Here is a 543,985-nt window from a genome sequence, read left to right as displayed (position 1 = left end):
TTAGGCTATTATCCTGCAGTCCTCTAACACAGTATTTCTCAACCTTTTTTTATAAAGTACCTCTTTAAAATATATATATAAGTACCTCCGGTACCTACAGTTTTCAGACACAATTTTTTTTCTACCATTGCAACACATTTGTTTAAACAACTTAATCGTAGCTGGGCAGGTGATGAAATTTTTGGGTGTAAAAAGTACAAAAATAATAAAAGTGCTGTAAAACTTAAAACAAAAATTCAGTTTTCTCCAAATTGTAGTTGTGTTGATATGCCCCTCGGACTTCTCTTGAGTACCCCTAAAGGTTCTGGTACCACTGGTTGAGAAACACTGCTCTAACAGAATCCAGTCCTTTGAGCTTTCCAGCCCACTTAGAGCTTATCAAAATCATTGGGTTGAGCTGAGCACTTTACAGGAGGTCATCAATGCCTAATAGGAACAGGCCATGACAATTTTTTCTCATGCATATGTGGAATAAATTTTGTTATGTGCTCTGAGGCTGAAGTGGATGTACTGTTGGCTGTGGGTACTACTCTAATTTGCTGGGTGGCACCTTAATCTTTTGTGAGTGACTGCCCAACTGCATAGCTTACAGGGAACACTGGCCATGACATTATGGACAAAGTCAGGCCCGTGCACAGATATTTCTGGTGTGTGCTTTTTTTGTAAGTGTGGACCACAAGAGTGTGAATGCACGCCCCATGGTCTTCCTAGTAAGCAGGGAAATCAGCCCCAGCCTTTCCCTGCCAGGCCTGAGCATGGAGGAGGGAGGCTCAGGCAGTGCACCACTCTTGCCTTCTCGCTGGCCGGAGCATGCTTACTTGGGGTCTATGGGGGAGTCCTTTCACACACCCACCCCCTTCATACAAGCCTGAAAGTCTACACAAGGCATTCTTACTTCATTGTGCCTCATTGGAGTTAAAATGCATAACTTCTCCCTGCCTACAGGTCTCTTTTTATAGTTTTCAGATCTACCTATTGTGAAGGAGCCAGGAAAATCCCTGCTCCCCTTAAATTTTAAGACTTAAATTATTTGTCTTCTGGTTCAAAACATTTGATATCCTCCCTCCTGAAAAACTCTGTCCTCTGTAACCTCTGAATTTTGAATCCCATCAATTAAATGCATTATAATGCACTATTTACTTCTGTCTGTATCTTCAAAATCAAGACCTTTGTGTGGCTCTCAACACACCATGGGATTTTTTTTCACAAAAAACCACAGAGACTCACAAGCATGTTGATTTGTTCCCAAACCTGAGAATCCATCATACTTCAACAATACGATGGAGAAACAAGAAACAAACAAAAACAACAAGCAAACAAACAAACAAAAAACAGCACCAAAAAAGATCTTGTCTGGTTTAGACATTTGTTGTGTGAGCAATGAATCAACTTATAATAGGAACAAATGAAAACATAGAGAAATCTACAATGGTCTCATTACAGGTACCTAAAAAATTGTTTCTGTCAGAGGACAAAATTAGTATATTGCACATTAAATAACATTATTTTATTTTATTTAATGACTCTGGATTATAAATTATGGGGCACTGGCATGTAGAAAGATCCTATGGTAACTTTGAAAGATATTGCATGTCTCTATGAAAAAGCAACTCATTTCTTGGCTGAATGATTGGCATGGTTGATTGTCCTATGTAAAAATTACTTCTGTCAACATATTGAATATTGCAGGGAGGAGGTGCTACATGGTGTGTCACATTTATATCAATAATTGTTATGCATACCTAGCCAGAGCAGCATATAGCTCAAGAATTCTGAAATGAAGCAGGTCTCTGAGGGTGTGTCTAGACGACAAGATTTTTTCGAAAAAGTGGCCCTTTTTTGAAAAAACTTCCCCTGTGTCTAGACTACTGCCATATTCTTTCAAAAGTAAATTGAAATATTGCGGCAGTTTTTTCGACCACAGAAAACCTTGTTATACGAGGAAGAATGCCTTTTTTCGAAAGTGCTCTTTCGAAAAAAGGCACTATGTAATGCAAACTGTGCTTTTTCGAAAGAGAGCATCCGGACTGCCTGTGTGCTCTCTTTTGAAAAAGCGGCTTGCTTTTTCAAATGTACTGGTTGTAGTCTAGATGCTCTTTTTTGAAAGAGGCTTTTTCGAAAATATCTTTCGAAAACGCCTCTTTCGAAAGAGGCGTGCAGTCTAGACGTAGCCTGAGTTTCCTCATTTGTATGTTGATATACAGAATACTCTTCTATTTCAGAGCAGCATTAATGTCTGAGTTCTGGGAATAAAGTCCAAAGTTTGGTCATTCTTTTGGTGGCATTAATTTATTTTCTGTGACCTGAGTTCTTTGCAAGCACAAATTGTGACTTCTCTCACACATAATCTCACTACCTTCAAACATAAAAAGTAGAATAAAAAAAGATAAGGTCTACATTATAAGGGGCCCTTAATCCACTGCTAATAACCCACTGATAATAACAATTACGTTGGAGAAATTGTTGATTTTGTTTCTGTGATGCTGCCTCTTATTGGCTCAGCCCCACCCTATATGTGTTACCGGAATTTAAAACAGAGAGGAGAGCATTTCTGATCAGAAAATTATACTGGTTCCTTGTTGTTTCATGGGTTGGTTTTTCTGATGTTTAGAGAGATTTTAGGATAGGCTTCTTATTGGTGCTGGAAATTTTTGTAAGGTGCGGTGCTGAGAGCCGTTAAACCAAAGTGTAAACCCTGTATATGCTGGAAACCACTTCTGTCTGGGGGGCATGGCAGCACCCTTAGTTCCACCACCTATGAGACTTCTCTAAAATTTAATTTATAAATCTCTAAAAGTGAAGATTGGGTTAAATATAGTATAATTCAGAAGGGTAATTGCACAGCTCCTGGAAATAGAACCTCATGGAATGTGAAGACTGCCTTAATTCTCAAAGATGATTAAGTGACCCTTGGTAAATAATAGATAGTTCAGCCTTGGACCCAATATCAGATCAAGTTGTCCAAAAGTGCTGTCTTATTACATTTTAATTTTCTTTTTCTTAAGCCTCAACAGGAGCAACTTGACCAGCAGTCCTTTTGGAAGTAAAATGGTTAGGCACATTGTGTTATTGTTCTTCCCAAACCACTATGGTTTAGAATCTTTGAGCTATGGTATGTCGTAGCAATCCAGCTACCAGTTCAATTTACTTAGTTCATTGGGACAACTCATGTGCATAGATAATGTGTTTGTAGCATCAGGACTCAGATTTGTAAGCTCCTTCATGGCTGCAACTACATGCTTTAGAGTGGAAGAGCAACTTCTCCCCTTGGCACCTCCATGTGAGGGTCCTCCCTCACTGGATCCACCTACTTGCAAATACAGTGGTCCTCTCTCCATATCTCTACCCTCCTACCTACACCATCCTGAGTCAATACAGGGACCACATCTCTGGTACACAGGGGACATGCCCTTTCCCCTGAGCAGCCACTTTGCTCATATTTCTCAATTTATTAATTATTTATATTACCATAGCCACTAGGAGCCTAAGTCACAGACCAGGATACTTTTGTGCTAACTACTGCTGTGTAGCTATGGCATGGAGGGTTTTCAACAAAAGGTGAATTTCACCATAAGAGAATATTATTTGTCAGAGACTCCACAGGCTATAAGCTTGTCCTCGTATTACTTCAGGGTATGTCTACACTGCCACCCTAGTTTGAACTAGGGTGGCTAATGTAGGCATTCGAACTTGCAAATGAAGCCCAGGATTTAAATATCCCGGCCTTTATTTGCATGTTCCCGGGCGCCGCCATTTTTAAATGCCCCGAAGTTCAAACTGCCGACCCGTGGCTACACGCGGCATGGACTAGGTAGTTCGAATTAAAGCTCCTAATTCGAACTACCATTACTCCTCCTGCAATGGGCTTCATTTGCAAGTTCGAATGCCTACATTAGCCACCCTAGTTCGAACTAGGCAGTGTAGACATACCTTCAGTGTTGTTGGAAAGCATTACACTGAAAGCCTATCACAATTTTTACAGAAGATATTCATTCACAGTGGAGACACAATGGGCCACAATTTATCTTGGCTGTGTCTAGACTGAATCCCTTTTCCGTAAAGATCCCTTATCCCTCATTTTAAGAGGAATAAGGGATCTTTTGGAAAAGGCTTTATTTTCCGAAAGATCCGCGTCTAGACTGGTGCTTTTTTCCGTCAAAGCTCTGAGCCAGAACAAAGTGGCAGCCATTTTTATGCAAATGAAGCAGGGGGGATTTAAATCCCTGCTTCATTTGCAATTGCGATGTGTCTAATTTGCATCCCTTTTATGGAAAAGGGATGCAGTCTAGACACAGCCCTTTAGTATAACTCTCTCTGAGCATCACCGGGGTGAATGCGTATCCAGCATCTCTGTTCTCTGTGAAACTAGCCTTATTTCTGAAAAAAACACCAAAACTTTAACATTTAAAATTAAAAAATTACCAGATAATCCAGTTTTAAAAAGATCTATTTAAACTTCATCATAATACTACTTTGTCTTCAATGTATCCCATTAATTTACATGCGCATGTGCTTAATTTGATATTTTACACTTTTGCTTTTACTCCATTTTAGGATATATTGTAGACCATGAGTGCATAAAATCAGTAGACATGGCTCTGTATCCTAGAGATAAGTGGAGCATCAAGAACTGCAACGCTGTTTGAAATTTTCTCCAGATCTGTTCTGCGCAATACCTTTTTATATGTGGAAATGAAGGTAACTCTTTTATTCAGATTATAAACCAAATGGTCTTGCCTTTCATACATATTTTTGTGCTGTTTTATCACCCAGAGAGTCACCACAGCTCAGAATTAGCAGATGTTCATTTTACAAAAGAAAACACATCCAGCATCTAGCCACACACATATTCCAGTATAATTTAGTATAAAGAGGTACAGGAAATAGCAAAGAAATATGCAGCTGGAGTGTTTCAGATCATAGGATCCCACAGTCTGGTTGCATGTTATAAATAAGAGTTTTGCTGTGACTGGAATAAATTATTGAAAACAGGCTGCTCTAGCAGCTCAAAGCTATCTTTTTCCTTGTGAATTCAGACTTTAGAATAATTAAGTACTACAGATGAAGGCAGAGCATTAGAAAAAAATCCTTCATAAATTAGTAGTATGTTGTTGGTGGCTTTACTATACCAAAATCTGATCAGCTTTTTATGATTTTATACATTATTCAAAAGCATGTGTCTAAGCACTGTTTTTTGTCACATCATTAAGCGATTTCTAATGGGGAGGTGTTGCGAAAGTAGTGCAGTGTGGTAATTTTAAAAATAGTTGTGTCTACAATGGTTTATACATGACTCTACATCACTCTTGTTAGTGGATGTGAAGCTGTTAATCTAAAAGTTAACCTGATTATCTTCCCCAGTATTCTGGACCCATTAATGAATAGAAGCCTGGATAGACCAAAGGATGGAGGAAGTTGTCGCTTGTCTAAGGCCAGGTCCATACTATACGAGAAAGTCGACTTAAGATATGCAACTCCAGTAATGAGAATAGCGTAGTTGGAGTTGATGTACCTTAAATTGAATTTCTGCTGCGTTCCCACTGTGGGAGGTTGATGGGAGAAAATCTGGCTTGAATGATTTCAAGACTTTTCATAAGTGAAAAGACAGAATGCAGACTCTGGTAGTTAGTACAGAAAGAACTGAGCTCCCAATTAACAACTCCATTGTGTTTGATTCTTCGATGTGTGGGAACTGGGCAGGGCTTCTGGCCTGTGATATACCGGAGGTCAGACTAGTAGTTCCTTAAGGCCTTAAATTCTATGACTTTATATAAAGTAATGACCGATTCATAGCCCATTAGAGTTGATTGAAGTCTGTCAGTTGACTTCAGTGGTTCTTTGAGTCAAGCCTTTAAAATGGCTGCCATACCATACAAGCAGGTGCAGGGAACAAAAATAGTGACTAGCCACAATTCACCATTAGGCCAGAAGTTTATGGGTTAAACTTTCTTAGTAAATACATGAATGCATTAAAATTAAGCTTTTTTCTGTCAAAGTTCTCTAGGACATTTTTAAGAGAATAGATGTCCTAGTCAATCAAATGTGTTGATAGTCAAGGCTATGAGTGAACATACTGAGTACAAAATGGCTGTCATGTGGCGGGTATTCAGGTGTCCAATTTTCGACCAGAAAGTCTAGTTCAAAAGGGATCTGAAAGTAGGAGCAACAGAATCTCCCTAACGGGCAGCAGTCATTGGTGCCCAAACTGTAGTCACACCTCTCTTTTTTCTGCCCTTTATAGTCCCTGCCCTTGCCTTGCCTCTTCCCCCAAACCTCCATCCCCACACCAACCCTTCCCCCCAAACCTTCACCAGTTTGCCACCTCTTCCCTCTCAAGGCCCTGTCCCCATATTGCCTCTTCTCCTCAAACCCCCACCTGCGTGCTGCCCCTTCGCCCTGAGGCCTGGACCATGCCAGCTCTTCTCCCAAGGCTTGGACCATGCTCGCTTCTCTCCACCCTCTCCCTCCCCAATTGCTTGGTAGTAAAAAGTGATGGTCCCCTGTCCTCTTGCCCCCGTTCTTGTGGGCCAGCTTGATAACATCAGGCTGGATCTAATGTCTGTGTACCCAAAGTTTGATTACTACAGGTGGGAGAGGAGGGGTGACACTGGGTTATCACCCTTGCAGGCCCTACTCAGCCAGAGTTGCTTTCTACTTGCATCAGGTCTTATTCCTCTTTTCCATACTATTCTGATTCCTTTATAAAAGTGTCATTAAATTGCAATTTAACTTATTGATTTATTATTAAAATAGTTAAGTAGAAATTACCTCAACAAACATTATTTTGGAACAGCATATTCAACTCACTACCTCTTATGCAGTGTAGTAACAATCTGAACTCAGTGTAGATGTACCCAGAATCCATTTCTTGAGAGGCCTGATCATTTGAAATAATGGAGGAGATGACATCCACTTTTAAAAGTTCCTGTACCTTTAAATTTTGCAAACCTTCACCATTAGAGGTCAGCAACACTTAGGGAAAGATAGGAAGAGAGTGACTTGGTGGACAGAATAACAGGGAGTTTTCCTACTAGTTTTACAGAGGAAGGAAAGTGTGAGATTAAAAAGTGATGAGTTTCTACCTATGATCAAGCTACCTAAAGAATTAAGAGAGTATAATTAGAATGCTCTGCACAAAGTTTGGAGTGATAGTACTGAGCCGTGAGAGAGAGAGTTGCATAAATACAGTATTGAATTTTTATATATTAATTTCCATATTTATGATATATAGAAGCATTATGAAAAGTAGTTACTAACCTAGTAGTAGTAAGAGCTAAACTTTGGTTCCATTGAAATCATTGACTGTTTTGTCATTGACTGTAAGAGGATCAGGATTTGGCCCTAAGTGCTTTGCAAAGTTAAACAAATGTGTGGGCATTTTATTTTGATTTTTTTTTACATGAAGGATTGAATGCCCTAAAGGCTTTTTAAAATTTCATTATTCCAGACACGTCAGCAATAATCAGAACCCATCAAGAACAAAACAAAACAAAACAACCCCTTTCTTTAAACCATCCTATCTGTAAATTCAACCTTAATTATTGTCACACTACGAAGCTTTAATACAAATGCACCAAGAATGCTTTGATTCAGATAAATTAATTGCATTAGAATAATGAGATCTTAAGCCTAATTTCTCACTTTGAGAGCTATAAAATGTTGGAACAATCTCAAGTGACTCAGTAACACTGCTCCATAAAAATTTGGGCAAGCCTGTCAGACAGCCTTGGCTAATTTTTTGTTGGAATTATGTTTTGCCTGACAATCCAGTTGTCAGAGATCTACAGAGGAGTCAATACCTTAGCTACTATACAGTTTCTTGGGAGTACCTTAGCATTTACAGTGGAGTCCAGATTAACCGACACATGGTAATCCGACACTCCGCTTTATCCGACCCACCAGCTCCTGGGAGCTGGAGAGTCGGATACAGCACGGGCCGGGAGAACAGCCCCACTTGCTGCCCTGTCGCTCTCTAGGAGCAGCTGCTGCCGCTCCTGCTGGGGACGAAGCGGCCCCGGCAGGAGTGGCAGCAGCTTCTCCTAGAGAGCAACAGAACAGCTAATGCCACTCCTGCCGGGGACATCCCCTGAAAGAGCGGCATCAGCTGTTCCCTTGCTCTCTTGGAGCAGCTGCTGCTGCTCCTGCCTGGAAATGTCCCGGCAGGAGCAGCAGCAGCTGCTCCTAGAGAGCAACAGAACAGCTAATGCTGCTCTGCCAGGGACGCTTCGTCCTGGCAGGAGCGGTGTCAGCTGTTCCGTTGCTCTCTACAGTAGAGTCCGTATCATCCAACATATTCAGTAATCCGACCATGTGTCGGTCCCGTTTAGGTCAGATGTTAGGGACTCTACTCTACTAGGCTCTGGTCTTAGACTTACACCAGGTTGACTCACATGGCTTAGAGAGATTGGGCCTATAGGGTACTGCATCCCTCTTTCTTATTGTGTGCTCCCAACATCAATTCTAAATGAGATTCCTGTTTAGAGACTTTTACCCCAGTGCAACTAGTAAGTATTTGCAATGAGGTGGGGCAGTTTTTCAAAAAAAGCCAACATTTATTAGTCAATTGAGTACAGAGTCTGTATATCCTTAGTAAGCATGGAAGAGCAAAGCTTATGGCTTGATCCACACTTAGAAGTTAGGTTGATATAGCTTGGCCAGAGTGTGAATAAAGCATGCCCTACTGACATAGCTATGCAGAGCTCGTCCTCAGTGCAAGTGCAGCTATGTCAATGGAAGCTAACTTCATTTGGGGAGGTGGTATTCCTATAAAACCCCTTGCATTGTAGGCTGTATGCACAGGGTATGTCTAGACTACATGGCTCCATCGACAGAGCCATGTAAATTTGTTTACTAGGCAAAGGGAAATGAAGCGGTAATTTAAATAATCGCCGCTTCATTTAAATTAAAATGGCTGCCGCGCTGTGCCGATCAGCTGTTTGTCGGCACAGTGCTGTAGTCTGGATGCTCCGCGGTCGACATCAAAGACATTTGTTGACCTCTCCAGTAAACCTCATCCCACGAGGCATAACGGGGATGTCGACAAATGCCTTTGATGTCGACTGCAGAGCATCCAGACTACAGTGTTGTGCCACCAAACAGCTGATCGGCACAGCGCGGCAGCCATTTTAATTTAAATGAAGCGGCAATTATTTAAATCGCCGCTTCATTTCCCTTTGCCTACAACCCTAATCTACATGGCTCCGTCAACGGAGCCATGTAGTCTAGACATACCCACACTGTGGGGTTATGCCAGTGTAGTTACACCAACATAACTATGTCCATATAATCACCCTATAGCATAGGTGCCAGTTCTGTGGGTTCACCAGTACTGGAGAACCAAAAGGATAAAAACTGTGGTTACTGAGCACCCACTGGCAGCCCCGTGTCAGCTCACCTTCCCTTCCAGAGCCGCCTGCCCACTGGTGGGCTCTGTCAATCAGCACCTTTCTCTCCCTCTCCATTCCTTCTGCCCACCACAATTAGCTGCTTTGTGGTGTGTGAGAGACTTGGGATGGGGGGAGGGGGAGGAGCAGCACACTTGGGGAGGGGCAGAACAGGGCAAGAAGAGGGTGGGTGTAGTGCCTTGGGGAACAGGGTGGAGTGTGTGTGTGGGGGGGAGGAGGGGCTGAGGAAGAGCTGGGGTAAAATACCCTCCTCCCCAGCACATTGGCAAGTCAGTGTCTGTGTACCATAGTATATACAGAGCCTAAGACAGAGTCTATATCAGCAGAGTAACTTCCCCAATATTCCATATTCTGGAATCTGCTTGTCTTTCCTTCCTTCCCTCCTTTGTTCCTTCCTGACTGGAAAGAACCTCAATAGCTCATCAAGTCCAATCCCCTGCACTCATGGCAGGACCAAGCACCATCTAGCCCAGGGGTGGGCAATAATTTTCACAGGGTGAAAACTCATATGAAATTTGGTACATGGTCAAGGGCTGGCTCCACCCTCAAAAAGGACGGAGTCTTGAGTGAAAGGGGCTAGGGACTAGCATGCTGCCAGAATTGTCTGGGGCAGAGACTTTGAATTAAAAACACAGCAAAGGGCTTGCATCTCCTGGTCCTGCCACTACTATGTCACTTGGCAGCTGCCTGAGGTTGCTGCAGCTATTTAAAAGGCTCAAGACTCAACCTCTGCCAGGATAGCACCATGACCTGGAGCTGAGAGCCATTTAAATAGGATCCTGTTGTCATGGCCACAGCCTGGAAATTTGTAGCACAGACCGTAGGATATAAATAGAAAGCAGCCAGATGGAGTTCATTGGCCAGATCAAAGTGTTAGGTGGGCCAGATCTTGCCCCCTGGCAGCATCTTGCACAGCCCTGATCTAGCCCATCCCTGGTCTGCTCTCTGTGTGCCCCTTAAAACCCAGCATCCACATCTTGGCTTCTTTCTCCAGTTGTTGGGGGTTTTCTATTAATAACTTGCTGGTGGCTGCTAGTCATTTAAGTGACCCAGTTGTTGGATCTTCCATTCATATGTGTTGATTCCATTCACATTTTGATGATGCATTTGGGTACAATCTAGACAGATCTATTGGTTACATGATGTTCAGCTGTGCCTTCTTTCCTTTGTCTCCAAAGTAGAATTTGAACCCTCCACATTCAATGGATAGCAATACAAAGAGAGTGGGTAAACTGATCAGACATTTTATTAAATAAATAGCTTACAAAAACACCCCCCCACGCCCTAACAGTGGGTTATAATTCCAGCATAGAATATATGTTTACACAGCCACTTCAATAAGAGCGCACAGAGGTGTAGAGAGGGTGTTATGAGCCCAGGGGCAAAGGCAAAATTTGCACCTCTCCCCGCCGCTGCCGTCACATGGCGGGTCCCCAAACCTGGTGCATGGCTGAGCCCGATCCTGGGAGGAGAGTGAGGGAGCTTGTACCGCGGCTTCCCCCGCCCTCTCCAATTTGTGGCTGGGCCCTTGCACAATGGAGATGGAGGAGGGTCCGGCCGGGGATGGAGAGGCGGGGAGGAGGTTCCAGCCAGTGGCGGCGGCGGAGGAGGAGCAGGTGAGCCAAGGGATGACGGGGGAGTGGAAGGGGACTAAGTTGGTGCCCCCCTAGCGTGGCACCTGGACACTAGCTCAGGGGGCAAGTGTGGTTTTCTTTGTCATACAGCTCTTTCTTGCATCACAAAGGCTATGACTGCTTTACAGAGCTTACAGTATTGTAACTGCACCAATGGGCTGTAGCATTGCTAGTGCAGAGACACTCTTGGTTTGAGAGAGTTCTCCAGTTGGCATAATTATTCCAGCCATAATTACTCCAGGGTGCACCTATGCTTGCAAATTGTGCTGCTTATTTTGAGGTAATTTTGAAATAAAGCACTATTCCATAAGTCCCATAACCAGGGTTACAGGGATGCTGGAAAAGCACACCTGTTATTTCAAAATATATTTAGAAATAATGAGTGTGTTTATAGATGCGGAATAGCTATTTCGGGATACTTTTGGTATCCCAAAATAGCATCGCAGTCTAGACATAGTCCCACAGACAAAGGTAGATTTATCTGTGGGAGAAGATCTTCCCACCAACATAGCTGAATCCACACCAGTGGCTAGGTCAGCTTGACTTATTTACACTTCTAAAAGTGAACTGTAGTGTGTATATAACTTGAATATAATTGTGGAATGCAGGTTAAAGGAAGTTATTGAGAGTCAGAATTATAGGATATTTTTCTAGCTCTAACATTAATCAGCTGCGTGATATTAAGTAAGTGACTTTTTAGTTTAAAGTGAATTTTAAAAAATGTGCTAATTTTGCATGCTCCAATTTTTGAGTATCCAACCTGAAGCATCTATGATCTGATTTTCAGAGCTGCTGAATACTCACAACTCCAGTTGACTTAATTTTCAATCCTAGTATCTAGCTGTCTTCATGTCTCTGCTGATATTTTCTGCTGTTTTCAACTATCTCTTTACTTAGCATAATAGGGATCTCTGAAACCAAACTGGTTACTATGGTTATATGTTATTTGCTGTAGTTGAAATAAAATAGTAGAGTGCATTTTAGGCTGACCTGCCTTTGTAGCTGTTTTTGAAGGATCTTTTAATCGTACGCACTTTTGATTCAAAAAGAGGCAATTGCTCCCTCTCTTACTGTTTTCCAGTCAGTAAAGTGGGAGTAATACTTCCCTCTCTCTCAAGATATTATGGATCTTAAGAGATGATTTTAAGGCAATTTAAGATCCATGTAAGAAAGACTTGAAACAAGTGTGCAATATTGTTACTTTTTTCATAGGTGAGGTGGCCTAAAGGTAAAGATATATGCAGAGATAATGTGCAGCAGTGCTGTTTCAACAACAGCGTGACTGGGAGAGAAACACACAAACATATAGCAGCAAAGAGAAATAATAATGAAAAGTCACCCACACCATTATGTTAAATAAAAAGTGACTGCCAAAAATTAATCACTTGCTTCTTTGTATGGCTTAATTGAAGCAAAAAGTTGCAATTCACTAAGGTCTCAATTCAGCACAGTGTTTATGAACTGACGAATAATATTCATCTTGAAGGCTATGAATGCTATACCCTGGAAAGCCACAGATTGCTGTGTCCTTCTGTAATGATTAAATCTCCTGGATTAGTTGTTGTGGTATACATTTTACTGGGCCACCTGCCACTAAATTCAAATCTTTTATTCTCCAGGACCTCATTCCAATGCCCATCAAAGTCAGTGGGACTTTGAGTGTTGAATTGACCCATGTATGGCTCATGGGATGAAGCTTGATGGCACTGAAATTGAATGTGGTTGTTCTTTCTTTAACAACTGGAGCAGATTCTGTGTTTCCTTGAGCTATAGTTGGCTGGCACATACATACATGTTACCACTGTGTAACATGAGTGCTTGGACAACATTGATGCCAAATGCACTCTTTTAACACATATTCCAGTTTGAAAATGTTATCTTGATGACTCTAACCAATTGCGGGATTCATGTAAATGTTAACTTAAGTTACTAATGTTATTTAAACAGACATTAAAATCCATGTTGTGCATTTTAGAAATTAGAACAGTGGATAATAATAATGGAAAAAGGTCTGGCTGATTTTTTCTTGGAAACATGTGAGGCATGCCATTGCATTAACTCTGTTGAGAGAACTTTAGACTGAAGGTGTAAAGGTCTGTGATTACATTCCAGGTTCATTCCACAACTCATTTTACTTCAGAAATTTTGTAGCAATGAACTGTGACCAAAGAGAGAGGGAAGAAAAAGACTGGTGAGCAAGTGCTAAAACTATGCATTCAATATAAATGTTCACTTCCAAGTTTTTTCATAGTGCATGAAATGTTACATTGGCTCTCAGCAAAAATCTCATTTAGAGTTGTTGAATCTTTGCATACCGTTTTATATATATATATATATATATATATATATATATATATATATATATATATATATGAGGAAATATATGATCTCCATAATTAGTTAGGCATCATATGATCATATGTACTATTGAGGAATTCTGCTTTTATGTCTTCAAGCATCTTTTCCCTATAAAACGCCAAATTATGACATTGTGAGCTTTGAGATCTGAGACTGTGGAGTACCTCTGCCACTCCAGTGGGGTACCACCTAAAAATGATTTTGCATTGAGGGGGATCTCCTTTTAGCAAGGCCTAGTTTGGCTCCATTAACTATTGCAAGTGGGTAGTCTACACTCTGAACTAGGGGTATGAATCCAAGCTCAAGGAGACATCCTGGCACTAGTTCTCATTGAGTTAGTGCAGCGTATAGTCACTGCAGCATGAGCAGCTGGAAGGGCTAGCCACTCCAAATATGTGTTCGGGCCTTGTCGAGATTGATAGATTGATAGAACTATAATCCTTAAATAGGAGATGTTATTAACGAAAACAACTACAGCTCCAGACAGACATTTTTTTGAATAGCTTAAGTCCCTGTTCTGCTTGTTTTGTTGACCAAGGACCACACATAGAGGCTGCGTCTACACTGGCATAATTTTGCGCAAATACTTTTAATGGAAAAGTTTTTCCGTTAAAAGCATTTGTGCAAGAGAGTGTCTACACTGGCATGTGCTTTTGCGCAAAAGCATCTGTGCCAGTGTAGACGCTCTCTTGCGCAAGAAAGCGCCGATGGTGCAGATAAAGGGGGTTAAACTATTTGCCTTGGTTAAAATGGAAGCACTCTGGCTTAATATTTATGCAAACTGAGGAGTCTTCTGATGTTAGCATTTGATTTCATCTCCTCATTCCACTGAGGGAAAACGTTGCAAACTCACCTTTGTTTTTAGAACAAGGAAAAGAGCCATAGTCATGAACTTAGTTGTTCAGTCAGTCAGTAAAACAAAAGCTGTGTGTTGCTTTACAGTCAACTACTAGCAGACCTACCCGGTGCTGCCTAGGTCCTGCCGGGGGAGGCAAGGAGATCATGCAGGCCTCCCATGGGTGTGCCCTGGGCTGGCCTGGAGTCAGAGGAGGAGGAGTGGCCCAGTGCTTAGTGGAGGGAGGGGGAGCAGTTTATGGACAGAGAAATCCCCCTTGGGCCATCACTCTCAGGGTCCAGCCCAGGAGGTCGGTGTGGGGGGACAGGAATACCATGCAGGCCTCCCTTGCCAGTGTTTTCCAGGCCCGGGGGGGGGGGGCAGGAAGCAGGCAGGGGGGCAGTACGGGCCTTCCCCACCAGCATTTCCTGATCTGTGAGGGGAGAATGGGAAGTTACACAGACTGGCACACAGTGGTCATGCTGGGTAGCCCAGCGATACAAGCGGAATGCGGAGGGGCTGCTGGTGGGTTCGGGGGGGGGGGGGGTGACTGGGGCTGGGGTAGCTGGCTCTGGTGGTGCTCCCGGAGGGGTCGTGGCAGAGGGGCAGGGAGGCCACTTATCTGTGGCAGGCAAGATGGCAGAGCCCTATTCGCAGCTAGCCACTCCATGTTTGGTGTAACTGCCCCCATTGGTGCTTCTGCAGAATAGCTCTCTCTCGTGCTTGCTGCTCCCAGTGGTGACTGTGAGGATCAAGTCCCTCCTCTCTCTCCCCCCTCCCTTTCCATGTTATGGAAAACAATCAACTTCCAGGCACATCCCGTTTTCCTGCCTCAACCAAACCCTGACCTTGCTTTGGGTTAGGATAAGAGGAAGCTGCCTACCACATTTAGTGGTCCTAGTTCTTACCATTTAGAATTTCTTGAACAAACAGCCTGTCGATAGGGGTGTAAAGGGGGCAAGTGCCCTTGGCCCAGTGATTCTGTAAGGCCCCGGGCTCCAGCTGCCGCCACTGCTACTATGGCAGCCAGAGCCCTGGGTCCTTAAATTGCTGGTAGAGCAGTGTGCGGCACACTCCGAGGAGCTGTAAGGGAAGGGAGCAGCATTGTGCGCTCCTGGTGAAGCTGAGGACTTGCTGCCCCTTTATCCCACCCTTTCTGTCTGAGGCCCTGACCTTTCTGGGAACATGGAGCTGTGTCCCTCTCCTCTGCCCAGGGGCCCGGGCTGGCTGTCAGCCCTCCTGCCCTACAGTGCAATTCCTTACACCAGCCTTTGCTGCAGAATGCAGAGAGGTACTCTTCCTGAATGCTTTCTGCTACTTTGCCTTGCTGATCCCTATTTTGTAGTGCCTCCAATAATTGCCTCCTAGAGACAGAGCTTGTTGTGGATGTTGTAAGACTGTACTCAGTATGGGAATCAGTAGTGCAAGGCTGAATACAACAAACCTGTGGGAATCGTGCTGCTGTACAAGTTGAAGAAAGTGAGTAAGAGAGAGGGTGGAAAGAAATAACTAATAAGAACAATATTTTTCTGAGCAAATATTTCCATTTCAGGTGGTGTTAAAAATAGGGTTGCCAGGTGTCCAGTTTTGAACTGAACAGTCTAGTACTTGAACTTTCTGTTTGGGAAACAAACTGAGAAAATATAAATGTCTGGTATTTTCTAAATAAGATGTAATGTAGATTGTGATGTAATGTCAAGTGTGTTTGGTATTTTTGTTGAAACCATCTGGCAACCCTAGTTAAAAAGCCCAAGAGTGAAGGAAAACTGACTGTAAAGTTTTAGAAATCCCTAGAAATGCATGACCGGGATGACATTTTTATTAGAAGCAGAATAATGAAGGTCACAGTGCTACATTGACTTGTTTTGTTTTTAAAATGCAATTATACAGACCTCAAAAAACAAAGTTACCAAAAGGGAAAATGTCCCATTTGGACATCTTCTTTACATTCAGCTTTTCAAACCCAAGATTAATTGTGTTTGACCCCAATCAAGGACCCCTACGATGTTCAGCCCTTTTTAGTACAACAAAAAAGGTCACTGTCAAGTGCTTCCATAGTTTTTAAATTATTGTCTAACTAGTTGTCTTAGAATTTTGACAGCTGCATTTTTCGTCTACTGATTTTATCTTTGTCATTTGAAAACCATTATCTTACTTTCTTGTCTGTGGCAAGGAGAAAAAGACAGTATGGATCTCCTGGGCTTACTGCTTTGTTTTCATTCCAGCCATACATGGTTTGCTTCCTTGTTCTTTAATAATATACAAAAAACAAAAATGGTCAGCCGACTAAGGCAATAGCTATCTTTGCCGAGCTCTAGCACTGGGATTCACATGGTTCTTTAACAGCAGACTATTATTGTTTTCTTCTAGATCAAGTGCTGGTATAAACTGAGGTCCTCAGTCTACACACACTTATGCACAATCTTAACATCTTGTGAATACTCCTGGTGGAGTAAATATAACTTTACAGAACCAGGGTATAATTTATTAATTTTGATTCCTAATACCAACAGCAAGGCATCCATCCAAAGGCTGTGGGCACCATATCATCTCTGAAAATTGTTTTAAGTGTTGTACAACAGTTTTGCATCGAAGCAAACAAAACCCATCATAGTTAGATTCAACTTTTAAAACACACAACAAATAAACAAAAAACCTCAAGCTATATTCCAATAAACAAAGCAATGATGCAAACCCTACTCCATCCTTTGCATAGTTCCCCACCTTACCCTCAACATACTCAAAGTCTTAGAGGGCAGGAAAGATGGGCCTTCCAGGATTCCCTGGAGATCATCAAGCTTGCTATATTTCAGGTCAGGTATAAAGAGATTTCTGAGGAGAATGCATGGCTGCTGGTTCCTTCTCTTATAGCAAGGGGGATATAGTCTGAGTGCTATAGTTGTTGCAGTATTGTACAAATGGTGAGAGATGGAAATTCCTTTAAGAGCCCGTGTTGACAGAAAAAATTGTTCACCTAATCCAGCTGACTGAAATTCTTTTAGAAAATATTTTGTATTGTTATATACAGGCAGTCCCCGACTTACGCGGATCCGACTTATGTCGGATCCGCACTTACAAACAGGGCTTTCTCGCCCCGGAGGTCGAGGTAGCGGATTGCTACCTGCGAGCTCCGGGGCGAGAAAGCCCCGTTCGTAAGCTGCTCCGGTGCCCCTGGTCTGCTGGAGACCGTCTCCAGCAGACCAGGGGCACCGGGCGGGTTCCTGCGCTTCTGAGGCTTTGCCAGAGCAAAGCCTCAGAAGCGCGGGAACCGCCGCTGCTGCCGCTTGAGACCCGGTGCCTGTGGTCTGCTGGGAACCGTCCCCAGCAGACCACAGGCACCGGGACTCAAGCGGCAGCAGCGGGCAGGTTCCCGTGCTTCTGAGGCTTTGCCAGAGCAAAGCCTCAGAGGCGCGGCACCCCGCTGCCGCTGCTGCTCTGCTCCCCGTGTCCCTGGTCTGCTGGGGGGGGGGCGCGGATAGTGTGCCCCCCCCAGCAGACCAGGCTTTTGTTTTGCACCCTGGAGCAGAGCAGCTGGGGTGCTGCAGATTGGTCCTGCAGCACCCGCACTGGGCACTACTGGACCAACCCGGCAGCACCCCAGCTGCTCTGCCCCAGGCGTCCCCAAGTCAGCCGCTGCTGAAACTGACCAGCGCTGACTACAGGAAGCCCGAGGCAGAGTTGCTCTGCCCCAGGCTTCCTGGAATCAGCGCTCATCAGTTTCAGCAGCAGCTGACTTGGGGAAGCTTCGGGTTCTTAAGTTGAATCTGTATGTAAGTCAGAACTGGCGGTCAGTTTCAGCAGCGGCTGAATCTGGACGCCAGTTCCGACTTACATACAGATTCAACTTAAGAACAAACCTACAGTCCCTATCTTGTACGTAACCCGGGGACTGCCTGTGGTATCATACATTATAAATCAATAACATGGCAAAAAGGGAAACTAATATGCAGGGTCACCATTGAATTTATTTGTATTTCATATAGAACTATTGGTTAATCACAATTAACTTGCACGATTAACTCTAAAAATTGTGATTTTAAAAAATTAATTGCAATGAATCAGTTTTAATTGCACCATTAAACAATAGAATACCAATTGAAATTTGAGTATTTTTTATGTTTTTCTATATTTTCAAATTTCTACATTTTCAATTACAGCACAGAATTCAAAGTGTACAATGCTCAATTTATATTATTTTTATTACAAATATTTGCACTGCAGAAATAACAAAAGCAATACTATTTTTCAGTTCACTCCAATAAGTGCTGTAGTGTAATCTCTTTATTTTGAAAGTGCAATTTACAAATATAGATTATGTTGTTACATAAGTGAACTCCAAAAAAAAACAATGAAAATTTTGGAGTCTACGAGTCCATTCAGTCTTACTTTTTATTCAGCCAACCACTAAGACAGACAGGTTTGTTTACAAGGAGAGAATGCTGCCACCCAGCATTTGCATGCTCACAGCACCATAACTTAGGACACCACTGGGACAGCAGGTAAGTGTGGGTTGGAGCCCACATCTTACCTGGTGTCTCGGATGTGCCCAAAATTTTCGGGTGCTCTACATAGCCCCATATTCTATGTATGCATATGGATGGCCTTTCATTATTGCCAACCGTATTTCAGTGAAATAGTTATTTTAGAGGCTTTTTTAAATAAGTGTGCTTCAAGTAAAACTGTGATCACTTGTTTTGAAATAGAGAAAAAGAAATATCAACTTGACCTTGTTTTGAAATGTGAGTCTTCTCATATAATATATACGAAAGGAGTTTGTTATCAATAATAAAAACAGTGCAACAGGGTAGTGGATTTCCTTCGAAATAGCTTGATTCAGGTACAGGGGTGCAATTAAAATACCCAGAATTACAGTTTAAAAAAAGTCAGACAGAACTTCCTACAGAGAAATGCTAGAGTACGGAATTACAATTTTAAGGCCCTGGCCCTGAACTGGAATGAAATAACTCAGACCCCTGCACATATGAGGGGTTCCTTTTTACATCAGTTAGATTCTCCCTGAGTGCTCCTGCGCTGCTGCTGAATAGTTGGCCCAAGGGGGCTGCATGGGAGTAACTGAGTACAATTCGTCCGAACACATTTTGCAGAGATTGTGTTCTTTTACCACCTGAACTAATTATTACACTGGCTCAATTAGCCAAAAAGATTAGTTACCATAATAAAGCAATGTTTTTAATCACAGGTCATATATCAATGAATGAAAACATGGTATGAGTCCTTGCCTAATTAAGGTTCTTCAATTAGGGCTAAATTCTTCTTTCAGATTCACATAGAGGAATTCTTTTCTAATTGTCTGGCTATACTGAAAGAAAGACAAGAGACATTTGACATGCTTTTAATCAAGTCGCCACTTTATTATTAGGTGTCTGGGACTACCTCACAGATAAATGTGTACAGTTCTGGTAACCCCACGTCTGTTCTGTACTGTATTTACCTGGTGGGTTTTTATCAGCTCCCTGTCAAGGTCCCCTCAGCAAATGTATTGCCAGGACCTTACAATAACTGGGGAGGAGGGCTTCTAGAGGAACTCACTTCTGATTATTTACTCTACGCTTATGAAATGTATATCAAAATAGACAGATCATAATATTTTCAGGCAGATGAAATCTACTATACATATTTAAGAGCAGAAATTTCCCTCTCCTCTTTCAGGAAAATCATGCAGTGTACTTTGTGGTATGCTTAAAAATGGCTTGTTTTATCTTTGTTGCATTCTGAAGGATCTTCCAGGTGGATGTCTTGTTTAGCAACGTTTGCCTTTTATGTCCTAACAGAGAGGTGCTTCAAAAAGCATGGGTAATGTCTATTCTGCAGAAAGCTAGATCAGCTGAAAACTCAAAGAAATGTCAATTTGCTGTTTAGCTTTGTTTAAAACGTGCAATTAAAATGTAAAGCTTTATTTGTAGAGAAGAAACAGAAGACACAGTGACTTTTACATTTACAAAGGAATATCTCAGAAGTAATGGGCTTAAAGCTTTTATGATAGGTTAGACTAACAGACGAGCCAGTTTATTATTTGTATTGCAGTATTGCCTAGAAACCCTAATTATGGACCAGGACTGCATAGTACTAGGTGCAGAACCAAGAGAACACAAAGGTAATCCCTGCTACAAAGAGCTTACAGTCTAAATATATGACCACAAGTGGATACACATAAAGAAGAGAGTATCAGGAAAATAAAGAGACCATATGTAGTTGGTTTTCTCCTTGGTTGAAGGCACAAACAGTGTGATCATAAGAGAGAGACAGAGGGTGCCAAAGGTTGTGAGGTTAGGAGTATAAGCAATACATAATTTTTTTTCTTTTGTGATGTAGGAAGAAACTTGAGTGTAAGTGCATATGAAATCTCAGAGGGTATGTCTACACAGCAAAGTTATTTCGAAATAAGAGCCATTATTTTGAAATAACTTTCCTAGTGTCTACATAAGCCAACTGCTATTTCAAAATTAATTTGAAATAGTGGAGGGCTTATTTTGAAATTGGTAAACCTCATTCCATGAGGAATAATGCCAATTTTGAAATTGCTATTTCAAAATAAGCGCTGTGTAGACGCTTATTTCGAAATAGGAGACCTCCAGTCCTTCCCAGGGTGCCCTGCTGGTCGCCCTGGCCACAAGGTAACTTCTGACCTAATGCCCTGCCAGAACCAGTTCTGGCTGGCCTTAAATGCCATTCAGCGTCCAAGCAGTGTGGACACGCTATTTCAAAATAGCAAAAAACTATTTTGAAATGCATTTTGTGTGTAGACGCATTATTTCGAAATAAGATATTTCAAAATAACTATTTTGAAATTAGATATTTTGAAATAACGCTGTAGTATAGACATACCCAGAGGGTGCATCTACACTGAACCCTTAGCTCGAAATAAGCTATGCAATTTGTGCTATACAAATTGCATAGCTTATTTCGAGTACATTTCATAATAGCTTATTTCGTAATTTGGTGCTATCTACTCAGCACCAGATTTTGAAATAAACTGCTGTTCCAAAACATCCCTTATCCCTCATGGAATGAGATTCATAGGGACATCAGAATAGCGAGTCTGTTATATTTTGAAATAACAGGCTTGCTTAAAAGATGCGGAATAGCTGTTTCGGGATACCAGAAGTATCTTGAAATAGCGCCGCTGTCTAGATGTACCCAGAGTGAACAAAGAAGCTTCTTGATATTGGGGATGAGGGTCAGTGTTCCCCTTAAGCTGAGCGGCAGCACTTTAGTAAAACCACGATAACAAATGTACCACATTTAATCTAGGTAACAGCAGTATTGTATTACATAGTTTAGGGTAAATTTTTCTGAAAGAAGGAGAGAAATTTTACCAAGAGGTCAAGATTATTTGGGTCAGTGTAGGAAGCAGAATATCTCTCTCTCCTCGCCCCCTCCCCCAGGCTTGTGGTTCAATATACAATGCATGCATTGTTGGCTACAGTGCTCAAGTATCACTAGAATCAGTAAAAATAATGTATATGAAAATATTGTTCAGGTTCCTTTTGTCATTTCATCACTCTGGCAGGCCATTTACTTTTATTCAGCTTTATATCATCCATAAGAAGATTAAATTCTGCTTGTTTTGTTATATTACAAGGCTTCATCTAATACTGTAGCTCCTAGACATCTTTCATGAGAGAGAGACAGCAATGACAACAGGCTTGAGAGTGCTAAAAACTGAGTAAATTTAGCCTGTGGTTGCTGGTTCTGTCACATTCATCTTTTATCTGAGTTCATCCTCGGTAGCATTTGATAACCTATGAGCAGGTTACCAAAGACCTGATTTTTCAGAGGTACTTAGTACCTGTTCTTCCCATTGACTTCAAGTTGGAGTTGCTCAGTGTCTCTGAAAATCAGTCCGGAAAGCCTGACTGTGAGGTACTGAGCTCCCTCCGATGCCAGAAGGTTTGAACTTGTGAGGTATTATTACTGGTTCTGATACTTGTTCTGATTAAAAAATGTCTCTTTTACCATTACACACACACATGGTAATGACTAGTTACCATTCATCTCTTCCTCATCTCTTCCTCTGCCCTTTCATCAGTGCAAGTCACTTACTGGAATAACTTAATTTCCTCTTAAATTCTGCAATAGTCATTACCTTTTTACCTTGCATTCACAATTCTTCACTTTGTTTCATCAGTGTATCCAGGAACAGTCTCCTCATAGTAATCATAGATAAACCATACTAATCAGACAGTTCAGGGCAACCATCTCCTTTATCACCTATTTTCTTACTTCTAGACATTACTGGGATTCTCATCTTAAGTTTTAAAATTTTCTATAGTAGTCCAGTACAGGATAATTTATAGAAGCAGTATACACGAGCACACAATTCAGTTTCACAGAGGGAAAATGTTTCCCTTTCCAGCAGTTTAAATATGCAGGACAAATCATTCTCTTCTAACTATAATCCAGATTTCTTGTCAGTTACAATACAACCAACTTTTGGTTTTTATTATTCTACTCTTCATAAATTGATTTTTCTAGAGTTGTCACATGGTGTCCTAGTCCACAGTTTCATCCTACAGATTCTAATGTCATTTAGAGCAATATAAACCCAGAGAAATTTCTTTGAGTTCCATAGAATAAGTCTGGATTTTTAACAGAGTAAATGGCCTGTCATCTTTACTAGTACTCTTCTGAGTCTATGAGGTAAGTCAAGGTAGTAGAATATGGCTATTGGTTTTGAACACAGTCATGAATGTATAACAGTGCTTTCCAATCTAGCTGTTCAGAATGCTTCTCTTTGCAATTGTGAGCACTATTTGTAATATCTTATGAAAAAGTAGGCTTCTTTGCTCTCAGGTTCAGTGATGTTGTATTACCTAGGAAGCACAGTACTGGAGAGAATTCTGTGTCCACAAACAAGTATTGTCTCATGAAAAGAATTTGTCAGATTACCAAATGTGGCAGCAACTAAATCTTAACACCCTCTTATGTCACATTGCAAAGTTGTATTGTTTCAGGCATTTGATGTCCACAAAGAGAGACGTATATTTTTTCTTTACATATTACATGTACAATATACAGAATAATCGGTAAGCTTCAGTACTCATTTATACTGTGAATCATGATTACTAATAACACAGACTTAACACCAATCAAAATATTAACACCTTTTGAGTTTGGTGTGTCAGCGTCCCATCTATTTTTTTGTAGGAAGCCTCTTATAATAAATTAATCAAATGCTTTATAAGTTGTGTTGATTTAACAGTGTCTAAGGGTGTGTCTAGACTACTGAGTTTTGTCGACAAAAGTGGACTTTTGTCAACAAAACCATACCAGCATCTACACTACCACTGAGTTCTGTCGACATAACGTCGACAGAACTCAGCAGTTTTGTCGACGCTGGTAAACCTCATTTTACGAGGCATAACACCTTCTGTCGACAGAGTTCTGTCGACAGAAGGTGTTATTGCCTGTAGGGTTGCGTCTAGACTACAGGGTTCTGTCGACAAAGCAGCTTGCTTTGTCGACAGAACTCAATGTGTCTGGACGCTCTTTGTCGACAGAAGTTTTGTCGACAGATACTGTCGACAAAACTTCTGTCGACAAAACCCGGTAGTCTAGACGTACCTCTAGTGAGAAGTCAGTTCTCATTTTATAGGTGATCTAATTGATTTTGATGTCATGTGTCTGACTTGTAGATTTTTTTAGAAAATTATGTTTTGGGTATTTTTTATTTCACTTATAACTGCCGTATTTAGAAATATATTTACCATAAGCAAATCATTGATTTCTTTCAAGAGGTGTTTCCTAGACTGTACATGTCTTTTTTTTTATTGTATTTTTTACAGGAAGTAAGCTCCGGTTTATCTCTACTTGTTGCTGCTGGCTTCTCCCCTCCCCATTTATATGCAATTTGAAAAGCTTGTTCTTAATTTAAAATGTCTTCCAGATTTTTTTTCCCAGTATTTTGTTTGTCAAATGATCCAAAGGAAAAAAACTGTCTTGAAACATTATTTCCAGATTTGAGCCAGTTTAGAAGAATGCAGTTCCTCAGATATCTACACACATGACATGTGCATTGTTGTTCTATTGCCATATTAGGGGAAATAACATTCCTTTATCTTTTTCTTTAACAAAGTTATTCAAGATTTTGTTTTTGTCCCATTTTTTAACCAAAATATGCTTGGCATTGCACAAACACATAGGTAGATAGTATCTTGGCCCAAGCTTTGTGTTTTGTTAGACTCAAATTTAAAGGGCCCGGTTTGCGATCCTGGTACTGGTAGTATCTTATTCAGAAGTCAAACTGAAATGAGTAGACTAGTATCTCTTCATCCCAACTTTCCTTGTTTTCTATAGTCAGATGGGGTCCAATTAATGTGATATGCTTTCACTTTACATGCCATGAAAGTTGTAACATCCCCTTATAAAATCATAGAAATGTAGGGCTGGAAGGAACTTTGAGAAGTCCTTCCCTATGTAAGTAAGGTTCATGTAAACCTAAATCATTCCTGACAGCAGTTTGCTCAACCTATTCTTAAAAATTTCCAACAATGGGGATTCCAAAACCTCCCTTGAAATCCATTTCCAGAGCTTAGTTGTCATTGTAGTTAGAAAGTTTTTCCTAATATCTAACTTTAAATCTCCCTTGCTGTAGTTAAAGCCCATTACTTCTTGTCCTATCTTTTACTAGACATGGAGAACAATTGATCCCAGTTCCCTTTATAATGGCTCTTAATTTATTTGAAGACAGTTATCATGTTCCCATGCCCCAATTTATAGAATCATAGAATTGTAGACTCCTAGGGCTGGAAGAAACCCCAGGAGGTCATCAAATCCAGCCCTTTGCCCAAACCAGGACCAACTCTAACTAAATCATCCCAGCCAGGGCTTTGTCATGCCGGGACTTAAAAACCTCTAGGGTTGGAGATTCCACCATCTCCCTAGGTAACCCATTCCAGTGCTTCACCACCCTCCTAGTGAAATAGTTTTTCCTAATATCCAACCTGGACCTCCCCCCACTGTGACTTAAGACCACTGCTCCTTTTTCTGCCATCTGTCATTGCTGAGAACAGCCTCTCTCTATTCTCTTTTTGGAATCTCCCTTCAGGAAGTTGAAGGCTGCTATTAAATCCCCCCTCAATCTTTTCTTCTGCAGACTAAATAAACCCAAATCCTTCAGCCTCTCCTCATAAGTCATGGGCTCCAGCCCCCTAATCATTTTGGTTGCCCTCCACTGGACCCGCTCCAGTGCGTCCAAATCCTTTCTATACTGGGGGGCCCAGAACTGGATGCAGTACTCCAGATGTGGCCTTACCAGTGCCCAATTAAGGGGATTAATAACTTCTCTAGCTTCACACTGCTGACTCATATTCAGCTTCTCATCCGCTGTAATCCCCAGGTGTTTTTCTGCCAAACTCCCAGGCATTTTTTCTCTAGTCTAAATATGCCCAGTTTGTTTAACCTGTTGGTCATGTTTTCTAAACTTTTTATCAATTTTATTGCTCTCTTCTGGACTCTTTCCAATTCATCCACCTCTTTCATGCGATGTGGTGTCCCAACTGGACAGTTTCTAGCTGAGGCCTCTCCAGAGGGGAACACTCTGGGACTGCTATCTCTCATGTCAGACATAGAACATTCATGTTAATACACTTCAAAATGAAATTAGCCTTTTCTGCAATTGCATCATATTGTTGACTCATATGCAATTAGTCATCTGCTATGACCCCCCGATCCTTCTCAGCAGAATTACCCCCTAGCCAGTTATTCCCCATTTTGTATTGTGCATTTGATATTTCCTTCCTAAATTAAGTACTTTGCACTTATCATTATTGAATTTCATCATGTTGAATTTCATCCTGTTGACAAATTTGTCCAATTGGTCAAGGTCATTTGAATTCTTATCCTGTCTTCCAAAATATTTGCATACCCTCTGAACTTGGTGTCATCTGCTAATTTTATAAGTATACTCTCCACTCTATATCCAAGTCATTAATGAAAATACTTGAATAGTACCAGATCCAGGACTGACTCCTGCAGGATCACACTAGATATACCCCTCTCATCAAGTTTGACAGCAAACCATTGATAACTACTTTTTGAGTTCATCAGTCGTTTGTCCACTTCACAGTGATTTCATTGAGACTGTATTTCCATAGTTTGTCTTTGAAACTGCCATGTTTGCCATAGGACACGAATCAGGGAAGCCACTAAAGGCCCCGTGCTTTTGGGGCTCCTGCGGTTGCCCCAACCATCCTACGGACAGGAAGAACCCAGGCAATTATGGGGGGACTGGCATGGCAGCAGCAGGGGTCACCCCTCCACACTCCATGTGGACAGAGGAAGCTGGAGGGCCAGGCAGTGGAGGAGCAGGGCGCAGCGGGCTGGAAGAAGGCGGCATAGTGGAGTGGAGCAGTCTGCACGGCTGCTCCAGCTCCCATTGCCTGTATGGTGAATGAGGGGGGATCCCTAGTGCCACTCTGCCAGGGCCCCATAATACCCCGGAACACATTGCTTGGGAGAGAGAGCAAGGGGGTGAAGTGGGGGCAGAGCAGAGGTGGGGCTTGAGGGAGAGCTGGAACAAGGATGGGGATGGAACCTGTAATGGGGGGTTGTCCCAGAACCCCCCTCCCCTCAAGATGACCCTGTGTGGGACTATGTCAAAAGCCTTACTAAAATCAAGATAGATCGCATCTGCTGCTGCTTCTTCTCTACCTACTAGGCCATTAACCCCTGTCAAAGAAGAAAATTGGTTGATTTGCAACTGTTTTTGACAAATCCACGATGGCTACTCCTCATAACCCTATATCTTTTAAGTTCTTGCACAAACTGATTGTTCAATAATTTGTTCCAATATCTTTCCAGGTATTGAAGTTAGTTCTGACAGATATATAATTTGTCTATAATTTCCCTATTTGTTCCCCTTTTTCAAGATAGGTACTGTGTTTGCCCTTCTTTAGTCCTTTGTTATAATTGCTAATGATTGCACAATTGCTTCAACTTAGGGCTGTGTCCAGACTCAGGGGTTTTTTCGAAAAAAGTAGCCTTTTTTCGAAAAAACTTCACCTGCGTCCAGACTCAAGCCGCGTTCTTTCGAAATTAAATCGAAAGAACGCGGCTTTTCTTTCGATGGCGGTAAACCTCATTTCACGAGGAAGAACGCCTTCTTTCGAAAGTTCCTCTTTTGAAAGAAGGTGTTCTTCAATGTAAATAGGGCTTCCTCGAAAGAGAGCATCCAGACTCACTGGATGCTTTCTTTCGAAAAAGCAAGCCGCTTTTTCGAAAGTTCAACATGCAGTCTAGACGCTCTCTTTCGAAAGAGGCTCTTTCGAAAGTATCTTTCGAAAGAGCCTCTTTCGAAAGAGGCTTGCAGTCTAGACATAGCCTAGGAGAAGTACTCTAGGATGAATTTCATCAGGCCCTGCCAATACGAATACATCTATCTTATCTATTCTTTAACCTGTTCTTTCCCTATTTTGGCTTGTATTCCCCTTGTTGTTAATGCTGATGATGTTGAGTGGTCACCATTCAGTGAAAACTGAAGCAAAATAGTCATGAAATAGCTTCAGCCTTCTCGCTGTCATCTATTAGCTCTTCTTCCTCACTAAGTAGAGTCCCTACAACTTCCTTCATATTTCTCCCACTTCTAATATATTTTAGAGGACCTCCTTTTATTGCCTTTTATGTCTTATGCTGGGTGTTACTCTGTTTGTGCCTTGGTCTTTCTGATTTTTCTCCCTACATACTGGTGGTATTCTTTTGAATTCATCCTTAGCAAATCATCTGTGTTGCCATTTTTTTGTAGAATTCCATTTGTATTTTCTGGTTATTAAAGACTTTCTTATGGAGCCTCGCAGGCCTCTTACCATTTTTCCTGTCTTTTCTTTGCATCGGGATAGTCTTCAGTTGTGCCTTAATGCTGTCTTCTTGAGAAATTACCAGCTTTCCTGAATTCCTTTTTCCTTTACATTTTCTTTCTGTGGGACCTTATCTACCAGTTCTAAGCTTGTTACAATCTACTTTTTTGAAGTCTATCATCCCTATTCTGCTGCTCTCATTCCTTCCTTTCCTTAGACTAATGGGCTGTGTCTACACTGGGCCACTTATTCCGGAAAAGCAGCCGCTTTTCCAGAATAACTTGCCAGCTGTCTACACTGGCCGCTTGCTTTTCCGGAAAAGCAATGATGATCTACTGTAAAATTGTCAGTGTTTTTCTGGAAAAACTATGCTGCTCCCGTTCGGGCAAAAGTCCTTTTCCGGAAAAACTGTTCTGGAAAAGGGCCAGTGTAGACAGCACAGTAGTCTTTTCTGCAAAAAAAGCCCCGATCGCGAAAATGACGATCTGGTCTTTTTTTCCAGAAAAGCACGTCTACATTGGCCACAGACGCTTTTCCGGAAAAAGTGCTTTTCCGGAAAAGCATCCTGCCAATGTAGAAGCGCTTTTTCCGAAAATACTTATAATGGAAAACGGTTCCGTTTTAAGCATTTCCGGAAAAGGGTGCCAGTGTAGACGTAACCCTGATATCTATTATTTCATGATCACTTACAACCAAATTGCCTTCCGCCTCCAGATTCACTACAGATTCCTAGCTGTTGGTCAGAATTAAGTCTAATGAGTCTGTCCCCTGAATTACTTCCTCCACTTTCTGGGGAAAAAAAAGTGTCCCCGGTATATTCCAAAAACATATTGGAAATTTTATGTTTTGCTGTATTACTTCTCCAACAGATGCCTGGGTAGATATGTTTTGTAACGGAGTATAAGTGAGAGAAGAATTTGTACCCAGGAACTAAATTTGCTCCTGGTATATCTCTACTGATTTATGGAGTTTCTCTAGAAATGAATTTGGGCCCTTCTTCCAGGCCGCTCTTTATGGCTATATACTCAAGGTCTAACAGGAATATTTTCTTCCTTATAAGGTCAATTGTTGCTTATGCTTTCTTGGTCTAATTCCATTCCCTGGCATAAATCTCATTAATTTATTTGGAAGTCGGCTCAGACATATTAGCTGTCTTTTGATACGGACATATAACTAATCTGAATTCTTGTATGAAATGGCCATATTTAGTCAAAGAATAATGCTATTTAGCAATGTGCAGAAACAAATGCATCAGATTAAGGTAAAGTTTGTCATTCCTATGGAGGATGGGAAATCAGCATTAGATTATAACCTAATCATATAGGCACTGCTGTCAACTTCTTAAAATGCTTCATTAGTTACCAACCTACAGTAAGGAACTGAAGGCAGAATTTAACTCTTATTCTTCACTCTCTTCTGGAGCTAATGAAAGCAGTTATATTAAAATAGTATATTCATTACAGTGAAAAATAGGCTTTTGATCATTCAATTTTTTAATTCCACTTTTGAGATCTGATTTGTTCTTGCATTGGAACATTAATGTCTTGAACCACTTTGGAATATAAAGTAGACCCTTAGGCTGCCTGTTATATGCCCTTATGGATTAACAAGCATAAACCACACTTTCTGTTTCTGTAATTGTTTTCAACAGTTTCCCATTTGTCTGAAGTAGAAGGGCAGCCAGGGAGGCACAAAAACAAATAATTTAATTTTCCCGACTCTTGTGACTTTACCAATATTTGGAGTATTAATTCAAAGACATTCAAATCCCTCACCGGGGAAGCAGAAAAGAAAATCTTACTTAATGCTTTTCTGTTCTAGGCCCTTGAAATCAGACTTCATCTAATGAAATAATGCAAAACTGTTCTGCTGGTGTTTGAAAAGCACAAGCAACTTTTTTGGATGCACAAAATAATCTGAGTCATGAATGGTGATAGAGATTGTTTACAAATGTTTTTTGAATAATGACTGAAGGAGAAAATCTAATACATCCTGGAGTGACAGCTGTCTGATACATGAATTTCCTGGACCATATTCAGCTTGGTATAATCAGATGTAATTCCTTTAAAATAAATAGAATTAAATCTAGCTAGACAAAGTCTGAATTTCCGCCTTTGGCTGTGGAGATAAGAAAATGGTCATGTAAATACCCTGAACATCTCTACTAATGCGATCAACTATTTTGGGACCATAATGACACCTCAAGCATCACATTACACAATTTACAACATTAACATTTCTTGAACTAACTCTTACATTTTTCACAAGTTTCTAAATACTGATTGCATTAAGAACATAAGAATGGCCATACTGTGTCAAACCAAAGGTCCATCTAGCCCAGTATCCTGTCTGCCAAAAGCAGGAGGGATCTCAACAGCTAATCCTCACATGATCCGTCCCCGTCACCCACCTCCAGACAAACAGAGGCTAGGGACACCATTCCTACACATCCTGGCTAATAGCCATTGATGGACCTAACCTCCATGAATCTATCTAGCTCTTTTGTGAACCCTTTTAAACCATCTTTTGAACCATTGACACTGCAGTTAAACCTGGAGTAATTTATCTTACTGTAATAGTGAATTTGTTGGGCTTCTTAATTTAGGTGACGTGTTAGTTTTGTATTTATGAGGGCATTCATGCTGTGTTAATTAAAGATCAACCATTAAAAGAACTCTCAGGTTTAATATAATAATATATGGAGATATAACTGTCTCATAGAACTGGAAGGGACCTTGAGAGGTCATCAAGTCCAGTCTCCTGCCCTCACAGCAGGACCAAGTACTCCCCCTGAGACATTTGCCCCTCAAGAATTGAACTCACAAGCCTGGGTTTAGTAGGTCAATGCTTAAACCAACGAGCTATCAAGTCACCATCTAATTACTTCACCATTATATAAACTAAAGATTCCTTTATGTTCTTTTGCATATGTTAAGCTTGTACAAAATGTTAGATATTTAAAGGTCTGCTCATAAAAAATGTAGAAACCATTTATGAGATTTTTAGCCTTTTGAAAATGTGGACTCGATTTTCCCATACACTTTATGGTTAGATAAGGCCCTGCTCTGGTAGCAGCCTTTTCAAGGGTTGGCACCATAGTCAGCACCAGCTTCCTATGAAGCACCATCTTAAATTCCCAGGATCATAGTTTCTCCCTTTTTATACCAATGTAAATCTGGAGTGATTCCATTGAAGTCAGCAGCTAAAAACAAAGTGCAAACCCGTGCAATTGAGAGCAGAATCAGGCCTTCTATGCTGTTCCACTTGACTACAGAACCAGCATTTTCTTCAGAAATGTTGGAATCCATGTAAATGAGAAATTACCACATCACATCATATTATTCACAGTAATACATTATACTCCGTGGCAAAGACAGCTCATTTTCCTACTTCAGTGAGAGTTGTGGTATTAATCAGTAGGCTTCCCTCATATTTCTCTGTAAATCAGCTCAAGAAAAATGGAACTTTTGAACCAGTTGGCAGTGTAGTCTTCAAGTCGTCATTGTCAAGTCCAAGTAGAGTCTCAAGTCACTACAGTTCAAGTCTCAAGTCGAGTCTTGAGTCCCTAAAGTCACTTTCGAGTCAAGTCCCAAGTTGAGTCTCAAGTCTTAATTTAAAAAATGTCAAGTCACTTTTGTACAAGCCATCAATATTGGCATTTTCGGACATTTTTTTCACCAAATCGATTGAACAAAATTAGCAAGTCTCAAGTCGAGTCTCAAGTCACAAACAATGAACTCGAGTTGAGTCTCAAGTCAAGTCACCTAGGCGACTTAAGTCAGACTCGAGTTCAAGTCGTGGGACTTGAGTCAACAACTCTGCCAGTTGGAGGTGCAGATTGTTGAGACTGATCTGACTGGAGAGGAGAAGTTTGCCAGGAAGTAGGTGAAGGTGAAATGTGATCCTTTGCCCTACCAGAGATTGAAGCATTTCATATTAGTTGAATCAGACTGTTATACCCTAGTACATTTAATCTGGAATTTACAAGTCTGATTTGTGATTTTCCTCGAATTCTAACAACTCCTGCAAGGGAAGGATAGGATAGTCACAATTACTAAAAATTAGGGATGTCAAGTGATTAAAAATTAATTGCAATTAATTACAAATTAATTAGCACAGGTGTTAACACGCATTAATTGACAGCCCTACTAAAAATCAATATTCCATAAATGAAAATAAATGCAAACTGTGTCATTACAAAAAAGCTGGGCTTACATAGCTTTTGTTTGTTTGTTATCCTTAATAAGCAACAGTATTCATTATAACAAGAACATGCAGCTAAATGGCTACCATATTTACCAAGCAAATGGTAATTATACAGAAAACCTTGGATTTCACACCTGGACTGAGTCACATTGTTACCTCCAGTCACTGACAATGGCTACTCAGAGAAATTCCAGACCTTGTGTAACAAAGGTGCCAGGTACTCCAGTTTACTAATTTTGCATTAAATCACTGCTCCTCTGTGACACACAGCACTTGCACTAAGACAAAAAGAGGTTTGTTTAAGAAAGGACAGAGAAAGAAGGGAGAATGAGGGAAACAAATGGTTGACGTAGAACAAAATTGTAAAATATGAATTAGGGCCTACACTTATTAATATAGTAGGTTCCCCCCTCAAAGTTCAGTCTGTTTCACATCTGGCTGGCTTCATATGAACCAGGATCCAATCATTTGTGAAACAGTCCTGGTCACCAAGATGTCTCCTCAGTGAATCACTGTAGATATTCTGAAGTAATGTTTTATCTTCGTTCACAAAGAGCACGATCCCATCAGTTATAATGTTCCTTTTCACCTCCAAGAGATTTCAGTTATTTGCATTGTTTTTAGATAATTTTCCATTAACTGTTCTGGGTTGGGTAGGGTAGACAATTGATCCTTGCATTGCCTCATTGGCTGACCAAGGAGAAATGACAACTCCCTCCCCCCTTGAATGGGCCACCACTGAGACATATGATTTGCTGATAACTAACTTTTGATTCTAAGACCATAAGGCATAGTTTTCAATGTGGTTACATTATTCCTTAAATATATCCTACACACATCTCACAATTATTGAGCATTGATCAGTTATAAGCTTTCAGTAGAGATGTCACATACTAGCCTTCATGGATAAAATACCATGAAAGTGGTGTCCTAGGTATAGTGAGTCAGAGACAAGAGTTGCTGGTAACAAACAGTGAACTCTTTCCCTCTTGCCACATGTGCCCTCAGGAGCAGGGTGGCAGGTAAAACTCCCCACCCGCACCTTCTCACGCCCAGACTCCATAGCACGCTCCCTGGCCCAGCAAAATCTGGAAAATAGAGTATTAAAGAGGCTTATTTGTGTAATTAACAGTGGCAAGAATCTGTTTGGTGTCATATGGTAGCCCTGTTAGCTATTCCAGAGAGGATAATATCCAACAGTGTAATGTGATGTGGTGTAAAACAAGTAAAGACAATGATCAACTCATTATGATCATTTTCATGGCTTTGATTTTTGGAAGCTGTCTGGTTGTAGATCCTTTTGAAAACTGTTCACAAATAGGAAGCCAGTAAACCACAATTGAGTGAAGGCACTTAAACATATGTTTATATGCTGTTCTGAATCAAAGCAATAATGAGGAAAGGGTCTGGAAAGCCATCAGGCAAAAATCAAACAATGTTTTAATTTATCTTTTCACAGTGGGAAGAAAAGAGGTTTCCTTCAGACTTTTCAATCTTCACAGGTGTTCCAAGAACCAGCAGCAATGAGTTAAATTCAGCGAGGGAATGATGCTGGTGATGTGAGCCTTGGTGGCTTTATAGCTCCCTATTGATCTAAACTGGGAGTGCCGCAAGCATACAGCTCACATTGACAAACATTGTGAAACAGAAAGTTTTGTATTTTCTCACAAATCTTAGGAATCAAGAGCAGAGGTATGTGATGCTCCCAAGAGGCCAGTGCCTCCCATTCGGCTAGTGCATTATTTTAACTTGTAAAATCACCCCAGATGTCATGTCAGCAATTGCCAAATGCATGAGAGATGGTTGTATGGATATTGGCTGTTCCATGATAAATGAATATCCTCGGGGCAATGGTATTACAGGAGAAGCCCAAGATGTACGAAACCAGATATAGGCACAGAACAGGGCATTGTTGTCATTTGTGCTTTCCCAAGTGTAGAACACAAGTACTTCACTGGAAGAACTGTGAAGGGAGCTTTCATTTGTATACTGTATTCTGCAGGCTTCCGTGTATAAATCTACTCTGTAACTGAGACATATTACAATAATTTGGTCTGTATTTATAGTGGTTATGCATACTATACTTTCTAGCTATTTATAATGCATCTCCTTCACATTTGGAACTGGGTGAATTAAAAGTATAAAAGATACAGTTTTAAAAAAAGAATAACCTGGTAAAAGCATTTTGTAATGGGATACAATGCCAGCTCACCTACCTTAACTATCTGAAGTAAATAATAAATGTCACAGATCAGAAAAGGCTCTGAAATCTTTCTGAAAAGGAAAAGCCATCTATTTATTTATGTAATTAATTTATGCCAAAATTATCCAAAGTATGAGGCAATTACCAAATTTTAAAACATGCCATTAGAAATCTAAAATTTTCAGTGTAAAACTTTGTTTCATCATTTTTTCAATTATAAGATTTTCCTCACAAGAACTTAAAGTAGTCTACCAAACCATAAAATATAATCTCACCGAAATCATTCTTCAGCCTCAAAGCCATGTGAATGTGAATTTGTTTTCTTTATTTTTACCAAAATGTCCACTGTTTCTGCATTATTTTTTCCATGAGTAGTACAGTGCAGTAGAATTAGTAGTAAGAAGCTCAAACAAATCATCACAAAAATAAAAGAGGCATGGAGAATGGGCACTGAACATGATAAGGGCTTTGGAAGGAGCAAAAAGAGTAGGACTAGTTTGGAAGAAAGATACAGAATCAAAACAGCAGGGATAGAACCATAAATAAGTAGTTTGTACATGACCAAGCACTGTCAGTGCTCAGTAAATAAGCTTAGAGAAGGATGGGATTAGAAAACAACATACTCAAAACTAGATGAAAGGAAATGTATTTTTGTACAACATATAACTAATGTGTGGAACTCACTTCCGTAGGATGTTACTGTGACAAATTTCTAATGTTTCATCAGATCATTTTACTGGAGAAAAGTTTATGCCAAAGCAAACCACTGCAAAGCTTCTTTCCATAGAGTTTCCTCTGGATTATTCCTTTTTGAGAATAAAGCTTCCCTTTCCTCCCAAACCCCCGGAACCTCCGGCAACAGATACTTTGTGATACAGTTAAGGCAAAAGTCATTTATATGAAATCTGTCTCTATATATGATCTCTGGGGACCTTTGTCCTTCAGCTTCTTGGTAATGTGGTTACATAGAAATTGTGCTACTGTTGTCTCTTTAATTCATTGCTACACATGGAATCCTCTATGCAGGAGGCAAGGAGATGAATGCTATGTTAACTTTGCTGAAAATTCTCTGTTGGTTTCTTGTGTTGGAGGATGTGAGTCATGTGCATAGTGCCTCTGATTTCCCCATGGGCAGATCCTTGATGTTGTAGGAGGCTCTGCATGGGAATTAGGGGGAATTGTGTTATAGCAGACACCTCTGCACAATCAAGAATGCTTTGCAAATGGATCCATTGCTGTGATATGGTGTCATGGTATGCTTCAAAGTAGATAAAACTTAGGTTAATCTGCAGCTACATTGTAGGAAATTATAGGGACCCATGTGATGAAGCAGACAGGCCTACATATAACAATGGATCCCCTAAAATGAGGGTTTCCAAGTATGCAGTTTTCAGTTAAATACTTGGTTGAAAGGGGAGTCTCCCTGCCGTGGGGGGAGGATGGGGAGTGAGTGAAGGTGGTGAAGAGTGAGTGACAAAGGGAGGAGGGGAATGGAGTGAGCAGGCTCAGGGAAAGAGTGGGCAAAGGTGTTTGGTTTTGTTTGGTCAGAAAGTTGGCCACCCTACTCAAAAGAGAGAGAGAGAGAGAGAGAGAGAGAGAGAGAGAGAGAGAGCTGGTAGAATCAGGCTACATATCTGTACACTATATAAAACAATGAATCTTTTCTCTTGTCTGAGGATGGGCAGTACATGGATGGGCAGTAAGTCAATGGTGGTTCACTGGGGTTAGCTCTGGTAGGTCACCGCTTCATTTCCTGCTCCTTTGCAAGTATGGCTGCTTGCAGCTCCTGTTGGCCATGAATCATTATTCCCAGCCAATGGGATCTGCGGGAAGTAACGCGGACTGGGACCCTGCTTCCCATAGCTCCGATGTACCAGGAATGGTGTTTGGTGGCCAACGGGAGCTTCAAGTTGCTGTACTTGCAGAGGCACAAGTAAATAAAGCAGTGGCAGCAGCCCGCCAGGGCTAAACCTGGCAAACCACGTCCAGCCCACAGGCCGGTTATTGCCCACCACTGACTTAACAGATAAGGAATGTTAGTGTGTTTTCTCAAAAGCAAGCCTCTGAAAGATGCAGCCTTTCAAGGCCCATATTTTGTGGCCCAATATTCTGAGGAATATTGTGCTGAAAATTTTCTATTTTATTTTCAACTGCCTCAGTTTAGAACAAGTTAGGACTGGTGATGAATATTTCTGCTTCCTCTGTTTGCTGACATATTGGGTGTTAGCTTGCATTACTATTTTTTCTGAGTTTTACACTCAGGAGCGGCTTAAGGTAGGTAGTTGGAGATACAAAGAGTAGGAGAAACACTATTAGATGCTAGAAACTACAACCTAACAGCTTTCAGTAAAGAAACAATATCTGATTCTCCCCCCCCCCCCCCCTTTTTAGAGTTACTGGGTTGGCATAAAGGTGCTTTGACAACACCTAATACCTCAAGAATCAGATTACTGTTAATGTTTATTGAATTAAATGTAGTTTTTCAAATGAAAAATATACCCATCACTTATCTATTAGGGATGAATAATTTACCTATGGGTATCATCTGTTCATTGGTGTACAGACCCAGAGTCCTTCAGGAAGCATAACAAATCCATATAATGTCCCTGAAGCCGCATATTACATTTGGATTTCCAAGTTAACTGACAGATATGTAAAATCACACAAAGACAGACAGCTCCCCACTGACTTCACATCTAAGAAGGTTCCTGTGCAGTGTTTTAATTAAGGTTATTTATTTCTTTATTATGATGATTGTGTTTTAATTGCTTCTGAAGCACTCTAGGGGTTGAGGTGTGGGTGTCTCGTGAATATTATTATGACAGCAAGTACATGGAATACATTGCAGTTTTGGAAAATGAACCTACATTTATATACTTCTGATACATGTTTGCCTTTATCTTGAATAGGAATATACTTCCTATTCAAAAACAAATGGAAAACCTGACTTGGAATTCTGATTTTAGTCTCTGAATCCTCGTCTACACTGGGGCTTTATTTCAAAATAATCTCCCTTAGGTCGAATTAATAAGCGGAGCATCTACACTACCAAGCCTGTTATTTTGAAATAGTGGGCCGCTTACTTCAAAATCTGTACTCCTGCTTTCCTCAAGGAATTATGATAATTTTGAAATAGTTATTTTGAAATAGCGGTAGTATGAAAGCTCCGGTGCCGCTATTTCAAAATAACTACTCCCCAGAGTAATTCAAACTAATTACTCCCCAGTGCTTCCTGGGGCTCTAAGTCGAGTTAGTATGCCCATATTAATGGAACCTGCCTCGGACTAATTTTGAAGCTTCCCTGGAGCAAGGACACGCTATTTTGATTTTGTTAAATCTGGTGTAATTAAGTCGATTTAAGTAAGTTCAAAATAGTTTTCTAGTGTAGATGTGCCCTGAATGTTATCTTACAATTCTCCCCTGATTCAGCATAAGTGACTAGCAGTATATGTATTTACAGCCCATAGTAATGTGCCTCTTATTCAGCAAGCATAAACCAGTTAAAATTAGTGGGATAATTTTGAGCAGAGTTCTATGGGGAATAAAGTCAGAGCTTCAGTCTTTTAGGCCCAAATCCTCCCCTTCAGAACACAGCATGAACAGTGAGGTGTATCACTGAGAGAGGAGTAAGGAAAAGGGAAGCCAACTTTGTGACTATATTGCAATCTCTATGCTTTCATGTGTGGATCCGCTGGCCCTTTTTGGGACCCCATATTTTGTGTGTTGACAAGTAGGACTAAGAGAAAAAATTTCGCAAGTAATTTCAAGGCAAGGTTGAATTTGGTGAATATTGTCAGTTGGAACAAAAGAATCCTGAAATTTGTTTTGGAAATGTCAATGTTTCGTTTTGACACTTTCTAAACTAATCATTTTGACACTTTATTTTGAATGGACAGTTTGTTTAGAAAATGCCATTTTGAAATGCCCTTACCATGAAATCTTAGGTCTGTCTTTGTGGCAATTATCTTCTCTCTTTCTCTTCTTTCCCTTCTAGGTGAGAGATCCAGAACCCTAAGAATCCCACTCATTTTCCCACACACTAACTTTCTCTCTTCAAGCCTGTTTCCCAGAGAATCCATTTCAAGTTGAAGTGCTTAAATGGGAGAGGGAATGTCCGTGGCTGAAGCTGTCAATTTTAGAGCCAAGAATCGAATCCAGGTCTCCTGACTCATGAACTTGGTAGGGATGTTAAATTGCGGTTATCTGACTCATCATGTAATCGACACAATTTATATTGACTACACGATTAGCCGATAAGGACCGCTCTGCAGAGTCGCAGCTAGGGTAGCTCCAGGAGCTGGCTGGAGCTGGAATTGAGCAGTTCTGGCTCCTGCCCACTCCAGGAGTCACCCACATTGCAATGCCACTTTTTAAATGTAGTAAGAGTCACCAGGCTCTTACTACATTTAAAATGCAGAGACGCAGCATCCCAGACAAGTATGAGAAGCCCTGGTTCACGTGGCCAGCCCCAGGTCCCAGCTGGCACTCCCACAGACAGGGGCCACTGCTGAAGCAGCCTCTGCCCACAGTGAGCATCAGCCTGCCATGGGCGGAGGCTGCTTTGCAGTAGCCTTCACTGTCTCACCCCACTGCCTCTGATACAGGCTGCAGAAGCGGGCAGGTGACACCACGGAGATGGTGCTGGGGAGAACCAGCTTTTAAGCCAACTCCCCCCAGCACCAGCTCCTGTCCTCACTTCCTTGCTGCCTCTCATGGGAGGGGGGGAGAAGTGAGTAGTTGATTCTCCAGTCAACTACCCAATATGCTTATGCTTATTGGGTAGTCAACTACTCGCTAACTTCTCTAGAACCTGGACAAATAATTTCATTTGCCAGCTTTGTGCCATAGTTCACCCACTTGTAAAAAAGCAATGCCTAGCTTTGCAAAGAACTTTCAGATTTTTGGATGAAAAGGTGTTAACTAAGGGCAAGGAACGATTATTGTTGTTATTGGCTGGAGGATCACCGAGAAGCATTTTCTGTTCCATAGGTCTGAGCACCCTTCCTTCCCATGCAAGCCCAGAGTGGGAGAAACAGACAGGCAGTTTTAACTAGGCAACCTACATGGAATGAAAAGCAGGGCAGCCTGTGTTTTTTTCAAACAACTTTTTCAATGCAACCAAGTGGAGATGTAATGTACATAGCATTCATCCGCTAGAGACCTAGTAGCCGTCACCCACAATGCCCAATTCAGACAGAGCCTCATCAGCTGCATTACTGAGCACAAATTATTTAAAATGCTAGAATAGACAGTTCCCGCTCTCCTTTTTGAACATACCAGGTTATTGGGCTTATCAACTGTATGGATGCAGAATTTTATGCATTAATTATTCACTACTCCAGCTTGCAAAACCATAAAAATTTTTTACCAATACAGACACAAGAAAAATTAAGATACTGGACTTATCCAATTGAATAATTTTTCACCCCCGGTGAACAGGTAAATTGAATTTTTTAAGACTGACATGTTCAGTAGTTACTGCAATAGGGCATATTCACATTGCTGTGCAACACAGTCAATGAAACTGCTCCCAGGTGACTGTACAAGTCTTAATAGTGATAGTACAGGGTATAGCTTCTCCATCAACTAGGATACAACTTTTGCCTGTGGCTAGTGGGGTGGGAGGACTAAGATACTCACAGTATCTTGTGGCAGGGCAGTCTCTGTACTGTTTACTCCTGTACTGGAAATACCCAGGCTTAGTATGTCACTTTAGGGTTTAGCTCCAGCAACTCTTAATAAGCTGTTATTTTCTACCATCTGGGTTACTCCTTTTAGCTCAAGTGGCAAAGGCTTGCACTTGTGATGTTTAAAGGCCCCAGTTGATTCCTGCTAATGATAATAAACTCTAAGTATATGGTCACAGTTTGTTACATTCTCATTAATGAACACCATGGGCTGAAATTTAAAACTGCTGTCCCCACCACATTCTTTACGTGTCACCACTGTTTACTTTCCCAGGCAGTGGATCATGTTCAGATGAGAAATTAATTGTCCTCTTAACCCACCCTCAAGTCATCAAAGGATAGAACTGTTGAGGCAGAGGGCCATTAACTGTGAACTGTTCTGTGGTCCCTGGAGTCTTGTATGCCATAATATTCTAGGCCAAATTTTGCCCGCAGTTACACTGGCAAAATTTATTGTCAGTTTGGGATGTGTTTGGGATAACAGAGCAAAATGCAGCCCTCTGATTTATACATTTTTTACTTTAAAATCTATAATTATGAATCCTTTTGTCATAAGCTGATAAAGTGTCAGCTGGAGTAATGTTTCCTGTTCTGGGCACCGCATTTCAGGAAAAATGTGGACAAATCGGTGAAAGTCCCGAGCTTTAGTGTGAGCCAGGCAGCACTGTATATAGACAGGATGTAAGGGCACTTGGGCTTGAGCCTGGTATTACATTGCAATGTAGACATACAATTAGACATTTCAAAGTCAGCTATGGAACTTCCCACAAAGGGCTGGGTCCAGAGTTAGGAAAAACATGATCCAGACAAAATGAGCACAGGTTTGGGAATAAAAAAACTCTAATTCTGGCTCTGTCCCTAGCTCAATGTACTCACTTGAGTAAGTGACTTCACTTCTCTGCCTCAGTTTCACCATCTGAAAAGTAATACCTACGTATTTTACAGATGGCTGTGAGAACTGATTAGTCAATGTTTGTAAAGTGCTTTGTATATACATAAATGTAATCTGCGCTAAATAATAGTGTTTTTATGCTATACAAATTGTGATTCTTCCAAAATTGACAAGACTTTCACAGAAGTAATGGGAATGAATGCCAATCTGTACGTAGCCACTTTTGATTCAATTTTGTGATAGAACAGAAATCGGTAACCTGGCAGGGCTCTCTTCTCAAGCGAGTTTTGTTCTTTTTAAAACTGCTTTCAGTTTCTGGGCCAGACTTGTTTCTGAGCTGAGCTATCCTCAGTGCCAGAAAAGGTGAAGGAGGTAAACTAAGGCGCTTTCAGCCTATGCCATTTATCACCAAGCACCAGAGCACAGCCAGGCTGAGGCCAAGTGTTGCGTGTTTGACTTTAATAACGATTCTAGATTGCCAAATAACAGGCTCAAATGCAATGATGATGTTTGATTAAATCAGAGATAGTGCAGAGCAGTACAGAAAAGATAGATACCTTGCTACCCTTGTTGTCAGGTAAAGAGCTGGCCTCTGTGTTTCTCTTCTGCGTACCTGGCGGGATGCCAGCAGTTTGCTCTCCCAAAAACATTTGCCTTGTTTTTTAGGGTATGAGACAAAGAAACCTTTTTTTGGAGGAAAAATACTTTTATGTGATTAATTTCATGGTGCTCTCTTTTGATGTTTTCATTTTACCTCATTACTTACAGACTTTATGTTATGGTCTCTTCAGGTTACTTGATCAGTAAGCTAAGATAAATTCTAATCTAGTCATTATTACACTTTCAGCCCTCACAGAACTCATTTGTCCTAACCATTATCCCTTATCAACCACTCAGTCTGTCACAGAAAACATCTTCCATAACAAGTATTCCTTATCTGTCACCCAGTTTTGTTTATACTATGCTTCTGTAACCATTTCTTCGAGTAGATTGAGGGAGGGAGCGTGTTTTCCCTCAGATACCTGACTCCCAAAGTGAAGTACAGTCTGATATTTGATCACATGAAGTTGCTGAATGCAGGTCACTCATCGGTTAAGAACCAACACTCTCTCGCCTTAGAATGCTAATACATTTTACTAGTACCATAAAGATTTTGGAAAAATGGTTTGCTATGTAATAAATTTAACACATAACAGAAAGAGAACTAAAAAGTTTGCTATTCACTAACAGGTACTACCACAGGGCTTTTCCTTGGCCATTCCTACATGTCTCCTCCATGGAAGTGGGAGAGAGGTGGAATAGGTTGGCATAGAGCCAGCTCCACCTGGGGGTTTCCTTTATGCCATGTCTACATGTCTACAAGCCTTATGTTCAGACTTTAGGTTTAGAAAGTTGGCGATTCATACAACAGATGTAATGTCTTTGTGTGCATATTCAGTCAGTGTGCATAAATAATTACTTAATTTATATAAGTGACAGTCAAAAAAGCAAATAGAATGTTAGGAATCATTAAAAAAAGGGATAGAGAATTAGACAGAGAATATCTTATTGCCTCTATATAAAACCATGATATGCCCACATCTTGAATACTGCATACAGATATGATTGTCTCATCTTGAAAAAGATATATTGGCATTGGAAAAGGTTCAGAAAAGGGCAACAAAAATTATTAAGGGTTTGGAATGGGTGTTATATGAAGAGAGATTAAAAAAGACTTGGACTTTTCAGCTTAGAAAAGAGGAGACTAAGGGGGGATATGATAGAGGTCTATACAATCATGACTAGTGTGGAAAAAGTGAATTAGGAAAAGTTATTTATTTATTCCTACAATATAAGAATGAGAGATCACCAAATTAAATTAATAGGCAGCGGGTTTAAAACAAAAGGAAGTCTTTCTTCATTCTGCGCACAGTCAACCTGTGGAACTCCTTGCCAGAGGATGTTGTGAAGACTAGGACTGTAACAGTGTTCAAAAAGGAGCTAGATAGATTCATGGAGGTTGGGTCCATCAACGGCTGGCTATTAGCCAGGATGAGTAGGAATGGTGTCGCTAGCCTCTGTTTGTCTGGAAATGGCTGACAGGAGAGGGATCACTTGATGATTACCTGTTGTGTTCTCTCCCTTTGGGGCATCTGATATTGGTTGTTGTCCGCACACAGGATACTGGGCTAGATGGACCTATGGTCTGACCCAGTATGGCTGTTCTTATGTTCTTTTGTTCTTAATCTCCCAACATAAAAGTCGGTCACTTCTCCTCCCTTGTTTTCCCTCTGTCTCCAATACCTCTTTTTCTGGCTCCCCACGTAGTTCTTTGGAATTTCTCCCTTCCTCTCTTCAGCTGCTTCCATCTTCAATCTCTTTCTGCCCTGCTAGAAGAGTGGTTTAACATGGTTGCAGTGTAATGAAGAGTCAGACCCAATGAGGTAATACCATTACATTCAACTCTTTGTATAGTTTATGCTTACAATGTAAAATGCTTTTAACCTATTTATCGAGCAGTTGAAAATTGTAGACAGATGACTTGAGATATATGAGGCTTATATAGAGAGCAAAAAGAACTCTGCAACAAACATGGGAACCATAAGGCCCTGACCATGCTTTTATGAATATTTTAAAGCATCTCTCAAGGTCTCTCTCTCACACAGAGACACACATGCTCTCCTTTCCCTCTGCCTCTTTGCTGTGTCTCACACACACACATACAGTGTCATATCTCTGGATCCCACTTATCTCCCAGCACATACTTGAAATACTGTTGTTGTTACTTCTTGGTATTGCGTGTATATTCTCTCTAATATTATTCTTTCAAAGTGAAGTTATTTTAGTGTTTTGACCAGTCTATCCATTTTTGTAATCTTTATTTCCCTTACACTTACATTTAATTATTTGAGAAATGAGTTCTAAAGTGCTTAACCTGCCTTGGATGGAGTAATTATCCTTACGATAATTTTTAAAACTATATATATTTTATCTAGGGCTTTTGTTTCTACTGGTGGTGCACATCTGCACATGCCTCTGTGCACATACATTTTGTTATTGCTCACATGGGTGAAAAATGGAAGAGGGAACATGCCAGCAGTGCGGGCACAGCACCTCCCAAATGTCAGGCAGACCGAACCAAAGGGGGTCTATTGTCTATTTTGGCCTGGGGCCCAGAATTGCTGTCAGTGGGTCTGCACCTATAGTCAGTTTCCCAGATGCTTCAGTCCACATAGTTGAAGGACCCACTTTTACAGATTCCAAGAATTCTGATCTCCTTTGTCCATTAAGTATTTAACTATTTCTTTTTTCACTCCTCTCTGCTTTCCTGTCTTTTGAGATGAAAAGTTTTCTGCTAAAACACTGAGCAATAAGAAGGGTGGCTGGAATAATTTGCATAATGAGGGTGTTGAGCGCCATTGAACCAAACTGTGAATCCTTTATCTGATGGAAAGCAGTCCAAGCCAGAAGTTTTGGCAACAGCCTAGTTCCAGCACCTATGGAAATAAATCAGTTGTTGTCATTGAAAAATGTGGGCAGATGGAATGGTAGCAATGATCTTGAAGTTAATCACAAGAAACAGTGTACTGATTGATACTGATCTTGATTGGTTATCATTCAGGTGGTGTCCAGGATTTAACCCTTTATATTGTAAATACGAAAACCATAAGTTATATTTATTAACAAGAACCAATCATTTGATGGTTTCATTCCTTTACTAAATCAGTATCATGTGACTGGTTGGTTTTGGTTGGTTGCATATTTTTTAAAAGTTCACACATATGTATCTTAAGGTTACTCTGAATTATTTACTAGAAAATATGATTTTAACATCATATAGTCATCTGTCTTTGTTCATAGATACAAAATGCATTGAGCCAATATGTTTTAAAATACAATTTTTGCTTGATTAAATTTTAATGTGAAATAAATAGAATATTGCTCTACAGAACTTTATAATGTTAAACTTCATATAGTGACGAATGAGATATACAATTTTAACTTTGTTCTTTTGAGTTTATGATTCATTTGTTCATTAGCCTTTTCATGGTCTGTTTCCTTAGTAATGAAAAATATTGTGAGTAGGACTATCAATTAATCACTGTTAACTCAAAACAAATTAACTGGATTCAAAAATTTGATCACGATTAATCACAGTTTTAATCACACTGTTAGATAATAGAGTATCAATTGAAAATTATTATAAATATTTTGGATATTTTTCTACATTTTTAAATTTATTGATTCAGTTACAACACACAACTGCTACAACACAGTGCCAATTAGCTCTTCTGTAATGGGACAGGGAAGTTAATAAGCGGGCTTCTGTGCCATTTATAATTACATATGCTGTTATCATTAAATCCCCCTTATTCTATTTCTTTTCAATGGTCCTAACACGAGCTCCTGGCAAAGCTCAAGTAATGGACTTTTTATAGGGATGTTCTGCAATGCTTGTGGGACAAAATCCTGTTTAGACACCCCATCTTAGTTTTGGCCTGATTTACATAGCTGCAGCTCTCCTGGCTGAACCATTGATTCCTTCATGACAGCACAGATGCTGCCCCTGTGGAGTATAGCTCTACCGCACAAATGAAATAGTCCCCCATCTGTGGGTTCACCACATCCTGCTCTCAATTTCCCAAACCATCTCTGTGGTGTGGAACCCCTTCCATTTCCTTTGCCTATTAATCTGAATATGACATGAAGATTGGCAGACAGACTTGGCCAGACCAAATGTTCTTAATCTTCTTTAGCTGCAGCTTGTTCAGAAAACTCCCCCACGAGCTTCATGTGCCCCCAAGGGTCTTCTAAATGGCTTTTTTGTCCTTACTGTAATTCTGCAGTATTATTTTTTAGATGAGATCACCACAACTTTCTGCACTATTCAAAGCTAGGATACACCAAGGATTTTGATAAGGCATTGTAATATTTTTATTCTTCTTTATTTTCTTTTTAATGCAGCTCAATATTGTGCTCACGTTTTTTGGCTGCTGCTACATATTGAACAGATGTCTTCAATCAGCTGTCCTTAATGATTCCTAGATCCTTTCCCTATGAGGTTACAAGTTAGTAATCCAAAATTAATCAGTGTGTAAGTGTTGTTTAAATTTTCTTTCTAATATGCATTACCTTGCAATTTTCTGCATTGAATTTCATCTTGACATCAAATTGCCCAATCACTTGCTATGATAGGGTGTGTCTACACTACAAACTTAATTCGAACTAACAGACGTTAGTTCGAATTAACTTTGATAGGCGCTACACAGGCAAACCGCTAGTTCGAACTTAATTCGAACTAGTGGAGCGCTTAATTCGAACTAGGTAAACCTCATTCCACGAGGACTAACGCCTAGTTCGAATTAAGTAGTTCGAATTAAGGGCTGTGTAGCCACTTAATTCGAACTAGTGGGAGACTAGCCCTTCCCAGCTTTCCCTGGTGGCCACTCTGGGCACCACCAGAGAAACTCTTCTGCCCCCCTCCCGGCCCCGGAGCCCTTAAAGGGGCACGGTCTGGCTACGGTGCCTGTGCCAGGTGCAAGCCTGCCAGCACCCAGCCAGCAGACCCTGCACCTGGCACGGCACGAACCAGCCACCCGCTGCCACCCAGCCCTCCCCCTGTTCCCGGGACCAGGCTGGCGGCTTCCGGGAGCCTGCCCAGGTCCACAAGAGGCGGGCGCTCACCTGGTCTAGTGCGGACATTGTGGACCTCATCCACGACCTCCGCACTAGGCACAGGAAAGTGGCCGTCCAGAGCAGGATAGCTGCCAGCCTGGCCACCCAGGAGCAGGTTTGCATGAAAATCAGGGTGGTCCAGTGAGACCCCCAACCCTGAGCCCTGAGCTTAGAATGGACGTACTGGGTCAGACCAAAGGTCCATCTAGCCCAATAGCCTGTCTGCCGACAGCGGCCAACACTAGGGACCCTGGAGGGGATGGACCGAAGACAAAGACCAAGCCATTTGTCTCGTGCCATCCCTCTCCAGCCTTCCACAAACAGAGGCCAGAGACACCATTTCTACCCCCTGGCTAATAGCACTCCATGGACCCAACCCCCATGAATTTATCTAACTTCTCTTTAAACTCTGTTCTAGTTCTAGCCTTCACAGCCTCCTGCAGCAAGGAGTTCCACAGGTTGACTATTTGCTTTGTGAAGAAGAACTTTCTGTTATTAGTTTGAAGCCCACTACCCATTCATTTCATTTGGTGTCCTCTAGTCCTTCTATTATGGGAACTAGTGAAGAACTTTTTTTTATGCACCCTCTCCACATCACTCATGCTTTTGTAGACCTCTATCATATCCCCCCTCAGTCTCCTCTTTTCTAAGCTGAAAAGTCCCAGTCTCTTTAGCCTCTCTTCATATGGGACCTGTTCCCAACCCCTGATCATTTTAGTTGCCCTCCCCTCTCCCACCCTCTCTCTTCCCCTCTCCCACCTCCTTTTCCCAGTCTCCCCGAGTTCTGTTAAATAAAGAGAGATTCTATTTTTGAACACACGTGTCCTTTATTTTGTACATCAGGGAGGGGGGCTAGGGAAGGGTAAGTGGAAGGAGGTGAGGGAGGAATGGGGTACGAGCCCCCGATGGGGAGGACTGGGCTGGCTCTGCGGGCTTCTGGGGGTGGAAGCTCTCCTGCAGCCCCCCGATTGATCCCCCCCCCCCCCGGATGGCAACCTGCGGCAAGTGCAGCCGGGCTGATGGCCGAGTGCTGTGATGTGCCGAGTGTGGGCACTCAGGGCACTCCAAGCCAGGACTGCTTTGCAGGCGGGGAACCCCTGAGAACTGTCTGTCCTGGGTGGGGGTCGGATCACTTTAAGCACAGCCCTCGGCTAGCGTGAGACAGCAACTCCACGCTCTAAGTCCTAATCTAATGCCCTGCCGGCATTGCTTCCGGCCAGCCTTAACCCCGGTTCAGGGTCCAATCACTGTGGACATGCTAGTTTGAATTAGCAAAATGCTAATTCGAATTAGTTTTTAGGTCTAGATGCACTAGTTCGAATTAGCTTAGTTCGAATTAACTAATTCGAAGTAAGTTAGTTCGAATTAGTGCTGTAGTGTAGACATACCCATAGTTCCTTCTGGAACACCTCAGAATCGTACACAGAGGTTTCTGAGCTCTGTATCCTATTGTTTTCCTGTCAACAGAATAATGGCGTACTTTAGAGAGGCAGGAGACCACCTCATTATCCCAATGGAAAAATCCTATGCAATTTAATGGAGATGAATGAAACCAGCTGGATTCTATAGAAATTACTCTTAAAATCTATAGCCATATATTTAGTAAAGAATGACATCTGTTTCACAAAAACAAAGAAGAGTCCCGTGGCACCTAAAAGACTACCATATTTATTTGGGCATAAGCTTTTGTGGGTAAAACCCTTTCCATCAAAAACACAACTACCCCTCTGAGATCTGCTCTGACGGTTTTTAAAAAAAAATCGTATGGGTTCTATGTCAGGAATACATTTTTCTGTTAAATTCTATAGATGGTCCAAAAATACACTTATAAAGCTTCTACATTTCTTTGAAAATCTGTAGGACCTTCCCCTCAAGGATGTAATCACAGTCCGTCAATGCTACCATATCTTATCAGTGTTTTCTAATAAAAAGAAAATGGTGTCATAATTGGGAAAATCAGAGTTTTAAGAAAGTCCTAGGTGTTTTTAGAATTATTCCTGTCTAGAAGCAGACTTTGTCTATATGAGGAGCAATACCAATATCCAGGCAGATGATGATGTCAAATGATTCACTGATTGGTGAATGATGTCCCAGGCTCTGATCTTGCATTTAGGATTGCATGGGTTCTCCCCAGGGTCTGGGAGGTCCTCATTGCTATATCAGGGTATGTCTACACTTCAGAGTTTTTTTCCGAAAAAACTTAAATTATGTTCACACTGCAATCACATTCTTTCGAAAAAAATCGAAAGAACAGAGGGGTTTTTTCAACATTGGTAAACCTGTTTTTAAGAGGAAGAAGCCTTTTTCCGAAAGAGGTCTTTCGGAAAAAGGCATGTGTGGATGAGAAAGAGGGAGTTATTTCATAGGAAGAGGAAAAAGCACAGGTGCCCTCGTGGCCATTCCGCCCATAGTAATCACAGCTTACATGCGAGATAGTGTCCATTCAGTCTGGACGCTATCTTTCGAAAAAACAAATTACTTTTTCGATGCGCTTTGGGTGTGTGAATGCTCTCTTTCAGAAGAAGTTTTTTCTGAAGATCTCTTCTGGAAAAGCTTCTTCCAAAAGAAGCCTGCAGTCTAGACATAGCCTCAGGGGCCTAGTTGTTGCTGCTGTTTTATATGTGGTTTGGTGTAACTGTAATTCCTTAATACTGCTTTACTTGCAGACACTTGTCACTGTATCAGATTTCCCTAAGGTCTTAATTAGTAACACAATAAATGTTCCACAAGGAACCTACCATTAAACCCATTTTTAAAGGTGTCTCTTTATTTCCTTTCCTTCTATTATAGAAAACAGAATTGTGTTTCCAATTGAAAATAAATCTGCTCTGTTATCTTGGAGTATGGTTTGGTTTTTCCATTGCCTGCACCTATCTGTCACTAACATCATTAGTGGGAAAGAAGCCACAAAGCATTGTAAGTAGTTTAAACTAATCCTATGTTCTACATTTCCAACTGCTTTCCCATATGATGTGCAAGTCTGGATGGCACTGTCTTTTAAGGAGGATAGTAAGTTTGCTCCCTCATTCCTCCATCTCACCAGCACATTTAAAGGAACCTATCTATTCTACTCTGATTTCAGAGTTATTACATTATCCCCCCGCCCGTCCTCCACAGTGTATTGATGCTAGCTCAAATAAGGGTGTCCTAAGCACAGTTCGCCAACTCTCTATTCACAGCTTCTCAGCTGCTATCAGGAAGTGGAAAAACATGGCTAGAAGAGATTATGAGAGGATGTGTGTGGCCTTAATTCATTAAAGGTGTATGTTTGTGTGTGGTGGTGAGAGCAGCACACATGGTTGTGTGGTGGCCTATTCAGGCCCTGGTGAGAGCAGGGAGGGCAGGTGAGGGTTCCTGGTGAGAGGAAGTTCCCTTTATCTACCCAAACTGAAGGTTTTTGTTTGTTCTGCTCTGCCCTCCCCCCCCCCCACCTGCTGCTTGTGTACCGCCCACCTCACTCAGCTCTGCTCGAGCTGGCTGACATGGTCTCGGACGTAGCATTGAGGACACCGAGGCTTTTGGTCTTGGGGGACTTTAATATCCACGCTGAGGCTGTTCTGTCTGGTCCGGCTTGAGATTTTATGGATACCATGACGACCCTGGGACTATCCCAAGAAATAACTGACCCAACACATGTTGCAGGTCATACACTCGATTTGTTTTTTTGGACTAAGGGTGATAGATTTCTTGGGATAAGGGATGTGGCTACATTCCCTTTGTCATAGACTGATTGCTACCTGGTCAAGTTTAGACTATTTGCTGACCTTCCCCTCCACAGAGGCGGAGGACCAATTAAGATGATCCGCCCTCAGAGGCTGATGGATCCGGAGGGTTTCCTGAGGTCCCTGAGGGATTGCTCAGCCGTTATGGCAAATGGTCCCATAGATGCCCTAGTTGATACATGGAACATCGAGGGAGCCCGGGCAGTTGATATGATTGCTCCTAAGCACCCTCTTTGGGCTAGTTGAGCCAAGTTTGCTCCCTGGTTTTCTGGGGAGCTGATGGCAGCAAAACAGTCTGTGCGACAGCTAGAACGCCGCTGGAGGAGAACTAGAACTGAGTCTGATTGACTGTGGGTTAGAGCTGAACTGCAAGCTTATTCTGGGGCAGTGCTGACAGTGAAGAAAAGCTCCTTCTCCACCCATATCGAATCCGCAGAATGCCGTCCAGCAGAATTGTTTCGAGTAGTGCGGGGCCTGTTGCCGTCTGGTACTCATGACGAAATAGAGGAACCTTTGGCCCCCCACTATGATCTGTTTGCAAAGCATTTTGCAAATAAGATCGCCCGCATCCGGTTGGATTTGGACTCTGGTTGCTATGTAAGTGGGGCACAGAGTGTGTTGAGTGCACCACCCAGTCTTTTTTCTCTGGATCAGTTTCAGCTATTGCAGACTGAGGATGTGGACAAGGTGCTTGGAGGAGTGCGACTGACCACGTGCTCACTTGATCCCTGCCCTTCATGGCTTATTAAATCTAGCTGGGAAGGGATGACTGGCTGGCTCTAGGGGATTATTAATGCATCTTTTAGATCTGGTATGGTTCCTGCTGCCTTGAAAGAGGCAGTGATAAAACCGTTACTCAAGAAGACTTTTCTGGACCCACATGACTTAAATAACTATCGCCCAATTGCTAATATTTCCTTCTTCGGCAAGGTATTCGAACGGGCACTGCACCTCCAAGCTTTCTTGGAAGAAACGGACTACTTAGATCCATTTCAGTCTGACTTTAGGCCTGGTTTTGGAACTGAAACAGCCTTGGTCTTCCTGGTAGACGATTTACGCCAGGAGATGATTTACGCCCTGGTAGACGGGGGAGTGCATCCCTGTTGAGTCTCTTAGACCTCTCAGTGGCTTTTGATACCATTGACCATGATATCCTTCTGGGACACCTGGCAGAGTTGGGTATTGGAGGCACTGTTTTGCAGTGGTTGCAGTCCTACCTGTCGGGACGCTTTCAGAAGATGGAGCTAGGGGGCTGCTATTCAGTAGCAATTATGCTGTGGGATCCCACAAGGTTCCATCTTGTCCCATATGCTCTTTAATATCTACATGAAGCTGCTGGGAGAGGTCATAAGGAGTTTTGGAGGATGGTGCCATCAATATGCAGATGACACCCAACTCTATTTCCCTGTGACATCAGAACCAGGTGTGGCGGTGATTGATCTAAATCGGTGTCTGGAGGCAGTGATGGTTTGGTTATTCTCTCCCTGAAAGAATAGGTACTCAACTTGGGAGTCCTCCTGGATCCTTTTTTAACATTTGAAAATCAGATTTCTTCGGTGGCCAGGAGTGCCTTTGGGCAAATTCGTTTGATCAGCCAGCTGTGACCCTTACTGAACAAGCATGACCTGGCCACAGTGATCCATGCTCTTGTTACATCCCGAATGGATTACTGTAATGCACTTTATGTGCGGCTGCCTCTAAAGAGACTTTGGAAACTTCAACTGGTTCAGAATGTGGCTGCTCAAGTTTTAACTAACACTAGTTATACTGAGCACATTATGCCAGTGCTTCGGCAGCTGCACTGGCTTCCGATATGTTTCCGGGCACAATTTAAGGTTTTAGTTATGACCTATAAAGCCTTAAATGAGTTGAGTCCGGAGTATCTGAAGGACCGTCTTCTCCCATATGAACCTGCTTAGGGATTGAGGTCAGCTGGGGAGGCTTTGCTTCATGTTCCCCCACTTGTGGAGATAAGATTAACATCTACACAGAACAGGGACTTCTCAGCTTTTGCTCCCAGGCTGTGGAATTCTCTTCCTTGGGATATTCGCATGGCACCAACGCTTGTGTTGTTTCAGCATCAGGCTAATGCCACCCTTTTTATTCATGCTTTTATTAATGTTTGAGTTTGTATGTGTGTGTTCCTCCTCTCTATGGCTGTGTCTAGACTGGCCAGTTTTTCCGGAAAATCAGCCGCTTTTCCGGAAAAACTTGCCAGCTGTCTACACTGGCCACTTGAATTTCCGCAAAAGCACTGATTATCTCATGTAAGATTGTCAGTGTTCTTGCGGAAACACTGTGCTGCTCCCGTTCGGGAAAAAGTCCTTTTGCGCAAAACTTTTGCGCAAAAGGGCCAGTGTAGACAGCTCAGATTTGTTTCCTCAAAAAAGTCCCGATCGCGAAAATGGCGATCGGGGCTTTTTTGTGGAAAAGCACGTCTAGATTGGCACAGACGCTTTTCCACGAAAAGTGCTTTTGCGGAAAAGCGTCCGTGCCAATCTAGATGCTCTGTTCTGAAAATGCTTTTAACGGAAAACTTTTCCGTTAAAAGCATTTCCGGAAAATCATGCTAGTCTAGACGTAGCCTATATGTTTTTAGCTGGTTATGTCCTTCTGGGGTCTCGTATTTTAAAGTTTTATATATATTTGTATTGTGGTTTTTTTTGTAAGCCGCCTTGAATATTTTAAATATAAAGGCAGGGTAAAAATAAATAAATAAATAAATAAATAAATAAATAAATAAAGCATTGCTATAGTATCAAAGTTTCTTAAGATACAACGCGCTGAAGTTCCTTGCTTATGAAAGGGAAATAATAGTGACAGTGGTATTGTGAAGCTTACCATTGGTAAAATGCTTTGAGATATTTAGATTAAAGGTATGATGTCCATGCAAAGGCTAATATTATTAGAGCTGATTGCCATTTGCCAAAACATGGCTTTTCAACCAAAACCAAAATTAATTCATTGTAATATTCCATGTTGTGATTAAAAAAAAAAACAGGGGAAAATGTTCATTTTTAATTAAAAAAATATTTGTTCACTTTTTAACTTAAATCTGACATTTGTTTTTCAAATGACATTTTTGGTAGCAAACAAAAGTAGTTGAATATATTTTTTTATTTGAAAAGCAAAACATGGCGATGGAGAACTTTGGGGATTTTTTTTTAATTTCCAGTAAAAAATAATTAGCATTTTTCACTCAGCTCTCATGAGTACAAAATGAAAAATAAAGTTAACTGAACTTTGTGTTTGGATTTAGATTTTAGCAAAGGTTCTGGTTCTTTCGGTCAGTATATCCGGGGCTTCTTTATGATCATTTAATAAACCACTCAGAAAGAACAATCTTATATATTTCTCAGTAGTTCTAGTCACAGGGAATTACAAGTGTTGAGAAGTCCATTTTCACTTATTTCCTACCCGGGCAACCAGTATTAGATCTTTAATGAAACTATGTATTCAGTTTTATTAATATTTTACTACTAATTGTAGCTGAAATCAAATCACAGCATTTTCTCTGCTGGAGTCACGAACCTGTCAACACATACATATTTATTGGTAATGTTAACAGTTGAAGCTCAGAACATTTGTTTGATACAATATGCCTATGTGAAAATGACTAGAAGAAGTAGTTAGAAAATAAAACAAACAGTGTTAATTGCTGATAAATACTGGATGTTGTTCAGTTCATCTGTGGTGGGTTATTGTTAAGATTGCATTCCCATTTGCACTCCCAAATTTGCAGAAGTAGGTATCATGTTAATGTCTAACTAACTATTATAATTGGTTGTACCTGCAAACAAGGTTGGTATCCCATACTCCTGCAATTGTTAGTGTCTCACATTTTGCTTAGAAGATGAGAATTAAGGGGAGGCCTCATTTACTTATCTGGTAGTTGGTGTACATTAACAACACAAATACATGGGGAATTGTAGAATCTGGTTTTGTTGCTGTTATTCAAGTAAGCCATCAGCTGCTCCAGATGAATGAGAAAGCATGTGAGGAATATTTTGAGGGGAGATCCTTTCTCATTCCAAATGTCCACATATCCTCCAACAAATAATATCTAACACTAGATTGTTTTCAGTCTCACTTTTCAGACTGTCAGTCAAATGAGCACTTCAGAGTACAAATAAATGTTCAAGGCAAGGTATGAGGAAATATCTGTTGCTGAACCCAACTTGTATTGGAGAGAGAGAGAGAGAGAAGATTTTGAACTTTAGGCCATGTCTGCACTACTGGAGAAAGTCAACCTGAGATACGTCGACTCCAGCTATGCTATTTTCATAGCTGGAGTCGTCGTATATTAGATTAAATTTCTTTGGCTTCCCCACTGCTCTAGGTTGATGGGAGAAACTCTCCCATTGATTTCCCTTCTTCTCACAAGCCAGTGGAATACTGGGGTCAACAGGGGTGTCATTAGTGGTCAATTTTGCGGGTTCTTACTAGACCCACTAAAATCAAATCCTGGGAGATCAATCTCCCTAGTGTGGATCTCCAGGTAAGTGAAGACAAGCCCACACAGAGCTCTTTCTCAGGCTGGGAAAGGTACGATCAGTGTCGTAACTAATAACAAAGTTTAGCATAAGTAGTTAGCACGTATTACTAGGACCAAATGGCCCATTAAATCCCTGTTATTGTGTTAGTGGGTTACAGATTACTGTAATAAGCCATAAATCCAGTCTTTATTATGACTATGATTTTTAATGTCTAGCAAAGTTATGAATTTAAGTTACCAGATTTTTGAAGGGGTTGTACAGGTTTCCTTTGAGGATGATGACTGGTCAGTCATCTATAGAGTGATTGTACTGTGAAAAGTGTCACCCACAGGTGATACGGTGTTTTGTCTTTTATCATTTTTTGTGCAAGTTCATTCAAGAGTACAGTGATTGTACCCACATAGTTATTGGAGCACTTAGAGTACTGGATGAAGTATACCGCAGGTTGTGATAAGCATGTATAGGACCCATGAATGTTGAAAAGTGTGTTCTGATCTGTGGGGAGCTTGCTTCTGATTCTGAGATTGGAGAATTGTTTGAAGGCCAGAAGAGGGGTTTAGGAAAGATTTCTTTCAGGATAGTGTCCCCACTGAATATAGGTTATAGTTGTTTGCTACACCATATGGGCTTCCGTAAGGGAGTGGGGAGGGGCAGGGTAGGTGACAACTAGGGGTGTACGTTCAGAGAAATTTTATTTCTTGTATTGAATCAGGTTCTCTTGGGGTATTCGGGTGGCCTATTCCATAAGGTGAGCCACTTCTCTGGCGGACTATCCTTATTTGGTGAAGGTAGTTTTGAGTGTGTTAAGATGTATGAAAGGGTTAAAAAAAACCTAGCTACATTCCTGGAGGATAGACCCATTAATGATTATCACGATGGGCAGGGATGGTACCCCTAGCCTCTGTTTACCAGAATCTGGGAATGGGCACAGGGGATGGATAACTTGATGATTACCTGTCCTGTTAATTCCTTATGGGGTAGCTGGCATGGGCCACTGTCCAAAGACAGAATATTGAGCTAACTGGACATTTGGTCTGATCTGGTATGGTCATTATTATGTTCTTATGTGTATGTCTCAGAACATATTCTATGGCATCCGTGTGCCTTGCTGTAGACAGCAGGATTTCTTGGGGTGGTTGGCGTGGTTGTTGGATATATGAAGGCAGGTGTGGTGAGCCACAGGTTTCTTGTAGATAACTGTTTGTAGGGTTTTTGAAGCTGATAGTGGTGTCCAGGAAGTTGATGTGAGCATGGAAGTGTTCCAGGGGGAGTTTAATGGACAGATGGTTATTGAAGTGGTGATGGAACTCTGAAAGAATGTAAGTAGTCTCACCAGAGGATGAAAATATTGATGCATCTCAGGTATATTGTTGGCTTGTCATTGTCTTGTAAATATTTGAGGGAGGCAGCTATGCTCTCATTGTTCGAAATATTGGTGTCCAGTCTAGAACATCCCTATGTAACCCAGAGGCACTGAGACCATTGACAAGGGAGAGTGAAGGGTGCTATACGGCCTTAGTTGCGAGCCAGTTAGCTCTTAGCTTATGCAGTAGAGGCACATGGCTGTAGCCCCTAAGGTCACAGGTTCAATCCTTCATGCTGACTAGGGTTTGTTGGCTTTACATACAAGGCATCAGTTAGCCCTTTCAAATCAGTACTTACTCATATTAAACATAACACCATACCATATTTCACAATAACTGCGTAGTAGTCTCATGTTAACTCCAAACAAGAACAACTGATGTCATACATTTCTATGTTTTGGAGGAGACCATAATACTTGTATATAAAGAAGAGCTACTAAAAGGACATTTTGAAATTTAGTGATGTCAGTGTATGTGGTACTGTACCTCTCTGGCCAAGTAGCAGCCAAATTTGAGGCCTGTTGGAAGGAGAAATTGATGACATATAATTAGAGGGGAAATCCTGGCCCTGTTGAATTCAGTGAGGTCAGGATTTCACCCAGGATATTTTTTGTGTAGTTTGTTTACAGCGTATTCACAAAATCCTCTTTCTCTGAACAGTGGGAAGAACAAATTTCGTGCAGGCAATCTTCTTTTGCAGAAATGCTAGACAAGGCACTCCAACCCTGTCCCAAGAAACAGCTGTGGTTTTCTCCCTGCTTTTCTCAAACTATGCCTTTACTCATGGAAAATAGTAGGTTCTTACCTTGTGTTTCAGTCAACAAACATGAGGGTAAAATCATCATGAAGACAAGTCAGCTTCTAGTTTTCCCACAGGTTAGCTAGGTCAAAGCAAGTATGTTTAACAATGTCAACAGAAGTCCTAATACTTTTTCAGTACCCTGTCAACTCCAGTCAGGACTGAGAAGAAACTGAATAAAGACCTCAGGATTTTGCCCAGTGAATAGAGAAACAAAAACGAAGAGCCATTATTTATTTACACTGAATAGAATGTGCCTCTTCTCTTAAGTTGTAAAAAGATGTGTATTTTTTTGAGGCTGGTTATTTTCAACTATTTGCCTCTGTGAAAAGGAAACAAGGAGCCATTCTATTATATGTTCATTTATGCCCACAGGCTGAGGGCTAAATGAAGCAAGAGAAGAAGGAATCTTGCCTTGGGCCATGAAACTGTTCTGGACCCATTCCACAAGTTCTTCAGCAGCACTCAGGCTAGAGTAGCTCCCATGGTCCTAACATGCTCTGTCTATTGGCAAAATAGGTGGATCTATGCAACAGTGTGTTCTTTGGCCTTCTCTAGCACACACTGGCACTTCCCTCAATTGACCACTGTGTGTTGATGTTCAGGGAGCCACTGTGAATACCCATGAACACCAAATTGTGGCACTGGCCCTTCCTCAGAAGAATTACTCTGGTTTCATTACCAGTGAGCCTGTCACATCTTATTTGAGGGAGCAGAGTTTTCCCCTAAAGCATTGTATTCCATTTGCCCTTCTCTCACGTGCTGTCTCCCCCTCTCCCCCATAAATGCATTCAGGTAGTAGGATGGTACGAGTACAAAAAAAAAATTGTTTGCCATTATGACATCCCCAAGTGAATTCCACTACTCCTTTCATCATTAAAACAGTTTTGTGGCGTTAGAGATAGAAATCTGTTCATCATGGAAAATGTTTTCATGTAGTTAGTGCTTTTATGAAGGACTCTGAGTTTTTTACCGCATTTATAGGCAATAAGATCACAAGAGCGAAACCCCAGGAAAGATTTAGATGAGAAGAAATCTGAAAAGGACCTTCAGAATCAAGGCAGACATGTGCCAGAGATTTGAAAAGCATTCCAAAGAAGCTTTATATTGGTTTTAGGAAAAGGCGGAGGGCATGAAGGGTGGGGGAAGAAAGAAGGGTGGGGCAGAAACCCAGCATTATCCTCTTGCCCCATTGCAATTAAATCAAAATTATTTTGAGTCATATAGCGACTATCTGTTCAATAAGGGTATTGGCATTCCTTCATGATCATCTACAAGGATTTTGAAGAAATAGTCATCTAAAGAAGTCACTGAACTGGAAAATGCAGTTCTGTCTGTGAACTCCGTAGCATTTAAAATCTATGGTTATGCGATGAAGTTTAAGGGAGCCGTTTAAAACTGCATAACTGTATTTTTGCCCAAAAATAGAGCAACTAAACAAGGGAAAAATTCCAAAAGAAAAGGAAATAAAAGCACAGTTTATTTTTTCTTTGACATCCTGTAAAAAGGTCAAATGTTTCTAGTCCCTAAGCTGTAACCTAGTGAGAAGAAATTAGTTTTGATTTCTGTGCCTAGTTTACCAGGGACCAGGAAGAGTAGTGTGGTTTCCCTTGTTTTTAAAAGGTATAGGGACATGTGTATTTGAAAACTAATTGTGAAATTAGAGCTCATGAAAGGAGCCCTTAATTAAATCCTCTATCACAGAGGATTCAGGTTTGGTTCACGTTTAGTATGTGTAGGACTGCTGCTTCCCCACACTAACATACCTCAACCACTCATTTGGATGTTCAGTTGTGACCTCATTGCATCTGTCAAAATTCCCACTGACAGTGGTGTTTTCTAATTGTAGAAACTTGTCCACACTAAATTAGATGTAGTCTACATTAGAAGTTCTACAACAGCACAGCTTCACCATAGGAGAGAAGTTTGGGATCCATGATTTCTCACTGCAGATGCTGGAGTACACAGCAAGAACTGTCAGTTTCAAATGGTGTGAATGTAAGCCCCAAGGCAAGGGAGGCCGGGGCTATGAAGTAAAGGGGTGGCTCCATCCTAAACAATCGCCTACATCCCTGAAATTTATACCCTTCAGATCTGTATCCACCTTTCACACCTATTAACTAAACAGAAATCCTTGCTTTTTCCTTCCTTTTTCTCCCCCACATCTCTTGGGCATTGTTCTCCTCTTATATACACTGGTGTGAGTCACTTCATTGAGGCTGCACAGTGTAAAACTAGTGTAAGAGGAAAACTGGTCACGAGAGGCCTGAATCTGATTTTACTTATACTGCGCTACTCATGGCATCTATTAAATTCAGTGGTGTTATTTCTGATTTTTACAATAGAGTAAGTGTAGTGTGTGCCTGCTAGATACTGGAAGAAGTGGAAGTATTCACTGTCTCCTTGTAGTATGATCAGTATCACAGGAATGAAATGGCCATTTAAGTACATCTAACCTTATTTGTAAATTTTAAATTATTTATTTGCATTTCACTAATGCGGAAGACATTCCTAATCAGGATCGGCCTCCCCATTGTACCAAATGCTGTATACGTTCAGAGAAAGGGCACATCTACACTGCAGGACAAAAGTCAAATTAAGATATATGACTTCAGCTACATCAATTGCGTAGCTGAAGTCGAAATAGCTTAATTCAGGTTTTGGTGCTTCCCTTACTCCTCGTGAAATGAGGGTTACAGGACTTGGAATAAAAAATCCTCCATCCCGAAATTATTTGAAATAATGGCTTGCTGTATAGATGCACACTTAGTTATTTTGAAATCACGTCAGTTATTCTGAAATAATGCTGCTGTGTAGATGTACCCTAAATGACTAACCTCACTCTGAATATTCTACAGTCTAAGACAAGATGCAGCAAATTGAGCAAACAGGGAAAGGGAAAGAAAGATCAGAGAAACAATAAATGAAAGGACTTCTTGAGTCGGATTTTGAAATGATTACTATTAACCGAAACTCATCTATGGAGGAGTAATGGAGACATTAGCAGATGAAAAGATCCATAAATATGAGGCTTTGTACAGACAAAATTGAAAACAAAGCCAGGTTATATAGTTTATGAGATACTCAGTATCTTGAGATTGGGATGGAGCCCAAATTGTACAGTGACACAAGCGTTCTCCAGCATGTACTGTAGGTTTATAGAAAACTTCATGATAAATCAATGAAAATGTACAACAAAGCTTTAAAAAACTGTCACAATCTTTTGAAAGCTCTCAGAGAAATTAGATGAGCTGGAGTGATGACAGAAAGATCAAAGCAATATAAATGGAGCTGTTCATACTTAAGAATTAAAACTCTGTAACTCACTCTTTTCAGCAGACACAGGATGATTATTAATAGGTCTCTTTTGTTCCACGTAAAAAGTCACAATCATGCTCCTAACAAGACGCGTCCCCAGTGGTATAGCACAGTAATGCTTAAGAATATTTAATTCACCAAATAGTATGGTTGTATTGCACAATTGGATTAAATAGCAACATCTAAATAACAGTTTTAAAGTCTCCAGTTTCCTAAATTTCTCTGAATCAGGAGCAATCTCTGTTTGCAAAATCCAGGCTTCATTAAAAGAAATGACTCACTGTACAGACATTTCTTAGATATCAGCATCTTCCAAGTGGCAGCTTAATTACAGGCCTGTGCACTTAGTTGTAACTAATTTCTTATTTAAGAATGAAGATAAGAAAATTAAACATATACCAAACTGAAAGGCAACTGCAGCTGGTTCATCTTCTTCTATGAGGGCTAAAAAACATACTAAGAAATATAAATGTATTAGACTTTCTGTTTCAGTTAGAAACAGATGTACTATACATTGCTAAGATGACCCATCAGTTATACCTGTTCAGAGTATACCTCACAAGGCCATACAGTAAGCCATATTGTAACCTCTCAGGGTGCATCTAGACTACAGGTTTTTTTCAGAAAAAAAGGCCATTTTTCCAAAAAAACTTGACTTATGTCCACACTACTATTGTGTTCTTTTGAAAGAAAATTGAAAGAACACAGGATTTTTTCTGACCTTAGTATACCTCATTCTATGAGGAAGAACACCTTTTCTGAAAGAGCTCTTTTGGAAAAAGGCATGTGTGTACGCGGAAGAGGGAGTTTTTTAGAAAGAAGAGGCTTCCAGGAGAAAGCACAGGTGCCCTGGTGGCCTTTCTGTCCGTAGTAATCACAACTTACATGTGAGAGGGCATCCATTCAGTGTGGATGCTCTCTTCTGAAAAAGCAGATCTCTTTTTCGATGAGCTTTTGCTGTGTAGATGCCCTCTTTCGAAAGATCTCTTCCGAAAAAGCTTCTTTTGAAAGAAGCTTGCAGTGTAGATGTACCATCAAAGAAGAATCTATGGGAGCACACAGGGACAAGAAAACTTTGAGGTTTATCTCAAGCAGGGACAGATCCATCAAGGTGCCCTCAACGTCTGTTATCTGCAAAGAGAATTGAGTGTGCTTAGCACCACTTAAGAGGCACTTTCAGCACTGAGCTCCACATTTCTGTTACATTTTGAGGCTGCTAGGGCCAGATCAAGGTAGAACCTTTTGTGGCTGAGCTGCCAGGCTAAAACTCCTTCTCTTACCCTCCCTCTCCTCTTTCTGCCCCCCTTCTACAGCAAGATGCCCCCCACCCTCTAGCATGGCCTTTCCATGGAGAAGAAGGATGGAGAAGCAGGAACTGGGCACATCACATTTCTGATACAAATGGGTGGAGAACAGATTAAATCTGGGATCTGCCACTCCCCCAAAGCAGCTGCCACTTGAGCTGGTGTGAGGGAGGCAGTAGTTCTCTCAAAGGTGATCAAAGCCAGTAGCAGGTTACTGTTCCCCAGAGGCAAGATGGGGTTCAGGGTACACCTACCTTCTGGGATAGTGCCCACTTTGGCCCTTAGTTCTTACACTTCTCCCATCTGGAGAGTTGCAACCTCATCTCCTCTGGCCATTCTGACTCAAACTCTGCATCCTATAGTCTGTCTAAAATGTGGCACCTCAGATCATCTTCCTCGCTTCCCTGCTTCAAATCCTGACACTAGCTTCCACTTGCATTCCCTTTTAGGTGCAAGTTCCTCACTCTGTCTGATCTTAATTAACCTCCCTGCCCTCTTCACCCGATGAAGCCTGCTTCCTTCCTCCCTTTGTATTCTTCTCTTAGTCTCAACTTTGTGCTTTCTGGAGGATTAAAAGCTCCCCATCCCGGCCCTCCCCATCCCGCTACCATGAACTATAAAATATGAGTGTCAGAGGGGTAGCCGTATTAGTCTGAATCTGCAAAAGCGGCAAGGAGTCCTGTGGCACCTTATAGACCAGTGGTCCCCAACCTTTTGAGGTTGTCGGGCGCCAGGGGGCGTGGCCGTTCGCCCGCCGGGCGCCAGGGGGTGGGGACACTTGCGCGCCCGGGGGTGCCCCCCCATAGCCGCATGCCCGGGGGCGGCCCCCCCATAGCCGCATGCCCAGGGCCGGGGCCCCCCCCATAGCCACGCGCCCGGGGCCGCCGCTCCCCCCCGCAAGCGCCGCGCTCCCGGGGCTGGGGCCGGGGCCGGCGCTTCCCCTCCTCCCCCCCGCAAGCGCCAGGCGCCCGGGGCCAGGGCCGGTGCTTCCCCTCCTCCCCCCCGCAAGCCCCGCGCTCCCGGGGCCGGCGCTTCCTCCCCTCCCCCCCGCAAGCCCCACGCGCCCGGGGCCGGGGCCGGTGCTTCCCCTCCTTCCCCCCGCAAGCCCCGCGCGTCCGGGGCCGGCGCTTCCCCCCCTCCCCCCCGCAAGCGCCGCACGCCCAGGGCCGGCGCTTCCCCCCTCCCCCCCGCAAGCGCCGCGCCATGTCCCCGAGGCCAGGCCAGCCCTGAGCACCTGGTGGGCGCATGCAAATGCCCCCGCGGGCGCACCGTGTTGGGGACCACGGTTATAGACTAACTGAAGTGTTGGAGCATAAGCTTTTGTGGGCAAAGACCCACTTCGTCAGATGCATGTAGTGGAAATTTCCAGAGGCAGGTATAAATAAGCTGTTGTTGTAAATGTGAATGAAGTGTAGGTACCGTATACCAACAGTGAAGCTGTTTTCCTCAGATTATGTTCAGCCTCCTCCCCTGAGAGAGGTAGGTACTCAGGAGGATAGATGGATGCCCTCCCCTAGTCTGTAAGCCATGGGTAGTACAGGTTGGACCTCCCTGGTTGGCACCCTGGGGACTTGACTGGTCCCAAAGGAGGGAGTTTGCCAGACCAGGGGGGGTCTGTCCCTCTGCAAGACTCTCCTGATCCTGGGCCACTGGGCTCTCTACTCCTCGGTCAATTCTGGGGCTGCTGGGGGTCCACTGCGCCAGGGCCACCGTTGCTCCGGGGCCGCCATGGTTCCGATGTTCCAGGACTCCACTGCTCCAAGACTCTGTTGTCCCGGGGGTGCTGGAGCTCCACAGCCAGTCCCAGGGCCACCGGCACTCCACATCCCTGAGGCAAACCGAGGATGCCAGGACTCTGCTGCCCCAAGCCAGGGCTCTCTGGTCCAGGGGCTCTCTCAGATTTTGCTGGACAAGAGAGCCCCTGGACCAGAGAGGTTCCACATGTACAGTTAAATGAAACGTCATTTGCAAGTCTCTGGTCTACATAGTACAGACTATTAGTGTGCTGAAAAAATATTAGCTCCTTTATTATTTTCTACTTTGGCATATTTATTAAGATGATTATAAACTACAGTTATAAACACACCAGCAGTTTCTACATTCTCAACAAGGTATTTGTGTTTATTGTTATCATCAATTATTATGCCACCAATATTAAAAAATGAGAAAAGACCTTTCCCTGATGCAGTGGAAAAATAAGTGAATGTTTAAATATTCAGGAATCTCAAAACAATGAAAAAAGGAATACAGTGGTAGTTCATGGCATTGTCTCTGGCTTCTGTCAGTGTAACTGACTTACAAAATCCCTATTTTTCAGATTATGAGTGGATGAATCATTTGGTTAAATATCAAAAGTCTTTTTGTGAAAAAACAATCCAAACATGGATGCTTTTTAAAAAAAACCAAAAAACTAGATACATGCTGTGACAAAGCCAAATAAATAGTTTGACTTTTCAAAGAGAATAAAGCGGGAGCTTTTGAAAATCAGGCCACTTGTATATTTAGATGCCTAAATATGAATTTAAGAACCTTACACCTGCTTTCAAACGTCCTGTGCTAAAACATTTGGCCTATCCTAGATATCGGGGGAAAAGGAGGTGATTGATCTTAGTTGGTTTGTTTGTTTAATTTCTGGGGAGAGGATTTGTTTTGGTTTTAAATCTAGGGATGTGCTCACACACTACAGAGATGACTCCAATGCAAAAACCTTGCTAGGTAGTCACAGAGTGTTCAGCCACCACATCATACTTTCTGTCAGCATCTACTCAACTTCTGAGTAAGACTCCGGGCTTAATTTCAGTTTACACTAGGGGTGTGTCTAGACTACAGAGTTTTGTCGACAAAAGTGGACTTTTGTCGACAAAACTATACCTGCGTCTACACTACTGCTGAGTTCTGTCGACATAATGTCGACAGAACTCAGCAGTTTTGTCAACGCTGGTAAACCTCATTTTACGAGGCATAACGCCTTCTGTCGACAGAGTTCTGTCGACAGAAGGTGTTATTGCATGTAAACTGCCCTTGCGTCTACACTGCCATGTCGACAAAGCAGCTTGCTTTGTCGACAGAACTGAATGTAGTGTAGATGCTCTTTGTCGACAGAAGCTTTGTCGACAGTATCTGTCGACAAAACTTCTGTCGACAAAACTCTGTAGTCTAGACGTACCCTAGGGCCTGTCTACACAGATTTGACAGTGCATAACTAAGATTTCAAATTAACATGTCATTTGGGCATCTGTGCAAGTGGCAGTGGCAAACTGGATGTTGAATATATGAAACATGATGTTTTGACGTGAATATTTTAAGCCAAAGCAAAATGCTTCAAAAAGTTGGCCTGAATTTACAAAAGCACAAAAAACAGCATTACTTATATATATGTTACCCAATTGACTTTAGGTAGCTGTTCAGAAGTTTTTAGATATAAATATGAAATAACATTCAAGTTCTGCATTTTTTCCTAAAGGCTGAAAGTAGTAGGCATTGAAATGCAAGTTTTCGGTGGCTATAATCTTTCAAAAAGCCACAGCATATGATACAGACTACAAAAATGTTGGTTCTAAGAAGCTGCACCCAGAACTACCAGGTTATTTTTATATAGTGTGCAGAAAACAACTGTCAGTGTACTTGTTCCAAAATTTTAATTGAACACCTTGTATGTAATTACGTGAGTTTTGGAACCTTGATTCAGTCTGTTGGCTAGAGAGCAGCAATTTCTGCTTGTGACAGGTTCTACTTACTCTGAAGGGTCTGGGACAGTTGAAGACTTAGCTGAAAATGAAAGTCATGGACCTGGCGAAGAAACAGTCAAAGAACAGAACTCAAGAGGAGAAGGGCAGAGATTTCATTAGCCTTCAAAGCATTCTAACCTGAAATACATACATAGAACACACTGCTGGGAAGAGATGAGTTCACCAGTCAGTTTGATGGAAGAGTTCTCCTGGGAGGATTTTTTAAAGTTTCGTCCTTGTTCAGTGAAACTCCTTTTGCCATTCTTTTGAGGGACAAGCAGTTGAAAGACTGTTTGATAATCTTCCTAAAAGAAGGGTTGCAAGGAACTGCTTGGATTCTTTTTGAAGGAGAAAGGTCTTTGGGTTAGTTTTGGGCTGTGTAGGGGGAAGATAGGCTGGAATAAAAACTGTGTTTGGGACTCCTATTAGTGCCAGGGAGGCAATATTCCGTATTCATTCATATTTCAATCACATCATTTTCTTTACAGATTTAAGGATAGAAGTAGAACAGGTTTGACTGTACAGTCATTTCTATACTATGATCTAGAAACGAATCTGACACAGGCTTACTGCTAGGTGACTTTGATCAGAATGCTGACCATGTTATCTAATTGTTGCAATTCTTTCTTTTCACTTTGCTACTATAAAATCAGTCTTAGAAACAGTTTACAGAATCTGAGTCAAAATTATATGAACACCATAGCTATTTCTGATATTTCTTTCTAAAGTAAAACCAATGCTCTGTTTATATTATGGTCAATTAAATCATAATATGATTTATGCTGCTGATATTTCTGAAATGTTTGTCTGCAAGTTGCTTCTTATTTCAGGCCCAATCAAAGTTCTGAATTAGCACCATATAAATAAAGAGAGTGCATATCTTTGAGATTATTTATGAATTGGTTGGGGGACATGGTTGGGTACATGTTGTAATTACTGCAAACTAACGGTTCTTATCAGCCACTTGTAACCAGGAGTGGCCCGAGGCCGGCTGCGGCAGCTGGCGCCCTAGGCAGAGGCACTACCAGCGCCCCCGCCTGCACGGCTGTCAATGGCCGTGACGTCATCACGGGACGCCCCAGCGCCCCGTGATGTCATCATCGGGTGCCCAGGCCACCAGCGCCTTAGGCAGCTGCCTAGTTTGCCTAGGCTCAGGGGCCGCCCCTGCTTGTAACTATTTAGTCTTTAAGGTGCTTCTAGACTATTTGTTGTTTTTTAAGTCTTTCTTGTTACAGACCTAACTCCACTACCCCTTTGAAGCTTATGTACTCATTTTCTCTTTTTTCTTCCTCCCCTCCATTTTTTTCCTTCGCTCCTGCTCCCCCCCCCCCTTATTTTTTCTTGGGTCTGGACTTCCCACACTCCCGTCATCTGAAGAAGTGGGTTGTGCTCACAAAAGCTCATGATGCCATCTACATGTTTTGTTAGTCTTTAAGGTGCTACTAGACTATTTGTTGTTTTTTAAGTTTTTCCTGTTACAGACTAACTCAGCTACCCCTCTGATGCTTGTTGATGTTTTGTCAGTTATCCCATACAAATAAGACCAACAGAATGTAAGAGGGATGAAACTAATATGATTACACAGAAATTGCTCACCTTTTATGTTATTGCATAGTCAATATCTTTTGTGTAGGTTTGTTGAACCATCCTGTAGAATTCAGTAGAAAAAATAGAATTTCTTTAAGTCTATAAGATTTTTTTTCCATTAGAGATACTTCCATACATTCATTATTATCCTTTATTAGCACTATAGACTATCATTTTGCTGTAGGTCATTCTCAGTGTTTCTAACATTATAGTATTTTACTGGTAATCTTCTCAAAATGGATTTTTTTAAACAATCTTGGCAGTAACCATCATATGCCTCTCTGTCACAGGGCCTGATATTTCTTGTCTGCACTTAGCCACCCAGAGGTCTATTTGGAGTTAAGTCTAAACCTGGATAAGTATAAGTCCATTAACAGTCTGAAGCTGCTTGCATTACCATTGATCCCAAAGTGCTGCTGACCCAACTGCATAGACTAGCATAATGGAGAGCTATGATTATTTATTTATTTATATGTGTTGTGGTAATGCCCACAGGCCACAGTCAAAATCAGGCCACAAACACATACTAAAACAATTCCTGCCTCACAAGATTTTACAATTTTAGTTTGCGACACGATGCAACAGGGGAATGTGCCAAAATAAATGAGGAGATGAGAGTGATGAAAATAAAGATCACACCCTTATATAAATTCTAGGTCTCAGTCTTTACTTTCAAAGCACTCGCTGTATCTAAAAATTCACTCAAAGCTTCAAGATGAGAGGTGTGGCTGAAAACGCGGCTCCTCAGCTACAACGGAACTTTCTCGTACAGGGATAAAGCTCTGCACAGAAGACAGAGCTCCTGGGAGCCAGTCTGAGACCATGAAACAAACTCCCAGAAGATCTAACAATCACAAACCTTACCCCCAGTAAAAGACTTTCCCTTCCCTCACAAAACCACAGAGCAGCGTGTACATATGGCGTGGGGTTAGGAGGAGGAAGAATGTTATAAGAATCTAAAGGATAAGTTATTTGTTGCACAGTTCAGAGCAGCCGTTCTTAGCCAGAGGCCTGGGGCCACGAGCCAGTTTCAAGGAGGCTGCCCAGAAGGGCCAGTGTTAGATTTGCTGGGACTCAGAGCAGAAAGCTGAAGTCCCACTGCATGAGGCTGAAGCCTGGGCTCTTGAGCCCCACCACCAGGGCTGAAGCTGGATCCTGATCAACTTAGCTCTCCTGTGACATGAGGCCCTGGCAGTTGCCCTGCTAGCCTGGGCTTTTATCTGCAGAAAAACAGTTGTGGCAGAGAGGGGCTGTGAAGTTTTTATAGCATATTCAGAGAGCCTTAGAGAGAAGAAAGGTAAGAACCCCTGGTTTAGAGGTTTCTGATGGTTATTAAATTTTGTAAAAACAATAAATCACTTGATGATTCTCAGATTTTTATTGTCTTTTCATTGGTTAATAAGTTGACTTCAGTGTCTTATCATGGGGATTTGTAGCCATAAACAACATAGGACCAATCTACCTAAGGGATTGTGTCTGTCTTGTTATGACATTTGAGAGCAACAGTGTTGGAGCCTCTGGTAGAACCTTGAGTGTACAGGAAATCCATTAAGACCCTCAAGCTCTGGGATGCTCCCCCAGTGTTCCTGTACAGTAATTACTCGTTTAACACGTGCCCGCTTAACACATTTTCGTGATAGCGCGATTTTTGGGGAGGGAATGTTTTTTGAATAACATAACTGTCCCCGAAATAACACGGTTTCCCCAGCTGGCCTGTCGCCGGTGGCTGCGCGGGGCTTCCCCCGCCTCCAAGCAAAGCGGCAGAGGGTTCGCCGCTCACTGCACCGTTGGCCCGGTGACCCCCCCTCGCCGGACACAGTGCATACTGCAGCATACCGTACTCCCAACCCAATCCCCCTCTCCTCTCCTCCTCTTCCCTTCCCCAGAGCCAAACACCTCCCCTCCCTGCTGTAACCCAGTCCCCTTTCTCCCCCAACTTTATGTCCCGGTCCTGGCTGCTAACAAGTGCAAGCTGGAGCCGCGAGCGCACATGCAGCTCTCAGAAGCCCTGCCGAGAGAGTGGCTGACAAGAGTACTTCCGGGTTCCAGCTGATGCCCTATTGGGAGTTTTACTGTACTGTACGGTACATCGTCTAATGTTGACGCTGACGACTCAGCACCAACAGAAAATTGACTTCGACACTACCACTTGAAACACAGCCCCCGCCTTTTCCATTATTTTCAATGGGAAAATTGACCCCACATAACACATTTTCACTTAACACGATCATTTTCTGAAATGTATCTACCATGTTAAATGAGGAATTACTGTATACAGAATCCTTCAGGACCAAGTGAAGGGTTTGGGAGTAACGCTTCCCACCTTCTGGTTTCCTCGTTAGCCTGTGTTATTGAGACATTGAGGCTCATTGGTGGTTCACTAGTCTGGTGAGGCCTGATGTACTACACTGTACACACTCTTCTCATGATGTTGATTCAAAAGGTGGCATGTAATATATCACTGGAAAGCTAGTAACTTTAATGATCATTCATATTCTTGTGTGATAGTATACACAATATGTGCTAAAATATGTTATCAAAATGTGTTTGGGAAGCAATGCGTTAAGAACAATCTTCTTGGCACAAAGGAATGCATATGTCATTGTCTGACCTGCCTAATCACTGGGCAGAGACATCAAAGGCGCACATATTTACATAAATTTGCAAGTAGCGGAGACTTAGCTATAAAAACATGGGGTCTGAACCTGAAATGCTAAGCAAATTATATGACCTGATTGTATACACTTTTATAATGCAGTTAAGTGGTATCAAGTAGGATCTTTTATGAAAGGCTGTGCCCACTGGGAATGGACATCATTGGGTACATCTACACTGTGGACTAAAGTCAAGATAAGATACGTAGCTTCAGCTATGTTAATTGTGTAGCTGAAGTCAAAGTACCTTAACTTGGCTTTTGGCGCTGTCTACACTACAGGAAGCCTCCTCTTTCCGAAGAGCTCTTCTTCCTTGTGGAAGGAGGAAGACAGGGCTTTTGAAAGAGCACATCTGCTCTTCTGCAAAAGAAGTGGAAGAACAGACGCGTTCCCTTAGATGAGGTAGAGATTTTCCGAGATACGGTATCCCGGAAAAAACCCGTAATGTAAGAAAGGCTTCTTTGTCGGCGCATCGCGTCCAGACTGCCCCGATCTGCCGACAAACAGCTGATCGGCAGATCGGGGCAGCCATTTAAATTTAAATGAAGCCGCGATTATTTTAATCGCGGCTTCATTTCCCTCTTCCGATCTGGCTAATCTACATGCCTCCGTCGAAGGAGGCATGTAGTCTAGACACACCCCAAGTGATTTCAATTGTTGGCAGTTGTTTCTGAGGGTTTTCTATTGAACATCTTGGGATGGAGCAAGAGAAGGCTAGACAATTGAGCCTTGCTTTACGTTGCTGGCTAGCCAGCAAGAAGTAACAACTCTCTCTTGCTTCAGTGGGCCATCTCAAAGACATATTGTTCCTTGGTGACCAATTTTTACTCCACGACCATAAAACAAACTTGCAATGTAGTTACAATTATTCTTTAAATATTAGCTGTACATACATTTTACAATTATTGAGTCTTAACAAGCTACAACCCTAACCTGGTACTCTTTATGGATAAACATCTTGCAAGATGTGTTCTGTGTAGTACCTTTGTCATGTCCGAGGGGGGAATTGTTTGTCCACGAGTATCTGTTGGTCCATTACTGGTTGTACTTCCAAAAACCAACACTCTTTGGTTCGGCAACATCCGTCATCTGGCAGGACCACAGAAGCTCCTGGAGCAGAGAGCCCAGGAGCCTAAGGGCAGGATGGCCAACCAGGCTAGGGCAACAAGGTTGGCAGCCTGGCTGGGGGCAGCGCAAGATTGGGGCTGGAGCTCCATGGCAGCCTCCAGCAGCCTGTGGCAGTGCAGGGCCAGGCCAGAGTCTCTCGGGAGCACAGGGCTGAGGCCAGAACCCTGCAGCAGTGTGGGACTAGAGTCCTCCAGCAGCTTCCTGAAGTGGGGCACTGGAGCAGCCCCCGGGAACATGGAGCTGGAGTCAAGCCGTGCAGCAGCTCAGGACTGGAGACCTGCAGCAGCCTGCTGGAGCACAGAGTGGGGGCCGGAGTCCCACAGCAGCCCCCTGGAGTGCAGGGCCAGGGCTGGAGCCCCGTGGCAGGAGCTGAAGCCTCTGCTGCCAGCAGCAGTTGGAGAAGCAGCCCCACCAGGTTGTGGGTGGGGTAGCACGAGCCAGGATGCCTGCTGGGGCAGGCTGCCAGCAGCGGGGAATTGGCTTGGGAGCTTGTGGCAGGAGCTTGCCTCCCCTGGTCTGGCAAAGTCTTTTGTTCAGGACCAATTAGGTCCTGATGGTGCCAGACAAGGGAGGTCCAACCTTTACTAACCCTGCAGATTGAAAATACATGTGGCTGGGGCATGACAATTCTACAATGGCAAGTTTACTGGTCAAAAAAATATTTTCTAATGCTGTGACTTCCCTCAGCCACAATATCAGGATAAATTAAAGGCTAGCAAACAGATGGAGAACTTGTGATGTACAAACAAAGCTTGAAACAGCAGCATTCAGAAAGTATTTGGGTATTTTTTTTAAATGGCAGAAATGCACTTTTGGACATGTAGATGCAGGAACCATGACCAATGAGCATCTGTAGGTAATTTGGGAATCACAGTTTGTCTTTAATCAAGGACTTAATTGTTACTGCCCCTTCTTTCAAATCATTTGAAAGCATGGCTTCTCTACAGCATTTGGCATCTTTCACTAATAGCATGTCTTTTGCCTGAAACCAGTGTTTGTGGCATGGACTGCCAAGAGAGTGTGGGTTGTTCAGGTTTTTTTTGGGGGGGGGGAGGGTTGTGTGTTTGTGTGTTAAACAGATTAGTGGCTGCCATAGCAATTCCTTCCATAGTTTAAGGTTTAACACAAGGCTTCGGAGCTGGGGTGGGGGATAGCTGAAAATTGTAAAAACTTGTGTAAGGAATGCAGTTTTTTCATGAACAGAGTTATCACAAGGTTTGATTGAAGCAATTGGATTGAGGCATTTTGCTGTATGCTAATGAAGCACTGGCTTGTGTATTAAATACACAAAGAAAGACACTGTAATATAATAAAATGTAATGTAATATGTAATGGTATATACCTGCAATGCTAAATTATGCTTTGTGGAGTTTTGTAACTCAATTTATTGACCTTATCCAAGCACTCAGTAGGAACCATCATTAATAATATTACCTCAGATAATATAAACAAAATAATTAATAGTACTAATAGTTGTGGCATATGAATTCCAGGTAAAAATATTTAGTACCACAGCATGTGCCAGAATCTCAAAGGAAATCACCCCACATGACTTCAGTATACTGTTTTTTGACTCATAGACTCATAGACTTAAAGGTCAGAAGGGACCATTATGATCATCTAGTCTGACCCCCTGCACAGTGCAGGCCACAGAATCTCAACCACCCCTCTTAGAATAATCCTCTCACCTATATCAAAGATATTGAAGCATTCAAATACTTTGAAGGACCCAACATGCAGAGAGTCCTTCAGCTGTGATCTGTGCCCAATGCTACAGAGGAAGGCAAAAAACCTCCAGGGCCTCTGCCAATCTACCCTGGAGGAAAATTCCTTCCCGACCCCAAATATGGCGATCAGCTAAACCCTGAGCATGTGGGCAAGACTCACCAGCCAGACACCCAGAAAGTTCCCTATAGCAACTCCTATCATCCCTCCATTGACCTATTTCCAACTGATAATGAATGGTCAATTAGTTACCAAGATCATGTTATTTCATCCAACCATCCCCTTATAGAATCATAGAACTGGAAGAGACCCCAGAAGGTCGTCAAGTCCAGCCCCCCGCTCTAGGCAGGACCAATCCCATCTAAATCAACCCAGCCAGGGCTTTGTCAAGCCGAGACTTAAATACCTCTAGGGATGGAGACTCCACTACTTCCCTAGGTAACCCATTCCAATGCTTCACTACCCTTCTAGTAAAATAGTTTTTCCTAATATCCAATCTGGACCTCTCCCACCACAACTTGAGACCATTGCTCCTTGTTCTGCCATCTGTCACTACTGAGAACAGCCTCTCTGCATCCTCTTTGGAACCTCCCTTCAGGAAGTTGAAGGCTGCTATCAAATCCCCCCTCACTCTTCGCTTCTGCAGACTAAACAGACCCAAATCCCTCAGCCTCTCCTCGTAGGTCATATGCTCCAGCCCCCTAATCATTTTGGTTGCCCTCCGCTGGACTCTCTCCAATGCTTCCGCATCCTTTTTGTAGTGGGGGGCCCAGAACTGGACACAGTACTCCAGATGTGGCCTCACCAAAGCCGAATAAAGGGGAATAATGACATCTCTGGATCTGCTGGCAATGCTCCTCTTAATGCATCCTAATATGCCATTAGCCTTCTTTGCTACAAGGGCACACAGTTGACTCATATCTAGCTTCTCATCCACTGTAACCCCCAGGTCCTTTTCTGCAGAACTACTACTTAACTGGTTGGTCCCCAGCCTGTAACTATGCTTGGGATTCTTCCGTCCCAAGTGCAGGACTCTACACTTGTCTTTGTTGAATCTCATAAGATTTCTAGTGGCCCAATCCTCCAATTTGTCTAAGTCACTCTGGATCCTATCTCTGCCCTTAAGCGTATCTACCTCTCCCCCCAGCTTAGTGTCATCTGCAAACTTGCTGAGGGTGCAATCTATCCTCTCATCCAGGTCATTAATAAAGATATTGAACAAAACCGGTCCTAGAACCGAACCTTGGGGCACTCCACTAGAAACCGACCGCCATCCTGACATCGAACCGTTGATCACTACCCGCTGGGCCCGGCCTTCTAGCCATCTTTCTATCCATCTTACCGTCCATTTATCCAATCCACATTCCCTTAACTTGCTGGCAAGAATATTGTGGGAGACCGTATCAAAAGCCTTGCTAAAGTCAAGGTATATAACATCCACTGACTTTCCCATGTCCACCGAGCCAGTTACCTCATCATAGAAGCTAATCAGATTGGTCAGGCACGACTTGCCCTTTGTGAATCCATGCTGACTATTCCTGATCACTTTCCTCTCATCCAAGTGTCTCAAAATGGATTCCTTTAGGATCCCTTCCATGATTTTTCCGGGAACTGAGGTAAGACTGACTGGCCTATAGTTCCCTGGATCGTCCTTCTTCCCTTTTTTGAAGATGGGCACTACATTTGCCTTTTTCCAATCATCCGGGATTTCTCCCGATCTCCACGACTGGATGCATGTTGTCAGAAATATGCTCCTGACAATGAGATAACATTGTAGTTCAGTATGGCATTTCTCCTTACCATAAGTTCAGCACATGATGAGGAGCTGCAGGAGTGAGTCAGCATGAAAACCAAACTACCATCTTCCCTCTGGATAGAATTTCCAGAACAGGTCAAATGCCGCTGTGCACTTGTGGTGGGACACTCTTCTCATCAAAAGAAGGTTAACGCCACTTGAGACCTATTACTGTTCACTGTTATCTGCAGAGGGATTGTTAATGGCTGGTGATGAATCATAAGACTAGAAGGGACATCGACAGGTCATCTAGTCCAGTTCCCTGCATTCATTAACTAATTCACTTGATTAGGCCTAATGTTTTTCTTCTTAAGAGGCTTGTTGTTTAGGAATGTCAGGGCTGATCCCCACTCTGGCACTCCGAGTGCAAAAGTTGGGGGCCCGCAAGAGACCTTAAAAATACCCTGCTTCTATAGGCTCTGCTTACAAAAACTCCCCAGAGTCACAGACTTACTGACTTTGGGGGGTAGCTGCCACCATCAAGTGATTTATTCCTAAAAACAGGGGAACACCTGAATTCTCTCCCAGTGATACCCCCATGGTTTTTTTTACCATGAGAGAGATTGAAAAACAAGAGAAGAGAAAAACAAATTGCAGTCTCTCGTAGCTGACCTCTAGTCTAAAGCATGCAGACAAAAACAGACACACCTGCTGCTACCTTCCAGGACACACGAATCAAATCATCACCTTAAAAAAGTGATTTTTATTACACAACGAAAGATATACTTGATAAAGCATCCTTGATTGCTAGGTCTTACAGAGCAACTAAGGAAAACAAATTTAAAACAAGAGAAAATCTCTGGGAACAATTCTTAGATGGTGAATGGGGGAGGGACAGCATAGATTCACAGAGAGCAGTTCAACCCGAACCACAAAATAAAGAAAAATACCCTGATCGTGACTAGATTCACTTTTTTCCTTTATTTACTCACAATCCCTTCTTGGCTCAGTCCACTTCTATGCACCAAATTCCTGGGAGGCATGGTAGTCCTGCCTGGATTTAAATCATTCTGTGTCTCTTAACTCCTGGTTTAACTTTCCCACACAGAGGAAACTGGCAAGGTATCTTACACAATTCAAATGTCAGCACTCTGTCTTCTCCATTGGTTCCTCTGGCTCCCTGCCAACATTCTTGCTAGCTACCTGAGTTTAACCCTTGTCACCGGGTGCTGGCCAGCACTCCTCATATCCATCCCAGGGAACATATCAGCTTATTGCCTTATTTCCCAAGATGTAGGGATAGAGGAAACCTTGTATCTTCTATGTGGATTTGTTGAAGGAAGCCCAAATTTACTGACTTTTGTGGCATGCTATAAGACCTATGACTCCCAGGTTTTTCAAGGGGGTGAGGTTGAATAACTATGAAGTGGAGAAGTGATGGAGTTTACACGGGTGCACCTAGGGATTTCTGGCCTAGCAAGTGTCTGCTTGTATTTTAATTAACTATACAGTATCTACATGTCAGGACAGGCATTTCCTGTATGTTTGAAAAATGAATGACTAAAATGATGAAAAGAGCTTAATGTAAAAGTCGCTAGACATAAGATCACAACCAAGTTGTCTTCTGCTCTGTCCTTGGTTCTTCTTTTGCCTGAAGCTGCACCATATCAAACTGTGATCTCAGCCAGTCACACAAGCTATATAAAAATGGCAGTAATGGTCCAAAATATATTAGTAATATTATTGCAGGAGTGGGATTGGACCATTGCTGTAGAATAGAATAGCTAGTCTTCTTTAGCATAACATTTGAGAGTCTTTCAAGACCAGCTGGTGAGCTTGTGCTTTCACTTGCATATAGTTATCCTTACAGGGTATTGTTTCCTGGTTTCCATATATGACATCAGAGCCTAATTCAAAATCCAATTAAGTCAATGTGAGTCTTGCCGTTAATTTCCGTGGGCTTGAATTCCCTTGTTCAAAGTCGCGTGCGGAGGACAACCACACAGGACAAATTTGGTTTAGAAGCATGGAAAGGGATGGGTGTGTCAACCAATGTTCCCTCTGTTTTTCCATCTATATGCAGAATACATTTTGTTATATGCACTGAGGCATGTGCAGATGTGCCCCACCAGCTGATACACATACATGGCTGTGGGTGTTCTGCTAATCAGCTGAGTGGCATTTTATCTCTTCTGGATGGCCACCCAAGCACTCAGATTACAGGGAACACTGGTACCAACCCAATCACATTGTCTTCCCTACCTCAAATACGCAGGAGCCCCTTCTGTGCTACATTGGGATATAGGCAGGTGAGGCAGGAGAGTAAAGGGCAGGGCTTATGGGGGAGAACTACTTTGTGTGTCTCTCCCTCTTCCATCCTGCAGGTTTTCCAACAGTATAGACACATCTTAGATTACTTTTATGTGGTGAACAGCTCTGCTGTGTGACTGTCAGCCGACGGTCAGGGCTCCCTATATCTGTCCCTTAAGACCGGCTGAAGTTCTTTTAAATTGTGCTTGGTTCTATTACAGCAACTGAAGGAGTCAGGTTAAAAACTTAAACAGTTACAGGTTTATTAAAGAAGCTTATAAATCATATGGTTGCAATGGCTATTGTTCTATTTCTTAACTACTAGCAAAATATAGATCTTAAAAATGGTTACAAAGAAGATAAAGATAGAAAAATAGAAATAATGGTACCAAGTAACAGCTTACTCTTTCTATGTGTACACTTAAGACAGAGGACCACATCCAGGTACAATTTTTACCCCCTTCTGTGCCTCTCGACTCCAGCATGTCAGGCCAGGGCCGGTCCCTCAATTCCTAGGAAAGACGAAAATACGAGGTGAGCGTCCCCATAGAACCTCGGGAGGTCAAACACCTAACCCGACCAGCAGGTAGAGGGTAGAATGACACTCAAAGTGAGTGTGTGCTGGGCCCATCTTTTATACTCATGGGGTCACTTATTTCTCTTTCTTATCTGTCATGCCAAATGGGGCTGGTCTGTCTGCTGTGAGACCAGTTCTTACAAGGGAGTTGTGAACTTAATTTACACTTGTAAGAGAGATAACTAAATTGGAATTACTGGGGATTCTTTTCTCAGTGGGAAATTCCTCTTCCAGGGACTGTGTGTGTGTTCGAATCAACATAGGTGCCAGCCGGTGGCAGTTCTCGCAGCCTCAAGGCCAGCTTATTGCCTTAATCGCTCTCTTCTCATATCTATGTTTCAGCTTCTCAGGATCAGATGAGCCAGCATAGACTATGCTGATTTTACTGCTCCTTCTCTGCCCTGTATGCTTCAGAGAGGCAAATAAGATGGATGTGATGGAGGCGGGCTGTCTGGCCACAGTGACTCCTCCATTGTTTATGGACAGCAGTAATTGGGAACTATGTGCAAGCACAGTCCCTGAAAAAAGTGCCTTTATATGGATCAGACCCTGTCTATCAATTTATTTAAAAAGCCAAGTCATTTTAGTTGATATATTACATTTTAATGCATTACTTAAAATATGGTTCATGTTCTAAAATTAAACAGCCTGCGGTTATCATAAGATAGGAGATAAAATATTCATTTCTTTATAATTACAGAACTTATGGATTAAATATAAAAGGTTGAAACCTAGTAGTGCTGGATTTGGAAAGAAATTGTATTATAGGGATAGGCCTGGACATGCGAATGGTTTCAAAATGAGCAATGTGCTCTAGAGAAGAGTTTTTAAAGTGTTTCCTTTTTTATTTTAATACGTGTGTTTTGTGAGTTTGACTTTTTTTCTTTGTAAAACACATAAACTAACAACTTCAACTGAGTGGCATCATCTGAAAGAAAAATTCTTTGTGAAATGGACATTGAAGTTAATATAGTTGAAAAATACAATATGCATTTAAAATATGGTAATTTTGCAAAACTATTACAATAAATAACAGGTGTCCAGGGAGCACAAAACCAAACACATTCTGGGTCCATCTGCTGTATTGTTCCACATATAACATTTTTGAGGCCATAAATAGGCCTGGAATCTGTGCCAAGTTAGGGTATGTCTACACTACCACCCTAGTTCGAACTAGGGTGGTTAATATAGTCATACGGAGTTGCAAATGAAGCCCGGGATTTGAATTTCCCAGGCTTCATTTGCATAAAGCCGGGCGGCGCCATTTTTAAATGCCGGCAGTTCGAACCCCGTGCCGCGCGGCTACACGCGGCACGAACTAGGTAGTTCGGACTAGGCTTCCTATTCCGAACTACCTGTACTCCATGTGAAAAGGAAGACTAGGAAGCCTAGTCCGAACTACCTAGTTCGTGCCGCGTGTAGCCGCGCGGCACAGGGTTCGAACTGCCGGCATTAAAAAATGGCGCCGCCCGGCAACATGCAAATGAAGCCCGGGAAATTCAAATCCCGGGCTTCATTTGCAACTCTGGTTGACTACATTACCACCCTAGTTCGAACTAGGGTGGTAGTGTAGACATACCCTAAGACATGATGGTTACTTGATTTAACCAACTTAGTGTTTCAATCAAGGTTTGTTTGTTTGTTTTTAATGGTCTCAGTTCTTCTTGCAACCAGGTATCCGGTCAATTGTATTCATGCAACCTCTGTTCACTGCAGTAAGCGTTACATGTCTTCAAATAATGTATACTCAAGCCTCTAATGACTCTTACTCCTTTGCATGTGCTTAATTTTTTAATTAAAAAACACAGTTTTAAAAAAGGAGTCTTAGATCTACTGAACTCCGGATCAGTGTCCACTCTGATTTAAGCAAGCATAGCAACAAAACTGATGTGTAGTGGAACAATCTGCTTATGCTACCAGCAATTTTTATCCTCTCTCAGTATTTTGTACATTAACTCAAAACTCTTAATTGTGCTATCATTTGTAGTAAATTACAGTGAAACTTTTCACAGGAGGTTGCTGCAAAGTCTCTTAGGGTATGTCTACACTACCTTCCTAATTCGAACTAGGAGGGTAATGTAGGCATACTGCACTTGCAAATGAAGCCCGGGATTTGAATTTCCCGGGCTTCATTTGCATGAAGCCGGCCGGCGCCATTTTTAAATGCCGGCAGTTCGAACCCCATGCTGCGCGGCTACACGCGGCATGGAGTAGCTAGTTCGGATTAGGTTTCCTAGTCCGAACTAGCTGTACTCCTCATTCCACGAGGAGTACAGCTAGTTCGGATTAGGAAGCCTAATTCAAACTAGCTACTCCATGCCGCGTGTATCCGCGCGGCACGGGGTTCGAAATGCCGGCATTTAAAAATGGCGCCGGCCGGCTTCACGCAAATGAAGCCCGGGAAATTCAAATCCCGGGCTTCATTTGCAAGTGCGATATGCCTACATTACCCTCCTAGTTCGAATTAGGAGGGTAGTGTTGACATACCCTTATGTACTAAATAAATTCTGTTCCTCCTTTTTTGCCTCCATCAGGTGACCAATTTTTGTTTCCCAGAGTGGTCACTTAATACAAATCTCACTGTATTTCCTCTGGGTATTTTAACTAATAGTTGCTGTTTTGTGAGCTAAAAATTAACTTTAGCTGTGCAAATGTAAAGAAAAAATCTCTTACAAACTAACATTAAATTATGTTTGGAAAAAGCCTATGAAGTTTCTTTATACAAGCAGAAAAATATGTAAAATCTTTTAAAATGTAAAATATGAAGGCAAGTGATCTATTATGTATTCTTTCAAAATGTTTCAATGCAAGCAATACAAAAGTTTGGAAATCTTTTGTGTGCTTTTATAGAACTGATTGGTGTTGATCACACCTCATTTGCCTCTCTCCTGTTATTTACTCCTTCTTTAGAAGTATTGTTTGGAGCATCCTCCTTTTAAAACTCTTTCATACCTATGCAAAGCAAAAGCACACAGATCCAAGAGCCACTTGGGTTTAGACTGTTTTACAACTAACAGTGATTCAAGATTTAAAGTAAGGGTTGTGGAGCAGGGGTTGCATTTCAAGCTTTACAGACTCAGTGAATGTTAGCTGTATACGTTTTTCATATGTCTGATAGGTCTTACAAAAATATCATTTCCCACAGTAGTTAAAAGATAAAGTACAGACATCACAGGAGGTGGAAGTCACAGCATAGCCATGCAACCTTAAGAAAGTAACTCTGAAAATCTGTAGGGTTTTCCCCAAGGGGAATCATACAGTCTTCATGCTTTCCCATGTGGAGATCAGAAGCATTTCCAATGAAAGCAGTTTTAACTTTTCACATGATACAGTTAAGAATGCAAGATCTTGTTTGAAATCATATCAGATAGCTCCTTGGGTTACTTAGCTAAATAGGGTTACTTAAAATACAGAATAATTAAAATAATTAGATGTAGCCCTTTTCAACATTTCTGTTGGCTAGTCTCTCTCTCTCTTTTTAATTTGAGTTGAATTAATGTTTTTAGCTGAAGTGGAAATAAGCATCTAAGTTCTACTCAGTTCCATGTATGTTTCTATGTCTGTCCCTTTTACTGTAGTTGGATTTAATTGCGTCTGTATGTAGATTTTCATAGATTATAAAAGCAAGAGGTACCATCCTGATAATCTAGCCTCACTTCTATTTAACACAGGCCATAGGGTTTACTTTAATCAATTCTAGCTTGAATTGGAGTGTATTTTTAGAACAATCAATTTTGAATAAAAAATTCCTAGTGCTTGAGAAGCCACTAGGAAGTTGTTTTCTTGATGAATCACCCTCACTGTGCACCTTATTCTTTTAGTTTCAATTTGTCTAGCACAGTTCCAACCGCTGGATGTTGTTAAATTATTCTCTGCTAGATTGAAGAGCCTGGTATTACCAAATTTCTGTTCCCCATCTACCATTTATGGACTGTGATCAAATCGCCCCTTAAGACATTTCTTTTTTAAGTTAAACAAATTGAGCTTCTTCATTAGAAGGCATTTTCCCAAACTTTTTATCATTCTTGTGGCTCCTTCCAAACCCTCTCCAATTTCTCAACATCCATATTTCTTAATCAATATATCATGTGGTACCTACAAGTCAAATGCTTTACAGATGTCTACATCAGTACTATCATCTGTATTGGCCAAATTTTTAATTTAATAAAAAAGTTATATTTTCTTTTGTCTAGAATAGATATCAGGCTGACTAGATCATTAGAATTTTTTTGTGCTAAAATTGGCACAGCTTTAGCTTTCTTACAGTCCTCTGAATCTTAATCAAGAGATCCAAGACTTACTGAATATTAACATTTCTGATCCATACAGCTCCTGAGACAGCTTTTTAAAAACTCTTTGGTGCAAGTTATCTAGACCTGCTGATTTAAGTGGCTAGCTTTAGTGACTGCTATTTAACATCCTCCTGAGTTACCGTTGTAATGGAAACTGTTTAATCATCACATGATATAGCTTTTTCCCAAATATGGAACAGATGTATTGATTGAATAGTTTTGACTTCTCTGCAATACTATTGCAAATTCTACTATTTCTGTCTAGTAATGGACCAATACCTTTGTTAGGATTTCTTTTGTTCCTTATATACTTAAAAATGTTCTTATTGTCCTTAACTCTTCAGGCCATAGATTACTCGTATCCTCTTTTCCTTTTGCACATTTTTTACAAGTCCTCTCTGTGATTTAAATTCATTATGATCAATTTCCCCTTGCTTCTATTTAAAAAAAATCTTATAGATGTTTTCACTTCTTCTAAAAGCCAGATTGTTTTTTAACTAGTGTGGCCTTCTTTCTCAATTTGTGACGTTTTGAACGTCTAATAAAATGTGCTACACCATTTCCCAATTATCATTCGCTTTTTTTCTGTTTAAATTCTTTCTTCCCAACTGCTCTGGGTCTTTTTTTCTTTCATCTTTGTGAAACTGACCTTTTTAAAGCAGCAGATGTATATATTGTTGGTTTTGACTTTATTGTGTTTGCATCAAGTAAATGTAATAAAGTCAGTGTCTAAGCTGCTCCTCATTTTTAGTTCTGTGATGAATTCCTCTTTGTCAGTTAAGATGAAGTTTAATATAGTATTCTCCATGGTGAATTAAACTCATTTTGAGTTAGGGAATTGGTCTGTATTAATTAAAAAATTCAAGGGTATTTTTAATACTGACAGCATGAGCCCTTCAGCTCATCACTTAGATTCACATACCTCATGACAGAGCATCCCCTCCCTCTCCCGTACATTACAGATAGGTGCTTAAGAAGCTAGCCCTTAACACTCTGACACTGCAAAATGCGTCACATGGGCGAACTCCTGCAGGTGACTGCATTGTATTCTGCACAGGTGCTAGAGCTCATTTTGTGGAGCAGTTTGCGAGATTGGTGCCTATGGTCTGCACCTCCTCACCAAGTTTTATTTTGCTAATTCACTCTGTAGCCACAATTGGTGGGTTGCTCTAACTCAGTGTTTCTCAGCCCCGTTCTGAGAAAGCAGCTAACTGGATGCTCTGGTTTGTTTATTTACTGGCTCCACAGCCACAGAGCCTCGCAGTTCCCATTGGCTGTAGTTTGCCATTTGCAGCCACAGGGAGCTGCAGGAAGCAGCAGCCTGGGTCACACTGCTTCCCAAGGCTCCCCTAGGCTGCAGATGGTGAACCGTAGCCAATAGGAGCCACGAGGCTCTGTGGCTGTGGAGACAGTAAATAAACAAACAGGAGTGACCAGTTAAAAGCTAGGTCTACCCTACGGGGTTTTTCCAGAAAAACTCTATTGTGTCCAGGGAACACGTCTGCTCTTCCGCTTTTTTTTTCCTTCCCCCAAGGAAGAAGGGCTCTTCCAAAAGAGGAAGCTTTTCTGAAATTTGGCCCAGTGTAGATGGGCCAAATTTCGGAAAAACCTCTTCTGAAAAAACTATCGGAAAAAGGTACACAAATTGCGGAGCGCAATTGCGGAGCGCAGCACACTTCCAGCCGAGCTCCTGGAGCTCCCCTGCAGGCTGACTCAACCTGCAGGCAGCCAGGAAGGTTAAAAGGGCTGGTTGGGGGGGAACTCCCCACCAATCTGGGACTGCACAACCCTGAGCCCCACGCCTGAAGTCACCCTTTAGAGCAGGTGCGGAGGAGCTGAAGCCTCCCATTGAGATTCCTACCAGGATGGTGCTTGCTGTTCCCTTCCGTCTCTGTCCAGGAGCGAGAGGAAAGTACACAGCATCCCTGCTTTCTTCTCCCTCTGGTCCAGTGCAGGGAAAAGGCAGAGGAGTGAGTGACCCACACTGTGTGCTTTCCTCTCGCTCTCTGAGAATGACGGGAAGGGGAACAGCAAGCAGCATCTCCCCTGGAAGGAATCTTGAGGGGGGCCTCAACCCTTCCCTCCTCCCTAAAGTGCACCCTTGTTGACAGCACTTCCCCCATACACTCTGCTCCCCCTTCCTAAGGTCCCCACTGCCCAGGTCCTCTGCCCTGTCTCCAGCACCCCTCACATCCCCAACCCTGACTTCTGCACCTCCACAAGCCCCCAGTCTCCTGCCTTGAGACTCCATTTTCCCCCTCACCAGCAGCGTTCCCTCTAAGCTTCAGAGGTGATTAATCAACCCCGCCCAGTCAGCTCTGTGCCTCTAACTGGGCGGTGCTAATTAATCACCTGTGAAATGGTGCTGCCCATGCACCTTAGAGGGAACGCTGCTCACCAGTCCCCCTTGTGCAATTCCCTACAGAATTCCTGCAGCATTTGTGTTCTCCAAACACAACAACAGTCAGGGCAAGGTTTGGCCCAATATGGGCATCAGCAATAGAAACAACACATCCCTTTGTTAATTAACTACAGGTTAAACCTTTCTAGTCCAGCACCCTCAGGACCTGACTGGTGCTGAACCAGATAATTTCCCTAATTTGTCAAATCACAGACCTGCTAGCAGCACGTTGAATAAATGGATCAGCACTTGTCATGCTGCTTAGTAATATATGACTGTACTGATACACCCTATATAAGCCTATGCCTAGCTAAAGCTGACTGGCTCTCTGCATAACAAAGTGTAAGTGCTGTTACACTTATCTACTTATTTCCTTTTGCCAATACAGTGAAATTGTGTAAGTGAGATTTTACGCTTTAGCAGCATTACCAGCACTTCCACTGCTTACTGAGACATTTAGGAGTACATTAGATTTAAATAACAGCACAGTACACTGAGATCCAGGCCTGGGGGTTATAAACAAACTTTATGGGACCACGGGACGCTTGGCCACACCCATAAGTTGACATCCAGCTAACTAAAATCACTCCAGACCAATGATTTTGCTGGACCAGAGAGTGCCGGACTAGAGAGGTTCAACCTGAGGTAAAAGTACAGTTGGGAAAGCAATGCACTAAGAGCTACTGCAACAGCAAGAGGGAAAATGTTGCACCATTATTTTTACAAGATTCCCTCCCCCATGCTCCCTACATAGACCCTTGCTAGTAAACAGCCGCTGTTTAGCTTAATGCCGACAGTGAACAGGAAATCAGATGTCATCCATTATTCATGAAGGAGAATGGAAAGTAAATATTGTTTTTTAACATTAAATTGCAGTCTCAAAGAGAGATGCTATTTTTGGATGCTGTGGTGTCAAGAAATAAATCCAGCTCTTTTCTCATCTTAAAGCATTAGATTCCAATGATCTAGAGGGTATGTTGTTATTTCCTCCAGACTGTCTGATTACTTTGTCCTTTGCTCTCTTATTTCAATACATGTATTTCACTTATTTCCTATTCCTTTGCTGGAGATCTAAATAATGAAACTGCGTTGCAGTTTGAAGATGAGAGGAAGGAGCAATGGGACGTAGGCTTCCTCTCAGTTACGCTGCTGTACAGGAATACATGAAGTGCAATCAATGGCATTTCACTGGTATAAGGCAGAATCAGACCCACTGAGCTCCATTGTGCTGTCCTTCAGATTAGCTTTCTGCCAGGAATTCAGTACTGTACTGCAGGTAAGGCTGGAAGGCAATTGTGTGAGGTAATATATTTTTTTACTGGACCCATTTCTGTTGGCGAGAGAGAAAATTTTCCAAGCCACAGATAGCTCTTCTTCTGGTCTGCAAAACATATGCTGAGTACCTGAAAAAAAGCACTGTGTGATCCTGAAGCTTGTGGGTACTACGGTAAAATAGGCTAGTGTAGAATACATTAGAATAGTCATCAAGATTTGTTATATCCTGTTCATTAACAGCACCAGGTTTCCCATTGCCAGCATCTAAATATTGGTAGAGTCCTGATACCCCACAGATATCTACTATAATTACATCCACTGGTATCCAAGCCTGCAGATGTGGGTGCAGATATCAGAGTATTGTTTTGCGGGTGTAGATGCAGATGCCAATTTTGTATCTGCACAGGGCTCTATATATTGGACCATATTAGCATCTGCTGCTTCAGCTGTTACCATTGCAATTCTGTTACCTTTGATATAAAGGAGAATATAAAATGTGACATTAAAGTGGTTATGTGCCTTTGGGCAGCTTTAAGGAATCTTCCCTGAACAAGAAGAGACAGTCTTCCTGCTCTTACCCATAATGTTGATTTTTTCCTCCCCTTTCGCAGTCTCACTTTCAAAGACTTATCCTGCACTAGAGTAGGAGGATTAATCCTTTTTCAAAGAAATAAGGACGACTTCCCTTCAGTGTGCTCCAGGCTGCTTTTCTCTTTGCCATGCAGTGGGACGGCTAGTCCTTCTGCAATCAGTATAAGACAGGGCATGTTTACAATGCAGAAAGAACACTTTTATAATGTGTCGATGGCCATTAACCCTAAAGAAAAAGCATTTCCATTTAAGTACTAGCCTGGGGTCTTCTCTCTCATGTGTAATGGTTCATTATCTGCACAGAAAAGTCAGCTTAAAAACTCTGTGTGAGAGCTGCATACACTTGTTAAATGTAGAGAGAGAAAAGCTCTTTAATATTTTGAATGCTTTGTGGGGATGCTTGTGTAAATTCAAGAGAAGGTCCTCTTTTTAAAGGTCAATGGGGGTAACACTCTCCTCATGCTGTCTCAGTTTTTAATTTGCTTGACGGAGCCCAGCTTTTTGTTTTCCAAATGTGTGAGTATCGATCCCTTATCCTTTTATCTCAACACTTCCCTTTCTCTTCCCCTCAGGAAGTAGCTACAATTGGGAAGGTGACCACTGAAGCCATAGGGTTACTGCTGACAAATGCTGGCTATCGGAATGCATTATTACAGGGATGATACTTATCTAGCTAGGCAGACTTGCCAGATCTCCTACCTCCAGTGGGAAAGCTAGTCATTATCTGACTGAGTTCAGTACTCCTCTTTCAAGTCATGGATTGATAGTGTAATCAACTCCCCCATTTAAATTACAGTCTATCCAGTCACTGAGGCACAAAACCATGGTCTACACTAAGGCATTATTTGGAAATAACCCCCCTTACATCAAATTTATAAGTGGAGCGTTCACACTACCAAGCCTATTATTTTAAAATAACTGGCCACTTAGTTCGAAATCTGTACTCCTGCTTTCCTCAGGGAGTAACACTTATTTCAAAATAGTTATTTCGAAATAGCGGAAGTGTGGATGCTTTGGTGCTGCTATTTCGAAATAACTACTCCCCAGAGGAATTTGAAATAATTGCTTCCCAGGGCTTCCTGGAGCTCTAAGTTGAGCCCCACATTAAAAGAGTCTGCCTCAGACTAATTTCAAGGCTTCCCTATAGTGTGGACAGGTAGTTCGAATTTGTAAAATCGGGAGTTATTAAGTCGAATTTAGTTATTTTGAAATAATTTCCTAATATAGACATGCCCAGATTAAGGGTAAGTCTACACTTAACATTGCATCTGCTCAGCTGCACCACTATAGTGTTAATGAAGATGGTCTAAGCCAATGAGAGAGAGCTCAAATTGTTGACAGGAGACACTCTTCCATCACTATAGAACTTTGTACACAGAGGATTAGGGCAGTATAACTTTGTTGCTCAAAGCGATTGCACAAGAAAATATAATTATGCTATAACTAGATCAGACCAGACCAGAACATAAGCAATATCTTTGAGATGTAGGTCCCATCAGCAGGGAATTAGAGCAAGAGACAATGGGGTCTTATGTACGTAGCCTTGAGGGAGAAAATACCTAGTCTTTCAGAAAACAACAAGTAGTCTTGTAGTCTTGTAGACTACAAGACTACTTGTTGTTTTCTGAAAGACTAGGATATGTCTACACTACAGCGTTATTTCGAAATAGCTTATTTCAAAATAATGTGTCTACACACAAAAGGCATTTTGAAATAGTGTTTTGCTATTTCGAAATAGCACATCCACACTGAGTGGATGCTGAATCGCATTTAAAGCAGGCCAGAACCAGGTCCAGCAGGGCATCATGTCAGGAGTTACTTTGTGTGGCTGCTGCCTGAGGCTATTTGAGGCCTGTGCTTAAAGGGACTCCCCCTGGACAGCTGGTTCTCAGCTTTCCCTGCTTGCTTGTCTATCTCAGTGAGGGACAGCAAACCATTTTGTCTCTGCGTGCTCTGCTTGCCCTCACTCAGGACATCACAACACTCTGCAACATGGAACCAGAACTGTCTCTGGCACTCGGGTGCTTCTTGTGGATGCGTTGCTGCGAGCCTGGCTGCACTTTCTTCAGGCTGCCATCCAGGAAGTCCATCGGAGGGCTGTCAGTATCCAGGAGGCCCTGTGGGAGAGCTTCCACCCTGAGGAACACTAAGAGCCTCCCTGGTCTGCCCCACTGGGGGCCTGTGCCTCATTCCTCCCTCACGTCCTTCCACTTACCCCTCCCTAGCCCCCCTTCCTGATGTAAAATAAAATACACATATTTTCATGAACACAAACTTTATTTATTTGACAAAACTGGGGGGAAGGAGGGAATGAAACTCTGGTGAGACTGGGGAAAGGAGACGAGAGAGAGGAGAAGAGAGGGTGGGAGAGAGGAGGGGGAAACCTGGGACAAGGGAGCTGGAAGGGGGAAGCAAGGGGAAGAAGGGGAGGAGAAGCTCAGGGCTCAGGGTTGAGGGTCTCGCTGGACCCACTTGATTTTTGTGCTAATCTGCTCCTGGGTTTGCATGTGGCCTTTCGTGGCCAGGCTGGCAGCTATACTGCCCTAGACGGCCGTGTTCCTCCATCTAGTGCAGAGATCATGGACATTGGGGGCTTCCCCCCCAAACCTGAATAAGGTCCTTGATCTCCACCTTGGACTAGGAAGGTGCCCACCTTCTCTGGGCCCTGGCAGGCTCCTGGGAGCTGGCAGACTGCTTCTGGGGAGGAGTGGAGGGCTGGCTGCCTGTGGCTTGCTGGCTCATGTTTTGGGGCCACTGGTTCAGGGGCAGTGACTGCTGGTTCTAGACTGGCAGGCTTGGAGCTGGCACAGGCACTGTGGCCAGAGTCTACCCCTTTAATGGCTCCGGGGAGGGGGGAGGGAGAGGAGTGTTCTTGGTTGAGGCTGGAGTGGCCACCAGGGCACCCTGGGAAGGGCTGGAGGCCCTCTATTTCGATATAAGTGTCTATGCAGCACTTATTTCAAAATAGCTATTTCAAATTTGGCGTTATTCCTCATGGAATGAGGTTTACCAAATTCGAAATAAGCGCTCTGCTATTTCGAATTAATTTCAAAATAGCAGTTTGGCTGTGTAGACACTAGGAAAGTTATTTCGAAATAACGGCTGTTATTTTGAAATAACTTTGCTGTGTAGACATACCCTCAGAGACTAATAAAAATATGAGCAAAAGCATGTGTGTTTTGCCCACAAAAACTCATGCTAGTATATATATTTTTGTTAGTCTCTAAGGTGCTACAGGACTACTTGTTATTTTTTAAAGTTATAGACTCACTCAGCTACCCCACTGAGTCATCTAGTCTTTCAGGACAACTATGGCCCCCTTCAAGCTTGCTGGTGAAAAGGGAGTTGCCGCTGTCTTGCTCAGTGTTGGCCAGACTGGTGTTACTTGGTGTCATTCCATTGACTTCAGTGGAGCTACATGGATTTACACCAGTGTAGAATTTGACCCTAATTCCGCCTCAGCATGCTTTCTCTTACTGGCTTAGCATGGTACCACACAGCCCAATGCTTTGTGAGTGTGGCATATATACTATCGATAAGACTATGTTTTGATGAAGTAGTTATGTGCTATTACTTTATTGCAGCTGGGAGATGCATGGGGAAATGGTTTCTAAAATGTTTGCTTTTAAAAAATAGCCCTTAAAAAAATCCCAATATAAGTTTAAGAAAGAACCCATTTCTCTAATCTTCTTAACAACACCATGGTAGCAGCAATGGAACAGAGAGGGTAGGGACAAGCACACCATTCCATTTCTCTTTTCTCCTTCCACTCAAGGCCTACCCACTGGCTAGGTCACAAGAGAGCCTGGGCAGTTGTGGGAGCCATGCAGACCCTTCACTTCATTGCAGGGGCTGAGAACACCCCACAGTGTTTGTCCCTTCCCCTTCGTCTCCTTACCTAGCCCAGGGCTGGTGGAATTGGAGGGCCTGTGACCACAGTGGCTGACAGACTTGCCAGGCCCCTGGACAAGGTGTGCGAAGCCTGGCTCTGTGCTCCCAGAAGGGTCAGGGCAGGGAGTAGCCAGCCCTTATCACTGCTTAGAGCAGTGGTTCTCAACCGTGGGCCTTATGGCTCCCCAGGGGCCATGCCCTACCTCTGGGGGCCACATGGAAAAAACGGAACATTAGGTAAATTATGTACCTTTTTTTCCAACTAACAGCGGCTATGAGGGGGGCCACAGAGGTAAACGAGGCTCAGAAAGGGGCCATGAGCAAAAAAAGGTTGAGAAACACTGGCCTAGAGCACCACGCGCTGGCCTCCCCATCTCCCAGCCAGCCCTGAGAGCCACCTGGAGCAAGCTACGTGGCATTCCAGTGGTGATTTAAAGGGTCCGGAGCTCCAGCCACCGCCACTCCTCTAGTAGCAGTGCCAGTGGCTAGAAATCCCAAGTCCCTTTGAATCACTGGGCCAGGGGCAACTGCTCCCTTTGCCCCCCTTCTGCCCTCATCAGCTAGCCTACCTGTGACTTCCCCCACAGGAAACCACACAGCTCTCTTCCACCCATCTCTGGCCAAGGAAGGGAGCCCTCAGAGCCACAGCCTGGACATGGTAAGAGCTATGCGGGCAGCTGTGGGTAATCGCAGAACCTCTACCTTCTTCTCCAGCTTCCAGCATGGCCGGGGTAGAGCCTTTGGGGGAAGAGGACGGGTTGGGACATGGGGGGTGGAGGCTAGAGCCCCCGAACTCCAGCCTCTAGTCCCCCGGCTTTTGGAAAGGCTCCAATGTGCTTGCACGCTGGTCCAACCTAAGCACCATTGAGAAAATACATACCAGCCACCTAATTCTGTACTTTCAGTCTCCTTGTCAGGCTCATAGATTGGAATGAGAAATCAGACTGTTTGTCATACAGAAGGGACGTTCCATTCATTGCCCTTACTGTCATTCTGATGATGCACTTTTGCTTCCCTATGTGAAACTGTGCTGGATTTCACAGTATTTTTTTTTTTTTTTTGCCCTATCGCTTCTCTTTCCAGGCATAGATCAGTTAGTTGCAACATAAAGGAAATGATTAAGCTTTGTAATATTAGTAAATTCTTAGTCTACTCAAACACACTTATCATTTAGATTGGATACGGAGTTGCTGACTGAAATTTATATATACATCCTCACTTTGGACATATGCTGTCATTTATTCTCTAGATGTACATAGTTCATTCAACTAGCTCCATCTGTTTTACAAATGAATTTGACACTAAACAAATGTCCCCCACTCAAGTATATGTAACCATCTATATTTATAGTTTATTGAAGAGAATGAGCTAGAGGATATAAGCTTAAGTATCAATGGTATTTATAGCAATTGTATTCTGCTGTAAATTATAATCTTCCTACACTTTAGGTTCTTAAGTCAATGCCAAACTAGATTTAGATTGGTTAGCTTAAAAAGTAAGTTTTGCGGGATGTTAAAAGGTCTTGAAATAGCTTTTGAAATCTGTGTAACCTTGTCAGATCATAACTTTCCCCCATCCCTCTTTTTTGAAGTCATATATCTGTTTCAAAGCCAAACATATTTTTTTTTCTGCTATTGAAAAAATACAGAGTTTTGAAAGGTGAGTGTCTGAAATCAGGCACCTGTTAGTTAGGCAACAAAAAATAATGCCCTGATTTTCACTTGGGTTACTAACATAGATGCCTAACTGTACACATCTTAGTGTAAAAATGTTAATCCCTCCTGCACATGCTTGACTTAGTCCAGGAATAGGTAAAGAGCATGGGCTCCTTTTTGTGTATGTCATTCATTGTTAACTAGGCCAGCCTCTCGTTTCATGTAGATGCCCTACACCTTTTGCTAGGAGGCAGGCAGTAACCGTACCATATGTCAAATTGTAATGTTCCCAGGTGGTAGGTGATTTCCAAATACAGTAACAGATTTGCAAAACATGTTACAGATTTTTTGGTCTCAGAGGCAAAAATTCTTCCTTAGGTAGGTATTCCATCATTGTGGAAGAACGATTTTGCATCTTAAAATGCTAAAATTAAAACATGCCTATATAATAACCTCACTAGTTAATTTAGGGAAACAATCTGTCACAGCTAGCAAGATGTATTGCATGAGCTAATAGGTCTCTTCCATTTCTAACTTCTGTGCTAGTAGTATCCTTCAATTTTTAAAACTCTGTGCTATCTAATAGGGATCACAGAGCACCCTCTAAAAGCCAAGTTGGAACAAGTGGGTGTGATGTACAGGTACCACGTGTATTTCTCTAATCTATATAACAAATGTCAAAGCCATGTGACCAAGGATTTTATCATTCACTTGTGAGACCCACACACAAGTCCTCTGCCCTCCTCGAACTAACGTGTCATGGAGTGCACTTCCTGGTTCAAATCAGCTGGCGAGCGGAATAGCATATGGGCGAGATTATGCTAATGAAGCGTGGGATATTTAAATCCCTGCTTCGTTAGCAGTTTCAGTTGGCTACATTTGCATCCCTAGTTCGAACGAGGGAGCAAGTGTAGACGTATCCTAAGTGATCAAGGGCTGCACTCTTCCGTGATATTAACAGAGGTGATGCAGGGTCTGGGGTAGAGGTTGGGTGCAGAAGGGAGCTTGGGGTAGTGGATTGGGGTGCAGAAGGGACTCTAGGATCTGGGAGGGAATTGAATGTAGGAGTGGGTTGACCTAGGCAGCAGATCAGGGTGCAAGAGGAGGTGCAGGGTCTGTGAGAAGATATGGATATGGGTGCAAGAGAGGATTCTGACATGGAGAAGCTGTGAACCCCGGGATGGGGGGGGGAGGGTGTACTCCACACACTGCCTGCACTGCAAACATGGCCCACGCAGCTCCCACTGGCCAATGGGAGCGGTGAGATTGTGCTGGGGACAGGAGCAGCGCACAGAGCCTCTCTCCCCTCCCCCACTCAGCAGTGTTCAGAGAAGCACATGGCCCCCACAGCTGGCCACTCCGAGTAGCATGCTGGGGCAGGGCAGGCAGGGAGCCTGCTTGAGTCTTCCACTGGGCTGCAGGCCAGATCTGGCAACGTGGTGGTCCAGATGCAGCCTACGAGCCATATTTTGCCAGCCGCTGGTCCTATAGCTCATGACTTCATCACTCTTGGGTAACACACCCATTCCACATTCATACTTGATGATATCATCATACCACTGTCCACCATTTCTTTCTCTCTCCCTCTGTTACACACACAAACACAAACTTCCCCACCCCCCTGCTTTGTTATTCAGTCTCCTCCAACCATAACATGAAATCATCAATACTTGGGTCCAAGTTTTGAATTTAAGATGTTAAAATGGATTCAAAATTAACCAGAAAATTCACCTGTCCTTCATCTAAACTAATCCTCCTCAACCGAGGTCTAGAGATAAATCATGTACTTTTTGTAAAATGACAATGAAGTCTGTCATCTGTATGCAATGATATAGCAAAGAACTAAAAGTAAATGTTACAAAATGGCCTTTTATATTCAGTGCTTGTCAGTTCTCAGAATTAGTTGCTGACTCTGATGTGTTCTCAGATTTCTTTTTGTGGATACATTACTGTAGGCCTATGCTTTTTTTTTTTTATCTTTTTTTTTTGTCTCTGCTTGATCACAAAATGAGAGGTGTATAAATAGTTCTGCCTTATCTTATCAGAAGGACATCTGCCCTGGTTTCAGATATTATTTTCTATCTCATGATTTTTTTTTAAAAAAATCTGCTAATATGCCTTTGTGGGTCAGATTTCACTCAGTGTCTGTACTGATGGAAATTTTGCAGCTTAGATTTAGAGCTGTATATGAAACACTTGGCACCTAAAGTGAAAATGGGGAAGTGAGTTCTTTTTTTGCTGTGCTTGTTTACAGGTAGAAAAGTTCATTTTTCAAAAGCTTTTTTTCCCTCTTAATTACAACGTTCAAAGGTTTTTTTTAAAACTTACTGATGTATTTTAGTCTAATTAATCACCTACAACGCACCACCTCCTAGAATGAAATAGTTAAGTGGCCCTAGCTGTGGGTTCTAAAAACCCTGGGTAACATAAGGAGAAACCTTCAGGAAAATGCATGTCAAAGGGTGAATGAACTATACAAGTGAGGGACAAGAACACCTCAAGTTCTTTCTCTCTAGCTATTACTCTCTTCTATCTAAGGAGACAAAAGATACAGCATGTGGACTTTGTGAGCAGATCCTGACCTGAAGCAATGTCAGCAATGTTACTAGGAACCTGTGGTAAGAATTTTATCTTGAACTAAGTCTATTTTTTTAAGTTTAGGGTTTTATCTTTATTTCTCTTGTAACCATTTCTGATTTTAATGCATTATACATGTGCTCACTTAAAATCTCTCTTTGCAGGGTCCAGTATTAAGAATTGATTGGGTAACTGCATTTCAGATAGCACAGTGCTGTGTATATTGGAGGGACAATGGACTGTCCAGGAGAGGGATGGGCAATGCACAGCACTTTTCAGAAGTGGGGAGAAATTGAGATTGCTAGTGTGTTGGGGTCAGCCTACAAGCAGTAATGAAGGCTGCTGCAAGTCAGAGTGTGGCTGGTGTTTGCTGAGGCCAGAGCTGCTGGCCCAGTTCTGTGCCTATACAAAGACCCTTGGGGTACGACCTGCATGCGGGTGTTTTGCAGAAGAGGAAATGCAAATGGAGTGCTCATTTGCATATCTCGCATTTTCATTTGCATATCTTCTTCCGATCCTTTCTGTGGAAGAGGTTTTTGCGATAAAAAGCTCTGTGTAGATGGGGCCATTTGTCAGAAAAAAACCCTTTTGCGCAAGAGCCCTTATTCCTCAAAAAATGAGGTTTACAGGCTCTTGCACAAAAGGTTTTTTTTCCTACAAATGGCCCCATCTACACGGGGCTTTTTATCACAAAAACGTCTTCAGCAAAAAGGATCGGAAGAAGATAAGCAAATGAAAGTGTGAGATACGCAAATGAGTGCTCCATTTGCATTTCCTCTTCTGCAAAATACCCGCAGTATAGACGTAGCCAACTGTTTGAGCAGTGCCAATGGGAGCTACCGCAGCAAAGCAATGTGAGGCACTCCAGCTTTCAGGGCAGGGTTGGCACAGCCCCTCATTGGTCTGTACTGCTCCCCAGAGTCTCATACCCTAGCTTCCCCACTTATCACCCCGATTAGTCATTCATTGACTCAAATAGCTATTCCCTCCCTTCCTCTCCCTCACCCCATCTTCTGTACTAAATCTGATTTGTCAGCTCAATGTGTTCACTTTTTTACTTGTATTCCTTTGGTGTATATATGGTCATGCCAATTCTCTTCCAGAATATGATCTGAGGATGTGGGTCTGGCCCACGAAAGCTCCTCACCTATTAACCTATCTTGTTAGTCTTTATAGTGCTACATAGTTTTTCCTTTTGTTTTATACCCTCCAAATGTGAGAGTATGGGATTCAGATTTACCCCATTGTCCTAATATAACCAATTAATTAAATTTGGATCAAAATCTATGTTTGGTTCAAACTCAAACCAGATTTGGGGTTTATGTTCAGGCTGATAACGCTTTCTCTCTCCTTTTAAACTTATCTCTAAAAATAGCAGTACTGAGGGTCTCACTGTTTATGAATTCTCTCATAAATGAAGTAGTTTCTGCCAGCCACATATCATCCCTCCACTCTTTGAAACAAACTCATTATTTTGAAATATAATGGGCTCACTATTCCAATGTCCCTGTAAACCTCATTCCATGAGGATTAAGGGACATTTTGGAATAGCAGTTTATTTCGAAATTTGCTGCTGTGTAGACAGTGCCAAATTGTGAAATAAGCTATTTAAAAATTAACTCAAAATAAGCCCTTGTTAATATCACTAGGATTCCCTTCTATTATGTAAGGTCATCAATCTGGGTTTTATTTTATACTGGGCCAATTCAGTAGCCCAGTATACCCAGTTATTCAAACATGGTTTCCTTTTCATAAACCCTCACATTTGATAATCATGATTAACAGATAATGATCCCAATAAGAGTTGTAGCTACATTTCAAGCAGGAGCTGTACCTTTCGTTAGAGGGGACATAGCTGTGCTAGATCGAGCTTGTACACTAAGGCTGTGTCTAGACTGGCAAGTTTTTCCACAAAATCATCTGATTTTGCGGAAAAACTTGCCAGCTGTCTACACTGGCCGTTTGAATTTCCGCAAGAACACTGACGATCTCATGTAAGATCGTCAGTGTTCTTGCGGAAATACTATGCTGCTCCCATTCAGGCAAAAGTCTTTTTCCGAAAGACTTTTGCGCAAAAGGGCCAGTGTAGACAGCACAGTAGTGTTTTCCGCAAAAAAGCCCCGATCCGTGAAAATAGCGATCGGGGCTTTTTTGCGGAAAACCGCATCTAGATTGGCCACGGACGTTTTTCCGCAAAAAGTGCTTTTGCGGAAAAGCATCCTGCCAATCTAGACGTGCTTTTCTGAAAATGCTTTTAACAGAAAACGTTTCCGTTAAAAGCATTTTCAGAAAATCATGCTAGCATAGACGTAGCCTAACAGTAGAATGTGGCTGCAGTGGTGTGAGCAGCCGGAGAGACTTGCCACCCCAAGCATGTACTTGTGCAAGAGGCGGGGTCCGTAGGTAGGGAAGCCAGCCCTTCCCGCCATCACAGCTACATCTTTTGCTGGAATTTACACCTCTACCTTGAAGTGTAGCAATTCCCCAAGGCCAGGCCCTGAGATAGTATAGAGATGGCATCGTATGAATGTCTGATTTTATAAACCCAAGAGGTCTCTGATTTTTCAGCCATATGAACAAGAATTCCTTATTTTTATTACAGAAAATAGTGTTTCCCGCAGTGGGCCTTCAGTGATGTCAACCTGTCTAATCACTGGAAGAAGAGGCTAGATCAGTCATTTCTTTGATGGCATTTTATGTGTTCACCTTTAATATTAGAGGTGTGTTTTTAATGATAAAGGATTGGTAAATGGATAATAGATGCTTTACACAAGCTATAGGATGTGTTAAACCATTTATTATGCTACCCGGAGAGTCCTCCATGCCAGAAGTGGACAGCTAAGCCTACATGGGTGGTGGGTGGACCTCCGGCTACGAAAGGCAAGCCCCCAGCCTCACCGCTTCCAACTGAGGCCCTGCCTCTTCTGCACCCCTGCCCCCATGGAACCCAGCCCACTTTCAGATGCAGAAGCCCTGGAGCTCCAGGGGGCTGCGAAGTACAGGCCATGCTGCAAGATCCAACCCCCCAGCCATCTTTTCCTCTCTCGCCCCAGTTGCCAACTCTAACTCCAGGCCAAGAGCAACCAGATGCATGCAGGGAGGAAGTGGTATAGAGCCGTGGTCCCCAACACGGTGCCCGCGGGTGCCATGGCGCCCGCGGGGGCATTTCTCTGCACCCGCCAAATGCTCAGGGCTGGCCTGGCCCCAGGCACGTGGCGCATGCACGGTGCCGGAGCCGGCCCCGGGCGCGTGTCGCACGGTGAGCGCCGGCCCCGGTGGTGCCGCGGATTCACCCCCCGTGGCGCATGGGGGGGGGGAGAAAGCGCTAGCGCCGGGCGTGCGGCTCTTGGGGAGAGAGCGCTAGCGCCGGCCCCGGGCACGCGGCGCTTGGGGAGAGAGTGCTAGCGCCGGCCCCGGGCGCGCGGCGCTTGAGGGGAGAGCGCCGGCCCCGGAATGCGGCTATGGGGGGGCCCCGCCCCCCCGGGCACCCGGCGGGCGAACAGCCACGCCCCCTGGCGCCCGGTAACCCCAAATGGTTGGGGACCACTGGTATAGAGTATGGATGTGAAAGGTAAGCATCACCCTTAATGGGCAACTCCCCTAACCAGCCGAGCCCGGCCCTAGCCCCAGCACAGTCTAGCCCAGCCCTGGTGTGCGTGTGTGGGGAGGGACACTCCAGTCCAGGCCTCCACCTTAACTGGTTAACCAGTTAAACTTCATGTTTAACCCATTAACCAATTAAATGGGATTTTACATCCCTAGTATGGTGTGGAGCATAAGCGTGGTCACCCCTGTCTTTTGGAAAAGCAATGTCTTACCTTGCCTTCGTGACTTGCTGCCCATGTAAGCCTGTTTGTACAAGGGGAAGAATACAAAGCAACCACAGCAATAGACAGGATCTGGCCCACTATTTATAAATGTGCCATAACAGGGTTGTTTTATAAACTTTATTCCTGGTGATGTTGCATAGTAACTTAGGGTACATCTAAACTACATGCCTCTGTCGGCAGAGGCATGTAGATTTGTTTTTTTGGCAAAGGCAAATGAAGCCGCGATTTAAATGATTACGGCTTCATTTACATTTACATGGCTGCCGCGCTGAGCCGACAAACAGCTGATCAGCTGTTTGTCGGCTCGCGCGCTAGTCTGGACGTTCCCCCTGTCGACATCAAAGCCCTTTGTCGGCAGCCCCGGTAAACCTCATTCCACGAGGAATAATGGGGTTGCCGACAAAGGGCTTTGATGTCGACAGGGGGAACGTCCAGACTAGCGCGCGAGCCGACAAACAGCTGATCAGCTGTTTGTCGGCTCAGCGCGGCAGCCATGTAAATGTAAATGAAGCCGCGATCATTTAAATCGCGGCTTCATTTGCCTTTGCCTATGTGTCTAATCTACATGCCTCTGCCGACAGAGGCATGTAGTCTAGACACAGCCTTAGAGTATGGCTACACTAGCCCCCTAGTTCGAACGAGGAAGGCTAATATAGGCATTCGAAGTTGCAAATTAGGCCCGGGATTTAAATATCCAGCGCTTGATTTGCATCTTCCTGGTCGGTCGCCATTTTTGATATTTACAAGTCAGGACTAACTGCCCACATCTACACGCGGCAGGGACCCGGTATTTTGAATTAAAGCCCTAAATCGAACTACCTGTTATTCCTCCTGCAAGGGGAAAGGGGAATAATTGTTTATTGTTATTCTATATAAACAGACAGTATATATATTAGCTTCTAATTGTTTTGTATTTGACCATCTGCCTAGCAGCATCTTCTTCCCTTGCAATATTGCTCGAATAAACTGTCTCTGACTACTTGTTGCTTACAAACGCAGAGTGAAGGCTTGTTTTCTTCCACAATTTGGAAGAAAAATTGTGGAAGAAAAAATATGGGGTTTGATCTTGTAGTTACCTCACAATCAAAACTCACTGTTAGGTTGTGGCTAAGGATCAAAATCTGTTTTGAGGAGTAATAACTTAATTTTGTAGAACAACACTAATGATTCTGGTAAGGAATACCAATGTTTGTGATGATTTTCTAGGTTTTTCTACCTTTTCTAGTTTCTTCTCCTCTTCCCTTTTTGGTTCCTAAATGACATTTGAAAATGTCAGTGAAACCTCATTAACAATGAATTTGCAAGGTACAAAATAATATTTTTTCAAGCACCTTATTTTCTTAATTCCAGGACTTGCTAGAAAAACAAAACCTTAAGCAATGATTAATTTGGTAATGCTGTCCTGTAAATGCAGAGGGAAACAGAATAAATTGAAAATGTAGATGTGAGAGAATTAAATTCAGAAAACAGCCAAAAGATTCTGTGAAAGCTAAATATAGATATTTATAGAGAGAGGAATAGCAGTTTAGAATCCTGACAGCAATGAATAAATGTATTTCAATATGGCTACCAAAAACCTCCAACCCAACAAAAATGGGGTTGACAGAAATGAAACTAGTAAGAGAAATGTAATGAATTCCTTACTTGGATTACTAATTAAATGTATTATATTAACAAGTGATTATCTGAATGAAAATGCACCAAGTAGAAGGACATGATAAAATAATTGATACAACTTGTGTAACAATTATATGTTGCCTTAACTCATATCCTGCCTTGACTGGAGCGTATTCCCTCATCTTGTGTCTTGTATTACTTTTACTGTTTGAATGTGCAACTCTTATTATGCCAAAAAGCACTAACTAATGTCAGTAGTTCCACTTAATTGCAGTTAATCCCAGTGAAACCATTGGGATATTAATAAAGTCAAATACTACTCAAAATGAGTAAATCAGGAAACCTTTGTCTTTAATATATATATATATATATAAATTTAGATTCCATGTCATTCCTTTTTCTCTGAAATACTTTTGTCCTCCTCATCCTAATAAAACTATTGTAATTTCCCTGTGATATTTGTGAAAGTTTTGGTGAAATAAAACCAAGACCTGTGTGGAATTAATATATTGAAATCCATTACTTCTTTGATGCTCTGTGTTTAGCAAATGGGCAATGACAGGATTGTGTGTGAGGTAGATTATTCAAAATTATGAACACATACCATGAGTATGATATCAGCATCTTTCTTTTGAATGTAAATTCTACAAATAGATTATCCCTTCAAAATATCCATTTGTCTGGTGAGGTAATTTATTCCCTTTCTCTTTATTGTTGTTGACATTGTGCCTCACTTTTTCAGAGGTTAGGGATAAATAAATACTGTTCCCAGGAGCAAAATGAATGATACATACATTTAAATGATGAAAGGTGTCATCTGAGGAGGAAATATTTTTAAATGATATAATCAAATTCTGAAACAGAAACTGTGAGCATGGAATGTATTGGATTTTTACAGCTAAAATGTGGAATCTGATAGAGCTATCCTTACCCTAGCAAGAATAGGATTGCCTGTGATTTTGTGCCATAAGCAGTAGCTCTTTTGTGTTTTTCTTAGTTAATTAAATGGATGCATCACAAGCATTGAATCACGTCACTGTCATATTGCAGATTTTTCAAGAGGCAGACATTATTTACTTAACTAGAGTTTAGGTGACATTTCTCTTTGAAACTTGAAGCCTTTAGAAATTTCCCTGCTTTCTAGTTCTTTATAAACCCAATACTAAGCTCACATTGATCACAAGATTCACAAATCTGTGCCCAATTTTGAGTGAATATAGAATTGTTGAAATATGGTTGCCTCTCTCTTCATTCATTTGTAAAAAAGAAGCAGTCAGAGTTGGTTTAATAGCAAAATATGAATCTAATTAATTATTAAACAGAATCTTTACCACAGTTCTGGGCAGAAGGAAAGACTTGGAGGATTTCAGAGTCCCAAATAGAATGAGACCCATTCCTTACTATATATCTGAGAGAGAACACCCAGTATCTGAGAGAGAACACCCAAGGAATTATGTGTTTGCTGAAGAGAAAAGTGGGGAATAGGAGCAGGAAGCCCAGAATCTGTAAGTTCTCCTGATCACTTATGTTCATGGATGCCAATATATTTAAACAAAAGGGATAAGAACTGCTTGCTAGAATTTAAGATTTTCTGGCTCTTTTGTGGCACCTTTTTTGAGAAACCCGGCATGCTAGCCAGGTACAAAGGTTCAGATAACCAACATTTAGTCCAAAACTTTTGTATTCTAAATCATTTTGGTCTCACTAGTTTTGATCTAATGGAACAGATCAATATGGCTTCCATCTGTTTCCCCTCCCCCCCCACGCCAAGTTTGTCAGTATTAATTCTAAATCAACAAACTAAGAAAAATGCAGTTAAAATGAATTCATTGAGCATTCTGTCCAGTGAAAGAAATGGGACAAATTATGCATCTTTTTACAAAGAGGTCATTGAAATGACCGAAACCAGATTTTATATTTTACGAGTCTTCTCAGCTCGTCAGGGGAGGGATCATCTCTTACTCAGTCCAACACCTGCCACAAGAGAGTGCCAGTATTGATTAGAGCCTCTAGGTGCAATTTTAACATAAGTAATATTTCTGACATACCTCAATCTTTATACTCAGCTTAGTTTCTCACATTCTGGATCATCAGACTGACTGTACATGTATCAGGTGTGCAGATTATTTTGAAATCCTTTTTTTGATTCTATGTTTCCCAGTCAAGCTCAGATTAAACTGGAATCTGCCTCAGCTGCAGTAGGAAAGGGCTGTTGGTGGCAAACTTCTTGTGACTAATGACTACCAACATGAGGTATTTTAAAGGGACTTGTTCGATGAGAGATACCTTGCTTTCCTGATGTTTGTTTCCTTATATTTGTTAATTTTCCACTACCCTTCACTCTCACACGAGGCTAGTTACATTTACAGCACAAAAGGAAAAAGGTCTTACCAGTTTTGATCTCATAGACCAGATCAGTTGGCTTCCATCTGTTCCCACCCCTAAGTTTGTCAGTATTAATTCATTATTTACAACCATCTTCATATTTTAGTCGTTACCTCCTACTGAATTCAGTAAGTAAGGAAGCAACAGATGAAGAGGATGACAAAACACTTCTGAATATGAAAGAAAACTTGTATCTATTTTTACTCTAAGTAGCTGAAAGAGGCCAGAAAGTAACCATCATTTCTCAGCAGGACAAACTCTGACCCATAGTGGAGAATAAATAGCCTGATTCTACTACCTTTGAAGTCAGTAGTAGAACTCCCATACATTCCCTGAAGTGGAGGATTGGACATAAAGTTCTGCAAATAGGAATTCTGAGCCTGCTGCTCAAAAGGGCAGGGTGGCTCAGTGTAGGGCAGACAGCATGGTCGTCTTCCTAGCCCATTCTGCATATGCCATGAAGGCTGAGCCCCACTGCCTAAATAGGGCAGCAACTAGCCTCTAGGCCTAGGAGCCTCTTGAGTGCATGATTGCAATTCTGCCAAGATGCTGTGCATGGAGAAGGAGGCTTCCTATCATGCTCTCTTTTCTTACTAATGCACCCACACAGGAGAGGGTAAAATTTTGGTTTTATAACAGAGATTATCTTTAGCCCCAAAGTTTACATTTGCTCTGAGCTTTCCATATTTCAAGTGTATTCAGATCTGGGTTTTGGTTTACAAAGGATCCAGCTGGTAAATTTGAGAGTGAGAGTGAGAGGGATGAAATCAAATCAAAAGTAGGTTTGAGTGGTTATTTAGTCCTGGACTGTGGTTTGTGTCCTTCTAGGCCTTAGTATAAAACAAGACTAAAATGTTTGTATGGAGACTAGAAAAGTACTCTGCTATAAGCATAAGTCCCATGCGGACACACAGCGCACTTGCAAAGAGTGAGGGTATGTCTACACTACAAAGTTTATTCGAACTAACAGCCGTTAGTTCGAATTAACTTTGATAGGCGCTACACATGCAAACTGCTAGTTCGAACTTAATTCGAACTCGCGGAGCGCTTAATTCGAACTAGGTAAACCTCATTCCACGAGGACTAACACCTAGTTTGAATTAAGTAGTTCGAATTAAGGGCTGTGTAGCCACTTAATTCGAACTAGTGGGAGGCTAGTCCTCCCCAGCTTTCCCTGGTGGCCACTCTGGGCAGCACCAGGGAAACTCGTCCGCACCCCTCCCGGCCCCGGAGCCCTTAAAGGGGCACGGTTTGGCTACGGTGCCCGTGCCAGGTGCAAGCCTGCCAGCACCCTGCCAGCACCCAGCCTGCACCTGGCACGGCACGAACCAGCCACCCACTGCCACCCAGCCCTCCCCCTCTTCCTGGGACCAGTCTGGCGGCTCCCGGGAGCTTGCCCGGGACCGCAAGAGGCGGGCACCCGCCTGGGCTAGTGCGGACATCGTGGACCTTGTCCACGATAGCCGCACTAGGCACAGGAAAGTGGCCATCTAGGGCAGGATAGCTGCCATTCTGGCCACCCAGGAGCAGGTGTGCATGAAAATCAGGGTGGTCCAGTGAGACCCCCGACCCTGAGCCCTGAGCTTAGAATGGCCGTACTGGGTCAGACTAAAGGTCCATCTAGCCCAGTAGCCTGTCTGCCGACAGTGGCCAACACTAGGGACCCTGGAGGGGATGGACTGAAACGATGACCAAGCCATTTGTCTTGTGCCATCCATCTCCAGCCTTCCACAAACAGAGGCCAGGGACACCATTTCTACCCTCTGGCTAATAGCACTCCATGGACCCAGCCTCCATGACTTTATCTCACTTCTCTTTAAACTCTGTTCTAGTTCTAGCCTTCACAGCCTCCTGCAGCAAGGAGTTCCACAGGTTGACTCTTTGCTTTGTGAAGAACAACTTTCTGTTATTAGTTTGAAGCCTGCTACCCATTCATTTCATTTGGTGTCCTTTAGTCCTTCTATTATGGGAACTAATGAAGAACTTTTCTTTATGCACCCTCTCCACACCACTCATGCTTTTATAGACCTCTATCATATCCCCCCTCAGTCTCCTCTTTTCTAAGCTGAAAAGTCCCAGTCTCTTTAGCCTCTCTTCATATGGGACCTGTTCCCAACCCCTGATCATTTTAGTTGCCCTCCCCTCTCCCACCCTCTCTCTTCCCCTCTCCCACCTCCTTTTTCCAGTCTCCCCGAGTTTTGTTCAATAAAGAGAGTTTCTATTTTTGAACACACGTGTCCTTTATTTTGTACATCAGGAAGGGGGACTAGGCAGGGGTAAGTGGAAGGGGGTGAGGGAGGAATGGGGTACGAGCCCCCGATGGGGAGGACTGGGGTGGCTGTGCGGGCTCCTCGGGGTGGAAGCTCTCCTGTAGCCCCCCGATTGACCCCCCCCGGATGGCAGCCTGCAGCAAGTGTAGCCGGGCTGATGGCCGAGTGTTGTGATGTGCCCAGTGTGGATAGTCCGGGCACTCCAAGCCAGGACTGCTTTGCAAGCGGGGACCCCTGAGAACTGTCTGTCCGGGGTGGGAGTCGGGTCCCTTTAAGCACAGCCCTCAGCTAGCCTGTGACAGCAGCTCCACGCTCTAAGTCCTACTCTGATGCCCTGCCGGCACTGCTTCCGGCCATCCTTAACCTCAGTTCAGGGTCCACTCAGTGTGGACATGCTAGTGTGAATTAGCAAAACGCTAATTCGAACTAGTTTTTAAGTCTAGATGCGCTAATTCGAATTATCTTAGTTTGAATTAACTAATTCGAACTAAGTTAGTTCGAATTAGCGCTGTAGTGTAGACATACCCTTATAGAGGTGGTAGTAGTGATCGTCATAAACAAAGACTGCAAGATTGGTATTGTGTCAAATGTGAAAGTGGTTTTAACGTTTTGATTTCCCTGCTTTTTGTCCAACCTTGAGTCTTCATTTAAACACAATTTTTTTATTCTGGGAATATCCTGTACTTCTAGTAGTCCTTTTATTCTTGGCAACTGCCAGGAAAAACAAGGACAATTAATTTGTTTTAATAGTAGCAGTAGTAGCAATATGTGCATCTGATGAAATGGGTTTTACCCATAAAAGCTTATGCCGAAATAAATCCGTTAGTTTTTAAGGTGCCACAAGATTCCTCTTTGTTTTTGCAGACGCAGACTAACATGACTACCCCTCTGAGAACAGTAGCATTCTTAGAGTTGATTTGAGTATGAGTAAGATGATCTCTGGTGATGCTGAGAAGATATTCCTGGAGTTGGAAGAGTGGAGAACGAATGGTTTTAGAGATTACTCATTGGAAGTGTAATGTAGGATGAACTCCAAAGAGTTTCAACTGCATTAAAAAGCCTATACTAGCTAAATTAAAGTTGGTGTCTGGCTAGGCTGCAAATGGTTGTATCAAGGCAGAAAATGCGATCAAGGTTTCCTAAAATAAATCCAGAGAGAGGAATTTATACTTTTAAATGTGCTTATGTTGCTTGAGTACATCCTCCTAAAATTCCATGGACGAACTCCAGTAGTTGCTTGTCAGAAATGGCTTTGTGCCATTCATCTGTGCCATCCATTCATGCCAACAGAAATTGTGCTAGGAAAGACTCTGACTTCTGATCCTGTTTTAAAAGAAAATAAACAAATCACAAGTAGCTCCAAAAGGTACACATTCTTTTTTGGTTGATTATAATATTGTACTACATTTTTCTCAGCTGAATTTTATAAGGTGTGTGGTAATTTAAGAGGCTTGACTGGTATACAATCAAACTAATGGTCTCTGAAATATGAAAGATTCAGCAAGATATTGGCCTGTAATTCTGTTACAATAGTACCTGCTGCATTACATCTACATGAGTTAAGTTGAATGAGTTAAGCATATTTAAAAACTGGGAATAATTGTGCAGTCCTGAGGGAGCAGGGCTTAATAAGTACTCATACCTGTTCCCACTCAGTTATTATTAGATGATTGCTTTTTTTTATTCCACTATCTAAACTTGTACAACTTTACTGTTCAAATAAGGAGTTCATTGACTTGAAAATTAGCAGCATTCAGCTGGCTCTACAACTTTTGCCTCTGAGGATTATTTTTAATAATGTAAACCTCATGAAACCACAGATATTTGCATAGTGAGAGGAAAAAAAAGAGAATAGCCAAGCAAAAGTCTCTACTCTGTTATGAAGAGCAGGGTCAGCCCTAGACGAAATGGCAGGCCCTTCTCTGTTAAACTTTGAATAAAGTATTTTTATTGCATTTGTAGCCCATTTTGCAACTTTGATGCATGATTTGAATTCAGGATTTATTTCCTGTCCTATGATTCTGCATCTGACACAACCAAGTTGAAGGAATGGCAGCCATAATGCATGAAGAAGGCTTTTGGATACAGCACGAGGATCCTTGCCTGGACTCCATGTTACTTCTCTGCCATTGTCCTAGCCTTGGCTGCATCAGCCCGGAAGCTTTATTTTATTCTAATGTAAAATGTTCATAGACAGTTCTGTTAGGCCTTTTGCAGCAGAGTTGTTGACAAACTGGAAACAGGTAAAGTGTTCCTTTATTTGGATACAGCTGTAGCTTCTTTATGACTTACTCAACATGCTCACAGATTATATTTGTTGCATTTCCCAAGGATATATTTCAAACTAAGAAATTTACTGTTACAGGCAGTCCCCGGGTTACGTACAAGATAGGAACTGTAGGTTTGTTCTTAAGTTGAATCTGTATGTAAGTCGGAACTGGCGTCCAGATTCAGCCGCTGCTGAAACTGACCGCCAGTTCTGACTTACATACAGAATCAACTTAAGAACCCCAAGCGTCCCCATGTCAGCTGCTGCTGAAACTGATCAGCAGCTGATTCCAGGAAGCCCGGGGCAGAGCAACTCTGCCTCGGGCTTCCTGTAGTCAGCGCTGGTCAGTTTCAGCAGTGGCTAAATCAGGACGCTCCTCGGCACTACTGGACCAACCCAGCAGCACCCCATCTGCTCTGCCCCAGGCGTCCTGATTCAGCCGCTGCTGAAACTGACCAGCAGCGGCTGAATCAGGACCAGAGCAGCTGGGGTGCTGCTGGGTTGGACCAGTCGCGCCCAGAGCGGCGCTCCGGGACCAACCGGCAGCACCCCAGCTGCTCTGCCACAGGCGTCCGGAGAAAAGCCTAGTCTGCTGGTGGGGGGGGGTGGGGACGTACTAGCTGCGCCCCCCCCCCCACCCCAGCAGACCAGGAAGACGCGGGCGGCGGACCGAGACGCACCGGGGTCCCGCCGCCTGGGTCCTCCACGGCTTTGCTCCCAGTCTCCCTGGTCTGCTGGAGACCAGCAGACCAGGGAGATGGGGAGCAAAGCCTCTGAGGACGCCGGCAGCGGGACAGCCATGGGGCGTCTGGGCTGTCCCGCTGCCGGCTTCCCCCGCGGCTTTGCAAAGCCTCGGGGAAGCCGGCAGCGGAGCAGCCCAGGTACGCCTGGGGTGCCCCGCTGCCCGAGCCCCCCCCTCGGCTTTGCTCTGCGTCTTCCTGGTCTGCAGACCAGGGAGACGCACAGAAAGCCCCAGAGTACACAGGCGGCAGGACCGCGAGGTCCCGCAGTCCGTGTACTCTGGGGCAGCCCCGTTCGTAACTGCGGATCCGACATAAGTCGGATCCGCGTAAGTCGGGGACTGCCTGTATATATAGTGAAATGGTGGTTCAAGCTCCAGAAGTGTATACTGCTGCCAAAACAATATGCACTTTAAATGCCTGAAAAATACTGAATTTCAGAGTTCAGTGAAATAGGCCTATTTGCAGTTATGTTTTCTAATGCAGTCTTCCATAAATCTTAATCCTCCTAAGAAGCTGAGATTTTTTAGCCATAATAATTGGCTACATTGTTATAACAGAAATATAGTTCCACTCTGGTAAGAACATTATTTCCCCCATTCTCCTCCCCATTCACCTTGAGTTGTAAGGTAAAATCTCAAGGTTGCCATCTCAGATGACATTCTCACTAATCTGAGTTTCTTAAAACCTTAGCATCTAGAGTAGTCGGGTTGGGTAACTATGCTACCACTTGGTTATGGAGAAAAGCTTGACAATATGACCTTGAATATTCACAAATTAGAAGGCAAATAAAAAAAATCCCAGTCTGTATTTTTTGTTTTTTAAGATATTCTTGTGATTTATGAACCTGTGAGGTTGGCAATAATGCAATCTTTTCAGGGGATTTCTGGCACAGCACCAATTATCTCCAGTGTTTAAGCAAAGGTCAGTATCCACTCTTCTCGGTGAGCTGCGTAACTGGTTGTGAAAATTCTACTTAAAAACTAGTCTACATACAATTAGAAGCTACTGTGTTCTAAACTAATTCTACACAGAGTAACTTTGAAGGGAAAGAGCAATAGTTTAAAGAATCGACCCTACTCTCCATTAAATGTCCTATGTTGACATGACAGATGGTGAGTAGAATCCTGGGTAATTTTATCCTCATGAGTGAAATCAGTTAAGTTTAGAAAAGCTATTTATTGCCAAGGAGATTAAAAAGTAATTAGCATTTATAAAGAAATCTACAGGGGTCCTAATTATAACGAAGCAATGAGTTTGGTCTCTGGACAGAAGGGAGATTCCAAACGGGAAGGGAGTTTATCCCTTCTCTCTTGTTTTGTTTATCAAGATAATATCAAGCTATATCTTCCTGCTGTCATCACAATGATCTCTGGGGAGTCCTTGTGGATTTTTATCATAATGCTGACACAATAACACCAGAATCCATTTATTAAAACCCAGTTGCAGGATTAAGTACTTTGCTAAGAACGTTTAGCAATGGTATGAAAATATTTGAAGCACTCGCTATACTTGTATCTAATATATATCCTTAGTTAAATCATCATCTTCCCTGCCCCCAGCTCCATAATTTTATTTGTACAATTGCAATTCCTGAAAAATACCTAAAAAATAAATGCCTGAAAACACTGAGTTTCTGAGGGCCCATCTACACAGCACCGTTATTTCAAAATAACTAATGTTATTTTGAAATAACAATGCAAAAATCTACACAGCAATTCCATTATTTTGAAATATATTTGAAATAATGGACGGCTTATTCTGACTTCTGTAAACCTCATTCCATGAGGAATAACGCCTATTCCGAAATAGTTATTGCAAAATAGCTGTAAAGTGGACGTTCCGCTGCTGCTATTTTGAAATATCTCCTCTCCAGAGCCATTCAAACTAATTACTAATTTGTTTACAGTGTTATACTTGACTTCCATAGTTTTAGTCACTTCAGCAACCATGTGTTATACTTGACTTCCATACTAATGTCACTTCAGCAATCATGCAACACATCTCCATCATACTCACCCAGGAACCCACCCCTTCAATAAATTCTGGTGCCAACTCTGTCCACATATCTATACAAGTGACATCATCACAGGACCTAACCACATAAGCCACCACAGCAGAGGCTCATACAGCTGCACATCCACTAGTGTGATGTGTGCCATCAGGTATGGACTGAGTGGGTGTGAGCACTGATTTGTTCTCGTTTATCAGAAGTCTTAGAGGGCACTGAATCGCTTTCTTCTTGTCTCCTCTGTGGACATCATAAATCGTTTGAACAAGTGCTCAGAAGTTGGCCATTTAATCTAAAACTTTTTTTAGGTTTTCCTGTGACATTTACAGCTCATTTTAATTAACTGCTTTCTACAATCAGCTGTTCTTGTGAGCTTTTTCACTACCTTGGTTCACATCCAAACCACATTCTTGAACTTTCTCCTGGATCTGATGAGGTCCCAAATCAGACCCAAGTTCTGATCTTCTTGAGATACAAATCTGACCTACTTTGGCTGTTTCTACCTCCCCACCATTTATTCTGGGGAGTTTAGGTAGGAAGCTCTTATCTAAGCAAAAATTACAAAGATTGAGATTTTCAAATTTATAGGGCTAAATTTATAGGTGTCCTAAACCTATAATGAGATATCTAAATAAAAATGGTCAGTTTTCAGAGAAGGTGAATATTTGGCAGATTCCACTGTAGTCAATGGGATGAGTGTGGATGCTCATTATGTCCAAAAAGCAGGAGCTTAGTGGTAGGCATCTAACTTTGAAATGCTGGTAAATAAGAAAAAAAGTCTAGAGCTTGATACGACAAATAAATTGTTGGGTTTGATCTTATGAAGGTAATGCACCAGAATCCATGTCCAATGAAGTCCTGTGAGTAGACTGTTAGTAGCAAAGTATCACTATTGCTCTCATTGTGTAATATGGCTCCCCTCACTGCCCTGACTCTGTTGTACTGTAATTACTTTTCTTTAGCAGTAGCAAGTGCATTTATCCCCATGCTCTGTAATTGTTACTTATGTCCCATCTCCTTGGGATCCTTCTTTGCTTCCTGGTGTTTTATGACTGCAGCATTAACAACATTTTTCATGACACTCAAATTACATTTGAGACGGCAAAAATAGGAGATGAATAGTGAAAGATAGGAAATAGGAAAAGACTTTCTTTTCCAAAAAGTGGCTATAATAATACTAATTCATTGTTATTGCTTCTCAAAGAAGTATTTATAACTGTGGGTATTATAAGCAAAAGACATTCTTGCTAAAAAAGATGTTTTAAAGATATTTCTTCATGTGTGTAAGTAAGGTGTTCTTAACTCATTTCCAGGTCTTATTTTGAGAATGGGGCCATCATATTTTAGTATAATTCATTAAAGAGTTTAGTAAGATGTAATTGTAAGTGAAGCATTTAGGTGGAGGAGGATTAGTACTATATAAGTGCTTCAGGAAGAAGGCTAGGTCTAGACTACACTCTTTTATCAGAAAAAGCTACGCAAACTGCGTCCCACAATTTGCGTAGCTTTTTCCAATTGCTTTTCCGGAAGAGGCTTTTCCGCCATTTGGCCCCGTTTAGGTATACAGGGCTCCCCGAAAGAGTGCATGTGCTCTTCTGCAAAAAAAAGTGGAAGAGCAAACTCATTTCCTGGACGCAGCAGAGTTTTTCCAGAAAAACCCACCAGTCTAGACGTACCCGAAATGATCGGTGTCTTTTTAGGAGAGGAAGAAAAGGAGGAATGTCTCTTCCTTTGGCCCATTTAGGTTCTTAGTAGGAACTGAACTGACAATACTCACCACTAAAAGCACTCCACCTCTCTTTCTTGCACTAAAGAAACACTTCCATTACTTGTAGGTAGGGTACATATTTAGCTCCTTTATGGATTAGCCACTGTAATGATACACAGACAAACACTGTGTACTCAGATGTGTGGGTGCTTATGTAACCCTCTCATCAACAACTCTACAGAAGCTTTCAAATTGCTCTGTACAAAAAAAAAAGCTTTTTGTCACTCAACAAGAATGACTTTTACTGAGAGGTTAATAATCGGGTTGATTAATCTGAACATTTACTACTTAGCAAGATAAAGTTTTCTTCAACCATATATTCTCTTAATTTAGATGCAGATTTTTTTTTCTGACACTGTTGTCAACATTGGTTCTGCATCAGGTTCACATATCAGCAGAGATCCTAAATGAATCGGTTACTCACCTCCAACAGGATTCATTATCAGCCTCATTACCAGCTGATGTGTAATAACTGCTGAGTCTGCATAACCCAGGTGCTTAAAGAGGAAATTTTTAAAAAGTGTATGGAGGGCTGAATTGTCTCAGAGGCAGAATTTGATCACATTGATTGCTTATCTGCAATTATTGCTGTCAGAGGAGAGTTTGGCATTAACAGGCACTTTTTCAGTGGGCTTCTTTAATTGTGCACTTAAAATGTCCAGTTTGCATGTGCAGATTCACATTTCCACATACTAAACCAGGGGTGGGCAATAATTTTTGCCCCAGAAGGGGCAGGGCCTCAGACAGAAGGAACAAGAGCAGGAAACTTCCATGCTTCCCCACCCACAGACCCTAATTGGTCTGGAGGTGTGGGGTGCGCAAAGTTTTTGTCCCCCCGAGAGTGAACCACCAGCTGTTCTGAACCCATGTCCCTGGCAGTGGAAGGAGACTTTGCATCCCCCCACTGCTGCCCCCAAGTCATGCAGGGCCTGGGGAGGAGGAGCATGGGAAGTCTCTTGCTCCCTGTCCCCGCACTGCAAGGGAGCACCACGCTTAGAGTCAACCCCCAGATGAGCAACAGCTGGCAGTTGACTTTAAGTGCTGAGCCCCTTGCAGGGCAGGAGGAGACTTCATGCTCTCCTCCTGCCCCTAAGCCCTGATAGGCCTAGGGGCAGGGAGAGCACTCAAAGTCTCCTTCCACCCTGCCCTGTCCTGCAAGAAGTGTGTGGCACCTCTAAGTGCCCCTGACTGGTCTTGGGGTGTGGAGGGAAGGGAAGGGCAGAGTGCGAATTCTCTCACTCCCTGCCCTTGGGTGCGCGGGACTTAGAGTCAACCCTGGTAGTTGACTCCTAAGTGCTGCATACTCCCCAGTCCCTAGGCCCTGATTGGTCCAGGGGCAGGGGAGCAGCAGGGCCTCTGTGGGCCAGATCAACCCTCTTGGCAGGCCAAATCCGGCCCACAGAGGCCCTTTTGCCCTGTACTCTTCTGTGTCTGGAGAGGTCACTGGCTGTGGTAGAAATGATGCAGTTCTATTATGCAAGGAGTGGCATGGTGCAGCTTATGTTATGTGCACCTTCCTCCCCCAAAATTTATTGGGCTCTGGTCCTCCTTTTTGGGCTCCTTTTGCCAAACCTAGAGTCAGAAGAAGCTGATGGGTCATCTACATGAATTCACTGGTTATTGGCACGTGTGTATGTAAGGACCATGCCCAGCCAGCCCAAAGGCAACTGCTGCTATTCCACAGCTTGTTATAGATACTAAGATTATGTAGGTTGTGTGTGTATAAGCAGATGCTGTCAGAAACTGATGTGACAGTTGTGGAATCTGATGGGAACATTTGTTCTTATGTCCATTTCTTCATCATGTGGGAGACGTGGAGTTTAACAATCCATGTTACCCCAGCTCTGGGTTCATTGTAACTGTTCATTTAATTAGACTAATCATTTTGTGGTTTATGGCATTGTGTAGCTGTAGACCACTACACACTTATGTGATATGGACTGAGCAGTCCATTTTGGTATTAATATAATGCAAGAGCAGAACAATGTTTTGCAGAAGAATGCAGTAGATTATAAACAGTGGTGCAGCAGTTGATGCTCTTCCATGAGCCAAAGGATGTCTCATAGTCTGAATAATCCATCATTTCAATGCTGGTGATATTTTTATCCTCATCAGCTCATTCTGAGGCTAGATGGAATACTGTAAAGTCTGCAAACACTAAGATTAGGGTTTACACTCTACATTGTGTCTCCTGTAAAGTTTGTCCTTTACATTTTGTTGCAGAGGAAATGGCAGTGAGCCTCCTGCATATTCCCTGGCCCCGCCAGCTGTCTCAAACATAGGGAAGGGAGAAAACGAGTGATGACATGTACCCAGAACCATCTGCTGCAGTTTTGGTCCCAACGTGCACTGGGAGCATAACCCAGAATGCAAAGGGGCACAGGCGCTGGGGGATAACTACATTGAATTCTTGCACACAGTGGGGACATGATCCTGCAACTTTACAAAATCGGGTGTTAAAAAAAATCAACCTTAATAAATTCAACCTTATTTCATAGTGTAGACATGGCCTTGTGGCTATGTCTACACTCACGGCTTCTTTCGCGAGTAATATGCAAATGAGGCTAAGTGTGGAATATTGCGGAGCCGCATTTGCCTACCTAATGAGCCACCATTTTTTTCAGAAGAGGCTCTTGTGCAAGAAGGAGCATCTACACTGCCCCTTCTTGCGCAAGAAAAAACCCTCTTGTGCAATGCTGTTCTTCCTGAAAAGTAATAGGTGTAACAGCATTGCGCAAGAGGGTTTTTCTTGCACAAGAAGGGGCAGTGTAGACACTCCTTCTTGTGCAAGAGCCTCTTCTGAAAAAAAGGTGGTTCATTAGGTATGCAAATGAGGTTCCACGATATTCCACGCATAGCCTCCTTTGCATATTACTCACGCAAGAAGCCGCAAGTGTAGACATAGCCTGTTAGAATTAAAGGAAGGCCTGTCTAAAGACATTAGGGATGTGCTATGTACAAGGCCACAGTTTTGCTTGTAAGTGACTACTATGCAGCTGGTATACCTCAGAGTTCTTAGGGGAGCAAATGAACTTGGTTTGGTGGCAGGCAGGCATAGTAAAGGACAGGCCAGGTCACAAGCCTGTAGGAGGGAGGGGGTCCTGGCATGGCAGCAGGACAGGGCAGGGACTCACACAGCGCCCATGTGTTTGGCACCCACCCAGCCCCAGTTTGCTGGGAGAGTGCAACTTATCCTTCCCACACGACCGGGGGAAAAGAGGTCCAGGCATGGCATCAGGGCAGAGCAAGGACTCAAGCCCCATGCTTCACTGGGGATGAGCAGACAGAGGTTTACTGCAGAGGCAGCAGCTAATACCTTCCCCTAATTCGTCCAGGTTGCCATGGGAGATATCAGTCTTCTCCAAATCACACAGAGTGATAGGGTGCGGATGCTGAGTGAATGTGACCAGAAACCTGGACCTTATGCTGCAATGAGCCAGACCGCTTACTGCTGGCTTGGCATGGAAAGGTACCCTACCATGGAGGATGGAATAAGGCAAGCCTCCCCAGAAACCTTGTGCGAAGGATTTAAATGTTCCTCGAAGAGAGCTTTATGGAGATGTGCAGGGAGGATTCCCACTCTGTCTTCAGACACGTAAAAAGCTATTCCGGGGATCCCTTGCCTTGTAGGCACAGTGGCCACCAGAGATCATACCTGATTGCCTTAACTCAATTATAGCAAGATAAAAAATGTGACCTCACCAGAAGTGCCCTCCCCGGGATTAGTGCCTGACTGTGAGACATCCTGGGAGGAGGTTGATTGTCTCCAAAATTATAAAAAGTTCTTGACTCTCAGTGACATTGGCTGCCCTACTCGCCTGCTGACCATTCTCCTCCTCCTTCTTCTTCTCTTCCTCATGCATGCTGTCCCTCACGCTGCTGCCCAAGGCTGCCTGAGGAGTGTCTTGGAGTGCCATGGAATGGCTAGGGAAGCTGGTTGGGTCTCCCCCTAGGATCTCATGCAGCTGCTCATAAAAGCCGCATGTTTGCAGCGATTATCCAGATGATCCTTTCCTCGTCTTTGTCTTCTGGTACAACTGCCTCAGCTTCTTCATTTTCACATGGCATTGCTGGGCATCCATGGAGGATAGTCTCTCCTCCGTGCTCTTTGCAGTCTTGGCTTTTGCTGGTTCATAGTTTTGTGAGAACAGCTTCCTCTCTCTTGCATGCTCTATGTTGGTGCTTGTCTGCAAGCCTGGGAACTGATGGAAGTCACGGTCAGACGTGCTGCTCAAGTGTGCGGCCTGCTCTGAAGTCTGCTCATCATGCTGCCCATACAGGTAATAAAATTCAAATTTTCCTGGGGTTTTTCCTGTTCACCTGGAGAGCAGTAGACTTCAAAGTCATGGACAGAGCAGTCACAGTAGGGCACTGTGGGACACCTCCCAGAGGCCAAGAATGTCGTTTTCACAGTGCTGCGTCTGCACTGCCATATTCTTGACCATGCAGGGTCAAATGTAGCGTTACTCCTCATGAAAAGAAGCATGGAAATAGACTTTTACAGCCCTTAAAGTTGACAGAAGGGGTGTGGTAGTGTGGGCTTATTGTTTAGAAAATCGACCTTATGAGACTAAGGTCAATTTAAAGTCCCAGTGTAAATCAGGCCTGCATGACCCGATAATTAGAGCTTCAAGCTCATTGACTTATTGCTATGAACTTTCAAATGTGTTTTGAAGCTTATTGTGATACTTTTGAGGCGTGATCCTGGGTTTCTTACACACTTCTTACTCCCAGTGAAGTAAAAAATGAACAGGCTAATGTGACAGAAATTGGAAGAGCAACATAAAACAGCTGCATTTGGTTCAAAGAACTGTATTGCAATGGAAAGTCAATGGCTGTTTTAGGTGACAGAAAAGGCAGCATTGTGCCCTACATCACTGAAATGTGGAAAAATGTGTGAGAGAAATATATTCATGAGAATGATGGGGGAAAGAGGAGGAAGAGAATTATCAGCAAGCTGCATGGCACAGGATGGACTAATGAATTAGAAAAATGGATACAGAAGCCCAGCAGCAGAGTGGGGGCTATCCTGTTTATTGTGTTGAGTGTAACATGTATGATTACCTGCCCTGTGGGCGGGTGGCATATGTGTGCACCCATTGCAAGGAGCTCCTGACCCTCAGAGACCAAGTTTGGGCTTTGGAGGCAAGGGTGGCTGAACTGGAGGAGCTAAGGGAGGCAGAGAGCTATGTTGATGAGACTTTCCAGGACACTGTAGTACTGTCCCACCTCCAGTCTTAGAGCCCCAGTGCTCTTAAGGAGGATGAAAGTCTCAAGGGAACAGAGCATTCAATGGGAGCAGAGGGAAACCATCCCGTAGTTGGGACCTTCCTCCCAGAGGATGTTGTGGTATCCTCTCGCACTGAGGATACCTCTGAAGGGGAGGGAATGCCAGTTAGGAAGAGGCAGGTGTTAGTAGTGGGTGATTCGATCATTAGAAACATAGATAGTTGGGTTTGTGATGACCGGGAGAACCGTATGGTCACTTGGCTGCCTGGTGCAAAGGTTGCGGATCTCTCGAGGCATCTAGACAGACTTATGTGTAGTGCTGGGGAGGAGTCGGTGGTCGTGGTACATGTAGGTACCAATGACATAGGGAAGGGTAGGAGAGATGTCCTGGAGGCCAAATTTAGGCTGCTAGGAAAGAGACTGAAATCCAGGACCTCTATGGTGGCATTCTCAGAAATGCTTCCAGTTCCACGCGCAGGGCCAGGTAGGCAGGCAGAGCTTCAGAGTCTCAATGTGTGGATGAGACGATGGTGTAGGGAAGAGGGGTTTAGATTTATTAGAAACTAGGAACACTTTTGGGAGAGGGGGAGCCTATACAGGAAGGATGGGCTCCACCTAAACGAGGGTGGAACCAGACTGCTGGCACTAAACATTAAAAAGGCCGTAGAGCAGTTTTAAAACTAAGAGATGGGGGAAAGCCGATTGGTGCGGAGATGCACGTAAATCGGAGGGAGACTTCTCTTAGAGGAGAATCCCTTGATAGAGATTCTCTAAGCGGTAGTCAGAAAGAGAGGAGGGGAGAGGGCAAACCATGGGCCAGAGCAGACAAACAACCACATACAAAGGAATCCGATGCATCAGGGAAGGGCAGACAAATAAGCAGTGGCAAATTTTTAAAGTGCTTGTACACAAATGCTAGGAGTCTGACTAATAAGATGGGTGAACTAGAGTACCTCGTATTAAATGAGGAGATTGACATAATAGGCATCACTGAAACCTGGTGGAATGAGGAAAATCTGTGGGACACAATCATACTGGGATATAAAACATATAGAAAGGATAGAGCAGGCCGGGTGGGTGGCGGAGTGGCACTGTATGTGAAAGATAATGTAGAATCAAATGAAATAAAAATATTAAGTGAATCAACATGTTCAATAGAATCGCTATGGATAGTAATTCCATGCTCCAATAATAAGAAATTAGCTGTAGGGATATATTACTGACCACCTGACCAGGACAGCGATACTGACATTGAAATGCTAAGGGAGATTAGAGAAGCTATCAAAATAAAGAACTCTGTAATAATGGGGGATTTTAATTACCCCCATATTGACTGGATACATGTTACCTCAGGAAGAGAAGCAGAGATAACATTTCTCAATGGCTTAAATGATTGCTTCTTGGAGCAGCTGGTGCAGGAACCCACAAGGGGAAAGGCAATTCTCGAATTAGTCCTGAGTGGAGTGCAGGATCGGGTCCAGGATATAACCGTTACAGGACCGCTTGGGAATAGTGACCATAATATAATAACATTCAACATTTCTGTGGTGGGAAGAACACCTCAGCAGTCCAGCACCCTGGCATTTAATTTCAAAAAGGGGAATTACACAAAAATGAGGAGGTGAGTTGAACAGAAATTAAAAGGCACAGTGACTAGAGCCAAATCCCTGAAAGCTGCATGGAAACTTTTTAAAGACACCATAATAGAGGTCCAACTTAAATGTATACCCCAAATTAAAAAACATAGCAAGAGACCTAAAAAAGAGACACCGTGGCTTAACCACCATGTAAAAGAAGCAGTGAGGGACAAAAAGGTATCTTTTAAGAAGTGGAAGTCCAATCCTAGGGTGTGTCTAGACTACAGAGTTTTGTCGACAAAAGTGGACTTTTGTCGACAAAATTATACCGGTGTCCACACTACCGCTGAGTTCTGTCGACATAACGTCGACAGAACTCAGCACTTTTGTCGACGCTGGTAAACCTCATTTTACAAGGCATAACGCCTTCTGTCGACAGAGTTTCTGTCGACAGAAGGTGTTATTGCATGTAAACTGTCCTTTGCGTCTACACTACCATGTCGACAAAGCAGCTTGCTTTGTCGACAGAACTCAATGTAGTGTAGACGCTCTTTGTCGACAGAAGTTTTGTCGACAGTATCTGTCGATAAAACTTCGGTCGACAGAAGCCTGTAGTCTAGACGTACCCCTAGTGAGATAAATAGAAAAGAACATAAACACTGTCAAATCAAGTGTAAAAATGTAATAAGAAAAGCAAAAAAAGATTTTGAGGAACAGCTAGCCAAAAACTCAAAGAAATAACAAAATGTTTTTTAAGTACATTAGAAGCAGGAAGCCTGCTAAAAAACCTGTGGGTCCCCTAGATGATCGAGCTATAAAAGGAGCAATCAAGGACGATAAAGCCATTGCGGAGAAACTAAATGATTTCTTTGCTTCAGTCTTCACGGCTGAGGATGTTGGGGAGATTTCTGAATCTTTGTGGATGATAAATCTGAGGAACTGTCCCGGATTGAAGTGTCATTAGAGAAGGTTTTGGAACAAATAGAAAAACTTAATGTTAACAAATCTCCGGGACCGGATGGCATTCATCCAAGGGTTCTAAAAGAACTCAAATGGGAAATTGCTGAGCTATTATCTGTGGTTTGTAACCTATCCTTTAAATCGGCTTCTGTACCTAATGACTGGAAGGTAGCCAACATGACACCAATATTTAAAAAGGGCTCTAGAGGCAATTCTGGCAATTACAGACCGGTAAATCTAACTTCAGTACCGAGCAAATTAGTCAAAACAATAGTAAAGAATAAAATTGTGAATCATGTAGAAGAACATAATTTGTTGGACAAAAGTCAACATGGTTTCTGTAAAGGGAAATCCTGTCTTACTAATCTGTTAGAGTTCTTTGAAGGGGTTAACAAACATGCGGACAAGGGGGATCCAGTAGATATAGTATACTTGGATTTTCAGAAAGCCTTTGACAAGGTCCCTCACCCAAGGCTCTTGTGTAAATTACATGGCCATTGGATAAGAGGGAAGGTCCTTTCTTGGATTGAGAACTGGTTAAAAGACAGGAAACAAAGGGTAGGAATAAATGGTAAATTTTCAGATTGGAGAGGGGTAACTAGTGGTGTCCCCCAAGGGTCCGTCCTGGGACCAATCCTTTTCAACTTACTCATAAATTATCTGGAGAAAGGGGTAAGCAGTGAGGTAGTAAAGTTTGCAGATGATACCAAACTGTTTAGGATAGTCAAGACAGAAGCAGACTGTGAGGGACTCCAAGAAGATCTCACCAAACTGAGTGATTGGGCAACAAAATGGCAAATGAAATTTAATGTGGATAAGTGTAAAGTAATGCACATCGGGAAAAATAACCCCAACTATACGTACAGTATGATGGGGGCTAATTTGGCTACAACAAATCAGGAAAGAGATCTTGGAGTTATCGTGGACAGTTCTCTGAAAACTTCCACACAGAGTGCAGCGGCAGTCAAAAAGGCAAATAGGATGCTAGGAATTATTAGGAAAGGGATAGAAAATAAGACCCAGAATATCTTACTGCCCCTGTATAAAACTATGGTACGCCCACATCTTGTATAGCCGTGGTCCCCAACCCGGTGCTCTTTACATGCGCCTGCGGAGCCGTGGTCCCCAACCCGGGTGCGCCGTGCGTGCCCTGGCCCTGGCGCCGGCCCCGGCCTTGGCCCCGCCCCCGGGGGCACTGCGCGTGCCCTTGCCGGCTCCGGCGCCGGCCTTGGCCCCGCCCCCGGGGGCGCCGTGCATGCCCTGGCCCCGGCGCCGGCCCCGGCCATGGCCCCGCCCCCGGGCACGCGGCGCTTACAGGGGGAGCGCTGGCCCCGGGTGCGCGGCGCTTACGGGGGGGGGGCCCCGGCCCCGGGTGCGTGGCTATAGGGGGGGCCCCGCCCCCGGGCATGCGGCTGGGAGGGGCCGCCCCTGGGCGGGCAAGTGTCCCCGTCCCCTGGCGCCCGGCGGGCGAACGGCCATGCCCCCTGGCGCCCGACAACCTGAAAAGGTTCGGGACCACTGTTGTATAGTGTGTACAGATGTGGTCTCCTCACCTCAAAAAAGATATTTTGGCCTTGTAATGGGTTCAGAAAAGGGTAACTAAAATGATTAGGTGTTTGGAACGGGTCCCATATGAGGAGAGGTTAAAGCGACTGGGACTTTTCAGTTTAGAAAAGAGGAGACTGAGGGGGGATACGATAGAGGTATATAAAATCATGAGTGGTGTGGAGAGGGCCGATAAAGAAAAGTTATTTATTAGTTCCCTAAATAGAAGAACTAGAGGACACCAAATGAAATTAATGGGTAGCAGGTTTAAAACTAATAAAAGAAAGTTCTTCTTCACACAGTTTGTAGTCAACCTATGGAACTCCTTGCCAGAGGAGGCTGTGAAGGCTAGGACTATAACAGAGTTTAAAGAAAAGCTAGATAATTTCATGGAGGTTAGGTCCATAAAAGGCCATTAGCCAGGGGATAAAATGGTGTCCTTGGCCTCTGTCTGTCAGAGGCTGGAGAGGGATGGCAGGAGACAAATTGGTTGATCATTGTCTTCGATCCACCCTCTCTGGGGCATCTGGTGCTGGCCACTGTCAGTAGACAGGATACTGGGCTAGATGGACCTTTGGTCTGACCCAATACGGCCGTTCTTATGTATGTTCTTATGAATCAGGAGTCCTGAGACTTGGGCTGTATTCCTGCTGCTACCATTCACCTGTTATACTTACCTTGGATAAGTCACATCAGCCTCTCTGAAAATGTTTCCTCACCTGTAAATGGGGATGGTGACCCATTCACTTGTACAGCGCTTTGAGAGTCTTGATTAAGAACTACTCTAAAAGAGCTAAAGCGACGAAGAGTCCTGTGGCACCTTATAGACTAACTGAAGTGTAGGAGCATAAGCTTTCGTGGGCAAAGACCCACTTCGTCAGATGCATGTGACATGCATCTGACGAAGTGGGTCTTTGCCCACGAAAGCTTATGCTCCTACACTTCAGTTAGTCTATAAGGTGCCACAGGACTCTTCGTCGCTTTTGCAGATTCAGACTAACACGGCTACCCCTCTGATTCTAAAAGAGCTAAGTATTATTATTCTAAATTAGGAATGATAGAGCTGTGCAGCTTTCTTTTGATGATCTCTTCCTTCCCTTGTTCAAGATTTACCAGAGCTACAGTGGAAGATCAATTGCTACTGCAATAAATAAGACCCACAAGATGTTGACACAATTGGAGCCACAGAAAGCCTCTACAGCAACTAAATTAGTGATAGAGGAGAATGTTACCTTATTTTAATATTGTTTATTTATAGCACCTACTTTAATTATGTTTTTAATGTTTTAAACCGGCCCTCTAAACACAGGACTTCCTATTTCAGTACAATTATATTGTTAATCCAATACAGCTCTCGTAAATCCTGCCTGTAATTGCTGTAATAACCTGTTCCCGTTATTGCTACAGTATGTCCTCATTTATATTCAGTGGCTGTGCTTCATGCACAGCCACTTCGCTTTGCTCTGTGTCCCCCTGAAAAGACTCTGGCTCTTGCTTGGACTCTTTGTACGTTCTCGCAACCAGGGATTCTTTACCAGCGTGACTCCAGTGACCTTGCTGTGGTCACTCAATTGTGCCAAGTGTCTATTTCTTGTGAAGCTAGTCCAAACAAATGAGTGGGGTGAGACTTCTCCTTCTCCCTATTGTGTCTGACCTGAACAAGCTGGGATATATAATACATCCCTTGGGATTTGGAAAGCAGAAGTAGGCACTGCAAAGAACATTTAAAGGATTGGCTGGTGCTGTCATGTGACCGATGCTAGGCAACATGTGCTATTGGCCTTCTTGGTTGCCGACAGATCAGAAGGAACATCAGTTTGTGTGTGTTTGTGCAAATGAGGCTGTGCTTTCACAGCAGTCTGGGGGAGCTTCAGCACTTCTACTGAGGTAAGCAATAATGATTCCTCTTTATTCTAGTAAATTAGCTGCGTGGAATGGATGCAGCAGGATTTTCTGGTGCACAAGCATAGAGTAAATTAGAGGAAGGGCTCCTCTCTTAAATTCTGTATTTTGATTTCTTTAGATATTTTTAAATTCTAAATTAAATGTGATGCATGGTGATAAGTGTCCCAATATGTCTACCAATTTTAGTTGGCAATTAAAGATCATTCCATTCTATTTTAAATGCAGTTTTAAATCTTGAGAGTATTAAATGATGTATTAGCAAGCAGTTGCACAGACAGGCATGCATTGAAAAGAGTACCTAGATAAATTCCTGTCTTTATGAAAGGACGGAGAGGGAGAGGAAGGGTGATATTAATACCTATCTTTGCATGAAAAGCATCAGGTCCTTTTTACAAAGCAGGCTTTTTATACAAAACCTGTAAAATGCTTGTCAAGACCAGTCATTGATATGTGTTCTGAGATGCATGTTGGCAATATTAAACCAAATATGCAAGACTGTAGCTCAATATCCTAATGAATCTGGAGTGTATGGCTTGTATATTGTATTTAAAGTCAAACAGTGACTGAAAAGCAGCTGCCTGTTAAAAATTGATCTTGAATTGTAAACTGTTAAAAAGCCCATTGTAATCCTGTGGTAGGCACATCTTAGCCAACTGCTGCTATAGAAATAGATTTTGTTGATTTCCTCTCAATTTGTAATAAATCACTGTCCATAGAAAATATTTTAATATTGCCCTGAAAGTTTATATCAAAGATAATTAAAGCCACTGTGGAAAAGAATTAAAGCTACAAAGGATTAAACTGACTGCACCACAAAAAATGAAAAGGAACTAGACTGTACTATGAATAAATGGCTGTGCAGCAAAACTACAGAATCTGTAATCAAACTGAGAAGACCCTCCTTCTGCAAGTACAGAGAGCATTCAAGGTATGCAGCCTATATGGCTATAGTAGCATGTCCAGAGAAGCTGCTGTGAAAGAGAAGCCAATGCCTAAACTAAGTAGGATCAGTCTCTTTAAATCCTATAGCTCTCCCAGGAAGTAAATCAGCAGTGAGAATGTGTTTTTTGATGAATGAGGCTGTCATCTTTCAGCTGCTGATGATTTTTTTTTTAATCCAAAAGACCAGAGGAAACAGGAATGTTCAAAAGACTGAACTACCCCTCCTCCTCCAACCAAATCAAACCCACTAAAATTCCTCTGTTGTGTTAATTCTGGGAACCAAATGCTATGCACAGACCAAAAAAGTTCTGACTGTTTTCCATTTGCTGAACCATTTAGCTAGCAGCAGTTAAATTTAACAACTTTATACAAGAACCGCAATACTATACGCTTCCTGGATCTGAAAGGGTTGTGTTTGCTGGACTTTAACACTGAACAGTCAGAATTAAAACTAGGCATGCAAACATTGAGAATGTGTCCTACTCTGCTGTCTTCCCCAGGGGCATATTCTGATCTGCTTTGTTTGTAAAGCTATTTAGTGCTATAGCTTCCTATTATTATGTTATTTTTGGTGCTCTGGCAATAAGCTAATTATTGTAAGCTTAATGTTAGCTGTTCTAATTTTCAGGGATTTTGAACTAAACTTGCAATGTGGAGTGCTAACAATTCCTTAGAAAGCTATTTGCTATTTTTCAATATTGAAAAACTGGGAAAATACCTATAGTCTTGTTAAGAAGTATGGAATTTAGTCTGCAGTTTATAAACTGATCTTCTGCATATTCGTTCCAGATGGAATAGGTTGAACTTTTACTCTTCTTTTAAAAAGTAATAGAACAGGAACTATAAACCATGATAACTGCTTGATGCATTAATAAATAAAGTTAAAGATCTTATGGTTATCTCATATACAAGTAAAAATTGACATGCAAATATTATACAAAAATAGCAGTGAAATACTTACACTGAAGATTTGTTTGTGGAGACATTTTGACACCCAGTGTTTTGCAGAGTTTGAAAACACTGGATTGCCTCATCCCTTCTGCCCTGGACACAGGGAGGAAGTAATACTAAATGGCTCTGGTATAGCATCTACATTGCAACTTTCCCCTGGAAGTTTTCCCAGGGAGGTTGTGACAGGGTGTATTAAGTCCAGATACCTCCTGCTGGAGACCCTATGGTCCTATCAGACCCTATCCCAAAAAGGAGCAATGGAGGAGTCCCAGAGGTTGCTTGATGTGGCTGCTGGGGAAGCAGCAAATGAGAGGGGCTGCAGCGAGTCAGGGCTGAGGAGGATCATATAAAAGGAGCTACAGAGGTAGTGTTGGGCAGTTGCTACCTGGAGCTGGAGGAGTGAGAAGTTTGTTTCTGAATGGCTGAAGGAGCAACAGGATCATGGACAGATCAGTTGCTGGCAGGAGCTAAAGGTGTAAGACAGAGCTCCTGGATGGCAGCTGGAATCATGTAAGGAGTGAGTTCAGGGAGGACTGCAGGGAAACAGTATCTCCAGGGAGGAAATCTTAGGTGTATGCCCCCCCTACCAATGTGACTATTGAAAGATTGAGCCTGAGGAGGTCTAAACAGATACTAACAGAGGAGTACTGAGAGAGGTCCCTTTTGGACTATATATCCCAAAAGGGGTCTGGGTCTGTTCTGTTTCACATACAGACTGTATATGTGACTTGGCCACAGGGCTGGGTCACTGAAAACCCACCTGAGAAACCAGCAACAAGGGACACCACAAACAGAGAGACTGCAGGTACACATACTCAACTAGGTGGCACTTGAAAGGGGGGGGTGTCACACAGTTGAAGAGGTAGTTTTAAATTGAAGCATCAAAAGCAGATGGTACCTGGCAACTGTGCTGAGATCGGTTTGCATCTGTGATGTCCTAGCCTTGCCCCTTCTCTCTCTATAGTTGCCCGAATTTGCGATTTTGGTGGTGATAAGAGGGTCCCCTTGAAGAAGAGAGATTGTTAGACATATGCACTGCAATCTTGCCTCCATGTGGACATTCTGCTGGGCCTCTAGGTTACACCAAACCAGCATAATTTAGGAAGGAATCTAGCCCCATGCAAATAAACAAATTCTCCTTTCAGAACTTGCTTATGCTAGAGTTTTTGGTGCTGCCACAACTTAAGCTAATCAGTTGCCAGTAACTCACTTTTATGTGGCTGTAAATTCTAGCATAGATTCTCAAAAAAGTGTGTTCCTGATAATGGTTCCTAGGTTTGTGTGCACTACAGTTCTTTATGTTGCTTGTTCCAAAGCACAAGTGTTTGTGGAGTGTCCAAATGGGCATATACAAATGTGTTAGGTTACTAGAGTTAATTGCCAACCAGTTATCTTGAGTTTAAAATCTCTGGAGTAGACATACCTCCTCAGACTTAAACCAGGTTGAATCACAGCTGAAAATAAAATGTGTGTCCTGGAACAAGCATTTGTGATCTGGCTATGTAAGAGTTTACTGAGTTAGTGAACTTGAGTTAATTGCAGTCAGTTTGATCAAGTTACAATCAGATCAAAAACTCTGGTAAGATATATGCTGAATTACTCCAGTGCAACCCCAGTGAAGTTAATGTAGCTGAACTCCTGTAGCTTTGAGGATTTGTCTCAAGACATTTAATGGCCACAGTGGTAGATAGGGTAGGGAAAATTATTTTCTGACTCAAACCAACAAAAGAGATAACATGGTTAAGGCTCCTGTTTTATCCAGAACTAAAACGGGTATCTGCCCTAGGTGGCTATTTTAGACACTTCCGTACAGGGCCTTATTCTTCTCTTGGAATCAGCTTGCACCATACAATAAAGAAAATAGTTTGTGCACTAGGACACACATATGCCATGGATAATTTCCTTGAGTTTATCCCGGGCAATGAGCACTGTGAGTTTGAAACTGAAATGTGATCAATTGTTTGCAGTGCTGCCGATCCACCTCATTCAATAAAAGTAAAAAGATTGTGCCATGTGTGTGTGAGGCTGTAAAGGTGGTGGGGGATGAAGAGCTGCCAGGCTTGTCCCACTGTCAGTCAGGGCAAGGTTCCTCATAGTAGATTGAGGCAGTGCACTCTGGGATCCCTTAGACTGTGCTCTGACTGGAAAAGGTGTTTCTGCTGCTGCTGGATTGTGCTTGTTGCTGACCACAGTAGATATGCTAGCTAACTGAAGTTCTGGCCATGACCATTCAGAGTATTGAGAGCATTCCCTTAAAGATGTGGTGTACGAGCCAACACAGTTATTGGCTCTTTTTGCCCTGATCTCTTGAGCACCATGGAGAGGTCCTGGATTTTGCTGATTTTGGGGAGGAAGAGTTTTCCTTTCTTCCAGAAAGCAGAATTTCATTCACAGAGTGCTGCAATGCCTCAGAAGTTTTGCCAACTAAAGTTGCTGTGGGGACCTCTTTTCAGATGTATGGACTGAAGGAAGAGACAGACAACATGATGCCACAAGGGGGGTATGCAGCAGGAGTATGCAGCTGTTAACAGCTGTGACCACTGGAGCTCCTGCTTCTAAAGGAGACTCAAGGGGGATAGCCAGACCACTTATTTGGTAGCCTTTTTAACCATTTGGTTTAATCTTTAGTTGCCAGTGTTTCATTAAGACCTTCCATTCACACAGTGGAGATATCCTTGTCCTGCTGTTCAGGTTCGGGTTTCTATGAGCTTAGTCACATTAGTGAGGTGCTTGTAGAGACACAGAAAACAGAGACCTCTTTAAATGCTCTCCATGAATGTAAAGGCAGAAATAAATGCCGTGATACCATCAAGAGTCACTGACTGAGCATGTTAGGGAATCTGGCATATGATTAGCTTTGCCTACCCCTCTACCAGACATCACAACACTCTCCAGTAGTTCCTACAAGTGACTGAAGTAATTTGCCAAATTAAAGTGTAAGTTAGATACTTATTGGTAGCAGGTGATATTTTTTTAGAAACTTTTTTCCATATAGAGAGGTCCAGTGGATCAACCATCAGATTGGAAGGCCTGGAAAACATGGATTCTGTTTTTATCTCTGCCAGTGATCTGCTAGATGACCTGGGACAACTCATTTTACTAGTGTGGTGCCTCAGTTCCCTATTTTAAAATGAGAATAGTGATACTAACTTTCCTTTGTAAAACCTTTAAGATTTCTAGATGGAAAGATCTGTAGAGGAACCAAGTATTATTATTACTATTATTGCCATGTACAGAAGGGTAGTAAGGCTCACTAGTAGTCAACCTGTAGACCCAAAATATTCTTTTCAACAGAAGATATCAGAGGACTGCCATTTTTACTTATATTTATCTAGCCTTTGAAGTATAATAGGTGCAATGCACAGACAGATAATATGGTCACTGCTCTCTAGGGCTTACTGGATTCAGCTTAAACACAAAGGCTGTGTCTAGACTGCACCCCTTTTGCGGAAAAGGGATGCAGATTAGACAAAGCGCAATTGCAAATGAAGCAGGGATTTAAATCTTCCCCTCTTCATTTGCATAAACATGGCTGCTCGCTTTTTTCTGGCAAAAAGCGCCAGTCTAGATGGGGATCTTTCGGAAAATAAAGCCTTTTCTGAAAGATCCCTTATTCCTGATTTTAAGAGAAATAAGGGATCTTTCGGAAAAGGCTTTATTTTCCGAAAGATCCCCGTCTAGACTGGCGCTTTTTGCCGGCAAAGTTCCGAGCCAGAAAAAAGCAGCAGCCATGTTTATGCAAATGAAGCAGGGAAGATTTAAATCCCCGCTTCATTTGCAATTGCGCTTTGTCTATCTGCATCCCTTTGCACCCCTTTTGCGGAAGTCTAGACACAGCCAAAATGTAACAAAGGGAGAAAGTCACAGACAAAAAGGAAATGGGTGGGAGATCAACAGTTACAGCTGTGAAATAGGGTAACTTTTATATTTGATGTCCAAACATAACAATTTAATCTAAAAAGCATGTTTCTAAAATGATCTCTATAATTTGTTCTTTTGTGTCTCAATGTGTCCAGTAGCTGTAACATAGCCAGTATTGAGCTTTCTCAGAGTGTCTTCTGTTAGCCTTCTTTCAAAAAAGTGCTAATAGCTTACATCTCCCATTCATGTCTGAAGTAGGATTTGTGTTTGCTCATTGCTCTTAAAAATTTAGGCCATCAAGCAGCACTGACACTGGCAACACAGGAGAGACCAGAATATATGATTCTGGGATGCATTAACAGGGGTACTGTGAGCAAGACACAAGAAGTGAGTCTTCTTCTCTACTCTGCACTGATTAAGCCTCAGTTGGAGTATATTGTCTAGTTCTGGGCACCACATTTCAGGAAAGATGTGGAGAAAATGGAGAAGGTTCAGAGAAGAGCAACAAAAATGATTAAAGGTCTAGAAAATATGAGCTATGGGGGGGAAATGGGCTTGTTTGGTTTAGAAAAGAGAAGACTGAGAGGGGATATGATAGTGGATTTCAAGTATCTAAAAAAGTGTTACAAGGAGGAGGGAGAAAAATTGTTTTCCTTGGCCTCTAAAGGTAGAACAAGAAGCAACGGGCTTAAATTGTAGCAGGGGAGGGTTAGATTGGACATTAAGAAAAACTTCCTAATTGTCAGGGTGGTTAAACACTGGAATAAATTGCCTAGAGGGTTGAGGAATCTCCATCACTGGAGATACTAAAGAGAAGGTTAGACAGACACCTGTCAGGTATGATCTAGACAGTGCTTGGTCCTGCTGTGAGGGCAGGGGACTGGACTCGATGACCTCTTGAGGTCTACCAGTTCTATGATTAATCCCTGCAAATATTCTATGAACTTCTCAACTCTCTCATTCAAGTGAAGACTCTGAGATGACAGTTCACTATTTCCTCCTCAAGGAATGATCAGTATGGTACAAAAGTATTGAGATAGGAGAAGGGAATGTGTCCCAGTGTAGTTGTGGAGGAAAGGAACGAAAAAAAATAAAACCTGGAGAAAGAGGTAGAGAGAGAAAAAGGGAATTTAGGATTTCCAAAAGCCACCTAAATCCCATTTTCAAAGGTGAAAGCCTAAGCCTCATGGGGGTTTTAGTGCACAGCAGGCAAGGAGGAAGGTGGAGACTAGAATGGAATGGCATAGTTCTGGTGGAGTCAAGCAAGGGAGAAAGTGGGGATGCCCAGGCTTTGGGCAGTGGCAGGTGGAAGAGACAACAAGAATAAAGAGCAAGGAGAAGGAGAAAGAAGAGGGAATGGACACTGGAAATAAGAAACCAGCAAATTGTTTGAAGGAAGCTAGTTTACCCCACCCTCACTGTAATACCACCAGTGAGAGTCATAATGTTGAGTGTCATATAGAGGTGATCTTGTACTAAGGGCAATTATGACAGGATTTAATGCAGCCATAGTCTGTAGCTCAGTGACATTACTGTGAATCAAATCAAGAGGAGTATTATAACAGAGAGCCCTATGCTGAGGTGGGTATTTTCTATTTTGAAAGCACCCAGAACACTTACCCTTTTGCACAGTGCTGAGCTATAGCTCAAAACTGACAGCTCTGATATAATGGAATAAGTTTGTGCAGCTCCCGTCTTGTGACTTGCATAGAGTCATATGCTCATTAGAGAAATCCATTCCTCTCCATATTAAAACAGGCTGGCAGCTGCTGCCACTGGAGCCCAGGGCATACCACGCTGCTGCTGTCAGTATGCAGCATTCAGAATAGCAGCTGGTTTTTTAAAACCCCGTGTGTTCCACCTTTAGTACTTTCTGGTAGAGATGTAAGTGACTAGTTGACTAATCGACTAGCTGATAAGCAGAAGCTTATCGGATAGTCGACTACTGATGCAACTAGTCGCTTCCCCTGCTTGCTGCCTCTGTCACAGAGAGGCAGCAAGGGAGGAAGAGCAGGAGCCGGTGCTGGGGGAGAGCCAGCTTAAAAGCTGATTCCCTCCAGCACTGTCTTCCCGGGGGGCAGGGGAGGGAGAGGCATAGTGGGAAACGGCACGAGCGGGGACTGAAACAGTCTCCAGTTGTGCTGCTTCTGCTGCAATTCTGCTTTTGAAATGTAGAAGAGATTCAGCCAGTGCTCTTGTACATTTCAAAGGCTTAGGTGCCACAGGGAGCTCAGGGCCCAGTGGGGGAGTCTCCCACTGATCCCTCACTCTCTGCAGAGTTTCTTTGTGAAATGTACAAGATCCCCAGTGGGGAATCAAAAGGAAGCCCTATGCTCCCTGCCCGTCTTCCGCTTTTGAACTGTAGCAAGAGCCCAGTAGGGCTCTTGCTACAATTCAAAGGCAGAGGCGCCTTTATAGACTAGTCGAATAGTCGATGGAAATCCCATTGACTATTTGATTAGTTAACCAATCTAAATTTAACATCCCTATTTTCTGGCTATTGAGGTGTTAGTAGAGCAGACCAGGAAGTGCCCTTTTATAAGGCATCTACTTGAACAAAGTAGACACAGATATACACCATCAGGAAGTGGTGCTGTATCTTTATCTTAGCGTTGCCTTGATTTTTTAAAATAGATGTTTAATAGAAGTACAAGTTGTTGGCTTGGTTTTGGGAGTGGGGGGTGGTGGTGGTGACTCAAGAGGTAGTTAAGTTCTGGCTGTGCATGTGCTGCAATTGTTACTTACAGTGCCCAACAGATCCTTTGATTTCTGCAATGGAATATTACAATATGCTGTGATGGTCTAACCAGGGAATGCTGCACGATAAGGGTGATCAGTTTTACAAGCTTCATGCAGTGTCTGTATACAACACATACAGATGTTTACATTTACTACAGTTTTAAAACATCCAGTTAGTTTGTGGGCCCTCCATAATCAAGCTAATTCATTCTATAGCTAATGTGTTCTTAAATCCTCTGGGCCAAATCCTCCATTCTATAAATTAGTGTAGGGCCACCCCAATCAGAAGAGCTGCATTATTTTACACTGATTGTGGATATGGCCCATGGCCTTTGCTTTGAAATATGAGAGAGTCACTAAGAATACATAGAGGGATTTTGCTCAGCCTTTAAAATTTAGATTCAAAGGCATCGAAGGTGTGATCAATGTGAATGGGATTAAGCTGTTAAAACAAAGGTCTATATTATGTTGTTCAAGTGTATAGTACAAGATTCGGCAGCTACAGAATGTATGTAATGAAGCCTGCCATTATCAAAAAAAAGTCTCCCTCATTTTCCCAGGTGAGGACTCTAATTAACAGTAATGTACATGTAAGTGGAGTTAAGAGCTTTGGGGATCCATTTTTAAAGCATGAACAGCTCTGTAGCCTGATTCCAACCTCTGTCCCATCTGACACTGAACTTCACTGAAACCAGTAGGGGTGCCACTCCAGATTTACACCTGTGTGTGTTGTTTTGCTTAAATATTTTCTTTCTTTAGTCTCAGCTGGTAGAGCAGTTAGCTCAGTGTATGTTCTGCTAGGCAGCCATTCCATGAGACTAAAAATATTTTGCTACTTATCCCCATGACACTTCTGATCTTTATATTATATGAGCTATAGATATTCTTAATACCCATGATCACATAGTGGTAAAACATGGTAGGCACACAATACAATATTTTGTTTATAAGGGCAGATTCCAGAGATCTCATATGTTATTTCCCTCTTGATTCATCTCGGTATTTGAACAGAGTCTGTGCCTTATCAGAGTAATTAATCTTACTGAGCCATCAAGAAAACATACAATTCCAGATGGCTTTTCACAAATTCTTCAGCATCCTCACGCCTCCTCCATTCCTCTCTTTGTTCTCCACTGCAAGCTAAGCCACCAGTTTCCCACTGTGACACAATTGAGCACATTCATCCAGGGTACGTCTACACTGCAATACTATTCCGAAATAACTAGCGCTATTCCGAAATAACTTAGGGTATGTCTACACTACCACCCTAGTTCGAACTAGGGTGGTAATGTAGGCAACCAGAGTTGCAAATGAAGCCTGGGATTTGAATTTCCTGGCCTTCATTTGCATAAAGCCGGGTGCCGCCATTTTTAAATGTCTGCTAGTGCGGACTCCGTGCCGTGCGGCTACATGCGGCATGGACTAGGTAGTTCTGACTAGGCTTCACGAGGAGTAACGGTAGTTCGGACTAGGAAGCCTAGTCCAAACTACCTAGTCCGTGCCGCGTGTAGCCGCGCAGCATGGAGTCCGCACTAGCGGACATTTAAAAATGGCGGTGCCCGGCTTTATGCAAATGAAGCCCGGGAAATTCAAATCCCGGGCTTCATTTGCAACTCCAGTTGCCTGCATTACCACCCTAGTTTGAACTAGGGTGGTAGTGTAGACATACCCTACGTCCGCAACTACACAGCAGGCAGTTATTTTGAAATAGTGTCAAAATACTGTCAAGCGGGAGAACTGCTTACTGTGACTCTGGTAACCCTCATTGTATGAGGAATAAGGGAAGTCGGAGGAAGAGTGCTCTATTTCAATATAAATGCTATGTAGACGCTCCTATTTTGAAATAAGCTTTTTCTAAATAAGCTACGCAATTGACATAGCTCAATTTGCATAGCTTATTTCAAGTTAAGCCCTGCAGTGTAGATGCATCCCTAGTGTCCTGTATTAATGGGGAACACAACAGATAATGTTCATTTTGAAATGTTAACTTCCGTATGTGGTAAAGTAGTTGCCTTGGTGTAGATTAGTAGGTTTCTTTTTTTATCTCTAGCCAGAAGTAGATTTCTTCACTTAGTGGGGGAACCTCACTGTAGTTCCCTTAATTGTTGTACAGAACAAGCTCTGGTACAGATTAGCGATGTAATAGCGTAGTCGATTAACTGATTAACCGATAAGCAAAAGCTTATAGGTTAATGCTATATACCACACGCATTTTCCCCCGCCCCCTGGAAGCAGAGCCGGCCCAAGGTACGGGCCAACCGGGCTACTGCCCGGGGCACCCCATTGTAGAAGGCGCCGCGTGGGGCTGCCGGGCAGGGTGGGGGCGGCACCACACATGCTCCGTGCGCCCGGGGTGGTGCCATGCATGCGTCGGGCGCCTGGGGACAGGACCACGCATGCGCCGCATGCCCGGGGGCAGGGCCACTCATGCACTGCACACCCAGGGCCGGGCCACGCATGCGCTAGGTGCCTGGGGCCAGAGCTGTGCATGCGTCGCACTCCCGGGGGTGGCGCTGCGCTCCGGGGCCCTGGGCACGTGAACAGCTCAGGCCAGACCTGCCTAGAAGTACATTTTTTAACAGGCTGGCCAGCAGCATGGCTCAGTCCTGGCTTGTGCCAGGCCCAGAACCTACTCCCGCTGTGGCTCTGCATTTAAAGTGTATAAGGAGATAGGTGGGCAGGCAGTTCTGAGGCAAGTTTCCCCTCCCTCCCAGCTCAGTTCTGGATTACGCTGGGTCTGGGAGCTCAGAACCCCCTGGACAGGGGCTACTGCCACCCCACGCTGCCACCTCTGTATCAGAGGCAACAATGCTGGGCAACAGGCAGCCATGAGGGGAGCTGGTTTTTAAACCGGCTCCCCTTGCAGACCAATTCCCACCTGGCACCCCACACTGCTGCCTCTGATACACTGCTGCCTGTACTAGCATCGACAGTTAAATTGAATATGTTTAATTTAAAAATAATTCGCTCCTTTCTATCCAGATAAACCTTTAACATGGACATTCACAGAGAACTCGAACAATTCACAGTTTCTAATTATGAATTCGTGAAGCAAAGCTAAGTTTTTAAATATGACATTCATTGATTGAACATGAGATTCTGTAAAGACCTTAAAGAAAGGAATCCCTTTTGTATCTTCCATCTCCATATTTATCTTCCAAAAAATCAGTGAGCTTCTGAAACATAGCTGCTTGTAAGTCACTGAAAGCACTTCAAGAAGAATAGGAGCAGCATGGCACAGCGCCATATTCATTTAAATTGAATGCCTTGCAGAATGAGATATGGATAAGCACCTTGGCATAACACACCCATTTCTGTAAATTTACAGTTTGCAGCAGCCAGCAATGCAAAAAGCAAGAAGAAGCAGAAACTACAATTGACCAGAAAGAGCAGACTCAATGAGCTATGAGAATATAGATGTGTTTGAAGGCTTCTACACATCCCACTCGACGGTAAGACAATTTTCTGCCATTGCTGCCTTATTATAGACCATTGAGTGCCAGTGCAATAGTTCTGTCCTAGTAATTTGTGGCATATGGTGTGCTTGTAACTAGGGTAAATACAGAAGAAAAAAAGGCCTCAGTTTTCAGAGGTCAGTGACAGATGTGATGTGGATCCGATATTTTTTTGAATATACCTCATTGCAGGATATCTTTAAAACAGAAGAGAAACATACCTCTAACCTGTCCTTTGTTACAAAACATTCCAAACAAAGTGGTGAAGTTCTATTTCACTTTTATAATTGTAAGTTAGTGAAACATGGAAATGATAAACCCTGGAAATGTTTCTATATAAATAGGTGGCAAAGACTTTACATTTCTTGCATTTTTGGTTTGCGGTAAAAATGCTTTGTCCTTCATTTTGGATCATTTCCTGCCCTACAACACTGGCTCCCTCATTTGGGTATTTGCGTAAAAGATACAGAAAGGGGGAGAGTTTTTTTCTAAAACTTCTACAATACTTGCTACTGAAAGATACATTCAAGAAAGGAAAGGGAGCTGATTGAAGTACATAAGTCTTCTAAAATGAAACACCACATCTACATCTACACTGGCAGCTTCTTGCGCAAGAACTGTTTTGCGGAAGAGTTCTTGCGCAAAAAGTCTTCCACAAGAGCGCGTCTACATTGGCATGTGCTTTTGTGCAAGAGCGTCTATGGCAGTGTGAACACTCTCTTGCGCAAGAAAGCTCTGATGGCCATTTTAGCCATAGGGGTTTCTTGTGCAAGAAATTCATGTTGCCTGTCTACACTGCCCTCTCGCGCAAGAAGACTTATTCCTTGTGGGGAGAATAATAACTCTTCTGGAAGAAGCCCTGTTTTCCGACGCTAGACTGTAAATTTACTTGAGCAGGAATACGCGTGCAGTATAGACACCCAGCAAGTTTTTGCGCAAGAACAGCTTGTGCAAGAAGCCACCAGGGTAGACATAGCCCACGTGTGTCTCAAGAGCATCCGTTAGTAGACTGGATGCCCAAAAGATTGGCAATATGAAACGAACTGTCCATCGCTATCAATAGGCAACTAACACAAGCCTGGATCAGATTCTAAGTGGAAAAATAAACATCAGCATCTGCAGTTATTCAGTAAAGTACTTGTGGGTTATTGATCTCAGCCCAGTTTCTTGGAAAAAGGTAACCAGTTACCACATGACCTACAATCACAGCTTTCCTTACTTTGGATTCATGTTGGCTATCCTGGGTATGGAGATCAAATTATGAGGGTCAGTTTTTGCACGTCATTGTTGAGGCACATAACTGATGTTGGGAAGCTTGCATTGCTGCTGTACAACTGTCCCTATTTTTCAGATCAATATAGAATTCCATTTTCCTGTGCTGTCAGTCTCGCCCTTTTTGTAAGCTCCAAGTTCACAAAAGAAAAATTAAAAATTAAAAACTAAAGAGAGCACCTTTATTCTAAAGGAAGGAAAGCAGTGGACCATGACACTGCGTGTTAATACTACTGCTGTATAATTCAAAATGAGAGGAGCAAGAAACTCTGAAGTGTTTATAAAATGAAAAACTGAAGTCTTGTATTCAATTTAGAAAATGAGAAAGACAATCAAAGTCTTGAGTATGTGGGCGACTCCAGTTAAACATGCAGTATTATTGTTATGCAGTGGTGTATACGAAGATGCAATACAAAGAAACAGCTGCAGAGAATACAAAATCTCTTCTGCCTTGTGTTCAGTAGAGATTCTTAACTTTCTATGATCCACTAGCTCTGCCCAGCAGTCTAATGAGACACCTCATGCCCACATACACAGTGCTCTGAGCGAGAAACATGCATGCCAAATATTTTTTTTGGATCAGCAAGTCCTACATGCTATTCTACTCTGCATTTACTCAGTCTCCACCTTCAGTTTAGTTCCTGACTCTGCCACAGGCATTGGCTACGTCTACACTGGCCCCTTTTCCGGAAGGGGCATGTTAATTTCAGCTATCGTAGTAGGGAAATCCGCGGGGGATTTAAATATCCCCCGCGGCATTTAAATAAAAATGTCTGCCGCTTTTTTCAAAGTAGGAATAAGAGCCTCCAGAAAAGGGCGCTTTTTCCGGAGGATCAGGGCCAGTGTAGACGCTCTTTTCCGGCTTTTCTAAACGCCGGAAAAAAGCGGCGGACATTTTTATTTAAATGCCGTGGGGGATATTTAAATCCCCCGCGGATTTCCCTACTACGATAGCTGAAATTAACATGCCCCTTCCGGAAAAGGGGCCAGTGTAGACGAGCCCATTCTGTTTGACCTTGGTCACGTCACTTAAGACTTGGGGTGCATCTCTGCTGTCTGCTCCCCATCTGTGGAGTGGGAACAATACTGTTCCTTTTCTCCCACCCTTCCCTCTCTCCTCTATTTAGATTGTAAGCTTTTCAGGACAGGGATTTGGAATGTTTTAGTACGGTGCCTAGCACAATGAGGCCATGATTGTCTATAGGTACCACTGTCATACACGTAATAACAAAATGTTGCTGGTGTAATAACTAAAGAACCAACTCTGGCATGGAAGTCACAGATGTCCTGACTTTAATGGACTGCAATGATTTCTTTTGCCAGAAGCAGCGTGCTGGGCCTGAGCAGTGGCTTGGGGCTGGAGCAGATGCCGGCAGTCAGTCCTTGGAACAGAAACAGCAGCCACTGGGGCTGGAGCAGGAGCAGTGGCCAGGCTGAGTGAGACCTCCAGCTACAGCAGTAGCCAGTGGTCAGCCCCCAGCAGGGCTCTGATTGTTAGGTCTCTGCCTAGGGTATTTATTAAAAGAAAAGGACAAATCACAGGCTTCCATCAATATTTGTTTATTGCCTGTGACATGTCTATGTCTTTTACTAAAAGTACCCATGACAAAAATATTAATGTTAGTAATCTCGGAAATGGTTCAGACAAATTCTTCTTTGAGTGATGGTATTGCACACGTGGGATATGTATGCATGCCATATGCCTGAGTGTGAAGCTTTGAGTTGAAGACCCTATTTGGACACAGAATGGCTAACCTAGTGAGGAGGGCTTTAAACTAGGTTCGACAGGGACAGGTGAGCAAAGCCCACAGGTAAGTAGAGAACATGGAGACCTGGGAGATGGGTCAGAAATGGGAGGGAGCATGGGCTACAATGGCAGAGAGAAAGGAGGGTCAGGGCAAAACTGGGAGGCAAGGTCAAATCAGGATCTTAGATGCCTATATACAAATGCGAGAAGTATGGGAAATAAGCAGGAAGAACTGGAAGTGCTAATAAATAAGTATAACTATGACATTGTTGAAACAAAATACAGGACTATGTAGCACTTTAAAGACTAAAAAGATGGTTTATTAGATGATGAGATTTCATGGGCCAGACCCACTTCCTCGGTCTGGACCATGAAAGGTCATCATCTAATAAACCATCTTATTAGTCTTTAAAGTGCTACATAGTCCTGTATTTTGTTTCAGCTACACCAGACTAACACAGCTACATTTCTATCACTATAACATTGTTGGCATCACAGAAACTTGGTGGGATAATACACATGATTGGAATGTTTGTATAGAAGGGTACAGCTGGCTCAGAAAGGATAGACAGGGAAAAAGGGAGGAGGTGTCTTATACATTAAAAATAAACACACTTGGAGTGAGGTGGAGATGGACATAGGAGACGGAAGTGTTGAGAGTCTCTGGGTTAGGCTAAAAGGGATTAAAAACAAAGGTGATGTCATGCTAGGAGTCTACTATAGGCCACCTACACAGGTGGAAGAAGTGGATGAGGCTTTTTTAAATAACTAACAAAATCATCCAAAGCCCAAGATTTGGTGGTGATGGGAGACTTCAACTATCCAGATATATGTTGGGAAAATAACACTGTGGGGCACAGACTATCCAATAAGTTCTTAGACTGGAGACAACTTTTTATTTCAGAAGGTTGAAAAAGCTCCTGGGGGGAAGCTGTTCTAGATTTGATCCTAACAAATAGGGAGGATCTGGTTGAAAATTTGAAAGTGGAAGGCAGCTTGGGTGAAAGTGATCATGAAATCATAGAGTTCACAATTCTAAGGAAGGGTAGAAGGGAGAACAGCAAAATAGAGACAATGGATTTCAGGAAGGTGGATTTTGGTAAGCTCAGAGAGCTGATAGGTATGGTCCCATGGGAATCGAAACTGAGGGGAAAAAGAACTGAGGAGAGTTGGCAGTTTTTCAAAGGGACATTGTTAAGGGCCCAAAAGCAAGCTATTCCGATGTGTCGGAAAGATAGAAAATATGGCAAAAGACCGCCTTGGCTTAACCACGAGATTTTGCATGATCTAAAAATAAAAAAGGAGTCTCATAAAAAATGGAAAGTAGGACAAATTACAGAGGATGAATATAGGCAAACAGCACAGGAATTCAGGTACAAGATTAGAAAGGCAAAGGCACAGAATGAGCTCAAACTAGCTACGGGAATAAAGGGAAACAAGAAGACATTTTATAAATAAATTAGAAGCAAGAGGAAGTCCAAGGAGAGGGTAAGCCCACTGGTCAGTGAGGAGGGAGAAACAGGAAACTTGGAAATGGCAGAAATGCCCAATGACTTCTTTGTTTCGGTCTTCACCAAGAAGTCTGTAGTAATGCCTAACGTAGTGAATGCTAGTGGGAAGGGGGTAGTTTTAGAAGATAAAATATAAGACGAACAAGTTAAAAATCACCTAGAAAAGTTAGATGCCTGCAAGTCACCAGGGCCTGATGAAATGCATCCTAGAATACTCAAGGAGCAGATAGAGGAGGTATCTGAGCCTCTAGCTATCATCTTTGGAAAATCATGGGAGACAGGGGAGATTCCAGAGGACTGGAAAAGGGCAAATATAGTGCCCATCTATAAAAAGGAAAATAAGAACAACTCAGGAAACTACAGACCAGTTAGTTTAACTTCTGTGCCAGGGAAGATAATGGAGCAAGTAATTAAGGAAATCATCTGTAAACACTTGAAAAGTGGCGAGGTGATAGGGAACAGCCAGCATGGATTTGTAAAGAACAAATCATGTCAAACCAATCTGAGAGCTTTCTTTAATAGGATAACGAGTCTTGTGGATAAGGGAGAAGCGGTGGATGTGGTATACCTAGACTTTAGTAAGGCGTTTGATACGGTCTCGCATTATATTCTTATCAATAAACTATGGAAATACAACTTAGATGGGACTACTATAAGGTGGGTGCATAACTTGCTGGATAGCCGTACTCAGAGAGTAGTTATTAACGGTTCACAATCCTGCTGGAAAGGCATAACAAGTGGGGTTCCGCAGGAGTCTGTTTTGGGACCAGCTCGGTTCAATATCTTCATCAATGATTTAGATATTGGCATAGAAAGTACGCTTATTAAGTTTGCAGATGATACCAAGCTGGGAGGGGTTGCGACTGCTCTGGAGGATAGGGTCATAATTCAAAATGATCTGGACAAATTGGAGAAATGGTCTGAGGTAAACAGGATGAAGTTTAATAGGGACAAATGTAAAGTGCTTCACTTAGGAAGGAACAATCAGTTTCACACATACAGAATGGGAAGCGACTGTCTAGGAAGGAGTATGGCAGAAAGAGATCTAGGGGTTAGAGTGGACCACAAGCTGAATATGAGTCAGCAGTGTGATGCTGTTGCAAAAAAAGCAAACATGATTCTGGGATGCATCAACAGGTGTGTTGTGAGCAAGACACGAGAAGTCATTCTGTGCTGGTTAGGCCTCAATTGGAGTAATGTGTCCAGTTCAGGGCCCCGTATTTCAAGAAAGATGTGAAGAAATTGGAGAGGTTCCAGAGAAGAGCAACGAGAATCATTAAAGGTCTAAAGAACATGACCTATGAGGGCAGGCTGAAAGAATTGGGTTTGTTTAGTTTAGAAAAGAGAAGACTGAGGGGGGACGCAATAGCTGTTTTCAGGTATCTAAAAGGGTGTCATAAGGAGGAGGGAGAAAACTTGTTCATCTTGGCCTCTGAGGATAGAACAAGAAGCAATGGGCTTAAACTGCAGCAAGGGAGGTTTAGGTTGGACATTAGAAAAAAGTTCCTAACTGTCAGGGTGGTCAAACACTAGAATAAATTGCCCAGGGAGGTTGTGGAATCCCCCATCTCTGGAGATACTTAAGAGTAGGTTAGATAAATGTCTATCAAGGATGGTCTAGACAGTATTTGGTCCTGCCATGCGGGCAGGGGACTGGACTCGATGACCTCTAGAGGTCCTTTCCAGTCCTAGTATTCTATGATTTTATGCATGGAGTGTCCCTTGGTCTGCATGTACTCCATAGCTTTCCTCATGCTCTGAACTGAGGGACAAAGGTCTGTGCTAACCAGTTCCTCTCCAGTTCCTTCTAAAAGCTGTGCTGGACATGTAGGATAGGACACCCAGAAGGCCTTGCAGCTGACAAAGACACACGTCTCAAGTGTCTGGAACACCGTTCAGTGTGTTGCTTAAGATGGTTCTCTCTAACCTAGGCACAAAGGATTGCGATACTTTGGAAAGGACAAATTGTGAATGTCAATAGTATTTCAATTTCTTGGCGGTTCTGGGTCTTCACAAAGACAGATAGCAACACTGACACGTAGTTGTTGAGGGTAAGTGTAATTCTTGGCACCCTTTTAAGCATTCTTACCATTTGGTTTCAGACTGAGAAATGTGTTAAATTGTCCAGAAGTTATTTAGGGAGCATAAGAACAGACTGCCTGCTGGTTGATGGACATCACAGGCATTCACATGCAAACTAAAACCTGGACAGCTGCTGCTAAATCAGTTTAGGGACCTACCACCTTAACTGATAAAAATATGTTTTTAAAGGAAAGCTTTTTAGAAGGCTAGATTAAAGAATCTCACATGTTTAGAGATGTTCAAAATTGGTTCAACTCCCACAAAGTATTTTGAAGGTGTGGACAATTTCATTTTTCTTGCAGAATATAATGAAATCTCTATTTTCTACATTGAAATAATGACAGTTCATATTTCACATCTCTATTTTCAAATTTCAGAATAATCTTTAGTTGAAATGAGCCATTTTTTAAGTAGAAAATCACACAATTTTTCAGTAAAGAAAAAAGTTTGAGTCTGATGGCTGTTTTACCTTTCTCTGCAAATATTTTAGGGTACGTCTACACTACAGCGCTAGTTCGAACTAACTTAGTTCGAATTAGTTAATTCGAACTAAGCTAGTTCGAACTAACGCGTCTAGAACTAAAAACTAGTTCGAACTAGCGTTTTGCTAGTTCGAACTAGCAAGTCCACATTGAGTGGACTCTGAACAGGGCTTAAGGATGGCCGGAAGCAGTGCCGGCAGGGCATAAAAGGAGGACTTAGAGCATGGAGATGCTGTCTCAGGCTAGCCGAGGGCTGCGCTTAAAGGGTCCCGACCCCCATCCCGGGCACACAGTTCTAAGGGGTGCCCCGCTTGCAAAGAAGTTCTGGCTTGGAGTGCCCTGAGTGCCCACACTGGGCACATCACACCACTCGGCCATCAGCCCAGCTGCACTTGCCGCAGGCTGCCATCTGGGGAGAGGGAGTAATTGGGGGGCTGCAGGAGAACTTCCACCCCCAGAAGCCCGCAGAGCCAGCCCAGTCCTCCCCATCGGGGGCTCGTACCCCATTCCTCCCTCACCTCCGTCCACTTACCCTTCCTTAGCCCCCCTTCTTATTGATGTACAAAATAAAGATAACGTTTCTTCCAACATTGACTCTGTCTTTATTGAAAAAAAACTGGGGGAGACTGGGAAAAGGAGGTGGGAGAAGGGAAGAGAAAGGCTGGGAGAGGGGAGGGCAACTAACATGATCAGGGGTTGGGAACAGGTCCCAGATGAAGAGAGGCTACAGAGACTGGGACTGTTCAGCTTAGAAAAGAGGAGACGGAGGGGGGACAGGATAGAGGTCTCTAAAAGCAGGGGTTGGGTGGAGAGGGTGCATTCAGAAAAGTTCTTCCTGAGTTCCCATAAAGAAGGACTAGAGGACACCAAAGGAAAGGAATGGGTAGCAGGCTTGAAACTAGTAAGAGAAAGTTGTTCTTCTTGACAAAGCAAATAGTTAACCTGTGGAACTCCTTGCTGCAGGAGGCTGTGAAGGCTAGAACTAGAACAGAGTTTAAAGGGAAGTGAGATAAAGTGATGGAGGTTGGGTCCATGGAGTCCTATTAGCCAGAGGGTAGGAGTGGTGTCCCTGCCCAAAGTTTGTGGAAGGCTGGAGAGGGATGGCACGAGACAAATGGCTTGGTCATTGTCTTCGGTCCATCCCCTCCAGGGTCCCTAGGGTTGGCCGCTGTTGGCAGACAGGCTACTGGGCTAGATGGACCTTTGGTCTGACCCAGGACGGCCATTGTAAGCTCAGGGCTCAGTGTCGGGGGTCTCAGTGGACCCCCTTGATTTTCATGCACACCTGGTCCTGGGTGGCCAGGCTGGCAGCTCTCCTGCCCTAGACGGCCACTTTCCTGTGCCTAGTGTAGAGATCGTGGACGAGGTCCACGATGTTCGCACTAGCCCAGGAAGGTGCCCGCCTCTTGCGGTCCAGGGCAAGCTCCCGGGAGCCGCCAGCCTGGTCCCGGCAAGAGGGGGTGGGCTGGGGGGCATCGGGTGTGTGGCTCTGTGCCGTGCCAGGTGCAGGGTCTGCTAGCTGGGTGCTGGCAGGCTTGCACCTGGCACGGGCACCGTAGCCAGCCCGTGCCCCTTTAAGGGGTCCGGGGCCGGGAGGGGGGCATAGAGTTTCCCTGGTGTTGGCCAGAGTGGCCACCAGGGAAACCTGGGGAGGGCTAGCCTCCCACTAATTCGAACTAAAGGGCTACACAGCCCTTAGTTCGAACTAGCTAGTTCGAACTAGGCGTTAGTCCTCGTAAAATGAGGTTTACCTAGTTCGAACTAAGCGCTCCGCTAGTTCGATTCAAATTCGAACTAGCGGAGCGCTAGTGTAGCGCATAGGAAAGTTAGTTCGAACTAACGTCCGTTAGTTCGAACTAACTTTCTAGTGTAGACATACCCTTATTCCTTTCTTGCTCCATTGTGTTACAGTGACTCAGAAGTAACTTATATGATATATGTAGTGCAAAATGTTAAAAAAAAAGCTACAGATTGAAGAATTAGCTATTGCAACCATAAAACAAAGAAGGTAATTCACAAGCCAGAGGAACACTGAGTTATTAAAATCCTTGATGATGCTTTTGCATATTTCATGTCCTGTCCATTTCCCCCTTCTCTTTGAGAACAATAGATCCAAAAAAGCTGAATGATGCCACCTTAGAGGCCTGACAACCAAATATTTGTAAATAGGAAAATTTAATTGCCAAGTAAGCAATTACTATCAGAACACCCACAGAAGGCTAAACAATGAACAGACATTTTATTTTAACCTTTTGGAAACTTTTAGGGATAAGGCCCTTTTCAAATATAGGCTCCAAGTTTGTACCTACAGAACATTTTTATGTATGGGCAAACAGGCACTTTACATGCACAAATGGGGACTTTTGCTTTGTTACCCATTTCCATACACATCTACCTATTATGCATGCACAATTACCTGTTACCTATTATTGACATAGCTTGAGCATGTGTGTGTGTCAATTTGAAGTATATTCTGTGTACTTTACAGTTCTCTTAAGTGTTCATTTACTGGTGCTGCAAAGCTACAAGATAGTTCTAAGGTTAAATATGATATTCTTATGGAAGTGGAAGCAACTTGTCTCTCAAAAAGAGGTGTGCATTTATTAGAAGTAAAGAACAAAGCTCTATTTAAGCAATGTCTATAAGTGTTGTAATACTCTCTGCATACACCTTTGCGCACATAAACTGAGCATTTCATAGAAAACTGATCCAAAAGAAGAGCAGAGTTTTCTCTACATTTTCTGAAAGCTTTATGTTTGAAGATGGGGCCTTTTAGCTCTTTTTCTTCCATAGCCACAGAGGTGATTTTTTTCAGCATGTTTCCCAGAGCTATTTGAATCCAAAAAATGAGATTGCAACTAGCAATATAAGTTTTTCCAATGTTTCACTTAGAACATGTTGGAAGAAGTCATTAATTCTTCATGAGGTTAACCCTCCCTAAGCAGATATTATGGTACAGAAGGAACAAAACCAATTGACAATATGGAGCATTAGCACTTATCACCATTTAACTACTACTAGTATTAGACATGCTGGTCACAAAGTATTATGTTCCAAATGGAACAAGCAAAAAGTGCTGCAGAGATCAAAGTCTTAAAAAAACACTGTTGTGTTTGTGATTTGTTATGTAAAGGACCTATGGGTCGCCTTCACTTGTAATTGCTTTGTCACAACTTAACTTTGCTTTTAATTTGTATCTCTCAGAGGAATTAAGATTTTTCTCCTCTAAAGAGTAATAGACAACTGGTTGTTGCCATGTAGAAAGACAACATCTATCCAAATAGCATCTGAGGCACTGCAGATCTTTTCTGTCCTCGCAACAGTGAAATATAATAGTGCTTTAGACACCATTCTGTGGTTACTGTAAATGTTGACGTCAGAAGAGTGATAGTAATTTACACCTGCTAAGGATCTGGCCCTAAGTGTTTCATGGCAACCACTGTATTAGTATTCCATCTATTTTACAATAAACATATGGGCAAACATGGAACCCATTCATATGGTGTTTCAGGAAAGCCTCATAGGTGCTGTTAAATGCATTCACATGTGCTGGAGACATCCACCACACAAGCAGGGAAGGGCTGGCAGTATGATGCTTCGTGCGAGGGATAAAATTACTGAAGAGATTCATCCAAAATGGCTATATAGAAGGAAGAACTGAGTCAGCCCCCTCCAGTTTCCTGCCACATGCACTGCAGAAAGGAAGGTAGGTTTCCTAGCTTTTTTCTTTGATACTTATATGGCTCCCAATACCACAGTTTCTAAGCACCTCACAATCTTTAACGAGTCATGTTCATGAACAAATTCACAACCCCCCCTTGTGAGGTAGGGAAGTCTTTGTTTCACAGATGGGCAATGAAACTTGCACAAGTTCATGCAAGATGTCGGTGGCAGGGCAGAGATCTGAACCCCAGCTTCCTGGATGCCAGGCTAATAGCTTTACAATTTGACCATTCTTCCTCCATTTATCATAAAATTGTAGGGACCTTGAGAGGTTCTCTACTCCAATCCACTGCATTCATGGTAGGACTAAGCAATATCTAGACCAGTGATCTTCACTGCAAGGCCCATGAGGCAGTGGCAGCTCCATGGACCCAAAGTGCAGCTCCCTGTCAATTGCAATCTCTGGCAATGCAACAGGGCTGCCACTAACACAGGCTCCCTGCTTGCCCCCCTCCCATGCCTCTCCCAGAAGTGGCTACTATGCTCTTGTGGCCCCTGGTGGGGAGGAAATCAAAGGTCTCCATGCACTGCTCCTGTCTGTAAACACTTCCTCACGAACTGCAATTGGGCAGGAATGGGGAACTGTGGCTAATGGGAGATGCAGGGATGGTTCCTATAAAAAGTGAAATAAGGACAACCCAGGAAACTACAGACCAATCACTTTATTTCTGAACCAGGAAAGATAATGGAGCAAATAAGGAATCCATATGCAAACAGCTAGTAGATAATAAAATAAGTATTAGCATGGATTTGTCAAGAACAAAATCATGTCAGGCTCTTCTGATAGCTTTCTTTGGTAGGACAACAAGCTTTGTGGATGAAGGGGAAGCAGTGGACATGGTATACCTAGACTTTAGTAAAGCATTTGACACAGTTTCAGACGACCTTCTTATTAATAAACTAGGGAAATACAACTTAGAGGGGGCTACTTATAAGGTGGGTGGATAACTGATAACGATTCCCAGAAAGCAGTTGTCAATGTTTCACAGTCATGCTGGAAAGGTATAACAAGTGGGGTTCCGCAGGGATCAATTTGGGCATCGGTTCTTTTCAAGATCTTCATCAACGATTTAGATAGAGTACTTTTACAAAGTTTGCGGGTGATACCAAGCTGGAAGAGTTTGCAAGTGCTTTGGAGGATAGGATCATAAATCAAAATGACCTGGACAAACTGGAGAAATGGTTTGAGGTGAACAGGATAAAATTAAATAAGGACAAATGAAAAGTACTCCACATAGAAAGTGTCACACATACAAAATGAGAAATGACCTTTTAGGGAGGAGTACTGCAGAAAGAGATGCAGGGGTCATAGTGAACCACAACCTAAATGTGAGTCAACATTTTGACACTTGCAGAAAAAGTCAACATCATTCTGGGATGTTGTGAGAATGTATGCACACCCTGGCCCAAGGGGAAGTTCACAGAGTGTGTGGACACCGCTGTTACTGCTGCTGAACTGTCTGAGACCTAATTCAGTCTGTGTCCACAGGGCAGCACCAGGCCCTCTCAAAGAATGAGGTTAGAAGGCCCGGGTCACTTTGGGTATGTCTACCGTAGACCCCTAGTTCCAACTAGGGAAGCTAATGAAGGCGACCGAAATTGCAAATGAAGTGCGGGATTTAAATATCCCGCTCTTCATTAGCATGTTCCCGGACGGTCGCCATTTTGGAAATTGACTAGTCCGGAAGAACTGCCCGTGTCTACACATGGCAGAGAAGGGAGAGTCCAAAATAAACCCCTTACATTGAATTACCAGTTAAACCTCATTCCATGGAACCTAAACCTAATTCGAAGTAAGAGGTTTATTTCTGAATTGCCCTTCTCTGCCGCGTGTAGATGCAGGCAGTTCTTCTGGGCTAGTCAATTTCCTAGCGACTGCCAGGGAACATGCTAATGAAGTGCGGGATATTTAAATCCCATGCTTCATTTGCAATTTCGGTCACCCTCATTAGCCTCCCTAGTTCAAGCTACTTGGAGGCTTCAATATCTGAGATATAGGTGAGAGGATTATTCTAGGATGGGGTGGGTGAGATTCTGTGGCCTGCATTGTGCAGGGGGTCAGACTAGATGATCATAAAGGTCCCTTCTGACCTTAAAGTCTATGAGTCTATGAGGCTAGTGTAGACATACCCTCTGAGGTTAGAGGCCCTTGCCCAGCCCCAGTCCCCTGACATATCTAACTTATCATACATAGGGTCATACTAAAACCAAAAGAATACATGAAAATGAACACTTGAGATATTTATTTATGAACAATTAAGTACCAATAGCATGTATATTAAAAATGTAACTTTAATTGTGAGTTTCCACTGCAATCAAAACTCTATTTTAGGAATGTTTTTTGGCTCTGTTGTGTGCAGACTCATTTTTAATTGAAGAAAAATCCAATTTACATGCAATATCACTGATAATGTTAAACATTGCAAGCCCATTCAAATGCTCCTGTCCCATTGTAGAATGATGATAGTTGTTTTAATACATTAAATGTGCATTCACCTGAAACCACTGATGCAAGGAGACTGACAAAAGTAAGTAATACAATTGAGATATTAGGAAATAAAATCGACAGGCTGATATCTAATATTTCTTGAAGCAGTTCTTTTGGTTTGAAGTCCAATTTAAAGTTGGTAGAATATATACATTTCAGGAAGATTATCTCTTCACAGAGATCTCTTGAAATTTTGTTGTTGGACCATTGTTGCTAAGAAGCACAATTATACTAAGAAAGTTTCCTTTTTGTAGGGTCACTGATATGTTGACTGGAACTAAACAAAGCCAATCCCCGTTCAGAAAGAAAAAGAATGACATTTAATATGTGCTCAAGGAGTTTTTTCCAGTTATCAGTTTCTGTGTTTTATTTCACTTAGGAGTAAGTTTTCAATTGAACTGTCAGCTATTGCTCCTCTACTAGCTGATTTCCATGTAACATAGTTATCTTTACGCGATACTGAAGTTTCATGTGCAGGTATTCAGTCTTTTAACTTTCTCTAGCCTCTGCTGATGCTCCAAATGGATGGATCAGACAGTACTGATGCAGCTGAAGTATTACTGTTAAAAATGAAACAGGATACACAGTGCAGAGCTTGCTTTTCCATGCTCCAGCAGAGCCAGTCTCTTGTGTAGATCTCTTCATTTGGAAGAGGTTTTTGTCAGCAGATGAGTGAGAAAGGCATGATTTTCAGCATCTAAAAATAACTAACTTTGAGAAACGACTGCATTTGAGTAACATTGTTCTTATCAAGAGGTTCAGTATCAGGTTCTGATACACTGTGTCTTGTGCTAGTCATGAGTTCTTGCTCTTGCTGTGCAGTATCTCTAAATCAAACATAGACTCGGCATCTATCGCCTCTATTGGCATTTCTGCGTCTTGATTAATGATCTCCTCATTTTGAGGCAGTGGCATTGAATTGTCATTTGTGGGTACAAAGTTTTCACCATCAGGACTGTAAATGTCACTGTCATTATGGTCACTGTCTAATAGGTAGAGGCATCTTTTCTACAATAAATGATGTTATTGGCTTTAAACACTTAATTGCTGCTTCACTCCGTTGCTTTTGCCATCTCTTACTTGCACCACTTTCAAATCTTCATTTCACTTTACAAAGGGTTCTTTTAAAACACAGTAATGCACAATAAATTATATAAAAACAGGTTGGGGGTGTTATTTACTATGGCCCTTATAGCCTTATTTCAAAGTCTTGAAATTTTGCCTGCTAACATGTTCCTGTTATTAAATTCCTCTAATAACTGGTGCATTATTATGAATATGAACACAAGGTGATTGCCGGATTAGATATAAAGTTTATTAAACAACTAGAATTAAAAGTTTAGTATCACAAAAAGCATTTAAAGTTAAATCTAAAACTGGATGAAGAGGTAGCTTGCAACTGAGCTTGATATGGTGTCGAGAGGCGCGGCACCAGCGCGGCCCTCCCCGAGGGCCACGCATGGTCCTCCGCCCTTCCCTCCGATTTCCCTCACCCGAGGTCTCGTCCTCTTTGTGCTCCCCGATCACCCAAGAGCCCTGTCCCAAGTCTGACAGGGTCTGTCCACACTTGGTCTACTGCGAGTGGCATCCGCGTTGGCGCGAGGGAGGGTAGGGGGGCTCGGGCCCACCCTCACTCCGAGCCCCAACTCAGGGCCCTAAGGTCTGGGGGGATACGCCAATCTCCTCAGTCCTGGTTGGTGGGGGACAGACCCCCTAAACACACCAACCCCCCCGGGTTCCAGCACCCTACCCTGGGTCGCTTCCTACCTCCCTCGCCAGGCCGCCGTGACGACTGGGTCTTGGGGGTCTACGCAGACGGGATCCGAGGTGCCTCTGTTGGTGCTTCCTCCTCCAGGCTGCGTGTCTGCCTTCCCCCCTTGTCTCTGGTGGCGGCGCTCCTTTTAAGCGTCCCGCCGCACTGATGTCCTCCGTAGTGGGGCCGGCACACCCCCTCCGCGGGGGCGGCTGGCCTGCCAGGGCGCTGGCGTGGGTCGACGCCACGGGCAGTGTCAGTGCCCGGCACTCTGGCACAGCTGGGGAAGCGGTGGTGGAGTCGGGCACAGCTGATTGGGGCTGCTGCTCGGCCCCACCCGTGGCAGAACAAGCCGCGCAGGGCAGGAACTGGCGCGGGGCCGCCGCTTCTCCCCAGCAAGCCGGGGACAGCACCTGGTGAGTGCGGGGTGCGGGGGCTGCCCCGTCACATATGGTTATTGTATATGAAGACACACAAGAAAAACCAGGAATACGAAAATCTATGCAGAGATAAACATCTAATATAAAGGTTAAACTCACCCTCAGACCAAACAAAATCAGTTTATAATAAAATAATTAATTATGACTTTCAAAACCTCTAAACTATGCAAAGACTGTAAACAGCACACCCTGTCATAGATGTATTAACAGGAATGTTGTATGCAAGACACAAGAAGTAATTCTTCTGCTCATTGGAGAAGGTTCAGAGAAGAGCAACAAAAATTATTGAAGGTCTAGAAAACATGACCTGTGAAGGAAGATTGAAATAATTGAGTTTGTTTAATTTGGAAAAGGGTAGACTGAGAGGGGACATGATAACCACATTCAAGTACCTAAAAGTTTGTTACGAGGAGGAGGAAAAAGTATTCTCCTTAATCTCTGGATAGGACAAGATGCAATTATCTTAAATTGCGGCAAAGTAGTTTTAGCTGGACATTAGGAAAAACTCCCTGTCGGGTGGTAAAGCATCGGAATCAGTTGCTTAGGAAGGTTGTGGAATCTCCATTACTGGAAATTGTTAAAATTGTCAGGGACGGTCTAGATCAGCGTGGGCAAAGGGGCCTCCGTGAGCTGGATCCAGCCCACCAAGCTGGTGGATCCGGCCCACAGCCGCCCTGCTGCTCCCCCATCCCCAGACCATTCGAGAGCTGGGGACGGAGAAGCGTACGAAGTTTCCTTCCCTCACCAAGGGTGCGCAGTGGCTAGAGAGAAAGGCTGGCTGTTTTAAAACAGCTGGCATTTCTCTTTAGCTGCCACATGCCTCTGGTGGGGCAGGGGCAGGAGGCGAGAGATATTGTGCACTTCCCCACCCCCTGGCCCTGATTGGTGTGTGAGGTCTTCTCCCACTGCAGCACCTAGCAGGAACTGCTGCCACTATTTTTGAAGTGAGGGCCACTTTGGCAGAAAACCTTCAATGTGAGAGCTACATCCCCAAACCCCATCCCTTCCCTAAAACTCTGCCCTGCTCACTCTCTTTCTCTGGGCTGGGGCAGTGGGTTGGAGTTCAGGAGGAGGTGCAGTCTCTGGGCTGAAGCCGAGGGGTTCACAGTGTGGGAAGGATCACTGGGCTGAGCCTAGGACAGGGACTTGAGGTGCAGGAAGGGGTGAGAGGTTCAAACTCTGAAAGTAAGTCTGGGTGCAGGAGGGGGCTCTGGGCTGAGCAAAGTAGGGCAGAATCATAGAACTTGAAGGAGTGGATAGAACAGAAGAATTACTTCTTGTGTGTTCCTTACAACACTTCGGATAATATATCTCAGAATGATTGCGTTGTTTGCAAAAGTGTTACACTGTTGGCATATATTTAGTTTATGATCCATAAATAGAGGATCATAAGCTAAATATGTGCCAACAGTGTAACACTTTTGCAAATAATGCAATCATTCTGAGATTTATTATCCGAAACGTTGCAAGCAAGACACAAAAAGTAATTCTTCCACTCTACTCCACACAGATTAAGCTTCTACTGGAGTATTATGTTAAGTACTTATTTTTATGGAAAAAATAGGTAGTGTAATGTACTTTATAATAACAATACTATTTTAAAATGTATTCCTATATAATTAAGAAAGACGGTATATTCAGTCCCATAGTTTGTATCAGAATAAGATTACCAATACCAATCGTGAATATTGAATTAACACTATTGTGGTAATGAATTAATCTACTGCAGAATGGACTAGTGATATAATCCTTTGATTCAATTAGATTAAGGACAGTCCATTTGATTTTCATCCATGAATTTCTAGATCACATATAAAACAAATAGGATGGTCATATTTTGTTCCAAATAGTTGCTATTTGGGATGAGGACATGGAAAGAGATGTGGTTTAAAGTAGTTCAGCAGTGATTGCTAGTTTCAGAGAAAGTTCATCTTGTTACAAAGGAAGGTCAGAATGAACTTTTCAACTCTGCTAATCTGTTAGCATAGGTGACCTGAAACAGAATCACCATGTCATACCAGTTTTCCTATAGATGAAGAGCCTCTTAAGGGGATTCTGTCTATGTAAAAACCACTTGTTATAAGCTAATGTCTTTACTAATTGCATCTTAGAGTGCTAAAAATTAGTTTAAAAACCCCATCACATTTGTCACTATTTCCGTTTTCATATTTGTTTTTATTTTGTTAATATTCTTTTCCTCTTTCTTGTATACACATTCAGAAGGATGATGACAGCCTAGATTTGTCTGTAAATATAAATTGTGTACAAACAAGCTTTTATAAAATCTCCAACCAATCAAAATATTTCCCCATTTAAAAAGCAAACATTTTCATTCAACGCTCAAAAATCAAAGAGTGCAGTGCTAAGAACCCCAACAGGAGAATAACTATAATAAAAGTGCAACAAACGTCATTGATTTTCACTATCCAAGCTGAGAAAAATATAAAGGGTATAATATTTAAAATACTTTTGTTAATCACAGGAGCCTGTTATACTCAGTCTGGATGATGAAAATCAGCACCATCTGATGCACTTTAGTTTGCTCTGTCTCTCTTTGGATTTTTAATGCTGCACTGAACTTGTCAAACACTGGATTAAAATTGTTTGCTTGTTTTAAAGAACAGTGGAGACAGATTTTGATTGGTGTTAGGTTTTATAAAAACTTATTTTAATGCAGTTTCACTTAGGGATCAAAATTTAAACTTTAAATGCTTTCTTTAAATGCATATAAAAGAAAAAGGAATAGAATACATTAAATACAGATTTCTCCAGAAAAGCAACATAGTATTGCCATCTACAGATACTCAAAAATCATGTGCCAAGCCCCACAAAAACATGAGCAGAAAAAATGTTGGATTGTTTTTATTGCCTTCTGCTTTCTTAGCTTTTAGGTCACTCTTGGATCATATTTGCAGGTTTTACTTCATAACCACAAGGACAAGATCCTTACGTCTGTTCTTACTTCAATCTAAACAATCTTGATTGTACATGATGTCTGTCACACTTTTACTTAATGTCAGTCATAAGAGTATATAAAAAGAGTTTGTCTAAAGAGAGGTGCAGTTCACACTATGGGAATGTGAACTACAGAAGGCTTTAACTGCCCATTGTAGATCTCACTGGATATCTAGCTTGCAAATTTTAAATTAGACGCCTTTTAGTTTTTGCCAGCTGCAAAAAAAATTCGAATTAGGCGCCTTTTAGTTTTTGCCAGCTGCATCTCCATAGGGCATTTATAGCAAGTAAATTTAGAGAATTCTGCGATTCACAGTCCCATAGTCTGGGCTTCAAAATCATATAGATAAGCCTAAAATTCATGTTGCATGTATAATAATACGGAGGATACAAAAACAAATTTTAAAAATGCCTCCTTAGATCTGTGTGAGAGTTTATTTTGATGGAATGTTTCACCACATGTTGCATATTAAAAATAAACATGTGCTTCATGGCTGGTGGTTTTGAATATCATATTGAACAGCGTGTTTGCCTTTTACATGAAAATACTTGATTCCAGCTCAGCTTCTTCCTCTGCAATCAGCAGTAACGCCAGAATCTTCTGTCTTTTTCTCTATCTTTTTCTGACTAAATGCGTCCACTAAAGCTCTCCTGAATTCTTCTCCCCTGCATGCACACATAAGCATTATAATAATCTGTTTCACAAAGGGCAGGCCCACTGACAGAGGGGACTAAAGGAGATAACTGCTCTGGAGTCCAATGATTCAAAAAGGCCTGGGGCTCCTGCCGGTCATAGTCCTGGGCCCTTTAAATCACCACTGGAGTGCCACACAGTAGGCTGTGAAGGCTGGCTGGGGGAGGAGGGTGGCATGGCGCTGAACTGAAGGCTGGCTTCCTCTGCCCTGCCCCTTCCCTCTGAGGTCCCTTCCCTTCCAGGAGGGTAGAGTCAGCCCCCTCCCCCCCCCCCACACACACATACACCTTGCTTAGGGCTTGGCAATTCTGTCCATTCCCTACACAACAAAGTAATATTCTTTCCATCTCTGTTGGACTACCAATATTATGCCTTTGCTGAGATTCTTGGGGTGTAGACATTTCATTCTAAATTCCTTCTAGTGATTGTTAACCTATTCTGAGATTTGTTTAATGATTTTCTCTCTGTCCTTTATTTGAGTTCGTTCATACTTCCTTAGCTTTTTTTGTTACTTACCCCATAAATTCCACCATCCCCTTCATTAGGATTCTTTTAGGAGCAGCACGCTTCTGATCTGTTTTCTTGATTATCTCAGAATTCTATTGCCTGATATGTTGTGCTGGTTCCAGACCTTACTGTTGTGGGTGAGATTAGAGGAAGATTCTTTCGTGTGATTCATTTTGCCTTGCAGTGCGGCCGAAATATAATTACCTCAGTTCAGTTAACGAGCTGTCCCACTCCATAATCAGTGACAGAGAAGTGTGGCCAGAATGTGCAGTTCAGAGTGAGGAACTTCTGTCTCCTAATCTGAAATCCTTTTCTGTTTTTGTGGCCTTAGACAATTTGTCAGTCTCAGTTTCCCCATTAATAAAATAGAGATAAAATGGATTTGCCTTTTTTGGTAGGGGATGAGGGTGGAAATGGATGGGTGGATTTTATACATGTATTTGTGAAAACACTGTGATGGTGAACAACGCTAAATATTGATATTATCTGGAAAAATACACTCCTGAGTTAGTGTCCAAACACCATTGTTGATGTTGTCTTTTTTTATCAATCAAGCTCTAATTCTTGATTTCTTTGCTTGGTTCGTATAATGTATGGGCTAGTCTAAGATGATATCTTATATTTGTTTTGAGTAAAGTTCAGATGTGGCTCTGTCCTTCTTCTGAATGCTATGAACAGAGTAGCATCCTTTCAGTTCCATTTCTGGGCCTCAGCTGCTGAGCTTAATCACATTTTGCAGGTCAGGTGTACTGTATACATTTCAGGTGGTTCAGCTGCTCTGCATTTTGTTGCTGAGTCTTTTCTTTCCATCTCAATTTCCAGAAGATATTTTGTTTTGTTTTGTTTTTAGCTAAGCAAAAAATAACTTCAGAAAGATGAAGTACCATTCTCTCTCTCTGTCTCTGTCTCTGTCTCTCCTTTTGTCTATTGAGTTTCCCTGTATAAGCATATTGTGAAAGTCTCATTTGTCCATAGGGTTCTCATAAAGTGAACTGTATTTCTCTACAGAGCTTTTAGAGTAACTCTTTTTATTTGACTTTAAAGCTGTCTTGCCCACCCTAATAGGTTTTGTTCATGCTTTTCAATTATAAATTTAAGCTTGCTGAAAAGAATTTCAATAGAATGATACTGTTTCCTTGGGTAGGTAAATCTAGTAATATCATCTACTTGTCACCAACTTCTAATTCAAATAATCTATTATATGTTTGAGAGTGTTTGTTTGTCTATCTGTCCATGTGTATGTCTGTTCAAGAACTCCTCCTAAACGGTAAGAGCTAGGACCACCAAATTCAGTTTGCAGCTTCCTCTTATCATAACTTAAAGCAAGGTAATGGATTTGATTGTGGTAGGAAAATGGGAACTGCCTGAGATGGGGTTGCTTCCCATAAAACCATATAGAAAACAGACAGAATCACCAGGCAGGTCAAAGGGGCTGGCTCGGGGCTGCCCCAGCTATGAGCCTCTCACCTCCCAGGCACCTGAGTAGGGGAGGGGGCTGAATTCAGTCCCTCCCAATTCAATCATTGTTGACTGTTTCCCTTCATCAGGGAGTGAAGGGAAAGTGCACAGTTTGCTGCAGTCCTCACTCTGGCTGGGGAGTACAGGCAGCAGATAAACCTGGACCTGCCCCAGCCATGAGACATGCACCCTCCCCTGCCTGTGCCCATTGGAGCTGTAGTGGCCATGGAGAGGTGCTTCTCACCTATCCCCAAGTTGTTGAATGAGAGGGCTGGGGTTCTCTTCTCTCCCTCGTTGAAATCTCACCTTTAGATTTTTACCATCTTCCCCCATCATGCATATTTATCATTCTTGTTTTGCTCTCATGTTCTCCTTGCCAGAATTTGACATCTACTTTTTCAGGCTGACAAAATTCTTCCATCCTCTTATTGCGCACTTCTAGGTTAATTTTAGCTGTCTGCTTACTGGTGATCAGCATGGCTTTATCCAACTTTGTGTTAAGCTGGATCTTACCTCTTTGTCTGTCCTATGGTCACTTCATCTCTTGAACTCGTTGTGCCCTACAAAGAACAGGTAATCCACCGCCTTTCAGTTACAAGAATGACAAGAAAATGTTGCACTCTACAAGTCATATATTTTTCTTATTTTCTATTATTCTTATCATTTTTATTATTTATCACTTATTATTTTTTACATACAGATAAAAGGAATACACATGATCTTTCTTAGCCTTTTGACTATAAGCAAATTCTATCAGCTTCTGTCTTCTGTTATGCTCAATTCCTATTCTAAAGGAGTCTGTGGTATTGCTCTCCATTTTCTTGCACATTTAGCTATGTAATCATATATGATAATCTTACAGTGAATTATTCATGCTCTTCACACATACTCATGAGGGTGTCATCCCAATGTGACAGTAGCCTTAATGGCTATTTTTTTTCCTACTAGGGATCTTTTGAAGCCCTGAGGAGCTTCAATTTTCTCCCCAATTTAACTCCATTCCTCTTAAGACCCATCATCCAAAACACTTCACTTCCAAGCTGGCAGAAATGAAGGAGACTCCTTTCACAGCCCACTAATTCAGCAGATGGAGATGGGACTATTGAATAATTCAAGTCACTCTCTTCCTATAAGAGGCTGAGAACTCACAAGGCCAAGTTTACTTCTGGATAAGTGTGAATCTCCATTTAAAGTACTGTAATCTCAAAAACAAGAGACCCGGAACCAAAGTGCCCCCATTCACATACCGGTGTTACACACATGGCCATGAAGAGTGCTACCATAAGGTCACTGGTTTGTCCACAGCCTTAGTGGTTTTCACTTTGCCTATGTTCTCTTCAGGTTTGTGATTGTTTGGCTCATGGTATATTTCTTGTTAAAAAAGAGGGTTCTGTTTCAGGCTACTATAAGGAGAGGATAAAGCATCACTTTTGGTTTATAGCCGGCAGCTGTTTTAAAGTGTTCTCTCTGTTTTTCTCCCTGCCTAAGGCTGTCCTTGGGGGAATGAAGTATTTCTTTAATGTTTCACAAAGAGCTGGACTAGGGTTGGTCTTGCACAAATAAAGCCTTCATTTCCTCTTTCCTGCCATAGAAGAGCTGGCCACATTTGCAGGTGGTGGTTTTCCCAAGTACAGGAACATAGAATCATAGGGCTGGAAGGCACATCGAAAGGTCACCAAATCCAGTCCCCTGCATTCATAGCAGGACTGAGTATTATCTAGACCATTCCTGACAGGTGTTTGTCTAACATACCCTTAAAAATCTTCAATGATGAAGATTCCACAAATGTCCTGGGTAATTTATTCCAGTGCTTAACCACCCTGACCATTAAGAAGTTTTTCCTAATGTCCAACTTCAACCTCCCTTGCTGCAATTTAAGCCCATTGTTTATTCTCCTAATTTCAAAGGTTAAGGAAGAACAATTTTTCTCCCTTGTCCTTGTAACATAAGTCCTTTTATGTACTTGAAAACTGTTATCATGACCCTCTCCCTCAGTTTCCTCTTCTCCAGATTCAACAAACCCAGTTTTTTCAATCTTCCCTCATAGGTCATATTTTCTAGACCTTTAATAATTTTTGTTGCTCTTCTCTGGACTTTCCCCAATTTGTCCACAACTTTCCTGAACTGTGGCACTCAGAACCAGGCACAATACTCCAGCTGAGGCCTAAACAACATGGAGTAGAGCAGAAGAAATACTTATTGGCTACGTCTAGACTACATCCCTTTTTCGTAAAAGGGTCATAAATTAGACGTATCGCAATTGCTAATGAAGCGGGGATTTAAATCTCCCCCGCTTCATTAGCATAAAAATGGCTGCCGCTTCTTTTCGGCACGGAACTTTGCCGGAAAAAAGCTCCAGTCTAGATGCTGATCTTGCGGAAAATAAAGCCTTTTCCGAAAGATCCCTTATCCCTTATTTCATAGAACCTTTTCTGAAAGATCCCTATTCCCTTATTTCTGGCAAAGCTCTGTGCCGAAAAAAAGCGGCAGCCATTTTTATGCTAATGAAGCGGGGGAGATTTAAATCCCCGCTTCATTAGCAATTGCGATACGTCTAATTTACATCCCTTTTATGAAAAAGGGATGTAGTCTAGACATAGCCAGTGTGTCTTGCTTGTAAAAATCTGGTGAATACATCCCAGAATGATTGCATTGTTTGCAACATTATTACACTGTTTACTCGTATTTAGCTTGTGGTCCACTATGACCTCAGAACTCTTTCTGCAGCACTCCTTCCTAGGTAGTAATTCCCCATTTTGAATGTATGCAAGTGATTGTTCCTTCCTAAGTGGAGTACTTTGTATTTGTCTTTACTGAATGACATTCTATTAACTTCAGACATTTCTCCAGATTGTCCAGATCATTTTACATTTTAATCATTTCCACCAAAGCACTTGCAACCCCTCTAGCTTGGTATCATCCACAAATGTTATGAGCGTTCCCTCTGGGTCATTATTTAAATCATTGATGAAGATAATGAACAAAACGAGATCCTAAATTGATCCCTGGAGGACCCCACTCAATGTGCCCTTTCAGCTCAATTGTGAACCACTGGTAACTACTCTCTGAAAACTGTTTTGCAATTGGTTATACCCCCATTTTAAAATAGTTTCATCCAGGTTTATTTCCCTGGTATTTTTATGAGGTCATTCAAGATAGTATAAAAACCTTAGTAAAATCATGATAAACCTGATATAATACTCTCCTCCCCTCATCCACAAGGTTTGTTTTGTCAGAATGAAAGCTAATATAGTATGAAATCAACCTAAATCTTGACAAATCCGTGTTGTTACTTATCTTATTATCATCTCAATATTTGTAAATAGATTTCTTAATTATTTGCTCCATTATCTTTCTGGTTCTGAAATTAAGATGACTGGTCTATATTGCCATGGGTTGTCCTTATTTCCCTTTTTATAGATAGGCACGATATTTGTCTTTTCCAGCCTTCTGGTATCAATTCCATCTTCCATCTCGTTTCAGAGAAAATTGCTCATGTCTCAGATATCTCCTCAGTAAACTCCTTGATGTGTTTCATAAGGCCAAGGTGACGTGAAAATATCTAACTTGTCTAAGTAATTTTTAACTTATTTTTTCCCTGATCCTAGCCCATTTTCACTGGATTAGACATCCAAGCATGGCTAATCTTTGGTGAAAGCTGAAATAAAGTTTTTTTGCACGTCTGCCATTTCCACGTTTTCTGTTATTTCCTCTCCCGCCCTCCCTGAGTAATGAGCCTAAATCAAACATGGTTCCCACTGCCACCCCTTGGTGCACAAACCAAACCAAGGAATGTAGTATGACCTCAGCATCTTTCTGCATTGACCAACAGAGCTCTGGCCAGGGAAGGGAGTATCTGCACAGGATAGCACAGCAGCTGTATTCCCCAAGAACTGCAGGAAGCTCCCCTGCACTGTCTCAAATAGACTGGCCCAAAGCATGGGTTGTTGCCAGGGGATTATCTGCAATTTAGAGAAAGTTATAATGATAATTCCCTAGGGGAAATCTCTGCATTCTAGCAAGTGCTCATTTGTGAAAGTTAGTTCTTTACTATGAATGACAGTGATTTAATGGTTTAAAAATTGGATTGGAGAAGCTGGGAAGGCTGGGTTCAGTTCCTAGTGCTGCCAAAAGTTTCTTGTTTTGGTCTAGGACAAGTCACTAAAGGTATGTCTACATGGCAATTAAACAGCCCCGCCTAGCCTGTATCAGCTGAGTTGGACTTGTGGGGCTCAGGCTGCAGGGCTATAAAATGTACTGTAGACATCGGGCTCTAGCTGGAGCCTGAATTCTAGACAGAGGTGTTGAGTGTGTGGGGAGCATGAAAGACCATTTACCCCCAGAAACATTGGGAAGCGGGGAGGAGGAAAAGGCAAGGGGCCAGTAGCCAGCGGGCAGAGCCATCCCAGGACCTACACCTTGGGAGGCCTTGTGGGCTCAGGATGGCTTGGGGGAGTTGCCAGCAGCAAGAAGAGGAGCAACCCAGGGGAGGGGGCTTACAGGAAGGGGTGGAACTGCCCCCACACTCACAGGTGGTAGTGGTGGAAGCGGAGCGACTCCGCTCCCAATCACATCGCTTCTCTTCCCGATATCAGTGAGTGCTAGGGGTGGCCCCACCCTTTCTTCTAAGCTCTCTCCCCCTAGGAAGTGCAGCCCAGCGGATTAGCAGGGGGCCTGGTACCCGCCTCCCACATTCAGTAGTGGCAGGAAGTGGAGAGACATAGCCTTGAGCTGAGGGAGCAGAGTAGGCTGGAGCCAGGTCACTCCACTATCCCCAGTTGATGCCGGTGAGTACGGGGGGGGGGGGGCTCCTTGTAAAGTGCTTCAGCATTTTCAGATGGTGCTACAGTGTAAAGGAGCAAAGCATTTGAATTCAGAAGTAATGGGTGTTTTGATCACACTTTAGAAAGAAAATAATTGGATATTTGCCAAACCACTTGTTTAATTTTAAATAACTGTGGACTACAGAGAACCAAATAACATCCTTAGAATTACGTTTTGATGTTTGGTTGCCAGTGGTGGTACTTATTCCTATTTAAAAGAACAGGCAATTTTGTAACATGGCAATTCATTATTGTGCACATATGACCATGGAATAAATTTGATAGCACAGCCAGTCTGGCAGACTGGTAAGACTCTGGAGTGGTAGCTCAGAGAATGAATCAGGGATGGTATTAGAAGGGGTAGAAAGATAATTTTCACACTCTTGCAAGTAGCATACATTCTTAATCAGTCTATAATTTAATAACCTTAAATATGACATGGGCAACTGCCCAATGGGGATTTAACAGACTTTAATTAAAAAGTGTTTATGTACAGAGAGTGTAGCTCACTGAAATATTGCAGGAATATGGTAGCTATGAAACTTATTCATTGCTTTTTTCCCCCAATGTTTTTATCCTTAGTTAAAACACTGTAACCTCCCACTACCTCCCACTGTAACCTCCCACTGTAACCTCTCATTGTCATGCATGAGGCTGGGCCTTTTCTGAAGTGCATTAGTGATTTCTAGCAGGTGCTCCAGGTCTTTGGTATGTAGAAGCTCATTTGCTATTGTGCTGCAAGGGGCAGGTTGAACCTCCCTGGCCTGGCAGCCTCCTGACCTGACTGGTCCTGGATGAGGAATTTTTTCAGACCAATGGAGGTTGTTTTGGCCCCCCTGTTGTCGGCCCCACCCCCTGCCCTACCATCCCACTGGTCTTCCTGTTCTGCTCATACTTCTCCCCCAGCCCAGGTGGTCCATGCATCAGCCTTCCTGGCCTCCACCCCACAGCCCAGCTGGGTTGTGCGCGCCTGTCTTCGCATCACCCTTTGCAGCTCAGCTGAGCTGTACGCCGAGTTCCCAGCTCTCCCCCCTTTTCATCGCACTGGGCTCCCAGCTCTCCATCCTAGCAGCATGCTGGACTCCAGGCCCTCCCACCCCCTTCAGCATGCTGGATGTTGCCAGACCAGAGACTTCCAGTTTCTAGAGATGCAACCTGTACCAGCAATAGTTAATGCTTTGCAGGTATGAATTATTATTAAGCACTTAGACCCCATCTATAGTTCAAGGTTCTTAGTATTTAACATGCATTAATTAAATCTCCTAGTATCTCTTAGAAGCAGATACTTCCATCCTGTGACTTAAACTGGGTGGTACCTTACTCTTTGAGTAACTCCACTTGTTCCCATAACATATGAAATAGGGGGCCACCAAATGAAATGAATAGATAGCAGGTTTAAAACAAACAAAAGGAAGTTTTTCTTCATGCAGCACATAGTCAAACTGTGGCACTTCTTGCCAGAGGATGTTGTGAAGTCCAGGACTTTAACAGGGTTCCTAAAAGAACTAGATAAATTAATGGAGGTTGGGTTCATCAATGGCTATTAGACAGAATGGGTAGGAATGGGGTCCCTAGCCTATGTTGGTCAGAAGTGGGGAATGGGTGACAGGAGAGAGGTCACTTGATGATTACCCGTTCTGTTCACCTCCTCTGGGGCACCTGACATTGGCCACTTTCAAAAGACAGGATACTGGGCTAGATGGACTTTTGGTCTGACCCAGTATGGCCATTCTTATGTTCTTAATATAGTAAAGTACAAGAAACATGAGCACCCAAGGACTGTCCAAACTGATTTGATTCTGCCATTACTGTGACTGTCTTTAGCCAACAGCCCAATAATCTTGTAAATTGGATAAAAGTCAGAAGCAATCCATCACATCTCATTCTGGGACTGCACTCTTTTCTTGAGCACTGTCACTAACTTCACAGGTGGGAATCATTTGGATCTCACTGGGATAGGGTGGCATGCAAAGCAGCCAATGAAAGATAAGCGTATCTTTGATGCTTTTTCACTTTCTGTGCAAGAGTTCAAGATTCTCTTGACTTGTAGGCCAAATGGATGGATATCTCCTGCCTTGCTATGACATCACTGCTATCTGAAATGATTACATGTATCATCAGAAGTACTAAAAAGAAAACCAACCAAACCTTTTAAGCTGGTGTAGGGATACAGGAGCTCTTTGCGCTAGCTCAGAATCTGCCGATATTTTTCATGTTGTTACATCAATCTCCTCATTTTAGCTTTTTTATTAATACAAAAACCTTTCCTAGCATCTAGCTTCCTTGTACGGTATTTCCAACCCCTTTTGAGATAGGGTTTTCCCATTGGATATTATGATTTGCTTTGTTTCTTTGATTGTAAAACCTATAAATGATCCCATCTAGTGACATCGGGTTTAAATAAAGGAAGAGTCAGCTTTACCCTTCTACCATAGCCACACACAAATCTTCACTCACACCTACCTGGCTAGCACTTTGCAATGATAGCGTGCATGTGCACACACACATTTACTTCACCATAAATCTTATTCCAAAGCTAATTATGAATAGCAAAGCTCCAAAAAAGGTTGGGTAAAGTAAGACATTATTTTACAACTCATCATGGATGAACTTCGGATCCTTTTGTCCATCTTAGTGAGCTCTTTTCCCCCTCTAGTTCTTTTTATAAAGCATATTCAAATTATTCTTCAGTTCATGTAATGCTCACCTCAGCAAGCATACCATCTTCCTAAAGAGAGCAGAGCAACAGCGCATCTTACTATACAGAGCAGCAGACTGAGCGTATTGAGGCAGAAAGCATACCCTCTAGCAGTGGTTTCCAAACTTTTTTTCCCATGACCCAGTTAAAGAAAATAGTTGATGCCCACAACCCAGCATAATTTGACTAGAATGTGGGCTCTGGAGTGGGGCTGAGGATGAGAGCTTTGGGTTGTAGAAGGGGCTTTGGGTTTGGGAGGGGTCAGGGCTGGGGCAGGAGGGGCTTTTCTCGAGCAGCTCGCAGTCAGGGATGCAGTGGAGGTGCTAAGGCAGGTTCCCTGCCTCTCCTGGCACCGCAGACTATGCTGTGCCAGAGAATCTGCTGTCAGCAGGTTCCCAGCCAATGAGAGTATGTAGCTAGTGCTCAGGGCAAGGTAGTGCACAGAGCCCCATGCGCTCTTCCTTACTCCCACATTTAGGAGCCGGGTATGCTGCTGGCCACTTTTGGGGCACAGCACAGTCTGCAGTACCAGGACAGGCAGGAAGCCTGCCTTAGCACCCCCACTGGTCACCCTGCAGCAGTGACACTCAGTGCCTGACATTCCGTGACCCAGTGCTAGGTCGTGACCTGTAATTTGAAAACCACTGCCCTATCATCTTTTTAAAGAATGGCAGCGCTATTACTCCTGCATGCACCCCACAAGAGGAGTTCCTCCATGAGTCAGCAAGAATTCTGTTGGGGAGCTCCAGTGCAGCGGAACCCCTCCCAGTCTCCTTCTGGACTGTGTTTTGTAGCTACACACTGCTCGTGTTCTAGTCTCCGGTGGAGAAAAATAGGGGGGAGAGGTATATCCACCAGGGAATGGATGTAGGGGGGTTGGGCTTCCTTTTTTCCCCCTTTTCCTCTTAGGGAAATGGCAATGTTCCAGAAACATAATTATTAAGCTCCCTGTAATCCGGAGTAAGGATTTAACTGAGCAATGATCTAAAAAGCCAATCCTTCCCTGTTCATAAATCTTAATCTACAGAGACAAAATGACAATCAAATCTAGTCATACACAACCTCTTAATCCAGGCAAAACTAGTTTCTCCCTCCCGCAGTCCTCTTTCCCTCAGTCCACTGACCATAAATCTTTTACTAAACCTTTAATTGTTCAATATTTATCTTGGTTCACTTATAGTCTATTTACTTACTTTCCCAAACTACAATTATAGTCTCCTCCAGAAATAATTTTCAACCTATAGTTAGGGTTGCCAGATTGTTTCAACAAAAATACTGGACACAGTTGACATTACATCACAATCTACATTACATCTTATTTAGAAAATACCGGACATTTATATTTTCTCATTTATATTTTCTCAATTTGTTTCCCAAACAGAAAGCTCAAATACTGGACTGTTCAAAACCGGACACCTGGCAACCCTATCTATAGTAGTAATGAAGAAGCTATAATGCTGCCTCTGTTGTCTATATTCTCGCTCCCTTCCTTTAACCAAGCAAAATATTAATGAACTATACATTGCAATGGCATAAATTCATATCAGCACATAGCCAGCTAGCATAAGTGATTACTACAGACTGATAAATCCACACTTTATTCTGATTGAAAAGCACATCTATCCATGATGCTTCAGTTGTCCTTTCCCTACTGCAACCAGAGCAATTGCCCAATCCCTTATCTTTCTCAATAGAAAGTTTAAAAATTCCCACACTTCTATGGGAGAAAGAGGAAACAGAAATAGATCTGCCAGTGTTAATTCTCAGCACTTCTTTTCATTGAAATGTGCCGGCAGAAGCACTTTATTTAATGAATAAAGAATATGGGGGAAGGGGAAATATCACAAGTGGTGGGGAATCAGAATTACTGAGTTCTATGCTAGTGACTACCTGTGTGACCTGGGCCAAATTAACTACCCATTTTACACTTCCCACGTGGCCATCAGTAAAATGGATATAAATATTACCCTGTTTCACCAGTATATTCTGATGGTTATTTGCAAAATGCTTTGAGATCATTGAGTTGAAGATGTGATATACATGGTGCATTTGCCAGGATGCAACATAAAATCTTACTATTGTGGAAGCATTGGAAGAAACACACTTTGAAAAGTATTAACAGCCTTTGAAAATTATTAACTCAGCAAAATCTATTTAATCTTTTACTAGGCAGTTACTTCTTGGACTTGGCAGGAAACAAAGTGCTTTATGCAGCCTATTGCATATTTATTAGCTACTTGCTTTCTTAAATCTCTCCTGTCTTTGAAGGTAGGCTTTATAAATATTTCATTCCCCCACTAGAACATCTGTAGGTGAGTGAGCAATGCAAATGTAAATTTGCGAAGGATCTTGCCCAAAACCCATCAAGATTTTGGGAAACTAAGTGCTGCATCCTAGGTAGTTCCCATGACAGCTCTTTTCTGTACATCCACTCCCTCTTCCATTGACTTCTCATCACTCATATGCGCAAATCCCTCCATCTGCCTTCACTTATAAACTCTTAACAATGAATGTGAATGCTATCTTGGAAATCATGCCATGTAACAATCCCTCTACCATTACCCCTTCCTCTTCTTATTGCTCTTTATTTTCTTGCTCAATATCTTCTTTTGTTTCCAGCTCTGTTTCCCCCTCCCCGCCACACACACACTTTTTTTAACTTGAACATGGCCCTTGAGACCATAATGTTCTGTTGGTGAGGAAACCACGAAGGGAAAGGCTATTATTCCGAAATAACTATGTGCGTGTCTACACAGCAATTCCGTTATGTAAGAATAATTTTGAAATAACAGATGGCTTATTCTGAAATCTGTAAACCTCATTCTACAAAGAATAACGCTTATTTAAAAATAGCTATTGTGAAATAAGGCATGTGTAGATGCTCCACTGCTGGTATTTCGATATAGCCCCTCACCAGGGCCATTCTAAGTTATTCCTCCTGGGGCTCTAAATTGAGATAGCACAACTACATTAGGGAAGCCTGCCTTGGACTAATTTTGAGGCTTCCTTGAAGTGCAGATGTGCTATTTTGAAATAAGCTATTTCAGAATAACTATTCCGGAACAGCTTTTTCTGAAATAACTGTGTAGTGTAGCTGTGGCCTTAATGTGTATTTGCTGTGTGATGCAGAGAGATATCCATTGCTGTGTTCCAGGGATGAGGTGTGCAAGAGGTAACAGATGGTGCAAATGGTGAGCTGAGAAGGCATGAAGGTGGGAGGGAGCAATATTTCTTTAACTACAGTCATAATGCTGGCAACAAGTAACTTGAGAGGAGGAGGATGCTTGTGAAGCCAACAGAAAGGTCAGGAGCAGTTTGGAGAGCAATCAAAAATCAACAATAGAACAATGAATTCCAGTTTATTTTAGTCAACTCTCCAGTCTCATTCCCCAGCCCTGTCTCATCCATTTGGAGTGTCTTGCTCCTAAACCTGACTTGCAAATTTCTTGGAGCAGATAGTGTCTTTTTATTACTTGTTTATATAAGTGAGGTGCAAATAAGAGTGAATGGGGGCGGGGGGACAGAGGAGCATAGCTCTACTCCTCTGTGGAAACTCTCTTTAACCACAGTGTACAGCCGTCTAATGTAATGGGATACTCAACTGAAGTTTCTAGGAGCTATTGAGATACAATTATTTTTATTTATGCATACTGTGATACCCCTGGACAGGCTGTTGGCATCAAGGACAGAGAACCACACTGCATAAGCATGGGGTCACACACAGTGTTCCCTCTAATTTTTTCTCTCCTTTGTGCAGAATAATTTTGTTATGTGCACCCAGGCAGATATGGATGTGCACTACCTGTAGAACTACATGCTGTGGGGTGCTGTGCTAATCAGCTGGATGGCATTTGTATTTCTCTGGGGTGGCCGCCCAAGCACTCAGCTTACAGAGAGTAATATTCACACACTCCTCTGCCTGGAGAAGCTCATCACAAGCTTCAAAAGTTACACTGTGCTAAATCTCCATACAGGTCCCCATTTGTAATTTGGCATGCCAGGATGTGTTGTCCGTTGTGCGGATTGAACCTGTCGATCTAAAAGCAGGTGTGTCCGCTCTTTAGCTAAAAGACCCACATTTAATAGTCAAAGTCTGTAACGGGGGCTGGAGAACCACACTGTGTAAGCATGGGTTCCATAATTACAATGAAGAATTAGAGACCCAGGGTATGGCTAGACTACAAGTTTTTGTTGGAAAAAGGTATGCAAAATGCGCTCCACATTTTGCGTACCTTTTTCCGATTCTTTTGTCGGAAGAGGCTTTTCTGACATTTGACCAATCTAGACTGTGCCAAATGTCAGGAATGTGTTTGCTCTTCTTCGAAAAAAAGCAAAGAGCAAACATGTTCCCTGGACTCAGCAAGTTTTTTCAGGATACCTCAATCCCGAAAACCCCCAGCAGTCTAGCCATACCCTCAGTGACAGGAGACAACTGGACATGAGGGGCAGTGTGATGGGGTATTTACCCCACACTTGTCTTGCTGAAAGTGTTAATGCAGACTGAATAGGGGGCTAATTGAGCCAAAAGGCCACAGCAGAGAGGAATCTGGTGGCTGGGCAATCCCCTGATTGAATGATGAAGCCCAGCTAAGGAGGAGGAGGTGGCCTGGGACGATACCGGCAGGAAGCTGGCAGTTGGGAAGAACTGCAGTTGCTCCTTAGCAGGATGGAGAAGTGTTGGAGGTTACAGGGACAAGTTGCCCACAGTTACTCCCTGGCAGTGGGAGGGGGGAGTTAGGAGCCCTGTGGGAAGAGGAGTGCCAGATGGTAGGAGAGGCCTGGGGGAAAGGCAATCAGATCTAGATGGGAATAAGCCTTAATTGAGAGCTAGAGGGTCTCTGAGCCAGAATCTAGAGTAGAGGGTGGGCCCAGGTTCCCCTACCCACCGCTGAGGGAGTGACACAAGGAGGCAGTGAATGGAAAGTCTGCCTGAGTCTGTTTGTGGGAAGAGACGTTCCCCCTGCCCCTCCAAGGGGGAAACACACACAGTGACCTGGCTGGAGGGCTGAGTTAAGTGGAGGCAGCAACTGTGGGAAGGGGCACTGACCTTGCAAAAGCTAATGCCCAGAATAGCCAGGGAGGAGGTGCTATGCTGGTGGTGAGTGGAGCACCCTGCTGCATGCAGGCAACCTGGAAGATAGCAGCAGAGAGTGCTAAGCCTACAGACGCTGACAGATAGTAGCCTAGATTTCTGGGAAAGTTGGCAGCCTCAGAAGTAAAGGGGGACTGAGAGAGAGAAGAAAGAAGAGCTTGTCAGCCCAGGGCTTGAGGGAGATCAGAGAGCGCATCTGTTCTGTACAGAGTCTTATACATTACATCATGTTGGGGGGAGGAGAGAGATTTCCCAGAATAGCTTTAGTCAGAGTTGACAACACCACAAATCATGTTCAGTGCCTAATCATATATATAGTAGCCCAATGTCTGAGAGTCTGTAACGCTGAAATGCTGGCTGTTCCCTCTGGGCGGCCCGTGTTGCATGGGGAGTGCGGGGCCCAAACTGCCGCTTGCGCCGTTTGGGCTCCCCCGTGGTGGCCCGGCTGAGCGGCGCAGAAGTCAGCCAAGCGCCACGGTGGGAGGGGAAGGGGGCGGGGCAGTGATGTACATGGCCGGGGACAGGGCCTGGCCGTGTACGTTACCGCCCTGCCCCCCTTCGCCTCCTGCTGTGGTGCTCGGCTGACTTATGCGCCACTCAGCTGGGCCGCCACGGGGGAGCCTAAATGGCCGCTTGTTTCTTTTAAATAAATATACATATTGATGACACATGGAGGGACATGTAGGGTCATGTCCCCTCCCCCATCCAATTTGCTGCTTGGCTTGTACTGAGCATGCTCAGTAACACTGCTGAAGCCAGCTGCCCTCACTCTCCCTGTCCACAATTAGCAGGCATGAGCCACAATGCATCCCCTATAGGGCCCATGCCTGACCTAGTGTGGTGCAGCAGGCACTCCCTGACTCAATTTCCCTTCAGGGTCCTTTTTAAACTACACACAGTCCAAAAGGTGCAAGACAACATTTCCTTGTTGGAGTTATAATTTAGAGTAAACCTAAATAACCTTGAAATAAAGTTTATTCCCTTGAGCCAAAGGCTTGCACAGCTCTCCTCCTTGGTGGGTCGCTAGGAGCTCCTCTCCCTTAAGAGATTTTCTCTCTGTGACAGCCACTCTCCAGGTGAGCCATGATGGCCTTTCGTCAGGCTCATCTGCTTGTTATTCAATTAACTGCCTGGGACACAGTCTCACTGGTAGCGTGGGGCTAAACTCCCCTTAAAGGGGCCAGCAATCTTGTGATACTGAGCTTAATATTTGACATCAGACTGTGAAGGGAAAAGGATTGACGAGTATTTAGCTTTGATCCAGCATTATGTAAACACGATGGCTTGTGTGATATTATCTGTAAATGGTTCTTTGCTGATAAAGGCACTTTCAAAACTTTAAGACAGGATCACATGAAGCTTCTCTTGTACCTGACAAGCATCACAGTGGCCCAGGCAAGTTGAGCTAATTAAGATCTCATTAGTCAAGGGTCTGAATCTCTCTCACAGAGTTACAATATCCACTAGCATCAGTAAGAATTGTTCATATTATGCAATGGGAGAACACAGACCCAGGAGAGCACAAGAAAAGGTTCTAAGTTCATAGCTCCAAACTATTAACTGTTCAATCCTGGTCATTGCTTGCACTATCAATACTATTAACTAATAATCAGTAAGACATACAGGTCCAGAACCTTGAGTATATCAGTTTAATTGAAGCCAGTGTAGCTATACCAATTTACGCTAGCTGAGGGACTAGTCCACCATCAACCAACAACATGGGGACAATGTATACCTTCAAGTCAGTGGCTTTGCTATGGATACCCGCATAGCCCCACAATACGTCAAAATTTTTATGGCTCACCTAGAACATTTCCTCAGCTCCCATTCCTAGCAACCCTTCTCTACTTACACTAAATTGATGACATTTTTATCATATGGACCCACGGGAAGGAGATCCATGAAGAAGTCCACTAGGATTTCAACAATTTCCACCCCACCATCAACCTCAGCCTGAACCATTCCACACAAAAGACCCACTTCTTGGACATTACAACACAAATAAATGATGGTTACATAAACACCACCCTATACCGGAAATCTACTGACAGTGATCTTACCTACATGCCTCTAGCTTCCATCAAGGACACATCACAGAATCTGTCATCTACAGCCTAGTCCTAAGATACAACTGGATCTGCTCCAATCCCACAAGCAGAGACAAACACCTACAGTATCTATTAGGCATTCTTAAATATTCACCTCGGGAAGTGAAGAAACATTGACAGAGCTAGATAAGTATCCGGAAGTCACCTACTTCTAAACAGGCCCAACAAGGAAAATAACAGAACACCACTGGTCATCACCTACAGCCCCCAGTTTAAACCCCTCGGCTATGTCTACGCTCGCGGCTTCTTGCGCGAGAAATATGCAAATGAGGCTAAGCATGGAATATCGCCGAGCCTCATTTGCATACCTAATGAGCCACCATTTTTTCAGAAGAGGCTCTTGCGCCAGAAGGAGCTGTCTACACTGCCCCTTCTTGTGCAAGAAAAACCCTCCCGCGCAACGCCATTATGCCGATTATTTTCAGGAATAATGGCATTGTGCAAGAGGGTTTTTCTTGTGCAAAAAGGGGCAGTGTAGACAGCTCCTTCTGGCTCAAGAGCCTATTCTGCAAAATGGCGTCTCATTAGGTATGCAATATGAGGCTTGGCGATAGTCCATGCTTAGTCTCATTTGCATATTTCTCGCGCAAGAAGCTGTGAGGGTAGACATAGCCCTGCAGTGCATCACTAACAATCTGCAGCCTATCCTGGAAAATGATCCCTCAACCTCACAGGCCTTGAGAACCAGGCCAACCCTCGCCTACAGACACACATCCCCACCTGAAGCAAATACTTACCAACAGCCACACCCCTCACCACAGATACACTCACCCAGGAACCTACCTCTGAAATAAGCCCCGTTGCCAACTCCGTCCACATATCTGTACAAGCAGCAGCATCACAGGACCTAATCACATAGGGTATGTCTACACTACAGTGCTATTTAGAATTAACGTAATTGGAAATAGTTAATTCGAGTTAAGCTAATTTGAAATAACGCATCTATACACAAAAACTATTTCGAAATAGTATTTTGCTATTTTGAAATAGCATGTCCACACTGAGTGGTCCCTGAACTGAAGTTAAGTCTGGCCGGAACCAGTGCTGGCAGGGCATCAGGTTAGGACTTAGTGTGTGGGGCTGCTGCCTGAGGCCAACTTAGCTCCATGTTTAAAAGGATCCTACCCCCACCCCGGACAGACAGTTCTCAGGGTTCTCCGCTTGCTTGTCCTCGATGCGGGACAGCAAAGCAGTCCTGTCTTGGAGTGCCCTGAATGCCTGCACTCAGGACACTACAGCACTTGGCCACATGGAGCCAGAGCTACCCTGGGCACGCCGGTGTGTCTTGTGGGGTCGTTGCCATTAGCCCGGCTGCACTTGCTGCAGGCTGCCATCCGGGGGGTCCATCGGGGGGCTGTCAGGATCCAGGAGGCCCTGAGGGAGAGCGTCCACACCGAGGAGCCCTCAGAGCCTCCCCGGTCCTCCCCACCGGGGGCTCATGCCCCATTCCTCCCTCATGTCCTTCCACTTACTCCTCCCTAGCCTCCCTTCCTGATGTCAAATAAAAGACACGTAAGTTCAAAAATAGGAACTGGGTTTATTGAACAAAACTGGGGGGGGTGAACCTCTGGGGAGACTGGGAAAAGGAGGTGGGAGAGGGGAAGCAAGAGGAGGGGAAAACCTGGGATGAGGGAGCTGGAAGGGGGAAGCAAAGGGAAGAAAGGGGAGGAGAAGCTCAGGGTTCAGGGTTGGGGGTCTCGCCAGACCAGCTTGACTTTCATGCTAACCTGCTTCTGGGTTTGCATGTGGCCTTTGGTGGCCAGGCTGGCAGCTATCCTGCCATAGACGGCCGCATTCCTCCATCTAGTGCGGAGATCGTGGACATTGGGGGCATCCCCCCCAAACCTGAATAAGGTCCATGATCTCCACGCTGGACCAGGAAGGCGCCTGCCTTCTCCAGCCCCTGTCAGGCTCCTGGGGAGAGATGGAGGGCTGGCTGCCAGTGGCTTGCTGGCTCATGTTTTGGGGCCACTGGGTCAGGGACCCCAGTGGCCACTGCTGGCTCTGTGCTGGCAGGCTTGGAGCTGGCACAGGCACTGTGGCCAGGGTCTACCCCTTTAATGGCTCTGTGGCTGGGGGAGAGGAGAGTAAGTTTTCCTGGTTGTGCCATTTCGAATTTGGTGTTACTCCTCGTAGAATGAGGTTTACCAAATTCGAAATAAGGGCTCCACTATTTCAAATTTATTTCGAAATAGCGGTTTGCCTGTGTAGACGCTATTAAAGTTCATTCAGAATAACTGCTGTTATTTCAAATTAACTTTGTAGTATAGACATAGCCATAAGCCACAACATTAGTGGTTCATACAACTTCACATCCACTAACGTGATCTATGGCGTCAGGTGCCAGCAATGCTCCTCTGCCATGTGTATTGGCTAAAGCAGAAAGTCTCTGCCATAAAGGATTAATGGAAACAAATCAGACATCAGGAATGGTAATACATAGACCTGTAGGGGAACATTTTAACTTACCTAGTCACTCAATCATGGATTTTAAAATAGGCTTTCTTTAAGAGAGGGAAACAGTTAAATTGGAGTTCATTTAGAACCGTGGTCACCAACCAGTTGGATCTCGAGGCCTTGACCAGTCGATCGCGAGGCGTTCTGGGCCCCCCATTTCCCGCCACCCCCAAGAAGCCCTACTACCTACCTCGAGCAACAGTGGAGATAGTGGCAGCTTCCCGCGCGGTGGACCGAAGTCCTACAGCTGCGCATCATTTCCGGGGGTTGCGGAAATGCACCAGCTGCTTCCTTGCCCCAGCTCCCTGGCATTCTGGGAACTTACCGGGTAAGTCCCCAGAGGCACACGCTGGGACTTCCCTTCTCTGTGGGAGGGTGGAGTCAGGCTTGGAGGGAGCGTGTGCGCAGGCTTCCCTGCTCTGCGGGCGGGAGGGGGCGGAGTCGGCTCCGAGGGGTCGTGTGTGCGGGCTTCCCTGCTCCGTGGGGAGGAGGGAGTCAGGCCCAATGGAGGCATGTGACAGGGCTTCCTTCCTCCGCAGGTCGGCCCCGGAGGCAGCGTGCGATGGAGGCTTCCCTCCGAGGCTGGTGTAGGGGGCTCCCTGACCCCACTGTTCCCCCGCCCCTCCCCACTGCAGAAACTTGACCCCTCTGCAGAAACCTGCCCCCACTGGTACCCTGCCCCCTAGTGCAGAAACCTGTCCCCTTGTCTCTCCTCTGCAGAAACCTGTCCTCCTGCCCCCCGCTGCAGAAACCTGTCTCCCGCTGACCCCCAGCTGCAGAAACCTGTCCTCCTAGTACCCTCTTCCCTCACCACTGCCCCCAGCCGCAAAACCCTGCCCCCACTGGCACCCTGTTCCCTGCCCCAGCACCCACTAGCACCCTTCCCCAGTAACATGTCCCCTGCTCCTAACTGACTTTTCTGTGGGTCAGTGACCCCTGATTCAAGACAGGTTCCCTGCCCTTCTCATAAATAAAGACAATGCAGAAACTTTTTGTGTTTGACATAGTATTTTATTTAAAAAATGAAGCCTGGCCTACAAACCCCCAATTGGGGCCAAGCCCCCATCTGACCACAGCCACTCCTGCACTTCCCTTTCCCCCAGACTCTAGATCTGAGCTTATCATACACTGGAACCCCCTGCCCTGAGCCCCTTACATCCCCCAACCCAAATTCCTGCACCCTCACATCCACAAGCCTGTGGCTTGCTTAGTACCCCAACACTGCCCGGCCTGGAGCCCTCTCCCCAAGCCAGTGTCCCCTTCTCCACCTTCTCCTGCATCCAGATTTCCTCCCAGAGCTTGCACCTCACACCCCTTCCCATACCCAAATCCCTCATTCCCACCCCAGAGACTACACATCCTGTCTCAACCCAGCGAGGGTACGGCTAGACTGCAGGAGTTTTTCAGGATTCTAGAGATAGCCCAGAAAAAGTCTTCTGCATCCAGGGATGTGTTTGTTCTTCCGCTTTTTTTAGTGGAAGAGCAAACATGCTCTTTTGGTCACCCCTATATTCCTATTTCCACGAGGAATAAGGGGGCTTCCGAAAGAAGGGGGTTTTCTGACATTTGGTCCAGTCTAGACTGGCCGAATGTTGGAAAAACCTCTTCCTACAGAATAATTGGGTGGGGGGGGGGGGAGCAGCAGTATAAGGATTGGGGATAGCAAGTGATGGAGAGGAGGAGAATAGAAAGGGGCGGAGCTTCAAGAAAGGGGTGGGGCAGTAGATTTTGGCTTGGTCTGTCATTTAAAAAGTGATCTTGGATGTAAAAAGGTTGGAGACCACTTATTTAGAAATTCAACACTATCTACTTGGGCTTGAATAAAGATATCGACTAGTTAATGCACTATAAGGACAATTTCCCCTAACTTTGATATTTGCATTTCCACATAAAGTGCAATGAATGGAACACATCCAGACTGACTTAATTACCTTCATTAACAATGGTCCTACAATTGACAGGTAACTGCTTTTGTTTTTATATATACCCTTGATTTTGTAATTTCCACTCCAATTCATCCGATGAAGTGGGTTTTATCCATGAAAGTTCATTACCTAATATATTTGTTAGTCTCAAAGGGTATGTCTACACTACCCTCCTATTTCGAAATAGGAGGGTAATGTAGGCATACCACAATTGCAAATGAGGCCCGGGATTTGAATTTCCCGGGCTTCATTGGCATAAGCCGGGCGCCGCCATTTTTAAATCCCGGCTGGTTCGAACCCCGTGCCACGCGGCTACACGCGGCGCGAACTAGGTAGTTCGAACTAGGCTTCCTAGTTCGAACTACCGTTACTCCTCGTGGAATGAGGACTACAAAATGAATAGGGACATATTGCAAACTGGAATTGCTCAGGTTTGCAAACCTCCATATGAATAGAAAATTGAATTCTTTGATTTGTATCCCCATAAGAAGTAGCTGTAGAGGGGTGATATTTAGTGGATACAATTCCTATTAATTTCACTGGGAATTGTACTTGCTGAAATTGCAGATTCCTGTGCTCCTAACTTGTTACTGTTTGCTATTTTTATGTAAACAAACTTACACCATAATTTATTTCTAATTAAAAATGTAGTCACTTCTGCATCAGCATGATAACTTTTATTTAATCACAGAGACAGGCACTTAGTATAGTCAGCTGCCTTCTTACTGCAATTTATTAACCAAAAACATAATCTGAACTCACTTCTGTCAGAACCCAAGCAGCTGTGACGTTAAAGTTATTGTGTCTTATAACTGGTGCTTGATAGTTTAAGTGGATGATCAGCTAAGACCTAAATGCAACTTTCCGGGAAGCAATTAGTAATTCAGAATAATAGGCCCTGTGTGCCACTATGGCTGTCTACACTTAAAAATTACTGTCACGGCAGCGCTTTAAAGTGAAAATATGACCATGACAGCGGTGCTTGGAGAGAGGTCTTCCAGCACTCTGTATAAACCACTAAAAACAGAGATGTAGCTCCTAACACTGGGAGCCTGTTTACACTGTTACTTTAAGGTGCTGTAATTTGCTGCACTGTTTTTTCACACCCCTGAGCAAGAAGGTTGCAGCACCTTGAAGGAGCAGTGTAGTCAAGCTCTATTATGTTAAGTCAGTTTGACCTCTGTGCCAGGGAAGATAATGGAGCAAGTAATAAAGGAATTCATCTGCAAACATCTGGAAGAAAATAAGGTGATAGGTAACAGCCAGCATGGATCTGTAAAGAACAAACCATGTCAAACCAATCTGATAGTTTTCTTTGATAGGATAACAAGTCTTGCCCAAACTATGGATTCATGACCCCATCCTCAGATCCAGTCAGGTTGTGCTAGTGCAGGGACTGTTTGGGGAGAAGGTTGAGGAAAATAGTTTGAAATGATCTTTATAGCTCCTGCCACAAGGCTTGCTGAAAGCTGATATCCCTATACCACGAGTGAGAAGAGTCTTATGAAAGGGCAAGAACATAGGGGAGACATAGAGCTGGCTATGGAAGGGATTCATCGCTGGAAACAAAGTTAATCTGTATTGCAAATAAATAAATAAATAAAATAAAAATAACATCAAACCCTGGAAGCAGGTGGTCTGAGAGCCCAACAAGTGGGGGAAAGGTCTCAGAGCCTGGGCTCTGAGCACATCTACACTGCTAATTTTAATCCTATAGTGTGACCTGAGTCAATTGGCCAGGGCTCTGACACTCATTGCCATGTATGTTTTTTCTCAATAATCTCTCTCCAAGGCAGCTACTCGTAGTTAATTAAGGAAACTGTTTGGCCCTGACAATGCAGCAACAGGGTCCTCATTCTGGGGTGCATTCCTCATGCCTTGTGTTGCTGTGGAAGCAGGGAGCAAATAAAGATTCCAAAAGGAGGTAAGTTTGCCAAACTTTTCTAGTATAAACAAGGCTAATGTGATTTCACACAGGAGTGCCAGCCAGTTAAGCAGATTTACCTCATTCATTTTCATGGTATTTCCAAACCTGTATATAGGGTTACTAGATGATTTCAAAAACATACCGGACACACTTGATCTCAGATGGGGGGGGAGTGGCCAGGAAGGGAGCGGCGCTGGCCAGGAGGAGGTCGGGGGGGGGGGGGAGGGGGAGAGCTGGCCAGGGGAGATTGGGGGCAGTGGGGAACAACTGGCAGGAAGCAGGGCTGGCCAGAAGGAGATTGAGGGGGAGTGGGGCTGACCAGGGGGAACCGGCTGGTGGGGAATGGGACTGCCCGACAGGGGTTCGGGGAGAGCGGGGCATGCCGGGGGAGATTGGGGGAAGGAACCGGATGGCGGGAAGCAGGGCAGGCCAGGGGACATTGGGGGGGGGGGGAGAAAGGGAGAGGAACCGGCCAGTGGGGAGTGGGGATGGCCAGGACGGGGTAGAGGGAGCAAGGCTGTCTGGGGGCGGGGAGAGCGGGGCTGTCCCGGGCGCATGCAGATCCCGGGGTGCTGCTCATCTCGCGCGTGGTCCCGGTGGGGTACACGGGTGAGTCTGGCCCCGGGGATTCCATCCCGCCCCGACCTCCACTGCCCTCCTCTCTACTGCGTAGTTGCGTACTGCCTGACTGGTAGACACACTCAGGCAGTGTGAGTATGTCTACCAGCCAGGAAGTATGCAACTACGTACTGATACTCATGATAATAATAAAAGTTACTTAATTGGAAAATACCAGACATTTATATGTCTGGTATTTTCTCAATTTGTTTCCCGGACAGAAAACTCAAATACCTGACTATCCGGTTCAAAACTGGACACCTGGTAACCCTACTTGTATAACTTAATCCTTTGGATCCTGTTGCATTTTTCCATGTTGATTATATTAATGAAAGCCACACCTGAGTACAACAGTTCCTAAAGGTGCCGATTAACTTCTTGAGTACCAGGCACTCACTTGGCATTCTCTTGGCCAGTGTTTCTCAAATGTGGTCACCAGGGGCTTTTCTTGCAGCCCCAGCCTCCTGGGCAGTAACTAGGGTCGGGGAGGGAGAGCACCACTGGGGGCAAGCCCTATCCTGCCCCCCTTTGGAGCCACAAACATCAGAGGAGCAGGCAGCCAGTGAGTTCCCCAACTTCCTCAAGGCGGTGAGGCTCGGACTTTGGCCCTCAGTCCTGGAGTGGTGGGTAGTAAGCTCCAGGCATGGGGCTTTGGACCCTGGAACCCTGTCGCAGGAGTGGGCCCTCAGCTCACAATCCCACCTCTGCATCACCCCTGGATACTACTATCTCCCTATGCACCCCTCAGTAAGTCTGCTGTGAAAATTGATCATTTTTACATTTGCTAATACCACTTTTCAGCTAGCTAGTGAGTCTGGCTGCTGTGAAAACTTATATTAACAAATATACAATTGTTTGTTACTTTTTGCAGCAGCAGATTTACTAGCTAGCAAGTCTTTTTTTTTAAAGGCAAAAGAAACAATAACAAAAGACAAGAATGTGTAAAGCACTTAGTTTTCTATTCTATTAAGGACCAGTAAAGAATAGAGACAACCGTGCATTATTTGTATTATTAAGTCTGAAAAAAAACCTGGTACATAAATAAATTACAATGATTTGGATGTATGTGTGCATTTTTTTTTGTAAAATTGATTATTTTGGGGAAAAAATCAGAGCAACAACCAGCAGGAGTTGGTAGCCAAATTCTGAGGCCACCAAATGAATTATGAGGACCCTTGCTCTAGGCTATATCATTTGGCATACTTTTTAATATGTGCAGTGTCAGAGCAAGAATAGTTGTAACTCTGTGTTCAATAGTCATGTGAATATGAGCTGTGATTTGTTGGACATATGCTGCACGTCCAAAGACATTTAATGGATTAATTTATATGAAGCATGCAGCTGAACTGAAGATAGTAATTCCTAACCTGGAATCATTACTCTGTCATTCTCAAGCACAACTAATTATGCCCTTTTGATTATTTGTCTTCCCATAACTTCACTGCAGAAAAGAAGGCCACCTCATCATAAGTTAATTACACCCAATGACAAATGGTGCCTATTTGTTTACTCATTTCCTGTTTAAATCCAAAGTTAGCTGTGTTATTTTGTAAGTGTCAATTTACTTTTGGTGTTATTTTTTTCATTAATTTGAAATGACCTATTATTTTTTCTGTTGACTGTGTGCTTCCCTCCTCCCCATTTGACAAATGTTAATTTTTTCATCATGTTTCTTCTGAACACCAAATTAATGTGGTTTGCCTTTTTGCTTTTTTTGATCAATCCATAAATATCATTTTTGACTGTCCAAGTGAGGACTTTTAACAGTTTGTCCACTTTGCTATTGTAAGCATATATACAGTTCCTGAGGACCAAGAGAAGTAAGTGACTAGATAGGGCGACAACTCAGATGACCAGGCCCCATCTGAATTGCTGTCTTAGGCTATGTCTAGACTACGTCCCTCTTTTGAAAGAGAGATGTAAATTAGTCAGATCGAAATTGCAAATGAAGCCGGGATTTGAATTTCCGCACTTCATTTGCATAATGGCAGCTGAGTATTCTTTTGAAAAAGGGCTTTCTGAAAGTAAAACCGCCGTCTAGATGTGGTTCATTTGAAAAAAAACCATCCTTTTTTGAAAGAACTGGCAAACCTCATTTTTTCAGGCATTACGGTTCTTTCGAAAAAGGGTTTTTTTCCCCAAAAGAACCGCATATAGATGGCGGTTTCACTTTCTAAATTCCCTTTTTTGAAAGGACGCGCGGCCACCCTTATGCAAATGAAGCACAGGAAATTCAAATCCCGGCTTCATTTGCAATTTCGATCTGCCTAATTTACATCCCTCTTTTGAACGAGGGGTGAAGTTTAGACATGCCCTTAGTGTTGCGGTAACTTGTCTACGGACCTGCTCCATTTGAAATTAGTAGGACTTTTGCCATTCTGTAGGACAAATTAAGTATAAACCTACTTGTTTGATACTTAGAACACAGTGGTTTGACTAATGTTGGATGCATTTCCTACCCACCTTTTCCATAGAAAAGTTAAATATTTCACATACCTGACCAACTTTCCAAATAACAATACCATAGCAATTTCCGCAATGTTCATACCTATGCAGTTACCAAACCTATCTTAAAACACTGGTTCAGATTTTCCCAGTTGTAGTAAGAGGGTATAAATGAGACAGAATTTGACATTCTGACTTCAAGGCTTCATTGTATACTAGAAACAAATCTGTACATTCTTTTATCAGACTGCTAGTCTTCTTTCAGCGTATGGATTAAAATACTAACAGGCAAATTGGCCACCTTCTTTATATTTGTGTAATTTTTATATTTTTATATTTGTGTAATTTTTTTTTTTCATTCGTGGATGTCTGAATACAAGCACCAGTGCTCATTTATATAGTCTTTTCCTGAAAGGAATGGAAAATTCCAGTACAGCAATCATAACCCAGTTGTATATTTTACACCCAGCTGCAGCTATGAATGAGTCAAGGGTAATATTTAAATAATTCAGTAGAACTCAAATGATTTTATTCTAACTAAACATGCAGACTCACAAAATGTGACTTTACTGCTGATATTGACATAAAACACACACTAAATGTCATACTTAGTTGTTGAGATTTAGGTGAGCCACGATGTTCTATCACATCTAGGACTTATATTGATGACCTTTCTGCCCATATAAATTTGTTTTCTTTCAGTGAATAAGTTCGCCTGCTCATTCTCCCACCTTCTCACATACTAAGTCTTCACAGCTTTTCATATCTAGATAGTTTAAAAAGCCAATACCAGTATGTTAAAAATACAATGTAAGACAATAGTGTTCTTTGTAGCTGCCCTCAGACAAAAGTGTGACACAGAACTCTTACCAAAAAAAAGAACATCAGATAAGAACACACTCTGACTTGCACTGAAGACAACAAAAATTGTTCCACTGTTCCATCAATAGCAATTGTTACAATCACTCCAAAAGGCATTTGAGTGAGCCTCAAATAATCAGCAAACAGATGTTGATGAGAGATTTCAATTTCATGATGAAACCATGTAGGTTTGCTTAAAAAATCTAGCCCCCTCTTTTGTCTTTCAAAAGATTAAAGTCAGGGTCGTGGTCTTAACCATTTCTAATTGTTCAAAGGCCTTGCTAAGCTGGTAGACGTGAAATTTCATTGGGTGTGGAGAAGGCTAATGTTGTCAGCCAATAAATGGTTTTGTGGAAAGAGATTTTTCATTACCTTTCTTGAACTAGTTCTGTTTAAGCTGGATATATGGTGTGAATATTCCTCTAGCACTGGCCTGCCCCAAGAGGTGAAGCAGTTTTGTGAAAATGGAAAAACAAAGGAAACAAAATTACAGGAACTTCTTTACTCATCCAATTAAATGTTCACTTTGAGTTTGGGATATTGTCTTAATTAAATGTGAATTGGTTGATTTATCCCTCTCATCTTTCTGAATTAGGGATTTATTTCAAAATCAAGAGAACTGAATATAAGGAAGTAGCATACTTACCCCATTCCAATACAAAGGAGGGAAGTTTTCCATGGGTAAAAAATTCATTGTCCAAAATTTGGCTTAGCTAGCAGGTTTTTAATGGAATCTAGTTCAGGGTTGGATTAGGAATAGAATATCTGTGCTTGTGCAGGTCCATTGCATTTCTGGGTGGGGAGTTACCTAAATGTCCTCAATTAGGAAGCCTATTTTCAGTTTCTACAGTTGATTCACATGCTGACTCCTGTTTGGTAATTGGCTTGGGAATTATCTGGCTTTATAAACTGCCAAGGGTTGGAAGATGGAAAAAAAACATTGTCTAGGCGAGACACTCATTTCCAGCTGGAAGGGTCAGTAACTTCTCTAGGGTGGGGAATAGCTGGATTCCCATGAAAGGCAGTTTCATCCCTTCCAGGGCTGCTGGACCAATTTGTATAGTGGGGATGCTGAGAGACATTGAACCAAACTGTAAATGATGGAAACCACTTCAAGCCAGTGGGTGTGGCAGCATTCCAGCACCTATGACCCCTTCCATATCTGTCTTAGTGTGGGACACATGCACCTCCTCAGACACTCTGTTACTGAGGGAGGGTGGCCGTGTTACTTTTATAAACCAGCAACAACATAATTCATCAGAAGGTTTTTTTATTTATTATATGCATGCACATTTTGCTAACTTAGTGTCCTAAAAGACAGATTTCATTTTCAAGACAGTCCCACTTTGGACAGCAATCACACTTCTGTACAACAAAAAACCATTCATAACAAGGTATGTCGCTTCTTAGTCTAGAATGTTGACATAAAGCTTTGATTTGATTATTGGCTGTATGTCCTGGCAACAGGGCAGCTGTTGTTACTGCTGCTACTAGTGCATGAGTAACAAACACTTCCTATTACCATCTGTCATGTCAGACTTATAATTTTCAAGATCCAGCCAGGACCCTCCTGGTGTGATTGACTTAGAATCATGATTGACATTAATAGCTATTTTTAAAAGTCAGAAACCAGATTTTATTTCTGACAAGGAGAGCTTGTTTGATTGATATTAAACTCATTACAGTCATTTACTAGAGTCCAGGAGTCCTGATGCAGTGACATTTATGACAGCTCTGTTTTAGCACACACATTCAGGTTGCAGCAAGCCTGACTTGCCTGCTTATAATTTCTAATGTCTTGATTTGAAATAAATGATAGCTTGTATAGCAGGAAAGTGCCCCCCCCCCCTGCAGACTGCAGACTGTGAGGCAGCCAGTGTAAGTGAAATGTGTATCATAGACAATGACTTACTTCAGCCAGATTTTATTAGCACAACTAGATATGCATCCCTTGTTCTTTTTGTGGCTGCATGTGGGCATTGCACAGCAATGTGTGTATCTTCCTGCTTGTCTGGAACAATCATAAAATACTCTGCAATGATTCTAAAGTCGTATCAGACATTACCAGATTTTTATGTGCTTGGGAAAAGCAGATTTTCCTACTAGTGTATTTGTTGTCACTTGTGGCTGCTTCATAGCCTTTTATCTAAGGTATAATATATAATCCTGAGAGAAAGATGCACACTGAATCATAATTTCTGGCTCTAAATTATAAATAAATCACTTTATCTAAAAAATCCCAAAACCACATCTCAGTGGCAAGAATATAATACTATGTTAGCTTTAGTAAGTTGTATTGATTATAAGAAAGAAGGAACAGCTGTGACTGAAGTACAAGGGGCACCAGCTATGGTTTGAAAAATCAATATATAAGAATAAGTCACACAAAGTACTGCCTAACATTGAGAAGCTTTTTTTTTTATTTGTATAGCCAGTTATTTCCTTTTTTTACATTACTGCAGAGGTACACTACTACAGACCTCTCTTAAAAGAAGTTGCCACCTTCTAATCAGTAGCTCTGCTGTTGTGTAATCATTTTTAAAAATTGCTCACAATGAATGTATGAAAAGATTGCATAAAAGAAGGAAGGTTGAAAAGCTGTTGTTTTAAAGTTATTCATTGTCTGTAGCCCAGAGGAAAAATGGTTCAAGCACTGCACTGGGAGATTTGAGTTCAGTCTGCCATCTTTGTCTTGTGCAGTGTTAGGCACATTACTTAGTTCACTATGTATCGGTTTCCCATCTCTAAAACAAGTGTGCTAACATTCTTCCTACCACCTTTTGTCTGTCTGATCTATTCAGAGTGTAAACTGTTAAGGCCAAGACTATCTCTTACAGTTATAGGTGGTGCAGGGTGTAGCACACCCATTTCACAGGTAGTTTCAAAAATGTTTTTACTTTCATTCCAATTTGGAACAAAAACAATTTTTGAAATGTGAAAATCACACAGAACAGAAATTCCAAATTTCATCCAGCTCTCCTTAGGACATACTTTGCATAATTAGCATGGTAGGAAAATCATGTGTTCTTATGAAATAATCAGGAATTATGAACCATGATACATCAGCAGCATTATGTTGAGTTGAATGCAACATATTGTACCAGGTAAAAATTGAGAAATACATCTACAATAAAAGTAATTTCTGTCACCTGTCTAAAGCAGAGGGAACAGACAATCTCTTCAACCCGTTGGAACACTTCTGATAATCGGGTTGTAAGCACAATAAGTGTATTAGTAAAAATGCACATGTACGTGTTGCAAACACACAAACCTGAGTTTGATAGACAATATTGGATATCATCTGTGCATATAAAGAGGTAAAAAAGCCTGATGTTTCTGGGTACAAATGATTGTGCATGTAAATGTTGTTTTTTGTACTGTAACTAATACAGGAACATTTTGCAGGTATGACTGTTGCACCTGCACGACAATGTGGCCTTCAGCGTTCAGCTAATAAGTTTTTTTGGTTCTAAATCTGCCCTCAATTACACATGCTTAGTTTCTGATGTCTGTGGGTTTGCCTGGGGATCTCAAAAGCAAGACTTTGGTTTTATATGTCCCTTCTTAATACCTATCAAACTTTTTTCCTCGGGACTACACTAAAAACTATAGAAAGCTGCTTTCCAGGAATTTTCAATCTCTGTTGAACAAACTTTTCCCCTGGGATGATTTAGCAAAGCCCCTCCCATAGCTCCCTGTCATTTACTGGGTACGTTTGGAATGCCAAATATGCCAAGTCATTTGTGTTTATTTTATTGCTACTGGCCAGGAGCAGAGAGGAACCTTTGTCAGATAAACTGCTCAAGCTTTGAGTCAAGCTCGCTGCTTCTGGGGTGTTGTGGTTTATTCGGAGGGTGTGGGAAGAGAGTGGAGATTTCTTGTGTGCCTTCGTATTGATTTCCCACTCATGTTGGAACTTTTATGAACTTAGGATGCATCTAAACTCAAAATAAGATACACAATTTGCACTATACAAATTGCATATCTTATTTTGATTCTATTTCAAAATAGGCTATTTCAAAATTTGGAGTGTCTACACAGCACCACATTTCAAAATAATGCACTATTTTAAGACATCCCTAAACCCTCGTGGAACCATCCCGAACCTGCCCATTATTTCGAAAAATATTTCGAAATAACGGGCAGCTTATCAAGACGCAAGGTTGCTATTTTGGGATACGGGAGGTATCCCGAAATAGCTGTGCAGTGTAGACGTACCCTTAGTGAATTGTGGGTGGGTGGAGTGGGGGGAGGAGAGTCATATTTTGGAGGGAAATAAGGTGGTGAGGAAGAGATAGAAATGGAGTCAAAAGTTTTAAGAGTGGCTTTTCCATATGGATACACAGAATTATGTGATATGAATGTCATTGGTAACCATGGGCAAATGCTAATTTTTTAATGGAGCCACGGTATCTACATTATACCCCTAGCCACATGCATATCAAAACTTGGAGGAAGGTACAGAAAAATAGTTAGCTTCCAGCAAAAGTGTTCTCATATTCTAGAGTACAACAGAAGCAATATTTTTATCTAGGCTTTTGTTAGATATTCCCCTCTCCCATGAGGGGTGCTGCCCAAGGATATATATATATATATATAGGGAAAGGAGAATTCAAGTCCTGGTTTGATGTTTCTTATTCAGATCCATGCTGTAGGCTTGTAAAGGGAAGCTATTCCATCACGTGAGGAACACGCCCGATATGGGTTATTGTAAGGATTTTCTTTGTGTATGGGCCTGAAAACAAAGTGCTTTCCTCCTGGCTTCTCCACAGGAAGAATACTTAAATGTTTAAAAAGTTAGAAGTTTATTACTAGGAAAAAGACATGACTTTTACATGAGATCCTTAGTTCAAGTGTGTTTCCTCCCCTCCCCCAGCTGTATTAGCCTAGAGATACTGAATATTTGTTATGGTTTGCTGTCAACTAAAAGGATTTTAAAATTGATTCTTTAAATAGCAAACACCACATTTGCACAGCTATTAACCTCTGGTCATTGCTTTTCTGAATGGATTGTACTCCAGAGACACAGCAAAGACTGCATCTGCTTCTATAATGACCTATGGTTAAGTTTTTGGATACAACTTCAACCATAATATTGGCATTTCTAACCTCCTAGAAGTTGAGTGTTCTACAGAGGTGTAGTTTCTTTTAGTCATTTGGTGGAGACATCTCTACGGCAGCGAAGATCAAGTTTTTAGGGGAGAGGATTGTTTATATGTGCCGTCTGTACCTATTTGAGTGTTCGCAACAAATGTGCGTTCAGTTGAAACAATTTCAGGCACAAACTGGTATTTAGATGTTTCAATGTCCATTTTTGTGCCTCATTACATGTACAAACATATAGAAACACGTGTGTATGTGTTAAGACTATTTTCTCTACAAACTGAACTAGAAAGTCTAGGCAGGACACAGTAGGCACAAGTAGCTGGAATTTTGTACAAATCTCAACATGTTGAATAATGTACTACACTTTTTCATAGGACAACTTTTTTGTGGGCATATGCAAATGAGGTACATAGGATATTTTCACATTCTTTTATTGTTTTTTCTTGCTTTCCCTTGAAATGCATGCAGTGATATATATCCATCCAAACTTTTAACTGTCCTCTCTTTAGGGAAGAGGCAAGGCTGCTAAGACAGGAGAAGGCCAGTTTGTTTTTTCCCTGGAGGAAAAGTAATGATTTTCCATCATACGACTGCACAGGGATATATGTGGACCACATCAGCTGCCTCCTACAGGGGAGAGCTAGGGACTTCTGAGGAGGAAGAAGGAAGAGAGCTTATTCCTAATGAACCCAACCAACAGTGCAACCAGTTCCTTGTTTTTTTCTTTACCCTCTGATTTCCTCCTTGTGAATTTTTTGCTGGCAAACGCCAGGCAACAGATACGGATAGGCTGACCAATTCTGCAGTGTCTCTCCTCCCTCTCCCCCAGTGATTTTAATGCCATCAAATACTGTTCCCTAATTACATTACATGGTAGGAAATTCCAAACATAACTAAACATTTTCCACTTCTGGGTTCCAGTCTTCTGCTTATTACTACCTGGTGGGATGGGAGCAGAGTGTACATTGGAAGTAGCATACTCCCTTTTAAGAGAAGTGCCACCAGTATTTCTGATCAGCCACTCCTGCAGCCTGTTGTGAGGTGTGGTGTAGATTCCAATGGGGTTCCCATGCACTCCTCCACTGCTGGAGGAATAGTCACCGTGGCATAGGACTTGATGTTAAACTGGTGAGGAAAGGGAGGCCTCAGACATTCCATGAGCAACCCAAGATGGCTCCTTCACTGGAATATGTGTGTTGTGTGGAAAATGAGTCTCTTGAACAATGCAACTTGTACATTGACCACATATTTTACAGCAGTTGGCAGTTTTATTCTTTAATCGGCTTGTAAACCCTTTTCACTGGCTTGTAACAGGGACTTTCTTTAGAAATGTTAAGTATAGAGAGGATTGGAAGCTGTGTGGTATCACATACAGGGGAGTGTCATTAATTTTAATTTAATAAGCAGTTTCTTCATATTAGGCCTGGGTATTGAAGTTACTGGTTAATAAGAAGGCAAGAGCAGCATCCAGGTTAGGCATAGAAGTACAGATTTGGATACAATTAGAATTGAGCCAAATCTTTATTCCAAAACTTGAACTGAATACAAACAAAAAGCTTAACTAACAGACTGCTTTTCTGCACACCACTGGAGTTCCTGGTTCTTGCTGGAGCTCAGAGCAGAAGTACAGAAATCACACAACTAATAGAGTTTAAGGCTCACTGGGATTATTGCTACAGTTCAAAAGCAGCAGAGCTCTTGTACATTTCAACAGCAGAAGCCCTGCAGGGAGCAGCCAGCGGGACTCCTTCATTGGCCCCGGGGCGCTCCTTGTGGCACCTCATCCATTGAAATATACAGGAGCCCCAACAGACTCCTGTACATTTCAAAAGCAGAATTGCAGCAAAAGTGACGTGAGCGGAGACAGCTTTAGTTTCTACTCATGCCGTTTTCTGCTTTGTCTCTCCTTCCCCTGCTCCCCACAGAGACAGTGCTGGGGGAACTGGCTTGTAAGATGGCTCCCCCACAGTACCAGCTCCTGCTCTTCCCCTTGCTGCATCTCTCTGATGGGGAGTGGAGGGAGGAAGCGACTAGTCACATCACTGGTCGACTATCTGATAAGCTTATGCTTATTCACTCTGCTCATCTGAGGAAGTGGTTTTGTCCAGGAAAGCTCATGATATATGCATGTCTACACAGCAGGGCTAAAGCCATAATGAGCTCTGCAACTTGAGCTATGTCAATTGCCTAGCTTAAATCAAAATAGCTTATTTTGGCTTTTGGTGCTGTCTACACAGCAGGAAGTCCAAGGAAGAGCACTCTTCCTCCAACTTCCCTTACTCCTCGTAAAATGAGGGTTACCGGAGTCGGAGTGAGAAGTCCTCCATCTCGACAGTATGTCGAAATAACTGCTTATAGTGTAGATGCAGACTATGTTATTTTGGAATAACATCAGTTATCCCGAAATAACATGCTGTGTAGACATACCCTAAGGTGCTAGAGGACCTCTCGTTTTTAAACTATTTAAATGGGTATACATGGTTGGGGATTTGCATAAGTTTAATCAAGAGATGCATAAAATTCATAGTGCATAGTGCAGGCAAGGGTCAGACACCTCTTTTGTTTTAGCAGTGTTCACAGCACTGCATGTCTGATTTTTCAGAGACCTTGAGGGCTCACCTCTCCAAATGGCTTCAGTGGGGCCTGTAGGCACTCAGCAGCTCTAAACATCAGACCTATCTGTTTGTTCACCAGGAAGTAAGCTGACACCACTACTGTTTTAATCACATCTCTTCCAGGGGGAGCCCATACTGCGGCTTCCCTGCAGAAAGTGATGTAGGAAAAGTATAGTGCTTTTGAAAAGATAGATTGTCACAAGCAATAAGATCAGTATTTTCTTTATTTCTTTGAAAAGGATGAGAAATGTTTCGTTGGTTCAGCTGAGGTCTTTAGAAATCAGGCAAATTGTGGTCTCAGTACACTCCTATAATTGGCATACAGTAGTAGCTAGTGTGCTGTTCTGGTTCTCATTGCAGAGCTGAAATATTCATTAATAATCCAGTCCGATAATATGCCATTTCAAAGAGCTCAAGCTTCCTATATTTGAGGAAACTGAGATGTAGACCTGTGTAGTTTCATAAAACACGCATTTATAATGTCAATGTATTTGATTCTGTATACAGTAGTATACTTTGCAGGTTCTCAAACTATTTCAGAGTGTAGAGCACATAGTAATAGAGAGGGTATCTCATGAAAAACTGCCCTTCTGCTCACAATCATATAACAGCTCTGCGGCAACTACATCATTTTTTACATAGAAAAGTAATGTTAGAGATTCTCTTTCTCATGCAATAGGCGGTTTCTCTTTTTTATATATATAAAAAAGAAAATCACTGGAATGGGTTGAAATGTCAATACAGTTTTTCACAATTTTTTACCAACTGTATTATTTATAGTAGTTGATTTCATTAATCATTTAAGCATTCCTCTGAGGTCAGAAAGAATTATCTCCATTTTACAACTTGTTAAATTAAGACAGAGAGATGAAGCAGCTGTCCGAAAGTCACGGGACAATCATTGCCAAAGACAAGATGATAACTCAGAGCTTTCCAATTATCATCCTATGCATAATAAATAAACTCCTGGACCACCTTGCCCTAAGACAACAATGTGTATATTTATGCCCTGTACACGATTGCTGTTTTCTTTGTGTTTTTCTTACAAAAGTGGCAATTGATGTAACGTGTGCTTAATAGAACCTCCTCTCCTCAATATATTTGTTAGGGAAAAAAGTGTGTATATATAAGATTCCTGAATTCACTATTATTATTTGATGCACCAGGAATGAAATCAGTTACTAACAAGGGGATAAGAGTCGTCATTAAAAAAATTCTTTCTGAGGTGTCTCTCACCTCTGGGTATAGCTCTCTTTGCATCACACTCCAAAGGGTAATGATTGTGTTGTACAGTAAATCAGATCTCAGATGGAATGTGTAATGAGATTTTCAAAGGCACGAATCAGTAATTTACTGTATTTGGAGGGTCTCTCCCCCACAAGTATGTTTATTTTCCCCATTCCTGACTGACACTACCACTCAAGGGTTTTTTTCCTTTTTACTACAAATTTTTGTTTTCTGCAATCAAGGCAAAATAACCTGTGCAGTGAGAGAAACATGAATGATGGCTCTCTGTGATTAGAAATAATATATTTTTTAAATGATCTGATCAACCAAGCTTGCAAAAATCTTGGAACACGGGGGTGGGGGGAAATGTCTATATTATTTTCTCAAGTTTTCCAAATACTCTGTCTTCATTCTTCTTCACTGGTGAATTCATGAACATTGTGAGCCACATTCTGAACCCCAGCATTCAAGTTTTATCCCCCTACCCCGGATGAGGGAAGGTATAAGAGCTTGCACGCGGGGCGGGGGGGAGGGGAGATGTATACTAGTTCTTGATGGAAAAGTCCACCTGTCTTCTGATGGAGGAAGAGTGGTAGGCAAAGGACCAGTGAAATGTAGTTCTAACTACAGTGGAATGGAGCCCTAACTAGGGGGAAAGCTAGCTCAGCGGTTTGAGTGTTGGCCTGCTAAACCCAGGGTTGAGAGTTCAATCCTTGAGGAGACCATTTAGAGGTCTGGGGCAAAAATTTGTCAGGGAGGGTACTTGGTCTTGCTGTGAAGGCAGGAGACTGGACTTGATGACCTTTCAAGGTTCCTTCCAGTTCTAGGAGCTAGGCAATCTCCATTAACTTGGAGCATTTCCTACTTCTTCACCTTGCTGCTTATTTTTATTGTACTCTATAGTAGTCTGCCCAGAATGGAGAGACGACAGAATATCTTGGACATTAACAAATATACTGTACAGTTCTGATCCTGCACCACCAAACTCAGTTGGAAATGTTAGCAGGATCAGGCTCTGGTGAACACGTGACAATGGTAAAACAAGCATTTGTATTAGGTAGTGCTTCAGTATTGATTGTGCGGGTGTCTGTGGCAACCACGACCAAGCCTCTGCAGAAACACTGCTGATTGCTACGTAATTTCATGCCAGTACTGGGATGGCACAGGCGCAGTAGCATACACAGGCTTTTTGCCAGGAAAATCTTTGCAAATGAAGGCAAGCAAGTGTTTGCAGCGCATAACCCTTGGAAGCCTGAAGTGCCTGTGTGCTGTCAGGAAGTGACAGCTACTCAGTCACTGTGTGAGTCAGGATTCAGTGTGCCATGTTTCACGGCTCTGAACTCATCACCCAGGCACCCTACGAAAATGTGTGCTAAGACTGATAAGTCCTGTGGCACCTTAGGGCTGTAGTCGAAATAAGCTACGCAACTGGAGCTACTTCAATTGTGTAGCTTAAGTCGAAATAGCTTATTTTGGTTTTTGGTGCTTTCTATACCGTAGGAAGTCCGAGAGAGAGCACTCTTCCGCTGACTTCCATTACTCCTCGTAAAATGAGGGTTACAGGAGTTGGAGTAAGAAGTCCTCCAGCTTTACATTATTTCAACATTATGTTAAAATAACTGCTTGTGTGTAGACTTAGCTGTTGTGTAGTGTAGCTGTTGTGTAGTGTAGCTGTTGTGTAGACTTAGCCTTAGGGTACGTCTAGACTACCGCATTTTGTCGACGGAAGTTTTGTCGACAGATACTGTCGACAAAACTTCCGTCGACAAAGAGCGTCCAGACACATTGAGTTCTGTCGACAAAGCAAGCTGCTTTGTCGACAGAACTCCGTAGTCTGGACGCAATGTTACAGGCAATAACACCTTCTGTCGACAGAGTTCTGTCGACAGAAGGTGTTATGCCTCGTAAAATGAGGTATACCAGCGTCGACAAAACTGCTGAGTTCTGTCGACGTTATGTCGACAGAACTCAGCGGTAGTGTAGACGCAGGTTTAGTTTTGTCGACAAAAGTCCACTTTTGTCGACAAAACTAGGTAGTCTAGACACTCCCTTAGAGACTAACAAAAACATATATAGAGAATCATGAGCTTTCATGGGCAAAACCCACTTCTTAAGATGAAATGAGCCTTCTGAGATGGCTAAGACTAAGTTACAGACCTAGGCTGAGTCTAGACTGGCAAGTTTTTCCACAAAAGCAGCCGCTGTCTACACTGGCTGCTTGAATTTGTGCAAGAACACTGATGATCTAATGTAATATTGTCAGTGTTCTTGCGCAAATACTGTGCTGCTCCTCCTCGGAAAAAAGCCGTCTTGCGCAAATGCTTTTGCACAAGAGGGCCAGTGTAGACAGCTAAAAACTGTTTTGCGCAAAAAAGCCCTGATGGTGAAAATAGCGATCGGGCCTTTCTTGCGCAAAACCGCGTCTAGATTGGCACGAACGCTTTTCTGCAAAAAGTGCTTTTGCGCAAAAGTATCCGTGCCAATCTAGACGCTCTTTTCCACAAATGCTTTTAACGGAAAATCCTGCCAGTCTAGACGTAGCCCTAAAGTTGGGATTCACAAAAGCCAGCATGCTGTGTGGGGAGTCACCAAATCTAGTCAATAGAAAATACTGAGTGGAAGGGTGTAAACGGAAGCGCTGCACTTCAAAACAGAGTAAGGCATCTAAATCCAGCCGGGATGGAGGCAGGTGCCTCTCTCCACTCGGGATTCAGAACTGTGAACTCTCTGCTGTAGTTAGGCACCTAAGCCAGGTCTGGTTTGGGTTTTTGGGTTTTCCACCAAGAAAAGCAGAGAGGGAGGTGATGTGCATTTCCCCACCCCCATCCACCTTATAACTTTTAGCTATGTGGTTAAAGCTCCCATCCAGAATATGTAAGATCTGGGTTCAAATCTGGCACAAACAGGCTGAAGGGATGGTGTGAATACCTGTGGTGCCCAAGTACTGCTCTTTGGTACCTAATTGCCACTTTAACCACTTCATTCCATCTTGTGAATCCCACTCCAAACCTTTCACATAGGCAAGGAGTATTTGCCCTCCTACCCACAAGAGGAGGAGTTGTAGGGTGGTGCAAGCCTGTTCTGCACTCCATGGAGTGCATGTATCAGCATGTGGCTGGAGCATGCAGCACTTTGGCGATCTCTGGCTGGTGAAGGCAGGCTGTATGGGACCCATCCAGTTGGTGTAATTCAAAACAGCCCTTAGTCTACTCTGAATTGTGTGAGGGAGGCACTGGCCCCCAACTGTCCCAGAAACAAAGGCCCTGAAAGGTATATTCTATCCAATACCCTTGTCTTTAGCTGAGCCAATCATGAGCAATTCACAGCTCAGAATTCAAGCCCATGGTCACTGTTCTTCAGGTAGGAAAAAGTTCACTGATTGCTTATTATAAACAGTTTGCACTGAAGCTGGAATCTTGCATCATCCTTTGTTTCAGCCAAATGCAGTTTGCAATAGCCAACCTCTCAAACTGACACTTATCATGAAATGTCAACCGGCCCTTAATGAGTAACATCATACCATCATGCAGCCACAGAGTCAAACTGCCCTCTCAAGACAACATTTGTGCCAGTTCCTCTTCACATAGTCAGCCTTGCTCCCAGGGGGACCCACAGGTTCTGTGTGCTTGGAGCTGAAAATGATGTTGTGTCTTTGGATTTTGTCACCATGGTGATCGCTGTTGACCATGGGGTACTTCAGAGCTGCATTCAGCTCATTTAGCTGTATGTCAGGTTTACTTGTGCAGGCTTACTTCTTAAATGTAAGTTGCCATGGTTCCTTTTCTGCGCTGATTCTTTCAGGACAAAAACGGGCACAGGAGTGTGGTAGTACAAAGGAATTGCAGCTCTGCACTTACAAAAAGAAGGCTGGAAGTAGTGTCTGACCAACCTGGACCACTGCCCTCAACCCAGGGTACAGAACGGTACCTGCTGTGTGCTCAGGGAGCCACAAACCTCTCTTTTGCCCCCCTTTGCTTCTGGGATTGGTATTTTGCTCTGGTTTAGGCAGCAAATGGCTGACACCCGACAGTGGTTCATTTGTGCTGGCTAGCAAGTGTGCATGGGCTGAGTTGGAGCTAAAGTGGTGCCCTCCCTTGCCCAATCCCCACTCACCTGCTCTAGGGAAGGAGTAAGTGGGAATGCAAAGCCCACTTGTTTTTGCATGCCCAGGACCAAGATCCAGGTAACCCGTATGTGGCTAAGGAGGGGGTTCTCTCTCCCTCTTGCTCCTTTTTACACTCATGGAGTCCAAGTCATAATCTAGTCCTAAACTAGGTGCCTAGTGAACCATTTATTAAACATGCAGCAAAGACATTCAGGTCCCACTCTAGCCCTTGCAACGCCTGCAGCACATCTAAGGAAGGATGCAGTGAGTTAGGGAAGGGTCAGTAGGATCAAGATCTGGTCTGTGGAATGCAGCTGTCTGGAATGCAGCTGTCTCTCAGGCGGGGGTTCCCAAAGATGGGCTGTGACACAGGCCTGAGTGGTTCTGCTATGGGCTGAGTTGGGAGGGCTGTGCCCCCAAACTGTGTACATTGGTGAAGGGATGGCCTGAGAGTGGCCTCTGCCCAGGGCCAGAAGAGCCTAGTGTTCCCAGTGAGTGGCAGAGGGTGAAGTGGAGTTGCCGGGCAGAGAACAAGGAGAAGAGGCTGGTCCTGAGAGGCGGTCACAGGTGCTAACTTTCTGCAGTCACACCTCACAGTCTATGGCTATTGGGCAGCCCCTCCCCCCCATAAACCTGGACTCAGTGGTGCTGTTCTGTTTCTGCCTGGGCAAGCATCCTAGGTGATGGCCAGGCCTGGCCTGAGCTCCTGCCTCTGCCCAGCACTGGCGACCTGCGAGCTATCCCCTTGTTTCCAGGCAGGGAGTGCCTGTGAAGCATGCCAGGGTGCCAGGTGGATGATGGGCAGGGCTGCCAGGTGATGAGCTCCATGCAGAGAGCTGCTGAGGCAGAGAGCGCGTCAACGGAGACTCACAGTGGCCCCTGCCTTGTCCCTCCAATCTTTTGCTAACCCTGGTCCTTGCTAGGCCAGGGGCAATGCATGCCCTACGGGACCCTTCCCTGGTGGACATGTATTAGTAGTGGGCTGCTGTGTGGATTGCAGCTGCCCAGATGGGCCTCAGGGGAAAAAAAACAAGCTGAGATCCCCTGTCCTAAGGTGCAAAATAGCAAAGTTTAAATAGCACATGTCAAGACAGAGAGAATAATGATGTATCCATTTCAAGCTACAGTGAGAAGCTTATAGGCAGGCAGAATATCATTACTCCGGGAAAACTAATTTGTGTTATGCTCTTCTGAAAACAGGCCTTGGATGTTTCAGGAGCCTGGGTAACTAGCGCTTTGTTTTTACAACTAGAACCATAGAATCCTAGGGCTGGAAGAGACCTCAGGAGGCCTGCCCAGAGCAGGACCAACCCCAACAAAATCATCCCAGCCAGGGCTTTGTCAAGCCGGGACTTAAAAACCTCCAGGGATGGAGATTCCACCGCCTCCCTAGGTTACCCATTCCAGTGCTTCACCACCTGCCTAGTGAAATAGACCTCCCCAATCTAGACCTCCCCTACTGTGACTTACTCCTTGTTCTGCTATCTGTCATCACTGAAAACAGCCTCTCTCCATCCTATTTGGAACCTCCCTTCAGGAAGTTGAAGGCTTCTATCAAATCCCCCCTCATTCTTCTTTTCTGCAGACTAAATAAGCCCAAATACCTCAGCCTCTCCTCATAAGTCATGTGCTCCCGCCCCCTAATCATTTTGGTTGCCCTCTGCTGGACCCCTCCTATGCGCCCACATAATTTCTGTAGTGGGGGACTCAGAACAGGAAGCAATACTCCAGATGTAGCCTCACCAGTGCCGAATAAGGGGGAATAATAACTTCTCTAGATCTGCTGGAAATGTTCCTCCTAATGCACCCTAATATGCCATTAGCCTACGCTACAAGGGCACATTGTTGACTCATATCCAACTTCTCAGCCACTGTAATCCCCAGGTCCTTTTCTGCAGAACTGCTACCTAGCCAGTCGATCCCCAGCCAATAATAGTGCTTGGGATTCTTTCGCCCCAGTTCCAGGACTCTGTACTTGTCCTTGTTGAACCTCATCAGATTTCTTTTGGCTCAATCCTCCAATTTGTCTAGGTCACTATGGACCCTATTCCTACCCTCCAATTTATCTACCTCTCCCCCTAGCTTAGTATCATCTGCAAACTCACTGAGGGAGCAATCTATCCACTCATCCAGGTCATTAATAAAGATGTTGAACAAAACCGGCCCTAAAATCAATCCTTGGGGCATTCTGCTTGAAACCAATAGCCAACCTGACATTGAGCCATTGATGACAATCTAGCCAGCTTTCCAGCCACCTTACAGTCCATTTATCCAATCCATACTTCCTTAACTTGCTGGCAAGAATACTGTGGGAGACCGTATCAAAAACTTTGCTAAAGTCAAGGTATTTCACATCCACTGACTTCCCCATGTCCAAAAAGCCAGTTACCTCATTATAGAAGCTAATAAGGTTGGTCAGGCATTACTTATCTTTAGTGAATCCATGTTGACAATTCTTAATCACATTCCCCTATTCCAAGTGCTTCCAAATGGATTCCTTGAGGATCCCCTCCATGATTTTTCCAGGGTCTGAGGTAAGACTGACTGGTCTATAGTATCCTGGATTGTCCTTCTTCCCCTTTTTAAAGATGGGCACTAAATTTGCCTTTTTCCAGTCATCCAGGACCTCCCCTGATCTCCACGAGTTCTCAAAGATAATAGTCAAAGGCTCTGCAATGACATCTGCCAACTCCCTCAGTACCCGCAGGTGCAGTAAATCCAAACCCATGGATTTGTGTATGTCTAGCTCAATGTTTCTCAAACTGTGCTCCACAGAGCCCCAGGGCTCCCCGCAACATCTCCAGGGGCTCTGTGAGGTTGACAAACTGGAAACATTGATAGGTACAACACATATAATCAGTGGACCGCTGGGGCGCCGCATAAGTACAACACATACGATCAGTGGACCGCTGGGGCTCCACATACATTTTTACGCATGTAAAGGGTTCCAGAGCCCAAAAAGTTTGAGAACCACTGGTCTAGCTTTTCAAATAGTTCTTTCCCTGTTCTTTCTCCACCGAGGGCTGCCCACCTCCTTTCCATACTGCATTGCCTAGAGTAGTCTTGTCCATGAAGACAGAGGCAAAGAAAGCATTGAGTACTTCTGCTTTTCCCTCATCATCTGTCACTAGGTTACCTCCTTCATCCAGTAAGGTCCCCACACCCTCTCTGATCACCCTCTTATTGCTAACATGCCTGTAGAAACCTTTCTTGTTACCCTTCACATCCCTTGCTAGATGCAATTCCAATTGCGCTTTTGTCTTACTGATTGCTCCACTGCATTCTCAAGCAATATATTTATATTCCTGCCCAATCATCTGTCCAAGTTTCCACTTTTTTAAGCTTGCAGCTCCTCAAGAGAATAGCACCTCTAGCAGCTGGGTGTTCATATCACCCAGCTAGGGTAGTAGTTAATTACTAACTCTAAGGGAAGAGTGCCATCTATTGAATAGCTAACGTTATCCACAGCAGAACAGAAGTTTCCCATGCAAGCCTGCCATCCAAATACTGAACAGTTCTGATCCCGCTTTACCTATGAGACCTGACAAGATCAGGGCATGAATTGGAATGCCTGTTGGCTACAGCAGTCACCTTGCAAGCCATCAAAGTGTGAGAAACCCAACAGCCGGCCAAAGACTCCCATTTAGCTGCACCGCATCTTTTTAAACTGAAAGAAGCAATTGCAGATGCATCGTTCTGGAGCTTGGTTGTCAGATGCATTTTTTCAAGGCATGTCAGCTTGATTAGGATGCAGCTGTCTGCCATCAAAGAGAATTTCAGGCATTTGAGGATAATAGAGAGACAAGAACAACTTACAGAAAACACCAAATTGGAAGAAGATTAAGAAGGAAAACTTCCAGTCAGCATATTGATTCCTCTCAATGGTTTCTTTCCATATTCATTTATATGCAAGAATGCAATCTACTATAATAAAGTTTATAGGCTTTGCAGTAGCAGCACAGATTTTTAAAAGCACTAGCAGTTTACAGTTTTCAAATGCCATCTCTCTAGACACCACTTCACCTTAATAGTTTGATAACGTGGAAACCCCATAGGGGTAGCACTTGTCATCTCTTTTTGCAAGTTTTAAAATATATTTTCTTATTTAAAAGCCTGTTCCAATGCCTACTGGGTGTTCTATTGACTCCAATGGGCTTTGGATGAGGCTCTGTTTCTTAGAAACTAAGGGCTTAATGGTGATGTAAATCAAAAGTGTTTGATATTTTCTTGTTGAGTTCAAAGGCGCTACTGTGAGTTTCACAAGATGAGATTCTGTTCCTAGAACTTCATTATGGAAGCATTCTCATTAGGCCCAAGGGAGCATCGGACGTGTCCAGTGCAGTCAGTGGGAATGTGTGTTGGCAGATGGCAAGCCAGCTGGCCAGCCACAGTAATGCAAGAATCACCACTAGCCCGCCAAGCATTAGGCTCCATGATGTTCTCTCTCCCCAGGAACCTTCACTAAGCAAGTCAAAGACAGCTAGTTAAAGTCTCATTTCACCGAAAAGCTGCCTTTTGAATCTCCTTCTGGTAGACCTCATGTTTCTCTCTTGTGTAACCGCAGCATAATTCTGTCTGTCCATATTCCCCTACTGTTTCTCCTGCTTTACGGGAACTAGACAACACAATATGGGAAGGAGGTGGGCAGCCCTCAGTGGAGAAAGAACATGTTAAGAACTATTTAGAAAAGCTAGACATACACAAATGCATGGGTCCGGTTTTAATGCATCCGAGGGTACTGAGGGAGTTGGCAGATGTTATTGCAGAGTCTTCCCCCGCTCTGTTTCCCCTGCTCTGGCATAGATTTTGTAAATAATGTTTTTTATTTTATTTGCATCTTTCATCCAAGACCTTAAGCACTAGTGGATGAACACAGTATTTCTGTGAGTTAGTTATTCTGACCTCGGTTGCACAGATGAGGTAACTGAGGCTCAGGTATTAATGGCTAGATTGTAACTTTACTATTTGCCTCGGCTAAGGGGCGTTACATAGCTGCAGTGTCCAAGAAGCATAGTAGAGAATGAATTGTGAGTTGGAGTCCCAACTCCTCCCCTTTTCCTGCCAGTTCTGTATGCTGGGGCATAGGCTATAGAGCACTCTGGGAATTCCCATTGGACAAAAAACAGGTCCTCATGAGGAGTACAGGATCTTTCAAAAAAGCCTTCTGTTTTCGAAAAAACATCATCTAGACCGCGGTTTTACTTTTGAAATGGAACTTGTTCGAAAGAGCGCCATTATGCGATTATGCAAATGAAGCACAGGATATTTAAATCCCCGCTTCATTTGCAATTTCGAAGTGTCCAATTTACATCCCTCTGTCAAAAGAGGGATGTAGTCTAGACACAGCCTCAGTGGCATGAGGGCTCGGGTAGCAATTTAAAGAGCCTGAAACAAGTTCCCCCTCCATCAGCTACCCTGTCTGCCCTTGTATAACAGCAACTCACATTACTCCAATTCAGCAGGGCATATATAGTCAAAATAGGTTCTAAAGCATGTCCTTCTCTTTAAAATTAAGCACATTTCAGTGTGTTCCTGAATCAGAAACATAGACAGCAGAAGTTGCAAGGACCGAAAGGGTCCCAGAACATCCTTTTTAAACATTCCCTTCTGTGCATGGTTGTCCCTAGGGATGTGCATGGCCCAACCAACGCCCCCTCCACCTCAGGCCACACTTCTGACCTACCTCTTCCTGCCCCTGTTCCACTCCATCCCTGCTCTGTTCCTGCCCTGACTCTTCCCACCCTTGCTCCACTCTCTCCTACCCTTTTTGCGCCCTTTTCATGAAGCCCCTCCCCTGTGTGATGTGACCTGCAGGATTATTGGGGGTATGGCCTGGTCTGGTCCCTCCTGCACTCACCATGGTGGCTGGAACTGTGGGAAGCAGCGCGACATAGCAGCCTGCTCCGTCGCACCGTCACCTCCTAGACAGATCACTCCACTTCATTGTGGCAGCGAGAAGCAGAGCAACCCACCACAACCTGTCCCCCAAGCCCTTTAGCACACTGCTTTCTCCGGCTCCTGCAACCATGGTGACTGCAGGGGGGAGACAACCACTGCTACCAGCCCCAGGTCCCCCAAATAATTATCTAGGTCCTCCAGGGCCCCGTGGGCTAATCTCAGTATGAAGGACAATCCAGTCCATAGAATGGTTGAGATGACTGCTGCAGGGCTCCGCCCCAAAATACCCAATAGATGGGACGGCTCTGATTCTGTGCCCTTAAAGAAGCGCCTCCTCTGACAAAGCCAGCATGTATGTCAAGCAAAATCTAAATGCAGATCTCAGAGGAAACTAAGCCCGCCTTTGGGAATAAGTTGGAATGTACAAAAGGAAGGAGAACAGTGGTGGGAGTGAAAAGAACTTCTGGGTCCAATTCTCTATTGACTCAGCAGAAATGCTCCAGAGAATCTGGTCTATGTGCTTGTGTGGAGAGGAAGACTTGGGCAATAGTGTGGCTGGTTTACCTGAAAGGTCGTTTGTATGTGATGCCAAAGGCAAAATGTCAGCATCTATTGTGGTAGGGTGTTGCCCAGCCCAGCATGAAAGAATTACTTAATAAATAAATGGAGATTGCCTATCTCCTAGAACTGGAAGGGACCTTGAAAGGTCAGCAAGTCCAGTCCCCTGCCTTTTCTCTCAGCAGGACCAAGTACCATCCCTGATATTTTTGCCCCAAATGGCCTTTGCAAGGATTGAACACTAAACCCAGGATTTAGCAGGCCAATGCTCAAACCACTGAGCTATCTCTCCCCCAAACAAGTCTGTCTGGGACCCAGTGACTTTTTGACAGGATGATCATGTGCAAGTAGGCTAAAGTAAAATATAAGTGGCCTTTCACACCACATCAGTGGAGGCTGATTGCCTTGTAAAAGGACTATGCCCGGACACCATCAGAGGATAAGTGGTAATCAGTTAGCAGGGGAGCCAACGTGAGCGGGAGGGCAGCTCCGTGCTCCCAAAAGGGCAGGGCTGGGGCAGCCAGCCCTCAGCACTGCCTCCCCACCCCCAAAGCCCTTAAAGCATATCGGAGCATACTGCACAATGCTGCAGTGGCGATTTAAAAGGCCTGCATCGCCAAGTGGTGGTGGTGACAGCCAGAGCCGTGGGCTCTTTAGAAAGGCCGGGCCCTGGGGTAATTGCTGCCTTTGCCCATCCCCTACCTCCATCAGCAGACCTGCCAGTTAGTGAAGGGTATTTCAGACAGATCTACATTTGGATTTCAGGGTTTGACAGCTGTGGTGATGGCCTTGAGCTTTGTTGCTCTCACAGAGCACACATGACAACACCTTGAACTAAGAACACCAGTCCCTTGTCTCATGCGCTAGACATGTGCTACTAGCCATTGCTTTTAGACAAAGAGCCAGCAATAGCTAGCACTTTGTATCAGTTTTAGGAGAGCTGCCCACAGGATACTCATCTATGAGACAGAATGTCAGGAAACATTCTGAGGAGAGTGCCCTTCTTTTTCAGATGATCGATCAACCAATTTAGAAATTTTCTGAGCTACAGAACAACAACAGTAGTGCTGGACTCAGCTGTGCCTTCTGCCAGGGTTGAGTAGAATCTCAGATTAAGACACTAAAAGCACCTGCATGTAATCAGTCCGGGGAGAGCTGACTCTGAACTTTATCAATACTTCTCATCTACTACTGATTTCTGTTACAACACTAACAACACACAGTGAAGCACCCTATGTCGTTATGTCAAACACAAGATATGATCATGTTATTTAATTCTCTTTTTTCCCATTTAATTTAAGAATTCAGATTCTGGCAAATATTGAACCTACTATCTAAATTCTTAAATTAAACATGAATTGCTTAGAAGATTTCCCAGACCTGTTGTTTGCTACATCAACCCCACTGTTGATTTTATTGCTTAGTGAGGCAGCCATTTTGCAGAAAACTAATTTGGCCCCTGCTAAAAGAGCCATAAGAGCTGCCTTGAGACATCCCAAGCCCATTTTCCACAGAAGCCTGTGATTTTTAATAATGCCATCAGAATCATATTGATGGAGGCTGAGCATGAGTGGAATAAAAACTTACAAAGGGAAGGTTAATTTTCATTCCCATTATGGCATTCATTCTGTCTGCTCCTATTGAAAGATGTCTACTTAAAGGCTGCAAAACCCCAAGGCTACTGATGTTTGTCTGTTTCAGTAACAAGTGAGTCATCTGAACCGGGTATCTCCATTGTGTAAAGATGTCTACAAAGACCAAGATGAAAGCACTTGATTCTTATTTTCCTGGCTCTCGCAAAGCTTTGGGATTCAGCTTTACATGTGGAATACTGTGGTTTAAAAATTCGTTGTTACAGCAACTGACGGAGAAATAACCAAGATGTAGAACTAAACCCACAGAAATATTTATTGATAGATGAAAGCCAGGAGGAATCTATTTAATTGACCTTTATATACATTTTCAGAGGAGTATACAGGCAGGAGTGGTACATAATTACAGCCTAGTGGTTCTTCTGTAATAACAGGGTTTGTGAGAATCATGCACTGCTGCAAAACTGTCCCCTTCTGTGTGTGAATGAGTCAAGACTGACATTCAGATGCATCAGGTTATTATTCACTACTTCCCTCTGCTATGGCTAATTGAAATGCACTAGCGAAGGGGCTTAGCTGCAAAATCAAATCAGGATCTGAATGCAAAATTAAAGTACTCCAGAGATCTGAGGTATTTGGATCTGGGCTTTGTATGGGCCCATCTTTATGGCAAATATCTGTGTTGTTGGTACCTTGTACAGTGTGAAAGCTAGATTCTGATCTTACCTCCTTGGTAAATATCTGGAGCCATTATGATTCAATTGGTCTATGGTTTTGCCTCTCAGAGTATAGAATTTGATTCATGATGGTGGAAATACCACTACTGCTTTGATAAAGTCGTATTTTTCAGTCCATTCCATTCACCCTTTATCCTAATGGTAGCCTGCCTGAGACAGAATTTAGCAGTCCTGCTCCCATTCCTTCCAAATAAATATAACTAGGGATACATTTCACCTCCTATATAATTGGGGAAAAAACAATAAGGACTCCTGGGGCACCTTAAAGGCTAATACATTTATTTGGGCATAAGCTGTCATAGATGGGAACCCACTTCCCCAGGTCCAAGTGGCATTCAGACCACAAAGCTTATGCCCCAGTAAATTTGTCTTTAAGGTACTACAGGACTTCTCATTGTTTTTTGCTGAAACAGACTAACCCCGCTATCCATCTGAAACTTATCACTGTATTATTGAAGTTGTGCAACGTTTTTGTATGAAAGCTAGTCAAAACAGGAGATCCTCCTTGGCTGCTGGGCTTCTTTGCAACATGTATATGTATATATATTTGAACAGAATCTGAGCTAAAACTAGGCCAGTTCATTGTTTCAAATGGAAAATATACAACCAGACATACAACTAGACCAGTAAAAAAGAGAGAGAAGGAATGTATAAACCAATACAGCAGTAAACTCAGAGTTACAAACATCTTGGGAATGGAGGTTGTTTGTAACTCTGAACAAAATATTATGATGGATGTTTCTTTCATAATTTTACAATTGAACACTGACTTAATAAAGCTTTGAAACTTTGCAGAAGAAAAATGCTGATTTTAAACATCTTAATTTAAATGAAACAAGACAGAAACAGTTTCCTTACCTCATTAAACTACTTTTAAATGTTCCCGTCATTTTTTGAGTAGTTTACATTTAATACGGTTTTTTTTAACATTTGACTACTTACTTCTTTTTCCTTTTTTTGGGAGGGGTCTCTTCTGCTGCCTGATTTGTACGTCTGGTTCCAAATGAGGTATGTGGTTGACCAGTCAGTTTATAACTCTTGTTTGTAACTCCAAGGATATGTGTACACTGCATTCCTATTTCGAGAGAGGAATGCAAATGCAGCCGAGTGAAATTGCAAATGAAGCGCGGATTTGAATTTCCCGTGCTTCATTTGCATAATGGCATCCGGGCGCTTATTTGAAATACCCTATTTCGAAAGAACAAACGCAGTCTAGATGGAGTTATTTCAAGAAAAAAACCTTCTTTCAAAATAACCCTTACTCCTTAAAAAATGAGGTTTAAGGGTTATTTCAACAGAAGGTTTTTTCTCAAAATAACCTCTTCTAGACTGTGCTTGTTTTTTCATATAGGGTATTTCAAAAAAGCACCCAGATGCCATTATGCAGATGAAGCATGGGAAATTCAAATCCGTGCTTCATTTGCAATTTCGCTCGGCTGCATTTACATTCCGTTCTCGAAAGAGGAATGCAGTGTACACACACCTTAAGGACTCCTCTAGACTTACCAGAGGATGAATGCTTTTGTGATCAATCTTCCAGGGCTCCATTTAGTGGATCTAGTAAATACCAGTGTTGTCTTCAAGTCGTTATTGTCAAGTCCAAGTCGAGTCTCAAGTCACTCTAGTTCATGTCTCAAGTCAAGTCTCGAGTCCCTAAAGTCACTTTCGAGTCAAGTCCCAAGTTGAGTCTCAAGTCTTAATTTAAAAAATGTCAAGTCACTTTTGTACAAGCCATCAATATCGGCATTGTCGGACAATTTTTTCACCAAGTCGATTTAACAAAATTAGCAAGTTTAAAGTCGAATCTCAAGTCACAAACAATGAACCCGAGTCGAGTCTCAAGTTGAGTCACCTAGGCGACTTAAGTTGGACTCGAGTTCAAGTCATGGGACTTGAGTCAACAACTCTGGTAAATACCTGCTAAATCAAACATTGATGGCACCCCCATTTGCCGTGTAACTCCTCCCTTCAACCGCCCACTTTGGGGCCATCCCAGAAAATTGATGTAAGGTATGTCAACTCCAGCTATGCAATTGTTGTGGTGGTAATGGAGTATCTGACATCAAATTTTTCCGCCAGTGTAGATCTGGCCTAATATTCACTGTAGTTCAATTTTGCTTAGCTGTTGAGTAGATTTCACAAGTCACCTAAGTAGCTGTTTACTTTCCCTCATTTTTGTTTTGTTTTGACCTGTTACTTTTATTTTTGTTTCAGCAACATTTTCACCCAATGGCAGGTGTGATTTAAAGCTAGTCATCAACATCTGCTGAGCATGGGGCAGAAAGGGAGTGAGAGAAAGGGAGAGGAAAAGAGTGCCTTCCATTTAATTAAAAAGTAGATGGCACTTGCAGAGCTGATGCATGGTTCCTGCTGTTTTAGATAGTCTGACTGGAATCCCTCCCTCCTGAGACTATTTTGTGTGTCTGCCAGATCTGTTGAGCCTGGTTTAGAACTTTTTTTTTATTTTTGTGAGTGATGAGTCAACAGTTAATATTGTTTATTTGCTAGTATGTAATGATTACAATGTCTTATTCCTGGGGTTGCAAAGAGCTGCACCCCCCCCAGGCTGCAAAATGGTAATGAAAGCAAAGTGCAACGTGACTTTCTGAATCTAAGCAGGGCTTGCTTTTGTTCATTTTGACTGATCAGTGCCCATCTTAGGTGGGAAAAGTTGAATTGTGTACCTCTTGCTGCAAGGCAATCCAATAAAAGGCAGCCTGGGTGCGCTGTAAGGTGGACATGCAGACTGGATAATTTAATTTTTTGGTTTTGTAATCTGCCTGGCAATTTCCCATAACAAGAACAAGGCATAACCAGCATATTTCATTACAACTGAACATCCGATTGGGAGGAGATTAAGCCTTTAATTACAAGGACGGAGCATCCTTAGCAGGGATCCTACATAAACCAGGTCTAGTTTGAAGCACAGCTGAAGCCACGAAAGGAACATAGATCATCCCAGTTGCCTTACCACAGTGCATATGAATACAAGGCTTCCGAATTTTCTGCAGAGATCACTTACTGGGGGCAGGAAGATAAGAAAAACTGGAACTTGATAGCTTTTTTCCCCCCTTCAGCAAAATAAGGCTTATGGGATAGATCACGGGATGAGTTAGTTTTGGCCTAACTTTTCAAAGATAGCTAACAATTGTGGATGTCCAATGTTAGATGCCTTAAAGAGGACTGAGCGCCTACCTTGTGAAAATCAGTCCTCTTATGTGTCTGAAGTAGGGGACCTAAAATCACGGCTCACTTTTTAAAATTGGTTTTTAGATTTATTTATTGTGATCTAGACTCTATACTCTCCCTGTAGCTAACAATAAACAAACACTCAGATAAAGCTACAGGTTGAACCTCTGTAAACCAGGACTCTCTGATCTAGCCACATCCATGCAGGCTGGCAGGACAGCGGCAGCCCAGGAGTCCAACTCTCCATAGCTAGGCAGCACAACAGGGCAGGAGCCTGGCGCTGGGAGCTGGGCTACAGCTGGACTGGCTAGCAGGGCAGAGGATGGGGGACCAGCAGGGCAGTGGGGCCAGTGGCAGACGGGAGCTGTCCAGGAGGCTGGCAGCCAGTCCAGGGCTGGGGAAACTGGTAGCAGGGGCCCAGAAATGACCTGCCCTGATCCTGCAAAATTCCTCATCTGGGACCCATCAGTTTCCAAGGGTGCTGGACCTGGGAGGTCCATCCTGCAGTGTTGTGTACTTTGCTCTTTACACAATAACAATTTCAAGAAAGCACAAGAGCACAATTGTGTCCCTAGTAATTGTGTGTTGGTACCTAAACCTTTCTATATTCCGGCAACTGTTCTTGTTGTTTTCCTGAAGCTCTAGTCTAAAATATAGTTTCATATAGAAAACAGTGAGTGCCACTGAGAGTTCTCTCCTGTTGCTTTATACACTATAGCAAGAGATGAGCTCCAGATGTGGAGCCATACCTTAGAGGTGTTTGAATCCAAGGGTTTTGGTTTGGCCCATAGTAGATTTAAAGACAAGCTATGACATTGGAATCCATATCACGATTTTAGGTGTATTCCAGGCAGAACTTTTGATTCAGGCCCATCTCTAGTTATAAAGAACTTAAAGCGTATCCTTGCTAGCCCTTGTTCTGTTTCCTGTGTGTGTGTTCAGTGCTTCTCTATAATAAAATGAAGCTGTCTTCCCACCTGGACAGCTTCCAGCTGGCTCACAAATGTATTCTCCAGTAATTCTCATAAGCTTTGCCTCAAATGAGGAAGTCCCAGATGAGAAATATGTATATTGCCACGCTTTCTCTTGGCTCCTCTTATGTGATGTTGTCTTACAGATTTATGGCTGACATTGGTTATTTGGTGAGCCATGAAGAAGTTTACAGGTGGAATTTAATCGGAGGAGTGGGACTGGTCCTTGGACATTAGAACTAGGGGCTTGTTCTGGACATAGTGATATTCTTGGACAATCGAATGTCTACAAAGACAAAACTGCTTTGTGCAGGAGACAGAACTTGAAGGTCAGAAGGGACCCTTGTGATCATCTAGGACTGTCACAAATCTCTCCATCTTCTGTTCCAAACATGAGGGGCTCGTCTACACTGGCCCCTTTTCCGGAAGGGGCACGTAAATTTCATGAGTCGTAGTAGGGAAATGCGCGGGGGATTTAAATATCCCCCGCGGCATTTAAATTAAAATGTCCGCCGCTTTTTTCCGTCTTTTAAAAAAGCCGGAAAAGAGCGTCTACACTGGCCCCGATCCTCTGGAAAAAGTGCCCTTTTCCGGAGGATCTTATACTTTGAAGTAGGAATAAGATCCTCCGGAAAAGGGCACTTTTAAATCCCCCGCGCATTTCCCTACTACGACTCATGAAATTTACATGCCCCTTCCGGAAAAGGGGCCAGTGTAGACGTAGCCGAGGCGCATTTCTTTGATCTTTCATTCTCTGGCATAAATACACAATAAAATGTATATTTAAACAAAAATCTACCAAAACAAACACTCCACTGCTCATGCTTCTCCCCCGGGAAAAGGATGAGAGAACAAAAAACACATGACAGCTGTAAGTCACATTGTTTAATGCACTATTGGAAGGGTCCTGATACTGCTATGATGAGGATGGTATGAGAAACTAGAATAGAACAGACATGATAGGAGGAAGAAAAGGGAGTGAGAGTGGTAACTAGACTGGCATTGATGATAGTGCAAAGGAGATAAGGGGAACTCGGTGAGAAACAAGAGTAGACATTTAGGACACTGCAGATAGGGGCTGATCGAATTTACATTTTAATTTTTTAAATATTTTTGAAACAATTTTGTTTCTCTTGAAATTTCACAGGAATTGGGGGTTAAGTGGTTCTGGAAACAAGTTCAAAATGAAATGAAAATGTGTGCGTGTATATGTGTTCTCCCTACTTCACATTTTTCTAGTGTAAAAGGAAAGAATATGTTGCTTTTTAAACATAAAAACGAAATGACATTTTTCTAAATAAAATGAAATTTCTCATTGGAAAAAAATGAGATGTTCATTTTTTGTCAGTATGTTAATTTTATGTCAGTATGATTAGACATAGAGTAAGGTACAAATTTCAGGCTATGTCTACACTACAAACTTTTTGTGGAAGAGGCAATGCAAATGAAGTACTCATAAGCAACTTTGTGTGCTTCATTTGCATAGTCTCTTCCAATCCTTTTTGCGCAAGAGGTTTTTGTGCAAAAACAAGCAGTGTGGACGTATCCATTTTGCACAAAAACCCCTTTTTGTGCACGATCCTTATGCCTCTATTTTACATATAGTGGGTGGAAGTAATTGGCATCAGTCCTTTTCTTGTGTGTTTTGTTTCTCTTTGTATGGGAGCTCCCCTGTTTAGCAACTTAAGCAGTGAAACCTGTTGTCTCCCTTTGAACTTTTCCCTCTCTGTTTTCTGGTCTAGTTGCTGTCAGAATTTTAAAATGATTAGCATTCTCACCCATCTTTGTTGGCCACCATTTATTATGCTAGGAACTAACAGACAGCATCAAGTTCAGAATGGTAGATACCATCAACTGTAGGCAATCTGTTTTGTTTTGTTACTTTTTTCATAAATTGACTAAAAGGCAGGATGGAGAGAATGTGAAATGTGCAACACAAAACAGCATCTTCTCACAGTGTTTCAAAAGCCAACCTGTGTGAATGACTAAATCTGTTTCTTACTCTGAGTACTTGGAATGATGATCTTCAATCCAGTGTGAGTGCCTTGCTTTCTAAGGGCTTGAACTTGTGAAGTACTGTGCTCTATGTATGTGTTGATGATTGACACTGAAAGTTAGTTTTGCAATGTCAAATGGACTGTCAATGAAATAAAAAGACAGCTACCAGTTTCAATGAAATCATTATGCACAGATACTGCAGAGAGTAAATGTAAAATAATGTTCTTCTCTTACAGTTCCATAAACTTGGCTAGGATGTTAAAACTGCAAATATGTGTCTGTTTTATTGTTGTTTTTTATCTCAAATTACCTCCCCTGTGCCTTGATATTCCAGATCACCATCGCCTCAGTAGCAGTTAGATTTTGCATGATCAGCTGAAGTCTTTGCTCAAAATCCACTGCCAACCAAGAGATATCAGGCCAGATTCTCTGGTCTGCTGGGCAGTGCTTTGGGATGTCCAGCTTCCCAATTCACTTTCTGGTATAAAATAGAGCTGCCTCATGTGCTGGTTGTAAAGCAGAGTAGCCTTATGTCCCTGAACTCACTTGTCATTCTGGAAGCCAGGAGGAGGGAGAAGAACTCCCTCACTTGGGTGACATGTGGGGGAGACACGTGCCCCCAAGCACTATGGTTGGGAGGCTAAGGAGCTGGCTAGAAGCCAGGGGAGACCAACAGAGCAGGCCTGGCACTCCGCTCCCCCTTCCCCTCCCCACCCCCCCATACATACACACATTCACTGGCAGTGGTGGGGAAAGTGGAGCACTATGTCTCTGGCTCGCCCTGCTCCTCCTGCTGCACTATTCGGGGGTGGGATTGCCACCACATTCACCAGCAGGAAGCAGAGTGATGTGTGGCTGAGGGAGTGGAGCAAGCTGGGGCCGCATCGCTGCTTTCCCTGCTGCTACCTGTGAGTGCTGCTGGTGCCAGACCCACCCCCCCATACATACACACATTCACTGGCAGTGGTGGGGAAAGTGGAGCACTATGTCTCTGGCTCGCCCTGCTCCTCCTGCTGCACTATTCGGGGGTGGGATTGCCACCACATTCACCAGCAGGAAGCAGAGTGATGTGTGGCTGAGGGAGTGGAGCAAGCTGGGGCCGCATCGCTGCTTTCCCTGCTGCTACCTGTGAGTGCTGCTGGTGCCAGACCCACAGCCCCACTCGGCTTCTGGACCACCTCAGTTGGGGGAAGAGGTGGGTGATGGCAAAGGAAGGGCAGGGAAGTGGTGGGGAGAGGGAAGAGCAAGGGTGGGGAGGGGCAAAGCACATGTTGGGAGGGGTTGGATCAGGGGCAGGGAGAGGCATGGCCTATGGCAGAGACGGGTTATCCCTGCCCTCCCCTGGGGCAGGGATCACATGTCTCACCTCAACAGTCAACCATGTCTCTCCTGGCCATTACAACTGGTTTTATGCTGCTTTAAAGCCACCACAGCAAAGTGCAGCAGTTTTAAGGGACCAGAGATTTTGGCCTTGTATCATGTATGGACGGTGGGTGTGTATTTGTGAAGGGAGGGGCTAGCCGCTATTTAAATGTACAGTGTTTTCAACAAAACAACTCTGACAGGTTTGCAAATTACTCTGTGTACGTGAGGAAAGGCGGGGAGATTTATTTATTAAACAATGTTCCCTAAAATGCAATCAATATTCAGAACTGCCAGAGAGCAATTTAAAAAATCTCTTCAAGGTACAAATTAATTTTTAAAAAAATCAGTTGTTGTGGTATAAAACAAGATGTTGTTTTCCTCTTTATCTTTTCTAATCAATGTTGCAACATAAAAACATCCATGCTGAAATAATGTTCAGTTTATGAAACACACCAGTGAAATTCTAGCTTAACCCAATACATAATCCTAAACCCTTGTGTAATGGCTCAGGGAATTAAAACACAAATTTAGAGGACACAGACAAAAAGGTACAGTAACCGTGCTTGCATAGGTAATTTAGTTTGTGGTGTTTTTCTTATAATAGATTATCCTTATCCTGCAAGGAGCTCTTTGCTGATTGACTTTAGCAGTGTTAGATTTTCCATGTTCAGCTGAGTGGGAAGAGCAGGGGTAGAGAGGTAGGAATCCACCCATGCGGAGCATCTTGCGGAATCAGAGTCATAGTACAAGAAGGTTGTGTTTTTGATGGTGTTTAAGGTAACTCCTCCAGATTCCTCAGTCAGTGCTAGAACTCATTTATGTATAGACAGGGCCAAATAAGTTCAAAACCAGTTTTACCAATGTAGAGTCAACATTTCTAAATTGAACCATTCCACAGCCACAAAGCAGCTTAGTTTGGCGCCAGTTTGAGGATGGGTTTGAGACCATTTGTCAAACACGCGTGAAAAATCCCAGGAAGACACATCCTTTATCACTGTGTCTACTCTGGGAAAATTAGGGCCTATAATTCCTCACCAGTACATCTTAGCTTTATGGAAACTATAGGCATTTTTATCCACCTGCCATCTAATTCTGAACATAATTAGATAAGCAGTGGCAAGCCCCACGCCTCCTGCAAAGGCTGTACAAAGGCTCGGGTCCAGCTAACTTTCAGCTTATTAGGAGTCCCATTGACTTCAGTGGACAGAGCTTACACAAAGGTACAGAACTTTACATCTGTCGTTAAAGCACCTTTACAACATTGTAGAGTTTAGTTCCTTGAGTTCCCTCAGATGCTGGAACAACAAAATATTCATGGCATTTTGTGGAGAAAATATTTGGAGTTTTAGTTCAGGCCATTTCACAGTCTAGAAAGTTTGCTTTATAAAAATGTTGGTGAAGTTGTTGATTTAGGTGTCATGGGGCACCAGGCAATTGCTCTGCTTTCTTCGCCACCCCCATGCAGGCCTTGCCTTTTCTATGCAGAAAACCAGCTGTTGTGGCATAGGTGGACCATGGAATTTGTATTGCAAGTTCTACGAGGAGCGGAAGACTCAGAAAAATGTTGGTAAGCTCTTGTATACATTGCTCGCTTTATATTATTAATTCTATTACAAATTCTTGCACTGTTAAAATGATAAAAGAAATAGTATTTTTCAATTCACCTCATACAAAGTACTGTAGTGCTATCATTTTCTCATGAAAGTGCAACTGAGAAATGTACATTTTTTATTATATACCTGCACTCAAAAAACAAAATGAAGTACAACTTACAGCCTGTATGTCCACTCAGTCCTACTTATTGCTTAGCCAGTTGCTAAGACAAACAAATTGTTTTACATTTATAGGAGATAATGGTACCTGCTTTTTCTTTACAGTGTCACCAGACATGAGAAGAGACAGTCACATAGGACTTCTTTAGCTGGCATTGCAATACATATTTATGCTAGATATGCTAAACATTCATGTGCCTCTTCATGTTTTGGCACCCATTCCAGAGGACATGCTTCTATTCTGATGATATTGATTAAAATACATTAATTAAGTTTGTGACTGAACTCCTTGGGGGAGAATTGAATGTTCCTGCTCCTTTTTACCCACATTCTGCCATATAGTTCATGTTATAGTAGTTGAGGATGATGATTAAACACATGTTCATTTTAACAACACTTTCCCTGCAGAAAAATAGCTACAAGCACTTGACCCAAGGTTTCAAATGCCTTTGAAAATCTGAGACCATGGTGTGGCGTAAGTGTGGAGCATGCTTTCAGTAGTCTTAAAAGAGCAACACTCTTTGGGAATTATAGAACCTGCACCTCCAAAAAAGATAATCAGCCTTCTTCTGGTGACTTCTGACTCAGATGATGAAAATGAACATGTGTTGGTCTGCACTGCTTTATATTGTTATTGAGCAGAATCCGTCACCCCTATGGTTGCATATCCCTTGGAATGGTGGTTGAAGTGTGAAGGGACACATGAATCTTTCGTGCACTAGCATGTAAACATTTTGTGGCACCAGCTACAGCAGTGTTATGCGAACACCTATTCTCACTTTCAGGTGACATTGTAAACAGGAAGCGGGCAGCATTATCTTCTGCAAAAGTAAACAAACTTGTTTGTCTTAGTAATTGGCTGAAAAAGAAATAAAATTGAGTGGACTTGTAGGCTCTAAAGTTTTACATTGTTTCATTTTTAATGAAGTTGTTTTGTACATAATTTCTACATTTGTAAGTTCAACTGTCATGAGAAAGAGATTGCACTACAGTATTGTATTGGATATTTCTTTTGTTGTTACAGTGCAAACATTCATAATAAAAATAAATATAAAGTGGGCACTGTACACTTTATATTTTGTGTTATAATTGAAATAAATACAATTGAAAATGTAGAAAACATCCAAAATGTTTAAATAAATGGTATTCTATTATTAACAGTGTGATTAATTGTGCGCTTTTAAAAAATTGCTCGACAGCCCTATTCTGACTATGAAAGGGAGTATTCCTGAAAAGTTTAAAGCAAATTCATTAAACAGTTTGGTTACGTCTACCTTGCAGCCCTATTTCAGGATACCAGAGGTGTCATGGGGCACCAGAGGTATCCCGAAATAGCTATTCTGCATCTTTTGAGTGTGCCTGTTATTTCGAAATGTAATGGGCTTGCTATTCCAATGTCCCTGTAAACCTCATTCCATGAGGAGTAAGGGAGGTTTTGGAATAGAGATTTATTTTGAAATAAGTGCTGTGTAGATAGCGCCAAATTTTGAAATATGCTATTTTGAAATAAGCTACGCAATTTGCGTAACACAAATTATGTAGCTTATTTCAAACTATGGGTACAGTGTAGATGCACCCTTTTTGACTTACAGGTGATAACAATTTACCCTTAAATTTTTGTACTTATCTAACATTTCTTAGACACTTTTGAGTCAGAGGGAGTCTAATTATTGTTAATTGAAATGTTCTTATATTTGATTCTCTTTGAAAGATCATATGCTAACTATATTTGAAGACAATGAGTTGTAGTTAAGCAAAATTGTGAATTTTGGTTTATATTTCTGGGGCCAGTTCTACTCTAATTTCAGTGGTTATGGGGGCAAGATTGATTCTATTGATGTCAGTGGTCATTATAGGTATGTCTACACAACAGCATTATTTCGAAATAAGCTATTTTGGAATAAAAATTTGAAAATAGCTTATTTCAAAATAGCGCATCTGCACTGCATATGCCCATCGAAGTAGCGCTGAGCTATTTCATAATAGAACATCCACACCATTGGAGCCTCAATCGCATTTAAGGCCCCCCTAGAAGCACTTTGGGCAGGGCATCAGGACAGCTGTCACTTCCTGGAGCTGCTGACTGAAGCTATCTGAGGCTCGTGCTTAAAGGCACTCTCCTGTACGGTCATGTCTCAGGCTCCTCTCTTTTTGCCTACCTCCTTGAGGGACAGCAAACCCATTCTACTACGTGCTCTGGTTGTCCTTGCGGACACCACAGCACTCCAGCCATGGCACTGGGCCTGCTGCAATGCACTCTCCAGTTCCTGGACCTCATGCTGAACCTCTTGGTGAAGTTTTTGCAGGCTGCTCTCGTGGCACTGCAGAACCAGGACACGCCACTCCATGCAGGGCACCTCCTCACCTCTTTCCATGTGCTGCTCATTCAGCACAGGCCCTCCCACGTGCATCTCAGCTTCTGGTGACAGGACACTAGTTCCCATTGGAGGAACTATATCATCATGGAGCGGTGGGACGACCAGTGGTGGCTCCAGACACCTTCCTGGAGCTGTGCTAGTGGCTCGCCCCTGCCCTGAGGTGATATGACACCTACATGTGACCTGCCATTCCCCTCCAGAAGTGGGTTGTCATGGCACTGTGGAAGCTCACCATGCCGGACAGTAGATTTCTTTTTACTTGATAAGAATGAGTTTATTTGTTATTTGGGTAATATAAGCTCTGCTGTGCTCTTAATTATTAATTTCCCTACTTTTAAGAGCCTGGGTCTTCTAAACAATGCAACAGACAAGTACATTGTTACTACTTAGCAACTGTAAAAAAATAATATTCTGGACTTTGGAATGAATTCTTAAGCCTTGAAATTCCACCTTTCCTGCACAGGATTTCTGGTCCCTCAGCAAACCTTCTCTGTATTGAATTGAGTTCCTTAAACAGTGTCTTCCCTGCAGGACAGTTAAAACGTCAAGGCTTCAGAACTGTAAGGCTATGTCTACACAGCAACATTATTTTGGTATAACTAGAGTTATTTCTAAACAACTTAGTCCGCTTTTACACAGCCGGCAGTTATTTCGACATGATGTCAAAATACTGTCAAGCTGGAGGACTTTCTTACTCCAACTCCTGTAACCCTCATTGTACAAGGATTAAGGGAAGTCAGAGGAAGTGTGCTTTATTGTTAAGTAAGTGCTGTGTAGACAGCACCAAAACTCAAAATAAGCTATTTCAAAATAAGCTACACAATTGATGTAGCTCAATTTACGTAGCTTAGTTTGAGTTAGCCCTGCTGGGTAAATGCACCCTAACTGACATATCAGCTCTGAAAGTGGTGATCAGCTTGACAATTAAAAAGACTAGTGAATTCCTGATTTATAATGGGAGCATTATGAAAAACAATTTATCTTGGTCACTAACAAGTTGTTGAGATTTTTATATTGCTATCCAAAAGCATTGCAGAGAGAAATGATGGCACACCGTATTTTCAAGCAGTGCTTTCTGTGGGAATTTGTACTCTTTTTGCAGTGTGCCATAAGGAAGCACTGGCCTTGTTTTGCTGAGGAAGCACTCGCCTCGTTTTTCTCCAGCAGCTCAGTTCAGGTTGGAAAAACTGTTGTTGTATCAGTGTATGTTTTTTGGCAACAGTAGTACTACTTAATAAGAGGGAAGGGTTTTTTTAGATAGTGAAATATTGCTCTTAGATCCTTTGGAAAGGTGCTAAATAGGTTTATGCATTTTGAAATGTGTGAAGATAAATTGTAATTTGAAGTTGGCTAACAAGTCTTTCAAGATGGTAATAATTATACTGACTGGCTAGAAAGGAAAATACAATTCTTGAAGTACTGGATTATGTCACAGAATGTTATTATGATCAAACATTTGAAAGGCATTCTTATTTACATAATATAATAACACACTCACAATATATTCTTATGATAGATTTTAAAGTTCCATTGTATATTTTCCACTAGCCAATTAGTTTCTGGGTGAGCAGCTTTCTATTCTTCACTTCACCTAATTCCCACAACTTTTTAAAGACTGTGGACATGAAATTTTCACCATGGTCTGTCAAGATTTCTCTGGGGAAACCTTTTCTGCTGAAAATAATGAATAAAGCTATAGCCATTGGTTCAGTTTCAATATCAGACAAGATTGTGGCTTTAGGGGACCTGGTGGCAGAATCCACCACCACCAGTTCCATCTCTTTCCAGTGCTGCAAGGTTTAATGAGAGGTCCCACAATATCTACTCTCTGGCAAATGCCTTTTTAATAATGGTCAAAGACTGCAATGGTGCTTTGCAAGGTCCCTTAAAATTCTGATATAAATCACAACTCTTAACAGTAATTTTTACTGTCACAAACACGAGGCCAATAGAAATTGTTTCAATACATGTCAACTTTTTTCCCCCACTCCCAAATGTCTTACAAATGGTCAATCGTGAGCTACCTGGAGCAATTCTCTTCTGTATTTCCACTGGCCTTACCTCATGCTCACAGTCTTTCAGCTTCCAGAAGCCTCGTCCAGACCAGTCTGCTGCAGCAGTTTCTCTGGCCTCTGAAATAAGGGGATGCTCAGATTCTACTTTTTGGTCACAGTCTATGAGTTAAAGCTCTCAGTTGCTGAACTCAGCACTCAGAAGGGTGGGGGGTTGGAGGTGCTGGGGCTTCCTGTGCTTGTGGAGCGGAGGGGGGGGGGTTGGAGGGGCTGCATACCACCTATCTTGTGCTGGGGGTTGCTAGAGACACTAGGGCCAGGGGCAGACATATGATGCCTGCCTGCCTTGCACTCCAGGGGGCCTGGTGACTCAGGACATGCCTCTAAGGGGGCTCTGGGCTCCAGCGAGGGAAGAGGCGCCAAGTCCTCAATTGGGGGTGGGGTCAGATAGGGGTTAGAGTTCCCCCACAAACAATCTACCCACTACCCTTGCATGGAGTGGCAGACATGCTGGAGTGTCTAAGCAGATTATCTTGTCACCCAAACAAACTAGATTTTGTGGTAAATGGTCACTTGCACCAAAGATCTCATCTTGTCTAGGTTGCGACTATTCCCAAGAGATCAGTCACTTATCCCAGATCAAGAACAGTTGCGCAAGAGGGCTTATTCCTGAGTGGGAGCATCAGAGTTCTTGTGCAAGAAGCACTGATTTCATACATTAGCACACCAATGTACTTGCGCAAGAGCTCGCGACCAGTGTAGACAGGCAGCAAGTTTTTGTGCAAAAGCGGTCGCTTTTGCACAATATCACGCCAATGTAGACACAGCCTTGCAGCAGTTTCCCAGAAGTCCCTCAGGGCTGCCCAGAATAACTTGGGGATTTCTGTCTTCTCTTTCAGTTATTTTGCCCTGTTAGAATCCACACAATCTGGAGATAAAGCATCTTTCCTGGAATCTATACCTATAGTTTCTTCTCAGGCTGACAGGAGTAATCAAGGAGTGTGAGGAATGCATTTAGAGTCTTTGACCATGATATCAGGCACAGTGGCCACTTGCTTTGAAATGAGCACTTTTCTATTAAAGTTTTTCATTTGCATTTCACAAGATTATTTTTGTTCAATGAACTATTTAGTTACAGAAAAAAACAACAAATGGTCTGGTAGCACTTTATAGACTAACAAAACATGTAGATGTTTTGTTAGTCTATAAAGTGCTACCAGACCATTTGTTGTTGTTTTTTCTGTAACAGACTAACTCAGCAACCCCCTGAAGCTATTTAGTTACAGGAATACACACACAGTGTAAATGTTTGCTATTCCATTATAACAGGATACAGATAAGTGAAAACAATGCAAATGACATCCCATGAGTTTTCATGAAGTTTAAACACCAAATACACTCTGATACATTTAACTACTACTTATATATATTCTAATACATTGGTGAATTGACTTTGATATGAGCTGTCACATGGTCTGCTGGCATCATAGGAACATTCAGGAACTGGTCAGAAAATGCCCAGATATGAGTGAATGTAAAGGTTAAGATCAAAATTTCAGTCCCTTATTCCTATGAATACATCTCAGGCTGGTATTAAGCAATGCCTTATGTTCCTGACTTTCCCACTGGATATAATTCTTCTGATGAGAAAACTAACTTTATGGCTAACTTTCTTTCCTGTTACTAGGGTTTGCACTGCTATATTTACCATGTCTGAAAGAACCCCTGAATTAATAGAAAATTGATGTATTATAATGTTCTGAATAACCATGGTGCCGTTTGTCAGACAGATAACATTTGATTTCCAAAGACCTATAAAGGATGCAGAAATAGGAGAGAGAAAATAAAGGGCATGGCTGTTAATTCTTTAATACTTGAAACTACTTAGAGGTGCATTGTTAGATCAAAGCCTTCCTTGAGAAGATTGTGTTTTGGGGACAGAATATACTGGAGGTAATTTGGAAGACTGTCATAGAATCCTAAGCACTCTATAGGAGGGGGAGAGGAGAATGCTTCGTTACATTTCCATTAGCATCAAAATCTCCCTTATTTTCAGTTTAGAATGTCTTCACAGCTGTTCTGCTATAGGTTAAATGGAACCTTCCAAAAGCAAACACAATGGCTACGTCTCCACTGGCAGCTTCTTGCGCAAGAACTGTTTTGCAGAAGAGTTCTTGCGCAAAAAGTCTTCCAAAAGAACGCGTCTACACTGCCATATGTTTTTGCACAAGAGATGTGCTTTTGCACAAGAGCGTCCATGGCAGTGTGGATGCTCTCTTGCACAAGAAAGCTCTGATGACCATTTTAGCCGTAGGGGTTTCTTGCGCAAGAAATTCATGTTGCCTGCCTACACTGTCCTGTTGCGCAAGAGCTCTTGCACAAGAGGGCTTATGCCTCATGGGGAGAGAAGTAACTCTTCCAGAAGAAGCCCTGTTTTCTGACGCTAGACCGTAAATTTACTTGTGCAAGAACGAGCATGCAGTGTAGACAACAGCAGTTCTTGCGCAAGAAGCTGCCAGTGTAGACGTAGCCAATATGTTTTATTAAGGTATCAGTGACTAGTTTTTCAGTTTATATATATATATATATATATATATATATATATATATATATATATATATATATATATATATATATATATATATATTTTAAATTGACAATTCTGCTTGTCAACTTGTAAGGTACATGAAAAAAGGAAAACGTTTCAGATGTTCTTCTCTGCACTGAAATACACATTGGCTATGTCTACACTGCACCCCTTTTCCGGAAAAGGGATGCAGATTAGACACAGCCAAAGTGTCCCCAAGATATCTTCTCTGGGATACATTTCAACACCTCTGATTGCTCTAACTGAAAGAGTAGACAATGGCAGTGAGCTAGTGAATATCTCACACCTTGTTATGTTGTGTATTTCATGGTCTAATTCATTTTTAGGGGCCAGTTTTGCCTTTGACTCCTGGAGAAACACAACTGAGATTTTACTTACACCCAAATATTATATACAAAGGCATCATTTTATCCTTTTGAAGTCAATAACAATTTTGCAGTTGACTTAAAGATGGACAAAATTAGCCCTCAATACTTTTCTGTTGATACATTTGCAAGCTCAGAAAAAATGAAAAATAGATAAATACTCCGCCAACAAAACCCATAAGGCGTACTGAATTATTATTTATAACAAGATATAAAATATGTGGTTGTTTTAGTCCCATGCACCCATTAATCTGATCATATCAAATCTTTGGCAAGCACATGTTAGGGTACATTATTGCAGACAGTCCCTACTGAACCGGAATGGTCTTTTGTGGGCTTCTAAGCAAAATATTGACTTTTTCCCCACTCGGTGTGTCCTTCTCAAGAGCTCTCCCACTTCAGTACATTTTGATGGAGCTCTCAAGTGTGTCTCCCTTGGTAATGTTTAGATGTGGAAGAGTTCTGATTCTGATCTCTCTGACACCAAAGTTACTCAACTGAAGTCAACAGATTGACATCAGGGTGAAAGCTATACAACAAGATTCAAACCTGGCCAGAATGGAATTGTCCATATTTCCTGGTTTATAATTTACATGCTTGATTCTATATTTGGCCAAAGTAAAAAAAAATAATGAAGACTGTAATTGTATCCTGTTTCCATAGTTTTGACTACACTTTATTCTACAGATAGAAATTAAGATGAAAAACAGGTATTAGGTACACATCCACGCTGCTCATATCAGTTGCTTTCCATCTGATGCAAGGTAGTAAATACCTTCCCTGTCACTCTTATTTTTGAGGGGTTTGCCTTATACTATCAACTGAAAGAAACATTGATTAAGAATTCATCAGAAGATTACATTTTGTGGCAAAAAAAGAAGGCTCAGATGATCTATCTATATATTTCAGAAATGTGTGCCTGTCTGTCAGTCTGAGGGTATGTCTACACTACCCTCCTAATTCGAAGTAGGAGGGTAATGTAGGCATACCGCACTTGCAAATGAAGCCCGGGATTTGAATTTCCCGGGCTTCATTTGCATAAGCCGGGTGCCGCCATTTTTAAATCCCAGCCGGTTCGAACCCCGTGCAGCGCGGCTACACGCGGCACGGAGTAGCTAGTTCGGATTAGGCTTCTAATCCGAACTAGCTGTACTCCTTGTGGAATGAGGAGTACAGCTAGTTCGGATTAGGAAGCCTAATCCGAACTAGCTACTCTGTGCCGCGTGTAGCCGCGCGGCACGGGGTTCAAACTAGCCGGGATTTAAAAATGGCGGCGCCCGGCTTATGCAAATGAAGCCCGGGAAATTCAAATCCCGGGCTTCATTTGCAAGTGCGGTATGCCTACATTACCCCGCTAGTTCGAACTAGCGGGGTAGTGTAGACATACCCTGAGAGTCCATTTGCTCAAGAGCGCCTCCTAAACAGTAAGAGCAGGGACCACCAGATTTTGGTAGGCAGCTTCCTTTCCTCCTAATTTAAAACAAGGTAAGGGTTTGGTTGTGCCAGGAAAATGGGAAGCTCATGAGATGGAACTATTTTCCATAACATGGAAAGGGAGGGCTGCCCGAAGAGAACGATATGCAGAGTGACCACTGAGGGCAGTGAGCACAGGGAAGAGCTATACTGCAGAGTGACCACTGGGGGCAGCTACACCATCAAGAGAGTGGGCAGCTGGGGCCTGACACCAGACTGGGTAAGTGGCCTCTCTGTCCCAATCCCCTCCCCCCGGCCCTTGGCTGCAGTGCCAGAGGGGGCAGGAGGAGAGAGAAAGACCTGATGGATGGATGGGGGGGGGGGAGCTGTGGCAGAAAATAGGTTCCTGCTGCCCAGGGGGATGGGGGGGGGGGAAAGGCCCCTGATGCCTGGAGAGCGAGGGTGCTGGAATAAGAGAGAAGGCCCATACCACCTCGGGGAGGGGCAAGGGAGAGAAAAGGCCCCACGACATGGAAGGGCTGGGGGGGAGAAAAAAGCCCCTGCCAGCTGGGAGGGGGGATGGGAGGGACAGAATCCCCAAGGCCCCTCCCTGACTCCGGCACCCCCCACACCACTGGTCCTTTGCCCGGAAGAACCTGGGCAATGCCTGGTAAGTTTTCTAGTTAATATATAATGATAGTTCATTATAAACTTTCCATTGAAAGTTTTGACAAAAAATAAAAACCAAATGTTTTGGTTTTCAGGGTTTTTTTTTTACCAATTCATTCTTATCCCTTCTTTTCATCTCCTCTTCTTCCACTTTTGTCCTGAATGGGGAATCTGAGCGCTGAGCGCCCCTTAAAGTCACCCACCAATTTGCTGGATTTAGATCTCTAGGCCTGAAATCTTCATCTTGTCCAGGTGCACTGTTGTCAGTGGATCTACTTGGATTTACACTGGCTAACGATCTGCCACATTATGATGGGGATACCTTTTCAAGCTGTGAAAGTTCTTCTGCAAGATGTTGCAGAAAATTAGCCATCAAATGAAGGTTCTTAAACAGTGGGAGTAAATAATGGCAACCAAGTATATCCGGGGCAGAGGGGGGAGAGAGGGCAACCTAAACCTGAGAAGGAGCCAGGTTGCCCATTGCCAAAGAGCAACAGTTCTATGTCACCAGCCCTGATCATCTCCCCACCACCACTCTCAGCACATCCTGCCCACTGGCAGCCCCATCGGTCAGTGCCACCTTCTCCTTTTCCTCCTGCCCACTGGGATCAGCTCTCTCAGTGGGACACACTGGAGGAGGGAAGCATGTGTGTGAAGGCTCAGTGGAGAGGGTAGGAAGTGGCAGGATCCTAGGAAGAAAGGGTGGAGGGGTACAGCGTCTAGAGTAGACCTGGGGGTTGAACAGTGAGCACTCTCCGGCTCAGTGGAAAGTTGGCACCTGTAGCTCCAGCCCCGGATTTAGTACTTATACAAGGAGCCACATATTAAATTCCGAAGAGCTGCATGAGGCTCTGGAGCCACAGGTTGGCTGCCCCTGGTGAATCCCAGTATAAAAGAAATGTAAGGTTACGTCTAAACTACATGGCTCCGTCGATGGAGCCATGTAGATTTGTTGTTTTGGCAAAGGCAAATGAAGCTGCGATTTAAATGATCGCGGCTTCATTTAAATTGACATGGCTGCGGCGCTGAGCTGACAAACAGCTGATCAGCTGTTTGTCCGCTCAGCGCGCTAGTCTGGACGCTCCCCTGCCGACATCAAAGCCCTTTGTCAGCAGCCCCGGTAAACCTCATCCTATGAGGAATAACGGGGCTGCCGACAAAGGGCTTTGATGTCGGCAGGGGAGCATCCAGACTAGCGCGCTGAGCGGACAAACAGCTGATCAGCTGTTTGTCGGCTCAGCGCGGCAGTCATGTAAATGTAAATGAAGCCGCGATCATTTAAATCGCGGCTTCATTTGCCTTTGCCTATGTGTCTAATCTACATGCCTCTGACGACAGAGGCATGTAGTCTAGACACAGCCTAGCTGTATTTAATACTGATAATGAAACAACAGACTTTACCTTTCATTTGTGTCTGAATAGAGCAATTACAGCATATGACAGTTTGCAAATATTTGTAATTGAAGTCTGTCAGATTAAGGGATTTTAGCTGTGAGTTGTTCATTTTTTTAAGTGATTCCTTTGTTAACTGCTTCACTGCTGCCTAGTTTACAATCCATCTGAGGCAAAGCACATTGCTGCAGGTATCTCACTGACACTGCTCTGCTTACCTACTGTGTCCCTCCTGAAGATCCAGTGTTCCAATGGGATTTTAAAAGAATGTAATAAAAGGCATCTGGAATATGCCTGACTGTAGCAATATGGACACACAGCCCATTGGCATATGTCCCAGGCATGTTGTGAAGCACATTGAAGGCGGAATGATTTTTTATCTACTTAAGATGAGCATCAGTGGCACAAAAGTTCATGCCCTGAGTTGGTTCATTGGTATTAAAATATGGATCTTGTCTATTTATCCATAAATGTTTCAGATGTAAAATGATGCATCCTGTTCATCATATGGAGAGCTAGATTGTGCTTTTTAAGTCACATAGCCTTGTAATGTGGCAGACAGAGAGGGCTTGTGCTGTATGAACTAGCAGTTCTCTTGTCCTTTAAAAAGGTACAGTTTGTACTCCCCTCAGCATCCCACCTCAGCTGGGCTAAAAGTGATGGGAACAATGCGTCCCGTGATTTAAAGTATGACCCTTATTTTCCCCCTTAACTTCTCAAAAATAAATATTATGAACAGTGTGGATACAAGTGAAACACTAGTGAAAGAAATAACGCAGATGTTGGTATCAGAGCAGGACAGAGTGCAAATCAGTGTCCATATCTGTTTATTTGAATTCTGAACAGGTGTTTCCTCAACTGTGTGCTCCAGACAGCACAAGAGAAGAGTGAGGGTGGGGGTGGAGATTTGATAGTAGCCTTCAACTACCTTAAGGGGGGTTCCAAAGAGGATGAAGAGAGGCTGTTCTCAGTGGTGGCAGATGACAGAACGAGGAGCAATGGTCTCAAATTGCAGTGGGGGAGGTCTAGGTTGGATATTAGGAAAAACTATTTCACCAGGAGAGTGGGGAAGCATTCAAATGGGTTACCTAGGAAGGTGGTGGAATCACCATCCTTAGAGGTTTTTATACCCTGGCTTGACAAAGCCCTGGCTGGGATGATTTAGGTGGGATCAGTTCTGTTTTTACAGGGGGTTGGACTCAATAACTTCCTGAGGTCTCTCCCACCCCTGTGATTCTATGAACTGCATCGAGGCGTATTCACTACAGGCTTGAACTTGCCCTCACTGAAGTCAATGTCAAAGCTTCCTTTCAGAACCTACCTGTGATTGTTGCTGAGGGCAGGGCTTCCTCGGCACAAAGCTTTGTGTAAAGTATATTTAATATCACATTGTGACTTCTCCTGTGGGAAGCAAATTATGGGCTAGACTAGGGGTGGCCAACCCATTACAGGCAAAGAGCCAAAATAGTGGTGGATACAGTGCAAAGTGCCGAGGAGGGGAGGAAAAAAAAGTCTCGGCTGCTGCCCTTTTAAGAGCAGAGCAGGCATTGCCCTTTTAAGGAGGCCATTTTTAAGGTGACCATTTTGAAGTCTGCACGGGAAGCCTTGACTCAGGCTCTGTCTCTTTCAGACAGAAACATGCTGCTTCTTCCAGAGCCGCGGGTGCGGGAGCTGCAATTTTTTCTTTGAAGAGCTGCATGTGGCTCGCAAGCCGCGGGTTGGCCACCCCTGGGCTAGACCATACCTAAAGGGCACTGTCCATAGTGATGCAGCCCTAATATCACCGGGGCATGGAGCAGCCTTTTGCCTCAGTGAGGCAGAATGTCTCCGAGAGCTGCCTGACACACAGAGGGAGCATCCATGTTACACGACCGCATTATGGATCCCAGCCCTGCTGCATAAGCCCCCGAAGGGATATGGAGAGAAGTTGGAATCTGAGTTCAGCTTTGCTCTGCCTCCCTCCATCCTGGAGGGAGCAGTCACCCTTGTGCTGTCTGGACCACATTCCACCAGGCTTTGAGGGAGTGGGAAAGGCCTCTGGCTTTAGTGGGATGCCTGTTGCCTTGGATCTAACCCCTTGCGCACTCCTTCCCTTCTGTGCACCCACATAGGCTTCAGTACGAAACATGCCCTCTAGCCTTAATTTCTCTTTGATACATCGTGTATCGTTCTGTTTGGTAATTCCTAGGAAATGCAGCTGCTCACTAGATAGAGAAAATTAACACATAACAAATGACTTGATTAATTTTCCATTGTTAGTCCAAACATTGCCAGCCCTGCTAGTTATTTCTGGAATGCATTAGGGCTGTGAATTGCAATAGAGCCATATGCAGCAGACTGGCTTTGTTGCTAAGGAATAGCAGCAGCCACTAAAGTACTGTGAAAAGTGCTGGTTTTTGCATGCAGATTGAAAACAGTGTCTGGTGGGAATTCCCTCTGGACTTACAGTACATTAATCTTTCCATCTCTCATCAGAATTGCAGTATATTAATTCATATTCAGGTATCACAGTTCAGCTGTGGCACAGTCTGACTGAACATATGTAGACACAGATGAAACCAATGTGACTTCTGTGAGCATTAGTGCCTTTATTTCAGTAAAACAGCTTCACAATTTAAAATTTTATCTTATAATGGTACTGGGTTGACAGTCCTGGATTGATGCTCCCTCATTATGCAGAGAACTCTTTTGGGGAAGGGGCAATATTTCACTGTATGTATTACATAATGACCAGCATATCATCACTGCTCCACAAAGAAGAAACACTAAGAAATACAGCAGCAGTACTGACTAGGAATGTGAATATTTCACTGGTTAACTGGTGGGGGCTGGAGCAGTCCCCCATGATGGACAGGGGCTGCTCCAGTCATCCAAAGTAGCCCCTGCCTGTGGTGGGTCCGGACACCCCACAGGCAGGGATTGCTCCAGAGTCCAAAGCAAACTTTGTCTGTGGTGGGAGGGCCACTCCAGCCCAGTGTGGGTGAGTGGGGGCCCTCCTGTTCGTCCCTTTGATTGGTTAACTGGTTAAATAATATATTTAACCGGTTAACCAATTAAAAGGGATTTTACATCACAAGTACTGAATTTGTTACACTTTTCTGTCAGCCCAGTGAACCCTGACCGGGGGGAATCACTGAAGAGAGAGAGTTATTCAGACTCCATGTTCCTGCAACATGCTTGTAAACTGTGATATGTCCCTTACTTGTGGCTGTTCTGGATAGAGGATAACAGCCTGGTACTGCTGCCAGGCAACAAAGTCATTTCATTAGCTCAAGTGGCAGAAGAAATGCTTTGGTGCAGAAAGTCTCATCTTTAATTGCCACTGACCCCTTGCTTAATCCTTATTTCCTCTGTTGAAGCTGTTAATGGGGGTGACAATTATTGTAATCTCAGTAGTAGTATTTGTGAAGCACTGGGGTGAGGATAGAGACCACTAATCTCATCGAGTGCTATCTGGACAGAGGCCACTAAACTCAGAGACAAGTGTTGTATTAATGCTCAGCTAAATTAGATAGAATTACAGTTCAATAATAGCAGCCCTTTTTATTTTCCCCGGCAGAGATGCACTAATAAATGCAGCTGTTAGCAGCAAAGTAGTACAGAATGTTGAAGTTCCAGGAACTTTATCAGGGATCCATTTCCCTATATCAAAGACATCTTTGTCTTTTAGTTAAATGGCTATTTCTTTTTCTCATCCAGAAAATACATGCCAAAAATATAAGACATCTTAGAATACAGATGGCATCATTTTGATTTTCTAGTGTGCAAAGGTTGCAGGTTAAACTTTTCTTATTGAAAGTTAAAAACCTGTTTCTTTTCTGGGACTTTTCATTTATAAAGAAATGAATGTTCAGATCCTAGTGAACAGATGTCTGGATCATGCAGTTCATAATCTGCATTAAATAGCTTTGTTGCTGGCAATCTCATCAGAGAAACTAAGAATGTAAGGGACATGGCGTTTTCACTATCTTGATCTCTGTAGGTCAGGGTTGAGAGAGATTAGTAGAGTCTGCAGTTAGAATATATTGGCTATGTACAAAACCAGAGGGCTTTAGTCTCCGGTGCTCTTAAAAGGTAACTGAGGAGTACTGAATTCACATAATTCTTTTTAAAACAAATGAAATGTCTGTAGGTATCTATGGAAATGACATTACGTTGGCACATGACTTCAATTTGAATATGAGACAAAGACATTCCAAACTGATGTCCCTCTGAGGCCGCGTTAAGATGTCAAGATGAAACATTGTCAATAAATGTGTAGTAAAGAGATGATTTGAAGATAGAAGAATATGGTAAAATGAAGTCAGTAAATTGGGCCATGCTTAATTCTCAGCATCCAAGTAGTGACTAAGGTGTGTCACGGCCTTTAAACTAGGCCCTATGGAGGATGCAACTTGTAAGAGTCATTTATCACTGAAAATTAGGTTATGATGCTGACCGGATATAAATCATGATGCTAAATTTGCTATAACTTCCTCCTGGGATGAGTTCTGAAAGTACTGCCACAGTGGAAAAGGAGCAACCAAAGATACAGCAGATATAAAGTGAGGCTTCAGGGACCAGTGGCTAATCACGTTGCACTAGACCTTGTATTGAGCTCTTGCCACATTAGACACAGGAGAAGGCCTGGTTTTCAGTCAAGTGTTTTGCCAGCACCAGGCTGTCCTTTTTACATTGCCTAAGAAAATGGATAGAAATGTTGTACACTAACCTGCGTGGCATTAACTAAACAAGGGGGCTACGTCTACATTGGCACCCCTTTCCGGAAAAGGGATGCTAATGTAGACTTCGGAACTGCAAATTCCGTGGGGGATTTAAATATCCCCCGTGGCATTTGCATTTACATGGCTGCCGCTTTTTTCCGGCTTGGGGATAAGCCGGAGAAAAGCACCAGTCTAGACGTGATTCTCCGGAAAATAAGCCCTTTTCCGGAGGCTCTCTTTCAAGTAGGAATAAGAGAGCCTCCGGAAAAGGGCTTATTTTCCGGAGAATCACGTCTAGACTGGCGCTTTTCTCCGGCTTATCCCCAAGCCGGAAAAAAGCGGCAGCCATGTAAATGCAAATGCCGCGGGGGATATTTAAATCCCCCACGGAATTTGCACTTCCGAAGTCTACATTAGCATCCCTTTTCCGGAAAGGGGTGCCAATGTAGACGTAGCCAGGATGTTTAAGTGTGTCTAAGCACAAGGGGCTGATCCAGAAAATCAAGTCAACTGTCTGGAACAAACTACTTGGCTAACTTGAAGGGTCAGTTGCTTCCATTTGCTTAGTTGCCAACAAAATAGCAGTTGCTGGTGAAAGGGAACTGACAGATGCTACAAAGGACCCGAAACTTTATCAACAGTCTAATCTCATTGTCTTGTCTAAGGAGACAAACAAATTCCCACAAAAATGTGTAAGAGAAACAAAGTTCCAGCCCCACACAAATGTTCAAATGCATGCAGAGATTTCTCTCACACACATACACACACACACACACACACTTCTCAGCCGTGGGGGGCGGGAGGGACGGGGGAGGTGTTTAACTATGCTTAGAGCAGGAGGGACAAAACATAACATAAGAACTTGTTCTTGTGTTTGTTCATAGATCCATGGAAGTCAACATAAGAATGGCCATACTGGGGCAGATCAAAGGTCCACCTAGCCCAGTATCCTGTCTTCTGGCAGTGGCCAATGCCATGTGCTCCAGAGGGAACCAACAGAACAGGGAATCATCAAGTGTTCCCTCCCCATAACTCATTTCCAGCTTCTGACAAACAGAGGTTAAGGACACCTGTGCCTTCTAATATGCCTTTTGGAGGCCAATTTATTATCAGGCTCATTGACTATGCTGATTTACACCAGCTGAGGATCTGGCCTTATGTGTTAAAGATTCAAAGATGTTACAAAAGCTAAAATTCCTGATTCCTGACTCTCAGCTCCCTGCCCCCTGCCCCGCACTGCATAGCAGTAGTGCATCTCAAAATCCAGAATGTGTCTGCAGATTAAGCTGATTACTTTATTAGGACCCGAGCAGAATTTGCTGTAGCTGCACAGGCTACAGCCACTAGCATTTAGAACGGGGCTAGGCAAAATATGGCCAGGGGGTGGATCTGGCCTGCCAAGCCACTGGATTCAGCCTGCGAAACACCCTGCCGGGACCCTCAGGTACACAGCTGCCGCAGTTTAAAGCGCAGTCCGTACGGCTCCTGCTCTGCAGGGATGGGGAGGTTTAGTGTGATCTCCCTGCCCCCAGCCTAGTCCTCAGCTCTTATTGGCTAGAAATAAGCAGCCAATAGGAACTGAGCCAAGCCAATCTCTCAGCTCCTGTTGGCTGGAAACAACCAGCCGATAGGACCTCAGAGATTGGCCCCAGGGGATGGGGGCAGCACAAGCCTTTTCCTCCTCCCAGAACTGAGAGCCACATGGAGGGAGCAGTCTGCCATTTCAAGCAGTCTGGGGCTGCAGCAGACAGGGAACCCAACCTGCATTGGAGGTGCTGCCGGGCTGCTGGCCAGAAGACACTTAGGTAAGCACCTCCCAGCCAGAGCTTGCTTCTGGCACCCCAGCCCCTCCGGCACCCCAACTCCCTCCCCCAGGTCACCATCCAAACCCTCTGCACCCCATTACCCCAGGTCACAATTCCCTCCCATACCTTATATCTCCTCATATAGCCCGCCACCAGGCCAGAATCCTCTCCTGCACCCACTTTCCCTCCCTGACCCTGCACCCCAATCCCCTTACCTAGGTCACAACTCCCTCCTTCACCTAAACGCCCTCTCAGACCTCACACTATCGCCTGCACCCCAGTCCCTTACCCTGTGTGCCCTTCTGCAGGGCCAACTGCCATCCTAAAACCTGCATCTCCTTCACAGAAAAATGCAGCCCTTGACCACTTTCCCCTTTACCAAGCTCCCCACCAAAAATTATTGCCCACCCCGATTTAGAAGGAGGATGTGGGAGTAAGGCATTTCATTTTGTTTTCTCCTGAGAGGGGTGGGAGTAACGTAACAAAGAGCTTGTTGTCGGTTACCATTAGGCTCGATCACATCACTCCAACACAAGTGTAAAGGTTGTATTACAACAGCATTTATAAGTGCTAGTTGTGGCCAGGATGCCATTATGTACAAAAACAGACCAAAAAACTCCCCCCCCCAAAAAAAAAAACAAAAAAAAAAAGATGATCCTTGTTCCCAAGGAGCTTTCAGTGGGTAGTGGGTTGGCTGTACGGAATGGAACTGGTGTTTTCAGACACATTCCATGTAATCAGAACCACCATAACCTTTGGCACTAGCTTTTGACATAACTGTCTGTCTTATTAGTGAGTTCTGGGACTGCTTTCAGATGGATGGTGGTGACCTGCCCTCCCAGTCCTAGAAAGGGTCCTGCCATAGGGTGATGCATGCTTGGGACACCACCCTCTGGTGGCAGATCATAGCATGACTGAGGTGCCTGCCTCAGTTTCTGCCCTTTAGCGTTCCTGGTAATTCCACAACAGCTTTCTTGGCACAATGATATGGCTTCTGGGGGAACCAAAATATAGTTCAAAGAATCCATAACAAAAGTCCCCAGACATGATCCATTTAGTACTCCCTGTGCATGTAGTCCTTGGAATCACACGTCCTGTTATTCTCCAACATAACACATACCGCACTCCAGCATCTTCCACCACACTGACATTCCTCATTGGTTCTCTTCTGCCTGGACAGCCACCCAGCCCTACCAGCTGCATCCAACCCTCCTCTTCTCAGCAGGAACTTACCAGTCTCTCTGCTAGGAGATATTTCTTACCAAGAGAGCCATCCTTCATGTTCCCAGTGCTCCCACTGTTCTTCCAGCTCCAGCCCTCCAGCGTGGATACATTAGCAGGTCAGCCTCTCTGCTGGTCCCCTGCCTTGATCTCTCTACCTCTTGGCTTTGGCTGAGAAGTTGGCAAGAAACTCCCTCTGCTCTCTGGCCTTCAGCCCTCTCCAGCCCCCCAGCCTTGGCTCTCTGACTTGGGGAGGCCAGCTGGAAATGCCCTCTTGCTGTCCTTTTGCCTTCTGTCTTCCCCAGCAATCTTCTACCACTTCCTTCTTGGACTTCCTAATCGCTGCAGCTCTCACTCACCAAACTCTCACTTTCTCAAGAAGCTCCCATCTGCCCTTTCCTTGACCGCCTCACCCAATTTTCCTTCCATGGCCTAGGTGCCCCCTTTGAGCCTAAATTTGGGGTCAGCTGACTAATCAAAGGTTCATAAGCTCCTTTTTAAAGGGACCGTGATAGGTCCTTTCAGTTTAGGACTGGGGCACATTGGGCTAATATGAAGACTCTTGTACTGCAGTTGTACCTGGTGTGGACTGGAGACTTCACAGTGCTTCTCATATGTTTAGTTGCCACATGGACTGATTTTTAAAGATGTTTCTCTATAAATAGCAGCATGCATCTTTACTAACACTAAAGTTATAATGCTGAATGTTTTACTGCATTAATTTCCATAGCAACGAAACGTAATCTCACAAATACAGGATTATAACTTTTCTGTGGGATCAAATGGGAGAACTTGGGCTGTGCACGAGACCATTCTTATTTAAATGCCTTACAGAGTAGCAAAAAGGAATATCAAGAATCACTGTCAAGAGACTGGTGCTCATTTTCTTTTCTTTCAAATTCATCCATATAAACGTATGAGAAATTATTTAAAATTATGTGAACAGATAATCAAATTCTGGGTTCAGTGTTTCTACACTAGCTCATCCCCAATATTCATCACTCATGAGGGTTTGTCAGAAAATGAAAGATTGCGGTTGGGTTACATAGTACATAAAGAAAACTGTGAATCCTTCTCCTAGGAGTGCACTTGCTTGAATCAGTTTTTGGATTAAGGCCCAAGAAGTCAGGTGATGCTGGCTAACTTGTGAAATTGGAATGGCTCATCTCTGTCTGTAGTGAGAATTCCAGTTAAAATAATTTGTCTGGTTCTTTCTGCCCAGCCTGGTTGTGGAGCAAAGCAAAACCAACAGAGACCTGCTGAAGTATTTTCCTGTACAGCAGTGGTATAGCCAGAATGGGACAGGTGGGGGGCCCTGACTTTGGATAGGTGGGCAATGACTGGGGGAGTAAGAGCAATGGGGCTGCCTCTCCAAGATGGTGTTGGAAGAGGGGGAGGAATAGATGCTCTGGTCAGGGGCCCACATAAAAATGTGTGCACTGCACTCCCCACTCTGCCTGCTGGGTACTCTTGCTGGGGAGAGAGATTGGGGTGACGGGGCTTGCCCTACTGCATTTGCCCAGTGCTCCAGCATAGGAGCATGGGACACCGGAGGTTTGCCTTGGTCCACCTGCCCACCTGGCACTCCTGCTGAGCAGTGGGGGGAAGGATGGGTATGGAGGCTTGCAAGCCCCTGACTCTGCTCCCTGTCAGGAGCACCCAGTATGCAGAACACGGCAAACACCTGACCCCACTCCCTAGCCCAGCTGGAGCACCAGGCGGAGAGGGACAAGTCCCCACGCTCTGGAAGGAGCAGTGGCAGGGCTGGGGATGGGTGGACCTGTACGCTATGTGGGCTGGGACCAGCCCACCCAGGCCCACTCCTAGCTATGCTGCTGCTGTACAGGGAGATTGATGCATACTTTTCTTTATGTGACATTCCACTCTGACCTTAACATTTTGTCATATGTCAGGAGCCGTTCATCTTCTCCGTATCTATTTACATATCACAAAGTTACAGAGAAATGTAGGTTTACAAAAAAAGGGGTGGCCAGCTGCCATTTTTTTAAAGAAAAGCTACAATTTTGTATTAACATAGCAATTAAGGAAGACTTTACACTAACACTCTGTATAAAAAATACTACCCAACCAACTGAAGAGAAAAAGGTAATGGAATAATTCCTGGCACCTTTGATACAGAAGAGCCATTTTCTGGTATGACTGACATTTTCTTTGTGCTGGCAGTAGAGGACATAGAAAAGGAGTAATTTCTCAAATAGGCATACTCCCCACTGAAGCCTAGGGCCAATTGGACATTGTCAGCCTTTAATTAAGGAGCTGGGGTTGGACTTCCTCAGTAATTAACTTTTATTTGCAGTTTTGAGACTCTGGCTTCCCTGTTAAAGCTGAAAGTAGAGATTGGCATGAGAAATAAAGGACAGATCGATGGAGAGAGAGGATGAAAATAATGTGAAATGGGTCTGGTTTATTCTGTGAAATTTTAAGCAGAGGGAAGAAAAAAAAAGTATCCCTATCAAAATTATTGTTTTTATTGCATACCTAATATTTTCTTACTCACGCACGCCAATTGGTTTCACAGCTATATATAGTGGCCCTTATTGAACAATCAACATGATTTCAATAGTTCCCACATGTTGGTATGTGAAATACCACCGGGTTTTTGTGCTATGCTTGCAATTTTTACAGTAATAATGTGTTCTGTTGGTTAATGGTAAGTTTTTAATGGTGTCCAATTGTTCATTCGTCTTCTCACACCCTATACATACCTGGACAAAAACAGTGTGTCTGCTATTCATAACATTTTCAAAAGTGTGTTTTTATTATAGGAGGCTGTGTCCCAAATTCAGAAAAGTGATTTAGACATTCCTAAGTTTAATTGAAAGCTGCTTTTGAAAATAAACCCCTTATTCACCACACATTTCAAAATATGAATCTTCAGCTTTTAATTCCTGTGGTTTTGTGTGTTGGTGTCATAGAGGTGATGTGAAATAACATTACATTTGGAACACAAACAAAAGCAAGTACAGTAAAAGCTCTTTTATCTAGCACTCAGTTAACCAGAAAGCTCAATTAGCCTGCAATTCAAATCTTCAGTTTAGTAAACTGCCAGCACATTATGAAATTGCATATTCTGCACTCTTCTTTTATGCAAAAGAGGCAGAAGACAAGTAAGCTAAAATCAGGGATTCATTCTAAAAAGCAGCTTCCAGGGTGTGTCATCGGGTCATTACAGATTCAGCCCAATCTCCTACACCATCTACAGTGACAACTGATGTTGATAATGATGACCCTGAGGTACTGCAAATTCTTATAGTGCCTGCTGAATCATTAAAGAAAGTTTAAACTATGTTTAGTGTAGTGTTAGTGCTAAGTGTATTGTTAGTGATCTGGGTGTATGCCATGCATTGCCCACAGTGATACTCAGTGTCTAAGACTACATCTACACAACATGCTTATTTTGAAATAAGCTATTTCAGAATTTTTTTTGCAAAACAGCTTATTTTGAAGTAGCACATCTACACTACAGGGAAGCCTCAAAATTAGTCCAGGGCAGGCTTCCCCAATGTGGATGTGCTACCTTGATTTAGAGCCCCAGAATGCACTGGGGGTAATTACTTTGAATGGCCCTGGGAAGGAGCTATTTCGAAATAGCAGCAGTGGAGCATCCACATGACTGCTGTTCCGAAATAGCTGTTTTGGAATAGGTGTTATTCCTCATGGAATAAGGTTTACAGATTTCAAAGTAAGCCATCCGTTATTTTGAAATTATTTCAAAATAATGGAATTGCTGTGTAGATACTCGTATTGTTGTTTTTTAAAAAAGCTAGTTATTTCTAAATACCTGTGATGTGTAGACGCACCCTTGGATAACATTTTCTATACAGTGGGTTACCTGCATACACCTAAGTGCTTCAAGAAACCAACCATGCTGCAGTGCAGAACTGCTACTGGATGGGTGAGTGCCTGTATGCTATTTTATACTTTATTGTATTCTAATTCCACTGATAAAGCATTCTACTGGTAACGTATACCTCTCAGTTAACCAGAATATTCAGTTAGATGGCACCTTCACTCCCCAACATTCTGGATAACAGAGCTTTTACTGTAACTTTCATTTTTCTGTGTTGCACTTCTTTGGTTTGGTTGTTATATAAATGCTTTTCACCCTAAACAATCTTAAATAAACTCACACATGTTTCCCATTACATTTATATGTTACAAGTCATAGCAAGAACTCAGATATATGGGTGGTAGTGCCTTGTCTCAGTTGTGCTAAATACTGCAGTGATCCTGAGTTCTTTCAAAGAGGAGATATTTCCTTCCAAAACAGTTGTGCTTCCTGCAGTTTGTGTTCTGATTTTTTGTTATTTGCAGAATTATCTGGTTTTCCAAATATGTGAAAAATATCCTCTTGATTAGGCACTTCTGATCTGGAAATGTTGGTATACTTCTGGAATGATTAATAGGATGTTTGTTCTAAATGCAAGAACTCCAACAAGTGATAGCTGAGAATGAAATTGCCTCCAAAAATAGGATCACTATTGATAATTAAGTAGAATTCTATCGTAAGTCAGTCTAGCACTAAAAGGCATAAAAAAACATGCAAAAGAGGTGATAAATTAGACAGTCACGCATGTTAATTGATTTTTGTTTGTAATTTTAAATTGAGCCCCCAGATTTTATTATTAATGTTGCTTTTTGGACCGATTCTAGATTATGGTGCTGAACTAGGTATACTAACAGACTCATAGGTCATTTCAGTCTCTAACTTCAGTTAAGTATCAGAGGGGTAGCCGTGTTAGTCTGAATCTGCAAAAGCGACGAGGAGTCCTGTGGCACCTTATAGACTAACTGAAGTGTAGGAGCATAAGCTTTCGTGGGCAAAGACCCACTTCGTCAGATGCATCTGACGAAGTGGGTCTTTGCCCACGAAAGCTTATGCTCCTACACTTCAGTTAGTCTATAAGGTGCCACAGGACTCCTCGTAACTTCAGTTAGCGCGTGCTAATCCATCTCTCTGCACATGTAGCATTGTTTACTACAGTATCTTTGGTAGTGTTTTGTTTTTTCTTGTTTTAAGTCATAATCAATGGGTCTCCTTTCCCACTTCCTTTGAAGACTGTTCCATAGAAGAATATATTTTAGGGTTGCCAGGAGCCCAGTTTTCAACTGGAATGCCCAGTCAAAAAGGGACACTGGCAGCCTTGCTTGGCACCGCGAACCAGGCCATTATCAGCCCAGTTGGCAGTGCAGTTAGGAGCTGGGGGGCTAAGGCAGGCTCCATACAGCTCTTGGAAGTGGTCACCAGCTCCTATACACAGGGATGCTCCATACACTGCCCCCGCCTCAAGTGCCACCTCCACAGATCCCATTGGCTGGGAACCATGATCAATGGGAGCTTCAGGGGCAACACCTGTGGCAATGCCCTGCACCAACTCTGAGCACCCTCCTGCACCCCAAAGCCCGCATCCCCCTATTATGTCCCAATCCCATGCTCCTGCCCAGTGAAAATGAGTGAGGGTGCAGACAGCAAGTAACATATGTAGCAAGTGGGGGGTAGGCCCTCAGAAAAGGGAAAGAGGAGGGGCCTTAGGGAAGGAAGGGCTAGAATGTTTGGTTTTGTGCAATTGGAAAGTTGGGAACCCTAATACATCCCGCTACCAGGAGATTGTTCATGATATTCATACTATAGTAACTCTTAATTTTGTCTACTTACTCCTAGTTTCACTTTTTTTTGTAGCACACTAAGGTTATGTCTACACTGCTGTTTTTTGCTGGCAGAGAGTATGCAAATGAAGCACTGATGAGCATTTTGTCACACTTCATTTGCATAATCTATTTGAGCCATTTTTACGCAAGGAGTTTTTGCCCCTGGAGAGGGATAAGGATCTTGCGCAAAAAGGGGTTTTTGCGCAAAAAGGAAACGTCCACGCTGCTTGTTTTTGTGCAAAAAACCCTTGCCCAAAAACGGCTCGACTAGATTATGCAAATTAAGTGGACCAAAATGCTAATCAGTGCTTCATTTGCATACTGTCTGCCAGCAAAAGCTGCCAGTGTAGACAAAGCCTAAATAATTCCTCCCCATCCTTCCTCTATTTATATGATGTTTGTACACAGCTGACATCTAGACATTGCTTAACCAAGCTACACACCTTGGCTGTGTCTACACTGCACCCCTTTTCCAGAAAAGGGATGCAGATTAGACACTTTGGAATAGCAAAATCCGTGGGGGATTTAAATATCCCCCGCGGTATTTGCATTAACATGGCTGCCGCTTTTTTCCGGCTTGGGGATAAGCTGGAGAAAAGCGGCAGTCTAGACGGGATTCTCTGGAAAATAAACCCTTTTCCGGAGGATCTTTTATTCCTACTTTCAAGTAGGATAGATGAAAGCAAAATCACATTGGCCTTTTTTGTGGCCACATCACATAAATGCTCAGGTGTAATTTGCTGTGTGCTGTTGTCTTGATAGTAGTCTCTTTCAACATTGCTATTTTCTCGGTTTCTCTTTCCTATGGGGTGCTATAATTTTTTTTATTTTTCCTCACATGTAGAAGAGTGCATGTCGGTAAGGTGTCATACCTTACCTTTTCCCAAAAAATAAATCTCATTTTATTGGAGTTGCTGGAATAATTCTGACCCATGTGTCTGTTTTGCCTGGTGTCCAGACCCCTCAAGTCTGTGATGTAATTCTTCTATATATGCAGGAGGCTTCCAAGGAAGACACTTTGGGGGTGAAGTGTGCTGTCTTGGGCTGCCTGCCTACAGACATCTCCACCTTGTGCCCCATGCACGGCACCCCATCCTAATAAATTCAGCAGAACTCCATGCTGGAGTAGGACTGTCCCTCTTGTGGAAACAACAAGGAGTCCTGTGGCACCTTAGAGCAGGGGATGGTAAACCTATGGCTTGCCAGCCAAATATGGCTCACTAGGGATCCAGATATGGCTTTTTTGAAGCTTGAGCCCAGCCCCCTTTACTCTCCTTGCAGCAGGAAGGCAGAGCTGGCTCTACAGCCTTACAGCCCCCCACTTGGAATGCCAGTGCCGGCTTCCTGCGGGGGAGGGAGCAGGGGGAGGAAGCCTTGAGCCTCCCTGCTGGATCCAGCATGCCAGGAACAAGTGGAGCGAAAAATGTCTTGGTGCACGGCCCTTTTTTTTCCCCTGGCGGGCAGGGAACCAGGAAACAAAAATGGCTCTGTGCACGTTGCCATTTTCTTTCCCCCGGGAAACACTTCCTGCAGGCTTCCCCTGTGAAGCCTTCCTGGCAAATGGGAGCAGAGGGAGGCCACGTTACACGTGGCGTGAAAGCAAGTGGCCTCCCCATCCCCTCATGCCCAGACACCGAGACCCTCTACACTCACTCCCCTAGCGAAATACCCTACTCCAGCCCATTCCTGCCCCTCCCCCGGCCTGACACCCTACTCCCAGCCTGCTCCTGCACCCTACCTCCCACCCAGACCTCGCACCCTCACCACCTCCTACACCCCACCTCTTGCCCAGATCCTGCACCCCCATCCCTATCCCATTCACTGGCAGCCCTGTCCTGCACACTTAACCCCTCATTTTGGCCCCACCCCAGAGTGTGAGGGGGGCCCCACAAAATCCACTAATTCTGGAACCCCAAAGGAGTAAATCTGGCCTAAGGTCTTGACCCTCAGTCCTTCCTGCCCTTCCCCCCACCATGGGGCTAGAGCAGCAGGAGAGTGAGGTGTTTCAGTTGGGGGGCCACATCAGTGAGGGGTTGGAGATTTTTGGAGGAGGGTTTTTTTCTGACGTTTTTCTGTGGGTCAGTGGCCCCCTCACCCAAAAAAGGTTCCCTATCCCTGCCATTAATAAAGACAATGTTGAAGCCCTTTGTGTTGGAGATTATATTTTACTTTATTTAAAAATGAATCCTGGCCAACAAGCCCCCAGTTGGGGCCCAGCCCCTATGAGGCTGCAGTGTCATAACACTCCTGCACCCACCCCCATACGTTAACCTGAGCCCATCATACACCGGAACCCCCTGCTCTGAGCACCTCAACCCCCCAGATCCCCAAACTCAGGTACCCCCACATCTGCAGTCCCCTGCCATAACACTCCTGAACCCCCTCCTCATCCCAACTTGCTGCCCTTAGCCCACCATATCCCTATATCCTCAAACTCCTGCACCTCCACATCTCCAGTCCCTTTCCATAACACTCCTACACCTCCATACACCCCAGCCTTGTGCCTTGAGTCCATCATACACCCAAATCCCCTGCCCTAAGCCCCCCATACATCCCAGCCCGGACTCCTGAATCCTCACAGCCCAGCCCCCTTCCATAAGATTGACAGAAGACAGCTTGAATGTGCACATGAAACTGGATTTGACTTCTTATGATATAAACTTCAAAGAAAGGTGTCAAAAGATTCTGCAGCTAGAAGTACCATTAAAGTCCATGAGTACAAATTTCATTTACACTATTATTAATCATGTCAATTATAAAAAATACTAAGTTGTGTATTTTCAGTCTTGCAAATGGGCATTCTTACCTAGCTCTTTGTTGACCACTTGTTCTGAATTTTGATGTAGTTGGGCTCTTTGATTTGAAAAGGTTGCCGACCCCTGCCTTAGGGTATGTCTACACTGCCACCCTAGTTCGAACTAGGGTGGTCAATCTAGTCATTCAAAGTTGCAAATGAAGCCCGGGATTTAAATATCCCGGGCTTCATTTGCATCTTGCTGGGCGCTGCCATTTTTAAATCCCCGTTAGTGCGGACTCCGTGCCCGTGGCTACATGTGGCACGGAGTAGGTAGTTCGAATTAGGCTTTCTAATGATGATCAGCTGTTTGTCGGCAGATCGGGGCAGTCTAGACGCTCCCCCGTTGACATGAAAGCTCTTTGTCGACCTCCCCCTTATGCCTCGTGGGATGAGGTCCTACTTGAAAGTAGGAATAAGAGATCCTCTGGAAAAGGCTTTATTTTCCGGAGAATCATGTCTAAACTGGCGCTTTTCTCCGGCTTATCTCCAAGCCGGAAAAAAGCGGCAGCCATGTTAATGCAAATACCGCGGGGGATATTTAAATCCCCCGCGGATTTGCCTATTCCAAAGTGCTACATTAGCATCCCTTTTCCGGAAGGGATGCCAGTGTAGACACAGCCTATATGTCTTAACTCTGTGATTATGTTGGCTGTTTTGCATCTAGGGGGCCTCTGTTTAATATCTGTTACTACACATGCAAATATTTCAACAGTGAATCTCTTGGCTTAGTAAACCCGAGAGAGCAGAACAAAAGAAAATGCTATACGTAAATCTTTGACTCGAGAGACAGACCAAGCAAATATCTGTCAAAGCTTTACGGCTTGTAGATTGGTTTATTCTTTCAATATAATTTATGAAACAGCCCTCTTTTTAAGCTACACTGTGCTGTATAAATGTGGTGAGTTTTAAATTACAGTATTAGAAAGACAGAGGGTTAGTAAATTACTGTGTATTATAGCATCATAATGTAGTGCCTAGTAATGGTGTAATTCAAGATTTCTTTAGGGGATTAATATCTTGACAGTTCTAAATGGCACCCGGCTGATATGGGGTATGCAGCTTGTCAGTTTAGACAAAATATGTGTTTAATCCAAAATAGCGTTATGTATTTTTCATCATAGAATGGCAAATCAAAACAGATCATTTGGCTTTGGTTCATCATCTTTTAGCTAAAAGCAATCCTTGGGCCTGATCCTGAGCTGGTATAAGTTGTCACAGCTCCATAAAAGATAATGGAGTCATACCAGTTTAGTCTGGATGAGTATCTAGAACTTTGTTTTTTGTCTTCAGTGAGGACTTCCTTGCTTTGTCAAGTGTGGTTGGAAGGAAACCTCTTCACCGGCTCTGTTCACCCCTACAGGGATTCCCATGGAGCAATGTAAGGTGCTTGTTTTTCCCAACAAAGGCTGAAGCTCCCTGGGTCAAATTCACATTTGCTTTTCACCTTGTGCAATCATTCACACAAGTGCAAAGAAAAACCGGAACGGGTCACCCTTGTAAAAGGCTGTTATAAGGAGGAGGGAGAAAAATTGTTCTCCTTGGCCTCTAATGATAGTACGAGAAGCAATGGGCTTAAATTGCAGCAAGGGAGGTTTAGGTTGGACATTAGGAAAAACTTCCTAACGGTCAGGGTGGTTAAAAACTGGAATAAATTGCCTAGGTGGGGTTGTGGAATCTCCATCACTGGAGATATTTAAGAGCAGGTTAGACAGACACCTGTCAGAGATGATCTAGACCAATGGTTCTTAACCTTACTGCAGCCTGCACCCCTTTGGTTCTCAAAATAGGTTCTCGCGCCCCTTATTAAAAATGGTTGAAGTAGGTCTGTTTTAAACCTAGGATATATTATAAAAATCTGACATGTCTCGCATCCCCCAAAAGGGCATCTCGCACCCGCCAGGGGTGCGAGCACCCCAGGTTAAGAACCACTGATCTAGATGGTGCTTGGTCCTGCAGTGAGGGCAGGGGAATAGACTCAATGATCTCTCGAAGTTCCTTCCAGTTCTGTGATTCTATGATTTTCACTTTGCATTGATATAAATGGCTGCACAGGGTGCAGGACACCAGTAAATCAGACCTACAGTCTCTGCAGCGTATCTAATCCCTATTGGCCTTGGGAGTGAGAAGCTAAGCCAGAAAACTGAACCCAAGTCTATTTGTGCTAGCTACCGAGCCAGCATCAGAAAAAGATAGTTTCTGCTCAAAACTAGAACTATTTATCTGAATCCCCCAAACTTGCAGTTTGACAATGTCTAAGAGAAGAGGCTTATGCTTACCCAAAGCTATGTAAGTGATATGCTCTTCTATTGTCCTCTTAGGGTACATCTAGACTACATGGCTCCGTCGACGGAGCCATGTAAAATAGTTTACTCAGCATAGACAAAGAAGCAGGGATTTAAATAATCCCCGCTTCATTAAAATAAAAATGGCCACTGTGCTGTGCCGACAATCAGCTGATCCAGCACAGCATGGCGATCTAGATGCGGCGCGGTTGACAAGGGAAGCCTTTGTCGACCTCTCGGGTAAACCTCGTTTCATGAGGCATAAGGGAGCGGTCGACAAAGACTTCCCTTGTCAACTGATCTGCATCTAGACTGCCACGCTGTGCTGGATCAACTGATTGTTGGCACAGCACAGTGTCCACTTTTATTTTATTGAAGCGGGGGTTATTTAAATTCCCACTTCATTGACTGTGTTGGGTAAACTAGTTTACATGGCTCCGTCGACGGAGCCATGTAGTCTAGACATACCCAAAACTGTGGGCATCAGGCAAAGGATTGAAAGAATGGAAAGACAGCATCATAGTTTCCCTCTATGAGGGCAAAATTTCTTGTGCCAAGGGTGGAAACTGCAAGCCAGTCTCATTATGATTGGCCCCTGGAAATGTCTTTGCTCATGTTCTGTGTGGTAGGATGCAACCACTCCTTAACAGACATAGTCATCCAAGCAATCAGGTTTCCCTGTTGGGTGGTTGACAGATGTTGTCCTAAGCCTCAAGCCTCTGGGTGAGCTGCCCCAAGAATTTTACTGCCTGCTTTTTGTGGCATATATCGGCATGAAAACAGCTGTGGGTTCAATCAATGGGACAGCACTTCAGCTCACGCTCAAAGGAGCTGGCATTTCAGATGGTTCTCCTAAATCTGGTGCAACATGGCCTGTTGGTTCATGGCTTTTGCTGTGTTCCCACAAAACCTCAGCAGTGTGGCCAGGATGCAGTCTCACCTCAGCTCTGCTGATTCAGTGTTAGCACTCGCTGCTCCACCCATCAGAATCAAGGTTGGTCAAGAAGTGCTCACTGAAGAAGACTCCATGGATGATACTGCCTTGCCCGTGGAGAAATCAGAGAATGTCAGCACTGCCCTCGAGGACATCCTTAGGCATAAATAGCATATGCAGCTGTATAGGGCACCACTAAATTTGGTGCAGCAGTAGTGCCTAAAATTTAGTAGAGCCCTCTGCTGCGTATGCCCTGGCAGCCCAATCTCCCGGCCCCCGCTCCGCCTCCTGGCCCCAGTGACTGCAATCCCCCAGCCTCCCACCCCTGATCTGCTTCCCAGCCCCAATTCCCTGGCCTCCTGCTCTGCTTCCCAGTCCTAGCAGCATAAATCCTCCAGCCCCCTGTCCCCTGCTTTGTCTCGTGACTCCAGCAGCCCCCGTCCTTCAGCCCTCCCCTGCCCACTCCTCTGTCTGCTCTCTGTTCCACCTCGTAGCCCGCAGCTCCATCTGGCTGCATCGCTCCCCCGTTCTGCCTACTTCACCCAGCCCGCAGTTCTGGCCAGCTGCACCACTCGGTCTGCCTGCTCCCCCACCCTGCTCCAGCCCCCTGCACCTCCTGTTTCCACAGCCCTGAGCACAGGGGGTGATGGAAGGTGCAATATTAAGGCTGCATAGGGCACCAAAAATCATAAGGACAGCCCTGACTGCTCTCCAAAGTTTCTAAGACATATCCTACACCGTGGGGCTGCACACTTCATGGCAGAAGGCCAAGATCCAGAGGCTTGGAGCTGAGCTACCAGCCCTCCTGTTGCAAGTGGGGTAAAGTACTGTGTAGAGCCGTGGTGTCCAACCACTTCTGAAGCAATAGTCATTAAAGTGGCTACTACTGTACTGAACTAGCCACACCGAAACAGCCAAATAGACCTGTTATTCAAGCACACACTCAAACGACCAAATGTCCACATGTGGCTAGTGTGTTGGACACCACGGGTGTAGAGCATAGTTCCCACTAAGGTGTGTGCCTAAGCAGCTGTGCACAAAAAATTCTTCCCCCTGTCCCCAAAGAGCCATGCAGCGGGCAGCTGCTTCGGTGGGTGAGGCTGGCTGAGACGGCATGGTGAGGGAGCCACTGAGGCGGGGGACCAGGACCTGCTGCGGCCACATGGTGGGGGAGGGAAGGCTTGCTCTGGTGGCTAGGGCTGCCACATGGCAAGGGCACTGGAGCCTGTTCTGGCAGCTGGGGCTCAGAATAGGACTTGCCACATGGTGGTGGGTGGTGTCTGCCCCGGTGGTTGGGAATGGGACATGCCATATGGGGGGGGCAGGGTCTGTGCCGGTACCTGGGAACAGGACCTGCTGCATGGCAGGAGGGAGGGTGTCTGCTCCGGCGGCCAGGAATGGGACATGACACATGGCCAGAGGGAGGGGGTGGTTCTGCTCCAGTGGCTGGGAATGTGTGTGTATTAATAAACTGAGTGCCACAGTGGCACGCATCCATACAAGCGCACATGACCTTAATACCGGTGCACAAGACAAAACTCACTCTGCTCATGGTTGGAAAATCTTAGGGGGAACACCGGTATAGAACATGAACTAGTTCTTTGAGATATGCTGCAAGCAACATTCAAACAGTCCCAGCAACCCAGACATTCTTCAATGGACCAGGTCTCGCTGCCTGCTACGTGAAGTCTATGTTTCACTTAGGGTATGTCTACACAACAGCGCTAATTCAAACTAACTTAGTTCGAATTACTTAATTCGAACTAAGCTAATTCGAACTAACGCGTCTAGAACTAAAAACTAGTTCGAATTAGCGTTTTGCTAATTCGAACTAGCATGTCCACATTAAGTGGACCCTGAACCAGGCTTAAGGATGGCCGGAAGCAGTGCCGGCAGGGCATCAGAGGAGGACTTAGAGCGTGGAGCTGCTGTCTCAGGCTAGCCGAGGGCTGCGCTTAAAGGGACCCGACCCCCACCCCGGACAGACAGTGATTAGGGGTGCCCTGCTTGCAAAGCAGTCCTGGCTTGGAGTGCCTGGACTACCCACACTAGGCACATCACAGCACTCGGCTATCACCCTGGCTGCACTTGCCGCAGGCTGCCATCTGGGGAGAGGGGGCAATTGGGAGACTGCAGGAGAGCTTCCACCCCCAGAAGCCCGCACAGCCAGCCCAGTCCTCCCCATCGGGGGCTCGTACCCCATTCCTCCCTCACCTCCTTCCACTTACCCTTCCCTAGCCCCTTTTCTTGATGTACAACATAAAGGACAATTGTGTTCCAAAATGGAATCTGTCTTTATTGAACAAAACTGGGGGAGACTGGGAAAAGGAGGTGGGAGAGGGGAAGAGAGAGGCTGGGAGAGGGGAGGGCAACTACAATGATCAGGGGTTGGGAACAGGTCCCATATGAAGAGAGGCTAAAGAGACTGGGACTTTTCAGCTTAGAAAAGAGGAGACGGAGGGGGGACAGGATAGAGGTCTCTAAAAGCAGGAGTTGGGTGGAGAGGGTGCATACAGAAAAGTTCTTCATTAGTTCCCATAAAGAAGGACTAGAGGACACCAAAGGAAAGGAATGGGTAGCAGGCTTCAAAGTAGTAACAGAAAGTTGTTCTTCACAAAGCAAAGAGTCTACCTGTGGAACTTCTTGCTGCAGGAGGCTGTGAAGGCTAGAACTAGAACAGAGTTTAAAGGGACGTGAGATCAAGTCATGGAGGTTGGGTCCATGGAGTGCTATTAGCCAGGGGGTAGGGCTGTCCCTGCCCAAGGTTTGTGGAAGGCTGGAGAGGGATGGCACGAGACAAATGGCTTGGTCACTGTCTTCGGTCCATCCCCTCCAAGGTCTCTAGGGTTGGCCGCTGTCGGCAGACAGGCTACTGGGCTAGATGGACCTTTGGTCTGACCCAGTATGGCCATTGTAAGCTCAGGGCTCAGGGTCGGGGGTCTCAGTGGACCCCCTTGATTTTCATGCACACCTGCTCCTGGGTGGCCAGCCTGGCAGCTCTCCTGCCCTAGACGGCCACTTTCCTGTGCCTAGTGCGGAGATCGTGGAAAAAGTCCACGATGTCCGCACTAGCCCAGGCGGGTGTCTGCCTCTTGCGGTCCCGGGCAAGCTCCCGGGAGCCGCCAGCCTGGTCCCGGGAAGAGGGGGAGGGCTGGGGGGCATCGGGTGACTGGCTCGAGCCGTGCCAGGTGCAGGGTCTGCTGGCTGGGTAATGGCAGGCTTGCACCTGGCACGGGCACCGTAGCCAGCCCGTGCCCCTTTAAGGGGTCCGGGGCCGGGAGGGGGGCAATAGAGTTTCCCTGGTGTTGGCCAGAGTGGCCACCAGGGAAATCTGGGGAGGGCTAGCCTCCCACTAGTTCGAATTAAGGAGCTACACACTCCTTAATTCGATCTAGCTAGTTCAAACTAGGCTTAATCCTCGTAAAATGAGGATTACCTAGTTCGAACTAAGCGCTCCACTAGTTCGAATTAAGTTCGAAGTAGCTGAGCGCTAGTGTAGCGCCTATGAAAGTTAGTTCGAACTAACGTCCGTTAGTTCGAACTAACTCTTTAGTGTAGACATACCCTTATAGATGCAAAAATGATTTGTGATGAAACAGAATTTATGATTTATCACACTTGCCAACTATCTGTATTGCTATATGGGTCAGACCTTCCTACAGACAGACTTGAAGCAGCTGAGGTATTCCATATGTTCAGTCAGCACCAAATGGTGATCTTAAATGGTTTGATTTTATGCAAAATGTCATACTATTGCAGAGATGTGGCCCTCCGTCTGTCACTCATTATATTCAAAATCAGTGCTGAGTCCTTTTCAACTATGTCACTGGGACAGACAAATATACCCACCACACAATCACTATCAACTCACAAAGGGGTGAGTGCTTTGACCCTGACTGGCACCACCTGAGGGCTCCCCCAGAGATGTGTGAAATTACAGGATTGGACCAGATCTGGGAACTTCACTCTATGGTGCCTGGCACAGCACCACCAATCATGGTCGTTATTGCTGGTACAATAGTCCTTGGTAGATTGTGCGTGTCTGATGATGAAAACATTCCAATTTAATGGGCCATAACGGGATGTATTATAATTACTTGTCAATTAATAGTTAATAGAAAAACTGTAGCAATGGTGTTGTTAGACTGTATGGAGAATTGTACTGTACTGGTAAGTTTTTAAGGAGGAACACTAGTGATAGGATACAGTTTTATTTATGGATTATGTACGGTGCCATTAGGTAAGTATATTTTCAAGTGAGGATTTACTGGTTGCGCCCAAGATCTAAAGGTTGTGTTCATAATCACAGAGCCCATGTTCCTTTGTGTAAGACTCTTTCCCCAAGATCTGAGACTGAAAAGGAAACCAGGGAGAAGCTGAATGAACTTCCATGGTAGGAAGCTTAGTCCTTGGCATTCCTGCTGCTGTGCAATGTGCTGAGTGCAGGGAAACCTAAGTGACTGTTGTAAATGGAGCCAGACACCCTCCCCACACAGACAAACACACACACATTCTCTAGCAGTAGGGTTGCTTCTGGTTGACACAGTTTCATATTCACTTTAACATCACCGGGAAAGAGGAGTGCTACAGTGAGAGTGCTTTATTTACTATGATGTGTCAAATACACTTTTTTTTTAAATATACCCAGTTGCTGCTCTACCTGGTGGGAACAGATGCCTCTACTTCTCCTTCCCCTGGGATGCGTAGCAGGACTTTGGGACTTGAAATAGGCAATTATATATCAAAAAACAGATGGCGTCGCAGATTAGCCTAGATGACTAAAAACACAGTCACATTGAACAAAAGATGATGATTAGCTAGTTGAATAACAATAGCCGGAGTCTGACGCAGATGTACTGGAAACAAGGAAAGGATCAGACACTAACATTTCTATTTTTCTTAGTTCATTATATACATTCATTGTCACAATACCATATTAATGTTAAAATCATGATTATGTAGGTTTCAAGTTTTAATTCTAACTGATGATTTATTTACAATGCCGTATTAATATTTCCCCCACAATTACATGCTAATAAAAAGCTTAATGCGGTATGCGTGCAAGTAATGCATTTGTTGCAAAAGCATTCTATACATCACTAAGCATATTTTAGTTAATTTCTTTAAATATTCATACAGTTAAAGATTAGCTATATTACATGCAGTCGGGCCCCTCAGTATGTACTGGACATAGACTAAGGACTTTGTAGAGGTTACTCTTGTAAGTTATAAGGATATGCACACACATTGGCCTTGATCCTGCACAGATCAGATATGGAGCTTTGCATGCATGATTGCAAGGCAAAAATGTGGTGTACAAGTCATGTTCTGGTACTGGGCCCCAACCCAGCAAAGTGCTGGATTGACTGAAGGCAATGGGACTGCTCACATAAAAAAGTGGAGCATGTTTATGTGTTTTGCCAAATCAGAGGCTTAATAACTATATAGCAAAAAATTGTGGTAGCCTCCCCTTAAAGTTAAAGTTGCCCAACACTTTGCCATATAAGATGTCGTATTTAATTGCTTATAACATTGACAAACTTTAACCATTTAGGCATAGATGCAAGAACTAGGGCTGTGGGAGGTGCTGCAGCACTCTGGGCTCACAGCCTAGCACCCAGGGTCCTGGCTGTCACCCCATGCTCCAGAGGCTGTGCTGCCAGCTCTGCACCTGGAGTCCCAGCTGCTGCCCCACTTGCCAGAGGCTCTGTTGCTTTCTCCAGACCTGGGGTCCTGGCTGCTGGTTCTGTGTGCCAGGGAGTTGCTGCCGCCTGGCACACTGGAGCTTTGCTCCCAGCCTCAGATGAAAGGGGCAGGACAGGGTAAAGGGGAGGTAATCAGCACCCCTGCTCTTAAAAATGTTCCCGCCCCACTGCATTTGGGTTGAAATTTTCCATGTTGGATCTTGGATGTCTGTATGAGGATGATTTTGTGGAATGGGATGTCAGCAAAAATAGTTTGGTCATTTCTGAGAATGAGATAAGGGGAAGCTATGCTGTTACGGCTATTTTAATAAATTCTTACAGCCATTTTGTTAAGAAGCTCTAGCACCTCCATGCTGTGGAATGGGGATTTGAAAAGGGTTTGGGAGTGTTGTCTGGTATCCAGGATGTGTCTTTTGCCATCCTGGTGAAAATCTGCACAAATCCGAGCAAGTGATGAGCCCCCTGAAAAATCTCAGTGAATGGATAATTAGTAGAGACTTTTGCAGTTAAATTCTCCTAAGCTTTTATCTGTATTGGAGCACTTCCACTCAGGGAGGGCTGAGCAAGGCCTTTTCCTTCAGTTGCTCCTCTTGCAGGGCATAACAACGGAAAGCAGGGAAACTCCCTCTCTTCTGTGCAGTTAGTGCTCTCCCTACACTACAGGCACCCAGGCAGCGAGGAAGTGACCTGACTGGAATGTAGAGGACAAAGGAGCCTGACTTTTGGAGTCAGTGAGAGTAGTCTGTGACAAGTGGCAAGAGAGGGGTGGAAATTGGGACAAGGATGAGGCAGGTGGGGCTTAGGATCAAAAAAATCAGGGGGACAAAGATGTGCAGTAGGATGTGGAGGACTGGACTAGAACATGGAGCTGAGGTGGGGAATCCTCTGTCTGGGCATAGAGATGCAATGGTGGGTATAGACTGGGACTAGATGCTCAAAGCGACTGGGACGGGGACTTGGATGTTGAGATAAATGGGACAGAGGAGAAACGACTGAAGAGGTGGTGAGGAGGTCCAGGTTGTAGGGAAGGGCTGGGACTAGGACAGAGATGGGAGGAAGGCTGGGCAGGCTGGAGGGGCCAGGGCAAAAGGGGTCAGACTTGGAGGTGGGGCAGGAGAAGGGTCTGTAACTGTTATCATACATTCCCCTTAGCACCTGATATAGAACCCAGGGCTCCTGGGTCTCAGCAGCCCTCTGCTAATAGCTGTGAAACCCAATGGCAAAATCTTTGCCTCATCTCTCTCTCTCTAGTGTGGCTGGTTGACACAAAGGATGACAACCTGCCTTTGCTCTCAGTTAGAGTGTGTCTAGACTACATCCCTCTTTTGACAGAAGGATGTAAATTAGGCACTTTGAAATTGCAAATGAAGCCGGGATTTGATTTTAAAAAATGAGGTTTACAGGATCTTTTGAAAAAGCCTTCCCTTTTTGAAAGAACCGTGTCTAGACTGCAGTTTTAATTTCAAAATAGCGCTTTTTCAAAAGAGCGCCATGCCGTGATTATGCAAATGAAGCACTGGAAATTCAAATCACCACTTCATTTGCAATTTCAAAGTGCCTAATTTACATCCCTCTGTTGAAAGAGGGATGTAGTCTAAACACACCCAGGTTGTGTCTACATTGGCAAGATTTAGCGCAAAAGCACTTGCTTTTGCGCAAAATGTTGCCGCCTGTCTACACTGGCTGCGAGTATTTGCTCAAGAACACTGACATTCTACTGTATGAAATCAGTGCTTCTTGCGCAAATACTCTGATGCTCCCGCTCAGGGATAAGTGCTCTTGCGCAAGAGGCCAGTGTAGACAGGTAACATCAATTTCTTGCGCAAGAAAGCCCGATGGCTAAAATGGCTATCGGAGCTTTCTTGCTCAAGAGAGCGTCTACACTGGCACGGATGGTTTTGCGCAAAGGCACATGCCAGTATAGACACTCTCTTACTCAAATACTCTAATGCAAAAACTCATGCGTTTAGAGTATTTGCACTAAATCTTGCCAGTCTAGACGTAGCCCCAATGTTAACTCAAGTGGCAGAGGTCTCTGCTGTGGATCTAATGGGTCTAACTCCACCGATGAATCATGGGGAAGTCAGTATGGTTCCGCACAATGGGGTTTCTGTCCTTTTCAGTTTGCTTTTTTAAAAGCTTACATAATCTCCCACAATAATGCAGATTAAAAGAACATTAGGATTGCAAAGTAAAACTCTTTTAACAGGGTGGACTTCAGTGCACAGGACAAACAGTGTTCCCTGAATGATAACTTATTCAGTGCCTCATTTTCATCTCATTGTTCAGTAGGTGGCTGCCATACTCTATGGCTTGCTTACGGCACATTAAACTGCTTTGAATTATTACTTTCCTTGTGGGCTTTTTTTGGCACTTCTCACTGAGGGAGGTGAGTGCTTCACAAACGTTAATGGATTGATCTTTACAACATACGTGTGAGGTGAAATAATATAATGATATTAGCCCCGCTTTACAGATGGAAATCTGGGGCACAGAAACTTTCATGTCAAAAGTGTAAATACATTTTAGCTACCCAGATGCCTGTAGATTGACTTTTTCAGAGAAGTTGGTATTTTAGAGCATTTTGTTTGTTTAGACTAGAGCTGAGCCAGGAACTGTTTTCTTGGTTCAGTGGTCTAACTGGAGGGAGGAGGGAAGCTTTTGGAGTTGAACTGAAACTGATTTTTGGGGTGTTCCCTCACCAAAAAAAATCCAAAAAATTCATGGGGGGGGGACAAAACATTTCATTCAATTCAAAATGATTTTTCCAGTTTTTCATTGTGTTAAGTTGTGTGTTTACAAAAATAATCATGTGGCTTTTCTTAAGTTCCAGCTCACATAGATAGCAGATAAGCTTTATCTAACACAATGACATTCAAGTTCAAACAGCATGTCACTGAACTACTTTCCAACATCAGATCTTGGGGAAAAGTATGTTGGGCTTAGTGAGATAATGAATGCAGCTTTTGAAACTTCAGCACCACCATTAAAGTTATTGGTGCAACTAGTCAGATATTCTGCTGCAGTCTACAAACCCCATACTGGAGAGGAAGGAGTTAATAAGCTGCTGTGAGGCGAGGTGGCCTCACTGCACCTGCAAAGCCTGTAAGGCAGGAGTAGAAGTTTAGAAGGAGAGAGCAGAGTACCTCAGTTGTAGGCAGATTATGGTGGGTGAGTGGGTCTTTGTTGCCTGTTGAGGAACGTTTAAAGAGTGCCTGTGGGAAGTGACTTGACCAAGCCTACAAAGAAGGTGCCTGTGATCATTTGAAGGTCAGAGACTTTGTTTTTAGTTTTTTACCTTATTCTGTAGGATGATAACCATGGAGGTAGCTGCACCAGGGTCTGGATTGGAGCCCAGGGAAGGGAATGGACCAAAGCTCTTGTACTAATACCTAAATGGGCAATTACAGAAAATTATCCCTTGACAGTGAACCTATTTGGAGGGAAGACTTCGAAGATACAAGAGGCACCTACTTAAAGAGCAGCTCTGAATCCCTTGCTGAATCCTAAAAGAGGGAGCAGAGGGGGTTTGAAAGCATGTGGCCAACTAGAGGGCTAAATCACTGAAAGGAGAAACCACTGCAAAGCAGAGCAGTAGTAGGAAAGGGAAATGCCTGGGTTGAAGTCAACCTATCTCATCCCTGCATGTTCACTAGCAGGCACCAGGAGTTGGGGGAGTGTTTTCCCCTTCAGTATTTTTAATCCCTTATTAACTCTTTGTAAGAAATCCAGCTCAATTTCTAAATGGTATTTCAAAATGAAAAGCAAAAAAAATTTTGTTTTGAAAATGTCTAGGCATTTATGTGGCTAGAACTGATCACCAAATTTGACTCAACTTTAATAGTTTCATGTGACTAGATATACATATATTGGCAAATAAACTGTTTGCAGAAAAATTCACAGCTTTAGTTCAGAACTCAGGTTCTTGTTGACTTAATTTGCAGCTGTGAGTGCTTCTGCAAATCAACCCTTGGGTTTCTCAAGTCCTGCATCCAGAAGATAAGATCACACAATTAGTGACCACCTGTGAAAAGTTTGTTTTTGAGTGACTTCCTTAGCATCACATAGGACAGACTCCAGTTCTCCAGAGCAGCATTTGGTTGTCTTAATTGGGAGACCCTCCTTCTTCTCTCCAATCCCTTGCCTCATTCTCTTGCAATTTCTATAGCAAGAGAGGTAGGGATACTACAGACAGCCATCTCCTTTCACTATACAGCTCTGATTCATTTCCTGAACACCAACTATCCTGCGCATGGAATGAGAAAGGAGCCCTTTGGAGGGGTGGGATATAGATATTTGTACTACAGTAATGCCTAGAGAACATCACTCAGGATGAGGGCCCTTTATGAAACAGGGTATATGTACATCTAGTAAAATAAAATGCTGCCCCCAGGAGTTTACAATCTGTAGACTAGACAAAGGTGGGGAGGGAGAGGAAAATACCCATATTGCTGAAGGGAAGAGTGAGGCACAGATGTTAAAGGGGAAATTTTTAAGGCACAAATGGAAGCTAGGGCTATGTCTACACTGGCAGCTTCTTGCGCAAGAACATCTTGCACAAGAAAACGTCCACACTGCCATGTGCGCCCTGTGCTTTTGCGCAAGAGCATCCATGGCAGTGTGGACACTCTCTTGCACAAGAAAACTCTGATGGACATTTTAGCCATAGGGGTTTCTTGTGCAAGAAATCCCTGCCGAGCGTCCATGTTGTCCTCTTGCGCAAGAGCTCCTGATAAAAAAGAGCGTAGCGCTTGCGCAAGAAGCCCTCTCTTACCACGCGGTACTGTAAATTTCCTTGCGCAAGAGCGGGCAGTCATTGTGGACACTCTGCTGATTCTTGCACAAGAAGAGCCATACTTGTGGAAGAAGCTGCAAATGTAGACATAGCCCAGGAGTCTGACAGCCCTTTGTGCCATTTTTTTAATCTCCCCCTAAGCTGCCTGAGGCCTCATAAGAAGTCTGTGGTAGCCAGATAAATTAACCACAAGATTATCCTCCTTCTTCATCCTTGATGTGCTCACTCTTGCATCCCATCATCTTTCTTCAATCTTTCCTCACTGAGTTTTGTTTAAATGGAGTTACTCTGGCTTGACAGCTGAGAGCACAGTTTGGTCTATCTTAATGACAAGGTAGAAAAAAATATTGGACACATGAAACTGCAGTAATTACTTTTTAGGCTCCGTGAATCATCCAAGCAGCTGTTTGTTGACCTAATTTCCTCATTAAGGAACCCTGTGGTTGTGTATTTATTCTTTCCTGTCTGGGTTACTGCTCTTATGGTCTGTTGTACAGCAGGCTAGATGGGCTGTCCTCTCATCTCAGACATGGCAGTAAAAATGTGTAGTAACTCCATTGACCAAATGTACATTAATGGCTGACTGGAATCTGGCTCCTCATAATCACCTTTGTTAGGGGGAAGAAATGACCTTCTTAAAATACTTGAATCTTTGATTACTCTGATTTTAAAAAACTACAATGGAGCCAAAGCCTGCAGTCCTTTATTAAAGCTAAATTTGCATTGAAGTTTTGCCTGAGGAAAAGAACAGCAGGATCTAGCCCAATTAATGGGGGCTCTGACTAACTCACTAAAATCAGCCATGTGCCTGAACATAATCCTGCTTGTCAGCGTGACATGTTTCCAAATGCTGCTGTTTGAAGGTTCCTGGTTCCTTGTCCATGGATTTCATTCTGGCTTACCTGCAGTTTTACATATATTAGTGCTCCAGGCTACTGAAAGAGCACAAGGAGACCTTTAGCCAACAGCAACCGTGCTAACTGAATAAAGCAAAGGGGAGAAAATGAGACACAAAATGATCAGCGTGCTAAATCCACCCAAAAGATATCAGACCTGTCATTTACAGCTAAATCTGTCTGCATAGCTATCAGTGCTGGGTTAATACTGGCAATGCCCCCATCTCTCCTTTTCTCTTTCTACCCTCCCCCTTCCCAAGTGACTGAAGCTAATTCATCATGTTGACACAGAGGGCTATTATTATTCAAAGTTGCATTTAAAAAATGAATTTATATTGGCTAAAACCAATAAGCCAAGCAGCTCTGGCATTTAATTTTCTTGGTAACTTCCTGTTAAACCAGGCAGGTCTACATACATTTTCAAAATGAAATAGAGTGCTTGGATCACAATCTCAGATGGACCATGAATGAATAATTAGAAGATTACCAGAAGCCATTGCTTCTCTCTGTTATCCCTCCATCCCAGGCCTCCAAGCCCCAGTCTTTATGGGTACCTCTACACTTGCTCCCTAGTTCAAACTAGGGTTGCAAATGTAGGCGACCGAAATTGCTAATGAAGCGGGGATTTAAATATCCCGTGCTTCTTTAGCATGATCTTGCTGGCATGTTACTCCACCCAAAAGCTGTTTCGAAAGTGAAAGTGCACACTGGGATGCGTTAGTTTGAACCAAGGGGTTTAGTTTGAACTACCATGTCCCAGTGCGCACTTTCACTTTCAAAACAGCTGTTGAGCGGAGTAACACGCCAGCAAGCTCATGCTAATGAAGCACGGGATATTTAAATCCCCGCTTCATTAGCAATTTCGGTTGCCTACATTTGCATCCCTAGTTCGAACTAGGGGGCAAGTGTAGATGTACCCAAAGGGACTATATATCCATGTAATGCCATGTAGTGTGTGTGTGTGTGTGTGTGTGTGTGTGTTTTTTTGTTTGTTTGTTTTTTTGTTTTTTTGTTTTAAATTCCCATCCATTGTGTCTTTAATAGTGTACATAATACTCAGCTATAAAGGGGCTAATTTTGTGGCAAGGTCACTGGCTGATGTTTCCCCCTCTTTTTGTTTTTTAGTTGCAGAATTGCTTCCTTTGACATCAGACCCTGGAGCTGAAAGTTGAGGATAAATAAGTGGTATCCCTCAAACAGGAGACAGTCATAATAAACTGTAGTATGAAATGTCAAGTACAAGCCAGTGCACTGTTGTATTCTCTAGCATATGTTGTCAGCCCTCCAAGGCAGAGTAGATAGTTTTGAAATATATCTCTTCTCCTTTTAGCGTATGGAATGCCAGATTGTACAGAACACAGTAAATGGTTCTGTTAAATGTAGGTTTAACCGGAGGGACACAGATCGAGGCAAACTTATTTTCATGCATCTGAGAATGTCACTTCATTTAGACTTGGTCTTTAAAATGGACATTTTTCCAAGGTGAATGCGGGCTATAAAATGATCAATTAAAAGGAAATCTAGAAAACATTTCCATTTTAATTATTATGCAACAAATGCACATCACAAGGGCAAAAGGATCCAAGGGCATCCAGAAACTATTTAGTCACTTCTAAGCTCTACTTCATTCATAGTTACTTACAACATTTATGGCTTTAGTGTAGACATCATTACAAATCATGTAATTGTTATGGGCTTATACTTTATAATAAAACTCAAGCACAATTACTAAAGAATGTTAACTGTGCCATGTTGCATTAAAAATTCAAAAACTCAGACCCTGTTTCCCAGATTAAAATATAGTATTTTTTTTGCTTCGGATACATCCTGAAAACTTCATTCACTTACACACAAGCATTATGATTAAAGCTGGTCAACATTTTCCATTAAACATTTTTACATAGGAAAAAGGCTTCTATTTCCTTGATAAAAGAAAAAGTGGCTATACAATTTTAAAACTTTTTTCAATAAAGTACTGAAAACAGAATTTTTAGGTGTCTCTTCCTCTCCGTTTTTCATCCCTTCACTCCCATGTTGCTGCTGGAAAAGATTACTGGCAAAGATTGGGTGGGACCAACAAGAGAAACAGGCAGGAAGAAAACACTTTTTTTAAAAGGTAACTGAACACACATCTATTTTTGGAATTTTTATTAGTTTTCAAAATTGAATTAGTGACTTTGTGGGTTTTTTATTGCAAAATCTTTTAATGGACAATTTAGGGGGGTAACCCAACATTTTTCAGTATTTTCCATGGAAAAACTAGCAGTTTTAACCATCTTTTTCTGATGGCTATGCGGTGGGTGTACTATGAAAACTGCATCTTTATACAAAATTGATCTGCTGTTTGTGTATGTTCTGAGACATATCTGCTTCTTCTAGTGACAAAATATTTAACTCCTACGGCAGAACCCATGCAGCTGAGAATGTGCTTCATGAACAGACTTGTTTACTAAATTCTGATCAATTACATCTGTTCAAAACCCATTGAAGCTACTGGAGCTACACAGCTGTCACTGATGACTGCTGAACTTTAATGTTTAGTGATGTGTGAGCAATGAAGACTCCAACCTGAGTCTGTTTGCAGGCTGAGTTCGTTGGGTTAATAGTCCAACTGATGTCCTTGTAATTTCTTGACATGGAAGGAAATGAAACAGTCATCCTTGCAGCGTAGGCATAGAGATTTGTTTGTCTTTCTAAGTATTGCACATATTTTTCTGCACTCTGTAGAGTCTTCTCTATCACACATCTATTTAAGACTAGGAAAATGGCATCACCTCCAATACCCCTTACAAGGTCCACAGAAATGAGCCCTGCTCCTGTGAACCTTAGAAGATGTATAGCTGGGGGAAATGCTTCGTATCTAGTGTGATCTCTCACCAGTATAGCTTGGAGACTACCTCAACTGTGACCTGAATGGGAAAACAGGAAATGCATCTTATTCGTTCCCTGTGTTACTCAGAACTTGCAGGGATTTCTTACTGGCTGGAGCTGGAGCTTCAGGAGGTGTAGGAGCAAGCCAACTTTGTGGGTCCAGGGAGTCTTTTCAGCTGAGAACAGGATCAATGCATATAAAGATTTCAACAACCAGTGGGACCCTCACATTGTTTTGTATGCTGTAGCACTTTTCAGCATTCTCATTTTGAACCTGATTTAATATTAAAAGGGTTTTCTGGCTTTTGGATCCCATAAGGCTCTGCAAGAAGGCACTTAAAAATAGCACCAATTACACTAAAATCCATCATACTTCATCAAGTCTCTTTCATGGGAACAACAGAAGGTTCTTTTCACTAAGGCTTATACACATGCTGAATTCGAAACTTTCTAGCACCAGCTATTTTGGCAGGAGCCTGGTTTTTAAAAAAATGTTGAAAGATGTTGGTTTTCCTCCTAAACTCCTTGTAGTTGAACTGTAGCATGTTTGGTCTAACCAATTTTTTTTAAACTATCAAGCAGAGGCCAGGTCTATAAAATATAAGGTTTTTTTGAAAAAAAGGGTCTGAAAACAAGAGATTATAACAGAAATGCCTATGTAGACTTACCCAGAGCTATCAGTAGTGTTTTGGGCTGTAATACTATAATGAAACTAAGAGTGTGCACAAGCACCAGTCTTCTGGACAAGATGAAACTAGAATTGCTCGACTCTGTCTAATATGACCAATAACGCAGAGTTAGTGGGGATTCTCACTGAAATCAAGTGATGAGAGCCTGTACTTATTTTAGCAAGGAAATGAAGTCTTCTTCTCACTGTTTTGGAGAGGTTAGTAGTAATAGGCCTGGTGAGTAGAATAGTGAGAAAAAAAGTCCTATGTGGCCATGGGTTTGTTACAGTATCCAGTATCTAATAGCATTCTGTGGTTTGTGCTGCAATTAAATGTTAGTTTGTTGCAGCAAATAAAGTTAATACTCTGTGGGGCAATCTGTTTAATCTTTGATGCATAATGACTTGATAATGGTAAACATATGATTAATTCATCTGAAATTAAGTGGTAACAGTGGATTTATAGATGGTGTAACTGCAGCAAAACAGCTCAAGGAACAAGAGAATACCTTTTTTTTAATGTAATGACTTCAAAGTATGATATAAACAAAATATTATGTTTTAAATGCAACTGTATTTAGATCAGTTTTTGGTGACTGGCTTTTAAATTCTGAAATGAATTTTCCCCTTTCGGTATTAGTGAACAAGCTTTAATTTATCCATTTGCTGCCACATCTTACAGACATTCATTTTCTCTGGGAACTCCAGGGGACAATGGGGAAAGAAAGGTACCTTACGATACTTATGAGGAGTTGCCCTCAGCCCACAGGGATACAAGCGCACACACACACACAGGTGGATGAGGGTGAGACAACCAGAACTCAACAGCAACTGATTTATCTTCCACTAGAGTGCCGTGGCCAAGGATTTGCTACGGGCAAGTAATGAGCTAAATAAATAACCCTGACCCCCTGCACTGTTGCTTGAAGGCAGGGCTGGCCTTACCATGAGGCGAACTGAGGCGGCTGCCCCAGGTGCCAGACTGTGGGGGAGGAGAGGAGGGGACACTAGAACCCAGAGTGTAGAAAATTGTCTGCTGCTGGTGCATATGTATTCTCTCTGCTCCTAGATGCAAAGAGATGGTGGAGTGCTGTGCTGTAGGAAGGAGGACACAAGAGACATAACAAGCAGGCAGGAGAAAAGGTGGCTTGGGAGTGTCATTTGAGCTCCCCGCCTCAGGTGCCAAAATGTTGTGGGTCAGTCCTGATTGAAGGAGACTCAACAGCTAACAGTTGGTAATGTGTTTTTACCTCTCTCCAAGTCTTCTTCCTCTTCCTTTTAATTGGCTGAATTAATATGAGCCAATCTGAGCCGCTGCTGCATGTCCTGATGTACTGTATTTCTGACCAGGTCATAAGGGTATGCATACATTCTAAGTGGAAGGCCAGGGCGGTCCAAACACTAAAGGAACTTTTAGTATATGCTTAGAATTGTATTCTGCTTTTTGTCTGCCCCTACTCTGTCTTTTGACACTCACCCTTCAGCCATCTGTGACTTCCCCCTCATTCCCCCTCCAAAAAAAACCCCTGTGACACTTCTGTAGGTGGGAGTCTGCTGCCTTTAGCTCCCTCATGCAGTGTCTCATAGGATTTTGAAACTAAATTATAACTCTGGCTGCTTTCATCAGATGGAACTCCCCTCAGAGAGACACATGGGTCTCCACATATGGGTCTCTGCCTCACATGCAGCTGCCTTTGTGGCATCATTTTCACTACCCTTCCTGCTACCTTGTCCAGGCCCCTGCACAACTATGATGTCTGGTGGGAAGCAATACAGTGGCTGGTGCACATACTCCCCTCATCAGCCCCCAAGAAATGACCTGGACATATCTCTCTCATCCTAGGACTGTCTCGTCTTTTCTGTGGTCACCTCTCAAGACAGGAAGATTTTTGGGCCCTTTCATGGAACTATGCTGTTAGGGAGTATCAGGGTTCCCAAAGTGAGTGAAAGGGTTTGGGGGGGATCTCAGGCAGGGGGAAGGAGCTGCAAAACATGCCTGGGAGAAGGAATTGTACCCTACCCCTTCTTCCATGAATGATATGGTTTAAGAAAACTTTTTGCAAGAACCTCACAGAATTGCTTCTCTCCAGGCCTTGAGTTGCAGATGTTTCTTCAGAAGCAAGCAATTTGGGTTAGTCCCCTTAAAATTTCAGGAGCCTACTGAGTTGGTTCACTTTTAATAAAAGTAATGCTAATAAACAGCTTATAGGTCTATGACACACACCACTCTTCCTAAGGGATCCCAAATCAGTAGATTTTTTTTGACAAACTGATCTACAGTGGTGATTTCATCCACCACTGAAATACAGCCATTGCTGAGGTGAAACATGCAAACTTTGATAGTGCACATCAACGGTACCTGACAGCCTAGAACAGGAGGTGAAGCAGAATATTGTATTCAGGTGAAATGGAAAATACTGTGACAACTTTAACAGAGAGTTGCCTAATGTTAGGTTCCTAAATAAGCTGCCTCCTTTCCAATGGACTTTGCTGGGTGCTCAGCATTTTACAAAACAAACCATTTATTTTGATTCCTAAATATTAGTTTAGGAACCTAAGTTGGGTACATGTTTTGGTGCTTTGTATGTGTGTGTGTGAAATTTTTGGACTCTTCTGGCAGAGCCTTAATTAAGAATGTCAGTGCTTATCTTGTGACAGACCCAATGGAATACATGTCAGGAGTCAAGGTCATGTTTTTTCCATGACACATCTGCCTTGTGTTTCTTCTCATCTTGTCTGCCCACCCCAAACATCTCCTTTACAAAAGTATTTTGTGTCTTGGCTGTTCTGGTTGATTTTAAGACTATTTTTGAACTACAAAGGGAATGATGGGGGTGGAGAGAAGTGGAAATGTTGCATCAGCTGAGTGATGTTATATTCCTTTCAAGCAAACATGATGAAAGGATTCCAAGCAGGTTTTCTGATCTATAGTCAGTATTTTCTCATGCATTGTGCATTATTAAATTATGATTCCAACTAAGATCTGCTAGCCAAAGGAAAGCCTGGTATCTGAGTGTAATCCACACACATTCTGGGTGTGGTTCACTGTCCCTTGTAGTGAAACTTAGACCACTTATGGAGAGTGAGAATGAGTCTGCTCTACTGTCTTCATTCAGAGGCAGCTGGCTTTTAGCCCATGCTGTAGACGCCCATGCACAAAACTCCAAAAGTCCCAGGTTCAGTTTCACCTGTCGGTATTACATGAGCACATGTCAGGGCTCCTTGTTCTGTTGACAATATGGCGATGTCTGTGAAGCTGAGGGCTTTGACACAAACAGTGTTATCTACGTAGCACTTTAAAGACTAACAAGATGGTTTATTAGGTGATGAGCTTTCGTGGGCCAGACCCATTTCCTCAGATCAATATGTAGAAGAAAATCGGCACAACCATATATACCAAAGTGATACAATCAAAAAAATGAACGCATGTGAAATTGACAAATCAAATTTTAGAACAGAGTAGGAGTGAAGGGGGAAGGTTAGTGTCTGTGAGGTAATGATATAGGGGTGATAATTGGGGAAGCTATCTTTGTAATGGGTGAGATTATTAGAGTCTTTGTTTAAACCCATACATGAAGTATCAAATTTAAGCATGAATGACAATTCTGAAGCTTCTCATTGAAGTCTGGAGTTAAAGACTCTTTGCCACCAAATAAGTATGTGCAGCACCATAGATGTGCACAAGACATTGCAGAAAGTTGGTGGGTTTTTTGGGAGGTGGAGGGGGAGTTAGTGATGAGCCTCCAGTTTTTGTTGAGCCTGATCTTGTTTTTGGCTTCAATATGTAAATTAAAAGTAATCCCAAGGATAGCCAACAAAACTATGTTCCTGATTTAAACTAGAAAAATGATTACTAGAGTCTAGCCCATGGGTGGTAATAAGTGGCCTATGGGCCGGATGTGGTTGGCCGCAGATGATTTCCACAGATATTGCTGCTAGCAGCTTCCATTTGCTGTGGTTTGCCATTCTCAGCCAGTGGTATCTGTGGGAAGCACTGTGGGCCAGGAACCACTTCCCACAGCTCCCATTGACTGAGAATGGCATTCTGTGGCCAATAGAAGCTGTGAGCAGCCAGGTGAATGAATAATCTGGTGTCCCACCAGAGGCTAACCTGGTGAACTGCGTCCAGCCTGCAGTTCCTGAGCTAGTCCATTGACTTTAATTGGGATTGACCCTTAAAAACTGAGCCAAGAGTGCCGGTTTATAAGCCATACCTATAATATCATTCAAAACATTGGTGGCTTTTTTTTTTGTCTCTTTTTTTTTTTTTTTTTTTTTTTAAAGCAGTGGTTTGAGATTTGAAATGCTCAGACAGGCCCATGGTTGGTGCCGTAGGACTTGGTGGAATGCCTGTCACGGCATGTGTTGGGAGTCCAGTGAGCTCAGGGCAGATTCCACACTAGTGCTTTTTCTGCATAAACATTGGTTGGGACTAACAGAAGACAAGCCTGGTACTGCTCATCTACTGGATTCTTCAGACAGATGTCCCAACGCTTTTTCCATTATTATGTATTTTCATGTTGCCTTTGCTTCCGAGTTCTCACGCAGATGGAAAGCAAACGCACTGAACTATTGCAGGGGGCAGTGGCCTCTAAATGAGTCCCTTAGGCCTGCATGACCAGTGCTGCCAGAAGGAGTCCTATGTTTCCAGAGTCCTCCCACCCATGAGCCTACCCAAATGGTCAACCTGAACACGATGCCTGATTTTTGACTGTGCCTAGCAGTCTGAATTCTTTAACTGGAAACTTGCACCTGAGTTCCATCTCCTGGTTTCCCAGCACCTGTAAAAGCATCATTAGAAACCACATGGTATCTAATGGGAGAAAGAGGTGTGGGTGGGCAGTGTGTTGATTCAGCAGTGCTAAGCAATCTTATGCCAGTTGAGCTCTTATGATGCTCCGAGAAGTGCTAAAGATGCCTGTCTTCCTTAAGGGTAATTCCTCCCTGTTGTGCAAGAGGTCTTGCTCGGACAAGACCCTGCAGATTTCTCCTGCCTGCACCAGGAGGGGTGAATCCAGCCCAAGATATGTAGTTTAGTCTGGATAAAGGAGAGCCTTCCCACTCTGAGGGGAGTAAAAATCCCCAAGGAATCTGGTTGTGTCCATTATAAGAAGATGGTAAATATTGTTTGCTTGACTGCAGCTGTATTCCAAACAGTGGGAATAAAATGTTACAGATGATTAAGTGCACATTTAACAAGAACACCAATTCTTGCTGCACGGAACCTCATTGCCTTTCGCCTAGTGCGCCAAAGGGTTTCAGAACCAAATGTTTGCCAAATGCTGGATTCTTAAAAACAGACCAAAAATTATAAAGAAACCCAACAACAAATCACACAAACATGCAAACACAATGGTAACTTTGTAATTCTTCTGTAGCCTAGACCCCGCCCCCCCCCCCAAAAAAAGTATAGAAGGGTGTTGTGGGGGTGATGCTCTTTGTTACTTGACTAGTACTGATTCTGTGTTCCTGCAAACATGGTGTTATGGGCCATTGTACTGCTGCAAGAGCCATCCTTTGGTGGATGTGTTAAATTCAGCGTACAAGAACAAATCAATCAGTGCTGGGTAGTCTGTGAATAGAGAAAAAGGGGGTGAAAGTACACTCTTGTAGATTTGAGCTGCAGCCCACATGGATTAATTGGCCCATCAGCAGCTCCTGAAGGCACCACAGCTGCTTGAGTGGTAGGCAGGACTCTGCTGCTGGACTCTTAGGGCATGTCTACACAGCAGGGCTAAAGCCGAAATAAGCTACATAGCTTGAACTACGTCAGCTGCTTAGCTTAAGTCAAAATAGCTTATTTCGGCTTTTGGCGCTGTCTACACAGCAGGAAGTCCTCGTAACATGATAGTTACAGGAGTTGGAGTAAGAAGTCCTTCAGTTCGACATTATTTTGATATTATGTTGAAGTAACGGTTTGTAGTGTAGACACGGACTATGTTATTAGTGTAGACACGGACTATGTTATTTTGGAATAACGCTAGTTACTCCGAAATAACACTGCTGTGTAGGCATACTTTACAGGGAGCAGTATTTGCTCTTTCCTGTGCTGCTTAGCCAGTTTCATAGGCCAGAGTACAGGTATGGCTATAGCCTTGTGTTACACTGACCTTCTCCCCCTCCCCCATTCATATGGGGTCTCTAGCACTGCATCAGTATTCAACATCACAACCCTAGAAGCACAAGGACAAGCATTGTGACTTGCCCTCTGTTGAGGCAAGAGAGGGGAGATTAGGGGGCTTTGTGTGTCTTGTCCTCCCTCTGCAATCCTAGGCATAATGCAGCTCTCAATCATCAGTGCTATTTTCACCAATACTTTTCCTTCCAGACCGATCTCACAGCTAGGTATGAGATGTTTGGATATGGTGGCTGGATGCTTACTGGGCTGTAGCTGTTGTGCCTTTTTCCTAGCCCGTCTCTTCTTCCTTTCTTCAAATTCTCATCAATTTCCCTCGCCTGATTTCTGTCTGACAGACTCACAATGGCAGGAGGGCTGTCCAGTGGTTGTTGAGGCTTGTCTCAACACTTGTTTTCTATTCGCCTCCATTTTGTCCTTAATTTAAGACACCATTGATATTTTTTTCCCCTTTCACACATAATGAACGACTGGCTGTTCAGGGAGCTGTCAGCTCCATTGGAGTCTTTTGTCTTCTATTCATCATTATGTCTTCATTGTCCTCTTCAATTTAGCTGCGGCACTGTGGGGGCCACTTACTGTGAAAGACAACGTTGCCAGCTGTCCGTAGGGATTTTACACATCTATTCATCATCCAGTGTGATGCTGTACTGTATGGGCAGCAGTTTACACTAGAACGGGAAGAGCTTGCTGGTCTTTTTCAGATGCACAACACATCAGCTCACACTTCCAAACTTGGATGACTAAAATTAGGCACCTGAGGCCTTGTTTACAAACTCTTTGTCAGTTTAACTATTTAAAGTGAATCAAGTTATATGGAAATAATCACTCTTGAGTGTCTTATGCACAAACGTGGATTAGCTTAATTACATTGGTTTAAAATACACCTTTAGTTATAATGGTGCTGCTTGTAATATAGACAGGGTCCATATTCAGATACTACCTGAGTTTCAGAGAAAAGCTCAGTTGGGAGCAACTTGCTGCTCAGAACTATTGATATTAGGCCACTTAGGAGCCTACATATGGCTCTAAGAACTTAAATTTAGGTAGCCATTAAAAAAAATTTGGCCTCAACCCTAATTCATTTATAACAGCCTCTATCCTAAGAGGAGCTCATGTTTCACAAAACATCAAAACAGTTACTTTTAAAATAAACATCATGAAAAATCAATACTAAAGACATACATTTAGGCAAAATTGAATATTATATTTACATGTGCACAGATCCAGAAAATCACACCAGTATTTCTAATAACAGCTTAGATTATTTAAATGAAAGATTTTTTTTAAAGCCTAATTTATTTTGTATCACTTACAATGTCTGTCCTCTGCTTGCATTTTATTCAGCTAGAGCAATGAAAATTGGTCAGTTTCAATTTCACTTCAAGACAGTGGAGTTACTCTGGGGCTACTTTGGCCTACCTAAGATCAGAAACTGGCTCTGGGCATACAAATTCCCTTGCTGATGTGCACAAATAGTAACGTACAAAACTGCATGCACAAATATGTACGAAATTAATGTTTAACACAGCAGAGCCCTCCCAGGTACCCCCCACCGCAAATAATGCCCCCTGGATTCCCTACCCCTATCCAAGTGATACCCTACAGAGGAGAGGCTGGGAACCAGGCCCATCCTCCCCTTCTCACTCCCCATCCTCCCATACCGAGAGGAGAGGCCAGGGCTAGAAACCATGGCCTGGCCCTAGACGGGTTGCAGGCCCTCTGGAGGCCAGTGGCAGCCCCTGGAGCTTCATCTAGGGTTGCCAGATGGTTTCAACAAAAATACCGGACTCACTTAACATTACATCACAATCTACATTACAGCCTCTCCCTGAGTTACGAATGAGTTACGGACCAAACACTTGGCCATAACTCGATCCATTCGTAACTTGGAACTCCCGTTGAGTTACATAGCGACCATGCTGTTCATAAGCGCGGGTCGCGTTCGTAGCTCGGGGGCCACCTTTACGACCACTCCATGGGAGGTTTGGTCGTAAATGCGAACAGTCGTAACTCGACCGTTCGTAATTCGGGGACCGGCTGTACATCTTATTTAGAAAATACTGGACATTTATATTTGCTCATTTATATTTTCTTAATTTCTTTCCTGAACAGAAAGTTCAAATACTGGACTGTCCGGTTCAGAACTGGACACCTGGAAACCCTAGCCCCTTTCATGGGCTGCAGGGCAGAGGAGGAGCTGGATGCCATAGCCAGTCCCTAGAGGCTGGCCCCCTGAACCAGCTGCATGGCTGGGGGAGGGGTTTGTGCTGGAGGTCAGAGACAGCCTGGAGCTCCAGCTACAAGGTCAGAGAGGGTAGCTGTAGGCTAGGACCGGTCCCCAGAGCCTCATTGCACCCCTCCCCTGGATGGGCTGCAGGACTGGAGGAGTGCGGGGAGGGGGGCAGGGACTGTGCCCCTCCTTAATGACCTGAGCAACAGCAGGTAAATTTGGCTAGTTAGCTATATACTATTCCTAACAACTTCAGAAGCTATTGCTAGTTCTGGGATGATGGTGAATGTTGGTTTTTCCCTTTATCCCCCTCCCCCATCCCTTCCCCACACACATTAGACATCTCATACCTGTTTGAATTTGAAAAGATGAAGATTCTGAACTTCCCTAGAAGGACAGAACCATGTCAATTGTTGAAATGTGTTTCATTTTCAAAGCCATTGCATCTAGTGTTTTATCCCATACATAAGGCAATCCACTCAGCGCAGTCATTTCATACTGCCCTTACTTGCTATTTCTGATCCCAGTGCGTACAGTCTGTGGAGTTACTTGTGGAATATGCCTGTCTATTTGGAAAATCAACTTAGTTTAATTTCTACATTTATTGGTACCTTTTGTTTAGAAAATCAACATGATTTTTGCTTTCAAATTTATGTCAAGATTGTCACCTGAAGAAAGGCAATCTCCTTGCAATTTTCTCCATTGCTGCATGTTTTGTATGCATTGAAAGTCACAATCCTGGGGTGGGAGAGAGACACATTTCCTGCCATATACATGCCCCAAAAAACCCAAATGATTTTGGAGTACTAGGACCTCCTCTGCAGTATCTGTTGGGTTTTTTTTCCACTTGTGTCCACATTTTGTCACGACTCACTCCAACAACTTCAATCCGTTCCATTTGATTATAAAGTCAAGGCAGAGTTTGGCTCACAAAGCTTTATTCAGTTTACAGCACATAATTTTATGCAAGCATTACTGAGAATCTTCACCAGCAGCATAAAGATGAAATTGCAAACCAAAACCCTGTTTGATTTTTATTCACCTTGCACAAATCTAGTTCCTATCTCCTAGAGAGGCATAAATTATCCTAATCCATTTAAATAGAGTGGTCTCTTACTTATCTAAATATACAAGAGCATATAATTCATTATACACACCAAGATGAAATTTACAGTCAGTAAACACTATGGACAGCAGTAGAATGGGGATAGTAAAAGAAATGCAAATAACACCAGCAGATAGTCAAAAATATGATATTACATCCCCGTGGCCAAGCACAATTCAAAATAATTGGCATATTGGATTGATTTCAGAGGTGCCATTGAGCAGCTTTTTTGGGTGGGGGATGATTTCTTTTCATTTATACCACTTTGATTTAGTCAGGCTTCAAAAAAACTATTTGACATCGGCAGTAAACAGAGCCATGGAGATATCATAAGTGGTTTGTGCAGTGATGATTTTCTGCTGCGTACATTTTGGTTAATAAACTATATTAATATGCTAAACATAGAATTGTCGTGTGTCTTTGGAAAATATTGTAATGAACTGTCTGTCTGTCTGCCTACGGACCCAAATCTTCTGCCTTTGATTCCAATGAGCACAGTCACAGAGCCAGCAGACCCTGAGTTTTCTTGCTCAGATATAAATAGGAAAGCACTTGCTTGTACTAAAAAATAAAATCTTCCTCTCTCCTTTGCTTGCTCTTTGGGACAAAATAAAAATGGGTCACTCCTCAGCGGGTTTTCGTGCTATATAGCTTTCATCAACATCATCATGAACCTCATTTCAATTTAATTTAAAAAAAATCAGTAATGGATACTTTAAGAGAGAACACAGAATTTGCACTATACAAACCACTCAAGGTTCCTCATTTTACTAAGGGCTTCTTTGTTTAAATGGAAGGGGTGGGAAAGAATGCAAGAATGATTTTTGTCACTGTGCACATAAGGTGCTGTATCTGATAACATAACCAGGACTCTTTCTTCTTCCATTGCACACCAGAAGCAATAAAACTGGCAATCCTAGGAGACGTCCACGTGCAGTCAGATATGATTCTTCTGACTTCATAAACTCCTTTGGCATTTATTCAGTGGAGAAGTGCTATTTATTGTCCTGGCTGGTGTATCTGATGCCTTCCAGGTCATCTCTTAAATAAGCCCTGAGGATTTATACCAGAGCATATTAAAATGACTCCTAAATGCCTTCAGTAGTTTGGATGGTGGAAAAATGTTGACCCGAAAGCTATAAGATATCAAGTGCTATTAAGTATTGATTGGGGTAGGGAATGTATTCTTGTTGAGAAGAATTCAGGACGATGCTCCTTCCCCCCCCCCCCATGTATAATCTCTGATCAGTGTGAGAATTTAAATGCTAATCTCTTTGAGTACCAAATCTGATGTTAGTCACAGCATTTTAAAGTGGCGTGGTAACCATGTTGGTCCCGGGCTATTGTAGAGACAAAGTGGGTGAGGGAATATCTTTTTACTCGATCAGCTTCTGTTGACTGAAGGATCAGGTTCTGAAGAAGATCTCTGTGTAAGTCAGAAGGATGTCTGCCTTTACCAACAGAATTTGATCCCATTAAAAATATAATCTCATCTCTTCCCCTCCCCTATCTATCTGTTATTCACAATGATGTTTTGGAACCACATTTGCCTTATGAATAAATCAGAAGCGCTTATTTTTAACCTGGAGCAGAACAATGTGACTGATTAATTTTTACATATTTTTAGAGGAAAAATCTATGCAACTTTTGAAAACACATCTTGCAACCAAGCACACATTTTTATTAGTTGCTGCGTTAAACTCAGTACTGTCAGCTCCAATGCTCCCTGTAGGGGAGGGGAGGAAAGATATTTTAACCTTTTTTTTTTTTTTTTTTTTTTTTGTCCAGATCTGATGATCTTAGGAGAAAAGCAGAGTTGCCATGAAGGCTCCTAGGTTCTTTGGCTGACCCAGCTCCAACCTCAGCCCTGTCATAATTTAGAGCAACCTCGGGGCTGATCTAAATTACAATGACTGACTATGGACCAGCTGAAAAAATTCGGAACAAAGCTGTGCTCCAACCTACTTCTCCACCATCACTTGAGAACCTTCCCTTACCAGGAGACTTCTCAAGAGGACAGCTCTGGACAAAAACCATCCTCTTTGTCACCACTTTTTCTGGCCTCTTTGTGTTATGTGAATAGCTCAACCAACCGTATCCCTAGTGTGAAGTCTTTGGGTAAAAAATACTACCGTGTTGAGTGCTATATAGACAAATGGATACTTGAGGTACCTGAAATTCATTCCCAAATTCATTTCCCAAAACCATAGTCAGAAGTATCCTAATGAGTAGAACTCTTGTCATATGGCCAAATGATGATTTTTGGATTAGACCAAGATAGTCAAATCCAGTTGCAGGGAGTTGGTTATGCCCTGCAGTTAACATCCACTGGGTCACACCGCATTTGTCAAAACTGTATTTGTATCACTTCAATCCTCATATTAAAATAATGCATTTGGTGCATGCCTGGTAAACACCGCTGCCCTTTCCATGATAAACTAGCATTTTTGAACAGTTGATAATCCAGCATGTAGCAAATTTATGGCTAAATTTTCACAGATAAATCCTGTACCTGGAAATGGTTTTATCTTGAATATTTATCAAATAGTGCACACATACCAAATACATTTCTAAAATTTCTAGAGGATCCTTCATTGTCCATTGGCTCTTTAGTGCACATTATGAATATTTTGACCTATTTCTGTTCTCTAATTAGCCTCACCACTTAACACAGTGGAATCTCACTTAGGATTTATGAAGCCCTGTGCACAATTCAAGAATAATTTCTTTGTGCTGATGATGTTCTGTGCCCTTGCTTTGTCATCTCGATATTGTGTTTACCTTTCTGACCACAGCTATTCCATTTTCAGTGTGCTGTTTGGAGACCGTGTAGTTGCAATGTGCAAAAAGGCTAGGGAACCAACTTCCCTTTTGGTAACCTGCATCACTTTCCTATGAAGCTCCCTCTGGCCAGGAGAGAAAATAAAATGATTTATTGCAAGCAGAAGTCATAGATTTTTAATTTTTTTTTAATTTTCTAGACAGAATCATGAATAAACTGGCAGACAAGCAGGACCAGATGATACCATGAAGAGAAGTTTACAGGTCCTCTATTGCCAGCTGTTTCGTAAGTAGAGCTTTTTCTTTTAATGTGAGAAATATATGATTCAGTGTCTCTAAAATTAGTGATCTGAGCACCAATGTAGGGTTAAGTATGTGCTGATTTTAAGGACATGAAGGATCCCAATGAAATCAGTGGCACATTTCACATGCCTAATATTAGGCATGTACTTTAAGACCCTCTGTGCAGTTAGGCATTTGGAAGCATGTTCCATCTTCAGCTGATTTAGTGGTCTTATTCAAAAGTGAAAATGCAGAACAATAATTGTCTCAACCACAAAACTTCTCAGAAGTAGAAGATGTTAAAGGTGGTAGATGGTGGTTGGTAGCAGGAGATACTAGTGAATTCAGGCTCTTTAAGAGAAGAGTCAGGGGGTGAGGCGAAAAACCCTGTTTCCAAAGACTTGGAATGAACAAAGGCCCTGGTGAAGGCCAGGCAGCTGAAGAGGGGAAAAGGGAGTTGGATGTGGCAGCAACCCCAGGACACAGTTCCTTTTAAAGGCCTAATATCAAGGGCCCCATAGTGCAGGGTGGCGTAGGACTACTTTTCAGCCAATCAGGAGGAGTGCTCTGGAGGAGAGTAGTATCTAGACTACCTTGTCCCTCAGAGCAGAGGAGATACTGGCAAGGGATGGAGGTCTGAGCCAGAAGGCTGAACTCAAGGGAGAGATGGCAGTGAAATGTGGCCCTGTGAAGGGTAGGCGGTGGCAGGGGAAGAGCTCCTTGTGGATGGCAGAGGAACCAGAGGTAAGTATGAGCTTTTGGAGTGCAGTGATGCACTTGTCTGGTCAAACTGGGCAATAAACCATCCCCAGGACAATAGATTTTCTAAGACAGGACCATTGAAAAGTGAGAACTGAGGGAGGCTGCTGTAAAGGGAGCTCTAGCCAGTAGGGGTTAGGGTTGCCAGATGGTTTAACAAAAAATACCGAACTCTCCCCCTCCCCCCCAAAAAAAAACACTCAGAAAAAATTCTGTCAAGGAGGGAAAACAAAGTTGTTAAACAGAAAAAAGCTCCCCCCCCCAACAGAACTGTAGAGCAATTTTTTTTTAAAAAATTATTTTTTTAAAGGAGGCTGCCCCTTTAAGATGGCCGCCATCTTGGGAGCCATTTTTAAAACCCCGCAGCTCCACCCAGTAAGTACAGGGAAGTTGGGGGCGGGAGCCATGGGGGGGCGGCAGAGGAGCGGCTTCGCCAGCCGCACTTTTGGGGGGCAAGAGTCCCGGGCTGGCCACAGCTGATGTTGAGGGAGGCATCACATGGCTAGCTCCCAGGTCTCGGCTGGTCATGTGGGCCAGAGCAGCGTGCGCTCTGCTCCCACCCCAGCCCATCGCCCCCCTAGTGTGGCGCCCAGCAAGTGCTTCTTCCTGCCCCCCTTCACTACAACTCTGCCACGCTCCTCATTCCCCCACCCCCTCCAGATGTGGCAGAGGAAAATTGTCCCCTCTGGACTTCCATCTGAGGGAAACAAGAAATACCAGACATTTCACATGCCCAGTATTTCCTGTTTGTTTGGTTTTTTTTACCGGACAGGGCCCACAAATACCAGACTGTCCGGGTGAATACCGGACACCTGGCAACCCTAGTAGGAGTTTCTCTGGCAACGGTTGCCATATTCCACTGGGTGTAATGTTTTGCTTCTGCTTTGTTTGCTCAAACTGGGTTGGGTGGGGACAAAAGGAAAGCTGTTACCAGCGAAGGATTTTCAGTAACTTGTGTGAAATGCTTCAGTGGTCTCTTCTCAGTTCTAAGTAGCCCAAAAATATCGCTATAGCCAACCTTGGTAGGGGTTCTCAACATAAAGACCTAAGACAGAATGGAAATGGAGACTGAATGCTCACACCTAGAGGTGGGCACTCTAGATCAGGACTTAGGCAAGACAGTAGGAAGAAATCTGAATTGCTGCTTTACCTGTTTGTAGATAGCTGCAATCCATTCGTTCCACATGCGGTCAATTAGGTGGCACACTCCTAGGGAGCAAATTCACTTCTACGTTTTAGAAAGAAAGTAAATATTTTAATGTATATGATCTCTGCTTATTGTTTGTTAATTCTGCTTTACCCAATCAAAGTATCCACAACAGCATTCTGGTAGAATTTTTTTATATTGTCACCTCACTCCATTAGAATTTTTTCCATCTGTCTCAAGCACATTGTATTCCCCCTTCCATAAAGAAATGTAGTTATTAGGGTTAGGAATGTGAAAGTATAAACATATACACGATTAACCGATGCGCCTGGGCTCATCTGCTAACCTTCACGGTTGCACCCAGTCTCCTCCCTTCTCCCCTCTGGGTCAGAGGCAGCAGCGCAGGAGGCAGGTAGGAGCGGGTGCTCATGGGGAACCAGCTCCCTGCATGCACCAGTTCCTGGGGAGACAACTCCCCCCCCTCGCCTCACTTGTAAATATGTAACTGCTGAAAGTTTCAGCAGTTACACGTTTACCTACATAAACACATTTTAACATCCCTAATTAGGATGTTCATTTTTTCACATTGAGGGTTATGTTTTTCTAGTCACTACTAATTTGCTTAAAAAAATTTTTTAATGGAGCAAAAGTCTTACTATGGTACCACAATTTATCTTTGGATCTCTAAAATTTTACTACTTGATTGGGTGCATGGGACTTAAAATTCTGTTCCATGGAGCACAGTTGAGACATTATCCGAGAGTAATGCTTTAAGCACCCAATGTTTGTCTGCAAGCGATATACCTTCTATTGATTTGTTAGAAAAAGAACATTAAATATTTTAGTAGATTTTTATAGATGATCATGGGAATCAACTTACCGTTATTTGTTGTCATAAGGATGCTATCTTGGTTATTCATGTCCTCTTAATTTATGACATTAATACAATGTAAAGGAGACAGAGTGGCTACTCTGTCATATTAACTCAAAGGGACAGCTACTCAGCTGGTAAAAAGGGTCAAAAGTCAGTGTGGTTTCATATTAAGCTTAATGCCCATCTGATAATTAAGACTATGCATAATTCTACTTTGCATCATTAAACAACCTGTTACAAAGTTTCCTGTCTTTCTGTTGTGGTTTTTTGAGGGGTTCGGGGGGATTTATTTTGAAGATGGTGGTTTGAAAGTGATTTAAAAAAATTTGAAAATGCAGAGGGAATGAACGAGCAAACTATACTGAAATTGAATGAATAAACAGGGATCTATGTCAACTGCATAATATAATTTTGAAAAATGGAATGTGCACATTTTTTTTTAATCTCAACTGAATTAACTTTTTCATTTATTTGTGGGAACGTAAATTGTATAGTAAATGTAGCCTGCATTACCCATTCTTAGCTTTGTAGTATTCTGTCAGTACAGACATTCCAGTGGCACGTTTTATACAATACATCCATTTGGGGCTTTTTCATTGGTTTGTTTGCTTTATGGAGCCTCAGATCACAAGGGGTTTTTTTTAATTCCCATAAACCAATTTTCTCATCTATATCAGATAGGCATGTTGCTTTAAGCTATGTTTCTTCCAATTGCTTCATAACCTCCGTTTCAATCCCTAAAGGGTGTATTTTATAATAAAACAGATGGAAGCATTTTTAGTCTTTCTTGTACATGTCCTTTGTGCCACAGGGAAGCACCCACAATATTGTCCTTACATTTCATCTACACAAAGGACAGAAAATTGCTACCACAGGACAGCAAAAGACATAGTCTCAAAAGGGTGTTTTTATTTTTTATCAGAGTAAGTCTTCCCTAGGCCCAATTCACCATTGCTGTGAACGAGAACACAAAGTGCATGGCAATGTGACATGGGTCCAGAATGTTGCTGTTTTTGCATGGTAAAATTTTTATACACACTTTGCACTGGGATAAATGACAATGAAATTCAGGGTAACTGGGTCCTTTAGAGCTGCATGTAGCATAGCCAGATATCTAATGTTCTGGTGTTTCTTCCATCCGGATTGGGATGCAATAAACTAAATGTTCATGTACCTGGAGAGACAAACCCTGACTATGCTAGGAACAACCATGTTTGCTGTGGAATCTATACATGACTCCCCGGCAAGTGTTAACAGTGAATTCCCGCTTACCCTCCACCAGGAGACTGCCATGTTTCAGAGCCACCATCTTCAAAAATAACCTAAAATTAGGTCCCTAAATCCATATTTATGATTCTGAGCAATGAGAGGCAGTGTTGTCCAGTGGCTAGGGCACTGCACTGGCTCTCATTAATCCTTGGTTCTAGTCTTGCTCTGCCACCGACCTACTGTGTGACCTTGAGCAGGTTGCTCCAGCCCTCTGCCTGATTGTTTTGTCTCTTTAGATTGAAATTTCTTCAGAACTAAAACCGTCTCCAACTATGCTTTTTGTACAGTGTCTAGCACAAGGTGGCCTTAATCTTGTTTGTGGCTTCTAGTTGCTATTGTAATAATATGTTGGCACCTATCTCTGATTGAGACCAGGAAAGCTATTAGTGGCTCTCTTTTTTTTATTATTTTATTTTTTCCAAATCTGGTAGGGGCCTAACTAGGACTTTAGGAGGCTAATTGTAGACCAAGGTTTGAAATTCTTGGCTTAATCATCAAGGCAGGCTATAGGAAAGGTTTGTAATACTATTCTAACAAAGTATTTTGATGGAATATCCATATGGGCTGGTCAGGAAAATCATGCTAAAACTGTTATAGTAACACGTGTGACTTTTTGTTTTTTAATGTGATTGGCGGTAGCTTGGAGCTGATACCATTTGCAGAGAGCAAGCCTTGGTAAGAATTATGCAAGTACATTTGGCCCAGAACAGGAATTCTGAGCCATGCTGCTTTACCTATAGTGATTCATAGTTTATATATAATTAATTTGTTTTCCCAAGAAGCACCAGTTTCAAATATACTGTCCAGGTTGAAATCTCACAGGGGGGCCACTGGCTTCACTTGTTGCCTGTACAGCCATTCACTGCAGCAGATGCTTGCCAGCACAGTGCGGGAAGATTAAAGAGCAAATCACAAAAGACCTCAAACCTGTTTCCTTTTGTTACCAAGAGCTTTGATGTCACTAGCTGGATTGTACTGAGGAGCACCACTGAGAGTAAAACATTTGTCCACAATGTGCTGCCATTTGTTCCAGACACATTTATAGATGAAGCATGTTGCCTCTGGAATGATAATCATGCAAATGACTTTCCCATGAGGCAGTGCAATGCCCCTTCCTTTTTTTTTTTTCTAAAAACCTAGTATGGTGATTTAAGCCCTGCAGCTTGATCCACAATATGTCTGCATTTTCTGTAATGAAACGTGCATGTTATTTTACTGTAGATGCATTTTTTTCACATAGGAATTTGTCGTAGTATATAAATTGGGGAAAAAAATGTAGAGACAGGCCACTGGGGAGGCCTGTGCCTCACAAGCTGTGGGGGATGATGCTTTTATCTTCAGGCATTTTATTTATTGAAAACTATGAAAACAAGATTTCTGTTTATCCAGCTTGCCAGGTTCCGTGTGGGCACCCATCACCGTAGAATCTGGAAACTAAGTGCAAGCAAAATCCCAATTAGAAGTATTTCTGTATGCCATTGCCAGATGGTGAATTTCCAGGCAGCAGTGTCTTACTGTCCAGTATTATAGACCTGACCCAGTAGTCACTGGAAAGACCTCTATATATGGATCCCATAGACTAGACTCTGTAAAACTTTGGACCAGGCTGCTTGAATGAGACTTGACTGCAGTCTGAAAGTCCTAGTTGCTAGAGGTGTGTGGAAGCTGAAATTTGTATTCCTGTGGGGGCTTGTTCCAATATTGCTATTAAAATATGAATGAATATGGATGTTGCTTCTAGCACCGGCTTTGTATGTTGAGAGTTCAATTTTCCTTTTAAAAGGAAATGACTTTGGGGTTTTTTTTTCTTCTATTACTCTCACTTTCACAACTTTCCCTCTGCACCTCCCTGAACAAAACGGCCTTGCGTGACTGTGTTTTGTAATATGGAATATCATGAGGCCACTCTCCTTCCAGTGCTCTGAGTAATATTGGATCTTTTTATCCGTAAACCATAGCAGCCTTGTTTTGTTCCTGTTCATTCATGTGGGGGTGAAATTCCCCTTTGCACAGAGGGCCACCAGCACATGGTCAATGCTCTTCTTAAGAACTCTGTCTGTTGTTTTTCCTTTTACAGACTAGCTCGGCTTTCTCTTTGAAACTTATCTACCCATTGCCTCTTTTTCTCCCCCCTCCTCCAATTTTTTTCCTTCTCCTTCCCCCATTTATTCTTGATTCTGGACATCCAACACTCTGGTCATCTGAAGAAGTGGGCTGTGCCCACAAAAGCTCATGATACCATGTGTATGTTTTGTTAGTCTTTAAAGTGCTACCAGACTATTTGTTGTTTTTTAAGTTTTTAAGTCTACTGTAAGTTGTGCTACTAATGATTGTTACCATAGAATCATGGAGCCATAGGGTTAGGATGTACCACAAGGGCCATCTAAGGTAACCCCTTTCCAAGCGGCAGGGCATGCATCAGACCATAAATGCATGAAGGGTGATAGTAAATGGGCCCAATTCAGTGTGTCTTCTGAAGGGTTCTTAGCACCCTCAACTGCCAGGGACTATTTTCCCCAAACCGCAGTAGACTCCTGTTGCTGCCAGTTCTCGCTGCTGACCTCTATGTGTAAATAGGTTAGTGAGCTCTGCTCTTCACCTAAGGCCATGTCTACATGTATCCGGGATCAATGGTGCTGTGATCAATGAAGCAGGGGTTGATTTAATGGAACTAGTGAAGACTCATTAAATTGATGCAGAGTGGTCTTCAGTTGATATTGTACTCCACCAGAATAAGAGGAGTAAGGTAAGTCGATGAGAGAGAGTCTCCTGTTGACACATCGACTTACTGAGGTGTCTACAACTGCGCTGCAAGTTATAGCAACACCAGCTAAGTTATTCAAGTAACTGGTGTAATTTAACTGAGTCGACTCACACGGTAGTGTTGACAAGGCCTAAAACATTTTATGTACTTTTCCTGGTGTGTGTATGTCATCAAAATAGCCCATAACTCCTGCCCTGCCACCCAGCTTCTCTGCTTTCTGAGGGATTTGAGCTAGAACAGGCAGTCCCCGGGTTACGTACAAGATAGGGACTGTAGGTTTGTTCTTAAGTTGAATCTGTATGTAAGTCGGAACTGGCGTCCAGATTCAGCCACTGCTGAAACTGACCGCCAGTTCTGACTTACATACAGAATCAACTTAAGAACCCCAAGCATCCCCAAGTCAGCTGCTGCTGAAACTGATCAGCAGCTGATTCCAGGAAGCCCGGGGCAGAGCAACTCTGCCTCGGGCTTACTGTAGTAAGCGCTGGTCAGTTTCAGCAGCGGCTAAATCAGGACGCCTGGGGCAGAGCAGCTGGGGTGCTGCTGGGTTGTTCCAGTAGCGCCCCTCCTCAGCACTACTGGACCAACCCAGCAGCACCCCATCTGCTCTGCCCCAGGCGTCCTGATTCAGCCACTGCTGAAACTGACCAGCAGCGGCTGAATCAGGACCAGAGCAGCTGGGGTGCTCCTGGGTTGGTCCAGTAGCGCCCAGAGCGGCGCTGCAGGACCAACCGGCAGTGCCCCAGCTGCTCAGCCACAGGCGTCCAGAGAAAAGCCTAGTCTGCTGGGAGGGGGGCGTACTAGCTGCGCCCCCCCCCCACCCCAGCAGACCAGGAAGACGGGGGCGGCGGACCGAGACGCACCGCGATCCCGCAGCCTGGGTCCTCCGCGGCTTTGATCCCAGTCTCCCTGGTCTGCTGGAGACCAGCAGACCAGGGAGACGGGGAGCAAAGCCTCTGAGGACGCCGGCAGTGGGACAGCCGCGGGGCGTCTGGGCTGTCCCGCTGCCGGCTTTCCCCACAGCTTTGCAAAGCCTCGGGGAAGCCGGCAGCGCAGCAGCCCAGGCGGCTGGGCTGCCTCGCTGCACGAGCCCCTCCGCGGCTTTGCAAAGCCTTGCTGCCCGAGCCCCCCCGCGGCTTTGCAAAGCCTCGGGGGGGGGGGGGGGGGCTCGGGCAGCGAGGCAGCCCAGGCCAGGCGCGCCTGGGCTGCATCGCTGCTGGCTTCCCCGAGGCTTTGCAAAGCCGCGGGGGGGGGGGGGGGCTCGGGCAGCGGCTTTGCTCCGCGTCTTCCTGGTCTGCAGGTCCCGCAGTCCGTGTACTCCGGGGCAGCCCCATTCGTAACTGCGGATCCGACACAAGTTGGATCCGCGTAAGTCGGGGACTGCCTGTATTGGAAGTTTGTTCCACTCTTTGCTATTGATTTCCATTCTTATTTATTAAGTGGGCTGCACCCACAAAAGCTCATGATACCATCTACAACATGTTTTGTTAGTCTTTAAAGTTCTACCAGACTATTTTTTTAAAGTTAGTCCTATGAGTGCATCAGTTGTGTAGAGAAATCTGTGTGTCCCGGCAATGCAAAATATTTTGGGGGCTAATCCTGAGATGCTGAGCAGGCACTATTTGTACAGGAGTTTCTGCTTGGGCTGAGGGGGCTCCACAGCACCCAAAGTCTGGCTTTGCTGCCACAGTCTAGTCCTTTTGATGCCTGATAAATATTAATCCTGTGCAGAGATGAGAAATATTTGGACGCATATGGGCTTTTTTTATTCTAGGGCACAGATCCTGAATGGGTGTCTCTTCTTACTTCAGTTTATACTCATTGAGGAGCTAGTTGTGTATTTAATAGACATGATAGCACCAGCTGTCTGGTCCTATTTTTAAAAATACTAGGGATCCTTTGATGCAGATCATTAGGTTTCTTTCTATCATTGAAAGGAATTTTCAGAAACAAAAGAGAAATGGAATATTCCTGTTTCTTGTGCAGAAGTATAGGTGTTGGAGGGATTATTTAGCAATGGATTCAATCTGTGTGGTTTTTTTTTTTCTTTGCTTAAAACTGGAAAAGGAAACAGCTGCTGGGTAGGTATGCAGTGTTTCACTTCCAAAGCTTCTTGGGATACTGCTGAATCTGAGTCTTTAGATTTGTGAGTCACATGGGCTGGTGACAGATTGCCCATCAGGCAACTCACAGCAAGCAATAATATGCCCTGGCTTCCCCAGAAATCAATTAAAGATTGTTTACATTTCTCAACAAGAACTGCACTTTCTTAAGAGACTTGTGCATGAAAGCATATAGTCTAGTCAGCTGTTTGTGAACTGTAATTTTTCTCATGGAAAAAGAGAATCCAGATAAACTTTTTTTCATTTAAAAGTAAACTGAAATACTTTTATGAATGAAATGCTGTGTGCCTATTCTGATCAAGTGTGCACTATAGCCTTCCTAACAAGCAATTCAGTGTATTTCACATGAACATGCAGATTGCATGACATACTTTGGTTCATTGATTGGATAAATGTAACTCTTGGAATTCAGTTATTTGTGCAAATACTTCTTGTTAAAAATGTTGAAATTTATTTTATGTAAACATTCTTGAGCCTTTACTTTTAAATTTGCTGTTTCAGTGAATCTTCTTGCCAGTAAATGTGTTCAATAGAATTTTCACAGACCGCAAACACCATTAAAACCAATCATTACAAAATTTGAATGTGCAGAAAATATTTTACATTATTCATCCAGGACTAATTTTAAATTTACAAGCCTGGGACCCTCAAATCACTGACATTAGTGGAGGAATTGTCACAATCTTTCACATATTCCCTCATACAGTGATGTAAACCATGGGTCTGACATTAGATTAAGGCCTAAGGCTATATTTCCAGAGGGATTAATGCAACTGTCTACTGTCTTGTGATATTGGCTCTTTCTGTCAGCCGACAGGCAATTCTGGATTTTCACACAGCATTTGACAACGTTCTTGGAATAAAGCATCTTCATTTTTATGCTCAGAGTGGCTTTTTTATATAAGAATCCTTAAGGGTTTTTAAAATCTAATGAGAATACACAGCCTCCCAGTATTCATGATTTCTGTGCATTCACTCACCGGAAGTGGCAGATTTTTGTTAACCACTTCAGTGGCTATCAGACTGAAAAATATTAAAAATAGAATTTTGTTTTGAAACGTCCCGTACTTGTATTGAACTTTTCAGTCTATAGTCTGCATTATGACTAAAACACAGATAATTCATCCCTTTTGCACCACAATAAATCTGCCTAATCATTTTTCAGATCTAGTGTTTCCCGCAAGTGTTTTAGAATGAGAACAAAACAGGCAGGCTTACCAATTTGTTCCCGTCCCCCCAGTTTATTTTTATGGCCCTTTCATCTGTCTAACTTTAGGAGTAACAACTGAACAGGATGCAGTCTCACATGTGAGTGAAAACCTGGCTCTACTGTGTACGTGTACATCTACATCGTTGGGTGTGTGTGTGTGTGTATGTATTTAAAAAAAAAAACCACCATGGCACCAAATCTCAGGGTACATCTACTCTATGATTAAAAACAAAAAAAACCATAACACCAGATCTGAAAACCTGGGTCAGCTGACACGCTGTGGAACCATAAAATTATAGTTCAGATGTTTGAGGTGGAGCTGGCTGAACTCTTACACTGCAGTTTTTATAGCCCCATGAGCCAGAGTCAGATGATTTGGGCCAATTGTAGCCTTATTCACGGACTTCTGTTGCAGTGTACGTATACTGAGGTCAGTGGCAAAATTCTAATTTGGCTTCACTGGGGTAAAATCCTGTTCCTAAATCCTCGCACAATGGCAGTGCTTTGTGTCTGTTTTAGTAAATAAAGACACCCTTTGAAATTTTAATTTTGTTTTTAAACCCCTCCTCTGTTTCCATCCTAAACACAAAACCACTGGTGGTTTGCACTCAGTGTGTTGTTCAATAGAGCAGCAATCAAGCCCCGATCTGGCATAGCATGTAAATATATGAATAGTCCTGTTGGCACCGATTGAGCTACCTGGGTAATAGAGTTATGTGGGTTCCTTAATGCTTTGACTGGTCAGGACCTCCTCAGTGATGTGTGGCGGGAAAAAATTGCAGCACAGATGTGGCATCTGGTGTACTAGAATGACTAAACAATTCTTAGATCATGTTACTGCTAGGCATGCTAAAACGAGTCGGTTTTAGACAATTGCCATACATAGCTCCTCCCCTCCCCAATCTCTAGTGTAACTGCAAAATATTTGTCCATTTGACATTAATAAAATAGTGTCTTTGTATTTTGATTCTGGATTGTATTTTCACGTGTTAAACTGAATTTATTTTTGTAATGCCTTTGTAACTATTCTTTGTTGTTGTGCTATCCTTCAACACCCTGCTCGTGTTCCCAACACTGATCTAGTCATCAATATAGCAGTACTGAAGAAAATCCCTCTTTTGTAATCAACAGAAGACTGGAAATAATCTAGAAACAAACTAATGTAAAACATGTACAGTTCAGAGCTGTACCCAGAAGCATCTGTTGCGTTCCCACAAACACTTTTTCATCCCTAATTATTACACCTCTATAGATCTCTGATCTGTATGGTAGATCACTTGTCCACTCTGAGCTCAACAGCAGGAATTGAAGAGAAGACTTTTCTTATGGGTTCCAGTCTAACTGAAGTTCTGGTTCAGCTAGTTGATAAGACATGGGTCATATTAAAGAGTAGGAGTCCTGCCAATGAAGGTGGTGGTACAGGGGACAACTGCCCCAGAACCAGTCAATTCTAAAGGACCAGGGCTACCACTACCTGGTGGTAGTTGGTGCTCTGAGTACTTTAGAATCATTGCGGGAGTGCTGCATCCTATCCCACTCTAAGGACATGGAGGTGGGGATGAGACGCTGCACCATCTGGGCAGAGCTGGGAGCTTGCTGTATTGGCCTCACCACTTCCTCCCATAGCCATGTCCCTTCTTGGAGCACGGAGCTCCCCTCCCCTATATTGCCCAGGGGCTTGGCAATCCTGTCAGTTCTCTTGCCTGTAGATAAACTGCTGAAATGTGCTATGTATTGGTCTAGGTGGAATAAAACTGTTCCCTTCCTCATCAGTACCTGGGAGTGATTTTTATTTGAAACACTTGAGAGATGTACTATGAAGCTAAACGCATGTCTAAAGTCAGGCATGTGTATCCGTACCTTGCTGAATTGGGGGTTGTAACTACCTAAATTCAGTGTAGCTGTTTGTGGCGTTTTCTTTTAAATCGCATATTTTCTAATAGCTCATAGCTAAAAGCACAGTAGTTGGTGCAAGGGAAGAACAAATTAGTAAGTCTCACCCTTCCATGTAGGGAAGGCAGGAGAACCAAAGCTGTAGAAAGGTATATGTAGCCTGCGAGGTAAGCAGCCAGACCCTCTCCAAAATCAGTATGCTGTTGTGCACAGTGTGTGGTAGCTAGGGAGGCCATTCTGCACTGAGATGACAGGACGGTTCTTGGAGTCACCCATTTTGCCCATGCCACCACACTGGCTCAGACACTCAGAGTGATACCCAGTCGCCAGGTTAGAGCCAGATTTTCAGATATTTGGGCATCTAAAGATGCAGCTAAGTCCCTAGAGGGATTTTCAAAAGTGCCAGAAGATGAGTTGTACCACAAGATAGAATTTAGATCAGTTAGTGTTTGCACAGTGCTCTGAATAAGCATTTACCACCATTGTCATGCATTGTGAGTTCGCATTTATCTTCTATTTCAAATGTAACATTTAACTTAGCCCTGGTTTCCCCTTTCCTATAATTCTAGGTTGGAGCCTATCTGTTTGGTGCCAACCCTATGTCTGGCACAGTTTTAGTCCCCTGGTGAAGCCATGTGGGCTGGTGCAATGGAGAAGTGGAGGCAAGGCTCTGGACCTTCTCACTTCTCCATGTGAGAGGGCATAATGGTCCATGGAGACTGTCTTCTCCCCACCATGCAGCACCATGTGGTCTGCATAGTTCTAGCAGGAGATGGAGACATCATGGCTCGTTAGTTCAAGCTAGGTAGGGTAATGAGGGCAAGCGGAGTTGCAAATGAAGCCCGGGATTTAAATATCCCAGGCTTCATTTGCATGTTCCCGGGAGTTTCCATTTTTAAATCCCCCTTAGTCCGAACTCCGTGCCCGCGGCTACACGTGGCACGGACTAGGTAGTTCGAATTAAAGATCCTAATTTTAACTACTGTTCCTCCTCATTCCACGAAGAGTAACAGTAGTTTGAATTAGGATCTTTAATTCGAACTACCTAGTCCGTGTCGCATGTAGCCGCGGGTACAGAGTTCGGACTAAGGGGGATTTAAAAATGGCAGCTCCCGGGAACATGCAAAAGAAGCCTGAGATATTTAAATCCCAGGCTTCATTTGCAACTCCGCTTGCCCTCATTACCCTACCTAGCTCGAACTAACGAGCTAGTGTAGATGTTCCCCATGTGTCCCCTTACTCCTCTGCAGCAGTCTCACAGGATGAGCCACAATTTGGTCCTTAATCTTTAAGGGTATGTGGGCCTGAGGCAGGTTTCTTGAATTTACAAAGTCAGATGGAATCACTATTTATGGAAAGCGGCAGTTTTATTCCATTCTGAAACTTCCATTCGGGCTGGAGATTTTGTGGTCTCTCAGGACCCCTTTCCTACCCTGCTTCCCCTGACTGAATTATACATCTGAGCCTGTTTACCATGTAAGATTCTCACCAGCTTCTCTGGGAGATCACAATGGAAAGTGAGAGTGGGAGAGAAACTGATGCAAAGAGAGAGGGTGTCTATTGGCCTCCACAGCAGTGTCCCTGGGAGTTATTTGCACCGTGTTGGCTGGAGAACTGGTCTGCCTCTTAGTAAAGAGTACAATCCAGTGCCTATATCTGCTAAAAACAAGTATGTTGATTGATTCAGTGGAAACATCCTCTACTCCGTAATCATCCCATTCTTACCATGCAGTGTCACCGTACATAGATATCTTTCAGATGGCTGCTATGGTCAATAATATAAGGGTGCCCCTCCTATAAAAGCAAAACTTTGTTCCCATTTCCTGTGGAAATTTTTGGACCAGTCAGTAGACAATATTTTAACCTGGAAGTCTTCCACCCTGCTGGCAAGTGCACAAGCGACACTCTCTCTGTTCTGAAGCGTACAGGCCTAAGCAGTATGATGGCTGGTGTCATTTCTAGTTATGAATCATTGCAAAAGTGCTTGAAAGAAATTGAAAATGCACGTACTTCACATCGCATTTTACTGCTGCCATGGATCGTGAGAGATGCTGCTTTTCCTGTAAATGGCATGAAACCCAGCATGGTTTCTAGTCAAGTTATAATAAGTCTATCTTGTAAATCCTGGGGCTTTGCTGCAGCTGGACTCCTCTGTGAGAATCTCTCAGTACTTTAATATCCAGTTTCTGATTCTTTATGCATTTGAAAAGGGTATTGCTCCTTGAAGTCCGTGTCTCAGGGGAAAGGGAGTGATAATTTTGCAGTATGTTCTAAAGCACTTGATGTAACAGCCATGTGCAGTGGCAGCAAGTTCATTATGGCATCTCAGCTTCCCAATGCTGTGGGCATTAACAATTAATATACAGACATTGTAATTAAGATGTCAAAGTGCAGAGGAAAGATGAAGAGCACAAACAATGAAAGTACCTAATAAATGGACAACAGTAAGTGTATGACTCCAAGGTGAACACTTACACTGCTGATTTGCGTAAGGGTCCTTCTGAGCCTTAAGCAGCAGCATAGGATGAGAGGAGTTTGTTTCAGACCTTGGGGATAAAATGGATCAGTTCTCTCTCCTCTTGTTTTGTGGCTTCTCACCACAGTAGCAAGTTGGGTTTTAGCAGTCTCGTTTCCGTAGAGCTGCCAGCCATTTCCCACTCTTCAAAGCTGTTTTGTTCTCCCATTTCAAGAAGGAAGTGCCGCTTTTCTGATTGAGGCCTGTGCATGCCTGGAAGCCTCCCGTCAAATCCCTGCCATGGGACCTAGCTCTTTCACTGGGGATGTGAAGCATAAAGGTAATCACATTACAGTCTGTTCTGCACAAAACCATACTGACAGATATTGAGAACAGTGTGTACGAGGGAGAGACAAGTGGCAGCCCCGCCATATAGGAAGCCCAATCTATTGCTTAGGGAAGCAAAATACTTGGTGGCTGATGGGGGATCTGTGGGCTAATAATGACCAACATTTCCAAATTTGTCTAAGGCAGCAAACCCATGAAATAGAGAGAATACCTACAAGTATGTGGACAGAGAACCTACTTAAGCCTAGGGTGTAGGCATGCATTCCAGTGCATGGCAGCTGTAGTCACAGGGCTCATGACTAAGTAAACATGACCTACAGGAAGCTATGTAAATGTAACACCAACAGGTAGAACTGAACTTGGGACCTCTGGAACGTAGTGCATGAGTTTCTACAGCTTGAGCTAAAAGCCAGCTGGCTGTCGGCTAAGGCTATAGAGCAAACTCATTTTTTTTTCTCTTTCTCTCTCTGTCTCTGTCTCTGTCTCTGTCTCTCTCTGTAAGCGGTATAAGTACCACGACATGGGATAGCAAACCACACTTAGCAGGTGTTTGGGTTACATATAAGCTTAGGCAGGGACAGGAGACACCCAGGGTCAGATATTTGCCAGTGTGGACAGATGGTTAGGAAGGGCTACTAAAGGAGTCGGAGAATGGTCAGTCCTCTCCCCTCTCAGCTTCAGGTGGTTAGTATCCAAGGCTTTGAGCTAATCTGCCCTTTTAGAGTTCTTGTTTCAAAACAGAGCTAGCTCAGAGGAAAAGTTCTTGGGCTTGAAGGGCTTCATTCTACTTTCCTTGGCTGTTGAGCTTGCTCACTGGATTAGAGATGCCTACTTACGTTGCCCTTTTCCCCATTGTTGCTGCCGCTCTGCTGAAGTGGGTTACATCATTTGGCAGTGTGGTTTTTCAAAGCCCATCTCCCACTAGAGTATATTTTAGCAGTGATCAAGTTTAAAATACAGCAGGCCTCTTGTTGAGACAGGCAAAAAATCCATTGCCCCCAGACCTCTGGTGTTGGTCCCTCACCATCCAGTGGGCCATGCTGCACTGATATGAGAGCAGTGTAGTTCTGTTAGCATGATTTCAACACTGCTCCATTGAATGGTTCTTACCTGACTCAGATTCTCAGCTGTGACTTGGGGGAGTACAGTACAAGTCAAAATGGGTTTATGCAAAGGCGCTTTAAGCCACCTTTGCTCTTGTCCCACTCCTGGGGTCTACTGTGCATCAGGCCAGTCCCATGATGGAAAGTAGAACAGCCTGAGGGTTGCTCTACATTATGCAAACTACTACTGACCCAGAGAGTTTTGTGTGGGGATTGTCAGGATTAAGAAGCCGTGGGCATGCCCTCTTTTCCCTGCCTTGTTTCCTATGTTGCCTGTATGAAGGAAATGTTGTGTAGAAGCCATTCTAGAGCTTTACAGCAATGCAGTATCTCTCTCTGCTGGGGTGACCATCCTGTGGCCAGTAGCTAAATTATTCTTGCATCTGGATTTCCCAGCATGCTTTGCTTCTGTTTATCTTTTAAGGTGTAAATGCTTTGAGTTGGTGCTACTTTTTTTATGCATTGTACAGCACTGTGCATGCTATCAGCAATTTAATAACGATCTCTGATCATTACTAATAAATACCATATGGCTACAAATAATGTGAGAGTCAAAAGAATTGTTGGGTCATTTATTTTCTGTGCATGTGAATGTGTAGCTCATTTAAACCAATTATTTTTCTATGATCAGGCATTGGTTATGCCATCCTTCTGGTTATATTTTTAGAAATATTTAGATTGTTATAGCAAGTGTGAAAAACAGATGAAAAAAGAAATCTGGCTGCTCATACTTATTTCCTAAAATTAAATTTCCTGGCTGAATAATCTTCTATTTAGTCCTCAGAGGAATTGGTCCTCTAGCACTGAATGTTGCTGTCACCCTTAGGTGACTGCTGACAAAATGCCAGAGAATAGGAGATGGGTGAATAGATTTTTTTTTTTGTCTTCTTCTAGATGTTTGTTCTGTGCAACAGCTGGGTTATTTTTATAGCCCTATGTAAAATGGCATTTTCATGAATCCAAGCAGAAAATTGGAAAGGAGGTGGGTTTGAGTCTGAGGCTTCCAACAACCATGCAGCAGGCTTACTCAAACACACTCGTTAGTTCATAGGGTATGGACCGGTTCCTCTCAAGTCAATCTGTAAGTGTCATTCTGCCTTTCTGAGAAGAACAACAAAAGTGACAAAGTTCATGGCTAGATTTTTCCCTCACCTGGGATCAGAAGGGCTTGAAACTTTGTGGAGGGCCACCTTTTGGAGTTTTCAGGTCATCAGTTCCTTTACTGCAGGAAAGGTGGATGTGTGTAGTGGGCACGTCTAAGACCTGGCAGGTCTAAGACCTTCCAGCTCCATGAACTGAGGAGGATTCAAGAAAGAAGACACCATCAGACCTATGGAGGAAGAGAAAAGGGCCTTCCACAGCCAGCTTAACCTCCAGACTATTATTGTGGCCCTCTCTTGTTGAAGCCATGTTGTCATTGATTGTGTCCCCATTCTCTTGCTCAGTGCATGTTTTGTATCTATCCTATAATACAAAGATTTTATCGGCATAAGTTTGGGATGGCAACATTATTCACAAGAAGCTGCTTTAAAAAAATTCAGAGGAAAAGTATGTGACGGTTACTATGGAAAGTTCCAGCTGCCTGGTATATCAGCGCTATTGCTAGCAGACTGCATAAATAAAATTACAAACTTTGAACTGTTCTATGAAGTAATGAAAAGGGGGGGGGAATACTTTAAAAATTGACCTGTGTGTTTTGATTTGATTTTTTTTTTGTAGGCTTGTGTTAAAATGTTCTTAAACATCATCTAACTCTGCCATTTATGCTCCCCATTGACAATGAGCTCAAGGCAAAGTTGTGGTGTGTGAAAAGGTACTGGCTGGTTTGACCTCAGATGTCACTGGCAGACAAATAAAAAGCTGGTTAAAGGAGTCCTTGGTTAAAACTGCTCTGATGATGATTAGTCAATCAGAAAGCTTCAGGAGATTAAGATACATCATGAAGAATTTATTGACATGAGTTATCTGCAATGACTGTAAACCTATTACATCCAAACCCCATCTCCATGAGTGTGTATAGCAGGTCTCAGTAGCTACAGATGTATTATTAATATTTCTTTGGAGACCAATATATTTTTTGCACAGTTTATACATTCTCTTTCTTTGCTCATTGATTTTGAATACTCCAAGCCTAACTCTAAAAAATGCTGTAAATCAGAAGATCTTTAGCTATTGAAATTTTAATAAACCTGGAAGAAAAGTAAAAAGGCTTTATACCTGGCAAAGTTTTATAACAGCATTCCATCAGCCAGCCTGCAGATCAGGGTGCCTAGCAACCAGACATGGAGAACACAGAGAACGATCCTTCCCACAAAATGACAAATGGCCTCTTTTTTTTTATTCTCTTTATGGCAAAACCTCCTCTTTATTTTGGAAACTTAACACTACGAGAAAATGTACACCGTTCTTTGTAGAAAAGAAATACAAGCTATGAAGGGAGAAGCTGGTGAGTGTTCATTACTCTGTCTACTTTGGGGGTTGTGAGCTCCTGCAGTAATGGGAATGTGCAGTAGTTACCATGGAGAAGTATATTTGCAAGAGGAGGGGTGAATGGTCATTAGAATCCAAGATAATAGGGCTAGAAAAGGCCCTTTGGGTCAGGAAGTTTTCTCCTTTCAGCATTTTTCACGGAGTGACTAGCTCAGCCCAGTAGTTCCTTATTCATCTGTTAGAGACAAATTTTCAATTGGTCGGCATCCACAGTCGAGGTCAGATTTTCAAAGGACCTCTCAGCTCTCATTTGGGCACCTCAAGAAGGGCCAGATTATCAAATGTGCTCTGTACCCCATGTGCTCTCTCAGGGTGTGTCTAGACTACAGGGTTTTGTCGACAAAAGTGGACTTTTGTCGACAAAACTATACCTGCGTCCACACTACCGCTGAGTTCTGCTGACATAACGTCGACAGAACTTGGCAGTTTTGTCGACGCTGGTAAACCTCATTTTACGAGGCATAACACCTTCTGTCAACAGAGTTTCTGTCGACAGAAGGTGTTATTGCATGTAAACTGTCCTTTGCGTCCACACTACAGCTTGCTTTGTCGACAGAACTCAATGTAGTCTAGACGCTCTTTGTCGACAGAAGTTTTGTCGACCGTATCTGTCGACAAAACTTCTGTCGACAGAAGCCTGTAGTCTAGACGTACCCTCAGAAGAACTGGTCCTGAGTGTGGGCCCATGTGAGAAGCTGGTCATTGGGGAGCTACATCAGTATGATTCAACCGAGATACCACCCCAATTCAGCCAGCCTTCTCCAAATAGTTGTCTGTACTACTTCTACATCCCAGCCCAAGCAGAAGTCATATATTTTATATCATAAATCTTTGCAATGGTATAGAACAGACATAAACTTTGTAAAAATGATGAAGTTTCTGGCTGTGGTGATTCAAACACCCCAGGCAGTTTGATAAACTGAATTCAGAGTTCCTTCTTACGCCAGGAAAAATGTACAGCCACTACTTCAGTTCTGAAATGAATGATGGGAGCACTTATTTGGAAGTCACTAGCTCCTGAGTTTTAGCTCCCTATATTCTCACATTGACCTTCCTGAACACACTTGTCTGACGTATTACTGCACACCTCGTATCAGCTTTTTTCCCCAGGAAAGTTAAGCACGCCAGTAGTATTTTATTCATTCATATATATATATATATATATATATATATATATATATATATATGATCAAAACTGCTTAAATGTATTATTTAAGCTCTTGTTAACTCTAATAAATTCTGATACTGGTTTAAAGGATGGGTGTTTTAATGAAGACCTAAATCAAGCAGTCATAAGTGTATCTCTTGCAATGTTCAGATACAAAATCATCTATTACAGCAGAAGTTGTCTAGCACTAATATTATTAACCCTTCTGCTGTGAATCATGCCACAGATGATTTTAAAAGAATCTACGGGTGGGTCTGCAATCTGCTCATTCATTACTTTGATATAACAGAAGATTCAAATTATTGCATACATTCTTGAATACTAGAGGGAATTCTAAATGATTCCTCCCTCCCAATAGTATGAGAATTTCATACTCTTCAAAACGCTATAATTTAAGCAGTGTTTCTGGCCACTGTGCAGGCTGTCCAGTTTATTGCACCATTGCAATATGTATGATTATCTGCCCTATGGGCAGGTGGCAAACATGTCCAATCAGTGCAAGCAACTTGTAGCCTTCAGACTGAGCATAGGCTCTTGAGATTATGGATGAAAATATCCCTTTAAAAAAGTTAACTGGTTAAATTTTGTTTCACTGGAAGCCCACAGCAGGTGGGAGGCTCCTCCATCCAGCCCTCCACAAGTGGCAGATGCTAAGCACCCCACTGGGTAACCAGTTAACTGGTTAACATTCTGCATCCCTACTTGAGATCAGAGTGGCTGAACTGGAAGAGCTGAGGGGGACCAAGAGGTACATAGATGAGACTTTCAGAGACACAGCAGAGAAGCCCCAGACCCAGTCTGACAACCTCTGTGCTTTTGAGGGTGAGCATTTCAGGGAAGGAAAACTTCAAGCTGTTGCATAAGGAAATGATCTCATAGTTGGAGTCCTCCTTCCAGATGTTGTGGTATCCTCTCGCACTGAAGATACCTAACGGTGGGAGAGGAGATTCTTGATGCTAGGATGGACAGGCAAGACTAATGAGGAATTCAATTAAAAATACAGTGTTGGGTTTGTGATGACTGGGAGAACCACATGGTGAATGTGAATGTTACGGACCTCTGAATTCACCTAGAAAGAGAGAGGTGCTGTGCAGAGGAATTGACAGTGATCATGGTACATGTTGGTAACAATGACATTGGGAAAGACAGGAGAGGTGCCCTGGAGGCTGCCAAGTACAGGATTGAAGTCCAGGACCTCTATGGTAGTGGTCTCAGAAATGCTTCCAGTTCCACATGCAGGGCCAGTTGGAACCTGCAGTTCTGCCTGTCTCCAATGAGTGATGAGAGTGGATGGTTTTGGTGGGAAGGATTTAGGGTTATTAGGAACAGGGGAACCTTTTTGGAAAGGAGGAGCCCACACAGGAAGGATGAACTCCACCTAAACCAGAATGGCATGTCAAATTAAAAAGATGGCAGAGGAATTTTTAAACTAAGTGCTGGGATAGGTTAACAGATGCAGAGGAACACATAGCCCAGACAGACACATCCCTTAAGGGAGGATTTATTAAAGGGGACATTCTAGGTCCTAGTAAAGAGGAGAGAATAGAAGTAGATAAAGTACAGGTAGGAACTGGAGAAAAACCGTCAAAAACCAAGAGTCCCATTCAGTTTCATCGCATGAAGGCAGACCACTACTTACACCTTTAATAAGTGTTCATATACAAATGCTAAAACTCTAAATACTAAGATGGGTGAACGTGAGTGCCTAGTATTAAAAGATAAGCATCAAGAAACAGAGATTATCAATGGAGCACATTAAGATAAGGGTACAAAATATATAGGAAAGGGTCAAACAGGTGGGGGCAGTGTCACTGTATGTGGGGAAAAAAGCAGTCAAGTTGTCTGGAATTAACTTAAGAGTCTGGGTACCAACCTCAGGGCAGACTATTGAGAACTAGGGCATAAACCTCAAATTGGTTATGAGTTCTATACTTAGATTTTACTGACCAATGTCAACGGTGAACTCCTCAGGCACTTTAACAGCCTTAGCATGAAGTTATAGACAGTCCCCTTGGGTACTCTGGTCTATCTGCCACCCAGGAAAGCTAGTTTTTTAACAGATGATATCTTACATCATGGACCATAGCAATATTCAGGTTAGTCCTAGTCATTTATCCCAGATCAACTGCACTTTAGATTGTGCACTAAAGACAAGACTTGGGGTCAACTGTAGAATGAACTAAACATTTATTCTATAGGAAAAGGAAATGTGAGTTATTTACAAGGTAAAATCAGTTAAACCTGTATACACACCAAAGAGTTACAGTCTTCAAGTTCATAAGGTAATAGAAGCTTCTGCAATTAGCAAGCTCCATATGTCCTTTAGGACTAATCCAGGCTCAGCAGCTAGGAATCCTTTGCTTATGCCTAGAAACCTTGCCTCCCGCCAGGGCGCATCTACACTGCGGCACTAGCTCAAAATAAGCTGTGCAATTTGAGCTAAGCAAATTGTATACCTAATTTTGAGCTTATTTCGAGATGGTCTATTTTGAAATTTGGCACTGTGTAGACAAATTTCAAAACAGACCGCTATTCTGACAAATGGAACGAGGTTTACCAGGACATCAGAATAGCACACCTGTTATTTCGATTACATTTTGAAATATTTGGCATGCTGTCAAGATGCGGAAAATGCCATTTCAGGATACCAGAAGTGTGCCCAAATAGAGCCGCAGTGTAGATGTACCTCCAGAGTCCAAGCAGTATAGAGATATAGTTCCTCCTTGTTAGGAGTTTTTACTCCCTTCCTCCATTCTGCTTTGGGCTGCAAACTCCGCTGATGAGAGGAGTTCACTTGCATGACTCAGAGGGAGAGAAATCAACAAAGATTTTTGTTCTCTTTAATGAAGTACAGTAGTTCTCTAGTATTGCTGGGCCTTCCTTGGTGGAGAGGACATAACGCTATCTGTTGGAGATCACTACTTTAAACTAGTTAATCTTTCTCTGTTGTAGGGTGATTTATAGTACCAATGGTTAAAATATTATCTTGCAATATTACTATGCAATATGGAAAACCAATGTTATGCGTGAGAATAATGCACACAACAACTTACAAGCATTCAATAAAACTAAACATCGAGCACATTTTAAGAATTGTAATAGCTATTTTAAAAATACTGGAATGCAGGTAAGCCTACCTGATTCCAGCTCTGCATTTGTCAGTGTTTGACTTGGACAATGGGATCTTGGCATGAGTTTGCTAGTGTCACAAAAACATAATCAAGTATAGTATAAATCCTAAATGAATCAAACTGTACCCTAGAATCTCTGTGCAGAGAAATGCCGCAATCAGGTAACAAAACGATAGCAGTAGTAATATATAACTAATCACCTGACCAGAATGGTGATGAAAAAACCAACAAATGATCAGGTAGCACTTTATAAACTAACAAAACATGTAGATGCTATCATGAGCTTTTGTGGGCACCGCCCACTTTTTCAGATGACCTATCTGCTTAGGTTTAAGTACCCATCCTCCAAATACTTACTGATGCTATGTCTCCCACCCCCTCCCTTATTCTTTTCCCCTCTCCTATTTATTTCAAGTGTTCACATCCCAAACTCATAACTCCAGTCATTTGAAGAAGTGGACTGTGCCCATGAAAGCTCATGCTACCATCTACATGTTTTGATAGTCTATAGAGTGCTACCAGACCATTTGTTGTTGTTTTATTCTGTAACAGACTAACTCAGCTACTCCCTGAAGCTCCAGAATGGTGACAGTGATTGTGAAATACTCGGATTGATTAGAGAGGTTTCAAAAACAGAAAACCCAATAATGGGAATTCCAACCATCCCTGCATTCACAATGTACATATCATCTTAGGAGGAGATGCATCGATAATATTTCTAGACACCATTAATGATTGCTTCTTGGAACATCCTGGAACACACAAGAAGAGAGGCAATTCTTGATTTAGTCCTAAGTAGCACACAGGATCTGGTCCAAGGTTTGAACATATCTGAACTGCTCAGTAACAGTACTGTAATTAAATTTAGTATAATTGGGGGGGAATACCAAAAAAATCTACCACAGTCGCATTTAACTATCTAAAGGCGAACTACACAAGCATGAGGAAGCTATTTAAATGGAAACTAAAAGGAATAGTCACAAAAGTGAAATGCCTACAGGCTGCATGGAAATTTTTGAACAACACCATAACAGAGGCTCAAACTAAAATACATCAAATTAAAAAAAAAAAAAAACAGCAATAGAACTAAAAAACATGCCTCCATGCCTAAACAACAGAAATAAAAAAGCAGTTGGAAACAAAAGGACATCTTTTAAAAACTGGAAGTCAAAGACTACTGAGGAACATGAAAAGGAACACAAACTCTGGCAGTGATGTGTAAAAAGCATAATTAGGCAGCCCTAAAAGAGTTCACAGAGCAGCTAGCAAAAGACACAAAAGCTCACAGCAAAATTTTAAACGACATCAGAAGCAGGAAATCACTAATCAGTCAGTGAGGCCACTACATGATCAAGGCACCAAAGGAGCACTCAAGGACAATAAGGCCATGAAAGAGAAGCTAAATGAATTTTTTGCAACAGTCTTCACTACAGAGGCTGTGAGGGAGATTCCCACATGATAGCCATTCTTAACTGACAAATCTGAGAAACTGTCCCAGATTGAGGTGTCAGAAGAGGAAGCTTTGGAATAAACTGATAAAGTAAATAGTAATAAGAAGCCAGGATCTGATGGTATTCAACCAAGAGTTCTGCAGGAACAACAATATGAAACTTTAGAATTACTAGCTGTAATATATAACCCGTCTTTTAAATCAGCCTCGGTACCTAGGTCCAATCTTAGGATTTATGGGGCCCTGTGCAGTACTATTAAATTGGTGTCCCTATGCCTGATGGCAGCCAAAGCAGGGAGAATTTTTTAGAGATGTGATTTTATAATCTTCAGCAACAGAGTAGTGAAATATTTAAAGGCCATGTAGTCTAACAACATAAATTCAGAAACTGACAGTCTATACCTGGGGTTGGCAAATGCCTGTAAAATGGCATCATTGCCATTTGCATGGCTCTTTCAAAGTGTTATTGTTCTGCTAGTAGGTCTGGCAGGCTTTTTCACTTTTCCATTAACTAGATCCTCTCTGGAGGAACAAGAGCCATGAACCAGAGACTGGCAGAAGTGGGTGGGTGGATGTTAAGAGTCCATGGTGCCCTATCACATGAATAGTGTATAGATTAGATCACTGGCAACTTTTAAAAAAACATTCCAGAGGTGATATTGGCAATTACAGGCTGGTCACCCTAATTTCAATCCCAGGCAAATTGGTTGAAAGTACAGTGAAGAACAGAATTAGCAGGCATAGAGATGAACATGATATGTTAGGGAAGAGTCCACATGCAGCTTTTATAAAGGGAAATCTTATAGAATTGTTTGAGGTCAACAAACATGTGGGCAAAGGTGCTTTAGATGATTATCATGTACTTGGGCTGTCAGAAAGCCTTTGACAAGGTCCCTCACCAAAGGCTCTTAAGCAAAATAAGCAGCTATGGGGTAAGAAATCAGGTCCTCTCGTGATCGCTAATTGATTAAAAGATAGGAAATGAGGATAGGAATAAATGGTCAGTTTTCACAATAGAGAGGGAGCAATAGCAGAGTTCCCTAAAGACCTCTCCTGGGACCAGTGCCATGTGATATTCATAAACGATCTGGAAAAGAGGTAAAGGATGCGATGGCAGCATATGCAGATGATACCAACGTAAGTCCAAAGTTGAATGTGAAGAGCTTCAAAGGGATCTCAAAAATCTGGGTCACTGGGCAACAAAATGGCCGATAGAAATATAACTGGAGTCAAAGAAGAATTAGATAAGTTCATGGAGGATAGATCCGTCCATGGCTGTTAGCCAAGATAGTCAGCGACATAGCCCAGGCAGTGGGTGTTCTTAAACCACCGATTGTCAGAATCTGTGACTAGATGACACTCAGAATTGTTCATTCCCCCTAAAGCATCTGGCATTGGTTACTTTTGGGAGAATAGATGGACCATTGTTCTGACCTGTGTGTCTGTTCTTATGTTCTTATATATGGATACAGTCTTATCTTAGTGGTAAGGTCTTCTGCACCGTTTCAGATGTAATTCTAGGAGTTATGTAATTAAAGCCCTGTATCAGGAAGGGAATATATCTCTTACAGCTTACTAAATTTGCTTTAATAGTAGCACATTCCATTAGTTTAAAATATTCATTTATTCAGAGATTTGTATTCCAATATTTAATCTAGTTGTTCATTGTGCAGCACACAGATATTTCAACATGTGTGTCATATCGCTGTTATGACCAAGTGGTACATACATTAGGCATTGCAGCTACTAAGATGTTGCCTCTAGGGTAAGTTTTCATATGAACTGCATCAATCTTGTGGTTACTTCCCCCTTCAGTCTCCCTTTTTTCATTTGTAGAGAACCTTAGCATTAGTAGTTACCATAGTAACATGGTTAGAAATGGGGTGGGGGAGATGGAAATGTGCAGAATTACCCATAACTGATTCAGGTTGCTGCATCCAGAATACAACATGAAAATAATTATCTGTGAATATTTGGTGAGCTTTTCTGTGCCTTAGGGGGGAGCTTCTTGTAACCCCATATCCCTCATTGAAATACAGTTGTGATCTTGTGGATAAAGCATGCCATGTTAGGTGAGAGGAGGAAAGGTTATGATCTGGGAAAAGTCCCAGTTCTACCTAAATTTGTATGTCATTAGAGCATATATAGTTATGAGATTATACTGTATGATTCTCAGTAAAACATGCTGTAAATTGGGGAATTGGCCTAATGTTAGCTCTCCAGAAAAAACAGCAAAGAAAGTAATGAACACCTGTTTGAGTGTCAAACAGCTGCCAATAGCTGTTGTCTAGCAAGCAAGCTACAATTCAGTGACTCACCTGCATTAGGCTTCACCAGGGGCATTGCTCAACTGTGCTTGGGGACTTTTCAGTGCCCATCAGACTTGCCTGGAGTTGTATTCTCTAAGAACATGGGTCTGAGAGTATAAAGTAGGGGTGGGCAATAATTTTTAAAAGGGGAACAGTTCAGAAATTTCTGAAGTGGCCCCAGGCCTTGGACAGAAGGGGTGGGGCCAGGAGACTTCTTGTGCTTTCCCCCCACTCTGATTGGCCTGATACGGGAGACTGCGAGAAGTCTTCCCCCCTTGCCCCCTAGAGAGAAATGCCAGCTGTTTTGAAACAGCTGGTGGTTCTTTCTAGGTGCCCAGCAGGAGGACACCTCGCACGCACCCTCCATCCCCAGGCCAATCAGGGTCCGGGGGGTGGGGGAGCATGCAAAGTCTCCTTGCCTCCACAAGAGCATGCAGTGGCTAGAGAGACATACCGATTGTTTTAAAATAGCTGGCCTGTCTCTCTAGCAACTGCGTGCCCCTGGCAGGGCGGGACAGGATATAAGAGACTTTGTGTGATCCCCACCCCCAGGCCCTGATTGGCCTGCGGGCAGGGAGCGTGCAAAGCTTCCCCCCATCAAAGGTGCATGGCACCTAGAGATAAATGCCATCAGTTTTAAAACAGCAGGCATGTCTCTCTAGCTGCTGCACGCTTCCTCCCCCGATTGGCCTGGGGATGGGGAAGCGGCAGGGAGGCCACGGGCTGGATTCGGCCTGCGGAGGGCCCTTTGCCCACCCCGGTATAAAGCAGAATGCAAGAAGCCGTGGCTTGACCTTTTTCCTGCCCCCACCTAGGCTGCAAGCACCGAGCATGCTTGAGAAGATATAAGACTCCAAAAGAGGAGACTGGCCCAGGTTTAAGGGACAGATCTATGTATAAGGACTGCAATATCCAGTGGGGTGAGAGAAATGGCTTAATCTAGCTGTTGCTCATATTAATAGGGTAGAGAGTTTAGACTGCTTACTTACATTTTATTTCTTTTGGTAACGACTCTGATTTTTTTTCCTATCACTTATAGCCACTTAAAATCCATCTTTTGTCGTATATACTTTGGTTTAACTGTTTATCTTTACCAATGAGTTTTTGTCTCAAGTGTCTGGTAAATTGCTTGGGTTTACAAAGGCTGGTGTATCTTCACTTCCCATTGATGAAGTGGTAAATCAACAAATAACTCTGCACTGCTCATCTTGATCCCTGCAAGATGTCTTTATGCATTATGAACTTATTCAACATGTAGTGTTGGAACATCCTCTCTTCTAAGCTAGATAATTTCATGTAGGTTAGGTCCATAAAAGGCTATTAGCCAGGGGATAAAAATGGTGTCCCTGGCCTCTGTTTGTCAGAGGCTGGAGAAGGATGGCTCTAGACAAATCATTTGATCATTGTGTTCGGTCCACCCCCTCTGGGGCACCTGGTGCTGGCCACTGTCGGCAGACAGGCTACTGGGCTAGATGGACCTTTGGTCTGACCCAGTACGGCCATTTGTATGTTCTTATGTATATTCCTGAAGCACAATGCTGGGAGCAGGATGTGGCTGGTACTTTTCTTTAGATGATTCATGATTGGCTCGGGGAGCATTCATGCAATCTAGCTGGGTGTGGGGTTCCACACGCTGTTGTGATGCGTGATTACAGCGCCTGGAAGGGTTGCTGCTTGTCACTAGCAAAGCATTGTGAGAGACTGCCCAGGTTGAAGGGTTAAGGGGACACAGCAGTCCCACAGCCCCAGACTGCATTTTGAGGATCTCATCACATTTGGGTAGAGCAAAACTGTGATATTATTATTACTGTGATTCTACAGGCCTCTCCCGGGATTAGAGCCCCATTATGGTAGGTGTTGTACTAATATAGAGTTGAAAGATGGCCTGTGACCCATATATCTGTGATGTTATCTGTATAGCTCCGTAAGCCTCATGAATAATGCGGAGAAAATAGACTGCATGTAATTTATTGGGAAACAATCACAGAATTCCTCAAACATTTTGACAAATATCTGACCATTTCTCCCACCACCTTCTAGTTATGGAGGTGGCTTTGCTCTCTCCCAAGTAGCTAGTTTCTCCATCTTGAGAGAGATCTATACATATTGCAGGGTGAGTGACATAACCAAACTGAAACCCTGAAAAGGTCACTACGGCTGGGATATTCCTACAGTACTCTCTATAACTCATCAGCCTTATTCACTAGCTCATCTTTACTGTGAGTGATGTTTCCCATGGCTTCTGATAGCCAAATGGTCTATTTTTGAGGGACTTTATTCTGATCTACGTCAGTCTGTTGAGAACTGTCCTGAGGCCATTTTTAATTTACATTCAGATTGCAATATTTAAAAATATGGCTGGCAGCCAGGGAGCACCTGCCGGTTCCATTCCTTTCATTTTATTTAATAGGGTTTTGAGCAATAATTAATCAGATTGCAAGGAGAACTCCACAGATTTTCTCAATTGAGACCACTACTGCCACTGCCCACAGAAGCGATTTATATTCATTTCCTTGTGACAACATCTCAGCTGGCAATCGCTGACACAAATGCTTAACTTAGCTGGCATGTCTCTCTAGCTGCCGTGCTCTCCTCCATGCATGGGAGCTCCAGGTTAGAACTGCAGGTGGCACAAGGAAGAAGAGAAGTCACTGAGTTCTGTTTCTGACATTAAACAAGGGTTAATTAAAACTGTTGGTACAGGACAGGTGATTACAGCACAATGAAGGCAAAAGCAATACACGAAGTGAATTTGAGATGGGTGTATGGAAAATGAAATATATTGTGGATGGGTTCAGGAAAGGACAGCTTCTCCTGACCCTGTGGAAAAAAATCCCTTATCCACATAAGACATATGCCAACAGTGTAAGGGCCACATCCAAGCTGGGCTTGCATCAATGGGTACTCCGAAAAACTGGAAGCAAATCAAGTATAAAAGCAACCCATTTAGCCAGTGAATCTCAGTGTCATATACAGGATTAGGGTCCAATTCTGCTCTCATTGAGATGAATGAGAACTCTCCCATTGACATCAGTGGTGCAAGATCAAGCCCGCAGACACCAGACATATTTTTTCACATACTCTCTATGACATAAACAGAGCAACATTGTATGAATGTAGCACAGGTATAGCAGAGCTATATCCCAGCAGACTAATTAAACACATGAAAAGTCTCTGTCAGATATGTTTCCTCTGGCACTGAGCTGCAAAAAGACCTGCAGTGATTGCAAAAGTGAATGTGGGAAATAACAGTGGAGAAAGAGACCCAAAGTAATTAACTGGTTGTGCCAGGATGACTGCAGGTTACATATGCATCACTAGAACAGAAGCAGCAAGTTTGGGACAATCCTGGTGGCTCTAGATAATGGTGGGAGACAAGCAAATGGTGCAGTGCACAGGGTCCATTAAGTTTATATGGGTAGCAAGTGAATACCTTCCATCAGTTTCTCATGTTTAGCTCTGTAGACTACGTGGAAGATTCGAAAGAGGATATGCAAATTCCACGGAAATTTGCATATCTTCTTCCGCTCTGGCTTTCCAAAGCAGAGCTTTCTAAAGTGAAAGTAATCAAGGTGTGTTTTTTTCAGCAACCCCCTCTTTTTCGAAAAGCCACATAAACCTCATTTTTTGAGGAAAAGCAGCTTTTCGAAAAAAGGGGGGGTTGCTGAAAAAAACGCGTCTTGATTACTTTCACTTAGAAGCTCCGCTTTCGAAAATGAGATTGGAAGAAGATATGCATATTCTGTGGGAATTTGCATATCCACTTTTGAATTTTCCACATAGACTAGATGAGCCCTAAGTGTATATAGGCCAGATGGCTGGCACAATAGTGAAGAGCTGTATAATAACCTGTATGTGCCTGTAGCCCCTAAGTACAGGACTGACTCGTAACAGTATGTAGATGGCTGAAGTCTTGAGGTGGGCTCCTGATTTTTTATGCTTCCTTCACTGGAGAAAAAAGGAAAAATAACTCCTCAGCTTTGCCCTGCACAGGGAGTATGAACATCTATTGTGATTCAGTAAGTAATGAGCATTACTGTAATAATATGGCACAGTATAGTCTGAGGTGCCAGGAGAGGCAGGAAAGCTGCTTTAGCGCCCTATTGCACTGCTGACTGGGAGCTACTTGAGGTAAGTGCCTCCTGCCCAAGTCCTGACCCTACCCAAAGTCAGAACCCATTCCTACACCCCAAAGCTCTCATTCTCAGCCCCACTCTGGAGCTCACATTCTATCAGATTATGTTGGGTCACAGGTATCAACAGTTTTCTTCAACTGGGCCATGAGAATTTTTTTTTTGAAAACCTCTGCTCTAGAGAATGGGGGGAGTGAGTTTCTTGGCACCCAGTAAGCAAAACTTACAAACGATAGTAGCTTTGGGCAATGCAAGTAGCCCCTAGGACACCATACAGAGTTGCCAACTCCTCTGCTACTGGCCTTTGTTTAGGTGAGTACAGCAAAGTGGCTGGAGGCTGTCAGACGTGTGGTTTGACCAGCACAAATTTGTTGTGTTTTGGCTGATGGGGAGTTCCATGTCTCCAAGTCCTGCCTCTGACAGGGTGTATGCTCTTGCCCTCATGAGCAGAACAGTATGGGGAAACTTGACTGCTGATGCTTGGGTTTTCCCTGTTGCGTGAATAAAGTTGGGATTTTGTCTCCAGGGTAGTCAGTCATTTCTTTCATAGGCATAAAAATATCACTCACTTTTTTCTGAAAGGGAGGAGAGGAACAACAAATCAGCCACCCTAGCAGTGATTTGAGCCTTTGATGGAATTAAAGTGTTCAGAGTTGGAGTTTTACAGTTGGAAAATTGAGACCATAAGGGATTTAGCTTGTCTAGGATCTCACAGGCAATATGTGACTGATCAGGAATTGACCCAAATCTCCTGTGGCCTGGTCCAATGCCATAACCATAAGATCTTCATCTTTCTTATCAACTGCTCTGATTTCTTCACCTCAAACAATTATATATTGCTTATGCAAGGAGTTTAACTTATGGGGATGCAGAAGTCCCCTGTCACTCCTAGATTATGAGGTGGAAAAGCAGTGCACGCTAGTCAGAGAAAGAATCACCAAGGTATTCTTACTACATTTAAAGTACCTACACACCTTTAGTCTGACAGCAGTGGTTGTCATAGGCATCTTCAAAAAATAGATCTTCACAGTTGGTGAATAGTAGGAGGGTGTTTGTTTTTTAAAGTATTTTGAAACCTTTGCTCCTGCTCATTACTCACTGGCCTTGTAAGAAATCTGGCTACACTTGATAAAGCACTCTGTAGGTGGCTGACATAATGAAATGCTTTCATTAACATCCTACATCACTTTCACTGTAAGAAGCTGATTCCAAAAAGCCTGATTTGGGTGCTTGCGTGCAGACAAGAAGCAGACATTGAAATAATCCACTTATTTGACACTAGGCATTTTTCAGCCACTGTGCCAGTCTTTTTGCTTGAAGGGGGGCGGGGGGCAGCAGGTTTCAAAAAAAATTGTCTATACTGTTGCTCTGTGCCTCTCACGCTTGTTCACCCAGCAAGCTCTTGCCTATTGCATACTTTTCATATCAGAAGACAGGGGAGTCTTTTGGCTGAAACAGGATACTCTTGTGTTGAAGCGTTGACATGGAGACCTGAATTCAATCTTTTCTTTCCCATGGACATGCTATGCAACCTTGGACATCTGTAAAATACCTGTCTACTTCACAGTGTTGCTGTGAGGATAAACACATTAAAAGTATGAGGCATTCAGATAGCATGGCAGTGGGAACCATAAGGCTGTGTCTACATTGGCAAGATTTTGCGCAAAAGCATGCTACCTGTCTACACTGGTGGGGAGTTCTTGAGCAAGAACACTGATGGTCTAATGTGTGAAATCAGTGCTTCTTGCGCAAGAACTATGATGCTCCTGCTTAGAAATTAGCCCTCTTATGCAACTGTTCTTGCGCAAGAGGCCAGTGTAGAGAGGCAACATGAATTTCTTGCGCAAGAAAGCCCTATGGTTAAAATGGCTATCAGAGCTTTCTTGCGCAAGAGAGTGTCTACACTGGCACGGATGCCTTTGCGCAAAAGCACATCTCTTGCGCAAAAGCACATGCCAGTGTAGACGCTCTCTTGCGCAAACTTTAACACAAAAACTCTTGCGTTAAAAGTATTTGCGCAAAATCTTGCCAATGTAGACGTAGCCCTAGTGTGTGTATCATTAAAAGATGTATACTATGGCTGAGACAAGGTGGGTGAGGTAATATATTTAATTAGAACAACTTCTTTTGGTGAAAAAGACTAGTTTTCTAGCTACACAGATCTCTTCTTCAAGTCTCCTTGTATGGCTGTCCTTTAAAGCTGAAGCAAGCGATACCTCTCCGGTATACTCAGGTGAATAGGACCTTCAAAGTGGGTGAGAATGATGCTGCATGACAGATAATGCACAAAGTAGTTAGCTGTAGTTAAGACCTGGATCTTTCAAGCTGGTCTGCACAGAGTCTTATTGAAGCTTTTGGATTTCAGGATTTGGGCCTAAACTTTCCATCTTGATGTTCTTAGAAGGTTGATTATTATTATTATTTTTATTTTGTTTTTATTTTATTATTTATTTATCGTGGGCCTAGTTCTGCCATTCTTACTCAAGCTGAGTAGTGCCATGGAAACAGCTGCTCATCTTCGGTAGGTGTGAGAGAATCAAGCTTCTAGCTAATAATAATAATAATAAAGAGTATATTTGTTGGGCCGATTATTCTGAGTTTAACATCAGGCCTTCTTTCCACTAGGAGACTGGCTGATCTTCAGCAACTGGGACAAAAAATAAGATTCTTCAGCTTGAAAACACTAACGGGGCTCATCAAAATGAGGCCCACACAGGAGATGTAGGGAGGAAGTTGATTGCAAATAAAGCAATTCTAAAGAGAGCTACTTTTGACAAACAGTAGGGCAGCAACTCTTTGAAAAGGTGAATAAATGGGAATCAATTCTTTGGCTGGTTGTACGGTAGCTAAATTGAATTATCACTGGGGTAAAAAACAGCTCGCAAGGACATTGCTCTCTATTGTAGTGGAAGTCCAACTGTTCTGTGAAGGGGACTAACAGGGCCATTACACAACCGCAGTCCCACACTGTGCAAAATCAATGCCGATAGTACTATTCAGTTGCCATAATTAGAGTGTCTCAGAGGTTTGGGCTGTTGGCTAGAAGACAGCGTATGTGTCAAGCTAGTGGAAATCAAAAAATAACTCTTTCCATTATAAGTATTTTGCCTAATTTCTGACTTTTTATAACCTATTTTCTTTCCATGTGTTGGTTAGAGTAATTTTTTTCATGTGTTCTTTTACCACTTATAAATAAAACAAACACATACCATTGCTTTCAACTCATCATAGTAATTCCCTTACGTGCCCCAGTCTTCTGTTGTTGAGGTTAGGTTCCGGAGAGTCAGATACTCTGGATCATGTGGGGAGTGGGATGTGGCTTCCTTGAAATTTATGGGACCACTGTTTTCTCTCACCCACTTTCCTGTGGAAAAAAAAATTAGGACAATGTCATCAAGACCACAGCAATGAGTGCTGGACAGGATTGCAACTAGAGTGAAACTTGAAGGTAAATCAGCAAACACCTGTCATAGCCACAGGATGCAGCTGAGTGATCTGTGGGTGATTGATTGCTATTCTTCCTATGTGTAGTGTTTAATCTTGCCATCCTTACTCACAGGAGCTCTTACTATTGGCTAGACTGTGCCGCTTTCTCACATGGCATGGAATGAGAGAGGGAGTAAGGATCCCTTCATATACACACATCTCCTATGGCTGGGATAAGGGCAATCCAGAATTTATATCTCTGTGATAAGGGGACCATAGGGCCTACTATACAAATGCTGCTCCTATGGAGCAACTTAACAAAAAATAGGGAGTTGGTGGAGTGCATGCAGGTACCTTCGGGGGAGGGGAGAAGTGTCTCTCTTAGTTCTGCACCGCCTCTTTATCTACAGACTCTGTGCTGTTACCACATTACCGTATCTGACTAGCCACACTGACATCAATTAAACTAGAAACTACTTGTGTGGGGACAGGTTGCAAAATCATGCCCTGATTGTTTTGAATAAATGGATGGAATTTTTATTGACATTATTGAATGGTCCAGCTTATAATGAACTGTTTCTGACTGTGTTGGTCTGTGCCTGAGTTAAGGTTTGTCTGTTTGCAAGGGTTGAACACTTGTCAGCACAGTTTCTGAGCTTGGAAACAACATTTCCAGCTAGAACATCCCCTTCTCCTCCCTAATTGGGAACAGTGGCTTGTCTTGTAACATTAAAATACATGTTGAAGATTCTAAATGATGGTGACTTTTTAAAAGCACCATCATGAAAATCCAGTAAGTATCTTGCATATGACTCTTGATTAAGGTAAAATATAGGACTTACTAGAAAGCTGAAATCTTCCGTTGTCTGGAAGTGATTCTTCTAACTAAGCTGTTCAGTGTACTTGGAGGTGCCATTATTTATTTATCTCAAGTATTGACAGAACACCAATCACTATTATCTATCCCTTAAGGGTTTTGGACAGAGAGAACACTTAGGGAAAGAGAGAAACTGAACCCCAAACAAAGATATATCAGTAGTTGAGTCTTACTTTTGGAAACTGTCAAGGACCCATTTGTCTACATTTGCCAATAGTGCCATGGTCAGAGCCTCTTTGTTATATCTGAGCCAAAAAATAGCAAGTCCAGAAGCACATTTCCCTCTATCACCATGTGGTGGCATTGATTTGCTTTTCACGTGGAAAGACTGCACTGCCACCAGTTCTCAAAACCTACATTTTTCTTAAATGTTTTGCATCTGAGTGTCAAACCAGACTTACCATGTGAGGTCAGATGAAATAATCTCCAAGGTGCAGCTTATCCCTGCTGTGGACAGCTATTAAAGACATTTGGTGTTTAGTTAGAGATTTATCCACTGACTTTCATTTAAATCTCCCTGCATTTGGCATTACAGAGAAGTTCTTTACATGTTACTATTTTTAAAGAACAGGAACTTGCTTACCATGCAGGGAATTTTCAAACTCATATAGCTCTAATAAAATATTGATTGCTCAGTATATTAAGTTCACAGTAAAGTTTTAAGTAAGGGCTAGGATGGGGAAAAATAATCTCAGTTTGCACTGAAAGTCAGAAAATGGGGAGGAAATTGATGAAAACAGATGTCCCTTTTTTTGATTGAAAAATTTCATAATTCGGATTTTTTTTACCAGCTCTAAAACTGGTTAAAAAATTGGGATGAATTTTGATGAAAACATTTACCCAAATATTTTTTCCTGTTTTTCATTGTACAAATTGTCTTAAAAAGTTGTAGTCAGGAATACCTAGGATAGAAGCTGGACTCCCGAATAGGTACAAGGGAGATGGTAAGTAGAATGCATAAACATGTTCCTTTAAATTTTAATCTGGATATTAGCAAGTACTGTTGTTACAAAGTTGCAACCCCTCTCCTCCAAATTCCTGTTTTCTCTTACCCTAAGTGGCTCTACAATCTTTGTAATAGGAGACCATTAGTGAATCTGATTTTCCATTGTTACTCATGTTATATTCTCTGAAGAGTCAAGCAGTGTTGTGTGATGTACCACTCCTGAAACATAGTTCTTTGTCCATTCTGTCTGCATTTTCTTTCATCACTTATGTTCATTAGTTATAGTGGATGCTCTAAAAAGTGCATCATTAAAGGCTAATTATGCTTTGATCACGTTTACAAAAATAACAGGGGAAATCATACTCATTTCACAAGAACATAAGAATTGCAATACCAGATCAGACTAATGTCCATCTAGTCTGGTTTCCTGTTTTTTACAGTGTTCAATACTACTACTTTAGAAGACAGTGTACGAAACACCATAGAAAACAACTGACTAATCTGTCTATGGGATTAGTTTGTTAGTAATTGATCCGTGCCATGAAACATAAGGGTTTATATCACATATTCAATATTTATTCTAGTTAAAGTAACTCTGGATGTTCTCTTTATCTACATAAACATCTGATCATTGTTTGAAAATCTTGCTAAACTCTTGCCCTCAATGATATCTTGTGGCAAAGAGTTCCATAGCTTAATGGAACATTGTATATACAACTATTTCCTTTGTTCGATTTTATAATTGCTGCCTTTCAGTTTCATTGAATGTCCCTTTATACTTAAATTATGCGACAGACTAGATGGACATTAGTCTGATCTGGTATGGCAATTCCTATGTTCTTGTGAAATAAGATTGCTTTGCCTTTATTGTACCATATATTATTATGTGTGCATCTCTCACAACCTATTCATGTACTCTTCAAAACTAAACAGCCCCAGACTTTTCAATCTTCCTTGATATAAAAACAAGGAAATTAACTAGCAAGATTTCCTCTTGCCTCAACATAATAATCTTCATTAGTTTCCTACTCTTTCTGCTTCTCTCTCTGTAGTGTGTTTAAGAGTGTGTTGGATGTGTGATTGTAAAGAAAACAGGAGGGATAATTATGCTACTCAATAACTATGTAATTTGATCACAAAACCCAAGAAATGTCATTTTGGCAATTAACTAGTTGAATTGACACTTATAAATAATTAGTCAGGTATTAGCTCAGCTTGAAGAATATGGTTCCATGTGCTATGGCTGACCATTGTGTAGCTTCTATTGAATGAGTCATCCAAGGCTATGTTTTCGGTTGTTCTTCTGTAGCGCCATAAACATCCAGCAAGCAAAAGTAATGTAGAAACAGTTTTTGCTTTTGGTAATGATAACATGCCACTACTGTGTCAAGCTTAAATTATTGTTTGCATCAGTTACAGAGAACTGCTAGTGGCATGATCCTCTAAAATCAAAGTGAGGAGAAGGACTAGAAGGAGGGGAAACAGAACTGAAGACAGTGTGAGCTGTAGGTTGTTCACCACAGTTGAAAATTGGGGCAGTTATTTAGGTGCCTAATGCCAGGTCTACACTTAGGGAGAAAGTCGACTTCAGATATGCAACTCCAGCTATGAGAAAGCACAGCTGGAGTTGACTTTCCATCGACTTCCATTTTCATCAACTTCCTTTATTCCTCATGACCCCATGGAGTACTGGGGTCGACGGGAATGCCTTCAGCAGTGGATTTACCAGGCCCTTACTAAACCCGCAAACAAAGACTAAATCAAATCCTGGAAAATCACTCTCCAGAGCATCAATCTCTGGGTCAGTATAGACAAGGCCTAAGAATACATTTAGGAGCTGATTTTCTGCAACCACTTCTGAAAATGTTGATCTTCAGCAAGAAGACCCTATTTCAGTTAATGTCCTTCAATGCTTCAAAGCATAGGCTTACAGTTAAGCAGTTGCTTAAATGTTTTGCTGAATCTAGGCCTAAAAGAACCAGGCTGGGTCCTTAGCTGGTTCAAACTGGTGTCGATCCTTTGAAGTTCATGGAACTATATCGGTTTACACCAATAGAAGATCTGGCCTACTTGTCATGTGTCACCATAGGTGTAACTTGAGCTGTGCTCGAAGTGCAAGTGTAACCCACACACCTAGTGTGGTTCGCTGACCCATGCAGTAGCACTTAGACCACAGCAACAGATAAGACCAAAAGACCTCTACCCATAGGCTAGGAGCCATCTGGCTTTTAGCTCAGAGGGTAGAGGCTCCTATAATCAGCTCTAGAGGCTCTAGGTTCAAATCCCCCTGGTGGGCCAGAAAAAACACAAGTGCCAGAAAAACACCTAGATTTCCGTTTACTGTGTATCAGAGAGACAAAGTAGGTGAGGTAATATCTTTTAGTGGACTAGCTTCTGTTGTTCTTCTGTGTAAGCTTAAAAGCATGTTCTCTTTCACCAACAGAATTTGGTCCAGTAGCCTAGGACCTACACAGCTATGACCGTGGTCGTGCTAAGATTTGAACAGCGTGGTCCTCCACAGAACAATTTTAAAGGGCTTGGGAATCAGTTTTGCATCTTATGCAGTATACAGTCTTCAGTGCTGAAAGCTTACATTGATACTCTTACAGAATAACCTCCCACCATGATTCCTGCTGCAAATTAATTTCCCCTCACTTATCATTCTGCTTTAATTCCAAGCATGCTGATACCACTTTTTCTAACTATTTTCACTGGAATGTAGAGGGAAACAGGTAGTGCCTTTTAAAGGAAAAGACTGAGAGTCTTTTTGCCTGTAATTTCACAGTGCATGTATTTCTGTGAGGGTCATTACCTTCTGTGTAATGTTGTTGTGCATTTTGATGAAAAAAATCTACATTCACAGTATTCACCCTCTGCCACGAAGTCAAGCTTCAGAATTTAAATTTTCATTTAAAAAATGTTTCTATCCCTTACCGGAGTGTTGTGAGCAAAGCTTGGCAATGTGACTTCAGTGTAACTGATACAGTGGTGTCTGTTGGATTCTACAAACAGCTTGAAGCACTAGCTGCAAGATGTGAACTGCCCCTCCATGATAATGGAGTGTTTAAACATAAAGATGACAGGCTTCAGAATACTGAAAAATCTGAAACTAGACTAAATAATATCGAGGCTACTGGTCTAACTATAGTACTGTATTCATTTTCATATTTAGTCCAATAATTCACATATTATAATGTATCCACAGTTGCCACGGAATTTCCACTTGAGTGCTGCAGAATTTAGGTATCTTCTAACAGATTTTCATTCCAGCTAACTGTGGAGTGCACAAGCTCCTGGCTGTGGTGTTACGGTACATGTATTTCTCTGTGTGTGAATGCATGCATGCGCGCACGCACGCAAGAATATTAATGGTTCACGGAGTCAGAGTCTTTGGAAAAGTCTTTTTATCACCCTGGAAGGGCTAAGAAAAAGAAATGTGGTTAAAATGTACAAGTTGACAAATTTTGTATTGCAACAAAACCAAAATAATAAATTCAAAATAAATAGAAAACCAGAGATCTTGGAACCCCAGGCTTTGCCTATTTACCCAATGACCCTTATTTGCATTCTACTAAATACATCTAGTGTTTGTGGCAGATGATGGTTTGTCAACTCTGGAAAGCGGGTCCTCTGTCAATCATTCAAGCAGGTACAACAGCAGCAATAGCAGTAGTACGGGCTCTCTGCATGTGCCTCAGCTTGTAGCTTAGAGAGACCAGCTCTGTGGCAAAAACACCTTTGTCTTGTCTGCTTTCCCCAAAACTCCCCAGAGCTTTTTGTTAACAAGATTTGTGGGGCTTGGTTTTGTTTCACTAGATATGGGTGCTATGGGGGAAGACATGGGTTTGTAACTGTGTCAAAAAATTAGGATATTTTTGAACACCAGTCTCTCTCTCACTGACTTCCTTGTTCTGTTGCTTACCGACACATCTCACTCTTCAGAAAGAGAAAAATTCAGCATGACCTTAGCTTGAAACAGAGAGAGGGCAAGTGTCAACTTTAATGGAAGTCACATGGCAGTATTAGGCATAGGAGCAAATACTTTCCCTCCTCAAGACCACTGAATGTATGGTCACACAGAAACAGTAGCACACCACTGGACAGAGAGCTCCGGCTACTCCTTTGTGAGAGCTGTAATTACTGCTGAACAAATTATTGGATCCCTGCTGAGACAATATTTAACGTATTCCCTCGGGTGCATAGGAGGTGATCAACTGAATGCCTTCTGGAAGCAAGCATTAAACTTCAGCTGGATTGGCATTGTTTTGTTTTTCCCCCACTGAACTTAAAAAACTCTGGCTCTGTACTATAGGATAGACCATCTATCCCATGTCTCATTCTTTAGTGTCAGAGGGGGAAAGAGAACTGCCCCTTTGATTTCTGTCTGAGACCATGACTTAGCTTGTGTAAGAGCCTCCACAACACCTCTGTAAGCACATCATGATGGCTAGCTAATACACCGATGTGACTGAGGATTTTCTTCTTCATCAAGCACGGGCATCAGATTAATCAAATAATTTAAAATGGCCCCAAGTAACAAAGGAGAACAGTAATCCAGACACTTTAGGCTGGAATCCAAATGAGTGAGCATGAGAGAGAATTCACCCCGAGATAAGGCTTTGCTGATCTAAGAGTGTGGGTTAATGGAAAGGTGAGTTTGGATTGGCTGTGAGCTAATCTAATCCATGGCAAAAATTCTAAATTAGCTGTCTGGGTGCTGAGAGCATTAGGATATTTCATAAACCTTTAAACTGCTCATGAAGTTCATATATTATTCTGCATTTTAATCAATCTTATGCAAATCAGCCCCAGAGGGAAGAAAAGGTTAGCTAGATCCTGATTTTTAATCTGCAGTTCATTTAAATTGTGTTACTCCCACACTGATTTGCCATCCTGGATCCTTAAAACTCCAGAGGCCATATCCACAGCCAGTGTAGAATAGTGTGGCTCTGTTTATTTCAGCTGAGTCATGCTAAATTACACCAGATGAGGATCTGTCCCTCTTTATCTTGAAGGAAGGGAGTGGCTGCTTCTTGTTTACAAAACCTCAGTGTTATTCATGGACTTCATTAGGCAGAGGAAGTAGTCCTTGGACAATAAAAGGAAGTTGAAAGCTCCCAAACTGTGTCTATGTTATGGCATAAATATGATTGTTTTTTAAAAGTGATTTCTGGCCTCTGTCAAAGTAAGGCTGGTTTGTAGTAAAGCTCATATAAATGGATCTTTCCATAATTATGAATGTCCCTTGGCATTGATTTTTTGTTTGTGTTGTTTTCCTGGAAGTGTTTCCTGCATTGATCACCTTGAGGTGATATGTGTGTGTGTGTGTGTGTGTGTGTGTGTGTGTGTGTGTGTGTGTGTGTGTGTGTGTGTGAGCATGCGTGCACACAACTCTCTCGTGGCTGTATCTGAGACATAAGTGAACACATAATTAGAGCTGTGAATATTTGCAAAAATTAATCTGGTGAGCAAGCCCTCTTTCGTCTTTTCTTTTGAGCACCCAGATGATTTTAATTAATCTCAGTGGAGAAAAAATAATCAAGTACTTATACAAGACATTTTTGCTCAGGGCCTATGTTTTTTTTTTTTCAAAGCAGCATGTGAGGGGTTAGCCACATGACTCTTATTGAACTCAGTGGGAGCTGCATGCAGAACCATGCACAGCAGTTCAGAATTTTTACCCACAAAGTCACACTCTGTCAGATGTATGAACAGTGCTTGCTTTACAGCTTGTTTTGTGTCCCACGGCTTGCAGACGAATGGGCATCAATTAATTGGAGGTTTTTGGTTGGAGTGGTGCCAGGGCTCCAAATGTTTCTTTGGCTTCTGGAACCTTCCCAATTAGACAACAATGCCAGTAGTTCCCATTTAAGCATTAGCATCGGACTCAGCAGCAGCTTGCTCTGGCTGTTTATTTCTCTTCATTTGTAAATGGGAAAACTGTTTGAGAGAGGTCCTCATCTTCACTATTTCTTGGGTGTTTATACTAGCACCTGTTTCCCTTTGTAAAACCCCAACACATACAGTTGCTCCTGCAGCAGACTTTAAAGGGATGGATTTTACTCAGCATCCAGATCTTCTGAGTAGCTATCTCCTGTCTGCATTCTTACATACAACAGCCATTTGCTCCCAGAATACTCTCTGACTTCCCTGGGCTTCTGTGCGGAATGGCCATGCATCTTTCTTTGGGGGAGAGAAGTAATTACTGACCTCCAGGAGGTCTAAATCTTACAAAGATGGTTGACTATGCTCTATATTATTATATCACAGACATTTCCAATAGCCAGGAGACTACAGATTCTGATTGCAGTTGCATGGCAAAATTCTTTTCTCACCCCAGTATCAATCCAGAGCAATGCCACGACATCATTAGAGTTATTCCAGTACTGCACACTGAAAACAGAGCTCAGAAAGTGGCCTTAGGCATCAGGTTGGAGAGAATCTGACAGACCAAATGCTGCAGCTCTACCAACCATGCATATGTTACTGTGAGGTCAAGGTTCCCATTTTAAACTTATAATTACAAGCAACAGAAGAGGATTTATCCATTTAGTTCCCCTTAGCTTTGCCTCAGTTTGCTTACTTCTCAGTTTTCCAGCACTATCAGATTTCAAGGCCCCTGCTGTCAGTTGTAATTACTTCAGAAAAAATTGGTTAGAAGAACCAAATCACTGACACTACATTTTCAAAATCCCCCTTGAAACCTTTCTTCAAATCCTTTTGCCTGCTAACTGAGGTGAAGTTAGGTTAACTCAATGAATGCTTAAAATGACTAACTACATTCCTGCTTTAGCAGCAGAATAGCAAAAAGCAAAGCAAATATGTGACTGAACTTCTGCAAAGGATGGGACATATGAATTGTTAGTGATTCTGCCATGTAAATAGCTTACAACGCTGGCCAAAACAGTCAGGCGAATGCCTGTTCTTGCTTTCAGGTGACATGTAAACAAGAAGTGCACAGACTTATCTCCTACAAATGTAAACAAACTTGTTTGTTTGAGCGACTAACTGAAGAAGAAATAAGACCGAGTGGACTTGTAGGCTCTGAAGATTTACATTGTTTTTTTTGTGTGTGTACATAATTCCATATTTGTAAGATGAATTTCCATGAGAAAGGGGATGCACTACAAAGGAATTGTACTTGTTATAGGGGGAATTGAAAAATGCTATGTATATTTTTTTGTTTTTACAGTGAAAATATTTGTAATAAAAAATAAATATAAAGTGAGCATTGTGCATTTTGTTTATTGCGTTGTAACAGAAATCAATATATTTGAAAATGTAGAAAACATCCAAATATATTTAAATAAATGGTATTCTATTGTTTAATAGTGCAATTAATCATACAATTAATCATGATTATTTTTCCAATCACACACACTTAATTTTTTTTAATCATTTGACAATCCTAATCTCCATTTATTTCTCTGTCACCCATAAATACCAGTGTACCATTTGCACAGATGTGCTTCAGTATATACCACACTTTTATCATTTTCTCTCCAACACTGTTTCTGCATCAGAGCTAAAGACCTCTTCATAGTCTAAAAAATGCACAAACAAGGGCTTTTTGTACAAATTTGGCTTCTGCAGAAGCCAAAAATATATTGTTTTCAAATAGGTTCCTTAATCTTGATTGAGACATTCCTCCTTAATCAGTGAAAAAAAATGTTGTGTTATATCAAACAATATTCTAAAATATTTTCAGTTAAAACAATGGGACTGTGCGCCTGATTGAGGCCTCTGTGCACTTTTGTAATATAAGTACAGGCAGTCCCCCGGGTTACGTACAAGATAGGGACTGTAGGTTTGTTCTTAAGTTGAATCTGTATGTAAGTCGGAACTGGCGTCCAGATTCAGCCACTGCTGAAACTGACCGCCAGTTCTGACTTACATACAGAATCAACTTAAGAACCCCAAGCATCCCCAACTCTGCCTCAGGCTTCCTGTAGTCAGCGCTGGTCAGTTTCAGCAGAAGCTGACTTGGGGACGCCTTGGGCAGAGCAACTGGGGTGCTGCTGGGTTGCTCCAGTAGCACCGCTCCTCGGCACTACTGGAGCAACCCAGAAGCACCTCATCTGCTCTGCCCCAGGTGTCCTGATTCAGCCGCTGCTGAAACTGACCAGCAGCGGCTGAATCAGGACCAGAGCAGCTGGGGTGCTGCTGGGTTGCACCAGTAGCGCCCAGAGCGGCGCTGCAGGACCAACCGGCAGCACCCCAGCTGCTCTGCCACAGGCGTCCGGAGAAAAGCCTAGTATGCTGGGGGGGGCGTACTAGCCCCCCCACCCCAGCAGACCAGGAAGACTCGGGCGGCGGACCGAGATGCACCGCGGTCCCGCTGCCTGGGTCCTCCACGGCTTTGCTCCCGGTCTCCCTGGTCTGCTGGAGACCAGCAGACCAGGGAGACGGGGAGCGCCTCTGAGGACGCCGGCAGCGGAGCAGCCCAGGCGCGCCTGGGGTGCCCCGCTGCCCGAGCCCCCCCCCTTCGGCTTTGCAAAGCCTCAGGGAAGCCGGCGGCGGAGCAGTCCAGGCGCGCCTGGGGTGCCTCGCTGCCCGAGCCGCCCCCCCGCGGCTTTGGAAAGCCGCGGCGGGGGGGCTCGGGCAGCGAGGCACCCCAGGCGCGCCTGGACTGCTCTGCCGCCGGCTTCCCCGCGACTTTGCAAAGCCGCGGGGGGGGCTCGGGCAGCGAGGCACCCCAGACGCGCCTGGACTGCCCCGCCAGCTTCCCCGCGCTTTGCAAAGCCGCCCGGGTGGGGGGGGGCTCCCCCGCTGCCCGAGCCCCTCCGCGGCTTTGCTCTGCGTCTTCCTGGTCTGCAGACCAGGGAGACGCAGAGCAAAGCCCCAGAGTACACGGGCGGCAGGACCGCGAGGTCCCGCAGTCCGTGTACTCTGGGGCAGCCCCGTTCGTAACTGCGGATCCGACATAAGTCGGATCCGCATAAGTCGGGGACTGCCTATATAGACAATAATTACACTGAATATTGTTTTTATACAAATATTTTTTTAATCAACAGCACGGCCCAATAGTTCCACCCTTGTTCACTTCTGCAGACCCTTTCACATGAAGAAGTTCATAAAGGATATCTCCAGCTGCCCATTTATGGCTAGCATGTGTCATTTGAAGTGTAAAAATATACTTATGAAGAACAAAAAGGAATTTGAAGAACAGATAGTCAAAAATTCAAAAAAGCAGTAGCAAAACCAAAACAAAAAAAAATTAAGTGCATTAGAAGCAGGAAGCCTGCTAAACAACCAGTGGACAATTGAGATGCCAAAGGAGCACTCAAAGACAATTCTGTCATTGCAGAGAAACTAAATGAATTCTTTGCATGGGTCTTCACAGATGATGATGTGAGGGAGAATCCCAAATCTGAGCTGTTCTTTTTAGGTGGTAAATCTGAGGAACTGTCCCAGACTGAGATGTTATTAGAGGAGGTTTTGGAGCAAATTCATAAACTAAACAGTAATAGGTCACCAGGACCAGATGGCATTCACCCCTGTTCTGGCCACTGGCCCCGGGGGCTCTGCTGATCCGGTCCCTGGGTCACCGTGGCTCTGCTGCTCTGGCTGTTGGCTCCCACAGTGCTTTGCCTCTGCTGCTTCAGCTCTGGGGTGCTAGAGCTCTGATCCCAAGTTCCATGTCTCCATTCTTCCCTGCTCTGGCAACGCTTCTGGCTCCAGCCTGCTGGTTTTCTCCCCCGTGAGAACAGTGCCAGACAAGGAATATTGCCAGACTAGGGAAATCAGGATTACAGAGGTTTAAACTGTATAATTCTAGGGAAATCAGGATTACAGAGGTTTAAACTGTATAATTTTTGTTGATATATATATATATAAAATGTATTTTTTGATATATATATATATCTATTATATAGCGCTAATATGATTGATTTCAGAAATTAGTTTGCAATTAGCTGTGCAAAATGTCTATGAAAATACAGTAAGTTAAAACCTGTGGTGAAAAGATTGAGAAGGTTCTCTGGCTTTGTACAGGAATGAAAGAGCAGAGGAAACTGACCCTCTCTGGTATTGCAAACCTTGGTGATAGGCACTGGAAGGTTTTCATTTACTACAGTGGCAGCTTTATGATCAGTTTTAATTAAATCATTGATATGTGATCAAATGTGGATCAGTCCTGAAATTGTAATTTAGGAGTTGGCACCATTTGCATGCTGCTAAATTGAGGAAAGTAAAAGTGTTACCTCTTGGTCTTCTTTGGAAATATCTGTCTAGTGCCAAGTGATTTGGGTTTTCAATGTGGGTAGGAGAAAGAAATATCTAAATTTGGATCAGAATATTTGAAGGACACTTGTTCCCTTAAAAAATCTATTTAATTGCACACAGACAAAAAGGTAGAAAAAGCACTACTTGAAAGACTTATAGTTGTTTTCAGATAAATAGAAAAGGCACTAATGTATAGCTGCTGCCAAAAAATGCTGCCAAGTCGGATTTTTTTTCAGGCAAAAAAAAACCCCACTATTTTTGTTGCTGTTTTATTTTTTGTCCACTAAAATGGACTATAATAGTGACCAATAATAATTTCTGCTAAATAAACTTGGCAGTAACGAATGTGAATCAAAAATTGGCTCCCCCTCCTTCGGCATGAGTATTGCCTTTGTTCGTCATCTTTCCTCAATGAGCATTATTGGTTGGGGAAGATGGAAATGTTTGCTGCAGCTGAAGAGAAGTCAGAGGATCAGTTAATGGTCTGCTGTTCAACATCCTCATGATAGGGAGCCGCAGGCTTGGTTCAAGATAATAGACAGTGAAGCTCCAAGACAGAAACAATTTAAATTACATTTTAATCAACCCTCAGGAGGAAAGGCAGTATTATGTGAAACTATTCATAGAAAAACAGCATTTTTTCTTACCCGTGCCATCATGTGTATGCATTATGCTTGAACAATCTGATAAATTAACAGATTATACTCTGATATGATCAAAGGCCTCGTCCGCGATGCTTCATAAAGAGTTGCACCCTTCTTTCTCTTCTTGGGGTAACAAGGCTGGATAATTAGGGTCTCTGATCAACTTGAGCAGAAGGTGTTTTAAAAACAAGTAGGAGGAGGAATGAAAGAGGAAGGAGGGAAGGGTAAAACCTGACGTAATTTCTACTTGTGTTCTAATCACCACTTTGTGAATTTTAACAGAGATACTTTTGTCTCCCCTGCCTCCAGCGTTGATGTAAAGACCAGGATTTGTTTTTATATTATGGACCAGGTCCAAAGCCCAGTGAAGTGAACAAGAGAATTTCAAGAGACTTCTTTGGTTCTTTGGAACAGATCCTGCAACTTTTGCCATGGCCAGATTTAGGCCTCAATCCAGGAAGGCCATTAAGCATGTGCATAACTCATAAGTGCATGAATAGTCTCACCCTTTTAGAAGGACTAACCATTGCTTACAGTAAGCACATGGTTTGTTGGAACAGAACACCAGAGTCTGAGGTATAGGGGAGTTTTAGATGTGCAGAAATACAGGCTTGAGTTCTACATTAGAATATCTTGTTACAGAAAGAACACTCAATAAACAAAAACTTGACCATATAAATCCTTTAATGAAAAGTGTCATTGACAAGAATAAATGGCAAGTGTGTTTTGTTAATCCCGCTTCTCAAGTTGTGAAAACAGAAACCGCTGCTTAACAGCAGCAAATCAATTTACTAATCATAGGTATAAAAATAAGGTGTTCTACAAATAGCAAATTAATGGGATAATATAGTGCAGATTGACCAATAGAAATGTAAAAGAAGTCAAATTGTGTGTAATTTTCCTTTTTCCTCAGCCCATCAATTTCATCTCCATAAAGAAAATTAAAAGACATTAATAATTAAACAAGCAGATTTAGTGCAATGCCTCATCAACCCTTAGTGCACTAAGAAATGTTTTATGTAAAGAAACAACCACATCACCTAGATTTCTGAGATTATCTGAACTAAATGCTTTAAATGTTTTACATTATACCAAGACCTACTATCCGTGGAACAGAGAGAGATTTGGAAGAGGATGAAATCAGGAGGGAAAGTGCTCAAGGAGGGATTTTACTGAGCCATAGAAAACTTATAAAAAGTGATGATGAAATTAATAACAGCTCTTACTACTTTTAGTTTAATATAGATAATAGGCCATTTACTGCACAGATATACATCACATGCAATCCATTTACTTCATTTGGATTACTTTAAGTAAAAGCCAGGAAAGAATTTTGCCCATTGAGATGGGACAGTGGTAAAGGATTTTAAAGAAAACAAGTAAAAAAGACGGGTCCTTGATTGAACTATGTTGATTTTCAACACATATTTTAAATGTCTGCAACTATGCCCTCTTTGTCTGGCTCCCATTTGTTTTCATAAGGGGAGCAACAGCAAGCTGAGTTGGTAATTGGGTGGCAAACATCTAAGCAACACTGAAATATTGAATGTGGGTTTGGATGGGGAATTCTTCCCTCTGAGAAAATAATGTGTTGATGGTGTTAGAGAACAGTATGCTGCTGGTTAGAGCACTAGTCTGGGATGCAGGAGAACTGGGTTAAATTCCTTGCTCTCCGATGTGACCTCAGGTAAGTCACACCCTCTCCATACAGGTAAGTAATCTCCTCTTTGCTGTACCCCAGCGTGTGGCCTGCAGAGTTAATAAGATACATAAGGTGACCAGTTTAAGAATTGTTCCTGGAAATTAATTAATTTCCTTATATGATTATTGTAATTAGTGTGTACAAGTTTGGAGGGGTGGTTAGTTGGTTTGTTTCACCTTACGGAGAATGAACATCATAACCATAGTCAACAATCATCGATGTGGCATGCCTGGACTAAATTCAGCCCTGGTGTTTGTCAGTTCCAGTAGTACTCCCATTTCCTTTCATTGGCAAAGAATTGGATTCCATGTGTCAGATGAACAGGAATATGAATGGCCCTACTAATGGCATTTGCAGCTTTACAAACCAGAGAGCACTTTAGCAAAAATCCAGATGAGTTTGGAAGACACCCTAAGGTGAGTATTCAAGAAGCCTTATAAATCAAATGATATGAAGCCACATGCATCCTGCAATGACCACTAAACAATCTTAAGGGCATCCTAGCATTAGGTGATCCTACGGGGCAATATTTCTAGGAAGGGTCCATTTTTTTTACCAAATCCCTGCAGTGTGGTTTTGTTATTAATCTCAAGCAGCACATCAGGTAGAGGAAAGCAACTCTTCAAAGTTGCATTTGTCTTGTCTGCTCCCAATTGTGCTTAATGGCAAACTGCAGCGTTTTGCCAGGCACCTGGTGTACAAGCAAAAGAAAAAATAAACAGCACAGTTGGAAAATGGAGCTGGCTGGAAATATGGTAGCAACTTCATAGAAACACACTCTTCCAGTGAGAGTTCTATCACAAAAAACAAGCAAGTCCACAAGTGTTTATTTTTGTGACAAATTCTTTAATTTTCTGCCAGCATCTCACAAAGGCTTCCTTGCAGGCAATGTCAGCTTTCTGTCATCTTCACTTAACAGCACATTTAGCAAGTCACATGGGTAGGTCCAGCAAGTGATTATGTTCCTGGGGCTAGGTCCTCTTCTATGGAGAGTGGATGTGCTTGGATCATGGAGGGCACAGGGAGCCTCCTAACTTGGCTCTAGTGTATTGACGCAACACTAACACAGGATTCCTACCTTCTGGTCCAGCCTCAAGGGAGCATGAGCCAACCCAGGGATGTGACCAAACCACCAGACACCTTTCTGTAGGCTTCAGCTGGCATACGCACTAACAGGCAGGGAATTCTGCTGTTTCTGAGAGCTGCGATGAAGTGTGCACCAGGGTCATGAGTCAGGTCTTGCAAATCCATGAGACTGGCTAGAAAAATCATGATATTAAAAAAAAATGTGGGGTTCTTGTTCTTTGCAGTCTGTGCATTTAGAATGCTCATTTTCAAACTTTTCAGTACAAGTACTTGAGCTAAAAACTTACTGTTTTAAAAATGAAAGCCAAAATTCTCAGAGAATAGACTGCTTACAGGCTTTAAGAACAACCCAGTGTCAGGAGAATTGTTGCCAATTCTCATAATTTTATAACTGCAATAGAGCAATGCCAGTTTGCAGCAGTTAAGGATCTGGTCCATATAATTCTGCTGACTTCAGATGAGTTACCCCTGATTTACATCAGCATAAATGAAATTAGAACAAGTCTGTAATTTTGCTGATGAAGAGTGTAGCAAATTCAAAATTCACCTGTCTCTTATTTATCCTCTAATTTACCTTTCTCTCCTTGTTTCTTTAGTTTCTAATCCAAACAGTAAAGTGCAAAACAAAACAAGTATGGTTTTGTATATCCAACATAAAATTGATTCATTTGGAACCATACTCTGTTTTTGCTGTTTCTAGTCAATTTAGTTTAGTGACTGGCACAAAAATCCTTTATGAAGATGAGAATTTGGTTTGTGGGATAATTGTTGTATCTTCTAGCTTGATAAAATCTGTTACTTGATTTAATCCCTAAGTAACAATGCTGAGATACATTTTGACTAGTGCAGTCTGAGAAATTTTTAAATCTTTATCTTCTGTATTGATAGAAACAAATTACAACTAAATGCCCAGTTTTAATTAAATTGTCAGTGCAGAGACAGTGATGTTTGAGAGATTATTGCACAGTCATTCCTTTTTAATATGTCCGTGCTTCATAATTGGGGTAATTCCAGATTTATGCGGATTAGAAGAACCATATACCCTAAAGTATTTCCTCAAGATTCTTCGAAGGAGAATGAATGTACATGTATGTTATGAGAGTGGATCCCATAGACAGGATACTGACAGCTAGATAATGCTCCTGCCTGGAATCAAATACTTCAGTTAAGTGAACATTTTCAAAAAAATAGTGCATGCACAGCTAGAGGCAATACAGGCTACCAACAGATGAAGACAATATAGTAGCAAGAAAGAAAGAAGATGCAAAAGGAAGGATTTCTGAATCAGACAAGGTGCACTACTTATTAAACAGGATGGTAAAATTTGGTCTCGATATTCAAATGTGAATATTTTGGGCTGCATCCATTTTTGGGTACCCAGTTTGCAACACCATAAAGAGCTTGGTTTCCCTGCAGCTGGATTCTCAGTGTATCCAAAAACCAGGCCCCTTTCAGGTGTCTGAAGTTGGGCACCTGAATGAGGAGGCACACAAAATCACTGATCCTTTCTGAACAGTGCAATTTCAGGCTTTGAATAATCAGGAAAGAGATGGGAAATTTTTTTAAAAAGTAAATAAAACCAAATCCATTGTGCTGCTGTGGAATGGAGGGCACAGTGGTAACAGGAATGGTGAGTGGTTCACGTTCAGTATATCCAGTTTAAACAGAGATAGAGCTGATATGATAAACATCACCATTGCTAAGGAAGGGAGAAAGAGTGAGACTCCGGTTGTTGTTTCTAATGATTCTGTGTGTGTGTGTTGTCTGCACCACACCAGAGGTATGTCTAGACTACATGGCTCTGTCGACGGAGCCATGTAGATGAGTTTACTAGACATAGGAAAATGAAGCGGTTATTTAAATAATCGCCGCTTCATTTACATCAAAATGGCCGCTGCGCTGTGCCGATCAGCTGTTTGGCGGCACAGTGGGGTAGTCTGGGCGCGCCACGGTCGACAAGGGAAGCCTTTGTCGACCGCTTCGTTATGCCTCGTAAAATGATGTTCACCGGAGCAGTCGACAAAGGCTTCCGTTGTTGACCACGGCACGTCCAGACTGCCTCGCTGTGCCACCAAACAGCTGATTGGCACGGAGCAATGGCCATTTAGATGTAAATGAAGCGGCGATTATTTAAAGTGCCGCTTCATTTTCCTATGTCTAGTAAACTCATCTACATGGCTCCGTCGATGGACCCATGTAGTCGAGACATACCCCAGATGTTCACATACATACGCCTTACCTGAGACAGCCATACCTGAGACAGCCGCCAAGAAATCAATGCTGCCATATAACATATGCAACATGGTGCTGTCCTTCAGTACTAATAGGATTTTATTAATGAAAACACAAAATGCTGCTCATTGTTTCCCTGTGAATAGTGTTTTAATCTGTGTAGTTAAAAATTGTGGGAATAGGCCTAAAATTGGGAGCTGAGAAATCTAGTCTTTTCCTAATACTGGGGAATGGACGTGGGAAGCCAGTGACACCTCTATGAGAGAATTCTGTATTGTAGGCAAGGCACCTTTAAAGTGTGTGTGTGTGTGTGTGTGTGTGTGTGTGTGTGTGTGTGTGTGTGTTTGTTTTGGGATTTCCAGGTATCCAGTTTTTTACCAGAACACCTGGTTGAAAAGGGAACCTGATGAGTATGGTGGAGGCACCACCAACTGGGTCGTTAAAAGTGCAGTCAGCAGCACAGTGGGGGCCTCTGGCTAAGGCAGGCTGTCTACTTGCCTGACTCCATATGACTTCTGGAAGTGGCTGCCAGGCCCGTGCAGCCCCTAGGTTCAGAGGAGCTCCTTGTGTTGCTCCCACTCCAAGTGCCGGCTCAGTAACTCCCATTGGCTAGGAACTGCAACCAATGGTAGCTGTGGAGGTGGTGCCTGAGGGCTAAAGGGCAGTGCCTCCTTGTGCTTACGAGTCATATGGACCTGTCAGGGACACCTGGTGAGGGGTGACATGAGGGGCCACATGACCCCCCCCCCCAGTGCAGGGAAGGTCTGGGACAATATTCCTTGGCCCCAGACTCTGCCTCTTCCCACCCTTGCTCTGTCCCTGTTTCACTTTCTCCCCTCCTCTTCTCTGCCCCTGTCCTGCCTCTTCCCTCAACTGATGTGGCCTGGGAAACTAGCAGGGTCTGCCCGCCCCCCACGCTCACCAACAGCAGTGGGGGAAGCAGAGCAACATGGTCCCAGCTCACTCTTCTCCCCCCCCCCCCCCCCCAGCCACTGTCCAGCCCTTTCCTCCAAGTGGCGTGCCAGGAGAGCAGAGCAAGTTAGGACCATTTTGTGCTGCTTCCTCCACCTCTGTCGGTGAGTGCGAAGGGTGGGCCATTGATGCAGATGCAAGGCCCTCCCCCAGATAGTCCCCATGCTTCTGGCCAGCCCCTGGCCCCTCCTCCCCATGGTGTTTGGGGTATGTGCTCCCTCATGCTCTCCATACATGTTAACTTCAGTGGGAGTTGAATTGAATTAGGGACAGAGATGTTAAACATCCTCAGCTCCCATTTTAGTCACAGACAAGTAAAATTGCTCTGTACCTTGCTCAGGACAACAAAAGCAAGTCTTCAGGCTCAGCATCTTTGCAAGGATTTCAAGATTGGCCTTCAATGTAATGATGGAATTCAGCAGTGGGCCTCGACACAAGGTGAATTTCACCATGGGGTTTCACTCTCATTTATGCAGAGGTCTCTTTACACTGCCCTTTCTGCAGAAATTCTAATTGGGTCATGAATGCTTCATGCTTCTAAAATAAATGCATAAATAGATTTTAAACGAATAATCAACAGAAATGGTAATTAATGTCCAGTGCACATATGCAGCATTGCTGATAGGGTTGCCTGGTAACCACTAGAAGGTATGTCATCGACCAATCCGGAACCAGTGATAGAACTGGCATCCTTCTGCAGACTGAACTGTGGGTTTTGTTTTTTTTTATAGGGCAGGAGAGAGAGAGAGATTGACCTTTACTCAGTGTCTTGGTAATCTGCAACTACATTTTTTTGGACAGAAAAACACAATCTCAGAGAAAAAAAATTAATAGAAAGGCTACAAATAATTACTGACCCATGTGAAAGAAACCTTATAACAGCAATAAAGGCTAAAGATCTTTTCAATCATGTATTTACTGCTATTTCTTATTGTGTAGAAGATTAGAATTAGGGAAAGATGTTAACCAATCAAGAGTGTGTTTGTGTGTATTTCCCCTCCCCCCCCCCGAGACCATGTTATGCATGTATAGAAACTCTATATTTATAATACATTGGGCTGCTTGTGTTTTATTTTGAAGTATCTGAAAAGGGCTTTGAATTACATTACATTCCAGTGAGGGATTTTTTTATGTCCTTGTTTCTTTGATCATGATGGCATAGTGAGGGGAAGCTGATTGTCTTCATTTCTATAACTAGGCAGGGTGCCCAACTTGACAAGCAAAAACCATTCTTACCCTACAGATTTGCTTTTTATGATTTAAAGAGCACTGGAACAATTTATGCATTAGTAAGTGCATTAGGAACAGCCTTGAAAAGAAAATGGACAAATTCCTCACAAATCAGCTTTTTTTTTCACTTCTTGTGTATTCCCATTGTATTAAAATGCAAAACATGTTTTCCTTGGTTTGCTTCAGTGTTTTGTCTATGTTTATAGAACCAATATAATTTTGGTTTCCTACAAGATAAACTGAAATTGTAAACAACAATTATTTTTCTCTTAATTCAGTGATAAGAAAAATCATTTGGCAATTAAAGTGACTTTTAAGATAACTAACCAAACATATTCCAATTCAGTGGAATCCTATCATAAGGATCGGTTTGACCAATCTTCATTTTGCACTCTGTGTTTAAATAAGTACTATAATAAGATCATTTCTGCCAGGTTCTGAGAAATCTCATCTCAGAATGAGCAGACTCATGATCAGGGAAACTTCCCAAATCAATGCATGCCCAGAAATTAAATGAGTCACTTGTACAGGCAGAGCTAATTATGCTTGTCTTTTAAATGCCAAGATAGGTCAGCCAGGTTGTAACTGGGTCTAATTGGCCTTCACACTGGCTGCAATATTCTTTACCTATAGCTGAGTGGTATTCTAGAAAGATGAGATTTTTGTTCCTGTTGAAACCATCCTGCAAAATCACATAAATTAGTTCCAGTCAGAGCCTTATAACTAAGAGTGCTGATGATCAGTATAAGTGAGTGGTAGGCACATAACCATCAATATAAATTGTTTTTTGCAATTCATTTCAGGAAGTGAGATTCTGTCTCTCAATTGAGTTCCTAGTGATGCTGATTGTGAAGGGGAAGATGTCTTTTGGGGGGTTTGTGGGGGGTTTTTTAATAGAAAGACTATAATTAAATACGAGCTCAGGCAAAGGAAACCTTACAAAAGCATTAAAGCCTACATATCTTTTTAATTATATATTTCGTAATATACAGAAGATTAGAATTTGGGAAAGCTGTTAACCAATTGAGGATCAGCTTTGTCAGCCACTATAATCTAATAAACTGTAAGGGGTTAATCTTTTATCTGCTTATATCTACAGTAAAAGGTTCCTCTGGCTTCAGTATTTGGAAAAATCCTTATTTATCCAGTCTAATTACACAAATTCTTCCTAAAGGAATTTTTCAAATGGCTTTTTATGGCAAGAACATTGAATGGCCTGGAATTAAAAGTCATGGCATGAATATACATGGGAAAGAGAACACCTTGGAAGAAATTTTAAAGATGAGTAGAAGAATTAAGGATAATTAGAAGAGCCACATAGCTTGAACCTTCCTATCAGAATCCTGGGGTTGAGTTAAAAGGAAGAATAGCAGCTTTGTTATTAAATTATGTAGGGCCACTAATTGAAGACAATAAAGAATAAAAAGGTCAGTCATCTTTCAAAGGCACTTTCAATTTACAGGCTACATTATTCAAAGGCAGAATGCTGAATCCACTGAAAAAGGTTCCATGTTTAAAATTCTGACCTGTGTATTTATGGGAATGATATGCAGCTGCAGTTCTAATTACCTGTGGTACACAGAGTCAATGGGTTTTCTGTTCACTTGGGAATATCACAAGAGCAAGCAAAATGTGCACTTCTAAACTTGAGGCCTAATGAAATATTATCCACCATGTTCAGTATCCAGGAGACCACAGGGAAAAGCTGACATCCTATAAGCTGATTTTTTGAGTTTCAGAACATATGAAGTTGATTAGGTGGATGAAGCATAAGTGGGGGAAGGTATCAGCCAATTTCTTTGAAAGGCTGTGCAGTAATGAACTGTTATGAGGAGAAATTCAATAGGCCAGTGTATTCTAAACAACAGGAAAGTGCAGATAGTGAGTGAGCTCCTTTCAGCATAGGGAGGAGCATATATCAATTTTCAAAGAGTGGTGCTTCCTACTAGTATTAATCCAGGCCATGATGCTTTGGGATGCAGAATGTTTTGAAGAACAATTGGTCATTAAGATAACGAATGAAAAGTTTAGCCATTTATATGAACCAGCAGGGTATATATATTTGAGCTAGAAAATGTCACAAAGCTAGATTCCTGTGAGATTTCCAACATTTTCTGCGCATGTAACTCATAACAAATGATAGGTCAAATCATCCGCTGGTGTAAATTACTAATTTACCTCAGCAGAACTTTTGCCCATTATTTCAGCATTTACATTCCTACCTAGATCCTGGTACCTATAGGTATGTCTACTCAGCAGGGCTAAAGTTGGAATAAGCTATGCAACTTCACCTACGTCAATTGTGTAGCTGAAGTCAAAATAGTTTAATTCGGCTTTTGACACTGTCTACACAGCAGGAAGTCAAAGGAAGAACATTCTTCCTTTGACTTCCCTTAATCCTGGTAAAATGAGGGTTACAATGAGTCGGAGTAAGAAGTCCTCCAGCTCGACATTGTCGAAATAAAGGCTTGTAGTGTAGACGTGCTCTTTGTTATTTCAGAATAACGTTATTCTGTATAGATGTACTCATAGTGTCCACAAAATAGGGCTTAAATGAGACAAAAGAGGTACATATACTTGGTGCCGACCTGCCGCACCTCAGTGAATTTCACCCATATGGACCTGATAGAGTAATGGCCCTTAAAGAGTAACATCCTGCCTTGAGTTTCATAATGCACAGAAACTTGTTTTCCCTTCCCCCATCTTTTAAATTGCATATAATTCTTCTCCACAGGGTTCTTGAATGACCTAAACCTTTGTGTGAATTTGTATGCCAAAGGCATAAAGGCTGTGTCTAGACTGGCCAGTTTTTCCGGAAAATCAGCCGCTTTTCCGGAAAAACTTGCCAGCTGTCTACACTGGCTGCTTGAATTTCCACAAAAGCACTGACTTCCTACTGTAAGAAATCAGTGCTTCTTGTGCAGTTACTATTCTGCTCCCGTTCAGGCAAAAGTCCCTTTTGCGCAAAGCTTTTGCACAAAAGGGCCAGTGTAGCCAGCTCAGATTTGTTTTCTGCAAAAAAGCTCCGATCACGAAAATGGCGATTGGGGCTTTTTTGCAGAAAAGCGCGTCTAGATTGGCACGGACGCTTTTCCGCAAAAAGTGCTTTTGTGGAAAAGCGTCCGTGCCAATCTAGACGCTCTTTTCCGCAAATGCTTTTAACGAAAAACTTTTCCGTTAAAAGCATTTCTGGAAAATCATGCCAATCTAGATGCAGCCAAAGAGTTGGAGTGATGTTTTGTACACTTAATATTTATTTCCCATATCCAGCAACAAATCAAAAATGCAAACCCCCAAATAGACTATAGAAATATTGGAGAAGCCCTGAAAGCATCATCTGTAAGAATCTCAAGAATTTTGTATGGAGGAAAATTCCACCAAACTGGAGCCAAGTCTATTGCAGATGGTGCAGATGGTTTTAGAAGTGACAGATTGGAAACAGAACCTAAATTATGAGCAAGTACATAAACACAAATCAAATTTCTCCAGTAGGTAGTAGTCAAAGTCTGTAGGGTCTTCAGTAACAATAGTAACCTCAAAAAGTAGCCAAGTGCATTGCCTGAATAAAGATGGGACATGACAAGATGCTAGAATAGAACAACAAACAATTGTAAACTAATTGCCAAATTTAGAGTAGTTGGTAAACACAACAAAATAGTGACTGGAAAATTGGCCAAAAATTAACTATAATCTAGTGTAGAAATTACAATAAACTCATCCAAGATTTTGGTTACAGGCTCCATTGCAGAGCTTGTCTGAAAATGGTAAGATTATTAAATTTCATATCTGTTTTTTATCAACATGTAATTTTAATTTATATTTTGATCAGTTCTATTAGATGGTTAAAATATAGAATCATAGAATCATAGGACTGGAAGGGACCTCGAGAGGTCATCGAGTCCATCCCCCCGCCCTCAAGGCAGGACCAAGCTCCGTCTACACCATCCCTGACAGATGTCTATCTAACCTGTTCTTAAATATCTCCAGAGAGGGAGATTCCACCACCTCCCTTGGCAATTTATTCCAATATTTGACCACCCTGACAGTTAGGAATTTTTTCCTAATGTCCAATCTAAACCTCTCTTGCTGCACTTTAAGCCCATTACTCCTTGTCCTGTCCTCAGAAACCAAGAGGAACAAATTTTCTCCTTCCTTCTTGTGACACCCTTTTAGATATTTGAAAACCGCTATCATGTCCCCCCTTAATCTTCTTTTTTCCAAACTAAACAAGCCCAGTTCATGAAGCCTGGCTTCATAGGTCATGTTCTCTAGACCTTTAATCATTCTTGTAGCTCTTCTCTGTACCCTTTCCAATTTCTACACATCTTTCTTGAAATCTGGAGCCCAGAACTGGACACAGTACTCCAGCTGAGGCCTAACTAGTGCAGAGTAGAGCGGCAGAATGACTTCACGAGTTTTGCTTACAACACACCTGTTGATACAACCTAGAATCATATTTGCTTTTTTTGCAACAGCATCACACTGTTGACCCATATTCAACTTGTGGTCCACTATGACCCCTAGATCCCTTTCCGCCATGCTCCTTCCTAGACAGTCGCTTCCCATCTTGTATGTATGGAACTGATTGTTCCTTCCTAAGTGGAGCACTTTGCATTTCTCTTTATTAAACTTCATCCTGTTTACCTCTGACCATTTCTCTAACTTGCTAGGGTCATTTTGAATTATGTCCCTATCCTCCAAAGAAGTTGCAAACCCACCCAGTACGGGTCCCAAAACAGACCCTTGAGGAACTCCACTTGTTATCCCTTTCCAGCAGGATTTAGCACCGTTAACAACTCCTCTCTGACTACGGTTATCCAGCCAATTATGCACCCACCTTATCGTGGCCCTATCTAAGTTATATTTGCCTAGTTTATCAATAAGAATATCATGCAAGACCGTATCAAATGCCTTACTGATGCCTTACTTAATGTAAAATTTCCAAATATTAAAGATGCTATAGACATGCTATAGAGCAAATTTGTGTAACAAATGTGACCAGTGAAAGAAAGACCAGACTTAAAAATATCTCAACACTAGCAAGTGTAAAAGAAGAAAATGTTCAGCAGAGCTGAGGTTACACAAGTAAACCTTCCAATAATCAGCATATGGGAAAGGACAGCAAAATGATTATTTATGCTGACTAATGGATGGAGCAAACTCACAAGTTCTTACAGCATTAAATAGAAAAATGTAGTACAGACTTGTTATTGGGGGGAAAAAAAATCCAGGTTTGTCAGCTATGAGAGAGACAAGAAACACAGAGCTATCAAGGGAACAAAATCATGCATACCAAAAAAAGTCAGTCTCTTTTTCTTTCTCTCACACACACATACACACACATACATAGAGAGAGTTTAAAGTGTCAGAGTGTCAGCAAAGACATTTTTATACTTGACCATGAATAGCACAGAAGGGTACATTATGATTGCACTGAACTTGATTGGGGACTGTTGCTCACTGATCTAAGCATTGGACTTGGAGTCAGAGCACTTGTATTCTAATGCCAGCTTTACCAATGACTTGCCCTTACCACTGTGTACCTTAGGGCAGGTAACATTAGACTTTGAGTCTGGATGGGCAGGAGTAAGTGGTGCTCCTGCTACATCCCTCCTGAGGGTAGTGGATGCTAAGTGGCAGCACAGGAGGTGGTGTTATTTGCTGACCAGTACTCCCTCTACCCCACGCTCCAGAAAAAGGGGGAGTAGTCTAGCCTACTAGCCTTTCATTTCTCCATCTTTAAAATGCAGACAATAGGATATTAATGTGTATCTACATCACAGAGTTGGTTGAGGACTGATTAGTGTTATTTATAGTTATTTTAAGCTATTAAATGCTTAGAATTATGAGTATTTATTGGGTAACATTTTGTAAGAGGGAGCCTAACCTCTTTGCTTTGTGCAGCCATGGTGTTCTCACCAGCAGGGTTTAGTACAAGGTATGTGGTGGAGCACTGAAGGTGGCTTTTTGCCATACATGTATCTGGTACATTTGGCAGCACAGAGCAGGATATTTCAAGGGGCACCTGCTAGTACAGTTGAAGTGATTCGTGTCAGCAAGTGTGTCCACTCTTCAGCAGTTCATTATAACATGGCCATAAAACTCTGTTCTGGGTTGAAACTTGGTGCAAATAATATACTGATCTGAGACTAGATGTGAGCTGTTTAGCTTCAGGTGCCCTCTTTGGGGTGTGAGGTGCCGAAGAGATGCTTCCATGTGAGCTCCAGTGATAAAAAATCATGTTAATTTTAAACCGGTTCAACTTAGACTCAGAGGTAGCAGTAGATTCAGCTGATCTCATGGGATTTGTCAGACATATGCACAGGGACATCTCCTACAGAGATGTCTCCTACCCACATCCATTAGCACCCTCTGAGTCCTGGGTGACTCTGGCAGGGGAAATACCTACAAGTTATGACCAACATTAACTTATGTGAGTTTGTATTGTACCCTAGAATTAGACTTCCAGGGGCCTAGAAGGATGTGGGAACATACCATGGAACTGATACTGTACTTTCCTGTTTACACACATCCTAATACAGGACCTGCAGCTTAGAAAATAGGCCCTGATCCTCAAAACTGTGAAAAGACTGGTCCTTCAGTGTATTCATTCTGCTGTGAGAATGTGGGCCTGTCCTTTTCTTCTCTGTCAACTGGAAATATTTCACCATACAGAACCAGAAACAGCCTAATAGAGTATAGAGGTGGCAGCATTTCATAGCTCCGCAGTGCTTCATCACTTACCCATTTCCTCTTCAGTTTTAAGGGTTCCAGTGTTCTATATAAGGTAATGGGTTTTGTTTCTATACTGAGCATGCTGTGTGAAGCCATCTTGGGGAGCTAAGCATGGCTGTAGGGAAGAGATGTGGTAATAAGGAAGACATTTATAGCAGGGATTCCTGGATATTACTTTGGAATGAAGTCATATCACAATCATTATGTTACTTCTGCTCTATCCTTTGCTCCTGGATATTTCTGATTACTTTGTCACTTAGGGCATGTCTACACTGCAGGGCAAAAGGCAAATTAAGATACATAACTTCAGCTACATCAATTGCGTAGCTGGTCAAAATAGCTTAATTTGGCTTTTGGCGCTGTCTACATAGCAGAAAGTCAAAGGAAGAACATTCCTCATTCAACTTCCCTTACTCCTTGTAAAATGAGGGTTACAATAAGAAGTACTCCATCTCGAAATTATTTCAAAATAACAGCTTGCTTTGTAGACGTGCACTTTGTTATTTCAAAATAATGTCAGTTATTCTGAAATAACACTACTGTGTAGATGTATCCTTAGATCCACACAGGTGTACTGAAAGATGAAATGAAAGAAAAGCTAGTTAACTTAGCCCTAAAAGTCTTACGATGTATTCTCAATGTTCTTCTCTATTCAAGATACAGATCCATCTCCCCTTCCTCTAAACATGGAGGCTACGTCTACACTGGCATCCCTTCCGGAAAAGGGATGCTAATGTAGCACATCGGAATAGCAAAATCCGCGGGGGATTTAAATATCCCCCGCGGTATTTGCATTAACATGGCTGCTGCTTTTTTCCGGCTTGGGGATAAGCCGGAGAAAAGCGCCAGTCTAGACGTGATTCTCCGGAAAATAAACCCTTTTCCAGAGGCTTTTTTATTCCTACTTTCAAGTTCAAGGATTAAAAGATCCTCCGGAAAAGGGTTTATTTTCTGGAGAATCACGTCTAGACTGGCGCTTTTCTCCGGCTTATCCCCAAGCCGGAAAAAAGCGGCAGTCATGTTAATGCAAATACCACGGGGGATATTTAAATCCCCCGCGGATTTTGCTATTCCAAAGTGTCTAATCTGCATCCCTTTTCCGGAAAAGGGGTGCAGTGTAGACACAGCCGGAGTGACAATCATACAAATGTCTAACACTGCCTCATCTGTTTATGGAGTAGGAAAACAAACTTACTCTTTAAATGGCATATCTGCTCCCCACCCCACAAAGACTCTTCTCTCATCCAATCTGTAAAATGGCCTGATCACACAGGAAGGAAGAAAGCATTACCATAGGAGGCACATGTACCGATAGGAGATTTTCATTTTCTATATGTAGACAGTAGACATGCAGCCAAATGAAATAGCAGCTTTCATCAAATGAGGGGCTTGAAACACATGTTTTGGAGACAACGAGTAGACCTGTGGTACCTTAGAGACTATATGTTTATTTGTTAGTCTCTGAGGTGCCACAGGACTAGTCATTATAGATAGTATGATGACCTTTCATGGGTAAGACCCACTTCATCGGACGAGTTAGAAATGAAGTGGGTCTTACTCAGGAAAGCTCATGATACTACATGTTTATTTTTGTTGGTCTCTAAAGTGCTGCAGGACTACTCATTGTTTGTAACGTTACAGACTAACATGGCTTCCCCTTGAGATGTTTTGACGAGGTATCTCAAAGAGCTGCTGGTGCTAAATCACTTCCTGGGAGAGGAGAGACAACGAGAAATATGGAAAGGAAATGGGCTGAGCTGTGTAAAGAAGACAAGGCATTATTTTTTACAAGAATTCAGCTTGTCCTTTGTACCATAGCATGACAGCTGTGGTGTGACTGAGAGCTCATCACATGGGGCCCAGTTCTAGTTACTGTGTCTGAGACACAGCAGGAGCGAGCCTATTAAAATATAAGGAAACTAGCAGCCATCCTGTAAAAACACATTGTGGTGTGCGCCAATTTATTTAACCCAATGTTGCAACAAAGGAATGGGCATGTGTCTTTCAGGGAAATCCATGTTCACTCCTTCTCCTGCAATCACTCTCTCTCTGTAAAGTTTGTGTACTCTCACACTGCAGCCTCAGGATTCTTCATTGCACCTGCCACTACTTTTTGCTCAGCAGGAGGTTACAGAGTAACTGCAGATACCAGTGGCAGCCAGGTCTCCATGGAACACACAGTACAACAGTGTCACAACTCCTGTGAGAAGATGAGTAAAGGAAAGTAAGTCAGTATGGTTTTCCATTTAGAAAAGATAAAAATCCCTATTACTAGGGAGAATGGGGGACTATTCCCATACTGAGGGCTTGTGACAAAGTGGGACAGACTCTCAGTCAGCAAGGTCATGCTGGTGCACTGTAAGGGTGAGATTCTGGTCCTTCTGAAGACAGTGGGAGTTTCATTCGCGAATTCAATGTGAGCAAAATCAGGCCTTGCACTCCAATTGTTGATGTTGTTTTTTTAATAGAGGAACAGGTACTTTGGAACTAATGTTTTTAAAACAAAAGAAAGAAATCTCCATACAGGAAGCACATTGTCTGGTCAGTCATCCTCTGTATTCCCTTGCTTTCTGCTGTTCATTTTTTGTATAGGTAATTGTGTTTTTGACTAAGCTTTCTTCCTCCCAATTCCCTTGCATCTACTTGATGCTGCAGTGAAATCATAATCCTTTGTTTATGACCTCACAGCCTGTTGCCATGGAAATTCAGCTTTGTGACTTCACTGGTAGATTAAGAAGGCGGCAAAAGAGTGTGAGTGGGAGACAAACCTTTGTTCAAACAAAAGGGCCCAATTCAGGCCTCAGTTACACGGGTGTAAATCCTGAGTAACTCATTGAAATAAATGGAGTGAGTGGGGATTGGCAGTGGTCTGATTGAAATCAGAATCTGGGCTAAATTATCTATGATAACCCTGAATGTGTGTGAAATGTGAAAGGTTTTATATGTGACCTAAGGCCAGGTTTTCACAGAAGGTCTTTCATTTGGGCTTATGCAACTTTGCATGAGAGCAAATCACAAAAGCAGCTTATGTCCAAACAAAAGGTGCCAGACATTCCTCAGGACGGGAACTCAGCTGGGGGATTGGGTTATTGTGGTGCAAGTGGGATTTGCTAGAGTGAATTCATTCATTCGTGTGGACAAGTCACGGGGCACAAAAATTGCACATGCAAGTCATTTGAGGTCCCTTTGAAATTCTGACCCTTGACATTTAAGAAGAATATATTTTAAAGCGTATTAGCAAAGTTCTTTCAGTAAGCCATGCCAGTAATCCAGGTTACCTATTCAGTTTTTTAGTCTGGTTTGAACAGTGGTTTTGTCTGATCTGAGACTTGTTACGAAAACAGTAAATGTTCCACTTAATTCTACATCTTCATAAAGTTTATATGATTATTTAAGCACATTTCAAACGACGGAGAATAACAGTACCAAGCCCTGCAAGTTTAGCTTGCTCTGTATGCAAATGACCTGATCTTGACAGTGACGGAGCACCTCCTGCAAGGTACTGTGTGTTTGCAAGTGTCACTGATTTCAGTGGAAGATGAAGGACATTCATCAGGATCAGGCTACAAAATTCCCCATAGCCCTGCATGAAACTCCCTTAGAACATTTTTAGCATCTGCCTATAGTGCTCTATTGGTATTGCTTTTCCGGTATGAGACAAGCATCCAAAGGTAGTTAATATGATGAATATACCATAGCTCAGTCTTTCCCGCTACAGCAGGATTCCAGTTCCTGGCCCATGCAAAAGCTGCTCTCAGAGCAGCTCAAAGTGTGATGTCAATTTTACCCCGCATTTTGCTTCTATACTATTCTGGCATGGCTCAGTCTCGGTACAGCAAAGAAGCAGCGGGAGTTTTGAGTCAGTGAACACATCTTGCCCAGAGGAAAGAAGTCCACAAATGATTGCCTTTCCGTGAATCAGAAGTGGAGACAGTGGTGCTGCTGTTGTGATCTATTTCCATTTGCAGGTTTGGATTGGAAGCTGATTAATGTGATCATCCTTTGACTGGCAAAGCTGTAATGCCACCAACATAGATAAGAACCCAGTCAGTTCAGTAGTGGAGTCCCTTTGTAATATACATGTACCACATTTCAAAAATATTTGCATCAGCTAATGCATTTCCAGTTGAGTCTGAGACTGCAGGCAAGCCCTAGATTTATTACCTCTGTCATGTGTAAAATAGCCTCCCTGTACCTCCTACCAACCTTCCTTCAAAGTAGAAAGCTACTTACATTTTATGACATGTTACATTATACTCATTTGCTGTCTATATGTATTACATTCTTGTATGGGTTTAAATATTAAGGGACAACTTTTTGCTTTATTTGATGGTGGGGAAGAAGCATGCATTAGTAAAACTGCTGTCATTTATTCCATCACATCAAATGCAAGTATGGTTGAACTAGCTAATCCATCACAAGAGAGGTAATACATCATCTCTTATTTGCTGGATACTAAATCAACCACTGGCTCAGGAGATAGACTTATGGATTTGATATGTAGAAAAGTATACCAAATGTGCAGCTGTGATGCGCAGGATTAATGTTAATATTTGCTAGTCTACAGTGGTTGCAATGCATCAACCTTCCCCAACGTTTGTTCAGACACTCTCCCTCTCTCTCCCCTCTCTCCCCTGGTGTTTAATTTACATACCACCCATCAGTCACTATCTTTCAAGGCTAGCAGAACAGAAACCGAAAGAGAACCAAAGGAGGGGGTGTCTGTCATACTAATGTGTCCTAGCACCTTTAAACATAATGGTCATTAGGAGCTGGGTAGCTGTAGAAAGATGTTGAGTGTGCAGGTATTTAGATTAGTTTATTCGACGGAGGCATGTAGATTAGTTTATTCGAAAAAGGGAAATGAAGCCGCGATTTAAATAATCGCGGCTTCATTTAAATTTACATGGCTGCCGCGCTGAGCCAACAAACAGCTGATCAGCTGTTTGTCGGCTCAGCGTGCTAGTCTGGACGCTCCCCTGCTGACATAAAAGCCCTTTATCAACTTCCCCGGTAAACTTCATCCTACGAGACATAACGGGGAGGTCGATAAAGGGCTTTCAGGTCGGCGCGGGAGCGTCCAGACTAGCGCGCTGAGCCGACAAACAGCTGATCAGCTGTATGTCGGCTCAGCGCAGCAGCCATGTAAATTTAAATGAAGCCGTGATTATTTAAATCGCGGCTTTATTTCCCTTTTTTGAATAAACTAATCTACATGCCTCCGTCGATGGAGGCATGTAGTTTAGACACACCCTTAGTGTTTCCCATTTAGACTAGACTATCATAAGACGTGAAAGTGAAGAGGGTAATTCTGCCTAGCCCATCCAAATCCCATTGAAATCACTAGAATTTGGGTGGTCTATAGGGATGCAAGTGGTAGATGAAATTCGGTCCCAAATGTTTTGGTCTATTTTTATTATTATTAAATACTTAAAAAAACACCTAACCTCTGCCATTTGCCTGGCATGGTTCATTTGTGGCATGCTGTAATGTGTTTGGCCTCTGCCACAGTTGCTCCCTGAACAGCTCAGTGCACAGAGGGACTGCATTAACTGCATCCTCGGCCCAGCGTTGAAGGGGGCAGGAAAGGACCCCATGGGCACACAACAGGCCTAGTCCCTGCATTCTCTTTTGAGTTGTGACTGACCCTTCAGTAGGCTATGCAAGGGAGGGTGAAAGGTTTCTTCCCTGCCTCTTAAAAGGTCCGACTAAGGCATGCGTGTCAGCTTTCATTTTCTGCCCTAATTTCATTTCAGAGATTTTGTGGTCTTCTGTCAAATCAATAACGCTACTTCACATGCATTATTTTTCTGGCTGGATTTCCTTACTTGTATAAAAGGAAAAGAATAACAACATCTAAATGATCTACTAACCAAGTACAGTAAAACTCTGATGGTCCGGCATCTGATGGTCCGGTACTCCTGATGGTCCGCCACCATCAGGAACCTGGAAGTGCTCCAGGCAGCCGGACCATTGGAGCTGCTCTGCCCCCAGGTTCCCCGATTCAGCCGCTGCTAAAACTGACCAGCGGCTGAATTGGGGACGCCTAGGGCAGAGCAGCTGGGGCGCTGCCGGGTTGGTCCCATAGCGCTGCCCCTTGGGGCTGGGAACCCAACCCGGCAGCGCCCCAGCTGTCCCCACGTCAGCCGCTGCTGAAACTGACCAGCGACTGACTCCAGGAAGCCCGAGGCAGAGCTGCTCTGCCTCGGGCTTCCTGGAATCAGCCCCGATCAGTTTCAGCAGTGGCAGACTTGGGGACACCTGGGGCAGAGCAGCTGAGGTGCTGCCAGGTTGGTCCAGTAGCGCCAAGGAGCGGCGCTGCAGGACCAACCCAGCAGCACCCCAGCTGCTCTGTCCCAGGCGTCCCCAAGAGCAGCTGGGGTACTGCCGGGTTGGTCTCGCCGCGCCAAGGGTCGTCGCTACCGGACCAACCCGGCAGCACTCCAGCTGCTCTGCTGCAGGCGTCCCCGATTCAGCCGCTGCTGAAACTGACCAGCAGCAGCTGAATCAGGGATGCCTGGGGCAGAGCCGGACTATCGGAAAGGGGGGCTATGAGGGGTCTGGGATGGCATCCGCCCCACCCCACCCAAGACCCCTCAAAGCCCCCCCTTCCGATAGTCCAGCAAATCTGATAATCTGGCACCCTCTGGGTCCTAAAGGTGCCGGATTATCGGAAGTTTACTGTAGTTCACAAAAGCTCCTTATTTAACACAACAGTGTGCTAGTATAGCCGATTGTGTCTCTTCTTGCATTGAGGTTTGGTGTGTATAGATCATGGACCCATTAATTATCTGGCAATAACAACTCCCTAAATAAACATCAACTCCGGATGGTGTCAGTGCTCAGTGTGCAGACATCATTTCTGAACCTTGTCCTTGTATTGCACTCAGGGGGCCATGACTGCTGAATCCAGGCCAGGACTTAGGGAGACTTTAGTGTGAGGGCACTAAGCAACCAGGTCTATTTTAGATAGTTTGGGGAGCTGGAGAGCCAGAGAGGCCTACAGAGTCAGTGCCTCAATAAATGGTCATCTTTGCATTTATTCATTACAACCAAGTTCTGTGTCTTCTCTATTAGGACAGGCTTTGCAGTGCTGATGGGCAGTTGCTTTCGGACAATTGTCCATCCCTTGTATGTTGTCAGCCAGCTAGTGACGCCCCTTTGTCACATGACTTCACTTTCCTCTTAACATCCGTCTGTTCTATCCCCATTCTAGAAACACAGCCAAAGACTTTCATTTGAAAAAATGACCTTTCCCTTCCCTCTAATAACTAAGCAGCACCCCTCCCCCGCCTCTTTCTCTTCTGTTTGTAGGTATTATTACATTATATTTTTATTTTCAGCATGTATAAAGTTTTTATAATGAAATTATCCGAGTTTGCTCTGAGGTTCTGGTGCTGGGTGCTTTACAAATTGCATTGTTATATTTTTAATGAAAGTGGGCTGTATGTTCACTGAAAGCCTGCACATTAAATCTCCTTATTAATTTGTCTCGCCACCTGTCAGTGCTCTTGTGTTAGCCCCATTAGCTTAAATGGGAGCTCTGTGCATGCCCCTCAGGGAGCACAGCCCCATAAATATGTATGCACAGTAATCCATTTTTAAAATGGAACAACATTGCTATTACAGTTAATATTTCAATATAGCCAAAATGTAATGGGTTGGATTTTGCTCTCAGTTCTGCCGCTGCCACTCCATGGATTTCAGTGCTTTACTGAGAGTAACAGCACTGAGTCCACATTATGAACAAATCATTTTCAAAATAATGATAAAACTGCAGTTGAGTCCACCTGATCTCACACACATCATCTCCCACTTTTTGTTTTAGAAATATGCTTTGCTTGGGAAGCCCTTTGGTCACCTCCATCTTCTTCCCCTTGTGCTTCTCCACCTCCACCATCAAAAGTGTCATGTTGCTGCATGACTGCTGTGCCCTCTTCCCAATGAGTTAAAATAAATATGATCTCTTCCACTAGAGCACTTCAGTTTCTTTCCTGGGTTTCCCAGAAGGGACTGTTCAAGAGTGCTTGCTCCTGGCCTTCTATAAGATAAGCACACTGTGAATCTTCACAGTGTCCCTTATAAGATCAAGAAAATGATGCTGGAAGCCACATAGATGGAGTCTTACGATCACTGCCTCTGATTGGCTAAGTATGTTCACATAGCAATTCAGTGCTAAATAGATTTGGCTGAAAATTTTTGAATTCCAAATTGTTGTCAGGTTTTTTTTTCACATACTGCTAGTGTAACCTACGCACCTGCTGGGTGTGGTGTATTGTCCCGTCTAGTGGCACTGAGACCACTTACAAAGATAATGTCTGTTCTGACTTTTAGTTCCTGTGGTAGCGGTTCACGCAGTATGCGCCAGAGGTCCCAGATTTGTTCCGCCCGCAGATGACCAGGGTCTGTCAGTGTTACACTAGAATGCATTTTGCCTCATCTTCCGCTTTTGCCTGTTTGTCTCATCCCAGGTCACTTTTTAGGGCCCTGTTCCAACTAAATATGTAAAGCAACTACTCACAGGCTTAAAGTCTGGCTAAATCAGCGCTTTCAACTGTAAGCTTCTGGGGTAGGGACTGTCATGTACTATGGCTCCAATGCAGGAAAGTTTTTAAGCACTTACTTAATTCCTATTGAAATAATGGGAGTAAAATGTGCTGGGAATTAAGCGGATGCTTATGTTCTTTACTGACTGGGAATGGACTATTGAATCAGAGACTGTATGTTTGTGTCTAGCACAATGGGTCCTGGACCTGTTTGAAGCCTGGAGATTCCACTACAGTAAAAATGTTAAATGTTAGTACAAAACCAATGGACGAACTTTATAACAGCACCACAGTATGTGGCTAGTACTGTTTAGATTGCAGTCTGGAGTGTAAGACTGAGTATAAAAGACAAAAGCTGCAGCATCTGGAAATAGACTGAAATGATCCAGTTGAGATCTTACAGACACTGTCAGTTTGATAGAATGCATGATTATCCAATCTACCAAATATATAAAAACTGCCTATGTGTTCCATGATTTTCTAAAGATAAAGTGTCAACGTGGCTTGTATTGGAAAGAAGAAAACCACAGTTCCAGTTGGGGTATGTAGGGTCTGCTAAAATTATTTCCATGGCCCAGACTCAGGAAATAAAAATGTTAATGTTGAGTTGCAGTTTCCATTCTAGCCTCTATTTTTGGTTGCTTGTAATTTCATCAAACAAATTACATTTGGAATGCAATGTAGTTTCCATGCTTGGCCTCAGCCTAAAGATGACTCTTTTGAAAAGTCTCTGCAAAATTAGTCTGGCTATTTTTAAGTTACGCGGGCCTAACGAGCAATCCACTTTGCTTGTATGTTCTGACTGACATGTTTGTGATCACGTAGCTCACAAAGAGCTGATGCTAGGACATTTGAACACAGCTCATTTCATAGCCCCTGGTGCTGCAGTAAACAATTCACATCTGCAGGAAATCAATTCAATATTTCAGAGTTATGAACATTTAAAGTTCAAAGCCAAGTTCTATGCAGCCCCATCAAAACTCCATGGTGAGAGTAGGATTAGTGTTGGCATGTTTGATACATACTTATTAGCATATGTATTTTTCCCTCCGACATATTAAACAGAGGCAGAAAACAGAGTGTCTCAATTTCATTTACTTGATGAAGCCAAATTCCATTTTCCTTGTGATCTGTAGGATAAAGTATAAACTTAGAAATATAGTTTTTTGCCATTGTTAAGATACCTGCTATGAAATGTCAGGTTTGCACAAGCATCTGAAGCAAAATGTGGCTCTTGGCTAGTTGATAAACTTTATCATTATTTATTTAGTACTTTTTTTTGTTGCATTCAGCATCACTCAGTGAGAAAATATACTCACCTTGCTAATTTTGTTTTGTATTTTTCTTCTTTCCCCATCCTTTCTCTGTTTCACTCCCTTTTCCCAGTCTTTATGTCCCTCCAGTGCTCTTCTTTCTTCATTTCCTTCGTTACTGGAATTCCATGAGCTGTGGGCTTCTCTCTCACCACCTCCCCCACTCCAACTGCTACAGTATTCAGCAATTCAGTAATAAATGTTTACTTGATTAACACCCCTAGTGAGGTTAATGCAGGCTGGGGCCTGGAAATTTACTTTTTTTTTCTTTATTTAAAACAGCATCTTAGATTCTTCATAATCTGACACTGTCGGGACCATTGTTGCATCTGTAACTCACCTGATTGAATGGACATTGTTGTTTCAATCAAGCTGGGGACTTGGCTAAAACTCCAGTTGCCTAGTGGATATTAACATGGCAATCCTCAGCAATACACATCTTCATCTGGAAATCGGTTATTTGATCCAAGAGTCATGAGTAGCAACTGCAAATAAATGATCAAGAAAAAGAACATGTTAAAACTTCTGGTGTCCATGTCCTATCTTCAGAATCCAATGACATCAGGTTGTCCTATACTGGACCATACAAACTTAAAATGAATAGCCGAAAAAGAGGAAAGTAGCTTCAACCTAATGCTAAACTCATTACAAGAAGCCCCACTAAGGCGCATTCCTTCCCCAAAGCCCTCCTGAGGCAGCATGGTGCTGCTTTCCATGCCAATGGCTAAATGCAACAGGCTGGCCCTCAGACAGTGTGCTTTTTCTCTCGTTTTCATTCAGGGATGAGTAAAGGTCAGAATATGTCAGCCTAGATTGTTAGCCAACTCGGTCTTATTATTTTACTCTCTGTGAGTTTAAATCAAGTCCTTTGCATTATTCAAATGTTATATATCTGTGCTTGAACTGACCCTGGCTCTGTGGGGGGAGGAGGTGTTTATGATTAAGCATGGATATAATTTTTGGCATTACCTGGCATGGGAAGGCATTCTTATAAAAGAATTTAACCTTCATGAGCTGTATGATCCAGGTATTTTGTTTATGGTATTTTGCTACATGTACATATGATGTCTCTCATACTAGACAGTTTTGCCTCTCGGTCTGCAATAGAATCTAGCAAGGTGTTTATCTATGCACCTTAACGTAGCGCTAATAACATAGTGAGTGCAGCAGCAATTAGCTAGCTCATTGTTCTCTAGGATTCATGAGACTGGAGAATACTCCAATACCTTGGATACTTCAGACTACTTCTCCATTCTCAGCATGTTTTGTTCCTGTCCGTGGAACATTCTCTCTTATGCAGCCAGTGTCACTCACTTTACTAAATTCTGATAAACTGAAACTCCTGTTGACTCTGACAGAAGAACCTAGCTCTAATTAAGTTATGTGCTGCATTCTTCCTCAAAAGGAAGTTATGTGCTGCATTCTTCCTCTAATTTATGTAATAAAAAATTAGTGAATAGAACTTGGTGAATTAAATCTACAAACAAAAACAACCACTACCACCAAACTGCCCAGCCAAGTTCCCCAAAGCTTTAATTAAATGATCCAAAGAGTTCTTTTCTTTGGGCAAGAAGCAACTTCAGCATAATAACTCACACTTCATGGAAAGGCCACACATGCTAAGCTCTCGGGCAGCTGCCAAGGTTGAACTTGAAGAACTGATTCCCGTGAGTGCCACTAACAATGCCTCTCTTCTGTAAGTCGGGCTTGATTATATTTGTTCCCGTGAATGAGTGAGTGATGCATTTTTTAAATGCAGATTAGTGATGTTATTTTTCCCCGAGTCTAAAAACATTATCCAGCATTTCCAACCCAGCTCCAGTGTGTTTACTCAACAGCATTCTGTTAGGAGTTGGGGGGCAGGCACAGGGACTTGTTAATGAATTATGCCAGTTATTGCACTCCTGACTTTCAACCATTAAAATTATTGCTCTGCAGTACTGGCTTTAAATGTGCTGTACAAATGTTATCGATAGAGCCCTGCAAATCCACAGATATTCACTTTATATCTCCAGGTTTCCGCATCCACCGATGTGGATATCTGTGGTTCATTTCTGCAGATATGGATGTGGGTACCAAATCTGTATCTGTGCAGGGCTCTAGTTATGGAACACTTGGCCTTGCAACTTCTCAAATACCTGAGCCAGTTCCTCAGCTGGTCAAAATTGGCATTGCTCCATTACTGTCACACATAAGCAGGAGAATCTCAAGTAGGAGTAGAGAGGTGTGACTACTGCAGGAATTCTCTGTCCAGTTCTGATGTCCACAATTCAAGAAGGATGCTGTTAAATTAAAGAGGCAGAAGAGCCATGACAAAAATGAAAGGATTAGAAATCCTGCCTTATAGTGATGGACTGAAGGAATTTACTCTATTTATTTTAACAAAGAGAAAGTTAAAGGGAGACCTGATCACACTCTGTAAGTGCCTGCTTGGAGAACAAATATTTAATAATGAGCTCTTCAGTCTAGCGAAGAAGGTATAACAAAATCTACTGGCTGGAAGTTGAAACTAAACAAACTTAGACTGGAAATGAGAGTAATAAAGCATTGGAACAACTTACCGAGGGTTATGCTGGAGTCTCCATTGCTAACAATTTTTAAATCCAGACTGGATGCTTATCTAAAAGATCTGTTCTAGGAATTATTTGCAGGAAGTTCTATGGCCTGTGCTCATCTGAGAAAGTCTGATGAGTTGACTAAAGTAGCCTTGGAATCTATGAATATGAGCCTCCTACCTGTGTGTACTGCTACATAATACTGGAGAATACAGACCCTGCTCCCTCCCTACACTTCCCTTTCTGTTTTGTTCAACAGCATTTAAAAGTAAATGGTAAGTCTTCCAAGGGTTTTTCCTCTATAGAAATTCCATATGACAATTTAAATATGGTAGAGCGAGGATATGATTTGCTATTAAATTCCACAGATTAATTAAAGACTAATGTCGATAGAACCCTATTGGTTTCATCCCTAGGAAATTCTATTGGATTCATCTATATGCACCCGCAGGCCTTAGCACTCAAATGGAGCAAGACCATTCTCCAGAACTGGTCGTACATGAGTGGGGAAACATGTTGCACAGTTGGTACAGCTGATGTGCTATGGTGTACTATTAGCAACTTGGAAGAATTTATGTTGAAACAATCACACTCAAGTGGATCAAACAGACTGACCCCACAGTGTTATGGTTGAAACCTAATTTCTCTCCAAGCCTTTATCCTGGACCACAAGTTAGAATGAAGTAATAGTTGTTACATAAATACACATGCCAAACAGCAAAAGAGCAGCTCTGGCTGTCCCCCAGCTCTCCAGCAACAAGGAATGGTGTGGTGTAGTGACTCTTCAGAGCTGCCCAAAGGGCGTGCCCACCTATGCACATCTCTCACTGGTGAGAAAAAGTCCATCTGAGCTGTCCTAACTTACATTTCGCTCCTTATTGTCACAAGGGGCTGTTTCAGCAACCCCATCCAGTTGTGCCCTTTGCCTCCAGCCACATCTCTGACCAACGTAAGGGGCTAGGACACAGTGTGGCATGGGGCTGTTAAGAATGTGCTTCATTACCTGGAGAATTCCCTTCCATGTGGGGAATTCTCCCTGGTGATTGCATCCATGGGCTTTGTTTCCTTGCTGCCTCCTGAGCAGTCTAAAGGAGGCGGTAAGGCAATTAAGAATCTGATCCTCTGTTGTTAAAAGTTTCACTTGCAGATTCTCATGCACTGGCCAAAGATCCTGTGTTTGGACTTCCAATACCACAGGGTAATGGTTAATTTCATGTATACATGGCGACTCTTTTCATTTAAAATTTAAAAATAATTCTCAGAAATGGTTTTAGTCCTGTCAGGTTATTTTTGTTAGTCTGTTAAGTGCTACCAGACCATTTGTTGTTTTTTTTCTTGTACATTCTAGAATGTTTTTGTTCAGCTATTTCTGAGCACAAAAAGATCTTAACTTAGAAAGGGCTGAATGAATTTTCCTCACATTCCTCCTTCTCCACCCCAAATCTCCATGACATACCACATCCAGGCTGAGTGCAACCATGACAAGTTTCAGCTCACACCATTATAGAGACAGATGTGAGTCTATTGAAAACACAGGGTTTTTATGGAAGCTATAATCTTAATTTACGTATAGTTAAGGTGGTAACTAATGATCGCTTTCACTCAACTTGTAAACTCTTCCAAATATATTTTGTAATGTGATGGAAAGATGTTACAGGAATATGTGGTTTAGAAATTACATTGATAAATTAGATTAGCTAATCTGCTCTAAATTAAGAGAATGAGGTTGGATCTTGTTTTCCACTGCATGGTGGAAAATCCACGTGGCTTGGAAAATTAGTTACTGCCTTTGACACATGCATGCTCAGGAGATGATTTTTCAAGATACGCTCTGAAAAACCCAGCTGGCCAAAACTGAGCCCGGGTGAAAACAGATACCTCTCCCTTGACTTCAGTTGCCTACTTACACCAAGGCTGAATTTGATTCAAAGAATCCAATAACCTGCACAGTTGGAGCCTCTGTAAAAGGTCCTGGTCTGCTGCCAATGAAACAAGACGCTTGTGTCTTGCCAATTTTTCCATAATTATTAGCATATAGATCTGAATTGTGCAAAGACCCTTAATGATAAGGCTCCTTTTCTGACTATATAATAAAACACTAAAAACTTAAACAACAAATAGTCTAGTAGCACCTTAAAGACTAACAAAACATATTTCATAACGTTTTGTTAGTTTTTAAGGTGCTACGAACTAGACTGTTGTTTTTTAAGTTTTTCCTGTTACAGACTAACTCGGCTACCCCTCTGAAGCAATAAAACACTAGTCATTGGAAATATTAATTTATACAGAGGCATAATTTCACATGACATTGCTTGCAAGGGATGGCTTATGATAGAAGTATAAAATGAACATGAGAGTTACTGATGAACAAACTGCAGAATCTAGGTGGGGACAGATCACTACATCATGCTCCTGTTTCCTTTTTGCTCTTTTTGTTTTATTTCCCGACTGATAAATATCTCAGGCCCAAGGTCATCTTAAGGAAATAGTTGTAATGCAATAGAAACATTGCAGTAGGTGCTGCTGTGCTTCTAGCAATGTAACTGACAGTGAGCAAATGTGCAGGACCAGCTCTCAGCTGGGAAACTCAGAATAAATATACAATAAATAAACCAAAACACTAGAGGCAGAATAGCAAATAGATGTATTTGCATAAAGAGGAGTGTGCCACATACCATCTCTGAGAGGGTAGTTACAGTTTTCTTTCCACTAGCAACAGCCCCACCAGGCCCACCTTTAGGAAGGTGTTAATCGCATGTACAGCTGTTAGCATGCGTGTAGTTTCATTGACATGATTGAGAAACTGACTGAATCAGGACCCCAAAACTTTTATTTAAGAAGTTAAACTAGTTAGGATCAAATTTAGATTAGGGATGTGAATGGGTAACTGGGTATATGGTACCCAGGAGCAGCCCTACAGGGGCCAGGAGAACAAGCTGGCAACCAACACACAGAGGGGGTAGGGGCTGGCTGCCTGGGGCAGGAGTGGGATCCTGCTTAATCGGTTAACTGGTTAAATCTAAGGTTTAACTGGTTAACTGATTAACTGGGATTTTATATCCCTAATTCAGAGGCTGTTAAGAACAGTGGGCCAAATTCTGATATTAGTAACAACGCTCCTGGATTCATAAGGTGGGATTCACAAAGGGATCTAGGCATAGTAACACTAAGCACCACAGCACCTAACTTCCAGGCATCTAAAAAGATCAGGGGAATAACATTGTGCTCCACAAAGTTGATTTAGGCACATGGGCTTCCTACACAATACATGGGATAGAATGGGATCCCAGAAAATGTGAACCCAGCAGCTGCACAGAGCCAGATCTCCCACAGTGGGAGATGCTGACGATAGGGATAAGTGCTCAGCTCCACTCCTCCCCAAGAGGCAGGCACCCAGGTCAGGGCTGCAGGAAGGAGGTGCCTCTCTCTGCTTAGCGATGCATGAATAGGAACAGATGCCTAAGCCACTTCTTGAGATATTGAGTTAGGCACCTGCCTTGCTCCTCATGAAACAGCCAAGGAAGGAGGTATCCACCATTGTTCCTGCTAAGATATTCCATCCATGAGCAGAGTGAGTTTTGTCTTGTGCACCAATATTGGGGTCATGTGCACTTGTTCGGATGTGTGCCACCCAAGTGGCATGTGGTACCCAAGTTATTAATAAATATCTTATAACCCTCTCCCTTTTCCCTCTGCTGCCATGTCTCTCATCCTCCTCTCGCCCCATCTGCTCCTCTGGTGCCTGCGGCCTCCTACTCCTCACCCTTCTCTGCTGTCCTGGCTCCTGCCCTTCTCACTCCCCTCAGCCCTCCTGGGACTTGCCCCACTCCCCATCCTCTCTAACCCCTGCATCCGCCCTTTCCTTTCCCACTCCTTCCCTAGTCCCATTCTGATCATCTGTAGCTACCCTTCCCCCTCCCCTCTCCTAACACTCCCCTCTACCGACCTGCCCTGCCTCTCCTCTGCCCTCTGGTGCCCATCCCTCCACTCAACTCCCCTCCCCATGTCTGCCTTTCTGTTTTGCCCCCACATTCTCCCGGCACCTTCACCTTCTCTTACCCCCTGCACCCTCCTGGTGCCGCCCCCTTCCCTCACTGCCCCTGCCCTCCCAACTCCTGCCCCCTTGTCCTTTTCCTCCCTGTCTTAGTTTGTCACACCCCTCTGTGCCCTCACACATGACTTGTTCCAACCTCCACCTTCCTCATGTCCACTCCTCCTTTCAACCCCTTTTCTCCTGGCACCCACTCTTCCCCTCTCCTCTTCTTTCCTCTTGTCCCCATTGCCCCTCCTCTCTTCTCTTCCAGCATCACTCTATCCCCTCCCTTCTCTCACCCCCACTGACACCTTCCTATTCCTCTCCATTCCTGCTCCTCCTGCCCTTTCCCCTCATTGTCTCGTCTTGGCTCCCTGGCATTTGTCTCTTCTCCGCCCTGCCCCTTGGTGCCTTCCCCTTTGTTCTCCTGTCCTGGTCCCCTCTTCTCCCTTCAGCATAAGCATGAGAAATTAAGGGAACCCACATCAAAATATCCCATTCCCATGAGGCAATAGCGTGACAGGGGGTGGGGGAATTACCTGGGAGCCCCATGGAAGAAGGGAGACTCCAGCGGGGAGATCTGGACCCAGCAACTGGGCAGTAGCAAGGGACCGGCAGTGGCTGCGAAGCTCCAGCCCTGGCCTTGCAATTCTGGCCCCAGCCATGCAGCTCTGACCTTGGCAGCAGCCAGGAAGCTCCATCCCAGGTGCACAGCTCTGACCCCAGCAGCAGCGGAGCCAGTGGGAACTGGAGAGCTCTGGCTCAGTGAGCGACAGCTGGCCAGGCAGCAGCAGGGTGAGCAGTGGGCGGTAGGGGGAGTGGTTTAGCATGGGCCATTAGGGAAGGGACCTCCCCTGGTCCTTTGTCCGGGACCAGTCAGGTCCCAAGGGTGCTGGACCACAGAGGTCCAACCTGTCATCAGCTCCTTAAGTCCTTCCAGTTACAAGCAGCACAAGCCCTCTGCTCTCAGTCCACAGAGGCTGTGCAGTCCCTCTGTAGGCTACAATAGGCACATTCCAACCCCTGAGTCCTTCAAGCATCTCATGCAGTGTCCAGAATTCCTAGATCCTCTATTCCCAAAGGAACAATACCCTGTAGCTTCTCAGTTAAGCAGAGTGTAAAACCCAGCACTTCAATTTGTTTATTTAAAAAAGTATATATTTAACAAAGAATGCAGAGTTCAGTACAGGTTGAATCTCTCTAGTCCAGCACCCAAATGACCTGACCGGTGCCAAACCAGAGAATTTGCCAGACCATGGGAGGTCAGTATTGTCTAGCAGCATTACCAACACTTCCACTGCTTACGGGGCTCTTAGAAAACATTTAGGAGTAAATTAGAGATAAATAACATCACAGAACATGGAGACTACTACTGGCTGTAAACAAACTTTATGGAACTGTGAGAAACTTGGCCAAAACCATGACTAGTGGTCCTTTGGCTAGCTAAAATCAGTCTGGACCATGGATGTTGCTGGATCAGAGAGTGCTGGGCTAGACAAGTTCAATCTATAGTTCTGTTTGCTATCACTTGAAACAAAGAATTACATCTACAATTAAATCATGTGTACTAGAGGCTAGACATAACTAACAAGATTCCCTCCTGTCTATGAAGTTTATCTTACCCAAAGTTCTTCTCCCTTCATTTAATAGCCTGCCTTGCTGGGAGCCTTTTTTCCATGAAGCAAAACACCTGTCCGCTTCTTCCTACGTGATGGATTTAGCATGAGCCCGTGTCCAGTTATAATCCAAAAATCCATCATCTGCACTTGTAAACAGGATAACCCCTACTGCTTGTGTTTTCTTAGCTAGGGTTGCTCCTGGACACTTTTCACTAACTTGATTAGTATTTTCCTCTGTCTGTGAATCAATGCTCATTGTGCATCCAGTTTATATATATATACAAACAGCTTTGGCCTGAAAGAAACTTCTTTTAATAAGTTCTGGTGACTAGTCCCAACTCAGTAATCTTAAAAAACATGTTTTTTGGTATATATGCATAATTTTTCACACCTTACCCATACATACATCTGTTAAATTTTACCCATTTACCCTGGTATTGAGCCCAATAACTTATGCCTGACTAAAATAACTTGCAGACGAGTATCCAGTCATGATTTGTAAACATCAAGAAAAGGAAACTCCACCACTTCCCTTTGTAATTTGTGCCACAGGTTTAAAATTGTGGCCTTATTTCTCATTTGAATTTGCCTGATGTCAGCTTCCAGCCATTGTTTTGCCTCTCAGTTAGATTGAAGAGTATTTTAATACCTAGCATTTTCTCACCATGAAGATACTTACATATTGAGTTCAGTGGAGTTATTATGCATTTATCTCTGTGTTAATGCGACCAGAATTTGTCTTGAAAGATGGTTTTCGGTAGGTTTGGTACTGGCTTCTGCAGAGCCAGAATTGGTCTCTTGGGCAGGGTTTTCTTTGTTTTATTCCACCCTAGCCAACCTCTTTCCAAGCACTCATATTGATTTTAGTCAAAAGAGGCCACTTCATCTTAAAGTTATGTTTGCTGAATAGTGCTCATTTATATTCCCTCCTTTCTCTATCTTGACCTTTAATAGGGGTAAGGAAGTGGCTGTTGCTAATATATTCACTTTGCCACTGTAGGCTATGTTAATGCAAAGACTAATGTTCTCCTGCAGCTGTAGTGCTGACGTGTCATGCTTAATGTTCTGTCTCCAAACAGAATTGGCTTTCTGTATTGCACTTATACTGTGAATAATTTCACCGTTATGGTGAAATGACAGCTGAAGATGCTTAAAAGAGAGAGAGAGGAGCAAATGTAATAAGTGAAAGTGTGGTAACAAGGCACTAATGTCAGCATTACCATTACATGAGGCAGTGTAACATTTGATTGCCATGCATATCTTCTAACATGCAAGCATATTGTATGTCCAATGAGAACACAGAGTAATGTTAATTGCAATTGGTTCAAAATGCCTCAACTCAGATTTTACAGTTTGTCATTAGCTCCCCTGTGCTCTAGTTTCAAGGTTATTCTTTGAACATCATAAAATCTAGAGCAAAGAAGGCTAGTATCAGAGCAACACAGACATTTTTATTAACTCTTTCATCCATGAAACAATATTCCCAAATGCACACTGGTATTTTTGTGCTAACATCATAGTTTTAAAAAATCACAGGTGTTTTCAAAGTCCTGTTTGTAGGTCAGGAAAGGGGATTTGAATTCCTCCCTGTGAGCCAACCCTTGAACACATGTGGAGGGGGCTGCTGGTAGAGTTGTTTCCTTTCTGCTTCACTCCATTGGGGCAGCCGTGTAAGGTAACTGCAGCTGATGGTGCAGGTACCTGGCTGACATTTTAATGATTTAAATGGACAAATCAATAGCATGCAGTGTAACAGCCATCAGAGCATGGGGCTAGGAACAAAAGGGTAAAAAGTGTGCGCAGACACCTTGACATTTGGCTCACATTCTCAAAGGTATTTTGGCTCCGAATTTCTGTTGATTTGAATAGAAGTTACAAGCCTAAAACCTTTGAGGATCTGTGTTTTAAGAGGAAAACCAGACTGCCTTAGGAAATAGATATGGTGAAGAAAGGTGGCACATTTCCCTTTGGTGCAGCATTTGGCAAATATCCCAAAAGATTTTATGGGACTCCACAAATGAGATTGAATAATTAGAGGGTTTTAAGGGCTGTCAATCTCATACCTTCCAAGAAATTGCAGGGGTGACTATTCCAGTGATGGCTTAAGTAATTTCTGTCATATATGGGATGTAATAGTGTAGTTGATTAACCAATTAACTGATAAGCAAAAGCTTATAGGTTAATGTTATAGAGTACATGCACTTCCCTCCTCCTCCACCCCTCTCCGCCCACCAGTACATTTTTAGCAGGCTGCCCAGCAGCCTAGCTCAGTCCTGGCTTGCAATGGGTCTGGGACCTACACTTGCTGCGGCTCTGCATTTAAAGTGTATTAGGAGCCAGGCAGGTAGGCAGTCTGGTTCAGTCCTGGCTTATGCTGGGTCCCGGAGCTCAGACTCCCCTTAGACAGGGGCTGCTGCCTCTTTATCAGTTAGCACCACAAGGAGACAGGCAGCCAATCTGTGAGCGGAACTGGTTTTTAAACTGGCTCCCCTCGCAGACCAGCTCCTGCCTAGAACCCTGTGCTGCTACCTCTGATACAGTAGCTGCTGGCCCTGCCCCTAGGGACTATAAAAAAGTCGACTAATCAATAAGAATGCATGAGGTTACTCAACTATTCAATTAACCAATATTTAACATCCCTTATATAGATATACGTGGGATACACAGGAACTGATATTTTAACAAAAGAGTAAAGAATGCCACAGAGGGTATTTATCTGTAAAAGCACTGCAGGAATGAAATAATTAAATAAACATTATTAATGGTGTAATATTAATCCTGGAGAAGGTATGTGGTGGGGCAGATGACCATCCCTCCCCCCACACCAGTCAGGAAAGGTTAGGCTGTTTCTATGGTTTCTATCAGACCCAATCTGTAGCTCCTGTGAAGTTTGCTAGTCCCAGAGGAGGGCTTTCAGTGGGTGGATCTCCATGGAGTAAGGGTAGCACTCAGAAGCAAAGACTTATTAAAAGACACTGTGCTGTAACCCACGCCCTCCTAGAACCAGACTGCAGGAGATAAGGAAAGTTCCTGCTCTTGTCCCAAGGGGGTGCCTTTGAGACATTAAGCTTTGACAAGGCCTCTATGATTGTATGACCCCAACCCAACAAAGCACTTAATATTCTTAAGAGTTTTTTTGTAAGGCCTCCAGCCTTCTCATAAGCAAACTAGGCAAATGTGGTGTAGACTAAATTACTATAAGGTGGGTACACAACTGATTGAAAGACTGTACTAAGGAGTAGTTATCAATGATCCACTGTGAAAATGGGAGGGCCTATCCTGCAGGGGTCAGTCCTGGGTTCAGTGCTATTCAATAATTTCATTAATGACTCAGATAATAGAGAGGATAGATTGCTCTTAAAGTTATGGATGACACCAATGATCTTGGATAGATTGCAGAATTGCTGTGAACGCAACAAAATGAAATTCAGTAAAGAGAAGCATGTAGTACTACGCTTAAGTAAAAAATCAGACGCACATCCACAAAATGGGGAATAACTGGCTCGGTGACAATACTTCTGAAGAAGATGGGGGCTAAAATGGATCACAAACTGAAGGAGTTAGCAATGTGATGCAGTTGCCATAAAGGTTAATTACGCTGGCATCCATTAACAGGAGTGCTGGATGTAAAATACGGGAGTAGCTGTCTCACTATACTTGGCACCAGTGAGACTTCAACAGCTGTACTGTGCTCATTTCTGGGTGCCAGATGTCAGGAAGGAAGTGGACAAATTGAAGAGAGGCCAAAAGAGAGTAACAGGAAACCTGATCTTTGAGGAAAGGTTAAAAAAACCTGGGTATGTTTAGTGTTGAAAAAGATGATAGGCGGGGGAGGCTGATATCAGTTTTCAAATACAGGCAGTCCGCGGGTTACGTACAAGATAGGGACTGTAGGTTTGTTCTTAAGTTGAATTTGTATGTAAGTCAGAACTGGTACATATTGTAGGGGAAACTCTAGCCAAACATTTCTCCAGAGCTCAGTTTTATTCTCCCACACCTCACTTCCCTCAGTCCTTTATTCTCAAGCTGAGGTGTCTGCTGAGAAAAGCCGCTCCACGTCTCCCTGGTCTGCTGGGGGGAAGCAGCTAGTGCGGGGTTGCCTCACCCCATTTGTAAGTAGGGATCCGATGTAAGTCGGATCCATGTAACCCGGGGACTGCCTGTATATTAAAGGCTGCTATATAGAGTACAGTGATCAATACATTTTTCTCCATGTCTCCTGATGGAGGGATGAGAGGTAAGGGGTTAATCTTCAGCAAAGAAAATTTAGGTTAGACATTAGGCAAAAATTTCTAACTATAAGAGTAATTAAATTCTGGAATAGGCCTCCAAGGGTGCTTGTGAAATACCCATAACTGGAGGTTTTTTTAAGAAACATTGGAGATGGAAACTACCTTGTAGAGAGAAGATATTTTTCCACAACCTTCACATGAGAGACCTCTGTTCTCCCCATGATGTCATATTATGTGAAGATAAATGTCAAGGTCATAGGGAGCTCAGACATAACAAAGACTGAAACACTGGAACTTGAATGCTATCTAATTGCTGCTTCTTTCAGTTCTTACTAGAACTCCTCTTCCCTAACCTTCACTCCAGGGCTTCATCAAGTCGAGTCCTCTCCTTATGTACAAAATCCTTTTTATAAATCTAATGAAAGCAATTATCTGCCTGGAGATTACTTCCTCTCATGTTTAGTTCATGGATTTCAAAACAGAGCTGGAGAGAGAAATATTACTGGCAAATAAAATGATCATAGCTAGCTAGCTAGCTAGCGAGAGAGAGAGAGCACGAGAGAGAGAGAGAAACAGACCACATTGAGACAAATGTAACAGTCCATAAAGGAATCACTTTCTGTGTGATATAAGTCAAGGTAAATCAACTATGCAAGGTATAGCTCTCATGTTGTGCAGTCTAGCCAAGGATTAATATAATTGTGCTTGATTTTACAATCCTTATTGAGCCCAAACTCCTAGTAATATCAATGGGAATTTTGACTAAGACCTGGCGTATGCTAACCCCCGCCATCAATCTAATCTATGTCATTTCAGCTATGCAAAATAGTGTAGCTGAAGTCAACGTACTTTCTGCAGCATCGTGTGTGCAGTAAGGTTGGCTTGGGCTGTTTTCCCATCAACATAGGCTACTCTACCCATTCTGGTGGAGTACTGGCATTCATGAGAGAACACTTGGAGTTTGATTTTTCCCTGGTGTAGCAGAGATAACCCCTAAGATTTGGAAACGATTTCTTTGAACATCTAGTTTTCTCCCTGTATCAATGAAATATTGTTCTCTGTAGCGTGTTTTCTGATGCTTTGTATAGTCTAGTTTTAAAATGTCTCAAGAAATGAGATTTCTACTGCTTCCCATTAGAAACTATTTCCCCGTCTAATAGATTTCATCATTAGAAGTACAGTCTGATTTTTCTTTTTCCTTGTTTCTTCTATTGCTCTTTTATGTATCCCTTTACTATAACATCCTAAACAGTTCCTTACTCTGCGTGAGAGCTGTCTCATCCAAATATGTGTTGGCATTGTGTTTGCCTTTTATTTCAAGGGAGACTCCTTAAAATAGTTTTAAATCCTAGTATGACCCTCCTATTACTATAAATGAAATTGATAGCATGGCTGAGTCAGAATTTGTGACACTCAGTAAAATCCTTCTTTAAACACAGTCCCATTTTAGCTTTCTAACATGCAGTGTGGCTATGTATGCAATTGTCAAAACGCTTCATAAAGTCATGTGACATTGATAGTAAATCTTAGGAGCCAAAGTTTGTACAGTCACATCAATTGTATTTGCAGCACTAAGTGCAGATGAAAGAAAAGCCAGCTGCACAGCCATTCTGTCTCCCTTGGCAACAGCATCCTGCCAACAAGAGAGCTGCCAACTAAGGGTTGAAGAGGGAGGGAGGTGAATTACAAAATTAGGGATGGGCAAACAATGTGTAAAGTGGTAGCAAGATGTTTCTTGGTCTGGATGCAAATTCAGATTTCTTTGAAAAATATTTTTGCTTGTTGTTTCTTTTTGCATGGTAATATCAAAAATATCCTTGTCCCCATAGCTTTTTTTTTAATAGTGTCAAAATTACCAAATGACAACATCTCTGTGCTATAGGATCATATGATTTCACCCACCATACGTGTAAGAAATCTGTAGTAAGTTATTCCTTACTGATTTAACAAATCCTCTAGATCTAGCTTGTGTTTTAATGGCATGTGCCTGTTTGGTATTCTTGTTGCAGTATGATGGTAAACCAATACATGTGCAACAAAATTTTAGACAAGTATTGAGTTCTAGAAATTGGTAAACAATGATATTTGGATTCAGATTGTATTGATCATTAAGTTTTATTGGTTAGATGCCAGTTATAAATCTTTTTTTTATTCTGTGTATCATCAAACAGATCTCTGAAACATTAGCTAACTGTCTATACTTTATATGCTTTAGAACATCCAAATCCTGAACTTATAAATAAATATTTGAGAACTGTAAAACTGTCTCAGCTCTCAGAGGATGATGTGGCAGCAAATTTCTGAAGAGGAAGCTGAAGTTGTAATTAAGAATTTAAAATTCAATAAAGCTCCAGATCCCACTGGACTTTCTGCAGTTTTATAGAGCTCTAAAGAAAGTAAGTGTTGGTCCATATTTTAACTAAACCATGTAATGGTGTACCTTAGGGGAACAAGACTTCAGATTTGTGGAAAGAGGCAAAAATTATGGTAATTTTTGAAGCACGAGATCACTTTTTTAATTTAAGTGCAGTCCAAGATCTCCCTTAAACCCAAATACCCTTGCCCCACCTCCTTTGTGCCCCTTCTCCGAGGCCTCGCGCCCCTGCCTTTCACCAGGCAGGGGCAGCTGATTGGGGTGCAGGCTCTGGTCTTGGATTATGGGATTTGGAGTGTGAAAGGGGCTCTGAGCTAAGCTTGGGGCAGGCGGTTGGGGTGCCAGAAGGGGTTCTAGGTGCAGACTCTGGAAGGATGTTTGAATGCAGGGGTGCTCCAGGTTAGGGCAGGGGCTTGGGGTGCAGGAGGGGGTTCTTGACTGGGGTAGGGTTTCAGGATGTGGGCTGTGACTGGGCACTGCTCAGGTGGCTCCTGGTTCGTGGTGCAGCGGGGCTAAGGCAGGCTCACCCCTGTCCTACACCACCACTCCCAAAAGAAGCCAGCAAACTCCATCCCATGTCCTGTTGTGCCTCCCACTCTGCTCTCTAGAGATAGGATAAAGGGTGGGAGAGGGGGCACCTTAACATCAATGCCCCTCTTCTCCCTTCCCTGCCCTGCACAGCAAGCAGGAGGCTCCCGGGGGTGGAGGGAAGGCAACTCCAAGGCAAAGGGCAGGAGATGCACAGCAGTAGTGAGGAGGGGCAGCTGAAGTGCTGCACTTGGTAGCCTCTTGGCCAAATCTGTCAGGATCACTTGTCAAAGGCTCCAAAATCTACCAGTAGATCCCGATCTAGAGGTTGGTGACCACTATGGTACAAAGACAAGCCTGCCCCTTATCCTCTGTTTGCCTTGGCAATGCCGCCTTTTGCAATAAATATGAGAAAGTACTCCTTGTTTGGGGGCATCAAAACATGCTAAAAATTATGGAACAGGTGCCTTTGCAATTTGGACTAAAATAAATATGAATTTTTAGGAATTAATATTCCCCAAAGGTATTTACATTTAGATAGGTCAAGGAATTTTTAAAATATTTAAAATTAAATAAAAAAACCCTTGGAAGGATGGAACAAATATGAAATTTCTCAACTAGGCAGGGGGTAGCCCTGCTGAAGATGAATGCCCTCCCAAAGTTATTTTTGTTTCAGTGCATCCCTGTTGGTATTCCTATCACAACCTTAAAACATGGCAAGGTGTGCTTTTAAAATTCTTATGGAAACATAAAAGACAATAGTGGAAGGAAGTAGCTTTCTCTAGTTTGCATCCATACAAACAGGAATAAGACTAGACCCCAAATTTATAATAACTGTTGGGTTAAAAAGAAATTAAATCATGAATAATAATAATAAAACCCCCATTCTTCCAAAACAACTTAGCAGCTTTGGACAGAATTTAAGTCTCCTATCACCCAAAGTGACCCTTCCTTGTGCGTAAGAGCTGATATTACTCATTTTAGACAAATACGCCCAGGTCCTGCTCTGAAATCAAATAAAACAAAGAACTTATATTTCTTCTTTGAATACTTGCTCATGTCCATTCCTTGTTAGGTGTGTGCATGCTGCAGGGCACTGTTGCTGAGATTTTTCCCTCGGTGGTATCCATTGGGCTGACTCTAGTGCCTTCTTGTGCCACCTGCTCATTTGTCAGTATGAGTGGAGCTGCTAGCACTGCACTCTCTCAGTTCCTTCTTACTGCCCATGACAGTTGCTGGAATGTGTCTGCTTGCTTCGGAATGGCGATTATTAGTGGTTTCTCTCAGTTTCATAGTTTAATCTACAATTTAGTTTGTGTATACAGTGTAAATATGTTTAATGCCGCTAGTCTCATGAGCTCAGACCTTGTGCCAATTGTGGCAAGCCAGTGCTTGTGAATGACACATGCTCCAGGGCTGGGTCTAGACTGGCAAGTTTTTCTGCAAAAGCTGCTGCTTTTGCGGAAAAACTTGCCAGCTGTCTACACTGGCCACTTGAATTTCCGCAAGAACACTGACGATCTCATGTAAGAAATCAGTGCTTCTTGCGGAAATACTATGCTGCTCCCGTTCAGGCAAAAGTCCTTTTGCGCAAAAGCTTTTGTGCAAAAGGGCCAGTGTAGACAGCTCAGATTTGTTTTGCGCCAAAAAGCCCCGATCGCGAAAATGGCGATCAGGGCTTTTTTGCGCAAAAGCGCATCTAGATTGGCACGGATGCTTTTCCGCAAAAAGTGCTTTTGCAGAAAAGCGTCCGTGCCAATCTAGACGCTCTTTTCCACAAACGCTTTTAACGGAAAACTTTTCCGTTAAAAGCATGTCCAGAAAATCATTCCAGTCTAGACGTAGCCCAGATGTATGGAAGAATCTCTCAGGAAAGACCTCTGCCAAATTTGTTTGAACTTTAAAGTTCAGAACAGAGTGATCAGACCAGGAAGCTGCTCTGAAACCAGCTCTGGAACTTGGTGCAAAGTGCTCCTCCGCCAATGCTTTCCATCCTGGGTGCTGAGGAAGAAGCACAAAAAGCAGCGCACTGATAGAGGGTGCTCGCCAGTGCCAAAGAAAGGCAAGCAAGGGGAAGACAGTGGAGTGCAATGGGTGTTGGGCTACTCCTCCACCCCTGGTCCCATGGCAGCACGGATGGCATCATCAAGATCACTGAGTCTAATGAGGGACTCTTGGCCAAGGTCAAGAAGTCATTGCGGTGCCAGTGGAATTGCAGTGCCCTTAATCCCACAGGCCTTTGCAGCTGCTGGTTTCATGGTCTGTAAACAGGATCAAGTGTGGTGCACTGAGCTCCTTCCCCACACTGGGCCCACTGGCTCCTTCTAAAGGCAAACCAACTGTTCTGTTCTCTGCATGGTTATCCCTGGCCAACCATTGGTCACAGCCCCTTAGTACCTATCAGATGCAGTGAGAGATCCAACTCCCTCATGGTCACCTAGGGAAGATTCTTCATCTGAGTTTGATGCAGAGCCCTATGTTTAATTTAAGGACCACTGATGCAAATCTCCTATTGGTACCTGGCCAGGAGGACAGTGGCCATTTTAGAACCTTTAAGCAATGCCGCTGGTATTAGGTCCACCCCTCCCACCATTCATATTTGGTTGCTTCTCAGAGGCAGGGCTCCTGTTCTTCAATGACTGACACCAGACCCTGACTGCAGTACCAGTCTGGGTACCGATTTACAAAGTGTTATTGAGGCTGAAGAAGAGGGAGAAGCCACTCCTCCGGCACTGGCCTCTTCCTCCTCCTCCCTGGATGAGGCTGACTTGGAGCTGAGCAACTCACTTCTCCAGGATCACTTCAGGGTTCATCAGGAGCTTCTAAAGCAAAGAGCAGCAAGCTGGGGCATGAGACTGAGGTGCACAGGAACCTTCTCATAGCCTCATTAACCTACTGGCTGCAGCAGCTACATCCAAATTGGTTTCTAAATCATACCCAGTCAGGCTGTATCTACACTCATGCAATCTCGCGCAAAAGTGGCTGCTCTTGCGCAAAAACTTGCTGCCTGTCTACACTGGCTGTGTGTTCTTGTGCAAGTAAACTGATGTTCTAATGTATGAAATTAGGGCTTCTTGTGCCAGAACTCTGATGCTCCCGCTCAGGAATAAGCCCTCTTGTGCAAGAGCTCTTCCAGAAGAGGCCAGTGTAGACAGGCAACATGAATTTCTTGTGCAAGAAAGCCCTATGGTTAAAATGGCCATCAGAGCTTTCTTGCGCAAGAGAGCATCTACACTGGCACGGATGCTCTTGCGCAAAAGCACATGCCAGTGTAGACGCTCTCTTCTGGAAGAGTTTTTGCAGAAGAACTCTTCCGCAAAAGAGTTTTTGCATCAGAATGCACCAGTGTAGACGTAGCCAGGAAGTATGAATGGCTGTACTCTTCCTCCTCTCATCCCTGGGTCCCTCATCAAGTGAAAGGGACAGATGGGGCCAATTGAGCACTACCCTGAAACAGAAAAATGCAGAGAAACGTGATCTGTTTGGGAGGAAAGTTTACTTGACAGGTGGTCTACAAGTACATATCTCAAACCAGCAAGCCTTACCGTGGAGAAACTATGACTATTTGTGGGACTCTGTGTCCAAATTTAAGGACTCCATGCCTCCAGACTTAAGGCATGAATTTTTCTACCCTGTTAGAGCCTCTCTACAGGGGGCACTGTACACACTAGACATGGTAGCCAGGACACTTGCCTCCATTGTCACCATGAGATGGTGCTGTTGGCTGTAGTTGTTGGGACGCCTTTAGGAGATCCAGTAGTCTATCCCTGACTTCCCTTTTGAAGGCTGCTCGCTATTTTTGGAGTAGGCGGACAGGAGACTACACACACTGAAGGTCTCAAGGTCTGCACTGAGGTCCCTGAACCTCCATGTTCCAGGAATTTCAAAAAGGTACATCAGACCTCAACCACCACCACACTTCTCAGCTCCATCTCTGAGACAGGACCCCGTATAAGTGAAAAGAGAGAGATTACAAGGGCAGTCAGCCACTTCCATTCATCTCAACTTCCTAAACAGGGTCACACAGGTACTCCAGGACCAAGCAGGCTTAAGAAAATCCATGGGTGTATCAGTTTTCACTTCAGATCCTGCCTCCCCTTTATTTTTGGATCAACTGTCCCACTTCAGCTGAACATGATCTCACATAACATTAGACTCAGCGGCAATATTCCCTCTATTTTTTTCTCATTTATGTGCAGAATAAATTTTATTATGTGCACTCAGTGCCTACTGTTCCAAATTTCTTCCTCTCCCAAAACAGCAAGAATTAATTTTCTAAGGAAACTGAGGAAAGCAAACTGCTTGAGCTATTCCAGCATCCACAGCAAGTGAGTAATGACTTAGGCTGTGTCTAGATTACATCCTTCTTTCGACAGAAGGATGTAAATTAGACACTTCGAAATTGCAAATGAAGCAGGGATTTAAATATCCCATGCTTCATTTGCATAATCATGTAATGGCGCTCTTTCGAAAAAGCGCACTTTTGAAAGTAAAACCACGGTCTAGACGTGGTTCTTTCGAAAACGGCAGGCCTTTTCGAAAGATCCTGTGATCCTCAGGAGTACAGGATCTTTCAAAAAAGCCTGCCGTTTTTGAAAGAACTACATCTAGATTACAGTTTTTCGAAAGAGCGCCACTACATGATTATGCAAATGAAGCATGGGATATTTAAATCCCCACTTTATTTGCAATTTCCAAGTGTCTAATTTACATCCCTCTGTCAAAAGAGGGATGTAGTCTAGACCCAGCCTGAGACTCTATATCCGGACTTTGACTGGCTAGGATTATCTCATGACTGAGACCCAACTAGGTGCACACTGACCAAGAGCCAAATTTTATTCCTGATTCTTTTGGGGGAAACACTTAGCTTATATGTGAAAGTAGGCCAACATTTGTGCTGCTTCAGGGGATTCTTCCATTCACCAATTCTTACTGCTCAAGTAACATGGGGAAAAGAATATTACCAAGTTGGCATTAAAAATCAGGAGGTTGATCTGTGTTTTCAGTATTTAAAAATATGAAAGTGATAAAATATAAATCATAAGCTTATCAACAAAGACAATAATGTGAGGTGTTTTGACTGTGAGGAGAGAAAAATAATAGGATCAGCATTTCATTTTTCATATTTTTCTCTGACAAGAATTTTAATAGTCCTATAAATAATCAAATGAAGGTGTAACTATTCTTATAGGTATAGAATCAGGAGCTAGGTTTGTAAGATCCATTTGCATGCTTAAAGCTAAATGATATATCAGAGCAAGGGCATTGCCTTGAAACAGCAATAGACAGTCTCACAAGGACATGCAGCTGTGAAGCTTGTTGCTGTTTTGTTCTCAGCAAACTAGAACAGCCTGTGATTCTGTGTAGCATTTGAATAGAACAGTGCCAGACACACTGTATTTGACATGATGGAAAGGCAAGCTGGAATACCAGCCAGCCATTCAGTCTGCTTGCTGAGAAAGCAAATGGCTCAATAATAATAAGCATTCTTTACATTTGCAAAGGTATTTCATAAAGGAGCACACGCTCTTTATTTTACATCGCTGCAAGACACGCCTCCCTAGTCTGTGTCTGTCTTCATTCCTCCAAAGGAATTCCAACATTTAACAGCAAACTCCTCAGCAGAACTAGATCATTCACTATGAGATGGTAGCAGCTTTTTTTTTAATATTGAAATATGAGGCTTCCAAGTGTACATGATGTGAGCAGGTGAGGATGACTGCTGACAAGTCCAAATGATATTTTCAGGTAAGTGATTCCCTAATACAATCACATAAAAGTCATCTTTTATTTTTCTCCTCAGTAATTACTGTGGTAGTAGATTGTCAGTGATCATTTTCATAAGGGTCAGAAGTCTGCATGTATTTAAATTAATGGGTATTTATAGCATTTCTAAAGCACTTATTTACGATAGTATCTCTCTGCCTTTCTGTGCAGCATGAAAATGAATGAGAAGCTGCCTGTTCTGTAGCTCTTCCTAATATTAGTCTTTTTGTAATATCTATTGTTTATATCGCTTGCAAATCTAAAATTAATTTTTGCTTATGGAATAGACTGACTTGAAGCCTTTGATGGAAATATTAATTTAAATTGTTAAAGGGCTTGGCATAGTTGCTTTGTGTAAACTCTACAGCGGATACTTACATTTTCCTACTCTGTCCATTGTCTTCTGGTTGCTCTTTGTTTCTATATGTGATTTCTAAAACTTCTGTTCAGATTATTTGATTATATTGCTGTTAAATTAATTGTATTCCTTTGTTATTCCCGGTGTTTCATACATCATAGATTTTAATCAGACCTTGAATACAAAAGTAGAGGTTCAATTCACAGAGAAAAACATAAAATATTAATTGCATTCCCCCTCTCTGCTGACCAACATACTGAAGAAATTAGAAAATAACTTGTAACACTTGAGAGATATTGCATAAAGATATTTCAGATTTCATGTAAGATGGTGTGAAGAAAAACAGCTCATGTGGAAGTAGTCTACTTTTTTGTGTGGTCAATTCCTCCATGGCTTAGGGTAAATGAAATTATTTAACCCTTTGCTTGTACAAATGTAATTCTACATTGTTTATATGGCGATCCTATCACTTATTTGAAGTATTCATGCAGCATGTAAACAATAAAACATATCAAAATATGTTACAGTTACATCAACAAAAGTAATATAATCTTACTGGGGTACAACAGTTTCCATATTTTAAAAGTTTTGCTACTTTTGTTGTAGTTGTTAGCTGAAATGCATGTGACAAGATACGAGGATAATGCAAAAAGGCTCTCACTACCAAATGCGTTATTTCAGATGTTTTAAACATTTTTTTCTGAGTGCTGCCTTCACTATCATGTAGGAATTCAAGAATGTTAGAGGCACAGTAAGGTTGACGCACACTGTATTCTGCCCAGGCATACATATACCCCACTATATGGTTTCGTAGTGTATTGGGGCTCTTCACATTCCTGTTTGTAGAGCTGTTCCTTTTGCTTCATTTGCCCAAAGCAATCTGAGCGAACATTCCTGATTTCCCACAACAAAAATGTTTTTCAAGCATGGCTCAATGAGGCTCCGTTTGTTCTGCTGCTTGGTCTAAGGTGGAGGGCCAGAATGAGAATCTTTGCTTCCAGATTTGTGAACTCTTTGTGGATAATCATTCACCATGAAAAATGTTAACATGGGGCTCAAAACTTTCCTGTCCAATTAGGCTTTAGTCTAAAGCCCACTGAAGTTTGTATAACATTTTGTTGTCTAAAGATTCCATCTAAGTGTGAGCTGACTCCAGTAAAGTGCTCAGACACTCATGTATGGTTAATAAGCTGTTCTTTACTTTTGAAGAAGGTACGTACTGCTTACTGCTAGTAAAATGTCTTGTGCAGCCTCAGGCTGTATTAACACTTTCGCAGAGCCCCAATCCTCCATGTAATAGAGTACTCTTAAGATGGGTTTGCAGGGACAATGGACAGCACAGGAACCATATTAGCATGGCTCCACCAGAGCTGTGCTAACATGAAGCCAGGAGAGAGTACCAAGAGAATGGAGGCTGAAGAGATCTAGCAGCTTAGATATCAAAAGAGCTAGGAATTCCAGGGACTGAACCCCCAGCTTCTTCTGACGGGGAGAAGGCAGGGTATTACTTCCCCTCTATGAAAGTATTCAGAAGACGCTCCAGAACAGTGGCTCTCCAGGATCCCCATCTTACTTCCTAGAATTTAGTCTGGGCCTCCCTCACCTAGTAATGGGGAAAAAACAGGGTGATCACAACCCCTTGACAGCAGTTGGCATCATGAGCCCCAGGCACAGACCTCTGCTCTAGAGGAATGCCATTCTTCCACACAAATATAAAGTAAACATGCTCCTTTATCTCTTCCTGTGAGTTTTTCCATGGGAGGAAGCAGGCTGAGCTTGAGTAAGTATAAATTTGGCCTTCTGCATTGAGGATTTATCAATATTTGGTCCACTGAATGCACTGAATCTTGGTAAAGACTCTTAAATGCACATTGGTTTCATCTACATATACTTTTACTCCACTATTTTTCATAGTTGAGTGACTTAATTGTGTCACTCAACTAGTTAGAGCAATGTGTTACAAAGAGTGTTGTGCAAAGAACACAGTGATGCTGTTCACACTGCCAAGAGACGAGATCCATCAACATTGTTAGGCTTCAGGGGGTTTTAACAGAACCATCAAATTATGCTCCAGAGCTGAAGTTTTATATATGAAACTTACATCTGGCCATTTCTGAGCATGAAGAGTGCAAAAAGAAAACAGGAATTGGTTATGTGGATTTCCAGTCCCTGGTTTCCTCAGGCTGCTTCATATGCAAGATACCTGTATGCACCTGCTTACTTTTTTACATATGTGAGCAGTCAAATGAGCCTTATCATGTGCATAGAAATACATGTGCTTAAATCTTTATAGGACCAGGACCTAAATGCTCCAGCACCTTTCAAGATAATAGCATATTCAAAATGTATATTTAAACAAATTTTGTGCCTTCAAGTAATTATTTTTCAGATTTGTCAGGACTCTCCTCAGTTGTCATGTTAGGGTAACATCACATTCTTCCAACTGATCTTTCCTTACATTAAAATTATATTATGCATAACCTCACATCTAAAAATACTGGAGGCCTTGTGTAAGTTGCCTCAATGTTTTTTTTAAGTGTCTTACATAGAAGAGATGGACTATCAGTAAAGATGACCTATTTTTCCCACTTAATCATGAATAGCTGCTAAAATCCAGAGTGAGTCCTCATTAAGCTATGGTTTGATAACTTTCTGTCTGAGCATCTGAAAATTATAGGGACAGAATCTATCCCGATTTACACCTTGTGAAAGTCAATGGGAGTTCAGTGTATGACTGCATTTTGTGCTTTCAAACATATCCTCCCCTCAAAAATATAACCTCACTTTCATGCTCTAGTTTTGTTGACTGCTTTCTTTTGTCACAGCTCATAAATAGTAGCTTTCATTTCTGCACAGGGACACTACCGTCTAGTTTTGGTGTCGTATGTTCATACTCAAAGCAGTCTTCAATATTTTAGCAGTGTGTGTAGATGCAATTGTACGTACCATGCATCTGACCTTGATAAAATAATGGTTCGTGTCCACAGTGACAAAGTCCATGGCGTTCAGGTCTGTGGTATGGCAAATAGGAGGGGACATTTAGGATATGTCTACATTGCAGCTGGAAACATACCCTCCCTCCGAGGCAGATAGACATGACTCAGGTTAGCAGTCTGAACAGGGCTGCAGACAGGGCAGGTGCCTTGGGCGCTAGCAATTTAAAAGTGCCTGGGGCTCCAGGTCACCACCACTGTAACAGCAGCAGCTAGAGCCCTGTGCACTTTAAATGGCCACCGGAGCCCAGAACAACACAGTCTGGGTGGTGCTGAGGGTTGGATTGGGGAGGCCTTGCCACCCAGCTCCACCCCTTCTGCCTGAGACTCTGTCCCTTCCAGTGGGGCCCAGAGCCAAATCCCTCACCTCTTGCCCAGGGCCCAGTGAAGTCTTTCACCCATCCTGAATGTGACTCTTGTGACATGGGCCAAGTACAGACCCAGGGAGTAAGACAAGCTTATACTTAGTTGGCCAGCCCAAGTCATCTCCTTGCCGCACCAGCCACACTGCTGTTTTTAGTGCACTAGCCAGAGTATAACGTGTGTGCATGTGTTTTCATCTACCTGGGCTGGGAGGCACACTTCAAGCTGCCGTGTAGCCCTACCTGTAGTTTTAATGAACATTTTAGTGTATGGATTCCCATGAGTGGGGGGGGCTGATCATTGCGATGCATCATATTGTCTGAATCCCATTTTAGGAAGTCAATGGGTACAGACACCAAGTATCAGTTCTGTCACAGCCACTGACTTGGCTACAAAGGTTATAAATCCTAATGTCAGGCAACATTGATTCATAATTAGCTTAATAGACAGGGGTGTATGTTTTTGGAGAAGAAGGCCATTGTATACAGCATAACTGGCAACTGTGTCCTTTGTTACAAACTAAAGAAAATCCTGAAAAACAATCCATGGAGGATGATTTCTGTACAGGCGAGGGTGCGGCAGAAAGTTGTCACCAAGAGTTATATAACTCCTCAGATTGTCATAATACACTTCACCTTATGTATTCAGAGCATTGACTCTTCATTTTTATGAAATATCTCCAGCATCCAAAACAAATCTTTATTCTTCCCTCTTTTAAATTGTTATCCTGTAGCTACTTGTCTTGGCATGAAGTTTTAGACATACAATCACTGGACTGCCTTGACCTCAGAACATGTGCTGTCAGAAAAATTTCTCTGCATTTCATTGAATTGTGCTCCATGGGTATTCCTCTCTGTTGGAAGCATCTCATTGATCTACAGTAGTTTATTTTCACTTTGACCAAATGTCTTGCTAGAGCACATTCTTTCTGATTTGTGGAAAAGAGCAAGATGGCAGTTTGTGGCTTATCTGTGAAGTTTATTTATTTACTTTATTTCAGAAGTGAAAAGCATTCACTAATCTCGCTGTCAGTCACTAAAACCTCCTGAGTGATTTGTATTACAGCCTTATGCATTGTCTCAAAGGGGTAGCCAGGTTAGTCCGTATCTGCAAAACCAAGGAGCCCTGTGGCACCTTGAAGACATACAGATTTATTTAGGCATAAGTTTTCGTGAGTAACAAACACTTCATCAAATGCATTGGTCTAATACAATACATTGTATTATCAAGTCAATTTGTTGATCTCCTGGATACACAGCCATGCATATCTGAAAGTGCATGAGTAGGGGCTAAAGCAGATTAGGGTGAGAAACTGCAATGAGGCAGTTCTAAACTATATGACTTATGATCAACTTGTGTGGTAGGATAGGAGAAGAAGTGCCATTCCTTTGATGGTTGTTTGGGGTGGAGGTTCTGTTTAACGTATTATTTTCTGTTTAACTTAGTATTAAGTAGAAAATACTTAGCTCAGTAGGTTGGTTAGACTATGGAGACTTTCCCCTCCAAAAAAAAAAAACAAAACACTGGTTCTAATGCAGACCAGTTTAGTACTGCCATCTACTGGTGGCCAATGGCCTCTTTAAAATGAATTGGTTTTTCAGCGCATGTCTAGTAGGCAGATATCCACAATGCAAATGACACGGCATGAGTGTGGTTCTGCAACCTGTAGTGATGTAAAGGTACATCAGCAGAACTGGGTAGATGCTTGTACTGTTACTGTTATCTGGATTAGAGATAAACAGAAGAATTCACCATGCCAGTGTTGTGAATCTGGCACTCTTCACAAGCTAACAGTCATTTATGGGGGAGTAGGAAGAGGAAGGGTGTAAGCCAACACTCCCTTCCCCCAAATTCCACATGAAAAGCAGAGGAAATGAAAATTCTAACAGCCATATAAATGTTAAAACAGGTTTGATTGTACTGGGTCCAAACTGAAAGCCTGACAATGGTAGCTTCTGAATTTGCCCAGGTGACAGCATTTGAGTGTTTTGCACTTCTGACATGGTAGATAAAAGGCAAGATTTTCAAACATGACCAGTGATTTGGGAGCCCCAATTTTCCTGTGCCCAACTTTTGAGACCTTGAAGAGAGCAGATTGTGAGAGAGTGCAGAAAATCGAACCACTCAAAACTCAGAACTCTTTAAGGCATCTCCAGCTGGGCACCTAAAAGCAAACACACCCTAAATCACTACTGATGTTTAGCAATCAACCCCAGAAGACTCACAACAATGGGGTACAGCTGTTGGGAGGGGCCTTGTGAGCAAAAAGAAACTGAAAATGTTGTTTTAATTGCAACCTTATAGTGATACACTCTAAAACTTCTATTTGCCAAGCACACTGGACACGTGGGGGCAGGGGAGGGATCCCGCCCCACCAGCTCCCTCTGTGCACCTTCTCATTTTCATCTTTTTGAAGAACTCTTCCCATCGCCTCAACCATATGTATATGTTAGGAGTTTTGAGGAATGCCTGTTCTCCCTTCTACCACATGTCTACCACAGATCTTGCAGCCTACGAGGAGGCAGATTAATGGGGCTTTAAACTACCTTTGCATCTCCAGACTCTGGGCTGCACCAGGAATTAGAGTAGCTCATTTATAGCACCCTCCACAGGCGACTCTATGGGTGGCAGCATGCCCTGGAATCTACATGCTCCACCCTGTCCAATACACATCTCTCCTATACCCAGCCCTGCACTTTGCCTCTGTGATAGGGCTTGTGAGAAGTTCCTCAGAAGTCAACCTTACAGCTGCCTTCTTGAGTTCCTGCACTGGAGAATCCTCCCTCAGTCAGAACTAGGGCTTTTAGAGCCTGTTGACACTCACCCCTTATTGATTGCTTAATGGAGGAGATGAAGATGAAAGCTAGTTATGAACTTTTCTGCTGCACTGTAACTTTATTATGCTGTGCTATCTTCCTGAGGGTCTCATTGCAATCTTTTTACATAGTGTATGCCATCCAGACAAATTATAGTGAACTAGCTTGTAAAATACCATAACAGCTTGAGTAAGGAAAGCATGACTACACAGTCGTACGGATTTCAGTCTGTCTGTCTCTGTGATTTTCATTTCAGTACCTTTCTCTGTCCTTTCCTCAAGGTGTTCTACTGATCTTGGCACTGACAGAAGAGCTGGTGTTTGCTGTTCAGATACTGTCTCCCGGTGTATCGTCATCTCAGGGCCTCCTGCCAGACACTACCACTATCACAGCCATGGGGACAACACCTCGACACAAAGGCAATCATATCATAGGACCTGTTCCCACAACTACTCATTCAACTCTTCGTTCAACTCACCCAACGCAGACGTCTGCCCCTTCCATTGACCAGAAGCAAGCAACCAGCACCCATCACGGTGGCCAAAAGGAAACATATCATTTATACAACCAGAGTGCTTTGTATTCAGGACAGACTCGCCCCAAGGGGAAAATATTTCAGATTTTCAAAGGCAACTTCACAGAATCTACAGAGCCTTACCTAAAGACAGCACTGCATTCTCCTTTTCCTAATCTGAGGCGCCCATTCACTAACCACCCATTTCAGCCCCCCGAGAGTACAGCCTCCAATGATCCCAATAGTACTGGGCCAGCAACTACTACAGACTCAAGCTCTTCACTCCACAGCAACACCTCAGAAGGCCTTAAAAAAGCAGAGCAGGTAAACGGAACATGGCTAGTTATGCAGCAAGCAGATCTTACCACCCCAACAGCTGGCCCATCAACTGATCCCAAACCCGTGTCCGTGCCTTTTAAACCCACACATTTTTATATAGGGGATATCCTGAGCAAAAATAACTCGTGGGTAACCTTGAGTCCAGGTACAAATGTACCTTTGTTTGCCAGCCCTGGAACTGCAACGATAGCAGGCCATTCAGTGCAGACCAGCTTTGAGGTCAACATTTCATCACCTACAATGGGAAAGGCTAAAGGAACATCCCTGACCCAGCATACCACGGTGAATAATGCTACTTTATCCAACAGTGCTCTCTCCACAGCACCCACCACTAGGCTGGCCAGCTCCATTTCAACAGCTGGTTCCACAGCAACAGGAAACTTCCTGAACAGACTGGTGCCTGCTGGAACCTGGAAGCCGGGCATGCCAGGGAATATTTCCCATGTCACTGAGGGGGATAAGCCCCAGCACAGAGCAACTATTTGTCTCACCAAGGTGGACATTGCCTGGATCATTCTGGCTATCAGTGTACCTATATCTTCATGTTGTGAGTTAATTGCTTTTCTTCTTTTCTTTCTTTCTTGAGATACAAGGTGTGTGCAAGCCCTGTAGTGCAAGTACTGGCTGGGGAGCTTAGCATTTGCAGAACAGTATAACACATTCATATAAAGGTAGACAGCAAATAATTTTTAGATAATTTTCACATTCTGAGATACAAGTAACCAAGACTAGAACACTGGACTCTCACCTCCAACCTACAAGCTCAGCACTTGAGCTTAAAGCTGTCCCATCCACTGGACAGTTCGCGGCAACTGCCCCAGGCTCTGGGCTTTGGAGGGTCCTGCATGATCCAGGGCAGCTCAGAGGATTAATGGGAGGGGGGGCTGGTGCCAGCAGCAGGGGATGGGCTCGCTCCTGCACTTCCCAGCAGTGGTGGGAAGCTGAATGATCTGTCTGGCTCTCAGCTATGTCACTTGGGGGAAAGGGTGGAACCACCCCATACTCACCCACAGGGGGGGAAGTGGAGCGACACAGCTGGGAGTCCGTAGAGTGGAGAGAGCTGGGGCTGGGTAACTCTGCTTCTCACCATCACTGGTGAGTGTAACCCCTGCTGTCAGCGCCAGGCCCCCCCCACTAATCTCCTGGGCCATGTCACTCAGAAGGAAGAGGCAGTGGAGTAGGGGTGGGGCAGGAGTGGCGCAGGGGCAGGAAGAGGCAGGGCCTGGGATGGAGAGGGCAGTTGTCCCAGGCCCGGCATGCCTCTAGCAACAGCATTGCCTGAGCTAAAGGCAAACTTCCCTTCCTGGGATTAGTCAGCAAGTCAGTTAAGCTCTCTGTGGCCACGTACTAGAGGTAAGGATGTAAAAGGTTAACCAGCTATCCAGTAAGCACCCCAGCTATGGACATGGCCCTACCATACCCAGTAAGACTTCCCCCCTCTCGCTGCCATGTGCCCACCAACAGTTAACTGGCTAAACAATATAATTTTAATTGTTTAACCACTTAGCTAGTTTGATTGATATTTACACCCCTAGCTAGAGGGGATCATAAATCACCCACTCACTCACACTGGGCATTGTAGGAATGCAAAGCAGGCTTATATTTTAGATATTTTCAATCAGAGATGAAAAATTATGCTGGTCCAAAGTCCTGGAATTTTTCTGTTCAGCCCTGGACCAGAACTTAAGGATACTGCTGGATTAAAGGGCCTGAATTGATACTGATTTTTAAACCTATCTTCTGAAATCCCACTTTTCAATAGCATGACAGTTATCACAAGCAGTTTGTGAGCTATTAGACTTTTTTTTTTTAAAAAAAATCACATCATTCTGATACTAGCTTTCTTTCTTTCTCCACTTTAATTCCGACATTGTTCTCTAGACATCAGATAAACCTAAGTTTGGAATCTTAGTTTTCAGACAATACCAAACATTCATTGCTAAAGCCCTGTCTACACTACAAGTACAAACCAGGCTTCCACAGCCAATTTGTGACCTTCTATTCAGACTCAATTATAACAAACATGTTGGAACTACATCCACCAAAAAGCTCTCTCACAATTCCAAACTCTATCAATCCCAGTTGTCTTTCTACTAAGTAACTAACCATATCAGTACATTCTAGGAAAGTCTAAAATGTTATCCCATCATAATTAACCATTGGAACAACTTGCCAGCCTTGATGGATTGTCTATCACTAGCAAATTTTAAATCAAATTGGATGTTTTTTTCTAAATGATCTGCTCTTATTTTTTGGGCAGTCCTATGGTCTGTGTTATACAGGACATCAGACTATATGATCACACTGGTCCCTTCTGGTTGTGGAATCTATGAATAATATTTCAGCCAGGGAAAGGGTGCCCTGACAGCATGCACAATGGAGGATATAAGCAATATGAGACAATACATTATGTGGTGCCCTAAAAGGCCCAGAGCTGAAAAGAAGGTTTTACCAAACTGGCATGGTTCCACATAAGCATGGTTAAGTGTGCCCATTGAAAATGCAAATAGAAGTGTGTCAAACAAAGGAATGTAAACAGAGGAGCGTAGGCTGCCAGGAAGGATGAAACATGGTTAGTGACCATCGTTCCTGAGTGTTAACCCTGTTATAGTCAAGCTACATTTAGACTTAATTTTGTTATTAATTACAAATTTGGTAGTGCGGGGCTTAATTCTGCCTGATTGCTAAAATAATGTTGGCATTGGAGAGAGAGAGAGAGAGAGAGTGTGTGTGAGTGAGCATAAGAAAAATATGATTTTTAAGAGCCTATATATCATGACCAGCTGAAGCAAGAAAAACTTATGTGGACCAGGAGAAATTCTGTCAGGACTTGGAAATATTTGTAAGTATCGGTCTTGAACTAGCGCACACACAAAAAGTATTTTAAAGCCCTGGATAAAAGATGTGACTGAGTGCTAATGTTAAGCAAAAACTAGAGTATTTTTAGAGGGCTTCTCAGTAGTTTCTTAAACCATTTTATTGTAGCACATACTGTAATATAATATAATGTATTTAAGCACATTTTTATCATCACTTATATAAACTGTAATTTCACCAGTCAAATATTGTACTAATTTGGCCTACATCAGTAACAGAGGGTAACGTTCTCAAATGTATAGAGTGATTTAGGAGCCTGAGTCCCATTGACTTTTCATGAAATCTAGACTCCTAAGGCCCAGATCCTCAAAGGTGTTTAGGAGCTTAACTCCATTGAAATCAGGCACCTAAATATCTTTGAAGATTTGGGCGTCAATCTACATACCAAAAATTGTGCTCTTGTAAACTACACTGATATAAAAAAGTGATACAGACCCCCTATGGTTGATGTAGTTATAGTGATGGAAAAGTGCATATTCTGGCACAGCTTATTCCCTATGCAAAGGAAAATAAAATATCAATATATGCACCTTTATCTTCACTATGCTAGCACCCCCACTATGAGATCAACTGATACATTAATGCCTGTATAATAGCAAAGAAACAACACATCCCTACCTCCCAGTCAGCTTCTGTACCAAATGACTAGAGGATAGCTAATGTGATGCCAGCTTTTAAAAAGGGCTCTAGAGGTGATCCTGGCAATTGCAGGCCAGTAAGCCTGACTTCAGTACTGGGCCAACTGATTAAGACTATAGTAAATAAGGGTATGTCTACACTACCCCGCTAGTTCGAACTAGCGGGGTAATGTAGGCATACCGCACTTGCAAATGAAGCCCGGGATTTGAATTTCCCGGGCTTCATTTGCATAAGCGGGGCTCCGCCATTTTTAAAACCCCGCTTGTTCGAACCCTGTGCCGCGCGGCTACACGGGGCACGAACTAGGTAGTTTGAACTAGGCTTCCTATTTCGAACTACCGTTACTCCTTGTGGAATGAGGAGTAACGGTAGTTCGAACTAGGAAGCCTAGTTCGAACTACCTAGTTCGTGCCCCGTGTAGCCGTGCAGCACAGGGTTCGAACGAACGGGGTTTTAAAAATGGCGGAGCCCCGCTTATGCAAATGAAGCCTGGGAAATTCAAATCCCGGGCTTCATTTGCAAGTGCGGTATGCCTACATTACCCTCCTAGTTCGAACTAGCGGGGTAGTGTAGACATACATGTCTGACAATTCTATTAGGGTATCTGAACATAATTTGTTGGGAGAGAGTCAACATGTTTTTTATAAAGAGAAATCATGTCTGACTAATCTACTGGAGTTCTTTGAGGGGGGGGGGGTCAACAAACATGTGGACAAGGGGCTCCAGTGGCTATAGCATACTTAGATTTCCAAAAAGCCATTGACGGGGTCCATTACCAAAAACTCAAGTAAATAAGTTGTTATGGGATAAAAGGGAAGATCCTTCTTATGGATTGGTAACTAGTTAAAAGATAGGAAACAAAGGGTAGGAATGGTATCCTCCAAAGTCTGTACTGGGACCACTCCCATTCATGATATTCATAAATGATCTGGAGAAAGGAATAAACAGTGAGGTGACAAAATTTGCAGTGGAAACAAAACTGCTCAAGATACTTAAGGATAAAGAAACTGTGAAGAGCTTCAAAAGGATCTCAAAACTAGGTGAATAGAAACAAAATGGGAGAGGAAATTCAATGTTGATAAATGCAAAGTAATGCATATTGGAAAACCATAATCCCAACTGTACATACAAATGATGGGGACTAACTTAGCTGTTACTACTCAAGAGAGAGATCTTGGAGTCATTGTGGATAGCTGTCTGAATATATCCACTCAACGTGCTTCAGCAAAAAGTGCAAACACAATGTTGGGAATCATTAAGAAAGGGATAGATAATGAGGCAAAGGATATCTTATTGTCCCTCTATAACTCCACCGTATGCTCACATCTTGAACACTAAGTGCAGATGTGGTCACCTCATTTAAAAAAAAGTTATATTGGCATTGGAAAAAGTTCAGAAAAGGGCAACAAAAATGATTAGGTGTCTGGAATGGCTGCCATATGAGGATAGATTAGTAAGACTGGGACTTTTCAGCTTGGAAAAGAGATGACTAAGGCGGGGGGGGGGGGGGGAGAGAATATGATAGAGGAACTCCTTGCCAGAAGATGTTGTGAAGACCAAGACTTTAACGGGGTTTAAAAAAAAACTACATAAATTCATGGAGGATAGGTTCATTAATGACTATTAGCCAGGATGGGTAGGGATGGTGTCCCTAGCCTCTGTCAAAAGCTGGGAATGGGCAACGCGCAATGGATCACTTGATGAAGACCTGTTCTGTTAATTCCCTCTGGCACTGGCAACTGTCAGAAGACAGGATACTGGGCTAGATGGACCTTTGGTCTTGACCCAGTGTAGCTACTCATATGTTCTTAACTATACTGGTACAAACTGCATGTACATCGGGCCTAAGTCAGTTTTTAAAATAGGATGGAAGTGCTTTTGAAAAATTATACCAAGATAACTTTTGTCATTTGGCAGCCTCCTTTTGGATAATTTTTAGTGTACAGATGTCCTCCTGCCAAGGCCCCTGCAGCATCTGCCCCCACTTGATTTCAGCTTCAACAGAAAGTCAGTAACTGTAAAGGGCATGAGGAAGGAACAACCTTCTCACACAGAAAGATGATCTCTCCGTGGCAGGGTCCAGGCACATAAATGGGATAATATGAGGAAACTTGCCCAAGCTGTACCTGCCGCATGGATAATTAGTCTCCAGCACTGGCCCTCCAGCAGTCAATTCATTTTAAATAAGAGTCAGACATTATCTATATATTGTGACAGAAGTGATTCTCCACAGTGCAGCTCTCTCAGACTTTACTTGGGCTAACGGTTCAGAGACCCTTTACTTTCTTTTTATTGCTCTGAAGATTTAACCACCTGTGCACACAAAATCACCACCATCTCTTTTTCTTGCTGGATGCAAATGTCACTTGAGCTCTTCAGCACTGAATATTCAGCCAAGTAGCAGGTCTGGGATTCAAATCTCACTACACGGATGAAGGGAAATTAGCAATGCATAGATCATTAGTGCTAACTCTGCACATTGCTCAGCTACCATTGTATTTCTAAGGAAATCTCTCAAGCAACTAACCAGACACACTGTGCACAATGTGTATGACTGCCCTTGAGTTATTTTGCTTGTCAGAGTAAAATGAAAAGAATAATGTTTTCCTGATGCAAAGCCTGTTGTGGCTCCCTTGTGCCATTTCATAATAGGGGGAGCATTGTCTACATGCTCATATGTATCCTTAGACACAGTGGAAATGAACAGTTTGTGCTGAAACTAAGCTACAAAATGACTTGATGGAGTTAGTTATACGGTGTAGTAAAGACAGTGCTGCCACCTTCAGGACACAAGAGCTGTGTCTACACTGGCATGAATTTCCGGAACTGCTTAAAACGGAATACTATTCCGTTTTCAGTTTTTCCGGAAAAGGAGCGTCTACATTGGCAGGCTGCTTTTCCAGAAAAGCCCTTTTTCCGGAAAAGCGTCTGTGGCCAATGTAGACGCACTTTTCTGGAAAAGAGCCCCGATTGCCATTTTCGCGATCGGGGCTTTTTTCCAGAAAAGACTACTGGGCTGTCTACAGTGGCCCTTTTCCGGAACAGTGTTCCGGAATAAGGACTTATGCCCGAGCGGGAGCAGAATAGTTTTTCCAGAATAGCAGCTGATTTTGTACAGTAGAGCGTCGTTGCTTTTCCGGAAATTCAAGGGCCAGTGTAGACAGCTCGCAGCTTATTCCGGAAAAGCGGCTGATTTTCCGGAATAAGTGGCCCAGTGTAGACACAGCCAAGGTGTTTGCAAACAAATATATAAAGCCCTTCATTACAGTCTCCATGCAGAGGTGACTATAGGTGAAAGGTGATGTGGGTTCCTAATTTTGAGAAAAGACACACTCCAGAATTTGATATTAAGGAATGCTGTATAGTACAGGAAAATGAATTACCTAGAACTAAAGCTAATGCCCTAATAAATCTGTTAGTCTCTAAGGTGCCAAAGGACTCCTTGTTGCTTTTGCAGACACAGATTAACACTGCTATCCCTCTGAAACTAGAACTAACAGATTTGCTAAGAAAAACAAACACACAATCAATATCATGAGCTTTTGAGGGCAAAACCCACTTCCTCAGATTACCTTGATCTGAAGGAGGTTTTGCCCATGAAAACTCATGATACTGTTTATATATGTGTGTTGTTTCTAAGTCTAAGGTGCCACAGGACTAGCTGTTTTTAAAGTGACAGACTAACACTGCCACCCTTCTGAGATTTGCTAAGGTTATCTTCACGGGGTGGTGTTACAATGAAAAGCTTTCACAGCTCTAGACAGTATGCAAAATAAACCGAATGAAGTCTCTCTCCCTTTTTGGGAAACAGGGAGTGGGGAAATAGTGTTCTGAGTCAGCTCCTAGTCTAGTTTATCTAATCTTAAATTCTTAGATCACTGGTCCCTTTTAAGATGTTAAATACCTTAGTTGCCTAAGGCAGGACTGAGCAATTGAAGGAACCAGTAAGAGGAGCTGTAGAGGGAAGGAAGAGAAGATCTGCCTCTGAAAGGCAGGACTTTTGTCAAGGGTGTTCTTCAGCTGCCAGTTCCCAGCTCTGAGAAGGAGCCAGTAGGGTGAAGGCAGCCTGAATTGGGAGAGCTGGACAGAGGTGTAGAAACTGGCCCTGAGCCAAGAGTTACATGCTAAGAAATCTGCCAGAGAGTACAAGTCTTGTCCGCTGAGATTCAGAGAAGAGGAGAAAATAAGCACAGGGAGGGAACTGTGCCTTTGTAAAACAGAAGGAAGAGGGGGGAGAGAGAGAGGCAGGAGTCAAATTAACCCAGCTCCCACCTCAAGAAGAATAAGTGTGTTCCATCATTAGGCCTATGTATTTAGCCAACACAAAATTAGAGAACTTGCCAGTCCCTTCAGAAGGCTCTCCATAATCACACTGTGTCTAAGTATCAATGCTTCTCCTTTAGGTTGTCCCCAGCTACAGTACCTTACCTCCCCATATAATGAAGTTTTCTAGAATAGCACCACTCAGAGCAATGGACTCTTGAGAATGCTTTCACAAACCGAATGCACACATTTCTCTAGAAGAATGACACTTATAATCCTACTACTGCTCATATCAACCTGTAAAGCAGCACTTTTCTCTGAATAATTAGTGTTGAGAATCCTAGAAGGACCATCTTGGAGAAGTAGTGCGTCTGCACATTGGTATAATATGTTAGGAGGAAGAGATATCACTGCTTTAGGTATCTCACATACTCAATTCTAGCACGTATCCACACTCCCAGTTGTTGCCCTGAGTGCCAGCCGGATTATCTGTCAGGAGTTCTTCTCCATGGAATGTGGATCTACTGCTCATTAAGGAACCTTTGGAGGTGCATTCACTTTTTTATCCCATGGAACCAGAGGCCAGGGAAACTACACAGCTCCTGCAATTCCTGTCTCCACAAGTCCAAAGGAAGAGGATTTACGAGGGTTTTAGCAGAAACTTCACTGCTTCTCCCAGGGGAGAAAAATTCCTAAGTAGCCACCTAAATCTTCATTGGCCCTGCTCATTGGGGAGATCCAGTGCAAATTTCCATCCAAGTCAAATCTACTAGCCTTAGTCTGGTCTCAAACTGAAACCCGATGTAAAGCTAATTCCAATTGATATCTGAACACTGCTATCTCAGACCATAGCTAACAAAAACGTAACAGTATCACAATATCCACTGAATCTACAAGTACCTATTTTCAGGGTAGGTCTCCCTGGCATATGCCAGGGAGTGTCATTCTGTGGCAAGTTGCAGCAATCAATGCATGGTATCACTTATGATGACAGAAGAGTTTAGTATCTAGAGAACCAACATGGGAATTTTGGGACCTGAGGTTTATACCCAGCTCTGCTGTGTGAACTTGTGAGGGTTACTTCACCGCTCTGTGCCTCAGTTTCACCGGCTAGACAATGAGAATAGGGCTATTTACTCTCCTTTGAACCTACAGATAAAAAGGGCTAAATATTATGTTCCCAAAGTGCCACAGAACAATGAGATCACTATTTTCAACTTGTCACAGTTATTGTGATGTCCTTCAGGCAACCCTGAATATTTTTTTTCCTTTTGGTCTCTCTGGCCCTCCCAGCCGCAATGCAGGGTGTGTTGTGAAATGATTTTAAAGCTCACATCACTGATCCCTCAAGTTCCAAGTACTTACAAAAAATTAAAAGTAAAAAAAATCCTTCTGTAATTACCAAGTGACATGATTAAATGCAGAAGAATACAAACCTGAGAGTCAGAGGCACAGCAGTAAATTCATGTAGCCGGTCCTGCTGATGACAGAAAATGCAAGAGGGATGCCAGCTTGTGGTGTGGAAACATCAGCAGTACCCAAGAAATGTATGAAATATTGCCTTGGATCCAGCCCAGGTGAGCTGATAGTTCATCATCTGGGGAATGCGCAAAAGTGTCGTTTGCCAACCTTCTTCACTGAAGAATCTATGACAGTTTGCCCTGGGGTCTAGTTCTCCAAAGAGATAGATACCGTGGCCCTGATTCTGATCTCCCTCTGTTTCATGCTGTTGTAATTCCACTGATGCCTTGTACCACTGTAACTGAGATCAGACTGAAATTTAGGCCGTTTCTGCACTATGTGCTAGGGGTGTACAAATAGTCATGATAGCTCTCACCAATCTATCCTTAGTATAAATAGCAATGCACCCACAGTGGCACTGGTAGCAGTAGCAGAGCACAGCTAAGCCAAGCTGAGTCCAAACCTGCCTGAAACTGATGGATATGTAGGCAGCCTGACTCAGTTGTGTGTCTGATGCTGCTATCAGTAATATTGCAGCTACACTGCTATTTATACTACCACTAGCTCAATGAGAGTTAGTTCAAGTATGTGTACATGAGCAGAGAAATCATGCCAATACCTCATAGTATAGACATAAGCCTCAGCAGTGAATCATGTGTCCATCTGGAAGTAGCTGTTTGTCAATAAAGAACTTCAATAATAATAGTAATATAGCTAAGATACTGTTGTAATATTGGTGGTGTAGATAGTAATACCTTGGCTGTGTCTAGACTATACCATTCTTCTGGAAAAAGATACACAAATTGCAGTTCACAACGTGTGTATCTTTTTCCGCTTCTTTTTTTGGAAGAGGCTTTTCCGACATTTGGCCCGTCTACACTGGGCCAAATGTGAGGGAAAAAACCCTTTTTTGGAACATCCTTTCTTCCTCATAAAACGAGGTTTACAGGGATGCCTAAAAAACGTGTCTACTCTTCCGGAAAAAATTTCAAAAGAGCAGATATGTTCCTTGGATGTGGCAGAGTTTTTTCGGCATACCTCTTGTATGCCGGAAAAACTCTGCAGTCTAGACGTACCCCCAGTCTTAAAGTTGCCAGACACTTCCTATTATCAGAGAAGGTTACTCACCTAGTGCAATAACTGAGGTTCTTCACCATCTGTCCCTTGTGGGTGCCACTCTTCAAGTGCTGGTACATCCCTGCACTGTATCAGAGAATTTCAGTAGCACTATCCCATTGCTAGGATGCACATGCCCAGTGGCTGTCGCGCAGTGCCACTGATGCCTCATCTATCATGCATGCAAAATGAAGTTCCCTCTGAAGTGTCCCCAGCCTGAGGCAGAGCTCCGTAACAGTGCCCCAACATCTGTGAAAAATCTCGGAAAAAGTTAAAAATCGTTTCATAATAAATGTTTCATAATACAGTTAGTAGCAGTTTGGTTAGTCTTCTTTATCGTTACATTATAAAATAAGAGTTGCTTTTCAGTGGCATATAAATTTGCCAAAAAGTTAAACCATTCAAGCTGAAATTCTCCACTCTGGATGCTTGCCTCAGGCAGAATTTATTGGGAGGATGCTTTTCGTTTTGAAATTTTCCATCAAAACCGTTGAGCTGTTTCTACAAGTGAGATTGGGAGGAAAATCTATTGTTTTGCCAACATTAATTTTTACAACCTGTGCATTTTTTTTAGATACTTTAGTGTCTCTGTACTTTGAAGCAGGGACTTGACATTTGTCTGGGACAGAGGGCAGTGTCAAGGATGTGGGGTTTTTTGCTGTTCCCAGGGGAAAAAAACTGGGCATATTGGCGCAAGATCATGCCAATGTAGACACAGCCATAGTGTTTAGCACTACATTTAACCATTTAACCAATTAAGTGTGATTTGACATCCCTATAATGAAGGAGGTTATTGTTCGTAAGACCCCTCCCTAATTCGTTGCAGAAGTTGGAGGCATGTAATTGCAGGGAGAGAGGGGACTGTTTCATGGTTAAGGCAGTTCAGTACTAACCTGGAAAATTTGATTCTACCTCTCTTTCTTCCATAGAGTTCATATACAATGCCGGGCAAGTCACTAAAATCAAAGTCCTCACACCTGGCTGCTAATTGTATGTTCTTCATTTTCTTGGTGTCCAACATGAGACATTGGGTGCTAGATTTGCAGAACTGAAGAGCATTCACAGCTGTGCTCTGAATGAATATAATGTGCTATAGAACTGCTAGTCTGGAAAATCAGGGCCTCGGTGTCTCAAGTTGAACACCTTAAATGTGTTGGTACTGTTAATAATTGTAATCTTTCTCCTCTCTCTCTCTCTCTTTCCCATTCCAAAATGGGGATAATACTACACCATGTCACAGAGCATTGTAAAGAAAATTCATTAACCTTTTGTAGTGAATAAGCTCTGCAGCCATATAATGTTTGTTTTTATCCTTATTCAGTAAGTACTCATTCACTGAAGGAGGCAGGGACCCTGTGGAAAATACAATGTGATCATGCAATTATAGACTATTACAATGCAGAAGAGGGGCAGAATTAAAGTAGCACAAACATCCTTAAGTCTGCCATTTCCTCATTTTTGAGTGTTCGATTTGATTTTTCAGCCTTTGGGTATGTCTGCACAGCAAAGTTATTTTGGGATAGCAACCATTATTCCAAAATAACAATGTAAGGCTACGTCTACACTGGCCCCTTTTCCGGAAGGGGCATGTAAATTTCACTAGTCGTCGTAGGGAAATCCGCGGGGGATTTAAATATCCCCCGCGGCATTTAAATAAAAATGTCCGCCGCTTTTTTCTGGCTTTTAAAAAAGCCGGAAAAGAGCGTCTAGACTGGCCCCGATCCTCCGGAAAAAGTGCCCTTTTCCGGAGGCTCTTATTCTTATTTCAAAGTAAGAATAAGAGCCTCCGGAAAAGGGCACTTTTTCCAGAGGATCGGGGCCAGTCTAGACGCTCTTTTCCGGCTTTTTTAAAAGCCGGAAAAAAGCGGCGGACATTTTTATTTAAATGCCGCGGGGGATATTTAAATCCCCCGCGGATTTCCCTACGACGACTAGTGAAATTTACATGCCCCTTCCGGAAAAGGGGCCAGTGTAGACGTAGCCTAAGTGTCTACACAGGCATTCTGTTATTTCAAAATAATTTTGAAATAATGGGCGGCTTATTCCGAAATCTGTAAACTTCATTCTATGAAGAATAACTCCTATTCTGAAATAGCTATTTTGAAATAAGGCGTGTGTAGACGCTCCACTGCTGCTATTTCAAAATAGCTCCTCATCAGGGCCATTCTAAGTTATTACTCCTCAGTGTCTCCTGGGGCCAGGGGCAGATGACCGTTTTGCGGGGCCCCGGGCAGCATAATTCCGCGGGGCCCTCCCTTTGCCACAGCACATGCGCAGTGATGCCATGCACATGGGCAGCGGCGTCACGGCGCATGCGCGGGGCTTTCTGAAGCGCGGGGCCCGGGGCAGCCGCCCTGTTCGCCCTGCTCTATATCCGCCCCTGCCTGGGGCGCTAAACCAAGATAGCATGTCTACATTAGGGAAACCTGCCTTGGACTAATTTTAAGGCTTCCCTGCAGTGTAGACATGCTATTTTGAAAAAGCTAGTTAGGAATAACTATTCTGGAATAGCTTATTTCGAAATTAACATGCAGTGTAGACGTAACCTTAAAGTTCTTTCAGCAAAGTGGGGGGGGAGGTTGTTTGATGCTGGCTATATAAAAGTTTTTCCTGCTAGGAGACAGAATGACATCATCACACTTTCATGCTCTCTGAATGCCATCATGCTCTCACGCACTCTGGCTGCAAAAGCCGCCAGAGAAAGGGGGGTTGGCAAGCATAGTGAGAGCAGTGCGCAGCCCACTAGTAATATTAAATAGTAAAGAGGGCAAACACAACCCTAAGGTGCATAAGAAGGGGAGTATCAAATAAGAGAGAGGTGGTAATATTTCTGTATATGGCATTAGTAAGACCTGGGTCATTCTTGCGGGTGAGGGGTGGGTGTTTCCGTAACACAGATAAAATAAGGTCACAGTGTAAGATACCTGCAAGTACTCTGGTAAATGGAACACTAGATTGGGACCCAACCGAGGTCAGTTCTATTTGCAGTACAGGCAGTCCCCGGGTTACGTACAAGATAGGGACTGTAGGTTTGTTCTTAAGTTGAATCTGTATGTAAGTCGGAACTGGCGTCCAGATTCAGACACTGCTGAAACTGACCGCCAGTTCTGACTTACATACAGATTCAACTTAAGAACCCCAAGTCAGCTGCTGCTGAAACTGATCAGCAGCTGATTCCAGGAAGCCCGGGGCAGAGCAACTCTGCCTGGGGCTTCCTGTAGTCAGCGCTGGTCAGTTTCAGCAGAAGCTGACTTGGGGACGCCTGGGGCAGAGCAGCTGGGGTGCTGCTGGGTTGCTGCTGGGGACGGTCCCCCGCAGACCACAGGCACCCAGATTGAAGCGGCAGCAGCGGCGGTTTCCCGCGCCTCTGAGGCTTTGCTCTGGCAAAGCCTCAGAAGCGCGGGAACCCGCCCGGTGCCCCTGGTCTGCTGGAGACGGTCTCCAGCAGACCAGGGGCACCGGAGCAGCTTACCAACGGGGCTTTCTCGCCTTGACTTCCGGGGCGAGAAAGCCCCGTTCGTAAGTGCGGATCCGACGTAAGTCGGATCCGCATAAGTCGGGGACTGCCTGTATTGTGAGTTGGGAAGTCGCTTATACCTCAGTTTCCCCGTCTGTATAATTGGTATCATATTATAGTTATATCCACTTTTATAAAGTACATATAGATATACTGATTGTAAGTATTATGTTACATGACTACTTAAAATATAAACTTTCACCACAGTAAACACATATTGGCACACTTGTTGGCAGTCTGAGCAGAGAGATCAATCACTGAATGAGTACAGAGATAGGAACGTGTTTTTTCTGCTTAAGGTTGAAGCATTTTGAAACAAAATCATAGGGGGTTCTTCCACTCAATTGCTACACTCAATCTATAATAAACACAGGTCTTCATTCTTCAGGCTTTTCTATTGGTAGTTCTTCTGAGCAGTAAGTGCGTGAGCCACGAAAGGACCGAGGCCATGCAATGCCTAACTTTTAGGCATCCTGACATGGAATCCACAGCCCTGAATGGAGTATCCGCACTCTCTATACAATGCATAGGGAGAGCAAAGCACCTGAGAAAGAGATTCACAGAAGCCAGCAAAGTGATCTGGCAGTCACTGGAAACGCTAAGGAGGTGGTGGGGTTAGGAGGTTAGGTGCCTCCCACCACTCAGGAGGATTCATAGCTCTGGACTTTCTCCTAGAGTTAGGCACCTAAGCCAGGCCAGCCCTTTCTGGGGAAAAAAATGTTTTTTTGAGAAGACGGTGGGGATCCTCATTGTATCTAACAGCCACGAGTCAGGTCACTTTCCTGGGATGTGGGAGCTGTAGACTTGAATCCCTGCTCTGCCTGAAGCAGGCCTGAGTGGTGGGAAGTAGGAATAAGAGATCCTCCGGAATAGGGCTTTATTCCGGAGGATCGGGGCAGTCTAGACACCTTTTTTCTGGCTTTTCCCCAAGCCGGAAAAAAAGCGGCGGACATGTTTAAATATCCCCAGCGGATTTCCCTATTCCCACTTTCAAAATTAGCATGCCCCTTCCGAAAACGGGGCCAGTGTAGACGTAGCCTATGTGTAAGAAATTTAAATGTGAGGTGGAGTGCTGGGGTCTCAGGGCTAAGGGGGTGAGGAGGGGCTACGGGCAGAGGGTTGGGGTGTTTGTGGACTGGTGCAGAAATTGGCGGTGTGAGCAAGGGCACCCTTTAAGGAGGGCAGCAGGGCGGAAGACCCCTCCCCATTCCTACCTGATGCTCCTTGTTGCTTCTCTTCCTCTTCCATCCCTGTCATGGAGCAAGAAGAAAGCTCACAGCGTGGGTCACTCGCACCTCTGCTCTCTCTCCACACCCGCCAGGAGGGGGAGGAATGCAGGGGAGGTAAGCGCTGTCCTCTTGCTTCCTGGCAGCAACTAAAGGGGAACAGCAAGCAGTGCTGATAGGAATGGGAGGGGGCTTCAGCCCCTGCCCTCCCTAAAGGATGTCTAGGAAGGGCTCAGGCCAGCTGCAGTCCCAGGCTGGTGTGGGGCATGTCCCCAGCCAGCCCCTTTCACCTGCCTGCTGCTTAGCCCGGCAGCCTGCAAGAGAGACCCAACTGGGAGTGTGCCAAGCTTCCTTCTGCAGCAGAGCACCCCAGATGGCTCTTACTAGAGTGGCACACCAGGGCACACCCCCTTACTTTCACCTCTGCCCTCTTGAATATTTCCTACAGTTTTTTTAAGTAACTTTAGCTGGAGCTGAGAAAGTATTTTTTCCCTAATTCATGACTATTTTCCCTTGTTTCCTCTGACCAAGGAATTAGACATTATGGAGAACATTTTCAGAAGAGCATTCTTTTTATATCTGCAAAAGGGAACGTACATTCATCTTGAAGTACTCATTTGGGTACCAGATAGTTTAAAAGAACAAATGCTTTCGATTTGTATCCACAATTTAGTTTTACGAGTACAAGTTTCGTAGGTACCATACTGAACCCACAAGAACAAAGGATGGAACTGAACCCATTAAAAACCCCTCTGTGAGCTTCATCTCCACAGTTACATGGATCATTGAGATCAATACAGACAGCAAAATATCTCTGGCAGGTTTAAATAAAATTGCCCAGATTCTGAAGCTTTTTTTAGTATATTAAGAAGATTAAATCTCTTGATCCAAATCGAAACACTCGAGTATATTGAAAACAATCTTGCAGAACTCTCAACCACTTTAGGTTACAACAGCATGCCATGGAAACTCATATACGAGCCCTGCTAGGAATATCAATTCTAGCATCACTACTATGGCATAAAACAGATGCTTTTAGAATTGAAATATGTGCTCACGAACTTATTCACAGGATCTGTATTTGAGGTAGACTGGAGGTGTCTATGTATCTGACATCCAGCTTATTAACATCGCGCTGCAGGATCTAAGCACTGCATAGGTAGAACAGATCTATGCACTGAGGTGGTTAATTGACTTCATGTCGTATTCTGCTTTTCTTGAGGTTCTAGGGAGGGAGGGAGGGAGGGAGGGAGGGTGTGTGTGTGTGTGTGTGTGTGTGTGTGTGTGTGTGTGTGTGTGTGTGTGTGTGTGTGTGTGTGTGTGTGTGTGTGTGTGTGTGTGTGTGTGTGTGTGTGTGTGTGTGTGTGTGTGTGTGTGTGAGTGAGAGAGAGATTTTTTTCTAGTCAAGCCGCTAAACTTCATCAAGAGGTTTGGGTTTTGCATCAGATTCTAAAGGTGACTTCAAAATTAAAATAAAAACTGCAAATTCTGCAAAGCCCAACCCATACTCTATATGGGCTAGATTGGGATGGGTAATCATTTTTAATGGGGGGGCAATCCACGAATTTGATAAGTGATTGGGGGCCACAAGTTTGTAGGATATTAATGGAGGGGCAGCAGGGTCTGGGATGGAGTTTAGGTATAGGTGGGAGCTCTGGGTAGAGGATTGGTGTGCGAGAGGAAGTGCTGGGAGGGTGTTTGGTGCAGTTAAGGATTCTGAACTGTGGGATTGGTGTCGGGGGCAGGGTCTGGGAGGGAGTTCGGATGCAGGAGCAGGTTGTGGTCTGGGGCAAAGGATACAGAGTGAATTGTGATCTGGGGCAGGAGTTGGGGTGCAGTCTCTGGCCAGCGGGTACTTACTATAGGCAGCTCCCAGCCAGCACCTCAATGGGACCCATAGGCAGGCTCCCTGGCTGCCATGGCCCTACATGCTACTCAAAGCACACATGTCCCTGTACAGTACACCGCTTAGGGGGAGGGCCGCAGCGGGTTTCTGTGTGCTGCATGAGCCTGCAGCTTCCACTGGCTGGTTTCCGGGCAGTGAGAAATTGCGAGGTTGGTGCTGGAGGTGAGGACAATGCATGAGCCCTCCACCAACGGACACACACCACGCAGACACACACACACACACACTGGCCCCAGCAGCCAGCTGCTTTGAGCAGTGTGTGGGACCAAGGCAGGCAGGGAGTCTGCCCAAGGGTCTCGCTGGGTTGCAGTGAATCACATCCAAATGTTTGGTGGGCCAGATTTTGCCTGCCTCCAGTTAGATTCTGAAACACTTGTTCATTTCTGTGTCCTCTTCTTCTAAGATCAGTGGTCCTAATCATGGAGTAAGATCCTATTTATTCCATGTGAGTACAGGTGTCAGAATATAGCCACATATCTTAAAAAACAAATCCAAGCCACCAAGTGATTTCCCACATAAATGAAATTCCTGTCATTTTTCTGTTAACAGCAGTTCTGCTGACGGTCTGCTGCATGCGGAGGAAGAAAAAGACATCTAACCCAGAAAACAACCTGAGCTATTGGAACAATGCTATCACCATGGACTATTTCAACAGGCATGCTGTTGAGTTACCAAGAGAGATTCAATCCCTTGAAACTTCAGAGGTACCATAGTTGCATGGTAACAAGTCCAGTGACTGACAAGCTTCTCTGAAATCGTACTAGATGAATAATATTAATAGACCTTTTTGAAAACTCTATGTACATCCAGGGAAACAACAAGAATCCACTCCAATATGATATGAGGATCCACTTACTGTATCTCAAAGATTGTTATGTCTGTTAAGTTTGCTAGAAAGCTCTGTTTGCAAGACTGAACTCCCTGAGTTAGGCAGTACATGACAAGTTTGCTAATTTTGGTTGTGTCTTAATCTGGGTATATCATTCCAATCAATGAACGGAAGTGGTTCAGGGTATTTTTTTTTAAACCAGCAGTTTGATTTGTGGCAGTTATTGTCTGAAGTGATTCATCTTAATTTTCGAATGTGACCACATATCAGGATGGTGGCACAGTGGAGTTAACAACATAAAAAATCCGTCTGAATGCCGAGTTCTCAAAAGGGTTCTGCAGTTTGTTGTGTGGCAGTGTCAGGGATGCACTCGACAAGTGACAATTGCAAGCACCTGCCAATAAGATTGTAAAACCCTTACTTTTATACCCGGTAAGCACTTACTCAAGCAGTCTGATTGATTTCAGTGGAACTGTTCACATGGGTAGGTGCTCACCAGTGCGAGGAGAGATTGAAAGCCTGGTCTCAAGAAGGAGAGGAATTAGTTGGCTTAGTTTAAGGATGTGAACTTGGGAATAATGGATGAAATAAGGAAAAGGTTTAAACTTCAAGGGGTTTGTCTAGACCAGTGTCTGTTCTAACTCAAGTTAACGGATTTAATCATCCATAGGTAAGGGACAAACATGTGTGTCCAGGAGTAAGCCTTTGTGGAGTGCCTAGACTATCATTTACAGTTCTGTTGGTTAACTTACATCTGGTCTACACTGAGATTTTAGGTTGGAATTAGCCACATTAGGTCAATTTTCCAAACAATGAGTCCACACCACTAAGCCCATTTTTTCAACTTTAAGGACCCTTAAAGTCACTTTCGATACTCCTGCATTTTGCAGGGAGTAGCACTAGATTCGACCTTACATGGTTGATGTTACAGTAGTGCAGACTCAACATCATGGTTGATGTTACAGTAGCGCTGTGAAACTAGACGTTCTTGGCCTTGGGAAGGTGTCCCACAGCACCCCCTTGTGACCGCTTAAGCCAAAGCTTTCAACTCTGCTGCTCTCCAGGTACACAGGAAAAGCCCCAGGAAAATTTGAATTTCTTTTCCTGTATGGCCAGCAAGGCGAGCAGACCTTGGCGCAGGCTGCACACCTGACCCATGAGTTCCCAGGGTTGCAAATGAGCACCTGCATGGAGCCTGCAGGAGATCCTGGACTTCATTGTTGTGTGGGAAAAGGAATCTGTCCTCGCAGAACTGTGAACCATCAAAAAAAAAATGCAAATATCTATGCCAAGGACGCAAAGAGCATGGAGGAGAAAGGCTACGCCAGAGACACCCAGCAGTGCCACGTGAAAATAAAGGAGCTGAGGCAGTCGTACCAAAAAACAAAAGGAGGCAAACGGATGGTCTTGATAGTCACTGCAAACATGCCACTTCTATGAGTAGGTGCATGCATTCTGAGAGGGGGATCCCACTGCTCCCCAGCCAGTCCATGGATTCCTCCTAAACACTCCTCAGACAGCCTCGGGAAGCAGTGTGAATGAGAAAGAGGGGAGCGATCAGCAGGTGAGCCGGGCAACTGATCTCACCCACTGTCTGGACCTTTTTATAACTTTGGAGACAATCCCCTCCTCCCAGGACATCATGCAGCTGGGCCCTAATGTTGGGGAGGGCACTTCTGGTGAGTTCACATTCTCTCTCATACTACAAGTGGATTAAGGCAATTGGCTGTGATCTGTGGCAGCCACTGGGCCTACACAATGGGGGCTCCCCAGAACAACTTGTTAACGTGTCTGGAGATGGAGCGGGAATCCTCCCTGCACATCTCCATAAAGCTCTCCGACAGGAACTCTTTCATCCCTCTCTCAAGGTTTCTGGGGAGGCCTGCCTTATTCTGTCCTCCACGGTAGGGCACCTTCCCATGCCAAGCCAGCAGTGAGTGGTCTGGTGTCATTGCAGCACAAAGCATTGCAGCATATGGTCCAGTTTTCTGGTCACATTCAGTTAGCACCAGCACCCTATCACTCGGTGATTTGGAGAAGAATGAGATGAAGCAGGGGAAGCTATTCCTCCACAGCAAACCTGTTTGCTCATCCCCAAGAAAGCATGGCTTGAGCCCCTGCCCTGCTCAGACCCCCTCCTGCGCCTGTGGGAAGGGAAAGTTGCATTCCTCCCACAAACAGGGTGCCGAAGATATGGGCACCATGTGAGCCCCTGCCCTGCCCTGCCTTGCAGTCATGGCTGGACCCCCTTCCCAATGAAGGCTCGAGCTCCAGCCTGGCCCTTACCATTCCTGCCACCTGAGTCTAGCTGCTCCCCTAAGAACTCTGAGGTGTACCTGGTGCATAGTGGGTTCTTAAAAGCATAACTATGGCCTTGTACATAGCACATCCCTATTGTCTTCAAACAGGCCTTCCTTTTATGCTAAGAGATTAGGCTTTATTCTTGACAATGTATCTCTTGTAAAGTCTGCCCTTCACTTTTTGTTTCAGTGGGTGCAGCAGCGAGCATTCTGCATGCTCTCCTGGCTCCTCCAGATGGCACAAACCCTCAGGCGGAAAATGTATCAGGGATGACCTGTTCCAGGAGCAAATGCAGTCCACCCACTTGGACAGGGAGCAATTAAGTGAGAGGAGGAATGCGCTGCTGCAGCAGATGTGAGTGGCGCAGGAGAGCATGCAGGGAACTGGACGTGAGGAACCAAGAGAGAGTCCCTGAAGACTATGGCTGATGTAATGAACCGCCCGAAGGCTTTTCAAGACACCTTCATGCACAGGCACCCTCTCCAGCCCCTGTGGAACCATATTTCCTCCTCTCTGAGTTCCATAGCCTCCTCTCCCAGGGACTCTAGAATGAGATATGGGGGAGGGGGAAATCGAGGGCAGACTCACACTCAACCCCCAGGGATACATCCTATGAGCAAAAGGCTGTCCTTCTCACAACTGTGATCACATACACACGCTCCTGCCATGAACTCCTTTTCTGTCCCTCTGGGTTCCCTAAATAAAAATGCATGATTTCTGAAGAGTCATGTTATTACTTGTGTTGAAGGGGGTTTAAAGGCAAGCACACTGATTGAAGGGGCACCTCATTAAGAGCAAAAGCATGACTCTCAAATCTGGCCATTCATAAAACTTACCTTCCAAGCTTCTCTGATGTGCACTGCCCCTTGCTGTTCTCTCCTTATTGGCCTGGTGTCTGACTGCTCATAATTACTCGCTAGTCACTGTCCTTGACTTTCTACTGTGTCATGTAACTTTCCCCCTTGCTCTCACACGTATTACGGAGCATTGTCTGCCACTACAATGGGAATGTTGCTTTCAATGAGGTCTAACCTAGTCAGTAGGCTGCAGAACCTTCCCTTTAAATGCTCAAAAGCACATTCTATCATCATTCTGCACTTGCTCAGACTGTAGTTGAACTGCTCCTTATTGAGGTCCTGGCTACTCATGTGCAGCTTCACGAGCCACAGGAGAAAGGGGTAGGCAAGGTCACCAAGGATCACTACTGGCATTTCAATGCCTCCGATATAATTTTCTGGTCTGGGAAGAAAGTTCTAGCTTGCAGCTTTCTGAAGAGGCAGGAGTTCCTACAGATGTGCCACATCATGCACCTTTCCGAGCCATCCCACGCTGATGTCAGTGAAATGGCCCTTGTGATCCACCAGCACCTGCAGCACCATCAAGAAGTACCCCTTGTACTCTTTGGGAAGATGGTGAGGGGTGAAGATGGGATGTGTGTTTTGTTTGTTGCCCCAACACAATTAGGGAACCTCATTGTGGCAAAGCTCTCCACTATATCCTGCACATTTCCCATCACTGCCCTCCACAGCAGAAGGATATTGATTGCTTTGGCTACTTTGATCACCCCACACCCCACTGTGGATTCCTCCACTTCAAGTTGATTCCCAGCTGATTGGTAGCATTGCAAGCTTCCACAGGGGAATTTCCCCTCAGTTCTCCTCTCTCAGAGTGGATCTCATTCTGGTATTCTTGTGCTTTGGGGTGAGGGAAAGCAATTCGCAAACTTCCATGAAAGTGGCCACTGCTAGTTGCTCCATAGCTGCATCACTATGTGGTCCCACGGCACCAGAACAGGCATTCCACTGTGTCCACAGGATCAAATGCTGGCGGAATTTGCCCAACTCATGTTTCACAGAAGAATATATTTATGGCCTCTCAAGATTTGGCCTCATTCCATGGACCCTGGATACATTATGAACATACTTTAACATAAGATGCACCATGGCTAATATGTTTGCCATAATACTTCGGTTTCACAATGGGTTCCATGCTTCCCCTGCTATGGCATCTGCACAGATAATCCGGGGGGAAAGAGCATGAAAAGACTGTTTGCCATTGCTTTCAAGCAGTACGGGAGGGAGGAGACGAATGCATTATGGGACACTGATGATATGTACCCAGAACCACCCACTACATAGTTTTGATCCCAGCATGCACTAGGCTCATAACCCAGAATGCAAAGGGGAGACAGGAACTTTGGGCATTGCTCTCAAAGTCAACGGTGGCCACCCTACTGGGGGTTCACTACTTTGAACAACGCTGAATTCTTGCACACAGTGGGGACATGCACCTTTGACTTGACAAAAGCAGGTGCTAAAAAAAAAAAAAATCAATCTTAATAAATTCAACCTTATCTCATAGTGTAGACAAGGCCTTAGTTAGCTGGCACTTATTTAATTCAATTTGAAACCAAACCACAAAATCTACTCTAAGCATTCCAAGAGACAACTTCCTCACAGTGAAAACTGTTAGGGTGTAGAACAGTCACCAAAACGAGAAGTTGTAGGAGCCCTACCACTGGAGTTATTTAAAACTGAATTGGACGTCATAATAGAGCGTGTATTATATGCAGCCTGCAAGTTGCCCCTAAAAAGCAACTAAGGATCAGTGCAGCATAGGCAGTCTCACAAAATGTCCTCACATGTCCAGCATCCCTAACCGGCCATTTGAGGTGACATAGGAGCACCAAGATGGACAGATACTAATAAGAAATAAAGCAATCCTTTGATGAAAAAGTGGATATCTTGCTATTTTTTAATAAGGAAAACTAGTTTAAAAAAAAAGTAAGTTCTGTTGATTCCTACCCTTAACCTAAGTACATTGTACATTGGGGCTCTGTAATTTCTAATTTTAGCAGAAAACTTAGCTAAAGCCAGAACTGTAACCATAAAGTTTCTTTGCTGTCTTGTCACTAACTTGAAGTGGAAAAGGAACACACTTCAGTGTTAATATCACAGACATTTTCTGTACAGTCTAGCACCAAGTTAGTTGTTTATTACATTAAAAAAAAAAAGAGGTCAAAAATGTAATTCCTTTGTATGCGGGCTTGGGAGAGTCTCTCTGAAAGCTAACTAGTTGGGAATAATGGATATGACATTTCACACAAAAAAATTGTTTGCAAAATTTAAAGAAAGCAAAATTACACGAGGCCAAATTCTGTAAAATAGTCTCTAATTTTGGGCTCCTCAATTCTTGGGTGGCCAAGTTGAGTAAGTAGTGGCCTGATTTTTCAACCCACAGCTCCCATTTGACTGCAGTTAGAGCAAAACCTCCGGAAATCAAGCCCTGGTTTTCTAAAGCTGGATAGTCAGAACCTGGGACACCTAAAAATAGGGACACTTTGAAGAATTTGGACATATTTTCTCAGCTTTCACTCTATAGGGCTTATATCATCACCATGTTCCTTTATATATAATAAAGGCAAACTGCAATGTGCTGTGATGTACACCAAGAGTTAATAACAGAATCTAAATAGCTCATGCTCTTTTTTCTCTCTCTCCTTAGGACCATCTGTCTGAGCCACGTTCCCCAGCCAATGGTGATTACAGAGACAGTGGGATGGTCCTTGTTAACCCCTTTTGTCAAGAAACGCTATTTGTAGGACATGAGCAAGTGTCTGAAATATGATCCCACACCTGCCCTTGTATTGCAGTTCCATCTTTAGTGTCTCCAAATTATAAATAAATATATATATTATAAATATAATCTTTGTGTAACCCTGAATTATGAGAAATGTTTTCAGCTTTTTTCCCCTAAAAATTGTCAACTTCTTTTTTATAAGTGTGGTAAAACTTTACAGAAAACTGTGGCTTTATAAAATAAAAGTATTTCTAAGCAAAACACCTACTGAACCAACTGCTTTTCCTGCTATCATTTACTAACTGCTTTTACAAAATGCTTAGTCAGTATCGTCACTACGGAAGGTTAGCCTCTCTGAAGACTGTGCTTATTTGGTACTGCACAGGACTCTTTTTCCAAGGGACAGGCCTCTGCTGTACACTGGGAACCCCACCGTTCATTAGGTTTCACCAGTTGTAGTCATGTCTGGCTATAGAATCCCTCACCAGGAACTCATGACCAATGTAAAAAGCAAAGACTCGGGATAGCTTCTTCAAAACAAGTATGATTTTGGTTCATAGAAATGTAACTAGCAGACAAAAAACGGGTAAAACAATAAAAGACTGACCACACATTTTCATACCAAAACTTAAGTCTTTCTTTGCTAATTTAAACAGGCCCTTAACTTATCCAACTCTGAGAATCAGCTTGCCTCTCCCTAGACTGCCTATCTAGGTCTCCTAGAATCTCCCCCTCTTGGTCATGCTTCTTTGATCAGAACCAAAGCTTTTTGTTTTTATGTCTCACCATGACCTTCCCCCTTCCCCTCCTCACGAGTGCTTTGAGTTTAGGTGAAACATAAAAGGTAATAACTGTGGTGTAGTCTTGCGGAGTACTGATCATAACACTTAGTCTGAAATCACTGACATTTTTTGCCGGAATTAACTCTAGTAGTCACAGAGCCAGCAATGCAGTAACAATCACAGAAATGCAAGGCTGGAAGGGACCTCTAGTGTTCACCTAGTCCAGTCCTCTGCACTAAGACCGGGGCAAGTAAACCTAGGCCATCCTTGACAATTGTATGTCCAACCTGTTCTTAAAAACCTCCACTGATGGGAATTCCACAGCTTCCCTTGAAAACTATTCCAAAGTTTAGCTATATAGTTAGAAAGCTTTTCCTAATATCAAACCTAAATCTCCCTTGCTGCAGATTAAGTCAAGTGTTTATTTTCCTATCTTCAATGGTCATGGGTAACAATTGATCACCATCCTTTTTTTAACAGCTCTGAACATATTTAAACATGCACATACAATATTCATTAAGGGTGTGTCTAGACTACATGGTTCCGTCAACGGAGCCATATAGTCTAGACACACCCTAAGATAAAACAGACTTATCGCCCTTACTTGGTACACATTCCACATTAGATTCACTTGATAGAGCAAGTGCAGGAGATCTCATATGCTGAGATATGTTCTAGCTGTTTCTGTGTTATGAAAGAGACAGCACCACAGTGAGCCCCTCCTAGCACTCGCACTGTAGACCCAGACAGTGTGCTGATGCTAGCAGTTGTGGAGCTTTAGGGAATTGGCTACCAAGCCTGGCAGCAGTTCAGTCATTGTGCCAGTAGGGAATGGACAGCGAGATCAAGGGGTTGGAAAAGGCACTATCTCCTGTGAGCATCTAGCCGCACAAGCAGAGGAGATGAATGTTTCATCTTTTATTAAATGAGATATTTATGTACTGTGCTCCCACAGTGCTCTCAGAATACCTCCGTTCTTCTGCAACATCGCCAAATCCCCAGTACTCCTCCCATCAAACAGTGTTCATAGGAATCTGGATAGCACATAATATGCACAATTCTAAGAGAAGAACAGTGCTGTCAGGGACTAATCCCCTTCTCGTTCACAGGCAGCACTCACATTGAAGTCCTGGTGAGGATGCAAGATTTGCAGTAGATTCTATAGAACCAATAGATCGCGATCTACCAGTAGCTCTTGAGCCCTCTCTGAACTGCGCACCTTCGCAGTGCATTTACATTAGATTTCCTCATGTAATGTAGGCAGGGCTTCAAGGAAGGGGCGGGGCAGTAGATCTTCACCTGTTCTGAGACTTAAAAAGTGATCTTGGGTGTAAAAAGGTTGGAGACCACTGCTATAGGGTATAATGGCAGTAAAGGACATCCATCTTTTAAGCCTGCCTGCAAGCTGCAATAGCCAAATTAAAACCGTGGTGGGTAATAAGGAGCAAGATGTATTAAAAGTAGTAGAGAACATGAAAACTTTAATGCCATATCTAAAGCAGCGGTTCTCAAAAGGTGAGACGGGACCCCAAAGTGGGTACTGACCCCATTCTAATGAGGTCACCAGGACTGGCTTAGACTTGCTGCAGCAAAAGCCAGAGCCCCACCAGTCCTGGTTTCAGCCCTGGGCATCAGGGCTCAGATTACAGGCCCAGGATCTTGGGGCCACAAAAGCAGTTTAGACCCATCCCTTCAATAATGCTAAGACACTATTTTGAATCTGTGCCACAGTCTTCAGAGATTTATAAAACCATAGCTGCTAAGGACAGAATGGATATCATGGGTCATTTGGTTCATCTCTTTAAATCAGAGCAGTCTCGTTTCTCTTGCTCTCTAAATCAGTAGATTTATTGTCAAGTTATTGTAGATGGCTATGGACATTGAGAGGATTCAGGTGCACATGCTTAGTGGAGAGACAAAAGCTGTGCATCCCTCTATCCTTAACTCTGGTGAATGAAGGATAAACGCAGTATTTGATGAGCATCAGATCTGATTAGGGCTTAAACTCCACCAGCAGTTTGGCCTGTGGAAAAGGCTGCAGGACACCACACACAGGCTGTGTCTACACTGCACCCCTTTTCCGGAAAAGGGATGCAGATTAGACACTTCAGAATTGCAAATCCGCGGGGGATTTAAATATCCCCCATGGCATTTGCATTTACATGGCTGCCGCTCTTTTCCGGCTTGGGGATAAGCTGGAGAAAAGCGCCAGTCTAGACGCAATTCTCCGGAAAATAAGCCCTTTTCCGGAGGATTTCTTATTCCTACTTTCAATTTGGAAAAAAGCGGCAGCCATGTAAATGCAAATGCCGCGGGGGATATTTAAATCCCCCGTGGATTTGCAATTCCGAAGTGTCTAATCTGCATCCCTTTTCCGGAAAAGGGGTGCAGTGTAGACACAGCCACTGTGTATTTATAATCTGAAGCATAAAAGAAGAGTGAACAGAGCTAAACTCATTTCTTCCTCAAAGACGCAGGTACAATTCCCATTGGGTTAAATAAGAGCTGTACTTATTTCTCTAAGGGCTGAATTGTCAAACTTGGTTATATGAGCGGACTGGAAATAGTACAATATAGATTATCTGTCACAATGTGTATACATATGTGCATAGGCTTTGAGTCACACCTGCTAGTATTAAGGGTGTCAATTCAAATTTCACTCCCTTGTGCCAGCAACAGTCACTACACCAAAAGGGGATTCACCCCTGTAGAAAGGAAAGTGGGATTTATGCCACCAACATCTCCTCAAGGTACTTCCAAGGGAGTGTTCCCTTCAGCTCACCAGTGGAGTTTTCTAGAAGGCCTCCTTCACAGGTTCCCTAATCAGGTCACTGATTTAGTACATTCCCTAGCATGTCATGGCCATCACTAGGGCCCTACCAAATTCTCGGTCTATTCTGATCAATTTAACAGATGGAGGGTTTTAAAAAGTGTCCATTTTCATGATTTCAGATGTTGATATGTGAACTTTTATGGGGTTGTAACTATGGGGGTCTTGACCCAAAATGGGATAGGGAGAGGCTGCAAAGTTGAGAAGGGATCCCAAGTTTGCCACCCTGACTTCTGTGCTGCCTTCGGGGCTGAGGTGGAGATGGTGCCTAGAGGTGCCAGAGATTTCCAGCTGCTCTCCCAGGCCAGTGGCAGAGTAAGGCAGGCATTCCCAGCTAATTTGGGGGCCTGCAATAAAAATGGGTGCCCCAGACCTAGAAGAAGTCCTGGGGCAATAGCTTCAACTCAGTACCCCAAGTCCCAGCAGGAGCCTCCAAGGAAGGAAGCCCAGAGTGCCAGGGCCACAGAGAAGCTGTGGAAGAGGGGGGAGAAGCCCAGAGCCTGGGCAGCCTTAGCCACAGCCATTGGGAGTGGAAGTTCACAGCCCCAGCAAGAATCACTTGGGAGGAAGCCCTGAGCTCGGTGCCCTGAGGGCAAGGGAGGGAGGAAAGCCCCGAGGCCTAGGCTGGAGCAGAAGCCACCCAACCCCAGCAGAAGCTGCCAGGGGAGGATGCCCTGAGCTCAGCACTCAGAGCATGCAGGAGTGGGGGCAGAAATCTAGGGTCCAGGCGACCCTGGCTGCAACTGCCAGGAGCAGAATCCCTCAGCACCAGCACAAGTCTCTGGGGCTACGTCTATACTGCACCCTTCTTCCTCAAAAGCTCATGCAAATGAAGCACGGAGTAGAATATCGTCACACTTCATTTGCATAAATAATTAGGGGGCCGTTTTTGCACAAGAGACTTTTGCGCAAAAACCCTCTCTTGCACAAGAGCTGTTCTTCCTCATTTTTTCAGAAGACAGAAGACATGATGTAGAAAAAATACATGCTGTCCCACATACCAGGAACCCTAGCTCCCATACCTAGGGAAACAAGCATTAAAAAAATTGTAATATACAGATGTTTTGGATGACATGGCTTAGAAAGGACATGATATTTCCATTTTGCATATACAAAGATGCTAATTCAATCTTAATATCTAGAACAAATGCATCTACCAATGTTCTCCAATTTCTGGGAAAGTATACACCACCACCACAGCATGACAAAAAGCTAGTGAATCTAACCATTCTGGCAACAGAAATTTCCCTGCATACTACAGATACCAAATCTGCCGTGCATTAACCTTCCTGATAACAAAAATATCAACATACTATACTATTCTGAAAAGGCTATGGGTGTTAGAAATCAACAAGGCATATAAAGCAGAGGAGTAAGACTAAATTACTACTAGAGACAGCAAACTAAATCACTACAAAATGCTGAACAGATTCCACTGGTACTCCACCAATTAGCTCCTATCCTAAAGGCTGATGATAGCAAAAAAAGATAGGGATTTAGGCTATGAGATTGCCTCAATATAACAAAATACTGGCTAGAAATCTGCCTTCCACAAAAAAACCCCAACAAAACAAAACAAGTTAGACAAACGACTATCAGCAATTATCTAATTATTATGTCAGCCTGCTTTGAGTACAGGGGAGTAGACTACATGACCTCTTGTGGTTCCTTACAGTTCTACACTTCCATGATAATCTAAATAGGACAATGCATGAAGTAAAGTACTTCTCAACATGAGTAAGGGTAAAAGAATCTAGCTGTGTGTATGTGTGCTCGCATGCACAATGTATATATAAAATGCTAAAAATCTGTCTGGCTTGCTGTCTAAAAAACAGCAGTACTATTTTACCATGTGCACTGTAAGGAGTTATTGTTCTGCATTCACTGTAAACAGCTTTGTCCTTTTCATACTTGCAGCAGTAGCAGCAGAGAGATTTCTCTTTAAATGGATTTGCTGACCCAATGAAAAGCCCCAATGTGACAAACATGCCTGTGACGATCAGTGAAACACAATGTTAACGTTCCAGAAGGGGACAAAGCAAAAACACAAAACCAAAAATCTGCTTGGGTCTGCACATCTGACCAGTGTGGGTATGGCACAAGGGGCTTCAAGGCAGAGGCAACTTTTTTTAGTGCAATAGATTCGAGCAACAGCATGCCCATGCCAAGACGCAGATCTTCATTCTTGGGGCAACAGCCATCTTCCTCCATGACTGAAAGCACTGGGGCTACCAGCCAAAGGTTAAGCATTGGAGGTGGAGGAAGCCTACCAAGATCTCGAGGTGTCTATGTGGGTATTGTCCCCACTGGAGGCATGAGCAGCCTAGGGACCCGCGTGTCCCGTAGAGCCCTAGGCATCAGCAGTGTCTTCTTACAAGGCCTGCGCAGTTCCTGTTCAGCTGTGCCATTATCTCAGGGGCTGGAGAAGGGAAGGGGCCTATCCTATGAAAGCCTGAACGGAAGCCTGGTGGAATACATAGAGAAAGTGAGAGCTCTAGAACAGGTCAATCAAGAGCTTGAAGAGCATATCAGAGTCTACCTGGAAAAGAAGTCATCCAATGTCAACAACTGGGAAGCACTGAGAGAAAACTGGGAAACTATCTATCATCAAGTGAGTACAAGATTTTTAACAATGACAAAGATGAGTGAATCATTAGCAAACCCCTAACAGTGGGTTTCGATGCTGATGATAAATGCAGCCTGATTCCAATGCACTATGTCTTGGATGAAGGATTTCAAATCTCCATCATAATTAGTATTATCATTTCACAGTGTATTGTGGAAAAGACTTATTAAACAGGAGAGGAGCTCCAGGCATTATGTACACGGGAGTGATTGAAGCGCACCCCGTGGTGTTATAGTCTGGCCTGATTAAAATCAAATCAGTTGTTTTCTCTTAGTTGTGGTTATTACAGTGAGGAACAGAATTATTAAATGAAAGCTACTAAGAATGAATGAGTTTATCCACCAACTTGATATCATCACAGTCTTGTTTAATTAGCAATTCAGAGTTCAGTTTTATTCTCTCATTTGTGTAATCACATTTTCAAAAGCTCTATTTAGTTAAAAGTAATAATTATATAACCACAACTGGATGGTTCCCACTTGGACACTCCTCCCCAACTCCTCAGCCCTTCACCACTCTCTATCCTCCACATAATCAGTGTTTTATACAGTGTTTTAAGGCGGCATATTCTGCACAAGAAAAAATATTTAGCAGCTGACTGTAAAATGGAAACTGTGTTTGTATCATGGATAATAATAATAATAATAATAAAAAATCTGGAAAGCCAACACAAACCTGCAAGTGATACTTTTTGTGGGGCTAATGAAAGGTCAATGCAAAAACAGCAGGTATTGGAATCTTTATGTTTCACTTGTGCAGTATGCAAAAAGCATACACTTTCATCTGAGATCTCAAACACTTTAAAAATATTTACCATCTAAGTCTCACAACATGTTTAAAGTAGGATGTTTTCTAACTGGGCAAAGGGAGGCATACATAGGCATAGTAACTTGCCTTGGAAAGACAATGGATCAATAGCAGAATCAAAAAGAGAATCCAAGTGTTCCGAGTCCTGATCATATTCTTTAGCCATCAGACTTGACTTTCTCCTGCTGGAGAATTAGTCCCTTTATTATAATTAGCAAAACAAGGTGGGAGAAGGAAAGACACTGTTTTAGTGTGGTCCAATGGATACAATACCCAACTGGGAGCCAGGAGACCAGGGATCAATTTTGAGCTCTGCCATTCATCAATTATGTATTCTTTGGCAAATCACTATCTTTCTGTACCTCAATTTCCCTATCTAGTAATAATTATGCTTTCCTCTTTTGTAAAAGCTTATGATTTTCAGATCTCAAAACTATAAGTGTTACTATTATATTGAGATTCAGTGAACGAATGGGAGCTGAGTAGGAAAATATTAGTTCTCTCTGACAATGAGTGCCAGACCCCAATAAACAGGGTAAGCTAATTCTTCCCTAATGTAACAGCTTGGCAGATTAAATGTCTGAGGAGTCATTTTTCCCCTTCAGCACTGTACAGAGATAGACATGCTATATTACTGCCTCTATGTTCCTAAAAAGACTTTCTGGGCTAACTTTTCAAAACATCTGGCTTTTGCCTGCCAATAGTTAATGTGTGCATGCACAGATACTCATGTTGGTACATACAAAACCCCACATTTGTACACACAAACTAGATAACTGCACACACACACACACACACACAATATACTGTACAGGAGGCCCCCGACTTGTGATGTGATTGATTCCTGGGGAAGAGTCGTAACTCGAACCCGCATTTACAATAGGCAATGTGTGCCATCGTAAATGCAAGCCAAGGATGCAAATCGGGGGGTTCTGGCCCCTTCCGCACTTACAAAAATGGTCGTAAGTGCAGGGGGTCAGAACTCGGGTGGTTGCAAGTCAGGGCCTCCTGTACCAGATTTGAAGTTGCGTGTGTAATACACTGGCTTAATGAGCATGACCATGTCACTCTCTAGTGCAGTGTTTCTTAAACCATGTGCTGCAAGGCAGTCGGAGGTATGCCGTGAAGAACAGAGTTCAAAATAGCCCCCCTTAAAGGGGAAGGTGACTTTTTTTTTTTGCTCAATAACTTTCCCCCCGACCCTTTGCTCAACAAAAAATCCGTTTTCTTTATAAACAAAAATATCGTTTGGTGTCCCTCTATCTTAAAAAGTTTAATAAACACTAGTGGTTGCTACTGGCTGATGATTTTGAAAAACGGTTACTTCTTTAGCATAAGTGGCAGGGATAAGTGATTATGCTTTCTCTGCTAGACTGAAGAGCCCACTGTTAAATATTTGTTCCTCAGGTAGGTATTGATTGACTGTACCCCTTAACTTTCTCTTTGCAAAGATAAATAGATATAGACTCAAAGACCTCAGTCACTAAAAGGAATGATTTCTATTCATCGTTTTGTGGCTCTTTGTTGAGCCCTCTCCAATTTATCAACCTCTTTCTTGAATTGTGGGCACCAGAACTGGACACAGTATTTCAGCAGAAATCATACCAGTTCCAAATATAGAGGAAAAATAACCTCTTTTACTCCTCCTTGATATTCCTCTGTATGGATCCTGAGACTGTATTGGCTCTTGTGGTCACAGCATATTCTTGTGGTCATATTCAGCTGATTATCCAACACAACCCCTCATAGTTTTTTCCCCCAGAGTCACTGCTTCCTTATAAAGGAGGAAAACATACCCTCCTTGGTTGAGTAATTATTAAATGTTCAGAGCCAAAGACGAGTTTAAAAGAGAGAGATTGCTTGACCTTCCCACCTTTGAAAATATTGGCAATGTACGGTGTTTTAGAGTATATAACCCACACTCGTGTATAACCAGCGCTTTTTCTTTGCTGTGTAAAAAAAACAAACTTAGATTACCCGTGGATGTGTGTAACCCACAGGTTCTATAGGCTAATTCACGGTAATTGCACATACCAGGGGGGAACAGAGAGTGCAGCACAGGCAAGCTAGCCGGCCTGCAGGAGGGGAGCCACACTCACGGCCAGGCCCCATGCAGCTGCAGCCAGACGCAACCCACCCTCCTCCGGGCGGGGGAACAGAGAGCACAGCACAGGCATGCTGGAAGCTCGTCAGGCCCTCCCTGCAGCGGAGCAGAGCTGACCCAATTCTAATGGGTAAAAATAAACTTGTATACCCCGTGGACATGTATACCCCGCAGGGGAGGGCGGGGTTTGTAAAATCGTGTATAACCCGCGGGTTATATACACTAATTTATGGTACTTCTAAATGCTGAAATTCATTAAATAAGTCCTGTGTTTCTTTCAGACTTAATTCTTCCATTTAAATGGATATGGACAATGGGTGACTCCAACTGTACTGAGGTTGACTGCAAATGAAGGGGTGCATAAGGAAAACTCCAGTGGTCTTTCAAAATCTCAGAATCATATAAATCTCCAATGAAATCTCAACAGTGATGAAATTGGCCCACCACATTATTCCATTCCTGTTATTCTGTACTTTTGTTGCTTGAACTATACTATTTGCCAACTGATAGACAAAATAAGTTCCCCTTGCCCATTTTTCATACACACACCCAACTGAATACTCATGGAGTATTAACTAACCTTTCATCCCCTAAACATTTACTAATATATTTCACAAAATCATATTTCAATCATAATTCACTTAGTTCCTGTAGAAATCCTCAAACTCTACGTCTGTCCATCTAGCATGCTCAAAATTAGGTATTTCACTTACCAGGATATTTCAAAAAGCGTAGTCATACTAGCGAAAACAAACCCATTTTATTTTTGTAATGTCACTGAATAGTTATGTCATTTATGTTTAAATTACATCTCTCTAGGACAGTTTCCATTTAATATTCTACCTGCCCTTTAAATAGAATCATAACAGTGAATTTTTGCTACCACACATTTCCATGGTAACTGATTTTGATGTCATTTCTAAAATGACTGATTTCTGTATCAACAGTAGGAGGATGCTGGAAGCTTAGCGCCACAGTTAATAGCTTTTGGACAGAATATATTTTGGCTTTTCAAGTTTGTATAAAATATTTTGTCATAATATCTCAGAATGTGCATGAACAATTAAGCAAAATAATGCAGCATATATCACTTCTTAGTTACTATTGGCCTATGTATATTTTTTTCCCTAATGGCCACTTAATGAAATCTACTAAATAACTACGGTAATTGGAACAATTGTTTGACATTGTATCATGTGTTAAATTGGGATGTATGATTAGAACCCTTACTTACATGTTCCATAACTCTTGGAAAATTCTGTTTTATTTTTCTGATTTCCTATACATTAGTCTCCAATGTTGAAGCCAAATCTCATTATGAGGTCCATTTACTCTTCTCAATTTAAAAAAAGAAAAAGGAAAAAGCACAAAGTGCTTGAGCGGAATAACTATAAAACTAATTGGTCCATTTACACTCAAATGTTGCATTTTATTCAAATAAAATAGAGAAAGTATGTCTGTGAAGATCCCTCAAGCCAAGACTCCCTTCTGTTTTAACACTGGATGTCACTAAAATTTTGTATCTGTGGCGCACAACTTCAGAAAAAGATATTAATTCGAACAATAAAAGATTCCCAGCTAAGAAGCATTAAACCCCAATGTAACAGGTTAACCCATATCCCCACTAACTTTCATGGAAGTTATATTGGTTTCAGAGTGTCTGATCTTTATAAGCAATCCACATGCAGAATTCCCATTAACTTCAGTAGGAATTTTATACACAGAGTGTTAATAGGATTGGGTCTCAAATCACATTAATGAGTATAAAAAGAAATATTTTTAAAGTTCAGCACATACATTACCCCTACATTAGAGCGATAGCGAATCCAGATTGTAGCATGTTCCTTTATGCTGTTGATTAAGGGCTAAAATGGCATCTACTGAATCACCTGGTATATACACTACTAAAGAAATACAAAACCCTTTTTACAAATGTAACCCCACCAACGTGTTATGTGAACCAGTGCACATCAGACTCTGCTACCCGTCACCATACATGGACAGGTTTTTAAAGAGCCACCAACTACCATGCTTCCCTTAAAAAGGGGAGTTGTGGTGAATGTGATAACTATCTCGGGGCAGTTAGTAAAAATAATTTAATTTTGCTGTGTTTGAGAACTGCAGAGCTTGAAGGTCCATTCCTCCTTTCCAAGGGAAAAGTCTCTCTTCTAGCAGAATTATTTATCTTGTTAGCAGCGGCCAGAGGATGTAGGACAAGCAGCAGCTGCTGCTGCTGCTTGTCCTAATAGCATCAGAGCTGTCGCTTCCCAGAAGGCTGTGGCGGAATGCAGGCAATTAGGGAAACATCCTGACTGCCCAAAATTGGCTTATAGTGGCTAATATGCACATTCTGTGCAATCCCTGATAGATTCCCTTTCTGTTTATAGTGCCCTCTTTCTGTTCCTCCCTTACTGGTATATTTAGTAGCCTTTGGCCCCCACAGACTTATCTATTTTAGTTGGCTGACCTAGTATAAGCTGCGCTGTGGCCCTTTTCCTTAGCTCCTGATAGAAAAAGCTTTAAGCTATAGCTACTCTGCTCACCGTTCTGCCTATCTGGCAGCTGTCTCTAGAGAAAATGAGCTGGGAGCTGCCTTTCTGACTGAAGAAGCGGGACATGGAGGATACTACTGAGCAACTGGAAGAGGCTAATAGTCCTCAGACTCCCACAGGACATCTCTGAGGCTAAGAACTTTGCAAAAAGGGATTGGCTATTTTTATGGATAATGAGAATACACAAAGTTGTCATAATACACGATAGCAAAACATTTTGGAAAATATAAATTTCACAGTTCAGGTTTTAACCCAAATTTCTAGCTATTAGCAATCAGGAAATTGTCAATCACACTTTACAAGCTGCATTATCAGAAGTGAAAAGTGTACCTCTCTTTGAAGCATCAGGTAATGGCCACTGCCAGAGACAGGATACTAGATAGACTCATGGTGTGATCCACTGTGGCAAATTCCATTTCCTGTGAATATTGGGAGGATTAAAAACAAATTGTAATACATGTTTATGAGTTCACAAGAAAAGTATGGAAAAATTGCACTTTGGCATTAGTCTAAGAATTAAATCCATATATATTATTACAAATATGAATATAGAAATATATTTTGAAACTCAGAAAGATTAACCATGCTTTTTTATTTTATAACACTTTGTATCCTAGGATCTTGAATGCACTAGAAACATTAAATAATTAAAATGTACAGCACTTCCATGTTGCAGAGAAATATTCTCATTGTACAAGTGGAAAAAGCAATATTTCAATGTTACTTGCTGCATAAGCCTTGTTGTTTTTAAACAAATATAGGTAAGGATATTTCCAAAACTGTTGCATCACTCATTGTAGCAGGATTACATATTGCAAAAAATATCAATTTGCATCAATATTAATTTTTCTATTCAACTTCTGATGCTAGTAGAAGAATAAAATTGAACAAAAAAGCCACTAGATGGAAGTCTTTCATAATTTTTTGTTAGGTTACTCTTTTGTAGACTAACATCTATACTTTTTCACAGCTAATATAAATATACGGGAGATGATTTTTCAGGATTCCAAGTTTCTCCAAATGTTATCCATATATATTTCTTTTCCTCAACTCTATCATCTAGTTTTTAACAATATAGGTTTGGTTTTGAGCTGTGCTGAAAAACACAGCTCTTACTGATTTCAATTGTAGCAGTATAAGAAACTGTAGATATTCCTATTAGTGATGGACTCAAACCACAAAATTCAGGTCTGAATCCAGAATTTAAAATACTTTGGATTCAAAGACTGAACATTTCCAAAATTCAAGACAGCCTGCATCAAGAGTAGGCCATATAGCAAAGTTAACCTTAGTGTCTCAGTAAAACTTAGTACAGGCAGTCCCCGACTTACACGGATCCGACTTATGTTGGATCCGCACTTACGAACGGGGCTCTCTCGCCCTGGAGCTCGCAGGCAGTGGTCCGCCACCTTGACCTCCGGGGCGAGAAAAGCTGCTCCCGGTGCCCCTGGTCTGCTGGGGACTGTCTCCAGCAGACCAGGGGCACCGGGAGCAAAGCCGCAGTGGCGGCGGGTTCTGTGCCAGAGCAAAGCCTCAGAGGCGCGGCACCCCACCACTGCGGCTTTGCTCCCCGTGTCCCTGGTCTGCTGGGGGGGTGCAGCTAGTGTGTCCCCCCCCAGTAGACCAGGCTTTTGTTGTGGACCCTGGGGCAGAGCAACGGGGGCGCTGCCGGTTGGTCCCGCAGCGCCGCTCTGGGCACTACTGGACCAACCCGGCAGCACCCCAGCTGCTCTGCCCCAGGCGTCCCCAAGACAGCCGCTGCTGAAACTGACCAGCGCTGACTACAGGAAGCCCGAGGCAGAGTTGCTCTGCCCCAGGCTTCCTGGAATCAGCCGCTGATCAGTTTCAGCAGCAGCTGACTTGGGGACTTGGGGTTCTTAAGTTGAATCTGTATGTAAGTCAGAACTGGCAGTCAGTTTCAGCAGCGGCTGAATCTGGACGCCAGTTCTGACTGACTTACAGATTCAACTTAAGAACAAACCTACAGTCCCTATCTTGTACGTAACCCGGGGACTGCCTGTACTACTGCAAATGTGTGTTATTATTCTTAAAATAATTGGAACAGAATGTGTTATATGTAACTTAATTGAAATCAATGGGCTATACCAGGGATCAGTTTGACCCACTGAGATATATAAACCCAGCTCTCTGAAAGATCACCAATTACGCCCCTCTTGGATTTCACTGTAAGTTAGATCATTTTACTCACACATCAGGAGGCCCAGTTTTATTTGGAAATGAAATGATTAAAGTACCACAAATGAATAGTATTTGATATGAATAATAATAAGACCATTATTCAGGTTTGTTTCCACTACTCAGGACACATGGTTAGTCTAAATATGTATATTTGTTATTTATTCATTTTTGGGCAGACAGACTCTCTGAGAGGGTGGATAGTCAGCAGTCTATTGACATTTTACAAGATACATAAAGCTGAACCTCTCTATTGTAATGCATCCAGGAAAGCCAAGAAAGAATCCACTCTAACCAAATCCAAAAGCACTGGACAATTCTTTTTCTGGCACAGGAGACTAACTGGCTCACCTGTCACTATGGTTCCAATCCCATTTCTACTGCAGTAAATGGCAAATGTTCAGAGCATCATGGGGCAGGAACATGCACTAAATCAGTTGCCATTATGGGCCTTATCCAAAGCTCACGCAAGACAGTGTATTCAGTGGAAAGACTCCCAATCAGTTTGGGGTCCAGCCCTCTCAAGGAACTCCCTTAAAAAGGAAAAAAAGCTGTGATGCTCTCACTAGTAACAGCAGTAACAGTGAAATAGGTTTGACATGATAGCAGATTCAGAACTGCATTTCTGATAAAATTCCAGGGATTTATTATTATTATTGGATGAATGTGATACATAGGAGAGCAAGAAACTTTAAATCATTATGCAAGTTCCCTCAATCAGACTTGCAGCTGTTCCTCACTACTGACCTGCATCATCATTGCTATTTTAGTGTCTGATCCAACTTTCCAACTTTTATTCAAGTAACTGAAAGATATGGATCAGCTTCTTCCTATGAGAAGAGATACACCCTTGCTGTGCTGCAAAGTGGTTTTTTCCTGTGCTCAAATATTCTTTAGGGACTTGGGTCCACATCATGAAAGTTATTTAGGCTAACTTCCACTGGAATTAACTGAAGTTAGATGCCTACATACTTTTGAAGATCAGGGATTATATTAAGACCAAAAGCTTATTTCACTTGGACACTACAGATTTTGAACTCATCTGGAGGTGGATAATTAAAGCAAGAACAACTATATATTGCAGGTCAAATATTGCTTTCGTTTGCACTTTTGCAACCACACTGAAGTTTTGCCTCTCTGACACTGAAATCAATAGGATTGCATGGGTTTAATTGTGGACAGAATTTGACCTATTGAACTTAGTGCATCAAAACAAAGATTTTCCCTTCTTGATTTATGCTCTTCAAGGTGGCAAGACAGAATGGTTAAAGTTACATATTGGGTGAAATTCTTAATTTTATATTTTCTGGACTACGTTCACATGTGTCATAACCAGGTGCAATTTCACTGGAGTCAAAGGATTTGCATCCTCTTACACTAAGTTTCAATATGGCACTTTAAGTTTGGTGATTAATAAAGCTTAATAAATAACTCGCAATACATAGTTAATTCTGTCTAGTTTTGGCGGTGTAATGCACACAATTTCCTCACATTTACTTCTTTTTCTTACTTTTTTTTGACAAACTACTTTAAACCATATAGACTGGATGAGTGAAAAAATGGTTTCTGCAAAAATCCACACATGCAACGTCGCAATGAAAATTTGATTGCAAGGCTGTCTGCAGAAAAAGTAAAGCAAAGGACTCAGATAAAGCAAACATTAATTCATTTAAAATTCAATAAAAATGTTTTGCAGTATTCATCCGTGTTTGATGGATATGGTCAAAATTCAGTGCAATTAAAATGCAGTCCAAAATTCTTCAAAGGAAAACCAAACCCCAATGCAGGATAGAACATGACAAAGTAAGTGCCCCAGAAAGGGAGAAATTCCCACTATTGCCAAAGGTTCAGCACTAGTAGTGAGGAAAAGACTAGGCTGATCCTGATCTTTATTCCCCTCCACACTAAAACACAGCCAAAATAATGGGGCTCCCTAGGGCATTTGTCTGTGACAGACCCTCTCTCAGCACTGCTGCCATGAGTCCCTCCATCTCCTGCTCCCCTTTCTGAAGTGATGCAAAAACAGCTCATCAAACCCCTTAGATTCTTATTGTACCTCTGTTATGTCCTCAGTGAACTGCTCGTTCATGTAGACAGACTGATTGTTTGGAAGGTAGGGTGTAAGGCCAGCAGAAGTGAGGGTAAGCTGCTGAAGAGTGGGGAAAGGAAGACAAGGACTTGAGTGGTGAATGGAGGATGTGAGGGGATTTTTAAATGTGCTTAACTTTATAGTGGTCAAGAGCAGCCCTTAATTACATGCTTCAGCCACTTGCAACACTTCCTACCTAAATCCTATGACAGGAAAAATGGATAAGTATTTATGTCAACTTCAGTCTTTGATACCTCTAATTATGTAATCTAAAGTGTTTCGCATTTTGCTTGAATATGACACTGGATTTTTCAAGGTTTGAATGAGTTGGCCCAGAGGATCATTTATTTCCCAGTTGCTCACTTAGTTAGCTTCTGTTCAAAACCTTTCGATCATGCCTAAGTTTTGTTTTTCATTAACTCAAATGTTACAGGTTTCTAACATGTCTTAGAAGATGGGTACTTAAACACCTATCCCGAGGATAGATGTTTGCTTGGGTGTAAGAACTCCTGAGCATTAACATCTGATTTAATTGTCTATCAAGTCCCATCTCCATTTGTTGCATTTAGTTGGATGCTTTACAGAAAGCTCTGGCATTTAGAACACTGAATTTCATTCAACCCTATGGTAAAAAGTGTCCAGAATGTACAGTATTTTAATTCAGCTCAATCTTCTGTGTATCACTCTCTAAATGTTATGCAAAAGTTAGAGTTATTATAGTAATTTGTTGGTGGACATATTTCTTTTTCATTAAAAGCAAAGCTAAAGGCTCATTCTGGATTTGTCTTTAATTCTGTGTTCCATAAGTAGCACGGGGTGTGTAGAACAATGTATTTTTAAACATTCTTGAGATTTACTCCTGCCAGTTCACTTAGGACTATGTATGACTCTCTCACTCACATTGAGTAGTTTCTTGCCATATAGTTGAGAGTACTTGCAGAATAAGGTACTAGTCCGTGAGAATCAGCATGGCAAAACTGAGCTCTTTGGTGGAATTCACAGCCTCTTGTGTTTGCAAACGTGGGTATTTTTATTCACAAAGAACATTTATGGAAAGCAAAATATTATGATTAATAGCCAAAAGAAGGAATTGTACTGCAATTACTCTCTTGGCCAGTTTGAAAAGCTCTTTCCAATCACAAAATACTTTTGTCTAACAGTCACACGTGTTCATGGATAGATGTGTAAAGAAAAAAAAAAGACTCCTATTTATGAAGCCCATGCCACACAATTAGGAATCTCAAATATTATTGTAGGTTTTAGTCACATGATATAAATTGGAAATACTCACTGGATGAAATTCACTACTGAGTACATGGCCCTGTACAAGCTCCATATACTTAAGTTATGTATAGACCTTATATTGTGTCCCCCACGCAACAGTTAACTTCACCCATGGTGACCATTTTGACAACAAGAAATTACAAAACAATTTGTTTTCACAATTAGTTGTTGAACATTTGTGAACATGAAGAAATTAAGAAAAATTAAACTCTGTGGATAATTTGAGAATAGGTACTACATTCATGGAATATTTACAGCCGCTCTAGGCCATAGGTTAAATTACTTTCAGAATCTAAAATTACGCATTTGCTTACAAAATACACATATTTAATTGCTCTAACTCTGTTGTGTCATTATTCTAGGTGGGTGATGCAGTCCTTGAAAATGCTCGTCTTATGTTACAGATGGAGAATATTCAAGCCTGTGCTGAAGATTTTAAAGAGAGGTAGTTTTCTTGAGGCAAGAATATGGGTGATTTATTTGAATAAACATACACTTATATTGAACATGAAAACTGAACATTCATATTAGAGATACAATATGTCTCATGGTTAGAATAGAGATCTGACGTACTTTTTGACCTTGGACACCCTGTGACCTTATCTCACAGTCTTCTTGTGTAGCTAAATTAAAGTTGTAATGAATTTTGAGATCCTCAGATAATAGTTGATTTGAAAGCAAATCATTTATTATTAATTATTATTATTATTTTGAAATAGTGAGACTTTAAATCTTTCCAGTAGCCAAATATGTACTGGCAAAATTATTTCTGAGCTCACATTGATATAAGACCCTAAGGTTCTTGGTAAAGGGAGACTATTAATTCAAATCTGGCTCAAAACTTAATTTTTATATGAACAAAAGTTTTATAAAACCCAAATCCTTTTGAACTGCGTTTCATGATTTTTTTTAAAAAAAAGAGCAAATGAAACAAGATGTTTTAAACAAATAAGCATTCTGTTGCAGTGTTTCAAAGGCAAACAATGTAGCACAAAGCCTCAGTGCAATTCCTATGTACAAAAATGAAGCTGACAGCTGATTTTTCATTACTCTTATCAGGGAAAATGAAAGAGTAAAAGAAAAATATAAACAGTATAAGAATTTTTTTAAATAAAATTTGTGTTTTCAAAATCTAACTTACCATTTGTATCACTGATGGTGGTCCCCAAATTGTGGGGAGCATGCACCCCTTTTGGGGATACAGAGGAATGATGGGGGGGTGCAGCTGGGAACTGGGTCAGCCTCCATGCTGGGTGGGGAGGGAGTGCCACCCAGTTCCGCTCCTGGCCCTTGTCCTGTACACACAGGCCCTGGCTGCTGGTCAAGGCTCTGCTCATGCCTCAACTGTGGCCCCAGCCTTGGCCCCTTACCTCTGTCTGTGTCCATCTCCTCTCACCCAGAGCTGCACTTCCACTCCTGGGCCCAGCTTGGGGAGAGGAAGGACACATGCAAGTAGGAGTAAAGGGGGAAGAGTACTCAAGGTAAAAATTCTGGGGACCACTGGTTTACAGTATGTGATTCTAAGTTGACAGTGACCCTTTGAATTGCACTTACTACTACTACATATTAGGCTTGATTTTTCTAACCTTTATTCATATTAGACTGTTTACATAAGCGAGGGTTTCCGAGACCAAACCTTTATATCCAATTTAACTTCATACTTCAGTGATTTTGATCTTTCCCTAAATTCCTCTATTTAATAGTTACATTTAATAGCATCAAAATATACATTGTGTTCTTGACCTTCTCTTTCATGTTTGTCAAAAAGGCAAAGGTTTGAGCCACTAATATTACTTTTTTCAAATACAGTCTGTCAATTTCAAAATTTAAGTGGCAAAAAATTGCTACCTGACTTTCACTAGCAATTTAAATAACAATGAAAATATTTTGTGCTGTATCTCATTGAATCGGAGAAATTAGTAGTAAAAAAATCTCCATTAGCTCCCCCTGGGGTCCTGTTTCCACAGCTGTTTCCACAGCTGTTGAATCCCAGGCAAAGGCGGCAGTTCACCCAGGAAGGAGTGGAGAAATTCTCTCTCAAGCTGGCTCTGTTCACACCTGTATCAGGAATTCCAGCTGCCCAAACTGGCTGGGTTCTGGGTTCCAGCATCCCAGAACCAACAACCTGTGCATTGAACAAGAAACTTTTCACACGACCAGGCCAATGTCATCAGCACCATTTAGAAAACAAGATTAAAATGTCTATATTATTGTATTGTTCCTTTCTCAAACAAAGCACTACACATAGTGGGGAAAAAGCAGCTGCATTTTACAGAAAGGCATTTTGCTTTAATAGCCTTTTTTTCCCCATGACAAAACAATTGTTCAGCCCACACAGCCTCAACCAAATAGGCGACGGATGCCTAATTTTTTATATTTTCATTATAAAGTAATGGCCTAACTAGAGATGCTTGCAGGAACATTATATGCTATGATATTTTAAACAGAGAAATCACGAGGATAATAAGCAGTTCATGTGCATAAAACCTGTGCTGGTGACCGTTTAAGTCCAAAGTCAACAGCAAACTTACCATTTACTTCAACATGACTGTGATTAGTCCTTAAAGGTGTGTTGTATCCCAAGCAACAACAAACCAAGCATTCCCCCAGTATGTTTAATAAACAGTAACACTTGGAGCTCATACAGTGTTTTTCACCGTTAGTTCTCACTGCACCTCACAAAGGAGGGTGCACATAACTATTAGAGATGTGAACAGGTAACCATTAACAAGTTAATGGGTGATGCATTCTGGGTAACAGTTAACCATTACCTGGGAGCAGCACTCTGCCTGCAGGGCTGCTAGCTCCAAGCACATGTGGGCTTGGAGTCAGCAATCTTGCGCAGGGCTAGGAGGGCTGCTGGCTCCTAGCCTGGGCAGGCTCGCAGGCTGGGAGTTGGTAGGCCTGCGCTGGGTGGAAGTGGTGTGAGGGCTGGAGCAGCCCAACTCGAGCAAGCCCAGCCTGCGGTGCAGGGGTGGCTCCAGCTCGACCATGGCAGATGGGGGGCCACTCCAGTCCAGTGAAATACCCCACTGCCCATCCCCATCTAATTGGTTAACCAGCTAAACTTAACATTTAAACAGTTAACCATTTAAATGGGATTTTGCATCCATAATAACTATCCCCATTTTATAGACTGGAGGAAGGAAGGAAGGAAGAACTACCAAAGAATTCTTAGTATGAGAATGCTAGATCCAGGGAAACACCACAAGTCTCCCAATTCCCATTCCAGATCCCCACCCACTAAACAAGGCTCTCTCTCAAACTGCTAATTTGTGTCTATTCATGGATTTGCTTTTTAATAAAGCAAGGCATGATGATTGACCTGACAATGGTTTTGGGATATAGAAAGAAACGGTACTGGTGAGAGAGATCGCCTGTGCCACACCAGTAATTAACATGATGGTTTGACATTCTGAGGACTTCCTAGACCAATAAGAGACCCTGCCCCTGCAAACTTGGAGGCCTTTGTGCCCTGCAGCTGTGGTTCTGATTCTTGACATGAGTCGTTAGTCCACAAGCATAAGGTCTCACCCTTTGCAAATTAACGCTGACAGCACTTCTTGTCTGAAGTCTCCCCTACTATGCCCTATCCAGCCATTTATTTCCTTTAACTTCTGGAATTTGCTATGACCTAGGGATGTGACCAACTAGGCAAATGCTTATCAGATAGTCAACAGGGTAGTTGACTAGTTGCCAGAGGCGTAGTGAAGGAGGGTAAGGGGGAGCAGTTGCCCCCGGGTGCCACGCTAGGGGGGCACCAGAATGGGGTGGGAGCGAAGCGCATACTGCTCTGGCCCATGTGACACTTTTGAACAGAGACCCGGGAGTTGGCTAAGTGCTTCCGGCTCTCTATACACTGCGAGCCAAGGCAGCAGGGCTGGGCGACAGCAGCGGCCACTTTAAAGGTTAGATTTCCTTACCTGGTCCTTCCGTTCCTCTGGTGCCTGGCTCTGAGGGGGGAGGAGGAGGAGGAGGAGGAGGATTTGATAGGGGTGCACTCCCAGCGCTGAGGGGGGAGGGGCTGACTCGGGATGAGTGTATTGGGGAGGGGGCCCTTCAGGGGTCCTTGCTCAGGGGGAGGGGTAAGTGTATTGGGGTGGGGGGACACTGGGGAGGGGCTAGCTCTGGGGGAGAGGTGGGTGCATTGGGGTTACTTATAATTCTTTTTAAATAAAAGATACTTTATAACAAAAGGACACACTTTTAAAAAAGAACAGTCTGGTTGCATTTAAAAGACTAACATACATATAGATCAGGCATGTCAAACTTGAAGCCCACTGATTGCCACACAAATGAAAACTGATAGGCTATACTTGTTTTGTTGACATAGAAACAAGTATAGACCATGGTCAATCAAATAGAACAGGCTTCTGTGAAAATTTCAGATACTTTGTAAGGTTGAGATTTTGCGTAAACATATAAGTATTCGTGCAATTGCAAAAAATTAACATATATTTGATATAAAATTAATATACATTTTGTGATTTTATTAATAAAATACCCCCCTCCTTTCCCCCAGAGCCAGGCACTCCCATATCACCATTCTAACCCAATCTCCCTCCACTCCCCCAGGGCACCCCCTCCCACTCTAATCCAATGCCTCCTCCCTCCCACAGACCCAGGCACTCCAAGCCCCTCCCCTCCATACCTAATGCCTGGGTCCCGGAGCCAGTGTCACCGCCTCCACACATTTCTTCCTCAGGCACTGGGGAGGTGTGAGCACAGCAGCCAACTGTGAGCAGGCACTTGAAGCCTGTTCAGAGCAGCCCGGCCAGCTGTGGTCTGCAGTCAGCCACGTGCTCCGAGCAGCCAGTGGGCTGCACTTTATTCTTTTATAAAATGTAGTGGCAGGCCACAAAAAAATTCGATTGGGCCACATGCAGCCTGCCAGAAGCCTGTTTGACATGCCTGATGTAGATGGTATCATGAGCTTTTGTGGGCACAACCCACTTCCACCCATGAAAGCTCATGATACCATCTACATAAGGTATCCCTGGGTCACTGCAGAAGGGGCAGGGCCTAAACAGGAAGGGGCAGGGCTACCCAGATCATGATTGGTCTGGGGTGGAGGAGCACTCCCCCATCCCCAGGCCAATCAGGGCTTGAGGGTGGGGGAGCACAAGTGCACGAAGCCTCTTCCTGCCTTGCAAGCAGTACGTGGTGCTTGGAAGCGCTGGATGCTGCTCACAGGGCGGGTGCAGAGCAGAGAAAGCTTCATGTGCTCCCCTGCCCCCAAGCCCTAATTGCCCTGGGGGTAAGGGAGCAGCAGGGCCGCCGCAGATCGGATCCGACCCATGGAGGCCCTTTTGCCTACCCCTCATCTACAGGTTTTGGTAGTTTTTAAGATACTACTAGACTGTTTTGTTGTTTTTTAATTTTGTGTGTTACAGACTAACTTGGCAACCCCGCTGAAGCTTATAAAAAACAGTTCTATACTATACCATTCCTTTTGCCTCCCTGTTTCCTTTCTCCTTTGGCGAGTGGGCAGGCAGGGGTTTTGGTAAAAATATATCAGACATGCACACACGGTGCCCATTCTACCTCAGCTGATGATGGATAATCAGAACTCCAGGTCTAAAGGAGTTGACATTATTTAAGTGATAGATCACCGGGGCTGTGTCTACATTGGCATGATCTTGCACCAAAGCAACCGCTTTTGTGCAAAAACATGCTGCCTGTCTACACTGGTGGGGAGTTCTTGTGCAAGAACACTGACTTTCTAATGTGTGAAATCAGTGCTTCTTGCACAACAACTATGATGCTCCCGCTCAGGAATAAGTCCTCTTGTGCAACTGTTCTTGCCTGTCTACACTGGCCTCTTGCGCAACATCAATTTCTTGCGCAAGAAAGCCCAATGGCTAAAATGCCCATCAGAGCTTTCTTGCGCTAGAGAGCATCTACACTGGCACGGATGCTCTTGCGCAAAAGCACATCTCTTGCTCAAAGGCACATGCCAGTGTAGACACTCTCTTAAGCAAATACTTTAAGGCAAGAACTCTTGCGTTAAAGAGTATTTGCGCAAGATCATGCCAATGTAGACACAGCGCCCATGTTTTGTTGCAGATTTTCCCATCTCCCAGTCATAGCAGAGACTTGGGATTAACGTGGCTTTCTCAACTAAAAGTCTTATACATGTTCAGATGTTGTGATTGTGAACACCTGGAGAGGCAGTCTGCTCAAGGCAAAGTTGGCCTTGAATCTTGATATCTGTGGCTTCAGTTGAATGGCTTGTGTGAAATTTGGAAGAGCAGCTCAGAGAGACCTCTCTCCTTTACTTAAGGATAGAATCTCATGGCAGCCTGAAGGAAAAAGTCCACATGGCAGACAGAAAGCCATGCTTGCAGGGTATCCTCAGCCTTCGGCTACTTATTGCTTCAAGTGCCTTCAAGAAAGTGAGGGTGATTCTAGTGTTGTGTGTTAGTTTTATTTAAAAGTATTTGGAGTGTTATTTTAACAGGTAAGTTAATCTCTTACATTCATAACTCATGTAGTTTTTCATTGTGCGATAATGTGAAAAACAATTAGGTTAACTAGGTAAGTAAATGGGCAGTTAGGAAGCATTACAGATTGCTTACGATAAATTTATTAGGTATATTGTTAGTCATTAAAGTGCTACATAACTTTTTTCCTTTTTGTTTTACCAAGATCAGACTAACACAGCTATCTCTCTATTACAATAAATTTGATATGCTCAAAATCTTTTTTACTTTTTATTCATTAAAGCAATGTGTTACTCATTTGCTATAACAGTGGTTTTAAATGCTTGAATGAAATATAGTGATGAAATTCATATTTAGGTTGTATAACATTAATTTCTCTTGTGCTTTATAAAACTTATATATTTAAGAATTTGACTTTATGTAAAAGACATGAACCTAATGAGAATGGGATATGAACAAATTAAAGAGAAAAATTATGTAACAGAATGTAAACCATAAAACGTTATAATTTATATGTCTGTAGTTAGTAAAATAAGTAATTCATTAAACAATAAATATCTTAAGAGGTGGATTATTTACTGTGGCATAGTGAGGAGGGTGCGGGGTGGGGGAGGAGGAAGGGAGTGGCTCCTGCATGCCACACTAGTGAGGTGACAGTATAGTCCCCCTACACTACCCCTGTCATCCCTCTGCTTGCCTACTCCTCCTCTGCCTACCACCACCAGCTGAAGCTACCTCCTCCCCGCCTCTCTGCCTCCAGCCCAACCCCCTCCACCTCTGGCAGAGGGTTACTGCATGCGGGACCCAGCCCCAAACTGGAGGGGGTCGGGTAAGACGCGGTACAAGCTCCCCCCACGACTCTCAGGGTTGGGCTCAACTGTGCACCAGATTTGGGGCTCCACCATTTGGCAGTGGGGGAGTGCCAATTTTGCCTTCGCTCCCGGGTGCATAATACTCTCACTACGCCTCTGCGAGTTGCTTCCGCACCCTTGCTGCAACTATCAGAAAGAAGCAGCAGGGGGAGGGGAAGGAGAAGATGGGGTGCTTCAAAGCGGCAGCACTACTTAGCACCTGGGGACAGACCCTGGGCTCCACGTGGCATTGCTGTTTTGAAATGTTGCATACTGCCCAGGCCAGCTAGGAATCCCCAATTGGCCCGGGCTGCACACAGCACTTCAAAATGGCAGTGCCACATGGAGCCCGGGGTCAGCTAGGGACTCCCCCACCGACCCCAGGCTCCATGCGGCACTACTGCTTTGAAACACCACAAGGAGCATGGGACCAACAGGGAACTGCTTGAGTCACCCGCTGGCCCCGTAGAGCTTACACCTTTGAAGTGTAGCAACAGCCTTAAGGCAGAAGCAAGCTTATCGACTAATCAAATAGTCGATGCAAATTGCATCAGCTATTCGATTAGCCAAATAATTGACATTTTACACTCCTACCATGGCCACTAGTTAAATCAATTGTAGAGAAAAAACTTGGTGACTTTAATGCTGATACGTAATCTTCAATTTTTAGATAAAGAATAGGCATCCTTAGAGATGACTTGGCTCAACTTTCAATGAACCTTCACAAAAGCACAGACTTCTATCTCTTTTGTGAACTATCATAACTGACTCACCTCATGGACTACGACTCTTTTATTACATTAGTGTCCAACATCTTTATCGTCATTTCTTTCACTGGCCGATACAAAGTTACAGCACTTGGTCAAAATCTCTGCCTAATTGGAGGATGTTTCTCTGTGGCTATCATGTGATGTATCTGATAGCACACCCAAAATCCAACAGAAGTTAACAGTTAGAAAAATTGGTACAATTAAATCAGAAACTAGAAAAGGTTATCAGTTTTGCACATCCTGAAGGCATTCTAAAATCTCTTTCTTTCATCCATACATATTGATCTATTCCACTACCCTGAGTTGCTGCCTACAGAAAACCTGTATGGGTCCAGGATTCCTCAGGAACAAAGATATGCCATCGACTACTTGATTAGCTAATTGATCACAACTTAATATCCCTATTTCAAATCCAGTCTCATATCTTGAATTTCTCTCTATATCACTATCTCCTTTAAATTTTGTTCAAAGAGTATCTTCCGTCCCAGAATTACTATCCTTCAACTTTTGTCCAGTGTGCAGCACATATTGGATTTGCATTTCAGAATGTATGGCAACAGCATGTATATATCCATGCTATGGATATAGCATAACTTCCCTGACTGATCCTTTTTCTTCTCAAATTTTATAGCCTTTCAAAATCTAGAACAGAAGTTTCCAAATTCTGTCTTAATGATCTCCATATATAACATACCATCATATAACCCCTCAATGAATTTATCTTTCAGCATAATCATCAGTATTTGAGCTTCTAACAAAGGATGTTAAAATGCCAGTTCCAGGCACATAACAGCTCCCATCTTCAGCCTCAGTCCCAGGGAACTGGCCTCCGATACAGAGATAGCAAAATTGGGCGACAGCCGGCTCCCCAGGAGCAGGCGGGAGCCTGTGTGTAACCGTGAACATTAACCAGTAAACCCATGCTCATCGAATAATTGTTTACACAGTTCTACATTCACATCCCTAGTTGTAACTTTTCTATTGCTTTTCAAACTTCCTATAATCCTAATGTAGACTCCTTGAGACCTTGTCGCAATTGTACACTGGGGAAGTGCCTCTGTTTCCGTTCTGACACTGCCAAGGTACAAGTGTCAAACGTACAGTCCAATCTTCTATTTGTCATAGAATCATAGAGTTGGAAAAGACCTCAGAAGGTCAGCAAGCCCAGTCCCCTGCTCTAGGCAGGACCAATCCCAACTAAATCAACCCAGCCAGGGCTTTGTCAAGCTGAGACTTAAACACCACTAGGGATGGAGGCTCCACTACATCCCTAGGTAACCCATTCCAGTGTTTCACCACCCTCCTAGTGAAATAGTTTTTCCTAATATCCAACCTGGACCTCTCCCACCGCAACTTGAGACCATTGCTTCTTGTTCTGCCATCTGTCACCAATGAGAACAGCCTTTCTCCACCCTCTCTGGAAGCTCCCTTCAGGAAGTTGAAGGCTGCTATCAAATCCCCCCTCACTCTTCGTTTCTACATACTAAACAGACTCAACTCCCTCAGCCACTCATCATAGGTCATACGTTCCAGCCCCCTAATCATTTTGGTTGCCCTCTGCTAGACCCTCTCCAATGCATCCACATCCTTTTTGTAGTGGAGGGCCCAGAACTGGACTCAATACTCCAGATGTGGCCTCACCAGAGCCGAATAAAGGGGAATAGTGACATCTCTGGATCTGTTGGCAATGCTCCTCTTAATGCAACTTAATATGCCATTAGCCTTCTTGGCTACATGGGCACACAGTTGACTCATATCCAGCTTCTCATCCACTGTAACCTCCAGGTCCTTTTCTGCAAAACTACTACTTATCTGGTTGGTCCCCAGCATGTAACAATGCTTGGGAGTCTTCCGTCCCAAGTGCAGGACTCTACACTTGTCTTTGTTGAACCTCAGTTGTCCTTCAGTCCCTTTTTCATTTTCCAGCCGTGTACTCATGTCTCTTTTAGCAGTACCCCCCAATTGCTCAGGCAGAATCAGTTTTCTCACTGCAATGTAAACACTGACTGTACCATTGTTTTAAATTCTCTAAATGCAACCGCATTACTCTCATGACTGTCTCTAGAAAATGTAGACAGCCAAGACATTACAGAGAAATATGGGATGGTTAGTGGTGCTGAAGCAAATAGCTATTGGGCTCCCACCACCCATCTATTTTCTCTGGAGTTATCCCCTAACAGACTTACATTATTTGAAGATGGCTACCCTCTTGCACTGGACTCTTCATATCCTATTTGTGACACCAATTTGCAGTGGGCTAGGCTAGGCTAGACTAACTGTGAAGTGAGGCAGAGGCAAACCAACACAATATACTAATTTAAAATGTTTAGATTTTTATAAAGGAAAACCCAAAAGTTATAGCAGGAATATAAATAATATAGAATATCACCAAGTACTTATTACTTAAAATAACAACACTACAAAAGGTATTAATGTATTAACTTGCAAACTTATACACGCAACTCTTCCTTAATTTGTGTAGTAAATACCAAATGCATCCTTGTTAACAAGAACAAAAGAAATTACTCAACGATATACTGGGTTTCTTCAGAATGGAATCAATTTTTCCTCTTCTTGGTTGTAATTCCAACTCCATTTAGTTATCCTTTGCTTCACCTCAGCTTGGGATGTTCCTTTAGATTTCATGTTCCTGTGGCTGTAATTTTGTTCACCAAGATTACCCACAAGCAGAGTTTCTTCACTTAGTGACTCTCACTTGGCCATGAGATGCCTTTGAATTGCATTCCTTCAATAGATGTTCACTCTGTTAATTTGCTTTTTGTCCTTTGTGATTGAGCTTCTCATTTACTTTTTTCAGAATCTATTTTCATGTAACAACTTTCTGATCAATTCCCTTTTTCAAGAGAAAAGAACTGAAAGGAAATATATTTGGTGAAACTCTCAATCCAGTACATCTGTAGATTTTATTTCCCTCTACTTCCCTTTTCTAATAATATCTGCTAACTTACCCAGTTCTATTTTTTATGTTTCTCCTGGCCTGCAACATTTTCTATTTTCTTTTTCTTTCCTTCTCACTTTCCCCCTAGTTTTATTCTCCTGTTTTTTAATCATCTCCTTGCCTACCTCAGCTCTGATTTAGCTGCAAACTCAGCACCACAATTCTTCTCCTTCCTCCCTTCTAACAGTTATTTTCCAACTGTCTTTCCTTCAGTCGTCTAATCCCCTCCCCAGGCTCAAGCTACTTTCAAACTGGCTATTCCCTGCTCAGGGCAGCATTCCATACTGCTGCATCACAGCTGCAGGCCCCATTAGTACCTCAGTAACTTAAAACTAAAGCAGGTGCTGATGCTAGGGCCAGGGTTACCACAGTATCATTTACAAAATGCAAGTTTGCCCACATATGCTTATGTTTCTCTCTGCAGATATGAAAATGAGCAGCCATTCAGAAAGGCAGTGGAAGATGAAATCAATTCCTTATATAAAGTGATTGATGATGCAAATTTAACTAAAATGGATCTGGAGCATCAAATAGAAAGCATGAAAGAAGAATTAGGTCTGCTATCAAAGAATCATGAAGAAGTAAGTAAAGGCTGGGTGCAATGCATAGATAATGTGTGTCTAAATCAGGTCAGTCTGAAACTCTCAGAAATAAATGGCAGCATCTATCTGCAAATTGTTCCTATTTCTTTTTCTGTCTCTTCTTTTTAGCATGTAGACCCCCACATCTTTTTAGTCTTAATTAAAAAAAAAAGTTATCCACACACACTTTCCACATTTTTGACATCTGATAAATATAAATAGTTCAGTGTCAAATGGAGTGAAAACAACACAACCCCCACACACGATGATTTATGAGGCTGGACCTTCAATGAGTGTAAGTCCTCAACGTTCTGAGGCCTGATTCACCTTTCATCCACAAGCAGTATAAAAAAAAAAAAAAAATGTAATTCGACTGAGAGGATAAACTGATCCCATGGAATCTTTAAACTATCAAACTTCCAAAATAACGCAAATTACTTTATATTAAATGTGCTGTACTTAACAAGCCTCTCCATTCCCAAGACTCAATTTATCCCTCTGTACTGAGGAACAAATCATTGAAGCAAGTCAAAATGACACAAGAAAATAGACTACGTAAGGGCCCAATATTGCAATCCTTACTCACATTCATTGACTTAAGCAGGAATTGCATTAACAAGGATTAGTCATACGAGTAAAGGCTTCAGCATCTAACTCCAATCAAACATCCTCAGTGACAGAAGACAAATTGCAGTTACTACGAGAATAACTGTGACTCAAGAGAGTCAGAATTCAGTACCTGCTTTCTCCTTGTTCCTCTGGGCAAATAAACTGAACCAGCCCTATACCGGATTTTCATCCACACTGGCACAGCTGTGCCAAGTTAAGGCTCCACCTACACTGTCCCTGTTTGCCTCCTCCTTCCTACCACACATATGGCAAGGAAGGGAGTAGTGGCTCTACACTGTTCTAGCAATATATGGAAATGGAATGGTGTAAAAGGAACTACAATTCAGCCCTACATGTGCAAACCTCATTGGTTTTGTGCCCATAAGCCTATGAGACTAAGTGGCAGGGCTCAGAAATATTTGCTCAAGTATTTTGTAAATGTGCACAAGGAGTTGGCCTGCAGAAAATAAATGATAAACAATGAGCCTGTTACCAGGCATCTAAAACAGTTGTTTCCTGAAGCACTGGTGAACAAATAAGTTTCATTCCTTTCATATCCCAACCTCACATATAAGAGGCATGCAGATCCCCTGAGCTGAGACACAGTATATGTATTTCAAGTCTGTGAAGTGACTGAAAAAAATTCAACACAATTAATGATGCTGGTAAACAAGAATAGAATACCATTTATTTGTGGATGTTTTCTACATTTTCAAATATATAGCACTCATTTTATTTTTTTATTTGCAATTTACATTGCAAATACTAGTATTTTTCAATTCACCTAATACAAACACTACAGCGTAGGCTCTATCATGAAAGTTGAACTTACAAATATAGACTTATGTACAAAAATAACTGCACTCAGGAATAAAACAAATACAAAACTTTGGAGATTTATAAGCCTACTCTGTCCTACTTCTTGTTCAGCCAATCACTCAGAGAAACAAGTTTGGTTACAGTTTGAGAAGGAGTTAATGTTGCTTCTTGTTTACATTATCACCTAAAAGCAAGAACAGGCATTCACATGGCACTGTTGTAACCATACGCAAGATATTTGACAGATATAGTAAAGATTCATGTGTCCCTTCATGCTTCAACCATCATTCCAGAGGACATGCTGATGATGAGTTCGGCTTGATAATGATTCACAGCAACACAGGCCAACAGATGTTCATTTTCATCATCTAAGTCAGATGCCACCAGCAGAAGGCTGGTTTTTTTGGTTTTTTGTTTTTGGTGGCTTGGGTTCTGTAGTTTCCACATTGCAGTGTTGCTCTCTTAAAGACTTTGGAAAACATGTTCCACACTTCTTCCCTCAGATTTTGGAAGGCACTTCAGATCTCTAATTTTCAGGTCACATGCTGTAGCTATCTTTAGAAATACCACATTGGTACTGTGATGGATAGGACTGCTGGCCGGCACTTGGGCTTTGTCTACACTACAAGATTTGCTGCAAGAGCCAAAGCAAATGAAGCACAGATTAGCATTTTCCCATGCTTCATTTGCATACTCTTTTGGTCCGTTTTTGTGCTAGGGGTGTTTGCGCATAAACAGGCAGTGTGGTTGTGGCCGTTTTGTGCAAAAACCCCTTTTTCCACAAGATCCTTATGCCTGTTTCAGAGAAGCATAAGGATCTTATGGAAAAAGGGTTTTTTTGCATAAAACAGCCATGGCCACACTGCCTGTTTTTGCACAAAAACCCCTAGCACAAAAACAGACCGAAAGAGAGTATGCAAATGAAGCGTGGGAAAATGCTAATTCACGCTTTATTTGCATTGCCACAAGAGCTAAAGTCATAGTGTAGCCATAGCATTGATGACTAAAGGGTTAAACTCAGATAGCTAGCAAGGGTGTTGGCAGGGGGCCAGATGAACCAATGGGATACAGTGCTGAAATCTGAATTGTATTAGATATCTTGCCTGATTTCTTTGTGGGAGTGAGTTAAGCCAGGAGTTGTTGGAAACAGCATGATTTAAACCCAGACAGGACTACCATACCTGCAAGAAATTTGGGGCATGGAAGTGGACTGAACCAGGAAGGGACTAAGAGTAAATAAAGGGAAAATGTGTATTTAATTGGAATCAAATCATTTTTCTTTGTTCTGGTTGTTTGGTTAAACTTCTGTGTGAATCAATGCTTCCCCCACCCCCGCATTCACTATCTGAGGGTATGGCGCCGCCATTTTTAAATCCCGGCTAGTTCGAAGCCCGTGCCGCGCAGCTACACGCAGCATGGAGTAGCTAGTTCGGATTAGGCTTCTAATCCGAACTAGCTGTAATCCTCGTGGAATGAGGAGTACAGCTAGTTCGGATTAGGAAGCCTAATCTGAACTAGCTACTCCGTGCCACATGTAGCCGCGCGGCATGGGGTTCGAACTAGCCGGGATTTAAAAATGGCGGCGCCCAGTTTATACCAATGAAGCCCGGGAAATTCAAATCCCGGGCTTCATTTGCAAGTGCGGTATGCCTACATTACCCCGCTAGTTCGAACTAGCAGGGTAGTGTAGACATACCCTAAGAGTGTATCCAGAGATGTTATCTGTGTTTTGTTTTACTCAGTTGCTCTGTATCCCCTAGCAACCACGTATGCTTTATCAAGTCTATCTCTTTGTTTTGTTAATAAAAATCACCTTTTTAAGGCAATGATTTGATTCTTGTGGACTGGAAAGAAACAGGAGGTCTGTCTGTGTGCGTGTCTGTCTGGCCTGAGAAGTCAGCTATCAAAGACACAGTTTGTTTTCTTATGTTTCTTTTTTTCAAGCTCTCTTGTGGCAGAGGAGCTTAAGGTACCCCTGGGGAAGGAAGTCCAAGTGCTTTTTTCCTGAGTTCAAGAAGAAAGGGGATTGTTTCACTTGGTGGTGACAGCTACTCCCCCCACCAAAGTCAGTAAATCTGTAACTGGGAAGTTTTTGTAAGCAGAGCCTATAGAGGCAAGGTATTTAAGGTCTCTTGTGGGCCCCCACCTTCTGCACTCAGAATGCCAGAGTGGGGAACAGTCCTGACAGGTACCTTCTTTGTATTTTGTCAACTCTGCAGTGAAAATGTTCTTAAATGTGGATAATCATCAGAGACTCCTGTAACATGAAGTATTCAGCAGAATGTGAGTAAAACAGAGCAGGAGACATACAATTCTTTCCCCAAGAAGTTGAGTCACAAATTTAATCAATGATTTCTCCACTGACTTGTACTTTATACAGTCCTTTACTCCTGTGCAATGAAAATGTTCAACACTGCCAAAAATAGAATGACAGTGTTTTACACTCAGGCTGTGTCTAGACTGGCCAGTTTTTCCGGAAAAACTTGCCAGCTGTCTACACTGGCCACTTGAATTTCCGCAAAAGCACTGACTTCCTACTGTAAGAAATCAGTGCTTCTTGTGGAAATACTATGCTGCTCCTGTTCAGGCAAAAGTCCCTTTTGCGCAAAACTTTTGCGCAAAAGGGCCAGTGTAGACAGCTCAGATTTGTTTTCCGCAAAAAAGCCCCAATTGCGAAAATGGCGATCGGGGCTTTTTTGCGGAAAAGCGCGTCTTGATTGGTATGAACGCTTTTCTGCAAAAAGTACTTTTGTGGAAAAGCGTCCAGGCCAATCTAGACGCTCTGTTCCGAAAATGCTTTTAACGGAAAACTTTTCCGTTAAAAGCATTTCCAGAAAATCATGTCAATCTAGATGCAGCCTTTCATTGTATTCACTTTGCGAACATGTACATGACCACAAAAGGTGCAAGGTCATGGAGAATCAGATCTGTGAATGTGTTTGCATCACTTGATACAAGCCAGTTGTCTCTGTAAGTGCTCCTTAGTATGCTCAAAAGTGGAACTGACCGCTAAGTGACCCTTTCTCATATTTTTTTCCAGGATGTGAAGAGGTCATACAATCAGCTTGCTGGATCTCAGGTCGAAGAACTGGAAGCTCCTATTGGAACTGGCCTGGATGACATACTGGAAAAAATCAGAATTCACTGGGAGAAGGATATTGAGAAAAATCATGTTGAGTCAGGTGTCTTGCTTCATGCCAAGGTAGGCTGTTGAATCTCTCCTGAGTGGCCGCACAAGCACACAGCTCACAGGGAATGCTAACTAGCACCCAACATCCTAGCAAACAAAAGTATTTTACTGCTATCAACTAGAGATTACCATAACTGTGCAACATGATTTCATGAAACAGAAGAGCCATATATAGGTATGGAGAAGAAACTTGTCCCCTATATTTGGCTTTACCTTCATCCCTGCTTCAAATTGTCTATTTTGCTGCCCCTTCACCCTTCCACTTCATCTACCATGTCTCTGTACACAGCCATCTTGTGTACAATGCAACCAAAATACTTCCAGGAGGCATCATTTTTTTCTCTCTACTCGTATATAGACACAAGCACCTCCTCGATCTCTCTTTAAAGCTGTTTATTTCAGTAGAGGTAGGGAGACTGAACAGTAACTTGGAAATAAAAAGCACTGCCTCAGTTCAGCACACTGGAATAGATAATCGATTTAGATCCCTTCTACTCCTACATTTTTATGATTCTGCAGTTCTATAGTAAAAATATTACCATTAAAAGTTCTCATTCCTCCTTGTCAGGGGGTACGCCCCTGACGGGGCTGCTGAACCCCTTATACTGACCCGCGTCTCATTTCGGGCCCATACCGCACCCCAAAGTCCCCAAAAGTTCAGGCCCCTCTATCCGGGGTTTCAGGGGGTACGCCCCTGACGGGGCTGCTGAACCCCTTATACTGACCCGCGTCTCATTTCGGGCCCATACCGCACCCCAAAGTCCCCAAAAGTTCAGGCCCCTCTATCCGGGGATATACGGCATCAATGTCCCAACACAAAGTCCCGGCCCCTCTATCAGGGGATATACAGTATCACTGTCCCAACACAAAGTCCAGGCCCCTCTGTCAGGGGATATACAATATTAATGCCCCAACACAAAGTCCAGGCCCCTCTGTCAGGAGATATACGGTATCACTGTCCCAACACAAAGTCCAGGCCCCTCTGTCAGGAGATATACGGTATCACTGTCCCAACACAAAGTCCAGGCCCCTCTGTCAGGGGATATACGGTATCAAGGCCTAGTCCCTCTGAGGAGCCTCTTCCGGCCCCAGGCCTGGTTATCCAGGGGGGGGCCTGCGTGGTAGGGGGACCCGGGCCCTCCCTCTCCACCGGGTCCCAGCCCAGGGCCCTTTTAGGCAGGGTCTGTGGCTCCTGCCGGCTCGGCGGGGAATCCGGCCGATACACGCCGAGCCAAACTTTGTATCCCCTGCCCTGGGCTGCTTCCTACCACGCCCTGGTTCCCGGGGGGCCCCCTGGCCTCCGAGGCAGTACCTGCTGGGGTTGTGGGCAGGTTCCGGTCTCCTGGAGTCGGGGTCTGCTTCTTTGGTGTCTGGGTCCAGCACTGGCAGCGGCTCTAGTCCCCGCGGCTGCCCACACACTGGCCTGGCTTGGTCTCCTCCTTCCCCCAGCTGTCCTCCTGCCTGCTGGGCTCCCTCTGCCTTTATACCTGGCCTCTGCTGGGAGCATGCCCAGCAAGGCCGGAAGGGCGGGGCCCTCTCAGCCAGCTGGGCCTGGGCTACTCCCAGCCCTGCAGTGCGGGGCCTGTTTGCCCCGTCACACGCCTTCCCCCTTAAGGGGTTGGTTCTGGTCTGATTTGATTTGGTTTCCTCTTCCTCTACCCGGGAAAAAAAATCTGCGTTCAGGTGTGTCCTACCTGGACGGTGAGCCACTTCGAAGTCGTAAGGCTGCAGCGACAAGTACCACCGCATTATCCGGGGGTTGGTGTCTTTCATGCTGTGCAGCCATCGTAACGGGGCGTGGTCCGTTATCAGTTGGAAGTGGCCGCCCAATAGGTAGTACCGGAGGGCGTCTACGGCCCATTTCACGGCCAGCGCTTCCTTTTCGATCGTGGAATACTTCTGCTCCCTTGGGAAAAGTTTCCGGCTCATATATAGTACCGGGTGTTCTTCCCCCTCTATTTCTTGGGCTAGTACGGCCCCTAGTCCTCTCTCGGAGGCGTCAGTTTGAAGGATAAAGCTTTTCGCAAAGTCTGGGGGGAACAACATGGGTGCTCCTGTCAACCTCTCTTTCAGCGTTTGGAAAGCTTGCTCGCACTCCTGTGACCACTGTACCTTTGTTGGCATGGAATTCCTTGTTAGATCTGATAGTGATGCTGCCAGAGCCGAAAAGTCTGGCACGAACCGGCGATAATAGCCCGCTAGCCCCAGGAATTGACGAATCTGTCGCTTTGTTGTTGGTCTTTTCCACTCCTGGAGGGCTTGTACCTTGTCAATCAAGGGTCTTAACGTCCCTCTCCCCACGGTGTACCCCAGGTAGGTCACCTCTCTCCGCCCCAAGTGGCACTTTCCTGGATTTGCTGTGAGGTTTGCCTCCGCCAGGGTGTTTAGTACCGCTTCCAGGTGTTGTAGGTGCTCCTGCCACGTGTGGCTGTAGACCACTATATCGTCTATGTAGGCTGTGGCGTACAGCTGGTGGGGACGCAACAGGTGGTCCACTAGGCGCTGGAAGGTGGCGGCTGCTCCGTGCAGGCCGAAGGGCATAGTAACAAATTGGTATAGCCCAAAGGGGGTTGGAAACGCGGTCTTCTCTTTGGAAGCCGGGGTCAATGGGATCTGCCAGTACCCTTTAGTTAAGTCCAGCGTGGAGAGGTACCGAGCTTTCCCCAGCCTCTCCAGTAACTCGTCCACGCGTGGCATGGGGTAAGCGTCAAACCGCGACACAGCGTTGACCTTCCTAAAGTCAATACAAAAACGCAGAGATCCGTCTGGTTTTGGGACCAGCACTATGGGGCTGCGCCACTCGCTACGTGACTCCTCGATGACCCCCATCTCCAGCATCGCCTGGAGTTCCTTCTGCACCGGATCCCACATTTTCCTAGGTAGTGGTCGTAGCGGGTTCCGAACCTTCTGGCCGGGTATGGTGCTTATGTGATGGCTCATCATGTTCGTGCGACCTGGCTGGCTGGATAGGACATGGGTGTACTTCTGGACTAACCCGAACAGTTCCTCTTTTTGGGCTGGGGTCAGTTCCTCTCCCATGGTGACAGGCTGTTCCGTGCCTAGCTCCGCAGCCACCGGTCCCAGGTCATCCTTCGGGGGGCAGGGATCAATCAAGAGTCCTTCCTGCGGTCTCCATTTTTTTAGCAAGTTCACGTGGTAAACCTGCAGGCCTTTCTTCCTCCCCGCCAGTCTCACCTCATAATCTACGGGCCCCACTTTGCGCACCACTTCGAAGGGGCCTTGCCATTTGGCGAGTAACTTTGACTCGTGGGATGGTAACAGCAGGAGCACCCTCTCCCCGGGCTCAAACGTCCGCAGTTTTGTCCCTCGGTTGTAGTACCGAGCTTGGGTCTCCTGCGCCTGCAAAAGATTGGTTCGTGCAAACTCTCCTAATCTCTGGAGTCGTTCCCTGAGCTGTAACACGTAGGGGACGGTGCCCAACACTCGGGATTCTTGCGCCTCCCAATCTTCCCTCAGGAGGTCGAGTATTCCCCGGGGTTGCCGCCCATAAAGGAGCTCAAAGGGCGAGAAGCCTGTTGAGGCTTGCGGCACTTCCCGTATGGCGAAGAGTAAGGCCGGGAGAACTTTGTCCCAGCCCCGGGGGTCTTCCTCCACAAACTTACGAAGCATTGACTTCAATGTCTGATTGAATCGCTCCACCAAGCCATCCGTTTGTGGGTGATACACCGTTGTCCGCAGGGCTCGGATATTTAACAGGCGGCATAGCTCTGCCATTAATTTCAATGTTACATTTGTGCCCTGGTCCGTCAATACCTCTTTAGGTATCCCTACTCTGGAAAACACCTTAATAAGTTCTGCCGCTATAGTAGCGGCCGTTGTATTTCTCAGTGGCACAGCCTCGGGGTACCGGGTCGCATAATCCACTATTACCAAGATGTACTGGCACCCTGAGCTAGCTTTCTCGAGGGGCCCCACCAGGTCCAACCCAATGCGTTCAAAGGGGGTGCCTACCACCGGCAGGGACACCAGGGGGGCTTTAGGGACCCCCTTCGGGTTGGTGTGCTGACACTCGGGGCAGGACTCACAGAACTCGCGCACCTCCCGATGGATCCCCGGCCAGAAAAACCTCCGGGCCACTCGCTGTAGTGTCTTCTCCCGACCCAGATGTCCGGCCCAAGGATTCGCATGACCCAGCTGCAACACCCCCTTTCTATACTTGGTGGGGACCAGGAGCTGCGCCAGTTCTTCCTCGGTCTGCGGCTCCCGGACCACCCGGTAGAGCCGGTCGTTGTGTACCTCAAACCTGGGGCCCTGCTGCCTCGGCGTGGTCCCCGGTTCCTCGTCCCGCGTCTCCTGGACCTGTTCCCAGGCGCGGCTGAGTGTTGGGTCCTCCCGCTGGTCCCGTACAAAATCATTGCTACCTCCCAGCCACGCCGTCTCCTCCTCCTCTGCAGGCCGCCGTGGGGTTCTCGCCGGACGTGGCGTCCCTGCTTCCTCTACTGGTGCTCTGTTGGGCTCCGGTTTATCCCCCTGAGCTGCTATCGGCCCCGCCCGGGGCCTCCTTCCCCTTGCTGGTGGGTCCTCCTGGGCCCAGGCTCGGATTATCCTGCGGAGACCAGGCCAATCTCGCCCCAATATCACTGGGTATGCTAATCGGGGGGCCAACCCCACTCTGCAAATCTGTTCCCCACAGTCATCGGTTATTCGTACCCAGGCAGTCGGGTATGATCTTATGTCCCCATGTACACACTGCAGCAGGATGGGACCCCCAGCAGGCTCGGGATCCGCCACCAGGCTCGCCTGAACCAACGTCTGGCTACACCCCGAGTCTATTAGGGCCTTGACCCGGGTCCCTTCCACCAGTACCTCTGCCACGACCTTAGCCGGCCCACTTCCCCGAGCCCGGCGTCCCTCAGTCAGTACCTGGGTATATCCACAGTCCGCTATTGCCTCCGACCGCGCTGTCCCATCTCGGGGGGCTAGGCGCTCCTCGCTCAGCCGTTGTAGCAGCTGCTGCTGGTGCTCCATTTCTTCGGCAGCCCATTTCTGCAGCATCTCGCTCAGCTGTCGCAGCTGCTCCCGGTGTCTCTCTGTCAGTACTTCCAGCAATTTTGCGGGCTCCATCCCGCTATCGTTAAGACCCTGTCTTGGTTTACTAGGCAATCAGTTATCCCCTCAGTTCAGGGGTGATCAACGCCCACATTCTCCACCATGTTGTCAGGGGGTACGCCCCTGACGGGGCTGCTGAACCCCTTATACTGACCCGCGTCTCATTTCGGGCCCATACCGCACCCCAAAGTCCCCAAAAGTTCAGGCCCCTCTATCCGGGGTGTCAGGGGGTACGCCCCTGACGGGGCTGCTGAACCCCTTATACTGACCCGCGTCTCATTTCGGGCCCATACCGCACCCCAAAGTCCCCAAAAGTTCAGGCCCCTCTATCCGGGGATATACGGCATCAATGTCCCAACACAAAGTCCCGGCCCCTCTATCAGGGGATATACAGTATCACTGTCCCAACACAAAGTCCAGGCCCCTCTGTCAGGGGATATACAATATTAATGCCCCAACACAAAGTCCAGGCCCCTCTGTCAGGGGATATACGGTATCACTGTCCCAACACAAAGTCCAGGCCCCTCAGTCAGGAGATATACGGTATCACTGTCCCAACACAAAGTCCAGGCCCCTCTGTCAGGAGATATACGGTATCACTGTCCCAACACAAAGTCCAGGCCCCTCTGTCAGGGGATATACGGTATCAAGGCCTAGTCCCTCTGAGGAGCCTCTTCCGGCCCCAGGCCTGGTTATCCAGGGGGGGGCCTGCGTGGTAGGGGGACCCGGGCCCTCCCTCTCCACCGGGTCCCAGCCCAGGGCCCTTTTAGGCAGGGTCTGTGGCTCCTGCCGGCTCGGCGGGGAATCCGGCCGATACACGCCGAGCCAAACTTTGTATCCCCTGCCCTGGGCTGCTTCCTACCACGCCCTGGTTCCCGGGGGGCCCCCTGGCCTCCGAGGCAGTACCTGCTGGGGTTGTGGGCAGGTTCCGGTCTCCTGGAGTCGGGGTCTGCTTCTTTGGTGTCTGGGTCCAGCACTGGCAGCGGCTCTAGTCCCCGCGGCTGCCCACACACTGGCCTGGCTTGGTCTCCTCCTTCCCCCAGCTGTCCTCCTGCCTGCTGGGCTCCCTCTGCCTTTATACCTGGCCTCTGCTGGGAGCATGCCCAGCAAGGCCGGAAGGGCGGGGCCCTCTCAGCCAGCTGGGCCTGGGCTACTCCCAGCCCTGCAGTGCGGGGCCTGTTCGCCCCGTCACACTCCTCCTCCTACTTTTTGAAATGACATTCTAATGCAGCTTTTCCTCTGCTAAGATGAATCATTATTTTGGGGGGGGGGGAGGATGGAGTTTGGGGAATCAGCTACTTTAGAAATATATTTTTGCAGCATTGCAGTAGCAAGCTCAGTACATAATCCTATGCTTTAACAGCCATCTCAATCTCCATTGACTACTAAGCCAGAGCACAGCAAAATCACTATTCTGGTTGTGCTGCAGAAGCACTTAGAAAAGACACAGTTCCCATAAGGCTTATGAGGGAGAGTGGCTACAAAAAGAGTGTTCCCACCAGCAGCATTCCTATCAGTGCCTCCTGCCCACCATGGATAACCAATATCTAGAACTTTGCAAGTTTGCAGATATCCACTTTATAATTGTCAATATCCACTTTATAGTTGTGGGTACCCGCATCCATGGATATGGATATTCGTGGCTCATTTTTGCAGATATGTATATGGATAGAAATTCTGTATTCATGCAGGGCTCTACTTATATAGGCCAGATCCTCAGATGCCTACTGAAGTAAACAATATTACACCTTACTTGAGAATGTGGCCCATTACATATTTTTAAGAGAGCAATAACTGCTTACAAGGAATCCGTTTCTTCAGTCCTCATCTCCCTACTTCAGAAGTACCACTTATTCCTCATCCTCACTTGGAGTTGATCTTCACTATTTCCTATTTAAAAACAGAAACTTAGAAGTAGGGGCTATAACAGCAATCAGCATGTAGTGGGATTTTTAAACATGCCATAGGCATCTAAATATCTTTGGGCCAGACTTTTAATGTGCAGCTGCAGTCTTCGTTGACTTGTCCACAACAATGCTCAAATCCCTTTTCTGAACTGATACAGTTAATTTATATCCTAAAATGGTATATAAGCTTTTTAAAAGTTTCCCACCAAATACACTACTTTGCCATTTATCAACACTGAACTCCATTTACCACTGTGTTGTGCATTCACCTAGCTTGGTGAGGTCTCCCTGAAGTTCCTCACAGCCATCTCTGGATTCAACTAAATAACTTTGTGTCATCTGCCAAACTGGCCAACTCCCTCTTCATACACCTCCCACAATCATTAGTAATATGGGATCTTGTGCAGAACCTGGAGGTACCTCACTGTTAAACTTTTGTCATGATAACTGGCCATTTAATGCTATCTAGTTTGCTTGTCACCTCATGATTAATTAGTTTCTTTAATAGCCTCCCATAAGACATTCCTTGTAAAAGACTTACTGATTTATTTAGACTTTCATGACAACTGGGTCTCCTTTCTCCACTACTTTATTGACAGACATGCTCAAAGAATTCTAAGAGATTAGTGAGACACGATTTCCCTTTGCAGAGATCATGCTGATTAGATCCCTATATCTATCATTGTCTTCCAGATGTTTCATTGTTCTATTTTAATCATTTATTTTAATTCTATGAAAAACAAATTAAGCTCAGCTTACAGACTCCTGAACAGTGCACAATGCAGAGGAATAACACAGACTGTTCTAAGAATCAGAACATTCTCTAGGAACTTCAAAAATATAGCAGCATGCACTGAGAAAGAGAACCTGCTGAATCCTGCCACTCACCCAAATGCTTCCAGACACAAGGAATTTGGTGTACACTCCCCCCTTCGTACAACTGCACAAGTGCAAAAAGAATAAAAGCAGGAGGACACAGAAATAATGAGATCAGGTTTAGTACCAGATTACGAATGGCTCTTGTGCTGATGCCTACTGGGGAGGACACAAGAATATATCCCTCCTGTATGCACCTCATACAAGGGATAAGGAGATTTGCAATCCCTGTAGAGCATAGGGATGACTCTGTGCATCCCTGGAAGTGCAAATTATTTCACAGCAGACAGGACCATAGACATCAGGAGTTCATCAGGAAGATTGTACTGCCAAGAGGTACAATCCCTCCCTATAATGCCTCTGGGCAATATGGCTCTGCACCATCTGCTATTCAGAACTATGTCTAATGAGCACAATCTAGTTCTTAAAACAGAATTCACCTCTTTATAATGCAGCACAATGCATTACTTCTGCCCTATTTTGAGGGTTTACTTGGGATTTTAATGGTGCATGTCTTTGCCGACCTTTTGCACATGGAAGAATTTCACTCATATGGACTGAAATAGGTTTTTAAATTTCTTTACAAGGGAGATATTGAAGTCAAAGCCTGTAACAGATTGAGCTATAGAGCTGCCTATACTCTGCTATTGGTGTGTCTGTATCTATGCATTTCCCAATGTTAGCATATGAGATTCCAGATCTATTTGAATGTTATATTACCTTCATTATAAAAGATTATGTGGTCCGCAAATAGGTCACAAAGTGGGACAGGACGAGGCTGAGCATTCAGTGTAAATCCAAAGTACTCTACATAAACTATGTATATATCCTCAAACACACGTAAAATGTGTTATGTTTGTCAATACGTATATAGAAAATGTGGTGGTTTGCTCTTAAAAGTAACCCAAAATGTTAAAATATAAAACCAGAGTAGGCACAAATTGCAAAAGAACTTACATTCTGTAATGGCAGGAATGTAAATTTTTATCATCAATAAAACATGTTATGATGGACAAATATTACCTGTTTTCAGCAAGCCACAGAAACAACACCTGCTGTACAAACCCAAGAGGAAGAACTGGTAGAATCTCTAAGAGCAGAGTTTCATGAAACAGCCTGCAAAATACAGAGTCTTCAAGCAGAGACTGAATCTTTAAGAACGTTGGTAAGTAGTTATCAGTTGAGAACTGGCTCATACTCACTTTCTAGGACATATTCTCATCTTGATGTGTCTGGTGAGAATAAGTTCTTTATACTCCCAGGAACCGGTGATGTTGGTGTTCAGCACTTATGAAAATTAAGCTCTGAATTTTTTTCCTTCAACTCTGGAATTCCTTAACATTTGTAAACCTCATTGAGATTATTGGGTACATAGTGTTATAGAGCACAAAATAAATTATGCAAATTTTAGTGCCTTGTAACCAGATAGCCAAGCAGTTTGCAGACTTTTTCAGTTGAACCCTCCCTTGGAGTTAATATTTTTTGTTGCATTCCTGAAACTCAAACAAAAATAGATACATGAAAAAGTAAGCTGGCTAGCCCAGTAATAAACCTAACAGAGACCTTTGCACAAGTGTAAGTGAATACCTACACCTGTATGTTTCAAATACACAGATTCTTACCAATGACATAGTCAAGGTTTTCTCACCAGCGGGCTGCTTCTACCTTGCAGCCAGGCTGTGCCACAAGGGCAGGGCCAACACCTGCCCCTCCCCTCTTGGTTTTTCAGGGTGAAAAGGTGCCTGAGAAGGTCTCTATGGGTGGGTCCAGCAGTGGGCATGGAGGCTGCTGGGAGCAGAAATCTGCACAGCTGTAGCAGCTTGTGAACCTGATCCAAAGGTTGGGTGGCCCAAAGAAGTGAATTGGGGTGGAGGTGATGGTCCCTTCCTACCCCACCTCCCATGGGACCTGTCTCATGCCCTGCTGGGTGGGCTGGCACAAGCCACCTAACATCACCACTCACCCTCTTGCAAAGTTCCTCCATGCTCCTCTGGGGAAAGGGCATGTCCCCCCCCCCCCCCCACCCCAGTTTAAAAACCTCTGAGACAAGCTCAGAGAAAGCAGTTCAGCAGTCCACTTTACCATAAAGCATAATTACAATATAAGTATCTAATGATGAGAATGTCTAGTATATTGGAGTCTCCATTTCAGCAGATTCGATTTGAAACTACCCTGATCCTTTGAATTATCCACACATGCCATTCATCAAGGCTGAGCTGAAACAGTACTACAGAGATTATCAGAAATCATGACTCTCTTCTATTACAATTAATGTTTTATATAGAAAAGGGGTCTGGAGAACTCCTTATACGACGCTAAGCACTGGCATGACATTGAACTTCAGAACCTAGGCTCTGTTATTACCAAGCTAGAGGCAGAGGTGCGAGAAATCAGAGCAGAAACTGAGCAGCAGCAAAGGGATCGTGAAACTCTGCTGTCCAACAAAATACAGCTGGAGAAGGATATTGCTGCATATCACTGTCTTCTGGATGCAGAAGAAAGAAGGTATTTCTTTTTAAAATGAAGTGTACATCATGACACAGAACTTGTGAATAATATGAAAAATAACTGTGTGCGCTGTGGGATGTTTGCTGAGGACCCCAGAGACAACAGAATTGGCATGGTCCACTGAACAGTGTAGATAGGTGGCTAGATTTAAAGAACCTGTACAAGCCCAGCTCCGCACATGTTTCTAATGCTGTGCGTTGAGTCCTAGTAACGTGAGAGCAGGGTGGAGATTGTAGGGGGGCCATGGATCAATAAGCCTTTATTTCCCCAAACACTGAGACGAAAGAGATAAAGGAGCTATTACAGACTAAAAGCTACATTAACTGCTGTGAAGCAGTTCTGCCGCTGTTTCATATGATTCCCTTCCTTTGACTCCCCTCCCACCCAATACGAAGACCAGCCACTCACAGGCTGTGTTCTCAGGGAAGGTCTCTTCCACTTTACAGAACAGAAAACATGATTATGGTTATAATCCAACATTGTACTTGAACAGACAGCATAGTGCTCAGGCACTTCATTTGGTACAGAGAGCCTCAAAACCACTCACTCAAATTTAGTCCTGACAGGCAGAGAGGCAATCAGGTAAAATGTGAGTGCCATTACAACAGGGCATGCAGGGTTTAAGTGCTGTTCAGGTTTGGCCCAGTTGCTGCTTTAAGCCATATTTGGAGTGAGTGACTTTGCAACTTGATACACTGAATCGTTGCACCACTTGGATCTGACTTAGTCACATATTCTTCATGATGAAAGGGGCAGCTGAAGCAAACCAGAGCAGCACTGCAACTCTTGGCTACGTCTTTTCTGGCCCCTTCTCTGGAAGAGGCATGCAAAGCAGGTAAGTCAGAATAGGGAAATCCGCGGGGGATTTAAATATCCCCCACGGGATTTAAATAAACATGGCCGCCGCTTTTTTTCCAGCTTGGGGAAAAGCCGGAAAAGAGCATCTAGACTGGCGCGATCCTCCGGAATAAAGCCCTTTTCTGGAGGATCTCTTATTCCTACTTGTAGGACATTCTTGTAAGTAGGAATAAGAGATCCTCCAGAAAAGGGCTTTATTCCGGAGGATCGCACCAGTCTAGACGCTCTTTTCTGGCTTTTCCCCAAGCTGGAAAAAAAAGCGGCGGCCATGTTTATTTAAATCCCGAGGGGGATATTTAAATCCCCCGCGGATTTCCCTATTCTGACTTGCCTGCTTTGCATGCCTCTTCCGGAGAAGGGGCCAGTCTAGACGTAGCCCTTGGCTACGTCTACACTGGCCCCTCTTCCGGAAGGGGCATGTAAATTTCACGAGTCGTCGTAGGGAAATCCGCGGGGGATTTAAATATCCCCCGCGGCATTTAAATAAAAATGTCCGCCGCTTTTTTCCGGCTTTTAAAAAAGCCGGAAAAGAGCGTCTAGACTGGCCCCGATCCTCCGGAAAAAGTGCCCTTTTCCGGAGGGTCTTATTCCTACTTCAAAGTAGGAATAAGAGCCTCCGGAAAAGGGCACTTTTTCCGGAGGATCGGGGCCAGTCTAGACGCTCTTTTCCGGCTTTTTTAAAAGCCGGAAAAAAGCGGCGGACATTTTTATTTAAATGCCGCGGGGGATATTTAAATCCCCCGCGGATTTCCCTACGACGACTCGTGAAATTTACATGCCCCTTCCGGAAGAGGGGCCAGTGTAGACGTAGCCCTTGTGTTTGCTCACAATGCCACTCATCATCAAATTTGGCCTGTGTTGTGGGAGTGTTGGGTGGGCTGTAGGAGTGAGCAGAACCACTGGAGCCCAAGAGAGGGATACAGCACTGAGCCATACGGATGCCAATGAGGGTATGTATAATCTACAGAGAAGATTGAAGCTGCCACTGTTGATCTTCCAGGGTTCGAATTAACAAGTCTAGTGAAGACACGCTAATTTGAACTGAGAGGGACACTCTGGTCAATGCCAGTAGTCCTGCTTCCACGAGCAGTAAGGGAAGTCAAAGGGAGAGTGTGCTCCATTTGATTTCCCACGGTGTGGACAGCGCCAAAATTCAAGTTAAGGTACTTCATCTTCAGCCACATAGCTGAAGTTACGTATCTTAATTCAACCTTATTCCACAGTGTAGACATACCCCGAGTAGCCAGAAATGTCCTGGGGTAGTGGGTGACAGTGTGAGTTGTAGGGGTAAGGTTGGGACTACAGGGATGTTCCAGGATGAGGGGGGGTTGAGGACAAGTGAAAGATGATGGGGCTGAACTATGAGGAAAGTGGGAAATGCTGGAGAGTAGTGGGGTAGACTGGGGGCTGTGGCACAGATTCTGGGAGGGGGCCCCTAACTTATCTTGCACCTGGGGGATCTGGGCCTTAGTGATTAAACTATACTTTAATATTTATCAAAAGGAAAATATGGTTTCTTTTAGTTGAGGGTAAATCAAGAAAAAAAACCTATCACATCTTTCATCACAGAAGAAAACACAATCAAATTCTGGTTTAGAATACATGGGTTAAAGTCTGCTCTTAGATGAGCAACCACACAATGAAGCAAAAGCACTTACACATGTGCTTAGTTAGAAGCATTGCTGAACAGAAACAAGCTTAAACACTTGTTTAAATGCTTTGTTGACAGAGGGAGGGGGCCAAACTCTCTCTCTTTTGTGGAGGAAAATAACACACTGTTTTTCTTTAAACATGTTCCCTCTGGAGAAAAAATTCTAAATTTGTTTAAAGTGTTTTGGGGTTTGTTTGTTCATGTCTCTCTAAACAACAGACGTAGCCACAGAGCCTTCAAGGACCCATGCCCTCCACTCCCTCATATTCTGAACCAATGTTTTCTGACACTAAGCCCTCATTAAAATGTGTTGCTTTTACAATAGCATAATCTCCTGCCTACTAGAAAATACCTTGGTGCCAGTAAGTCAGGTCTTGATCCTCCATATGTTGAAGGCGCAATGGCACAACTCTTAGTTGACTTCTAAGTGGGCTGTAGGATAGTAACAAGGGGAAGGCAAGCACCCTGTGAAAATGCTGAAGAAAGTATATGAGCATTGGAAATTGAATTTCTACTGATTTTCACTCCAAGTTTTGTGGGAGAGCATTGAAAGTAATGTATACACTACCCATCAAATTGCTCAGTATCAACTATTGAGCTACTATCTCAAATAGTATAACGGAGAAAATTGATCATGATAAGTGTAGGTGCTGCAATTCTGTTTATGCTCTTTCCAATAAATGTGATGGGACTGTACATTCAAACAGTACATTAACTATGTCCATAACTCTGTAGGATGCTTGTATTGCTCTTCCACCTAAAAAAAACAAACAAACAAACCTCCTTTCCCTCATTTTCTTTACAGATGCAAGACTTTCTACTGCAACCTAGTTGTGCAATTCCTGTGTTTCTTTGGGGGTTAAATTCACCTATGTGCAGAGAGCCAGAAAGAGATCTGTACACTTCTGAAGTGACTTAAGTCCTTAGAGAAGGGGGATTTCATAAAGTAGTCTGCAGACCATATTCTGGCCCTCTGCACAGAGGAGAATGTCACTTATGTGAGGGAAAATGTGTGCAAGTGAAGACCGAGAAAGAAGCCCAGGGAGCACAGGGTGGTGGGCTTGAGTCCCACCCACCCTGGGAGCAGCCAGACAGCCAATTCAGGCTGCACCAGGGATGGAGCTAGCTCCTGCATTTGGAAAGCAGGATAAAGGACCTACTGGAGATGAGGTGGGATCTCCAGTGAACTCTCAGGGATAGGGCATCAGCCTCTGGAGCTGATGTTTGGCTGGAGAATGAAATTTCAGTAACGTTACATGTGTATTGGGTGTGAATTTTGATCCATTGTGATGCATACTACCTTCCATGGTCCAAATCTTCAAAAGTGTTTATATGCAAATGAAAATGCTTTACATATCAATACACTTTAAAAGATTAATGTATAACAATGACAGAATTTAATAATGATCAAAATGTTGTCAAAGAGCTGGAATAAATTTACAAGATGAAATTCATATCTGTACAGAGAGCGAACACAAAGCTTATATTCTACTACCATGCACTAAGTGAAACATAGATTTTAAGATGGTCCTCTGAGAAGGGGTAAATTTCACCCATTGTAAGATAAATTAATACACTAAGCCAATTTGTATTCTCAGTTATACTGGTATAAACTTACTGAAGCCAATGGGATTTCATCGGGGGAAGTGAAAGTAGAATTTGGTAAAACAGTTTTTCCTTTTCTCCTATTATTTGTATTAATCAGCAAATAACTACTTTCATTTTTTTCTAACTTTCAGCTGATTTTGAAATTCCCTGTCCACAGAAGATAATGTTGGAATTCAAAAGATGTTACTGACAAAAACATTTGTGGAAACCATAAACCCATCAAAGCAGCCTGCTTTATCCAGTTTGATCTAACAATTGAAGTAGGTTGTAGCTTGAACAACTTTTAGTCGCTTCCTCATGTTAGGCTTTGCTTACAGATTTCAAGTTACCCATGTTGTTAAAGTTATAATAAAAATAAATAATTAGTTGTAATTGTTTTTTTTTAAAAAAAAACATCCTTCTATACTTTTCATGGCTGCTGAAAAGTAGTATTAACAGCAAGGATCCTCTTTTCAATCACAAAATACCATAAACTACCTCTTTTTACAATACATACCCAGTACTATTTATACTATTCACCCACTATGCAAATAGTACGAACTGTATTGTTACTATAATGAGTGGAAACTGCAGATTTCCATGTTGCTTCATAAGAACTTGGGCTCATTACTGTGAAATGTAATTTGCACTAACAAACTTGAAGCTGATAAAGCACAAAATTAATTAGATGCAATTAGTTTTGCAGTAAGTAAAACTTAGGCAGCAGCAATATAAGCTTCTCCACATTGCCCAAAAACTTACCTTCTCTTCCAAAGGAGGCTTGTCCTAAGCCAAAAGAAGGTAACTCAGTTTCAATCCCCCTTGCATCTTTGGCCTTTCAGCTGAGCTTGTTAACAAGAATGGTAATTAGTACAAGCCTGGTGGTATGTTTTGTGATTTGACCACCTTGCAGCAACTAGGGCTAGATCACTAACTTTTTCCATATGTCACTAATCACCAGTCAATTGCAGTGATTGATATGGAGCACATTTGAACTAACTTGGAGACTTATAGTAAAGCAATCCCATATTATTGTCCATCACTGTCTTCCTTTTCATATTTTAATAGTCTCATTGTATTTGTAATATTATTATACATTCTGTAAAAGTGTTCAAGCAGTTGCTACAGGAACTTCCAAAATCTGGCACTCTCTGGACCACGGATGCTTCTGGACCAGAAAGCCCAGGAGCCTAAGGGCAGGCAGCCCAGCCGAGTACGACACGAAGATTGGCAGCCCAACTGGGGCAGCATGGGACCAGGGCCAGAGCCCCACAGCATCCTCCAGCAGCCCCTAGGAATGTGGGACTGAGACCAGAGCCCTGTGCCAGTGTGGGGCCAGAGTCTCTGTGGCAACCCCCAGGAGCGTAGGGACAGGGCTGGAGCCCCGCAGTTTCCCCCGGCTCCACAGGGCCAGGGCTGCACAGGGCCGGGGTCAGAGCCCCAGCCTTGCAGCTGCTCACAGCTTACACAGGAATGGAGCCCCACAGCAGGAGCAAGAGTTTGTGCTGCCCAGGGAGCCAGCAATGGCTGAGCAAGCAGCTCAGTTAGGTTTGGGGGGGAGGGCGAAGCAGGGTTGCCTGCTGGGGCAGCCTGCCAGAAACAGGTGATAGACTTGGGGGCCGATGGCAGGAGACCTCCCTTGGTCCGACAAATTCTCTTGTTTGGGTCCAATCCAGTCCCCACAATGCCGGACCATGGAAGTCCAACCTGTATTATAATCAGAAATATAAAACTTTGTTCCCACTCCTGCAAACCCTTATGTATACGATTGACTTTTATGAGGCCATAATCCCTTCATATAGTAAAGCTAAATACATGTGTGTTTGCTGGATCAGGACTTTTACCTTTTTTTTTTTTTTTTGGTATTGTAAGAAATAAATGCTTGGCGTATATCTGCTTCAGGAAATGTTGACATATATTGTTGTACGAAATGAAAGGTTGCTAAGAAATAGGATATACATTTAAAGAGTTGCAGTCAGAAGACATTTCTTTTTTTAATTAAATATCAAACAAAGCTACAAAACTCCTTAAACAAACTAACCCCAGATTTATTACACATAATGACAGCCTTAATACTCTGATAATGTGCTTATGTTAAATTGTCTTAACGCTTCCTCTATATCCCCTAGATATGTAACACCATTCCTAAGATAGTCCATAAAATAATATCTCATTTAATCTCTCATTACAGTCCACTTCAATTGTGATGCTTATGAGATTTTCATCAACAGAGGACAAAATAGAAGAGTTTATGGCAAATGACTATATGGCTTATTAAACACCACACAAACTTGTAGACATAGGCAGCACATAAACCTCCTATTCAGGGATGCCTGCTCTCCTACACTACCCCTTTCTACACAAAGCCCACTCCTTGCCCCCCTCTTTCTAGCCAGGGTCAGAGAAGACCCAAGCCCCATACTGCTGCCAAAGGAACCCCAGCAGAGATACCCCACCTGAGTAGGGTTGGCAGGTGTCCTGTATTCTACTGGACAGTCCAGTATTTGCACTCTTTGTCTGGTAAAAAAAATCAGAGAATACCGGACAAGTGCAATGTCCAGTATTCTGATTTTTCCGGCTGTGCACTGGACGGAAGCCTGGCGTGGGCGAGGGGAGTGGCTGGAAGGCAGGGCCACAATCGGGGCTAAGAGCCTGTGACTACACAGAAGTCTGGTGGGGGTGGGGGAAGTGGCTGGGACTTCTGCGCAATCACAGGCTCCTAGTGTCAATGGCGGCCCCGCCTCCCACCCTGGGAGTCCCAGCAGGGAGGCGGAGTTGCGATCGCTGCTCTGGGCACCCCAGAACGGGAGGGCTTATTATCCCCCCACGTTCCTTTTTTTTTTGCTCAACCAAAAAATACCGAGTGTTCGGTATTTTTTGGAAGACCATCTGGCAACCCTACACCTGAGCCCGTTGCCTGGAGGAGCCATGGGGCCTAGTTGCAACCCAAGGGCTGTGGAGGAGAGCATAGCGGAGATTTGAGGAGGCTTAGCCTCCATTATACACCATGCATCCTTGTAGGTTGTATCCATTTCATGTGACATTCATATGTTCCTATTCTTTTTAGATTGTAAAATATTTAGAACACGGACTGTCTTCCTACATGTTTGTATAGCACACCACAAAGTGTGAGTGCTGCTACAATATAAATCAAAGTTCTACTCAAACTCATACCCAGCATATCAGGTGGAATGAGTCCACTGCTTTACTTAAAATGAATATTGTCTGGGATTGGTTTCTTTTTGGATCAGGAAAAAGAAAGAAGAGAAGCGAAAACAAGCACAGCACAAACCCCCGAAGTATAAGAGTTACTGAAATGCCAGTTGTCTAGCAAAGACCAAGAGACAACCAAAGACAACCAAAAGACAACAAGTTACTTTTTGTCACCTTTGCTGTGTTATTATACACTAGATTATTGCTAGGGTGAGGTCAGCAGTTGCCTTTTATGTGCTATTATTACAGTGAGCAGCTGCTTTAAATCACTAAATGAATAATCTGTTTGCAGGAAAGCTACTCACTGGCATTACTAATTCTTAGGGCATTTCTTTGATGTTTCTAATGATGCTTCATTAATAGGCATGAAAAGGCACCCTCAACTATCCTGATATGAAACTAGAGATGTAAAATTTTGATTGATTGGCTAATCTAGGGTTACCATATTTGAACTTTCAAAAAAAAGGACATTCCTGAGAGGGAGTGTATCTGTATCAGTATCCCTCTCAGGAGTGTCCTCTTTTTTGAAAGTTCAAATATGGTAATGCTAGGCTAATTGAATAGTCGATGCAATTTGCACTGACTATTTGATTAGTCAATAAGGGTGCTTCCACCTTTGAAGGCAGAAAGCACTGAGGAGACCATGGGGCCAGCTGGCCCTGTGCATCCTGTGTTGTTTCAAAGAGGCAGTGCCGCATGGAGCCCCCAGCTAACCCTGGGCTCCACACAGTGCTGCCACTTCGAAAAGCCGCAGGGAGCCTGGTGTCAGGCTTCATGTGGCATTTCCAAGTGACAGTGCCACATCGAGTCCTGGGTCAGTGGAGGAGTCCCCAGCTGACCCTCGTGTTCTATGCAGTGCTGCCGTTTTGAAGCACCCCCCTCCTTCTGAGAGAGGCAGCAAGGTGGGGGGAAACGACTAGTTGACTAGCATGTCGGCTTTCCGATAAGCATTTGCTTATTGGATAGTCGACTAGTTGTTCACATCTCTATGTGAAACTGTGTAAACTTCACTGTCAGAGATAATCCTTATGAAGTTGTAAGTTTATAGCCACATTTTGATAGGTAGGTTGTAGGTCTTCCAATTCAATTTATTTTAAGAGTAAAATATTTTATTTAAATGGGGAATCTTCCAGAAGCCTTTTTTCAATGTAGACTAGGATTTTAGATTCATATGATCTATATGGACCTGGTTTTGAATTGTAATGTAAAAAATATAAATTATATTCTTAATTAAATCATCCTTCTTTGAAATTGCAACAGTTTCTTAAAAATATCTATGCTCTATATTCCTCAACTTTGATACTTTTATTCAAGGTCCTCCCGATTTTTTTTAAATGAACTTCTTGTGACCCTCTCTTTCCTTTAATAAAGACCAAGAGCTAATCAAAGTAGTCTACCAGATGCTTGACATATAGTATAAGTGACTCTTTTAAACAAAATTATTTCCTACATAGTGCACTAGAAAACAGTTACTGTATTCCTGACTAGGGATGTTAAATTTAATCAATTAATTAACTAGTTGATTAGTCGATAAGCAGGGGAGCTGCAGCAGGGTTAACTCTTGGCCCCAGGAGCTAACCCCACTGCAGCTCTGCCTTTAAAATGTATTAAGAGTCTGCTGACTCTTAATACATTTTCAAAGCAAAGGCACAGGGTCTGAGACTGGGCATGAGCCAGGAATCAACTGATTCCTGGCTCACGCTTGCTCCCTGCTACCCCTCTGCCCCCCACGAAGATGGTGCCAGGGGGAACCAGCTTTTTAGCCAGCTCCCTCCAGCACCAGCTCCTGCTCCCCACCTTGCTGCCTCTGATAGAGGCAGCATAGGGTGGAGAGAAGCAACTAGTCGACTATCCGATAAGCTTATCAGATAGTTAACTAGTCGCGTACATCCGTATTCCTGACTACAACTATAGTCTTTTCTGGTGTTCATCACTAGGATATCTGAGTGCCATACAAATATTAATGTATTATTTTCACAATACAAGTGCTTAATGTGGCATATTTAGAGATGGGGAACTGAGGCTCAGGAAAATTAAAAGAAAAATTTTCAAAACTGGCTGCTGACTTTGGCTTCTTGAGTGTCTGGGCTACAGCCCAGGTTACTTTTGCCCCAACCCTGTTCTAGTGATTGTTATGTAGATCTGTAGCTAACATTTTTAAACTGGGATGTGTTTCAAACTGGTTTATAAAAGAACCATAATTTCCATTAACTTTCCCATATTCAGCTTTACTTCTATTGCCACTTTCAACATACAGTTTAGGGTAAAATCCTAGGCTACGTCTACACTGGCCCCTTTTCCGGAAGGGGCATGTTAATTTCAGCTATCGTAGTAGGGAAATCCGCGGGGGATTTAAATATCCCCCGCGGCATTTAAATAAAAATGTCCGCCGCTTTTTTCCGGCTTCAAAGTAGGAATAAGAGCCTCCGGAAAAGGGCGCTTTTTCCGGAGGATCGGGGCCAGTGTAGACGCTCTTTTCCGGCTTTTCTAAAAGCCGGAAAAAAGCGGCGGACATTTTTATTTAAATGCCGCGGGGGATATTTAAATCCCCCGTGGATTTCCCTACTACGATAGCTGAAATTAACATGCCCCTTCCGGAAAAGGGGCCAGTGTAGACGAGCCCCTAATGTTTAAATCTGAGTACATCAGTGTTATTACTGGATTGATTTTAACAGTCTTTTGCTGAAAAGAATGTTAAAAAAAATTCTGAGAAGATTTCAGACTATAATTATGCAGTTATCCTGTTCATAAAACCTTAGAACTTAATAAAAACATTTCTTTATCATTAAGTGCATACAGATAACTCTTGGCTAGAAGGATCAAACAAGAAAACTTTTTCCCTTTCAATTCTGAGTCTCTGAATTTATAACAATTACCTAATAGCCAGAGGCTGATATGAAGGATGAAGCCCTCAAGCAGATTCAAATGACAACACTCTGGCAGGAATCCCATTAAATTACTACCACTGAACAGCTGTGAGGGACTTCACCAGGACATTGCCCTTGGATCTTGCTTGTGCCCTATCTTCCTGGAATTCTTTGTTTGTTTGAAATAGACTCTAATATATATAGTCCTTTGACTAATGGTTGTCATCTGGCAAACTGTACAAGCTCTATATATTGTGTGCCCATGATCTGGGAGTATCCAAATAGTTTATTAATGAATTATTGCACAGAGAGCTAAAAAGTATGATTTTAAATTACTTCCATTGCCTTTGCCTAGTAAAGTTTTGCCTTAATACAGATGAATGCTTATTGTAAGATGGTTTTTGGTTTATTAAATTGTCTGAAAAATGTATCCCAGACTATATTATAAAATACTTGCAGCAAAATCAAGATTACTGATGTTTACAGAATCTTAAGGATAGCCATAAAGAACTTAAGCACGTTTCTACAAGTCAGATTGTCCCCTTTAGTGTGAAGAGCTGTGAGACAGGCTTTGGGGGAAGAAAAATCTCCCTGCAGAATCCTTTAAGAGTTCTTCACATTATTCCATGGAGGGGAATAGAAGTGTTGGGAAACTCTGTATACTCCCTTCACCCAACTTGCCCTTGTTTCCCTCCAGCCTACCTACTCATTCTCTCTTTCCTCAACATGGACCCTGAACAATACAGTAAGCACTATTGAATCAGGGTGGTAGATAACAGGGTCATGGAGGCAGTTGAGACTCCTTACTGCACAGGAGGCAGATCTGCATGTGGAAGACTCATCAGGATGATGTAAGGATTGTATGATTTGGCCTTATTTCTTTTTAAATTCTCAGGCTAGTTTCCTGTGAGTTAAGTATGTTAAGGGTTGAAATAGATGGCTGCCTAGTGCCCCTACATAATTGTAAACAATCTAAAACACATTAGAATTTGATGCATGGTCCCCTATTACTGTCACCAGGCTTTCTCTATGGTCCTTGACTGTAATCGGCATTTTAGCAACAACTTAAGAGCGTCTGTGGAGTTTTCTTCCTCATGCATTTGACCAAGTACCCTTTACACCAGGTACTTTTTGTCCTATTCTCTCATGAGAGGTCAAATATAGGCATGCCATAGTGCAGACAACTACATGATTAACCAGTCAGCATAGGTACCTTGCTGCCTCTGTATCAGACACAGAGAGGGGATCAGGAACCGGTGCCCGTGAGGAGCTGGCTTAAAGCTTCCCATGAGCACCAAATGTGCCTCTTCCTCCCCTTCACCCCAGCACTGCAACTACTGATAGAGAGGCAGCAGCATGGAGAGTGAGGTAAGTATGCTGGAGCATATATGCACACGGATTTGGCTTTCAAGGGTTGCATGTTGGCTCTGTGGACCCACCTTCCCCCACTTGTTTCCTTAGAGGCATCGAGGGGGGCAGGGAGGAGCCAGTGCTGGGGGAACCGGCTTAAAAGCCGGTTCCCCCCAGCACTGGTGCCACCTGCCCCCACTATGACAGCAGCACAGAGAGGTGGGGAGGGGAGGCCTAAGCTTCTCACGGACAGAGGCTGCTTCCTCATCCCACGGAGCAGCCTCTGTCTGCAGGGAGCTGAGGCCCCCTCCCCCCACAGACAGGCTGTTGCCACCCTGTGCTGCTACCTCTGTATCAGAGGCAGCAGGGTGGCAGGCAGCCGATCCACGAGGGGAGCTGCTTTTAAAACTGCCTTCAGTTATGCAATATGTAACACAGTAACCCCTGCGCACAGACATCCCACGCGGGGATACGGTGACGCTCCGGCCCGGCCGCCGCCTCTTTGTCCCCTCCCCTCATCCCCACAACTGCCCTTGCGGCGGGGAGGGGGGGGGGAAGCTGGGCGCTAACCGCTGCACCCAGACGAGCGGCAGGAGTGGCTCGTGCTGTACTTCGCGCGCTGCCTCGTTCCCTGGGCGGCCACCTCAAGCCCCGCTCGCCCACATTTGCCTGCGCGCATGTGCAACGCTCAAAAAAAAATGTAACTCAACCAACCGCGACTGCGTTCGGAGTTGCGTCGCACCAGTCACAGGAGCCGCTGGTTTCCTGCGCAGGCGGCACGCAGTGTGACGCACCTACGTCGGCAGCTCACTCCAGAGGCTATTGGCCCAACAAAGCAATCGTCTCCTCAGCCGATTGGCTAGTGCAGTGAGGCGCATGCGCATGTCGCAACATCGTTCCTAGCAAGTTCGCAGAGCTCTTTTCTCCTTCTCCTGTCCCCACCCCCTCGCTTCTCGCTTATTCTCCTCCCTTCCAGTTCCTGGCAGGCTGTGTCAAGCGGTAGCCACTACCAACGTGGGGGAGCACACCGCTGCCTCCGAACGTTGGGGCGGCTTCGAAACGGGCTTCTCGAGCCGAGGCGCGAGCGGTGACCGTTGGACGATACCACCGGGCCTTCAGCCAAGAAGCGACGCCCTGCCGGGCGGTACCAATTGAAAAAAACCCCGCAACCTGTTGGTTCTTTCTTTCACCCACTCCTCCCCCCGCCCTCGCGCCGACGCGGAGTTCCGGCGGCTCCGCCTCAGCGCGTGAGACCGAGAAACGCCCGGCCGCAGCCGGCTCCAACCGCAGCACCCGCCGCCGCCGCCGCCATGGCCGAGACCGAGGAGCGGAGCCTGGATGACTTCTTCGCCAAGAGGGACAAGAAGAAGCGGCGGGAGAAAGGGAGCCGGGGAGCCGCTGCCGCCTCCTCGGCCTCCTCGGCCTCCAGCGCCGCGGGGGGAACCCGCCCGTCCGAGGGGAGCTCTGGGGCCGCCGCCAGCGCCGCCTCCTCCGCCAAGGCGGTGGTCAAGGTGTGACACGGGGGGGGGGCTACGCTTGTGGGCCCGTGGCGCGGGAGGGGGGGTACGTGTGGGGGCGGCGGGATCCTGCTCCCCCTGGCTACGCCGGCCAGCCAGCCTCCCTCCGCCGCTTCCTGTGGGCGGCGGTGGCTTCCTGCCGGCAGAGGGCGCCGCTGCGGGGCTGGCGCGGCCCTCCGAGCTTGAGCCCGGGTGGGTCGGGGCCCTTCCTCAGCGGGGGTGCGGGCTGGGTTAGGCGAGGCCCTGCTCAGGCCGCGGGTCCTGGGCGGTGGCTGCCCGGAGGAGCGGGGGGAGGGGAACCAGTGGGCGGCTGGTGTCTCTTTGGCCGCCCCGCACGTGCTGGGCCTTGAGCGCCTGTCAGCCCTCGCGTGGCAGCGCCGCTTCAGGGGGGGCTCTGTCGCGCTATGGGGCGGGGCGCGCCGGAAACGACCACGGATCATACCGATCCCGGGAGGGGGACAGTAATGCCTTTCAGCCGGTGGAGTTAGCTGCCGCAGATGCAAAGAATAGAAATGTAATGGCAGGAAAATAAGTACGCCGAGGTTTCTGCTGCGGGCTTTAGTGTGCAAACCCGCTTTAGTGTGCAAACGCCTCACGTCGGCGTAGCTCGCACCTTTCTGCTTCACAGTTGGCAAAACTCACAAAGGCTCAGTTTGCAATCCAGAAGTTTTTTCTGTCTAGTATATCTATGGGCAGTATTTAGCTCACTAAAGTGATTTTATAGTCCTAAATAAGGAGGACCCATCACCATGTGACTAGCCAACCTTCCACAGACTTCAGAAAAGTACTGCATGGTTCCCTAGATGGGTCCCTTCCAGTTCAGAGGTCCACAGACCACATATCTGTATATGCTAAATCATTTATTTCTGCCAACGAGTGCATTGGTTGCTGACAGCTTTTGTGAATCTAGGGAAAAGAATGAAGTGAAAGGTTGGCATGCAAGAGCAAATGCAAACATTGCTGTAATACACTAAATGTAACAGTCATTTAAGCTAATATTCTGATTCTGACAGGCATTTCCAGTTGCTTCAGAGGAAGCTTTGATAAACCATCTTCTAGAATAACTTACCCACAGGGAAGTTTATCCCTCACATAGGTTAGTTAGAGTAGGGGTCTTAAACTCAGCCCGTGGGCCATCTTGGCCCTATCTGTTCCACAGTCCTGCCTACAGGTGGCTATGGAGGGGAGGGTGGAAGAGAGTCCATACCCTTTATCTAAGCCCCATTCCTGCACTGCCGCCTCCTCCCCCCTTCATTGTACCCCTTCCTCCAAGCCATCTCCATTGATGGATGTGGCTTTGGGAATTAACAGGGGGGTCTGGCACAGGGCAGCAAGGAAGGTGGACCCCCTGCACTCACCACAGTGGCACCAGCGGAGTGATGCAGAAGTCTCCCTCCCCTCCCCACCCCCACCCCCACCCCTGCCAGCGATCTCCCAGGCCAGCCCAGTTGCTCCTGCAGCCTGTAGTGAGTGCGGAGGCCTGACCCCTGCTGCCAGCCCCAGCCTACCCAGGGTGCTGCAGGTTAATCTGAGTATGGAGGATCATTCACTCCATAGGATGGTTGGGGGCAGCTGCCATGAGGCCACCAAAACCACAGTGCCTTGGGCGACCACTCTGAGCCCTATACACGGGACAATTCTGCACACACCTCCCCTGGGCTACAGGGATATGCCAGCAGCAATGCAGAGCTAGCAGCAGCTGTTCTAGCCCTGCTGTGTGGCTGGTGGGATTTTAAATAGGATTTAAAACCCTGGCAGGTGGCAGACAGAGCTAGACGATACACTGGGGGTGAGGTGGAGACTTGGGCTCCCCCTAGGGCCCTGGTTCAATAGGAGAATTTGAGGACTGGCACTGTCCCTAAAGTAAACTGAGTTTGAGACTCTCCCCCAAGTTAGAGGTTGGATGTATGGAATTCTGAGACTTAATAACTTGACTAGGATTAATGCCTTAACATTTCAGGCCACATTCCTAAAATAGAGATAATAGTTAATTACTTTAGGCTTTTCTAAATAGAACACAGAAAAGCTAACAAAACGCAAAATACAAAATTTTAACAAGTCTTTAATTAAAGAAATACTGATCTGGCAACATTTTGCCATTAGAAGGTAATGTAAAATATCTCAATTGCTTCAAATGGAGAGCAGCATTCTTCATGAAGGAATAAAGTCTGTAGGCAACCAATCCCAGGAACATGATAGTAATTTGCTATTAATATTGTTACTTTAAACCAGATCTTTAATTGCCTGCCAGAGATAGGCCTACATGATAAGGGGAGGGTTCTGGGGTAATAATCTGATAAGAAGATAGGCCCTGTGCCTTTCAGATGTTGGGGAGGGGAGTAGGGAGAGGGTGCTGTTCAAAGACCCTGCATAAAAGGTCTTTATCTTTCATGTGAGCCTCAAGGGGTTTGAAGTCCTTCTCAAGAAACACTGGGAAGGATGAGACTTGTTCTCTGGTTTTTTTTTGGATGCTGTGGAAATGGGGTGGGGGTTTCTTATACATTCTCTTCCTCATTTATCATATTCCGTAGTAGTGGCAAAGCTTACTAGTACTGCTGCTTGTAACTCTTTTTCAAGGAGAAAGGTAAAACTTTAAAATAAATTTCACTGTTGTTCATGGGGTTCTGAGTGGAAGTTATAAAAGTAATTGGAATCTTAAATTTAACTTTTCAACTTGGCAAAATTATGGTCAACAGCAAAGGCAGTGGAAGTGCTTGTTGTCAGGAGAACATTGCATGATTTTCCCAGTGTGAAATGCACACAAGGTAATTTTTGTAACCATAGGTGAAAGCTAATTAAAAATCACCCTTGTCTGCACTGTGCATGTGTTTTACTAAGCCATGCCTTATAAAGCACTTAAAAGGCAAAAGAACATTGCATATTCTGGATCTCGTTAAAAGTTAAATTACAATCATAACACTTTCATGCTGAAATTGGTGTTTTTTGTGGTAATTTGATTTGTATGACCTCACTTCTAAATGAGAATCCTCTAATCTATTCAAATCACAACCATGCTGAACAGCATGAATTGTGCTAATGCTGTATCTCTTGTCTAAAATCCAAAAAGACTATTTTAATATGCATAGATATTAAGCTCAGATAACGGAAGTAGATGAGTAGGAAATTTTAAAATTTTAGTTCCTTTTCCATATTTTTTGGCCCATTGGTGCTGTAGTTTCTCCTTGCACTTTCAATTCTTTCATTGTATGGAAATGGTAACAAGATTGTAAACATTTCTTTTGGTACAGGAAGAGGATGAATGGAAGGAATTTGAGCAAAAAGAAGAGATTGACTACAGTGGACTTAGAGTTCAGTCCATGCAAATAAGGTACCACTGTTGTGGTTTTTTTCCAGCAAAAACATTGGCGCACATTACTATAATATATATTTTTTTTTTGTTTGGAGATTTAATTCTGCAGAATTTAGTTTAGTAAAGATTTGTTATACATTCTAGCCAATAATTCTATGCAGGCAAAAGGTGAATTTAGAGTGGGAAACTCTACATATATAAATGAAAATCTATTTTCAGTAAGGAGACTCTGAGATCACTTAATATAATTGATAACTCAAGATTATCTTAGTACGTATTCCAGGTGGTATTTTTGTATCCCAGTTCACTCTTCATCCTTATTTCCTAGATTTCTCTTGTTGGGGTTTCCAGCTACACACACAGTTTTACTTTTTGGCACAACAGTAGTACTAGCAGGATTGTGGTTCCAGAATACTGATCATCTTAGGTTCAGATCTTAGAGAAGACTTCCTTCACATTCTTCTACACGAGGGGTGGGCAAAAGCCTTTAAGCAGGCTGAATCTGGCCCACTTAGGGCTTTGATCTGGCCTGCGAGGCAGTTCCAGGCCCTGCTGCCTAGCACGTTGCCTGGGAGACAGAGATGTGCATGCCTTTTAACTGCTTGTACTTAAAGGGCTTGTGCCTGCTGGGTGACAGCCACCCAGCAGGTGCAAGCCCTTTAAACAGAAGCAATTGAAATGGCTCACAGCTCTTGGTTCCACTGGCTTGTTGCTTGGGAGGTGCGAGCCCTTTCAATGCTTCTGTTCAATGCAGCTGCCAGGCAACAGGTTAGCAGTAGGGCTATCAAGCAATAAAAAAAAAAATTGTGATTAATCGCGTTCACTGCCCCTTTGACGTGCTGCGGTGACGTTTCAAAGGGGCAGCGCTATGGAAGCCAGGGTTCAGCTGGAGTCCTCAGCTGACCCCAGGCTCAATGCAGCTGCCCCTTTGAAACGCAGAGGCAGTGTTTCGAAAGGGCAACTCCGCAGGAGCCCAGGATCAGCTGGAGTCCCCAGCTTGGTGCAGTGCTTCCCCTTGGAAACACTGCTCCAGCCTTTCAAAGGGGCAGTGCCGTGGAAATGTCCGCAATTAACAAGTTAATTGTGCTCTGCATTAATCGCAGGCATTAACATGTGTTAATTGACAGCCCTAGTTAACAGCAGGGAAGGGGGCAGGAGCTGCAAGCTGTATTAAGTGAATTGTAAGCCTCCACTCCAGACAACTCTGGGAGGAGGCTAGCCCCCAGCACCTTGCCATCTGTTCCAGGTCCCTTCTATTGGTCAGAAGTCAAGAAGGAGGGACTCCAGGCCAAGCAAAGCTCCCAGTAGGACAGGTCTACTCAACTTTGGAAGCCTTGGGGGCTACAATGATAGTCACAGCAAATGCCAAGGGCCGTAACTTAAGTGTGGTTGAATATACATGCAAATAGCTTCTTTCACACTGACAGTCATGAATACAAAGATTAAGCTTTAAGCCATGACGCCAGACCCAAACGTGGCCAGTGTGAGCCAGTCTGCACCTCTCAGACTCTGCCCAGAATGTTAAGCAGCCAGTACTTCCCACAATGCCTCGGCGCTCCTGGCCCCACCTCCCTGGGGGCTAGAAACGTCGACGCTCTGTACTCGTGTGTTCCAGCCAGCCCGTCTGCTTGTGTCTTTCAATGCTCACTCTGCCTGGGAGATGCCTTGCCATTGTGGAGCGTGTTCCCAGTGGAGGACATGTTCAAAAGATCCCAGCTGCGAGTCACGTATTGAGTAGCACTGTGGTAGGGTAGCTCTCATCCCCACCCCTTCTGCTGGAGGCCCTGCCTTTTCCAGGTAAACCCATGGCCACTTCCAAAATTTGAGAAGTGGTCCCCTTCGAAAATGATTGCCTGCCCCTGTGCTAGACAGTGTCATAGAGGACAAATCAGTACAGGATAGTCAGACTCATCCAGTTTCTTCATTTGCATCAGGGGTCCCTGCTTGCCTCCACAGAAGTAACTGAATCCATTCCATTCCTTTTTGATGAGTGGATTGTGGGATGAATGAGTAAGTGTCCTCAACCTAAACATCGTCACCCTGAATAAAGTGAAAAATGCAGCTACTAGCTTCTTGGGTTTTGTCCAGTAAGAACTCTAAGCCGCTTTCTTTTGAGGTTACGGGGCATTTTAGTATCTTCTACCAAGGATTCCCCTTGATTTAATTGCAAAGAAACATTTTTCATTTTCATGTGCATTCGTGTCCATTATCAAGCAGATCTCTCCACTGAATATCTGTTAACTGGATTTTTTAGAGGACACGTGCTTGAAACTTTATGAAATTTGGGACCACATTAAAATGCCTAAATCTTGCATCAAAACTACTAATTACTACTTTTTGCCTAATCTTAGTCTGAACTACTTATCTTTCTAAAAGGCTAATTCTTAATTCATAACGATAGTTCCATGTTAACCAAGCAGTCTTTTTCCCTCAGAACTGCTTGTCCTGTTGTGTGCCTTTTAATAATTTTTTCACCAATCAAGCCTTCTACATACTCACAAGTATCACTTAGGCCACATCTTTATTTATGGGAAGATCAATGCTGCAGCTGTCAATCTTCTAGAGTGCGATTTAGTGGGTCTAGTAAAGATGACCCCATCCATAGTCGTTGGAGCTCCTAGTCCTCACAAGGAGTAAAGGAAGTCAGTGGGAGCATTTCTCCCGTCAGTCTCCTGCTGTGGAGATTGCACCATAAGTCACATTAAGATAAGTTATCTTTAGCTACACAATTAGCGTAGCTGGAGTTGAGTGTCTTAATTTGACCTTTCAGATAAGTATAACTGATCAGAGACTGAAGGGAAGTAACTAGCAGGGACTAGTTTAATGATCATCTCTACTTTTTTCTTAAAAGATTGTTAATCAAGCCTTCATCAGGACTTGGCTTCCATTTTCTAGATATGATTTTTTTCAATGAGAGTCCCTGCAGAAAGTTTTTTTCCATACATTCAAGGAAAGAGGGCACTTCTCACAATGCTAGTCATGGACGCTAGAAGTACCCAATGTAATAAAATGAGATTCCTGAATATGCTCCCACAAATTAAATAGATCTTCAGTTCTTTAAAACCCATTCATACAGTACAATCTGTTTATTGAAAGCTTCTCTTTCAATACCTAGATTTCAGGCTTTCTCCAGCTTGGTTTTTGTTTCCTATAAAGATCACTACTTGTTAAACCGTTACTTCAGCAGAAAGTTCTCGGTCCTGACATAGGATATTGTGAAACCAGTCAGCACTGTGTATAGGTGTCTTGTAGCTTTACAGTTCAGAAATCTAAGGCCTGAATTCTGTATTATGACTCATTCCATGAAGTCATTGGCCTATTTTGTAAAGCATGGAAGATTTTATAAAGTTTTATAAAGAGATTTTAATCCGTGTATATACTTCTCATTTTGAGGCTCTACTGCTGTACATACATTCTGTGTTGAAGTCGGGATAACTTCCTCTCAAGTCAAACTAAATCATTTTGCTAAATTAAGTGTATCCACATTCAAAATGCTTAGCTAATGTGGCTATTGGCATATCTGATAACCTGATCCTACTAATTAGTTTTGGTTTTTCACAGACCAACAGTAAATGTTATGAAAAATTAGTATAATCATTATGTAAAGTTAAAAAAATTACTTCACTATCCCTTAATTAATACCCAAGATACAATTTAAAAGCTACCAACCAGGTGTGACTCACAGGCATAAGGAAAAAAATCTCATGGATTCTGCAAGCAGGAAATATCACTTGCCACAGAATTGTACTTCAGAATGTAAGATTTTTATTAGCTGTTTCTAGCCTCATGGTTGCAGGGAATCTTAGTGGTTTATTAGAGTTTCTTGAATCTTCAGGCTGACACACAGTAATTCTGTGGTATAAATTGTTTCAGTCACTACAGTGAAACTAATTCATACCTCAAAATTGCAGTTAAATGTTGATGCCCCTTACTTTTGAGATCACTTTGGCAGAAACATCCTGCTAAAGTGGTGCTCACAAGTGTGCATTCTTCTGCTCCTTTCTCAGTGTGAAGTGTCTCATCACCACCTCAACCTAGTGCCAAAAATTCACAGTGCCTAACTATCTTGTTATAAAAATTTAGAGCAAGATGAAAACATAGGATCAGCATAAAACTGACCAGCTAGTACATTATGTATATCCTATGTCTTGGTATCTGTATTCCCATTCATTAGATAACTAATTAAATGTGAAATTGTTACCAATGTTGGTACTGCATGTGCCAGGGCTTGATAGTTAAATTGTTTTGCCGTAGACTAGCCTCTCTAATAATGAGAATGATATTGATAATAAGGCAGTCTTGTTTCACACACTGTATAATGTTTTTGGCAAGTCTCTAAGTCTTTCATCCTAACACACTAACTACTGTTCCACTAGTGAGAAAGAAGATGATGAAGGTGAAAAGAGAGAAGAACCAGGTGACAACTGGGAGGAGTCTGGCAGTGGTGTGGAAAGAGCATCTGGTCCATGGAACAAGACAGCTCCTGTGCAAGCACCTGTTGCTGAAACTATTGGTAATCTTTTCTTGGCTTTCAGTAGCCTGTAAAGGCACACCAACTTGAAATCTGACTCGTAAGAACTTGAATTCAAAATCTTGGCTATTACACCAGTACCGCAGTTCCCTGTTAATGTTTGTAGTCTCAAACTCACCTAAGTATCACTGCATGGGACTGCTTATTCACACCAAACCTTTAACACTGTCTGTGCAGTGAGACCATGAAATGAAGTACGTAGTTCTGCCAAAGGCATAAAATTTTTTAAAAAGTAGTTTTCTGATTTTAAGATATGGTTATGTTGAGTTGTGATAGGAATTAATATTTTAGACATAAGAACATAAGAACGGCCGTACTGGGTCAGACCAAAGGTCCATCTAGCCCAGTATCCTGTCTACCGACAGTGGCCAGCACCAGGTGCCCCAGAGAGGGTGGACCGAAGACAATGATCAAGCGATTTGTCTCCTGCCATCCTTCTCCAGCCTCTGACAGACAGAGGCCAAGTACACCATTTTATCCCCTGGCTAATAGCCTTTTATGGACCTAACCTCCATGAAATTATCCAGCTTCTCTTTAAACTCTGTTATAGTCCTAGCCTTCACAGCCTCCTCTGGCAAGGAGTTCCACAGGTTGACTACACGCTGTGTGAAGAAGAACTTTCTTTTATTAGTTTTAAACCTGCTACCCATTAATTTCATTTGGTGTCCTCTAGTTCTTCTATTTAGGGAACTAATAAATAACTTTTCTTTATCCGCCCTCTCCACACCACTCATGATTTTATAGACCTCTATCATATCCCCCCTCAGTCTCCTCTTTTCTAAACTGAAAAGTCCCAGTCGCTTTAACCTCTCCTCATATGGGACCCGTTCCAAACCCCTAATCATTTTAGTTGCCCTTTTCTGAACCCTTTCCAAGGCTAAAAATATCTTTTTTGAGGTGAGGAGACCACACCTGTACACAGTATTCAAGATGTGGGCGTACCATAGTTTTATACAGGGGCAGTAAGATATTCTGGGTCTTATTTTCTATCCCTTTCTTAATAATTCCTAGCATCCTATTTGCCTTTTTGACCGCCACTGCACACTGTGGAAGTTTTCAGAGAACTGTCCACGATAACTCCAAGATCTCTTTCCTGATTTGTTGTAGCCAAATTAGCCCCCATCATACTGTATGTATAGTTGGGGTTATTTTTCCCGATGTGCATTACTTTATACTTATCCACATTAAATTTCATTTGCCATTTTGTTGCCCAATCACTCAGTTTGGTGAGATCTTCTTGGAGTCCCTCAGTCTGCTTCTGTCTTGACTATCCTAAACAGTTTTGTATCATCTGCAAACTTTACTACCTCATTGCTTACCCCTTTCTCCAGATCATTTATGAATACGTTGAAAAGGATTGGTCCCAGGACTGACCCTTGGGGTACACCACTAGTTACCCCTCTCAATCTGAAAATTTACCATTTATTCCTACCCTTTGTTTCCTGTCTTTTAACCAGTTCTCAATCCAAGAAAGGACCTTCCCTCTTATCCCATGGCCATGTAATTTACACAAGAGCCTTTGGTGAGGGACCTTGTCAAAGGCTTTCTGAAAATCCAAGTATATCTACTGGATCCCCCTTGTCCGCATGTTTGTTAACCCCTTCAAAGAACTCTAACAGATTAGTAAGACAGGATTTCCCTTTACAGAAACCATGTTGACAGGAACATTTATATTAATAGGGTTGCCAAAAACATTAAAGTGTCGATCATTCTGTTTCCAGTTGAATATAGAGTAAAATACCTTTCAGAAATGGTATGAAGGAAAATAATATTCAATTGGTATAGTTTGCAAACTTAAGATTAGTTTCCTCAGTTGATCTCCCTCCTCTCTCACACCTAAACTGTTACCATGATTATTCATAATCAGTTGGCAGAAGTGTATGATCTTAGTGAAAAGATTGTCATCTGATCTCTTCTGTGGGGGGAAGACTTTAAATATTACCTCAGTCCAAAATGACTTAAATTAGTAGAGGTAGCACTATGTATTCTAAATTTTCTCTTGCTTTCTCAGTACACTTCTCACTTGAGTTATTGAGGGAGATTTGAGTTGCGATTAGAACTGCCTTGTCTCAGCTTTTGACAGCTTACTTTTCTGCACAAGCAGAATCCTAGATGTAAAGCTGTAAATGTGGTTGGACTATGATAGGATACAGACGGCAACTGTTGCTTCTTTCTGAGCCAACTTCCCTTTTCATCCTGTGGTGTAAATCACTACAATGGTTACAGTTCATAATCCAAGTTCAGTTTGGACAAGCAGCCTCCTGGACTATGCGACAGTTGATCAACAATGCACAGCAGAACAAATGCTTGTTGTAAAGGATTCTGTACGAGTTTAGAAATTATGTAAATGTAAAACCTTTAGTGCTTTTCATTGACAGGTACCCAGGTATTTAAGCAGACTTCCAATGGAGACATACAAAGAGGCAAATGACGAGGGGTTTGACTCAGATCTTTTGTAGTATTCCCATCAGAAGTTTTAAAGTATGTAAAACCATGTAGCTGTCTGATTGTGAGGGAGCAACCAGTTCCCTTCAGCATTTTAAGTATATCTTGAGTGGATTAAAAAGGCTTCATCAGAGGATACAAACAAACATACTTAAAAATGGCAAAATAGTCATCAGTGAGAAAAACAACTCAGTTCTGCAGTTCTTGTTCAAGCACAGCTCCCCCTGATTCCAAAGGAATTCTGCCAGATCAGGCTTGTTGACTTCAATACTTGCAGATGTGGCTTGTCTGCCACACTACTAAATCTACCTAGATGTGTAAACTTCCCAGTGTAAACGGCAGAGTTGTTGTGGATTTAAAGGTAATAGATATACTTAACCCCAGATCAATTTTCTTAACATGAATAAACTTAAAAAACAAGAAATGGTTTGGTAGCACTTTATAGACTAACAAAACATGTAGATGGCATCATGAGCTTTCGTGGGCACAGCCCACTTCTTCAAATGACCTGAGTTTAAAAAAAGTGGGCTGTGCCCACGAAAGCTCATGATAGCATCTACATTTTTGGTTAGTCTATAAAATGCTAACAAACCGTTTCTTGTTTTTTAAGTTTATCCTGTACAGACTAACTCGGCTACCCCCGAAGTTTATTAACATAAATTTAACTCCTCTCTTAATCTGATAATCCTGCTTCATTGATGCTGTTTCTCCTAGGGCCCTGTTAACCTACAGAACAACTGAAAGGCCAGAAACTAACTGCACCTAAAAACTATTAAACAAATACATTACTTAATAGCATCTTCAATACAAAATGCTAAATTATACTTTTATTTTATTGGCTGCTGTTATAATAAACCCTCTTTTATGTTATCAGGGAAATTTAAAACTTTTTAATTCTTACGATGGGATGTATAAGTTTTTGGAACTAGAAAATAAAGTTAAACTTAATGGGGGTGAGTCACTGGGTCTAGCAGTGTCACGTAGGTGTATATTCCCTCCTTTACGAGTTTACAATAGATTACATTTCATTATTTGTTAGCAAGTACTTCAGTTTGATTTGAGGCCATAGGCTGGGAAATACAGGGAATACAACAGTAACTTAAAATGTAGCTAGTAATCACAAATGTTAGCAAATTACTCTTAAATCCTGTGCACTGTCTTTTACCACTTATGATTATATGTTGCAGTTCTAAAACTGCACTTTAATGTAAAAAGCTCTAGTCATTAATTGGATAGGATTGTTACATGGCATGCTCAAACACTCACTAATGATCTGAAACTAAGATATTATGTATTAGACCAACTCCTATTAGAATATCTGACCATTGGAAGCAAATAACAAAATAGGGTCCTAAGCCAGAGATGAAAAAATGAGCCTATACACTTGTTTTGTCTAAAACTCTGCTAATAAACTCCAGTTACAGAACCACCTGAACCAGTGCAGTCCAGTGGTGTATACCGACCGCCTGGTGCTAGGGAGACCAGGACACGGAGAGCACCACAAGGGCCACCAGAGATCTACAGTGATACACAGTTTCCATCGCTGCAATCCACTGCCAAGCATCTAGATAGCCGAAAGTAAGTATATTGTATCAATTTCTCTCAGATGCCTATTTAAAATGCTTTCCTATCAGTTCTAACTCCTTATTTGGTGTCAGGTCATGGTCTTTCCCAGATGTCTAAGCAGAAATGATTTGATGGGGTTGGGATTTAAAATTTTATCATTTCTGTGACTTTATGGAGATATCCACCAATGCTCCATTCATGTGCAGAATAAACGTTATGTGCAACAACACATGTGCAGACGTGCACCACCAGTAGATGACTGAGTGCTCTGTTAATCAGCTGGATGGCATTGGAATCTCCTGGGTGGGTGCCCAAGTGCACGTCTTACAGGTAACACTGATTCCCACCTTCCCAATGTTCCTCAAAGATCTGAGGAGTGGGACTTCTTTCACTGAGGAGAGGGCTACACTAGGTGATTAACATTCTCCTTGGTCTTATCCTTACATTCTGGGATTTCTTTCCTTAAATAAAACCCTGCTGATCTTGACAATGTCAAATTCCTTTCCATATTAACCAGTGCTCTGTCGCAGCTGTCAGTAGGGAATTGATAACAACATGCTGTGTTGTCCTGGACAGTTTCAAAAGGGGTTGTGTGGAGCAAAGGGAAGAATATTGTCAATGCAGTCTTTCTGAAGTTGTTATATTATCCATGAGTTTGGAGGGCCATATCATGCCCTTTAGTGACTTTTTAAGGAGACTCCAGACATACACTGCCTGAATTCCCTGTCCCTCCCATGGACTCCTTCCCTGCTGAAGGGTAAACAAGACCTCTTACTTATTTGCTCCTATCACATCTTGATGTGGCATTGACTGGTACATCACAGTACCAATATATAAGCTTCCTTTCTGGTCTAGTTTGGTATCTGCCAATTGGCAAACAGTATTGTCAAAGATGTTTAGGCTGCCCTAGGACAGTGTTAATTTTAAAAACCAGCAGGAGAAATTCTGAATTACACTTGAGTAACAAATTAACTGCAATGCAGTTCTTTCCATCTCTTCTACATGACTGTTGGGTATGCTTCATGTTGCAATGTTCAGACATCATTGGGAGGGGAATGGACCTATATTTTTCTATCATCTTTGAGAGAAACACTGTAGAATGGTTTGAAAGTGTAAACCATATATTTTGAACTACACAATGTGCCAAATTGAAATGGATTTATGCAAATGAAATCACCAATGTAATCTGAACAAATAGCATAGAAAGGGCACAGACTTTCCTCTGGAAATAGTTTATGCAATCTTCTGTTCTCTTGGGGAATACATGGATAACCTGTGGAATCCAGCCAACTCCTTAAACTCTGCATAGGGACGTAACCAGTTACTCAGTAAGTATCACTCTTACCAGGTGATGCTTACCGATTAACCGGCAACTAGAGCAGCCCCTCCACGTGTGCCGTAGGCAAGGGGCTGCTCCACCCTGGTTGGCCCCATCGTGCCATGGGACCAGCAGCCCCATGGTTAACCATGTAAGTGATAGAATTTTGATTGGTTACACAGTTAATATTTTTATACATATATTTTTTTTTTAGATCTCTACTCTGCATTTGTAGTGTAATTTTGTTGGTTTTGGGGTGGAAATTGGCTAGGAATTTCACAATTCAGAAGCTAGTGAATAAGACAATTACTGACTACATTTATTTTCCCTTAGGGATAAAGAAATGGAGAAGAGCTTTGAAGTAGTAAAACACAAAAATAGAGGTAGGGATGAGGTCTCAAAAAACCAGGCACTTAAACTTCAGCTAGACAACCAATATGCTGTGCTTGGGGATCAGTAGAGCTGCATACACGTTACAATTAAGGAATGCTTTTTTGGTAACCCTCCTACTAAGGTAACTAAACTACAGCTAACGACTATGATGAACATGCCATCTTATTTCTGCTGGATCTGCTGCGGCAAGTGCAGACTACTTTGACATAAGTGATTGCTCTCGCACTATGGAAGCATAATGTGTTACACCGTTCTCCATTGGATTTGGGGGAAATTGATGTAAATGGTTGAACAAGATTCATCAGTGTTCTTTAATACTCTGAAAAAGTATCTACAGTCAGTGGTCATTTCAAAATCTTTTTATGTTCAGATACTGAGCCTTCGTAAGGGTTGACTACCTCAGACTTGCTGCACTCATTGTGGACACCATGTGGATCACAACTTCTGGAAAAGAAGGTTACAACTGTTTTAGTGGCCATCTGAAACTTGAAACCAGCTTCTCTTCTGGGTTCCTGTCAGAAATCCTGCAGAAGTCAGCCATTTGGTTCTGATTTGCTATAAATAACAAAGATTTAAGTGACCTTAATGAGAAATCTGTCTGGTGTCCCATCCTGAGGAATCCGTTCATGTGTAGCCATAGCCTACTAGAGACTTTCTGGAGCATACCACTTTCAAAAATTAACAAAGTATAGTACAGAGCTGTAGTTTGTTTACCTTTTTAGATAGAGCTGTACTGAGATAACTGCAAAACAAAACTCATTCCAATACGAAATTGGAGGGTGTGTGGGGTGGGAGATTGATAGGGCTGTTTGCATTAGCCATTTTCACAGTTGTGTTTAAGTGTTTTCTTTGTTCTTCAAAAAAATGCCTTCCCTGTTTCTGGTATAGAATTGCAGTACACGCGAGTAAAAATGTGAAGTGTGTTAATAGTGATAAGTTTATTTTGGTTTTCATAATTGGGTCACTTCTCTTTTTCTGAGGGACTGGGACTGCAGTAGGATTTAATTTGGCACACAGCAGAAGCCCGTACTCACACTGTAGTTTTCAGAATGTAGTTTTAAAAAAAATACATGCAGTAATAATATTAACCTCAAGATGAGTTTTTCTGTTGTGGCACAAGTGGCAAAAGTAACAGCTGTTTCCAACCAATCCTGTCTTGTATGGGTAAATTGATATGTCTCCGAGGGAAGGATAACCTCAAACCTGGTGAGATTTAATTTTATGGCTGCTTCTGGTCACCTTGTGAGCTTGCAAACTTTTACATGCAAAAATCCTCATTTTAAATGGTATTTTTTTCAACTGGAGGAAACCTAGTGACATTGGAAGGAGTTGAGAGCTTTGTTCAGTTTCTGGTCACTTCTGGCTTAATTTAGTGGAGATAAATAAAATGGTATTTGTATGCTAAAGCTATTAGATACGTAATACCCACTAGTTTCCATACGGTGAAAAAGAATGACAACCACCCAAATTCTCCACACCATTTGTCTTTCCCCTTGCTTCATTCAGTATGTTTTTAGTATGCTAGTTAAGAGAGTAAGCACCTCTTTCCAAATCTAGGTTTCTCCCTGTAAATGTGAATGCCAAAAGGAGGAGCTGCAGACTTAATTCCCTTGTCTACTTCATATTTTCCAATGGCAAAGCAATCTTAGTGATGTGGCAGTACTTCACCTATAGACGATGAGGCTTGGTGGCTCATGCAGAAATTATGTGGCTAGTTTCCTTTGATTTAATTGCTGATGGTATAAAGTCTATTTCCTTTGAGGTCAGTAAGACTCTTGCTGTTGACTTCAGTGGGGTCAGGGCTTTCTCTTTGTTCTCATAATATGCTTGGAATAGAACTGGCCTTAAAGTCCTTCCAGAGTGAACTTTTTCAGTAAATGTCCAAACTAGCAGCTGTGATTAGGTACACCGCTCAAGACAAGTTTAAAACCTGAAGATTTAATTTTGAGAATCAAAACCACTTAAAGTAGACTGACTTTGATACCGTTGGACTCTGAGCCATGTATCTTCCCTGAAAGAACTCTGCCAACAAAACATGTTTTTTTGTCACTAAAAAGTTTAAGATTGTTCTTTGCTGTAAATGGAAGTGTCACTTGATGACATGGTAGATATCCGATATACTAAATTCCCAACTTTGTTCTGGCATTTTAATGGATCGTTAATGCACATGAATCAAGTTTTTAATACACTGTATGATGGGTAGATGAGGCTGTCCATTGTACCTTTATTTGAATTCTCAGGCATGGTTCTGGCAGTGCAAGAAAACCTGTAACATTAATAAATCTAATAAAGTGGAAATATACATGGATCCTGGAGTCTAATGAATCTTTACCTGTAGTTCTAGTGTACACCATGTAGCATTTAAATAAATGCAGGGTAACTGGATAGCTTTGTGACAGATAATGAGGTGTTTGCAGTCATTAAGTTCAAATCCAGGTCCAAAGAAACACAGCTAACAGCTCATGGGGACGTTTGGTCCTGTATATCCTTCACATAGTGTGGTAATTAGACTGAGGCCTCTGGATTGTATCTAATTCAAATAATCTTTTAGACCTAAGTGGCATTCTCAGCAGTGTCCATAGAATGAAAAGGGGACACACAGTGGGCTAAACACTAGGGCTACGTCTACACTGGCATGAATTTCCGAAAAAGCTTAAAACGGAATAGTTTTCCGTTATAAGTATTTCCGGAAAAAGAGCATCTACACTGGCAGGCTGCTTTTCCGGAAAAGCCCTTTTTCCGGAAAAGCCCGTCTACATTGGCCACAGATACTTTTCCGGAAAAAGGGCTTTTCCGGAAAAGCAGCCTGCCAGTGTAGACGCTCTTTTTCCGGAAAAGCGTTTGTGGCCAATGTAGACGCGCTTTTCCGGAAAAAAGCCCCAATTGTCATTTTCGCGATCGGGGCTTTTTTCCGGAAAAGACTACTGTGCTGTCTACACTGGCCCTTTTCCGAAACAGTTTTCCAGAAAAAGGACTTTTGCCCGAGCGGGAGCAGCATAGTTTTTCCGGAAAAGCAGCTGATTTCTTACAGTAAATCGTCAGTGCTTTTCCGGAAATTCAAGGGGCCAGTGTAGACAGCTCGCAGCTTATTCCGGAAAAGCAGCTGCTTTTCCGGAATAAGTGGCCCAGTGTAGACACAGCCAATGCGTGTCATTCTAAGTACTTGCTAGAATATCTTCACAATACAAGGAATCTGGAATTTTTGTAGGGACTTCTCTGATTAAGCAGTGTGTTCAGGGAGTCTAACAAAATCCAATTAAGTCACAACTTCCCTTTTTTTAAATTTTTGTTAAGGAATTATATTTAGCATCCTATTGCAATAAAATGAATGTTATTTTGAATCACACTCTTGGCACATGTAAAAATTACCTAAAGTACAGTGACCTGTCTCAAATAAGATTCAGATTTATATGGCTGCTATAGTCTACTTTAACACACTGATAAATGTCACTTTAAAAACTATGCATGAGCTCTGAAGCCTTATTTAAAATGAAGAAAATTCTCATTTACAGCCTGCCCACACCCTGCTGTCTCAGTATCAGCTTTTAAGCCATGCATATCACCATCTAGGAAGCTTCCCCCCAAAGGGTAAACATACAACTGCTGGAAGTTTTAGTGGTTACATGTTTACTTGAATACATACATTTTTAACATCTCTAGTACAGGTTGAACCTCTTTAGTCCGGCACCCTTGGGACCTAACCAGTACAGCACCAGAGAATTTGCTGGACCACAAGACGTCAGTATTATCAAGTACTATTATTGACACTTCCACTGCTTACTGGGCTCTTAGAAGATATTTAGGGGTAGATTAGAGCTAAATAATAGCGCAGGACACAGAGCCAGGACTGGTGACTGTAAAACTTTATGGGCTCCTGGGAAATGTGGCCATACCCAGGATAAGTGGACATCCGCTTAACTAAAATCATGCTGGACTACAGATGTTGCTGGACCAGAGAGTACCAGACTAGAGACGTTCAACCTGTATTTTTTTTTCACTACTTTAAGCCAACTACAAAACAGTTTAATCAGATTTGTTCAGGATAATAACTGTAGTAAGGTTTTTTTAAAAATATACTTTTTTTTTAAATAATTCATTTAAATCTTGTATAGGGCTCATGGACTCATTTCATATTGGAATATGTCTTTGGTTCATGGAAACTCATACACTTCCAATTTGCTGAAATTTGTAACCTATCCTATTTGCTTGGTCTGCTCTGAATTTGACAGCACCAAAGAAGGCAAGACCCTGGGGAGGAAGTTTGCTTACTCTTGCTATGAAAGTCAGCATATCTTAGGCAAAAAAAAAAAAAAGAATTTTTCTCTATATCTAAGTGCTAAAACTCAAAAGCAACTGAGTCTTTCATTGACTTAATACAGTTTCAGTGCTAGTTATACTCTCAATAGCTACATTCCTTTACCTTTCATTAGTGTGAGCTGTTTAAAGAAATGTACTTCAGAAAACAAATCTCTCTGCTTGATATTAGTGACAATCTTGCTAAATAAAAATAATTTTCTTAGGCCTTTAGCACAAGTGGGAGTTTTTTCTGAGCACAAAAGAAGCACCTTCATTCTTTAGTTCAGAGTTGTTGTAAATTTAATTTAATTGCAGGATGCTCAATCTCTGGTCTTCCTATATAACTTCTGAGGTAAGACTAGCTATAGGCATTTTCAAAACAACAGTTTTTGCTGAATCTGGGTTTTTAAGTGAGATGGTGGTAGAAATATGCTTATAAAATTTCAGTAATTGAAATCAGCTGTTTGGGGCACAATGTTCACTTGGTGGTAAAAACTGAAGAACACTTTGTTCTGTTTGGAGCAGGGCTACTCAACCCACGGCCCTCATGCAGCCCATGGCCCTTTTTCAGCCCACGGTATGGTTTGGGTTTATGCAGGTCTCAACACACAGCCCACAGGTGGGATCCTTTGAACATGGCCTCCGCTGGAACACGTTCCACTACGGCGAGTCAATATAATGGTCTGTTTATGTACATTTTAGTAGTTAAATTCCTGGACTGTCATTGCTCATTAAAAGTACTGTCACGGGTGGAAAGCGGATAAATATTGCATTTTATTAATATCAGCAAAACTAACTTAAATGGGCCTGTGTTGTGTAGTTTTGCTTCAATCTTTGTATTCATGCCTGTCAGTGTGTGAAGCTATTTGCATGTACATGCAAATATATATGCAACTACACTTACTTTGCAGCCCTTGGCATGTGCTGTGAGTATCATTGTGGCCTCTGGGGCTTCCAAAGTTGAGTAGTCCTGGTGTAGAGTTAAGTATAAAAACACATTTTCATTGAAAGTAGAAGTTAAAACTCAAAGATCCATGTTTAGAAGGAATGGTGTTGCACTGAGCTAGCATTTAGATGGGGAGGGAAGGATATTCAGTTTATAGCAAATGTCAAAATCAAGCACAAGACACCACTGACAAATTATATATCCAATGATAGTTTGGATAGCAAAGATGTTAAGAAAGGAACTTCCAAGCACTAACATAGGTGTGTATTTATTTTCAGGCACAATGCTATAGAAACAATTTGAAAAGGGGAGAGAACATTTAAAAAGGACTGTAAGTACAGGCAGTCCCCGGGTTACGTACAAGATAGGGACTGTAGGTTTGTTCTTAAGTTGAATCTGTATGTAAGTCGGAACTGGCGTCCAGATTCAGACACTGCTGAAACTGACCGCCAGTTCTGACTTACATACAGAATCAACTTAAGAACCCCAGGCGTCCCCAAGTCAGCTGCTGCTGAAACTGATCAGCAGCTGATTCCAGGAAGCCCGGGGCAGAGCAACTGAGGTGCTGCGGCTGAATCAGGACCTGGGGCAGAGCAGCTGGGGTGCTGCCGGGTTGGTCCAGTAGTGCCCACGGGCGCTGCAGGACCAATCGGCAGCGCCCCAGCTGCTCTGCCCCAGAGTCCAAAACAAAAGCCTGGTCTGCTGGGGGGGGGAGCACACTAGCTGCCCCCCCCCCCAGCAGACCAGGGACACGGGGAGCAGAGCCGCAGCGGGGTGCCGCGCCTCTGAGGCTTTGCTCTGGCAAAGCCTCAGAGGCAGGGACCCCGCCGTGGCTGCGGCTTCAGTCAGGGTGCCTGTGGTCTGCTGGGGACCGTCCCCAGCAGACCACAGGCACCCAGACTTGGAGCGGCAGCAGCGGCGGTTCCCCGCGCCTCTGAGGCTTTGCTCTGGCAAAGCCTCAGAGGCGCGGGACCCCCCCCGCGGCTGCGGCTTCAGTCCGGGTGCCTGTGGTCTGCTGGGGACCGTCCCCAGCAGACCACAGGCAAAGCCTCAGAAGCGCGGGAACCCGCCCGGTGCCCCTGGTCTGCTGGAGACGGTCTCCAGCAGACCAGGGGCACCGGAGCAGCTTACGAACGGGGCTTTCTCGCCCCGACTTCCGGGGCGAGAAAGCTCCGTTCGTAAGTGCGGATCCGACATAAGTCGGGGACTGCCTGTAATGGGTAAAGAATTGTGTACACAGGTTAGGAGAAGAGGATTGTGTTGGAGGAAAAATGCAATAGCTTCCATGAAGAAGAATGCTAAGGCATTGATGAAGAGCGAGCAGTGCTTATTAGGGATGTAATAGTGTAGTTGATTAACCAATAAGCAAAAGCTTATAGGTTAATGTTATAGACTACATGCATTTCATTCCCCTCACTCCCAGCAGTAAATTTTTTAGCAGGCTGGACAGCAGTTCAGCTCAGTCCTGGTTTGCACCGGGTCTGGGACCTACCCCCGCTATGGCTCTGCCTTTTAAGTGTATTAGGAGCCAGACAGCCTGGCTCAGTTCTGTCTTGTACCGGGTCTGGAAGCCCAGCCCCCTGCCTGGACAAGAACTGCTGCCACCCCACGCTGCTACCTCTCAAAGACAGCAGTAAGGGGCAACAGGCAGCTAGACCAGACCACAAGGGGAGCTGGTTTTTAAACTGGCCCCCCTCACGGACCAGCTCCTGTCTGGCACCCCATGCTGCTGCTGCCTCTAATACAGAGACTGCAGTGCGGAGTGGCAGGAGGCTCTTTGGGGGTGGGGCTGGGGTGCACATAAGAGCAAAGAAAGCTTGAAAATTTGTAGCTGAGGGAGCATCAGAATGAAAAAAATACATATGGGAAAATGGTGTTGTCGAGGTTGTGGAATTGTCATCTATACATTGTCTTATCAAGCTTGTAAACTACCACAACTGTTTTCAGTAAATTAGAATAGTGCCAAGTTGCAAGATTCATGATCTTAAATGAAATTTACAAAATAGCAAATTCTGAGATCTAATTAAAAAAATAATTTCCTTCCCCCCCTCCAACTACTTAGAAAGAAGTGGAACACAGACACCCATATTTCCTTTTTTGATAAATACATTTCTAATAGTATGTTGGTGAAATTCTTATATGTAATTGTTCAGGTATAATTCACTGTATATCAAGCTTAGTGAAGTTTCATGGGGTTGCATGACTAGATTATGGATATTTAGGGTGGTGTACTGATGTATTAAATACTCAGAAAAAGAGTAACACACTTCGGAATACTGACATGGAAGATCTGGTCCAAAACAAGCAAGAACATGAGAGGAAGAATGGTTGAGAAGAGTTAAGGCATAGGTTGGGGAAACAAATCTGGGTTCTGTTCTCAGTTCTTCCTCTGACTTGCTGTAGAACCCTGTGCAAATAATGTAACCTCACTGTGCCTTCACGGCAGTGTTGTGAGGCTTAATTCATAAAGTGCGTTGAGACCCATTTGATAGAAGGTGCTATAGTGTGTGGAGTATACAAATATATCAGTCCAGTGCTATTGGTTCTTTCAGTTATAATAAAATATGACACCTGGATTAATTTTCATTACAGTATTATTACTTAGGGAAAGCATATATATGAAATGTAATATACATTATATTATATTTAAGTATTATGGGATCATGTAACTATAGACTTATAATCCATACATTCAAGGGGCATATTAACGATTATGCGTTTAACCTTTAATTGGCATTTCCTCAATTTGTGTAATTGTGCAACCCTAACATATTGACATATCTTTTTTTTTTGCATAGAATCTATTTAAAATCAATTTGTCATTTTATAAACCTCATAATGAAAATAAACTTCTGTTCGTATTGTTTAATATCCATCTTTTACAATTTACAGTTTTTAAATGTTTGTTTAAATAATGTGAACTAGGAATGTTCCCTGATATGATTTCATTCTTGCAGAATTTACTTATTATGCTAATTGGCTGCTTATACAGGAAACACATGAGAAGGCCTAGTTCCTGCCATGGAAAGCTTATAGATTGATTTAAGAGAAGATGATGTGACAATAGGAGAAGATGAGAGAGGAGGACAAAAACGATAATAGTAATAATCCTGGTTATTGATTGTGTTTCTGTTGTTAGGAGGATGTCTATGGAATAGTAACACGGGCAGGGTAATGGGAGGGAAGGTGCCCTCCCATTGGGAAAGAGAAGAATAATAGAAGTAAGGCTACAGAGCAAGAATATGTTATTGAACAGGTAGGATGTAAGAGTAAGTGGATAACGCTAAATATCAGCATATCAAGTAACCGCAGCTGGAGGACTCTGGAGCCCAAGGAGCAGGTGTGTAGAAATGTAACTGACACAGATTTTCTTGAAGTTGTATCTCATTTGACATTGGGGATTTAAGGTCTACCTTTAGAGTTCTTGCTGATGATGCCCATGTTTGTGGAGAGACCAGGTGGTTATGGTGGGGACATGCATCAGACTCCAGTTTGCTGAAGCTGTCTGGCTTTGGTGAACGTTAAGCCGGAGAGAAAGAGGGATGAAAGTTGGCTACCATTGCCTGTCTCCTCTGCTACACCATCCTCTCCCTTTGCTGGTATTTTGTCACCATGGCACCCAAATATGAGCTGTTAAAAACAGTTATCTCAGTCATTATCTTTCCTCTCTCTACAAGTACAATCGTTGTTGCCATGTTCCAACAAACTGTAGCATATATTTCAGAGGAGATTCTTGACTGGAGCTGACCAATGAGTCCTTAAGCATGAGCAATAATTTTGACAATTTTATTATCCTAACTAGTTTAACAACGTTCTATGTGAGGCAATGAGCTCTTAGAGAGTGAGTTAAAAATGGTCTTTCACCAAGTGTCCTTTTTCCCTAGAGATATAGCAGCACCTCTTTATCTTGACTAACTGATTTTCTGTTGGAATTGCAGATCTATAGCTCATCTCTTATTTTTCTTTTCTCATTTCACAACTCAATTATACTCTAGTAATCTCTCTGGGTATGAGAATTTTTTCTCTACATCTGATCAGTTTTTTCCTTTTGTCTTTCTGTGATATCTTTTAATATGATGATAAAAACAGAGCAGTGTTCGGCATGAGGACCCATGAGAAAAATATATACCATAATATTTTTCCGTATTCTCTCTTTAATGCAGCCTAACATCTTATTCGCTTTCTTGACTGCAACTTCACATTTGAGCAGAGGTCTTCATCGAGCTGTCCATGGTGATGTCATCTCTCAAGGAGACGATGTAGGCAACTAATTCAGAACCCACCAATGTGTATGAATGGTTACAATTCTTTCCAATATGCATTGCATTGCACTTGTTTCTGTTGACTTGTATTTGCCTTTGTCTTGCCCAGTTATAAAGTTTGTTAGTTACTTCTTGCATTCACCATCCTTCCTAGTGTTGGCAAACCTAATAATTGTAACTTGACAGCTGAATTTGCCACCATGCTGTTCACTCAATCTTCAGCTCACAAATGTATACCACCATTCTTATGAGTAATTACTGTGGCATGCCCGTATTAGCTTCTGTATATATGCAGATTTGATTATTTCTTTCTATCTTTTTACTTGTATCCATATAGGTTGTAGTTTCTTGCTAGTTCAATTGATAACAAAGAAATCATTGAGCCATGACCTTGTCCCATTTTCCTGAATTCATGTGTATACTGTAGTCTTCATTGGTTAAAATACCTTAATGTGTTTTATTTTCAACCGAAAGCCAAATCCCTGATCCTGCATCTCTTTCAGATAATGTGACTCATCAGAAAATGTCTTTCAGATAATTTTCTGTCTCCTAGTAGCAATTCTGTATATCTGGGCTTCTCGCTCTCTCGCTCTCTCGCTCTCTCGCTCTCTCTCTCTCACAGAAATGGGTCAGAGTTCTGGCATTACATGGTTTGGCCATGCCTCTTTGCTTCAACTTTCTCCCTGATCAGCTATTCTGAAGCTGTGAAACCTGCATAACACATTAACAAACATTCCGGGGTGGGAGAGGGGGGGAGGAGACCTATGTACATTCGACCAAGAAGGTGGTCATATGACAGTGATTCCATTTAATATCTGACTGAGTCTTAAGCCAACCAGGGTGGGTAGAATTGTGTGAGACTTATAACAGAAAGGAAATTATCTGTAAGAAATTTTCTGTACTGCAGCCCAGAGTTTCCCACAATTCTGGACATCTGGGAAATAGCAAGTAATGAATGTTGGTATGGAGAATTATGAAATAAAAATTTGGTAGGAAAGAAGTGTGTGAGCTCACTCAAAATCTGAGTTATTTCCCAACCACCACCTGCAGCATCTTCCTGCCAAAGGAACCCTCTGCAGGAGATAGAAGGTCTACCTTGTAGTGCTTAATGAAATTGTTAGCTATAGATCAAGTGGTCACTTTGCAATTTCCAAAGAAGGTACACTTGCTTGTTCTGTCCATGAAGTTGCTAAAGATCTTATGGAGTGCCCTTTGATCCCTTCTGAGACAAGAGCCCCTGGTGATCTGTAAGCTTCCGTAATAAATAGTGTAATCCACCTTGCAATGGAGGACTTAAAAGTTCTGATTTCCTGGCATTTTGTGGGGAAGGAAACGAATAGGGAACACAATGGTGGATTCACTATGCTTGAGATGGATATTCAACACTCTTCTTAGAAGTGAGATGGTCCATAACTTTTCAGTAGGATATTGTGGTTTTGGACAGAAGGAAGGAAACTCTTGAAGTGTGGAAGGAGGAATTTACCTTATGAAGTAAGGAGTCTGGTGTCCTAAGCACCACTTTGTCCTTGTGGAACATGGGGTAAGGCTGCCAGTTCCTATGGGCAAGCTGGCAGATGTGACGCGAATAAGTCTTAATGGATAAATAAATAAAAGAGGATTGAAAGAATGGCTTGTCAAAGCCCTCAAAACTAGCAAAAGATCCCATTTTGGAAAGTGTCAGCCGACGGTCAGGGCAGTGTGTGTGTGTGTGTGTTTCCGAGTGTGTTTCCGAGAAAAGGTTTAACGTACGTGTCTTTACTGCTAGGACCGGGGTCCTGTTGCAGAGGGTAGCCAGCAGGCCAACAGATGCCCCTTTATAGGAAGAGCTTATTACACCTCAGATTTTAGCTGCTAGAATACAAGATCCCTTCGCAGCGAGCAGCCTAGGAAAGACAGAGATGCCCCAACGGATCTGTCACCTGGAAGTGACACAAATCCAAACGCCCAAGCTCTTCCTATACCTGTCCCTTATGACTGGCTGAAGTTCTTTTAAATTGTGCTTGGTTCTGTTACAGCAACTGAAGGAGTCAGGTTAAAACTTAAACAGTTGCAGGTTTATTAAAAAGACTTATAAAAGCATATGGTTATTGCGCTCTTTCTTAACTGCTAGCAAATACAGATCTTATGGTTATAATGGCTATTGCTCTATTTCTTAACTGCTTGCAAATATAGATCTTAAAAATGGTTACAAAGAAAATAAAGATAGAAAATAGAAATAACGGTACCAAGTGACAGCTTAATCTTTAAAGAGCTCTAAATCTATGTGTACACTTAAAACAAAGGACACATCCAGGTACAATTTTTACCCCTTTCTGTGCCTCTTGACTCCAGCGTGTCAGGCCAGGGCCGGTCTCTCAATTCCTAGGAAAGACGAATACGAGGTGGGCGTCCCCTTGGAACTTCGGGAGATCAAACACCTAACCCAACCAGCAGATAGATGGTAGATTGACGCTCAGAGTAAATGTGCTGCTGGATCCATCTTTATACCCCTGGGGGCCCATATCTTCTTTCTTATCTTAAGACACCAAATTGTACTGGTCCGTTTTGTGGCGCCAGTTCTTACAAGCAAGTTTCAAGTTAATTTACACTTGCAAGAGAGATAACTAAATTGTGAGTACTAGACATTTTTTTACTGGTCGAGAGATTCCTCCCCCCGCGGACGGCTGTGTTTTCGTATCAATATGGGTTTGAGTCAAGGACACTCCTCAGCAGCACTCTGAGTGGCTTGACTGCTGGTCTGATCAATCAGACTGCTTGAAGGAATCTGGCTACCTATCGATTGTCTGCCTGAGAGTCCAAGGATCATATGATCAGCAGTCTACTAAGAGCAGACACATAATAGTACTGATCTAAAGGCTTTGTCTATGCCTTCTTGGAGAAAGTCCAGAATAATTGGAAGACCTAGGATTTGCATTATGGTCTTGGCACCATTGTTGATGCTTGGCCAGGTTGAGGAATATGTTTTTAGTGTTGATACTCTCCTAGATAAAAGCAGTGACTTAATGGCCGTGGAGGACAGATTAAGACCTTCTAGCTGTCAGATTGAAGCAGTTTTTGGGACCTTCCAAGAGGATATCTGGTCTCCATGGAAACCGGAGAGGCTGTTCCAGTTTCATCTCTCAGGTTGGAGAACCAAAGTCTCCCCAGCCAATGAGAAGTTATCAATCTTAATACCTCCTGTTCTTGTTTTATTTTCTAGACCACCTTCCCCAGTAGTGGAAAGGATGGAAACATGCAAAGTAGGCCCTGCAGCCAACTGTATGATAAGGCCTCTGGCCCCATATACCTGGGGTCTGCCTCCCTTGTGAAGTATTGTGTTCTCTTCATGTTTGTACAATTTGCACAGAGGTCAGTTGAAGGGAGATCCTATGTCTGATTTGGGCATCAATTGGAGTTGTTGACCCTGTGCCTGCTGAGTCGGCCTGTTTTTGGGTCAGGTCTCCTGTGATGTGGATTGCCCTGGGGGAAAGGAGGAACTGTTCCACCTATCTTGCTGTTTTTATTGCTTGTTCCCCTTTGGATTTTACCACAGTGTCAGCCTTATCTAGCTTTTCTTCCAAAAGGAGGGAGCATGTAAGTTTGGCTGAGCATCTGACCTGTTTGAGTATCCACTTTCCAAAATGAAAGCCATAGATAGCACCTGACTGTAGGGCTTGAAGCTGTGGCTCAGGCAAGAATCTCAGTGCATCCAGTGGGGTGTCAGCTATACATGCTGTTGCTAAGACAACTTTCTTTAAAGTTGGGTAATCTCTGTCCTGAAGGGCTTTGAGATCTTCCAGCGACAAAAAAGATGGTCTTGCAAAGCAGGTAGCTCCCAGGGATGCTTGGAGGGTGGCAGAGGAGGCTTCAAAGTGCTTTTTGAAAGTGGCCTCCATCTTTCTATATGTAGGGTCCTTCGACCATAACTGTTTCCAGGAGCAGTGGGAGAACCATAAGCTCAGGAAGGCTAGTTCCCGGGCTGGCCCATCTTTTTCCATCTGAGGTCATGTCCCTCTTTTCCCATCAGAGCCCAGCCCTACCCCCCTCCAGTTTAGTGTGCAGCCCTGCCCTGGAACCCTGGAACACCAGATGGGTGGCGGGTAGAACCCCTGGAGGACCAGGTATATGTTGGTTCCCCCCCCCATCCCGACCCAGAGCACTAGGGGGTGGACAGTACATGGGCCCTCCAGCCCTGGAGCACCAGGGGACATGATCCCAGGACTCCTAGCACTGGAGTGCTGGCAGTGCAGCCCCTGCCACCTTCATGAATTGTCAGCTTTTTCCTTCCCTGTTTAACCTTTTTAGGTTTTTAACATTTCTTGTGCATTATGGGAGCATAGAAGATCTGCTGCAGCCTTGGTGAAGCCTTTTGTGTCCTACCTTCCTTTGGGCCTGGAGCCCTCTTGAGAGATCTAACAACCCTTCCTGGGAGGGAGAGGGAAAAATTGGCCAAGCTGTTCTGGTCAGCTAGGGAGAGAGAGGGACTAAGTAGAAGCCCTGCTTCTTTCCTTGGGATCCACTTTACAGTTGGGGGGTGGGGAGGACTTGTGGCTCTGCAAGCCTCAGTAGTTTGTTCGCCAAGGATCCATTTGGACTTGCTTCGTGAATAGTCAGCGTCCGCAGCGTTTGATGCTTCTCCCTGCTTTGCAGTGGGATTCCCAGCCCATCCCCCTCTCCCCCAGTGGATCCTCAGCTGTGTCAGTGAATGGGAGACTCCATTTGCCTATGGGACTTGTAGCTCCGGGACCTAATGGAGTTAGGGATGGGAACATGGGTGCAGGTGGACACCATGTCCTATCTATGAGCCAGGGAAGGCTGTCTCGTGTGCAGCCTTGTTTAGATCCTAGTACTTTCTTGGTTGCTCTGCCATGCCAGAAAGACAGTGGTTCTCAAATTGAGGTTCCAGAGCCCAAAGTGGGTCATGATCCTATTTTAATAGGATCACCAGGGCCAGCATTACATTTGTTGGGACCCCAGGCTAAAAGTGAAGCCTTAGCTGCACCCCCATCCAGGGTGGCAGGGCTTGGGCTTTAGCCTCTCTCCCCACTGGCAGGGTGGCATGCCGTGGACTGAGGAGGGGCAACTTGAGGGTTTAACTGACCGAGGAGGAGGAATGCAGAGGAGTGGCAACACTGCTCCTTACTACCCACCAAATTGGACAGAGAAGTTAAAATAGGTGTGAAAGGAAGCAAAAGAAACCAAACGTGGCGGCAGCAGCGGCTGCTGCAGGAGAAAGAGAAGTTGGCAGCAAGCAGGAGCAGGAAGTGTAGTCACATTTTTGTGGTGCCAAAACACAGATCTACCTCCATGAGCTACAGGTGAGCAGCCCAGATGTCTAGTATGGGGGGAGATGCTGGGCTGCAGAAAACACCAGATTGAAATTCTGTAAAAACAGCTTGTCCTTTTTAGTAGCATGCTGGAGAACCAATGTACTGATAGGCATATACAACAGATGCCTGACTGATTTCGTTCTGGTGTAACTTCACTGTTATCAGTACTCCTGATTGACACTCCTTTGAGATCCGATTCAGATCCATTAGAGTTTGGGTTGGGACTTCTCTTTTGAAGTCAAGGTATCATAATCAGAAGTTAAGCAACACAGATGAGAACTAGTCCCACAAATGAATTTATTTTCTTCTGGGTTTAGCAGGGACTGTATTTGTCTCTTAAGATTTTGGCTGAAATAGAGCAGATTTACTGATTTGTAGGTGTGATTAGCAAGTGTCCAAACAGAGGCACACTTAAACTATACATAATTATATTGGTTCGTAAGTGGGCAGTGATGTTAGATTGTAAATATGAACTGAGCAGATTTGCAGGTTACATGTTTGCTCTTCACACTGTCCTCATCTTGGACTCAAGCTATGAATAAGATCAGTTCTCTAGGCATCGGCTGGATTTAGGAGTAACATCCTACTAATCAAAAGGAAGGGAGCTTCTTGAATTATACCCTATAAGTTCACAAAAAGCTTAAGTCCTTCCATCAGTTATGTTATCTCAAAAGTGGAAAATCATACCATATACTGTAGCTTCCCCATATTAGTAATAGGCTGTGGATAGGAGATCAACGGACCTTGACTTTTCTGTTCAAGTAATTTATAATTATGCTGCTTGTTTTTTCTTAAAAAACCAAAAACAAATCTAAATAGTCTATTGCCAGCAGTGTGATACTGATCAGGTACCAGTGGGGGTAGTAAACCTGATGCTGGTCTTGCTACACGGCTGGACAGATTGCTTCTCCATGTCTGTTTCCCAGGCTGTAAAATGGGATAAATGCTTGCTAATCTTCATAAGGCACTTTAAGATGCTTTGTTTGAAATGGAGAAATAACACTTCACATACAGCGGAATCCACTTTATCCCAGTGCCAAATGCATTTGTTTTCCTTAAACATCAATTAGGTATTGAATATACTTATCCATACGCATCTTCTCACGCACTCCAAATGCCCAATCCTGTTGCAGAAGCCTCACCAAGCCCTGATCCCACCAAGAAACAAGTCCTGCTCGCACTAATTTCCTCTTGCTACTTACGTCCCATGACCTACCACGTTTCTAAAGGTTGACTGATTAGTTTTCTCACAATAAATATCCTAGACTCCAACCCACCAACTTGCTGTATTTCCCCATTGTACACCCCACATCCTTCCTAAAAGTGCCAGTACCTTGGAATTAGACACCACTCTGACGGTTAATGGGCACCCCGATAAACAGTGCAAAAGTACAAGCCAACACACTACAGAGAAATGCTGTTTACTAGCATAGACTTTGCACTAGGTGCTTTTTGTTCAGTCTGTGTAGTTTTATTGTTTTCTTATGGCTCCTTAATAAGCTGAACTTCTTGAAATCTTACACTTTATACTCCACTTATTTTGAAAGCTATTAATGGAGCAAAAATTATACCCTCCAGCAGACTATGTTTCTCCAAGCTCACCTGATCAGGACAATGGCTTAACTGGCATAGTTCTGCTTCTGCTGAAGTTTGCTAAACAGATTTCATTCACACTATTATTCAAGGAACAGTAGCCCACTTTGCATTTAGTTACTAAAGCAAGATAAAAGGAAGAATGGTCAAGAGGGGGAAGTGGTTAGAAATAGCTATAAACCATACTGGGGCAGTAAGTAGTAGTTTGCTAGTTTAACCACAGAATTTATGCTTTAGGACACAGTGGTGTAGCCAGATGGTAGGAAAACCTATATAATGATTAGAGGGTGCTTTGCAAAATATTGTAAGAGGATATTTTGGTGCATGAAAAGTTGACATTGAACTTGCTTTCAAATATCATACATTGGAACATCAAATCACAACAATTAGTGTTTCTAATTCCAGCATAAAGAATGGTGAAGAGGAGCAAAAACAAGCAAATGACTACTATAATGTCTAACATAGCTTGAAGTCTACCTGATAGCTGTAAAAAAATTGTGATTAGTGATGGTTTGATACAATAGAAATTCTTTTAAATCTAAGTAGACTCATAATCTGACCGGGTTCTATGAATCCCTGTGTTTGTAGTAGGAGGTTGATGATGCCCCTTATTATGTATATTTTATAGTCATAAAGAAGTTAGTAAATTGGGCAATAATGTTGAGAGTGAATTTTACCATGGTAAAATTCAAGCTTCTGCATATGACTCAGCTTCTAAACATGTAGCATGCACACCTCTTATCCGTTTCCGTGTTAGAATAACCATATCCAACATTGTAAAGTATTTTGTGACAGTTCTTCTGAAGAAAGCTAAATAAACATTTATTTTATCTTTTACAGTAGTGACCATTTTTGTTTGTTTGTTTATTTTCATGTTAATTTTACTTCAAGAATGTTTATCTTGTTAAATCATCCAGTAGTGTTGGATAGGACATCTTTCCAGAGTTGAGTTTTGATAGTATAAGTAAAAAAATGTTCACAGCTTAAATGTGAAACAAAAGGTTTTTCTAGATTTCCATAATTTAAGTGTTTCTATTTTAGCACGTTAAAACTCTACATCAAAATTGTGCAGTAGTAGTGTGAGGAATGAAGGCCTAGTGGGAGGGCATGAGCCTGTGAGTTGGAAGTCCTGGGTTTAATTTCCTGGTATGCCACAGACTTCTTGTGTGATTTTGGACAGGTCAGTGTCTGTGTCTCAGTTTCCCACTTCTAGCATGAGATAATAGTATTTTCCTACCTCACAAGTGTGTTGTGAGAATAACTGCCTTGAGGATTGTGAAGCTCTCAGATGCATCCCTGACCACCTTGATTAATAGCCGTTGAGGGAATGACCCATAAACTTACCTAATTCTTTTTTTTAATCCAGTTATAATTTTGGTCTTCACAACATCCCCTGCCAGTGAGTTCCACAGATTGATTGTGCATTACCTGAAGAAGTACTTCCTTATGTGTGTTTTCAACCTGCTGCCCTGCTGGGAAACCCTCTGGTTCTTGTGCTATGTGAAGGGATAGATTTAACTTCCATATTCATTTTCTCCACACCATTCATGATTTTATAGACCTCAAGCATATCTCCCTTTAATCATCTCTTTTCCAAGCTCAATAGTCCCAGTCTTTTAAAGCTTAATTCAAAAGGAGGCCGTTCCAGACCTCTTATAATTTTTGTTGTCCTCTTCTAGCAGTGTAACAAAGCATTAAAAACAGTAACTGTGTAATTGTTAAAAATCCTAGCAGTTACATGGCTAACCAAAGTCTGGGGGGGATCTACAGCTGGGTGGCGCTAGGGAGGGAAGGATGCTGAGGAGTGCCCCCATAGCTACCGGGGAGCCACCCCACGCTGCAGTCTCTGCAATATAAGGCTTATACAGCAGTGCCGGGCTGCAATTGGCTCCCCCAGGATGAGGCCAACCGCCAGAGGAGCACAGCTGGCAGTGCCCCCAGTGCTGTTAGCCACACACCTGGAGTGCTGGCTCCTCTCCCAGCAGGTAACTGGCTTCCCCCGGCTTTGCAGTATAAGAACCTGAAGTACAAGGTGGCAGCCAGCTCCCCAGGAGCAGGGCTGGAACCCAGAGGGCACCTGCAGGGCAGAAGAGTTTAACCGTAACAAACTGATAAGCTGATGGTTATTGGTAAACTAGTTAAACTTTTACATCCCTATTCTCTGTACTTTTTCTATTTCTAATAGAGGGAATCCAGAATTCTATGCAGTATTCAAGGGATGAGGGCTTACCATGGGTTTGTATGGTGATACATTTACAATCGTATTAACTATCCCTAATTCAGTTAGCTTTTTTGACTATCGCTGCATCTCATATTGGACAGATATTTTCGGAGAACTATTCTCAATGAGGCCAAATTCTTTTTCTTGTGCAGTAACAACTAATTTAGACCCCAACATTTTGTACATATAGTTGGATTATGTTTTCCAATGTGCATTATTTTGCATTTACCAGCGCTAACGATCTGCCATTTGAGGCCCAGTCACCCAGTTTTGTGAGATCCCTTTGTAACTCTTCATAGTCTGCTTTGGACTAAACATTAAGTAATTTTGTATCATTTGCTGGTTCACTGGATTTTGGATCATGTATGTATATTTTGAACTGTACTGTACCCAGTGTGGATCCATGGAAGAAACCCACAATTTACCTCTCTCCATTCTGAAAAGTGACCATTTATTCATATCCTTTGTTTCCTGTCTTTTAGCCTGATTTAGGAGCAGACCATCCCTCTTAACCCATGACTGATGGAACAAGTTATTGGTTCAACTCTGCCCTTGTAACCATTTCATAGGTGGATAGTGGGGATATATAAAGTAAGTTAGTGGCTATAGTGCCAGTTAAATTAGTATCTGTAACATACCAACAACAGTGATGTATTGTTTCATGTCTAGCTGCAGACATGAAACTTGCAACTAGAGGCCTTCGTTCCCGTTCAAAGCATCCCTGGTGCACTATTTCTGTTGAAACCAAACTTCAGTTGCTTGGCCCTTTTAAGAGCTTGAAGTGCATTTCAGCTCTCTCAGCATTTGCTTCTCTTGCCTCACCTTTCTGACTGAACCTTTAGAATTTCTTCCCCTGTCAACATGCCTTAGGCCTCTCCTAGTTTCTCAGTACATGTTGTGTCACGGTAGTAGCTTTCAATGCCCCCTTACACAGGGAAATCAGATATAGCTCTGTTCATCATTGCATCTGGAGCAGCCACACAGGTGCCTTGCAGCCACCTCAAACAAAAACTGAACTCAGAGCCTGCCCTCCCAACCCCACTTTTCCCTCATCTCCATTTACTCCCTATTTAATCAGCTAACAATCTGATAGCGACACCATTCCTACACATCCTGGCTAATGCCATCTGGTCCTGGTGACTTGTTACTGTTAAGTTTATCCATTTGCTCCAAAACCTCCTCTGAGGGCACCTCAATCTGGGACAATTCCTCAGCTTTGTCACCTAAAAAGAATGGCTCAGGTTTGGGAATCTTCCCAATCTCCTCAGCCATGAAGACTGAAGCAAAGAATTCATTGTTTCTCCGCAATGACTTTATCATTGAATGCTCCTTTAGCATCTTGATTGTCCAAGGGCCCCCTCTGGTTGTTTAACAGGCTTCCTGCTTCTTATGTACTTAGCAAAATGTTTTTATTACTTTGAGTTTTTTGGTTGCTGTTCTTCAAACTCTTGGCTTTTCTTGGTTGTTAAGCCACAGTGTTACTTTTTGGGTTCTCTTACTGTTTTTTAATTTGGGGTATATATTTAAATTGTGCCTCTATTGTGGCATCTTTGAAAAGTTTCCATGCAGCTTGTAGATATTTTACTTTTGTCACTGTACCTTTTAATTTCTGTTCAACTAATTTCTTCATTTTTGTGTAGTTCCCCTTTCTGAAATTAAATGCCAGTGTTGGGCTGCTGCAGTGTTTTTCCCACAACATGGAGCCTTTGGTGCTAACCTGTTGGTAACAAGTGAAAATTTTTCTTACCATCAGCTATTCGTTATACTTCTCAAATGTGTAATTACTTATTTCTTCAGCTAAGCTTTGATTAATGCATAGACCAGTTTCAACTATTCATATTTTTAAATGAAATTTGTCACAGCTATGCATGACTGCGTCATTATTAATCATTATGCAGCATCTCATTAACAGGACTGCATCAGAAGATTAAAAATATCAGACCAGGATGTGCAATACAACACTGTTGGCTAAATGTGAATTAACAACAATGGAGTCAGAGGGATAACTTGGGTAACTATAGAAATTGCATCCAGTGCCATATATGACTGATTTCTGCTCTTATGCTCACTATGACGAGAGAGAGAGATGCTATTAAAATAGACTGTCATGATCCTGGTTAAAGGACTAGCTGCACCTCTTTCCTGTCTTGTCTCTGACAGCGCTTCTGTTATTGGGACTTTTGCCTTTACATGGGTAGAAATTTGGTTTATTTCACACTTAAACCCTATTTATACCAACCACTTATTAGTCTGCAGATCTGGCTGGGTTTCAGGTACTAATGGTCCCTCCCTTCTGGAACCTGTGACCAGTATTGACCAACATCCTTCTTAAAGCATTATTTAGTAGTTGGAAGGAAACTGTTTTAAAATCTTTTTTCTCTTTAACAGCCCACCTGCTCAGCTTGGAGTGAAACAGATTAGGTAAGATAAAAACCTATCAGTTATAGGAACAAAACAATCAAGCTACATTCTCCCCGTCAGCCTGCATTCTTCTGTGTGTCTCTGGCACTTTCTCAAACAGCCCCTAAGTGTAAGTTAGGCAACTATTAGGAAAAGAGGAGCTGCTTTCCATGTGGGCAGGCTCTGCTACCCAGACAGATTCCAGGAGAAAAATCCATTTTTGCAGTAGGAATGTAAAATCTCAGAAACATTAGGTTTAACGCCAGTTGACTAGCTAAGTAGGATCCTGGGGGAGGGACTGCTCAAGTCGTGCTGGAAGGGGGCTGCTCCCAGGCACTGGCTAACCATTAGTGATGCTTACTGGGTAATTGATTAACTGGTCACCCATTCACATGCCTATTCCTCATATGGTACAGACACCACACTAATGAAATGTCCAGTACTGTAGTTAAAACTCCCCCATTTCTGACTCTGCATAAGCTGGGAACTTGATTGCGTAACTTCATCTCTTGTGTATCAACTCTCCTCTGTAAAACTGGGGGTATCTACCACAGAGGTTTGTTGCAATACTTGATTGTTTGTAAAGTGGCTTGAGATTCCCAAATTAAAGATTCTATGCAATGTAAAGTGTTGTACAGTCTGTGTGCACTCTTCACAATTAATTTAGAAAACATTTTTTCTTTTACACATCTGCTTCTTTCCTGGCCCTTTCAAAAGTTACCGTAAGTGGTTGGTGGGAAAGCTCATCTATCTATGTATTTTAGAAATGTGCTTGTCTGGCGGCATCTGTTCAAGAACTCTCCTAAATGGTAAGAGTTAAGACTACCAAATTTGGTATGAGCTTTCTCTTCTCCTAACTTAAAGCAAGGTAAGAGTTTGGTTGTGCCAGGAAAGAGACTGTTTTACATAATGTGTGTGTGCGGGGGGGAGGGCGTGGTGTGGCCACTTGATGCAGTGAGAGCAGGAAAGAGCTATACTGCAGAATGACCACTGCAGGCACCTGTACCACCAAGAGAGTGGCCAGTAGGGCTGGGGATCTGCCATCTTGCCTGCCACCAGAGGGAGTAAATAGCCCCCTGCCTAAAACCTGTAGCCCCTGACCTTTGGCTGTGGGGGGAGGGAGGGGAGCATGGAAGACAGGAGACCCATATCAGCCAGGGGGGCTGGGTAAGGGAGAGAAAAAGCCCTGCTGGATAGGATCTCCTGCTCTGCCCCCTTCCCACATCTCCAAGGCCCGCCCTGACAAACCTGGCCAATGCTGGGTAAGTGTTCTAGTGCATATATAAGATTCCATCATTCTGTGGCAATCCCAGCATCATTCCTTCTAACTGATGATACTATCTACTTCAAAGTAAAAGCAAGGATAAACAAACAAAAACCTTAGTGTTATTAATTAGGCGGATATCCCTAAATGAACTTAGTCTCAGTAACCCAAAATACTAAGACGAAAATATTTTCTTGAACAGGTGGATGGTGTCATTAGATGCCACTGAGTAAAGCAATCTTTCATACTAATATTACAGCAAACTACACAGGGGAACTTTTAAGTCCATTACATTCAAAATGAAATGTTAAAAGCTTTTAATTTTTTTATTTTTTTTTCAACATTGAAAAATATTTACAAATAGTCATTTTAAAATACAGGAGTTAAAAATGGAGAATCTTCTCACTATATTCTAGATCGTTTGACTTCGCTTGTTTCTCCAGGTGCTTTTCTCTTTTGAGATAATCCAATTCCCAGTTCTTTGCTGTTTTGAAGATAAGAAACAGCTTCTGGCAAACAGTAAAACTCCATGGGAGGAGGAAGCTCCTTCAAAAGACAAAAAAAAAAAAAAGTTTTAATCAATTAGCTTAGCTGGACATTATTAGAAAAGGTATTCTACTTGTCCCTCTTTTAGCAGCCAATTGAAATTTAAAAGTGTTCATTCAAGGACACTGTGGCTACATCTACACTGGTGTGATCTTGGGTAAAAACTCTAGCTCGGAGTTCTTGTGTTAAAGTAGTTGCGCAAGAGAGCATCTACACTGGCATGTGCTTTTGCACAAGAGCATCCTTGCCAGTGTGGACGCTCTCTTGCGCAAGGAAGCTGTGATGGCCATTTTAGCCATTGGGCTTTCTTGCCCAAGAAATTCATGTTGCCTGTGTACACTGGCCTCTTGCGCAAGAACAGTTGCGCAAAAGGGTTTATTCCTTAGCGGGAGCGTCAGAGTTCTGGCGTAAGAAGCACTGATTTCATACATTAGAAAGTTCACTGGCCGCGTGTTCTTGCGCAAGTATAGACAGGCAGCAAGTTTTTGCGCAACAGTGGCCACTTTTGCACAAGATCGCGCCAGTGTAGACACAGCCACTATGAAGGTGTTTAGTAAACAGCCTTATTCTGAGACACAGAGAGTTGTCCATTAAACTGTTATCCATTTTTAATTTCTTTTTATTTGGAATGGAATTAGACTTCTCACAGTTATGATGAAAAATGCATCCATGTAACCGTGAAGGCTACACACACACAATTTAGTGTATTCTAAAAGCTATCTAGCTACATCAATAGTATATATCCAGTTCCAACACTGAAACAAACCTTTGTCATTCTTTAGTGGTCAGAATTGGAAATTCAGCCCAAAAGTATTAACATTAGATCTTATGATCAGAGTTATGGGCAAACCAGCTATTGAAGTCTAAAATTGGAATATCAATATCAAAAGTGTTTCATGACAAGCAAATGGATGGCAGCTCTTCCCCCTCGTTACATACAATAAATTTTCATTCAGTGAATCAACTGGTGAAGCAGTGTACTTCAATAAGCATAATTTAAGATAGATTTGATGTTCTCGATATGGATCATTTTCTTCAAAGCAAACCAATGGGGTACACAATGCCCCTACCATGTATACCTGTATGAGGTAGTCAGCAATGTATTCAGGTTTCAAGCAGTTCACTCCTTGGGCAGCAGCTTCCACTACATTAACTCTGGCATCATCTGGTTTCAGTTTACTGAAGTCAGCAAAAAGGTGAGTAGCTTCTTTATAGAGAAGCAGAAAATGACCTGGCAACACCTACAGATTTAAACACAACAGAAAGTAGTTTTATTTGTCTATTGCCATTGGCAGTTGAGATGTTTTACAGATTATGTATTCACTGATCTCCATCACAAACAATATGTCATCAGATGTCTGGGTACCAAATATAGCCTCATTCTACACAATAATTTACATTCCAATGAGAAGGATGATGATTTTGTTAGAGCAACAGACTGGGATCCAGACGCTCTGGGTTCAAATCCCATCTCTGCCACTGACTTATTCTGAGAGCCTGAGGAAGTTACTTAGTTTCTTGGTGCTTCAGTTCCCCATCTGTAAACAGGAATCACAACTTCCTCTGTCTCATCTATTTAGATAATAAGCAATTTGGTCAGGGACTGACTCCTCCTACTTGCATTTACAGTGCCCAACACAACAAGGCCTCTTGGTACTTCTGTTACACAAACCACCACTAAACAAAATACCAGTGTCTATAAAATGGTCTAAAGCAACTGAATAGATTTTTTTAAGATACACACCTTTGCTCCTCCTGATTGAAGAAGACGTTTGAATCCTGCTTCCTTAGTTTGCTCAACATTCAAAATTACTTTCCAGCCACTGAATGCCCCCTACATAAAAGATTCAGTTTTTAAAAAAAGAACTGGGTTCTAGGAAAAACCTAGAAATATCCCATGCAAGAACATTCTAGAAGGAAAAGTTTATCACATATTATACAGACTTTTTTTAAAAAAATAATAGGGTGCATAACATGCAAGCCACGGGCCACATACCAGCCCCCACTACCTACTCCTGGTTAACTGTAGGATGAAACAACAAAGCTGACTAAGTGCAGATGAACGCTCACATCAACTGTATTCTTGTTTCAGGAAGGCTCACAGTGCAACAAAATACTAGAGTTGTGTGTATTCCCTTTTATTTAAAATATCATTGTAACTATATAAGCAAATCAAGCATAGCCCTTATGCTCCTGGCAAGATGCTAATAAGCACCCCATAAGCAGTGGTTTCTGTGATCAGGCACTCTGATTTTACAGGATGCAGTGCTCAGTCCTAAATCCCATTTTTAAGAGTGATTTAGATGCTTGAGACAGTCTCCTTGAAACGCAATAGGAATTAAGAGCCTAAGTAACTTAGGTACTTCTGAAAATTTTACCTTAAGACAAATGGATGATGGAAAATGCAGGTGTTGAAGTTTAGAATCATAATGCTAAGGGTGAAGACCAATTTAATGTTTTAGTAACGTTAAAAAAAAATGAAGCAATTTACTAGTATTAGGATTTCCAGTTTGCATGATAGTTAGTAATGGGAGTTATTCCAGTCAGCAGTGCCAAGTGGGAACAAAAACCATTAATTAATCTTAAATGCTAATAATGTCTAATGCTGACAATAAAAGCTGAGGAACAAGATTGATTACATGAATATGGATCTAGCTAGGGTGCTTTGTTTTTAAGCGAACAAAGCAAGTAATCCTTTCTTCGCACAGAGACTCTGGGGTTTGGGGAACATATCGCATTACAGTGCCTCCCTCCCAACATCAAGATGTTACACTTCATGTTTCCAAATACCTCAATGATGCCAGTTTCCTGTCTCCTTTTATGGATTTTTTTCCTCCATCTCATGGCTGCAAGTGCCAGTTTCTTTTGGTTTACATTGATTCCAGACAAAACATTGAGTATGGAGTTACTTCCCCATTCATAATCTTCCTCCTAGAACAATTAAACCAAACAGCAGAAAATTTAAAAAAACAAAAAAGAAGAGCACTCTAGCTTTGCATATCAATTTTATTTGAGAGAAAATAACAGTAGTTATTAAAATTAAATACAGCAGCTCTTGGTTAAACATTTTTAACTTTTTCCTAGGTGTACAGAGCCTCTCACTTAGATTTTAAAGAAACTCAGGCTTTTCATTACTCTAAATTATGTCTAGGCAGCTATGATTCCTCCTGTTAGAGACAGTGGAATGTAACCACTAAGCAACAGAGAGTAAAAGCAACCATCATTTATTCACAAACCCTTCTCTCTGAACGTAGTAAGATTTCTTCCTCAACAATACCAGAGCTTTATTCATACAGATAAAAACGAATCTCCAAAACTTTGTAAGTCAACCCAGTTGAAGTTGCTAGATTCTGGAGAATTGTGAAAGAGAGACTGAGTATTCTGCAGAAAAGCAGACTATAATAAATAACAATAATGAATAAGTGGCATCGGAGCACTACTAACGGTACCAAAGGTATTTCAAAGTATCACTAATTACAGATTCCGTTGCATATACAAAAAAATAGGAAACTGAAAAGACAAGGAGTTTGGTTATTAGAATTGTTTTCCTGGCACAAGAGGGTCTATCACATTATCTTTAATTGCATTTTTCAAAATTTACCTAAGGAACTTTACCCTGAATTATCAAAAGCAGCTAGTGATTATAGGTGCCTCAACTGTTGGGTCATCTGAAGAAATAAGTTGTGCCCACAAAAGCTCATGATACCATCTACATGTTTTGTTAGTCTTTAAAGTGCTGCTACTATTCGTTGTTTAAGTTTTTTCATTTACAGGACTAACTCGGCTAACTCTGAAGCTTTTCAACTGTTGGAGACCAACCTCATATCTGAAAAGGGACGGATTTTCTGAGGGAGGCTTATGCTAAACAACTTCTGAAGTCAGGTCTCTTTAATATGCCAAGAATTGGGTACTGAAAATCACTTATCCCTTAAGAATTTTGTCCTTAAGTTTCTGCCATTAGCCATAGTGGAGACTTTAAGAGCAAAGGAGATATAACATCACTAATAGAGTTATGAACCTGTACAAAGCAGCCAGCTGCTCTGCATGCCTCAAGGTATGAACGATGAAGCACCCACTTTCCAGCAGCCATCGAGGCCAAGTATTTCTCATTTCGAAGAGGATGTCCCACAATGATGTGTGTACAACTTGGATCAAAACACTGCTTCTCAAGCACCAGTCCACCTTGAAACATGGGAGTGAGAGTCATGTTATTTAAAGTAAGGTTCTACTATAGTAGCCCTCAACTGAATTACCTATTTTAGAATTCATGCTTAAAATGCACCACTATGCACACTATAAACTAGCAGAAAACACTGCCATTTACTAATATAATTGTATGCACAGAAGACAGGAGGGAAGCTAGAGGGAGCTACCTCTGAAAGAAAGCAACAGCACTATAATTCAGGCAAAGCCACTTTGGCACAGGCAAGCTTGAGACATTAGTGGGGGGAGAAAAGCTTTGAGAACTTAAAAAAGAGGGAGAAACACCAGGGGACAGCAGGCAGGCTCTTAGGAAAGAGGAAATCTTCTTACAAAAATCCCATATAGCAAATCCCAGTAGATGAAAATTGTCACCATTCTAGTGGTAAGTTAAGCGCTAATGTGCACAAAGGAACAAGTTGCTATGACCTAGCCATCAACAAGTTTAAGCTCAAAATAGGACAAAGGTGACTAATCATCAGAGAAGACTGAAGTCCTGGAACGGACTTCCCAGGGGAGAAGTGGGAAAAAAAAAATCTATATGGCTTCAAGACTGAGCTTGGTAAATTTACAGAGAGTATGATGTTATGGGGCTGTTTAAAATTGCATGTGGCTCATCAGTGGTTATAAGTAGCAAAAATCCCCAAATGCTAGAGATGGGACACTTGATGGAGAGGGCTCTGATTTGATGGAGAGGGCTCCGATTTACTACAGAAAATTCTCTTTCACGTATCTGACGGATAGGTCTTGCCCACATACTCAGGGTCTAATTCAGTGGTGCACAACTTGTGGCTCATGGCTCACATGTGGCCCATCAGGGTTCTTTCTATGCGTGGCCCATAAAACATTTTTACTGTTGCCCATAAGCAGAGATGCCAGATTCTGGTGGTTTCTGTCCACAGTTTTTTCCACACCTGCATTACTCAAGTGACATTGCTAAAGCATGTAAAGCCAGGGCATGTGAAGTCAGGTGCATGCTGACTGCCCACGATGATTATAAGAGCTGCATACTCCCTCTGCGTCCAATCAAGGTGCTGCAATGATTCAATCAGTACCCCTTGCAAATTCTAGGTATGCAAACAGTTAGCAAAACTACCTTCTCCTGGGAGACTGTTTTGGATACAACAATCTTGTGACCCATTGAGATGAAGGACCACTCCTACTGCCCACTCACTAGTCTAGATTACCATCATTAGTCTGTCTGATCACTAGATTAGTGTAAATGGTGAAATGTTGGTAACTTGAAGTCTTTAAATGGTAATTTGGGAATTTCAGTAACTCAGCCAGAGGCTAGGAATCTCTTTCAGGAGTGAGTAAGTCTACCATGTGCCAGAGGTCAAACTACATAATCCTTCTGACTGTAAGTCTATTTATGATTCTTTCAATAAAGGCAATATAGTGACAACCACACAAGGCTCTGTTTTAGTCCTAAACCTGAGGTAAAAAGTAAACCTTTTTTAACAAACATGCATGAGCTACTCAGATTTAGAGGGGGAAAAAAAGGGAAGACAAGGCACTTCAGTTTTTCTAAAGTACACAAAACACTACACTCTGTCTGGTATTGACCTCACCCAGTTTCTCTCACAGTAAAACTCAAAAGCCTTGTCTCTGCTGTGTTTTTATAATGTGATCTCTAACACATATTGTTTACTCTGGTGGTAAGCACACCTTACCCTTCTTTGCCAGTGAAGACCAAGTTAAACAGTCTTGAGAGCTACAGGTCTGAAACCTCAGGTTTAACTTAGCAATGCATTAACAGAAGCCCCATTTCAGATCCAAACAAACAAACTTTGAAAGCTTCACAAACATCTGGCTACCTAGTTCCTCAATCAGATGGCAGTAATCAATTCGTTCTTGAGGATTAAGTGAAGACAGCTGGAATTTGCGCAGTTTTTCTGGTTCTTCGTCAACCTTCTTATCTACTGTAACAGCCTGGAATATGACAAAAGTTATAGGGAGAGTAGCACAGAAAGATGAATTACATATTCAACTATTTCTCTTAAGTATTCAGGGGTTTCCTACATTGGGTTTTCTCTCTGCGGTGAGGTTTGAGAAGGCAGGACCAGACCTGTCAACCCCTAGCCAAGAGTTTGGCTTCCCGTCAAGCAGACTACAGAGTTCTAATATTGAAAGCCAACCTCTGGTTCCTGTCTTCAGGGCACAGTTTAATGATCTGCCATGAAAAGGACTTTTCCATTCCAACTGATGGAATGGCAAACTGGACGCACTAAGAAATCAAATACCAAAGGTACCTCCCTATCTTCTTATCCAAGCTTTCTATTCCTATAGGGATTCTATCAGCAGCAAAATCCAAGAGGACTTCAAGTAATTATTTAAAGTAAAAAATGTGTTAAGAAAAACTGTCAGCCACCACAGCATGTGAATACCCTGCTGCCAAAGGTAGCATCCCTCCCAGACCTCTTCATAGATGATTTTTCAGACCAGGAAACTGATACTGACTTTGTTTGAGGGGGACTGATCTTTCCTGTCGAGTTTTGCACCTTTACATTTTGTATGCTGGTTTTTTTGACTTTTGTTGCTGAGTATTATAGAAACAACCCAATGATATTTTCATCAGGTAGTTCTTAAATTGATTTGTATGGTTTCAGAGTGCCAAAACAGGACCATTCCTCTTATCCCATGTCACAATCTGCACAATGCTAGTGGGTGCATAAGCCAAAATCAAAGGGGCTGTTGCTATTGGTTCATATTAGTAGATTAGTGCTGAGGTTTAAATTCTGGAGCAGAAGGGCAGAGGCTGCTCTTGAAAACAAACAATGCAAATTTCTCTTGCCCAGCAAGGTTATAAGGAAGATGAGCCTAACAGGCACCTTTTCTCCTTGGGCTTCTGCTCATCATGGGATGATGTCCACAATAAGTTGTAGAAAGAACAAAGTGAAGAAAAACCTGGAATCAACTTAGCAATTTAATCATTTTTCCTATGTGCTTTGTAGTTAGCAAGGAGGAAGTATGGAAAGCGCCTGTACCAGGAAGATGATCAAACTGAGTTTTCCAAAAAGGAAAATATAAGCAACTGCCTGACAAACAGGTCTGGTCTTGCCTTAAAGTGAAAAGTAGAAGGGAAACACACTGTAGGATTGGCAAGCTTGAATAAGAAATAGTTAAACATTCCAAACAAGGCATATTCACTTGTGAGAGAAAATTGCCACTGAACATACATGCCTGCTGAAAAGATCAAGCAATAAAAATATAGAAAGGACTAGTGAACTAAAGGCTAGATTATTTTTCCGTACCCCTTTGTGTGTTTGCTACAAATTTCCACACTGCTTATTTTCAAATATTCATGCAACATACAACCCAATTGATCAACAAGAAAAAACAAACTTCATGCCATTATGTCATGAAAGAGGCTTAAACATTACAGTATTCCCAAATCTGACCCCATCTTAGCCTACAAAAGTCTATTTAATCAACATGACAAGCAAGTGGATTTAAATGATGCTCTTCTTTTTGAAAGTATGTTGCAATAAAAAGGATGAGAAAACATGATCTAGGAGTTAAAAAAAAACTGGCCATGTTTAGTACTGAGAAAATTAGAGTGAGGAGAAACCCCATAAAAGTCTTTAAATATATTAAGTGCTATTCTGAAGAGAACAGGTGTTCAACTGTTCTCCAAGTGTGCCGATGATCAGACAAAAAGTAACGGGCTCAATCTGCAGCAAGGAAGATTTAGGTTATATATTAGGAAAAAGCTTTCTAACTGAAAAGGTTACGTTCCAGAATAGGTTACAAGGGGTGCTGTGGAATTCACATCACCATACATTTTTAAGAACAGGTGTCAGTGATGATCTCGGTGTATTTGATCCTGCCTCAGTGCAGGGGGATGAACTAGATGACTTTTTGAGATCTCTTCCAGACCCACATTTTTATGACTTGTTAAGAATCTCTCGATAGAAATGAAAAATTTGAAACAAAAAGTGAAACTAAAAACTGCATAGAAATTATTCACTTAAAAACAAGTATGCTACTATAACAAACCTTTTCTTTGGGCTGTGGAGCCACAGGAGGGTTAGCCAGTGGGAAGGCAATGCTGGGAGCTTGTGGCGTAGGGATCACATGATCATCTTTTACTGGGATTTCTGGATCACTATATATTGGATGCTTTGGGATCTCCGCTGCACCAGTGACCCCAGAATCATGAACAGCTGTGGACAGTAATTCATTGTTGTATGATTTTGACAATTACAACTATGATAAAACTGAAAAAGTATCAATCACAAATGAACAAGAAACAGTATTTAGTCTGCATTATCAAAAACAACTGCTTACTTTCAGTCTTAAAATTTACATCCTTTCACCACAAGGCAGCAGTTGAGCTGTTGCAAGCCTCATGAGGGGGGTTTTTTTTGTTTTTGTTTTTTTTACTATCATGAGGTTTCTCTGCTTCCCAACTAAGTTGATACCTTAAGCTAACTTGACATGAAGCACTCAAAGTGTCCACAGAAAGGGGCCACATTGATTTAATTAGATTAACCAACCAATAACTAATAAACTAATATCAATTAGACACGTTTCTAAATCAGTATAATTAAATCACAAGATTGGGCCAAAGGAACCATACCCCAGGTAGGCAGCTGCTTCAAACAAAAAAGCTGTAAGGGTGTGGGAGGAGACAAGAATGCCCTTATTTACGCACACTGAGCTGCAGAAAGCCTGCTACCGAAGGGAATGGGAGATGATGTTTGTGGAGGTCAACAAGACAGCATGTGAAAGAGTAATATATGGTCTACAATGAGCATAGGACTGAGGAATTAGGAACTTCTGATTTCTATTCTCAGCCCTGTCAACGACTCTCAGTGGGCAAATCGATTCACTTCTGTTCTGGTTTTCCAATCTGTAAACAGCAGCAATGATATTTACAATCACACAATTTTTTTATTAATGTTTCCATAGCACTTTGAACATATGAAGCACTGCATGAGTGAAACATCACTAACCAACCTCTCCCTGCAGAGCTTCCCGATGGCTGCCCATCTGCTAATCTTGACTCCACTCTCCTCATATCTAGTTCTTTTTCTGAGTAATCAAGGACAGTGGAAACCAGGAAGCGTCTACTAGTCCAGGAGTCTCAAAACTTATGGCTCCCGGGACATTTATGTGCTGGAGCACATTCATGTGCTGGAGCACATTCACAATCTAGCCTGGGAGACCCAGCGGCCCAGGAGATGTACCCATTCCTGTCCCCCAAGTCTCACCCCTTCCTGCCACTCCCCCCAATGGCACCCCGTCCCTTGAAGGGGATAGCTTTGAGGATTACTGGAAGGGGGGGCCCTGGTGCAGGGTAGCATCAGTGGTCAGGCCCTCCCACACTCCCCGTGGTGGCTGGAATCATGGGAAAAAGTGAAGCAAGTGCACACTCAGAGTGTACTCCACTTCCCTGTGGCTCCTGCAGCCCATGGGACTTCAGGAAGGAGCAAGTGCTCCTGCCGCCCTGTGCTAGATCTTTCCCCACCAATCCCTGAAGTCGCATTAGGGATGTGAAGGACTAGTCGACTATCTGATAAGCAAATGCTTATCAGATAGTCAACAAGCTTGTCAACTAGTCGCTCCCCCTCCTTTGTTGCCTTTATCAGAAAGAGGCAGCAAGGGGGCGGGGAGGGAGGGAAAGGGGGTATTCCAAAGTGACAGTGCTGCGTGGAGCTTTGGGCCAGACCCCGGGCTCCACGTGGCGCTGCTGCTTTGAAACTTCAGTGTCAGGCTCCTCCCAGCGTTTCAAAGCAGTGGCGCTACCACTTTGAAACACTGTGGGGAGTCTGATGCCGAGCTCTGCAGCATTTCAAAGCAGCAGTGCTGCACACAGCCCAGGGTCAGTGGGAAGTCCCAAGCTGACCCTGGGCTCCATGTGGGGCTTTCACCTTTAAAGTGTAGCAACAGCCCTAGAGCTGTTTCTACACTTCAAAAGGCAAAATGCATTGACTATTTGATTAGTCAATTACCCACAAATTAACATCCCCATGTTGTGTCCATTGGGAAACAAGGTGCCATAGGAGTAAAGGGCGAGGCAGCGATGGGAAAGGGTGAGGCCTGGGGACAGGGATAGCTATGACCCCCCAAACTCCCACGTCTCCTGAGTCAACTTGCAAATATGCTCCAGCCCATAGATGGCCTGTGGGCTGTGAGTCTGAGACCCCCTGTGTCTATCCATCTTAGAGGGGAATATTCACTGTCTCTTTAGTAGACAGAGTAGAAGGAAGGGGAAACAGATTAGATGACTCCGCTGTGCTTGTGCTCCACTCCTAACAGTAGAGTAAAAAGGCTTTCAGGGATAAAAGGAAATAGTCAGGTGGGGTGTGTAGTCAGCTGCATTTGTGAAGACAGCAAGAAAGATAAGAACAACAACTTGATTCATCCTGGTCCATCAATCTTCCCAGAAGACTTGCTGCCAGATTTTTACGGGGCTCCTGGGGATCAGTGATACTTCTCCTATGCCTCTATTCTTACCTAGCACTGTGAATCTTCTTAGCTGCTACTAAGAAGCTGAGGCTTTTCAACAATTACCCCCACATGAAGTGGGCTCAGTGGAGTTATTTGCTTTCGTAAGTACTATCCAGCATGAATAAGGTTCCAAAATTGGGCCCTAAAGAAAAAAAAAGCCTATCTTTATGCAAAAGTTGCCTCTGGGAAGAGTCTTTCTGGAAGAAGAGACGAGCACAGGAAAAAAATTACCTTTTTTAAACAATAATGGTCTGTGTGTCGTCCTGAGAATATTTAAAAGGGTAAAAAAAAACCTGTCCAGAGAGACCACAACACACTAAAATTGAAAAATACCATGTAGTCGTACTGTTTTCTTTTACTTTTAGATTGCCACAGTATCATAATAAGTAATCCTAACTACAGTCTAGTTCAAACATGTATTTCTCTCTTTACCCAATTCAGTAACTTCTCTATCAGTGAAGGATTCTCTGGAAGGGGACTCATTCATCTTATTTACATCAATCTGAATCTGTTCAGAGTACTGTGAAGGACTATTTGGCCACTGTAAGTTGCTGATGAGCCTTGCCCTCTCCTCCCTTGCAGTAGGGTCATCCCAGACAATCTGCTCATTTTGTGAAGGCTCTGTATTTATGTCCATCACGGCTTGTCGCGACTGCCTAAAGAACAAAAAACAAAATCCACATAAAGTCCCGTTAAAAAAACAGATGAACCATACTTAAGAGTAACAACTTATCAGCATGTTAACAATGTACTACAATAAAATTGATGAGTCTGGTAACTGACTATCAGCCAGCACAGCTCAAAAAAAAGTGGCTAACGTGAACAATACTGGTTATTTTTAGTATTTATCATGTTAATAAGGTGTTCCATGATCAACATATCCTATATTTTACTAGCTTATATTCTTAGTGTACATTTGAAAGTTAAAGAGAGCAATCTTGCTTCCTGGATGGTCTTCAGCACCCTTAATTTCCAATATTTGTCAAAAATCAAACTGTTCATTAATTCCCTTCATCTAGTTTAGCCATTAAGTATCTCTCAATTCAAAGGAAAGCACATGTCCAATATTCTAGGTTCTTTTTAGAAACTGAGGATAGATCTAGAAGGCAGTCTTGAATTAACATTTTCATTTTGGGCACGTCTATGCTACACAGAAGATCAATGCTGCCTGTGGTTGATTGTCCAGGTTTTGATTTAGCAAATGTAGTATAGACCTGCTAGATCGAACTCAAAGGACTTCACGCCTCCACCTCTCGCTGTATGCCAGGGATTTAAGATATGTAGACTCCAGCTATGCAATTTACATTGCTGGAATTGCATATCATACTTTGACCTTCCCTTGTAGTGTAGACCAGGCCTTTGACTGGAGGTTTTAGTTCTATTTTCTACATTTCCACTGAACAGATTGATTTGAAACTGTAACATGACAGACTTAATTATGCTAGAGGCAAAATGCAAGTGTAATATTTGAAAGCCTCATGGTTGGAAGTAGCCTTCACATTTACAAGCATATAAATGCATAATGAAACAGTGTATTTATAGTTATCATATGGCAACTAAGATTTGAAAGATTAGACATACAGTAGACCTCCGATAATCCGGCACCTTTGGGACCTAGGCTATGCTGGAGTATGAGGAGGTACTGCATACTCCCAACCCAATCCTCCTCCCCTCTCCCAACCTTATGCTCAGGTCCTGGAGCTGCCAGTACAGATGCGCGTCTCCCTACAGGCACTGAGGCACGTGCGCTGAGTGGCCAGCTTTTCAATCAGCTGGCCAGGACGCCATGCACAACCCAATCCCTCTCCCCCTCCCCAGAGCCAAACACTTCTCCCTGCTGTTACGCATGTGACAGCAGCTGACCTGAGCGGTTCTGGGTTCCATCCCGGTTCCATCAGAAGCGCTTGCCATTTTGATGCCCGACTATTGGGAGTGCCGGACAATTGGGTGCCGGACTACTGGAGTTTTATTGTACTTAGTTTTTGCTGTCCAAATTTTTGTAAGATTGTCAAATAAAAGAAAGAAAAAAGACAGACAGACAATTACATGCAGGATGATACCTTAGTGCTTCCAAGACCCTACTACGACCATTACGCACAGATCGTGTGCTATCAGGTGTGGTCGGAGAACTGTCAAACCCATTTCTTGACAATGATCCTCTTTGTACTTGTGGTTTTACTACTGACGTTGCAGACATGATCTCCTGTAGTTGTTTTTGAAAGTTCTCCCTCATTTCCAGTGTCTGGGTTAAAACTGGAATTGAAATAAAGTCACCACAAGAGTTAAGCCATTTAATTTTAAAATTTTAGAATGCCTCAGATTTAATCATATAGCTCCCTTTCAGGACAAAGGTATGTATATGTTTTCACATGTGGCAATACTTTCAATTAAGTCTTGTTTTACATAAATTAGCAATAACTAATCTTTGTGAAATTCTAGAATACTAAAGACAATAGATCTACAGTCCAATAATTCATCGGGGATGGTCAATTCTCCTTTATGGATCTGCCAGTGTCTTCAAAGTAAAGTACAAAACATCTCTCCTCTTATTTTGCAGCCCTAATGAGTAAGCAGCAACTAGCAAGTTTTCAGGGAAGCCTGGAATGCTACACTGTGCTTATGTGCAAGAATAGATGACATTAAAACCTCCAGGTCTTAAAAGTCAAGCTTCCCTGAAATAGTAAAATGTTTATATTTACAACTATAGTTCCAACTGCCATTTTAAAAAGACGACACAGAATATTCTGTTTACCTCCTTTAGCTTCATTTGCTGTAATTTGCTCCTCTCTTACTGAGACTGCTTCCTTTCCCTCGTTGGTAGTTATATCCGCAGTGTCATTTTCATCCACCAAAATACTCTAAAGAATGTTAAAAATATAGAACTTATCAATTAATTCTGGAAGACTTAGCAACTTGCTGCACTGTTCATTAAGGGGTAAGCATGTTGGAGTGTTTTAAAAGAACAGGAAGAACTCTACCAAAGCTCTACCAACAAACCAAAGCTGCACTCAGTTATCCTCACGTTAGCTGATTATTTCTGCCACAGCAGTGAAATAGTTAAAAAAAACCCACCTAGACTGCAGACTTAATATCCTACTAAATTCAATAAGAGTCAGAATGCTGAGAAACTGATGCTTCCTCTAGGATAGGGCAAGTTTACAGCTGTATAACTGCTGATAGCAGCCTTTAACTACCTGAAAGGAGGTTCCACAAAGGATGGAGAGAGGCTGTTATGCAGGTGGCAGAACAAAATGCAATGGTCTCAAGTTGCAGTGGGGGAGGTCTAGGTTGGATATTAGGAAAAACTATTTTAGTAGGAGGGTAGTGAAGCACTGGAATGGATTTCCAAGGGACGTGGTAGAATCTCCATCCCTAGAGGTTTTAAGTCCTGGCTTGACAAAGCCCTGTCTGGGATGATTTAGTTAGGGTTGGTCTTGCTTTGGGCAGGAGGTTGGACTCGATGACCTCCTAAAGTCCTTTCCAGCCTTATGATTCTATGAACCTGACTTCAGAGGATTACTAAATAACTAGAGTTCGTGTCATTTTGTTAATGAGACAACTAGACTGAAATAAAAATCAATGATTCCAATACAGACCAGAGGTTATGTCTTATGGTGTACCTCAGCTTCCTTTACTGTTTTTCCTGTTGATGGAAGTCTACTAGAAGAAAGTCTGCCATCCTGCACTGCACTGATATCCAGACTCATTTTGGGATTGTAAGTGTGAGGGAACAGAGATTCAGGAAGTCGTTTATATTCTTGGGCACTCTGCAATAAAGTTCATAAATATAAGAAGTTATTAGAAATTTGGGAAGAACTAAGACTAGCTTAGATAGCACTAGGCAAAATTAAATATAAAAATTTTCAACAAAAATAATATAATTGGTAAAAACACTAACTCAGAAGATACATGTAGTTTTTAAATGATGTTAAGCATGAAATTCTTACTTTCGAAAAAGTTCTGAAGATATTTCTTCATGACTACTAAACCTAACTTTAGTACTGTACCACTGGCAAATACTTATCCAAACAAAAGTTATTGTTCAGGGAAACCTCAACAAAAAGCTCTGCTAAACTAAGTCAATGTATTAGATATGAAAACAAATATATGAAGAAATTGTCAATTTCACCTCTACAGTCATTACAAAGATGAGAGTATATCAATTAAAATATTTAAGATTTAGAAGGATGAAGCCCATAAAAAGCTGAATGCAAAAAACACCAAATATTGTGTATGAACAATTTAAACCCATGCACACACTTTTAAAAAAACAAAGTCAGTCTATTTCCATTCTCCTTCACATTTCAGAGGAAAATAAAAATACATTTCTTCCATACCTCTAAAAGCCAATGCTCTGAAACAATGTGTATGCCCCTTTCTTTAACAGATTTATATTCCTTACTGCTGTCATTTTGTCGTCCCTGGTAGATGAAGTGAGTTACGGTTTCATCAAAGCACCATCTAGAATAAACACCAATAAAATATAACTCCATAACTGGAAGTGTTAACTCTAGTTTAATATTGTAATTACTGCATCCTTGAAATTAAATCTTAACCCACCACTATAAATAACCATTATTCTATGAAGCTTAACCAAAGGTACCAAAAACTTATTTATCTGCCTCCTCAAAATCACCATCATCAAATATAAGAATTTTTGGGCGAATCATGTCATGAATATCTCAGTAATTTCAATTTACTATTAATAAAATGTACCGTAACATTTAGATTTGGGTTTTTGATTGTGTCAGTTTACAAATTGAAATACGTACATAGAACAGTAATATTCTTCTGTATTATACTATATACAGAATCTTACATTGCCCACCTCACCTGTTATATTTGAGTACTTTTCGGTAGTACATTAAGCAATATGACTAACATCAGTAACGTGGTTTGGTGTCTCATTCTCTCTCTGCATGCGGAAAATTATTTGCACAGTGTAGTGTTTGGTCTTGATTCTGTTTTTGTAGATTTTGCTTTTAAATGCGTAAGGTTCTATTGTATGTCAGAGAAAACACGGCTGAAGATACACATCTTGCATGTGGTGCAGAAGGGTTTGAAATGGTCCTTAAGTTTCTATGGGAGATCATTCCACAGTCTAGAACTGGTACCTGAGGAAGTTCTGTCTCTTGCATGGATAAGCTTTACCCTTATCATACAGAGTTCCATTGTGCTAGAAGAGCAAAGATGTACCCTGGTCTTCGTCCCTAAACTTTAGGTGATTTTTCAGATCTCAGGCCCAGGCTATTAAGCACCTTGAAGATAAGGACTATACTTTGAACCTGATTCAATATTATATGGAAAGCCAGTCTAGGAAGTGGAGGATAAGCCTAATGTGCTTGCGGTATCCTATGTTGCATTGAGATGCAATACAGCATTCAATATTAGTTGGTATTTTGTGCCCTCGTATACTACATTGCTGTAATCCAGACAGGAGATGACAAGGCGTGTATAATTGAGGTCAGGTAGCCATCTGTCAAAATGGGATGGAGTCTCCTATCAGGAGATGGCAGAAAGCATTACTTGCAGATTCTGTTACATGAGAGATTAGTGTCACCAAGAAATCCAGGAAAACTCCTAAGCTGAAATGACCAATTGTAGGCGTCTGCCTTCAACCAAAGGAGACACTCTTGTTTTTGAACTCTTCAAAGTGATTTTTTTCTGCCGACTAGCATCATCATCTCTGTTACTCCTGTTCAGTTTCAACCAGCTATTATTTATCCATGATCTTGTTCATTCTGGTGAAGTATCAGTTGAGCTGTGTGTCATTTGCATATTGCTAGTGCTTGAGTCCATGCCATTTTATACCCGTCCTCCTAGTAGCTGCACTGAGATGAACAGAACCAGAGAGAACTGATCCTTGTAGGACTCCATAAGACGCATTTAGTTGCAGAGATGCAGTTTCCCATCACAACTTACTAGATTCATCCCTTGAGGAATGGATTAAACCATTTTAGTGCATGTCCCTGGATCCCTGATACTGCTATCCTGCCTGAGAATGGTATCTCATAGTTGACAGTCTTTAATACTGCTGAAACGTTCAGGAGAATAAGAATGCTTATCTCTGACTTTTCAATGACAGCGAGAGATCTTTACATCAGTAATCAAAAGCTGTGGTATTACATCCTGGCCTGAATCTAGATGGTGTTAGGGGCTTCCTATTATCTAGAAGTGAGTTTCAACTGGCCTGATTAGTTCAGTGTAACCTAACCAACTATTGTTATACTTTCTATCTAAAAGTTTTTATATAATGTGTCAATGGAAACTAATAACTCATGGATCATTAATATTCTGGCATGCTATATAGTGTCAACACCCGATGGATATTCTGGAATTACAATTAAAATGTTTTTAAACTAGGTGTGACAGGAATTTTCTAAAGTTTTTTTTTCCAGACAAAAGAATGCAGTTCTCCTGGCTTGAATGCATTTCCCAAGTAATTTGAGCAAGGTGTAACCACCTTGAAAACCACAAAGAAAAGCACATTTGCATGCCAGGCCATCAAAACCATGGGGGAAACCAAATTGGGGGGTAAATGATCACTTATTTCAATGAGGGATGGAAACTGCAAACCCCAAGAAGCATTCCTTCCTCTTGAAGCAGAGTCAAGTGTGTTGAGAAGAGACCCTTTTAAAAGGTGTACTACACTATAAGAGAAGGTCAGAGAGCCCTTACATTATCCTTCATCTGTGAAGACAAGGAAAACCAGTGCCTTGAACTCTGTGGGGGATCATAACAGACTGTAGGAAGACCAGTGGACGTTATCTTGAACAAAGTTTGCAGCTTGTTAGATTAGAACTTAACCATTAGAACGTCTGTTTTTACTTTTGTTCATTTGTAACTTTCTACCTTTATCACTTTTGCTTGAATCTCTTAAAACCTCTCTCTTTCTGATTAAACAAACTTGTTTTGCTTTTCATCTAAACCATAGGTTCCCAAACTGGGGTGTGTGTGCCCCCCTGGGGGGCGTGAAGAAATTCCAGGAGAAGTGTGAGGTGACCCAGCACTCCCTCCTTGCTCAGTCAATCCCCCTGCACCCAAGAAAGAGCCCAGTCCGTCCAGTTAAAAAAATTCAGAAAATACCATGTGAAATGTCCGGTATTTTCTGGTTTTCCTGGCTCGGATGTCCACCAGAACACGTCCAGCTCAGGCTGACTGGGGAGGGGGGGAGGATGGAGAGTCCCGGCAGACTTCAAAATAGCCTCCTTAAAAGGGCAATGCCTGCTCTGCTCTTAAAAGAGCAACTCCCCCCCCCCCCCCCCGGAGTATCGGCACCTCTTTACAAAAAAAAAAAAAAAAAAAAAAAAAAAAAAACACTGATCCCAGGGATTAAAGAGGCCATGACTGTTTTTCGGCCCCAGTCAGTTCCTTTTTTTTTTTGCTCATCAAGTTTTGCTTATATTTTTGTTTTTTTGGCCCCGGTCAGTTCCTTCCTGCCGCTCCCCCCCCCCCCCCCCAACAAGTTTTGCTGCTATTTTTTTCGGGGGGGGGGGGAGGGGGGCGGGGAATCAAGACTTTATCAAAAATCAAAAAGGGGCATGATGCCGAAAAGTTTGGAAACCACTGATTTCTAAACCAACCCTGTGCTTTGACTGAAGTGACTCCAGTAAAGGTAAAGCTGCTGTTTGTGTCTCTTTAAAGGATCAGCACACTATCCTTTATGAATGTAGAGTGACATGGGTCAGGGGCTGGAGTTCACTATTTATGCTCTGCTGGACAAAGTTTGAGCTAAGAGAACCCTGAGAAGTGAGCTAACAAGGCAGACAAGCTGGTGTGTCAGGTTACTGTCGCTCAAGTTAGCTGCAGCAAAATGCCCACTTGAGGCTGAGACAGATAGCAGTATCTCATAACTCTGGGTCTCCCCAGCAGCTAATCCCAGTCAGGTCAAGGACATTAGTTGTAGTTAGATAATCTTGTACTTCTCTATAAGCTTTGCTCAGGATTTGTAGGTCAGTATTTCCTGAGGTCTTATGGGTATAGTTTAGGATCCAACTCTGTTCCCGATAGTTATGGAATTGACACAATGGAAGTTATGCTCATCTGAGGAACTGGTATTGTTATATTTAGATTATTTCCAAAAGACATTTTCGCCCATTTTGTTAATCCTAAAAATGCAATTATTTTCAGCCAAACCAAGATAATACAACATTTCAAAAAGGATCACTTTAAAGATTTTAATCTCCAAGTATTTAATCAAAAAGTTTTCAGAAAAATTCTCTAGCAGGCACTGAAACGTAGACCTAAAATTGAAAACATGAGTGTCTCTGTTTTTGAGATCAGAGGGGTTGGTGTGTAAGTCTGAATCTGCAAAAAAGCAACGAGGAATCCCCTGGCACCTTAAAGATTAATCCAGTTTATCTGGGCATAAGCTTTTTTGGATAAAAACCCACTTCAGTGGGTGGCATCTGACAAAGTGGGTTTTTGCCCACAAAAGCTTATGCTCAAATAAACCTGTAAGTCTTTAAGGTGGCCACAGGACTCTTCTGTTTTCAGTGTTACTAAAAGCTCAAAGTAACATTCAATATGAAGACGTTTCTCCCCCATAAACAAAAATAAATTACTAAGCTGAGACTGCAAATCTGGTCATCCAGTAAGAACACACAGGCTTTTGCCACTTTAACTAATTAAAATTTATTTTAGCTGTCACCTATAGAAATATACATTTCTGATTCTGCTCCCACTTAAAGTCAAATTACAAAACACTCTCCCCCTCAAAAAAAACTTCCACTGAAATTAAGGAGTGCAAAATCAGGACCCAAACTAATGACAAAAAAAGTTAATAACTAGGGATGTCAACCTGCAGTTGACTACACAATTAACTGATAAACCTACACACACACACCCACACACACACATACACACCCCCCCCATGTCACAGACAGCAAGGGAGAGGAGGGAGGAGCCAACTCCCCAAGAGCACTAGATCTGCGCTGTTCCCTGAGATAATGGCACAGCTTCTGTCCACGGGGAGCTGACCCCCCGTGGATGGGGGCTGGTGCTGCCTCTGATACAGAAGCAGCAGTGTGGGATGGCAGGAGGCTCCTTGGGAATGGGGCAGGAGCACACTGACTGTCAGCCCTGCCCCCCAGTAACTAATGAATAATCGTATAATAGCTAAAATTTGCCGCAGTTACACCATTATTCAATTAGTTGCTATCCAACATCCCTATTAATAACATTCCTTAATTAAAAACAAGTTGCAACCTTAATACAGAGAAGGCTAATGCTTTGCTATAATTAAATGCCACATGCACACACCAGATTTTAGAACACCAAGTTTCAGATTTACTGGAGTGAAAAGTTATATCAAGGCAGAGTGTAATAACTACTGGCATCAGTCAATACCTGTAATCTGCTCCAAGAGAAGCGGCAATAGCATTCAGTTCACTCTGCTTTTTACTGAGTTTCTTACTAACACATATGACTAGATCAGCAAGAGGTTTTGAATCTTCCACCTGTTCGCAGTCATGAGGAAAAATATGAAAAAAAAAAAAAACCATGTTCTGAGGAGCTTTAAACTAACATCTTTGTAATAATAAAGAAGAGAAATAACTTACCTGAGTTCTGTTTCTCTCTGCTTCCTGAACCTCCCCATCATAAGGGAATGCTCTTATAGCTCAACATGCCAGGAACCAAGGAGCAAAGATTTACCTCACAGTTTCACGAGAATATATCACACCTCTTTCTTAGTCTGAAATCTTCTTGAACTTTTAAACAGGGAAAATACTGACACAAAACACAAGACTGCTGACACAAAAACATCTTAGTATAAAGGACAAAGGGGCCCAAGATGTGCATGGCATGAAGCGAGTGAGAAAGATGAGACTACAGCATGGCAAATTACTGTTAATCTTCCCTTACATCCCTAGAATGGGGAAGTGGAATGATGTTTGTAAGCAACTAATTGACTACCCAGTAAGCATATGCTAGTCACTCCCTCCTGCCCCCACTTGCTGCCTCTATCAGAGAGAGGCAGCAAGGCGGGGAAGCAGAAGCTGGTGGGATCCGGTTTAAAAGCCGGTTCCCCTCAGCACCATTTGGGGGGCAAGGGAGGCAGAGGCGTAGCAGGGGACCGGGAGCACCCAGTCCCAGACGCTGTGCCTCTGCTTTTTAACTGAAGTCTCTTTAATATATTTAAAAGGCAGAGCTGCAGTGGGGTTAGCTCCTGGGGCCAGGATATAACCCAGATGCAGCTCTGCAGTTCTCTCCCCGCCACTGACTAATCTATAGAAATTCCAATGACTATTCGATTAGCTGATTACCTGCAATTTAACATCCCTACCCCATTTTCATACTGGTTACAGGGTACATGTGCAGCCAATAATACACAAAGCACTGCCTTTTCCTACATCTTCAATCCACTGCATCTGCTGTACATTCCGCCCGCATTTCTTTGTTCTATTCTAATTTTGCTTTCTTCAGGATAGAGCAGATTTAGTACAAGGAAGCATGAAAAGATTCTTGCTTCCAGGAAAGAGTATGCAAATACACATACTAAGGGGGAGGAAAATAATCAAAACACCTCTTAATGTGGGGGTGAAAGTGAGAAATCTTTTGTCTCCTGCTTCCAAGTAAGTGAAGCAACAACAGCACTTAAAGTGGAAGGGTGAAGAAGCAAGATATATGACAAAAATAAATTCCAAATACTTCACAGAAAATAATGGACATCCTCCAATAAATAGTTAATCGGAGAAAAAATATTTATCTCTTGCTCACCATTCTCATGGCACCAGACACTATGAATTCCTTAACAATGATGAGCTACAAGATCTAGAAATATGGATTATCTACACTCACATAGTCATATAGTAATAGAAATGTAGCCATGTTAGTCTGGTGTAGCTGAAGCAAAATACAGGACAATGTAGCACTTTAAAGACTAACAAGATGGTTTATTAGATGATGAGCTTTCGTGGGCCAGACCCACTTCCTCAGATCAAATAGTGGAAGAAAATAGTCACAGCCATATATACCAAAGGATACAATTCATATGTGTTCGTTTTTTAAAATTGTATCCTTTGGTATATATGGCTGTGACTATTTTCTTCCACTATTTGATCTGAGGAAGCGGGTCTGGCCCACGAAAGCTCATCATCTAATAGTCATATACATATACACATACTGCCAAAAACTGTTAAACCAAGTCAGTGGTACAAATATCTTTAAATAAAATTCTGTGTCTTTTAAGGGTCAAAATTATTGGTCTCTTCTCTTTCAACAGAAACAAAAGGACAGTCATTCCAATTTTTGCCTGAATATTAGAGCCGACTTATCCATTAGGCATAGTAGGCACAGTGCCTAGGGCCCACGATACTTTTAGGGGCCCATGAAAATATTTTAATTTATTTTAAAATCAGAAGAAAAAAAAAGAACTTTTAGGGTCGAAGAAAATGTTTTAATTTTTTTCCTCACATCAGAAAAAAACCGAAACTTTTAGGGCCCATGAAAATCTATTAAATTTTGCCTAAAACAGAAAAAAAAAAATGTTGAAGTATTTAAAGTTATATCAAAAATAATTTTTAATATTGATATTATTATGGTGGGAGGGGCCCACGAAGGCAAAAGTGCCTAGAGCCCACAAAAGTCATAATGCGGCGCTGCTGAATATAGCAAGATACAGCATCAAAGCTATCACAATTCATAATCTATCATTTTCTCCTAACTTATTTGTTTACATTGTATCTTCTTGATTAAGTCCACCTATATACTATATATTTGAAAGAGTTTGTCTGTGTGTGAGTCTCTATCTGTGTATCTGTCTGTTTCTTCAAGAACTCTTCCTACACAGTAAGAGCTAGGACCAACAAATTTGGTATGCAGCTTCCTCTTTTCATAACCTAAACCAAGGTCATGGTTTGGTTGTGCCAGGAAAATGGCACGTGTCTGGCATAGGATTGCTTCTCATAAAACCATATCTTTCTCCTATCCGCGACTGTCCCAGGCCAGGGTCTGCCAACCCTCTGCCACTCTTTAGCCGCATTCCTCACTCTGACTGAGGAATGCAGGGGACAGATAAACCTGCACCTGCCCCGGCTGGGGGACATGTACTCCCCCTGCAGCTGCAGCAGCCAAGAAGAAGTGCTTGTCAGCTGGCCCCAAGCTGTTGCTGTGAGAGGGGGCTTGGGTAGTCCTCTCTCTCCCAGGCAGCCTGCATATTGAATCCCTCCAGGTCCACCCCCACCCCATAGCAATGATTTAAATGAAGAAAAAAAATATTTAGTTAAGGACCCGACCAATGCCAGGTAAATCTTCTAATCTAGTAAATAAATAAAAACAATAATCCTACCACTTCTGGTTGTGCAGCCTTCAGCTCAGGACTGGCAGTAAGAGCTGCTCTTTGACGCGTGCTGTTTGCCAAAGCTAATTTCAAGTTCCTGCCAATGACTTCAGAGAGAGGAGTACTCAATTTCTTGTTTCTCTGATTGGGACCCCCTGGAGTTTCCAAAGCTGCCAGAGCATCCTACCAAAAAGAATAAAGAAACAATAATTGTGTTAACATAGACGGACTACTGGTGTCCACAGTGGTCCATACTGGGACCAATCCTATTCAATATATTCATAAATAATATGGAGAAAAGGATATAACAGTGAGGCAGCAAAATGTGCAGATGCTACCAAACTGCTCACAATAGTGAAGTCCAAAGCAGACTGTGAAGAGCTTCAAAAGGATGTCACAAAACTAGGCAACTGGGCAACAGCATTTTAATGTTAATAAATGCAAAGTAATGCATATTAGAAAAATAATCTCAACTATAGGTACAAAATGATGGGGACTAAACTGGCTATTACCACTCAAGAGAGAGATCTTGGAGTCACTGTGGATACTTCTCTGAAAACATCCACTCAGTGTGCAGAAGAAATCAAAAAAGCAAAGAGAATGTTAGGAATCATTAAAGGGATAGAGAATAAGACTCTTGTTGAAGACAGAGGTCCATGAGAAAGTGCGTAGTGCTTTGCAAAAGTTTGGTCAGATGCCCATGTGGCTGAAGTGCATATGTCCTCGAGGGGAACCTTGTGGAGGTAAGCTACAGATGTTGCTATGGCTCTGGTGGAGTAGGCTCCGATGGAGGTCTGTGGAATGAGCTGATTGTGACAGGAGCACAAGGCTATCCATTCAGAAATCTAATGAGATAGTCTTCAGGAGGATCTCTGTTGTCCTTTTTTGCATTCTGCAATGGATATGAAAAGTATGGGTGAAACCCTAAGTGGCCTTGTTCTGTGATGTAAAATGAGAGCGCTCTGCGGACATCCAGCATATGCATCCTTGCTTTGAAAGTATTAGCATGAGGTTTAGAAAAAAATATGGATAAGTGAATAATCTGGTTTATGTGGAAGAGAGAGCATACCATGGGGAGGAATTTGGGTTGGGTACGCAGCATGACTTAGTCTTTAAAAAAGATGATGTACGGAGAATCCACCATCAGGGCTACCATTTCTCTCACCCCCCTGGCAGATACAACTGCAACCAAAAATGTGGCATTCATAAAAAGGTAAAGGAGAGAACAGGTGGCCACTGGCTCAAATGGAGGATTGGTCAGTACACTGAGAATCAGATCAAGATTCCATGGCTCTCTTGGTGGAGTTCCATCAGGGTACAGAGTGTAGGCCCTTCATGAAGCATTTTGTGACTGGATGGGAAAAAGCTGTACTATTGTCTATTTTTGAATGGAATGTGGTTATAACACTAGGTGCACCCTAACAGCACTGATGAAAAGGTTGGAGTGCTTTAGGTGCAGGAGGTAGTTAAGGATGACGGGTAATGGGGCAGTCTCAGGAGAGATGTTCCGTAGGATGGCTCAATGCCCAAAACACGTCCACTTGTCAGAATATGTTTTCCCAGTTGAAGCAGCACAACTGTGTAGAAGTACATTGCATACTTGATCAGAACATTGTAACTCTATACCTGAGAACCATCCAGGTACCAAGTCTTCAGGTGGAGTTTGAGGAACCATTGGTGTTGGATTTGTATGCCTGGTTGACATAACAGTCTAGGGTTGCGTGGCAAAGAGATCGGTGGAAACAGTGTCAATTCTGCTGAGAAAGGGGAACCAGGGTTGTCTGGGCCAGCATGGCGCTATTAGAATAACTCTGGCTTTGTCCCTTCTTGAGTATCATGCGAAGGAGGAGGGGAATGGGAGAGAAGGCATAGAAAAGGCACTGGTTCCATTTTATGGTGAGAGCATCTCCGAGGGAGTCTTTGCCTATGCCTGCTCTGGAGCAGTATAGGGGACATTTTTTGTTGGCACTTGTTGCAAAAAGGTCTACTAGAGGACAACCTCAATGCGCAAAGATTGCGTACAGTGTGTGCTGGTCTACCTGCCATCATGCTGTTGAGGTAACGATCAGCTTAGTGCATCAGCTGTGGCATTCAGCGCTCCTGGTAGATAACATGCACTGAGAGTGATGGCATGGCAAAGGTGCCAATTCCACAGGGGTGATAGCCTATGTACACAAGACATGGGAACAGGCTCCTCCCTGTTTATATAAAACATGGTGACAACAATGTCAGTATATATCTTGACATGCTCGTGTGCTACTGCTGGACAGAAGTGTTGGAAGGCTAGTCTTACAGCTCTTAGTTCTAGTATGTTAATGTGGTGGGCTCCTTCCTCCTGTGTCCAAAGGTCCTGTGTTGTTAGATTTCCTATGTGAGCTCCCCAGCCCGTGGAGGAGGATCTGTTGTGATGATGGCGGAGAGTTTTGATGGCTGGAATGGGATTCCTGTACATAAGTTCTGTATCTTTGTCCAACAAAGTAGTGCGTTTTTTACCATGGGTGTGATGGAAAGAGACTTGGTAAGGGAATGATAGTTCGGTCTGTAGACTGTGCTGAACCAACCCTGTAGGCACCTCATAAACAAATGTGTACTGGGGACCACTGGGTTGCATGTTGCCATGTGGCCAAGCAAGTGAAAGCAATCATATGCCGTTACTTGCGGCATCATGCGGAGCTTTTGGACCAGGACCCTGAACTTTTCGAACCTACCAGTGGGCAAGGAAGCTATTGTGACCGTTGAGCTCCTATGAACTGTATGGACTGCACCGGCGTGAGTACTGACTTTGTGTCATTTATCAGCAGGCCCAAGTAGTGAAAGAACCTGGTGATCCAGGCATTTCTGTCCGATGAGGGTGAAGGTCAGAACAATGGGAAAAAAACTTGGATAACAGGTTTTTTTCCTTTCTTTTTTTATAGAAAGACAAACTTGGATAGGTCACGAGGTAATAACCAAGGAGAATGGGGGAAAACAAACTACTTATCTATACAGAACAATGCTGAGTGAACGGTACAGCTGAGTTCTGTCTTAAGCTGGGGATGGTAAGAAGGAACTGAGGGGAGGGTGGCCGCACATGCGTGTTTGCACCATGTGGCACTCATGCACCCTGCTGCCGTGCGTGCTCGTGCACTCCCCCCTCCAGGCAGTACTCTGAAGATTCCGGTCTTGGAACTGGAATGCACCGACACCTGCTGTGGAGCACCCACAGGGACGTCTCTTGAAGGAGGAAGTATTTCTTTATGCAACGCACAGTCAACTTGTGGAACTCCTTGCCAAAAAACATTGTAAAGATCAGGACTGTAACAGGGTTCAGAAAGAACTAGATAAAATAATCGATGATAGCCATTGATGGATCTATTAGCCAGGCTGAGGAGAAATGGTGTCCCTAGCCTATTTGTCAGAGGCTGGGAATGGGGTAACTGCATAAGGATCACTTGATGATTACCTGTTCTGTTTGTTCCTTCTGGGGCAGCTGGCATTGGCCATGTCACAAGACAGGACACTGGGCTAGATGGATCTTTGGTTAGACATATAGGCTATAAGAATGGCCTACATAGATAAGAGAGACAAAGGACAGAAGAAAAGTAACATCTCAATATTACTTAGATGGGCAACTAAGTAAATAATGAGATTAAAGAATCATAAAAATATAGGACAGAAAAGGACTTCAGCAGATCATCTCCAAGCCAGACTAAAGATTATTTCAACAATCCCTGATAGGTGTTTATCTAACTTGTTCTTAAAAAACTCTAGTGACAAAGATTCCACAACCTTCCTAGGTAATTTGTTCATTTAGTCACTACCTTTTCAGTTAAGAAGTTTTCCCCAATGTCTAACTTAAATCTTCCTTACTGCATGTATACCCCTTGCTTTTTGTCCTGTACTTGATTGTTAAGGAGAACAATTTATCACCCTCCCCTTTACAACAATCTTTTATGTACTTGAAGATTTCTCACAAGCAATCCTGTGGCACCTTAGAAACTAACAAATTCATTAGGTCATGAGCTTTTGTGGGTAAAACACATTTCCTCAGATAAGTTGAAGTAGAAATTACAGAACCCCATGTATATATAACAGCAAAAGAATGTACCTGTCAATTACCTGTTAACGAAGCTAATTAAGTCAGGGTGCATGTGATAAAATTCTTTTAAATCCCCTATTGAATGTGCAGGGAGATTAAAATGTTCCCCTACAGATGTGTGCATTACCATTCCTGATGTCTGATTTACATCCATTTATCCTTTGGCATAGAGGCTGTCCAGTTTGGCCAATATATATGGCAGAGGGGCATTGCTGGCACATATCACATTAGTGGATGTACAGGTGTTATGAGCCCCTGATGTTGTGGCTTGTGTGTTTAGGTCCTGTGATGGTGTCGCTTTTATAGATATGCGGATAGAGTTGGTAACAGGGTTTGCTGCAGGGATAGGCTGTTTATTGGCAACACACAAAGAAGGTACCAATGTGAGATTTCTAAAAAATCCTATAGCACTTGACCCAAGGTTTCAGATTCTGAAGTGCCATCCAAAATCTGAGAGGGACAAGGTATGGGGCATGCCTTCAAAACACTTGTTTTCAGAACAAGACCACACTCAAATACAGAAACTACAGAACCCAAACCATCAAAAAAAAAAAAAAATCAACCTTCTGCTACTGGCACTGGACTCAGAAGAATTTGTGGCGGTCCACCCTGCTTTGGATAGTTATTGAGCAGAATCCATCATAAGCATAGATGTATGTCCTCTGGAATAGTGGTTAAAACATTAAGGGACTCATGAATGTTTAGTGCATCTGGCATGTAAATATCTTGCAACGCCAGCTACAACAGTGCCATGCAAACACCAGTTCTCACTTTCAGGTGATATTGGAAACAAGAAGCAAGCAGTATTATTTCTTGCGAATTGTAACCAAACTTGTTTGTCTGATAGGCTGAAGAGAAAGGAGGACAAAGTGAATTTACAAGTTCTATTTTGTTTTGCTTTTGAGTGCAATTATGCAACAACAAAAAAAAAAATCTTCATTTGTAAGCTACACTTCCACAATAAAGAGATTGCACTACACTACTTGTATGACGGGAACTGAAAATACTGTTTCTTTTATCTTTTTACAGTGTAAATATTTGTAATAAAAATAATATAAATTGAGCACTATGCACTTTGAATTCTGTATTATAACAGAAATCAATATATTTGAAAATATAGAAAAACATCTAAAATATTTAATAAATTTCAATTGGTGTTCTAGGGTATAACAGTGCAATTAATCACAATTAATTTTTTCTGTTAAATCACATTAAGTTTACTGAGATGTATCACATCTACTGCTTCCCCATCCACAAGGCTTGTTATCCTGTCAGACGGCTATTAAGTTGATCTGACATGATGTGTTCTTGACAAATCCATGTTGACTGTTACTCATCACCCTATTTTCTTTTAGGTGCTAACACACTCATTATTTGCTCCATTATCTTTCTGGGTAAACTGACTGGTCTATAACTACCTAGGTTATCCTTATTTATAAGTACTATACATGATCATTTTCAGTCCTCAGTATCTCTTCCTTCCTCCAATCTTTACAAAAGGTTAGCATAGTTTTTGGCACCTTTTTCATTTATATACATATGACCCTGGTAGCACTAGTGGCTTAGAAACTTACAAATAAGTTTACCTTTACATCAAATGAGGGCTTGAAGAGCTTATCTTTGGAAAGAAATTTAGATGGTGTATCAAGATGTAAAGATGGCTCTTTATGGAGTGATCTTCCTTCTGCAGGAAGGGTTGGCTTTTGCCCAATATGATGGGAGATCACAGTATGGAAAGCTTTACTCTGGAACTGGTTCACATCAAGAGGCGTCACAGCTGCTTTCTTCCCAGTTTCAAGAAGATTGTTAGGATAGTCTGGTATATCTGAAGGCATTGTAGTTGTGTCTGTATTGTTAGGCTGACTTATGAAACTCTCTTCTTTATCTTAAATGAAATAAAGAAATCTATAATTAACCATCACCATTGTTTCCTTAATATAAATGTGCATATATTTGCATTATGCTAAGGACTTTATCCAATGTTTTGCTCTTTTAAATATGTTCTAAAATGCAGAGAGAATTTTTCTTTTTAAGTTTGAATGTTCTACACAGAGGGAAGAGGAAGAGCCTGGGGGCCGGATGTGGCTCCTGGCTTGCCTGGATCCAGCCCTTGAGGCTCAGAGCTCCCCCCAGTACTGAGGAGCCCTCACTGGTGCCCAAGGCCCCCTGCCATCCCTCCATGGGGCTGGAGCACACAAAATCCACTAGCCTGGGCCACACTAGGCTCTGGTGTTCAAGGGGAATGTGGGGAGTGTCTTTCTCCTCCTCAGTCAGGGGCCATGTCAGTGAGGGCTGTTTTTTTTGGTTGGCTTCTCACTTGTGTGTGGTCCCCAACTGATTTTTCTGTGAGTCAGTGGCTCCCAACCCAAAAAAGGTTCCCCACCCTGTATCTACACTAATGCTTATGCTGATCCACATAACTACTGTGCTAGTTCTTATACATCTAAAAGAAAAGTAATCCTTTTCTCTCATATTGTCTTTTGCTTCTGTGAATTTTAAGTTATTAAACCAGGAACAGTAACATTGAATTACAACAATGCTGAAAAGCTAGTTACCTGTTTTCTCTTTAATGATCAACAGTCTCATTATAGACTGAAATTCTAATACCATAAATATGGCTAATCAACATTGGGTAAAGCTGAGAAATCTGACAAATTAGAGATGAAAGAGACCTGTTAGGCAATCTAGTCCATCATGTTGCCAACCTTGCTTTAAAATTATTCCAGTAAGAGGTTTACAACACATCCTTTGGAAGACTCAAATTTTATATTTAGTTGTATACTTTTTTTTTTTTTTTTTTTTTTAAAGAATGTCATACTGCTGTTGGTGGCCTGAAATGACCTGTTGCCATCTTTTATAAAGTGTCAGATTACCTAGTCGTCCTTCTGGCTTTAAACTCTACAACTGCAAAGATTCTATTAATAGAGAGCCTCAAAACAGTTGAGCCCCTCTGGTTGCTATCTAATATACATATTAAATAAACCTCCCTCAAAGTTAGAATTTTCCCCCTCATTTTCAGCCTGCATGGATTTCCTTTGTTGTGTTTCATTTCACTATTATTAACTACACTTTTTTAGGGCACCCTGTAAAATTCTGCTCCCTCTTTCAGTCAACATTTCATCCTGCTGAAGTCACAAGATGTTGTCCTTGGAGCTTCCACACTTTGAATGCCCATACATAAATATGCTTGTCAGGATCCAGACAAAAGTACTCAAGGTAAAAAGGTGAAATCCAGGGAACTACAGACTGGTTAGCCTCACCTCAGTCTCTGGAAAAATCATGGAGCAGGTCCACAAGGAATCCATTTTGAAACATTTGGAGGAGAGGCAGGTGATCAGGATCAGTCAATATGGTTTCATCAAGGGCAAGCAATGCTTGACTAACCTAATTGACTTCCATGATAACTAGCTCTGTGGATATGGACAAAGCAGTGGATGCGATATACCTTGACTTTAACAAAGCTTTTGATATAGTCTCCTAGAGTATTCTTGTCAGTAAGTTAAAGAAGTATGGGTTAGACAAATGGACTATAAAGTGGACAGAAACCTGGCTAGATCATCAGGCTCAATGGGTAGTGATCAATGGCTCAATGTCTAGGAGGCAGCCAGTATCAAGAGGAATGCCCCAGAGATCAGTCCTGGAGCTGGTTTTATTCAACAGCTTCATTAATGATCTGGATGATGGAATGGATTGCAGCCTCAGCAAGTTTGGAGAGGACACTAAAAGCTGGGAGGAGAGGCAGAGACTCTGAAACGCATCCCTACCTTCCAGTGTGCCAGACAAAATTGGAGGACTGGGCCCAATATTCTGATGATTTCTAAGGGTGTGTCTACACTGCACTGTAACTTGAAATAAGATACACAATTTGCGTAGCTCAAACTGCGCATCTTATTTCAATGATATTTCAAAATAGCTTAATTCGTCATTTGGCACTGTCTGCATAGTGCCAAATTTAGAAATGAAGCACTATTCCAAAATGTCCCTTATTCCTCATAGAATAAGGTTTACAGGGATGGTGGAATAGCAAACCCAAAATAATGGTCTTGCTGTGAAGACATGGGATAGCTATTTTGGGATACTGTGGTATGCTGAAATAGCACTGCAGTGTAGACTTACCCTAAGAGTCCAGTACTAAGGACGGAAGTATTCCATGCATTGCTACAAGACTGAGGACTGACCCTGCTAAGGAGCGATTCTGTAGAAGAGGACCTGGAGATTAGAGTGGAAGAGAAGCTGGATATAAGTCAATAGTGTGCCCTTGTTATCAGGAAGGCTAATGGTATACTGGGCTGCATTAGTAGGAACACTCCAGCAGATTGAGAGAATCATAGGGTTGGAAGAGACCTCAGGAGTTCATCAAGTCCAACCCTCTGCTCAAAGCAGGATCAATTCCACCAAAATCATCTGAGCCGGGTTTTGTCAAGTCAGAACTTAAAAACTCTAGGGATGGAGATTCTTCCCTAGGTAACCCATTCCAGTGCTTCACCACCCTCTTAGTGAAATAGTTTTTCCTAATATCCAACTTAGACCTCCCCCACTGCAACTTGAGATCATTGCTCCTTGTTCTGTCATCTGTTGCCACTGAGAATAGGTCTTTTTGGATCCTTTTTGGAATCCCCCTTCAGGCAGTCAAAAGGTTGCTATCAAATCCGTCTTCACTTCTGTAGACTAAATAAGCCCAAGCCCCCCAGCCTCTCCTCATAAGTCATGTGCTCCAGCCCCCTAATCATTTTTGTTGCCCTCTGCTGGACTGTCTCCAGTGCATCCACAACCTTTCTTTAATGGGGAAGTGATTATTCCCCTTTATTCAGCATGGTGAGCCCACATCTGGAATACTGCATCCAGTTTTAAGTTCCCAACTATAGAAAGGATGTGACCAAATTGGAGAAAGTTCAGTGGAGGACAACAAAAGTTATTAGGGGTTTGGAGTGCAATACTTATGACCCTGCAAACTTTTGACCCAATACAATATCCAAACGTTCACTGTCTTTTTGTGGGTGATGAATCTGAGGAATTGGCCTGGATTGAAGTGTTGTTAGAGGAGGTTTTGGAACAAATAGAAAAAAACTTAACAGTAACAAATCACCAGGACTAGATTAGTGATAGAAATGTAGCCGTGTTAGTCTGGGGTAGTTGAAGCAAAATGCAGGACAATGTAGCACTTTAAAGACTAACAAGATGGTTTATTAGATGATGAGCTTTCGTGGGTCTGGCCCACGAAAGCTCATCATCTAATAAACCATCTTGTTAGTCTTTAAAGTGCTACATTGTCCTGCATTTTGCAGGACTAGATGGCATTCACCCAAGCGTTCTGAAAGAACTCAAATGTGAAATTGCGGAACTATTAACTGTGGTTTGTAACCTATCCTTTAAATCAGGTTCTGTACACAATGCCAATATTTAAAAAGGGCTCTAGAAGCAACCCTGGCAATTACTGAGCAGTAAGTCTAACATCAGTACTGGGAAAATTAGTTGAAACAATAGTAAAGAATAAAATTGTCAGACATGAAGAAGAACATAATTTGTTCAGCAAAAGTCAACATGATTTCTGTAAAGGGAAATCATGTCTTACTAATCTATTAGCGTTCTTTGAAGGGGTTAATAAACATGTGGACAAGGGGGATCCAGTAGATAGAGTATACTTAGATTTCCAGAAAGCTTTTGACAAGGTCCCTCACCAAAGGCTCCTATGTTGTCATGGGATAAGAGGGAAGATTCTTTCATGGATTGAGAACTGGTTAAAAAACAGGAAATAAAGGGCAGGAATAAATGGTAAATTTTCAGAATGGAGAGGTGTAACTAGTGGTGTTCCCCAAGGGTCAGTCCTAGGACCAATCCTATTCAACTTATTCATAAACAATCTAGAGAAAGGGGTGAGCAGTGAGGTGGCAAAGTTCAAGATAGTCAAGACCAAAGCAGGACTGTGAAGAACTTCAAAAAGATCTTACCAAACTGAGTGACTGGGCAACCAAATGGCAAATGAAATTTAATGTGGATAAGTGTAAAGTAATGCACATTGGAAAAAATAACCCCAACTATACATACAATATGATGGGGGCCAATTTAGCTACGACTATTCAGGAAAGAAATCTTGGAGTTTTCGTGGAAAGTTCTCTGATAATGTCCATGCAGTGTGCAGTGGCAGTCAAAAAAGCAAATAGGATGCTAGGAATTATTTAAAAAGGGATAGAAAATATGACAAAGAATATCTTACTGCCCCTATATAAAACTATAGTATGCCCACATCTTGAATACTGCATACAGATGTGGTCTTCTCACCTCAAAAAAAGATATTTTGGCATTAGAAAAGGTTCAGAAAAGAGCAACTAAAATGACTAGAGGTTTGGATTGGGTCCTATAGGAGGCGAGGCTAAAGAGACTGGGACTTTTCAGTTTAGAAAAGAGGAGACTGAGGGGGGATATGAGAGGTATATAAAATCATGAGTGGTGTGGAGAGGGTGAATAAAGAAAAGTTATTTACTTGTTCCCATAATATAAGAACTAGAGGACAACAAATGAAATTAATGGGGAGCAGGTTTAAAACTAATAAAAGAAAGAAAGTTCTTCACACAGCGCACAGTCAACTGTGGAACTCCTTGCCAGAGGAGGCTGTGAAGGCTAAGACTATAACAGAGTTTAAAAAAGAGCTAGATAAATTCATGGAGGTTAGGTCTATTAGGGCTAGGGCTATTAGCCAGGGAATAAGGAATGGTGTCCCTGGCCTCTGTTTGACAAAGGCTGGAGAAGGATGGCAGGAGAAAAACTGCTTGATCACTGTCTTCGATACACCCCCTCTGGGGCACCTGGAACTGACCACTGTCGGCAGACAGGATACTGGGATAGATGGATCTTTGGTCTGACCCAGTATGGCCATTCTTATGTTCTTAGGAGAGGCTGAAGGATTTGGGCTTATTTAGTCTACAGAAGAGAAGAGTGAGGGGAGAGATGACAGAACAAAAAGTAATGGTCTCAAGTTGCAACGGGGAAGGTCTCGGTTGCCTATTAGGATAAATATTTCACTAGGAGGATGGTGAAGCACTAGAATAGGTTTCCTAGGGAGGTGGAGTAATCTCCATCCTTAAAAACCTCTCAAGTCAGGTTTGATTTCGTTGAGGGTTGGTCCTGCTTTGTGCAGGGTATTGGACTATATGGCCTTCTAAGGTCTCTTCCAATCCTAATCTTCTATGATTCTTGAAATCAAATTATAGTTCCCCCTTTTTTTTAAATGACAGTGAAATGCAATTTGACATGACATGATTACGTATATCTAAACAAACAAGAAAATGTAAGACAACTAACCTCCAATGTTAACATTTTCAACTAGGAACTTGCTTTCATCTGCTCTCTTTCCTGTCCTTGTAGACTGCAAGAGCCAAGCCATGGTGACTGCAGGTAAATTCCACTTCTTTGCTGCTTCATACTTAGAACCATCCGGCTCTTTCACCACTAGGTGAGTGCTGGCAAACATTCCTTTCCTTGGGTTGGCTCTTCTCACAAAGAATTCCTGGACTCTGAAATGAGTGTATATAAATAACCATTCAAAAACGTCATAACTGTTTTTAGCACTGCAGAGCCAATAAAGGTATGGAAGAGTGAGCAGGATTTTAATCCTGCTCAACTATCATAAACAGAACAGATAACTAACTTCAAAAAGCAAGGCTAAATTCTTCCCTCACTTATATCTGTACAACTCCATTAAAGACAATGTGGTGCACATCTGTAACTAGAATGGGATAGTGTTGGCTATAAATTTTTTTAAATTGGTGACAATGCCAAATCCTAAAGCTGAATTTCTAGATCTCAGGTTGAGTGTATATGGCTGGCAACTATAGGAAAAAAAGATTTTACTTGTATAAATAAGCAAATGCTATGAAAATAATTGACCAAGTATGGACAACCACAAATGTTCTTTCCTTACCCCGCTCATCCCCGTACACACCTTTTAAGAGTCATTTTTCAGAGCTGATATTCACTAACGTCATATGCAAATATTTGAACACTTAAATTACATTGTCTCTAGAAAGTATAATGACAAAGAAAGAGAAATAAAGAACTAAATAATACATCACCATGTTTCAACATTTGTTTTCACAAATTAATAAAATTGAAAAGAGAATTTTGAAAATTTAACTCTAAACTGAGTTTTTGCTCTCTTTTTTTCTCTAAATGTGACTAAATACTTGAAAAGCTTTTAGATGGCTGAAAATGAACATTCATATAATAGGCTCCATACCTTGCTCCTAGAAGACCTGCCAAGAATACAAGGGAGTCTCTCTCTGCACCAGTAAACTGACTGAAAGACAGTACACAGTCTTCCAGGGGAGTGCTTCCTTCCATTACTGACACTGGGGTGAAAAGCGGGTTCGACTGAGGGTTTAAAAGGAGCTGCTGTTCTACACACATAATCTTAAAAACAATGAAATAAATGAAATGAGAACCAAGCCAAGAGAAATGAGTAAGAGAAACATTATTTCAGCCATTGTACTACAGCATTTATGGAATCAACAGAAAGACATTCTTTGTCTTTGTGCCTCAAGTACAAAGTAGAACATGCATTACTCTACATGCAATCAGATAAATTACTTTAAAAGATCCGGACAGTTTCAGTCAGACTAATATTAAGAGTCAAGGCTCCTGAATTGTTATTTCTCCAACAACAAATACTGCTTTATAATATTTTAAGCTCAAGATAAGGGTGAACGTAAGTTTTAATTCATAGTTAATTATCTAATAAAGATAAATATCAACTGACAATTAATTCAGGTAATAAGGCCTATCTAGGCCAACATATTTAAATGTTTGACCAGACATACAAAGTAAGCCTGCAATTGCATCACCCAGATACAGCTACAAACATTATTAGAGACACAACTGCTCCCAGCTTTTTCTTCATAATCCAGTTATACAGACATCTAATACAGAATCCTATGTACAAAGTCTTTTTGCCACTCAGAATCTAATTTAATAAAGCAAGAAGAAATAAACGATATAGGTAAAAGATACCTATAAAGAAGAGGTGCATTACAGCACTCTCTAATTTGTTGTACACTAATTAAACAATGTTCTAATGCAAATGCTCTTTTCTAATGAAAATATAGTCATCACTACATTTTTAGTGTTTATATTTCTAAACATTAACGTTTGTTTGTTCAAAGCTTTACAATATCACCTTACCAGCCATGTGTTTGTAACAACATCTCCTACAGTTGATTCCACCTTACATCCCAGTAAAGGAACTACAGCATAGTCTGCAATTGCTCTATTTTGAGGAGATATAACTTTTCCAGCATTCTCCTTTATAATTTCAATAATGCAGGATTTATCCTCTTCACCAAAACCCAGAAGAAGGAACCTCTTTCTGCTGAATAAGCCTTCTTCAACCACTGTAGAAGTCTCTCCCAGTGAATTATGACAGATAGGGGGCTGCTTCACTTCTTGAATGGTAACATGGGTAACATCACTGAAGTTACCAGCTTCTAGCTTTTCAACTTAAAAAAAAAAAAAAATATATCAGCTGATGAAAATTTCGCACGCAGATGATGTAAGGGAGAAAATGAGTTTCAAACGTCTTGTAAGTTATTAATTGAAAACAATGCAGATTTTAGATTCCACTTATACCTCCGTATTAAGCAGTTTGTGTTTACATCTAATTTGTACTGTTTCTTAAGTACAGTAGGTAAATTAATATACAAAGCATATCAAGGTTTTAAAAATGTACGTGCTATGGAATATGAATTGCAACTCCTTTTCATATGATTAACATCAGGTAACTACATTTTCAATAAAAAACAACAAATGATCTGGTAGTACTATATACACTAACAAAACATATAGATGGTATCAGGAGCTTTTGTGGGCACAGCCCACTTCTTCAGATGACCGGTCATCTAAAGAAGTGGGCTGTGCCCACGAAAGCTCCTGATACCATCTATATGTTTCGTTAGTTTATATAGTGCTACCAGACCATTTGTTGGTTTTTTTCTGTGACAGACTAACTTGGCTACCCTCTGAAAATCCCTTACATTTTCAATGTCCATCTTCATCGAGACAACACAAGTTTTTTCCATAAGAACTGTACATAAATTTTATATTTTATTAAGTGCTTGTTCCAGAACTTACTTAGCGTGGAATCATTATTTACATATTGAGATAGCAGGTCATCTTCAATGGCTTTTTGGTGCTGTACAAGGTTCACATCTTCTTTCTTTGAGAAACTATTACTTTTAGGAACAGTTTGCTTAACTCCAGGTTGTTCCAAAACTGGATTTTCTATTGGCTGGTAGTTCAGAGGCAAATACTGCTCCACAGGAAGTAGGTAACCCTTACCAAAGCACTCCAGCAACCATTTTGCTGTCACTGCATGAGGCCTATAAAATAAAATTATTTTTTATATTATACGTACACACGCACACATACACACAGTGGCAAGATATGTTAAATGAGTTAAGGACCATGTGTTTTTCTCTCAAGGCACATCTAGACTACCCGCGGCTTCCGAAAGAAGATATGCAAATTAGGCACAAATTTGCATATCTTCTTCCGATCCCTTGTTTGGAAGAAGCAGTCTAAACAGGGTTTTTCGCACAAAACCCCTGTCTAGACTGTTTTTTCCCCCCAGAAAAAACCTCTTCCGAAAAAGGGATCAAAGATATGCAAATTCATGCCTAATTTGCATATCTTCTTTCAGAAGCTGTGGGTAGTCTAGACGTAAGCGATGTCTAGACTACAAGCCTCTTTCGAAAGAGAGCATCTAAATGCTCTTTCAAAAAAGTACAGTTTGCATTCAATAGCGCCTTTTTTTGAAAGAGTACTTTCGAAAAAAGGTGTTATTCCTCATAAAATAAGGTTTGCCGCGATCGAAAAAACTGCCGCGTTCTTTCAATTTACTTTTGAAAGAACACAGCTGCAGTCTAGACGCAGGGGAAGGTTTTTTTTTTTTTTTTTTTTTTTTAAAGGCCACTTTTTTCGGAAAAACCCTGTAGTCTAGACACACCCGTAACCTCAAACACTGTTCACTCTACATTAAGTACACTTGTGTTTCTGTAAGAAGTTTGTGACACTTATCTGTCTCCAGTTACAACAAAAAAAGTTTGAGTTGCCTCCATACTGAAACCTTAATCTTTGAAATATTAAAAAAATGCTAGAGAGAATGGCTTTTTACACCTATTTTCTATAAGCAATACAACCAAGAAAAATGTAATTTATCACAGATATGGAGGATTTCTAGAACCATCATGTAAGCTTCCCTAATTAACATTTTTTTGTTGTTGAACAGGAGACGACATTTTTCCTTAAAAGTACTGTTCCCAGGAGTATAATGTTGACAAATGACTACAACTTCAAGAGCTTTACAATTTTTATTTCTATGGTATAAACCTGCTGTTTAATTAATACATATTTACAAGAGACAACATGATTACAGATGTGTATTTTAAGCAACATAGCTATCAGAACCTGTGAGTAGTGTTGTTCAAAAACTGCTTCAGTTCATCATCATATTCCCCCACAATAACATGGGTGACATCTTCATTAAGCTGATTAAATCGAATGCCACCACCACAGTTAATAAGCCTTCTCATTTTATCTAACTTCCTGCCACTGAAGCCACAGAGATAAATCTGTAAGAAGAACAAGACATTTTTGGTTGAAGTAATTTAATTTTGATACCATTCATTATCCCACAAAAGAACATACAAACACACAGGCTTTAGGCACTGCAGTTTTTCATAATAAGAAAGTCATTCCCATCCTTAATGCCCATCCTTATGACTTTGTGTTGAACAACTCAACTTCCCACTAACAGCAGAAAATACCAATAAAATATTTTCCATTAAATAAAGTTGCCAATTCCGCTTCCCATTGGAGTTGGATAAGATGCGGAGACACTTTTTCCAATACCTCAAATACATTATGAACAGTCTAGTTTGGTTTATCTTGAAATAAACTATATTTTTGTGCTGGGAGTGGAAATTTATATTTCATTGTAGCAATAACTGCAGGAGACCCAGGCTAACTGCATCCAAAGGATAATTGTTCATTTCAGAACCGTATACTGTTAAACTTACTCTACACCCATCTAATAAGTCATCAGGAGCTTGAAAAGAACTGATATCCAAATTTTCCAAATCATCATCAGGAGGATCCAGCCTGCTGTTCATAGCAGAGCTGCATGCAGTTTCACTAATGCCATTCAAACTGATATTGGAAATGTGGCTGAAATCTGAAAGGGTACGACCTTTAAATAAAGTTAAAAATAAAAAAGGAGGAAATAAATTAGTCTTTCCTGCTGCTTAAACAAATACAAAATTTATGATTGTCAAATATGATTTTACAATGCTTACAAGACAGACAAAACCTGAGAATCAATATACTGCATAGTCTAACCTCTGTTAAAAGATAAGAGTTTTAATTACACCAAAACAGAGATCATACTGAATATTAGCAACAGTGCTTACACTAAGAGATGTGAAAGGTTAATCGGTTAACCATTAAGTCTTTCCCTAATCAGTGAGGCTTACCAGTCCCCGTTAACCAGTGAGAACTGGAGCAGAACCGGTCCATGACGGGCTTGGGTACCCCACAAACAAGGGCTATGCCAACATCTAGAGCAGCCCCTGTCTGCAGCAGGCCCAGGCATCTCGTAAATAGGGGCTGTGCCAGCATCCTAAGTAGGTATGTTAAAATACACTTAAACATGTAACTGCTGAAAATTTCAGTAGTTGCAAGTGGAGGAGGGAGGCAGCTCTCGCCTCCCACCTTCCCTTCCCCTCTCCCCTCCCGCCAGCCCATGCTACTGTGCAGAAGCATGGTGGGTGGGGGAGGCTCCCCAGCAGCCAGTGCATGCTGGGAGCCAGCTTTTAAAGCTAGTTCCCCATGCATACTAGAAGCCCTCATATAACAGTGAAGGTTAACACAGGAGCCCAGGCTCATTGGTTTACCATGTACACCAGTGGTGGGGAAACTTTTCTGGGTAGAGAGCCATTGACCCACAAAAGTATCAGTTTGGGGGGGCTCTACACAAAAGTGAGAAAAAACAAACAAACCCTCACTGACGTGACCCCTGACAGAGAAGGAAAAATCACTCCCCACATTTGCCTCACACATCAGAGCTTAAGCGGGTCCAGCCTAGTAGATTGTGTGTGCTCCAGAGCCATGATGGGACAGTGGAGGGCTGGAGCATCAGCGCAGGCTCCCCAAATGCTAGGGGAGAGCCCTGAGCCTTGGGGACCAGATCCAGACAAGCCAGGGGCATCATTTGGCCTTGAGCCTTAAGTTTCCCACTCCTAATTTACATGATTACAATTTCACACCCCAAGTCTGGAGCTCCCCATCCCATGCAGAAGCTGGGAATGGGAGTTCCAATGGATGAGGGTTGCTCCAGCCAAGCTAAAGTAGTGCCCTACCCCAATCACGCTTAATCAGTTAACTGATTAGACATTAGGTCAGCCTTACATTTAACTGATTAACTGGGATTTTACATCTCTAGTTTATGCAGAACTAATTTTCCTCTGTAGAACTGTCAGCCTTAAGATGAAAGATCAGTTTCTGAAAACCTATTCTGCTCGATAAGATTTGTGGCTACCTATTAAATAAGATGCATGTACATTTGATATGAACATAGGAACCATTGGAGGGCAACAACCAAAAGTAGTCTAAGACAAAAAAAATCTAAATGTGGGTTCTGAGACACACGGACTTAACTTCAAACATGTAAGTAAATCCATGTATTTAAAGTTAAGCATGAGTGTGCAGGATATGGGCCTTATCAAAATTTTGGTGCAGTAGTCAGAGATGGTAGTGGCCCACTCACATGAAATGCTTCCTTTCGCTTAACTGAAATTGTTTCAACTCACTCAGTATACTGATATGTCTTACTTACTGTCAGGTTTGCTGGCTCGGCTAGTAGGAGTTGATGTACTGGGTGTGGTATTTAGCTTCTGTACAGACTCTATTTTATACCTCGCCTCATCCTGGCAGAAGCCATTCTCAATACTGTCAAAAAACCACTGGATGGACACACACTGCACATTCCATTTTTTGGCACATTCATATTTCTGGCCTTTATATAAAAAGACAAATCACAATCAATAAAGGGTAATGCTTTAAAAAGTAACAACTCTGAAAGGATAACAACATATTGCAAAACAAAGACAAAAATTGCATTTGGAAATGGTAATTGACAATATATACTCAAATAGCCCATAGAGGTACTTTTTCTCTATTGCCAAGTGGTAGTTTACAACAAATTCAGTAAAGCTGTATCAAAGTAATTCTGGTTCCTTTGACAGCACTAAGGCTCATGATATAAAAGGTTATTTGTTGATTTTATATTACAGTTTTCAAAATCAAACTTTCATAATCAAATTTGTTTAAAAAGTAGTGTGTTAGATTTGCTAGTGTAAGCACACTAGCCAAATAGTTCTAACACATCCTCACACATTAGGTTCTGTTTTTATCCGTTAGGTTTTCTGTTTTGAAAGCTGCCATGAAATTTTAAATTTTCATCTGAACAACAAGAAGAAATTGATAAAAAGGAACTTCTAGATGTTAGGTACAGGTGAACAGCAAGACAACCAAATAATAATAATCATAGAATCATAGAATAATAGGACTGGAAGGGACCTCGAGAGGTCATCGAGTCCAGCCCCCCGCCCTCAAGGCAGGATCAAGCTCCGTCTACACCATCCCTGACAGATGTCTATCTAACCTGTTCTTAAATATCTCCAGAGAGGGAGATTCCACCACCTCCCTTGGCAATTTATTCCAATATTTGACCACCCTGACAGTTAGGAATTTTTTCCTAATGTCCAATCTAAACCTCCCCTGCTGCACTTTAAGCCCATTACTCCTTGTCCTGTCCTCAGAAACCAGGACAAGGAGTAATGGGCTTATTACAATTACAAGGAGTAATGGGCTTACAATTAATATACTTACCACTTGCAAGATGCTATAAAAATGAGTTTTGTAGTTTATCACTACTTCATTCACTGCAGTGCCAACATTAGCCCCAAGTTCTGAAGTGTAATTTAAATCATGACTTCAGAGTTTAAGCACTATGTATTTTAGATCAACATTTATATTTTAGAGTGTGTCTGTCTGTGAGTACATTTGTTCAAGAACTCCTCCCGCACTGTAAAAGCTAGTGCAACCAAATTTAGTATGCAGTTTCTTCTTCACTAGCCTAAAGAAAGGCCAGGGTTTGGTTGTCCAGGACAACCTGAAGTCCTGGGAAAAGGCCCAGATGGCTGGAGGAGGGGGGACCTGGAGTAGAGAGAACAGGCACCAAATGGGCTGGAGGATGCTTGGGAAAGAACAGATACCTAGGAGGCTGAGGGGGCAGAAGACAGGAGGAGAGACAACAGGCCCCTGGCAGGCGGAGGGGGTCTGGGAGAGAACACGACCCTGCTATGTGGGGAGGACCTCCCACCCTGAGCCCCTTCTTACCCCCCCAAACCCCCCTCCCCACACACCCACCCACCCACCCCAAGGCTCTGCCTTGAAGGACCAGGACAATACCTGGTAAGTCTTGCTAGTTTTATATAAAAGCGAATGCTCACTGATTTTCACATATCTAAAATATAAAGCAACTGACAGCTAACAAGTCACCTTTTGATCATGTTATCAAGGATACATTTAAATTGTGACACCAAAGTTGCAAAATATGAAAGGCTGAAACCTATGAAACCTTTTAATTAATATGATTGCATTGAGTACAGAAAATTAAACTGTCCTAAATTTAAAAAAAAAATCAAATCGGGCACTCAGCATTAGCACATTCTGTCATGTTGCAATCACATTTTAAGTCTTACTTGGCGCACCAATTTCTGACTAATATGTTTTGGAAATGTCTATACAGGAATTTATAGAACTTTTATCATTCTGGTATCTGAGCACTTGAGGAATACATTCAGACCCAGTGGAAAAAAAAAATGCCTCACATTGTTCTGCAAAGCTCACACTTTCACTGAAGGAGTTATGACAAGTCCTTTGGCCAGAGACAAAATTGCCGTAATAAGATCCCGTGGCTTCAAAAGAGGAAAAGAGGAACCACAAAATAATTTTATGGGAAACATAAGGAAGAAATTTTAAAATTGTATCCAATATGTCACCATCAAAACTAAAAAGAACAAAGTAGTGCTTTAATTTTATTTCAGTAAGAGGAAATTAAAATTTTCCTCATTAAAATTTCTGATCTTAAAGTTTGTTTAGTAATTGAATTAATATTACCATTAAATTTCCTAAGTCTCCTAATTTCACCAAAATTTAGTTTTGATTAAATTTGTCCTTTTCTGTAGGTCTGTCCCCATCCCTCCTTCAATAGTGTTTGTGTCTCTGCTTTTGTGTACTTCTTTTCTACTTTTCCGCCTTCCCTTAAGAAGGCTATGTATCCTGCATATGCCCCAATTCTCCAACTCTTATACACATGCTTAGCTTTATGCATAAGTTGTCCCATCAAATTAAAGTTGACTAAAGAATATCTACTTTACAGTTCTACCTTTTGGCTCTTGAACAATGAGGTGAGTGCACTCATTCATCTTGAGCTGCCCTGTATATTGACCACCATGCTCAACAGCGAGACGCTGGACCTCCTTCCTGTCCACACTGCTTAAGCCAGTCACACAGATTGTACAGCCACGAAACAAAGGACACATGAAATCTTCCATGTTTATATCTGCGTATCTAATCATACTGCAGGGCGAAAGAAAGAAGGAAAAAATCTTATTTTCTAACAACTCCAATGGAATAAATATAGTCTAGAATTAGTACAAGATTTATTATTTCCTAATACAAAACGTGGTTCTTTTACCTTTGTTGCGACTTCTCCCACAATGTTTTTACCCAAGTGGGAAGCAAAATGGGTTTCTTCAGAGTAGCAGCCACTAAATATTTCTTGCTGCCAACTTCTCCAGCTATAAGATGAGTTACTGATGCATTGAGATCTCTGTACACACGGCCACCCATCATCTGTACATACCTATGAACTTCTTCCTAAAGAGGGAAAAAAAAGGCAAATTAAGCTGAAGTAGTCAACCAACAAAACACATATTTGAAAATTGATTATTTAAAATAATTACTCCGTGTCCTCTAATTTTTCTTGTAACTTAATTTTATGACAGTTTTAAAACAGAAAAAATATCTTATGCTAGCATGGAAATGAACATTTTTGAAGGAATCCTTTTAAAAATTGTAAAATAGTGAATACTGGGGGATTGAACCCTCAAGAATACATTTGCAATCCAGATTAAATAAGAAAAAATACCTGTGTTCTGTTTACTACCCAGGAATACACATTATAAGACATTATTAGATAAAATCAATCATATAAGAGAAAAGGTTGTCAAACTTTTATTAAGAGTAAATTCAGAGTGTATAAAAGGGTTAAAAATGAGTAATAGATGATAGAAGCATCATAACAGACATGAGTGCCACATGTTATACATGACTATAAGCACCTCAATGGAAGTTGTAATAGGTGTTTAATACACTTAACGTGGACTCTAATAATTAACTAGCTATTTAAACATCTATTCATAATTTATTAAGATTTATAAGTGGTACCTTAATATAAATTGTGAACCAAATATTCAATATTTAACACAAATTCAGAGTAGCCTAAGTATTAAGTCTTTAATTATAGTCTGAGATAAACAGCAATACATCATATATCTGTCGCATCTTAACTGTAAACTAGCTGGACAATCCATCTAGAACTCACGTCAGTTCATGACTGTGGCAAATTATAAATTATTCAATAGTTTTCTATGCTCCCTTTAAGCAACCAATGAAGTATTTTTTCTGAGTTCTACTTGTATAACACAGATCTGAGGTGTCTCCTTATCTCTTTGATACTGTCATTCTTTAAAGACAGTAGTTAATTAAGGAAAAAGCTAAATGCATCCAACCACTCAACATAAAACTACAGGGCTATGTCTAGACTGGCATGATTTTCCCCAAATGCTTTTAATGGAAAAGTTTTCCATTAAAAGCATTTGTGGAAAAGAGCATCTAGATTGGCACGGACGCTTTTCCGCAAAAGCACTTTGGCACGGACGCTTTTCCGCAAAATCTAGACGCGCTTTTGTGCAAAAAAGCCTCGATTGCCATTTTAGCCATCGGGGCTTTTTTGCACAAAACATTACTGTGCTGTCTACACTGGCTCTCTTGCGCAAATGATTTGCGCAAGAGGGCTTTTGCCCGAACGGGAGCAGCATAGTATTTCCGCAAGAACACTGACAATCTTACATGAGATCGTCAGTGTTCTTGCGGAAATTCAAGCGGCCACTGTAAACAGCTGGCAAGTTTTTCCACAAAAGCAGCTGATTTTGCGGAAAAACCGTCCGGTCTAGACACAGCTCAGATGTTTATTCTAGTCCAAAAGATTAAAATGGGAACTTTAACTCATTCAAAAGGACAAAATCATTCAGAATGAAAAAAAATAAAGCTCAGTCATTATTTCAACTTTCTTTTTTTTTGCCCACTAATTTAAAAAAATCTCTCTCTCCACCCGCATATTATATACATTTGAATTGCGATCCTGACTCCTAAAGGTTTTCTGTAATTATAAAATGCCTTTACAAAGAATCAATCAATAATGGTATTAATACTGTATCTAAAAGAACGTCACAAAAATGTAGCTTAACAATTACTCTTCCATTATATTTTGTAATGCATTACCCTAGTTTCCTTTTCAAGACTAGTACAGGATATTGTTATATCTGCCATCGCCATATTATGAACAGGATATTCGGCTTTTGGGACACATCGCTGGTGCTGCATACAAAATATGACTACCTGTGGTCCAACAATTCTACAACCAAGCTGTAACAAAAAACAAAACAAAAAGAATGAAGAGGATTAACACAGAAGGGTGATATTTTTCTCACAAAAATGAACTTGTCAAAAAAAAAATACACACACACCACACACACACCCCACAAAAACCCAAAAACCCATTTTGGGGAAAATCCTACTTTCCATTCCAACACAAAAGTTAAAAGTGACCTCCTAGCTGGGTGGGGATTCCTCAAACATAGGGACCTCATGTGGCAGAGAGCCTAGATAACAGAGGCAATGTCTTTGCATACCGTTGACCTGTAGCTATCCTATTCTTTGCTACTACAGGTCAGACCTCCTTGGTCTGTCTCCCTCAAGACCTGACCAGTCCTGGATGAGAGATTTTGCCAGACCAGCAAAGATCATACCTGGTCCCCCTACTACAGTCCTCTCTCCCCCAGAGCTGGACCAACCACAGACATGTCCTGCCAACTCCTGCCCTCCCCCTTGCCTGCCATGCTGAGAAGCCCTGCCGAGAAGTCCCACTGCAGCATGCCAGGCTCCCATCCCTGCCAAGTAGGCCCACTGCAGCATACTGGGCACCCACCTCCTCCAGATAGCCCAGCTGGAGCATGCTGGGAAGACTAGCTGAATAGCCCTGCTGCAGCACGCCTGGCTGCAGGGATCTAGGCTCCTTGCCCTGCTAGCAGTTCACCCTCAGCAACCTGCAACCCTGCCAGTCCACAGGATTCCTAGACACCAGCCCTCTACCAGAACTCTCTGGTCCTGGAACATCTGTGGTCCTGCCAGATTACGGATGTTGCCGGACCAAAGAGTCCTCAATTAGAGTTTCAATCTATACAACATATCGCTGAAACTTTGCCATTTTTCCAGGTTGCTCTACAACTGGGAGAAACAAAAAAAGGTGATATAAAGCCACCTTTGCTGACTCCCACAGGTCCTACAGAAGGAGAGGGAAGTGCGACTGAATAAATGGATCCCTTATCTTGCTTTTCCTTTTATTCTATTCCCACGCTTTGTTATGTTTCCACTGAAACTCTGTTTAACAGCATACAGAATTTACATATATTCACTGTGTACATTGTAAACTAGGATATGGAATTCAGAAAGAGAAAATGAGTCATATCATAGATATAATCATTCCTTAGAAAGAAATAGGCCACTTGTAAGTAATATAGTACGTAGCAAACCTTTTTGAGATGACTAAAAACAATGCCACTAAAAGGGTCACAGATGTAAAGGGATTTGTCATTTTCTTTTATATTGAGTGCTGGTGCTTCTTCAACAATCTGAAGATATTCTTCGGATTGAAATTCTTTTATGGACTGCAAGAAAACATGGAACAATATACTTAACTTAAATTCAAAGATAAAACAGTTAAGATAAATCTACCTATGGCAATTGCAAAACATATACAGTTGAAATTACTTACAGCAAAATTACTACAGAAGAATCTACTTGCAGTGCAACTAAACAAAAATATAATATTATTTCAATCCACTGCAATGTACAGGGTACACATTTTCATGTATTGGACATTATCTTGCAAGATGATGAGAACCTTCTAATTCCCACTGACTTCTCAGGGGAGAAATGACTTAGCACCCTCTTCAGTACTAGCACGGAAGAGGGACCTGAACCCTCAAGATTGCACCTCATTCTGTTCTGGGACCTGCTGAATGCCTTCTACAATCACTGATCCCAATCATTCAAATACTAGCTATCAAAGCACAGCATTCAATAAGTTAATTCAAATCTTGCAGGACAATTTGTTCCTGGAGGAAGTCAAGGTTCTTAATTAAGTTACGGATGTCACCAGTTAACATCAGCAGCAGCCTGGCTAAGTGGAAGTAGCCCCCACCCAATATAGGCAGAGGCCTGCTCCAGCCCTGCTGGTTCCACTGTGCCATGCCATGAGCTGGGGGCACTCTAGCCTGGCCAGGCCCGCCAGGCTGTGGGCGAAGAAGAGGGGCATGCCAGCTCACAAGATCCCTGTTAATCAGGGAAATGTAACATTTAACCAGTTAACAGATTACACCGGATTTTAATTTGAATCGATCTTCAAATTATTTCAAAATACATCTCACAGTAGTAAGGGCCATGCCAGGCAGTGACTGTCTCCAGTACTAGGACCAAAGTACTGAGTGCTTCAGCACCTTTCCAGAGGCACACAGCTCCTTAGAGAACTGGTTTCAAAACAATGATTTCACCATATGACTTTTTCACTGTATTAAGTGGAACTAATCCACTGTAATTAGTAAAAAAAAAAAAAAACTGAAGTACATAACAGAAAATATTGATCCTTGCTGTAGAAAGTTAAACAAGGCAACTGTATTATCTAAATTAATATCTAATATTGCATCTGAGAGAAACAATGCAGTTATTTACAGATAAATATAGTAAAACTAAATATGAAAGTAATTAGAAAGAAAAGTAAATTCAGGAAAACAGCTAACAGTGGTACCAAAAGTTCTTACCTCAAGAGCTTTAAAAAAATATTCAGAGTTGCCAGAAGACTTTATAAATTTAACAAAAAATGGCTCCTTGTCACTTTTCATCCTTTAACAAATGGATGAAGCAAAATAAGCTTTGAAGTATTATTTTTCATAATAACTGTTATGTATTCAAGACTTGTATTAACGAGATGTTCCTAACTTATTTTTCCACATAAATTGTTTTTTTTCTGAATTTCTTGAACAAATGTATCCAAGCATTAAAAATCTATTCCCTGTAAATGTCAGTGCTACTAATTTGCTCATATATTGCCCCTTATAACTGTTGTACATAGGTTATCACACTTCATTGCACCATGACCCCTTTTTACAAACATTACTACCTGACCCGAGAAGACCGAGCCTGCTCCAAACCCTGCTGCCCTAGGCTGGGAAGGAGAGGAGCAAAGGCAAAGTCTGAGCCCCACTGCCACGGGGGAGAGTGTGGGGGCGAGGGGGGACAATGCTGAAACATAGGTAGGAGGCCTGTCATCTGAACTCCACTATCTAAGGCTGAAACCCTGGGTCATGACACTGCACATGGGAGACAGGGGTTGGGTGTTGGCCTCTGTCCCCAGCAAGTCTAATGCCAGCCCTAGCAACCCCATTAAAACAAAGTCCCAACCCACAGTTTGAGAACCGCTGCTGCAGTATGTAGATGCTCAACACATCTCAGAGATCACTCTCTCTGATGCAGAAATAGAGCAGGGGTGAAGATTAGGTAACCTCTTGACTTACTCCTCCAACCCTTTACTACCTGGAGAATTTGCTGGACCTATAAGGAAGGACACAAGTGTTTCTTGAAAATTTGGTGCTTAGGTGGCTGCTCAGGAGAGCTTCAAATACCAGCCTGCAGCAGGGCGCCAACAGCCAGGTTTTTGTTTCTACTAGTGGACACATTGGCACGTGTCTCGGTGCACATAAAACATTTATTCCACACATGGATGGGGGAAAAAAATCCGCACTCGGGTGGAAAAGATTAGCGGGGGCGCTGCTAAGCACCGCGCCTTGCACAAGAGCGCGGGGGAACAGGCTGAGACTCACGGCTCCGTAGGCAGCTCTGCTCAGCGGCAAGCCCGGGCTGCACGTTCCCGGGGTCTCCCTTATCGGTCTGACACGGGGCTCCCCCGCCCAACCAGGAACACCCCGCCCGCCGCCGCCGCCTCCCCCCGCCCCAGCGGCCAACGCCGCTTGCCCCGCCGGCTCCACCCCTCACCACAGCCGGGGGGCGGGGGCGCCGCAGGGACCTGGGGAGTCGCGCGCCTCTCCCCGCGCGTCACCGTCACGAGCCCCCCCCCACCCGCGCGGGCAACAGCCACTCGCGCCGTCGCGGATCTGTCACCTCGGCCCCTCCCGCCGGGCTGCGCCGCGTCCTCCCGCTGCTCAGGGACCCCCTCACCAGCCCTGCCCGTGGAAGGAGCCGAGTCGGCCGGGTTTGCTCCCCCCCAGCCTAGGGGAGCCCGGAGGGGTCAGCGCGGGGCGAGGTTACGGATGCTGCGGCCTCGCTCCCACAGGGAACCCAAGATTGGCGGGAAGACCACCAGACCCACACTGCGCAGGCGCGGGCTCATCTCTGTCACGTGACCAAGACGGGAGGCCCGGCCCACCTCTTAAAGGCGCTGCGAGCGGCGCGTTCTAAGTGGATCCGGCAACGGCAGTTCTGCTGTTGGCTGCTTGGTCTTCTTCCGCCGCCGGCGTCACCAACTTGCGCCTGACTCAGCCGCGCGACGCTGCGTCCCTGCGCGTTCTGCGCCCGCCCCGCCCTGGGCAGCGCCAGGGGCTGTAGGGGCCGCTTGGGGGGGGCGCGTGCGCGTGTCAACGCCTGACGGTGCCCCCCTCCCCCCGGCTGCCGCACGCCCCTTGGGACTGGAGGTGGCGGGGGGGGGGGGGCTCACCCCGCCCTCACTCTGCCGCTAGCGCGCGGGTCTTTCCTTAGTGGCCCTGGCCCGACACAGCGCGCGGGCTCTTGTGCGGCGGGGGGGTGAACTGGGCAGCCTGGGCGCTACAAGGCGACTCTCCTGAGCCCCGCCCTGGGTGAATGTGGGGGCGGGGTCTGCGCTGGTTCCAGTCCCCGCGGAGATGCAGCGTCCGGTCCTCGTTTCCCTCCCCAGCAGAGGGCGCTGCAGCTACACCAGGGCTTCCAAACGTAAGTGCGGTGAGAGCCAGGTTCCCCTGTAAGCGCTGCGGCCAGGTGTTTAGAGCCCTGCCGCTCTTTCAGGAGACCACACGTGGTGGGAAGCTGTGGCAGCCACAGGAGGGCCAACTCAATTCCTCCCCAGCCCACCCTCAACTTGCTGCAGCCAGGGTCACCTGGCACCAGCCTGGCCCTGTCAGGTGGGGTGGCCCGGCCTGACTCTGCCCCCCGGGGTGGCCCAACCCTGGACCTGATCCTGGGGCAGCAGCCTGTCCCCAACCCCAAACTTGCCATGGTCTAGAGCAGTGGTCTCCAACCTTTTTACACCCAAGATCACTTTTTAAATCTCAGAACAGGTGAAGATCTACTGCCCCGCCCCTTCCTTGAAGCCCCACCCTCTCTATTCTCCTCCTGTCCATCACTTGCTATCCTCAGCCCTTACTTACACGCTCTGATAAACAGTTTATTTTTAAATTATGTGATATATAAAATTAAAATAATGTATTTATAGTTATGAAATAAATGGTCTGTTTTTTATTCATGCTATTTAAATCTAAAATGAAGCATTTATAATTATACATTTTGGCTGTGTCTAGACTGGCAAGTTTTTCTGCAAAATCGCATGATTTTGCGGAAAAAGTTGCCAGCTGTCTACACTGGCCGCTTGAATTTCCGGAAAAGCACTGATGATCTCATGTAAGATCATCAGTGCTTTTCCGGAAATACTATGCTGCTCCCGTTCGGGCAAAAGTTTTCCGAAAGACTTTTGTGCAAAAGGGCCAGTGTAGACAGCACAGTACTGTTTTCCGCAAAAAAGCCCCGATCGCGAAAATGGCGATCAGGGTTTTTTTGTGGGAAACCGTGTCTAGATTGGCCATGGACACTTTTCCGCAAAAAGCCAAAGTCGGGAAGCCGACACTACCTCCATTTTCACTTGAGATAGGTAGTGGGGCTTTTCGGGGGTAGGAGGGAAATGGGGGTGGGGCGGACAGGATGCCTCACGATTGACTGGTCAATTGCAATCGACCTGTTGGTGACCATGGGCCTAGAGCTACTACTTTGGGGAGACAGGCTGTTTCCCCAGTCCAGGTGCTTCTGTAAGGCGAGAGAGCTGGGAGTGTCCTCTCTCCTTGCAGTAACCTTAGGTTAGGTCTACGCTCGCGGCTTCTCGCGCAAGTACGGCCATTCTTGCGCAAGAATTTGCAGAGTGTCCACACTGCCCACCCGATCTTGGGCAAGGAAATTTACAGTATGGCGTGGTAAGAGAGGGTTCCTTGCGCAAGAGTTAGGCTCTTTTTTTAACAGGTGTAAACCCTCTTGCGCAGGAGCTCTTGCGCAAGAGGACAGTGTGGATGCTCGGCAGGGATTTCTTGCACAAGAAAGCCCTATGGCTAAAATGGCCCTCAGAGCTTTCTTGTGCAAGAGAGCGTCCACACTACCATGGGAGCTCTTGTGCAAAAGCACACCACGCACATGGCAGTGTGGATGTTTTCTTGCGCAAGAAGCTGCCTGTGTAGACATAGCCTTGGAGAATGGTCCTTCACCCCAAACTCCTAGGCTGTGTCTACATTGGCGCTATCTTGTGCCAAAGCGGCTGCTTTTGCGCAGAAACATGCTGCCTTTCTACCCTAGTGGTGAGTTCTTGCACAAGTACACTGACATTCTAATGTGTGAAATCAGTGCTTCTTGCGCAAGAACTATGATGCTCCTGCTCAGGAATAAGCCCTCTTGCACAACTGTTCTTGCGCAAGAGGCCAGTGCAGACAGGCCATCGGAGCTTTCTTGCGCAAGAGAGCATCTACATTGGCACGGATGCTCTTGTGCAAAGGCACATGCCAGAGTAAACGCTCTCTTGCGCAAATACTTTAACACAAGAACTCTTTTGTTAAAGAGTATTTGCACAAGATCATGCCAATGTAGACGTAGCCCCACTGAACCTTGTCCCAATTCAAAGAATGTTAAGAGGCAGATAATTGACTAATTATGTACTCTATACAATTTGTATTGAGCGATTAGTTGATAAGGGCAGTTCCTATTGCATTTAAAAAGCAGAGCTGCAGCAGGAGTAGGTCCAGGACCTGGTGCGAGCTGGGACTCAGCAGTCCTAGCTTGTACTGGATCCTGGACCGCTGCGCCTTTGCCTCCCCTTTCCTCCACCTTACATTGTGGAGGCAATGCTGTGGAGAACTGGCTTTTAAGCTGATTCCCCCCAGCACTGGCTCCTGCTTCCGCCCCCCCTCCCCCCGCCCTTGCCTCTGATAGAGAGTCAGCAAGGGGAGGGAGAAGCAAGTAATCGAGTAGTGACTCCACTAGCCACTTAGTCCCTATCCACCCCTAGCCTGTATGCCTGTCTGGAGTCCTTACACCTTTGCACCCCAACCCTTTATCCCAGCCCTATACTGCTCATTCCTGGCCCCACCCCAGATCCTGCACCCCCAGCCAGAGCCTTTCACCCCAATCCTCTGTCCCACAGCTGAGTCCCCTCCCGTACAATGAACCTTTATCCCCATCCACCACCACATGAATTTTGTTATGTGCACCAATATAAAGTTGATGGATAAAACATCACGGCTACGTCTAGACTGGCATGATTTTCCGGAAATGCTTTTAACGGAAAAGTTTTCCGTTAAAAGCATTTTCGGAACAGAGCACTTTTTTGTGGAAAAGCATCCGTGGCCAATCTAGACACGCTTTTCTGCAAAAAAAACCCTGATCGCCATTTTCGCAATCAGGGCTTTTTTGCGGAAAACAAATCTCTGCTGTCTACACTGGCCTTTTTGCGCAAAAGTTTTTCAGAAAAAGACTTTAGCCCGAATGGGAGCAGCATAGTAGTTCCAGCAAAAGCATTGACAATCTTACATGAGATTGTCAGTGCTTTTGCGGAAATTCAAGCGGCCAGTGTAGACAGCTGGTAAGTTTTTCCGGAAAAGTAACTGCTTTTACGGAAAAAGTGGCCAGTCTAGACACAGCCCACCTCCATATTGATAAGTATAACAAAATTCTGCCTAAAGATGGAAAAATTAGAGGCAACACTGATTGAGATGCCCTCATGACAATAAACCTTGCTACACAACCACAGGAAGGGGGGGGCAGTACATGAGTCCTTCTGCCATAGGGTGGGTACGGTGGGGAGGAGGGAGGCAATGCTAGAGCCCCATGGGTGTTATGTAAGGAGGGTAATGCATAGCCACAAAGGCTTCAGTACCCAGCAGGTGGCCTGTAATTTGAGGCACCCTGCACACAGTGCTGAACCCCTTGGGCTTTGGCCTCAGATACTGAGACTTGGAATCCAGCCATGGGCCACAGGTAAGCCTAATAACAGCCTCTGGCAGATCCATTAAAATAGTCACAACCCACTTTGGGTCACAATTAATAGTTTGAGAATTGCTGGAGTAGATGATGTGTTGCATTTGTATGGTTTATTAGGGCTCCTTCATGCTTCATGAACTATCTAAAGCACCTCTGAATTGTTACAGTTGGTTGGATGGCAGTAGCCAGACAGTTCAGCTGTGAGAAAATACTTTATCAGCAATAGCAAGGCAAGCCCCTACTTTTATAATATGCTGTGCAATCTGTACATGCAATGCCAACAAGCTCATTTTTGTAAAAGGTGTCCTATGTTCCTAGCTTCCAGTCTCTTTGGTGCTCACCTGAGTACTGCCATCCTCCTTTGGCTTGGCTGGAGGCAATGTGAGGCTCCTCAGACAGCAGTGCTAGACTTATGGGAGGAAATGCTTGGTTTTTAAATATTTTTTAACTATTAAGAATTGTATACCCTTTTAACAGGGTTGATTTAAGAAGACAAAACAAAGTGGCCACATGGTGGCATTATAAACTAAAAAGTTGGAATGACTAAGACCTAGGCTAAAGTAACAATTGCAATTAGAACCTACAGCTCATGCTCCCTACAATGGAAAGATACAAAAAGCTGTATAAGATAGCAAGTTACCCTTGATTTCAGCCAGAAGGAATAGAAGATATTTTAAAGAAAAGTTTAGAGTGATTCCTTTTATTAACATCTAGGGTTAGTTCTGTTTAGAAGGTCTTATGTAGTGGTCACACTTCTACATGACTGAGGGACTGATCTTGTGAAGAATTTTTAGTATGCTCAACTTCCACAAAGACAATTCAGCATGAAGCAGAATAGAATCTTTAATTAGTGAGGAGCTATTAAGTCTAAGTGAATTGTGTGTCTTGGATGCTCAAACTGTAATTATATTTGATATGTGGGAAAGTGTTTGTCACAATGTCTGACAATCTTCCTGTGCAGATGATCTCACATAGCAGAGGGCTCTTTAAGCTAGCAGACAAAAGTTTATGATCCACTGCCTAGAAGCTTATCATCACTATTGATCTGATGGTGGAATGGATTTGATCTAGTACTGAAAGACTCTATCCAGTTACTAATGCTTGGAAAGAGACATCTACTTACCTTATCCTGTCTGCTCCCTAGGTATTGCAACATGCTGTGTTGAATATCTTTACCATCCCTTTCCCACATTTTTTTTAGAACACACACATTTTTCTGCAAGAAGCAAAAACCAAAGAATTCAACTAACTTTAATAGATTGCAAATACAACATATCAGTTATTTTGTTCCTGGACCCTTTAGTTATATATACACCAAGTGTGCCATCCAGTAGCAGTGGTTATACCATTTCTGAATTTCTGCTGTTCTTCATTTAATACTGTTCACTGTACATACACTTCATGGGTACATGGGATCTGGCTGGTCCTAAATTTTCAAAGCAAGTCCATTTCCATTGAAATAACAGATCCTTTAAGAAGAGGCCATAGTTCCTTCAGGTTACTTGCTTCCAAAAATCCAAATGCTGTCCTTTAACTCACTGGGTCCTCCAAACAACTGTTCTCCAGAAAAGATCCACATTGCAAGTGAAATTCCTCCTGGTTGCAAGGGCTTCCTTTGTATCCCCCTTAATAAGCTTCAGTTTGCACTTCCATACATGAGATTTTGCACAAGCTGCAAGCCTTTTATTTTCCTTTGCATGAAGCTGGTTTATCCTTCCCTGACTGGAGAATCAGAACACTAACACTTCATCACACTTACAATATGGGTAAATTAAGACATTAGTGGGACTTCTCAGTTCTTGTTGAGAAGCAAATAAAACACAAAAGGGCTTTTTTAAGTTAAAGGAAAACCATGCAAACAGCTTCCTGTATGTAGGAAAGTAACTCACTGAAAGAGAATTAGTCCTTCTGAAGCTTCATCAATTGACATGAAATTACTGTTCACTTTTTCAGGATTTTTCAGTGAAAATTCATATTACAAATTCCAAAGGGTGCCTCATGCATCACATGTGAAAAGAAAGTAAAAAGCAAAACTTAATGAATTAGAAAAGAGTTCCAACTTGCCCATACTTCATTTATGGATATAGCCTGACTAATATAATAATGTACCAAAATTGAGAATAACTTGAAAGAAGAAGTTTGATGAGCAAGGATTTCCTTATTTCATTTCCTGTTTTCAAATGCACCTGGTAATTTGGAACATCTTTAATGCTATTGTCTGTACCATTTTCCTATCAAAGTATTATTCTAAAGGCTATATAGATATTAGGGTTGCTGATTAATTGCAGTTATCTCATGCAATAATTAACAAATATTAAAAATGAATCAGTTTTAATTGCAATGTTAAAAAGCAAAAAAAATGAAATGTATTAAATAGTTGGATTTTTTCTACATTTTAAATATACTGATTTCAAATACTATACAAAGTACAGTGCTTGCTCTTTAAGTTTTTATTACAAATATTTGACTGGTTAAAATGATAAAAGAAATAGTATTTTTCAACTTACCTCATACTTTATCATGAAAATGCAGCTTACAAATGGACTTTTTTGTGTGTGGTTATATAGCCATATTTGAAAACAAAACAATATAACACTTTTTAACCTGCAAGTCCACTCCATCCTACTTACCATTCAGGCAATTACTTAGAGAAACAAGTTTAATTACATTTATGGAAGGTAACACGACCCACTTATTTACAATTTTAACTCAAAATGAGAACACATGTTTGCATGGCACTTTTGTAGCTGGCATTGCAAGGTAATTATATGCCAGATATGCAGGGCCGTCCTTAGGCATATGCAGTATATGCAGCTATGATGCCCTATGCTGTGTATGTGTAGGGGCCAGCTCCAGCAGCCATATCTCCCATCCCCTCCCTCTCCCTCCGTGGCCAGGGGGCTCAATGCTGGCTCCAGAAAACCCCCGTGCTTGCTCTTATGGCCCCTGTCCTTATCCCTCAGTCACACACACACACACCACCATAGGTTCTTCACCCAGCCCTCACTCCCCATGCTGTGGCAAGCAGCTTGAGTGAAGGCTGGAGGACTACAGAAGAGCAGGGGAAAGCCACACTATCTGCAGCTGAAGAGAAGCCTTAGGTTCCCCTTCAGAGTGTTGCTTCTATGGTTGCTGGCTGTGTTTGCAGCATCCCTGAGGCTGCAGGTGAGCCTCCTTCCCTGCCCTGCTCCAGGGATGTCCAACTCTCCTAGACTGGATGTCATTGCAGGAAATGGTGCCCAGCCGAGGAGAGTTGGCAACCCTGTCTCCCCCACAGCTTCTGTCCTTGCGGTCCCCCCCATGGAGTGGCTACTCTTCCCCAGGGGAGCAGCGTAGAGCACCAGCACCCTAAGGTAGTGGTTTTCAAATATGGGTCGCAAGCCAATACCGGATCATGGAATGTTAGGCACTGGGTCTTGTTGCTGCAGGGTGATCAGTGGGGGTTCTAAGACAGGCTTCCTGTCCTGGCATCACAGACTGAGCTGTGCCCCAGAAGCAGTCAGCAGCAGGCCCTCTGGCAGGGGGGTGCGGGTGGGGGGAGGAAGACTGTGCAGGGCTTTGCACACTGCCCCTGCCCTGAGCACTAGCTCCGAATTCCCATTGGCTGGAAACATGCTGCTGGCCGCTTCTGGGGCACAGCATGGTCTGCAGCATCAGGAAAGGCAGCCTTAGCACCCCTGCTGCACTGCTGATCAGGAGCCGTTGGAGGTAAGCCCCTTCTGCCCTAGCTCTGAACCCCTCCCCAAGGCCGAACCTGCCTCCCTTCAGCCCAAAATTCTCATCTTCAGTCCCAACCTGGAGCCCGCACTCTAGTCAAATTATGTTGGGTCACAGGCATCAACAATTTTTCAACTGGTCATAAGAAAAAAGTTTGTAAACAGATACTCTGTTTGTATGCCCCTTCATGCTTCAGCCATCATTCCAGAGGACATACTTCAGTGTTGATGCTGCTTGTTAAAAAAATAATACACTAATTAGACTTGTGACTGAACTCCTGGGGAGAGAATTTTATGTCTCCTGTTCCTTTTTACCTGCATCTACCATATATTTCATGTTATAACAGTCTCAGATTATGATTTTAAGGACACTTTCACTGCAGTTATGACAAAACACAAAGAAAGAACCAATGTGAGATTTCTAAAGACAGCTCTAGTACTCAAGCCACTGTCTACGACTATGGAGTACCTTCCAAAATCTTAGAGGGAGGAGTTGTTGAGCAATCTTTCAAAAGTCATAGAAGAGCAGCACTCCAGTGCAGAAACTACAGAATTTGAAGCACTAAAAAAGAAAATCAGCCTGCAGGTGGCATCTGACTCCGCTGATGAAAGTGAACATGTGTTGGTCTGCACTGTTTTGAATAGTTATTGAGCAGAGTCCATCATCAGCATGGATGCATGTCTTCGGGAATGGTGGCTGGAGCATGAAGAGACATATGGATCCTTAGCACATCTGATACATAAATATCTTGCAATGCCAGTTAAAACAGTGCCATGAAAATGCCTGTTCTCATTTTCAGGTGACATTGTAAACAAGAAATGGGCATTATCTCCTGCATATGTAAACAAACTTCTTTGTGCAATTGACAGAACAAGGAGTAGGACAGAATGGACTTGTAATCTTTAAAGTTTTATATTGTTTTATTTTTGAATTAATGATGTAAATAACTGTTAAAATAGTTAGCCAGTTAAACACTGGCAGGTGGGTGGACGGCAGGGGTCCCACGTGGCTTCCAAGATGTTCCAGCGGTGGGTGGGAGGGTGGGGGGTGCAACACAGGTGCAGTCCTGCCTGTTGTTCCCACACATACGTCAGGGCTCAGCCAGGGCTGCTCCTGGTGCGGTTGGCCATCCAACTGGTTACCCAGTAAGCATTCTGATAAACCTAATGCTTACTGAGTAAGCAGTTACATGGTTAACCTTTAACATCCCTATTTTGAATTCAGAATGCTCACCTCCCAGCTGGTCCCTTCTCCCCCACTCTGCCGATCAAGTGTGTCTGGTATTTTTTCTGAAGCTACCTGGTAACCCTAGTTCACACCTCTCAGAACTATTGTTTCAGTATGTATAGATAAAGGATTGTATTACAGCTTTGGTTTCAGAGGGGTAGCCCTGTTAGTCTGTAACTGAAAAAGCTTAAAAAACAACAAATATTCCTGCAGCACCTTATAGACTAACAAACATGTAGATGGTATCATGAGCTTTTGCGGGCACAACTCAGTTCTTCAGATGAACCATTCAGATGAAGAAGTGGGCTGGGCCCATGAAAGCTCATGATACCATCTACCTGTTTTGTTAGTCTCTAAGGTGACGCTAGACCAGTGTTTCCCAATTTTTTTTGACCACGGAACCCTTTCAAACTCAGAAACATTTCAAGGAACCCCCTAGCCAGGGATT

General features: G+C 42.9%; 4 protein-coding genes and 2 long non-coding RNA genes across 26 annotated transcripts; 3 read left to right on the top strand and 3 right to left on the bottom strand.

Annotated features, from left to right (window-relative positions):
* The first annotated feature begins 121,750 nt into the window (after window positions 1-121,750).
* TMEM108 (transmembrane protein 108) lies at window positions 121,751-392,741 on the top strand. Of its 9 annotated transcripts, none has more exons than XM_006133144.4 (6): window positions 121,751-121,905; window positions 133,745-133,868; window positions 268,709-268,794; window positions 367,268-368,386; window positions 385,397-385,548; window positions 391,479-392,741. In XM_006133144.4, exons 3-6 carry the CDS (start codon window positions 268,755-268,757, stop codon window positions 391,599-391,601), a joined length of 1,434 nt encoding a protein of 477 aa, XP_006133206.2. In that variant the 5' UTR covers window positions 121,751-121,905; window positions 133,745-133,868; window positions 268,709-268,754; the 3' UTR covers window positions 391,602-392,741. The 9 variants fall into 9 exon arrangements, with proteins under 9 accessions (XP_006133206.2, XP_006133204.2, XP_006133203.2 ...); XM_006133142.4 differs by having other exon boundaries at window positions 268,713-268,794; window positions 385,394-385,548; window positions 391,479-392,716; XM_006133141.4 differs by having other exon boundaries at window positions 385,394-385,548; window positions 391,479-392,714.
* LOC112547465 (uncharacterized) lies at window positions 331,420-447,782 on the bottom strand. Of its 4 annotated transcripts, XR_012901914.1 has the most exons (6): window positions 440,265-441,610; window positions 405,802-405,983; window positions 403,585-403,673; window positions 341,488-341,631; window positions 339,690-339,834; window positions 331,420-331,690 (listed from the first exon to the last, which is right to left on the bottom strand). It is a non-coding gene; the product is annotated as an uncharacterized LOC112547465 (long non-coding RNA). The 4 variants fall into 4 exon arrangements; XR_012901916.1 differs by lacking the exons at window positions 405,802-405,983; window positions 440,265-441,610 and adding an exon at window positions 447,647-447,782; XR_012901915.1 differs by lacking the exons at window positions 405,802-405,983; window positions 440,265-441,610 and adding an exon at window positions 411,355-413,249.
* Window positions 394,671-440,318, top strand: BFSP2 (beaded filament structural protein 2). 2 transcript variants are annotated; one of them, XM_006133140.4, is made up of 7 exons: window positions 394,674-397,776; window positions 409,186-409,268; window positions 420,271-420,427; window positions 424,896-425,057; window positions 433,932-434,063; window positions 435,183-435,403; window positions 439,655-440,318. In XM_006133140.4, exons 1-7 carry the CDS (start codon window positions 397,321-397,323, stop codon window positions 439,656-439,658), a joined length of 1,215 nt encoding a protein of 404 aa, XP_006133202.1. In that variant the 5' UTR covers window positions 394,674-397,320; the 3' UTR covers window positions 439,659-440,318. The 2 variants fall into 2 exon arrangements, with proteins under 2 accessions (XP_075778023.1, XP_006133202.1); XM_075921908.1 differs by lacking the exon at window positions 439,655-440,318 and having other exon boundaries at window positions 394,671-397,776; window positions 435,183-435,873.
* Window positions 447,783-447,882: 100 nt separating the features above from the next.
* CDV3 (CDV3 homolog) lies at window positions 447,883-483,666 on the top strand. 5 transcript variants are annotated; one of them, XM_075921913.1, is made up of 6 exons: window positions 447,883-448,443; window positions 451,698-451,777; window positions 456,136-456,272; window positions 460,154-460,313; window positions 461,953-462,002; window positions 471,418-483,666. In XM_075921913.1, exons 1-6 carry the CDS (start codon window positions 448,243-448,245, stop codon window positions 471,420-471,422), a joined length of 633 nt encoding a protein of 210 aa, XP_075778028.1. In that variant the 5' UTR covers window positions 447,883-448,242; the 3' UTR covers window positions 471,423-483,666. The 5 variants fall into 5 exon arrangements, with proteins under 5 accessions (XP_075778028.1, XP_075778027.1, XP_075778029.1 ...); XM_075921912.1 differs by lacking the exon at window positions 471,418-483,666 and adding an exon at window positions 462,383-464,320; XM_075921914.1 differs by lacking the exon at window positions 461,953-462,002.
* On the bottom strand, window positions 467,467-468,668 carry LOC142827282 (uncharacterized). The gene is made up of 2 exons (XR_012901917.1): window positions 468,466-468,668; window positions 467,467-467,583 (listed from the first exon to the last, which is right to left on the bottom strand). It is a non-coding gene; the product is annotated as an uncharacterized LOC142827282 (long non-coding RNA).
* Window positions 483,667-484,605: 939 nt separating the features above from the next.
* TOPBP1 (DNA topoisomerase II binding protein 1) lies at window positions 484,606-534,888 on the bottom strand. 5 transcript variants are annotated; one of them, XM_075921903.1, is made up of 28 exons: window positions 534,758-534,888; window positions 533,136-533,217; window positions 531,849-531,983; window positions 530,539-530,682; window positions 528,671-528,852; window positions 528,359-528,552; window positions 525,743-525,922; window positions 523,929-524,098; window positions 523,318-523,481; window positions 521,983-522,230; window positions 521,038-521,351; window positions 520,097-520,269; window positions 519,163-519,374; window positions 513,438-513,748; window positions 507,795-507,968; window positions 504,854-504,963; window positions 499,843-499,966; window positions 499,126-499,272; window positions 498,258-498,363; window positions 497,566-497,758; window positions 495,938-496,161; window positions 493,049-493,215; window positions 490,867-490,981; window positions 488,868-489,031; window positions 487,640-487,780; window positions 486,594-486,683; window positions 485,929-486,090; window positions 484,606-484,849 (listed from the first exon to the last, which is right to left on the bottom strand). In XM_075921903.1, exons 2-28 carry the CDS (start codon window positions 533,214-533,216, stop codon window positions 484,709-484,711), a joined length of 4,566 nt encoding a protein of 1,521 aa, XP_075778018.1. In that variant the 5' UTR covers window position 533,217; window positions 534,758-534,888; the 3' UTR covers window positions 484,606-484,708. The 5 variants fall into 5 exon arrangements, with proteins under 5 accessions (XP_075778018.1, XP_075778016.1, XP_075778019.1 ...); XM_075921901.1 differs by lacking the exon at window positions 534,758-534,888 and adding an exon at window positions 534,493-534,694; XM_075921904.1 differs by lacking the exon at window positions 534,758-534,888 and adding an exon at window positions 534,493-534,694 and having other exon boundaries at window positions 513,450-513,748.
* Between the last annotated feature and the right edge of the window lie 9,097 nt (window positions 534,889-543,985).

This window comes from Pelodiscus sinensis, chromosome 2, assembly GCF_049634645.1.
Source record: "Pelodiscus sinensis isolate JC-2024 chromosome 2, ASM4963464v1, whole genome shotgun sequence".
In the NCBI taxonomy this organism is placed as follows: domain Eukaryota; kingdom Metazoa; phylum Chordata; order Testudines; family Trionychidae; genus Pelodiscus; species Pelodiscus sinensis.
This window is presented reverse-complemented; position numbering and strand designations above follow the sequence as displayed.

Bases quoted from the DNA above. Each gene is read 5' to 3' on its own strand.
- BFSP2 (XM_075921908.1), top strand. From the start codon at position 397,321: ATGCCCATGCCAAGACGCAGATCTTCATTCTTGGGGCAACAGCCATCT. The intron at 420,428-424,895 runs GTAAGTAAAGGC...ATTTTTTTCCAG, and splicing joins TATCAAAGAATCATGAAGAA to GATGTGAAGAGGTCATACAA. The intron at 434,064-435,182 runs GTAAGTAGTTAT...TGTTTTATATAG, and splicing joins CTGAATCTTTAAGAACGTTG to AAAAGGGGTCTGGAGAACTC.
- CDV3 (XM_075921911.1), top strand. From the start codon at position 448,243: ATGGCCGAGACCGAGGAGCGGAGCCTGGATGACTTCTTCGCCAAGAGG. The intron at 448,444-451,697 runs GTGTGACACGGG...CTTTTGGTACAG, and splicing joins CCGCCAAGGCGGTGGTCAAG to GAAGAGGATGAATGGAAGGA. The intron at 460,314-461,952 runs GTAAGTATATTG...ATTTTCCCTTAG, and splicing joins AAGCATCTAGATAGCCGAAA to GGATAAAGAAATGGAGAAGA.
- TOPBP1 (XM_075921903.1), bottom strand. From the start codon at position 533,216: ATGAAAAGTGACAAGGAGCCATTTTTTGTTAAATTTATAAAGTCTTCT. The intron at 530,683-531,848 runs GTTTGCTACGTA...TTTTTGTTACAG, and splicing joins TTTTTAGTCATCTCAAAAAG to CTTGGTTGTAGAATTGTTGG. The intron at 497,759-498,257 runs GTAAACAGAATA...TTTCAATTCCAG, and splicing joins AGCAAATGAAGCTAAAGGAG to TTTTAACCCAGACACTGGAA.
- TMEM108 (XM_006133142.4), top strand. From the start codon at position 268,755: ATGAAGAGAAGTTTACAGGTCCTCTATTGCCAGCTGTTTC. The intron at 268,795-367,267 runs GTAAGTAGAGCT...CCTTTCCTCAAG, and splicing joins CCTCTATTGCCAGCTGTTTC to GTGTTCTACTGATCTTGGCA. The intron at 368,387-385,393 runs GTGAGTTAATTG...TTCTGTTAACAG, and splicing joins TGTACCTATATCTTCATGTT to CAGTTCTGCTGACGGTCTGC.